This window comes from Chelonia mydas, chromosome 2 (genome assembly GCF_015237465.2).
Source record: "Chelonia mydas isolate rCheMyd1 chromosome 2, rCheMyd1.pri.v2, whole genome shotgun sequence".
In the NCBI taxonomy this organism is placed as follows: Eukaryota; Metazoa; Chordata; order Testudines; family Cheloniidae; genus Chelonia; species Chelonia mydas.
This window is the reverse complement of record NC_057850.1, coordinates 224,812,582-225,363,523: the sequence shown is the minus strand read 5'-3', so window position 1 is coordinate 225,363,523 and position 550,942 is coordinate 224,812,582. Positions and strand designations below refer to the sequence as shown.

Genomic DNA, 550,942 nt, shown 5'->3' with positions numbered 1-550,942 from the left:
TGCTTTGTTGCAAGAAAAGAAATGCGATTTTCTGCAGATCCTTTTTGTTCAGGTTAGAAGAGGGCTGGACAATCATCTTTTAAGCCCTAGGCCCCCAGTTTGGGATATAACCCTAAAGGTTAGTGACATCTCAATGGCATTTCTACGTGGTAAAAAAATGGGTCTTTGTCCTAAGAAAGGAGGATTAAATATCAACCACAATTATAGGTTGACCACGCTAGGAGTTTTCCTCCAAAATCATGGAGGGTTACATTTTGGAGAGGCTGCTCCACGCCGGTGGTTTGGTCTTTGTTCTGACTCGGCCTGAGCAGATGCTTTTGCACAATTCTCCTTTTAGTTTCGACCCAGGGCAAACCCGCGATGAGGTTTGCAGGAGGTTTGTCCGAGGTAGAGAATGTGGAAATGTCTCACTTTTTGGTAACTGGAAGTTGGGATCCGTTTCAAAATGTCTGTTCGGAGCGGAACAAGTCCCGTTCCCAGCCCACAGGCCCAAAGACCCGCTCACACGCCTCTATCCCAAACCTTCGCAAGGCTCCCTGGTCTGTTCCCCCCAAGTCTCGCTATTACATTGTAATTTATTTGTTCCTCGGGGGGATGGGCGATTGCCTCTCGAGGCAGGAGCCGAAGGAACTGCCTGCAGGCAGCGCTCCCAGATATGCTCTTCCCTCTTCCCTTTGGTAACATCAGGCCCACACTGACGGTGTCTGCGCAGCCGCAGCACCCTCCGCCCGCTGCAGGGCTGGGAAAGAGCTGCACCCTTACAAAGGGGCGCCGGAGAGAGGGGAGTCTCTGGGCAGGGGCTCCCCGGTAATGCGGGTTTATTTCACAGCAGCCGGGTCAGCACAGGAGCAGGAGAGGGCCCTTTCCCGGGAGCGCAGAGCGCAGGCTTAGCCTCACCCCGGGCGCATTGCTCTTGTCCTTAAACGGGCGCTTTGGGGCTCCAGATTGATCTGTCAGTTTCAGCCACTCCGAGTTGTCCCCGGTGTGGAAAGAGCGAAGCAGCAAACCCCCCCCCCCCCCAGCCTCCCGAGTGTAAACACCGCGTGCAGCAGGCCGCGGGCTGCAGGGGGGCCAGAGGGGAGCGGGCTGAGCTGCAGCTCGCAGGGGCTCCCAGCTCCCCCGCCGGCTGCGAGGGGGATCGGTTGTGTCCAGGGCGAAGTGTGCAACAGGGAGCCCTGAACCTGAGGGGCTCGCCCCTGCAGCGCCGCTGCCATCCGGCCTCGCCGAGCAACCCACCGGCCCGGATCAGGGCTGCAGGGGGAAAGGAGAGAAAATCGACCCGACCGGACTGGCAGGGGTCGGGTGGGGAAGGGGAGAGGCCCGGCCCGGCCCGGCCCGGCTCAGTTCGGGCCAGCTAGCTCAGAGGGCCGGGGAGGGAGTGCAGACAGCGCGGCCCGGCCCGGCCCCAGCGGGCGCCCAAGGGGTTCAGCCGGGCTACCCTCAGGCAGCGGCGACCCGTGCCGAAGGGAAAGGTGCCTCCTTCCCCTGCCTGCCAATTCCCTGCGGCGGAGCCCGCCCCCACCCCCTGGCTTTTCTCGCCGGCGCTGGATGCCAGGGCGCCGCCGAGCCGCCCGTTGCCGTGGTTAGGGGAGACATCGCCATAGCAATATGAAAACCCATCACTTTTCGGAAAATAGACCTGAGGAGACAAGGAAGCGTGTTTAGCTCCAGCAGCTAAAGGAGAAAATGAATCGGGGTGACCTTTCACTCCGCAAACCTTTTGTAGCCAAGGCCAATTAAAACGGCACACAAAGCTGCGCCGGAGTCACACTCCGCTCCCAGCGCTCTGCGCTCCACCGTCACCTCAGCTCCAGACCGTCTTTTCTTTAATTCACAATGAGCAGGAGGAAAGGGGGTTTAAAGAGGGGCGAAGGGAAGGAGAGCGCAGAGCTTGACGTGTCTAACTTTCAGCGCTAGTGCAGCTTGGGCAGATCACGCCGAAGCACAACTGTTCCGTGCTGGGGCAAAGGCAGCCTGAGCCCCGCTCAGCAGTGTCTGACCCGGGCTCATTTTCCTCCAGGCTTCTTTCCTGTTATCGCTTGTTCCAGCCCCATAATATTTCTTCTTATCGTCAGAAGATTATGGGGATGCATGCACGGCCCTCAGACTGTTCAGAAAAGCCGAAGCGGATGCTCTGCAGGGCATGGACGAGCTCAGGTTTGTTGCCATCCTCCTTGGGAACAGGGGAGGCGAATTGCAGCCCTGCAAACGGGAACCTGTTGCCTGCCAGGCTCCGAGTGAAAAGGCCAATATTCTTTTACATTTCCAAACCTATGAAGTCAGGATGGCATCAGTGGGCCCCTGGATTCACCTGTCACTACAATCACCGCATCAGAACACTGACAAATATTCACAATAAAAGAGTGAAAGGGGCGCTTAAGGTTCACTGGTTTGGGTGTAGAACTTTGGAAAACTGCAAATAAGCGAGAAAAATTGACCATTCTTGTGAAGGGAAATACAAGTTTGCACTTACCGTTCAGTGACAAAAACCAAGGGCTGGCCAAAGAACCGGTGACATACACTGTAATCTCCATAACAATTTCATTTCCTCTCTTCCTTCGCTCATTCTTTATCGGTTTAGCAAAGGGGAAAACCTAAGGTTTTAATCCCAAAGGAGGCTTTCCATTTATTCCCACTATGGGGAGAAGGGGATACTGAGAAAAGCACACATATTCTGAACAAAATGGAGAGAAAATCACCCCAAATCTGCCTTACAAAAAGCATTTGAAGAGACAGGTTAGAAAGCCTCAAGCCAGAAGATACATAAGGACTCAGAATGAAATAGAAACTCACAATATTACATTTCCTTTTAACTGTGCCTTAGGATTAGTTGTACATGGAATCTAGCAATTAAGGCCTTTCTCTCTTTAGAGAAAACCTTTGTTGTTTCATATTTCAGAGTTGGGGGTTATAGGTGTGTATTCCCCCCCCAATAAACCCAATTTTCCCTTTCAAAGCAAAAAGTTGCTTGCATGTAAATGGTTTTCACTGAAACAAAAATTAAAATGTACAGTATTAATAATGATCGAGGTGGGATCTATTTTATTCTACCCTAGGCCTCAGTGGCTGGTGTTCACCACTGGCTTAGGAAAGGGGAAAAACATTTTCCGATTAAATTCTTCATTAATGGAACTTGGCAGCCAGCAACAAAAAGCTTGCTTAAGTGAAATGAAGAGACAAAAGGCATTTTAAACGCTGGGGGTAGGGGTGGGGAAGCCTGTGCAAGTAATTTTAAATTAAGAAGATGTTAACATCTTGCAATTTGGTGTAATGTCTGCTCTGGTGCTCTTATGAAAGGCTAACATTTATTCTATTTTGCTCACTTTTCAGATCTATGTGAAATTTTAAAAAATGTTATTAAACTGTTTCAAGCCTATAGGCTATTGTGCTTAGACTGCCCTGACTTATTGTCTCTTATCTCTGAGTGTTCTAACTTTTGAATTATTTGTGTTTTAAGTATACCAGATTTCAAAACAACAAACAAACACCAATTTGAAAAGTTCCTTGGTGGCACGTATCTGATTTTCCTATTTAAAAAGTAACACCAAAAACTCTGCCTTTAACGTCAAAGATACTTAATCTTTTGGTAGACTCTCTTCTGATGCTTTTGTGAGAACAAATATCTAAAGCTCTAATTGTCTACAGAATTCCCTCATCTACAAATTTATTTTTCTTACATAGCTTTGAATATTATGTTTATTGATCCTTTAGCTGTTTGCTGGATTGTCAGTGTTGTGAAGGCCTAAAGTTCCCATGCTTATGATTAGCTATTAGCGTCCTGCCGCTTTAACACTACCTAGTACAAGTTTGGTTTGGTAATTTTTAGGTAGGTTGTATAGGGTTGAAGAGGTTACATTAGGACAGTGAATAAAGAATTTGAGCTGCAGTAGCTCGCTGACACGGCCTGAAATTGTTCCGACTGTTATGTGCCCACCTTTTAACAATTATTTATTAAACACCATCCTTTGCTGATGTTATTAATAGCAATTTGGGTACAATTTCCATAGTATAATCCACTGTTGAGAGTGTTGGCACGTCAGTTAAATGCAGACATAGTTCTGCTAGTCCTCTGGTAACAAATCAGGGAGCTGGTCCTCCGGTAACAAATCAGAGTGCAGGCTTACAGGAAACTCCTTTCATCACGGAAATAGAAATGTAACATCTATCTAGACAAATTATTTTTTGACGGATTTATGGCATGGTTTGCTTTCAAGATATTCATTGGCTCTTCCGAACTGTAATAAAGTCCAGAGACAGAAGTATAAACATGCACACAGTCTGCTTTGCAGAAATCCCTTAACAGTATCTGCTAGTGAAAGATCAAGACACTTTGTGCATTTTCCACAGATAATGCCCATATTCCGAATGAGTGATCAGAGAACTCCGGTATTGTTAAGTAAAATGAGAAGAGGGCGAGTGACGTGGGAGTCGAACAATGGCATTTCTGAATCAGTTTGTTTGATTGACATTAGGGGCTTCATGACCCCAGGGAATAGGACTCATTACGGTGAATACACCAAAACATCAACCAAGATTAGAACTCTGGATCCTTTTAAAATCTTATTTTACTCTAAATTATAGCAGGAAAATACCAACTCGAAGGGAAATACCCCTTCGTATACTAAAAGGCTGGATTGATTGCATGAAGAACCTCAAAGTAGAATAAGAAACACGGTTGACTGTTTTGTAGGATAAAATTAACCTCACAGATGAAAAATTACCACCATAAACAATTGGATACCATCAAATATTTAATGTTACATGCTTATATCTTCTGGCTGAGATCTGTAGATTTTGTGTAGAATTTATATATTAGAAGATTATTAATAGATTGAGGTGAAGAAATAATTAGATGCTTATATATTTTGGAAAGTGTACTTCTGCAATATTTAGGGAAAATGAGGTATTTTAATGCCTTCTGTGTGGAAAAGTTGTGTACATTCCAGAGAGGAAATCCCGAATGATGATATTGAATTCTTCTTGGAAGACAGAATGTCTCTGAGCAAAGTCTATTTTTAACAAAATTGGGAGTAGGAGATAATGTAGGGTATGTGGAAGATAAGAGCAAAATCTATGGCATCTAGTTTCCTTGCTTTCTATTCAAAGAATACCAGGCTATAGTCTTTAAAACGATGTCAAAATCCTGAAACTTTAAACCCAATCAATAACTTCAGCACGAGAGTAATGTATTTTAAATGTGTTTTTATTTGCACCTTATTATCTTTATGTGGATAACTGCAAGTAAGGGTACATGTTACAGGAAGATATCCTTAACCAACTACATTATAAATGTGACCACAAGAGAAGGTTGTAATACTACCGTGGACTTGTCTATCACTTCTCAAACTTGGGTATTGCTTAGCAGTCATTGTTTTTGCATGTAGAGACAGATCAACTGAAATTATTTATTTAGCAACGAGGAATAAAAAATAATCATAAGCTATTAGACCCAATAAATTCGGTGCTTACAGGTTAAAAACAAAGACTATCTACATGTTCAATTATACAATAACAATTATTAATACAACCAATGCTTCAGAGCCTTTGCAGATCTAGGTATTTTCATACAGAGACATCTTGGTTTTAATTAATGACCTCTTTATTCTCATTATTCACAAGAAAAAAACGGGGTCATGTCACATTAAAATTAAGATTATTTTAATTTATCTGGGCTTTTAAACAAAAAATATTCAGCCTAATTATATTTTGAATTACCAGGGAAAGGCAATTTAACTCGACAGGAATTTGAACAAAAATGCCAGATCGGTAATATACAATAGTGGGTTCTGCTTTATGGTAAAGCGCAAGGTATCTTTTCAGCATTTTCTTATAGATGGCATCTGGAGGGAGGAGAGGAACACGATGGTAAAATCAAATAGAATTGTAAAAGTCTAATGTTGAGCTGCCTCGCTCTTTATTTCTAGGGCTCCACTTTGATTCACTTTCTCCAATAGCCCTGACCGCTCGGTTTTAATAGATGTACATTAAAAATGAAATGATACCGAGCAGTTATTCAACCTGAAATGGAGGCATTGCAAGCTTCTTGTGCTTTGCACTAAGAAAATGTGTTTTAAACGTGGGGGATTTGAATGAAGTGACACATTATTAAATGCGTTGCTAGCTCAGAACGTGTGGGTGGGTGTCTCGTATTCACCTTAGTGTTCTTTCATTTTCAAGTTATAAATTGTACTGCCCTCTCCAATTTGCTGTTGTCAGGGTTTGTGAATAAATGATTCCAGATTAACATGCTCGATTTGTACCTACATCTCCCAGAATCACAAAATGATCATCAGAAGACTTTTGAACAGCTCAGAACACCACTGCTGATTCCTTACTTTATAAGAGACTGAATATAATTCTGATTCTATCTCCTGTGCTCCGGATGCATTTGTTGTCCATGCATTTTACAATATTGCCATTTTACCCTGAACTACCCCGTTTCACAAAGAAGTATTTATGCTCCTCTCTCTTTTATTAAAGTAATGGTAAATTAAACTATTTCTGAAGACATTGTTCCATATGATACCATGTATGGAACAGGTTCTTCTCTTAAGAATTTCAAATTCTGAAAGCCTTCACTCAGCAATTTGCTCATTCCGCGGCTGAGTTTATCGGAGCTTTGCCTGAGCAAGGAGCGTAGGATCGGCCCCATCCAATAAATAAATTTAACACAAATTGCAAGTGCAATACTTAAGAAAGGACAGCTTCAGTATGTCCTTGGTGTCCTGCAATTGGGCAAAGGGAATATCAGCGAGCAGCAAAAGCTCGTTTGTACTGATGAAAATCATCCTCTATATTTTCCAGGGGGGAAAAATGGAAAGTACTTTGTGAGATACAAATGTACCTGCTCCCACAGATTGCATCAGGACATTACAGTAATTATTTGTCACTATCGTAAATATCTTATGATATCTTATATATCCCGAGAGAATGGGAAGGGGAATGGACCAGAGGAGAAGACAGATTCTTCTGTTTTTAATATGTGACAATGTAGGGTTTTACATTCATCTTCACCATCCCATCCCTTTTTGCGTCCCAAATACATCAGAACGCCCCACCACACCCTCCCCTCCCCAAGACTCATCTGGATGGACTGTATCGGCCAGAATTCCTGCCCTTGTGAATTTGGACCCGTCACCCCTCCCTCCTCCCTCGAATTCACAATGGATGTAATCAGTCCGAGTACTCTGAGACACTTCAGCTGCCTTTCTGGGTCACACGGTAGCAGAAGACACGGGTCTGTCAACTAACCCTACACAGGACAAATAAATACCAGATACTCCAAGCCTCCCGGGGTCCCCCCCTCCCCGAGGGGAAAGGATCAAGTGTAGGAGGACAAAGGTGCTGGAAGGATTTGGAGGGAGGGAACCCCAGAAAATGCGGTGCATTGAGACACCTCTTTGGGCTGCGATTGGAAAACACAAACGCCTGCAGCCCAAATTCCCTAATTGCAACCAACCAAACAAGCCCCAGTCTCCAGCCGCTCGTGTCAGAGGGAACAAAGACCGGGGAGGCGATCCTGGCTGGGTGTCTTGCGGTGGGGGAACGTTTTCTGCAAACCTCTCTGCCGCTGCCGCACTACAAGCAGGTTTCCAGAGCCAATAAACGGCCAGGGCCGAGTCGGGCCCAGCACCCTGCAGGAATAACAAGGAGGCCGCCGGCTCCTCATTTCCATGTTACAAGCCCCCACTTGAGAAGGCTCGGACGGCAGCGCTCGGCTCTGCCTGTGTGGTTGGCAATTAACACACGGACTCCGGCAGGCACAAGGAGAAACGCGAACCTGCAGCGCCCCCTGCAGACTGCCAGGCTTTCAGCAGCGCTTAGGAAGCAAAGCTTCCTCTTAAAGGGGCAGGCGCTCTTAAGGTGGAATGCTCAGAACTGCAGAGGGAACCTTTAATTTATTTTCAGGGGATCGTTTTCATTATGTTTCGTCCCCAGCAGTCATTCCCTGTGGAAATCTGTCCTTATCATTCTCACAGGACGGGTTTCTTCCTCAAATCTCGAAACACCTGCAGTGTTTGCTTTTACTTATTGCCTGGAATTTGCATGTGTGTCCCGTGTCGATTTTATTAACCAGTCTCAATCAGTGGCCCTCCAGTTAATGCACACCAATAACGGGTAGAAATAATAACCCGGGGTTTCTTTAGAACATAAAGGGAGAGGCTGAGGGAAGGCTGATCTCGATTGGGGATATTTGTTATTTAAATCCAATTAAAAACGCGAGTTCTGGACGGTCATAGAATCTTGCGCCGCAGTCAAGGAAAGCTTCCCCCCTCCCTCCCCCATGAGTTCGCAACCATGATTATAGAGAACAAACATTTGACCTTGCTTTGAAAGAGGTGATGTTTTTTAGAGGCAAGACATTGCAGATGTCAGAAATAAAATATAATAAATAACAATACTTGGCTCAGTTATATGCAGGGTATTACCGTGAAAAGGATAAATCAAAAGGAAATAAAACTGCTAAGGAAAGGCAAAGTCTAATGCAGAACCAGCCCCGTTATCGTTAATGAGGGTCTCCTTCCTTTCCTATGAATTTGTTTACAAACCAACCACAATCTCCAGAGAGCTTTACAATCCGAAATCCACTTCTCAGCAGTTCCACTTTAACATTGCATAATCATACTTCAAGTAGCCCAGGGTTACATTAGATCTCTCCGGGGAAGCCAAGACCTTTCCAATTATTTCTCTGATCTGCAGAAATCGTTTGCAAAACAATAGGGATCGCTGCTTTAAGCCCCCGCCCCTAACTCCTACCCCTTCTATAAACACTGCCTGCCAGCTCACCTCCTCCACCTTACCTTCTCTACCTGCCCCGACCCCCGCGAGCACCCGAAGGCTAAGCTGGAGGGTTTTTTGCCCAGCCCACAGCGGCTGCCCATGCGCCGCCCGGAATGTCACTGTGGAGAAGTGGGACTGACAGGGAAAGGTTCCGTGGTGGTTACATTAGCAAGGAGGGGCTGGCACCGCGCCAGATGCTGGTTGCCGTTTGTGAAGAGCAACTCCAGCGGCTCCAGCCCCCCCGCCCCCCCGGCAGGGTTTAGATAACCCTTGCCTGGGAATTGTCTCCCCCTTAGCCCTGGCTTCAGTTCTAGCATCTAGCACAAAACGAGCCTTCCACCTTGAGTTCAGCTGTCCAATACCTCACTCGGAGGCTGGGAGAAAGAGGTGCCCGTGGCGCTCACAAGCCTGAACACTGGCCAGCGCGCCAGCTGGACTCTTGCCAGCCGCGGCCAGCTTGAACACGGATCGCAGCTGACTCCTCCAAGCAGATTCATGTGCTGTAACATGTGTCTGCATTTTTAAAGCCCCTTCTCCCTTTGGCGATCGGATTGCGATGCTTGAGTTGTGTCCTCAGGCTCAGACTCGCACAGCAGAATTTCGGGCGCCCGGCTTCCGAGCCGGGTTTGGTTTCAGGGAAGTGGAGGGTGGGGGAACGGGCGCGGATGGCCGCGGGCGAGGACGGTGTCCCCCTTCGTGCTGCTTCAGCCGTACGTAGGGCTGAGTTAACAACAGGAATCCGCCCCGATTGCTTCACCAAAGCCAGCTTTTAACGCGAGCCCCCCGACCGCTTTGAGAAGAGCAGTAACGCTCCTGTCCTGAGCTCGCAACATCCAGCTCTTTTCCTCTGGGGAGAAAACAAACACAGAGCGGGACTTTTGGAGTGGTTTTTTTGGGGAGGGGCGGGGGGGGCTCTAAAACTGTTTCAAAGCTGACCGAAGATCGGAGCAGCTGGAGCAGTTTGGCTCTGGGATCTGGGTTTGTTGGGGGGGCGGGGGGAAGCGCTGTCCCTCGCTGGACTCCGGAGCGTGTATTTTATTTTCACACGCCCGCAGGGGGGTCCCCAGGCGGCGCGGCGCGGGCGCCCTGAGGGGAGGTTCCCGCTGACCTGACTTGGCGGCTTTGCCTCCTTGGCCGATTAGCTTCCCGAAGCAGGGTCGCGCGCGGGTGGCAAAGCAGTGCCCACTGGCCGGGTCCGTGGTGCCCAGCGGCCCCCCCCCCGGGCTCCTCCGAGCGCATTTACCCTGCAGCCTTCCCGAGAGGCAGCGATCCGAGCAAAGCTTCCTGCCCACCTTTCGGGAGCGCACCACCGTTCCCGGCGGAAGGCACCGGCGAGCCCTTGCTGCAAGACGCGTGGGTGGAATTGCACCGCGGTGGCCCCGCTTCCAGCCAAGCTGTAAACGGGGGCTCAATGGGCCGCTTCGCCTGCACGTTTTAGAAGTGGATGGATTTTGGCGACGATTGTTTGCGCGTTTAAAATGATCCGAAGTGGGGGTGGGGACTAAATAATGTAAAACCGCCTTCTCCCTCTTGGTTCATGAGATGGTTTCGTAGCTGAGCTATTACCGCAAGAGATGAACGGCAGGAGAACTGAACACGGGCAGGAAAACGTGCGGTCGGGAAGGGCTGTCCATCTTCTGGGTCCACCGAAACGCCACCTTTCGCGTGCAGTCACAGATCTGATGACATGCCCCTAGACGATTTGTTCAGCTCTTAGTTTTCGATTTGCTTTTCCCTGTAATCTGGCAGATTGTTCACAGGATTGATACAGCTGGTGTTAGTTTCAGGTGCGCGATACTCAGCATTGCTTACCTGAAAACCACACCCGATCGGTCACACCGAGACAAATATTTTGGAAGCCGCTTACTAACTTTAACAACGTTATTTTCCTCTGAAACGTTAGTTCCCTTTGTTCCGTCTCCTGTCTCCATGTAGTTATTTGTCTAGCCCCGCACACTCCCGTTGTTATTTCAGATACACAATTATAAACTACTCAGAGTCTAAGAACTTTCTATTCCAGCACAGTCCAAGCAATTCCAATTCTTTCCAATGGCATTGAATAGTCTCAGGAAAGAAAAACAAATAGCATATGCTGTATCTATATAAAGCTAACACCGCAGTTAAAGTTGGGAAGACACTGCATAAAATACACGAGGGCTGATCTCTGCTAAACACCGAGGATTATAAAAAGAAAAGGAGGACTTGTGGCACCTTAGAGACTAACAGATTTATTTGAGCATGAGCTTTCGCGAGCTACAGCTCCCTTCTAAGGTGCCACAAGTCCTCCTTTTCTTTTTGCGAATACAGACTAACACGGCTGCTACTATGAAACCGAGGATTATAGTTATAGCTATCTCACTTCTCCATTTCCCCCTTCCCCCATTCATGAAGGTAATTTTTATGCTAGAGATTAGTCCCTAACCAGATTTACAGACACGTATATCACAATAATTCCCCTTATCTGAAGCCAACATTTAGTCAGTCAATAGGTGTCAATATTTTTTAAAAATGTAATGTTTCTGGTATTAATGGAGGCAATTTAAAGCTTTCTTGAAATTCTGATTTACAAGAGTATTGTTGGATAGCTTGTTTACTTTAGAGAAGAAGAACTCCATTAGCCTGCTGGTTGTTCAGATACTTCATCAAGAATATATTGGCAGAAGTCAACATAATGCAGCTCCATAGCCACAAGCTTTATTATCTTTGAAGATAAATGGAGACGACCCCCCAGTGATGACACATGTACAGTATTTACACAGATTGTATACCATAAAATATCAATAAAAGCACAAACAGAAGAAGCACAAATACCTATACGTGTAGCCGGCCGCCAAAAGACTTCAAGACCCTGGTTCTAAAATGTCAAGGGGTACACTTCTCATTAGCAGTAGCCACTTGCTTGGGGATTGGAAATTAATTAAAAGTAAATCTGTATCAGAGATTCCATAGGAGAAATTAAAAAAAAAACCGAACCCATTTTGACTTTAAAATGGCCTTTCCCCGATTTATAGCTGCACAATTTCATCCCCCCTGAACAATCTCTCTCACTGTCGGGTCTTCCTAATCCCATCACGGGCACAGCCCCACAGGCTGAGGATCTGCCATCAGTGAGAGATGCCGACCGAATACTCCTTCCAGAACACTTTCACCCAGGCTCATAAAATCAAAGTTTATAACTAATGGCAAACATTACAAGCCAACTGGTTTCAAAGTCATGGATTTCTTCCCCCTCCAAAATCGGAAGTTAGTAATAAGCTGTACCAATGAATCCAAACAGCAGAGTTCATTCAGGACTCTCTATTTGATATCTCTCTGCGCAGAAACAGCACAGTTGTGTCCTATCCACAGACGAATGTATGCTACAGGAACAGTAATTGAAGATTGCACCCGGACCATCTTTCAAAATATCACAATTACCCGAAGGGTATTACCAAACCAGGGAGCTAAGCACCTGGTTTCCTTTCACCCCTGCTGAATATACAAAGAGTCGGCAACAATTCTTTGCAAAGTATCTAAGAATCGGGTAAGTGTCTCAGGTGCCTGTAGAGATCTATAATTGGATAGTTTGGGGGTACTGAAAAGATGATTCCTAGAGGCATTTATTTCTAAGAGCTGTAGAGGGCTCTTTCTAGAATGACTTTCAATAATGTAAGAATGAAAGCTAGGATTTCACTTGCATGACAGATGTAATGAATCGAAATACACTGAACAATGCAGCTATTGACAAACCAAAGCCTCTTTTAAAAACCTATCTACACTATATTTTTTCGTCGTGATAGCACAGAGGCAGGCTCCAGAGTGCTCCTCAAGAGATGGTAAAGCAAGGGAAGTTTTCTTCCTCATCAGATGCAGGGTAATACAACTGTAAGTGATGTTCAGTGGTTTGTGACTAATGTGACTGTTAGTTCCATGTGACTTTTGGCTGAAGGAGCTAAGTGGGTTCTGCAGGACTCAGAAAAATATGGGCAGTGTGTCTAGAATGGAAACCATGAGAAAGAAGAGAGTGTTGGAGGGAAAAGTTGATTCACTATGGTTAATTTCACAAGTATGGTTTTCTTTTCTGGATTTTACTTCTAATCGCGTTGCTGACTCTTTAAGTGGAATCGAGAGAACTATGCTTAAAAAAGGAGATGCTCCGACACCATTTCCCCTCAGAGCATCTAATTGCTGTCATCCAATCTAAACGCAAAGAATTCAAGGTGGTGTTAGAAGCTGGACTTGCTCTGCCTGGATGGAAATTGGTCTCATTAGACAACAGTCACAGAACTCTTTTGCTGATCGGGCTGAAGCAGCAGATCTGATATTTCCAGCTAGCAGGAATAAAGCACACTCGGCTAAAGCTTTGGACATCTAGTCTGATGAATTTAGAGAGCTTCATTAAAATAATAATTAATGTTACCATTCTTTTAAGATTGTAGAAAGTCTAATTAAGGCCCGCGGAGTGAAAGAGAGACTAGCGTAATTTAAATAAGCTTAAAAGAAAGATTTAATTATCAATGATTGTGGGGGTTTGTGTGTGAGCATTTTATTTCACCAGACATTTTCTGTCTGCTTTAAACATTCTGGGGAGTAGACAAGGGAAACCAGTGACGGTCAAACCAGTTACAATTTGATCAAAGATGAACTGCCAGTATTTCCAACTATATAGGAACCAACCTTCAACTATACTATACATAGTTGTATAGCAGCCAACAAGTCATGTTCAATACAGTAGGAAGCTCAGAGAACTAGCTCGAAATATATCCATTACAAAATAAAGTAAATGTACACAAAATTCACAGTTCTGATGAATGAAAGGGTTTGGATATATGCCCATCATATGTAAACAGGCACAAGAAGGTTTAAAATAAACAAGCAAACAAGCACAGCAAATTGCTGCCCAGCGTCATGTGGGTGGGTCAAAAAATATTTTATATTGACCAGACAAGCTTTACCGTAGCACAACAGAAACCCAATAGACTGGAATAGACAATATCACAACAAGCCACAATAATCAGAAAAGTGATTAAAAAGCAGGAACAAATTAGGCAACCCCCTCCACATTTTTAATTAAATCATCAGGCAATCTGCTTTCTCTTGGCAAAAGAGCTGGCATTCAAAACGTTTTTTGTGTGTGCATTGTCAACAACATGAAACATATATTTTACTTCCTAAGGTACATGTAGTTTAGGTGGATAAAGCACACGGGCAGTGCCAACAGGAGAGAATTTACCTTTTAAAGAAACTGTTCTCTGTGACTGATGCTGTGTTACTCCGGCAACAGATACTGCTAATTGCTGTATAAAATAAAGTATTTCTGCCTCCCATTTTACTAATCACATTCTTTGTCCTGGTCCCAAACAAGTGTCACAATAAATGAGTACGATTGTATGTTGTAATAGAGACTAACAATTTCCTAGCTGTGAGACCTGAACAAGAAGGTTCAATTAGTTTTGTTTTGTAGCAAATAGCTACTCCATGGAACCTCCTCCATAGCAAGGGCCCCCAGGGCATTCTTGGTGTGGGGAGGCCCTGGCTGTATAGCTTCACTGGAGTTGCACTGTAAAGGCGGGGGCCAAAGCTACCGGACACAGAGAACAGGTGTGGAGATTTGGAACCTCTGCATGTAGGACCCCTGGTTGCCCTTTGATCCCAGGGGAGTCAGGCAGCTTGGGGATGGGTCTCTTGCCCTGTCTGCAGGGGGAAGATTTACATCCCATTGGGGAATGATGTGGAAGAGACTATAATAAATCTCCCATATGTTTTACTGAAGGAGGGGCTGTACTGGAGCAATTTTTTCCCCATGGGTGGATGGGAGAAGAGGGAGCATGGAGGAAAAGGAGATTTTTCTCTGGTTTTTTTTTTTTATTATTGCATGTGGCCTTAATGTTGAATTTTAACATCCAGTATAACTATGAGGCACAGGGAGAGTCTTTCAGCAATATTTATGAATTTAACTGCACGGTAAACAACAGCAAGTTACATATGAATTTATAATGCCACAATGCAGAAAAAAGACCAGTGCAAGTTTTGGCTGTATACATATAGGCAACATGTAATGGGACATGGAAGTTGTCACAGTTCCTTCCCCACTCTGAACTCTAGGGTACAGATGTGGGGACCTGCATGAAAGACCCCCTAAGATTATTCTTACCAGCTTAGGTTAAAAACTTCCCCAAGGTACAAACTTTGCCTTGTCCTTGAACAGTATGCTGCCACCACCAAGCATTTTAAACAAAGAACAGGGAAAGAGACCACTTGGAGACGTCTTCCCCCCAAGTCCTACACCCCCTTTCCTGGGGAAGGCTTGATAATAATCCTCACCAACTGGTACAGGTGAACACAGACCCAAACCCTTGGATCTTAAGAACAATGAAAAAATCAATCAGGTTCTTAAAAGAAGAATTTTAATTAAAGAAAAGGTAAAAGAATCACCTCTGTAAAATCAGGATGGTAAATACCTTACAGGGTAATCAGATTCAAAACATAGAGAATCCCTCTAGGCAAAACCTTAAGTTACAAAAAGACACAAAACCAGGAGTATACATTTCATTCAGCACAGCTTATTTTACCAGCCACTAAACAAAATAAAATCTAACGCATTTTCTAGCTAGATTACTTACTAACTTAACAGGAGTTGGAAGGCTTGCATTTCTGATCTGTTCCCAGCAAAAGCATCACACAGACAGACAGACAGAACCCTTTGTTCCCCTCCTCCCCCCAGATTTGAAAGTATCTTGTCCCCTCATTGTTCATTTTGGGTCAGGTGCCAGCGAGGTTACCTTAGCTTCTTAATCCTTTACAAGTGAAAGTGTTTTGCCTCTGGCCAGGAGGGATTTTATAGCACTTTATACAGAAAGGTGGTTACCCTTCCCTTTATATTTATGACAGAAGTCATAAACTGTGAGCAAGTGCCTTTTTAATCCTGTTCTAAAACCAAGTCCACACAATATTTAGAGTCAAAAACTCACCTCTTTCATGGGTTTTATTAATAAATAAATTAACAATAACTTGACAAAATACAGATCCAAGCTTCATCCTGATTTGGTTGCTTCTAGGGTTCCTACCTGAAGATTATTCAGCCTGGACACTAGATCCTGGTTCTCTCTCTTCTTTGCATTCAAGCTATGTAAGGAATCTCCTGTATCAGTGAGTCAGAATAACTTATTTAAGTTCTTTCCCATCAGGATCAAACACTTGCTAATAGGATGGGATGTTTCAGGCAAACACTGCCAGCCAAGAGTTTCTGGGTGTTTTTCCAGACACTAAAAAGATGATCACTACCTGAAGAAGCTGAGATGGTAATTTTATGTTTATGGTAGTTTCTGCATTGTTTGATTTTTCTACAATAGTCTGTGGGGGAAAAATATCTTTTGAGATTTGCTATGGCTGTTCTTAAAAGGGCCACAGGATTACAATTTTTCTTGTGTCGGACATTTTCTACAGATCCCTTCTTCCAAGGAACTACAGCACTTTCGTTGACGGGGTGAACCATTGGTTTGTGTAGACTGGATGAATTATTGTAAAAAGTTGAAATTTGTTTTCTCTGATTATTTTTCATGATAAGCATAAGTTACTGCTTTGACTGACACCCTGGCATCACATTAGTCAATGTCAACCTTACTCCTTTTCTCAGAATAGGGATATCTATGATAGGTGTGTTTCCAGATGCTCAACCATCCCTTTGAACTTTCCAGTCCATTAGGTATCTAAGGCGGGGGGTTAAACATTTTTAAATCGGCAGTTCCAGAGAATTTGGACCCAAGAGTCTTAAAAGAGTTGTTGAGAAGTTCTCTGGCCCAGTGATATTAATTTCTAATAAATCTTGGAATACTGGGGAAATTCCAGAAGACTGGAAGAGTATCAATGTTGTGCCAGTGTTCAAAGAGGGCAAGTGGAATGACCAAGGTAAATATAGGCCAGTTAGCCTGACATCAGTCCTGGGAAAAACAATGGAAAAGCTGATACAGGCTTCAACTGATAAAAATTAAAAAGATTAGGAATATATTTAATGCCAGTCAGCATGGTTTTATGGAAAATAATTCTTGTCAAATAAACCTGATTTTATTCTGTAATGAAGTTACAAATTTGGCTGATACAGGTACCTGCATAGGTAGAATATACACAGACTTTTGTAATATGTTTGACCGAGTACTGCACGACTTGCTGATTAGAAAATTAGAACTAGCCAATGCCCTGCCCCTTCTGCCTACTTGGCCCGGCCCATGGCCCCACCTCATTCTGTTCTTTCCCCGTGGCCCTGTCCCCATTCTTCCCAGAGCTCTGCCCCCATTCTGCCACTTCCCCTGCATCCACACCCCTGTTCCACCCCCACTCCACCTTTCCCCCTGAGGCCCTGCCCCCCCATTTGCTCCCCCGTCTCCCCCCCACTGCAAACCTGAGACCTGAAAAGCTCTATGCCCCTGCCGTGGCCACAAGTCCATGGTGCAGAGCAAGAGCTTCTCCAGCCCCAGGACCATGGCAGGAGGAGATTTTTCCAGGGGCCCTAAATTGGCTAGGGACCCTGGGCACAGGTCCCATGGGCCCGTGTGATAATCCACCACTGCCACCCTCTGGTGTCGCGAGGTTTGGTGGCACAAGAACCAATGGCTGGAAGCTGAAGCCAGATAAATTCAAATTAGAAGTAAGACAGATTTTAAAAAAAAATTAGAACACACTATGAAGGCTAGTGATGGATTCTCCATTTCTGATGTCTTCACATCAAGACTGGATGCTTTTCTGGAAGATATGTTTTAGCCAAACACAAATGACTGGGCTCAGAACAGGGTTAACTGGGTGAAATGTAATGGCCTGTGACAGACCGGAAGTCATTCAGGGGTGGCCAACCTGTGGCTCTTCAGAAGCCATGCGGCTCTTCAGAAGTTAATATGCGGCTCCTTGTATAGGCACCGACTCCGGGGCTGAACCTACAGGTGCCAACTTTCCAATGTGCCGGGCGGTGCTCACTGCTCAACCCCTGGCTCTGCCACAGGCCCTTCCCCGACTCCACCCCTTCCAGCCCCCTCCCCTGAGCCTGCCGTGCCCTCACTCCTCCCCCTTTCCACCCAGAGCCTCCTGCACGCCACAAAACAGCTGATCAGGAGGTGCGTGGAGGGAGGGGGAGGAGCTCCAGCCCTGGAACACCCATGGAGCAGGTGCCTATAACTCTCTGAATCTATGAACATCTTGATAATGATGCGAGACACAGTTATTTGCTTTTGTTTGATCACAGTCCTATCATTAGAACAACGGGTAAGGAACGTGATGCACAATTATACCCTAAAGATGCTGTTTACTAGAGTCTTTCATGTCCCCTCAATTTAATGTTATTTCCCTTGACAATATATTTAAAGGCAATATCCTGCCATGTTTATCTGTGGTGGAAGCACTTTGGATCAGGTTTCTGTGTCTTTTCCTAAGATGTTGTCTCTTTCCCTATAGCATAATAAACTAGCTCCCCCATTCAATCTGCCCTACAGTTAGGCATAATTGCACTGTCCATGCTATTAGCCACTATACTCAGTCCTGGGTTTTGACTAATTTGGAGAGACTTCCTACATAGCATGAAACAGCAGGATTTGGTCATAGCCAAAGTTCTGTTAGAATGTCAATGAAGTCTTATCACCTGGAACATTTTAAAAAAACCAAGCTTGTTAAAATACCAGCAGCAAACGTATATTAAGAAACACTGCATTCACAGGAAGATGGACTAGGTGATCTACTAGAGCCTTTCCATCTCCAAGTTCTAGGGTTCTGATTCTATAAAATGCACACACACAAAATCTGGTAAGAAAAACCAGCCAATATTGAACCCCAAACTGCAGTATTTTGTGGAGTATTAGATTAACACCTCAATATGCTGTAAAATGGCTGGTCTAGGTATTAGTTTTGCTCTCCGTGAAGTCAGTGACAACACTCTTATTGCCTTCAGTGGGAGGACTTTTATCCTAAAAGCATCTTTGAGAGGATTAAACCCAACAAAACACATTATGTGAGACTATTTTGAACTTCCTTTTTGCTTGATTTGAACTTATACTTATACTTGATTTGAACTTATACTTTCATTTTAAGTTATTTAACTTAATAGTTATCTCAACAGAGATTGCTCTCATATTAGTATCTCCCTTCCTTTGCTGCAGGGATAATAGAATATTTCAATGGCTTTTTGTTGGCTGTGAGTCTACAGTCACTTTTTAACCCTTTTTCAGACAAGTCAAAGCAGAAATTAAAAAGATTTTTTTTTCTAAACACCAACTAGTCTTTCTAAAAACGTTAATAGTGTTCCACCAGCTTTTACAATGCTGACATAAGAAAGGGGACATGATGTAAGGAGGGAAACAACTGATCAATGTTGTACTGGAAATGGAACAGTGAAATCACTTTCACTACATGACCTTGTGAACTTTGAGTATCTTGATCACCAGAGGGAGGCAGGTGGAAGGATCTAGGTGAGTCACATCACATTCTTCCACCCTAAACTACTGTGACAGCGGAGCATGGAGCTCTTGGGAAGAACCACTGCAGCTGTCACACTGTCCATTTTTAATACAATGTAACACGCTGATCTGTCTGTGACTGGGCAGTTATGGCAAAATTGCGAGCTCTTATAGCTTACTTCAGACAGCTTTTACGCTGCTCTCTCGTAACCACTTTTGCCCTGTAAAAACATCTCCACAGTAGGATGCCTAACCTTTTAGATGAGCATCTAACTCTATTAAATCCTAAAGAGCACAGCTATAAAATTACCCCATTATTTTATGCTTTTAACTAGTGCAGCCATCACTGGAGTTTTTGCTTTGCCTTCTGAGCTAGAAACAGGTTAGTAGTTTGAAATTTTGATTTGCAAAATGCTCAGATTTTGTTCTTTTTAGGGCTTTGTAAATAACACAGCTCAGGAGTAAATAAGATAAAGGCCCCGTTATACCATGTGACCTCTAAGAAATTCGCATTAACAATATCTATTTTTTTCTTTTACTGCTTGCTCAGAAAACTTACATGATGTCCTGACCAGAATAAACTGGGGAGGGGAAAAAAAGGCCAGAATTTGCTGCCCTTATGTGATAACATGAGAAAAGTTCTCTTATGAGTGGACAAGTAAATTAAATGATTTGTTTTCTTTCCTCTTTCAGGAATAAAAGTTAGCCTGACTCCTAGGGACCTAGGTCTTACAATAATCTGATGTGAAATTTTGAAGGATGTAAACCCCTGAAAATAGAGTAAATTGAAAAGAACAATTGATATGAACACAATGATTTGAATATTTTGAACAACAGTACGTTAAAGAGGCCTTTACCGGTCCTGTTTCCAAACTATGCAGGTAGCCTCTTTGGAAGGGAGATATGCTCATATAATTGTCTTCATCCATGCAAAAGTATGGCTAGGATGAAAACGTACCCCATTATTTATTGTCTTGTAACCTATACTGCCACCCAAGAAACAAATAGCTAGCTCCATTCCTGGCCCAGATGCCTTTTACCAAATCACCTTAGAAATCAGAAAATTTGCTATGTAATGAAAATGTTTACATTATATGGGCTGTGACCCTATTTGCTGCTTAGCCATAAAAACAAGAAAAATGTATGTGACAGAGAGGTTACTTCTAAGCTAAATAAAATAATGAACTGGTGATTTTAAAGGGGTAAATGATTTGAGGGAAGGGTCTGTAATCTTGCATTTTTAATTTGTGTTTTAAAAATATTGTGTGTCTTGGAGTTGTATCAGTTTAAAATTTGTATTTTACAAATGATCCATGACTAAGATGCTACATTAACAAACTTCAATATGAACAGAATGATGTAAATAGCCTTCAAATAAAAAAACCCACAATCTTATTCAAGTGTTCGAGAACATCCCATGGCATGAAAATATCTTCTGTCTACAGATATTGGTATGCAGTCAATATGACCTGGCAGCTCAAATATACAAGTTGGGAATTTCCCACCTTCTTTTTCTGGACAAATGAAATTTTCTGAATGGCTACTTTGGTTCAATTGCCTTCTCTCCATCTCATCACTTGGATCTTTTCAAGTAAAATCAACACTGCTTTAAAGCATGCTTTATCTTTGAAGAGAAATTAATCAACAGTACCTGTATTCAAAGGAAAGTCTTAAATTCCAATCCATAATCAAAAATTACTTTCAGGGAATCAAGGCTCATACAAAATTGAAAGTTATTTATTTAGGAGAAAAGTCTCATATCAGAAGTTAAAGGCTATATAGATATCTAACAATGAAACATACTTAACACAGCTTATCAGAGAAAGAAATATTTCTGTACCCAAAGCCTCATTTATCACACAACCCTGATTAATTCCTTAAGTCCTTAACCTGTTTACTGGGTACTGCATGAGAAGGGGTTTTGTGGAAAAAACAATATGTGAGTATGTAACTAAAAATGTGTATCATAAGGCATGAACAGGGGGGCACATTAAGATTGCACAGGCATCCTAAATTCTGGCATTTCCTAACTTTTAAGTGCTTGACTTTGCAGCCTGAATAACAGTCTTTTAACATAGGTTTTTGGGTATGCAATTTTCTAGTTTATTAATAGGACAAAACCAAATTCTGTTATGTGCAACTCTCACAACTACCACATCATCTATCATTTGTAGGGTTTGACATTTGACCTTTGAGCACTTGCAGCTACATGACTAACTACACTAGTTGGCAGCAGGAGAAGGTTGTTATCTAGGTAGGGAAAATGGGCTGTTGGGGTCAGGAGAGTAGTTGAGAGCCTGACCTGGGTCTCTTCCCCCTCACTTGGAGAGAGGCTGTCTGCTCCCAGGGTTCCCATTGCAGCGTATGCCGTAGCTGCTCCTGCAGCAATAGCATGGGCCTGGTTTAATATTAAAACGTTCATGTTCAGTTATTCTTTTGACATGCTGCTGAAATTTTGCAGAAAAGGAAAGTGACTAGAGGGAAATGATTTTCAAAACTTTATATCCTAGCCAAAGCTTAACAGAATTTCATAGGACAAAAAAAAAAAAAAAAGGCACTTCTTTGGCTCCAGGGCTTTCTCCCTGCTGATTTCAAAACCCTGCTGCAAACAATGGCGGTATTAGAGCTTCTCGAAAAAGGTTGCAAAAATCTTTTGTAATGGAAAGTGTTAGGCAACCTAAATACAGGGATTGCTTTCGGCTCCATCCAAACAGTCTATAAATACCTGAAGTGTGTTAATTCCAAAGATGAAGAGGAATTAATTAGGCCCTGCGCCTAAGTCCACTGAAGATAATGGGAGTCTTTTAATTGACTCCAGTGGGCTCTAGAACCAGCCCTTAGTGTGATATAACTAAAAGAATGAAATTAAGAGAGGAAACATTTAGGAGGACTATCAAGAAAAAAATCCAGTAGCAAGATGTATTCAGCTGTCGAAGCTGTCGAAATGTATTCAGCTTTGTCTACATGGGAAAGGCTTTTGGTATAACTTAAGATGTGAATTTAAACCAAGATGGTTATATCAGTATAACCTACCATGCAGACACTCTTATTCTGGTATAAGAGCATCCTTTTCTTGTTTAGTTTATGTTGCTTAGGAAGGGGTTAAAACGAATTCAAATAAGAAAAAGAAAAAAGCCACTCTTGTACTAGAATAAGAGTGACCACACAGGGTATTATACCAACACGACTATATCTGTATAACTTGTAAAACCTTCCCATGGAGACAAGGTCTCATAGTCTGTAAGGGAAGTAACAGAAGCCTTGTTGTTCGGAACCTATACAACTAGACTGGATAAAACATTAGAAGATCTATAGCAGAGAATAAGCTTACCTTTACAAGGGGGTGGACTTGATAATCTGGCCTTCACTACCAATAATGTCAATGATCCAAAGTCCCAATGCACTGTTTACAAGTTTCATTTTATGAGGGACTGCTTTTGGTCTGTACCTTGGTTTCAAAATTGTTAACACTTCATGACCACCTGCTGATTTTATTACTGTTGTCTGGGCCTGCATTTGAAAATTTGCTTCTATATCACACAATTTTATTAAATAGAAGTATATGAGAGAGAATTTCTCTACATTCTTGTTGTAAGAGGTTCTTGTCTACTTATCCCTATCAGACTTCTGGAGGCCACTGCTGGTTTTGTAAATTGAAATGTTTACTCTTAGTCAGCATTATGCATTATTTTAACAGCAAAAGATGGCATATAAACACCCTTTATCTATACTTCCCACCCACAGGGCTGCTACTTCAAAGATCAACCCATTCATCTTTGTTTCAAGATGTGCTGTAAGTTTTGTTCTGACAGGGATGTTGAGAATCAAACACTGACTGTACTTGATCACAGTAGGATCTGCACGAAAATCCGTCTGCAAGTTGCATTATAAGGCTTACCTGTCTAGGTCAATTTGCGAACTACAAGAATGATAAGTAGAAAAAAAAAAGAGCAGTAGTTTTGTTTCTTTGTGGGGTATGCCACTGTAAGTAGAATAGACAGGGCTGGTTTAAGTAAAGGGCCCTCTGTGAAGTCACATGATTAGGACCGCCAGGCGAAGAGACTCAATTCAGTGTGATACATCTGCCAATAGAAGTTGGTCTAATAAAAGATATTACCTCATTGCCTGCCACAAATTCCGATGCAATGATGCTCAGAGGTGGCAGGGGATGCGGGGGTCCATCTCCAAAGAGGTGGGGAGAAAAGGTGCTGTGTCTAGAGCTGCTGAAACTGTGGAGGGAGTGAATGAAGGTGTGAATGGAAGCTTCCTGTAAAACAGCTGGAGGAGGAAAAACCTTCAATATGTCACAGCCAGGGCCATGAAAAAGCAGGAGAAATCCTGGTTCCCTGGAGGGCTCACTTTATTATCACTACAGATCTTTCAACCAGCATATAGCATCTCCAGAAGCAGGGAAACTAGCACTTCAACCTGTTCCTGTGGGGTGGAGTACCCATGAGTCAGAGGACCCCTGTGGCTGCAGGCAGGGGTGCAACCATAATTTTACTAAGAAGAGGGCCCAGGGAGAAGATCCCTCTCCAGTAGGGTGCCTGTCCTGGGACAGAAAAGATGATGGGGCATAGGGTTCCCTGTGGCCATGGCTTGCTGAGGGCAGAAACAGCCGCCGGCAGATTTGTGGGGCTGTAGCCGGGGAAGAAAGCGCTGGGACATGCTGAGCTCAGGTCCCCGGTGCCAGGGCGGGGCACAACCTGAAAAGTACAGGGGGAGGTACCATGCAGCACTGCAGGCTCCCAGTGCTCCCACTCCCCATGGAAAGCCCCAGCATTTGGGCTGGAGCCCTCATCCCTGCTGCTGCCCCCCTTGGACAAAGGGCTTGGGGAAGTGCCAGTGCCCTGGCAGGGGCTTCCCTGTTGGTTGGGAATGTGGGCACCTCAGACCATCACCTTCTGTGCGGGTGGCGGTCCCTGGCTGAGAGGCTACCTAGTGCTACTTTCTTAGGCATGGCAGGGAGGGGAGATGGCAGCTGCTTGGTCTTTGCTCAGAGCTGGCCAATGGGGTGGCCTGGGAGGGGACCCCTGCCCTCCCACCCTCATTGTTCTGCTGGCTGCAGATTTGGCATCATCTGAACCAACCCTGAGAGCTGAACTAAACTTGTCAAGTCAATGAACAAAACACTTTTAATCATGCACTTGCCTTACTTTTTTAACAAATTATATCTGAAGACTTAGGGGCTGGCTGTGCAGACACATGAATAGTCCTGGTGGAGGAAAGTTATTCACATGAGTGTTTGCAGGATCTGGCCTGCACTGGAAATTCAGTCATTTACAATGTATCTCTCAGTCAGTGTGAATTAGCAGGATTCTGGTTTTGTGTTTTATAGGTGAAGCTACTAGCACCACCTAAACTTACGGTTGCCTGACGCTTTCCATTATATCACCCTGTTTTTAGTTGCTTACAACTTACTTAAGCTTTGACCATTCAGGCTGAAATTTTCTATGCCAAGTGTCTGCCTCAAGCTGAATTATTTTGGAAAGTTTAGGCTAAAATGCTCAACCATTTCCGAGAACAAGATTAGGGAAAAATGCTTTGTGTTGGCTATGTTACAAAAATTCTTACACAGGTTTCTTGAGAACCTCTCTAACACCTCTGTGCTTTGGATCCAGGATTTGAAATTTGGCAGCGGAGTTACCCTGGTCTCAAAGCTGTGCCTTCTTGCTGTTCCTGTGAAAGTCTGCACAAATTTGGCCAATTTATGAGCCTCTGAAAATTTGCAGTTCACACATGTTTGCTGAAGTAGGGACTTGTTAGAGCTAAGTTATCCAAGATTTCATCTGTACTGCGTGTGACAGGTATTGCAACCCATGCAATGTCTTTGGGGAGCATATTATGTTATGTATCAGTATGGACCAGGGATTGTATGCAGCTCCAGAGAGTGGGAGGGTTACCACGGTTCCTCCAGGAATTAAAAACGGTGGGAGGCGATTAATGTAAGTGGGGCATTTGTCCCTCTGTAATAGGGGAATTTCTGTATGTACACAATACCTAGGTTGAACTGAGCGACGAAAGGATCTCAGTACTTACCCACTTTGGCTTTCCCTCCCAGTCCCTCATGAGCAGGACTCACAGTCTACAGGGAGGACTGAACCCAAGGGTTCCTGGGTTTACCCCAGTCTCTCCATGTGTAACTGTGGGCCGGGACAAGGGGGCCCCTACTCCAGGGTACTCCTAACTCCTTTTTTACCCTTTTAACCCGTAATCACTGCCATTCTCTTAAACATATATACCATTTATTTACACCAAAGCTGTTTCTTTGGGGATTAAAGAGCACATCACAGTGTAAGCATGGCAAGGAAGTAGCTTGGGTAAGGTTCAAAATAGCAGTTTCTAAAATGCCATCAGCTTTACAGTTACAACCAATGTATGAGTCCAGCGTCCTCTTCCTGGACCTGCGGCTGTGGCACTGCCCCAGGATGGGTCTGGACTCTATGTGATAGAACCCGTTCTCCAGCCTTGGTTCTGTCCCTTCTGTCAGGCCATGTCCCACTCTGGGTCTGGCACTTAATGTCCTCTCAACAGCCTTTAGGAAAGGGGCCCAGCGCACACAACCCTGCTGCAGAGCAGGAGACTTACTCTGCCACTATCACTCCAATGCTTCTCCGACTCCGGCTGCTGTTCTGACTCTAGGTGACTGGTCCAGCTGCTCAGGCTGTTGCCCCCTCCCTGGCTCTGCTCTGGACTGCTGCTTTGGTTTGCTGCACTCTCCCCAGCTCAGGTCTCTTGCTGGCTCTGCCCTCACAGCCCCAGCTCACATGGAGGAAAGCGCTAGGTTCTTGACTCGCTCATTGGCTTGCCCACCCTGTCAACCTGGCTGACTTGGAGTGCTGGCCTCTCCCCATTGGCCCCAGTCTCAGGATCCTGACTTCTCTTTGTCCATTCCCCTTTCTTCTGGTATTGGGAGAGGGCCAACCAAAAAAACCCACTAAGTTTCAGTAAGGGGCTGTCACAGGGTATATATACCCTGGGCTGGCCCAGCAACCCAGGCGTTAATGCAGGTCCTGTCAGCCAGTGCTGATTGGGAGCCTCCCAGCAGCTGGGAAGATAAAAAGGGCTGGGAAGCAGAGGTGCATGGTGGCTGCCAGAGGAGCAAGCAGGCTGGAGAAGGGAACTCCTGCCAAGCAAGCTGCTCAGAGACAGCGCCTTGAGAAGGGATGATTGGAGCAACAGTCTGAAATACCTACAGAAACCTACAGGGGAGGAAGGAGAGAGGTCAGGGCACAGCTGGAGTCACTGAGTCCTGATTCTGCCTGTCTGGCTGAACAGCTCTGAGCTAGAACCCAGTGGAGTGGGCAGGCATAGGCTTCCCTACCAACCACCTTGAGATACTTGAGAATTGAGGGGATTTCCAGACCCTGTGGGCAGCGGGACCAGCTGACACTTCCAGGTATAAGGAGAAAACCCTCACATCCCAGCGGGCCTCAGGCAAGGGGAACAGACTAACTGCCTTGCCAGATCAAGTGAACTCTGGTGCAATGCCCCACCTGGCCAGAGCGGGTGTTGTTGCATCAACACTAGCCCACATGGGCCAACAGCCCCCTTAAATTAAGGTGAATCACTTAGGTTGTAAACACCTCCAGAGAGGTACCACCCTCTGGGGAAGCTTTGATGTAGTGCTTCGAACTGGGTGCTCCATAGGCCAGCGTTTGGCTTTGGATATAAAAAGGGTGGGTTTAAACTCCCTCAGGGAGAGCAATGCACAGGCACTGGCCATTAGACAGACTGGCTTGCTGGCAGGGGTGAAAGTAAAATTTCTCTCTTACTGGTGCGGGGGGGAGTTCTCCCCACCCCCCTGAAGGGGCAGGGCCTCGGGCGGAAGGGGCAGGGCTCAGGGTATCAGCATTCCCCAGCCAGCACTCCCACGCCGCCCGGGGCTCCAGAGGCGATTTAAAGGGCCCGGGGCTCCAGCCCTTTTAAATCGCTGGCCCTGGGGTAGCTGCTCCTCTTGCCCCCCTCCCCCATTGGCAGCCGAGGGGGCAAAAGGGACAGGGATGTTACAGCGCTGCCACGGCAGCTCTTTAAGCAGGTCCTTTTGCCGTGACAGCGTTTTCATGTCACTGCCCCTTTTGCGCCCCCCCCCCCAATCCGTGGCTTTCACGCGCTTTAAAGTCAGTGATATGGGCCGGTATAGGTGGCTACTTTTTACCAGTACGCCGTACTGCCTTACTTTCACCCCTGCTGGCTGGAGATATCCCAGTGTAAGGCAGAGAGCTATGCAGCCTTAAAACCTCTGGTCAGAAAGGAGTGGGACAAGGCCCAGAGACAAGTGACTGCAGGAGAACGGAGGCCTGGGGCAGATTTAAGGGTCAGAGTATGGTCAGCAAAAATGCAGCATGGGGCCCAAAGGTCAGGTCACCTGCGGCTTCTTTAAACATAAAAAGTTAAAATAAAATAAAAATCACAGACCTTAACAAAAGTGAAATCTCACCTAAATTGTGTTGCCTTGTGTATTTCCAGTGATTGGAACCTCCCATCACAGAGACATTTTTCCTTGGCAAATTGTTCTGTGATACTGCCTATGCCAAATCTTGCTGTCTCATCTTTCTCAATGGCAAGGAGAGCAAGGTCACTCAGCCATGTCTGTGATAGTGCTGAACACATGTAGTTTTTGACGCATCTTGATGTGATCATTGTGCGTTCAGCGCTAGCCACTCCAACTGGCCTTCTCTTCAGCAGCATGTACCAAAACTAGGTTACTTTGATGTGCTGGCCAGTAGAGGTCTGCTTGAATTCACTTTGTCTCCCTTACCTGAAAGATATTCTCTCATTTTTGCTTGCAATCCTCCATGAGCTCCAGCCAAAACACTGATCCCATCATATACCTGTTGAGACATGTACTTGGGGTCTAATCCATACTTTCAGAATAAAACATTAGTTAACTGGTCACATAAGGACGCAGCATCTCCCTCACTTACTCTCACAAAGCTTACAGAATGCTCTTATACATCTTCTTTTCCTTCACTCAGATCAATAGTAACAAAGTGAAGCAAAATGGCCATTTGATCAACATGACTAATATCTGTGGTTGCATCTGCAATGACAGTAAAAAAAAAAAAAAAAGTGGCTTCCTTGTAGCTATTAAGTATCGATCTTCTGGTTTCTGATGCTAAAAAGACTTATAAGTTCATCAGTAAATGCCATCAGTTGCGCTGGTTTCAACCAAAGTTTCTCTGGAAATATCATCAGTTACTACTACAGGTGCAATTGCACAAATCATCATCCTGACCTAAGCCTCGACACAATGACAGATTCATGCTTGCAGAACTGAGATGTAGTTCTTGACTTTCTATTTCAGAATGAAGGGATAAGGAAGTTTACAAAATGAAATTTTCTGCTGCTTAGGATCTTTGAAGGCAGTTTATAGTATTTTTTTTCCAGTTTTTTAATATTAGATTTCATATTTATGGTTTGCATTTTCAGACATCTTCTAGTATGAGAATAACTAAGCTGGAGGTATAGGCCTAAATATAGTGTATTTTTGTGTGGCTTATTTATCCTTAAATTGTGGGGGTAATCCTAAAAAACGCTGATTTTTTCTGTGCAGAATCTAGCAGAGATAGGCAGAGATAAAGTGAGGCTGGTTGGGGAGAGGCTGGAGCAGTCAGAAACTGACATCTCAGTGTCTCACAGGAAGAGGAAGATATGGAGACTATATAAACAAAACTACATTTCCCCAACAGCAGTCCCTTCAGCAAGGGAGCATGCCCAGTAGCTCTGATCCTTGCAGGAGAGGGTAGGAAACTCCCACTACCTACCACCAGCCACAGTTGGGCATGCTCAAATGCGGTGGGATTTTGCAAAGGCATTGCAGTACAGGTGGATGCTGATGGATAGGGAGCCATGTTAGACACATGAAATCCTGTGTAATTGCATCAGTCCTGCGGCAGTGAGGGGACCCCTCGCACTGGTGACTGACTCAGTTACTTGTGAGGGTAGGGCCCCAGAACTGAGTGGGAGCTGAGGGGGTGAGCAGATGGCTATGGAATAGCCGGTGCAGCTGCTCAGGGGCCCATGCACTTGGAGGGCCCCTGCAGACTCAGGGCTGCCCGGTGCAGTCTGCTGCCATTGTGTGTGACCTGCTGAAATTTCTAGGAAGAGCAAAGCACTGCCCTCATTTGAATTTGCCTGGGGAGGAGGCCTCCAAAAGGGTGGCTCTGCCATGAATTCTGATTAGTGGGACTGCCAGTGGCAGAGTCTCCAGTTTGTTTGGAGGTCCATCTTCCTCTCCCACTGTCCAGGGAAATTCAAATCGGGCAGCAGGAACTGGCACGCTCCTCCTCCTAGAGGCTCTGAGTCTAGCTCTGGTGGCAGTGGCAGCAGGGGTGATTCATGGCTCTAGTTTCCCCAGTAGCAGGTCTGGCTTTGGCAGGAGCAATGGTGATGGCTCTAGCAGCCGCAGCACTGCTGCGGGGCCTGCACCATCGGGAGCATATGGCCTGGCATGGAGCTGGGTGATGGGAGGGAGGGAGAAACAGAGCTGGGTTACAAAGGCAGGGATGAGTGTGGGGGGTGGGAAAAGTGACAGTTTATTTGAATGTGGGAAATGTGATGGCATATGGGGGCCCACAATGAAATAAAAACCTGCACCAGGGCCCATCTTTTTGTTCCTCTGCCACCAGCAGATGAGAGAGGGAGATGGGGCGGACCAGGTGGCCCCAGTCAGCATTTGCTAACTTTTAAATCTCCCACTGCCTGAGACCTGACTGGGCACGCCTGGATTGGACCCGGAAGGGGTTGGGGGGATACAGCTGCAGTTACCTTCAAACTGTAACACTGGGCGTGCTCCAGGAATTTTCACAGAGTTGCTCCTCCCAATGTCCAGGGGCCATTGTCGTGCCTGGCACCAGGGAAGAGAGCAGAGAGACTCTCTCTCCTGTGCTCTTAATGCTCCCCCTGCTGGCACACAGGCAGTGTGGAGAAGGAGGAGGAAACCGCCTACCATAACTGACATGCAGAGGAGTGAGGAACAGTTGGGGAATATGGGGACTTAGGGTTGCAGGAGCCAGGGCATGGATAGGAGCAGGATCTGGGATTGGTGGAGGAGGGGCTGGATAGGGTAAGAGGGCAGAAGCCAAGGAAGTTGATAGGAGCAGAAGGGAGGGGATGGGAGGCAGGAGTTGGGATGGGAAGGACAGTGATAGACTTGTGGGAGGGGGCAGGATAGAAGTGTCTGTTAAAGCATTGGAAAACAGGCCTCGATAGTGATAGACACAAGGAGCTCAATCTATTTAGTTTAACAGAGAGAAGGTTAAGGAGTGACCTGATCAGTCTATAAGTAACTGCATAGGGAACAGATATTTAATAATGGGGATTCAGTCTAGCAGACAAAGATATAACAAGATCCAATGGTGGGAAGCTGAAACTTGGCAAATTCAGCCTGGAAATGAGGTGAAAATTTTTAACAGTGAGGGTAATTAACTATTTGGACAACTTACGAAGCACTGTAGATGATTCTGCATCATTGGCAAGATTGGATGTTTTCCTAAAAGATATGTTCTAGTTCAAACAAGAATTAATTCGGGGAAGCCAGGATGGGCAGGAATGCACAACCATGCTCTGAAGTGTCCCTAACCTCTGTTTACCAAAAGCTGGGAATGGGTGACAGGGGATGGATCACTTGATGATTACCTGTTCTGGTCATTCCCTCTGGGGCACCTGGCATTGACCACTGTTGGAAGACAGGATATTGGGCTGGATGGACCATTGCTCTGACCTAGTGTGGCCCCTCTTGTGTTCCTATGTTAATTAAGGAGTCTAAGTTACTCACTTCTCAGCTCTTCTCACTGCATGTCCTTGGCAGGTTTGGTCTAAAGTTAAAAATAAGCTAGATATTCCCTTGCCATTTAAAGCTCTAATCTGTTATAAATTGCATAGATAAAAGTATGCTAAGGATCTAATTGTAGACCTTGTCAATTATAAGATTACACAAGCTGTTGAAAAGGAGGGGAAAAGTCTGAATGTAGAAGACATCACAAAAATAATCATAGGGAAGTTCCTCCTTTCCATTATATTCAAATCTGCTGCAGTTTTCAAAAACATAAAATATGCAGTTACCTCTACTGAGGCTTGTATCTTGGAAAGTGATACAGTCAAGGAGTTTGCTTTATTTACTTATCATTCTTTGTTTTCTGTGTACCACCAAAAATACTTCTATTATTGGAATAGCTGGGAGAGAGACTTGGGTGTTACATTAATTGAAATTGATAAAAATAACTTAACAAAACAAACAAACCTGGTGCATCTAAAACTTTGCAAAAGAAACACAAAAGAAAATCTTCTGTAGGGCTTATATTACCACTTTGTGTTTTCCTGCATTCAACTCTAAACTTTTCCTACTGTGCTGGAAAGCCTGTGGCCAATACAGTTCCCTGGCACATATTTAATAATGATGGCCCTGAGTACGATCATTTTAGTCATAGATCCAAACATTTACAAGATAGCTCTATCATTCCAGGTTTTTCTGTTCAGGCTGCTTCCCCTCTAATTGTTAGAAGGCATGGTGGTCACTTACAGATGGCAGCTAAAAATCAACCTGCAAGTAAGTTGAAGCCTTTGATAATTCCCTCCACAGCTGATCTTTATCAATGTATTTGGAACATCCTGGTTTTGGAGAAATTGCGTGCATGTAGATCAGACAGTAATGCTGAATACACAGCTATCTGGTCTCTATTTTGAAAAGATGCTGAAAAAGTAGGCTTTTCTACTCACAAGTCACAACAGCTCTATACTTTTTTCACATTGAAAAGGCTCCATAATGACTCTTTTTCCCCCCTTAAATTTTAATTGGTCATAGATAAATTATATCAGACCCAGTTAACATTATTTTAATGTTGGAATTTTATTGTTAATTTGTACTTTTTTTTTTGTTTCAAGCAACATAACTATACTATGCTACGTATTTATCGCTAGATGAACGCTATAGTAACAGGACAAACTCTGTGTCCCTATTGTATACAATAATTTTTTGTGGGGGAGGAGTGGAAATCATGCAAAGCTTTGTATTTTTACAAACTTTTGATCGAAAAGTAACTATTTAATAAAAAATGTGAATGAATCAAAATGTGGCATTTGTGTACGAAAGGAAATGGCAAAAAATGTATTGCAAACTTCTCCACTATAATTGTGACTATCACACTGCTGGACTCAGCACTCATTAAATACTATGGCCAAACTCTGAAGTCCTCTTAGACCCTCGTTCTGCTGGGAACTCCATGGACTCAGATCCCTCCTCCAGCATAGAGCCTCACTGAAGAAAACATTTTTAAAAATAGTAACCCCAAACTGCCCATAAAACATTGCTTAACATAAGCTGCAAGGACTGCAGGGGTGGCAGTTAGCAGAGCTGTATGTTTGGTATGCTGGAGACTAAGGATCTCATTAACTTCCAGCATGTGGGAAGAGTGATGAATATGCCACTTGTTTCCTCTCACCTTCTTCTACTGTATTCATGAGCAGGTTAGCAAAACAAAAACTCAACTAGCTGCCTACTCCAGTAGTCATCCAGGTAGGCCCCTATCTTGAAAATTGTTGGTCAGGTGAGTAGTCCCATTGACCTCAATAAGACTACTCACCTGTTTAAAGTCAAGCATGTGTGTAAGTGTTTTACAGGATCAGGACCTTAAATGGTTAGGTCTTTCATGTTCCAATGTTTCCTTCCTCAGTGCTGTAATCAAAAGACTGATCCAACTTCCTTTAAAGTCAGTGGAAAAGATTGATTGGAGATTAGCTCAACCTGCCGGTGACAGCAAGCCTGTGGCTATTTGTTGAGAAGGTCATGTTCATTTCTGCCTGGATGGCCGATAGAGACAGTTCAGATAAAGGGACATAATTCCCCAGATTCTCTGCTGTCTTGTACCTCGTGTAGTCGTTTCACAACTGCGCAAAGTGGATGTCAAACTTTGCCATTCCAATTTGGTAATACACATAGGTCCAGATCCTCAGAGGTATTTAGGCACTTAACTCCTGTTGATTTCAAGGGGAGTTAGGCATCAAAGTTCCTCTGATCTGGGCCATATTCAGTGCCGGCGCTAGCCCATGGGAGACCCTAAACAGGAATATTTTTTGGTCTCCCTCTGTGCTAAAAAAGGCAAGTTCTTATAATAAAAAGTGAATAGGGTGGCCCCTTGAGCTACTTGGGGCCCTAAGCAATTGCTTAGTCTGCTTGTGCCTACTGCTGGCTCTGGCCCTACTCACTGTGCATGGGGAGCAGAGGAGAATCAAGGCCATTGACTCCAGTGGTGTTGCCAGAGCCACAAGTTTTGCCACTGATTTAGATAGTTTTCCCCCCCTTCACTTGTGGGTAGGCATATTTTGGGATGTTTTTACAGCTGGTGGCAGCCCAAGCAGAGAGAATTAGCTGATCATAAATAGTAAGTTACCAGCTAAGGCTTCTTTTCTCTGTAAAACATCTGTTATTCGTAACTGCTCTTTTTCCACTACCTTTTTCCTCATGCCTCTGGTCCATGACATTTTAAAAAATAAAATGTTTGATTTATTTTTTGAAAGGTTGTATGAAAAGCCTGCCACCTTTACTTGCTCCAAGTACAAGCAAAACAAACTCTGGGGATAAATTAGCTCATAAAAATGATGTTTTGTGTAGAAATATCATTGATAGTTCACCAATGATATTTTCTATCACCAGTTACTTAAATGTCCTACAATACTGGGTGGGTAGAAGGGAGCAGGGAAGTATAAATAATTAAAAGGTCAGATTTCCCTAGACATCTCTTTGTTGTTGTCTTTGCTGCCTTGTTGTCCTCCCATCTAGAAGGGCTAGGTATAAGGCAGTCACTGGAGTGCTATACTTTTCTCCTCCCATCTTTTTAATATAGCTCCCTATATAAAGTTAAAGTTCTGCCATGCTCTGTGAAATAGCTTTGGGCACTGGTTAGAGACATTTAATTAGACACATATCAAATAGTATTAAACACCAAGGTCTATGACTTTTTGAAAGTGTTCCTACTCCTGTGGGTGTGATGGACAACCTATACCTACAAAATATAAATGCCTTTCCCTTGTGCATACAGTGCCAGTTGTAGGTATGTTCCATGGCATGTTTGAAGTGTGGCATCCCACAGCTTTTCATTTAAATATTTAAAGGTAACATCTCCACTAACACCAGTGTAGATTGTTTAGAACAAACAGTTTATAGGGTTGGTGGCATAGAGGTGGCAGTTTTGTAGCCATTCTACTTTGAATGTGCACACACAAATTTATATATATATATATATATATATATATACATATATATATATATATATATATAAAAAGCTACTGACATGCTGCCTCTCCCTCCCTGCCCCCACACCAGGGGTGACTTTTACACAGGGGAGCTATTACATTCTGCCAATCAGAGTTAATCTGAACCTAGCAGTGTATTAATTTTTATAGAGGTACACAAAAATCCTTCATATTATGCAATATAGTCTCTATTCAGTGTGCATGCATAGCTCCCATTACATTTAAATTGTAATTATGCATGTTCATAGAGGAGAATAACTCCTGTGTTTTCCCTCTTACAAGGCATGTGCTGTTACGATATATATTTTTAATTGATTAAGAGGTGGGAGCAGTAATTGTATCTGATCCAAGTTTAAGCAAAAAGCTTCTTTATTAGACTACATACTGTAAAACATTATTCTAGGCAAAATCCCAAAGGCATTTTTCATCATCAGGTTAAATGAAAAGAATAAAAGTTTTAAAGTATCCTAGAAGTACTTGTAATTTAAATTAGAAGTTTATCTTGTTAGTGTTTTGCTTTGTGGGCAGAGGACTACGGTTTTGAAAAGTTTAATGAAATCTTGTAAGTTTTTAATTTAAATAAACTCAGATTCAGTGCTTTTTAACTTACTTTTTTCTTTGCCATACTCTGCCACTATGATGATAGCACAAGGACTTTACATTAATTTTTTGTAGGTGTGGAATGTTCTGCCTAACCAATGCTGTGAATGTCTGCTATACCTCTTGGAAATGTGCTTGTCTTGATTTCTAACGGCCATGGCTACTGTATTTTTGCTTAGTAAATAATCCTCAAAGATTTCAGCTGTGTGAGGACTAACGTATACATTGTGCCAAATACTTCAGTAGCTTACCAAGAGCAATTTGCATTGTTTATAAACTTTTTCTAAAAAATCACTTTCATCCTTTAATTTTAAAAGATATTTATAGGATACGATTGCACTGTTTATTTTTGTAAGTTATTCTTCTTACATATAGTATCCCAAGGTTATGAAACAGATGATGAAAAATGTAAAGTTCAGAAAAATGTACAGTCACAAGATTAATGTTTGTACGTTGCTTTGAAACCATAATGTGATATAGAAATGTGAAGTATTATTAGTGGAACCGGTAGCACTGCCTATAATTAACATTGCTCAAAACTTACCATAGTAAGACCCTGTTTTCAGTTGCTTATAACTTCACCAAATATTAATTCTTTGGTCTGAAATTTTCCACGCTAGGTGTCTGAGTCAAACTGAATTATTCTGGGAAATTTCCTTCAAAAGAGTTCAACTGTTTCCAAGAATGAGGCTAGGGAAAAAAACACATTGTTTTGTCCATGTTAAAAAATTTCTGGCTAGCTTATTTGAAAAGCTGTAGCAAGTCCTATGCTTTGGAATAGGGACTTGAAATTTGGCAGAGTGGTGGCCTTTGTGTTAGGGGTGTGCTTTTTGCTGTTCCTATGAAATTTGCCCCCAGATTTGGCTAAGCTAAGCTATAAGCATGGCCCTACCAAATTTACAGTCCATTTTCATAAATTTCATGGTCATAACATTTAAAAAATCTTGAATTTCACGGGGGTGTAACAAAGTATGAATATGTATTTAAAAATGGCAAAATATAAACATGTAAAGCCCTTAAGTCAGAAGTAAGGGTGGGATTCCCTCTTCTGGTCTTGCCGTCATTGCCGCCCAGGGATTGCCACCCTTACTTCTGTGCTGCTGCTGGCGGCGGCACTGCCTTCTGAGCTGGGCACCCAGCCAGCAGCCGCCACTCTCCAGCCACCCAGCTCTGAAGGCAGCACAGAAGTAAAGGTGGCACTACCTCAACCTCCTGCAATAGCCTTGTGACCCCTTTTCGAGCTGGGACTCCCAGGTTGAGAAGATGTTGCTATAGGGTAAAAATATACAAAAGACCAGATTTCTATTTCTGTGACATGTTTTTCATGGCCATGAATTTGGTAGGGCCCTAGCTATAAGCCTTTGAAAAGTCAGTTTGAACATGTCAGTTCAAATTTAGCAGCTAAAATCTCCAAAGATTGTCTTCACTGACCATGCTCCAGCATCTCATTGCTCCAAGCACTGACCAGACTACACATGTGCCGTCACCACAGAGAGACTAAGCGTGCTCCAGCCCCTCACTGCTCCTATACATGACTAGAGTGCACCTACAACATCCTCACTGAGCAGGCTCCAGCTCAGGGCTACACAAGTTAAGCTAGACTTCCCCTGTAATGACTACTCCCAGCTGCTCTGAACTGGGCACTGAGCACATTTCTCTCCAGGCTCCCTATAATGCCCCTTCCGGCAGCCAGGCAGCATGGAGGAGGAAGGTAACTGATTTGAATGCAGGAGGTGACAAAAGGTAGATCAAGGAGAAGGAAAGGAGTAGATTGGAACGAGCACTCTGGTGGGACTGGGACAGGGGGAGGAGCAACTGTGAATGGGAGTTGAGGCATATGGGGGAGTGGGATTGTCTAGGCAAGGAGACTGGGAACAGATAGGGAGGGAAGGCTGGGACTGGTGAGGTGAGGAGACTGAGAGTGGGGAGAAGAAGGGGCTGGGACTGGTTGGGTAGGAAGGCTGGGAGACAGTGAGGGAAGTGGGACAGAGGATGGGAGCCAGTTGGCTGGGGAGAAGGGGGAGGAAAACAGAGTCTTAGAGACAGCAGCCTTCCTTGATTCATCCCCAAAGTAGGCTCATCCTGGGCACTGAATTAGGCAGGCATTCTGTGGAAAAAAATAGCATAAGATAATGTAATTACAGACTGTATCACAACGCATATGCACAAGGGGGCTGAATTAGGTTTGCACAGGCAACCGTAATTCTGGCATTTCCTTACTTTGAAGTGCTTAACTTTGCAACCTTAACCTTTGGCTTTTAATGTAGTGTTTGTGTGTGTGAGTATTATAATAAATGGTGTGCTGGTGCCACGCTGGGTTAAAATCTTAATTGTCCAAAGTGGGCGATGGGTTAAAGTGACCTTCCTGTCACCTATGAATGTGTTTTATAAAGTTATTTGACTCCATTCTGTACTTTTCCCTGCAAATGAATGGTGTAAATCAATCTGGGGGAACTAAAACCTTTAGAGCTTTTCAAGGCTTCTGTAACAGCATCAGAATTATCATAGCAACCACTAAAACCTTCTTAAGATGAAAGGACATGTGTATACATAACCATCAGGCATTGTTTTGCTTGGATAGCTTTGATGGGACAAGGCTGCAACCCTTTCTTTTTCTGAGGGTCACTTAGGAAGCTGGGAATATCATATCACACTGACTAGCATCAGCATCACCGTCTTGACTGCTGCCACCACTAGCCTAATATACTGAGACCCAAGCAGTGGTGCTGGAACTAGGGATGCTGGGGTGTTGCTGCACCCCTGGCTTGAAGTAATAAGAAACACCAAATACATAAACAGAAAAGGAGGACTTGTGGCACCTTAGAGACTAACAAATTTATTTAAGCATAAGCTTTCGTGAGCTACAGCTCACTTCATCGGATGCATACTGTGGAAAATACAGTGGGGAGATTTATATACACAGAGAACATGAAACAACAGGTGTTACTATACACACTGTAAGGAGAGTGATCAAGTAAGGTGAGCTATTACCAGCAGGAGAGCGGGGGGGAAAAAACCTTTTGTAGTGATAATCAAAAACCAGTTGGAGAACACTTCAATCTCTTTGGTCACTCGATTACAGACCTAAAAGTGGCAATTCTTCAACAAAAAAGCTTCAAAAACAGACTCCAAGGAGAGATTGTTGACTTGGAATTAATTTGCAAACTGGATACAATTAACTTAGGCTTGAATAAAGACTGGGAGTGGATGGGTCATTACACAAAGTAAAACTATGTCCCCATGTTTATTCCCCCCCACCCCCCTGCTGTTCCTCAGACATTCTTGTCAACTGCTGGAAATGGCCCACCTTGATTATCACGACAAAAGGTCCCCCCCTCCCCCCCCCCCCCCCCCCCCCCCCCCCCCCCCCGCTCTCCTGCTGGTAATAGCTCACCTTACCTGATCACTCTCGTTACAGTGTGTATGGTAACACCCATTGTTTCATGTTCTCTGTGTATATAAATCTCCCCACTGAATTTTCCACTGAATGCATCCGATGAGGTGAGCTGGAGCTCACAAAAGCTCATGCTCAAATAAATTTGTTAGTCTCTAAGGTGCCACAAGTCCTCCATTTCTTTTTGCGGATACAGACTAACACAGCTGCTACTCTGAAACCAAATACATAGTTTCCATCAGCCACACTCCCACTATAAAAATTATTCCAGCACCTCTGGACCCAAGGATTTACTATTACACCATTGGGCCTTCTTTTTTCCTGATCCTCAGTCAGAGCAGAGGAGGAGCAAGAACCGGATGGCATCTGTGACATTTTCTTGAGGTGTCCAGGACTGAGTCACCATGTTACCTTCCTGCCCCCAAAGTGACGGAGTCTTCCTTGTGATAGTGGAATATCAGTTCCCTGCCACTGCTACTCAGACACTCTCCTCAGAGCTCTGCCTGCCCCTACTTTGCCCTGCAGGTTAACACTTGGTGTACCCAAGTCCTGGAGCTTCTCAGAAGCATCCCCCCTGTAGTTTTCAGCCTTGTCACTGGACACTCACTGTAATTACTAGGTAAGCTGTCCCCAAAGAGAGTGTACACACAGCTGACAGATACAAGTCAGGATCAGGTGCTTTATAACACAGCACTGGAATACAGTGAAAACAAATGCATTTATTTACAGAGATTAAGACTTAAGAGATAGTGAGCAAGGATAACAAGAACAACAGGTTACATGTAAAACAAGGTATTACATGCTTCTTAGTGTGTAAACTTAAAATTCTTAGAGTGTAAACTTAACTTTTAACTGGTTACAACATAAAATAATTTCTCTCCCAGTGCAACCTCCCAATGCCATTAGCCCGCATGGCCAGGATCCAACTCACATGAATGCAAAAACTGCGGTCCTTTTTGCTTCCTTACTGATGGATGATACAAGGAGAAGCAAAAAGACATTTTATTTCCCAAAACTCATAGTTTTCTCCCCCCAAAGACAGGATGACCCCGTGGTCCCTTCCTGGGGTGCTGGCTCCAATGTGGCTTCCCATACTCCTGTTGTTTCACATCCTCCCTGCCGTTGAACTGTTTTTCTTTTTGACTTTCACATGTAAATAGGGCTTCCATTGTGTTGGCTTTACAATGCTTAATCTACATATGAACCTAGGCAGACATCTGAAAATACATCCCTCTGTCTGGCAAAGGCAGTTTTTCACCTCTGCAAACTAGAAGGACATTTCAACATACAGACATAATTTTAAATATAATCAGTACATACATTTCATAATGATGTTAATGACCAGCATGATCTTTGCTTTCATTTAAGATCTCACGCAACATTCTTTATAGATAAATACTATGACAGCAAAGTCTTAGGTGTAGTGAGTTTGTCAGGCCTGATAAGAGTTGCCGATACAGAACAGTCCACCCTTTGCCAGCTGGCATCAAGGGGTTCTTAGGGTCACAGCATCCCTGTTTGTATGACTGATTGTTGAGCAATTCCTGAGATGTGAATCTAAGGTTTCTGTTAGCCCCCTTCTGCCCAGTATGTTAAATTCCACCTCCACCTTATTTTTTGTTTTTATTTATGTATTGTGTTCTGTTTAACAGGAATCTGGCTTAGGCAGCTAGGACACATCTGCCTTTGCAACGCTAGCAAGGAGTGATGGAGCAGTCTAATTCTGGTAAAAGTTTTCCAGATTCTGGAGTGACTAACAAGGGCTGTATATTATGCCTATAATTTTCCAACTTTTAAACTGTGAGCACAGGAAAATGCAGCGTCTGTCTCCTATAAGTTTTCTCTCTCTCCTCCTGTGCGCATTTATCTTGTTTTGCTTTAAGAAGAAACAGAACTAGACTTTAACAATGTAACCTGAGAGCTAAGCTCTACCACCTAAATTTTTTCTCTGCTAAGGACATTTGATACCATCTGAGAGATTACCAAGCAAGAGTTTTCCATTTAAGAAAGTGATACAAATAGAGAGGAAGAGAGAAAAAGAGACTGTTAAAAGAAGGTTTGTGTTTAACATTTTAGTTTTTTCCTTCTTTTGTTTTGTGTCTTTACTTTTTTGGGAGTGAGGGGTGGGGAAGGAAGAAGGTGTACTATATATTACATCTAGTCTCTTGCCATAGAATTCAGGAGCCAAACTGAAGTCATTGGGGTTCTATGAGGGCCCAGGGATCTGGCCACACAGTTCTCTTTGCAGCATTGGGGATTTGGTGTCCTATTCCTCTTCTGGGGCTTGCTCCACAGGTCTCCTCTAGTTCTCCACATCTTAAAGGAAATATTGATATGAAGTATTAAGTTCACTGCTGGTTTTCTACACTGAATTAATGACTTTCAGGGCTTTAGAATAAAGATTCTGGTCAAAGTCTTTTTTTTTATCATACATGAAAATTCTCTAGTTTAATTAAAGTTTTCCCCCAAAATTAATATAAATATTTTTATTTCTTATTTTTCTTTCCAAAGACCCATTGCAGTCCTTCTTCCACACTTGTCTTCAATCACTCTTGTAACTGGAGAATGACACATCTTTTGAAACCAGTAGTTGTTAGATCCCATCTCTTATCAGTAGGAATTGCCTATTTTCTATAATTCAAACTTGGCTTTTTTTTAATTATAAAGACATTCAGCATGCTGGTTCTGGAAACAATCATTTAAATAAAAGAATTCTTGTTAGCTAAATCTTGTTTAGCTAATCACTAAAAAAAGGAACAGTAGAATTTCCTTATTACTCTTTTCCACTGTAAAATTTCTGATATAAATTCTGTTTTCCTGCTCCAACCCCACTGAACCCACTCTAATTTTTATCTAGTCTTTGGAGCGTATCCTTTTCTATGATTTGATGCCAACTCCCTTGATAACTGGTTCCATGAATGATTTTCCCAAGTACATGTGCATTCCTTCTATATTCCTTCTTAACTTCAGACCAGACTGAGTGGAAAAGAAATGCCCAAGATGGCCATACTATAGATGCAAGGCAAGGGTATGCTTTCTGTTCCTAATGATTCAGCTTCAAATTGGTATCTGAAAAATTATTCAGCTAGAGACAGATATCAAAATTCTGACCAAAATTCAGTTAAATAAAATATTTAAAAAGTTGTATTTCCGTATAGCCCTATCTGAAAGTCCTGCCTTCAGGCTATTCAACTCATTTCTGAACTTAGCTGAAAACAGCTCTCTTCTTTGTTGGTGTCTCTGAATTTCTCTCTTCCACTGCTATTGATCTTTGAAGAACGCTTGGGAAAGACACCATAAAATTACAGTTCTTTTATGAGTGGAACTGGCTAGCCTGTTTAGTACAAAATTATAGTAAGACAGAGTCACAACCCTGAAGCATTGGGTGGAAAACAATAGATAACTTGGGGAGACTGGGTGTTTTTCTAAAAGATATGCTCTCGTTCAAACAGGAATTGATTTTGAAAGTCCAGTGAAGGAGATCAGACTAGATGGCTTTATCTAGGAGTCCCTTCCAAAGGCCTTAGCATCTGAGGGAGTTGCTATTGTGTTGTTGATGATGAGTCAGTAGTTTCACAAAAGAAGGAAATAAGAAATTACAGAGATTGCTGTATGGTGCCATCAGAAGTTTGAATAGTAGCAGGAAGGGAAGTGAGGAGTACCAGTCCTTGCATTACTGGTTCAGGTAGGCCGTGAGAAGATGGTGAGCACTGAGTAAGTATGAGCTTTTTTTTGTACAGACATGTCAAAATCCATGAAAAAAAAGGAGCATACTCAAAGAGATATGAAACAATCAATAACTGAAAAATATCCAGTTGCAATTCACCAAAGTATGTAACAGTGGTACAGTTATAGGGTAGATCAGATAGAGCTGTGCTAAATTATACAACAAAGCCTGTTCGTAGTTAAGTTTCAACTCAGAAAGATCCTTATCAGACAACATATCATCCTGAGAACACTTTTTAAAGACTATTGGAGTTAAATGAGTGCCAAACTGATAAATACAACCTTTAGGATAAATACAGGTTTTTTTGAACATTTATAAGTCAAAAAGGGTTGATTTACAGAAAGGATGTACTGAAGATAAAATAAGTTGTTGAAATACTAATTTAAAAGAGCTGTTTTGCATGTGTAAATTATTCTTTCATGAAGACTTCTAACATTGCATCTGTGCAGCATACTGTATTAGGTTAATTAGATGTGCATTTTAAAAGAAAACTCCCACTGACATAAGATTGTAATGACAGTGTACTGTGTAGTATGTGAGACTTCGCCAACTTCAAAAGGAGATTTAACGTTATTACTTCATTAATTTATTGTTTATTTGCTATACATTTCCGTTAAGATTTTCTTCAAACTTACGTTATAAAATTATTAAGTTATTTTAAAGTAGTATTCAAGGTCCGACATTTCCCACAGGAAGTGTGAAGTGCAGGCTTCTGTTCTGTCTTTAACTCACATTTGTTTCTTTTTCTGTATTTGAGCTCAGAAGAATGGGTCATATTTTGCTTTTCATTACAGTGTAGAACTTCTTTGAAGATGATGGGGGCTGCACAAATGTTAATGAAGACTGGATCTAGTCCATTATTACATTATTATAATATATTTTTTAAATCTAGGTAAATATTAGTGTTCAGAAAAAGGAGACTATTTTTCACTTTATTTACAGTGGGAATAGCACAGTTTGGAGGTGAAAATAAAAGTTTTCCTTACCCTACCATTGTGCCTCAACCCTGACGTGGAATAAACATCTCTGGGGTGGCAGCGTAGTTCATTCTTTATGCCTGTTTACAGTATGTGGCACTGCCAATAAGAGTACAGATTAATGCAGTTGTGATGTGGACACTTATCCATAAGGAAACTGATCATTAGCACAGGAAATGTTACTATCTTGTGGAGTTGTACCTACAATGGCATTCTGAACATATGTTAATATTTATTTGGATTTGTACTAAACCATGTCAGCCATATTACAGAACAGTATTACAGCCCTGATCTTTACACAAGCATGATATGGCTTTGCCCTGCTCAACACAAGCAGGGCCAAACCAGGGGCTTAACATGTTAAAACATGATCCCTATGTACAATATAATTTGCTTGGTAGACAGGTCTATAAAGCATCAACTCCTTTCACCAAGGCCCCCAGATAGTCATGAGATAGTGACTTTCTACTTATTTGGGCTGCATTCAGTCTGGTAACCTAAAGATGAAGCCTCTGTGTTCCATTCCAATCCCTTGAGCTGGCCTGTTCCAGTCCCAGAACATCAAAGACTTTTCTTTGGCTAATATATTTTTGTTATCTTATTCTTTGTACTAGGACATGGTAATTCATTTGTAAAGAAAAATTGTCAAAATGCAGAACAGGATATTTTTGGCAGAAACCCCCCTGTGAAAAGCCCCATGAGATTTGTAAAGAATTGTCAGTGATGCTTTGTTACCAAAACTAAAACAAAAAACAACCTTGTGAAATTTACACATATTGCTATAAAGCAGTATATACAGTCACATACAGTTCATAACAATGGACTCTATAGAAGAAAGTGGTCATTTTCACTTAGTATATTTTAAATTTTCTTTAAATCAGTAGCTTTTAATGGGATTTTAAATGATTTTTTTGTATTTACTTTCAGTTCTCTTATTCTTCAGGGTTTATTCTTTACATATGTGGTACACGATGGAGAATAAACCACATACTTTGTTGTACATGGTCCAATAATACATTTCACCTTAAATTATAGCCCTTTAAAATTGTGTTAAAACCTGCATTTTGTAATTTTGTGGTAAATTTGTATATAGTTTCCACTTTTTCTTTCCCGTGGCAAAGGAGCATCTCTCTGTATGGTTGTATGTACAGGGATGTATTTTTTGAAAAGCTCTGTCTTCTGCTGCTCCCAAAGCTAATCACACTTGCTTCCGCATGTTCCAAACAAGTTTGAGCCTGGAACTCAGAACTCCTATACCATGAACATCAAATTCCCTGCTCATTGACTGGGTGCAGTTGACATGATGTATTCATCTGGCTAAGGGTCCCATCTACACAGGCAAACAGACTGTGGTGAAGGTTGCATAATAACATCATACTCCCCTAACACTGTTAGAACATGGTTGCCTGACATGACAAACTTGCATGTGTAAATGGATTCCTACAATGAATTTAAGACTGTTGAGGTTTTTTTTTTTTTTTAAAAAAAAAGCTTTTAGTTCTTGTGGTTAAGACAACTTTCAAAATGTGAACCAATGCAGTGCTATCCTTCTGATTCTGGAGGAATGGTAGGAAAACATCCTGGTTGTTAGATCTAGTACAGTGATTTTTAACCTTTTTTTCATTGGCGGACCCCTAAAAAATTTCAAATGCAGTTGCGGACCCCTTGGGAAATCTTAGACATAATCTGCAGACCTCTGAGGTCTGCGGACCACAGGTTGAAAACCACTGATTGAGTAGAGTGCAGAACAGTCTCCCAAAGAAAGTAATGAAAGCCCATTAGTTGAGGCATTTACAACTAGAATGGACAAGCAAGGGGATATATACTGCAAGGATCAAGCCTGGGCTGGCAGCAGGATGATGCCATCATTAGTAGACTTTTTCCATCTCTAGCATCTATGACTTTATGAAATTTTGGATCTGAATTAAATTTAGATTGAAATCTTAGAAGTGTAGGGCCAAATCCTTATTCTACTGAAGTCAAAGGCAAAACTCCAACTGTCTTCAGTGGGACAAGACCTGTCTCTTACTTTTTTCCCCCTCTAGTTTTGAATACAAGTCTCAGTTTCCACTAAGGTTAATGGAAGTCACATGCATGCTTCAAGAGGAGAACAGACCTCTTTCATCTTTTGAGTGCCATGCTCCTCTCTGGCACTCCCATGGCTGCATCAGTTATCACAGGTCCGTTTATTTTAATGATGCAGCAGGAGGGTCTTAACCCCCTATGAATGTACTTTGTTGTAATTATCTTGTATGTCTAGGGGCACCACAAGGGGTTACATTTATTTTACTGCCAAAGAACTGTTATTTCAGCTGCAGTTCTATGAAGAAACAATCACATCTCCAGCAGTTTGTTAGATTAATCACAGGTGTGTAATCCCCATGTATACCCAAGAGGGTATATCCTTTGACCTGTTTCCTTTTTAAGAGGGGAAACTCTGAATTAATATCAGATTGGAACAAAATTGCATCTCTAACCACGATTCATGTCATGCTTTTGCAGGACTATGCAATAATGGACAAAAACCATGTATAACCTTAATTTTACTTCTGTACAAATGAATGTTGTAACTTAGAAAAACAAATTATTCATTGCCAAAATTATCTAGAAGGTTGTAGATTAATAATGATTAGGATTTGGATGCAGAGTTGACCCAGGAACAAACTAAAACTGGCAGACGGGAGCGATTATTTTGCTTCCAATAGTTAATGAAGCTTCCGTGTTTTATCTCCATAGCATACCAAAAACAAAAAATCCACTCACACCTTCATCTTATAATATAGGTAATAGCAAAAGATCATTGGTCTTCAGGAATCTGTTTGGACACCTGACAGGTTAAAAAGAGGTTTTAAAACCAAAGGTGGTTTTAAGAACTAGTAATTTTTTGAGGGGGCGGGCAAACAGGGAATAGTGCCACTATTTTTCAACTATGTTTAGCAACTTAGCCTTATAAAATGACACCAAGGGAAGGTTAAGAGTCTCCAGTGGCAAATGTTCCTGTTCTCCTGAAGTACATAAGAGTTTTACGTTTTAGTCATGGAACATTTTGATGCTGACACGTAGAAAAACAAGGCTAAGGCACCTGTAAACTACAGTAGTAAGTTTCTTAACTAGAGGGAAAAATCCACGAACATAAAAGAAAGGAATAAATGGAAATCTTAAAAATAAAATTAGAAAAAGGATCTTGGTAAGGAAAGGGATTTCTTTTCTACACCCACCCCACCCACAAATAATATTGCATACGTTACAGAAACATGGGAACTGTAGGTAAGATATTAACCAAGAATAATTTTTTAAAAGCACCTTAAGTGACTTAGGCTTCCAAATGCCGTACACTTTCAAGTGACTAAGTGACTTTTGAAAGTGAGTATGTCTACACTACAAAATTAGGTCGATTTTATAGAAGTTGATTTTTAGAAGTCGATTTTATACAGTCAATTGCGTATGTCCCCACTAAGCGCATTAAGTCTTCAGGTGGAGTGCATCCTCACTACCGTGGCTAGCATCGACTTACAGAACGGTGCACTGTGGGTAGCTATCCCACAGTTGCTGCAGTCTCTGCTGCCCATTAGAATTCTGGGTTAAGCACCCAATGCCTGATGGGGCAAAAACATTGTTGTGGGTGGTTTTGGGTACATGTCGTCCGTCGCCCTTCCCTCCGTGAAAGCAACAGCAGACAATCGTTTCGCGCCTTTTTTCCTGGGTTAGCTGTGCAGACACCATAACACGGGAAGCCATGGAGCCCACTCAACTCACTGTCACCGCTGCTGTTATGAGCATTGTAAACACCTCACACATTATCCTGGACTATATGCAGAACCGGGCTAAGAGACGCCAGCATGAGGAGGATTTTGATGAGGGCATGGACACAGATGTTCCTGAAAGCATGGGCTGTAGCAATTGGGACATCATGGCAGCAGTGGGGATGGCTGATACAGTGGAACGCCAATTCTGGGCCAGGCAAACAACCATAGACTGGTGGGACCGCACAGTGTTGCAGATATGGGATGATTCACAGTGGCTGCGAAACTTTCGCATGCATAAGGCCACTTTCCTGGAACTCTGTGAATTGCTTTCCCCCACTCTGAAGCTCAGGAATATCAAGATGAGAGCTGCCCTGACAGTTGAGAAGTTAGTGGTGATAGCCCTGTGGAAGCTTGCAACGCCTGACTGCTACCGGTCAGTCGGGAATCAATTTGGAGTGGGCAAGTCTACTGTGTGGGTTGCTGTGATCCAAGTAGCTAATGCAATCATTGCCATTCTGTTATCAAGGGTAGTGACTCTGGGAAATGTGCAGGTCATACTGGATGGCTTTGCTGCAATGGGGTTCCCTAACTGTGGTGGGGCAATAGACGGAACGCATATCCCCATCTTGGCACTGGATCACTTTGCCAACCAGTACATAAACCGCAAGGGGTACTTCTCCATGGTGTTTCAAGCACTGGTGGATCACAAGGGACGTTTCACTGACATCAGTGTGGGATGGCTGGGAAAGGTGCATGATGCTCGCATCTTTAGGAACTCTGGGCTGTTCAAGCAGCTGCAAGAAGGGACTTACCTCCCAGACCAGAAAATTACCATTGGGGATGTTGAAATGCCAATAGTTATCCTTGGGGACCCAGCCTATCCCTTGCTCTCGTGGCTCATGAAGCCTTACACAGGCAGCCTGGACAGTAGTAAGCAGCCGTTCAACTATAGGCTGAGCAAGTGCAGAATGGTGGTAGAATGTGTCTTTGGACGTTTAAAAGCTTGCTGGCGCTGTTTGCTGACTAGGTCAGACCTCAGCGCAACCAACATTCCCATTGTTATTGCTGCTTGCTGTGTGCTCCAGAATATCTGTGAGAGTAAAGGGGAAACATTTATGGCAGGGTGGGAAGTTGAGGCAAATCGCCTGGCGTCCGATTTTGAGCAGCCAGACACCAGCGCGATTAGAAGAGCACAGCTAGGCACACTGCGCATCAGAGAGGCTTTGAAAACCAGTTTCATGACTGGCCAGGCTACTGTGTGACAGTTGTGTGTGGTTCTCCTTGCTGCAAACCCGCCCCCTTTGTTGATTTTAATTCCCTGTAAGCCAACCACCCTCCCCCCTTCGAAATAAAGTAACTATTGTTTTGAAACTATGCATTCTTTCTTTGTTAATTAAAAAAAAAATGAGATAACGGACAAGGTAGCCCGGGTGGGGTGGGGGAGGAGGGAAGGACAAGGCCACATTGTTTACTGTAGTCACACAAACAATCAAACTGTTTGAATGACAGCCTTCTGTTGCTTAGGTCATCCTCTGGAGTGGCTGGGTGCCTGGAGCCTCCCCGGCCCGTGTTCTTGGGTGTCTGGGTGAGGAGGATATGGAACTTGGGGAGGAGGGCAGGCGGTTATATAGTGGATGCAGCAGGGGTCTGTGCTCTTGTTGGCTTTCCTGCAGCTCCAACAGGTACTTCATCATGTCCGTTTGCTCCCCCAAGAGATGCTTCATCATGTCTGTTTGTTCCACCATTAGCCTCAGCATCGCGTCCTGCCTCTGTTCTCTGTGCTCACTTAATTCTTTCCTGGCCTCTGCCACTGAATGCCTCCATGCATTAAGCTGTGCCCTATCAGTGTGGGAGAACTGCATGAGCTTGGCAAACATGTCATCGTGAGTGCATTTTTTTCGCCTTCTAACCTGCGATAACCTCAGGGACGAGGATGATAGGGGGAGCATAGAAACATTTGCACCTGGGGGGATATAAAAAGGGAGAGTAAAATTTAAGATGATACATTTCTGAGAACAAAAGGGAGACTCTTTCACAGTGAATCAAGCAATTCACAGCAGACAGCACATGTCCTTTAGGTACAAGGTCACATTTTGCCTTTTATTTTGAGCGCCTGCCGGTATGGTGACACATCATATACACACAGCTGGGCAACAGAATTCGGTTTCCAGGCAGCCATGGTAAGCCTTTTGGTATGTGGGGCTGGCTTCTTATGCCTTCATATCATGTGGGAATGTTTTCAGACTGCAGCGCCATCCTTTCCCAGAGCAAGCAATGGGTTGGGTTTCACATTTAAAAGGAGGGGCTGCGGTTTTTGGATGGATGTGCAGCACACACCTCCCCCAACCCCTCTGCATAGCTATTCTCTGGGATGATCCCTTCTCCCCTCCTCCCGCCACGTGGCTATTCTCTGGGATGATCTCTTTTAGCCAAGCGCAAACAGCCCAGCATGAACGGGGTCCTTTTAAGGTTCCCTTACAAAAATTCCCCTATTTCAAACAGGTGATGATGAATGATATCACTCTACTGAGGCTAACACAGAAAGATATACACCGAATGTTGCTTGAATGCGACCAAAACGCAGGACCATTCTCTGCTATGCTTTGTGCTGCAATGATTCCAGAATACTTGCTACTGGCTTGGTGTGGTAAAGTGTCCTACCGTGGAGGATGAAATAAGGCAGCCCTCTCCAGAAACCCTCTGCAAAGGCTTTCAGAGTACCTCCAGGAGAGCTTCATGGAGATGTCCCTGGAGGATTCCCGCTCCATCCCCAGACATGTGAACAGACTTTTCTAGTAGCTGTACTGGCCGCGAATGCATCCCAGTTCTTCAGGGCAAATCAAACATTAAACACTATTGCTTTTAAACCCTGTACTGTAGTTACAAATGTGCACTCACGAGAGGTGCCTTCTCCGGCTTCAGGGTTGGGGATCCCACCTTGGCAGGGTATTGGCTTCAGGGTGATGAAAAGGTCCTGGCTGCCGGGGAGAATGGATTCATCGCTTGCCTGCTGCACATTCTCCTCCTCCTCCTCTTCCTCATCCCAAAATCCTCCTCCCTGTTGCGTGAGACTCCCCTCTTACAGGCATCGACAGACAGTGGTGGGGTAGTGGTAGGGTCCCCCCCCAGAATGCCATGCAGCTGATCATAGAAGTGGCATGTATGGGGCTCTGACCCGGAGCAACCGTTTGCCTCCTTTGTCTTTTGGTAGACTTGCCTCAGCTTCTTAACTTCCTTGCGGCACTGCTGTGTGTCTCTGTTGTAGCCTCTCTTCAACATGCCCTGTGAGATTTTGGCACATATATTAGCATTTCTTCTTTTTGATTGAAGTTCAGCCTGCACAGATGCTTCTCTCCATACAGCAGTCAGATCCAGTGTCTTCCTATCAGTCCATGCTGGAGCTCGTTGGTGATTCTGGGGGGACTGCATGGTGGCCTGTGCTGCTGAGTTCGCCACGCTGACCAAACAGGAAAAGAAATTCAAAAGTTCCCGGGGCATTTCCTGTGTACATGGCTAGTGCATCGGAGTTCAAAGTGCTGTCCAGAGCGGTCACAATGGAGCACTCTGGGATAGTTTCTGGAGGCCAATACCATTGATTTGCGTCTGCACTACCCCAAATTCAACCCAGGAAGGTCAATTTTAGCGCTACTCCCCTCGTCAGAGAGGAGTACAGAAGTCGATTTTAAGAGCCCTTTAGGTCGACAAAACAGGGTTGGTTGTGTGGACGCAGTCATTTTTAAATCGACCTAACGTGGATAAATTCGACTTAACCCCATAGTGTAGACCAGGGCTTAGATGTCTTAACTGTTTTTACCCTGAATCAAAATTGAGACTGAGGTAAAAGCCCTCCTGGAGGGTCTCTTTGTATGCTATGGCTCAATATCACTCCAGGTAGGGCAGCGTGCTAATCACAGTCTACTCCTAAGTGGGCACTTGCTCAAGGTGATGAATATAAATTAAAGAAAAAAATTATAGATTCTAAGGCTAGAAGGGACAGTTATGATAATCTAGTCTGACCTCCTGTATATCACAAGCCATAGGACTTCCCCAAAACAATTCCTAGAGCAGATCTCTCAGAATATCTATTACATCATGTCTTTTAGAAAAACATCCAATCTTGATTTCAAAATGGTCGGTGATGAAGGATCCACCATGACTCTTGGTAAATTGTTCCAGTGGTTAATTACTCTCACCATTAAAAATGTATGCTTTATTTCCGGTCTGACTTTGTCTAGCTTCAATTTCCAGCCATTTTATCTACATTTCTCTGATAAATTGAGGAGCCCATTATTAAATATTTGTTCCTCATGTAGGTACTTTTAGACTGTATTCGAATCACCCCTTAACCTTCTTTGTTAAGCTAAACAGATGGCACTCCATAAGTCTCTCACTGTGACCTAAGGTACCAATCATACAATTGTTTCTGCATGAATGGATCCTTGTATCCACACAGAGTCCCAACATCATCAAGTCTGGAAGAGTGGTGCTATGCAGGTGCAGGGACCCAAGCTGTGTGGAGACATTTGCAGGATCAGTGCCTAAATGATAATGGAATATCTCAAGAACAGGCTGCATTCCAAAACCAGAGACATTTATAAAGGCATTCCAACAAAGCCTCATGTTTACAATTAAAATGTACACTGCCTCCCTCTCTCAAGGCTGATTTTCATTGGTGTGCTACAACTTGCACTGAAACAAACATGAATTAGAATAAGTAAATGTTATTGATTATTAACACTTTCCTAGAGTTTCAAGTTTTTCTTAGTTTACTTTAATAAAACTAGATGTTTACACATTCTCAGCTTCATATGACCTTACATCTAATATAATGGATGCTGACTAAAAAGGGTTGGAGCATATTAATAAATATATTGCATTTCCCCCTCATAATCAAATAAATTATTCATGGAGATCTGTTTTCATCATTTTGACCAACTTTAATATTGACTATTAAGACTGGTTCATGTAAAAATGAAGCATGGTATATGCAGGACCGGCTCTAGGCACCAGCAAAGCAAGCACGTGCTTGGGGTGGCACAATTCCAGGGGCAGCATTCCGGCCACCTTTTTTTTTCTTTTGCTTGGGCGGCATTCCAGCCACCCTTTATTTTTGCTTGGGGTGGCAAAAAACCTAGAGCCGGCCCTGAGTATATGATCAATATTTCTGACATCTCCATTTGAGGGCCTCTAGTAATGTCCTGTCAGTGAATTAAGTATAAGGTCTACAGTCTTTTATCAAAGTCAGTGTTCTCGAATCTGCTTCCAGCATGAGACAAGTCGGGGGTGGGGGGTGGCAGTCGATGGTGACCTGGAGGACACATCACATATCACTGCTTGAGACACTGGATGATTCTTGAGCTGACCTTTGCCTAGTGCTTTTTGGTATAATAGGAGAATGTCCTTAAGTCATAGGCAAATTTACCTAGAACATAAGCTGATAGAGTCTTGTGACCCTTGCCTTCACTGCAACTAGTAGGACATTTATACTGAGTGAAGATGTCCTTAGGATTATTCTTTTAAATAGCTCCAGTACAAGTCTGGCAAAGGAGATATCACTGGGGCTAATAATAATGATGATAAAAAAAATCCAATGAAAAGTTTTAAAATTGGGAAATAGGGTTTTGTCAAAACCTAAGACTTTTTGCAGAAAAATCTCATTTGATGCATTTTGTTTTCTGAAGTTCCCCTCAACCCCCATCACTCTAGATGAAAAATTTTGGGATACCACCCTCTGGAAAATTTTAGCCTTCTCAAAATTATTTATTTTGAAGTTGTGTTCTCCTCCCTCCACTTCGTTTTCAAACTTGAAAAAGTTGAAAAATAGTATCAGAGTGTTGAAAGTGGTGGTATGTTCAGAGACAAACCACTTTGTTACTGTTTTCCAACTTGCAAAAGTTGGAAAATATTAAGGACGTTTGGGGAAAATACCATTTCCCCACATTTTTGAGATTTCTCACTGGGAAAAATTATGAAAGGTGACAAATCCCAGTTTTCTGGCCATCAGTACTCTTCACACATGCTGAAAAGGTACTCTGTGGTGGCCTCTGGGACATCCAGTCCAGTCATATGTGACAGGGTGTACTTGCCCCACACTGGACAAGGAGGTGTTAACCTCATAGGAAGCCATGCCCCCTCACTCCTGCTGGGCATGCGCCAACTGGAGCACCAGTATAAATGAGAGCAGCCCAGCTCAGTCAGCGTGGACTGCAGAAGAGAGAGGATGCACTTTGCAGGTTCTTGCCCAGGAGTTGCTGGAGCGCAACACTGCAGAGGCCAACCCTGCCGACGTTGGGACTGCCACATGGCTATCTGTGGCCATCTAGGAGACACTGGAACCACTGGGAGCTTCACTGGCTGCAGACCCAGTGATCACGCCACTGGAAGACATAGGAAGTAGCCCAGGAGACCTTGACATTGATTCGGTTGTAGGACCGGGCACTACGTCAGCATGTTTCGGTTGGATCCCTGTTGACCCAGTGGTGAGTACACTGCCACTGGCAGTGCCCTGGGCTAGGACCCAGTGGAGTAGGGAAGGCCCCAGTTCTCCTACCCTCGACTTAGCCGGGTGGGGGATCATCCCCTTCTAGATGTCAAACCACACAGCCCTGCGAGGAAGGGCAGCTGTGTTGACTCTGCTGGCCACTGGGTCACGCGGCCCTGCGAGGGAGGGCAGCCATAGTGATTCTGGCCCTTAGGCCATGCAGTCCTGAGAGGGAGAGCAGCCGTATTGACTCTGGCCTCTAGGCAATACTGCCCTGGGACTAAAGGTAATCAGGTGGGTGCAGCTATGGGTGCCAAAAGGGGATGGGGTGTACTTGCCCTATGGTGTCTTATCATATGCTAATCTGTTTCCCATGTATGTCCTTAGGATCTACCCAATATAGACGGTACATCCCTAGCCCATTCTACTTAGAAATAACCAAACAGACCCAAGAAATATGTGCTTGCCATAGTTCTAGGAGCAGTCTCTCCAGGAACACATGCTGGATATTGCTGCAAGACAAAGGATAGTTGACATATAGGTCCAATAAATAGCTTGATGCATTCTATAGGAATTGAGATTCCTCTGGGGGTCTCTCTACTTCTTGTTCTCATCCCAAAGCATCTTTACAGACATGGGGAGCAGTGCAGCATCACCATTCATTCCTATCTATAGCTTCTTTCTCCACTAAGCCCAGCCTGGCCATGTCCCTGCTTATGATGTCCTGCATCTAGTTGGTGATTGGCTTCCAGGTCTGACTGATGTTGGTTGCGTTTTCATTATTTTCTTTGCATCCTGTCATCTGTTTGTCTTCTGTAGTGTCCCCACCACTGAAATATTTTCAACTGCAGCCAAGCCTGTTCCAATTTCACGTCCTTCTCTCTTAATTTCTTCATTTGTGTTCAGATCATTCTACTTTGCACCTGCCATCTTCCAAAGAACTCTCACCTCTGCTGCCTCCAGCCTTCTTTCTGTAGCTTATGGTACTGCAAATAACCTTAACTACTATTAATAACTTATTTACTCCACTGCTGGGTCTAAGTGACCCAGCTGTGTGGCAGAAAAATCTTGTTTTGGAGAATGGATATCTAGAGTCTATCCTGAAAACATGATGGGGGAGGAAGGAGGGAGATTTAAACAACAAAAAGCCCCCAAGCCAAACCTAAGTGCCTTACCTCTAGCTGAGTGTTTGTTTCTCATTGTTGTGCTTAATAAGGTTAGCATTTTAAATTGCCCCAGCAAGGCTTTGAAGTTAACACTTGGTTGAATGGAGGATGGCAGATGGAATAGTTCACATGTTTTCCGCTGTACTGAAGGATGTTTTCTGCAAGGCTGGATTAATACAAAGGCTATCTCACAATGGAAAGAACTTGAAATTTAATTTGAAAAAATCACAAGCTATAATTCTGCAGAAAACAACAAAAACTGCAGAGAGAACATAACATTTTGCATTGGAGATTTTTTTTTCAGTGTCCCTGCTGTTGAGTTGCTACTAAATGCTCTCCTCCATTGGTGCATTCTATTGGAATAATGTATATTAATCAAAGGGGAATTCCCTTAATATTTTATTGTAATAGGACTAATAGGGCCAAGAAAATTCACTGTTAGTGCCACTGAATCATTTCATTTATTTACCCATGTTTCTGTTTTAAGACTTACAGAAAGAGTTTTAATGATTAAGATGGAAGAGTATTAGCTTTACAAAAAACAGTCCAAATCTCTACAAAGGTAAAAATCTAATGGAAATCAATGTAAATTTTGCCAGAATAAGAGCCAGGCAAAAAGTGAATAAGGTCTTCAAGATTTGGCCTACCGCCACCACTTAGGACTGATATGGCACTTTTCACATACAGCGCCGTGGGACTCCTCACAATGTGTAAAGTTAAGTGCATGTGTAAATTTTTGCAGGACACAGACCTAATTAATTCTTCTGAGATAAGTATCATTAGCATGTACAGACAGAGAAGCATAGTTTGCTGTGAAAGTCTGTTTCACTAAGACATTTCTCATTATTCTTTGTTCCTTAATACTTTACTACTATTATTATACAGGGTCATATACAAGAGGTAAAGACAGTGGCTGAAATCTGGCCCCACTGACTTCAATGGGGCAGGATTTCACTTAGTGTCCTGGACCTAGAAAACAAGTTATCCGACTGTTTACACTCAGGGATTTAACTTGATTTGGCCATTCCATAAGGATGGAACCAGAATATTTTAAATACACATCCTCAATTTTTCCTCTATCAATTATAGTGTGTTTTCTTGGTGCTTTGGCAATGCATTTTAAAACAAACAAACTACAAAGCTTCCTCACATTCCTTTAACGGTAAAGAAAATGGGAGAATATGTATTTTGGCAAGCACTGGCATATCCTATAGGAGAGTAATGCAAAGTGCTGTGCTCCATTTTCTGCTAGCAGCTGTTATCATGGTTCAATGCCAATGATAAAAATTAATAATAGAATTGTTAAATCTGGAATTATATTGTCCAAGACAAGATTATATTTTGGGGGGAGGGATGGGAGAGGGAAGTATTTTTTTACAAAAAGGAAGAATCTTGTATATTATCTGTCTTTTCTTCAAAAAGAATCTGAGTACTTTGGGAGTATACATCATTTATCCAGAAATAAAGGTTTTCTCCAAGTCACACTGATGCCTGCTTCACACTCCAAGGCCACCTTTCCAAATGTGGGCACTTGAAAAACATGCATGTATACTTATAGCATGTGCAGAATGGCTAATTGGATGATTACATGTGAAAAGAGATAATTACAGGTTAAGCTAAAGATAGGCAGGGATCAGAAGCTCAGATCTGCAAACTCCTGTAATTTGGGAAGTTCTCACTGAACTTTGCAACTGGCTCCTGTTTTTATAACTTGCTGAATCAAAATCCTTCCTTGGCACAGTCCCAAACTTTGCAAAGAGTTCAGATCCATATCTAAACTCTGGGTTCATTCCTACATAACACTGGTACTTGTGTCAGAATGGATGGATGCACAAATTCTTCCAGGTGGAACCTGGATGCTCATGTGAAAGCGTTGCTGTTGTGTTTGACTAAACTTCCAGAACACAAGGGCCTGATCCTTCTTTCAGGTACATAGTGCCTTTTTACCATGGGTCCAGATTATCATTTGAAATCAGCTATGGACATGTACAAGATAACTTTTTGCCTTAATACAGTAATTCCCCACTTAACGTTGTCCCGGTTAATGTTGTTACGTTGCTGATCAATTAGGGAACATGCTCGTTTAAAGTTGTGCAATGCTCCCTTCTAACGTTGTTTGGCAGCCGCCTGCTTTGTCCACTGCTTGCAGAAAGAGCAGCCCGTTGCAGCCAGCTGGTGGGGGCTTGGAACCAGGGTGGACCGGCAGCCCCCCTATCATCTCCCCGCTCCCCTAAGTTCCCTGTGCAGCAGCCGCCCAGCAGACTATAAATTGCCGGCAGTTCAGCTGTCCCTCCTCGCAATGCCATGTGCTGCTCCTGCCCTCTGCCTTGGAGCTTCTCCCAGGAGCCTCCTGCTTGCTGTGCGGGGGTGGGCGGAGAGGGAGGAAGAGGGGGCTAATATTAATGTGTCCCCCTGCTCCTGCCCCCCGCTTACCCCACCTCCAGAGCGGGGGTGGGGAGGGACAGGACAGGGTTTAGGATGGAGGGAGCTTGCTGGCCGCAGCTGCTGTCTCAACTTGCTGATCTACGTTAAAAGGCAGTGTACTTAGAGTGGGGTGAGCGTACTTGAAGGGGCAATGCGCATTTCTCTCTCTCACACACAGGGTGTGTGTCCCTGTCTCTGTCTGCCATGCTGTCTCCCCTCCCTCCATTTGTGCTGCCTTGTAGAGTGTGAGGCTACATTAACAACAATGTGTTAACCCTTGAGGGCTCAGCCTAGTTCATCATTTAGCAGTAAGGCATTCCCTGGGAAATATCCCACCTTCTTCCACCCTCTGACTTCACCACCTCAGCCAAGCTTCACAATCATCATTGCTATGTACAGTATTAAATTGTTTAAAACTTATACTGTGTGTATATGTATATATAATATAGTCTTTTGTCTGGTGAAAAAAATTTCCCTGGAACCTAACCCCCCCATTTACATTAATATTTATGTGGAAATTGGATTTGCTTAACATCGTTTTGCTTAAAGTAGCATTTTTCAGGAACATAACTACAACGTTAAGCGAGGAGTTAGTGAATAGTGCTTTCTATTCAAGGATCTTGGGGCCCAGTCATGAAAGTGGTGGCCTAGCGTTAAGGGGAGTAGAAGATGTATAGCACTTCCCAGGAGCTGGGGCACAGAATCATGTTCCCAAAGTTCTTTACAAACACTAATTAAGACCCTTAGTACTCCTGGGAGATAGGAAGTAGTAGAACTCTTGTTTTACAGATGAAGCCACAGAGGGACTTGCTCAGTTACATAGATTTTTGGGCCAGATCTGCTACGTGTTGAATTACACCTTACTCCTGGAGTAGCCAAAAGGAAGTCAGTGGGACTACTCAAGGACTAATATGCTGAATGTTAGTAAGCTGGTAGAATCTGGTCCTTTGTGGCAAAGTTGGGTATAGAACTCGGATCTCCTGATGCTCAGTGCTATGTTTCCCACTGATCATCCTTTTCCTGATTACACAGTGATGGGCAGGTCAGTATCAGACCAAGTTTATACTCAGTCTCAAATGTACTTTGGTATCACATCCAAAAAAGCTACATTAAAAGAATGTTAAAGTTGCACAGTCAAGTATTCAGAAGTTAGGAAATGTCAAAATTCAGGTAGCACAGACAACTTTATCTCCCCCAGTTTGCAGATCACTCTGGGGCTTAGGCAGGAGATAGGAGTCTGAATGCCTAGAGCAAGGTGGCGTGTGCATGTTCAGAAGCTGAAGCACATGTGACCAGGGAACTTTTACTCTGAAAACATAGGTTCAAAGTGAGTTTAGGCACCTCCAAGGTTCAGTGCTATTTCTGTGGATCGCAGTGAAGCCTGAACTCCAGACTTAGGCACCTAATTACTTTTACGGTTCATGGCCTAACTGCTTATGCTTTTAATTAAAGCAGAACTTGTAACACCATTTATAATAGTGCCATCTAGTGATTTCCAATAATATTGCTTCATCTAGATAGATTTTATGCCCTTTGTTTTGTATTGTGGCTAACTTTAGAAAAGTGTGGTCTCTGGCCACATTGACTGAACTTTGTAAATTAACCAAAGTTCTAAACTCCTCCTAGATGGAAGATCCATGACTGCAGATTAAGAGACAAATGACACCATATGTAAGAAGTCATGGACGGATTCATGGCACTTTTACAGAGTGGGTCAGTTACATATTAAAAAAATTCCACTGGGTGTTTAAATATAGTTCTATTGGGTATGTGTTGATTAAATAGTGGTTTTACCACAAACTGACTTAATTACACCAGAAAAGGAACCCTTTACTTCCATTGGGAAGCAGTTGCTTAATGCGACTATTCATGTGAGTAACTGCTTATTATCGTGAGTAAGTAGATCACAATTTGGCCTTCAGCAATTATTTTATTAATATATAGCACTTGTTTGTGAGCAGATGAAAAAATACAAAATTGTGTGTGCACTGCAGGAGGAACTTGCTTGTAAGGGAAAGAGAACTTCCTGCAACAACTGCTAAGAGAAAAAAGAGTTACTTTTGGTAATTTCTTAGGGTTTGTCTACACATGAAATGCTACAGCGGCATTGCTGTAGTGCTTCAGCATAGACACTGCCTACACTGACAGGAGTGGTCCACCCATCGGTGTAGGTACTCCACCTCCCATCGGTGTAGGTACTCCACCTCCCCAAGAGGCAGTAGCTATGTTGACAGAAGAATTCTTTGTCGACCTAGCCCTGTCTACAGTGGGGGTTAGGCTGGCTTAACTATGCCTGCCAGGGGTGTGGATTTTTCACACCCCCTGAGCGATGTAGTTAAGCCAATTAAATTTTCTAGTATAGACCACGCCTTGATTTTTTATGTTTGTTTCAGTGCAAAAATCCCCTTTTCCTTTTAATTATACCAATATGTAAGTATACATCTCTGTAGCCAACACCAGCACAAGTTTTAAAGACGCTAACAAGGGGAGTTAGAAAAGTGCTTTTATCTTTCCCCTGGAGGCTGAAGTCAACATTTCTGTGGTATAGTTGGTCTTTTCTAAACCCAGGCCCTTGCAGCTCAAGAATTCTAAAGAATTAGGGTGTGTCACAGCAGCTGCTGCATCAAACAGATTAGATTAATATAAACTTCAAAATCAGCCCCATCCTCCAGTTCACAAAATACTTCAAACACAGCAAGAAATGTCATCTCCCAGTTGAGTGAGGCTAATCCACTTAATCTCTTCTTCCCCTTGCATCTGAATGCAAACTACTGGGATATACCCAATTACATCTCACCAGTCAAAATAAATTCCTCATTCCAAATACTTCAATCAGGTTTTAATAAGATCCTTCCAGCTCTGTCACAATATCAACCTGGTTTCTAAACCCACAAAACAGCTTAAGGAACAATGAACAGAACAGGATCTGCATACTAATTACTGTTAAGACATCAGCAATTAAAACTTATTGGACCAAATTCCTTCTGGACTTACAACTTGTGATTTCAATGGATTTGGATGGGGTACAAGTCAGGGCAGACTTTGAGCCACAGTCCATAGTAATGTTAATATAATGGTTTCATAATATTTTTCCCTTTGGAAACTCTTTTATTTACACATAAGAGGCCCATTTCTACAGTCTTTTCTAAGGGAAAATCCTCAGTGGCAAGGGGAGTTTTCTACAATTAATGATTAATACTGAGTCAAAAAGAAAACGAGTACTTGTGGCACCTTAGAGACTAACCAATTTATTTGAGCATAAGCTTTCGTGAGCTACAGCTCACTTAATCGGATGCATATTGTCCGATGAAGTGAGCTGTAGCTCACGAAAGCTTATGCTCAAATAAATTGGTTAGTCTCTAAGGTGCCACAAGTACTCCTTTTCTTTTTGCGAATACAGACTAACACGGCTGTTACTCTGAAAACTGAGTCAAAAGTACATGTCCCTGCCATATTCATGTGAATATGTTCTTCATATAATTAGATGGTTTAATGTTCATAAAAGCTTACAGTTTAAGAGCAGTGTGATACTGGGGTAGAGGTTTCTCTACTGTCAAGTCCCTGTGTTTTGAGCATTCTAGAAGATCTACTCTGGTCAAGTAATGCCAGGAAGTGGATTGCTGCCGCACTTATGGTGGCCAAAAGAATCATTTTGTGAACATGGAAGTTTGCTATGCCCCTGACATACTTTGTTCATCAGTTTTTCCAGGAAGGCAGTGTTGGTTAGCTCAGTTAGCCAATCTATATAGGCACAGGATCCAACTATGAAGACACTTCGTCATTAATGAGAGCATTACAGGTTGATTCCAGGGAGATGGGCTTCTGATACCATTTTTCTTTTTAAGTGGGGGAAGGAGTGGTTTTTAGGGAATTATTTATTTTATACTGCTCAGGAGTATTTATCTATGAATATTTCATATTGGATTATTTTTAAGTCCGTATGCCTGTTTTTTTGTCATTGTATTTCCCTGTGTCTGTATGGATGTGTGAAAACTTCTGAAAAATAAAATGAAAGCAATATTATAATGCAAAGCTAAAATTATTAGTCTTAATAGACAAATTTCTTTGGAAACCCAATGCCAGATTTTCCTTTTGAGTGGCATCAAGTTTATGGAGTAGCAATCTTTGTACTGTTTAGTGTGAGTTGCATTAAGCATCTTTTAGTCTCTCCCCTCATTTCCCTAGGTACATTATCATATGCCTGATATTTATTTAAAAAGCCCCTAAGTAGAAAATGAAATCCTCTTCTTTTCTTTACAATTAAAAACAAAACAAAAAAACCAAAACACATGGCATAAGTCCTAAAACTAAAGAAAAATTAGTTTTTTAGATAAGTTATTTAAACTTTAAAGAGATCATTTTGTTGCAGCAACATGAGGCTGTATATAGATGCACAACTTTATGGTGACAGAAACAATTCTAAATCCATTATGTGAGACTAGATGTGAAAATAATTTCAGTGAATATCAGTGTTGGGCAAACTGTTTTTTCTATGCTTATTTGTCAAGATTAATAGTAATACATACTCGGGGTGACACACACAATTTGAAGGGTGTCCTATAACATATTTAATTTGAAATCCAGCAATCTTGATGCATTTAAAGACTCATTATTACAGCTTGACCATCATGTTAAAGGTAGTGACCAGAAGCCTTGTCATTTGCAAAATTCGTTAACTATATATACAGACTATTCTATTACAAGTCAACACCTTGGTTCATGAATTTGTCCTTTAGTGTTTTACCTGGTATATTTCTGAGCAAAGGGGTAAAGATTTAAAATTATTCAAAAATGTTATCCTTGTTTTCTGATAGTGTAATGATTTCGTGAGTATGATATTCATAAGTGATTGCCATTACACGATAAAAGCCAATCTGTAGTTTTCTTTAATACTTATATATGCTTAAGTAGCCATTTATTGGAGTTCTGATATTTGGCATCAGCTGTGGTGAAGGATGTTGACAATGTTCCCAATCACTAACGAGTTTGTGCAATGTGATATCCTGAAACTTCTGGCAACAAATATTTGTGTATAATTGTTGGCATTATCTTGTCAATCATGATGTTCAAATTAAAATGTAGTTAAAAAATGTTTATGTTCAGCAGTAAACTACCTGCCTTCTCAGGCATAGCACACTGGGCTATGGTCTGATAAGTCACATGGGAAAACGAAAACACTGAAACAGAGCCTAACATTTAACTCCTGCTTTCAATTTTAGAGCTAGAAGGAAGCCATGCAATGGGGAAGAGGACCTCATATTGGCTGTAAATTCTGGGGAGAGGGGAGAAGCAAGCACAGTGAGGCCTTTCTTCTTTGTCCCCTTCCCACAAATGAGCAGGGAGGAGGCATAGAGGATCTGGGAATGGGGTAAAGCCTTGATCTACCCTCTATGTTACAAACAGCAGAGCTGATCTGGGGTGAGAGAAGTGGCAGGACGTAATCTGCACCAGATAAAGGATTGGAGCAGATTACTTCCTCCCTGGAGCATATGCAGGGAGAGGGGAAGAACTGTGACACAAAATGGGCCAAGTTCACCCCTCATTTACTCTTGTAACTCTTATTTACTTCACTGGCATTGCAGAGGTATAAAGGCAGAATGTGGCCCAGTGAGTCCAGCAGTGACTGCCTATTTATAATCAATCCTATATTGATTGGATTTGATTGAGTGAACTCCCTCAAGTCTATGTTTCTGGTATTTTGTTGTACATGCAACTTTTAATATTAACTAGGAATCAGAAAGCCAGTAGTAGGATTGAATGGTTAACTTTCATCATGGCAAAAGGTTAACAGCAGGGTGCCTTATAGTACTGTACTAAGTCCTGTATTGTTTAATATATTTATTAATGATCTGGAAAGGGGATGAGTAATGAGGTAACAAAATTTGTAAATGACAAAGTTATTTAAGCTAGGCAGGACCACAGAGGACTCTGAGGAATTTCAGAGAAGTTGGGTAAATGGGCAACAAGATGGCAAATGAAATTCAATGTCAACTGCAAACTAATGCACATTTAAGGCAAAAGTTTAAGCAACTCATACACTTTACAGGGTTTATATTAACTCAAGAAACTGATAAATTATGTAGAAGGGATATTAAAACTTATGCTTCAGGGCTTAAGAAAATACTTAACTATTAAAGATCAGGATGGGACTTAATGTGGAGGCAGATACTCTGGCAGGTGTGGTGTTCCTACACCTTCTGCTAATGCATCTGGTGGTGGCATCTGCCAGATAGGAGATTGGATTAGATGGATCTCAGGTGGGTCTAATTCAGTATGGCAATTCTTATGTTTCTACATTAAGATGATTTCCTTGCTTTGTCCTATTCCTGTGCTAAGTTGTTCTTAGAGCTGGCTGAAATATGGAAAAATTCACTTTTGTCCCCCCATTTCCCCTTCCCATATCCCGTCACTTCGTTTTCCATTTTGCCACTAAGAAAGAGCGAACCAAAGGAAAACTGTATACTGAAAAACAAGACTAAAATTGTTTTCCAGTTTCATTAAAAACCAGAACAAAAAATGAAAAACACCAAACATACATACACAAATTTGTCATGATAATTTCTGATTTAGGAATAAAAGCCACATTTCAATTAAACAGTTTTTCATTTGAAAAGTTTTGAACACCTCTAGTTATTGCTACATTTCATTCCTGCTGATACTGCTCCAACATTCTGAATTTTTCCCTTGATCAGTGCTCCCCATTTTGGTCATGTGTTACAAGCAGGGTGAGCAGACCTAATGATGTGGGTTAACTACGCACAGTGTTCCCAAGCTGCTGGTGAAAGTGTGTGTGTGTGCGCATGCAAGGGGATAGGAGAGAAAAGGGGTAAAGCCAGGATACATTTTAACATTTCTTTGGAAAAAGTGAAGGCTGGCTTACAACAAATACAGGCCAAGATTTAAAAAAACAAACAAAAAACCAACGGTTTCTAGAATGAATCTTCTAAATAAGTGGCCTGATGTCTTAGAAGTACTATGCATCCAGCAGCTCCTACTGGTGTTAATGAAAGATACTTGCTGCTCAACACTTTTGAAAAAATCAGCTCATTTATTAAGGTGCCTAAATATGACTTTAGGAACCTAACTTCAGACAATTTTTGGAAAATCTCTGCCATAATATATAAATAATGAAAATGTAAAAATCAGTTTATTGCCACTTTTTACTGTTAGTACTAAAACAGGATATACATTGATTGATGTGTCCAAGACTAATCTTTTGAACAGTGATCTTTAAGTCTAAACAAATACCATTTGAATAGTAGCGGAGTGGAAGATACAAGTTGATGCTGTCAAACTTAAAGTGATGCACACTGGAAGGAATAACTTGAACTACTCATGCATGCTGCTGGATTACAAACTGTAACCAGGTAAAGAAAGAGCTGGTGTCACTGAGGACAGTTTAATGAAAGCCTTGGCTTAATTGGTAGTGGAAGACAAACTAAATGTGTATAAATAAAGAAGGAGATAGAAAGTACTGAAACTATGATTATGCCAAATGTAAATAATAGTATTCCATCACCTGGAATGTTGTGTTCAGTTCTGGTCTACCTTTTGCAAAAAAGATATCAGAAATGGAATGGGTTTAAAGGGCAAATGAATAGAAACAAGGGAAAACTTCTATATATAGACTAAGTAGGGAGCATGTGGATGAGCGGGGACATGAGAGGGAGATGCAGAATATAGAAAAAGTAAGAAAAACCCATTCTTCCACTACAAAAACAAAGGGGCATCCAATAAAATTTAGAAAATGAAAAGAAAAATCCCTTAAGTGATCAAAGGGAGCGCTGAATTTCTCTCCTCACCAAGCACGCAATGCATTACTAGCCTGTGGAACTTGGTCAGAAGAGATCGAGGCCAAGAGCTTAGTAAGATAGAAAGAGTGATTAGATACTTACACAGACAAGAACATTCAGTTACATGAAAATATATAACTTTTTAAAAATAAGAGATACAAGCCCACATTCTGCAGGGCATGAGTCAACCACTAATTAATGGAGGTTAGGATGAAACTGCCCAGGTTATTGTTTAATTGTTCATTTTGCCAGGCTTTAATTCTTCCCTGAAGCTAGCCACTGTCAGAGAGAGACTGTTATGGACTAGATAGACCACTAGTCTGAGCTGGCATGGCAACAATTAAATGTTTTGAATAGGTTTAGAGTGGGATAGAGAGAGGGGACAGGGAAGGGAAAAGTAAGGGAAAGGCTGCCAGAGGTGAACGACAAGGTGGAAAGAACTAAGAGTAATGGAGAAAACTGATGTCAGATATTGTGCTGTACATCTCTGGGGTCACTGCAACACTGGAATATTCAGAAGTGTGGCAGAAGAGAATGCATGTGGCAAACTATTGAACAAATTTCAGTCTGTGATTTGGATCTCTGAAATGCTAGAGGAAAAATTAGTCAGTCATTGTTGGAGGATACTAAGGCATATGCAAACCTGTTTAAATCTGTATTTGGAAAACATATGGACAAGCAAAACTGCCACTACTACCTCACTATAACCTTCCCATGAGGAAACAGGTCAGTAGTTCTAATTCTGCCATTGTTCACTCTCAGAGCTTCCTTTGAAAACAAAAGGAGTTTTGCTATGTGGGACAACTGCAGAATCAAGCAAAGACACTACTGTAAACACTTCCTTGATGTTTCTAATATGAGATAAAAAAGGAATTGGATTCTGAACAGCTATGGGGGGAAAAAAGCATATGACCATAAATACAAATGAAAGACCCAGGGGCCAGGATTTAATAAACAAGATGGAGAAAGAAGCAAGACATCTGCCTCATCAAAGAAGAATTTAATGAATTATGTACCATGCAAGATTGTAACGCATAAACATTTAGTAATAACAGAAATGGCTTAGATAGTCAGGCTCTAGTAGCCAGACATTGCACCATAGTAGTCAGAACTGTTGCACCAGCCAGAAAGTGGGAAGAGCAGTCCAGTCGTGGCCACCCACTTTCCTCCGGTCCATGACCTGGATGGGGCAGGGGAGGCAGAAGGGAACCCACCCTATTCAAGGCACTAGATGCCAAGTAGTCCCTTTCCCCCAGCTATATGGGTAGAGAAAGTTTCTCCCAGAAGTTGTGGGCAGGCTCTGTGTAAGTGATACTATCAGCTCTCTATTCATGCTGGCTAAGCAGTTTCTGGGGCATCAGAAGAAGGGGACAGAACATGGCCCCATCACATCATCTATGCGTTTGGAAAGTCCCTAATACATTTTGGATACTACTGCAATATAAATAATAAGTATCAGTCACAGAAAAATACAGAAAAGATGAAAAATACAATTAAGATGCTACAGAGTAGTGGGATCTCAGTTGTAACAGTTAACTTTCACTGTAATTCAATTTTAAGCGACCATCGAAGGGAGTAGGAAAAACTCATTGTCTGGTACAGTTGTTCTTTGACAAAAGATTGAACACAGGGGTTAGAGAAAGCTGGTACTTAGCAATGCATCTTAGGCTATGTCTGCATGGTAAACTACTTGAAGCGGCACATGGGGACTGCATAGGTACACACAGCAGTGAAAAGCAGGCTGTGTCCACACTGGTGTGTGTAGTTATATGTGTCAGTGAAAGGCTCTGGCAACGGGGAAAGGCTTGGCAGCAGGGAGCTACCAGACCATTTCCCCATTGTTGGATCCTTTCTCTTTGGCAGGAAAAGGCTCCAACAGCTCCCTGAGGCAGGGAGAGGCTCCAGTGGTGGGGAGGTGGTTGGATGCTACACTGCTAAAAATAGCAATGTAGATGGGGAGGCACTGCTTGGGCAAGTAGAGAGCCATGTAATGTACATACCCACAGGGTTCAAGGGTCTTCACTCAGCTAAGCAGTGCCTCACCATCTATACTGCTATTTATACCCATGCTGGGGGTCATGTAGTGTATGTACTCTACACACCGCTTAAAGGAGTGTGCAGTGCAGACATACCTACGTGTCACTCTGTAGCCTGAATGTCTGTACAGTCAGTGTGAAGCAATGGAAACAGTTACAAACATGGCTGAGAGATCTTTTAGTTCAGAATATCACCAGGTTCAGTCATCACTGAGATTTCTGGGCTGTTATTGTCCACTTTTTAACTTACCAGCCATTTTTAACTCATGCATTTTCCCTTATTAAAAATGGCCACTGTGTCCTATTTCTGTCAATGGGTGAAGCCAGCAAGATGGCTGCCATACTTTCCCTACAGTCTGTCTGCATCTGCACCTGGAAGTCAGGCTGCCCTTCAAAAAAACTGTCGGCCACCTCCCATTGTTTTCAATTAGATGGCTGCCATTCTATGGTTTAGGAGGCTGGACAGAACACAGGGACTGTGAGGAGCATCAGGGATGCTTTGAAAAGTGAATGGGGTAGTGTAGGTCCCTTGAGGGGGATCAGCCAGGTGAAGGCAGTGTTGCCAACTCTCACAAAGTGATCGTGAGTCACAGGATTTTGTGGCCTACAGGAGGAGCTGTGGTGATGAGGCAAGAATTGTCTCTGATTCTGCAGTTTTCAGGGTGGGCATGCAGGCAGAGCTCTGTGTGAGAGCCTTGAGTCTAAGGTCACAGATTTGCCCTGCCACTGAGCCCTGCCTTCATGTATGGCCCTATAGCAGAGAAAAGGTCTAGGGCAGCAAAAGGCAGGGGAGGCAGAAGCTGAGGAAATGGTGCTGCTGTTTCCCAGGTAGAGAAGCCCCAGGGCAATAGGAGGCAGAGAAATGTAGATGTGGGTCAAGACAATAATAGGAAATCAATGGCAGTTTGCTTATGTTAGGGTAAAGAAAAGCTAAGTGAAGTCTCCATCTAAGAGAGATGTGATTTTTGTGTGTGTGAGAACTTCAGTTTGAAAAGTCAACCTTTAATGGCACACACATTCACAGAGGAATAAAGGCAGTTAAAAAGTCCACAGACAGACTATGGTGAAAACATATGCAGCAATAAGTACATTATTGGTACAGTGGTATACCAAAATTGGTGAAGCATACCTTGGTAGCAAGTTTTACATTCAAATCAAACAAGTCTCAGGCACTCAAGTTGTTCAGAATTTGGCTGCCACAAAATGGAAATGGCTACATTTTTTCTACATTAATGAAATGTGGTGTCCAAAATTTTGTAAAAACATGGACAAATGTCCTAAGTCATTTAACAAACAACTGGGACGTGGCTGTGTTTGAGTTAGGTGATATGAGGCAAAGTTGTCATATGTGCGAAATTTGACAATGTGTATCTTTTACATTAATATTCTTTCTATGTTTGTTGCCGAATATTTTCTTCCAGCAGTCCCTGTTGCTTCACATACCTTTTTTAATTGCACCCATGCCATAGCGTGGGCTTTCAGCTAGTGTTAAAATAACAGTCATGTAGAAATGTGTCTGTGGGACATTTTAATACTATACGTGACAGCAACAGGACAATATAACAACATAGCAATTAGGATAGTAACAAAAAGTACACTGCAAGCTTATTTAAATGACCACTGAAAAAGGCAAATAAAGAAGTGCTCCTCCTCATACATATTTCCTCAGTATAAAAATAAACAAAAAGCCCCCAAGTAACATAAGCATTTAGAAAGTGATTGTGCCTTTCCCTTGCCAAGGAGTACTTATAATATCCACCAGATGGTGCCACTATTCAGCAGAACTCCAGGGCTCTTTGTTTTTAGGATGAATTGTTCTTTGACAGCTGGGTCTGCAGCGGGATACATTTCTCAAACTCAGAGAAGCAGGGGAGTTTTTACAGATTTTAGGGATCAAATGTTCCTTTTAATCTGTAACATGCCTGCTGTATATAACATGCTAGCAAAGGCTTCTGTTTGATGTGCTCTTTGCTTAAATGACCTTATTTAATTGTGGCACTTCTCTTCTGCAGTGTGGAAGCTAAGTGAGCATGGGGCTTAAAAAAAGAAAAAAAATTCACAAAGGAAACTGTTATGCAAGCCAGCCTCTGAAGTGCTACTTTCGTCATGCAGCAGATAAATTATTCTACTTCCCACCTACGTTAATCACCATTACAAATTCTCACTTTTAAAATAATATGCACATTGCTTCATATGCAAATAACCCCCCCCCACCACACACTTATCAGAACATTTTTTTATCAAGAACAAATTCAGCTCAATGGAAAGCTAATGTGGACACCCTGATTCAGCTGTAATCAACTTCAATGAGTCTTATGGGTCCATGATAATGGGCTGATACCTTCGGACATCAATACTAAGAGAATGAGGATCTACTGAAATCAAAAAAGTCTGAACTTGATCATTCTTTTTAGTCATAAAAATTGCATAATTTTGTTTATATACTGTGAAGCAGACTTATGAAAATAGCTGCAGCCAGATCCTCCAGTGCAGTGTGGCCACATGGTATGGCACAATAGGCATAATTTGGTCATGAACCAGTTAACCCGTTCAGGGAGATTCAACCCTTTGTAGCGGGTTGTATGCTGCACATATTTCCCTGCTGCTGGCTTTTCATGCCACAGGTGAACTTAAGAACATAAGAATGGCCACACTGGGTCAGACCAAAGGTCCACCCAGCCCAGGATCCTGGATACTGACAGTGGCCAATGCCAGGTACCCCAGAGGGAGCGAGCCTAACAGGCAATGATCAAGTGATCTCTCTCCCGCCATCCATCTCCACTCTCTGACAAACAGAGGCTAGGGACACCATTCCTTACCCATCCTGGCTAATAGCCATTCATGGACTTAACCTCCATTAATTTATCTAGTTCTCTTTTAAACCCTGTTATAGTCCTCGCCTTCACAACCTCCTCAGGCAAGGAGTTCCACAGGTTGACTGTGCCCTGTGTGAAGAACTTCCTTTTATTTGTTTTAAACCTGTTGCCCATTAATTTCATTTGGTGGCCCCTAGTTCTTATATTATGGGAACAAGTAAATAACTTTTCCTTATTCACTTTCTCCACACCACTCATGATTTTATATACCTCTATCATATCCCCCCTTAGTCTCCTTCTTTCCAAGCTGAAAAGTCCTAGTCTCTTTAATCTCTCCTCATATGGGACCCGTTCCAACCCCCTAATCATTTTAGTTGCCCTTCTCTGAACCTTTTCTAATGCCAGTATATCTTTTTTGAAATGAGGAGACCACATCTGTACGCAGTATTCAAGATGTGGGCGTACCATGGATTATATAAGAGCAATAAGAACTTCACCTCTAAGAACTGGACGATGACCTATCCACTGGACTGTATGGAAGGAATCACAAATATCATGCCCCAGACCCAAAACATTTACTTTTTATAGACTCTAAAGTTGGACAAGTCTTTATTATCTAGCCTTTCAGCATATATATATATATATATATATATATATATATATATATATATGAAATCCTCTCAAAATAGCTTGACAGGAAACCAGAAAATTTATAAACTCATCAAATTGCAGCTTGTGAATTTCTTAGGCTAGATCCATCATTGGCAAGAAAACATCACAGCTGATTACTTCTGCATGTTGCAGTACCTGTCACACTAATTCATAGAGCCAAATTTTCAGAAATCCTTTTACTTCTCTTGTTAGTGGATACTAATCAAACCTATTACTTCAACTTGGTAATAAACAGATGTTTTTATACTATTTTCTGGACACATTTGTACATAATTATAATTAAGGTTGCAAAACTGAGAAGAAATTTAATGGCAGAGGTTGGGGGAAACATTTTTATCTTATCTTGCTGCTTCATACACCTACATTTGGTTTTTTTTAAAATCAGACAGCTCTTGGCTCTCTTGCTTGTTCTTTTCCAAACTTTGCTGGACATACAGTTGAGATGTTCAACTATAGTAGACCTTTACACTGTACCTCTGGAGTATGAAGTTATGGCTGACTGCAGGTGCCAGTTGATCAATACAGGAGATATTACAAACCTACCCTTTTGTTAAGAGTCACTGGTGTAACCGAAATACTTACTGGTTTCCAAACAAACGTCACCTTTGCTTTCATTCTTCTTTTTAAAAGACTAGCTATTTACGATGCATCACAATGCTATAACAAGACATGATGGAGCATATGATATATTTAATTATAAAGAATTGTGCTTTGGGTCAGTAATAGCCTTGAACTTTGACATCTTTCTTCTCGTTAATAACTGTAATTTCTTACCTAGAAAGTGTTTTGCAAATCAGTTAAATAGTAAGGTATTTATGCAAATATACTAGCTGTACAGAAAATATGCTGAAACCAATATTCACTTAAGAGAATTGTGGAGAAGACTTTCTATAAGAAAAATATATTTTAATGTTTATATTTAGTTAGAATAAAAGAGGTGTCTAGCTTACTGTTTAACAAATTTCGCTTGTTAAAACCTTTAATTCTAATTTGTATTTGAGTTGCCATTTCCCCCCTGTTATGTATCCTGTGTCTCTTGAACTGCAAGGGACACTGCACTCTGCCAAAAAGCCATCCCCCTGGAGAATATAAGCAACATTGCTCTCTGAGCCAACTGCTCTGGGGTGCATAAGAATGAGGCTGTTCTCCCCTAGAAAGATATACAATGCTCACAGAGCCTAATGACCCAGTGAGAAACAGTCACGAACTTACACCAGACCCCAAGACACCTGGCCAGCTTGTTTAACCTTTTCAATGAGGCGCTTTAAACTAAAGAATTTGTTTACAGTAATATTCATTCCTCTCAGACATTTTCCCTGGGCATTCTCTGTCATACTTTTGTTCATCTGATTAGTTTCCATAGTGACACTCATTTGTGGAGTTAAGAGTTCTTCATAGCAGGTTCCTGCAAATGCCAGCCACTGATCAGTAGGCATGTGTGCCAGGTTAATAAGACAAAGTCAGTCTTATTTCACCCCTTTTTGTGGTTTGTTTTTGATTTCAGTGTGGGGGCTTCCTCACAAAAAGGTTCTACTGCTTTCAGAGCCCAGAAATTCTTAACTCATTATTCCGGATGATACTTTTGACTGAATTAATTCGGATTGAATTTCAGTTGCAGTCTCTGAGGTAGCTGCCTATCTGTGTAAACTATTACATAAGCTAGGGAAGTTTGCCTTTAAAGCAGGGACTCTAGAACATTTTGCAGACATCTAGGGCTCATGTTGCCTTATTTTAAATGCAGAATGATTACATTAAAAGAAATGCAACCAAGTGGTGCACTCTAGTTTCTCTTTTAATACAGATTAGATGTGGGAATACATTTTTCTTCTGAGAACATTGCTACTATTTCTGAGAATCAGAGAACCAAATATATAGATATATAAAATTTATGGGGTTGTGTGCCTAAGAGATAAACAATGATCTGCAATAAGCGTGCATATACCAATAAGGACAAATTTCCACAATGCCAATAACTATTCCAAGAACACATTTACTCAAAATACCCTGATTTGTGTGACAACTACAACTAATTTATGTAAACATACAGAAAGAGATTTAGGAAAAAACTGAAGTAAGAGCGAGAAACCCCATATTATAAAATGTTGAATCTCTGCAAGGGTGCTAATGGAGTTTTGGAAAATGGTGTGTTGTGTGGGTGTCATTTGTTTTTGTTTTTTTGGGCAGGAGGAAGAAGAGAGGAGAGACAAGTTTTCTGTCACACTAAATATTGATTCTGTTAAACTACGTGCACAAACTGTTATGCAATTTCCTGGAATTTGTATTAGTTTGGCACATTTTTCTATAGATGACACTAAAATGTGACTTAATAACACACAAAAAAGTCTCTGTCAGGAGTTTACATATAAAAATAAACTAATAAATAATTACAAGAGTTCTAATCAGCAGCTGGCCAGAAGGAAGATAAAGTGGCATTTCTCAAGAGACCATGGGCCTGATTCTGATCTCACTTACTAGTCTGGTGTAAATAAGGACTCAAGTCCTTACTGAAGTCATAGAATTACATGGTTGTAAATCTGGTATAAGTAACACCAGAATCAGGCCCACAAGTTCACAAGCAATCTTAGGGCTATTACTGTGGGGGAGCAAATGAAAATTGAGTTGTTAGTATAAGTGACCCTCTTGACCTTCAAAAGGGTAGATGGACGCCCTCACCTTTTCCCCACCAGCCTTTAACTGAAAGGAATGGCAACAGGGCAGGAAGTCAAGCACCTGCAGCCGCTGTACTGCCAAAATACAAAAGTTATGAAGACAACCAAGTGAACAGTAAAATCAAATTGAGTTTTTAAAACTATTGGCTGTTTTAAGAAGAGAAAATTCCAAATGTTCAGACAAAACCTGTTTTCATTAAATAACATTTGAATGAAAAATAAAAATGGTAAACATAGAATAAATGTTAAAGCTTTTGAAAAACTTTCTGTCCCATAAGCAGACTCTCTAAACATTTTAATGAAAAGGATTCACTAGAGAAGGGAAGTAAGAAATTGTACTCATTAAATTATAATCTTATCTTCCTTCAATAAGGCATATTTTTTAAAAGCTGAGCTCCATTCTGACCTAAACATCAGAAAGGTGATATAAAAGAATTCACTGCAGTGGCCCCAGACTTTGGGGATGCTAGAAAGAAGCAATTCCCTCTGTTCAGCTGAGCAAGTAGCATTAATGGGATATATAAGGAATCTCTCCCGTTCTCCCTCAGCTAGATGAATAATGGCTGCAATGGAGGACCTTCCTTGAAAACTACACCTCTACTCCAGTTATTATTATAGGGGAAGATGATAGTAGTTAGGCTGCCTAACACCTTCCATTATGAAATATTCTTGTGACCTTTTCTTGAGAAACTGCAACATCTTCATTGTTTGCAACAGGCCTTTGAAATCTGGTAGGGAGAAAGCCCTGCAGACTGAGTCTTTGCCGTTCAGACTTTTGACAGGAGGAAAATGGTAATTTTTCACTTGCCTTGTCAACAAAATTTTGGCAGCATGTCAAAAGAATAACTGAATATGACCATTCTAATCTTAGGCTTTGTGTACACTACTGGGGTAAGTCAACCTAAGTTACGCTAGTTCAGCTATGTGAATAATGTAGCTGGAGTCGACGTAGGTTAGGTCAATTTACTGTGCTGTCTACACTGCTCTGTGTCAACAGGAGATGCTCTCCCATCGACTTGCCTTCCTCCTCTCATTCCGGTGGAGTACTGGAGTTGACTGGAGAGCGCTTTGCGGTCGATTTTGCGGGTCTTCACTCGAACCGCTAAATTGACCCTCTGCTGCATCGACTGCAGCAGCGTCGATCCCCGGTAAGTGTAGACATCGCCTAAGGCTGGGCTCAGGCCATTACCAGAGCAGCATCTCCACCACACACTGCATTAGAAACCCCACGGGCAGACAGACTCTCAAGGTGTGAGGAGAGAGCCAGGCCAGGCTCCCCTGACAACTCCCTCCTCCAGAAGCAGCAAATAGCACCATTGGTTATTGTATGCATATGTACTGAACACTCACAGCTACAGCTGTGAGGTTAATGGGAGCTATGGATGTGCAGCATCTCTGGCAGGTAGGCTGGATGGTCAGGAGAAAAAACCCACAGGTTTAGGAATCAAGAGGTCCTTAAATTCTAATCCTGTCTCTAACACTCCTACACTATGGCCTCAGGCAAGTCTCTTTTTCTGTAAAATGAAGGTGATAATGCTTTTATCTTGGTGTGGAGATAAAATTATTGATGTTTGTGAAGCACTCAGACACAACAGTAATGAGTGTCATAGAAGAGACCATGAGGAAATAAATAATTATGTACTCAGAGCTGGCTTGAGATGGTGTACAGTATATAAAGCAGTGCCCTCTAATTGAAAGATGGGGATAAAAATACTGAACAGCTGCCTCATTCCCTGAGCGCTATTTATCCTGTTTACTGAATGAGCTAGGAATCCTTTGGAAAAAATAATATATGGTCATGTAATTAAAGAGTGTCATACTGCATATGTACAAGAATCTGGAATTAAGGTTGTACAGGCCATCTAAATTTCAACACTTCCCAACTTTTGAGCAGTTGCAACATAGATAACAGTCTTTTAATGTAGTGGTTTTGTATGGGGTTTTTATTGCTGCAGTGCCTAAAGACCGAAGTAGGATCCAGGCACTGTAGAGACATAACATGACAGAGTAACCATGAAGAATGTAGTCAAATTTAACACCAAACAAAATGAGTGTGTGACAAATAATAGGAAGGAAGAGGTGAGAAGGAGGATGAGGGTAACAATAATAAGAATATACATTTAAGTAGGCTAACAATGTGCATAACTCAAAGGTTCTGAATCTGCTAATTTTTAAAACGCTATCTGTCTGTAAATAAATATCAGTAATTCCCACTGGAGAGGGAGTTATCCTGGGTGAGATATAGGGGTAGGAAGAGGCTTTGATCTACATCGTAAACTTTAAATGCTTATAGCTTGATTCTCCGTTCACCCTGTTTTCACACCAGTGTATCTCCATTGACTCCCCGGGGATTAGTCTTGATTCTCACTAGTGTGAGAGGAGACTCAAGCTCTTTGACTTTAACATGCATAAGAATATCTGGCTTTCCATGCTCCTACCCTATGAATCTCCTATTTTCCCACATTCCCTTCCATACCCTGCCTCCACTCATCCTTCCTCCTGAGGTGTCATTTCTGAGACCAGACTGCATGCTTCCATGCCAACCAGACCACTATTTCTAGTCCATGTCCCTTCAAATTCAATGTACCTTTACCCTATCTCCTACCCTCTCCCTCTCAAATTCATGCTTGGAGTCAGTAGTGATTCAGTTTATATAAACATCTAAAAACAACAGTAAGCCTCATTCTGTAAAGATGTGAAAATAGCTCTTGTGGGTCGGATTCAATCCACTGAAGTCAAAAGAAAGACTCCTAGGGGCTTCAGTGGGCTTTGGATAGGGATCTATATTGTTTAAAAAGAAAATTCAGTAAATATCTGTGAGGTGTTGAAAGGGGATTTGGAAAGCCAAACATAATGAGGTAAATGAGCTCCTGGTGGTTGCTAAAGAAAACACAGCCTCAGTACTCCTGGCAACAGAATCCTTCCAAATCAGCAGACAGCTATGAGCCAGACAGGTACTTGCCACTTCATATCAGTTTCTTGATGTTACTTTAGAAAAAGTGGTTAATATATCAGACAGCCAGTGTATCAACAACAAATCATGTGGGAATTCTGATAGTGTTCATTTACCATGTGTCACTGACTACACAAGCATTCCCTTAAAACTAGCTCACTACCAGACAACGTCACAAGCACAAAGTGTTCAGCTTCCATGTTGTCTATCTGAGAGCATAGATATGGTTACAAGGTACTTAGGAACATGAAAAGACTCAGACATCCTCAGCTAATCCACTGTAAGAAATAATTTAGAAACAGTATTGGGAATAGTTGGCTATTGGGCCTCTGTCACTGTTCCGTATTGTAAGTTAGATAATTGTTTAATATTTTTGTAATATATTCAAATTTAGCTAAGAAGTTACTGTTTCAAATGTCACATCTTTCTCTTGATACCAGATATCCATTGCAAAGGTGAACAGCTACTTCTGTTTTGTGTCTGTAGAGCTCAAACACCCATCAGGTTGATCACTTCAATTGGCATCTGAAAAACATAGTTTAGAATCCCAGATAAATTTAATCACACATTTTAATACTGCCAGGAATATCTTGCAGGCTTTTGAAGGATAAGTTGTATCTTTTCAATCATTTTTGTCCCATCAGGTCTCTACATCCCCTTCTTGTGGAACCTGTGGTGTTCTCTGTCTTACTCGTGCTCCTAGGACTTATATAGTGATATCTTGTGACTTTTATTGTTCATTGCCTTCCTTACTAATCTCACAGTAATTTATTTTTATTAGTATGACCAGTTCTTTCTTCCTTGTATAATATATACATTGTAATTGGTCACCCTTACAGGGGGATGGCCAGAGCATTTTGTTAAACCAAATTTTGCACTTGACAGCATGCCCATATATACAACTATTCAGATGCAAGTGTTTAAGGCACTTCAGCTACTGGGCCTTATAGGTTCTACTGGGCCCAATAAAGCATTCTCCCAACTAAATGAGTCCTTCCTCGGCCCTCAGACACCTCATTTCCCTGACCCACTCTTCATACTTCCAAATGCTCAGAATCTTCCCACCCCCTTGCTGATTTATGACTCTTCTAGAGCAGGGGGTTGGAGAGCAGCAGAATCACTAATCAGCAGATTCATCACTTTGCTTCCTGCTGACCTAAGCCTTCTCAGCTGATTCATCGCAGGATGGTCTAAATGTACCCTTTAAAGCAGTGTTGGTGCTAGCCCATTGGGAGCCCTAAGTAGAAATATTTTTGCCTTCCCCCCCCAGCACATATTAATAATTAATAGGGGGCCTGTTTGAGTTGCTTGGGGCCCTAAGCAATTGCTTAGTCTGATTATGCCTAGTGCTGGCCCTGATTTTAAAAAAAAAGTGCCACTGTGGCTAAACAATAAAGTAGATGAAGCAGGATAGCTAATGTGGTGCCAATTTTAAAAAAAGGCTCCAGAGGCAATCCTGGCAATTACAGGCTGGTAAGCCTAACTTCAGTACCAGGCAAATTGGTGGAAACTATAGTAAAGAACAGATTTATCAGACACCTAGATGAACATGATTTATTAGGGAAGAGTCCACATGGCTTTTGTAACATGGCTTCTCCTTTTACAATACTTCCTACAATATTCCAGACCACATACTGCCAACGTTCTAAGCATTTATTTTTTCCTCAAAAAATTAAATCTACTTCTTGATGTAGAATCTTCAAATGCAGAGTAGGGTTGCTCCTCAGGCATTTAAAAAACAGCAAGCATTTTATACCACAGCTAAAATCTACTAAAAATCTCTAGCCTTAGGTAGTGTAATTAACCATCTCCAGCAAAATAACTAGAGTTACAGAATAAAACCCAGAAACTGCTGTGTTTGCGAGAGTGTAGAAACAGCACTGAATTGAAGCACACAAAGAAACAGAGCATTTGGGAAGCCTTATTACAAAACTGCATGGGATTTAAATAACTTTTTTTCTCCTTCTTGCCTCTTTTAAAACAAAGTAATTTGCTTTCTAAATAATCATTTTCAGAACTTAATATTATATTTATAAAGCTACAGCTGCCTGTCACAAGAACAATAAAGTTCTCTTCCTCAATGTTTGGGCCATTCCAAAGACTTGCTCACCTAAGCTTCACCGCACTTGCATCACGCAATCAACTCATAAGAGAGTTTATAATTCCAGACCCATATTGAGACAAGAATGGAAATCCCTGTACTGTGAATATACAAAAACAAAGTATAATATCAACATTATTTTAACATAATGTAAAATACAGAGAAAAAGAAGGGAATCTAGATTAAGCTTGTTAGTCTGGTCTTCGCTTTTGGGTACAGCATCCATGGTATGCCCATTGCCAGTCGTAGGATTTCTACTTGACGTTTGACTCCTGGAATTAGTAGAAATAACTCACCCAAGCCTAAATGTGTAACACAGATGTTTCAGAAAAGTGGTGTTATATATGGTATGTTTATCATTTAGAAACAATAGGTAAGATAAGGACAAAATGAGAATATTGACTCATTTTCTTTGGTTTTCTTGATTTAGATCAGAATTAAACAATTAAAAAAGGAATGAGTTTCATACTCACTTGTTAAAATCCACTTTGATTGTATTGGATAAGTTCATACTTAGTCTGTCATATTGTTTTACTGAAGATTCATGATGCATGGTGCTGTATGTCTAGGCAAAGTAAATATGTTACAGACATGAAGAAAAAACCCACATGCTTTTGTGTATATACTGAACTATTTCAGTATGTAAACACATCACAATTCATGCAGTGAATCTGGAAAAGAAATCCAATAACAGCCTTGGATCATTGAAAGGATTAAGCATGGCTGTGGGTAACCCTTCATTTTTACCCTCATAAAAGCAGAAGTAATAAAATAGGCTAAATGTATATATATGTTTACATCCTTATTAAAGGGATTTTTTTTTATATCTAAGGAACAATTTATATGCACTTTCTTCATATAGCAAACCAGGTCCTATTAAACAATCTGGTCATGCAATGCCTAGAAGTTATTAATGATCCTAGATTTCAGATAGATTGTGGGAAAGGGTTTAAAGGATTAAAATTTGGAATGATCTTGTTATCTGTGAGGCCCTGGAGGTGTAAAATTTAATATTGAAGACAAACTAGGATGATTTGTGAATTTGAACTCACAGATTATGAGAAACTTTCAGATGATGGTAGCAGTACACTTTATTACCTTGATATTAATGACAAATATTTCAAAGAATAAATTACACCATACAATGTATAAACTAAGTAATTTGAATGAAGAGTTTCTTGTGTCATCATGAACTGTTAGAATTAAACGTAAAGTTTATTTTGCATAAATCCAGAATAAGAGATCTTTCTATATGCATTATTCCAATATATTGATGACAAGCTTAATTCTTGCATTGGAAAGGCAAGCTACCATATTCAGCCAACTGACCAAGCATGTATGGGATTACGGGACACTAACATTGAACACCAAGATACAGATGTGCATCTGAGCATGTTGTTATATGGTGGCAAGGCCTGGATTACCTACAACAGTCATGAGAGAAGGCTAAACACTTTCCACACCTGCTGCCTTCACTCTATTCTAAATATTAAGTGGGAAACCAAAGTTTCTAGCTCCAAAGTACTTGAGAAAGCCAAATTTCCAAATCTAACCACTGTTCTCAAACACAGAGCTCTCCATTGACTTGGTTATGTACACTGGATGAACAATGGATGCATTCCAAAGGATCTCCTGTACAGAGAACTTGAGGATGCTCCAAGACCATTGGGATGACCTAAAAAGAAAAGGAGTACTTGTCTGTCAGGTGCCACAAGTACTCCTTTCCTTTTTGCGTATACAGACTAACACGGCTGCTACTCTGAAACCTGGGATGACCTAGACTCAGGTTCAAGAACTTTTTCAAGAAGGACTTGAAAACTTTCAACATCAACACCACAAACTGGGAAGACGTAGCTGTTAAGAGGCTACAGTGGAGGGCTGTGCTGCACCAGTGAGTCAAAGAGGCTGAAGAGAGGTGATTTAGAGAGAGGAAAGTAAAGAGGAAAGAGAAGCAGGCCTCAAGTATCAGTAATGCACCAGCTTCTTCCTCTGGCTCTGTGCCAAGGGCTGTTGCTCAAGAATTGGACTTTTTAGCTACTTGCAATGCTTCAGCATGATACATAGCAACTGAACTGCTTTGGTGCTCACACCATTATCTCTCGAGATGGTTGGCTGCCATTCACATTGGTTCCCATAGGTGATTATATTTGTACTATATATTTAGGTATTCCTCAGTATTGCCAGTTCCAAGTGTTCAGAAGTTATGAGTCAGTCCATAAGATTTTTTTTTAAGTCTCATGATTTTTAACTCAGAATAGAGGTTTTCATTAATCTTCTGTTTTTTGTGCCTTTAGGGTTCACTTGTTTCACATTTTCAATCTTTTCTCGGCAACAATTAGTGCTAGAAATTTACTTTTCCAAATGAAAGCTGAGATGCTGATGCAAGCTTTTGATGGCAGTGGCGGGGGATTTAAGAAAAACATAAGTGTCATGATAAAGTCATGAGAGTTGGCAACAATGGAACTTACTTGACAGCAGGATGACCTAAAACAAATCAGTGCATTCTGACTACTTCAGCTATTTGATAGGCAGTTTCTGGGTGATGCACTGTCTGCAGGCAATTGTTTCTTCTTAAACAAATATTTCCTTTTGTTTCTGGCTTCTTCTCTGCTATTGTCACCTTCTCTCATGACTTCTCATTCAATTTTCTTTGGATGGAATCATCTCAAGAATGAAAGGCTGAGATTACAGTGAAAGGAATAGGAAGCACAAGGTGATCCTGCAGAAATCTGTGTATCGTGGAAATGAGCTGGATGGCGATTCTCTCTGCAGGAAAGAGTAGTGATTTGGGGGAGTGGCAAGGGTTTGATCAGCAAACTATGGGATACACTGGACTGACTGTAGTGGCCACAACCTAGTTGCACAGGTGAATTGTTTCTGGGTTCAGATGTGAGGGAGGAACTGATCTCAGGCAGAGTTGGTTCATTCAGGCAGTGAGCTTGGGACTAGACTTTCACTGTTTCTGTTTATCATATTCTGTTTCTCTATACAGACACCGGTTTAAATTCCAAAGCAGCATATAGTCCTTAGCATTTTTAAAGTGTACCACAACAGTGATTTGCATGCTTCAAAAAGCCTGTACTCCAATTACAGCTATTTTGTACAGTCAGAATAAACTAGAGTGAACATAGATGAAAGAAAAAAAGTCCCCAGGGCATCTGTCCCCCCCCGCCGTGGACCACCCTCCCCGGATGCATTATTTATGCTGACAGAAGCTCATTCAAATTTGGAATAAATCTAAAATATTCTTCATCTCCTACTCTTTTTCTATTGATCCTTTAAACTAATTGTTTTTATAAGTACATTTCCATTGAAATTTCTTCTTCTTTGTTGGATTTTCCTACCCTTCCTGGCCTGTTGATGACGATGATGGTGGTGCTGATATCATCCATAGTTGCAGAGGAAAAATTGAATCTTGAATTTCTTATCTTGGCACATAAGAGGGGAACTGGCTTGTTTAAACACAACTTAAAGTGCACTTATTTGTAATTTCTTATTAAAGGTTGTAGATATACTCTGTTAGGGACAAATCCTAAACCCAGTGACTGGCCTCTGTAGCCATCCAGGCAGATGCACGGGAGGAATGAGTCCTCCCTCAAAGGCAGTGGAGCCACTCTGTGGAAGTTACTGCAGTGCAGTGGCCAAAATGACCTCTGAAGTCTTTCACATTGGGGAGGATCGACACAAAGGGAGAGAGTCTCCAACCCTACCATTTCCACACACCTTGTGTGCTGCTTTGAAGAGCCAAGTTCTGCCTACACTAGGGTGTGCAATTCCATCAGACTCTTCCCACAGCTTTTGCAGTAGAACCCCACTGATTCTACTGTCTGCCAGGGGAGCTGTCACACTCATGGAGGAGGGGGCCGGATTGTAGCCTTGCTGATTTGGAGTTTTAAATGTAGGTGTTTATAAAATGTTTAATATTTTTAGAAAAGAAGAAATGGGAGTCTTAAATCCCTACTGGAAATTCCAACTGAAAATTTTTAACTGCTTTCTACAGGTTCCAGTGGCAATTAGTTGTTTGAACAATGTAATGGGGCCTATTGGGTTAATGGTTTACTTGTCCTTGGGTTAATGGTTTACTTGTCCTTGAGTAGGAGAGACCTGCAGAAATGAAATGATGCTTCTTGAAGGATTTTAATGGAGTTTATTGGAATTTTCATAAGGTTTGCCAGAAAAAAAAGTTTGGCCTTTAACGTTTCCTTCCAGATTGGTATCCGAGCTCAGCGACATACTTAAGCACCAGGGCCATCCTGAGGATTTATGGGTCCCTATGCAGTATTATTAAACTGGTGTTCCTATGTCTGACTTGGGGCACAGCCATCACCCCCACACGTGGACCCCCAGAGGACCCTGCCCCCATTGCTGACACACACTGAGCTTCGTACACAGCAGATGCTGCAGCTGCCTGGGCTTGCAGCCCAGGGTGGAGTGGGTAAGGACAAGGCAGCAAAGGATACCGAGCCGCCCGGCCCATCTCACGGTGGTGGAGAGTCACAGTTCCCCGCAGAGACCCCCGTACCCTCCGTCATGCAGAATGCGCCACGCCAGCGCATTCGGCTCTGTGAATACGGCCCCTGCCTAAGGAACTGCAGCACATGCTAGGTGTGTGGGAGCTGACCCACTCTTACCTACTGTCCCAGTGGTGCCTCAAATTTTCCGGTGCCCTATGCAGCCACATATACTGCATATGCCTAAGGACGGCCCTGTTAAACACATATGTAAACGGGGGAGTGGTCCTGCTATTGTGGGGAACTTTTCTGGCTTATAAATTACCCTAGTGGAATTGGCTAGTGAAAGGATCTGAGTCCTCGCTCCCACTCTCTTTACCCAGAGGCCTGCTTGATCTCAAGGACTCCCCTTCCACTCTCCTGTGTGGCAGAGTCCTCGTAACCCCCAAAAAGCTGGGCCCAGGATTCCTTGTTGTGGTCACTTATGACAGGGGCTAGTGTGTCCTCAGTCCGGGGTGCTCTCTCTGCACTGGACACTTCCCCAACCCACTGATCATTGTATATAGTTCAAAGCAAATACAATTTATTAAACAACAGCCATTTAAAAAAATAAGGAAAAAATGGGAAACGTTAAAGAAAAACACATAACCCCGTTCTGTGGGCATGGGGACATCACAACCAGCAGTCTCTAGAATGTAAGGGAAGTTCAGTCTGTTCCTCACTTGTCCTACGCCTCCTTCCCAGGCCCTGGCTGTGCTGCAGGGATGCAGTGGGTTGGACACTTGTTCTTGCAGTGGCTACATGCCCTCAGGGTCTAGGTGGCATAACATAAACTGGAAGTGACTCCCAGAGCTGTTGAGCCCTGCCCCGTACTATCACAAGCAACCCTGCCATACAATCATTTAGTTTTTGTGCCATACCTAGATTAGCTTTAATCTCTTTCCCATCCACACTACACAGTGGCTTAACCTCATCCTTCCTTATCTCTTTTTATATACATAATTAAAAAAGAATCTTATTTATTTTAATTTCCTTGGCAAGAGCTAATTCAGCTTGACTTTAGCAATTCTCACTTTATTCCTACATTTTCTAACCTCCATGATGTAGTTTTCTTGGCTGATCGACCCTGTTTGTATTCCCTGTAGGCTCTCTGCTTACTCCTAATAACCTTTCTGAGGTGGTTATTTATCCAGTTGGATCTGAACCTTTTCCCTACAAATTTTTTTCCCCTTGCTTGAGATGCAAATTTCAGATAGTTTTTGTATAGTTGATTTAAAGAAATTCCAAGCCTTCTCCACATTGAGGTCCTTGAGCTCTTCAGTCTAGTTGATTTCTTTAACTAATTCCCTTAATTTCCAAAGTCTGCCCATTTGAAATAAAAATCATAGTTGATAACCTGGTTTTGATTCTCTCTCTAATTTATTTATCTCTCTAATCATATGAAATAAATCTCTATCTATATCAAAGACTGACACAGGGTTTATAGCAGACCCCTTATGCCATCCCAATAGAACCTCTTTTTCAATCCTTCCCCAAACTGATTTTTTACTTGAATAGATTCTGTTTTGTCCATACAATCACTTATTCCTTTACAGTTTACTTCTTTATTGATGTACAGTTATACCCTGCCACCTTTATCTTTATTGCTGTCTGCTAAACACCATATACTCTTAAATACCCATATTCCAGTCATGAGTGCTATTCCACCATATTTCTGTAATCCCTATAATATCTAGTTTATCTCCTGCAACAGTAGTTCCAGTTACTCCATTTTATTATCTAGGCTTCTTGAATTCATGTACAAGTGTTTCAGTTGTTTCCCTCAGACCTCACCCAGTTTTCTAGCTGGGATAGATATAAGGCCTTTCACTAACTGTAACACCTACTTGACTACTACTCCAATCAATGTTTGTATATGTTTTTCTCATTGCTGTCCATACTCTTAACTTGTAGTGCTCCATTATCGCTTACTTTTTTCTTCTGATTTTCTTCTTCCTGTGTTGTGAAGCCATGCATGGAGATTTCATGAGTGTCTCAGCCTTCTCCTCTCCTCTTTTTGCCTAAAGCCCTGCTTATCAATCATGCCAGCCTTGATCCCAGAAGATTAATACCTCAGGCACTCAAGTAGAGTCCATCAATTGGGAAAAGTCTTCTTTCTGTGAATGCCCCGCAATGGTCAGTCATTCCAAAACTTTCCTCATAGCCCCAATCCTTGAGCCCCCAGATTCCTCATTATCTTGTCATGCCTTCCCTTCTTTAGAGACCAGAAGTATTCCGCTGAAAGTTACCTGAGCTTCCACTTCTGTACCTAGCCGAGCACAGTTATCCTTGATCCATTCTAATGGGAATTTAGCAGTGTCATTTGTCCCAAATGTGCAGCATAACCAGTGGCTAATTTCCCAGCTCCCATCACAAACATTTTCAGACTCACCTCCACATCTTGGATCCTTGCTTCTGGCAGACAAGATACTCTTCTGTTCTCTCCATCTGCTCGGATGACAGGCCTGTTGATTCTTCTGAGTATGGACTCCCTGATCACATAGACCTGTCTCTTCTTGATGTTGGTACGATTCTGTTTTATGTTCTCTCTTGCAGATCCTGTATTTCATCCCAGTTTTTTCTTAGGCTACAGTCCCTGGCTATCTCCATAATCTCTGTTTTCTTACCCTGCCTTATCTCATGGTCATATTTTTCCATGGATCACCCTCTTCTTCTCACAGTTTGCCTTCCAGGTCCTTTCATTGAGTAGGTATCCACAAATCTGAGTTGTCTGTACTTCCTCCTCTCTCCCCTCCTGCACTGTACATGTAAATCTCCATCTGAATTCCATCATTGTCTCCAGCTGCATCTGTACTCTTTGAATCTTCTCTGCCATGAGCGCTATCAGGCAACATTTCTTGCAGAAGTATCTTCCTTCAGCTACCCACTCAAGGATGATGTACATCCCTCAGCTTCTGCATCCAACCATCTTCTTTGTCTCCTCTCCTCTATGGGTCACTTCTAGTGTTACCTCAGTAATCATCAAAAGTAACTTATTTTCTTGTGTGCTTTAATTCCAGTGGCTCTAAGAAGCAACTGCGCAAGGTTTTTTCCTAAGGTGCTCAGATATTACTGTGATGGTGACCATTCTTGGCCCAGTTCTATTCAATATCTTTATTAATGATCTGAAAAACACTGTTGGTAAAGCTTGCAGATGATAAAATTTGGTGAGAGTGGTAAATTAGAACAAGTCAGGGTGATATGGATTCCTTGGTGAGTTGGACTCACTTGAACATTCATTTTAATACAGTCAGTTGCAAGTTATATATCTAGAAAGGAAATGTAGGTCACAGTTAGGTTGGGGTCTGTATTTTGGAAAGCAGTAACTTTGAAAGCGTTCATAGAAATATAGGGCTTGAAGGGACTTAAGTCCATACCCTTGAACTGAGGCAGGACCAATCTCTGCCAGATGTTTGGTCAACCTGCACTTAAAAATCCCAAGCGATGGGGATTCCATAACCTCCCTTGGTAGCCTATTCCAGTACTTATTATCCTTAGAGTTAGAAAGTTTTTCCTAATATTTAACCTAAATCTCCATTGCTGCAGATTAAGCTATGACTTCTTGTCCTACCTTCAGTGGACATGGAGAACAATTGATCACCATCATCTTTATAACAGGCCATAACATATTAGAAGACTGTTATCAGGTCCCCTTTCAGTCTTCTTTTCTCAAAACTATACATGACCACTTTTTAACCTTTCCTCATAGGTCAGGTTTTCTAAACCTTTGATCATTTTTGTTGCTCTCCTCTACACTCTCTCTAGTTTGTCCACATCTTTTTTAAAATGTGTCATCGTGAATTGGATACAATACCCGAGCTGAAGCATTACGAGTGCTGAACAGAGAAGAACAACTGTGTTCTGTGTCTTGGATCTGACACTCCTGTTAATACACACCAGAATGATACTAGCCTTTTTTGCAACTGCATAACCTTGTGGGCTCATATTCAATGTGTGATCCACTATAACCCCAAGATCCTTTTCAGCAGTAATGCTCCTTTTACAGTTATTCCACCATTATGGTGGATAACTGACTGAAAATGACTGTCCTGTGTAATGTGGTGGGTAAGAGTGCAAATTCGGTTCTTGGATGTATAAGCAGCAGAATATTGAGTAGAAATAGAGAGGTGATATTACTTGTATATGGCATTAGTGATACCATTACTGGAATACTGTGACCAATTCTGGTGTCAACACTTCGAAAAGGATGTTGACAAATTGAAAAGAGTTTGGAAAAGAGCTACAAGAATGATCTGAGGTCTGTAAAACCTTACTTACCTAGAGACATCGGAGGCCAGTTAAGGGCTGCCAGTGACCTTAAAAAACCCCTCTTCTCGGGGCAGGGGTGATACAGGCTGCAGCGGGGGTAGTGGCAGCAAAAAGGAAAGGTTTCTCCTAGGGGGAAGGCTGCCTCCCCTCCCTATAGAGTTTTAATTGCAAAATATTTTCTATTTTAATTCTAGCAGTCATTAAGAGGCATCTACTATAATAAACTGCATCTAATTGAAAATAAGATTAAAAAATACTAGGTTTGTGAAAAGAAAAGGAGTACTTGTGGCACCTTAGAGACTAACAAATTTATTTGAGCATAAGCTTTCGTGAGCTACAGCTCACTTCATCGGATGCAGAGGTTTGTGAGTGCGTTGATGAAAAAAATCTGGAGAACTAGATAATTTTGTTGCCTCGGGGTGATCTGAATTCTGATCCAACTTCTTCAAATGTTGGCTGTGCTCAAGAATTCAGTGAGTTTTAACTATATGGCATATTTGAAGACTGCCTTATTTACATCATTCAGGACAACAAAGGTCTGACCATACACTCCTACCCACCACATTACACAGGAGAGTCATTTTCAGTTGGTTATCCATCATCATGGTGGAATAACTGTAAAGGAAGCATTACCGCTGAAAAGGATCTTGCGGTTATAGTGGTTCACACATTGAATATGAGCCAACAAGGTTATATAGTTGCAAAAAAGGCTGGTATCATTCTGGGGTGTATTAACAGGAGTGTCAGATCCAGGACACAATTGTTCTTTTCTGTTCAGCACTTGTAATGCTTAAGCTGGGGTATTGTATCCAGTTCACAGTGCCACATTTTAAGAAAGATGTGGACAAACTGGTGATAGTCCAGAGGAGAGGAACAAAAATGGTCTTTATTAATATTACACACACACACACACAAAATATTAGAAGAACATTATTAATGTTGCAAAGTCAAGCAGAGTTAGGAAATTCCAGGATTCAGGTTGCCCTTGCAACATTAATTTGCCCCCTTGTGCAACATTATAATGCAGTCATTGATTACATAATCACATACTATATTTTCCCACAGATCTCAGCCTCATTCAGTAGACAAAATAGACAGTGCTGACATAATGAACAGCTATTCCATATTTTGTCCTGAATGACATGAATAAGGCAGTTTCAAATTTGCCATCTAGTTAAAACTTATTGAACTCTTATGCATAGACAACGGTTGAAGAAGTTAGGTCACAATTAAACTAAATTATTAACAACTGTTGTATCTAATTGTTATGATTACTGACTATGGATAAGATCAAGTCAGTAACTCAGGTCACTCGTAAGTGAGGCCATTGTGACATCAGAGGTAACTCAACCAATCACAGAATCATTGAAATGTAGGGGACCTCAACCGGTCATGAACCTTCCTCTTCAACTAATTTGCATTGATAGACTATGTGGCCCAATTGACACTATTCTTTAAGAGTTCTGTGGTCATGCTAATTGCTGAGACTCATCAGAAGGAACAACTGCTTCAGTGGGCTGGATCAGGTTTGTCAAAGTGAGTCTCCTACTTGACAAGGTGAACACCCTCCTCAGAGCATAAAAGCATGAATTAAAGGAGGGCTGAATAGCACCCCAATCTCCATACATTCACATATCCTCCTGCTCTTGTATTTCTGCTCTTTCTACTCCTCCTTCCTATTACATCCTTCAACTTTGAAACCTTCTGATGTGTGAGACAAGCCATTGACATGTGTGATAAATGTCTGAAATGTGGAACACCTGTGTTTTGTTGCAGGTTTCATCATAAACAGATTATAATATTTTAAACTATAAAATGTGATTTAATTTTTTTCACTTTTTGAATAAATTAACCAGTGTTTCAATCTGTTGGAGATGAGGAGGGGTTAGAGGGAGGGGTCACTCTGCCTAGATTGCTCAAGATTTGGGAAGGGGTGTTGAGGGGTCAGTCCCTGCATCAGCTTCTTGTTGGCCATCATGGAGAGGGAAATTTGGGGAGAGAGGGTAGATCCTGCTCAAGCTGCCCCTAATTCACATAATGCAATCCCCCAAATTCCTAATTCAAGTAAAGCTCCTCCCCGTTCCTTAATTCAAATAATGCACACCTCACACACACAGTTCAAATAATAGTCCCACCTGCTCCCCAATTCACTTAATGGAGCCCCCTCACAAATGTAATTAACAGGGGGCACCTCTATTTGCAGAAACTGCTATTGTTTGCTTCCTGCGGGCTTCACTAGCCCTAGAAAGCCCTCAGCTGCTCATTTCCTTGCAGGCAGCTCCTGGCCTTTCTGATGAGCAGAGACTTTTGAAGGACCGAGTACTGCTGGCTGGGTTCGGGTATGGTTTGGACAGGGGATGAGGGAATTAGTCAACTGGGTGACACCATTGTCACAATAAGGGAGGGGGAAGCAGGAAATAGCAGCAAAAAGAGTCCAGCACCTCAGAGCTGGCTCTGCTCCTTCTTCATTCCCCCTTCTTGTGTAAATAGTGTCAGCCTACCCTGCTCCCTTCTCTCTCTCCTGCTCCCCTGTCTAAAGCCCATGGTCTGCTCCTGGGTAGCTCCTTCTCTTTCCATCCCAGGCGGTTTTGCTCCTTAAAGGGGGTGGGGAACACAGAAGGGTAGGAGGCCCAGTATCCCTCCCAGTACAGCAGGTATCTCATAATAGAGTACACTGGACAGTTCTGCACATCTCTGCTGAGCTTCCCATGCCTGCTTACGTCCCTGATCAATCTTCCATGCCCAACCTACCCAGGGCTGTTGTCCCCCTCCCCTGGGTTCTCTCTCCACAGTGCTGCTTTGTGGTGGTAAAGTGCGGAGGTGCTAAATGGGAAGGTGAAAAGTGGGCGGAGGCAGAGGGTAGGATTGTGGTGGGGTTTCAGAGGGAGGAGGGCTGCGTGTGAGAAAGGGAGCAGTGTGAGAGAGCCTGGGGCATAGGAACAGACATCTGGGTTGCAGCTCCACGGCTATTCTCTTTTGGGCATGCTGGAGCTGAGCCAGCAGAGTCACGAGGAGCCTTTTGAGCATTGATGTTCTAATGTAGAAGGGCTGGGTTGTCCATCCCAGGCTCCTACTCAGTGCACAACATTGGTCCCCTGCACATAACTTCCAGGTCCCTTCCAGCCCTACATTTCTATGATTCAGTGATAACCCTATTCCTCTCCAGGCCTGATACACATCCGTGGCCTCTGTCCACTATCCTGGACATTGCCACTAAATATCCCTGTTCGCTCTACATTCCTGCTTACTTACCCTGAACCCCACCATTGGATGCCAATGACCTGTGCGAGACGGTCTTGAGTTAGCATTTTCGTTTTCAGAGCTGCTAGGAAAATGGAGAAAAGGATGGGTGCCAGTAAGCAACCTTTTTTTACACTAGTTCAGATAACAAAGGGCTCAGAGGTAGAGCCACTGCACAGGATGGAGGCAGTCATCTGGCCGTGGAGGAGTCTTACAATGATGATAAATTTACTTGGGCAGCTAAATTTTGACATTATTTTCCACAGAGCCTCACGGTTGATAGAGTCAAAGGCTTTGGTCAGATTGATAAAGGCATATACAGCTCCCTGTGTTGTTCTTGACATTTTTCCTGGAAGTTCCTGGCTGTGAAAATCATGTTGGTGCTGCCTCATGATCGTCTGAAGCTACACTGGGACTTTGGAAGTACTTCCTCTGCAAGAAGGAGCAGGTGATTCAGTAAGATTCTAGCAAGAATCTCCCCAGCGATGGAGAGGAGGGCAATGCCTCGATAGTTGCCACGTTCGGCACTGTCTCTCTCTTTGAAAATGGCAAAGATGTTAGTGTTACGTAAATCAGTGCAGTTTCTTTGTTGCTCCAGATTTTGAGAAGCAGCAAATGAAGCTTGTTAAAGATTATATCAGTAATTTAACAGAAAAAAAAGTGTGTGGAAATGCACAGTTGAGGCACATAAACAAAGGTAGCTCTGCCCAGTAATGACAACATGAGAACCCCCCCAACCTAATATTTAACCATCATTTCCCTTTAATCTAGCACCACAAACACTATAATGCCTTAAGTATCATATTTATTGCATGGCATCACTTCAGGGCAGAGTTAAAAGATTGTCTGATATATTGCTAAACCTTAACACATTTGGGTTTCTTTTAAGTTCAGTCTTAACTCTGAATTTCCTGGATGTGTAATGCTTGTTTTGGGGATAATTACAACATGCTTGTGATCATTTTACTTTTAAATTACTGATATGTACTATCAACTTAAACTCCATCATAACATTGTATTTGTCTGGGACTCATCATGACAATTATTAATTAAAACTGAAAAGTAGGTAAACAGCAGAAGTAACATTTAGTCATTGCAATTTCATCTTAGGGTCAGGGCCAGTGTAACCACTAGGCAAACTAGGCGGCCACCTAGGGTGCCAAGATTTGGGGGTGCCAAAAAGGGCTCCGGCGGGATGAGTGGCGAAGAGCTCGCAGGTGGGAGGCAGCCGGGCGGAGGAGGGGCGGGGTTTCAGTTGCCCCCTGTGCTGATCACTCTCCCCCTGCAGGTGCCAGCCCCGTGCCCAGCCCCGGCTCCCCCGGACCCGAGGAGGTGAGGCAGGCGGTGGGGAGGGAGCACTGGGCGCCCGGGCTGTGGGGGTGAGGCGAGGGGGAAGGCTCAGGCTGCCGGGGAGGGGGTTCCATGTGCTGCCTGGGGGGCTCTGCCCCGTGGGGGGGAGGCAGGGGCCTGCTGGTGCTGAGGGCTTGGGGGGGACCCTGTGTGCCAGGCTCTGGGTGGAGGAGTGGCATGGCGTGGCTGGCCAGGCTGAGGCGGGAGAAGCCGGGGGGGGGGGGGGGGAGGAGGCTGTATGCCAAACTCTGGAGCGGGGAGCAGGGTCCCGTGGGCCGGCCAGGCTGAGGCATGGGCTAGCTGGGCCAGAGGGGGCTGCGTGCCACGCTCTGGAGATGGGAGCAGGACTCAGGCATGTGCCGGGCAGGGCTGGTGGAGGGCGTGCTGTGTGCTGGGTGGGAGAAGGCGGGGGGGGATGCTGTGTGCTGGAGGGGGGGAGAAGGCGGAGGGGTTGAGGGGGGCTTTGTGTCTGGCTGGGCACTGTGAAGGGGGGGCTGTGTGCCTGGCTGGGGCAGGGCTCTTTGTGTGCTGGGCTAGGCTTTGGGAGGATGTGGGGGACCAGCAGGCCAAGCCGGCTGGGGAGGGGGCTGTAGAGTGAGGTGGAGTGCTCTGGTCCGGGTTTTGGTGGGATGTGGGGTGGACGCTGTGTGCCTTGCCAGGCTCTGGGGGGAAGCAGGGGGGTTGTGTGCCAGGGGGCTCTGGGGAGGGCTGTGTTCCGGGGAGAGTGTCGGGGGTGGGTGGGACAGGCGTACTGCTTCACTACGGTACAAAGTGGTAATGACGTCATTTTTCTCATCTTGCGCAGCCGTTACCCGTTCTGACAGCCTGTTTATAATGCTACGTTTACTAGTTTTTGGAGGTTGTTGGCTGAGGCTAACTATTTTTGTTATGTTGTTTCAGATCTAAGACTCTGGCAATTGCTGCTGCATCATTTCGCTAATACTTTGTGTCAATTATGTGTGAGTCCGGGGGGAGAGGGGGAGGGCGGGGTGCAAGGTGGAAGTTTCACCTAGGGTGCAAAATATCCTTGCACCGGTCCTGGGGTACTTAAGAAACTCGGTGAATCAATCTTGGAACAATTAGCAATTATCTTCGAGAACTCATGGAGGACAGTGAGGTCCCAGAGGACTGGAGAAGGACAAACATGTCTTTAAAAAGAGGACCCAGAGAATAATAGACCAGTCAACCTAACTTCAATACCTGGAAAGATACTGGAACAAATTATTAAACAATCAATTTGTAAGTACCTAGAGGATAATAGGGTTATAAGGAAATTTGCCAAGGACAAAAACATGCCAAATGAACCTAATTGCCTCCTTCAACAGGGTTGGGTGGATAGGGGATTTCACAGATCTTGGTTTTAGGAAGGCTTTTGACACAGTTGCACATGACGTTCTCATAAGCCAACTAGGAAAATGCCGCCTAGATGAAATTACTAGAAGTTGGGTGCACCACTTGTTGAAAGACTATACTGAAAGGGTAGTGATCAATGGTTTGTTGTCAAATGGGAGGCCATATCTAGTGGGAGGCCTCACAGGGGTCAGTCCTGGGTCTGGTACTGGTCAATATTTTTCATTAAAGACTTGGATAATGGAATGGAGAGTATGCTTATAAAATTTTCAGATGACACCGAGCTGGGAGGGGTTGTAAGCACTTTACAGGGTAGGATTAGAATTCAAAACAATCTTGCCAAATTGGAGAACTGATCGGAATTCAGCAAGATGAAATTCAATAAAGACAGGTGCAAAGTACTTCACTTAGGAAGGGAAAAACCAAATGCACAAATACAAAATGGGGAAATGATCTGAATGCTTAAAAGGATCTGGGGGTTAAAGTAGATCACAAATTGAATGTGAGTCAACAATGTGATGCAGTTGTGAAAAAGGCTAATATTGTTCTGGGGTGTGTTAACAGGAGTGTTGTATGTAAGACATGGGAAGTAACTGTCATGTTCTACTCAGCACTAGTGAGGCTTCACCTGGAGAACTATGTCCAATTCTGGGTGCCACACTTCAGGAAAGGTATGAATAAATTGTTGAGAGTCCAGAGGAAAGCAACAAAAATGATGAAAGGTTTAGAAAACCTCCCTATGAGGAAAGGTTAAAAAACTGGTCATGTTTAGTCTTGAGAAAAGAAGACTGAGGGGGGACGTGATAGTCTTCAAATATGTTAAAGGCTATTATAAAAAGGACTGTCATAAATTGTTCTTCATGTTCACTGAAGGAAGGACAAGAAGTAAGGGGCTTAATCTGCAGCAAGGGAGGTTGAGTTAAATATTAAGAAAAACTTTTTAACTATAAGAGTAGTTAAGCTCTTGAATAGGCTTCCAAAGGAGGCTGTGATATCACTGGAGGTTTTTAAGAAAAGGCTGGACAAACACCTGTCAGTGATGGCCTCGATTTATTTGGTCCTGCCTCAGTGCAGGAGGCTGGACATGATAACTTCTCAAGGTCCCTTCCAGCCCTACATTTCTATGATTTGAAATCAAAAATATATCTACTGTTCCTATTGTTCTTTTGTACTTGACTACTGTGTCTTTAGAATGCTTTCTATTAATCAATATTTGATTCAGTGAGACCACCAGCTAAGAAAATAAAGGAGAAGAAAAGTTGAAAGTCTGTTATATTGTGTTTAATTGAGAATAAGGGATGAAATAGTCTGTTCAAATTTCAGCTAGTATTTCCTTTTAGAATTCAGGCTTTTAAAATAAAGGAAAAGGATAGTGAGATTCTAGATCTGGGGCTGGGAATATGTTCCATTGTACTGGGTTAGCTTGCAGACAGCAATGGAAGACATATTTACATTGTCACCGCTGTCAGAGGAGGCCAACCTTGTATAGCCAAAGCAGCCACAGGATATTTCAGCAAAGATTTGTTTTTTAAATTTACTGTAGTTGTGATGACTCAGACTCTGCTGAATACCACTAAATTGTAACTGAGACTTTTATTAATATTTCACTTGGAATTTTCTGCTGGAACATTTCTTAATGATAGAAGTTCAAGTAAAGGTGATGAATATTTTCCTTATAAGTAATTTTGAATGTTCATAAATGTGCTTACTATAAGTATGATATGGGAAAATAAGTTCTTATTTTTGTCTAAGAATATAGTAGTTAAAATAAATGTCAGGCTCCATTTAGCCAATTGTTGAAACCTCCTGTCTTGTATCTGAGGTGGTTTGGCAAGGTCCTGTCTTGCATTTGGAAAGATTTGGCTGATTAGCTGATGGGCATGCTAAAATGGCATAAAGAGCCCTTTCAGATGACAGTTATTAGATTTAATTACTAGACTATGTTGTATTTGGATATACTGTGATATAAGGTTGAAAGCTGGACAGTTTGAAAGGTGGTTTTTTTGGTTCCTCCTTATTAGAGGTAATTTTATGGCTGTCATTCATATGTAATAGATGTAAAAGGTTTTTTTTCAAATACTATTTTCTAACCATATGTTCTCTCCTTCTGAGGCCCTGAAGATCTTTCCCTTAAGGGTTTAAAGGATTAGGAGAAGAAATTATAATAAAAGAAACTTGTCTGACCAGATCCAATGAAAGCAAAACTTTGAGGATAGTTTTCCTGCTGCATTGCTTTCTTGTCATTATGATTACTGTTAAATTCTAATTTATCTTTTCTTCCAAAAGTAGGTTTGTGATCCCTTACTGAATAAAAACAACATTTTTCAGAAATATTGATGCATAAAAAGCAATGCAAAATAGTGGACTTCTAATAGGCAAACTTTAGGGAGCCAAATGTGTGGAGTGCTGTCTGATGGATTGAAAAGGAAAGATGCTCAGGAGACTATATAGGTGGCCCAGATGAAAATAATTTTGTTCAGACTAAAGAACAGGAAGAAACAGATCACACCAATATATAGCACAAAAAGAATCTTTAAAAGGACATTGTTGGATAAACTAATAATGTCTCTTAAAAATGACAACACTCCTTTACCAATTTTACTAATAACATGAGATTATTAGAATTTAAACAACTTTAGAAATATACTCTGCTTTTTACTATTATTTGTTTACATTTACATTTTACTCGGCTTGAACAATGAACACAGACTAGGTTGTTTCATTTTTGTTTACAATTAGTGTCAGGGGCGGCAATTGTTTTATAATTTTTGGTGGTTCACAGAACAGGTCCAAGTCCCATCTCCTCCCACACCTGCCTTGTAAGCTGATATATATTTTTTAAAATAATGTAAAAATGGACTGGAAACAGTAAGCATGTAACAGTTTCCCTTTATTGCACAATGTGGGGGTGTGGGGGGGGATGAGGGCTCTGGCTGGGGGTGAGGGCTCTGGGGTGGGGCTGGGAATGAGGGGTTTGGGGTGTGGGAGGGGGATCAGGGCTAGGGCAGAGGGTTGGGGTGCAGGGGTGAGGGCTGCAGAGTGGGGCCAGGGATGAGGGGTTCAGGGTGCAGGAGGGGGCTCAGGGCTGGGGCAGAGGGTTGAGGTGCAGGGGGGTGTGGGCTCTGGGGTGGGGCCAGGGATGATGAGTTTGGGGTGCAGGCTGGCTGCCCTGGGGCTGGGGCCAGAGAGGAGGACTCCCCCGAGCCCTCTCCCCACTGGCAGCAGCGAGCTCCGGAGGACGGGAAGGGAAGGGCTCCCCTGTCGTCCCCCTCCCTCCCGGCAGCACACTCACTCCGCACCACTGTCACTGCATGTGCTCCTAGGGCCCCTCTCAGGTCCAGGAAGCCCCCTTACCTCTCCTGTGGTTGGTGCGGGGGTGGGGTGGGGGGGGCTGCCATCACGTATGCACCTCCTCCCTCTGCAGGCGGTGGCACAGCCGCCACCTCAGCCTGCCGCCAGCTCTGCTCCCTTTTGTAGCCAGCAGCGGCAGCGGCCGGTGAGGGAGCACAGCGCAGAGTGGCAGGGCAGCCGCCCGCTGCCTAGGGCGTAGGCAGGGACACTCCAGGGGAAGCACATGGGGGCAGGAGGCAGGGCTGGGGGATGCTCTGGGGGAGGTGCATGGGGCGGCAGGCGGGGCCGGGGGAGGGACCTGGCCCCGAACATTGGTGGAGCCGGGCCCCCGTGCTCTGAATATTGCTGGAGCACGGGCACCACGGGCCCATACAACTCGCCACCCCTGATTAGTTTTACTTTTTCTTTTTTGTAGATGCACAAGATTTCACTTGTAAACAATGCAGGAGAAGGTTGCTAAACTGCAAACCTGCTCTAAAATTGTAAAAGTATATATGCTACCTTCTAGGCACTGATTGATTAATGCCCCGAAACAAGTCTAGGACACTCAGAGTTTGCAAATGGTGCTGGTGCCCCTATCAATCACAGTATTCACAAAGTCCACAAACCTCACCACTTCACATTGGGGCTCCTCTTTATTAGTGCAGATTATTTGATGTGGTCTAATATATTGTATTTAGGGCCTGATCCGATGCCTGCTGAAGTCAGTAGGAGTCTTTTCATTGACTTTAATGGGTGTTGGAACAGCCCCTTACAAAATGTTAGTCATGGTAGTATCTAGGCACTGATTAGGGAGGTTCTATTTTATTCTTGTTTGATGCAACATCCATGGTGTTTTCTTAATTTCAGTATTTGCATACTCTGTACACTTCAAAAAAATATTTTTGTGGTGTGTTTCCCTGTCTTAGTATGAAATAGGGATTCTACTGTAAAAACTGTTGGGTTTTTTATCATTAGAATTTTTAAAAAATTCGGTTGAATTTAGGACTTTAAAAGTTCATGTCACAATGGCCCTCCCTGCTTCCAACAAAAAGAGCTTGAAGTCTAGGCGAGGTCCCAAAGCTGGGTTTTCCACACAGTGTGTTGCCAGCTCCTGTGCGAGACTGCTGGCTGGCTATTGTTTAACTTTAAGAACATTTTATGAGTGCCCTGTTTCTTACATGTGGTTCAATGGTCAAAGGAGAAATTAATAATGAGCTTCCCAGCATAAAATAACTGTTCAACACTCAAAGCTTCACTGAATAATTTTCTTTTCTAAGATACAGTTGAAGACAATTTACTGAAACTGGCAGTGCAAAAAACTAAAACTGCATGCTTTAAAAATACTTTAACATATTAGAAAATTGTACTAGAGTGATAAACTATTAACCATTCACTTTTGGAGACCAAAGTTAAGTTGCTAGTTGTGATGCTTCCCAGGGTCAGAAGGGAAACTGTTTAGTGGGCTAACAGTAATCTCTATTTGTTATGTCTACAGATATACATTATATTTAGAAAATCACCACATGATCCAGCATTATGAAGAATCTAGATTCAGTCCAGCCTAGAATAATTCATTTTTGCTCAGTTGAATTTTTGGCTAAATACTATTCTGATTTTATTTCTACTCTTTTTATATCTGATTGATTAAATTTATTTAGCTTGCTGTGGAGATTTTATGAAGGGCAGGGCTGCTCTTGAGTTTTGAGCTCTGTATGTTTTTAATAATTGTGGCATAGTACCTAGACATTAATGAGTGCTACCTAAAGCAAAAATGAATAAAAATAGCAAGTCAAGATTAAGTAGGTATTGATAGAGCTATTACTATTTATTATTACTTATTATTACTATTTATTATTTTTTATTATTGTAGTAGTACATAGAGGACCCAGGTAAGGAGCAGGGCCCTACTATGCCAGGAACTGTACATACAATCTCAGCATATGATGAAACAAACATACAGGAAGGAACAGGGGAGGATGAGGTTGCAGTGAAACAATTGTGTTTGTTACAGTAATCAGCAGTCGCAGCTATGCAGGGAAGCTTGCACAAACCCTGCATTCAATATATCTCACTTAAGTCAACGTTTCACTTTCATGAATATTCAATCACAGACTTCATACAATAATACAAAATATTTTGCATGCAAATAGAAGTTATAGTCCAGCTATAAAAATGCATTATCTCTAAATACAACTGCATGAGAAAATGATTAGTCATTTAAACTAAATGGAAAAGGCAATCATGTGTTCCCTTTAAAAGGTTCATAAAACCTCATGAGAGAGATCTGCATTCAGATGGAGTATACAAATTAGCCCTAGTTATGGGCCCAATAATTTCTTTCATGAAAGTGCTCATCAGAGGATGCTGGAGCCTGAAGAGAGTTGAACTCTATGATATTCTCATTGTACACTTCTGTTCCATTTCTTCTTTTTCAGTGTGTTTGTGTGTGTGAAAGAGAGAGAGAGAGAGAGAGAGTATCCTTACTTCTGACCTCTCCCATGGAAGAAGCAGCAAGTCTGGCCCTCAGATCTGAGAGATCCCCTGAGATCTGTGTGGGGGTGAGAGGGAGCCTTAGGACCATCTCTGCACTGGCTCTTGGCTCCCAGCTGCTCTCCTTCTCAGCATCTAGTTCCACTGGCACTGTAGTTCCAGGGATTTCCTCAGCCAGCAGTACTCATAGGTACATCTTAAAGTGTCGAAGTTAGTTTCCCCAGGTGGAGTGGGTTCCACTAAATTATTATAGACAAGGGCTGTTTTCTTTTTTAGAAATTTTACCTCTCCGTGTCACAGGGAAGATGTAAGTCCCCGATCTTGCCCAGACTTTCTCCTTCCACTCCATTTATCATCTATGCATACTCTGCAGGCCTGAGATCAGGGATGCTGCTGCTGAAGAGGTGACTTCCCTCTGCCCCCTTGTTGGGAAGAGATAATTAGCACAGAGATCATGGGGAAATGATCAGGTCCTTTGTCTTACTCACCTCTGTCACCTAGGCAGCTAAACCTTTTTAAAAAATGTGTCTGAATTTACAGCTATCATATTGACGTCTGACATAGTGAATGCCAGTGAAAACGAGGTAAGATCTGAGGTTAAAATAGAGAGAGAACATTATTTAGACAAGCTAGATGTCTTCAAGTCCGCAGGGCCTGATGAAATACGTTCTAGAATATTCAAGGAGCTGCCTCAGGAGACATCTGAGCCATTAGCAATTATCTTTGAAAACTCATGGAAGATGGAAGAGATTCCAAAGGAGTGGAAGAGGGTAAATATAGTGCCAATCTATAAAAGGGGAATAAGGACAACTTGGGGAAGTACAGACCAGTCAGGTTAACTTCAGTACCCGGAAAGATATCCAAGCAAAATAATCAAGTAATCAATTTGCAAACACTTAGAAGATAATAAGGTGATAAATAACAGTGAACATGGATTTGTCAAGAACAAATAATGTCAAACCAACTTAATAACTTTCTTTGACAGGGTAACAAACCTTGTGAATAGGGGGAAGTGGTAGATGTGGTATATCTTGGCTTTAGTAAAGCTTTGATACTGTCCCACATGACCTCCTCATAAGCAAACTAGAGAAATATAGCCTAGATGGAGCTACTATAAGGTGGGTGCATAACTGGGTGGACAAACCGTTCCCAGATAGTAGTTATCAGTGGTACACAGTCAAACTGGAAGGGCATATTGAGTTGGTCCCAGAGAAATCTGTTCTGGGTCTTTGTTCTGTTCAATATCTTCATAAATGATTTGCATATTGGTATAAAGAGTAAACTTATAAAGTTTGCAGATGATACCAAGCTGGGAGGAGTTGTGAGCACTTTGGAGAACAGGACTACAATTCAAAATGATCTTGACAAACTAGAGAAATGGTCTGAAGTAAACAGGATGAAATTCAATAAGGACAAATGAAAAGCACTAAACTTGGGAAGTGTGATGGGGCGGTTGCCCCTCCCTGGCAGAAAAGTGGTTAAAAGCAGCCCTTAGGAGGCTGTGCAGGAGGCAGCCAATGAGAGAGGGGCTGCAAGGAGCAGTCAATCAGGGCTGGGCTGGCCCATATAAGAAGGGCTAAACAGCAGAGCAGAGGTCAGTAGCTGCCTGGAACTTGATGAGAGCAGATCAGGCTCTTAGCAGGAGGAAGGAGTGCCTGTACCCTGGACAGAGCAGTGCTGTCAGCAGGGACCAGGGAAGCTAGAGAGACCTCCTGGATAGCTGCTAAGACTGGCAGGCTGGAGCCCTGAGGTAAGGGCAAAGAAGGTGCTGGGGGCTGTGGGGAAGTGGCCCAGGGAAAGGTATGGTGAAGTTGGAGGGGACACAGCACATGGCTGCCATCCACAGGGTCCCTGGGCCCATAAGTGCCAACTACTCCTGGTGCCGGTGGATGCTTGTGCCCCACCACCCTGGGTCCCACCCTGACTCTACCCCTGCCCCCATTCCAACCCCTTCCCCAAAGTCCCCACCCCAACTCTGCCCTCTCCCTATCCCTATTGGACTCCTTCCCCAAATCCCTGCCCTGGCCCTGCCTCCTCCCCTGAATGTGCTGCGTTCCTGCTCTTCCCCCACTCCCTCTCACAGCTTGTTATGCTGTGAAACAGCTGTTATGTGGTGGCAAGCGCTGGGAAGAGAAGCGGGGAAGGCGTGCTCAGGGGAGGAGCTGGAAGCAAAAGTGAGCTGAGGTGGGGTAGGGAGTGCAGAGCACCCACCAGTTTTTCCCTGTGGGTGCTCCAGCCCTGGAGCACCCACGGAGTCAGCGCCTGGGCCATGACCCGGTGTAGTGGACAGGCCTGGGTCCCCCCCCTGCTTTCTTGCTACTGAGGAAGTAGCCAGACAATTGGCTGTGGCTGCCATTGAAAGAAGTGGCTGGACAGTTGACTGCAATTCCCCCAGAAGTGGGGAGAATTGAGTATGGCACAGCCAGAGGGCTGTGTCTGGAAGAGGACACCGTGGTCCTGTGGGTGACATGGATCTAGGAGCAGAGGGGATGGTGGGTGAGACACCACCAGAAGAGGGTGCTAAGCTAATTCCCAAGACATCCATCAGGAGGTGCCATAGTGATTAGTCGGACCCCGTCACAGGAAGGAATAATCAGTTGCAAAAATACAAAATGGGAAATGACAGCCTAGGAAGGAGTACTGCAGAAATGGGTCTGGGGGTTAAAGTGTCATAGTCATAGAATATCAGGGTTGGAAGGGACCTCAGGAGGTCATCTAGTCCAACCCGCTGCTCAAAGCAGGACCAATCCCTAATTTTTGCCCCAGAGCCGTAAATGGCCCCCTCAAGGATTGAACTCACAACCCTGGGTTTAGCAGGCCAATGCTCAAACCACTGAGCTACCACTCTCCCCATATCCCCTCAGTGCATTGCAAACTAAATATGATTCAACAATGTAATGCTGTTGCAAAAAAAGGAACATTGTTCTGGGATGTATTAGCAAGAGTCTCATAAGCAAGACATGAGAAGTATTTCTTCTTCTCTACTCAGCACTAATAAGGCCTCAGGTGGAGTATTATGTCCAGTTCTGGGCACCACACTTCCAGAAAGATGTTGACAAATTAGAGTCCAGAGAAGAGCAACAAAAATAATTACAAATCTAGAAAACATGACATACTTGAGAAAAATTGAAAAAATTGGGTTTGTTTAGTCTGGAGGAGAGAAGACTGAGGGGGAACATGATAAAAGTCTTCAAGTATGTAAAAGGTTGTTATAAAGTGGAGGGTGATAAATTGTTCTCTATAACCACTAAAGACAGGACAAGAAGTAATGGGCATAAATTGCAGGAAGGGAGATTTAGGTTAGATATTAGGAAAAACTTCCTAACTGTAAGGGTAGTTAAGCAATGGAACAAATTACCTAGGGCGGTTCTGGAAATGTCACTGGAAGTTTTTAAGAACAGGTTAGATAAACACTTCTCAGGTAGATAATACTTAGTCCTGCCTCAGTGAAGGGGATGGGCCTAGATGACCTATCAAAGTCTCTTCCAGTCCTACATCTCTGTTTTCTATGGTAACATGTTTGAACTGCATTTCTTCATTTATTTGGCTTTTCAACAGCTTTGGGGCCTCTCTCTAACTAATTCTTAGTAATTTTTTTCCAAAATAAAAAATCTCTAATTGCACTGATTGGAAAAAGATAATTTTTAATTAAACAACTAGCACCTTAGCACTACTACTGAAATGTGAAGATATTTTTTAACTCTGTTCAAAGCAATTTGGTTAACATATGTGGGAATTAGCCACTGGAAGATTCTCCTGTTATTTCCCAAATGCAAAAGAAACATTCAGAAATACAAGGAAGACTATTTTAAAACCTTGACTAGGAGGTAGCATTGTCTAGTAGACTAAGCACTGGACGTAAGCCAGGATTTCCAAGTCCTAATTCTAGTATTGCCAACCCCAAGCATTGAGAAATTCTGAGTCCGCTCCCCTCTTCCAAATCATTGTATTGGCTTAAAATCATGAAATTTAAAAACAAACAAACAAAACATAGACATTTTGGATTGTTGTCTTTTCTGAGACTTTTGGGTATACCTGAGTCACATTTTTCAAGATTTCCTCTGCATCTATGAGGACTAGAAACTTCTTTTAATGAAAGCTGAGAGTCTCACAATTCCTTTAAATGTGGAGCTTGGACTTTAAGAAAACTATCAAATATTGCAACACTTGTGATAAATTGCAAAAGTTGGCAACTCTGGCAGATACTGATCTGAACCCTGGCTGTTGGCAAGTCATATAGCTTTCAAAAGTGTAAGCTAATTTTGGGTTCCTTAATTTTTGATTGGCCATTTTGGAATCTGATTTTCAGAGCTACTTCACACCCATTATTCAACAGGAATTGCAAGTAATCAACACCTCTAGAATAACAGGCTCTAATTTGGGAATTCAGAAATAAAGGAACCCAAAACTGAAAACTTAGGCCCTAATATTCTTGAGTCTCTGTCTTATCTGTAAAAATTGAGAATAGTATTTGTATACCTACCTCAAAAAGGTGTGTTAAGGATTTATCTTTTGTGTGGTGCTTTGGAAATGTAAAGTTCTATATAAGAAATAATTAATATAAGTAGTACAGGGCTCATAAAGAGCATACCCCTGGTTCACACCAAGATATACATGCATGTAATATTCTGTGACAATTAGACTTAATGTGTGTCTTGCTCCAGTTGCAGAATCTGCCCCACACCTCTCTTTGTGGGTTCTGTGCACTAGCATAGGTACTGGGACTAGAGGTGCTGGGGTTGCTGCCACACCCCCTGACTTGAAGTGGTTTCCATCATATACAGGGTTTACAGTTTGGTTCAATGGCTCTCAGCACTTCCAGCATAAAAAGTGTTCTAGCACCCCTATGCACTAGGGTGAATTTCACTCTGATCAAATGACCTCTTTTATTATCGTTAAGGGAGTATCTCCCATTCTCGGCAGTGTTTGGTCCTGAAAAGAGGCAGCAATAGTATTTTTGCAATCTCAACATAGATTGCAAATGACAGTCATTGCTGTGATTTTCATTATACTACATTAAAATGCAATAAACATATATACCTATGGAATGTTTTGTCTGTAAATGAAACTGTTTTGGATCCCCTGAGGCTCCATCTGACTACTGCTCATTTTACTTCCAGTATCTGACTGGTCTGTTAAGGCAGGTTGTCTCATATTTTTCCAAGTCTACTTTTTTATACCAATTTTTTCCTCCTTTCACTAAATCACCTTGATTTAGATATACAAATGACCACCTGCTTCTTTATAATGGATGCAATTTTATTCACCCTTTTTTGTCCATAATTTCTCTTTTTGTGAATGACTACAATTCCAAACTCTTGCTAAGATGGTTGGAAGCATGGCTTCCTCTGAGGCCGAAGGTTATGCTTGGTAGTGAGGCAGAGTTTCTTTAGTACAGTAGGTTCTCTTTAGAACAGAGGGTGGGCAAACTACGGCCTGCGGGCCACATCCAGCCCGCAGGACCCTTCTGCCCAGCCCCTGAGCTCCTGGCCAGGGAGGCTAGTCCCTGGCCCCTCCCCCACAGCCTCAGCGCGCCATGCCGCCGACACAACACTCTGGGTGGCTAGGCAGCGCAGCTGCTGACCACCGGTGCTCTGGGGAGGGGGGTTGGATAGAGGGCAGGGGAGTTGGGGTGGTGGTCTGGGGGCAGGGGTGTGGATAGGGGTTGGGGCAGTCAGAGGGCAGGGAACAGGGGGGTTGGATGGGGTCAGGGGTCCTGGGAGGGCAGTCAGGAAGGAGGGGGAGTTGGATGGGGCAGCCAAGGGCAGGGTTCCAGGGGCGGTCAGGGGACAGGGAGCAGGGGTGGTGGATGGGGTAGGAGTCCCGGGGGAGCTGTCAGGGGGCGAGAAGTGGTGCGGAGGATCAGATAGGAGGCAGGGGCCAGGCCACACCTGGCTTTCTGGGGAGACACAGCCTCCCCTAACCAGCCCTCCATACAATTTTGGAAACCCGATGTGGCCCTCAGGCCAAAAAGTTTGCCCGTCCCTGCTTTAGAACATTAGAGCATGTTATCTTCACTTCTGTGAGCACTTCCATGTAGTCTGAGGAGTAAGCATATTGTATCTGCTCTTGACTGGCCACATCACTTGTTGACGTTCTAAATAGTAAATCAATGGAGCCCATTTGAAAAAAGGGAACTTTTAAATTTTTTTTATAGATTGAGTTCCATCACTATGAACTGACTATATCGTTAGGCAGGAACCTGGATTAACTAACATTTCTGAAGATGACGGGAGAAGCAGCTAGATAGATCAACTGACGGAGTCTGAGTAACATGACGGTCCTTTTATCCATAGGTAACAGCATCCTCTTACTAATGTAGTATTTTAGTCTAGAATCCTGATTCTGTTCCTATGCTGCCCTCTGGCTATATGTGGGCCTCCAATTTATATCCACAACTTATCAATAACAGTTAACTTGCATTTCCTGTTCACTAGCAATCCACTCAAAGAACAAGTCACTTCATATTTATGTTTATATTTCCTACAGAAGACACAACTTGGTATGAATAAGGAAGAATTAATAATAATTTATGGTTAATAACATCCTGTTCTCCTAACATCATTCCACTGAATTTCTAGCTTAGGTTCCTTTTATAAGGGCTATGTTGGAAGGGTTATTAATTGAGGTGAAGGTATGGAAAATCTCTCTTGGATTGGTATTAAGCAGCTAATATTGATTCTTAAGTGTACATGCATGTTTGGGGTTGTCCAAAGGGGATCTTCTCATCCCTCTGCTATCAGCTTGTCTGAGAACTTTGTTGGTGGCTTTGCATACCTAAACTCCTCATTAGGTCATAATGTTAGTACTTGTGACAGGGTGTAGAATCATAGAATATCAGGGTTGGATGGGACTTCAGGAGGTCATCTAGTCCAACCCCCTGCCCAAAGCAGGACCAATCCCCAACTAAATCATCCCAGCCAGGGCTTTGTCAAGCTTGACCTTAAAAACTTCTAAGGAAGGAGATTCACCACCTCCCTAGGTAACCCATTCCAGTGCTTCACCACCCTCCTAGTGAAAGTTTTCCTAATATCCAACCTAAACCTCCCCCACTGCAACTTGAGACCATTACTCCTTGTTCTGTCATCTGCTACCACTCACAGTCTAGATCCATCCTCTTTGGAACCCCTTTTCAGGTAGTTGAAAGCAGCTATCAAATCCCCCCTCATTCTTCTCTTCTGCAGACTAAACAATCCCAGTTCCCTCAGCCTCTCCTCATAAGTCATGTGTTCCAGTCCCCTAATCATTTTTGTTGCCCTTCGCTGGACTCTTTCCAATTTGTCCACATCCTCCTTGTAGTGTGGGGCCCAAAACTGGACACAGTACTCCAGATGAGGCCTCACCAGTGCCGAAGAGAGGGGAATGATCATGTCCCTCGATCTGCTGGCAACGCTCCTACTTACACAGCCCAAAATGCCATAAGCCTTCTTGGCAACAAGGGCACACTGACTCATATGAAGCTTCTCATCCACTGTCACCCCTAGGTCCTTTTTTGCAGAACTGCTGCCTAGCTGCTTGGTCCTTAGTCTGTAGCAGTGTGTGGGATTCTTCTGTCCTAAGTGCAGGACTCTGCACTTGTCCTTGTTGAACCTCATCAGATTTCTTTGGCCCAATCCTCTAACTTGTCTAGGCCCCTCTGTATCCTATCCCTACCTTCCAGCATATCTACCACTCCTCCCAGTTTAGTGTCATCCTCAAACTTGCTGAGGGTGCAATCCACACCATCCTCCAGATCATTAATGAAGATATTGAACAAAACCGGCCCCAGGACCGACCCTGGGGGCACTCTGCTTGATACCAGCTGCCAACTAGATATGGAGCCATTGATCACTACCTGTTGAGCCCGATCTAGCCAGCTTTCTATCCACCTTATAGTCCATTCATCCAGACTATACTTTAACTTGCTGGCAAGAATACCCTGGGTAGGTGTACCTACCCTGCCCTGGCCCCACAAGGGTTAACTGTGCATTGCAGGCTGAGGAAGCCATGATCCTTTGCCTCTGCTTGACATGATCAGCCTAGAGGCAAGATATAAAAGGAAGCAGCCCAGTTCCTTCTGGGCAGACTGCAGAAGGGAGAGGATGCAGACTGGCTCTTTCCAGGGAGCTGCTACATGGCCCAACCCCAGAGCCAAGGCACACAGAATTCCAGATAGATTCTAGTATGTTTGACAAACCCAGAGGAGGTTGCGCTGTCAGGAGCTACACCACTTGAAGACCCCAGAGACCCACAGGATTGGGTCCGCAACAGCTGAAGAGCATTAATATATATCTAACTAAAAATAAGTTACATAGTTTCTAGAGCACTGCCACTAGTTATGTCTGGCCTCCAGAGCCACAGACAATTAAAAAGATAGTGTGGGGATAGATTCCCAACTAACTTCTGTCATCAATACTGTCAGGCTTTTTCAGGGTTTAGTTTCTCAGTACCCATCTACAGATCCATATGCAGAACCAGCTGTTTGGCTAAAACATTGGGACTAACATAGTATGAGACAGCTAATTGTAATGGGGGATTTGATCATTAGAAATATAGCTGGGTTTTTGATGACCAGCAGAACTGCATGGTGACTTGCCTGCCAGGTGTGAAAGTTGCAGATCTCTTGAGACATCTAGACAGACTTATGTGTAGTACTGGGGAGGTTGTGGTACATGTAGGTATCACTGACATAAGGAAGGATAGGAGAGATTGTAGTCCAGGACTTCCCTGGTAGCACTGTCTGAAACACTTCCAGTTCCACATGCAGGGTCAGTTAGACAGGCAGAAATGCTGCATCTCAAAGAGTGGATGAAATGATGGTGAAGGGAGGAGGGATTTAGATTTATTAGGAACTGGGGAACCTTTTGGGAAATGGAGCCTATACAGAAAGGACAGACTCCACCTAAACCAATATGGAACTGGAGTGCTGACACTTAAAATGAAGATCGTAGAGCAGTTTTAAAACTGAAGACTGGGGAAAAGCCGACAAGTGTGGAGGAGCACGTGGCTCGGACAGACATCCCTTAGGGGAGGATCTATTAATGGAGATTCTCTATATCCTACTAAGAAGGAGAAGATGGAAGATAAAATCTGATCAGAAACAATCAAATAATGGCAGACCGCTAAAGTGACAATTTTTTTAAAGTGCTTATATACAAATGCTAGAAGTCTAAATAATAAGATGGGTGAACTTGAGTGCCTTGTCTTAAATGAGGATATTGATATAATAGCCATCACAGAAACTTAGTGGAATGAGTATAATCAATGGGACACAGTAATATCAGGGCACAAAATGTATCAGGATAGAATAGAAAGGGAGTGGCACTATATGTGGGGAAAAAAGCATAGAATCAAATGAAGTAAAATTCTTAAATCAACCAAACTGTACCATAGAATCTCTATGGACAGTAATTCCATGCTTGAATAATAAGAATATAGCAGTAGGTATATACTACCGACCACCTGATCAAGATGGTGATAGTGAGTTTGAAATGCTCAGGAAGATTAGAGAAGTTATGAAAATAACTCAGTGGGTGGTTTCAACTACCCTCATATTGACTAGTTATTTATCATCTCAGGATAGGATGTGCAGAGAGGTTATTGACACCTTAAATTACTAGCTTCTTGGAGCAGCTAGTCCTGGCACCCACAAGAGGAGAGGCAATTCTTGATTTAGTCCAAAGTGGAGCACAGGATCTGGTCCAAGAGGTGAATATAGATGAACTGCTTGGTAATAGTAACCATAACACAACAAAATTCAGAAAGGGGGACTACACAAACATGAGGCAGTTAATTAAACATAAACTAAAAGGTAAGTGCCAAAAGTGAAATCCCTGCAAGCTTCATGGAAACTTTTTAAAGACACCATAATAGAGGCTCAATTTAAATGTATATCCCACATTAAAAAACATAGTAAGAGAACCAGAAAAGTGCCACTGTGACTAAACAACAAAGTAAAAGAAGCAGTGAGGCAAAAAGGCATCCTTTTTATAATGTGGAAGTTAAATCCTATTGAGGACAATAGGAAGTAGCATAAACTCTGGTAAGTCAAGTGTAAAAATATAATTCATCATCATCACATTCCCATTATGCCTCTGGCATTTAGGGCAGTGACAAAGCTCCTCCACTCCTGTCTGTTTCTGGAAATTTTTTTTCAATGGTTTCCCCAGCTGTGCCCCAGGTTTTTCAGCTTGTATTCCACAGCTCTTCGCCATGTTTTCAGGCAGCCTCGTTTTCGCTTGCCTTCAGGTGTCCATCTTTTTGCTACTCTGGTGATGGAATCTGTTTCCATCCGAAGCACATGATCAATCCATCTCCAACACCTCCTGGCAATGATGGTGCTCAGATCCTCTTGGCTGCACTGTGTCAATAGATCTTGGTTTGAGATTGTCCTGGGCCAAAAGATACGGAGGACTTTTCTGAGGCAGGTTGTATGGAGTGAAGACAGTTTGGACATGTCAGACTTTCTCATTCCCAGCATTCTGTACTATAAAGTAATATTGAAAGTATGCAGCACTGATAAATCTTGAGTTTGGTTTTGGTGGTGTATTTTGATGATTTCCAGACTGTATTTAATCTCCTGAAGGTGTTCCTGGCTTTATTGATTTTTTTTTTTTTGTTCCGGATGTCCTGGCTTGTTTCACCATACTGGCTGATAGTGCTGCCCAAGTATGTGAATGTTTCAACACTGGTGAGAACATAATCATCTATCCATACTGGGGATGGTGAGGCAATATTAAGTCATGTACCTGTCTTATTGCAGTTGATTTTCAGTCCAATTTGCTGCCTGAATAAGTGGAGTTGAGTTTTTTCCTTGTATATGGTGTTGGATATGTGATAGGAGTGCAAGACCATCTGTGAAGTCCAAGTCTTCAAGGGATGAGAAGGGTGTCCATTTAATGCCTCTTGGCATGTTGTCTGTTGTACCCTGCTTTACCCAGGCGATGGCAATGTTGAAGAGGATTGCAGACATGACACACCCCTGATGTACTCCTGTTTTTTTTACTTCAAAACTGAGCACACTGTGATCAGCTCTGCAAATGTAAAGTTGAAATAGAAGCTTTTGATGTTGATTATACAGAGAGGGATTCCATATGCCCACAGAATGCACCATAGGCTGGTCCTGTGAATGCTATAAAAAGTCTTTTCAAAGTCTATGGAGATTATGTAGAGTTGCCATTGCCATTCTAAGCATTGTTCTATTATGTTTCATAGAGTGAAGATCTGGTCTGTGCATCCATGCCCTTTCAGAAAAGAGCAAGCTGGTTTTCAGAGAAAGCTATCAACTGCCTTTGATATACACTGGACTATGATCTTACACAATACTTTGCTTGGCCCAGATAAAAGTGTGATACCACACCAGTTATTACAATCACTGAGTTCCTTTCTTTGGTATCTTCACTATAATCCCATTGGTCCACTCATCTGGCACTTTCCCCTTTCCCAGACTGATGCAAAGAGGGGGGCCAGGATAGATGCTGCTAGCTCAGGATTTACCTTGAACAATTCTGCATTCAAGTTATCCTTACCAGGAGCTTTCCCATTTTTTAAAGATTTGATGGTTTGGATGATCTCTTCCTCAGTTGGGGTGTCTGTGTTGATATCAAGATCTTCTGCCTCCTGGATGTTTGCTTCCTCTTCAGGTGGCTCCCTGATCAGCAATTCTTTGATCGTCAATTCTTCTTCTGTTAGTAGGTGGCCATGTTTGTCTCAGTTTGTTGGTGTCTGCCACTTACTGCCAATAAGCTGCATCATTTTGTAGATTGTTCCTTGTTCATCACGGGAGTTGCATCCTCTGCTTGTGTTGCCAGATTATCAATATAATGTCGTTTGTCAGCTCTCACGAGGTGTTTGGCCTCCTGGTGTTCCTTGCTATACTGCTCATGGTATTTGTCCTTTATTTTCTGAGATTTTGTCTAAAACTTTTTTCTTCAGGGCTCGTCTGGTTTCTATGGTGTTCCACATGCTGAGTGTAATCCACTCCTTCCTTGTCGCCTGCCTGTAGCCTAGACAGGCTTCACTGCTGTTTATAAATTCCTGTTACTTTGTCCCACTTGCTGATCTCTTCATCTGCATTCCCCTCCTCTTCATAAAGGTCTGCAAGTGCCTGAAACCTGTTCTTTAACTGCAGAATGAAGGCTTTCTGTATTTCAGGGGACTTTAGCTTGTCAATGTCATAATGTCTATGTCCCTTGTTTGGTTGACCCACACTTCTCAGTTGTAGCTTGATGGAGACTGTCACAAGGTGGTGGTCACTGCCAACATCTGCACCCCTTCTCACTTTCATATCTATCAGTGAGTGTCACCATATGCCATTCATAATATGATGATCAATCTGGTTCTTATCTCTGCCATTTGGAGAACACCATGTCAGCTTGTGAATTTCACGATGTTGAAATAGGGTTCTGCCGATGACTAGTCATTCATATTGCAGAGATCAACAAGCCTCTTTCTTTTCATTCATGGTGCCACACCCATGTCTTCCCATTGGTCTGTCATTGCTTGTGTTGTCCTTACTGACCTTGGCATTCAGGTCTTCCATGGTGATAGTTAGGTTGTGGCGTGGTACTCTCTAACTCCACCTGTAATGTAAGGTAAAATTTGTCCTTTACTTCTTCATCACTGTCATTTGTATGAGCATAGCACTGAATCAGGGTGATATTACTGTGTTTCCCTTTCAGTTTGGCTCTCATAAGTCTGCTGCTGATGGAGTTCCATTCAAGCAGGGAATGCTCCACTCCCTTCTTCAAAAGGATGGCAACACCTTCATGGAGGTGTCCATCTTCCCATCCAGAATACAGCAAAGTTTCTCCTGAGGCTGTTAATCTTCCTGATCCTGTCCATCTGATCTCGCTGACACCCAGGATGTGTAAGCTGTAGCATCTCATCTCTGCTGTGATCTGAGCTAGCTTTCCTGTTTCGTACATTGTCCATATGTTCCAAAAACCAAGTTTGATTTGTCTTCGTGTTGAGCACTTCACTCTTCATGCCAGTGGCTTCCTTTCGGCTCTCATCACTGGCATTGACTCCTGAAGGCTATCATACACAGTAATAGCCAATTTCTCCATCACTGTTTCTGTAACATTTTTTTTTTTACGGGACGGGGTTCTTAGCCCTGTGCCTAACCCCCAACCTGGAGGACCAGGGTGTCTGTTTTGTCTGGCCTCTCCCGCACAGACCAATCTGGCCTGGTTGAACCTACGAGGAGCAAAAACCCCCCGCTGACAGACTCTGGGGATCATTAGAGCACACAAGCTGTCCCACCATGACAAGGCACAGACACCAGAAGACAGAAAAATATAATGACGCAGGCCAAAAAGAATTTGAAGAGCAACTAGCCAAAGACTCAAAGTAACAGCAATTTTTAAGCACATCAGAAGCAGGAAGCCTGCTAAATAACCAGTGGAGCCACTGCATGATCAAGATGTTAAAGGAACACTTAAGGAAGATAAGGCCATTGCAGAAAAACTAAATGAATTCTTTGCATCAGTCTTCATGGCTGAGTATGTGAGGAGATTTCCAAACCTGAGCCTTTTTTTAGGTGACAAATATGAGGAACTGTCCCAGATTGAGGTGTCATTAGAGGAGGTTTTGGAACAAAATAATAAACTAAACAGTAATAAGTTACCAGGACCAGATGGTATTCTCCCAGGAGTTCTGAAGGAATTCCAACTTGAAATTGCAGAACTACTAACCTATGTATGTAACCTATGATTTAAATCCACTTCTGTACCAGATGACTGGAGGACAGCTAATGTGATGCCAATTTTTTAAAAAGGCTCCAGAGGTGATCCCAGCAATTACAGGCTGGTAAGCCTAACTTCAGTACCAGGCAAACTGGTTGAAACTATAGGAAAGAACAGAATTATCAGACACAAAGATGAACACAATTTTTTGGGGAAGAGTCAACATGTTTTTTGTAAAAGTAAATCATGCCTCACCAATCTACTAGAATTTTTTGAGGGGGTTAAGAAGCACGTGGACAAGAGGGATCCAGTGGATAGTTATGTAAAGCCTCTGCTCAAATGCAATTGTAAGATCTGTAACTTTAAGTTCTGCAACCTTTTTGCAGACTTTGTAACTTCAGTTATTGTTAACATAAACTTTTAAGTTTTGTAACCTTTTCAATTACACTCCCCCCCCCACACTTTTTGTCTCCTCTCCCTCTTTGAATACCTATGAAGTGGCTTTCCCCTTCCCCCTCCCTCCTGGAATGCTTGTAGGATGAATGGGCTGGTTGAACAGCTGGAAGATCAGAAGAGCTCCCAGGTACACAAGGTATCTGGGACTCTAATTAGGCAGCGCCTGGACACTGTCTGAGGTGGAGTGTGACCAACCAGATGCAGCCAACTCATCTCTAGTCGCAGGCCATGAGGAGCAGGTCCTTAAAAGGGGAAGGGGCCATGTGCTCAGGAGTGCACTCACAAGCTTGTACTTCCCATGAAGGCCCTTTGCCCAAACCGCCTGGCCAGTGGTTGGCCGCATTGCATTCCATTGTGCCTCAGGAAGACTTACCTTCATCACACCATCCATTGCTGTGCTGTGGAACACTTACCTTGAAGAATCCTGACATCTCCAGTGCTGTGCCTGTCCTGGAAGCGTATGTGAGTGTGACACCCCCCCTGCAACCGTGGCTTCGTAATAAAACAATATAAGTGTAACCCTGGGTTGGTTTCTAGGGAAACTGAGGTAACAATAGTTACTTAGATTTTCAGAAAGCCTTTGACAAGGTCCCTCACCAAAGGCTCTTAAGCAAAGTAAGCAGTTATGAGATAAGAGGGAAGGTCCTCTCATAGATCAGTAACTGGTTAAAAGATGGGGCGGGGGGAAAAAGGGTAGGAACAAATGGTCAGTTTTCAGTATGGAGAGAGGCAAATAGTGGTATTCCCCAGGGGTCTGTCCTGGGACAAGTCCTATTCAACATACTCAAAATGATCTGGAAAAAGGGGTAAACAGTGAGGTGAGAATTTTCAGATATAAAACTACTCAAGATTAAGTCCAAAGCAGACTGAGAAGAGGTATAAAAGGATCTCACTAAACTGAGTGAGTGGACAATAAAGTGGCAGATTAAATTCTATGTTGATAAATGTAAAATAATGCACACTGGAAAACATAATCCCAACTAGACATATACAATGATGGGGTCTAAATTAACTGCTACCACTCAAAGATCTTGGAATCATTGTGGATAGTTCTCTGAGCACATCCATTCAATGTGCAGTGGCAGGCAAAAAAGCTAACAGAATGCTGGGAATCATTAGGAAAGGGGTAGCTAATAAGACAGAAAATATCATATTGCTGCATATAAATCCATGGTATGCCCACATCTTGAATACTGTCTGCAGATTTGGTCACCCCATCTCAAAGATATATTGGAACTGGAAAAGAGAGAAGAGCAACAAAATGATTAGGGGTATGGAACAGCTTCCATATGAGGAGAGATTAATAAGACTGAGACTTTTCATCTTAGAAAAGAGATGATTAAGGGGCATATGAGAGAGGTCTATAAAATAATGACTGGTATGGAGAAAGTAAATAAGGAAGTGTTTACTCCTTCTCATAACACAAGAGTCACCAAATGAAATGAATAAGCAGCAGATTTAAAACAAACAAGGAAGCTTTTCTTCACACAATGCAGTCACCCTGTGAAACTCCTTTACCAGAGGATGTTATGAAGGTCAAGACTATGAATGAGCAGGGATGCACAACCATGCTTTGAAGTAGCTGTTTGCCAGAAGCTGGGAATGGGCGACAGGGGATGGCTCACTTGATTACCTGTTCTGTTCGTTCCCTCTGAAACACCTGGCATTGACCACTGTCGGAAAACAGGATACTGGGCTAGATGGACCATTGATCTGAGACAGTATGGCTGTTATGTGGTGGTAGAAGATACATTTGTTTATACTATGAGTGCACCTGTTCACACTGCTCATTCCCTGTGGGTTCTAAAACTACATGCCATTTAGGCTTAATATAAAGGTTGTGTAAGCACTCCCTTCGTTCACCTTAGCACATGCTAGTGAATGTTATGTTAACTGCTGTTGCATAGTTTGGGCTCTATAAAACATAATGTGCCAGGTAAAAGGCATGTAAATGTAGCTTCCTGGCTGGAGGCCCACTCTACCTATGTCCTTGGGCTGTGCTTGCCAAAAACACAGTATCCTTTGCACAATTCTGAACCATCTTTGTATGGCTATCCCTGAACCTATGCCAGCTGTCCCACTTGTTTGTGTGCACCCAAGCATTGGTGTGCATGTACTCTAGGCATGTCCAGCCACTCCCTTTTGAAAAGCAAATTTGTGCCCATCTGCTGCTTGATGCACACACATTGGGATTTGACCTACACAACTTTTTGAATATGCCTTATCCTCACAAATTTGTAAATGCACCATTTCAGGTTCAGCCAACAGTGCACAAGACAAATGAGCTGAGTATTAACAATCCTCTGCTTTAACAAGGTGGTGCTCCAGGTGACCAAAGTCATTCCTTACTAGGTCATATTTCAGTTACTTTATCCCTGCAGTCATAGGTAAGAACCAAATCTCTTTGTTTTGTGTCAGAATCTGAGGAGAACATTTTAGTCAAGTGTTCATGAAAGTGGAAAAGGAGAGACCCATGAGTAAAAGGAAATTCTCACTCCTTCATACCTAAAATAATGGAATTGTCCCTTTATAATTGCTCTGAAAAACATTGGTGTCTCCTTTCAATTTTGTGTTATAGAGGCATGTGCCAAGTTCTGCTAGGATGTAATTTTTATATTTTATTGTGCTTGCTGACTCTACATGATTGCCTGCCCATTAGTACTTCTTTACATGCTATGCTAAGATTATTCTTGTTGCTAACTGTAGTGTCCACTTTACATAATACTCAAGTGGCAGATCAGGCCCTGTGATAAACTTTGATTGGCTGACCACTTTTAGAATTACCTTGCTTTATCTCAAGAGTTAAATAGAAAGCACTGTTACCGATCTATAAAACCATCTATCAAGATTTTTCTATAGATTCATACTGTTGGAATCATGTTACAGAAAATAATGGTGTCTACACAGTTATTTTTGTTGCAGTTTACCTATGAAAACATAGAGCCTCTAAGCTTAGCTTGTCTAGAACCAAAGTTGGAAACATATTTCCTCTGACCCTTGTATATGTTCTATATTAAGGGTGAATGCTTTCCCAGTGGACAACTTAAATGCACATTTCTGTAACAGCACCCCAGACAGCCTTAAGCAGAATCATGTCAAAGTTGTATTGTTTCTATTGGAAATGTTGTTCTGCAGAATTTCTTTTTGATGTGGTTAAAAGTAAACTAAGACAGAGGGAGAAAAACTGACTGGCTTTTCCTGTGCCCATTGATGTGAGTTTCATTTTTTTTGTCCTCTCCACATAGTTAAGTATAGCCACAGCTTTCAGCAAAGTCTTTTCCAACATTATTATTTATCAGTATTATAGTAATACCTAAAGGCTCCACCTCATATTCCCTCTTCAGGGCCTTAATCTGGCTGCAAGACTATCCTCCTCTCTACACATTGTAAAATACTTGTTATGTACTTTAGCCAATATCCAAGCCTAACAGGCTGATTCTGCCCTCCTTACGTTGAGTGCAGTACCTTACTCTGCAAGTAGTCCCAATTTTTTACTTGTAAAAGGAGCATATTTGATATGAAGATGAGATAGAAACCAGTATCATTACCAATAAATCCAATGTCTGTTTTTACAATCTTTTAGACTAGAACCTCTTGAGTATTTAATCTACTGATGTTTTGTTGACTACCACCTCCATAGGCTTTCTACGGCAGGAAAATTATCCAAGGATGACAGTGAGCACAGCTGAAGTAGTGCAGAATAGCTTAATTGCACATGTAAGTCAGGACAAACCATGTTCAGCTCCACTTTCAGAAACAATGATTAAAATCTGCAAGAATTAATGAAAAAATCATTTTTCCAAGCCCTGAAAAAAGTCAGTGATGGCCTTAACTATAGAGAACTGCTGCCTGCCCCAGCAGAAAAGCAGCCATGTTCCAGGTCGCAAACATAGGTCCCTATTCTCCAGAGTGATCTGCAAGGGCAGGTCCTTACGCCCAAACACAACCCCATTGTGTTCTATGGGATTCAGTGCAGGCAGAAATGTCTACACTGTTGCTGATTTTTTGCAAACTTACTGCAAGTAGGAGCTCTTCACAACTCCTGTCTTCATGATTTTCACAGGGGACCCTTCTCCATGCAATACCGTGTCACCTTAGGGAACATGCACTGATTTGCAAGCCAGAAGACTGACTCCTAGCTCTAGCTGTTCCACTGACTGCTGTTAATGTATCTGCAGGCCGCAGGCCTCATGCCTCTACCTTAGGAGAGGTAATTATAATTTACCCATTTTATAGATGAGAATTTGTAAAACATTTAAATTAAAAGACATTTTGATTCTTGAATTTTTGGGATCAGGAATATCATTACCTACAGATCAGATTTCAGGAGTGGTGCACTAGTTGGGCTATAGTTTGCAATCTTCTATTGCGCCAAGAAAGTTATAAGAGATGGTATTCATCCACACAATTTTCTACAAATCTGTTTTCTCTGCAGAAACACCATCTGCACATTTATTACCTTACTGGGTTTAAAGTATTTACAGCTAGAGGAGACAGAAACCCAATATCATAAGCCACAAGTGCTAATGATATTTGTGACCTCATAATTGGTAAGAATCTATTTTATACTGTTCAAAACTGAATTTTACTTAATTTGTTTGGCAGTACTTCCCATGCTTGAAAACAATTGATGGGGGTGAATGTACATTTTTTATTAAAGATCCCATGTTCCCTTTTATAAGAGTTGGGCTGCTAAACCAGGAGTTATAGCCAAGTTCTAGTTTAGCTGATTTCATTCTGACTACCTAACAAATATACTTCATCTTCACTTCTTGTCACAATGTGGAGTACTGCTTTGTACTGTTGAAGAGTTGTAGTACTTCACCCCAGAAATGGTTGCATGTCAGTGGATAAAGTGCTCCTGTTGGGATGGTTTGCATACCAATTTGTTAAAGAGGACTGTGTTCAAGGCAAAAACACAAGACTTTTGCCATAACATTCCCCAAGCACTAATAACAATTGGATTAAAATAAATTGCTAAAGCCTACTCTCAAGAGTTATTCTGCCAGTATCACTGCCAGTCTCACTCACATACGTGAGTACTTGATGGGACTAAGGATATGCATAAGTACTATTCAACCTGAGTAAGGACCAGCAAAGTGAGGCCAGAAAAGGTGGAAGGTATAAGATAGTGAAGAGGGAAACCCAAGTGTATATGTTGATCCTGATACAGCTTGACATACTTTTGTCAGGTGTAAAGTTGGTTGGAAAAACTTTGTCAGAACCATTTTCTGTCAAAAAATGCAGTTCTATCAAAATGCTTCACAAAATTGTGTCAATTTTGCCAAAATTTCATTTTGGAGAAAAACCAAAACGTCTGACAATGCCAAAATGTCCTATTTCCACATTTTGGGAAGGAAACATTTATTTTTTTTTCATTTTGAAATGACTCTTTGTTTCCCTTTTTTGTACTGTATTATTATAATATGAAATAAAATTGCAATCAAACCACAGTGAGTGAACTGATCCAAAATGACTCCATCCTCCCCAAAATTTTCCTTCAGGGAAAATTTTCAAATGTTTGAGTTTTGTTCCAATTCAAAACACAGCCATCTTTCCCAATTTCAAAATCCTTTGCCAAAGGGAATTTCTGGCCTCCGCCCATCCCAGTCAGGGGGTTAGATACAGTGGAGATGGTCACAGTATAATTAGTGCCCTGATCCAGCAGCTCCACCCACACACAGACTCAAGGCACCGTTGGCGGGGCTCTGACTTCAGGCTCTGGGCCTAGGTTTGTAAAGGGCCCTGAGTTGCCCCTTGAATGGGGTTATGGAAATATGAAGCAGGACTAGGGGTGCCAAGTCTGGTTGGACGGGTTCCTGGAGGTTTCCTCAGATGACATATTTAATGCCTGGGGCCTCCAGGACAATCCTGGAGGGTTGGCAGCCCTCGGTATGACGATGAAATGCCACCAAGCAGCCGCGCGTTCAGCCTTTCCCCGGGCTGAGGCAGGTGCGTTTGGGGCGCGTGCGAGGCCCACCCCAGCGACCCGTTCCCAGCCGCAGCTGAGGATCTTTGACCGCTGTGTTGGCAGCCGGGGTGTCTCTGTCACCCGCTGCCTCTCCGGCCGCCCAGCAGGTTGCAGGCAGCGCCCCGCTGCGGAGAAGGTGCGGCGGCCACTGCCCTCGCCGCGCGGGGGTGCCCCGGCTGCGCTCCGCCGGCGGGGCTGGCTCGCGGCGGCGCGTTGGTGGGCTTGGCTTGTTCCTGCGCGGCGAAGGGCGCCGGGAGCTGCGAGCAGCGTGAGTCACCCAGCCCGTCGGCGCGGGGAGCCCAGAGCGCAGGCACCGAGCGGAGGAGGCGGGTGGAGGCAGGCGGGGGACACGGGCTCCCCTCTCTCCCTCCCTCCCACTCGCACATGCTGCCGCGCTGCAGTCAGCTGGAGCAGCGCCTCCGCCGATGACCTTCTCGCCCGCCCGCCGCCCCTGAGGACGCGCGGCTCGGCTGCCCTCTCGCCCGCGCGGGGCGGGGATGCCACAGCGGCTCCCGGGAGCTGCTTCCACCGCCGGGGCCAGTTGCAGAGCCGCCGCCGCTCGCCAGGAGCCTGAAAAATGAACCCCCAGTGCGCCCGCTGTGGCAAAGTCGTCTATCCCACGGAAAAAGTCAACTGCCTGGATAAGGTGCTGGGCGCCCCGCCGAGGGGGACGGGGCACGGGGGGGAGGACGCGGCGCGGGGACAAGGGAGGAGGTGACAGATGGGTGAGCTTGGGGCTGAGGATGGTGACCAAGAGGGTGTCACTGGGATGTTCTCCCTTCCCCCCAAGTATCACCATTTTGCCTGCTGGAATAAGTACGTCGTCTGAAATGAGTGGAAAACAGCAAACCGGCCCCTGAAGCAGGCGCCCATGCTGGGGGTGTGGGGGAGGGGGAGCTGTTTGGAAGGGCTAATGTTTAGTCACTAGGGGGAGGGGGGCAGTCGCCTTGGAGAAGCGGTGCAATAGTATCCCTTTCTTCCGGGGAGCTCGGCTGTTGCTGCAGGGATCCAACCGATGTGCCTTAAAACAAAACAGGGAGAGAGTACAATACCTGCAGGTTGCAAATAGCGTACCGCACCTCTGCCTGTCGCTGCGCTGGAATCTGCTCCTCTCCTAGTCGCAAGGAAATAGGCAGATAGTAATTAGCATGTCATAGCACTGCCGCTGCTGACGCATTGCTATGAATACATGCTAGGGAGCCCAGAATTGAGACCAAGATTCAAATGCTCATTCACCAGTCAAGCACAACAGGGTTTTATGACTGTTTCAGACAACAGCCCTTAATCTAATGCCTATAAGAGGACAACGTTTTGGAGACTAGATCATAGAGTCCTTTTCTTCTCTTTCCCTAAAGGAACTTATATTCAAAGGTGAAACCCCTGTGAGCTATAGCATATTTCTTCCCAGGTTGACGCAGCTGAGATGCTTCAACAGCATATCACACAGCAGTTCTGCTGTGGCTGATCATTAAACCACACCAGGGCAAGAGTGATGACCTTTCCCTTGATATTATTCCTGTTTAATATTAGTTATTATGAAGCCTGGTCATTTCATAAGTGTACAAGCATTAAGACTGTGAGGGGTGCTCCAGATTGACACCCCCACACACCCTGGAAAGGGAGTAGTGGCTGTTGGATGAAAATACTGTTGTGTATTAAATGTAGTTTATATTTCGTATACCAACAACATATTAATTAGTGGTTTTATCCATGTAGTATTAACAGTTTTTAGAAAACATTTTATTGATATTGTACTAATCAAAATGTGAACATTCTGCTTCAGTTGTCCTTAAAATAATTCCATTAAGGTTAAGCTGCTGAGATCTTGGCATTCACTTTACTAGAGAATTTATGGGATTTGGAGTTGTTTCAGAAGTGCTTACAGTTGCATAAAAAAGTAAAACGCTTTAATTTACAGAAATACTTATTAAATGTTCTAGTGGTAAAAAACCTCTTCTAGTTTGCAAAAATATTGACTTACACTAAGTATTTAAATACAATTTTAACTTAAAAAATTAGCCCTGGAAACATCAATATTTTAATTAACTATAATTTAAATTTCTTTACAGTACTGGCATAAAGGATGCTTCCATTGTGAAGTCTGCAAAATGGCTTTAAACATGAACAACTACAAAGGATATGAAAAGAAACCATATTGCAATGCGTAAGTATAATAAATGTCAAGTCTTGCAGAAATGCATTTGAGAAACTAGCTGGTTAGGGAGAGTATCAGAGCACAAACATGAATTGTATTGCTTAAAAAAGTTGGTTAATTGTATTACATAGGTGTGGACGTGCAGTCCTAAGCAGCAATTTATCTTTTGATTTAATAAAGATCACCATTTCTATTGACTGTTTTAATATATATGCTGTAATATCAAATTTCTCCATAAAAACACAGTTCTGCAATGAGTGTGCTGAACCCCATTAATTTCACTGGGAATCTGCAAGAATAGAGAGATTTCCCTCACACAGAGCTCCATGCATGTTTAGGTCTATAATCAATATTTTAGATACAAAAAATTTCACTTCTGGTAAGAATTTTACTGGGGAACTGTAAAATTAAAAACTTTTTTTTTTGGTAAAAATCCTTATTTCTGTTGTTCAAACAACACCTTGGTTTACTAAAGCTGGATACTCTTAAAATTCATTTTACTTTTTGCTGTTCTTGCCATCTGCTTACCTTCTGCATTTATCTCAGCTTTGATATCCAAAATAGCTTAGTCAGTTTCACTTTTGTCTGACCAGAATCTGACCACAATCTTATCTTCTAGTTCTAATGAACTAGTACAGAGCTTCTGTGTTTGGGTTGCAAATACTATAAGGGAACATTTTGGTATATAAAATATGTTCCTGTTGTTGTTTGTACCATGCCCTAACATTTGCTTGGTACATTCGAGTGTGTATTTTTTAAGCTTTGGAAACATTTATTCTTTGCTTTTTTAAAAGTGTATTTTTTTTGTAAAATATGGACCAAATTTGACCTTAATGTCCCTTTAAAGAATATGCTCATATTGTGATCATTTCCATGCCAAAAGTATTAATACACAAAATATTTGTCAAAAAAGTATTATCCTAAAAGCTTTATTTCATCAGTGTAACACTTCACTATGGACCCATACAGAACAGTCCAATAACTTGTAACTAGCTAATGCTTATTCTGTTCTATGATAAAATCATTTAAAAATGTAAAAATCCCTGCGTACTATAAAAATATGAAGATTTTCAGTAAATGTTGTTACTCTGCTGCCAAACCTTGAAGACTTTCCTTTGAGTGTGTATAATCACATTTTAGGAATTTATTTTCCTATCCCTAAGTTTCTAGTTCTTCCTGCAGGATTATACCTTGCACTGCGAACTCAGACCTCTTACATTACACATGTATAGGCTTCATCAGTACTTGCAGGATAAAAACAGGGTTACAGGATGTGGTGGTGATGATTCAGTAGGTGGCACGCTTCCCTTTGAGTCAGTCAATGCCCCAGCATGGTTCTGGATGGTCCTGTGCTGTTGGAAGTGTTGTCTTTTGGATGAAGTCTGAAATAGGGACCCATATAACTTGTGGTCATTACAGAGCTCATGATACTTTGGTACTTCTTGGAAGAGCACATTTTTGTGTGTCCCTTGTCATGGCTACATTTCAACTCTGGTATTCTGCTCACTTAAAACTTCCAAAGTAGTTTCAATTGGTTATTTATATTTAATAACCCACTCTCCAACAGAAAATTCCTCCATGCTGTGGGTGCATGGTAGGTGCAGTATTTCCATGCCATAGGTGCCTACGTTTCAGTTGGGGAAGTGATGGTCTTCTGTGCAGTCTAATGCATGCTGAGATCTTTCAGAGTGGGGGGTGAGAAGAATAAGTGCTACTAACATGTAAGGTACTATTCTTCCTGTTAGCCGATTTAATAAACTTTGCATGTAATAGTGATCCTTAAAGAGGAATTTATTGCCCTTTTTAAAAAACAGAATTATGTAACAATCACCGTTCAGATTAGTCAGGAGGAGCTAGTATGTATAATATGGAAGACCATGATTCAGAAAATGAGAGCTGAATTAGTAAAAATAATGTAAGAACATTGTAAAGGTGAGTACTCTGAGATTGTAAAGTTTTCTAATCTTTGTTCTTAAATTTTGTCAAACTTGTAGTGGGTTTGTGAATATTAGTTTACGCAAATGCTCAAAGTATTGATTTGCATGTGTCTTACTGTTGAACCATGTAAAGCAGAGTAATATTTTTAATAGGAGTAATAAATGTTGGTCTGAACAAATGTTGAATGCTTTTCAGGGAAAAATGAGGCACCAGTTTGATGTAATGCAAAATGGTATTTTGAAAATGTAGTTTGTTTATTTTGAATTATTACCTTTTGACTCCTGAATCTTACATCTGATTGATCACATAATTAAAGTTACTTAGTTAAGTAACACTAATATAAATATTTTAAATGAGATTTACCTTCTTTAGTGTTCATCAGAAGGAGACAGCTGAAACCCCTGTTGGGTCAATTATTGCTTGATCATAAAATCTGCAAATGTAAATTTACTTAGGCTACTGGAAGTGCTTGACAAAAATAGTTATTATTAGACAAGTAACTGAGGCCATCCATCAGTACGAGTATAATTTATAGGAAAAAGTACAGAATTATGCGCAAATCATTTTAATGGAAGAACAACACTAAAACCATTTAATAGGCGTGAAAGCCATAGTTAACTTTTCATTTAGATAACTCAAAATGCATACAGCCTCAGTAATTTCAGTGCCTCTTTATTAGTTCCTAAGTTAATGTATTAGCTACATTGTATTTTGAACTTTATTTTCCACTCCATTGTGCAGATATTTGCCTTTCTTCTTACCCATTTCACTTGTTTATTGTACTTGAAGAAATGGAACCGTTGAAACCAACTTCATTTTCCCTTAGAAATAACAGTAACAGATACTGATCTGTGAATGTGTTGACTTCAAACTATGCTTTGTTTTGGTGGAGCACAATGGAGGGAATTAATGGACCAGGGAGGACTAGATTATATGAAATAGTTTAATTCAGTACACTTTGGAATAAAACACAGCTAAGCACACATACAAAGTTCACATTTTTTATAGACAAGTAAGAAATCTGTTTTAGTGGTCCGTCTGATTTCTAGCTGATGATTTTATGCAGTTCTTGTGATCAGGTCATGTTGATAGAAAGGATAATTTCTGCTGTACTAGAACCAGCAGAGATGTCAAGGCTATGTTCCTCTCGCATTATGTACCTGAAATTCCTTTTATATGTTGTTTACTGAAGGAGCAACTCTACTGCAAAAATTCCTCAACAGCTGTGAGGAGAACTTTGCGTGCACCATGCTTAGATGTGCTATTAGTATGAAAGGAAGAACTGTGTTGTGGGTAAGGAGCTGGACGGGATTTGAAATCTGGGTTCAGTTGTCTCTTTCTGCCACAGATTTCCTATGTGATTAAGGGCAAATCACGTAAGCTCTTTGCCTCAGTTCACCCATCAGTAAAATGGGGATGCTACCACTTCTTTTCTTCCACCCTTTGTCTGTCTTATTTATTTAGGATACGTCTATACGTATGGTGCTGTAGCAGCACAGCTGTACTGATACAGTTGCAACGCTGCAGTGCGTCTGGTGAAGACTCTATGCTGATGGGGAAGCTCTCTTCCATCGGCGCAAAAAACCACCTCTGTGAGCAGCATAAGCTATGTTGGTGAGAGACGCTCTCCTGACGACATAGTGTTATGCACGTGACCGCTTATGTTGGTGTAACTTATGTCACTCGGGGGTGGAATATTTACTCCCCTGAGCAACATAAGTTTTGCTAACATAGGCTGTACTGTAGACAGAGTCTTCGTTTGTTCCTTGCTGTGGACGTCTACACAATGGGTGTTTCAGTGGCACACGGTTTTTATAGCTCTGCTGCTTTAATGCCAAAGTATAGACACTTCCTATGTTGATGGAAGGGTTTTTTCCTTCAGTGTAAGTGACCCTCCTTCTTGAACAGTGATAGGTCGATGGAGGTCGGCTCACTATGGTTCTCGGATGTGAATTTTTCAGACCCCTGAGTGGTGTAGCTAAGTTGATCTAAATTTTAAGGGTAGACCAAGGCTGTTTGTTTGCACAGTGCTTGGAAAAAGGTGCTTTGATCTCTGTTGGGGTCTCTAGGTGCTATCATAATACATATAATAATAGTATTTAAGGTTTCAGTTCACCCAATTCACATTCCTCTACAAACTCTCTTACATGTAAGACTTTTTTTTTTTTTTTTTTGGTGTCTAATACATGGGGCACATGATTGTCAGATCTGGGTTATAATTTTGTTCTGCCTTTGGTGCACTGAGAGACTTCAGGCAAGTCATTCAACATTTCTGTGCCTAATCGGTGAAATGTGGCTAATGACACTTTTCTCTGTGGAGTGTTTTAAGATCTATAAATGAAAAGTATTATAAAATTGCTTATTGTATATATGGCAACCACAGGAAGAAAACCCATCTTACCTTTTTCTGTACAAACACAGTGCTGATTCCACACAACTTTAAATAACCTAATAGTTGGTGTTAGGAAGTAAACAACATTTTGGCAGCAGCTGGTTGTACATAATAGTTCTTAAGCTTGTTAAATCACTGAATCCTCTGTGATCGTGATATGGTGACTTATTCTTATAAATATTCATTTGTGTAGAATTAAAAAATGAATCTCCAAGGTTTGTTTTTATTTTTTGTTTTGTAACTTAGGTTTGCATTACCTAATTTAATAGAAAGAAATTTATCAGACACTTTCACCAGACCAAAATAAGAGACTATTTTTTAATGCAAAGCATTTTTATCTTGTAGAAAATGAAACACACACATTTTTTAAGCATGGGCTATACCCTGGTGATGAAAACAGGCTTCCTGCTTGACAAATTCAGCCAACAAAACATGTCTTACATTTTGTAGAAATTAACAAAACAAACAGCTATAACCTATGCAGACCAGTTATACCATTCTGCCAAAGGCATCCAACGTTACTGATGGGATAAATCCTTCCAGGATGGTCAGCATCTAAAAACATGTACTCATCTCCACACAGTACAACTTCATTGATGTTTTTATTCATGAAGGCTACCATATGCACTGATTATATAACTTCCTGTGGAATCAAAATCCACCGTCATCAGTCTTAGTATGGGCTATTTATGCTTGGGAGAAAAAACACCAGTACATTGGGTGTTCTAGATTTTTACCTTGGTTTTAAACGTGTTTCTTTGAAGTATTTATACAAACATATATTTGAAAGATTTTGGTATTAGAAACGTTAGGAACCAAAGTTAAAGGGAAGAGATGAAACTGTTAAGGTTCTTGTAATGTCTGTTGGGAGGCAATATAAAGTTATAGAACTATCTAGATGCTTACATGGGGTGGGGAGTGGATGGGACTAATTGGTAACTGGAGAGAGAGGTGTGGCTAGTGCATATAGTCCACTGTCACTGGATTTTGTATATGGGGGATTGAATGTGAAACTACAGAGGGCTTGATTTCCTATAGTCAGGAAAATTCTGGAAAGTTGCCATTATATCTCCTAACATGGTTCTAGATAAAGCTTATTTTTCAATATTGAATTCACTAGGGGATTGTTTCTCATTCTAATTGTAATGAAAGTGAAAGCTAATGATCAACTGTAAATGACTGATTAATTATTAGTGTTTAATGATTACCAAATATTAGGCTATATGTTTCTGACTCTGTATGCCTAAGATTGAAATAAATAATAGGAAACAAGAAATGGAATGGACGTTTACTAATGAAAATGGGTAATTCTTCTCAAATAAAATGTAAATAGTCAAGAGTTGAGTAGCAAGAGAGGATTCGTGCTCCTCTGAAAAAGTCCAGATAGCCAGTTTCTTTGTATTCTTCCTGATCAAATTGCTTAGTGAAGTGAAATAACAGAATATTGAGTTTGATCCTGCAAATGAGAGTTGTTTATTGTCATAATTGAAAAATAGCTGATATTATGATGTAATTTCTTATAGTAGGTCTTCTAGCAGCTTTTGATCATCAGCTTTATTTTGGAGTAAACTTTGTTAGTCACAGCCATCCCCAAATGGGAAAAATCAATTGGTGAGTATGCAAAAAACCAACTAACAATCACCTCCCCCCTCCACATCTCATCTGAAAGACAAAGATTTACATTTTCTTACCAGGTTGCTAACCTATTTTTATGCTAACAACATAGCCTTCAGTATACCACAAAATGAACAGTTCAAAGGAATTGACTGAAGCTCTTCCCATGTCCTGGAAACAGACTTAAACTTGTAGGTCCAGTGCTACCACTGTAACTGAAGAAAGAGGAGAAAATTAAGGAAGAACTTAATAATTGTTGACAGTAATACAAACTATTTGTTCAAATGTTACAAATAACCTGATACCTACAAGCTTCCATGCAGGGAAAAATGCATTCCTATTTAATTCTATAAAGTCTTAATTTGAAAACAGAGTATATGTCCAACTTGCTGCTGATGGCATTCAGCAGTGAAGAGAAAAGTATGACAAAAGAGGCCTTTGCCATTTGCTCAGACTGTGGAAATAAAATGGAAAAGATGAGAACATCTTAGGTACAGTTCTAAATTTCTGACATATGAGTGTTCAGCACACTACTTGTTGAAGACATGATCCTTGAGGGATATTGTGAAGTTCAAAACATTTTCTGCAACCATCAGCTTCACAGTAGTACAAGAAATAGAAAAACAGAAATAATGCTCCAGCTTCTCAATGACACTTGGAACTTTTACGAAGATTGTGGTCCCAATTCTGGGTTATGTTCCAAACCCCCTTTAGTGGGGCAAAGGGTCTGGAGAGCTGCCCCAAATGGGCAGTTGAGAGTTTCCCCTCTGCATGGAAGAATCTCCAGCTTGTATAGAGCCAGGGTAGCCAGCCCTACACCACTCCTACCAGTTTCCCCTAGTGTAGGAGTTATGATTGGAGTTGTTGCAGCAATTTCCCAGTTGATGTAATTGCCCCAGCGTTCCATTAGAAGCTGGCATAATTTAGAACAGCCCTGTGGCAAATAAGTAACATTATGCAGATTAATTGTATTTTTATGAAGGTCTGCAAATTGCACAATATCTAATACTTTACTCCAGCAATACTCTTAAAGAGTCTGGCTGTCTTGTAAATTGGGCAGTTTGTTTTCTGTGTGCTTTGGGTTGAATAAACACACACAGTTTTCAACATTCAAATGGTCTTTGGTCATCAGAGTGTGTAGATCAGCGGTTTTCAAACTTTTTGAACTGAGTCTCCACTTTGAGTTAAAATTTTTGGTTGTGCCCCCCCCCCCAGCTGAGACAAAAATAGACACATGCAAAAGTATGCTTGATAGCCTATTCATAAACCTAACAGAGACCATAGCACAACTTTAATTAAATTATCTACACCTGTAAGTTTGTTACACAGATACTTACTAGTGGCACAACCAATGCTTCCTCAACAGTGGGCTGTGTGACAGATCCACACCAGTGGGGTACAGGAGTCTGGTAAAAGGCAAATATACTGGCCACTGGATGAATAGTTTTCTGTTCCCTGAGTGACCAGAGCAGGGGCTGTGATAGAGCAATCAGGAACCTGCTAGAACCAATTAAGACAGGCAAGCTAATTAAGACACCTGGAGCCAATTTGGAACATACTAGAATCAGTTGTGGCAGGGAGACTAATCAGGACACCTGGTTTAAAAAGGACCTCCCAGCAGTTAGTGGAGGGTGTGCAAGGAGCAGCGAGTAAGATGGCGTGCTACTGCAGTACTGAGGAGTGCAAGCGTGATCAGGCCTCAGAAGGAAGATCCTGCGGTGAGGATAAAGAAGATGCTGGGGGAAGGCCATGGGGAAGTAGCCCAGGGAGTTGTAGCTGTAGCTGTCATGCAGCTGATACAGGAGACGTAGACAGCTGCTATCCACAAGGCCCTGGGCTTGAACCCGGTGTAGAGGGTGGGCCCGGGTTCCCCCCATCCCCCCAACTCCTGATCGGACACAAGGAGGAGTTAACCTGGTCTGTGAGCAACACCAGAAGGGAAAGTCTAATTTGGAAAGGGATCTGGCCTGTCGCCAACCCACTACGTGGGACAACAGAGACTGTGGAGATTGTTCTCCATTTCCCCCCATGCTGGCCAGTGATGAGGTTAGGTGAGTGGCCGCTTCTGCGAGAAGCTCAAACCTGCCATTCAAACTGAGGGCTGCCATGAACCTCTGAGGTGAGCAAATCCACCAAAAAGCGCAGGACCCACCAAGGCAGAGGAGGAACTTTGTCACAGCTGCTTCTACCTTACAATAAGGCTGCACTGGTGGGGCAGGGCCAATATCTGCCTCGCCCCACCCCCCTGGGTTTTCAGGGTGGGGGAAGGCGCGTGTGGTGGTCTCTGTGGGAGAAGACAGTGCTGGGTGCGGAGGCTGCTGGGAGCGGAAATCGGTGCGGCTTGGCAGATGTTAACACTGACCCACAGGCTGGGTGGCCCACTGAGGTGAGTCAGAGGGTGGAGATGCGTTTGCCTTCCCTCTAGTTCCCCTGGGGGGTGGGCATCATTGAAAACCTCTGGTGTAGATAGTTTCTTCTCCTCCCCACCCCCAGGTAAGTAAGAGTGTGTGTGTGTGTGTGTGTGGGAGAGGGAACAGAGTCCCTCAGGAGCTGTAATCACAGGAAGAAGAGTGAAAATTCTTAGCAATATGTGGATATTGAGAGAGAATATTAGGACAATTTGAGCAGGAATTTCAGTAATGGTAAGAACTCTGTTGCTTGCCAGTATCTCTTCCTGTGCTGATACTCAGTAGAAGCTTAGTGTTTCTATCAAGTGTAACTGTGGGAAGTAAGGGCTAAGAGACTGATCAAGATTCACCTTGGTTGTGTTTTCTAAAATACTTAGGTAGCAGAGCAATAAAAATAGAGGAACTTTTGTTGTAATTCCAGATCCATTTAGTTGAATGAGTCAAACATTGATAAGTGGAAGAAACTGGAACATCTGTAATTCCTGTATGATGTCTGATGGTATATTCTGCTCGTGGTATTGTCACTTGATGGTATGGGCATTGAAAATTCTAGACCACTTCAATTCCCATTTTTTGTTTTGTTTTTTTTCTAAGTGTCTTTTAAATTCATCTTTGTCACATTTGTAAAATCCTTATTGCTGTATTGATATGGTTGTTGACAATTCCGTTGTGGTGCTCTGTACTCCAGTGCCGATATTTTGTCTCATAATAAGTTTTCTCAGGAATGTTGAATGATATGATAAACTGTCTTCTGTTATGCATGAAGGAAAATATTCCAACTTTGAGTCCCCTTGAGTTTTCAAAATGAATGAAGTTAATGGAAAATGACAGAATCAGGGTGATCGTCTCATAGTGATAATAAATATGCAGAGCTATTTACTTGTTACGTCGTTGGAAACACTCTTACTGTGAAGATCCAGATAGATCACAATCTTGGCAGAGCTACTGATAAATAATGTTGTATTTGTAATTGTTGGGGTACACTTACAGGAACCTCACTAGATTTAGTGGTTTTTAGGCAGTGACTCATATAATAGACGTACATACAACTGGATGCATTGAGTGAGTTCCTGAACACCAGAGTAGCATTAGTTCATTGTGTAAGTACCATCAAAACCTAAACCTACAAGTCCAACAAAACTTACTCCTTTAGTTTACAGCTCAGTCAGTCTCTTTTTTCCACTCTGACACTTCCTCTCTTGACATTGAGAAAGGTGAACAGATCATTTCTCTGAGTATTGGTGTAGACTGAAGGGTGTGGGTTAGTTGCCTAACTAACTTTTATTGTTGCTGATAGGGGTGCTCTGAACCATGGAAGTTGAGAATCCAGTGTAGAAACTCAAAAAATAAAATCCATCTTCTGTTCTTGGTTGCAGTGGAGGTGCATGACCTGCTATTTGGCCTCATATAATTTAAGTTTGAGGAAGTGATGAAAATATACTATCAGTATTGCAGGTTGGTGAGGAACATCCATAGCATAGCTTTCAATTAAAAAATACTGTTGAGACTTTTGGCCAGTGATCATACGAACTGTTGCAAAGGATTACCTGGAAAACATATAGTTATTACTTCAGAGTATTTCTTAAACAAAGGAAATAGCTTTACAGTTTCTGGACAATTTTATCTTTTAGATTTTGTTTCATGGTTGCCAAAGATTCCTACCAGTTTTCTTTTCTTGGTAGGACAAATGTTGGGATGTAGCCTTTTACATTCTAAAGCTCTCCATGGCCACATTTTTCATATAGGTGCGCTGGTTTGATGCCAGTTTTTTAAACGAAACCTAAATTTATACTGTTTTAACTTTTAAGGGTAAAGTAATTTTGTACTAGTTGTTTTTTTTCTGGAAATGAGAAGACTATATGATCTTGTAGTAGCTGTTTGGTTTTTTCCCAGTTTTACTCAGAAAAAACTAAGAAATGGGTGCTCACAACACCATTTCCGCCAACATTTTAACCTATAAATGTGGATCATAAGGGAGAAAAAAATAGGGGCCCTGCTTTTAAACTTAATTGAAATACACTGGGTTTATGTGAACTTTGGGGAAGGACAAAGTAGTACAATTAGATTTTTTTTTTCTTTACTTAAAAAGAAAAAAGTAGAGAATAGCCCTCTGAAAGTTGGCATGTATTCAGTACAGTAAATAGTGTTCACACATTGTGTGGCAATGATTACTTTGATCCATGAATGCCAGGGTATTGGAATTCTTGGTTGGATTTGTCAGGATATTCAAAAGAAAGGGAGCTATTATTGTGACTACCACCAACAAAAACTGCTCAGTAAAGAAATGGTGTTTAATACAAAGCAAGAGACATTAGTACTAATTTAAGCAGTAGCCTTTCCCCTGGAGATATGTTTGAAATAAATCCTTGGTATAGAATAAAAAGGATCTGAGGGTTTCACATATTTGCATGTGCCTTTTTCACGTTGAGTATTCGGTATGAATTTTTCAGAATACCAGAAAAGAGAGACAAAGATAGCTGATGCGGACACAGTGGCAAAATGAGAACAAACATATGCATAGAATTAAGCTGCAGGCTGCAATTTTTATGAAACTTTAACACAGGGGAGAGGTGCTACCTGCCCATTACGCATGCTCTCCTATACCACGCATTTAATTGGTTCCACTGTGGATGGTTACAGGGCTCCTTACCATATAACCTGTAACTCGGGGTAGGCTCTCCTCAAACTAACCCACCAGGACTCCACTCTTTCCGAGTCCTAGCATCTTCCCCTGCCATGAGAGGGACAGGTGGTGCAGAAGGGTGGGGACCTTGGCCCACGAGGGCCACAAGGTCTTACCCTCTCCCATGAGCCTAAGGCCCATCACCAAAATCCTAGGTCTTTTACTTCTGGAAACTGTTCATTTTGTCCTTTTAACCTCACTGGAAACTGGCCACAAGCTGTGAAAAATTAACAAAGCAACCCAGGTACCTCAGTACTGCCTTCCTGTTTAACCTACTGTAGCTTGAAGGTGGTACAAGGAAGGTGAAAAACTCCCTGGTCCTCTGCCAGATGGTCGATGGGAGAGAGAATTCCTTCCTGATCTGCAAACCAGTGATTGGCTAGACTCTCAGCATCTGTCGGGCCAGATTCCCATTCTTAGTTCAGGGTGGGGCTGCTGGAATGGATTTGAAAGATGTTCCATGTGGCTCCTGCTCCAGAGTAAATACTGGGAAATGTTGGCCAGTCAGCACCCCTCTCCTGCAACTGGCCAGTGGGTACCAGAGACTCCCGAAAAGAGGAGTTACCTAGTATCCTTCAGCAAGTGTCTCCCTCCCTTGCTCCTGGGACTGTCCTCTTTCACTGCTCCCCCCATCAAGTACCTCTACTCATTGAAGCAAGTGGGTGGCATGTACAACAGGTTTTAACGTACCTTGCTACAGATTTTTTTAGCGGGAATAGGGAGAGAACAGTGAAGGTGAAACTAGGTTAAATAAGAGAAAATATCATGGAGAGTTTTAGACAGAATATGAACTGAAATCTATGAAAAGGATGAACAATCCTAGTAAACTAGACTGAAGGAAAACTACTGAAGGAAACCTAAAGCACAGACCCCTCCAGTTCTATAAAAAATTGTGTGTGTGCATGCACGCACAGAGAATGGGAAGGGAGCTAAGGTTATAAAATTTTCTTATTTTATACAAATTTTTATTCAGCCTTTTGATGTAATTTTAAGAGTAGCAAATGCTAACTTTTTCAAATTGAAAATGTTCTTCTGGCCTTTGACTGAATGGGTTCTTATGATAACGGGTAATATTTTAACCGGGATCATGTAATGGCTTTTAATTTACCACGAACACCATTTATTTTGATGTTAAGATTCTAATTCTTTGTGTTTTCAATTTCTCTTACCAAACAATTAAATCTCCATGTAAATCTTCCACTATTTAGAGTAAACTCTTCTTCATCTCTCTTACTGGAGTTGTGACATTTAATTTTGGGACCCAGATTGACAAGGATGAGTGAAACTGAAAGAGAAAGTAGAAACAAATAGATGAACTCTGTTTCTGGTTGACTCAGGCTATGTCTACACTACAGCTTAATTTGGCATAACCTATGTCACTCAGGGGTGTGAATAACCCATCCGCCTGAGTGACATAAGTGACGCCGACATAAGTGCTGGTGTGCACAGTGCCATGTCAGTGAGAGAGCTTCTCCCACCGACATAGCTACCTCTGCTTGCTGGGGCTGGAGTAGGTAAGCCAATGCGGAGAGCTCTCTCCTGTCATCTTAGAGCGGCTATATTAGAGAGCTTACTTTGGCGCAGTTGCACCGATACAGCTCTCTAGTGTAACTGTAGCCTCAGTCTCCTTCATTCCTTACCTGTTTCATCCAGCTGAGCTGTAGTTCTCACAGTTTACTCTTTGGGGAATTCTGTGCCAAAAAAATCTGTGCACAATATTTTAAAATTCTGCAAAATTCTGCATATTTTATTTAAAATAACACTATATAATCACAACAGTTTCAGTTATTTGAGTAGTTTATTTCAAAATACCTGTCAGCAACTATGTCTCTAACAATATAGACAACAAAAAAGTTGCCCCCAGGAGTAGAGAGTTGAAGAAACCCTTACGACAACCCAATTCCTGTTTCTCTGTCCCCCTGGCTGGGGTTTGCAAACACCCACACCACCTACTCCCGGAGTCCAGCTGCAGCCTCCCCCAACCAGACACCTGCATCCCCTACCTCCCAGAGCCCAGGGATCCAGAGGGAGAAACAGCCTGATGCTGAGTCCCAGGCTTATGTGGAGTTTCCTGCATGCTGCCTTCTTCCTTCAAGGATATTCTGGGAACTGCAGCTGCCGGGAAACCCTCCTTCCCCTCCCCAAGGCAGTGTCTTGTATTTGTGAGCTGGGGAGATGGACTCTGCCAGATCCAGTGGCCCCTAGTGGCAGCCGTGTTAGTCTGTATTCGCAAAAAGAAAAGGAGTACTTGTGGCACCGATGAAGTGAGCTGTAGCTCACGAAAGCTTATGCTCAAATAAATTGGCTAGTCTCTAAGGTGCCACAAGTATTCCTTTTCTTTTTGGCCCCTAGTGGTGACCAGCAGCTCTGCAGCCTATTTCTGTGAGGGAAGAAGGAAATTCTGTGCAGAACATTAGTTGTGCACAAATTCTGCATTGCACAGTGGTGCAGAATTCCTCCAGGAGTAATAGTTGTTGGCTGACTGGCAGAATCCTGTTACTCCTCATGTTCATGGACATCTATTCTTTAAAAACAAGGCCAATAAGATAAACCATTGAAAGTTACTTAGTTCATAGAAAGTTTCAAAAGTATTAGACTGAGTATAATTTTTTAAATTGTCCGTTACATACACTATGCAAAGTGTTTCAATTTCATAGTTACAAGATAACGTCTCTGTGAAGGGGAAAAACTTGGACAAAAGAAGAGGAGGGGGAAAGACAGTACTGTGAAACTTTGGACTATATTTATACTTACAGTTTTTCCAATTGTTTGTGCAATTTCAGGTACATTTTAAACTTTATTTTAGTGCAATGAGAAAAGTACCATTCTAGGTCATAATACATTGGCTGGTTTGGATTTAAAATTTTGACCTCATTCATTAATAACAATTAGGAGATAATTTGAGAATTGTCTTTGGAAAATGTTGCCAAATGCTGCATATAATCTGGGTTCTGCTAGACCCCATAGCTGCCAGAGGGTACTGTGTGAATCCTGGCAAATTTTAGAATTGTTATTTAATAGTTCTGTCTTAATTTAGTAGCTCAGAAGTTTTAGATACACATCCAGACATCTGAATCCAAACCAATGATGTCTTGTAACCACCCACTTGCACTAATCTCTCACTTTGAAGACTTTCTCTACCTATAGTTCTTATCTTTGGGGGAGGAGAGGCGTAGGAGAGTAGCATATCTGTGTTCCTAGGAGTGATTAAATGCTTAATTTTGATGACCCTGCTGCTGTTCTAAGGGTCATTTGGTTCATCAGCAGGGAACTCCTTATTACTGAGCAAATGGCTATAACAGATTGTCTTTTCCATGGAGGATGATACTGTATATAGAAAGCATAAGCAAAAAAGAAGTCTGATTGGAATGTCAAACAGATTTTATAGAGATAACAGCATTTTTTTCAGAGTTGCAGGAAGAAGATCCAAAAGAGAGTGGGATTAAAAAAAAAAATCCAACATAATCACAGAGATCAATCTATTTCCTTGTCTTCCAGAAGGAGGGAAACTCTTCACCTTCATTGCATATCCCTACCCTACCTATCATCCCTAAAATGCCACATCTGTTCTGGCAGCCTTCATCAGCCACTGGTAAACTTTCAAACAAGTACCATCACTTTTTCTGCCATGCTGCACCCTGTGCATAAGAGGACACATTTGCAGAAACACCTCATTGTCCTCTTTCAAATCCATCCTTAAGACTCTTCTCATCTGTGATGCTTCCCGTCAGTGTAAATAGTGTCTTCACTAAGGCCCCATTTACACTGGCAAGTTTCTGCACAGTAGAGTGGCTTTCTGTGCTGTAACTCCCGAGGTGTACACACTGCCAAGCCACTTAATGCGCAGAAAGTGTTGCAGCACTCTTAAAACCAAAACCACTCCAACAAGAGGCATACAGCTTTCCGCACTGGGGCTACAGCGCTGTGGTGCCAGTGTAGACACCGTGGCGATTACAGTGCTGCGATTGGCCTCCAGGAGGTGTCCCAAAATGCCTGTTCTCACCTCTCTGGTCATTGGTTTGATCTCTACTGCCCTGCCTCAGGTGACCAACCATTATCCCCACCCCATACATTCCTTTGCAAATCTGAAAGTCCCCTTCCTGTTTGCTTGGTGATGAGTGCAATGGTCTCAGCGCATCTTTTCAGGTGGCCAAGCCAGCTCCATGGGCCAGGCGATTCCCCACTTGGAGCAATGCCGAGCTGTTGGACCTCATCGGCATTTGGGGAGAGGAAGCTGTGCAGTCCCAGCTGTGCTCCAGCCATAGGAATTATGATACCTTTGGACAGATTTCATGATGCATGATAGAAAGGTGCATGACTGGGACGCATTGCAGTGCAGGGTAAAAGTGAAGGAGCTGCAGAACGCCCACCACAAGTCGCGGGAGGCAAAATGCTGCTCTGGTGCTGCGCCCACGAGCTGCCAGTTCTACAAAGAGCTGGATGCTATAGTCGGTGGCGAACCCACTTCTATTGTGAAGGCCCCTGTGGATACTTCATTGGCTCACGTGCCAGTCAAGAGTGGACCGAGCCAGGAAGAGGAAATTTTGGACGAAGAGCGGGAGGGGACCCAGAGGCAGAGGATGTCTCGGAGGCCAGAGGTGCATGCAGTCAGGAGCTCTTTTCTACCTAGGAGGAGCCTAGCCAGTCACAGCAGTTGGATCTTGGCAAAGTGCAAACAGGAGAGGAGACCCCTGGTAACTGGATCTGATTTTTGGGAATTGCTGATGTGAGTTGTTGGGGGCAGGAGGCTTGCAGAAAGCAGGCGTGTCTCCCATCACATGCCTATTCTGAGCTGTGGAACAGGCTGTTGATAGACTCCCTCGCTTCAGAGGAATCTCCCTCAGAGATCTCCAGGAAACTCATGGAGATACTGGGCAATCCACTGCTGCAGGTTCCTCGGCAGAGCTACTTTGTTTCTTGCCCCATTAATGGTAACTTTCCCATGCCACTGTGCCGTCACGGGGGTAGGGAGGACCATTGCTGCACACAGGTGAGCTGCATATGGGGCCAGGGTGGTAGCCACACGCTTGGAGAAGACTCTCCCTTGATTTCCCTGTTCACCCTCAGCAGTGAGATATCTTCCATAACGATCACCTCCTGTGGAAATTCTGGGGACAGGAATGATTATCAAGCCTCCCTACAGTGCTGGCTCTCCCCAAGAGCCACATGCCCGGTGTACAGCAGGGTCTGGGAAGAGTGATTCACCCTGCCCCTGCAGCTACTCACCATTTTGGGGGTCTTGTGGCTCATGTGTGCTTGCCTGGGGTCAGCCAGTTAGTGACAGGTGTGTGAGTACTGGCTGTGTTTTAAAGCACTGAATCAGTTTTGTCTGTGTTGCAAACGATACTGCCTCGGTAAAATGTTGCATTTAAACTTCACAGAGATGACCTTGGAAGGCCAGCCTCCCTTATTGGTGGCAGAATGGCTGTGCAGAATTAGAAAGCGGCTAAGAACTAAGGAGGACTTTCTCTGTGAGGTTATGATGCATTCCGCCTCTGAGAAACAGGAATTGAAGGAGTGGAGGGAGGGTGAGAAGAGGGACTGAAAGGAGAACACGGCACACCAGAAAGAAGCCACAGAGTGGCTCTTAAACATTATGGAGCGCCAGGTGACACTAGCTCTTCAAACTGAGCAGCTCCATACCCGCCCTCCCCTGCAGCTGCTATCACAAAACTCTTTCCCATGCGCCCCCCTCAAACACCGCCAACACACTGTTACCAGTCTCCTGGCTCCACTGTCTACCTGCAGCATTCCACTCCTCCCTCCTCATAGTCCAGCAGTGCGGACTCCCACTACCCACTGCACTCAACCTCTGCAGTTTGACCCTGGGAAGTACAGCACTCACTGCATTATACTCCAGAGAAGGTTGGGTATGATCCCTGGACATATACAAATCTGTAGCCATCCTGGGACCCCTCCTCCTCTGGAGACCTTCACTTCCCCCATCTCCCTCCCTGCTGATGTATTTTTGTCGTTTGACTTTCTCCTCTGGTTGTTGACTTTTAATAAAAGAATTGTGTTGGTTTGAAAGCAATCTTTATTCTATTAAGTGAAAGCCAAAAGAGCACTGCAAAGCAACATACAATTATGTTAAGGCCTCTTCTTGCATCATTTGCACCAATCACCTCCTAGCATTACAAGAACTGCAATCCTGAGCATGGCAACAAATGTTAGTGTCTTTCAGCTTCAAATTGCTGCCTCAAGGCATCCCTGATCCCTATGGCCCTGTGCTGTACCCCTCTAATAGCCCTGGTCTCTGGCTGTTCAAACTCAGCCTCCAGGCGCTGAGCCTCTGCGGTCCAGCCCTAAGTGAAACTTTCACCCTTCCCTTCACAAATATTATGGCTCATGCAGCTGTAAGCATAGGAATATTGTAATCGGCCCTGTCCAGCTTCCCATACAGGCGTCGCCAGCAGGCTTTTAAACGGCCAAAAGCACACTCAACAGTCATTGTGCACTTGCTCAGCCTGTTGTTGAATTGCTTCTTGCTGCTGTCAGGTTGCCCCATGTATGGCTTCGTAAGGCATGGCATTAAGGGGTAGGTGGGATCTCCCAGGATCACAATGGGGATTTCGACTTCCCTACAGTGATCTTCTGGTCTGGGAAGAAAGTCCCTGCTTGCAGCTTCCTGAACGGGCCAGTGTTCCAAAAGATGCGTGCGTCATGCACCTTTCCGGACCAGCCTGTGTTAATGTCCATGAAACGTCCATGATGATCCACAAGCCCCTGGAGAACCATTTTAGAAATACCCCTTGTGATTCATGTACTCAGTGGCTAGGTGGTCTGGTGCCAGAATGGGAATGTGCGTGTCATCTGTCACACCTCCGCAGGGAAGCCCATTTGTGCAAAGCCACCCACAATATCACGCATGTTGCCCAGAGTCAGTCTTTCAGAGCATTATGCAATTAGTGGCCGTGCACACTTGCATCAACACAAGTCCAACGGTTGACTTTCCCACTCCGAACTGGTTAGTGACCGATTGGTAGCAGTCTGGAGTAGCCAGCTTCCACAATGCAATCGCCACATGCTTCTCCAACGACAGGGCAGCTCTCATTCTCGTGTCCTTGCGCTGCAGGGCTGGGGCGAGCTCATCATGCAGTCCCATGAATGTGGCTTTCCTTGTGACAGTTCTGCAGCCACTGCTTATCATCCCAGACGTGCATCACAATGTGATCTGACCATGCAGTGCTTGTTTCCTGAGCCCAAAAGTGATGTTCCACTGTGGTCATACCTCTGTGAGTGTCACAAGCAATCTCATGTCATAGCTACTAGTGTGGCAAGATCAACGTCGCGCTCCTCTTGCCTTTGTAGTTTAAGGAATAACTCCACTGCCACTCGTGACATGTTGGTCAGAGCAAGCAGCATAGTGGTTAGCAGCTCGGGATCCATTCCTGCAGCCTGAAAGAGGCAGGATGCGCGGTACGCAAACCATTGAAAGATGGCGCCAAATGTGGATGGAAGTACAGGGATTGTTGGGATGCGAAGCAATGCATCATAGGGCATTGGGACTGGACCCGGGATGCCCTGTGACCCCCTCCGCCTTCCCACAACTCTTGGCAGCAGGAGAGAAAGAGGTGCTCTGTGGGATAGCTGCCCAGAATGCACCCCTCCAAATAGCGCTGCAAGTGCCGCAAGTGTGAGCACGCTATTGTGCAGGCAGCTGTCAGTGTGGACACACAACGGCGGTTTTCCTTCTGCGCTCTCTGAGCGGTGCTGTGACTTTGCCAGAGTAGATGTGCACTAAGTGCTGCAGTGACTCTGCTGCAGCGTTTTCAGTGTAGACCTACTCTTATTACTTAGCAGCCTCTGATTTTATTTTCCTTTTATAGGGTACATTTCCTCTTATTTTTGAGGAGACTGTGTTTGAAATAATGTAGTTTCTTCTGTATAGGTTTAATTAGCATGATTGATTCTGACTCTTGTCCACTGGTGCATATTTAAACATGCCAAGAAATTCCGAGGGTGATGTGGATTCTCCATCAGTTACAATTCTTAAATCAAAGTTGGATGTTTTTTCTAAAAGGTCTGCTCTAGGAATTATTTTGGGGAAGTTCTATGGCCTGTCTTTGTGATAATCCAGTCTGACCTTTTCTATAATGGCCCCTCAAGGTCTGGGAATCTATAAACCAATGAATAGTAAGTGAAAGAACGCCTCTGACAGATCTGTTGAATATAGTCCTGGACAAGTAGTCGTGTACCAGTGTGTTTTGACTCCAAAAAACCCCAATGGTGATGAAAATGCTCAGAAGCATTGCAGCCATTTCAGTATTTATTAATTTGTTTACTTCCTCTGCTGCTCCCAAATAGTTAAAAAGATGTTACTTTATTCTGAAAATAATTCTTTATTGTCTAAAGATTTCTCTGCATGTGACAGGTTTTGAAAGTTTTGGCTCAGAATATAAAAAATGATAGTATGTCTGCTAGACTTTTGGGTCTTGAATTTAGGACACAAAATGTAGAACAGAATGACATAGGCTTGTCAAAACACATTTCTGTAGTTACAAATCAGAAGGCTTTACTGGAAGCTCAAACCTACACAGTAATTACAAATAGGGTTAGCATTCCTCATAGCATGGAATACATAGAAAGTAATTTTAAATAGAGTAATTTAAGACTAATTAACTTACATGTTTTTGTCTCTTAGGAATTCTCATGATGTTTGTATTGATATGTTTAAAACTTGTTTGAGGGAAATCCTTAAAAGAGGAGTTACTTCCTCCCTTTTTGTTTTTGCTTTGACGTGGGTCTTAAGTACACTCAAATGTCAATTTGTAATATATTGCTAGCTACTGTTCTAGTCCCAGATCTTTAGTTCAAAAGTAAGATATTGTTTCAATCAGGACTTAGAGACTTAGAGAAAGTACCTATCTAAAGTTAGGCAGAGACTGGATTTCTAAGCCTCACCAGCAGTACCATGCACTTTTCCATAATCATAAAGTCCTGATCTATCATAATGTCGCATATGTTATTTTGCAATGTAAATAAATATTTGTTGTGTAATGAGGGCAAACAAATTCAAGCTGAGACTAGACTTACTCATGTATAGTTACTTATAATCATGCGCACTCTCTTTGATCCAGATCAGATGAAGGAATTTATAAATGTGTACGTTTTGGGGGAATCGGTGGTATTTCCCCATCCTACATTTGCTCTTACTGCGGTGGAAGATTCTACAGAAGCTGTAAAATTGATATAGCTGCACTTTATTATTTAAAATATATATTAACTACTCAACACAAAGTAGGGTTTCTGTGTGTGTGTGTGCGCGCGTGCACACGCGTGTGTAGGTATATATTAAAAATTATGGTTACTAATTCAAATTGGTAATATATGACCATCTTTACTGTTTTTTCTGTCTCAGTTTAACGGATGAGAGCATTTTTATTGGATTTTTTTATCTATAGTTTTTCAAAAATGTATTTTTAAAGCAAAAACAGAGAGAAATGATTTGATATTTTTTTTATTTTCAAGAAGCAGGAATATGCACCATGAAAGCGTTTGCAGCATTATTTTCATCCGTGCAATCAAACAAATATACTAAAGAAACCTCTCTTTTGGTAGTGGCAGGTCAAGGAGTAGATGAACTAAGGGAGGAAAATTAGACTGATATCAGTCTACATAGCTCCACAAGTAGTCAAGCATCACCCAGTTATTGAGCAGTTTTCCCAGAGCAGTAACTGGTTAAAGGTGAAACTGTCATTGGACAAGGAAATCTGGATCACATCTGCAGTGGATAGAACGGTACTAGATGGGACTTGTGGATGGAGGAAGAAATAAACAATTGAGCTGAAGAAACTTCAGCTGTGCCAAGTTCTTTCAGTTGTTTGCAGAGATTGCAACTCAGTAAACAATTCTGATGATGAGCAATAGCATATAGAATCTGGTTAGTTCTGTGTTACCTCTGCAGTGCAAACAAGTGAAAAACAGTAAATACTTCCTGCCACTAAAATTAGCAGGTACAGTCTGACTGTAAATACATATGGGGAGCAGAACCTACGCAGTCATTTTTACATAGTCACTTTTCAGTGTATAAACACGTTTTACTGCAAAAAGGTTGTCATGTCATTTATTATTTTCTATAATGTCTTTCACTGCCATAGCTGCATGCTTATTTACATAAGGTACATCAGTTATATAAAACTGTTAGGCAAAAATACTATTTAAAACAATACAATATCTTTTTTGCTTGGTGGTCTGGAGCGCCTCATACTCTTGAAGGACTGTTACGAGTAGTGAATTGGAGACATGATGACCCTTGATTGAGAGAACCTTGTCATGTGCTTAGAGAGTTTAAAGAACATACTGGTTTATTGTAGACAATAGAATAGGGTTAAAATATTTCAAGTTGTCTTATGAAGTGTACCATGGTATTTAGTTTTGTTGCACACTGCTATGAAAGAGCTCTTTGAAGAGAGGATTGTGAAAGGTGCTTTTTGTTCATTGCTACCAGTGGGCAATTGTATCAGCTACTTTAGAGATTCCCATCAAACAAAGGGGTTTGTGCACGCAGCACCTCTGTGAAAAATAATAGAAGTGGGACAATATGGTCTCTGTTTTATTTTAGTTTGTGAAAGGAATTAGGAAAAAGAGCTGTGTGAATAATATTTGATTTGGTGGCTGAACTGAAAAATTGAAAAAAAACAAAAAAACAAAAAAACCAAACTCTCAAAACATTTCAGATTGACCCACAACAAAATGTTTTGTTTTATTTTCCAGTTTCTTTAATCCTTTTAAAAATAAAATTGCAGGAAAATTCTAAACAAAAAGGAATATTGAACTGAAATATCAAAATGTTTAATTTTGAAAATGTCAAAACATTTAGATTTTTTGGAAACTTTTTTTTTTTTTTTTTTAAAACTGAAACAATTTGGCAAATTCAAAATTTGCAAATTATTGTGGTCAACCTCAATCTGCATTTTTCTCGCAAAAAAAAGTTTTGGGTGAAAAACATTTGCCTTGCTCTATTATAAAATAATAGTTCTTACATAGCTCTTACTAATTCTGCAGTCCAGTTGCACTCTTGCTTTAAGCTTTAATTGACTTCAGTGCAAGATGTACCCTCTTCAAACAGTGATGTATTTGGTCATATATGTTCTAAGTGGTGTAAAACATTAAGCCTTAGAATCACTCCTCTGAGGTAGGTAATACCTTAAATAATGAGGAGTCTGGTGGCACCTTAAAGACGAACAGATTTTTTTTGGGGCATAAGCTTTTGTGGGTAAAAAACCTACTTCTTTAGATGCATGGAGTGAAAATTACAGATGCAGGCAAAAATATACAGACACATGAAGAGAAGGGTGTTACCTTACAAGTGGAGAGCCAGTGTTGACGGGTTAGTTAGTCTTTATTTGTTGTTGTTTTAAGGTGTTAAACGACTTACAGATAGTCTTTTAAGGTGCCACCGGACTCCTCATTGTTTTTGTGGATACAGACTAACACGGCTACCCCTCTGATACTTAATAACTTAAATGTCAGAAAGAGAAATGTGAAGGAAACAGAAGAGATACTATAGTGCCATCATGTGCCAGCAGTGCCCCTCTGCCATGTACATTGGCCAAACCGGACAGTCTCTATGCAAAAGAATAAATGGACACAAATCAGACATCAAGAATTGTAACATTCAAAAACCAGTAGGAGAGCACTTCAGTCCCCTGGACGCTCAATAACAGACTTAAAAGTGGCCACTCTTCAACAGAAAAAACCTTCAAAAACAGACTTCATTGAGAAACTGCAGAACTGAAATTAATTTGCAAATTTGACACCATCAAGTTAGGCCTGAATAAAGACTGGGAGTGGATGGGTCACTACAAAAAGTAATTTTCTCTCTGATACTCACACCTTCTTGTCAACTGTTGAGAATGGGCCACATCCACCCAAATTGAATTGGACTTGTCAAGGTTCCTTCCCCACTCTGAACTCTAGGGTACAGATGTGGGGACCTGCATGAAAGACCCCCTAAGCTTATTCTTACCAGCTTAGGTTAAAAACTTCCTCAAGGTACAAACTTTGCCTTTGTCCTTGAACCGTATGCTGCCACCACCAAGCGTGTTAACAAAGAACAGGGAAAAAGCCCACTTGGACACGTCTTCCCCAAAAATATCCCCCCAAGCCCTACACCCCCTTTCCTGGGGAAGGCTTGATAAAAATCCTCACCAATTGGTACAGGTGAACACAGATCCAAACCCTTGGATCTTAAGAACAATGAAAAATCAATCAGGTTCTTAAAAGAAGAATTTTAATTAAAGAAAAGGTAAAAGAATCACCTCTGTAAAATGAGGATGATAAAAACCTTACAGGCAAATCAGATTCAAAACATAGAGAATCCCTCTAGGCAAAACTTTAAGTTACAAAAAGACACAAAAACAGGAATATACATTCCATCCAGCACAGCTTATTTTACCAGCCATTAAACAAAAGGAAACCTAATGCATTTCTAGCTAGATTACTTACTAACTAACTAACTAACTAACTAACAGTTGTAAGGCTGCATTCCTGATCTGTTCCTGGCAAAAGCATCACACAGACAGATGAACCCTCCCCCCCCCGGCTTTGAAAGTATCTTGTCTCCTCATTTGTCATTTTGGTCAGGTGCCAGTGAGGTTATCTTAGCTTCTTAACCCTTTACAGGTGAAAGGGTTTTACCTCTGGCCAGAAGGGATTTTATAGCACTGTATACAGAAAGGTGGTTACCCTTCCCTTTATATTTATGACAGTCCTCGTTAGCACTGACCCCCGCCACTTGGTAAGGCAACTCCCATCTTTTCATGTGCTGTATATTCATACCTTCTTACTGAATTTTCCACTCCAAGCATTTGATGAAGTGGGTTATAGCCCACGAAAGCTTATGTCCAAATAAATTTTAGTCTCTGCAGCCTGGTCTACACTACGAGGTTAGGTTGAATTTAGTTGCGTTAGGTCGATTTTTATAATGAATGCATCTACACAACCAACCCCGTTCCGCTGACCTAAAGGGCACTTAAAATCGACTGCAGTACTCCTCCCTGATGAGAGGAGTAGTGCTAAAATCGACCTTCCTGGGTCGAATATGGGGTAATGTAGACGCAGCACTGTGCAATTCAATGGTATTGGCCTCTGGGAGCTAGCCCAGAGTGGTCCAATGGGACGCTCTGGACAGCACTTTCAACTCTGCTGCACTATCCAGGTACACAGGAAAAGCACTGGGAACTTTTGAATTTCATTTCCTGTTTGGTCAGCGTGGAGTGTTCAGCAGAACAGGTGACCATGCAGTTCCAGAATTGCAAATGAGCTCCACCATGGAGCAAACAGGAGACACTGGATCTGATTGCTGTGTGGGGAGAAGAATCTGGGCAGGCAGAACTCTGATCCAACAGAAGAAATGCTGATATATATGCCAAAATCGCACATGACGACATGTTTTCACAGCTCATGCAATCCTCCCTCGCTGATAGGGCACAGCTGAATGCATGCAGGCATTCGGTGGCAGAGGCCAGGAAAGCATACAGTAAGTGTGATCATAACATGCAGGAGGAGATGCTGAGGCTAACGGGGGAGCAAACGGACATGATGAGGCATCTGGTGGAGCTGCAGGAAAGGCAACTAGACTACAGACCCCCCCTGCAACCACTGTGTAACCGCCTACCCTCCTTGCCAAGTTCCATATCCTCCTCACCCAGACGCCCAAGAACACCGAGGGGGAGGCTCCGGTCACCCTGCCACTCAACTGCAGAGGATGGCCCAAGCAATAGAAAGCTGTCATTCAAACAGCTTTGATTTGTAGTGTGGCTACAATAAGCAATGTGGCCTTGTCCTTCCCTCCTCCCCCACCCCACCCCGTTACCAAATCCTTTGTACACCCGGGCTTCCTTTTACTAGTCAGCGTTGCCAGTTATCACAAGTTTGGGTTTTTTTTTTTTTTTTTTAAATAAATAATGAATGGATTCAGAACAGTAGGGACTTTATTTTCTGTGCCAACTGTGGTCGAAGGGGGGAGGGGGAATTGGCTTACAGGGAAGGACATTCACCAAAGGTGGCAGCTTTGCGTCAAGGACAGACACACACAACTATCACACCGTAGCCTGCTCAGTTATGAAACTGTTTTTCAATGCCTGTCTGATGCGCAGCGCGCCTCTGTGTGCTCTTCTAATTGCCCTGGTGTCTGGCTGCGCAAAATTGGCTGCCAGGCGATCTGCCTCAACTTCCCACCCTGCCATAAACGTCTCCCCCCTTACTCTCACAGATATTATGGAGCACACAGCAAGCAGCAATAACAATGGGAATACGGCTTTTGCTGAGGTCTAACCTAGTCAGAAAACTGTGCCAGTGCCCTTTTAAACGCCAAAGGCACATTCTACCACCATTCTTCACTTGTTCAGCCTATAGTTGAACTTCTCCTTACTGCTGTCCAGGCTGCCTGTGTACGGCTTCATGAGCCATAGGAGCAAGGGGTAGGCTGGGTCCCTAAGGATAATTATTGGCATTTCAACATCCCCAATGGTAATTTTCCGGTCTGGGAAGAAAGTCCCTTCTTGCAGCTTTTTGAACATCCCGGAGTTCCAAAAGATGTGAGTGTCATGCACCTTTCCCGACCATCCCACGTTGATGTTGGTGAAATGGCCCTTGTGATCCACCAGTGCTTGCAACACCATTGAGAAGTAGCCCTGCGGTTTATGTACTCTTTGGCAAGGTGATCCAGTGCCAAGATGGGGATATGCGTTCCGTCTATCGCCCCACCACAGTTAGAAAACCCCATGGCAGCAAAGCCATCCACTATGCCCTGCACATTTCCCAGCATCACTGCCCTTCTTAGCAGAAGGGTATTGATTGCTCTGGCTACTTGGATCACAGCAGCCCCCAGGGTAGATTTGCCCACTCCAGATTGATTCCTGACTGACCGGTAGCAGTCAGGTGTTGCAAGTTTCTACAGGGCTATCGCCACTCACTTCTCAACTGTCAGGGCAGGTCTCATCTTGGTATTCCTGTGCTGCAGGGCTGGGGAAAGGAACTCACAAAGTTCCAGGAAAGTGGCCGTACGGATGTGAAAGTTTCACAGCCACTGGAAATCATCCCATACCCGTAACACTATGCGGTCCCACCAATCTGTGCTTATGTGCTGGGTCCAGAATCGGCGTTCCACTGTCAGCATGCCCCAATGCTGTCATGATATCCCAATTGCCACATCCGGTGCTTTCAGGCATGTCTGGTCCATGTCCTCTTCACTATTTTCCTCGTGCTGGTGGGCTCCTAGCTAGGCTCTGCACATACTGCAGGATTACGTGCGAGGTATTTGCAATGCTCACAATAAAGCAGTGTACAGCTGAGTGGACTTCATGCTTGCCGTGCTATGGCGTCTGCACGGATAACCCAGGAAAAAAGGCGCAAAATGATTGCCGTTGCTTTCAAGGAGGGACAGAGGAGGGGAGACTGATGACGTACCCAAAACCACCCGTGACAATGTTTATGCCCCATCAGGCATTGGGAGCTTAACCCAGAATTCCAATGGGCAGTGGGGACTGTGGGATAGCTACCCACAGTGCAACGCTCCGTGAGTCGATGCTAGCCACGGTATTGAGGACGCACTCTGCCGACCTACTGCACTTAGTGGGGACATGCACGATCAACTGTATAAAATCGGTTGTTAAAGATGGACATCTGTCAAATCAACCTAATTTCGTAGTGTAGACATGCCTTAAGGTGCCACAAGGACTCCTCATTGTCTTTACCCAATGATGGTGATACAGTCAGTGAATTAAAATATATTCTGGGAGGAAACAGTAGAAAGAGAGAGAGAATCTACAGGAATTTAACATTCAAAGGGAAGTTGAGATATAAATGGTAGCTGTCATTGCTTGAGAACCAAGGACAGTGGAGATAGCACAGATCCAGTAAAGCTCTAGCACAGGAGAGAGGATAGTAAAGTTCATGGCAAGTGTGACACAACCAGATTGAGGCCACTTTGTCTTCCTAATAATGGATGTAATAAGTTGTTTGGTAATTGTTCACATCTAGGCATGACTGGAAAAAATGGCTTGTTTTGGGCTGCTGTTATGGATGCAGCACGAAAAATGACCACAGTATTTTCAAAGTATTTCTTTAGAGCTGATTGAAATATTTTTGACTATATAAAATTTTACCCAAGAAGTTGTTTCATCAAAACTGAAACATTTTGCAGAGATGAAGCAGTTTCAGTTCAGTTTTTGGAGGGGATAGAGGGAGAGACGCTCACTCTGTCTAGCCTGGTGGTTAGGTCAGAGTGCTCTGGGATGAAAACCTCTGCTCTGAATCAGGCAGAGTAAGGACTTGAACTTGTGTCTTCCACTTCCCAGGCCAGTTCCCTAACTGGACGGGGGCACACATACTCTGTCTCACTCAGTCTCTTCCTAAACTGAAAAGCTCAGGTTCCAGTCTGAAGAGAAATTTTGAAACCATGAAATTGAATTGTTTTCTCTCAGCTCTACTTTTCTTTGCCTCAGATGCAACTTGAATACATAGCAATTTGTGGCATGCAATACTTGTATATAATTTTATTACTAAAACTACACTGTAAAATATGAAATGTAAGACATTCTTATCACTCAGTTGCCCAAATGGAAGAATGAAAGATGTCTCAAATGTTGAAATTCCCTTGGGTGGTGCAGCAAGGCAGTAGTTTGTCTGAAAGCTATACAGTAGGGGGTAAATATGGCCAGATCTCTATATTGCAAAGTATGTATAGTGTACATCAGATCTGTATGTGAAAGGAGATACCTACCACTGACATACACAGCATCCTTTTAGATATCAAGATTGTCAACTGTAAAACTATATTCAATTAACAAATCGTTCTCTTTTAATATGAATATGCCCAATTCTTTTTGTCTATTAAAAATTATGTTGTGTTTGGGTATTGTTACCTTGGAATTTTAATCTTAATTACAGAAGGTCTTGGTAACAGTTGCTTAGTAACACACATTTGAGAAACAGATTTGTTGATTTTATGATGATATACCAAACAAAACCTCTAAAATGAAATATATTGCAAGATAAGCACATAGTATGAAGAATGCATTTCAACTGACTGATTCTGGTAACCTCCGCCTTTATGATGTATGGCCAGATCCCAAAATAGAATGACTTTGTACTGATTTATCTATTAAATAACTTACGTAACATGGGACTTATTTTTCTTGCATGTCATTTTTGTTCTAGCTGTAAATCATTAAATTGTGCCACTGGAATGGCACAATTTAATATGTTCATGTACACATGGACTACCGCAGCTCACTTGCATGCAGGGTAGGAATTGTAATCCCAGTAGAGTAGCCATTTGGTAAGTCTGATATTTATGGCAAGGACAAGCTAGAAGATGGTGAGGAGCTTAAGGTTCTTTTTATACAATACTACTTTTCCATTCCTTGAAGAGCAAAGCATGTTATGGATCAGAGACCATAAAATTTCTAAGGTAACCTATTTTGAGAGCTAGGGGAAGTTTCTGGAGAAATCTCGACTGCATGTGTCTGACTGTATATGTAATTAGGGTCTACCAGTATTTTCTGCACCTTGTAATGATTTAAATGCACAAGTCAAGCTGTTTACTGAACTCAAGTATAAGGATTAAGAAATTGATCAATTTGTAATGCTGGCATATTCTCTGTGTAGAAATTATGTGAACGCAAAAACTTAGTCAGCACCTCTGAGCCAGATGGACTGTTAAAATCCTAGTGCCTGCTATGAACACAGACCTAATCAAAGAAACAAATTGCGAATAGAATTATCACATTTATAAATATAACAAAGCTAAACATCCTGTATCATGAGTCTTGATTTCAGTCTGCCTCTCTACATATATTTTGAAGCATAAAAGAGAGTGTCTCTCTGCTTTATCATTGGAATAGTACTCAGAACAGGGACTTGGTCTCCTTGTGTAATGCCAAGCACACTGCTGGTGTTTAACCAGTACTAATTGTCCTGACCTTCCATCTAACATATCTTGTTCAATTCCTTGTGAAACAAAGTTCTCTATGTCCTCATCTGAACTAAAAATATATAGAGGTCCATTCAAGTTGATTCTTTTCTGATAACGAAAGGACTCTTTTCTTTCACATCTTCACAGGCTTTTTTTCCCGTTTGTGACTAAACTGGGCTACTGTAGTCTGGATAAAGGAGATAATGAATATTTCAAAAAGCACCTTACCCGCGGCTCTGTACGTGTATAGTACATCATTTAATATTTTCAAACACTGATGCGCTATTACAGCTGTTCTGCTGCCATCTTATTACTTCAGTGGAGACTTTGTGCTCTAGGTAACCCACAGTAATTACTTTTGAACAACACTCCTGACCAAACATTTTCATTTTCCTGCAGACAAAGAACTTCTAGTCACCCAATTTTTCATCCCTTCAAGATGTCACGTGCTGGTGATAAAATAATGTGTATTTAATAGTCAAAATTTCAGTAGTACCTTTTTCTTATGACCTATCATTTGAGTCCCAACACTCAAATTTGTCACCTCTTTGTCTGCCTAACTCTGGTAGGCAGTGACCCCATACACTTATTTTGGCTTCTCTGATTTTCCACATACAGAGAAATGTCTTCATAATAAAAACAAAACTGTTGATAATACTTTGGTTTCCATACTAATTATATCCTAGCTCAGGGATCGGCAACCTTTGGCACCTTTCCACCAGGAAAATCCGCTGGTGAGCTAGGACAGTTTATTTACCTGCAGCATCCACAGGTTCAGCCGATTGCAGCTCCTGCTGGCCGTGGTTTGCCAATGGGGGCTGCGGGAAGCGACGTGGGCAGAGGGATGTGCTGGCCCCACTTCCCGCAAGCCCCATTGGCCTAGAACGGCGAAACGCGGCTAGTGGGAGCTGCGATTGGCCGAACCTGTGGATGCTGCAGGTAAACAAACTGTCCTGGCCCACCAGCGGATTTCCCTGACGGGCTGCGTGACAAAGGTTGCCGATCCCTGTCCTAGCTTAATAAACTTGTTTTCCTGGTATCAGAGTTCTGTTGTTCTGTTGTGATTGCATCAGAGCTGTACCTAGTCCTAAACTTGCTTCTGGCAATCCAGTAAGTTTTTGGTATGAGTTCATGAAACCCACACCTTGCCTGTAGATTCACAATGAAATTAAACTATCGGAAAATTGGGTTAATTCAAATGTGAACCTTTCTTCACTTCAGGGCTTGTGAATCCATGCAAACTGGGTCTCGGATAAAATTTTGTTGAACCCCGTTAGAGACAAACCTGGCAGGATTCATTCAGCTCAGATATTTCCTAGTCCATGCTACTTCTCGGGTTAACGTTTTTAATATCTGCTACATTCTCTGAGAACAGTGCATCCCACAGGCCAAAAGAGAGAATTTTACACAAAGCCTGTGTTTAGTTGTATTTCATTTTATCTTTTTTTCAAAGGAGTTAATATAGTTGTCTTGTGCTGAGCATTACTCAAAAAATGTCCTTACTATTACCAGTCTACTCAAATTCACTTGGCACAGTCACCACATTTCATCTGAACATTTGAATATTTCCTAAGAATTGCAGAATACTTTATTGATCTCATACTTATTCAGTATTTGTGTTTACTTTTGGAGTCATTTTAAAAACAAAAGTAATACATAGAATATTAGTGGGAAAACTTTGAATAGCAATCTGATCAGAAAAATTCTGTTTAAATGTCAACATTCTAAAAGTGAAGATGGCATTCCCCAATTCTTATTTACAAGACACGTAGCAAATGTGTGCACACAGGGGATATGGTTTGTCCCCAGAACTCAGACAATAGAACTGTTGTGAAGTGTGAGCTACAAGAATCTTCTGTGTACTAACATGAAAACTAGCATAATAAATGTGTGGCTTTTGCTTCTGATTTTGAATATCCTGTGCTGCCTCAGAGTATTTGTGTGTATAGCTAGATATAGATATAATGTATGTTAAGTGTTCATCCTTTGTTATAAAGGATGTTCGTGTGACAGACACCCTCTTGGGCAACACACCGGGGATTGAACTGGGGACCTCCAGACCTGAGAGCTACAGCTTTGAACTAAAGAGCCATGGGTCTGTAGCAACTCAGATGTTCTGAATTTTCACAGAACAGGACTTGTAACACACACTTCCAGTGGTCACATTTGTATAGAAGCAGGATTTTTATTTTGCAAGAAATCATCAGTGACTATGATCCAGTAAAAGCCACTTATAGGCCTCTAGGCAATACTGGAATACAAATGATTAATAAGTATTTCAAAATGTCTCTTAGGAGGTCCTACAGTTGCTTAAGAGGCACCAATAGATTTTAAAAATAAGTCATCTTAAAAAGTAATTTAATACTATTGTGTTATACTCCTGTATGTACTATGGGAATGTAAAGATTAAAAATGGAAGAAATTTTGTTCTGAAAAAGTCCTTTTTCTAATTGAACTTCAATCTTTTTAGAAAACTATCAGACTCTGATTGGTTTGTGCTCTTCGGCCACATACTGATGACAACAGGAAAAGGTTTATTTACGTAGGGTCCATTGTGCGGAAAGCTCTTTGATCACTCTTAAGAGTTTGTTTGCTAATTCAAAATCATTATTTTCTTCTCCTCAAACTGATTATTCCTTCCCCACACAAATGCCACATTTGTTTATATAATTTCTTTTAAAATTTTTATCTGTATTAAACTTTACATATTTTCTGATTGCCTAGCTATTTATATATTACAACTTATGTGCATAATATCATGTGTGCTCATTAGGTCCTAAACAGTCAAGGTCTGTGTTGGTTACTCATGGATGAGGAACCTGAAAAAAATATGTAGTGGTAAAATGAAAAGACTACCAGTATGGATAAAAAGTTCAGTAAACAGGATCTACTCTGAAGAAAACACTGTCTACGGTAACGGTGTAGAAATAAGCAAAGAATGTTTGAAGAATGTCCTTAACTGTTGATTGATTGAGATACTCTACCATGATCTGTAAAGATGAGGGCGTGGCACCAAGCTACTATTTTGCAGTCAGAACAGGAGCTCAGGATATTTGTTTGACCATCCTTCTGATTGCGCAAAACTCCACTTCTAGGCTTGGCATGGTTTGACTTACTTTATATTTTTTATGTTTTGTTTTTTTCTTTTTAAACACCAAAAACCCAAATCAAAACAAAAAAACTCCGCCATTGTGGTTGACATCTCCCTAGAGAGAATGGTCAGAAGTCTCACTTCTGTACAGTGGGCTAGGGAAACCTTCCTCCCACAAAAAGCAGCTTACTGTTTTTCACAACACAAAATTATTTTAATCAGTAATCCAGTTTCCATAAAGCCAGTAACCACTTTCAGTCTGCCTTAAGGATATTGCTTCACTTTTGTATTGAAACAGTCTGCTTGCTGAAGTTGGCATTTATACTTTTGGAAATGCAATAAACAAATAGCTATTGTCTATTTGGTATTGTTAATCACTCTGGGCAACAGGAATTAATGAACACAACAAATTGGACAACTCAATTTTGAGGTGAGGTATTTCAGGTGCATTTAGTTCATGTTTTGGAAAATGAGAATCTTGACACAGCGTCCAGCAATGTGGACTCCCTGTGGATTTTCCTCTAAAATGTGCAATCATATGAGTGGACTATCTTATCAAGAAAAAAGTGATTTTGTTTTTGTTACAGTTTTGTGGTCAGCATTCTGTTAACGACCTGCCAAACTCACCAGTGGATCCAAATGTACTAAAAAAAGAAAAACAGTTGGCACAGTTACATCTGTTACCACTAGCTCAACTGGTACTGCTCTGTTCTTGCCTTTCCCCTGTAGGTGATTGGGGGATAAAAACCAAACCCCAAACTCCGGAAGCTGGAGTGGCAGGGGATGCAGGAGAGCCAACATCAAGCAGTATTACAGCAAATGAGGGGAAGTGCAATGCTGTTATTGTTTAAAATAGGGTGGAAAGGGCTCTGGTGAAAGCCCTATTTCTAAAGAAAGCTGAGCCCCCAAACAAACAATTATCAGCAATGTCAATATGAAGAGGGGGAAAAATCCTAATGTGTTTGATAATTAGTTGCCTTTTTAAGGAATCTTGTTCTCTTCCTGCTCACTTAGCCGTAATCCAAATATCCCCAGAAATAGTTTTAAAACTGAATCTTAGCTGTTTTTGTAAGTATGACTTTAATTTTATAAATATATTACTTTGACTTTGTTTTCTGTTCTGTGATTAGAAGCGTTGTGTGTGGGGAAGGGAAGTACTGTGGGTGTTGTATGTTTCTAATACCCTAAGCAAGACATAACTTCAAAGAAACTGTGAGAAGGAAAAAGAGACATTGCATTAGAGACAGTGAACGTATGGAATGAAATTATGACAACGAAATTATGGAATCTGATCAGATGGTTAATGTGCCAAGTGAATTTGACTAGCAGGTAGTGTTAATTTAGCAGTTTTGTGCAGAGAGTTTCTAAAAATAGATAGATTTCCCCAACCCGAAAATCTACCAAAACAAATCACTGCCCACACAATTCTCTCCCGGGGGAAAGGCTGAGAGAGAGAACAAACCTCATGTGACAATTGTTAATCACATTGCTTAATGCACTACTGAAAGGCTACAGTGGTAAGCATGATATAAGAACCTATACGGAATAGAAAAGCACATTCATTTGGGGGAGGACTCGGATGAAGAAGGTTCTAGGAGTGCTGAGGGATGGAAAATTTTATGTGATATGCAGAAAAGTTGGGTTTTATGGAGTGTGTTGCTGATTGTTTAGTATCTTTCTACTGTTGCTGCTTATTAAAAATACAACCATAGCAATATTTTGTTACAGTTCCTGGGAACAGATATCTTTTTGTGTCTTTGAAATTAAAAGAAATATAATTCTATGAATCCCCTTAAAAATGACAAACCAAAATAATTTTTCATCTGTGATTCCATGTGCTCTTTTAAAAAAATATAGCAATAAGGTATCTTGCATATGATATTTGCAGACTGTTGTTTTTATTCTCCTTTCCATATATACATAAATGGTGATCTTAAAACAAAGAAAAAACACACACCCCAAAGCCACTTATGAAAACTTGCCATTAAATTTAAAGGATTTCTCATAATATGAGACCATTGTTACAACAAACTTCACTTCAGATTAATGAAGAATCCTGACATATGAGATTGGTTTTGTTATGTAACTGCAAGGTAAAGTGACTTTCATTCAGGACCTAAGACTCTGCTTCCATTAATGATAGGTATTAGGGATGTTAGAGCATTTAGGTCATCTAGTCCATTCTCCTGCCAATGCATTACTTTCTCTGAGTGTATTTGCTAGTGTTTAGTTTCCAATGTCTTCAGCTGTGGGACTTGCATCTCTTCCACTGTCAAATAGATCTTTCTGTCAGGAGTTTTTTCATCATATTCAGTTTAAGTTTTATTTCTTATACGAACCTAAATAATTCCTGTCCCCCCCTTTGCTGCTCATATCATTCAAATACTTATAAATGGTTATCATGTTCTCCTTAGTTAACATGCAGCTAAGCTAATCACCTATAGTGCTTACCTCTAGGTCCTTATTAGGTTTGGTAACTCTTTTCTGAATTCCCTCCAATATGACTATATCTTTAAGGACTGACATGCCAAGAACTGAACACAATATTCCAGATGCAGTCTAAATCACATATTGCTTGATCCTGCCTGGTGCTGAGGACTCAAGCCTGCTTCAGCAAAGCACTTAAGTGTGTTACTCCTGGGAGAATTCTGCACCAAAAAATTAAAAATTCAGTGCCAAAAAATAAAAATAAGTTGCACACAGTTTTAAAATTCTGCAGATTTTATTTGTCAAAATAATACTACATAATCATGCCAGTTTCAATTATTTTAGTAATTTTATTTCAAAATACCTGTCAGCAAGTATGTCTGTAACAATACAGACATACAAAAAGATTCCCTCAGGAGTAGAGAGTTAAAGAAACCCCCATGACAACCCAGTTTCTTTTTCTCTGCCCGCTTCCTCCCCTCCCAGAGCCCTGCCCCAGGACCCTTCCGGCCCAGATACCCGCATCCCATTTCCCCTAAAGCCCATCCATGGGGTCCCTATTGCCCAGATAACTATACCCCCTTCCCCCAGAGCCCAGCCATGCCCCCCTTTGCCCAGACACCTTCACCCCCCCCCCCCCGCCCGAGTCCAGGGACCCAGAAGGAGACATAGCATGATGCTTGATCCCAGGCTTATGTGGAATTTCCTGCGTGCCGACATCTCCTTCCGTCAGGGTGTGCTGAGAACTGTAGCTGCCAGGAACCCTCTAGCTCCCTCCCCTCCCACCCAACAGCATCTTCCATATGTGAGCTGGGCTCTGCTGGGTCCAGCGGCCCCAAGTGGTGGCCAGCAACACTGCAACCCATTTCTGTGGGGGAAAGGAAATTCTGCGCGCACAACACAATAACACTGCATAATTCTGCATTGCGCAGTGGAGCAGAATTCCCCTAGGAGAAAGCATATGCTTATCTTTAAAAAAACATGAGTTCAATGGACATCAGTAGGACTACTGGTGGCCAATGTAAAGGACTAGAATGCTCAGCATATGGCAGGATCAAGTCCCTAAAAGGGAGTATCTCCATGATGGTCCATCTCTGAGTATGGAGCTCCAAATGGCATTGATTTCTTGCTCCATTGCTCAGCTGCCTTGTCTTTTCCACTGTCAGTCATAAATCTCTTTTGTCCCTTTTTGCCACTAGGATATTGTTAAAATTGGGATTTTATTACAAAGAAAAAGTACCAAAAGGACCAAGGGAAACCATTATGATATATCTTTATAGAGTTCCCATGATAACCCTATACCAGAGTGAGAAAATGACTTCATTTTAAGTTTGAACTGCATGATGATGCCATTGCTAACCCCTTTATAAAATGAGATTATGAAAACATCATTTCAAATCAACGTAACATTAGATAGAGATTGATTAAGGTTGGTTAATAATACTGCAGTTTTAACGTATTTTCTTTTTCCCATCTTTATGATTGGACCTTTGACACTACTTTGGTCCTCCATCCCCAGTGCAGTGGCTCTCAACCTGTCCAGACTACTGTACCCCTTTCAAGAGTGTGATTTGTTTTGTGTACCCCCAAGTTTCACCTCACTTAAAAACTACTTGCTAAAGCAATCAGACAAAAATACAAAAGTGTCATAGCACACTATTGCTGAAAAATTGCTTACTTTCTCATTTTTACCACATCATTATAAAATAAATCAATTGGAATATAAATATTATACTTATATTTTAGAGTATAGTGTATAGAGCAGTATAAACAAGATATTGTTTGTAGGAAATTGTAGTTTGTACTGACTTCACTAGTGCTTTTCATGTAGCCTGTTGTAAAACTAGGCAAATATGTAGATGAGTTGATGTACCTCCTGGAAGACCTCTGCGTACCCCCAGGGGTACACGTACCCCTGGTTGAGAACCACTGTCCCAATGTATATATGATTCTTGAAATACACATGTAGGTGGAAAATTGTGTGTGTGTGTACTTTTCTGAGTAACTTGCATTGAGGGATGGATGATTGCTAACTGGTATTTGATAAGTGACTGGTTAAAAGTAAAGCTGGAGGAATAATGCAAGCTTTTTTTTGTAAATATCTGTTCAAAGTGCTGAACTTGCTTCAGCCGTATTCACACTCCCTTTGTGCTTGCTTGTGATGAGCAGGGCATTGCTTTGTCTGGCAAGCAGTATCATTTAAAAAAAAAAAAAATAGAAGGCAAAAGGCCTACTACATTAAGGCCTGAGATAGCAGCTAATATGGTGCAGGAAGGTTAAACCTGTATTCTGTAGCCCATAGAGCTAGTTTAAAAGTATTTTATTGATCAGTAATATAAGAAACCTACAGGCCTACCCCTATAAGATATTTAGCTTAAGTAGTTAGCATAAGGCTTTGTGGCCTACAAGTCTTAGCATCAGTGAGTTGCCCGATGGTGACCCTGAGGACAGGCACTTCAGCATAACCCAAGATAATGCTGGACTTTACAGATGCAGCCTGCAGTGGTGAAGGAGCAGAAGAGAGAAAAAAAAATGGCCTCAGAAGAGACGATATCGTTTTTAGGAAGTCATAAACAGCAGACATGATGGTGGAAACGGCAGCTGAGAAGTTTTGGGTGGAGGAAGAATTGGAAGACAAGGGACCATTTATATGAGATATATTGCTTTTTACTATTTGTTTTTAAACTGGTTGGGCCTGACTTTGCAGGCTCAGGCTGGAAGAACAGGTTTTTCTGGGTTATGAACTCTCTAGTTTTTGTTGTGAAACAGGTTGCTGCAGCACTTCATGAGGGGAGTTTTCCACCCTTCCCACCTCCCTTACCTGCAATCCACTGAGGTAGCACAAGTGGCAGCTCCTTACCCACTCAACCGCCTATCAGGTTTCATAATCCCCTCTACAGTTGGGTACATGTTTGTGCTAAGATGAAAGTATCTTTCATGATGTTTTGGGCCCCACACTACAAGAAGGATGTGGAAAAATTGGAGAGAGTCCAGCGGAGGGCAACAAAAATGATTAGGGGACTGGAACACATGATTTACGAGGAGAGGCTGAGGGAACTGGGATTGTTTAGTCTGCAGAAGAGAAGAATGAGGGGGGATTTGATAGCTGCTTTCAACTACCTGAAAGGGGGTTCCAAAGAGGATGGATCTAGACTATTCTCAGTGGTAGCGGATGACAGGACAAGGAGTAATGGTCTCAAGTTGCAGTGGGGGAGATTTAGGTTCGATATTAGGAAAAACTTTTTCACTAGGAGGGTGGTGAAACACTGGAATGCGTTACCTAGGGAGGTGGTGGAATCTCCTTCCCTAGAAGTTTTTAAGGTCAGGCTTGACAAAGCCCTGGCTGGGATGATTTAGTCGAGGATCAGTCCTGCTTTGAGCAGGGGGTTGGACTAGATGACCTTAGGTCCCTTCCAACCCTGATATTCTATGATTCTATGTGCACAGTGTTTGGCTGGACCATGCCATGTGGTCAGACTCAAAATAATGGTCAAGAATGGTGGGGATGGGAATTCAAGAAGTTAAACAGAAACTTCAGTATAGAAGATGTGAAAGCACAAGAATTTTACTGCAATAAGCCTCAAATAACTTTGTGTATGGTAGCATTGTATCTGGCAGCCCATATACGGGGCTATGACATATTTAGGTATCTGCTCTTACCTTTCGGTTATCACTTTTTTCATTTGCCTTTCCATTTAATGCACAAAACACAGATATAAGCATTATTTTATTATCAGACTGCTATACAGCCACTATATACTACGGGGTTGGATCATTTCTGCCATACATCTTGCTGCCAGTTAATGCATAGAAAGCTATCTAATGGAGATAATTTATCCTCTCCCTGTTTTCCAAGAATAACCTCAGCAAACTTTTTGTGAACTCAGTCCTAGCTTGGCAATCATGTTTTGAAGAAATGCAAATTACCTTGTACCATCATAGCTCAGTTTGGTGAATTGCTGCAGCTGATTGCTGATCTGGTCGTGTAAGAAGGCATGCACATTGGTCTGGTTATCAACCTAGGTAAAACTGAGCCCCTGGCCATTGCTCTCAAGCAGCCTCCTGCTCTAGGTTTCAGCCTGCTGTGTGTTTAATCTGTCCCAATGGGATATTGAGCAGGTGGTAACCGTCCAACACTTGCGTCATAGAGTTCTGGTGTATGTTCAAAAGATGTGGACACGCATATAGCACCAGCCATGGCTCTTCAGTTCTGGGCTCTTCAGTGCCATCTGTGGAGATGTCATAACGCTGAGCTTTCCACAAAGCAGTGGCTCTATGAAACCACACTTACATGAACTTTATTGTACAGTAGCAAAACATGGGCACTGAGGAAGGCTGAAGAGAATCAGATAGTTCTCATCATCTGTGTCAGCTGCTCCATAATAAGTGGCAGAACCAGATCAGCAATGAGGATATTTGTAGGTGAACCTAACAACCGCCTTCATCAGCACTGGTTATGTTTCGGCGGCTTTTGTATTACGGACATATTAGGATAGAAGACCAATGAGTTACAAAGCACATTTATCAAGGAATATTGCTACATGGCCAGCAGTCATGAGATTTCCAAAAGCTTCGGAGGTGTGATGTTTTGCCATGGACATAGACTGATCAGCCAGCCAGACCGTTTTGAGGATCAGCTAGCAATGGATCCAGGTGGTGCTCTGTCTTTAAGGAGGCTAATCCCTTCAGGATTTGCCTTACTTTGATGATGATCATGGAAACTCTTTCAGCTTTGCCTTCCAAGAGCTTGTCCTCTGAAATCATCTGTGAGAAGAACTTCAGTGCATGTTTACCAGCCTTGCCGCCTAGTCTCCCAAACATGGCTTTACTTTCCCCTTGTTGTAATCCTGAATACAGAGATGTTATTGAGGCTCTAAGAGGTTTTTTAAAATCCTATTTAGTTGAGTATTTAACCAATATCAGAGGAAAGAAAAGGAAAGTGAGACAGTGGCCTTGATTCTGGCCTCTGCTATGTCTCCTGCACACCATCTCTTTGCTTTAAAAAGTCTGGCATTATGTACTTTGTATGGCTATTCTATGTATACATCAATGAATTGGCCACAATGATCCACCCAGGATTGCTCCATCTTCAGAGTGCTAGCCTTTTCCGTTAGTGTACTTCTGGACTAGATGTGTGGAGGGCTCCAGGTACACAGAATAAGTGCAAGGTCCTTTGGTAGCTCCAGCAGAGTCTTGGAAGCCCTCAATTGTTTTGAAATCCCTCAATGTTCTTTGGCATATTGGCCACCTCTATTATGTAACTCTGCAGTACTCCATGTGATGCCATGACAGTTACACCCATTGTTGACTTCAGTCTCAAGCTGGGTGCCCAGATGATCTGGAATAGTTAAATACTCAGCTTTTATAGGGTAATCACCACTCTTCCCCTCCTCCCCCCCCATGGAGAGCATGGTTCTCATGCTGAAATGCAAAGGTGAGCTCCCCATGAAGATACAGAAGCATTACTTCCTCATTTGGAAGTTGTTCAGCTCCTCCTGCTATCAATCCCAGGTCTTGGACAAATCTGCACGAATCAGTGGTTTGATCCAAAGCAAAAATTGGTGGTCTACCCACTGAACTTAGTCTAGAAGCAGAATACAGAGCTGATTATTAGTGGTGATGAGAGCATGAACCTTGCAGTATGTGTTTCACTGACTACTGATCTCATTCTCCACAGATACTGGTAGTTTGCCCTCTTCCAGTGCCTCCCTGGGCTGCCTGGGGCACTTGATACTTACTTTTCAGGGGCTCCAAAAGTTATTCATCTGATCAGAGAGCAAGTTTTGATCCTTCAGTCCAACCTCCATCTTGAGAAAATCCTCAAACGATAGTGATTCACAGGGAGTTAGATACTTTTTTCCCACAGTCTCCTCCAAGCCCTACATCTGTGGCATGAATGCAAAAATTCCTGTTGAAGAACAAACCTAATTATGACAAGATTTATGCTTTTTGAGAACTATTATACATTTTGGTAAGTACCATGCCCAAAATTCAAGTTTAAAAAGATTGGGGAAATTTCAGATCAGTGAAATGTCTCACTTACCTGTTATGAGGTGATCCCTAGATTCACTCTTATATAGGGTGAGGGGAGAAAAGTTCAAATGGAAAAGAAGGGCAGAGGTTGGCAGCCGGTATCAAGCGGAGTGCCCCAAGGGTTGGTCCTAGGGCCGGTTTTATTCAATATCTTCATTAATGATCATAGAATCATAGTCTAGTCTGACCTCCTGCACAACGCAGGCCACAGAATCTCACCCACCCACTTCTGTACCAAACCCCTAACCTATGTCTGAGCTATTGAAGTTCTCAAATCGTGGTTTAAAGAGTTCAAGGTGCAGAGAGTCCTCCAGCAAGTGACCCGTGCCACACACTGCAGAGGAAGGCGAAAAACCCCAGGGCCTCTGCCAGTCTTCCCTGGAGGAAAATTCCTTCCTGACCCCAAATATGGCGATCAGCTAAACCCTGAACATGTGGGCAAGACTCAGCAGCCAGACACCCAGGAAAGAATTCTCTGTAGTAACTCCACCCCATCTAACATCCCATCACAGGCCATTGGACATATTTACCACTAATAATCGAAGATAAATTAATTGCCAAAATTAGGCTATCCCATCATACCATCTCCTCCATTAACTTATCAAGCTTAGTCTTGAAGCCAGATATGTCTTTTGCCACCATTGCTCCCCTTGGAAGGCTGTTCGAGAACTTCACTCCTCCGATGGTTAGAAACCTTCGTCTAATTTCAAGCCTAAACTTCCTGGTGGCCAGTTTATATCCATTTGTTCTTGTGTTCACGTTGGTCCTGGAGGATGGCATGGATTGCACCCTCAGCAAGTTTGCAGATGACGCTAAACTGGGAGGGAGTGGTAGATACACTGGAGGATAGGGATAGGATACAGAGGGACCGAGACAAATTAGAGGACTGGGCCAAAAGAAATCTGATGAGGTTCAACAAGGACAAGTGCAGAGTCCTGCACTTAGGATGGAAGAATCCCATGCAGTGCTACAGACAAGGGACTGAGCAGCAAGGCAGCAGTTCTGCAGAAAAGGACCTAGGGGTTACAGTGGACGAGAAGCTGGATATGAATCAAGAGTGTGCCCTTGTTGCCAAGAAGGCTTACGGCATTTTGGGCTGTATAAGTAGGAGCATTGCCAGCAGATCAAGGGACGTGATCATTCCCCTCTATTTGGCATTGGTGAGGCCTCATCTGGAGTACTGTGTCCAGTTTTGGCCCCACACTACAAGAAGGATGTGGAAAAATTGGAAAGAGTCCAGCGGAGGGCAACAAAAACGATTAGGGGGCTGGAGCACATGATTTATGAGGAGAGGCTGAGGGAACTGGGATTATTTAGTCTGCAGAAGAGAAGAATGAGGGGGGATTTGATAGCTGCTTTCAACTACCTGAAAGGGTGTTCCAAAGAGGATGGGTCTAGACTGTTGTGAGTGGTAGCAGATGACAAAACGAGGAGTAATGGTCTCAAGTTTCAGTGGGGGAGGTTTAGGTTGGATATTAGGAAAAACTTTTTCACTAGTGATGAAGCACTGGAATGGGTTACCTAGGAAGGTGATAGAATCTCCTTTCTTTGAGGTTTTTAAGGTCAGACTTGACAAAGCCCTGGCTGGGATGATTTAGTTGGGGATTGGTCCTGCTTTGATCAGGGAGTTGGACTAGATGACCTCCTGAGGTCACTTCCAACCCCAATATTCTATGATTCTAGGTGGGAATCTAATGGTCAAGATCAAAAGTACAGTACATTAACTGTACAATAGCTGACACTGCAATAACTTTAAACACAGTACGCATGCATGTACTACTTAATACAGGTCTGAACAACTTACTAGAAACTAGTTCATATTACTTGCATACTATGTACTATAGTGTGTGCGGTGAATATCCTGTATGTTATAACTCCTATCCTTTTTGAGAAATCCATTAATACTCTTCCTTCTAGTCAGATGCTTGTTCAGTTTCAGTAAAGCGCAGAAGTAAACTCATTAAGTTGGTAAATGATGGTTTAGTTCGATATTGTGAAAACAGTATGTGTAGCAAATCCACATTTGTAAGCTCTTCTCAGTGCCTTTGGCACTTCTCATTGACATGTGGCTTCAACAGAATGTTCCTGACTAATTTTTAAAGGTTGTCTTTTAATTTTTAAATTAAAACATGCATTGTAAATGCTGTGTTTTGAATATTTGCTCTCTTACTTGCCTTTCTGTATGGATCTTCTATGCAGTATGACAAGTGTGCTTGCTGTATATTATCCAGCAAGGGAAAACTCACTGAAATATGTACATTGGCTTGTGGTGCACATCGGCGCACAGAGCTCTCGTGCAGGAGGTGGGATTTCTCTTTTTTTCCTCCTCTCTCCCACAACTGAGGAAGTACAGCACTCTCTGTACAAGTGTATTGTACCTCTGTGTACAGGCAGGATGATCACCATTGGAAAATCAGCATTTGTCAGCACCTGTTTTAGCATATTCAGGTTGGCTTGCAAAACAAGTTGCATTGCTCCCTGTATCCCCAACCTTGATATATTCCCAATTCCTGTTAGTTGTATTCATGCCAGTATGCACAGGTGTGGTCTGAGGATTTTGAAGAGAATGAGATCATTCTTGGGTTTTATAATTCTGTATGATTTTTGTTAAGCAATTCCTAAAGGCAAGCAATTCCGAAAGGATCAGGATCCCATTATGCTAGAAACACAGAGTCTAAAACAGTCCATGCCTTTAACATAGTGGACTCATTTTCCAATTCTTAATATAGTGGTAGGGGGAAAAACTGTGATATCTGTTGACAAATGTTAATTTTTTAATGGTAACCATTGTACTAGTTGGCTTCAGTGTAGAGAGCAGGAGAAAAATACCTCAGCACAGTCTGCTTGTGTTGTCTTTCTGAATGTTTGTTGTACTCCTGTGCAAAAACAACAAAAAAACACCCACCGCCCTTTTACTTCTACCACTGTTGCAATGGAATACTCTCTAGCATCAGAGTCTGTGTAAGCTGCCTGGGCCGAATGTTTGGAGCAGCCCAAAGCATTCTACTATTGTTGCTCTCAATTATGTAAAATTTTGTGAGAGATCAAATTATTTTTTGCCGCGTACTTTCTAATAAAACGGTTTGTCCATTTATTAATTATAACAGTATTGTTCTCAAAGCTTCCATTAAGGCATAATTTTTAACTCACTATGTCTCATTTGCTTCTTTTCCTTTCCCCTTTCTATCATTATGCAGGTATTTGGGAGGGTCTTTCCTTCCTCTTTTTCAGCCTGTGCTTTTGCTAAATGTATACAGGACACAGAATTGTCACATGCCAATCTCATAGTATGTCAGTGTCTGAGATAGCACTTATTGGTATATGGGTTCACTAAGCATCTATAATTTTTCTACATTTTTGCACTTTGAAGAGGCTGCACCAAAAAGATAAGGGTTTGATAGCATATTTTATATCTTACATACTATCTTATGTATAAAATGACTATCCTGATAATGGCCCTAGGCACATGTTGCACATAGTGGGCAAGCATTAGGGATGCTGCATAGTCTAGTGAATAGATCACTGGGTTAAGAGTAATGAGACCTGGGTTCTGTTTCTGGCTCTGCCATTATTTCTATGTGACCTTGTGCAGAATGATTTTTAACCTGTAAAATGAAGATGATGATCGCCTATATTTGTAAAGTATTTTGGATGGAAGTTGTTGTTTGACTACCAACTATAATTTTAGCTGTTGGAGAAGGGGATAATTTATAGGGGAAAAATTGGGAAAGCTTACTTGGGAATAATTCCCAGCTGGATTTGGGTGGTGTGGCAGCAAAGGATGCATGCCACTTGATAATTGCAGTCAGGCCACTGCATCATCAGAGACCAGAGCATATTCCCTTTTTCTTATACAGGGTGCTAAAGTGTTGCTTAGCAACATGATTCCTTCTAGCTTGAACAACTGCTCTAACCCATTGAAACTGACAGGGGAACAGAGTTTGAAAGTGAGATCTTTGACTTAAATTTTTTTTGGAGTGGAGTGGAGAGCTGAGAAAGAGAGAGCAATAGGCAGAATAAAAGAAGAAAAAATGAGAGGAAGAGGAATTAGGAATAGAGAAACAAGGACTTGATAGGCTCTTACAGTAAATAGCAATTGAGAGGAAAGCACAAATGAGGAAGACAAACACATGAACATTTAAGAAGAGAAGTGGGTAGAAAAAGCACTAAGAGTGGTGAACTGGGCTTGATATAGACATATCTTACACTTTCTGATCATGTTCAGAGCAAATGCTTGACAGACAAATTTTTCCAAAGTGTTTCTGACAGAGGAGGGTCATGACATTACCTTAAAGTAACGACACTGAAATAAAACAGTACAAAATAATTATGGGATTTGTGTATTTAGAATTGTATTTATAATTACCACTTATAAGAGTTTGTTCCGATACTATCTAATATATTTAAAACATTTACTGTATAATAGCTTTGATTAAAAAGGAATTTGCAGAACTAATCAGGTATGTATGACAGTGTGTCTTATCTTATCTTGTTCTACATTAGTTTCCATTCATGTGAAGAAGTCATTCTTAAGCACGTTGGCTTCCCCATATTTAAGACAAGCACTGAGTTAATATGTAGCACTAAAAGTGCTCTCGGCTTTTCATTCATTTGTGACTGAATGTTGCTAACGTACATCACCGTTACATCAGTACCGGTCACCATGTACGTTAGCAACATTCAGTCAACATTTAATTAAATTTATTAAAACTCAAGACACAACAGTTCCCACACGACATCTCCACATCCCATTTCCACCTCTGCTGAAGTCTTCATCCATGCCTTAAATTTCTTCTGACTTCAACTATTTTTCAAGAGCATCCCTAAATTCCAGCTCTCTTGATATCTCATATGTGCACCATCTTTCTGCCCACTTTGTGAGACTATTGGCCAGCTCCTGATTGTAAATGAGAACTTGCTGTCAAATGTTACTCTTTTTTGTTTAAGTAGGTTAAAAAAGGAAATTAAATAATTTTTTTGTAAAAATGTTTGTTCAAGAAGCTTAATGTAATTAAATAATACAATATTTGAAAGGAATCAAAAGCCAGACTGGTGGATTATCATACAGTCAGAAGATTTCTTGAGTAGGCACTGGAAGATGTCAGAGAAAGATAAATGTTGTCTCTTAGCTGCCTAACAAAATGATTTTATGATGATTAAAGTGCTATATAAAGTCACCTGTTAACTTTTTATTTTTGATGAGTTTGAAAGAGAGAATAACCCATAAAAGTTATAAAACAGTTTGTCCTCTAGAAAAATCTTTGCACAAAAGGAGGTCAGAGAAATTTTGCACAATTAAGACTGTGTGTAGACCACATCATTTTTCTGAGAAGATTTTATAAAGTGATTGTCTTTTATGTGTGTGTGGAAAATTTGATTTATTGTCACGAGGATTCATTTTCCTCTATTTTTATTTTAAGTGTTAATTTATTGCTATGAAAGGTGACACAAATGACAGATCTGAAGAGTGCAGTCTTCCATTTATCTTCTGAATGGATACAGTATGGGTAGCAGAGTTCCTTTTTTCATGCTCCTCTGCTAGTGTGCCTCAACCTTGTTACCATGTTCTGAATACATCTTCTTTAGCAGTGAGAGGTGCTTGTTCAGACCAAAACTTCTCTAATGGGCCAGCAAGAGGATCAGAGAGTGACAAGAGTGGTGATAGCTTCACAACTTGGATACCTGCCCAATAGGAATTGAACCTATCATCTTTTCTCATATAGGCCACAGGACAGCCATCGGATGATACCAAATTGCAGACACTGCAGACAAGGGTTGGATGTCGTTCAGCAACTGAGAGGAAAAAGGTCCTCTGTTTCATCACCAATCCCCTGTGCTATGAAAAATATTTGTAATCTAAGCATTCTTTTTTTTTACTTCTTTGTTAATGTTAAACCTATTTACACAACATGGTAGGGTGAAGAACCTAAGAAAGATAAGTGAAAATTTAGGAGTAGTGATGTGGGGTAAGGTTTTTATGTTTTTGGTATTACCTTAGCCCCTCATTTGTCTACTCTATAACAGAACCACACAATTTGAGATGACAGATAATGAGATTTGCAGAGGCCTAGGATAAGAAGAAAAAAATCTCAAGCGTGGCAACAGCTTGGCTGCTGGTATGCTGAGACTACTGCCTGAGACGGCTGATCAATATTGTCCCATTGTTTCCTTGTCCTCTCTTGTCTGTATCCATCTATTGTCTCTCTTTGTCTTATACGTAGATTGCAAGCTCTTTGTGGGGCAAAGAGCATCTTTTTGTTCTGTTTGTACAGTATCTAGCACAGTGTGATTCTGGATGATGACTAGGCACGATGGTAACACAAATAATACATAACAAAGAACAGGGCTGTTACAAGTCAGAACTAAGATTCTGCGTCAGAGTTGTTTTGAAATGCTCACAGTATGTCTGGCTACTGCCAATATATTTAATTTCTCAGTCTTACTAACATATCAACAATAAACATAACATAGAACTTGAAAAAGTTACTTTTTGCATGTATGAAAGTGATCAATCTGGTTCTTTTAAGGGAGAGAATATGGGTGCAAGTTGAAGACAATAAAAGCTGTACGGTAGTGGTTTTTAAACATTCAAATAATAGTCTTACTTGTTAGTGGTAGGCATAGTTAAGAATAATTGGATTGGAGCAATTTTTCTGGAGCAGATTTGTTCTTGTAGCGACCAACACTGTTTCATAAGCAGTTCATTGACAATAGGGTATGCCTATATTGAGACACTCAAGAAAATTCAGCTGAATTAACTAAAGGTGTGAATTTAAAGTACTTTAACTAATGAGCTTTAAAGTAGGTCACTTTAATTCTGAATGTGAGCATCCACACAAGGATTTAATGCGCTTTAACTAATGCACTTTAAATTCACATCTGTAGTTAATGTGGCTTAATTTACCTGAGTATCCCTGGGTAGACATGCCCAGTTTTAAGTATGAGAATGCTCTGATGTAATCTCTACTGAAGATACTTTATCAACTGGTAAGTTACAATTACATTACAATTACATTACAAATCAGATAAACCTACTGTTTGTGCCATGTGATTTAGGTTAAGGGATTTTGCACATTTTTTTTGTTTGCAAGGCTATAAAGACAGAGAGACTGATTTTCATTTTGTTTACACTAGAGTGAACTGGGAGTAATTTAATTCATTTCAGCAGGTGAGATCAGGATCAGGCACACAAAGTGGATCTTGAATAAGAATACCAGACAGAATTTCTTCATTAAAAATGGCAAGTGATGTAATCCTGTGTTTTCTGGTGCAACTAATGTTTATTTTGAGAATTAATAGAGTGGTATTTTAAAAAAAGGTCTACATGTGACTAAAACGTATGAAGTTGAGCCAGATACAGTGGCAAAATGAGGAGAGACACACGGGTGGATTTTAAGGAGCAGGCTGCATCTTTTATTACACTTAAACACAGGGGAAGGGCACTCCTTGCCCACCACCCATACCTTTGTGTGTCAGACATTTAAATGGTTCCAGGGCAGGAGTTCCAGGGCTCTGACCATATAACCCATAATTTGGGGTAGGCTCTTCTCAGCCTCCCCACAGTACTCACCTTGCTCTGAGTCCTACCCTTTCCTACTCTCCACGAGGAGGACACAGGGTGCAAAAGGGTGTGGACCTCAGCCCCCAAGGACCACAGGATCTTGTATCCCCTGAGCCCAAGGCCCATTGCCTAAATCCCAGGTCTTTTTCCTCTAGGAACCATTCATTTTATCGTTTTAACCCTCCCTGGAAACCAGCCACAAATTGAGCCAGATGAACAACTCAACCAAGAACATCAGTTAGGTACTAAATGGATTCCTGTTTAACGTACTGTAGCTTGAAGATGTTGTGAGAGAGGTGAAAAACTCCATCGTCCAATTGGCCCATGGGAGAAAAATTCCGTCCTAACCACCAAATGGGCAGCTGCTAGATCTGTAGCAGCTGTCAGGCCAGATTCCCATTCCTATTTCAGGATGGGTAGAGTGAGGCTGCTGGAAGAGACCTGCAAGAGGCACCACATGGCTTCTGCTTCAGCTTATAAATCCTGGGAACTGGAGAATGCTGGCCAGTGTCACCTTCACTCACTGTTGGGACTGTCCCCTTTCATTGCTTGCCCCATTAAGTTCCTTCAACCGCTGAGGTGGGTGGGTGGCTATTCTGTTGAACTCCGTTAACAATTTAAACAAATATGCTTTTCACAACTCTCAAATTATAGCTAATGGCTTTTTCCTGGTCAAAGTCCTAGTCTGTTGTGGTAGTAATTTTTCTTTATTTTTTTTTTAACTGACCATTGAACTGTGAAGTGAATAGAAAGTTGGGGAAAGCAGCTGGACAGTACTTGCAAACTATCACAAGACAAGGAAAACAAAACAAAACAACCACCCTCTTTCCCCTCTCCACCCCCAAACACTTGAGGCCTGATTATCCTTTTACTTATACCAACTTTACAGCAATGTAACTTTGCTGACTTCAGTCAATTTACTCTTGATTCACACTGACGTTAGATGAAAACCAGACCTCTTACTGTTTAACAGTGTAATTTGTCTGAATTAGAGCTGAGTGATTAAAGATATTTTGGTTTATTGATAATTGGAAAAAAAAAAAACCCCAGGGAAAAGTTGTTTTGGGTTGTGATGAAACAAAAATGAATTTTTTTTGAAAATTTTCAGCAAATTGAAAAGTAAACAAAAAAAATTGGGTTGAACAAAAATTTTGATTAACCTTAAATGAAACATTTTGTATTGATCATTTTGTAACATTTTTTTAATTGTTAAAAATAAAATTAAAGGAAATTTTGAAATGAAAAGTAATTTGAACTGAAAAATCAAAACTTTTGGTTGAAACATACCTAAATAAAAGGTTTAGATTTTTTTTCAGACTTTTTTAGTTTTGTTGTTGACTGAAATAATTTGGCAAAAAATTAACATGAATTTGCAAAATGTTTTGGTGTTGCCGAATCTGCATTCTTTGCCCCCTAAAAAACTTCAATTGAAAAATGTTGCCCAGGCCTAATCTGAACTGATTTTTTTCTTGTGTAATAGGAACAAAGTTCACAGCATGCAGTTTATAGGCATCAACTGCTTTTTCGGGTATCTAACACCACAGAACAACATCAACTGTGCACAGTACTCCCCCCTTAATTGTATAAAAGTACAAAATTTCATTTTTCATAAGTCCCTGTCATAATACAGTCATTAAAGTTTTCAAAATTGCTATGCATGCACATATTATATAAAAATATTTTTATATAGGTAACCAGATTTCTCAGCCTTAAATACCCTTGTTTTTGGGAACATTTGAACAAATTGTTTGTTAATTAATGGAAAACAGCAAGATGATAACATTGTGTTAAACTGTCAAGTTAGACAATGTTCTGCTGTCTCCTCCTCCAAGTGCAATTAATTTCATCTGCAGTTTCTTATAATTCCCTCTGGTACTTGAGAACCAAAATTTTAACTTTCTTAAATCTAAGAACTAATTGTAAATTAATAGTACTCATATGTAATGAAGAAAAGGATTAATGCAGGCCCACACACACTTTTTCTTTTTGATTAAATTTCTGTACTGGATAATTCTCTTAGGGCCAGATATCAAGCTATAAAATGTATTATTTCCTAGTCATTGCACAGCATATATATAGTGCATACAGAGGTTTCTTTAGCTTACATTATTTAGTTGGGTTTCTAATATCCTCTTTAAATTGCATCATCTTCCAGTGAATCCTATTAATCTTTTGATTAATCACTGTTTAATTTGTGTGGAAATCATGAGAATGTTTCCTAATATCTGTGTAGGTTATTGCAAATAAGGTGTGTGTGGTGGTGGGGGTTTCTGTTGTGAGAATAACCTGGTTTTGGTAATCCAGCTCAGACTAGTCTGTGTCTCAAGTGTCTTCCAACACCTTACCACACACGTACATTTCTTTTCAAGAGTTTATGATTGTATACTAATCAGTTTTAATATGACTTTTTATCTAATGCCACCATTCCTGGGGTACCTATGAACATTTGTTCCAGGGATTCCTGGGAGGTACAGTCTAAGATTCTGGGGATTGTAGTTCCCTGCAATGCTATGTAGCCTGGGGAGAAATTCCACCCTTCTATAGAAGGAACCCTGCTTAATGGGCAAGGGGAATAACCTGGGAGCTTCTTATAATGCAGGCCATTTGCCTTCTTCTCTGAGGGTTTGTACACACTACCACTTATGTTGGTATAACTAGGCCACCCCCCGAGTGACATAAATTACACTGACCCACCATGACTGCTGCCACTTGTGGAGGTGGTTTTATTATCATGATGGGAGAGTTCTCTTCCATTGGCATAGAGCATCTTTACCAACAGCGCAGCTGCATCGGTGCAGCTGCACCCCTGTAGTGCTCCTAGCGTAGACTGTCCCTGAGATTGGAGTCAGAGGAAAAGACAACTTTGAAGAAGTGCTTAGGCTACCAAAAGTATCTCTGCAGTGGAATACATTAAATCTACCATCTTTCTATTCCTGAAAACTGTTTTTAAGCTAGTCTTGCTTATGTTTTTAATGTCCTAAATTTGTTTTTGGTTTGTCCTATATAAGGGATATAATAACATTGGATTATCAGAGGTATCTATCTTATTATTTACTAAAAGATGTTTAACATGTAAAAATGCGTCTGCTAATGTTGCATGACATTCTTTTAGAAAAGGTAACGGTTTGGGCCTAAAGTTACATCTTTAAGAATACTGGTAGTTTATTTATGATGATTATTTAGTGTATCTCTCCTACACATTAATTAAACTATGTCACTTCTCTCTCTTAATCTCCCCACTCTCCCTTAGTTGAACCCTCCTCTCCCCCCCCCAAGGATTCTCATTCAAAGCCCTGCACAACTCTGACCCAGCCTTCATCTTGGATTTTGCTGCTTAATACTTCTACTTGCCCACTTTGCTTCACCAACTATACCAGCCTTAGGACCATCTTCATTTTTTTCCACTTCCAACTTTCTGCCATCTTCCATGTTGCTCTTCCTGGCCTGAACCATCTCCCAAATCCTAGGGCACTATACCCCACTGTCTGCTCTTTTAAACCCTCCGAAAGACTCACTTCTTCTATGAGGCACACACAACAAAACAAAGAAAAATATTAGCATGAGAGGGCTGTTTACAAAACCATACCAAAGAAAAGTTAAGATATTTGCTTTGTCTGAATCTCTGTATTGGCTCATTCAGTGTCCGTCTTCCACACTGTAATCTCTGAGGCAAAGACTGTCCTGGGATCTGTGTCTTGTGCATAACCAAGCCTGTTGCTCTCACATAAATATAATATAGTATTGCTTTAACTGCAAGAACTTTTTGTGACATTACTTAGCCTAAAGAGAACTGAGTGGTTTTTTGAATGGAATTGTTTAGAAGTCGATTCAGTTTCTAGCCATGTTCCCTCATTTTGCTGTTCAATGAACCATACAAACAAGTCCTTGACAGGGGACCTGTTAAGCTTAATTATAAAAGCTGTTAAATTTTCTCAGTATCAAAGCAAAAAAACCTGTAGTTTATCACAAATGACTGTCATAAAAGAACTTCCAGTGGGTTAGAAATGAGAGTGCATCATTTGGTGTTTAACACATGCTTCTCAAAGAAGTGATTAAAGCTGATTTAAGCACCAAAATGTTTCCTAACACCCACAGGCCAGATTCTAGCTCCCTCTCATGCTGCTTTATGTCACTGCAATGAGACAAAGCAGCCCTAAAACTGGCTAAACTTGCTTTCTAGGGATTCCCCTGCTCTGAGGGAGAATTCCTGGGTTGTGTCGCCAATTCTATGCTATCCCTCCTCTAACAACCACCAGTGTGGGGTATGCCTGAGGAAAAAGGGGTGAGATGACATGGCCATAACCTCCAAGTGATCCTCTGCTGTCAGAATGGCCTGTGGCATCTGGATGTAAGCTAGACTGAGCATCTCTGTCTTTCACAGAGATGGTTTACATCTACATTTGTGGCTGTCCCCTCACAGACGTTCGCCAGGGACAGAAAGACTGGTCTACAGGATCTGGCCTACAGACTTTACAACAGCCATCAAAGATTTAGAGTATGAGCCACTCTCAACTACATGGATGCAATGCAGTAGCTGATAGTTGAGGGTATATAGTAGAATGAGCCTGGCGAGGATGATCAGGTACTTTCATTGGAAATAAGTGTCTGCACACTTAGATCATGATTGAATACATACATAAATAAAACAGGAAACTGTACCATATCTCTGTTTTCCTCCCCTCCAACGCTTTACTCATTTCTCCTAATCCAATTGGTGTGACAATATTCTGAAAAGTGAGCCACTATGGCATTCCATATATTCAGTCTCTTGATTTCCATATATAATGTGCTCAGTTTACAAGTTAAAAGGTTTTTCCTAAGTGCCCTCTATGCAAACTCTGTCTGGGTTCAGACTATGGCTGGGTTCTTTCCTTCTTCTGCATCTTCACCAGTCATAAAAGCTCTGTAGGCTAAATTAGGCTTCCAATGACACCTGGGCAAGCTTACTGGTGCAGTGGGTTTGTACAGGTATAACTAAATAGAATTTAACAATAAAATATTTTGAGGCTGCCCAAGAGGGAATAAAATCTAGTTTGCTCACTTTTAGATGTGCAAGCTCGTTGTGGGGCTACCAGAACTAAAAAGCACTGAAACTTATTTTGTAACTAAAGCATGAAGCTAGAACTCTGGATACACAAAAGAAACAGATCCACAGAGTAAGAAGGTGCTGTTATTGTGTAGAAACTTCTCAGAGTACAACTGCACTTTAAGTTGGGCAGATTTGCTGCAGAAAAGCACCCCACCCACCTTTTTTCTGGACAGTAGACCATTACCTTTACCAAGTTCTGTATGTAATTGCGAGCCCCAAGCATTTAAAAATCAGGAGTCAGGGACCCCAGAAAATCATAAAATTGGCTTAAAAATCATGGTACTTAAAAACCAAACAAACAAATGGGGTCTTTTTTATTTGCTTTCTGAGTTTTGACCATTTAGGGTCCATGTTTTCAAGGTTTTCTCTGTAACAGGTATGAACACTTTTAAATTTTTTTAAAATGAACGATGAGATTTTCACCTAATCACTTGACTTCAAGAGCCTGGGCAATAAGAAAGCTGGCAAATATAACTGTACTCCCCAAAATCATCATAGTTGACAATGGCAAACTACTGTGACACTCTCGGCTGCAGTAAGAAGCAACCACACTGTAGGCATGTGGTGCTGGTGGCTTGATGGAAAGGAAGGGGGAGAGAGAGAGGATGTTTTTTATATTATTAGTAAGTCCAGAAAGAGAGACCGCTTAAATTTATGTATCATGTTGTTGGCATCCTGATGTATTGGGGAAAAGGAAAGTTAAGTTAAAACCCTAACTAAATATATTAGAACAGCGTCTCTGAGAGAGAATATTGTCAAACTTAAGAGGCAGAGTAGCATGTTCAAGGTTAACTGGTTCAGCACACGGTATAGAATGAGCATGCAGTGTAAACGGACTTTGAAACAGGAATAAAAAATGCACAAAGGAAAAAGGTGACATGGATTGAGTGTAGTTTTCCAGTGTGTCCATATGAAGAGGAAAGAGTGAGGAGCCTGTTAACTGGGAAGTTTCTGGAAGCAGTGTGAGGTCATGATAAAAGGTTGTTACAGTTATCAGAGGAGATACTTGGAGACTGATTGCAGCATTCTAAATTCCAGGCAGGAGGGAGAGAAGAGGAACCTCCCTCTCATTCTTGAAATAAAGGGTTGTAATTCTGGTGTACAGACTGGAGATGTCAAGTGAAAAAGCTGGGTATAGGAAGCCTACCAGAGCCAGACACTCTAATACCGTAGGCTTATTTTAAAAGCATATGATGTGATACAACTATGTGGTATGAAATCAACTAACAAGAACCTAAGCATTGTGAGAGTAAATGGGAGGGCCAGAGTTATAAACTTAAAGGGGCTAACCACCTCCAGGCAAGTCTTGATGCTGTAATGACACCGAGGCATTCATAGATTTAGGAGTTTAAGGCCAAAAGGGACCACTATATCATCTAGCCTGACCTCCTGTGTACCATAGGCCATTAAATTTCAGCCAGTTACTCCTATATTGAGCACAATAACTTGAGTTTGACTAAAGCATATGTTTCAGAGAGGCATCCAGTCTTGATCGGAAGACAGAGATAGAAAATCCACCATTTCCCTTGGTAACTTGTTCCAGTAGTTAATCACCTTCACTGTTTAAAAAAAAATGTCTAATTTCTAATTTGTCTGGTTTCTGCTTCCAGCTATTGGTTCTTGTTGTTATGCATTTCTCCCCATGAGGGTAATTATACACGGTAATCTAGTCACTTAATCTTCTCTTTGATAAACTAAACAGATTGATTTCTTTAAATCTCTGTCTTGAGCCATTGAATAAATTTTTGTGGGTCTTTTCTGCACCCTCTCCAATATTTTAGTATCCTTTTAAGAGTATGAACACAAGAACTGTACACGGAATCGGTCTCACCAATGCTGTATATGAGGTAAAATCGCTTCCCTACTTGTACTCAGTACTTTCAGAATAGCATTGGCCTTTTTTGCCACAGCATCAAACTAGGAGCTCATGTTGAGTTACTTGTCTACTACAGTCCTTTTCAGACTCTCTGCTTTCCAGGATACAGTCCCCCATTCTGTCAATATGGCCTGCATTGCTTGTTCTTAGATGTATAATTTGCATTTGTCTGTATTAACACACATTTGTGTTTGACTGGGCCTAGCTTACCAAATGATCCAGATTGCTCTATGTGACTGCCCTGTTCTCCTCCTTATTTACCTCTCTACAAATCTTTGTCATGTGCAGTGATTTTATATTTACTTCAAGATCATTGGTTTAAAATGTTGAATAGTATTGGGCCTAGTACTGACCCCTGGCTCCACAGGGAACATCTCCATTCAATGATAGTTCCCCATTTTGAGATCTGTCAGTTAGCCAGTTCTGAATCAATTTCATGTGTGCTTTGCTGATACCATATAGTGCTAATTTTTTAATCAGAATGTTTTGTGGTACTAAGTCTAATACCTTACACAAGTCTAAGCGGGTTACATCTGCGCAGTTATCTTTATCATCCAAACTTGTAATCTCGTCAGAGAATGAAATCAGATTTGTTTGACAAGACCTATTTTCCATAAAACCATGTTGACTGTGTTAATTATATTCCTGTCCTTTAATTCTTTATCAGTTGACTCCTGTATCAGCTTTGCTATTATTTTGCCTGGGATTGATTTTAGGCTAACCAGCCTATAGTTAGATAGGACATCTTGCTTGCCCTTTAGCTTATTGAATGTTGTAGGTAAGCAGGAAAGTTTGATGTCTGTGTTTTGTTTTTTTTAAAGTAAAACACTCTGAGGGGATGTTAAGGCAGCAAGGAGCCAGACAGGAAACGTTTGAAGTTTCTCAAGCCACATGGATCCAGTTTCCGTCTCAAGCCAACAGCCAGCCTTCATTCCATAAAATTCAGTACATTTACACTGGAGGCAGTACTGGACATTCTGAAAGGCACTCGGACGGTGATGAGCTGCCAAAAGCTGAAGAATCGGTTCCTTCAGTCGCTCCGGGTCTTTGGTGGCACTGAAGGACCTGCCGCCGAAGACCCGGAGCGAATGAAGGACCCGTTGCCGAAGTGCCGCCGAAGACCCGGAGCACCACCAGGTGAGAAAAATTAAAAAGGGATTCTCAGGGGAGCCTCCCCAGCTGAGAGCTCAGGCGGGGAGGACAGGACGGTCCCACGGGCCAGAGTTTGCCCACTCCTTTAACAACCGATTCTAAACCGGCTTCAAAATTTAACAACCGGTTTGTGCGAACCGGTGCAAATTGGCTCCAGCTCACCACTGCACTTGGCCCAAGACCTGTGAATTTGACCCCTGCCCTTCCTGATTGTTAAGAGGTTCCTGAGCAGCTAGTGACTGAAATAGCCAGTGTCTCATTTAATGAATGAATCTTCCCTCCCTCCTTCAAACACACCCCAATCCAGCCAGCAATGAAGAAACTAATCCTTAATGGGACAGGACCTTGCTGATTACTGCCAACTATCAATCCATTCATTTCTGACCAAGTTCATAGACACGTTAGCCCAACCCACCTTCAAGAACATCAAACCAAAGCCAATATCCTAGGTGCTGCACTATCTGGATTCAGACCAGGACTTGGAATGGAAACAGCATTAGTGGCACAAATGGAAAATCTCCCACTGTCAATGAGTGAGGGCAGATGTGCATTCTCACTTGTCTGTACTTCTCTGCGGAATTTGATATAGTTGATCTTGAACTGGTGGAGGTGGCTAGGGTCTTCCCCTCCCCGCCCCCCAACCTTTTTTAGTTGCAAAAAGCCATAGAGTTTAAAACCCAGAGACCTATTACATAATTTTCTTGAGCAATAAGTAATGAGAGGCAGTTCATTACTAGAGGTCAGTTCCTTTTTAACTGCTGAATAAGCAATTGCCTAACTGACAAACAGCTGCCTGTAGTCATTGGAAGACAGAGTCACTTTGCTTTCTGGAAGCAGATTTCTGACATGATGTTGTGAGTAACAGAACAAGCAGTTAAAACATACGTTTCAGGAAGGAGAAAGCTCTGATTGTACAATGTTCGTGACCGTTTTTATTGAGGGTATACATGGATAAATGGCTTAGTGTTCATTCCACACATACAGTCCATTTAATTAGATGGCCTCAGGGTCACTGCTCAATTGTAACCGCTATAGAACACCAATATAAATTAGAGTTGAACAATTTTATTAAAATCTGCGCACTGAGTTGGCTTGTGTTGTAAATGACTAGAATTGGCCCTGTGCTGTATATGACACAAATCTCAGGGCCTGTCCACATGGCAACTCGGTGTGTGGCAAGCCAGGGTATGAATGTAGAGTTCACTAGCCAGCCAAGCACTTTGCTGTGTGTGGACCCTGTTACTGTACAATTAAGTTCTGTAGTTTAGTGGTAGTAAGATGTGTGTAAAGACAAATGACTGACTGATGTCCATCTACTCTGCTGTTTTATGCTAGCTACCCACAAGTACTTAGCATCTGCAAGGAGATGGGTATCTTTGGATCTAGCAGTGTTGAATTCTACTTCAGCATGAAAGGTAATTGAACTGCTTGTACTGAGAAGAACAGGAACTGCTCTTCTCTAGATCTTCTGGGGTTTGATTCTTGTTATCTTCAACATCCCATGCTGGATTATTGTCAGTGACTCAGATAGGAAGATCTCTGTGAAACCCTGCTCTGGCACATGGATGATGGAGCTGATCAGAAAATGTCAAATAATTTCAATGAAAGTAGACAAACTGTTCAGTGAAATTTTTCACTGGAGACTTTCTATTTTTTGACCAGCTTTACCGTTAATGTTGCTGTCTCTGTTACAGGTGTAGTGTCTCTTCTGTGTATGCTCAAGAAATCCCGCTGATAGACTTGTATGGCAATTAAAGTCCTAGCTTCACCCATGATGACTAGACCAATATAAAAACAATCCTTTCTGGATCTAAGCTAACCACAGTTCCCCCTCAAAAATTTCCCACTTCTCTCCTACTGTTCCTGTTCTTCAGGACACAGATGTTTTGGAACTGACTTTATTAGAGTTGGGAGGGTCTCCTTTTTGTTTGTGGCTGTGTCCTGTGTTTTTCAGTTTTCTGTCACTTTCCTTTTGTAATGGAAGCTGGTTGCTGCTTTCATGGTCTATTGAAGTCTCTTCCCCTTTCCATTGAGGAGTTGGGAGCCCCAGTCTTGTCTTCTGTCCCTTTTCTTCACCTGGACTTCCTCAGAGATGAGCCCCAGGAGGTTTTATTTCTTTTAAAAAATCATGGTGTCGTATCCCTAAGCTTCCTAGCACCTCTACTGTAGATACAGTCTCCCAAATCTGCATGTCAAATACATGACCTCTCCAGTTAGATTGGGAACACAGCTATTAGTTCTGTGCTTCCAAAAGCCACATTTCTCTGCTGGGGGAAAGGGCTTCTTCTGTGGTACTTATTAGAGGCTGTCTTGCTGATTAATGTTGCTGTTTCTTAAATAGCTCTTTACATATGCTCATATTTCAGAAACTGTAGTTCCACTGTATATTCAATGCATGAGTGGGAAGGAAATTAAGTAATTCAGAAAAGAGATAATTGCAAGTACAGATTACAGCTGGATGTAGAGGTAGTGAGCCACAGTTAATTATTTCTATTTGTTGACTAAAAAGTGTGGAAGAAATAAATGTGTAACATTGCTGATATCCATTAACCAACCCTGGAATCTACTGGGCTTATCTGTAGCTGGTACAAACTAAAACCGGCTGAGGATCTGGCCCGATGTGTTTTTATGTAATATTAGTTTGCCAGATATCAGATAAAAAAATCTAATGTTTTCCTACTTACATGTGCTCGCTAGTTTAAAACAGCTTTTATAGCTTCATACTGTCAGAATGAAGATTACCAGCTGTATTCATTCCAGAAAGGAAGCTGAGCAGAGTTCAAATTGCAGTGTGCACGGTATTTAGATAAGTGAATCTCATTCTTTGCTAGGAAGTAAGAAAACTCATATTCTGATAAACAGCTTTTGAAAATGTCTATTATATTTATTTAAATTACTTATAAAAACAAAAATTCTCCAGTGAGACAGCGTTTCAGATTCAAAGCTATGATGTTAGTCCACATCTCTACTCATGATTATCCCTCCTCTAATCTTGTATGAAGATAAATATAATAAAATAGAGCCAGTATGTGTAGGTCTTGACTGTAGTCACTTCCTCCTGAAGGGTGTATTTCTTCAGACACCATCCACGTATACCTTAAGCCACCAGGTGGTCTTGTCTTTTTCTGTCATTGGGCCCTAAGATATTGAACTTCCTTCTGTTTACATCTGAGTTCATTTCTTCCCACAAAAACAATGAAAACAAAAACAAATTCCTTAAGAGTTTTTGATTCAACTGTGTCTTGGTTCTGTATTGGGCTTGCCTTTCATCCTGTTTTGTTTTCAATTTTTGTTGATTTAGTTCAAATGAGGGTGGTTTATTGAATGTATTCTAACTGCTATTACTATGTTAGGCAGTGCTTTAGCGGGGAGGGGCTTTAAAAAAACCAATTCTTATTATACACTCCCTTCACTTAGTGGAGAAAAAATGGTTCTAAACCCCCATGAATTTGGATTCAGCTCTTTCACCACATTTTACCTTATGGAGTTGGGGATTATACTATTGCAGAAGGGGTAGAGGGCTCAACTTAAAACTATAATGTAGAGCCTAAAGATAAGTAGAAAAATGCTAACCTACCCTTGTGAAGAGCAAGTTCCTCTACACTGTTTACTGGGCTTCCTTTCTCCTGGTAGCAAGACTGACTTGAGGGGTTTTCTGGGTACCTGTTCATCCTGCTATGTGGATATCCACTGGGCTGCCAGGGGAGCAAGCTGTGTAGATTAGCCGCCTTGCAGACTCCATCCTCTCCATCATGAGTAGTCCCAACTATGTAGTATTAGTGTGGAGGGGCGTTTCTGCGAATGTCCGGACAATATGCTGCAAACCTGCCATTCTTCCTGTTTCCATGGTTCCCTTTGAATTAGATCTACTTCTCCCTGTGATTTCCTCACCTTGACTCCTCATTTGGAGGGGGGGCATGGTTTTTGTAGGCAAAATAAATAAAAAATCTGGAATACTTTTCCTTTATGTTTTAGTCTCGGAGGGGTAACTATATTCTTGAGTATCTCTCCTGGACAAAAAATCCAAATGAATGTTTAAAAAAAAGTTTTAAAGAATGGAATTGATCATTCTTTGATTTTTTTTTTTTAATTTTTTTTCCCCATCATAAGTGTGAGCATAGTAATGGGATTGGGATGGAATTCTGCATTCAGGAAGTTCAGAGGCTAACGTATCCTTCATTGTGTAGCCTTTGATGAGATTAGAGTGAAAATTGCCCCAGTCACTTTTAGCTGGTTCTTTATTCAGAGGGCTACATAAGTTTATTATTAACTATGAGATTGGTAGGAATACATAGAAACATCAAGACTTCATTTAATACTCAAATACAAGCAAGCAAATATAATTGCAATAATAGAAAAATACAATAAAGCAAGATAAATATAACAAAACAACCCCCTTCATTGTGCATACTCACAACTTTATAGAGACACTTAGGAGTGAAGATGGGAAGAAAAGTAAACGGAGAGCACCATAAGTGGGCTTGACAGTACTAAGGTTTCTGATAGTCTGTCATTCCTGATGTCTCAACTGAAGTTTAATCAAACAACTTATTTTATACCTCTTTCTCCTGAACAATCTCACATGTCCAGAGACCATATTTAGGTTGTGTTTTGGCCTTTAGTCCATGTATGGCTGTCCAGGAAATCACAATTGGGGTTCTGATTTGTTGACATGAGCCATGTGAATGAATACCTTTCCCAATATTTTTAGTACGTCTATGCGGTTAACCTCATGATTATGCATACTAAAAATCCCATCAAAACTTATTTCGTGCTTCTGCAATTTCCTTGTTTAGCACAAGCTACATGTTGCAAAATCTCCTACAAATCTTATAACCTGAGGTCAGATATTTATGCTAGTTTATGCTAACTGCTATACTTTACTAGGGCTTAATAAAGCTTATTGCAAAGCCTTGTTTACTTACCTATTGTACTTGTGTTCCCCTGCTTGTATTATAGGTTTTCTTAAGCATTTTAATTGATTCTAACATACAGATTACTATTTATTCTCTAAAAAGAAAAGGAGTACTAGTGGCACCTTAGAGACTAACCAATTTGAGCATAAGCTTTCGTGAGCTACAGCTCACTTCATCGGATGCATTCAGTGGAAAATCTAGTGAGGAGATTTATATACACACAACATGAAAAAATGGGTGTTATCATACACACTGTAAGGAGAGGTTTCAGAGTAACAGCCGTGTTAGTCTGTATTCGCAAAACGAAAAGGAGTACTTGTGGCACCTTAGAGACTAACCAATTTATTTGAGCATAAGCTTTCGTGAGCTGTAAGCTGTAGCTCACGAAAGGTTATGCTCAAATAAATTGGTTAGTCTCTAAGGTGCCACAAGTACTCCTTTTCTTTTTACTGTAAGGAGAGTGATCACTTAAGATGAGCTGTTACCACCAGGAGAGCGTTGGGGGGGCGGGGGAGAAAACCTTTTGTAGTGATAATCAAGGTGGGCCATTTCCAGCTGGCCCACCTTGATTATCACTACAAAAGGTTTTCTTCCCCCTCCCCCCCCCCCCCCCCCCCCCCCCGCTGGTAATAGCTCATCTTAAGTGATCACTCTCCTTAGTGTGTATGATAACACCCATTTTTTCATGTTGTGTGTATATAAATCTCCTCACTGTATTTTCCACTGAATGCATCCGATGAAGTGAGCTGTAGCTCACGAAAGCTTATGCTTAAATAAATTGGTTAGTCTCTAAGGTGCCACTAGTACTCCTTTTCTTTTTGCGAATACAGACTAACACGGCTGCTACTCTGAAACCTATTTATTCTCTGGTATGGCTCTACCGTGATCAGGTCAGAGTACAAAGGAGGTGCAATAGAATAGATCTTTTATCTTTCAAATGAGACTAAAACTGAAATCCTGACCACTTCTGGTCACTAAAGATCCTATGGTACTTCTGATAGGAGTAGTGATGTTTTTCCTAGTATACTGTCCATATTGCTGCTTGCGTGATGACATTCTGTGTATCTAAATTCACCATGCGGTTTCAGTTGAATACAATGTTTATCTTTTTCTCCTAAATTGTACGGTTGTGGTGTACTTGTAATCAGGTGACCTGTTCTGTCCCGAAGATGGGTGAAGTAATCTAACACAAATAGTAGTTTGTATCAGTTTAAGTGATTTAAAGTGCTTTGGGGATGAATGGAGCTTTATAAATGTGTTTGCTATTTTTGTTGTTGGCTGTTTTTTTGCAAATATGTTAATGCTAGTAACCAAGCTTACCTCACCACTGTATGAGAGTCTATTACCGACAAAGTTTAAACACTGTATTTACTAAACTTTTTATCATGTACCTATATCACAGCAAAAGTTAACTATATTTCAGAAAAAGGACTTGCTTTTAAGACCTGCCGGTAGAATATATGCAGACTTGCATAGGTCTGACACTGCACTGAGTACTCTCAGAATGAACTTCAGAAAACTATACCTCTAATCTGATGGAAGTTATGTATTAAGGTCTCCGAGACGGCACAGTCAGTCAGTTATAATGGGTTAGCTTTATTTTTTACTTTTCCTATGTTGAAAGAAGCGTCTGATAGTTTGCCACAGTGTTCAATACTTGGTGCTCCAATGTGGCGTTAAAATACCAGAGTTTTTAGCTCTGACAAAAAAACGTGATTTTGGCCCCTCCTTCAGGAGGTCTCATGACAGTATAATAAGTTCCCATCTTCATGTAATGAGGGAGAGAGATCTTTTTCCACACAATACCCTGTAACTTAGGGGAACATGAGTTCTAGTTCTAGCTTTTCCATTGACTGCAGTTAATATTTTTGTGCCCTTCACAGCCCATAATATTGATTAAGGCCTCATACCTTACCTAAATGAAGGAAGTTATCTTTCACCCATTTTACAGATAAGATGACTCAGAGTTGCAGACAACCTCTTCTGGCTGAGCTGGGACCAGAACCCAAATCCTAATATAATATCTCATCTACACAGTTTTTCAGAAGGAACATGCCAAGTTATGTGCTTATGTAAACCACACTAATGCACTGTAACTCAGTGAAGACTTCTAGTGACTAGATTACATGATACAGGCTTATGATTCTGCTGCCTCTCTGCTAATAGATGTGGATTTTTAGCTCAAGTGATTAAGGTGCCTGATTCCAAGTCCCAGGTTTGTTCTCTGCAGGCCACCCAAACGGGGACATTGTTACGCTTGGTTATGAAGTCTGTAACTAGTAGACCAGTCTCTGCTCCCAGAACTAGGAACAGAAAATGGGAAACTTGATTTCCAACAAATAGTTCTCTCTCCCCTCTCACTATGGTCTAGAACAGCATGTTTTTTCTTTACTAGTTGCTGCCATAGCTGAAGTGTAAAAGATCTGTGATGTTCATCTGCAGGTTATAGGTCCAAACCTACATCGTTCTCAAAGGTCTAACAGTCCCGCTTACTGTGGGAGTGGATGCCTTAAAACATTGTGAATGAGCTACAGTGCCTGTCACTTATAGGTAACTAGTAGTTTATATCCAGACTGGCTCAGGAGAGATTCATAGTTATTCCAGTCTTATGGATGTTGGGTAGTCCGTGTGAGTTTGGTTGGTCCTAGTTCTGGCTTCCATATCACAAACTCACCACTAAGCTCTGCACTAGATTTAAGTCCGGGGTGAGGACTGCCTTACTCTGTGTTTGTATAGTGCCTAGCACGATTGGTAATTGGTGTCAGTTGGTCCCTATAGAGAATGCTCTTCCAGGAGGGGGCAAAATCACGTTACTTGTGATAAATTTGCAGAATTAGCAGCACTGTAATTATTGCACACACATTGGGGGTAGGCAGAGGGAATTCAAAATCAGAAGACAGACCAAAACACATGATTTAATCTTTTTTTAAAAATTGCATGATTTTTTTTGGCGGCGTCTGACTCACAATTTTTGAACTTTTTAGGTTGGTAATAATGAAATACATATTAAAAACTGTAATTTAGGAAAATAGATCTATTTGCATTTTGCATTTGCTTGCAGCATTAAAATTAGCTGTAATGCCATTTGTAGCATATTAAAAATCTAAACTCGCTTATAAAACTAAGATGAGATGAAATATGTATATATTGAGGCATGCAGGTTTTTTAAATTGGGGGAGGTACTTTCTGTTTTATTTATATAAACAAAGCTAATAGGAGTTCATTTTCGCTCAAGGATCCTTTTATCTTCCTGATTACATAGTTGTGGGCGAAATTGTGTAGTTTTCTAATTCCCACGCCTGTTAATAAAATACAAACAGTGCAGTTATATTGAGCCTGTGTGGAGCAGAATAAAGAACATTGTGTGAATCAGAGCCATTGTGTCTTAAAATAATTGTCTAGTAACCCTTGAGCCACTTGTTAAAGCTCAGATTCATAAATGTAATTTTTACAAATATTTTCTCATCTTTTATACCTTACATACTACTTGCTAATAAAATGAGGGATTACAGAGCGTTGTTGTTTTTGTGAAACTACCAATTTAGCAACAACAAACAACTGGAGATCTAATTTTTTTTCATCTTATCTGACATTGTCTTTCAGAGCTTGCTGTTCTTAATTACAGTGGTTTGCACTTGGTGTTGCTGCTTTCATCCAAGGATCTTGCACCCCTTGTGAAACAAGTATAATTATTATTCTCATTTTGGGTAAAGTGAGTCTTAAAGAGGTTAAGGGTGGTGTCAAGGTTCCTTCCCCACTCTGAACTCTAGGGTACAGATGTGGGGACCTGCATGAAAGACCCCCTAAGCTTATTCTTACCAGCTCAGGTTAAAAACTTCCTCAAGGTACAGACTTTGCCTTGTCCTTGAACCCTATGCTGCCAACACCAAGCGTGTTAAAGAACAAGGAAAGAGCCCGCTTGGAGACGTCTTCCCCCCCAAAATATCCCCCTAAGCCCTACACCCCCTTTCCTGGGGAAGGCTCGATAAAAATCTTCACCAATTTGCATAGGCGAACACAGGCCCAAACCGTTGGATCTTAAGAACAAGGAAAAAGCAATCAGGATCTTAAAAGAAGAATTTTAATTTAAGAAAAAGTAAAAGAATCACCTCTGTAAAATCAGGATGGTAAATACCTTAGAGGGTAATCAGATTCAAAACATAGAGAATCCCTCTAGGCAAAACCTTAAGTTACAAAAAGACACAAAAACAGGAATATACATTCCATTCAGCACAATGTATTTTACCAGCCATTTAACAAAAGGAAATCTAACGCATTTCTAGCTAGATTACTTACTAACTTAACAGAAGTTCTGAAGAGCATTCCTGACCTGATCCCAGCAAAAGCGTCACACAGACAGACAGACCCTTTGTGTCCCCCCCGCCTCCAGATTTGAAAGTATCTTGTCTCCTCATTGGTCATTTTGTTCAGGTGCCAGCAAGGTTATCTAAGCTTCTTAACCCTTTACAGGTGAAAGGGTTTTGCCTCTGGCCAGGAGGGATTTTATAGTTCTGTATACAGAAAGGTGGTTACCCTTCCATTTATATTTGACAGGTGGGAATTTCAAAAATGCCTTATGGAGTTAGAAGAGGGCTCCCAAATCCTGTTTTGAAGGTCAACAGGAGCTGGCTGCACTACCTCCTTAGGGGCTTTTGAAAATATCACTCTAAGGGTAGTTTACGCTTTGAGCTAGTGGGCCTGGAGAGCTAGACCAGGGTGAGAGACGTTGGCGCTGTGGTTAGTGTGATGATGGACTGTTGGAATATGAAACAGTGAATATTTGGACTGTGCTGGGGAATTTTGGGTTATGGTTGTGGGACTTTTGTAATAAATTAACCTTGCAAAGGGCTATTTATATGTGAAAAGCTCGCGTGGAGTTACTGGGCACCCTGGAAGCAAGTGGAAACTGAGGCAGGCGCACTGGTCATGTTATAGCCTGGCATGGAAGGGCACCCTAGGAAGGGGCCTTCTTATCACACAATGGAGAATATGGGTAGGCGATCAGTCCCTGGGAAGAGGGAAACTGCAAATGCGTAGAAAGGGGAAATAAAGGCAGGGAGCTGCTTTCAGGGCCATCTTGAGGCCATAAGGGGGCACCCTGGAGGTGGTTGCTTTTTGACATGTGGCTAGGTCTCCTCAAGATGGGAATTATGCCCCCCAGCTCAAAGTGTAGACTTGCCATAAGTCACATACTTGATCTGGTCACAAGGGAAGGTGAGTCTTGATTGCCACCCATGCGTCAACACCACTACCCTGGCTCCACTTTAACTGTACTGTCAGGTGCAGATTAAATAGTTATTTAACATGGTTTGGGCCAGTTTATGCTGGTGGCTAAATCATGTTCAAACAAGGTTGACAGAAGTGTCTGCAAGTCATTGACCGTTGTTTTGTTATTTGTGCCTCCCTTTCCTATCGCAGACACAATATGATTCATAGTGACACCTGTGTGTGCACGGGAAGGAGGGCCACATGAAGGTGAGAAGAAAGAAAGAGGCAGCAGGTGGGGGAAAAGTAGATTCAGAGTAGATGAAAGGTCTGGTTCTGTTATCAAAGGGTTTTAGCAGTCCAGGAGTGCCAAAATTTTTTGATCTCTCTCCTACAATGCCCAGCATACCACTGAACTAGTGCATTTAAACTAAAGGGTTAAAGCCAGAACTAGAGGTATAAAATATTGCATAAATTGACTTTCAATGATAAAACAAGGACACTGCTCCCAAAAGTGAGTTCTTAGAAAATTTTCTGTGTAAAGTGAACCAAAACATGTAGGTGCTTGTTTAAAAATAAATTACTTCTGCATTGAGTTGATGCCATTATTGTGGCAGATGACGTGAATTGTTTTGTTAGGAAGGAAACACCCTTCCCTTGAGGAAAAAGTCGCAGCTGCTTATCTGGGCTGTGCACTAACAATCTCCATATTTTTTTTTTAAATTTATTTCGGGTTTGTGAGGAGAGTTCAGAGAGGAAACATCATTCCTTTTATTTAGAGTAACACAGAAATAAATCAGACTTTTTCTTCTGCTTACAGCGTGTGTTTAACTCTATGATGGATGCTAAAAATAACTTTAACAAGTTTGCAGTGGTTATTGAAAGGTTTCCTGTTAGTACAGGAAAGTGTATTGAGACACAGATGACAGACATGCTGCAAATTACTGAATGTAAAATAGAAATAATAATAATAAAAAAAGCAACTGTCTCAGCTATGCTTTCATGGAGTTCTTTTAAAAGGGCACAACCATGACCATAGGTCTAGCTGATGGAAAAAGAGTGCACATGTTTAATTTCTGTAGTGATTTCTTTTGAATTTTTTTGTTCCTGTGCATTAATCAATTGGGGTTGAGGGAGGGGAGAACTGACTTTGACACTGTTTTTTGCATAAGTATACAGCTTCTGCTTACAGTTTAATTATCCTAATGCTCCTGTCATTGATCATGTCATAAATTAATGTTTTAATCTTTTGTTTTATACATGGTCTTGTGTGTTTTGAAAAGGAAAACATACTTGAATTTAACAGTTTCTCCCATCAGTGAATAAGTACTCACGTGTGAAATTATGTTCATGAATGCTGCGGCACGTATGCACTAGATAATATGGGAGTATTATTTCTAACTCTAAAGTGGGACTGTATTTTGGGGTGATCACACCAATGTAATGTCATTTAGAGCTCTTTCATCTGAGGAATTGTTTTAAAGGTGGGGATTATCAATCATTTTTAGATGAGGAAATGAATGCTCAAGGAATGTGATTTGTCCAAGGTTGGACAGCAAGTAAATTGTAGAGATGGCAGTAGAATCTAGATCTTCTGACTCCCAGGTTCCTGCCCCTAACCAACTTAATGCCTCTTTTCTGTCAGATTTTTTTCTACATATTTTAAAGGAAGAAGCAGCAGAATATGAAGACATCACTATGGAAACCAGGCATCTATTAATTTATTCCTTCAGATTTTATTACAATTCAGATATATAAAATGGGGCTTTTTGAGATACAGTTGTGCTTATTAATTTGTTACTAGAAAAAGTAAGTTTTGCTTATAGGTTTGAGAGAGTCGTATTTTCTGTTATAAATCTTGTAAAGATTAGGCCTCTGAAGTCTAGAACAGTATATGAAGTGTCCTTAAATATTGCCCGTTCACTGTAACTTGACTTCGAAAAGATTTATCCAAGCACTAATATTATTAATCAAAGGGCAGTTGGATACCTTTTAGCAACTAAAATGAAGTTGAAATATTGATTGGGACTATATACATGACACCATGAGAAATGTAAATATAACAGTTCTTTCAAATCACACAAGTTGTTCCACTAACACAACTTTACATGTGATACTTACGATTGAATGAGACATTTCAAAGTTCATATTTGGCATCAACATGCCAGAGCAACCAACTATCTTGTCAGAGCAGCAAATATCATTTGTATTCCCTCCAGGATGATTTATGGAAATAAGAATTTTAATGTTACTATTTTTATTTTTTATCTAAAAGACAAGTGGTATGCTTAAATGAAAAGAGACGATACTAAAGTTGAACCATGTGAAAAAGGGGCATCAAAAGGAAACATTTAGCAGACTATTATATTCCCTGCAGTATTTTGCTGAATTCATTTTTAAATAACTCAAGTGATGGAGAGTCTGTCACTTCACTTTGAGACTATTCCACAGTCTATTAGATCTCACAATAGAAAGTATAGGAGAAGTTACGCTTTGAATGTAAAATATATTGTTCACTATTTAGCAAACACTTCTGATTTTAGTTAATCTATTTATTGATTTATGTGGTGCCTAAATTAGGCACTTCACATAAATGTAAGGTGTATATATACTATGTAAAGGTCTGATTTTTTTACCCGTTAAAGGCCTGTGTTCCTATGTTCTTATGTTAAGTGTCTCTAGGTGTTGCCTAGAATACTTGAGACCACCTCTCCCACAGTGTCTAGTTGTCACCAGTGCAACAAGCAGAAATTCTCAAACTGAAGTCCCCTTGAGTTAGAACAGTGGTTCTCCAACTTGGGCCGCCACTTGTTAGGGGAAAGCCCCTGGTGGGCCGGGCCAGTTTGTTTACCTGCCGCGTCCACAGGTTCGGCCAATCGCGGCTCCCACTAGCCGCGGTTCGTGCTCCAGGCCAATGGGGGCTGCGGGAAGTAGCGCGGGCCGAGGGATGTGCTGGCTGCCCTCCCTGCAGCCCCCATTGGCCTAGAGCGGCGAACCGCAGTAGGTAAACAAACCGGCCCGGCCCACCAGGGGCTTTCCCTGAACAAGCGGCGACCCTAGTTTGAGAATCACTGAGTTAGAGGACATGGGGTGGGTAATAGTGTTTTTGATGAGGGTCCCTCAGCTTTGGAACCTGCTTGGAAAGCATAGTTTAAAATAGCTCAGATTGTTGTCCAGGCATGCTGCAAAGCCTCTTTTCACTCACTTGGAATTTAGTTTTTGTTGGATTACATTGTGGGTTAGCTTCTGATTTTAGCTGAATTATTTTTCTTAATATCTGTTAGGTTCTTAGAATATTGATATATTTTGTGCATTTTATATTGTTGTTCTACGTACATTAATTTAAATAATTATTTCCTGGAATAATAAATTATCAAAACTATCAATATCCTGTCCCCTCCCTGAGAACTGTCTGTCATAAATAACCAACCCAACAGGAAAATGAATGGTGTCAAAATGCCTTAGAGAATGTTTTGTTGGCAAGGAGTGATGTGGCATACATCCAGCATTGCAGGAAAAGGAACTTTATTGAGCATGCAAAGAGGCCCATATTAGATGCTGAGAGGCCTGTTTTTTTTTTTTCCTAGTATCATCCTGGCCACTTCAGATTTTAATATGGAAGCAATAATGCACTGAAAAAATGGCATAATTTAAAAACATAAAATCACATTGTTGTGACAGTAACGAACAATGAAATATTAAAGTGGAGGAGTAATCACAAGACTTTAGAAGTCCAATTATAAGTCAGGCTAACCCTAGCATAAATTCAGCTAATCCGTTTGCTTAAATTAAGTTACCTGCAAATTTGTTAAGTTACCAAAGACGCAACCAAAGTCTCCTGGTGTAATAACCGTTGTGCTTCATATTTTTAAAATGATAGTTGAGATTCTAATGTAATGCCATGAGTTCAGGAACTGGGGAGTCAAACAAAGCAGCAAATATCACAAAACCTGATAAAAATCACAAGAATAGGCAGCACTTTTCTTTCAACGCCTTTTGCACATCAAAAGATTCATCAGAAAGTTGTGCTCTAAAATTTTGCCATTCTTTCTGATAAATGTCTGCATGTTCTTCTGTTTAATCACTGACAATGTATTTGCCAGTGTCCAGGATACAAAGGAAGACACTGTGGCCTTGTATTCTGACTTTGTTTCTCAGGTTTCAGGAGGTTTGGTTCATTTATTTCTTTGTTTAATTTGGCTATGCCATGAACGATACTGAACACTGTTTTAAAGAACTTTGAAAATAACTTTAGCTGAAAGTGTATATGTGTGTGTCCCTGTATGGGATGAGAGAAACATGCTAGCATGATCACTTGCAAGATGAAAGATGGCGATTCATTTAAACGAGTACTGGCTTTTGACCAAAGTGAAAAATTAATGGACTGTAGCCTTGTTGCCTTGTTTAATGGAGCTCTAAATGAATGCTGTTCAGTTGGATAATAGCTGTTCTTGGTACCACTGTTAAGAAAAAAACAAAACCTATTACAGTACACTGTAAACATGCTTACAATAGTATTTTGCTTTTATTTAATCATGCATGGTAATTAGCTTTTGCTTTCTATTTTCATGTTCTGGTGTAAGGCAAGACTTGGTAGGGCAATTCACAAAAAGAATATTTAAAAATTTGAAATAGCCAGTTAAAAGTACAGTAGTTTTACCAGGTGGCAAATAATGTGGTATCCAGATTGCAAAGAGTTGATACAATGAAAATTTGGATTGATTTCTCCTGAATTTACAAACACACACTGTAGCTATTTACTGCTTTTCTGTCACTGGGAGTTCTATGTGCATTAATGACAGTCTTTGTGGCCATTAGGGCCAATAAATGCTGAATAATGGATGATTTGTACCTATATAGATATTACAGTGGTAGGCGCATTACAGATATCAATGAATGGATGGATGCATGGACAAAGTCCTTGTAAAGAAGTCTGCAGGTTGCCTGTGTTAATGCAAGGAATGTATATTACAAGAACGCCATTTCTCATCATTCATTTCAGCATTCCTTTATATATTCCAGATGTAGCTATTTTCACTGGTTAATGCTTTTCTAGCAGAGGGGGTGTGTGTGGGTATTTTTTCTTGAATGTACAGTATGCAAACTTGTTGCAGGTCATGAAATTATTTTTTGCTTAAAAGCTTCTGTGATTAAAAAGAAACCAAAACCCTGTGGATACTTATACTAAAGGGAGTTGCCTTGAAGGAAGCATGCCAAGAAAGAGAAGTAGAAGTGAAATGAAAATGCCTGAGCGCACTGGAATTTTTATTTAAACATGGGCTGGGTGGCTTGCTGGATAAAATATTAACTGTTTAACTCAGTGGTTCCTTTCTACTCTGTAGCTCAGTGAAATGAGATGTGTTAGTGCACAGTCACAGGGAACATTAATCATGAAATCACCTGTTCAGGTCGTACAGAATTGGTATTCAGATAAGATTCCTGGACTCCTTGATTTTTTTTGGTTACATTTCATAATTCTTTTGATTTGACTTTGCAAGTGCAGTTTTCGATTGTGGAAGTGGTGGATATATATATCTGTATCTATATCTATATATATCTCTTCCTGCACTCCTCTATTTATTTATCCACTAATGAGGTACAACAGTGATAGCACAAACTTCCTCATATTATCTTTTCAATGTGGTGTTGGAATTATCACTTGTATTCGTCCTTCTCATTATTTATTATTTGTATTGCAGTAGTGCAGAAAAGTCCTAATTTATATTGGCACAGTATTGTGCTAGGTGTTCTACAAACATCTAGGAAGATATGATCCGTGTTCTGAATAATTCAGAATCTATTTTAAAGACAAAACTCTACATGTGTAAGAAACAAGAGGAGGAAGAGTGAAGTGGAACAATAATTATGAATATGTGATTACTTAGGCCAGCTAAGGGCTTAATCATGGGAGGTGCCGAGTGTGATAGATATGGCAATTTCCTGCAATAACCTTGGAAGACCTTATGGTATATAACTTCTTTAGGGGGCAGATGTGATAGATTTGAAACCTGGCAATTGTAAAGGAATTCAAAATACTGTATTGAAATGTGCCAGATAAGTACGGAGTTTTTGGGACAATAAGTGTTAAATGCATTTCCTAGGGAATCCCTGGGGAGTGGCTAATGCAAATTCCATATTTCTGGTTATTTAAAAACCAAACATTGTGAGGCTATGCCCTGAGGAGAGGGCCATTGTCTGGGGATCACCTATTACAGAAGTCCAGGATCAAAGGCCCAAGCTGTATAAAGAAACAGCTGATCTGCCCAGCCTTCTTCTGGTTCTAGCTCTAAAATGGATGAACTTGCAACCACTGGAAAAACCCAGTTGGGGTTTTTGAAAGACTAAAACCTACCAGAGCCCTAGGCTGGATTTGGGGGTGACCTCTGGTAAGCTTTTTACTGTGTGTGTGTGTGTAGATTCTTTTTATTTTTTTAATATGTTTTCTCTGTAATGCTTTTTTCTTAAGAATAAGCGTGCTTGCTTGGAAGGAGTTGTGTGATAACTTATAACTGTGGGGAATTACACTGATCATAGCCCTTGGAGAGAAAACCAAGAATAGGCACTGCTGGTCTTTTAGGCAGTCTGGTATGCTGGGGATATCACAGTGTAAGACCAGGAGCTGTGCAACCTTAAAATCCCTGGTGAGGAGGGAGTGATGTGCGTCTCTGCCCAAGAAAAGAAACGGCTAGGAGTTGGAATACTTACGTGGGTTCCTTTGGTAGACCATGGAGGGGGATAGAGGTGCACTTACCCTGAAACTGTGACAATGAGCATCCTCAACTCTCCTTAACTTCAGCAGGTGCTTAGGATGTTTGGCACTTCCTTGAGTTGCTCAGCATCTTGGAGAATTGAACCTGAATAATTTATTTTTTTTTTAAAAAAAAGCAAGTATCAGCAGTTGCCACTGGCCCTTTTCCTAATTGTCATCTGGTGATTTTCTGTAGGCATCCTGATAGAAGATTAATTCTCTCCTGGAAGGAGTTTCTCTAGGAAAGAGATGGTAGTTCAGTTTCCATGCCTGTTCACTTCTCAGCCTCTCTGCTGAGTTCTCCAAAAAGGCTGCCATTTTCAATGGTGACTTTTCTGATGAGGTCACCTGCCCTGTCAGAACTGGTCAGGGACCGCCAACTAATTTCACTTAGGCCATTCTCTATTGTTAATGAACTGTCTGTGTGTTTTTTGTTGGATTATTGAACTATATTATTTTCTTTCCCCACTTCTGGCTGTCTCTCATCTCTTCCCCTTTTTCCTGCCAGATGATTCTTCTTTGAAAGAGAGAACAGAGCATTGGCAGCTAAAAATGTCAAAATAAATATTTTTTGAAGGCAACCAGTGTATAAGGAAAGGGCATCAGGATGGGAGTAGGACGTGGAAAATTTATCTTTCTAATGGAGAGCTCTGCAAGTAGGAATCCCTCTATGTCTTGAAATTAAAGGAGAGGATATATAATATATAAAATGTAGATAGAAATAGAACCGCTCATTCCAGTCACCCAATATTCAGTTGCTATTCATCCAGACCTCTGGTTTCTCTGGCTCCAGAGCCAATGATCTAAAAATCAGATGCAATTTCTTCTTTTATTAATCAGTCCTTAATCTAAATTGAAAAAGTGGTATTTGTGGATTGAATGCCATAGGATGGTTTAGGTTCTTAACTTTTTTCTATGAAACAATCTGTGGATATATGTAAATTAAATATACTAAATAATTACAAATCATTTTCAGATCACTTCTGTGGCAGTATTAGGGTGAGCTTGTTTCTTAATTTGTATATGGAAAATATCAAAATAACCAGAAAAAAATCCTCCTGTTGCTGCACAATATGACATCTCTGCTTGTTTTGTCAGGTTCGTTTTGATGAGCTGGCACAGATTCAGCCCCCAATCCTCTCCTAAAATAAAACTTTGTTTAAAAAAGCAGTTAGGGCTTGTCTGCATTACCCACTGATCGACGGGCAGCGATCGATCCAGTGGGGGTCGATTTATCGTGTCAGACACGATAAATCAACAGCCGAACGCTCTCCTGTCGACTCTGGTACTCCACCGGAGCAAGAGACTCAGGCGGAGTCAACGGGGGAGCATCTGCTGTCGACTCACCACAGTGTAGACACCGCGGTAAGTAGATCTAAGTACGTCGACTTCAGCGACGTTATTCACGTAGCTGAAGTTGTTTAACTTAGATCGATTCCTCCCCCCAGTGTAGACCAGGCCTAAGTGACAAATATATGAGAGAAATGCTGGAGAAGTGACTAGCCATTGGAGATCTTACACGGCTCATATAATGAATATATACATCATAACACAACTCTGACCCATGACATTTTAAATGTACTATTGTTACTTGATTTTGGTATCTAAATATTTTTAGAGGATACTGTTTACAGAAAAAACTAATATATTTATTGTTGTCCACTTAAGTATTTAAAATGGCTGTTTCTGGAGTGTGGTTGAGTATGATGAGTTAAGGTGGCTATGTTGTGATAAAATTTTTGTTCTCAGTAATCATAGGATCATAGAAATGTAGAGCTGGAAGGGAACTTGAGAAGTCATCTAGTACTTCCTCCCACACTGAGTCAGGATCTAATCTATCCATGACAGGTGTTTGTCTAACCTGTCCTTAAAAACCTCTAATGATGAGGATTTCACAACCTCCCTTGATAACCTATTCCAGTATTTAAGTATCCTTATAGTTAGGAAGTTTTCCTAATATCTAACCAAAATCTCCCGTGCTGCAGATTAAGCCCACTACTTATTGTCCTATCTTCCATGGACATGGAGAACAATTGATCTCCATCCTCTTGATAGCAGCCCTTAATATATTTGAAGACTGTGTCAGGTCCATGCTCAGTCATCTTTTCTCAAGACTAAACATGCCCAGTTTATTTGCCCTTTCCTCATAGGTCAGGTTTTCAAAATCTTTTATAATTTTTGTTGCTGTCCTCTTCACGAGAAGAGCAATGAAAATTATAAAAGATCTCTCCAATTTGTCCATATCTGTCTTAAAGTGTGGTGCCCAAAACTAGACACAGTATTCCAGCTGAGGCATCACCAGTACCTCCTGTGTCTTGGATACACTTCTGTTAATACACCACAGAATGATATTAGCATTTTTTTTCAACTGCCTCATATTCAATTTGTGATCCACTATAACCTCCAGATCCTTTTCTTCAATCTACTGTCTAGACAATTATTTCAATTATTTTGTACTTGTGAATTTGATTTTTCCTTCCTGAATGTAGTACTTTGCACTTGTTTTTGCAGAATTTCATCTTGTTGATTTCAGACCAATTCTGCAATTTGTCTAGGTCATTTTGAATTCTAATTCCATCCTGTATAGTGCTCCCAGCTTGGTGTCATTTACACAGAGCAGCAGCCAGCACAGCTGGCTGTGGGGCCGCCTGAGTGGCTGGCTGCAGAGCTGTTCTAGCAGCAGCAGATATGGCTATCCTTGGGGCCACCTGAGCAGCTGGCCCCTGGGTCAGCCACACTGGCCACTGCAGAAGTCACAGAGACTGCGGAAAGTCACGGAATCTGTGACTTCCATGACCTCTGTGACAGACACGGAGCCCTATCCATAAGCAATATATCACCATTGTATCTTTTTGTGGGTTGTCGAAAGAATCTATTCTGTTAAGTTTTTATTTTATTTATGGGTTTAAATGATGGAGAATCATGTCTAGTTTTCAAATGAAAATTGCCTGTTGCATGAGCCAATGTCAAACTCTATTTAATCCATCTATTGCTATTGATAAAGGGATTATAACCAACACATTGTAACTGAATGCTGAACATAGGTTTAAAAACAACTGTAAGGCTATCTAGCAGAAGCCAGTAAAATCTATTTATGTTGTGAATTTTTATGATAATGATTATTTAACATTTATATTACTTAAGCACCCAGATGTCCTAATCAAAATTGGGGCTCATGGTGCTAGGTGCTGTTCAAAGATAAGTCATTTCACTGCGCTTTTGGAGGAGTGCAAAGTTAGACATTTCAGGAGGCCATTACCTAGAGTTTGAATCTTAGAAAATACTTAATTTAGTCAAAAATTGCAAAAATGTGCTATTTGTCATTGAGACATGAAACTTAATCCCCAGAAATTGAGAATAGGTTTTTCTTGTGTTTTCCTCTTTTTTGATTTTTCAGGATATCAGAATCAGCCTTCTCTCTAATAAACCACAGAAGCATGCCAATCAGGGATTAGAAATATGGTTTTATACCTCCAAAACCACAGGATTCTGCCACTTAAGCTATGGGAAGAACTCTTACCTGTCAGCTGTCCAGGCATCCTTATATTCCTTATAAGCTGCAACTAGCTAATACAAAGTAGCATCCTTGCACAACATAAAAGACCGCATTCTACACTGGTGTAAATGGGCAAAGCTCAGTTGACTTTAATAGATTTTTGTCCATGTACACCACCAAAGAATGTGACCGCATAGTGCCTCCTCCTAAGGACAAGCAGCTCCCATGTTCATGAGCTGAGAGGATCTAGGCTTGAAATGAATGGGAGTGAGAATAGGCTCAAATATATTTGTAACAAAAATTATTAATAATTTTAATTTCAGTCTACTTTGTGCATGTGCCACTGCCACATGAGTTTTCCTTAACTGTATGGAAAGTTTGAAGGGACGGTAACAAACTAATATTTTGATGAATGTTAGACAAAAACCAGCATTTCAGATCAGAATAATTTGTAATGATTTATGACACAAATAGTTTAATCAGTTTTATTCAAGGTTTGTATATACAGTCTCCTTTTGCTTTTGTAATAAATTTAGAAATGTCCAGGCTGAGCCAGTTGTCAAAGCTGAAGTTATAAAGGGGCTAAAATGGGATTTATATTGAGAGCTAGTTGTAACATTAATGATGGAGAGGCTGATGTCCCTTCCTAGGATGTTTCTCTTTCTACTTAATCACGGTTTTCTTCTCTAGAGCTCATTCCAGCAGTAAAATCCACAATACATAAAACAAGATAGCATCATTATGTGAAAATCCAAATAATTTAGCCAATATATGTGTGTGATTAGGACAGCTGTTACACCGAGGCATGTTGGAATGAGGGTTTGGTACTTCTGTTACTATGGTGATGGGCTGAATGACTCCCATGTAAAATAGATTGGAAATAGTGAAGTCCCTAATGGACTTCATGGACTCTTTGGCTCTTTTCTCTTTTTAGGGTTATAGAAAGCTCTACTTAGGATCAGGCTTTTTGTTAAAGGAGGATGGTGGTTACTGCTGATGATGGTTATGGTGGAGAAGCGCTATCCAGTAGGAAGAGGAAGCATTAATTTAGGAACTCTGAGTTTTGGAACATCCCTGATGAGAATTTTGGGAGTGCTGGGAAGAGGGTCATTGGTAGTAGAACTGGGTGGGAAACAGTTTTCCTATCCCATGGAACTTTTGGTTTTGAAGGTGTGTGTGTGGGCGGGGGCGGGGGTGTTTGTGTGGCGGGGGGGTGGGAGAAAGGTTCAAGTCCCTGTTCTGCCCAGGTCTCCCACATCCCATGTGAATGCCATATCCACCAGGCTGTTGACTGTTCTGGGATATCTGCGTCTCTGGTTTTGACCAGAAATTCCTGGACTTGAGAAAGCTTTCCCAACAAAAGCTTCCATGTTCCCACAGAAAGTTTTGGTTTTAACAAATTGTCATTTTCTGATGAAAAACTAGTGAGTTGAAATTTCTGTAGCATTGGTTGGCAGCATGGCTTTGGAGATCTATTGCCATGGGACTGGGAAAAAGGCCACAGGCAAGAGAGCTAGTGCAGGAGCACAGGGTCTCCTAAACTCCATGGATGATGGCAAACCTTGGATTCTACCTCCATGCTTTCGAGGGGTATCAGGGAAGCACTGTGAAGAAGACAGTTTCCAGACACCTCCACCCCCAGCTTCACACACACACAGGTTAACTCCCCTTTAGGAAACAGACTACTCCCCAAACATGTATGTAATGTTTGTTCAGCACTTTGAAGATGTGAAACTCTATATAAGTGTTTAGCATTATTATGAATTATTTTGAACCTCACTAATGGCCATAGTATAAGGATATTTTTATCATACATTAGATCTTTGCTGTTTGAGGGCAGTGGTTAGTCATCTCTGTGATGGGAACTGATGCCAAACACATTTTTGCCCTTGGATTCCTGCTCTGTTTGAAAACAAACAGCAATGATTTGAGATGCATTTCAGTATTAACTATGCTCTGATAACATAAGATCTTGTGTATACTTAATGTAAAATGTATAATTTGAAGTGTGACTATTTTATAAATAAAATAATATTTAGAATGCAGTATAATTGTGCTAGCTTTAGAAACATGAAAAAAATAGATTATAATCTAAAAATACAAAGCACCTTGGTGAGTGCTGCCAATTTACGATTTTCCTTTAAATCCTCTTGGTTAGAAGTAATGTGGTGTTCACAATGTATCTTTTTATTCCATGTATAATCTCTCAAATCCCTCCCCTGGGGAATGATACTTTTAAAAAATTGACACTGTATATTACTGCAATAGAGAAAAATATAATTTCTAAAATTCAAGAAGAAGATGAGTCAACAACTGTATGCTGATGTGATTACTTTTTTGTAAATTATTTATCTTGTTTGATAATATTAAAAAAACAGAACTACTAAAATACTGTAAGGAAAGTAAAAGAATATATAAAATGATTAATATATAGCAAGACTCTCAAATCATATGAAGTTCTCTTCACTGATGATATAAAAACAAATCTGTTTTTGAGACCCTGTGGTATCTTTTAGGAAGAAGTATGCAGATTGGTCAGATCTAGTTCTCTCTATAAATTTCTGAAAATTTAGCGTAGATTGGTAATTTTTTTTTAATTTTGCACTACAGTTTTATAAATAATGGGAACATTTTTATCTTTTAAATTAAATGTTTTCAATAGTGTTTCACATTTAGTGTAGGAAATTAAAAATATATACTCCCTCCATAATGGTCTAATCATAAGAATGAAATGAAGTTTCTCAAGGATTGAAGTTATTTTTGAGTAATGGGAATTCTTCAGTATGGATTATGCAGTAGATCCTGCTGATTAGCAAACTTTTGTTTGATAGCTCAAAATTGCCATTATCTGGTAGTAGCCAATAAGCAAAAGCCACATTTTCAAGGGAACGAGTGCATGAGCCAGAGTGGGATAATTGTACATTGTATCTGAATGATACATAGCAATACATTGTATAATAGTTGCATACATTTGGCAACTGTTTAATAAAGTTTTTATTTGATATAATGTTGGAAAAAAACTGAACAATGAAACAAGTGCCATATGTGTTATAGTTCAGGAGTTGTATATATGGCACACTGCTGCACACTTAAAAAAATCAGTCTACTGTACTTAAATGTACTTCAATGTTCCATGCATGTTACACAGTGAAACAGCACACAATCTTATATAAAAGTGTGCAAAATAAAATAAAATGGTTTAAGAACAAAATTTGTCCAGTGTTGTGTGTTTTTTACAACTTGCCACCTCCACTTGTAAATCCCTCTCAATTTTGCAAGTGGCCTTGTATCCACTGTCAAAGCAACAGATCTGGCTATCAGAAACTGTCCACTGCATAAGACATCTCTGGAAGCAAAGACTCTTTGGCTTTATCGGCTGATGCACTATTCTTTTCAGCTTGTGGGCGTTGGTTTAACAGCCATGACTAGCTGGAGAAATTTGGCAGAATGTAAGGTAGGGTGTCTGCGCTCCATTCAGTACCTGCTGGAAGAGTCAGCATCTTGTTTCTCACTGTGTTCCTTATGCTAAACCACATTGTGTTGAGCCTTTCCACCTACTAAGTCAGCTGTGTGAAGGGGTGAACCTCTTCTCCCTACTCTGCTGCTAGCTGTTTCAAAATCAATCTGGAGAGTTAAGCACCTTGGCAAAGCTTATGATGAAACCAGAGCCACAGGGCTTCATCAGCAGCTGCCTCCTTGTCATTGCCTTGACACTCAAGCCCACGGTTTGTGCAGTTCCTTTAAAATGTTACCACCATTATTTAGAATGCAGGACCAGAGTTTGACCTCAGAATTCTCTGCTAGTTGCACTTCCTTGGTGGCTGGCTCAGATGGGGCCTCCAGAACCATAATTTTCTCAGCAAGAGAGAGGTCCACATGTTTGGAAGCCATAACAGGCAGGAGAAGTGCTCAGTTGTGCAGGCTTAGAGCCAGCCATTTGACTACAGGTACAACTTCTTTGCTAATAGTGTTGTCAATAATTGGAAGCCTCTTGCCAATACAGAAGAATAGAAAAGTAGGGCTGGAAGGGACCTTGAGGCAGGATCAAGTAAACCTAGACCATGCATGAGAGGAGATTGTCCAATCTGTTCTTAAAAATCTCCAATGATGGGGATTCCACAACCTTCCTTGGAAGCCTATTCCAGAGCTTAACTACCCTTGTAGTTAGAAATGTTTTCCTAATAGCTAACACAAATCTCCCTTGCTGCAGATTAAGCCCATTACATCTTGTCCTATAGTCAGTGGACATGGGAAACGATTGGTCACTGTCCTCTTTATAACAGTCTTTAACGTATTTTAAGACTATCAGGTCCCCTCTCAGTCTTCTTTTCTCAAGATTTAAGCATGCCCAGGTTTTTTAACATATTCTCATAGATCAGGTTTTCTAATTTTTTTGTAATTTTTGTGGCTGTCTTCTGGACTCTCTCTGAGTTGTCCACCTCTTTCTGAAAGTGTGGCACCCAGAACTGGACACAGCTGAGGCCTCACCAGTGCTGAGTAGAGTGAGACAGTAACCTCCTGTGTCTTACATACAACACTTCTGTTAATACACCCCAGAATGATATTGGCCTTTATTGCAACTGGTCTATACAGTAGATCCTCAGAGTTACGTACACCAGAGTTACCAACTGACTAATCAACCACACACCTCATTTGGAACTGCAGGTATGCAGTCAGGCAGCTGCAGAGAAAGGGGAAAAAAAGCAAATACAGTACAGTATTGTATAAATGTAAACTACTAAAAATAAAGGGGAAGTTTAAAAAAGGGATTTGACAAGGTAAGGAAACTTTCTGTGCTTATTTCATTTAAATAAAGATGGTTAAAAGCAGCATTTTCTTCTGCATGGTTAGATTTCAAAGCTATATTAAGCCAATGTACAGTTGTAAACTTCTGAAAGAACAACCATAATGTTTTGTTCAGAGTTGTGAACATTTCAAAGTTACGAACAACCTCCATTCCCAAGGTGTTTGTAACTCTGAGGTTCTACTGTAAGTTCCCGGGTCGTCTTTGTTCCTCCTTTTAAAGATGCGTACTATGTTTGCCCTTCTCCACTCCTCTGGGACCTCACCTGTGCTCCATAAATTCTTAAAGATAATTACTAGTGGTTCTGAGATTGCTTCAGCTAGTTCCTTAAGTACCGTAGGATGAATTTCATCAGGCCCTGCAGACTTGAAAACATCTAACTTATCTAAATATTCTTTATCCTGTTCTTTCCCTATTTAGGCTAGTCTTTCTTCCCCCTTGTTGTTAATATTCATTGAATATCTAGTGGTCATCAACCTTTCTAGTGATGACTTAAGCAAAATAAGGATCAAACTCCTTAGCCTTTTTGCTGTCAGCAATCATTAGTGCTATTTCACCAATAAGTAGAGGACCTACATTTTCTTTCATCTTTGTCTTTCTCCTAATGTATGTAAAAAATCTCTTATTGCCTTTTATATCTCTTGCTAGGCGTAACTAACTCGTTTTGTGCCTTAGTTTTTCTGGTTTTGGCCCTACATGCTTGTATTATGCTTTTGTACTCCTCCTTAGCAATTTATCTATGCCATCACTTTTTGTAGGATTCCTTTTTGATGTTTGGGTCATTAAAGAGTCCTTGAGGGAGCAGTATTGACCTCTGACCATTCTTCCTCTCTTTTCTTTGCATCATGATAGTTTGCAGTTGTGCCTTTAATACTGTCTTTTTGAGAAACTGCCAGTTCTCCTGAACTCCTCCTTCCCTTAGATTTTCTTTCCATAGGACCATACCTACCTGTTCTCTGAGTTTGTTAAAATCTTCTCTTTTGAAGTCCATTGTCCTTATTCTGCTCCTCTCACTCCTTCCTTTCTTTAGAATTATGAAATCTATCAATTCACGATCACCTTCCACCTTCAGATTTGCTACCAGTTCCTCTCTGTTGGTCAGAATCAAATCCAAAATGGCTTCCCCTCTGGCTGCTACTTCCACTTTCTGAAACAAACCATTGTCCCGAATACATTCCAAGAACTTATTGGACATTGTATTTTTTGCTATATTGCTTTTCCAACAGATGCCTGGGTAGTTAAAGTCCCCCATTACTACCAAGTCTTGTGCTTTAGATATTTCTGTTGTTGTTCTAGAAATGCCTCAGCCATCTCCTCTTCCTGATTTGGTGTCTATAGTGACCCCTACTGTGTTGTCACCCCGATTTTTTTTATCTGTTTCATCTGTACCCAAAATTGGAAATCCCCTGCAGAAAAATGCCTTAAGTCTTTTGGACAATCAAACAGTTTTGTGTCCAAATTAGATATTTTTGCTTATATGAAAAATTTAGCATGAAGTATTCATTGTATATTCATGGAAGTACTATGAACCTGAAAGTAGGTGAATTTCATTTTGCACTGTTCTAGTTCTTTACTGTAACACTGGCATATTATGCTATTCTGGCCATCAGAGGTGTAATAGAAGACTTATAGAGTCAGTAACAGTTTTTTTTTGGAGGAAAAAATATGCTCAATTGCCTGTCAGCTGTCCCTAGTAAGGCAGGAAAAATGGGTTTAAACTGTTGGATCCAAGTTCCCCAGTTTACCAGATTTGTAAACAACAAGAGAAGGCTAGCATATGCACAGCAGTTTCTAAAAAATGTTTGCAAACAACTTATGTGCTCCGTAAAGCTCTAATATACTGTGTGTATTGTATGGTACAGTATATCACTTCTAAAATTTTCCATTTGAAAGTTGCAGATTATCCTCAGGCAGATTTCTTAGCTAGAATTTGAAAAGTGTTTTTTTTGTTTTTTTTTTTGGTAGTACAGTCTTAATTTTCATCCCAAATACAAAATGCAACACTGTTCAGAAAATTTAGGCAAGAGATATGATGGAAGATTAAACACTCACCAGTTTTATGCTTTATTTCTAGAAAAATAAACATATAGACTTTTTTTGTTTGATCTAAAATCTTTGATATAAGAAAGCACACACAAATAATAGGTACAATTATTACATATACAGTATCCCTATTATGATGATCTACCTGATTAGTAGATGCAGATTATAACTTTTTTGATCCCAGAAGTGAGAGAGAAGTTTTAAAGATCGGCTACATACCTCGTATTATGCTCTAGTCTAGAGTTGTATTCTGGGATCAAAATAATACTGTACAGCAACATTCCTTAGCTGCTGATAATATCCAATGATTGTGCCCTGGGAAGAAATGTCAAAATGGTTTAGAATCTCATTCATGTTCAATAACTGAGGTGCTTTTAAGGACACTGGTGCTATATTTCTATTGACTTGAGGTAAGGATCTGAGGGCACGGGTCCTTAGTTTCAGCAAGTGTAGAATCCTGGACTATGGGGTTCCCAGGTCTCTGACACTTCCTCATTGCCACCAGGGTAGACAGATGAAGCAGCACCTCACTAAGTTTAGAAGGTCAGGCACCACAGAAAGTCTGATTGGGACAGCCAAGGCCTGGGGCACTTTATTGGCTTGCACCAACTACTTAAGCCCGGAAATGACCTGGGTAGATTGTCTGAGAAATCGTGCGGACTCCCTGCATCGGACCCTGCATTTGCCTTTCTCCTGGGATCTGCATCCAGCTCTATTTCTGCTGTGCTCCTATCCTCTTCCTGGTTCCTGCCTTACTCCTGATTCTTGCTTCATCTCTGTTTCTTCCTCCTATGTCTCACTCCTGACCATCAGCTCTGGCTCTGATCCTTGGCTTGACTCCTGATTCTGACTCCTGCTTTGACCATTAGGCTAGACTGCCTACATCCTGGTTCCTAATACTTGGTGAAGGTCAGGAATACTTTGTTGCAGCAATTACCCTGGTTGCGTTTCACTCCCACTGTGGAAAGCAGGGTGCAGTTTGTTATATGCTAGTGTGGAAATATATTATTTTTGTTCATTAAACACTGATGTGCTTTGTATTCTTGAATATATCCATAAAAAGGCTGCCTCTGTCCAAGGAGTTCATAGTTGGACTCAGGAATATGTACATCAGTTAGTACCTTTTTTGTCCTGTAAGGAATTAAACAGATTTAAACATCTAGAAAGTACTGCTTCACTTCATTAAGAATAAAACAAACCTATTACACAGTGTTGTGTTATGATTTAATATTGTAAATACCTGTAATCACTGTTAATTGAAGCAGACCTGAGTGGGTTACTGTATGTGATTACTCAAGATACAGAAGATAACTATGTAATTCATTCAGTGTCTTCTGCTGGTTTCATAAACTGAGATCAAAAATCAACATCTGCATCCAATCTGCAATAGTGAATTCATCGATTATTCTCTTAGACGTTTAATGTTACTTACAATCTGTGCTCTTGAATTTTTCTATCTTTTAAAAGTAAATTAAAACATGAGCATTTCATATATGTTTATTTATTATACACTGAGGTCATAGTAATCATTCAGCTTAGCCTGAGAGTTGTGGCTGTTAAAGGGTATCATAATTCTGCAGCTATGCTCTGTCATTAAAAATATTTTTACTCATTTGTATTTTATTTTTCTGCATCTACTGGCACCACCTGACCATTGGAATCAAATATAAAAGCACAAGCGTTAGATCCTAAAACTTATAGTGTCAAACATAAAAACTTCCCACACCAAACATCAGACCTAAGCACTGGCCAAGAGCATTTACTCTCTTTCTTGAATGTGTAATCTGAATATGATTAACTCAGGCCTTTTCAAAGGTCTAGAGAAGCCCAGGCCACTTCCAGCATTTGTGGCCCTTGGCCATAATAAAAATAAAAAATTACGACACATGAAAACAAAATAAGGCATCAAAAGTGAGACATAATTTGGATTTTTTTTTGATTTAACAAATGCTTTTCTAGCCTTTTTCTGTGCAAATGCACTAATTATTGAGGAAAAATCTCGCTTTTGTGCAATGTCACAGTCGATATTAAGCATGGCGAGCCCATTCAAACACTCTTGTCCCATAGTTGACCTGCTGCAACACGTTGAAGGTGTGTTCACCTGAAGCCACTGATGCAGGCAAACTGACAAAACTAATGCAGTTGCGATATTAGGAAACACCCCAGAGAGTCTAAATTCGAGTATTTCTTGAAGCAATTCCTTTGGCTTGCAATCCAATTTAAAGTTCATGGCATATATTTGTTTGAGGAAGATGACCTCGTCACTGAGATCTTTTGAGATTTCTTTGCTGTACTGTTGCTGAAATTGTTCAGCTGCAGAAAGTAGATCTTCATTACTCAGTCTGTTGAACAGCCAAAGAAACCCCAAAAGTTGCAGTGACTCAAGTTGATGTGTAAGACCTGATTGACTAGAGTCAATGATGACAAGGAAGACATTGACCCTATAATGCTGCTCGGCATCAGATTCAGTAGATAAATTGCGATTGGTAGAGAACTCAGATGAAATGCCAGTATTCTGTGGTACTAATTTGGACTCAGTCACGATCGCATCCCATTGTTCACGAATCTGTTGAATGTCATTGATAAGACTTCGTGTTATCCCTCTCAACATCAAGTGTAGCATTGCATGCTTCAGTTACCAGATTAGTTTGGTGGATCATTATATGTAGCCTCATCCACAAAGATGACATCAGAGTGCATTCAAATTTGGACATGAACTTCTGAATAGACTGAAGTTCAGTTTGAGCCTGTGCAGTGAGATTGAGAGGTTCAAGCTCATTTAAAGCCTTTCTCACTGAATTCAAATGCTGCACAACTGGTTGAAAACCATCAATCTGCGCAGACCATCTAGTTATGAACATCCCATGCAGTGAAACAGGAAGATATTGCTTCAGAATTTCCCACCTGTGTGGACTGCTACTGAAGAGATTGTACATTTGCTGAACAGTCCCAAAGTAAGTCATTGCCTTCTTGCATGATTCTGCACAGTCACCCCCTAAAAGGTTTAGTGTGTGGTTTCCACAGCTGGAGAAAATACAGTTTGAATTATGCTTAAGCAGAACTGCTTGTACACCTTTATATTTCCCAGCCATATTAGATCCATTGTCATAGGCTTGAGCAATGTAGACTTGAAAATCTAACTTAAAACCTTCTAGAACTGCTAGTACTCAAGCAGCAATTTCTTTTCCATTTTTTCTCATGAAATTATCAAACAAAATAAACCGTTCTTCAGTTGAAAATGTTGAGCTGTCTGCAGTTTTAACATCGAATAACCAAAGTAGTCTGTTCCTTTGAGAACAATCTGGAGTGGCATCAACAATGATTGAAAAATACTTGGCATTTCGAATCTCATCAAGAGTTGTTGTTTGTACGAATGACCCAGATAGCTCAATAAACTTTCTTTGTATGAGTGTGGGAGAGACTGGACTTGCATGCGCTTTTGACTCTCTTGCAATTCTCAGACACGTTTAACATGCTCTGATAAAAGTGGATCGTATTTGCTGAGGAGTTCAGCTATGCCTGGAAAGTTTCCATTTGCAGCTCTAAGCTGAGAGAGTGTATCACGTTTTGGTCCGACAGGGATGCACATAAAAATAAGTTGTGAAACTTATCAAATGCCAAAAAATTAACAAGTGTCTAAATTTGAGGCCCCCTTTGAGCTTGAGGTCCAGGCCAAATGGCCCTCCTGGCCCCCCCCCCCATGATTGGCCCTGGATAAACTCTCTGAGACAACAGATCCTACCCTTGGCTGGTGGCAATTGTCATTCCCCTGGACTAAGTTTGCTGCCCCACACAGTCATGTGGAAGCATTGGCAACTTGAAGTGAGGTTGGGGCTACTCCTTCTCAAAGACATCGACCTCAAAGACATTGTCCTTCCAAGCTGGTGATGAAGAACACCTGGGTCCGCCAGTGAAGGAAACTACCAATGCCTTTTTCAGAGAGTACAATCTACCTACCTCATTTAAGAATGCAATAGTACATTTCATTTTCAAGAATTATGCATATAATCTCACTAAATAATGCTGTGTCACCAGCAACAGTGTAGTAACAAAATTCCTGAGGGCCTGTGCCATCGCCCAACATAGTTAGTCTCCTCCCAGTCAGATACCAGATCCAGATGTTGCATGCATAGCAGTCTGATATTGTTACTGGATAACTTCCTTATGGCTCTAGACAAAGAGAAATGTTCAAATGTTTATACTACTTTACCTCTCTGCAGCCTTTGACACAGTCTGCTATGGGGTACTTGCTGACCTGCTTATAAATTTTAACCAAAGCGGATGGTGCAGCACTCCAGTGGCTTCAGTCCTTCCTCTCAAACAGCTCCCAGAGAGGAATGATGGGTCAGTTACTTCTTATCTACGAGCCCCTCATATAGGCAGTCCCTCAGAGATCAATACTGCCCTGACTTCCTTTGTAATATTTATAGGAGGATACTTGGAGAGGATGTGAGACACCACAAGTTCCATTGCTAACAGTATGCTTGTGATGTCCAGCTTTGTATCTCCTTTTCAGTTAACGTAACCAAAACTGTCTCGATGCCTGCAAAAGATCAGGCACTTAGATGAATAAGGAGCTGTTGACTCAATCTTAACCCCATGTAAAAGTGAGGTGATGCTGATTTGAAGGGGGAATAATGTGAAGAACTGGATTTCTCCGTACATTGAAGACATTTTCAACCCATTTGGTGAGGTCCCATGAAATATTTCCTAGACATTTGTCACTGCCAGATTGGACTTTTGTAACACATTCTGTCTGGAATGGAAAGTGGAGGCAACACAGAACTCCAGCTACCGCAGAACACAGCATTCTACCCCCTAAGCAGGAAATACTCCAAAACCAAATTTCAGCTGTGCTCAGAACCGTCGTCTGGCTCCCAAATCACTCATAGTGCCAATTCAGGACCCTGAGCTTAGTCTTTCAGGGCCTCAGTGTGTTGGGGCCTGTTTACATTACCTTGGAGACTGTCTCTCCATTCATGCAACTCCATTCATATTCCATTGAGTCAGCTGAATTATGCTGCTAGCCATGTCCAGGACAATGCCGATGAGAATCAAATTTGGCATTCTGGATTGAGAACATTCACCGGTGGGACACCCTAATGGAAGAAAGACAGCCTAAATTTAATCATTAACAGAACGTTATTCACCTGTTTGTCACAACATCCAGTTGCTTGTCTTGGTTACAGAGTGTGAATAATAAAGAGAGTTGCTGAACTTAGAGGCCAAGAGCTATATTTGCTAAGGCTAATTCTGTGCAAACTTTAATATACTTTGCACTTGGATACAGTTTTGCAGAGTCCCCTAGAAATAGGTAAAAGAGATCCTATAAACTCATGTCATGTGTTTGTACAGAATCTAGCACAATGGGGCTTTGATCAATGATTAGGGCTCTTAGGCCGTACTTTAGTACAAATAATAAAGCAAATGCTAGAGGCAGAGTCCTTCCAGCCTGAGACTAGACCTACACATTCTAGGGCCTGTCAGCTAAACCCATCTAACTATTGGGAGAGAACATTAAGAGAGTCGTGATGTCTCAGATAGTCGCACCCGAGCGATATAGTATACGCAGGTCATCTAAAAGTCCAATATTTACCCACAATTACTACACAATAGTAGTGCAGATACACTTGTACTTAGAATAAAGGAATATGTGGTATCTCAGATACTAATGTGTGGGAACTTCAGGCAAACTGTCACTATACAGAGTTGATGGCAATTAGGTATATCCATACACGTTGTAATTTCATTTCATTGACCTTAAATAATAATAGCAGTTTGTTCCCTCTAGTGGTGTCTAAGAAGCAAAGTAAGAATTCATTCTATCCTATTTTTCTCTGTAGAATGAGCTCAAATCCTTGTCTGAGTAGTAAAAGGTGACCACTATCTTTTGCTCTAAGGGAAGAACATAGGTGTTTGTGTGATTTTGTTTCCTACACTTGGAAGAAAATAACTGGCTATCACTGATGTAGTATACTAAAAATGAAATGACAGCCCCCAGCACCCCTATACCTATGACTATTGCATTTCTATATAGATGGATGTCTGGTGCATTATTAGTCAGTAATCTTATTCTTGTCTGAAGGTTAGCTTATTACAGTTTTCTGCCTCTTCTTTTTTTCTCTTTTTGTACTCAGCCAACAGTATGACATACTAACAATGTTGCACTTCTCTACAGCCATGCCAGCCATTAACGATAATGATGGTACCCTGCCCTCCTCCTCATTTCCTTTCCTGCCAGCCTCCCTCATTGCAGTGCTGAGGGAGTAATTTTCTCTCATGTAGAAGCTGTAGTTGTGATTTCCAACCTAATCAATACTTCCTGAGACGTTTCAGTTCAGCAGGTTGCTGAATGCTGAGTCACTTTCCCATCACCAGTGTAAAACATAGGCTGTTGTTGCTTTTCCTTTCGTTTGTCATGTTTTATTTTCTCTGCCCCCAATAATTGGCTCCTTTCTGTCTTTTATTCTTTCTGTCACTTCATATTTTGTTAACCGTAATTTTTTTGAATCCTGGATGTGTCGTGCCTTTTAAAAAAAAATTTCTATCCTGCTAAAAATAGTTTTCTTTTGCTGGAAGCTTCTATAGCACCCCTGATGTGCTTCTGGCAACTTCCCATTTCCCTGGTAGTGATTCTGATGGCGTGCTGCTGTTCACGTTGAGAAGTCAGGTTCTGCCCTCAGTGGTTCTTAGAAAAATGGTAGTTAAGCCCTTGGGGAGGGGTGAACACCATTTGTTGTCTCTCTTAACTCTCTAGACAGTGGATATTCCCAATTCTGTGTGCTTTCCTATTGGCAAATCTCCAAATGGTGGAGTGCTGTGGCTACGAATGGGGAGTTTTGAGTAAAGTAGTTCTTATTTCTATTCTATGCTGTTATCTAAATGGGAAGATCTCTGGGGCTTATTTAGTGCATTTAAGTTATAAAGATCTATTGAAGGAAAGACCTTACATTCTTGAGCCTCATCTGATGAGAAGACAATGGGGAACTCTCTGCTTACATGTGAGTATTTTAAACATAGCTTTTAACTAAATCCAAATGCAAAATCTAGCATTTGGATGCCATATGGATTTGTGATACTGCCTAGAGGATTGAGATCCATAAATCAGTGAATGGGTTGCAGTAATCTATAAACATATTCCTGTTCTCAGTGGCAAAAAGATACTGTATTTTTCATATTGCTTTACTGCTGCAGGACACTGCAAAACACAACAGAGTTGCTCATGAAGATGATAGGGCTGCAGGCACTTAATGGTGTGAGACATGCCTCTTAAAAAAGTCAGCCTGTCCTTTTCCTTTTGGGGCTAAACAGAGCTTTATATATGGATAGGTTCAGTTGTATTGCTGTCTTGTAGTGCATCTGATTTTGTGACTGCAACAGTCACTAGTGCTCTGGTTAGAAAGAAGAAGCATGTGTCCCTGGTTCCCCTACCATTCTGTCATGGTTTCATGGTAACTGCATCTGTATCACCTTGCACTCTGTGGTCCACTCCAAGAGCACCCATTGTGGTCTCAAGTCTCCAGCTGTTACCTGTCTGTGTAGGGATCCTGGTCCCATTCCCTTTTCACCAGGGAATTTTAAGGCTGCTCTACTCCTACTTTATACTGTGATATCCCCAGCAAGCCAGTCTATCTAATGGTCAGCACTCTGTGTATTATGTTTTTTCTCTCTCTGTCTCTGTCTCTCTCAAGGCTATGGAGAGTATATTGCCAGCAGTTACAAGTTACCACACAGCTGCAAGCACATTTATTCTTAAAGTAAAAGTATTACAGAGAAAACATAATAAAAACACACTAAACACACAAGTAGTCCAAAATCTTTCCAACCCTTCCTCCAGCCTTGCCCCCCCCCTTCCCCCGGGATAAACAGTCCTGTTGGTTTGTTGGATCAAAAAAAAAGGCCCTGGGTCCATTTAAGCCCAGTCTTTTTATATTAGAGGCCCGTTCTTTGTCACCTAGTCTCTGGAAAACCCTCCTTGAACCAGTATATGCAAACCACACTGGGGTAGGTGGGTGGAATTTCTCTGGAGCTGCTTATAGTCTTGGGGGGGTAATCACTTCCTACTGTTTTAGTTCCTGTAAAAGCTGTGGTAACACTCCCTAGGGAGTAGAACACAATCCTACATAAGCCCTTCATAAATTTAATCCAGTGGTCTCCAAGATACTGCATGGGGTAACAATATCTGTCACATCCTCCCCAAAGATAGTTCATTTCAACTTCTTTTTTTCCAAATCTCCACTCCTGTTCTTCCCCCCTCCCCCAGCAGTACAAAGTGGGATCATGGCATAACTGAATTAAGTAGCTGCATTAGTCATATCCTCACCAGTTTGAACACTGGCCCTCAATTCTCATGTCAGTTGATTAAGTTGAGTGGGTTCTTCAGCAGAAATCAGTAATCTATGTCAAATCTAGGTTTGTTTATTTTTTTAAAGGCAAAGCCCAACTTTGACTGACTCACCTAAATGAGGGGAAATGGAAGATGCAATACTGCTTAACTGTAGACTCATGATAGAGGCTATATGGTTTAGGCTAGATTAGCTGATTGGCTGGATTAATTAATGGTTTAGGCCATGACTGGATTAATTTTTGCTGCATTGTATTACTCTTTCATATCAGTGGTAAACAAGTGTAGTGAGAATAGACTTTTTAAACTTCATAATAAATATGATCCAAATTCTAAGCAGGATATGACTAATGCAGCTACTTAATTTAGTCACCAACTGTTTTAATTGTTTGCTCAGTTTTAATCAATATTTTATTCATTGTTTCCAATATCCTACCCTCCAGCTATATATCTGATAGGTGCTTCAGAAAGCAAAGATAAGTAGTACTAGTTTCTGAAGTGCTGTACGAGGTTCACAATGTACTGGATTGTCAGGCATTTGCACCACAAGTGCAGTGCCAGTGATCTGAGACTCAGAGCTCATCAGAAATTTTCTGTTAGACTGTTTTTCTGTCAGAAAGTGCTGATTTGTCAAAACTGAAACGTTGATGAACATGATGATTTCATCAAATCTTCTGTTGGAAACCAGGGAGGTTTCCAAGGAAAACATGCCTGGTTTCCTGATAGCTTGCCTGCCTCATGGACTGCTGGCACCGATGAACTCAGCTCAAGCTGGGCTCCCAGGGCTTCTAGGCTCTCCTCTGCAGGGCAGGGATTCCGGAAGCCTTATGCGTTCTAGCTCTGGTGGGGCTGTCAGGGCTTCAAAGTTCCTGATTTCTTAGTGGCTTGCAGGCAGGCATCTAGAGCTCTGGGCAGCTTGGGGAACATCATCAGTTTTGTTTTGAAAAAGTCAAAATGAAATGTCATTTTGATTTTTGAAAATAAAAATTGTGAGCTCTCCTGTTACACAGTAAATTTCAAAATGGTGAGTTTTTGTTCTGATGCAGAACAGTTAATTCCAAACAAAATTAAAAAATATCCTGTGGAATGGGAATTCTGGGTCCTAGCCAGCCCTATTGAGAGTGTCAACTCAGAGTTGTGTTGAAGGTGTTGAAGCTTTGCCCTCCTGTGGTCAAAGGCCTTGTGAGAGCATCAGGGGATGGCAAAGGAGTTGTGGTGGTAGGGACAGCAGCTATGCTGGGTCTACTGTGTTTCCCTGTAGTGGGTTCACTTGGGTCCAGTGGGCAGACCATGGCTCCAGAGTCTCCCAGAGTCTTGGGATGGCCTTGCGAGGCAATCTGAGGGCCTGGCAGCCAAGTTACAGTCAACCGTCCCCTGGTGTTCCCCCGGTTTGGCAGAAGAGGGGGGATCCGGGTCCTCTCTCTCCATCAGGTCCCAGTCCAGGGCCCCAGGGAAAAGTCTTAGTTCCCTCTGGTTGGTACAACAAACCAACCTCCCCAGCCACTTTCTACCTTCGCCTTTTCTCTCTTCAGTTTGGGGCATGGTTCCAGCACTCAGCTTCCCTCTCAGTGGAGATTCTGGGATACTCCCTGAATCTCAATTATCAGTCAGTTGTCTTCCTAGCTCACTTTCCAGTGTCCACTTGCTCTGCATTGTGAGGGAGAAAGTGGGGAGAAAAACAGGTCAGGTACTTGGGCACCTCCCGGTAAGACCTGACCAGACCCTTCCGCTATAGATCCCTTTGTCTCAGAAGCTACAGGCTGGCTGCCTGCCTGAAGCCAGTCTCTCCTTTGCTTTCCCCATGCTTGCCTCTGAGAGTCTCCTTTTAAGCAGGCCCTCTAGTTGGAGCATGCTCTGAAGCTGTGAGGGGCAGGTCATCTTGGCTCAATACTGCTTCACAACTCCTTAAGCCTTAATGTGGGGTCTGTAAACTGCATCCCTCACCCTCAGGCTGGATATTGTGGATTTAGTCCATGTGGATGTGTTCTACCTGTCCTGCAAGAAGAAGTGTGCATTCTTGTGATCTTTTCCTGCTTGGTGTTGTACCTTGAACCTGCATGGCTGCAGTGAGAGGTACCATGACATGAGCTGAGGGTTATGGTCTTTGATGGATCATGCACCCCTTCAATGGCTGCATGCTATCACCAGATGGAATGGCTGGCCCCATAAGTAATAGCAGAGTGCTTCAATAGCCTATTACGTGCTAAAGCCCCCTTCTTGATTACTGAGTAAGGTACTACTTGGGCGGGAACAATTTTTTGCTGAGGTGAAGAATTAGGTGTTTTTCTCCTTACACTTCCTGGGACAGCACTTCCCCAAAGCCAACATCAGAGGTGTCCATCCTTCAATTTTCTGAAGGCTGTGGCGCAGTGGTGAGACCACTAGGCCTTCACCAGGTCCTTCAATGAGGCTGCAGTTGTAAAATCTGGCATAAATCATCTATAAAGTCCCACTAATCCAAAGAAACATCATACCTGCCTCTTTGCAGTGGGCTCAGTTTATTCTTCTAGGACTTGGACTTTCCCTCCGACTGGGGGTAGGTGCCACCTCCACACTGTGTACCCAGGTATGTCACTTCTCAATTAGCTAGATGGCAATTGAATAGGTTAGTTGTAAGTGCAACTCTTCTGAGAGCCTCCTAAAACTGCTGCAGCATGCTTTAGATGTTCATTCCAGGATTTGCTGTAGATGATGATGTCATCAATGTATGCGACCACATGACCATCAGCCTTTGGAAGGTGGCTGCTGCATCATGTAGGTTGAAGGGCATAATCTTAAATTGGTACAAGCCACATGGAATGTAGAAGGCTGTCTTTTCTTGGGATTCTGGAGTCAAGGGGATCTGCCTGTAATCACTGGTTAGGTTGAGGGATATAACTGGGAGACACAATCCTCTCTAACAACTTGTTAACCCTTGCATCAGGTAGGCATTGGCTTTTGACACTGTGTTTACTTTTCAGAAGTCTATGCAGAATCTGTTAGATCCACCTGTTTAAGTACCAACACTATGAGGCTTTGCCACTCGCTGTGTGACTCCTCAACTACTCCGAGGTCTGACATAGACTGTAGCTCCTTCTGTACTGTTTCCCATATGTATCTTGGCAATGGTCGAAAATTCTCTCTTACTGTTTTTCCCGGCTCTCTCTCTAAGTGGTGAAGCACCAGGTGAGTCTGTCCAGGCACTGGGGAAAAGATCAAAGTGAAGGACAGGGCCAGCTTTTGGATCTGCCATTTTTGTTCCATCTACAGGTCCTTTCCCACCAGAAGTTGGCAGGAACTGAAGACTATGGGGATCGTGGCCCTCATTCTGGTTCTGGGGCAAATGAGGTTACCAGGAACCCCTTCTAATCTTTCCAGGCCTTTAGCAGGTTGATGGGGTACACCTTAGTGTCCTTCATCTTGCCTGGCTGGTGAATCTTATAGTTTATTGCTCTGATCATCTGATGACTTCAAAGGGGCCTTGCCATCTGGCCAACAGTTTGGATTCTGAGGTGGGCAGCAGAAGTGATATCCAGTTCCCTATTGGAACTCCCAGATGCAGGTTCCCTTCCTGTAGGCTTAAGCTTGCCCCAGTTGCACAGTGATGGGGTGAACTAGGCCCAGAGGCCCCCTGCTGAAGGCCTCAGGGTCCTGCCACACTCATCCTACAAAAGGAGCAGTTGAGAGATCCTCCAAAGGGGCTAGAGGGGCTGCAGGGGAAACAGCCAATCAGGGCCAAGGAGGGCCCTATAAAAAGGAGCTGAAGAGCTAGAGACAGGCAGTTCCTTGCTGGAGCTAGAGGAGTACAGGTGAGACTTGTGGTTGGCTAAAGGGAATTGCAGCATAACGGACAGCTCAATGCTAGTAGGGACTGGGCCCTGGTCTACACTGGGGCGGGGGTTGACCTAAGATACGCAACTTCAGCTCTGCGAATAGCGTAGCTGAAGTTGCCGTATCTTCGGTCGACTTACCTGTCCATGAGGACAGTGGTGAGTCGACCGCTGCCACTCCCCCATCGACTCTGCTTCCGCCTCTCGTGACCTGCCCTGGGGAAGTGAAGAGAGAGCTCCTGGCTGGCTGCTGGGCCTGAGCTAAGGGAAAGGCATCTGTGAAGGCTGGGGCCATGGGGAACTGGTCCAGGGAACTGAAGGCAGTTTTGCTAAGGTGACATGGTGGTGCATGGCTGCTATTCTTAAGGTCCCTGGGTTGGGGGCCTGGAGTAGTTGGCGGACCCGGGTTCCTCACCCCATAGGCCACTGAGGAAAGGGCCTACAATTGGACAGCAGTAAACCCCCAGAAGGTGACAGAACTGTCAGGAGGCCAGAATGGACTAAGAGGGTGAAACCATTGCCTCCAGAGAGGAAGCCCTGGGCCTATGGCGCGATACTATGGCTTGGACTGGTTTAAAAAAATGCAGATATACCTGACCGGAAGGGGGCACTTGCACGAGGTGAGTGCCATGCTGTTACATGCCGCTTCAATAGATTCTCCCTCACAAATTCACCTGAGGTCTTTAGTTTCTCCATTGCCTTAAGGTGCCATGTGGCACAGTCTAGTATGACTAATATGTGCTGGAACCCAGCTGTGTTTTTCTCTAAGGGGCCCATCAGGTCCATGCCAGTCTTCTCAAATGATGTCTGCACTACAGGCAGAGATGTCAGTGAGGTACAGGATACCTTTTCTTGACTTGTCCACTGGCATTCTGGGCAGGAGACTCAGTACTTTTCACCTCCTAGTGGACACTGATCAGTAAAAGCACGGTGCCACTTGCTCAAGTGTTTTCACTTGACTCAGATGTTCCCCATAGAGTGTGTACAGTGTCCCCATTGTAATATTTCCCTGTGGTATGTCTTTGGGACAAGAAATTGCATTTTAACCTCTCTGGGTTGCTGGTCATTCTCCGTTCTATGAACTTTATCTTCCTCTAACTCAAAGTGCGATCATTGTTTCAGGATGGTTGCTCCCACAGTCTCAATAAATCAGACAGTCATTTGGGTCTTCCCAGTTCTTTTCCAGTGTCCACTTTCTCCCCCTTGTCAGGTAGAAGGTGGGGAAAATGGAAGTCAGGTCCTTGGGCTCCTAGTCAGGTCTTACCCACAGTCCGGAAACTTTCCCTGCAGATCCCTCTGCCCAGAAGCTACAGCCTGGCTGGCTGCCTGAAGCCAGTCTCTCCTTCACTTTCCCCATGCTAGTCAGAGTCTCCTCTTAAGAAGGCCCTCCATTTGGAGCATGCTCTGCAGCTGCTGAGGGGGAGAGTCGTCTTGGCGCAATACTGTTCCACAGCTCCTTTACCCTTAGTGTGGGTTTAGATTCCATCACACTCCCCCCACCGCAGGAGTGTTTCTTTAGAAGACACTGATGCTGCATTTGGAGGGAGTTGAGCCATGTGCAACAGACCCTCCCTATTGTCTGGTGGCCTAGTTGCTTACTTTCCATATATTTCTGTGGCAGTCCCTGCCACATTCTGTCTAATAGAACCCTACCCTTGGCCTTCTCTGCTTCCCTTGAGGATATTGAGGATTCATCTGCTAAATGGGTGTGTAAGCTGCCACAGGACAGTAGACAAAGGTAATCAGCCACGGGTAGGTGGGATAACTGGTGGCAGTGTTGTCCCAAGCATGGCCTTAGCAGGAGACCTGGGCTGCCCAGCAAATATGAGTGTTTTTTTTTTAAGCTGCAGCTTGCAGTATCACACAAGTAATAGGAGGTAGATGGTAGATCCTTCCTCCCTAGTATGGATCTCCACTCCATCACATCCCAGGGGTGTGTGTGTGTGTGTTTTTCTCCCTATCCCCTTCTGCTGTCAGACTGGTGTGGCAGGTGCCTATGCTAGGAGGGATGCATTCTGGTCATTCTACATTGGGCTGCTTACAGGGAATTGCTGAAAAGCAAGGAGAATCTTTGTTCATTTATTGTTCTTCTTTGAGTGCTTGCTCATGTGCATTCCATGTTACGTGTGTATATTCATCACATGCACCAGTGCTGGAAGTTTTTCCCACAGTGGTATCTTTCGGGGACCAGCTCTAGCGCCCTCTGGAGTGGTGCATGTATGCCGCGGTATAGGGGGTGCCGCTGGCTCCCCTCTCCCTCAGTTCCTTCTTACTGCCAGTGACGATGCTGGAATATCTCTTTGCTTCGGCAAGTGTTCTCTACCCAGTGTTTTTTTTTTCCATATTGCCCACCATGTAAATAGTTCTTAGATGAGTAGTTCTTATTGTTCTCTTAATAGTTAGCTTAATAGTACTGTAGATAAGTTAGATAGTCCCCTAAGGGACTTAGCCTAGGGACAGGGCATGCCCCGGTCCCTGGCTTCAAGCCTTGTGATCACTGCACAAAGCCTATGCCTCTCAGCAACCCACATCAGAGCTGCCTGAAGTGTTTGGAGGAGACCCATGTTAGCAACAAGTGTTGCATCTGCAAAAGCTTCAAGCCAAGAATTAAAAAGGAGCAGGAGATAAGACTAAGAGTGCTTCTCATGGAGTCAGCCCTCATGTTGGCCTTTGAGTGCCAAGATCGGACTCTGCGCCAAGCAACATTGCGTCGGTGCGAAGTGCGCCACTGGCGCCAGTCTTCCGGCGCCAGTCTCCGTACCCGGTGCCTGCCAAGAAGCAGAGGAAACACACTGGGGGAGGGTGCTCCCTGACATCCCATATGCGGACGGGAAAATCTGGAGTGGAGCGTAGGGCTCCTGCGAGTAGGGGCCATAAAGGATATCCCCATGCATCTAAGGGGGAAGGGGTTCTACTCTCGGTACTTTCTGATATCGAAGGCCAAGGGGGGTTTGCGCCCCATACTGGACCTGTGAGGGCTCAACAAATATCTCAAAAAGTCAAAGTTCCACATGGTCTCTCTGGCCTCCATTATCACCTCCCTGGATCCTAGAGACTGGTACGCTGCTCTCGACCTGAAGGATTCATATTTTCATATCTTGATTTTCCAGACACAGGAGTTTCCTACGGTTTGTAGTGGGACAGGCCCACTGCCAGTTTGCAGTGCTTCCATTTGGCCTGGCTACAGCACCAAGGGTGTTCATGAAGTGCATGGCGGTGGTTGCAGCTTACCTGAGGTGCCAGGATGTTCAAATCTACTTGTACCTCAATGACTGGTTCATCAAGGGTCGTTCAAAGGTGCAAATCCATTGCAGCTTTGAGTTGGTGCTGGGTCCATTGAAAAACAAACAAAAATCCACATTGGTTCCAGTGCGGAGAATAGAGTTCATCAGGGCAGTTCTGAACTCTGCCCAAGCCAGGGCTTTTCTCCCAGAACCCAGGTGCAAGGCAATGCCAGATCTCATTGCTCAACTTACCAATCACCACGGCCAGGGTATGCCTCAGGCTGCTAGGACACATGGCAGCATGCCCTTATGTAGTTCAACATGCACAACTACGTCTCAGACCCCTCCAGATGTAGCTAGCACCGATCTACACCCCAGCCAGGCACCACCTGGACAAGGTCTTCACAATTCCCCGGAAGTACTTACTGCTCTGGAATGGTGGTCCAACCCAGTAAATATGTCTGTACGAATACCCTTTGCGACCCTGAAACCCACCATGGTGCCAGTGTTGAAGGTGTCCGACCTGGTGTGTGGAGCCCACCTCACCTTTTTGTGTTAACCAGGAGATTTTCCTCCCGGTCTTCTGCCCGAAGGCTCATGTGTCCAATGAGGAGGGGCGCTTGCACACCCTAGAGGTCAGGCAGGCTTTGGCTTTCTACTTAGAGTGTACTAAGCCCTTCCGTAGATACACTTAACTCTTCATTGCAGTGGCTGACAGGATGAAAGGTCTTCCAGTGTCTTCTCAAAGGCTTTCATCTTGGATCACCACCTGCATCCATACTTGCTACGGGTTGGCGCAGGTTGTACCTCCACCGATAGTGACGGCCCATTTGAATTCAGGTGTCTTCGGCAGCCTTCCTGGCACAAGTCCCTATTCAGGACATATGCAGGGCCGCAACATGGTCATCGGTGCATACCTTCATGACCCACTATGCCATCACCCAGCAGGCCAGGGATGACGTTGGTTCTGGCAGAGCCGTGTTGCAATCGACACATCCATGAACTGCCCGCCTCCGGAGATGCTGTGTGGGAGTCACCTAAAATGGAATGGACGTGAGCAAGCACTCGAAGAAGAAAAGACATTTACCTTTTGTAACTCTAGTTCTTTGAGATGTGTTGCTCATGTCCACTGCATATTCACCCTCCTTCCCCTTACCCTCCTTCCCCTCTGTTGGAGTTCTGACAAGAAGGAACTGAGGGTGGGGGGAGCCAGCGTCATCACTTTATAGCGGTGAATACACGTGCCATTCCACAGGGTGCCAGAGCTGTTCCCATATGGATACCACTGAAGGAAAAACTTCTGGCACTGGTGCATGTGGTGAACACACACACCTAACATGGAATGAACATGAGCAACACATCTTGAAGAACAACAGTTACGAAAGATAACTGTCTTTTCCCCTTCCAGTACCCCCAGCCAAGAGTGTACAGGGACAGTGTTGTGGCTGGTGTATTGAGAGGAACAGAGACTGAGTAATATTAGGGGGATGTTTGAGAGGCTTTTTTCTGAGTACTGTTTTGTTCAATGACTGCAGTACTCGATACTGGAAGGGATACCTCTTGATCTTGAAGCTTGCCTTACCTGTCTGTCATCCTTTCGTCACTTAGGCTTCATCTGCACTATGAACTAGTGGTGTGATTCTGAGCTCCTAAAAATCTACTTGTGCTAACTCTTCTCAGGCTGAAAATAGCCATGGTAGCATGGGAGGTGGTGAGTGGCAGCATGAGCCAGCAATGTCGAGTATAAACCCACCTGAACTCTGTGGGTACGTACTTGGTGTGGCTAGCATGTGCTGCTACTCGCCGCTCCCTGCACCACCATTTTTAGTGTGGTAGTGTGATGATAGCTAACATGAGCATATCTATGTGACCTGGGAATCACACCCCCAGCTCATAGTGTAGACATATTCGTAGGTACTAGCTTACGTGCCTGTCTCTCCCTCAGTCACCTCAATTGGCAATCATCAGCTAAGAAAAATAGAAATACAGGCTTTATGAATGTGAGCTCTCTGGTGCAGGGAGTGCGCCATTGAAGTAGAAATAATACATAACAGCAAAAACACACATTATACTGGTTAAAGAACTCTTTTTTTTTTTTCTTTTTGAAAGTAAAATTATGGAGTTTTTGTTTTCAGTTAAACCTAAAATGTACTGTGGGGACTTTGAAATCTGCCCTGGGGTATGCAACTCTTGGCTGCACCCTTGGGCATCAGAGTATAAGAGTGGCAGCAATATTGGTATGGAGATTTGGAAGCATCGTTGTGGAAAATGGGTGAAGCCTACCTGTTTCTGTCTCTGAAACTTGCACCATATTATTGTCATATTTATGTGTGTAATCCTCTCTCTATGTGGTATAACCTGTATAGTTTGTTCACTCTTAAGTGCACTGTGTCATTGTGACAAATATGGAAAGAGAACCACAAACATTTGTGTAAACAGATGGATACTGTGAAAATGAGTCATCAGTCTTTCCTTTAAGTGGAGCGTCAGTTTAGTCTGGTTTTCTGAGACGTTTTGTGGACAATGAAATGAGGGTTGTTATGTTCCTGACAGAGAACTTAGATTTTAAAAAAATACTCTTTCTGGAAGATTTCAACATAACACTATTTCTTAGAAAAAAGAAAAGGAGTACTTGTGGCACTAGAGACTAACAAATTTATTTGAGCATAAGCTTTTATGAGCTATAGCTCACTTCATCGGATGCATTCAGTGGAAAATACAGTGGGGAGATTTATATACACAGAGAACATGAAACAATGGGTGTTATCATACACACTGTAGGGAGAGTGATCACTTAAGATGACTAATGTCAGCAGGAGAGTGGGGGGGGGTGGAGGTGGGGAGAAAACCTTTTGTAGTGATAATCAAGGTGGGCCATTTCCAGCAGTTGACAAGAATGTCTGAGGAACAGTGGGGGGGGGGGGGGGGGGGGGGAGAGGGTGGAATAAACATGGAGAAATAGTTTTACTTTGTGTAAAGACCCATCCACTCCCAGTCTCTATTCAAGCCTAAGTTAATTGTGTCCAGTTTGCAAATTAATTCCAATTCAGCAGTGTCTCGTTGGAGTTTGTTTTTGAAGTCTTTTTGTTGTAATATTGCCACTTTTAGGTCTGTAATCGAGTGACCAGAGAGATTGAAGTGTTCTCTGACTGGTTTATGAATGTTATAATTCTTGACATCTGATTTGTGTCCATTTATTCTTTTATGTAGAGACTGTCTAGTTTGACCAATGTACATGGCAGAGGGATATTGCTGGCACATGATGACATATATCACACTGGTAGATGTGCAGGTGAACGAGCCTCTGATAGTGTGGCTGATGTGATTAGGCCCAATGATGGTGTCCCCTGAATAGCTATGTGGACACAGCTGGCAACAGGCAACCCAGGAACCTATCCTTGCAACAAAGCCCTGTCTGTTATGTGTGTTGCTCTTTTGTATAAGGCTGGCTTGTCAACAGATAGGTGCATAGAATAATCATGAATTTTTGAGTATGGACTAGCTGTACTTCCTTCTAAAAAAGTAATTTAGTGTGTGATAAAATGTATCCTATGAAAACTTGTCTCTGAAATTTCCTCTCCCTATTGGACTTATGCAAAGAATAAACAATGCCAAATTGTTCATGTTAATTGTAGTATTTTTTGCACCAACTATGTGTAATTTTAGAAGTAAATTATAAACATAATTTGCATAACTTAAAGTCCTTTTAATATTATTTCTATTTTGCAGAACAGTAGCATTGATTAAAACTTTGTGTTAAATCTTTGTTTCCATAAACAAAAAACAAAAAAACCCCCACAAAATATTTAATCTGAACTTTTTTGGTGGTCTTAGAAATATGTGCCTCAAATAACATCTCACTTGTCCAAATATGATCAGAGCTGTAGAAGTAATTTGCTGCACAGACAGACATTATACTGTATAGATTCAAAAGCGAAATTGTAACCCAGTTAACTATGCTAATGTAACATCGGGGCTCTCTGACAATATAAGATAGCATCAGGGACAATGAATAAGGTTTTCTTGTGTCAAGATAAGTCTTCAAAAAAGTCCAAATTGTTCCTTATAATACTGACCTAAGCAAACTGATCAGGATATACTGATCAGGATATACTAAGTTGATACAGTTAACACATTTTTTTCACACCTCTAAGTCAAAGACATTTTTATTATCCAAGCCCCCTACTTTAAAGATTCTCCTTGTTCAGTGTCTGAGCATAAAGAGAGAGAGAGCTAAGACAGTGCAATATTTAGCCCTGGTCTACACTTGGGGAAAGGGGGGGAATCGATCTAAGTTATGCAACTTCAGCGACTGCTGCCGTTCCCCCGTCGACTCTGCCTGCGCCTCTCGTGAAGCTGGAGCACAGGAGTTGACGGAAGAGCGCTTGGGGATCGATTTATTGCGTCTAGACTAGACGTGATAAATCGATCCCCACTGGATCAATTGCTGCCCGCTGATCCAGCGGGTAGTGAAGACATACCCTTAGGCTTTATTTGTTCCTCAACATATACCGTCCTCTCTCATCAAGCACCTCTTGAAATTAGAGATCTCTAGTACCTAGCCATTACTCTGTTCATAATCACTCTCTAACACTTCCTACTGGGAAACTATCATAACACTCTTTTTACCTTCTTACCATAACATGATACAACTTACTGATCCAATCAGAACGTTTATACAAACTTACAAATTCTGGTTGCTATTCAGATGATGTTATGAAGTGCTTCTGTGCTGTGAAATCCTCTCTATGTATCTTTACCAAGCTGCAAACTCCATTTTGAATATGAAGCCTTTTGCTTTCTCCGTTATCTGTTTGCCTCCATGTTGCACTGAAATTCCAAAGGCTGATGGCAAATGAATAACAGAAGAGTCATTGTTATTAATTGCTCTTCCATTGAAAGGGGATAGCTCTAAACAGTAGAACAGGTCCCAGTCAGGAGAACTGGTTTAGAAGGGGAGAGTTTGTCTTGGCAGCAAAGCCACCTGGCAAGGTTTCTGGTCACCTAAGGAGGCCAAGCAGGCTGTTGCCTGATAGAGGGTGCTAAGTGTTATAGAAAGGGAAGAGCTGATCTATCTGGGGTCTTTGGCCATTTATTCCCCAGCTCCAGAGGATAGAGACGCAACCCAACATGTATGGGCCTGCATAAAGCAGGGGACCCATATAGTGCCACAAGGACTCCCTGAGGAAGGATGAGCTAGTAAAGGCATTGCAGTTATGAAGTGTGTTGTATTCTAAATGATCTGTACTCTTGTGCTTTATCTGCTAAGTAAAATAGCAATTGAGAGAGACTCTGGGCAAAGTGTCTGTGTATTGTCTACTTCACAATTAACATGAGCCTTCAGAGAGAATTAAACCAAAAAGGTCACATCTTTCTGTGGGATTCTGGGGAGAGGGTGTATTTAAGTACGGTGGAGTTGGAAGGGTCAGCACTGTGCCACGAGGGGCAAGGCAGCTGTACAGTGGGTTTCTGCTCTAAGGTGGGAGTGCTAGGCAAAGGGACTGCACCCCAAGAGTGGGACCTCAAGATTGAGGCAGTGGCTGGACTCAATTCAGGTGCTGGAGGTTTACAACACCACGGGATCCTGTAGATGGATTCCCCTTGTAGCAGTTTGGTGGGTGGCCAGCAGGGATATCTGACTGGATTTGTGACAAAAACCCTGTACTGGGAAGCTATCTATTGTAACATTCCTTTTACTTACTTACTATAATATCATACAGGTCACCAATCCAAAGAGAATGTTAACTGTTTCATGATGAATACATTTCAGGGAATGCTCATGCTTTTACTTGTACTTATAAATACATAAGTACGATTTCCACAGCATATTTGTAGGTACTTCTGTAATGGTGTACTTGACACTTTTGTACTTAAGTCTTTTTTTATCAGTGCTTACATCAACAGCATGAATAATATTCAGTGTGTGTGTTTAACAACCCCCACAAGGCTAGATGAATCTATTGTGCTAAAGTTTTGTTTCAATGGCTGATCTATAAAAGGATGCCAATGTGACTTACACAGTTCAGGTGGCAATGAGGGATAATTTTTTTTTAAATTACTTGTTCTGGAGCACATCCTGGCGTCTCACTCTCATGGCTGCACTGGGAGATGTGTACGCGCATCCAAGGACAGAATGTGGCCTTCTGTCATTCCAGATGTTTGATTTAAATGAATTTCAAAATATTCAATAATTAATGGGGCAGTAAGTTGACTTTCCTTTCCTTTGTTTTTGCCCATTTTTATTAAGAAAGGAATGACTGTTGCACATGGGGAATTTTAACTGCTGCCCCTCTTGAGCTGAAAAACAAATTAGATATTGGGGGGGCAGGGAACCAGTTATCTTGTGTACTCTACACAGGACTGACATTGAAAAATGTGTAGACCTTGGATTTTGCAAGATTACAGGCTTTCAATATCCTCAGAAGATTCTCTTCAAATTATAGTCTGCTTCTAGGAGTTCTTATTCAGATTCTGATAAATGGATAGTTATATGCCAGTGCACTAACTCAACACCCTGGGAAGTATCTGTGCCAGGCCAGAGGCTGTTTCAGGCCTCCTGCCCCAAGGCACAGTTTATGGGTTAAACAGAAACTTAGTCAAAATAAAGTACTTCCTCTGCCTTATATGGAATATAATCTCACACCACTCTCTGCCAGTGCTTTGCAGTATACACTCTTGCAAAAGCCTTTCTGCTATCTGTGGTTCTCAGGCTATCTGCCTGGGTGAGACATAATAGTTGGGTTCTTTCCCCTGACCAAGGGACTTCTATAGGAGCCTAGGATATGGTGGTTTGACTCGAGTTTGCATATTGCAGCGTGGACACTGGACCCCTAGCTTTCGGGGCCCATTCTGAACCTAGGATCAATATGGAGTCTGGACACTCAAACCCTGGGCTTGCAAACCCATTTTGCGCAGACTTGAGTTCCACTAACCCTGGGCTTACGTTACAGTGTAGACACACTCTAAGACTGCCACTGGGAGATGGTGATGAGAGGGGTGTGTTCTAAACCCCATCTCTCTCACAGAATTAGATGCCTTAGTCTGGGCTGCAGGGTGACACCTATTTCTGCTTTTAATTCACAGCTGGAAACCTCTTGAAGTCAGATGCTTAGGTGACTAACTTATGCAAGAAATGTTGAAAGAGCACATGTTGGTAGTGTTGCTGTCATTCAAGTACGGGGACTGGACTATGAGTCTCCCACTTCCCAGGTGTGTCAGGCTATAGAGTCACTGTCCCTTTCTGGCCCAATGACTATTTAAGTATTTATCCATAGTGAAACAGGAAATATTAAGGGAGTCCCACAGCCTTCTTGTCCAATGTCTATAAGCACTCTCCTGAGAGTCAGTAAACCCTTGTTCAAATCCTTTGTCCCCCGGGTAATGGCTCTGTTCATTGGGTTAAAAGTTTTAAAGGAAGATCACCACTTCTTCCTGGATTTTGAGTGGGGCCTGATCAGGTAGGTATCAGAGCACATCTCAGAGCACATCTCCTGGATCAACCCCTGCAGGGAAGATATGTGGGGGAGTGCCTGTCTACACCTAGTTTGAGAATTGCACTGCGGTTTAGGAGTCTGGATGCCTAGAGTGAGACAGCAGTGTGCATGCTCAGAAGCAGAAACTTGGGTGTATAGGGAACTTTTACAGCAAAAATTTAAGTGCTGAGTGAGTTTAGGTGCTTACAGGGGTGGGTGGCAGCTGAGTGGGAGTTTTGTAGATTGCATTGGTGCCTAAGTCTGGAGGTAGGTACCTAAATACTTTTTTTGCATCTGGGCCTTTGCCCTTCTTATCATAATTCTGCCTTCTCCTTTCCTCCTCCTTCCCCAGTTCTGTTCCCCCTCTGTTCCTTGTCTACCACCAGCATTACACCACACCATGCTGCTGTTGGTGAACCTCATATAAACCCTTGATGACATCTTTTCCCCTCAGTCTTTTGTTATCATTAAATATTTGGAGTGCTTATTATATCAGCATATGCACAATGTGCCCAGCTATTTGATGGTGTCGTCGTCATCAGCCAAGTGGAGAGCCGGTAGCCTGCCGCCTGCTGTCAAAATAAGTCAGTGGTCACTCGTCAAGGATATGCGACATAGTCTGAAGTTGACTGCAGCTGCATTTTGGGTCATTAGAAAAACCGCATTTAAAGAGAGTGGCTGCACAGTTGCCCTGTCCTGTTCAAAACTGGTTCAGAGATGACCACACATGCCTTGGCAGATTAAAAGTCGGTGGACAGACAGTTGGGTCAATGACAACAGAGTGATTAACAACCGTCATTGCTGACCACTTGTTGCGCCAAGCAGATTCCACCGTCATGTCCTGTGGTGGCATAAATGACTGCAAAGGGTGTTTAGAAGACAGGAGAGCTGGTGGGTGGTTGAAGAGATCTGTGTACAAAGGCGCTGGTTGCTATTTTCACAGTGCTTATTGTGCCAGGGCCATCATGGCAGGTTGCTTAGATTTATTTTGTATCTTTAACTGTATATTCTCAATCTTTGTATATACTTTAAATTGTGATTGTTTGGCTTCTTAAGGAAAAATGGATTTTTAAATAATAGGAAGTGACTGTTTGCCATTTGAATTAAAGATGTTGAGAGAGGGGGAGAGAGATGACTTCTGACTTTTTAAAATCCGTTCATTAAAATCAGTACAGAAACACTGTGGAAACAAGAAAATAAATTACAAACTCAAAAATAATTGCCCATCCCGAACAGTACCAGGTGCATTTCCAGTAGTCCTACCGCAGAATAAATTGATCCAAATTACTTGATCAAAACTCCCAATGAAAGCCTGAACCACTAAAAATTTAGAAAACCAAAGAACATTGGCAACCCCAGTATCAAATAATTTACATCATCTACTTTTTAAAATAGCCATCTTTGCTTGACTCAGAATAATGTTTGCAAGGCATACCACAGATCTATTTGTGAACCTATACTGAAAAGTAAAAATAAATGCAGTAGGAGAAAAATCAAGGGACAGTAACCAAAATATACCCTGAAGTAAAACAAATAATGACTGTAACTTGGAACAAGTAAGAAACATATGAAAAACAGTCTCCTCTGTGTCATGAAAAGGACATGACAAGGACGGCTCTGGAGTTAAACAATCCACAAACACATCTGTGGCAATAGTCCCATGAAGAATTCTCCATTGGAGATCATCCATTCTCTTCGCAGTTGGAGGCTTGTATACAGTTAGCCAGGCTGGCTGGTGGAGCCCATCACCAGAAGCTGTCTCCTCCATACCATATCCTTTTGGATATTAGGAAAAACTTTTTCACTAGGAGGGTGGTGAAGCGCTGGAATGCGTTACCTAGAGAGGTGGTGGAATCTCCTTCCTTTGAGGTTTTTAAGGTCAGGCTTGACAAAGCCTTGGCTGGGATGATTTAGTTGGGGATTGCTTCTGCTTTGAGCAGGGCGTTGGACTAGATAACCTCCTGAGGTCCCTTCCAACCCTGATATTCTGTGATTCTATGATATTGGGAGAATCAACAAGTGTTCAAAAGTGACTCATCTTTACTCTAAGCATATACAATGACTTATGGCCTAAGATATTAAAAAGTAAATTCAGACGCCCCACTGAAGGCAAGCTAGCTGCCAGGCTTGTTAACACCCCAATCCACAGTAAGAGCATAATCAAGAATGGCTCTGTGACCCTGTGTGCCTGAGGTAGCCCACACTGAAAATGCCAAGGTCAGAGCAGGCTGCGAAAAGGAGAGCAGATTCTCCCAAAACTGGTGGTTCACACTGAAATTAGACTCACCAGCCAGTCACAAATTGTACTCCTGATCCCCCACGCTGGTTATCAAGAAGCTGAAAAAAGAAATCACACAACCCCCTTTATTGCATTCCAGTTCTCTGGCTCCCAGTTAGCACCTAGGTCCAGTAAGGTGAGTTATTTAACAACTCTGCTCACTGTACAAAATGTTCTTCTGCTCCCAAAAAGGCCAGCCACATTACTAGGTCAATATTAGTTTAAGTCTTACCCATGCTGCTAGCCAATCCTTTAGTATCTAAAACTAACGGCTTATTAGAAAAGAGCAGAACAAGAAGAGAGTTGTTAAATGGTAAAGCAATCAGATACATACATAAGACTTCAAAGTCCCGTATATCAGATTCTTACCTGCATTGGTGATTTTGTTGGCTTGATGAGTCATTCAGTCCTTTGTTCAGAGCTTCAGTTTGTAGAAAAGCTGCTCCAGAGATGAGAATCAGGATTGAAGACAAAATGGAGAAGATGCAGCTGCCTTTTTATATCCTTTGCCATGAGGCTTGTACTTCCTTTGTCCCAAACACAAGCTTCGCAGACAGCACATCTCATGGAAAAGCCTTAGAGTTCTCTGTCCACAGGCATGCCTCTACGTGTCTTGCTGACTCCTAAGGTATAGCCCCTGCCTTCTCTCAGTTGCTTTGATGGGCCATCAAGCAGGCTGGATAGTGCTGGTGCCAATTTGTCTGGGGGTTTCACCCAGAAATACAGCACAAGTTTGAAATACAAATATACCATAAATATTTATAATTCACAATACAAAGGTGATACATACATATAACCATGATTATCATCTTTAGCCAGTCATAACTTTTCCACTGATACCTTACATGGCATATCTTGTAAGATTCACTGCAATTTTGCAATATTGGTATCAATAATATTATAAATGGTTACCCATATTCCATACAGCTCACAGACTCACTCAAGGAGGCTGATTCCACCTCTGATTAAAAACCAGGAAACCTTGCAAAAGGAATGAAAACCAAACTTGACAGCCAAGATATCCTTTGAGACCCATGTAAAATTAGTAATATCAATTAAATGAACCCGTTTTGTTACGCTTGCTGCAATATGGAAAGAGACAAGACTCCTAGAAACAAAACTGGGAATCTTCACGGCAGGGTAATAAATAGGAGGTTCAGCAAGCAGCCCCAAGAACTATGGCCACCTACCCTTGAGCCTCAGCTTAAAAAAAATTTCCAAGCATTAAAAAAGCTTTGATTAAAAACTAGGTATCGCCTCAAAATTGGCCGACCCCCCCCCCCACTACAGAAAAGCAAACTCCAGTTGCTTCCAAGGAACAGGCTCATCCATAAATGCTGCTGCAGAGATGGTAACCAAAATGTAGTGACTCTGCTCAAGAGATCAGTGAAACCTTGACTCCCTTACACAATGAGCAGATGCAAAATACTCTACCTCATCCAGTGATGTCCATCCCAGAAAATCCAAAAGAACCTTTCAGAACTTTTTCTTAAAAAAATGGAGGGGGATCCAAAAAATATACTTATGCCACAACATAGAGGCAATTAAATTATTAATGATTAATACCCACCCTTGGAAGGAGAGTCAAGGCAAACACCACTTCCACCTTTGTAACCTCCCCTCCAACTTTTCCCAAATTCCCTCCCAATTCCGACCCAAAGTCCCAGCCTGATTCCCAGTGCCTTAAAGCCAGTTCAGCAGCACAGTGGCCTCTCTAGCAAAATTGGGGTGTGCGAGATCACCCAAGCCCCCAGCAGGTGTGTGTTGTCATCCCACAATTTATGCGAGCTGTGGAATCCTGCTTAAAAGAGTGCCGACATTGAGTCAAAACCTGGACATTGCAATTGTGAGTAATAAACAGTCACATTATCAGCAGATGCAGAGACTTTCACCAGAGTACAAGCTGGAACATGGAGAGAAGGGCACATTTCCAACATGAATAACAGAGGCTCGATAGAAAGAGCATACAAAAAACAGACAGGGGACATCCCGGTCTAATTCCCCTACAGACTAGAAAGGGACGTGCATCTTAAGTAGACTATATATATCGTAATACAGTTACTGAACGCAGGAGACAAACTTGGGCTCAAATGCACAAAGAGTGCAAAACAAATATCCATGATCTACATGATCATAATCTTTCTCTTAATCAAGGAAAATCAACCCAACATTTAACTCAACATTTTTGAGGCTGAAACTCTATCTTACAATAGGAAAGGTTTATTAAAAATAGATGTGTAGGGGATGCAATAGGTCTGATCAGGGTGCATGACCAGTGTTTTCAGTCTATTTTCCAAGGCCTTTGAAACAAGTTGTAGTTGGAGCAAAACAGGGACACAGTTCTCGAATTTTTCACCTCCTCCAGGCTCCCCTTTTTAGTCAACAGGGTAGGAATCGCTCGATGACAACGGAGTGGCAATATCTTCTCTCTGATGCTCTCTTGAAAAAGCAAATCAGGCCCAAGAAGGGTCCAAAAGGCCTTATAAAACTCAGTGGGAAAACCATCAATACCAGGTCCTTTCGTTGGAACAAAGCCATTTAGGGCAGAAGCCAATTATAAGAGTGTTTAGGTCCTGTTCAAGTCTGTCCACATCCAACATTCAGAAGATGTAGAAGGAAGATCCTCAGGGAGCCACTGAATCTCAGATGGACACACAGGTTCCGTGGCATACAGGTCTGAGAAAATATTTACAACAAAATTCTTAATCCCCATGGGATCTGAAAGGACTGGGCCCGACGATGTCTTGAAATAGCCAGTCATCTTCTTTTCCAGGCTTTACTGAGTAGGTGCCTCATTTTAGAAAGGTCCTGAAATCAGGTCTTAACCAGTGAACTTTGCTATCCAACAGGTCCTGCAAGAGTTTTTTTATATGCAACCCAGCATCATTACTGCCAGGAAAGGCTTTTTCATATTGTAGTATCCAATTCTAACTCCTTCATATTGCCAGGGTCTGCCTGTGTTTGTTGCTGACAAAAACATTTAATATTAACTTTACCTACCTCTCACCATTGCTTCAAGGAGGGGAAAACATCCTTTGAGGCAATCCAGGTTCCCCCAAAATAATCAAAAGAGTCCCAAAAGTGAACATCTTGTAAAAGGTGAGTGTTCAAATGCCAGTAGGAATGGTGGTCTTGAATAGAAGGAAGATACAACATAAGTAAGACCAAACCATGAGCTGAAAACCCAGTAGGGACAATACAACTAGAAAGCAAAGGAGATAAATGAGTAAAACCGTAAAAATGGTTCAAATGGGCCATAGAGAAAGTGCTGGAACTAGCACTCAACCAGGTGTACTGCTACCCATACGGGTAAAAATGCTGTCAGGTCAGAAACCTATAAAAGAGTTGCAAGGTGCTGAACAGATAGTGGATATGGTTCCAAATGATTCCTATCTTATCGTTAAGAGTACAATTAAAATTGCTTCCCAAAATTAAAATAATCCTTGTCAAGCGAGCACCCAAGCTCTGAAAAAAGCACACTCTGTTTTTCCCAACAATAGGAGCATAGACATTAATCAGAAAAAGATGATATTGCTCAAAAATAGGTCAAACTGTCAAAAAACCACCTGGAACTACTTCCTGCATAACCACTGAATCCGATTCCATCTTGACTGCAAAGAGAATGGCAACCCCTGCGCTCTCAGTGGAACCATGACCCAGAAAGATCTCCACTCTCCAATCAGCAAGCCAGTTGGTTTGGTTGCCTATGTCTGTGTGCATCTCTTGCAAAAATGAAATGTCCACTTTTTTCTTGGACAAGTACTCCAAAAGTGTCATGTTTTTTAATGTCCCTGCATCCTTTCACACTGAGAAAGTTGCATACAAAATTATCCATCAGATTAGTACTCATCAGAAAAAAATAAGAAAAAGACAGAGACAGAACAGACTCTCCCAAAAATCTCAAACAAAACCACCAAATTCTCCGATATCAATTAATTCCTAACATTTGCATTGGTCAATGAGACACACACTTTGGTCATCAGTTTTTTCAATTTGTACTGCTTCCTTTTGTCAAACTCAGACAGAGAGACATCTCATCATACACTGAGCAGACAACAAAAACAGGTTAAGGTCAGAAATCCAGTTCACTACCTCTACTCCATGTTTCTCCTTAGACACATCCAGAAACCTATCAAAAGCATCTGGGGTATATCCTCCTCCAGGGAGCACAGGATCCAAAGAATCTGAGTTTGTCATCCCCCACAGTGTCAGACTCACTACAGACATTGAGGAGGAAACCTCAGAGAAACCAGAGGGAGGGGGCTGCTGGGACTGAGGGGGCAAAAGTAATACCTGAGAATTTTCCATGTCCCCAACCAAGGAACCACCCTCAGCAATGTGCTTCCCAACTGTTATGACCAAACTAGCCCACTTTGCAGCACCCTCAGAAACTAGAGTCCCCCCAATAGTCATGTTTTTGCTTTGGGCTTTGCCAGCAAGTGTGACGGGGCGAGGCCAGATGGCTATAGAAAAGTAGTGGGAGATAGATATCTTAGCTCCAGGCTAAACAAACCCCTGGTACCAGGATAAGCGAAATGGCAGCTGCTCCAGGTCAATTAAGACACCTGGAGCCAATTAAGAACTTTCCAGAAGGCAAGGAGAAGGCAAGGTTGATTGGGACACCTGAATCCAGTCAGGGGCTGGCTGAAACTAGTTAAAAGCTTCCCAGTTAGTCAGGTGGGGGTGCATGTCAGGAGCTGTGGGAGGAAGTTGTGCTATTGGAGAGGCTGAGTAGTACACACCATATCAGGCACAAGGAAGGAGGCACTGAGGTAAGGGTGAAGTGGAGCTTGAGGAAGTGAGGGCTGCTGTGCGGGAAGTAGCCCAGGGAATTGTACATGTCATGTTTCTAAAAGGTCAGCTAGCATAGCTGATACTATTAGGGTCCCTGGGCTGGAGCCTGGAGTAGAGGGTGGGCCTGGGCTCCCCCCCACCTTTGCCCCCTGATTAATCACTGAGAGGGGGAGACAACAGCGACTGTGCAAGGAAGGATAACTTCTCCTCACCCCCCTTGCTGGCTTATGATGAAAATGGCTCAGTAGACTGTGACCCTTATCTGTAGAGAGAGAAGGGTTATGTGCAGGGTCACAGTGAGCCTCTGAGGCTAGCGAAATCCGCCAGGAAACATGGGACCCACGGAGGCAAGGACAGAGCTTTATCACACAAGCCAAAATTCTCAGCCGGGACCGCGGATTCCATAGAAACAGGCTCAGCCTCCATTTCTCAGTCAGGTTCAGGCCAAGAGTATCTCTGAGTCAGGAGTGACAGAATCAGCGATGCTGTCTCTCCCTGGTTGGTCAGGGGGCACTAACCCTCCAGAACCAACATTTCCAGAGACCGCTAAAGCCCGCTGGGATCCAGTCTCTGCCACAGCCACCTCACCCTTGGGTTTTTTCTCAGCAACCCCCCACATTCCCAGGCCCAGGGTCACCATTCCCAGGGGCAGCTTGCCTGTTCTGAGGGCATTGATTGACCAAATGTGTCAGACTCCCCCACCATAAAAAGGCCACGTCCATGGGTGGTGGGTGAAGATTCCCCTGCCCCACCTCTTCCAGTCGACGTTCTGCCTCTTCTCACTGCTCTCAGCCCCCCCCCCCTCCCATTCCCTGGCTGCAGTAACAGGGGGCTGAGAGCTCGGCCTCTCCCTCCAGGACCCGGGGTGGAGGGGTGGGCTGCAAACTTGCAGGGGGACTGAGAGCTCGGTCCGTGCTGGGGTTGAGCTCTCAGCCTTGGCCAGGAGCGAGCTCTTTCAGCCCCGGCTGAAGGTCAGAGCCCCTTCCCTGTTCTGCCTCTTCTATCCCCAGCCCTGCCCGTGGCCCCACCCCATTCTTCCCCTTCCCCTGCAGCCTTGCCCCTGTTCTGTCCATGGCCCTGTCTCTGTTCACCCCTTCTCCCATGCTCCCTCCCTCCTCCCCCCCCCCCCCCGTGGCCCTGTTCCCTGCTCGCTCCTTCACCCTCCCCCGCTGTGGCAGAGATTTCAGACAGAGATTTAAATTGTATTTAGCAGCCATAGGGGTAGAGGAGAAAATGATTAAGTGAAATCAGCATTCTTTTTGCATGTTATTGGGGAGGAATATTTCAGCCCTTGAAACGATGCCAATTCCCCAGTCAAAGAAAGATCATAGAATACCAGGGTTGGAAGGGACCTCAGGAGGTCATCTAGTCCAACCCCCTGCTCAAAGCAGGACGAATCCCCAACTAAATCATCCCAGCCAGGGCTTTGTCAAGCCTGACAACGAAACCAGAGAAGACATTAGACACAGAAATGCAAGCCTATGCAGATTTGATTGTAAAGTCAATTTCAATAGCTAACGGGAAACAGCAACAAATATGAGAGGAAATGGAGAAAGATGAATTGTTGGGAATCGTTAAAGAAGTGATAATTAAAGGGTGGCCTGAAGAAATAAGCAGTTGCTGTCCAAGTATAAGAGACTATTGGAATTGCAGACATGAATTTAGTGTGATAGATTTGGTGATTTTCAAGGGCAGTAAGGTTGTAATTCCAATGAGTCTTCAAAAAGAAATGCTACAGAAGATCCACAGCAGTCATTTTGGAATTGAAAAGTGCAAATAATGAGCATGAGAGGTGCTGTATTGGCTGCAGATCTATCACGACATCACTAATGTGGTAGAAATCTGCATTCCATGCTTGAAATACAAGCCATGCCAACAGGCAAAGCCACTGAGACCTCATTCAATTCCATAAAGGCCTTATAAGAAGGTAGGCACTGATTTATTTACCTGGTAATCAAAGGATTATTTAATAGTCACAGATTATTATTCTTTGTGTCCAGAAATTTGCACACTGCACAGTACTAATAGTAAGTCAGTGATAAGTGGCATGAAGGGAATCTTCTCCAGACATGGAATTCCAGATGAAGTCTTTAGTGATGGGTTGCAGTTTTCCAGGGCAGATTTTAGGCAATTTGCTATAGATTGGGATTTTCATCACAAAACATCAAATCCAGATTCCCCCCAATCAAATGGATTTGTGGAAAGGTCTATTTGGTTAGTAAAAATCGTATTAAAAAGACTTTTGAATGTGAGGGTGATTTGTAGAAAGCGTTACTGGTTTAGCGATGTACACCCTGGAGGATGACTTTTCTCCAACTGAGCTGTTAATGGGAAGAAGGATCAGATCTAATTTACCAATTACTGTTAACCTCCTGAAATCTCATAACCATGAAACCATATGGAACATGAAAGAAAATCAGAAGTGGAAGCAGAAATATTATTTTGACAAAAGGGCCTGTGATCTCCCATCTCTTAACTTGTGTGATGGAGTGAGCCTAAGGAATCACACCTCTAATACTTGGGGCCAAAGGGGTACCATTAAAGAACAGCTGCATCCAAGGTTTTAAGTAGTCCAGACAGAGTAGGGGGGGACACATTTCAATGTAATTGAAGGAATCTACGAGTAATCGCAGAAAGTTCCAACACACTGACAGCTGAGGGGGACGCTGGGCATTTCCCATCCGAAAGCACAAAGGAGAAACTGTCAAGGAACAAGAGACCAACGCAGATTCTAATGAAAGGCTGATACTGAGAAGATCTGTGTGGGAGATTAAATATCCTGAAAGACTTATAGACTTGCTAACCTGCCTGGAGAAGAGGTATTTGAGGAAAGTGAGTGGTAAAGACTCACTCAAGAGTGTGCTGGTAACCTCTCCTCTCTAGGTAGTTTCTACACTGGGTTTATGGAAATGTACTACGTGAGTTGAGAATTTAATGCATGTGTTAGATAGCTGTTAGCTGTTTTATATATGTGTAAATAAGAGTTAATTAGATTTTATTTAAGAAGGAAGATATAGAGATATGTTTGTAGAAGATTATAATTTAGAGACACTCCCTCATAAGGGACAGTATTATGAACATAGGAATTTGGAGATGTGCCCTGGAGGCAGGGTTGGAAACCCTGTATGGCTGTGTGCAGCAGTGCACCAGAGATGCTCTGCAGTTCGTTTTATTAAAGTTTTATTCCTTTCTCATTCCCTGGTTTGTTATTAAATGAACCCCAAGATCTTTACAAGGACAGTCTCCCAACCTCCCCCACTCCCATGAGGAGATAAATCAATGTTGTATGACTCATTTGTTCTGAGCAACCATAACTAAAGTTTGGTAAACTGTCAAATAGCTTATTAGCTGCACTTTGGATTTTCAGTGGGTTTGGGTCTCCCACTCTCTTGGCAAGAACCTAAACAGTATTTTTCATAAAAGCCAAATAATACAACAAAGTAATAATCCCTGCTTGTGCTCAGTGATGTCTTTCTAGCACTCCTGTTTTTGTTCTCCCTTCCAGCTGGCTGTTGAGTGTTCCCTTGGTATAATTTACCATCATTTTGCATGATAATTCTGGCTTCTAGAAGCATAAATGAGTTGTCTAATGCAACTTGGTTTTTATGGGTTTGCAAAACAGAAACAAACAGACAAAAGGAAAAAATCTCTCACATACATAGAGAAATGTAAGGTGGAAAACGTGTAAGCAGGACATACAGAAGAAAAAATGTCTGCATTCTGTTCCGGGTTTACCACTGGTTTTCTTTGTCAGATTTAAGAGAAAGTGGAATGGCTGGGTTCCCACATCCTTACATTTGTGACCTGTAAATGGGCTAAGTGATTAACTCTGTACCTTGGCAACGTATCAACATTTCAATTTCTAGCCGAGTATCAAATATGAAACCTAGCTGTAAATTTAAACCACAGCATATCCAGTAGATAAAAATTGAATCAGTCTCTTCTGTTCTCCAGCATCGTCTCCATGTTAGATTTTACATCAAAACAATGATGCAGAATAAAGCTTCCATTTTTACTTATTTCGTCAAAATCCTTCATGTTTTTTAAAGGCAACACTTAGGAAAATCCATAAAACCTTCATGTTTAACTTCTCTGATGTTTGTAGATGGACTCAGTACTATATAATGTGTTTGTATAAGAGCAGTAACCTGGCAAGACTTCCTCAATAAAGTATAGTTTGCTGCATGATTTGGTAACCAGTAAGGTGCAGAATGAAGAACTACAGATTTACATGACGTACGGTATATACACAGTGGGAAAACTCTTCATCCCTCCTCTGCAGCCAGGGAAGGTCCAAGACAGAGGAAATTGCATGGTTCTATGCAGAGGGAGGAGAAGGATTTGAGTATCTATAGCCTTCTGCTGGAGTTGTGTCAGAAAATAACATAGAAGTCCAATCTGTGAAGGCTGGTGGGGTTAGGTTTCGAATCTGGCCAGGGCTGCTCCCCTTTAGAAATGTGCTGGCCCCCTGGCAAATTGAATTTTTTGCTGGTAAAGACCCACCGAAACTTGGGGTTGAATTTGGCTCATGGTGAGACAGAGCATTATTTTTCTCTATTAAAATTTTATTTTATTTTATTTTAATTCCATTACTTTTTGTAAGATTGAAAATCTGCACTTGAAAGTGGGGGGAGGAAAGGCTTAAGCTTTTACTGAACAAGTTATGATGCCTTAGCATGCTGAGTGAAAACCACTTGATCTCTGGCAAGGAGAGACATTAATTACATTAGATAAAATCATTTATTTTTTCAGGGTTGAAGCCAGTTTCCCTTGTGTTCAGCAAAGGGACCAAAAATTCCCAGCAAAAGTGAGAAAGACCCATGGTTAGATTCCAAAGTAACTGCCAATAGAAAAGGTTTAACAAATGTCACCTGACTTAGTAGGAATTTCCCCAGAGAGAGGATGTGGGTTGGATCTAAAGGCTTAAGTAGGAAAACCCATTCTCCTTTACTTACAATCTGGATATGCCAGGACTTTGAGATACCTAGATCTATACAAAATTTAATAGCAGGTTATAAGTTTTAATAAATGTCCTTTCTTCTTCCTCTTGTAACTACTCTTTCTCCTGCATTAACAGTTATTTCTCTCACATTACATTTTTCAGTTTATGCTTCATGTAGTTGTTGTCTTGCATATTTATCTGTTGCATTTGGCCTGATATTTGGTGTAGATAACGCCACTCAATCCTCTTTACTGCATCATTTAAGGGAGTTCACTTGGAGCACCTCTTGAACCCATGCTACTAAATTGTGTTCCTTGTGGGTGGATCTGTTTGGTCTTCAGTGGTTCACCCGCAACTGCTAGTAACAAATGGCTCCAACGGCCGGAGATAAGACATTAGATGGGGAGGGTTCTGAGTTGCTGCAGTGAATTATTTTCCAGGAGTCTGGCTGTTGGGTCTCACTGACATGCTCAGGGTCTAACTGACTGCTGTATTTGGGGTCAGGAAGGAATTTTCCCCCTAGGTTCCACTGGCAGAGACCCTTTTTTGTTTTGTTTTTGCCTTTCTCTGCAGCTTGGGGCATGGGTCACTTGCTGGTTTGAACAACAATAAGTGGTGGATTCTCTGTAACTTGAAGTCTTTAAATCATGATTTGAGGATTTCAGAAACTCAGGCAGAGATTATGGGTCTCTTACAGGAGTGAGTGGGTGAGGTTCTGTAGCCTGTGATGTGCAGGAGGTCAGACTAGATGATCACGATGGGTTGCTTCTAGCCTTAAAGTCTATGAATCTATGAGCTGAAGCTAATAGGAGAAAGTTTGAACTGGAACTCAAGCATATAAAGAGTGACACGTGATAAGTACAACAAGCTGGGCTTTAGCACCACTGCGGCATAACAGTGATTTTCCAGTAAAAGTTTCTTGCTGTGTCTGAAGGACAGGCATAGAACACACTTGTTATGGCACTGAGGAAATAAACCTGTTTAAACTATATTACTGGTAAAAATGCAGTTATAGAAATGTAGCATTTAATCATTGCATAGTCTTCTGATGTGTATCTGTGATCACAAGAAGTGATTTTAATTGCTTGGAGAAGAGTTAGATGAATGGTTTAAACAAAGTGTAAATAACTATGATAAAATTAGGATGATGAAATTCATTTACAATATTAGATAAGAAAGGAGATTCACAAAACATTCAGCTGTTGACATAGGCATTTTATAAGATGAGGACCATTTCTCCAGTTTGTCCAGATCATTTTGAATTTTAATCCTATCCTCCAAAGCACTTGCAACCCCTCCCAGCTTGTTATTGTCTGCAAACATTGTAAGTGTATTCTCCATGCTATTGATGAAAATATTGAACAGAACTGGACACAGAACTGATCCCTGTGGGACCCCACTTGATACACCCTTCGAGCTTGAGTATGAGCCAGTGGTAACTACTCTCTGGAAATGGTTTTCCAACCAGTTATGCAACCACCATATAGTAGCTCCATGTAGGTTGTGTTTCCCTAATTTGTTTAGGAGAAGGTCTTGTGAGACAATATCAAAAGCCCTACTAAAGTCAAGATATACCACATCTACCGCTTCCCCCCATCCACAAGTCTTGTTACTCTGTCAAAGAAAGCTGTTTGGTTGGTTTGACATGTTTTGTTCTTGACAAATCCATGCTGACTGTTACTTATCACCTTATTATCTTGTAGATGTTTCCAAATTGTGTGCTTAATTATTTGCTCCATTATCTTTTCAGGTACAGAAATTAAGCTGACTGGTCTGTAATTCCCCGGGTTGTTCTCTTGTTATAGATGGGCACTATATTTGCCCTTTTCCAGTCCTCTGGAATCTCTCCCATTCTTCCATAACTTATTGAAGATAATTGCTAATGGCTTAGATATCTTCTCAGTCAGCTCCTTGACTATTCTAGGATGTATTTCATCAGGCCCTGGCTACTTGAAGACATCGAACTAGTCTAAGTAATTTTTAACTTTTTCTTTCCCTACTTTAGCCTCTGATCCTACCTCATTTTCACTGGCATTCACTAGGTTAGCCATCCAATCACTACTAACCTTTTTGGTGAAAACTGAAACAAAAACGTCATTTAGCACTTCTGCCATTTCCACATTTTCTGTTACTGTTTTTTTCCCTCATTGACTAGCAGGCCTACCCAGTCCTTGCTCTTCCTCTTTTTTCTAATGTATTTGTAGAATGTTTTCATGTTACCCTTTGTCTATAGCTAGTTTAATCTAATTTTGTGCCTTAACCTTTCTAATTTTGTGCCTACATATTTGTGATAACTGAGTTAGGCAAATTACTCAGCTCACTTGCTAGAGAAGCCTGAGAATAGGGGGCTCCCAGACTCAGTTTGACTGTTTTTTGCATTCTCTTCAGCAGATGAGTCTGCAGCTGAAGTTTCCTTGGCAACAGAATGCAGATAGCATAATGTTCTGTGGCACCTGTCTATTCATCTTCACAGATCGTTCCCAAAATAACCTACAGGTTAGCTGGTTATGATAAGGCAGCTGATGACCTAGTATGAGAGAGTTCTGGATTTAGAATACCCTACTTCCATTGTCTGAAGTTGTGTCTGTATGTGGACACTTGTGTTCAAGTAGTAGATTTGTTCCTTTTTCCTCATTATCTTCAGTACTCCCCTTTGTCTCCAAGTAGAAAGAAACATAACAATATTAGCCCTAATCTTCTCCGTTTATCCTTCATTAGTATTGTAGCTTGAGGAATCTTAATGCTGTGGGCTAACATATGTTTTCAAATGTACAAGGATGGTATAGTTTTTACTTCTAAAACAAGCTCAAGTAGATCCCTCATATCCTTTTTCTTCACAACCCCTCTAATGCTAACAATGATTACTTTTCAGTTTTCTGTAACTTCCAATATTCTGCATGTTATGATTAAGATATGCAGTACCAAAAGTAATCTTTAATACTATGAGGCTTTCTTCCACTAGGGATGCTATGCTATATGGAATTTTCTCCAGTAAGAGGAGCAGAAAGATCTTTAGTACATTTGTTATCAAACTTAACAGCATAGCATTGGCTGCTCAATTTTTATACTTTTATCCATAACCCAAATGTTACCCTCCACCGTAGCTATTTGTGGAGTAAAGGCCTCAAGTTTTTGCTCCATAATATTATTTCATGGATTTTATTACTTGCTACATCTCATCCAAACCAGCTCAGCCCCTTCTCCCTTCGGATTTTCTTGGTAGGCTTCCAATATTTAGGTGGCAAACTGGAACAACCATCTGTTTCACTTCAAATAAGAAGTACAGAGGCACAAATTAAATATCTCCAAAAGCCAATCGTCAAAACATTAGAAGAGGAAGGAGAAAAAACACTCTAGCTTTCAAAATAAGTCAGTTGTTGCAAGGGAATCTACCCTTCATATAAACAGAGTAGCTATTTTTCAAATCCCATAGCCAATCATAACCCAACCTTCAGAATCCACTGTGGATGAATCGTTAAATTGAAGCAAGATCAAAATCTTCCATCGTCACCTCATTGTTCCAGTCTTCCAGCACCAAGACCTCCCTAGCAAGATTCTTCCTCCTTGAAAAACGCTTCAGTCAGTTCTGCAGTCAAGTGCAGTCTGATAGGAAACTTCAAAGAGCAGAGACATTCCGGCTACAGCCTCACAGCAGAGAACACAGCTGAACAAGAACTTCAAAGTGAGAAGTTGTCTGCTGACGAGTTTCATGTCTGACCCACAGCATGATCAAAACTTTCTACCCCCTTACCCTTCTGGTACTTAACATCTCAGTGGACAAGACTGTACTCTCCTGGATTAGGTAGAGAATCAAGGTGAAAACACAGTAGAATTTTGCTAATTTGCACTAATACCTGGGCGACCGACTGAGAATTACTGAAATTGTGAATTAGCAAAATTGAACAAAACTGAACAAAAAAGCAAGAAGGGTCAGGGATGAGAAAATGAACTTTTTTTCATGTACATTTTCAATTGCAGTTTATTTTTAAATGATTAATACTTCATAATATACTAGTAAATGGGATTAGGGTATTTTGTAAAAATAATGAATTTTAGTAATACAAGACCTCATTAGAGCATATGCTGTTTTGCTGGAATTTTCAGAGGCACTTGCAAGAATGAAGCATCCCAGATCCCACTGACGTTCAGTGGCAGTTGGGTGCCTAACTCCCTGAGACCTCCTTTCAAAATTAAAGTCTTTTAAATTTTTCTGCAAGGTGCGAGACTACCAGGTTTTTAGAATGAAAACCAGGAAATGTTGGATGATTTACCTACTTTAGGTGAGATTTTATATATCTATACATAAAGATAACTACATATGGGCAACTCATTTATAAACAGACCTGAACTTTTGTCCCTACCTTTGAATCTAACCTTTTTATGAGGCTCAGGAAAGTTTGAATCTTGACCACTTTTCTCCCAATTACTTTCCATTTTTGTGCACTGCTACATTTTCTGTTTCCTGTCAAGACTGAGAAGAGCTGAAATACCCAAACTGATAGTTCTTTCGTTACTTTTGGTGCTCCCTGAAAGTGGAAATGCAGCTGAAAATCTCATGAGTAAGCATGTTTTGGGGAAATGTTCATGCGAGTCTTGTAGACTGAACATGTGGCTAATATCTGGAAAAGCATGCAAACTTTCATATGATTTCCTGAATCTTTGGGGGCTTCACAGTTTTTGTTTTAAACTCACAAAAATGTTGGAAGTACTCCCTAAATTCAAAGCTGTTCAGTTGAAGCTTTATTAACCAATCAAGCTGTGCAGCTGAAACTAGCAGTGTAGTAACATAGGGAAGAAATGCTATGCTATGCATATAGATTTGTTCTGGCACTTCTTGTATAGATCTTTATACTGGATTATCTCTAATAGCATTAGCTTGATCAGACATATTGCTTAAATTCAGTGCTAACAAAGACTTAAAACAAAACAAAATCCTTTGAACATTGCCATTAAATTACTGGCATGACATCAATCCCCTTAACAAATTCCCTGCTTTTCTCATGGCCACAATATCCCAAGATAAAAGGGAAGCACAGCAACTGAGTTATCAATTACTATGATATCTCTACGGACTTGTGAATTAAAAGCTGCTTGCATCCATCCCCACATCTTTATCCACAATGTTTTACTGAAATACAGTAGGTTCTTAAGCAAATATTTAGGAAACAAAATGTGACTAGCTTAACACTTCCTTACATTTAACGGGTTTCAGAGTAGCAGCTGTGTTAGTCTGTATCTGCAAAAGAAAAGGAGTACTTGTGGCACCTTAGAGACTAACCAATTTATTTGAGCATAAGCTTTCGTGAGCTACAGCTCACTTCATTGGATGCATTCAGTGGAAAATACAGTGGGGAGATTTATATACATAGAGAACATGAAACAATGGGTGGTACTATACACACTGTAACGAGAGTGGTCACTTAAGGTGAGATATCACCAGCAGGAGAGCCTGGGGGGGAAAAACCTTTTGTAGTGATAATCAAGGTGGGCCATTTCCAGCAGTTAAAAAGAATGTCTGAGGAACAGTGCGGGGGGGGAGGAGCGAGAAATAGTTTTACTTTGTGTAATGACCCATCCACTCCCAGTCTCTATTCAAGCCTAAGTTAATTGTATCCAGTTTGCAAATTAATTCCAATTCAGGAGTCTCTCGTTGGAGTCTGTTTTTGAAGTTATTTTGTTGAAGAATTGCCACTTTTAGATCTGTAATCGAGTGACCAAGGAGATTGAAGTGTTCTCCAACTGGTTTTTGAATGTTATAATTCTTGACGTCTGATTTGTGTCCATTTATTCTTTTACGTAGAGACTGTCCAGTTTGACCAATGTACATGGCAGAAGGGCATTTCTGGCATATATCACATTGGTAGATGTGCAGGTGAACGATCTACAACCTATCCTGAAGGACGACCCATCACTCTCACAGATCTTGGGAGACAGGCCAGTCCTTGTTTACAGACAGCCCCCCAGTCTGAAGCAAATATTCACCAGCAACCACACACCACACAACAGAACCACTAACCCAGGAACCTATCCTTGCAACAAAGCCCGTTGCCAACTGTGTCCACATATCTATTCAGGGGACACCATCATAGGGCCTAATCACATCAGCCACACTATCAGAGGCTCGTCCACCTGCACATCTACCAATGTGATATATGCCATCATGTGCGAGCAATGCCCCTCTGCCATGTACATTGGTCAAACTGGACAGTCTCTACATAAAAGAATAAATGGACACAAATCAGACGTCAAGAATTATAACATTCAAAAACCAGTTGGAGAACACTTCAATCTCTTTGGTCACTCGATTACAGACCTAAAAGTGGCAATTCTTCAACAAAATAACTTCAAAAACAGACTCCAACGAGAGACTGCTGAATTGGAACTAATTTGCAAACTGGATACAATTAACTTAGGCTTGAATAGAGACTGGGAGTGGATGGGTCATTACATAAAGTAAAACTATTTCTCCCTCCACCCCCCCCCCCCCCACTGTTCCTCAGACATTCTTTTTAACTGCTGGAAATGGCCCACCTTGATTATCACTACAAAAAGTCCCCCCCGCCCCCACTCTCCTGCTGATAATAGCTCACCTTAAGCGATCACTCTCATTACAGAGTGTATAGTACCACCCATTGTTTCATGTTCTCTATGTATATAAATCTCCCCACTGTATTTTCCACTGAATGCATCCGATGAAGTGAGCTGTAGCTCACAAAAGCTTATGCTCAAATAAATTGGTTAGTCTCTAAGGTGCCACAAGTACTCCTTTTCTTTTACATTTAACAGGTATTCAGCCAATAGCTATAAGAGAAGATAAATTATACAACAAATATTGCCACTAATGAACCTTAGAGAATTTATAGGACAATTTGTTGTATATAATGATATTTTTAATAAACATGAAACCATTTCATAATATTAAATTAAAAACAAACAAATGATTAAGATAATATTTACATTTAGCACCATCCACATTTAATGGCTTGAGGCAGGAATTTCCATAAACTAGAGGGCCTGTAACTAAAACTGTATCTCGTTGTTTTAATAGACTATGTGGGTGGTTTCACCAATCAGCTGCAGAAGATAAGACAATTAATTCTAGAACACTGATGGTAATTAATTTTGCTAAATGATCTCATTTTTATAAATTGAAAGGACTTTAAATCGCAATGAGTAATACATTGAGGTAAATGATTAGCATGATCAGTTAAATGCCATGTTTAATGTAAATAGTTTTATCACTTCTGTAGGGGGAAGTACATATGCTTTAATGGTTTACTGCAATTTAAAAAAAAATTTTTTTTTGGTTTATAATACAAACATTTATAAAATCTGTTGTGGGTCCTAGATACCTTTGCCTTAAATTTAAAATACAACACTAATTTTTTAAAAAGTAATTAGTGATTTTGGATATCTGTTTATGGAGCAAACCATTGTACCTACAAGTACTTTAGAATAAATAGCTAGTATATGTGGCTGGATGAAATGAATATTCTTATCTTCTGGACAGCATACTAAGTTTAATTTGGGAAACATCAGGTTAAAAAGACAAGTAGTCTCCATCTTTTCTGTCCCAACATGTCCCCAGGTCAAGAGGAACATTAGGAGGCTAGGCCTCCATACTGTGGGCCAAACGGTCACTATATTTGCCAAAGATGCATATAAATAGCAAACTGTACCTGTATTCAGAGCTGCTAGTGGTGGATCTCCAGGACCCAAAAGCCTCATGGTGTCAGGACAAATGTATCACAACTTTTTCTACCTACATGAATTGCTGAAGGCTTAATGGACTTTTGAAATGGGAAAGCTCTAGGTCAGAATGAGCTCTCCTAATCCACTTTGTTGGGCTCTGCAGGATTAAAACCATGCCCATCCTTTCTGGCTTCCTCACATAATGTCTTCTGCCCCAGTACATCTCAGTGGAGAACCCTTCATACTCATCTTCTCTTTCTATCAACAAATCAGCTATGAAAAGTAGAGAAAGAATGAGGCAAATGAGGAATGACTTACTCCATTTTACAGCTGGAATAAGTTGGATGATGTAATTAAGAGGTGCTATAGTAGGCTGACATGTTTACATCCATAGGACTGATCTGTGAACATGACTTTTCTGTAAACTCCACCCTATTCCTGTATCTGTTCCAAGACTCGCTGGGAACTAGCAGATATTGATATTAGCTGGCTCTGGGCTCTGACCTACCATGGTGCTTTATGGCAGCCATAGTGTGGTTGGGAAACCTGACCCACATAAAAGAATGGGGACATGAGATATCTGAATAAAAGCATCAACACCAACATTTCTGAATTGAAAGTTTTCAGGCTTTGGTTGAAAACCAAAAACTTTCCAGTTTTCAGGTATTTAATTTTTAAATGAAAAGTCTAATTTTTCCACAGAAAGCAGAGACTTATCATGAAAAATTTTGTTTTATGAAAGGCCCAATTTTCTGGCAAAAAAAAAAATCAGTTTTTAGTAGTAGTTGTACATTGATTTAGAGATTGCACCAGTTGCTGAAATAATCCTTTAGAGAACACCTTGAATTTGTACATGGCAAAGTATTATGGTGTATATCCTAAGTATTCTGACAATTTATTTATAGCCTTGTTTTACAATGGAAATTATATTGCAAACATTGCTGTATGAAGATTATATATGTTTTAACTAAACTTCTGAAATATTTGATATCCAAATGAGAAAGTTGGCAGACTATATGATAAACTAACAAGATATCTAAATGTATGTATGGGTGCGTCAGCATAATCATAAATTGAATCTTTGCTTTTGGATTAAGACTTAAGCTTTTAGCAAGAAGGTTGTAAGAATCAGTTTCTTTACAATACTTCTGCTTCTGAGCAAGTCTTGGTTTAGCTGTTTTCTTGTTTCCCATCTTTCCTATAAATTTTTTTAATTGTAGGTGATTCAGAAAAAGACTTGTGATAAAAGCATGAAAAATGAACAAATTATTGTTCTGTAGGGGAGTCATACAAGCATGACTTGACTGTCAAAGGTATCTGTAAAATAGAAAATAACAAGAATATATTACAATGATATAAAATTTTAAATTGAAGAAGAGATTCACAGTAACTTTCAATACTGAGTTTTTTTGCAGTGCAGTCTTTGATATTGGATGTCATTTATTTTTACGTATAGAAGTATGTTGACACTATTAACATTAAAAGGTTTGACCTTTCTGTACGTGTAATGTCAGTATAACCTTGCTGGATCCTGTAGATTTCAGCACTGGTGTGGTTTTCATCCCAAACATGTTGGTATTCTAAATACGATTTATTTGGCTTTTCTTTTTCCATTAAGCAATTCTATTTTAATGCATTTTAGCTTAGCCTTAATTCAGTATAGCAATGTCCCAAGCACATAGGGAAAAACACAATTAAGCATGGTATCTGTTTTATTTCATACTACACAACAAATTTTGCACAAATCATGCTGACTAGTTAGTGTTCACAGTGGATATATGGCATTTAGACTAATTATAGTAACTCACTCATATTTGTGCAATGCATGACTTAAAAATTCTGGTAAAATATCTTTGTGTTAATGTTATAGTAACTAGTTTTAACATAAAACTAGCCAACTATGAAATCCAGCTGTCAATTGAAATGAAAGGTTTCAGAGTAGCAGCCGTGTTAGTCTGTATCCACAAAAAGAAAAGGAGTACTTGTGGCACCTTAGAGACTAACAAATTTATTTGAGCACAAGCTTTTGTGAGCTCCAGCTCACTTCATCGGATGCACTGCATGCATCTGATGAAGTGAGCTGGAGCTCACGAAAGCTTGTGCTCAAATAAATTTGTTAGTCTCTAAGGTGCCACAAGTACTCCTTTTCTTTTAATTGAAATGAAGTGGCAAAGAATATTGGGATGCATTTGACTTTCCAGAACATGTAGATATTCCCTATTTGATGTTGTGATTTTTTTTCTAGACACTACCCAAAACAGTCCTTCACTACAGTGGCAGATACACCAGAAAACCTTCGTCTGAAGCAACAAAGTGAATTGCAAAGTCAGGTAATCATTGACTTAGTTCTTGTATTTCACTAATATTAGATAATCAAGTCAATTTTTCTATCAGCTTCTCATTGCAGTATGAGTGTTCTTTTGGTATTAGGTTTCAGAGGAGTAGCCGTGTTAGTCTGCATCAGCAAAAACAACAAGGAGTCCTCGTGGCACCTTAGAGAAACAAATTTGTTTGGCGTAAGCTTTCATGGGCAATAACCCACTTCATCAGATGCATGGAGTGAAAAATACAGTAGGCAGGTATAAATATACAGCACATGAAAAGATGAGAGTTGCCTTACCAAGTTGGGGGGTCAGTGTTAATGAGGCCAATTCAATCAGGGTGGATGTAGCCCATTCCCAACAGTTGACAAGAAGGTGTGAGTATCAACAGAGGGAAAATTTCCTTTTGTGGTGATCCAACCAATCCCAGTCTTTATTCGGGCCTAATTTGATGGTGTCAAGTTTGCAAATTAATTCCAGTTCTGCAGTTTCTTTTTGAAGTCTGTTTTTGAAGTTTTTTTTTGTTGAAGAATGACTTTTAAGTCTGTTGTTGAGTGTCCAGGGGGATTGAAGTGCTCTCCTACTGGTTTTTGAATGTAACGATTCTTGACGTCTGGTTTGTGTCCATTTATTCTTTTGTGTAGAAACTGTCCGGTTTGGCCAGTGTACATGGCAGAGGGGCATTGCTGGCACACGATGGCATATATCACAATGGTAGCTGTGCAGGTGAACGAGCCCCTGATGGAGTGGCTGATGTGGTTAGGTCCTGTGATGGTGTCCCTTGAATAGACATGAGGACAGAGTTGTTAATGGGGTTTGTTGCAGGGATTGGTTCCTGAATAAAGACTGGGAGTGGCTGGGTCACCACAAAAAGTAATTTCCCCTCTGTTGATACTCATACCTTCTTGTCAGCTGTTGAGAATGGGCTACATCCACCCTGATTGAATTGGCCTCGTTAGCACTGGACCCCGCCCCGACTTGGTAGGGCAACTCCCATCTTTTCATGTGCTGTATATTTGTACCTGCCTACTGTATTGTTCACTCCATGCATCTGATGAAGTGGGTTATAGCCCATGAAAGGTTATGCTCAAATAAATTTGTTAGTCTCTAAGGTGCCACAAGGACTCCTCGTTCTTTTGGTATTGGTGTTTAAAGGACTGTAATTCAGTTGAAAAATTATTTGTATGGCTTTGGAGTAGGGACTGACTTTTTCCGTGTTTGGACAGTGCCTAGTACAATGGGGTCCTGGTTCATTACTAGGGTTAAGTGTTATGGTAATACAAATAAATAATAATAATAATACCATGGCTAACTCAGGGAGCCCACTTCTGACCTTGTTAACACTGGTATTTACACCATTGTAATGTGATTGACCACCCTGCACTGAAAGTAGGGGCGCCATTGTCCAGGCTTGCCGGAGGAAGACAGTAGAGCTTTATGGCAGTGGGAGGGAGGAGAACAAGATCAGAAACTGCTGCAGAAAGGTGGTGTTGGTTAGCTTTGCAACACCGACTCACCCCCTTGTAAGGGTGGAAGGCTTTAAAGGTGCAAGTGCTGGCTTTGGAAACCCCTTTCTCCATGCAGCAGGCAAGGCAGCACCCCGTCTCCCTCCCCCTCCCTGAGGTGTGATTATCAGGTGGGTTTGAACCTGCTGTGGACATTGTGCTAGATGCTCCTTTTTAGGGGGGGCTGGGAAGGAATTTTTTCCCTCACCACCATATTGGCTTGGGTGGAGTCGGGTTTTTTCACCTTCCTCACAGCGGATGTTAGGGAACACCTATTATGGTGAGCGCAAAAGGTGTGGTAGGCTATATGTTGCAACTTATTTGGTAAGTGTGAGGCGGATGTCCAGTGCAGGTATTGCATAGGGAAGGCATCCAATGACCAGATAAATGGCCTGATAAAGGACTTAAAAAGGAGGAGCTGGTTAAAGGAATGGAACGGTGTGAGGTTTGGGGTTCCTATGGTTGGAATGGCAGGGAGCCAACCCCCCTTTCTTATAGCCCATCTTACCCCTCCTATGAAGGGGTGTGGATGGTTAGGTTCTGGCAGTGGATTTGCTGGAGGGACCTGGATGGAAAAAGAGGGGGAGCTGGTGGAAGCCTCCTTCCCGGGTAATTACAAAACAAACAGGGTTTACCTGCACTGTACGCTTTTATTTGTCAGGTAGTCCCAGACATCTAATAATAAAGTTGCAGCCTGATTAAATCCTTATCAAGTGTTTCCTGTTCTCCTTTCGGTATAGCTGGACAATGTCATCACTTAAGTTATTCCTGAGTCACAAGAGTGTATGTAAGATCAGAATCAGGCCCAAGGGGTTCTTATGCACTAAGCAAACCACAAAATGTTGGCTCATTTCAGCCTACAGTAACACAGTTATTAAATATTTAGCTGCTCCTAATATTTGCTTGTCCTGGATGATTGCCTAAATGGTGGAGGTGGTCCCAATATATACCATAAGAATTCATGTATAAAGCTCTTTTTACTCAAGTTGCCATTAAAATATTACCAGTCAAAATTGCCACAGCCAGGTTAATGAGAGGCATTAAAAATGCATAGTAAAAGGAAAATAAAAATTTTGTTAACTGATACATAATTCTTTGACTCTACATAAACAAAATATGCATGTTTATTTGCTTATGGTATTCTGTGGTATCTATAATCTCCAGTTTCCATTGTCATTCAGTTCTTAACATCTTGATATATTTGTTTTCAAATTATTTGTTTTCTTATTATTTGACTTTTATGCATTATTTGGAAATTGCCTTATATAAAACTATTGATCAGGCTTTACTGAACTTTATTCTTGTGATGGTTGGCTATTTATGGGTGTATTCTTATCTTGCTGCACTGAAATTTACTTGCAAATCTCACAGTACCAATAATTGGAGTAATGTGGCAAAAGCCCAGAAAGCAGAATTGAGAAGATATCTTTTAATGTTCTCCTCTTGGGAAGCTCTTTATAGAAGAATGGGTGAAGCAATGGGAATTGTAACGGAAAATGTTGGTGTCAATATTTACAGTAATACATATATGGAAGACTTAACATTTTTTTCTGGTGTGATTAAAGTTTGATCCACGGACCAAATATGGCCTACAGAAGTTCTGCCATGCAACATATGGATACACTTATCTGTAAAGAGGAAGGTTCTGTGGAAGTTACATTTCATCTTGATTTAAGTAGCTTAGAGAGCTGCAGTTTGCTTATTTTTATTATGGTGCGGTGGCAGCAGCACCATAGTTAAGGTTGTATTATAGAGTTCAGTTTAACAGAAGCTTTAAACCTTTATTTTATAAAAACTTCTTTGAAATGGGTAAACCCAAAACATAGAATATAAACTTTGAGTCCTATTTGAACTTTTCATGGGGGATTGATGAAGATGAATTGATTCAGAAAGAATAATAAGATTTCTAAAGTTAATCCTTCTGCAGTTTTTTCACTGGATTTTCTCATTTTTCTTCATACCCTTTCTGCAAGAAATCTAAAACACCCTGGGACAAGTCCTTTGTCCACTTTGTTGCTTGTCACGTGCAGATTCCCACAATATCAGTTATACATTGGTACAGATGCTCCCTGGGTTACGCAAGACCCGACTGACGCAAATCCACACTTACGGAAAAAGTTCCGTAAGCTAGAAATAGGAGGGTTTTTTTTTGTTTGGTTTTTTTGCGTAATGGTTGGGTGTACGTTTCTGACGTACGCAAAATTTGAGTTATGCAAGGCGTTCCGGAGCGGAACGATTGCATAAGTCAGTGAGTATCTGCATTATTGGTCTATAGTGATTTTATAACTTTTTAGCCATAACAGAAAAATGTCCATGTTAAGCTGAACCCATTGAATTTGATGACAAATCTGATTTGTCATGAATGCCGTTACTCACTTCCAGAGGGAAGGGGAAAGTGGGAGAGACACTGACTTTTTCCCTATCAAATGCCCTTCTAGCCTACAGGATTGTTCCCTGAGTTGGAAAAGAGGCGACAATAACTTCAAATCTCACCTCTTTTAACTGATGTTGAAATTCGCATGCAACTCACTACCTTTATTACTAACTAAAGCCATGAACCCCAACCTAGGAGGCAGTTAAGGAAGAGCTTCTGATAACTCTCTCCCACACCCATTTTTTAATAAACTTACAGAGAACTTGTAAAAGGTCACTGCAGGCTCAGAACCCAGGTCTCTTACACTGCTACACTACGAAATTAGGTCTATTTTTTTACAAGTCGATTTTTAGAAATCGATTTTATACAGTCGATTGTGTATGTCCCCAGTAAGCGCATTAAGTTGGCGGAGTGCATCCTCAATACCTTGGCTAGCATTGACTCATGGAGCGGTGCACTGTGGGTAGCTATCCCACAGTTCACGCAGTCTCATTGGAATTCTGGATTAAGCTCCCAATGCCTCATGGGGCCAAAACATTGAAGTACAGCCCTGCCAACCTTAAGCTATTCTTTGGGTACATGTCATCAGTCACTCCCCCCTCTCTCCGTGAAAGCAATGGCAGACAATAGTTTCGTGCCTTTTTTCCTGGGTTACCCGTACAGATGCCATACCGTGGCAAGCATGGAGCCCGCTCAGCTCACTGCTGCTCTTGTGAGCATTGTAAACATCTCACGCATTATCCTGGAGTACGTGCAGAACCAGGTTAAGAGCATGAGGGTGCTTGTGATGAGATCATGGACACAGACGTTTCTGAAAGCATGGGCTGTGGCAATTGGGACATCATAGTGGCAGCGGGGCTGGTTGATACAGTGGAATGCAGATTCTGGGCCTGACAAAGAAGCATAGACTGGTGGGAATGTATAGTCTTGCAGGTATGGGATGATTCACAGTGGCTGCAGAACTTTCGCACAAGTAAGGCCACTTTTCTTGAACTTTGTGAGTTGCTTTCCCCTACCCTGAAGCACAGGGATACCAAGATGAGAGCTGCCCTGACAGTTGAGAGCAAGTGGTGATAGCCCTGTGGAAGCTTGCAACGCCTGACGGCTACCAGTTAGTCGGGAATCAGTTTGGAGTGGGCAAGTCTACTGTGGGGACTGCTGTGATCTAAGTAGCCAATGCAATCACTGACATGCTGCTTTCAACGGTAGTGACTCTGGGAAATGTGCAGGTCATACTGGATGGCTTTGCTGCAATGGGGTTCCCTAACTGTGGTGGGGCGATAGAACGCATATCCCTATCTTGGCACTGCACCACCTTGCCAACCAGTACGTAAACCACAAGGGGTACTTCTCAATGGTGCTGCAAGCACTGGTGGATCATAAGGAACGTTTCACTGACATGAATGTTGGATGGCTGGGAAAGGTGCATGATGCTTGTATCTTTAGGAACTCAGGGCTGTTCGAGCAGCTGCAAGAAGGGACTTACTTCCCAGACCAGAAAATTACCGTTGGGGATGTTGAAATGCCAATAATTATCCTTGGGGACCCAGCCTACGCTTTGCTCCCGTGGCTCATGAAGCCATACACAAGCAGCATGGACAGCAGTAAGGAGCAGTTCAACTATAGGCTGAGCAAGTGCAGAATTGTGGCAGAATGTGCCTTTGGCGTTTAAAACTTTGGCACAGTTTGCTGAGTAGGTTAGACCTCTGCGAAAGCCATATTCTCACTGTTATTGGTGCATGCTGTGTGCTCCATAATATCTTTGAGAGTAAGGGGGAGACGTTTATGACAGGGTGGGAGGTTGAGGCAAATCGACTGGCGGTTGATTTTGCGCAGCCAGACACCAGGGCTATTAGAAGAGCACAGCTAGGCGCACTGTGCATCAGAGAGGCTTTGAAAACCAGTTTCATGACTGGCCAGGCTATGGTGTGACAGCTGTGTGTGTTTCTCCTTGCTGCAAACCGCCCTCCCTTTGTTGATTTTAATTCCCTGTAAGCCAGCCACCCTCCCCGCTTGGATCACAGCTGGCAAAGGAAATAAAGTAACTATTGTTTTGAAACCATGCATTCTTTCTTTATTAATTTTAAAAAAATGAGATAATTGACAAGGTAGCCCGGGTGGGGTGCGGTGCAGGAGGAGGGAAGGACAAGGCCACATTGCTTATTATAGCCACGCTACAAATCAAAATTGTTCTGTTGCTTGGGCCATCCTCTGGAGTGGAGTTGCTGGGTGCCCAGAGCCTTCCCCCGTGTTCTTGGGCATCTGGGTGAGGAGGGTATGCAACCTGGGGAGGAGGACAAGCGTTTATACGATGGATGCAGTGGAGGGTCTGTGCTCTTGTTGGCTTTCCCGCAGCTCCAACAGATGCTTCATCATGTCCGCTTGCTCCCCCAAGAGGCACTTCATCACGTCTGTTTATTCCCCCATTAGTCTCAGCGTCGCGTTCTGCCTCTGCTCTCCGTGCTCACTTAATTCTTTCCTGGCCTCTGCCACTGAATGCCTCCATGCATTAAGCTGTGCCCTATCAGTGCGGGAGAACTGCATGAGCTTGGCAAACATGTCATCGTGAGTGCGTTTTTTTCGCCTTCTAATCTGCGATAACCTCAGGGACGAAGATGACAGGGGGAGCATAGAAACATTTGCACCTGGGGGGATATAAAAAGGGATTGTAAAATTTAAGATGATACATTTCTGAGAACAAAAGGGAGAGACTTTCACAGTGAATCAAGCAATTCACAGCACATGTGCTTTAGGTACAAGGTCGCCTTTTGCCTTTTATATTGAGCGCCTGTCAGTATGATGACACACCACAGATGGCTGGGCAACAGAATTTGGTTTCCAGGCAGCCTTGGTAAGCCTTTTGGTATGCGGAGTTGGCTTCTTCCGCCTTCATAACTTGTGGGAATGGTTTCAAACTGCAGCACCATCCTTTCCCATAGCAAGCAATGCCAGTTGGGTTTCACATTTAAAAAGAGGGGCTGTGGTTTTTGGGTGGATGTGCAGCACACACCTCCCCCCACGCCACCGCGTGGCTATTCTCTGGGATGATCCCTTCACCTCTCCTCCCACCCCGTGGCTATTCTCCCAGATTATCCCTTTTAGCCAAGTGCAAACAACCCAGCATGAACGGGGTCCTTTTACTGTTCCCTTACAAAAATTCCCCTATTTCAACCAGGTGACCCTGAATATCACTCTCTTGAGGCTAACACAGAAAGATATAGACCGAATGTTGCTTGAATGTGACCAAAACCCAGGACCATTCGCTGCCATGCTTTGTGCTGCAATGATTCCAGACTACTTGCTACTGGCTTGGCGTGGTAAAGTGTCCTACCGTGGAGGATGAAATAAGGCAGCTCTCCCCAGAAACCTTCTGCAAAGGCTTTCAGAGTACCTCCAGGAGAGCTTCATGGAGATGTCCCTGGAGGATTCCCGCTCCATCCTCAGACACGTTAACAGACTTTTCCAGTAGCTGTACTGTCTGCGAATGCATCCCAATTGCTCAGGGTCAAACAAACATTAAGCACTATTGCTTTTAAACCCTGTGCTATAGTTACAAATGTGCACTCACCAGAGCTGCCTTCTCCAACTTCAGGGTCAGGGATCCCACCTTGGGAGGGTATTGGCTCCAGGGTGATGAAAAGGTCCTGGCTGCCGGGGAGAACAGATTCACCGCTTGCCTGCTGTGCATTCTCCTCCTCTTCCTCATCCACAAAATCCTCCTCCCTGTTGTGTGAGACTCCCCTCTTTCAGGTGTCCACGGACAGTGGTGGGGTAGTGGTAGGGTCCCCCTCTAGAATGCCATGCAGCTGATCATAGAAGCGACATGTATGGGGCTCTGACCCGGAGCGACCATTTGCCTCCTTTGTCTTTTGGTAAGCTTGCCTGAGCTCCTTAACTTTCATGCGGCACAGCTGTGTGTCCCTGGTGTAGCCTTTCTTCACCAGGCCCTGTGCGATTTTGGCATATATATTAGCATTTCTTCTTTTTGATTGGAGTTCGGCCTGCACATATTCTTCTCCCCATACAGCAATCAGATCCATTGTCTCCCTTTTGGTCCATGCTGGAGCTTGTTTGCGATTCTGGGGGGACTGCATGGTCACCTGTGCTGCTGAGCTCACCACGCTGACCAAACAGGAAATGAAATTCAAAATTTCCTGGGTTTTTTCCTGTGTACCTGGCTAGTACATTGGAGTTTAAAGTGCTGTCCAGAGCGGTCACATTGGAGCACTCTGGGTTAGCTCCCGGAGGTCAATACTGTCACACTGCATCTGCACCACCCCAAATTCGACCCAGCAAGGTCGATTTTAGCGCTACTCCCCTCACCGGGAAGGAGTACAGAAGTCAATTTTAAGAGCCCATTAGGTTGATGGAACAGGGTTGGTTGTGTAGACGCAGTCATTTTAAAATCGACCTAACGTGGTTAAATTTGACCTAACCCCATAGTGTAAACCAGGGCTTATACGACAAGCCCTCATCTTGTCCACTGCATCGCACTGTCTTGTAGAGTGTCTAAACCAGTTTTGGTTATTCTGTTTCTTACCACTATGGACCAAATAAAGAAAGCCTTTGACAAGGTGTGTCAGCAACAGCTCTTAAGCAAAGTAAGCAGTCATGAGATAAGAGGAAAGGTCCTCTCATGGATCAGTAACTGGTTAAAATAGGAAACAAAGGGTCAGGAAATAAATGGTCAGTTTTCAGAATGGAGAGGTGTAAACAGTGGTGTCCCCCAGGGGTCTGTACTGGGCCCAGTCCTATTCAACATATTCCTAAATGATCTGGAAAAAGGGGTAAACAGTGGGGTGGCAAAATTTGCAGATGATACAAAACTACTCAAGATAGTTAAGTCCCAGGTAGACTGCGAAGAGCTACAAAAAGCGCTCTCAAAACTGGGTGACTGGGGAAGAAAATGGCAGATGAAATTCAATGTTGGTAAATGCAAAGTAATGCACACTGGACAACATAATCCCAACTACACATATAAAATGATGGGATCTAAATTAGCTGCTACCACTCAAGAAAGAGATCTTGGCGTCAGTGTGGATAATTCTCTGAAAACATCCACTCAATGCGCAGCAGCAGCAGTCAAAAATGTGAACAGAATGTTGGGAATGATTAAGAAAGGGTAGATAATAAGACAGAAAATATATTGCCTTGATATAAATCCATGGTATGTCCACATCTTGAACACTCTGTGAAGATGTGGTCGCCCCATCTCAAAAAAGATATTAGAATTGGAAAATGTTCAACAAAGGGCAACAAAAATGATTAGGGGTATGGAACTGCTGTCATCTGAGGAGAGATTAATCAGACGGGGACTTTTCAGCTTGGAAAAGATGACTTGGGGATATGATAGAGGATTATAAAATCATAACTGGTGTGATGAAAGGAAATAAGGAAGAGTTATTTACTCATAACACAAGAACTAGGGGTCACCAAATGAAATTAATAGGCAGCAGATTTAAAACAAACAAAAGGAAGTATTTTTTCATACAATGCACAGTCAATATGTGGAACTCCTTGCCAGAGAATGTTGTCAAGGCCAATACTATAACAGGGTTCAAAAGAGAACTAGATAAGTTCATGGAGGATAGGTCCATCAGTGGCTATTAGCCAGGATGGACAGGGATGTTCCTAGCCTCTGTTTGCCAGGAGCTGGGAATGGGCTTGAATGGGATGGATCACTTGATTGATTACCTGTTCTGTTCATTCCTTCTGGGGCACATGGCATTGGCCACTGTCAGAAGACGGGATACTGGGCTAGATGGACCTTTGGTCTAACCCAGTATGGCCATTATTATGTTCTTAGTGAAGAAGTTGTGAGAGAAAAATGTATCCTCCCCACACTGGTTGACTTCTTTCTGAAAGAGAAAGTAGCTACAGTATTCTCCAAACTGGATGCCTTGAGCAGATTCTGGGAAATTCCTTAAGTCAAAGAAAGTGCTAAGCTGGCTACATCTATCCAACCCTTTGGGAGATTTTGCTTTCCAAGATTACCTTTTGTGATTACCAGTACACCTGAGATTTTCCAAAGAAAGATGGAAGAAGTGTTAACAAGCACAAATGAAGCTGTAGTTTTCATGTACAATAGTCTTATATATGGATCATTGATGGAAGAAAACAACAAAACCTCCATAGAGTTTTAAGCCTAATCAATTAGTCTGTACTGAAACCACAAGGAAAAATGCATTTTCCGCCTACCCCAAATTGAGTTTTTGGGACAGACAAACACAGCTCGGAGAAGGTAAAAGCAGTTTGAGAACTGAATGCACCAACTTATGTACCAGAACTGAGAAGTACATTGGGAATGGTCATTTCGTTGATACGAACAAAACCTTTTTACTGTGGCAAAACCACTGAATGAAGTGTTAAAATCCAACACATCTTGGCTAGGGGGCCAAATCAAAGTGCCTTCAAAAAGGTAAAAGAAATAATCTCAACATCTCCAGCTGTCAAGATCTACAATGTGAACAATTCCACAGTGGTCAATGCAGATGTAGCCAGCTATGGCTAGGTAGTGTATTGTTGCAGCAACATTGTTCTGAGCGGAAGCCAGTTGCATTTTGCTCTTGCCTGCTCAGAGAAGCAGAAAAACGTGATACAGCGGGGCCAGGGAGCAGTGGGAGTGTGGTACAGGGGACATATATAAACCGTAGGCTACTTAAGGTGTGGTTCCCTTCAGACTAGGGAAGGTTACTCCAGGTTAATTGGAGCACCTGTAGTCAATTAAGGCCCTGTCAGGAACCTAATAAAAGCCCCTGCTTCAGGCAGACAGGGTGGTGCGAGGACGGAGAGAGGACTGGAGTTTGGAGGTGTGTTGCTGAGAATTGAAAGACCAGAGACCGGAGGAAGGGAGACCCTGCCCTAGCAAGGCAGGGAGACTCCCTCCCACAGCATTAAGGACCGAGAGTAACCCTACCCAAGGGGGAAGAGGGTAAGAAACCAGCCGTGGTTGAGAGGGGCTGGGGCTCAGAGTGAGGAGCAAACCCAGGCCCCTTCCCTGCTTCCTTCCTCTACCACTTCCCCAGGCCACTAGCGGAGCCCTCAGCGCCCCAAGAGCAGGGACAAGGGGTGGTGTCCTAGCCCTTCCCGCCAAGAAAAGCGTGGGATCCACCATACCATACCACACCCACCATACGGTTCTTTTTCCACAAACAATGTACAGAGACTGAAAAGGAGTACCTGGCAAGTGTATGGGCATGTGAGAACTTTGTGGACTGGATTAGTTTACACTGATAACAGACTATAAACTGCTTGTAACCCTCGTCAATGGAAAAGACCTGGATAAAGCACTGCTAGGACGCCAGTGTCTATCGCGAAGGTTAATGTTATTTAACCCAATTGCTAAACATGTTCCTGGGAAAAATCTGATAGTAGCAGGCACTCTGTCATGAAGCCCAACATTACACTCAACTAGCTGTGAGCTTGAAGATGATGCAGAGGCTACGTGGATGCTGTGGACACATCCAGACCGGTGTTGGAAAAGAGACTACTCCAGCTACAAAACGCAACCTCAACAAACCTGCAACTTCATGAAGTTCTAAGTTACATTACAGGCAGCTGACGCAAGTATCTAAGGGTATGTCTACGTAGCAATTAAACACCCACTACTGGCCTTGGCCAGCTGACTTGGGCTTGCAGGGCTTTGGCTGCAGGGTTGTAAAATTATGGGGTTGACATTCAGGCTCGGGTGAGAGCCTGAGCTCTGGGGCCCTGCAAAGAGGGAGGATCCCAGAGCCTGGGCTCCAGCCAAAGCCTGAAGTCTATACCTGCAGTCTGTGAGCCCAAGGCAGCTGACATGGGCCAGTCATGAGTGTTTTTAATTGCTGTGTAGACCTACCCTAAGGGACACTAAGTGACAAGAGACTACTTTGCAGTGCATGGACATGAAGTGAGTCAAATGGACTCATGATTAAAGGCAATTGCATCGTAATTCCAAATAAAATGAGAGGAGAAGTCCTAAATCTAATTCATGAAGGACATCAAAGATGATCTAAATGCCATGAACAGGCCAACTAGTGAGTGTGGTGGCTGGACGTCAACAAGGATATAAAGCATCTGCATGTGAATGCTGCAGAACTAACAGGCCAGCACAACACAAAGAACCTTAACTAACAACAAGACCTTTACCAGACAGATCTTGGAAGAGACTAGTTGCAGATTTATGCAGATTCAGAGATCACCATTACCTAGTCGCTGTGGACTGTTTTTCCAGATATATAGAAATAATGTACGTGAAAGACATAACATGTTGCAGTGCTCACATTATTATTCCAGAACAAGTAGTGATGGACAATGGGCCACAATTCACTGCAGCAGAATTTGTCAATCTGAACAAAATATTATTTTGAAAATATGACTAGCAGCCCACATTACCCACTAGTGAACGGAGAGGCTCAGAGTGCTGTACAGAGAGCCAAGAAAATCCTGCACCAGGGAGATCCATTCTTTTCTCTTCTGAGTTACAGATCGACACCAATAGTGGTTACTGGATATAGTCCAACACTACTCCCGATGGGAAGACAATGCAGAACTACTTTTCCAACTTTGCAACTATCTCCAAAGTGGCCAGATGTGAAAAGAGTAGCCAAATTAGATAAAAAGGCTGAAAGAGCTTATGAACACTTCTACAACAGAATCACTTGGTTAGAGAACTTTCAGGCCTAGATCCTGGTGACTGTATTTGTGTCAAATTGGATGGAGAAAAGGGATGGACAACTCAAAGAAAAGGAATTCAGTGCTCAGAGCATATATAATTGCTCTAAGCAATTTAGTTGGGAATTGGTCCCACTTTGAGCAGGGGATTGGACTAGATGACCTCCTGAGGTCCCTTCCAACCCTGATATTCTATGATTCTATGATAATTGAGACTGACAGTGGAAAGTTCAACAAAAACCATTGACATCTACAGTTTGTTCTTCAGAAGAAACAATTGACAGAGCAAACTCTACAGATGGTGGATGCAGACTAAGACGACGACTCAAGAATTCTGGACTAACCCACAGCCTATTGTTGCAGCTAATGGGCAGCCAGATGACCAAGTTGTTATGTGTTCGGGTTGTGTAATTAGAAAACTAGTATGATTCAGAGACATTTAACAGATTGATACATACTAAACTTCAGAGACAGTGTGATAGTGTAAATATTGTAAATGGTAGGAATGTAGAACTTGAACGGGAGGTGTAATGGAATTTTAAACTGTATTATACTGTCCAGACACTAGGTGGTATTGTGCATAAAACATTACAACCAGTGTTCTACAGCTAGTTGTGAAACACACTGGGAAAGTATGTCATGTCGTCCTCCAGTGGCTGGTTTCCTAAAGTGTTAGTAATTAATTCTGTAGCTCAAGTAAGGGTTTAAACTGGGGATCTCAAGGTCAGTGGATTCACCTGCTGCTGTCTATATATGTGGCTGGCAAGGTTACATGTTATTCATACAGGGAGAAATACTGCTTTCAATAAGATTTGATACATTAGAACTATCATAACTTGTAAATTATGGTGTCAATCACCAAAATACACATGCTTTACACTGTAGTCATTTCTCACATACTTTGTTCAAAGTGTGTGTTGTATGTCCCCCTTTGTGCCCAATCTGCAGAGGATATGAGCCCGTGACAGCTATCAGCTTGGAAATTTGGCTCCTTAGTAAAAGCTGTAAAGCCTCATTCTTTTAACTCTAAAGTTTAATTCCCATTGTTGGTTAGTAACGGCGGCTGTCCCATTTGCAAATGTCCCACGTTGGCATGTTTGTACATTGAGAATGGTCCTTCATAGTGGCAGGGATGGGGGAACCAGTGGATGGGAGAGTGCAGACCTGCTGGGGTAATGCAGGCACATGAACCCAGCTGATGCAGCTGCTTGTTTCAGGAAACAAGTGTTGACACAGACGCCTTCATGGAGGTTCCTTCCTGCTGATAGCTTATGATGCCATTTCTGAACATGGAGGGTTGTTTTTGTTGTGCTTACCCTCAGTAGCTTTAATTGAGGATAAAATATTGCAGATAAAGAGTTTACTTAGGCACACCATGGACTCTCACATGGTTCAGGATGGTCGACAAAATCAGGAGTGGCTTCAGCAGTGCAGTTTCCCTCTGATTCCCAGGCAGGTGCAGTCCCCCTTCTCCCTGACTCTGGGGAGCCATCCACTAATGAGATACAGAGGTTACCTATAGGGTTCTTATGTGAAACAAGACCAACTCAAAAGGAATTAAAAGTTGTTCATATCTAATCAGTGTTTGGTACCCTCTGTGAGATTAGTTTGGTAGGGCTCAGTTCTAGATCCCATTTCACAAATTCATCAACATCACTGCACAAATGGTCAGTCTTTGCCAGAACTGAATGAGGATAGAGACTGAAATACTCCTATTGCTCTTAGAGGAAGCCCACTCCCATCAGCTTTGAAGCATGCTGGCAGGGCAGTTTACGTGGGGGAGCTTGGTTAGCCACTGTCCTGTGTATATATAGAGGGCTTCATTCACCGGGGCCATCAAAGCGATGCCTTTCTCCAGCACTAAATCCACACTTGTCTTTTTTAAGCTGGAGTTTACATTTACATGCAACTGAGCTCAATAACAATTTGCATAAAATGTCAGACATGGACAAGTTTTGGATGCTATGAAAAAAAGCTTGTCTTAGATGACACCTTCCTTCTGCAGACAAGAAAAAGCTTATGGTTGCCATTTACTAGTGGGGTGTGGTTGCACAAAGTTCCAGTGTAAAATTTATCTACTTCTAAAATTGGCATAACCCTCGATCATCATTCACTTTATAACAGAACCATGGCAGCACCTCAAAGCTCTATGAAGTGCCCTGTTTTGTAAATTGCTTTGATGTTGAAATAAAGTTTCCAAGAACTTAAGAGAACCTCTTTTGAATCTTGTCACAAAATAGAATTATAATGTTTGAGTAATATAAGAATTTAGGAATTGCCATTCTGGATCAGATCGGCAGTACATTTAGTCCAATATCCTGTCTCCAACAGTGGCTAGTATCTGATGCATCTTCAGAAGAAATTGCAAGAACCCCATATTACATAGATGTGGTATAATTTGCCCCCAGGAAGATCTCATTCCATCTGAATATTGTGCACTGGAAACTTCCGTTTATGTGGGACAGGAAAAAACCCCACATGAAACCTAGATTAGCTGGTGAGAATCAGCCTATTGCTGTCACACAGTAACAGTTAGTGGTGCTTGGGTCACTTGCCAGTGCAGTTACAATTTCTGCAGGCAAATGAAATGAATTCTATGGTAGGCAACTTAAGAAAACCCACATTGGCTTCTGAGTAAGAAGACCAGTGAATGTGGAATGCTTTTCTCATAAATATTCTGGCACTCTAGTTTCTGTGTAAACATCTCTAATGTGTATCTGCTGGAGTTCAGGCTTTTAAAAAATCCATGGCTATAGAAGTTATTTCCCTTACAAAACAAGGGATGCAGGAATAGGGCAGCACCATCACACACTGTACAACCCCAAAGACACATGTTTTTGTTTTTCATTTAAAGGGTTATAAATTATTGGCCGCATTTTAAGTCCAAGTGCTGGGGCCTCTATAAAGAATCCATTAAGGTCAGTATCAGGTGCCAGCCTGTCATGTTGACATGATCGGATGAGGGCAAAAACAACAAAATACTAAAATGCTCTTTCCCAGAGGAGGCAGTGGAATATGGATTGCTCTTTAAAACAGTTTAAAATTATATTGTTAGGAGCCAAGCAACATCATTTAAAAGCTTTCTAGAGAGTGATCTATTTCCAAACAACATAATTTGAAAGCATTCATTTTGTTTTCTATCCAGGTTCACTATTGCTTAAGTGGTCTTTCCCTCAGCTCTGCAGTTGGAGGAGGCAGGGTCATATGTGTTAGTCACTTGATGATTTTTGGCTTCCCCTGCTTAAAAACTCCCCAGATCAGTCTGCCGCCTGGTAGAATCAACAGTGGAAGACCTCTTGCTTCCCAAACTGCAGAGCATAGACAAAAATCTACTGATCTACCAATCTGTCTCCCAAATGTTTCTTTTTTGTACTTCCATGGGAGTATTCACTGTCTCCAATTTGCTGGGGTTTAATATGTTCTCTACCTATGTGGGAAACTTACTCCATAGCATACAACAGCCTCGTTCTCCCTGACACTTGCCTTGAGCTGGAAAATCCCTCCAAGAAGAAGTCCCAATTACAGCAGGTGCCTGCTGTGACTCTCTCTCTCACAGCATTGGCAGCCAGGAGAGTTCTGTATGTATGTATGTATATATTTATTTTGCTTAGGAACAATCTTTGCCTATCTGCTCTGGCTTCCAGCCTTAGTCACTGGTCCCCCTAACCTGTATCAGGATATGTTGCTCAGTGCCTGCATGTGGCAGCAACATGTAGCTCGAGAGTAGCTGTCCTGCTTCAGTTCTTTCCCAGCCCAAACGGTTCAGAAACAGAGGCATTAGTGGTATGAAGGGCGATTATGGTAGCAGCTTCATGGGGAAGGGGACAGGTAAGGAGGTCTTGGTGCCATGTAAGGAGGAAGACTCAGTGGCACAGGTACCTCCACAGATTCCAGCTCCAGCATGAGATGTACCAGATGGGCTGCTCTCCCATACCCCTGGTATGCCACAGACCCTTGCAGAAGATTAACAGACGCTACCCTGTTTAGGTCCAAGAGGAAGCATAAAAGAAAATGGGAAGAGTCACGCCAAGATCTTTCAGGGTCTTCGGTTCTCTGATATCCAGAGGAAAAAAAGCCAAATAGTGTTGAGAGAAATGATGACAAAATTGTCTTTGAAGCATCTCGTTCTCTCTAAGGGGAAAAGCTGAGTTTCATATAAAGGGAGAAAATATGGTAATCACAAATCCTATTCTTCATGCTCATCCTCAGAGGAGGGTGAGCTCTTAGGCTCCAGCCTTGAGAGGAAGAGACCCAGAAAAAATTCTTTCCTAAACTGCTGTGAGTTCATGCTCCAGAAGGCTATAGTTGTCTAGATAGGAAGCAGTGAAAGTTCAGAAAGAAAATGAGACCACAAAAAGAGAGAACTCCAGCTATGGAAAATGTTACATCAGAGCAGAAGCATCTGAATCAGAAAACGGAATACACTGGAGAGAAATGCAAAAATTCTGCATGATGTCTAAATCTGAGTTGGCCTAAGTCATGCTTCTCGAGGTTGATGTGGCTGATAGCCCCCGGTCAATGAACTGGTGATTCTCTCAGAAAGTGTCCTGTTCCCTAAGAAACCCAGAAACTGCAGAGTAGGGTTCACTGTAGGGCACAGTTGTAAGGCAGTTTCTACCATGTTGAGGGTAGTAGGAGCCTTGACCTGTTTTGCTCAGGCTGGCTGGATTGATTCTCATTTGGAAAGTTTACTCATCATGTCCAAAGAACTCAAACCAGACCTTCACCAAATATCTTTGGTAGCAGCCTCTGATTCATTTTATTTTATTTTAGGTTTCTGTTTTTTGTTGTTTTTTTTAACTCCCTTGTCTTCATGATGAAGTTCATGGAATGAACTACTTTAGCCAATGATACCTGTGGACCAGAGTGGAGGATGGATGTCCAAAGCAGCTGCTTAATAGCTTTGTAGAAGTACTTCAGGGCAAGCTCTTTGGAGAAGTAATGGAAAAAAACAGTCTTCGAAACTACAGGAGAAAAATACTCCATCAGCTAAGCAAATGAGGAAGAAGTACAGAAAAACAATCAGAAGAAGGCAAGCCCAATCATGAATCTGCAAACAATTTTCAAATTTGCTCCAAGAGGTCTTCAGGGGTTCTCAAACTTCATTGCACTGCAACCCTGTAAGGGTTCGGACTCACCCCACGGCGCCTCCTGCTGGCCGTTCTTGGGAATTAGCTCAATTTCCAGCCCAGAGTGCCCTCTGCAGGCCGGTGATCCGCCTTACCACTGGCCCGTGTCCCTCCTGGACCCAGTACCCTTGCCTTTGGTGCTGCCCTCTGGCAGTACCCCCACTCCCTGGGTCTCCCCACCCTGGGGAACCCTCATCCACTATCCCCACGTTGCCTCAGTTGTGGCTACTGCCAGTCACCGTCTAGCCCCGCGCACTGGGGTGGACTGCAGTGTAAAAGCCAATCATCACAGGCAACAAGGAGTTTGGACTGGCTGCCTTTACCCACCCTCAGGCTGTCCCTTTGCAACCCCAATACCTATGTGGGCCTGAGACCAAGCCTTGCAGCCTGGGGAGTTGCTGGCCTAGGGCTTCCCAGCTCCTGCGGCCTTTCCCCAGCCCCGCCTTTCCCAACTCTAGGTCCCCCAGGTGAGTTCCCCCGCAGCCAGGCCTGTCTCTCTCTCCAGCCAGAGAGAGTCTACCTGAGCTTCTGGCTCCTAGCCTTTATAAGGGCCAGCTGCGGCTACTTCCCCACTCAGCCCAGCTTCTAGCCCCCAGCCCTTTCCAAGGGCTGGCTTTTCAGCCCTTCAGGGCAGGAGTGGGTAACCACCCCGCTACAGACCCACTTCTGACAACAAAAGTTATTACATGGCCCCAAGAGGGGGCACTAAAGCCTGAGTGCCTCCCCTTCCCCAAGCCCTGGGGGGCCAAAGCCGAAGCCCAAGGGTTTCATCCTCTGGCAGGGGACCTGCAACCTGAGCCCAGTCACCCAGGGCTGAAGCCCTGGGGCTCCAGCTTTGGCCCCGAACCCTAGCACGTCTAAGCCAGCCCTTGAAACCCCATTAAAACAGGGTCAAGGCCCACTTTGGGGTTCCGACCCACAGTTTGAGAACCGCTGCTCCAGATAGCCATTTGGCAGCAACAGTTGTCTCTCCAGTTGTCTGAGGAGATGAAAAGTCTGCAGAGGGAAGGCAGGAATCTCACTTTTTCAGCACTAGGGGTCACCCACCAGTTCTTCAGACTGAGGGTGCTGGAGGTAGTTGACAGTCTGTGCAGTAGAATTAATCAAACAGCTTGCCGCAATTTTTCCCTTGCTCCCCCTCTGCACTCCCACATACTAGAGTCTGGTAAAGCATACCTGAATGGTGAAGGCAGTTTCCCCATTTCCTAACTGTTGAAGCTATCAAGCCAGTCCCTAGGTTAGAGAGATGTCAAAGGGTTCATTTTATGGTCTTTGCATCGGGGACAGAGCCATCCTGGTCCTAAATAATTTAAACAAATCAGCAAAAAATTCTAAGATCAAGATGGAAGTGCAGCTGTCAGAACAGATTTCAGTCTTTTAGAAAAGGGGTTCTCCAGCTGGAGGTTGAAACTAATCTGCTTCTCCCAAATTGCTAAATAGAAGAGGGGTTCTTCTCTATACCCTGGCTAGATGGGAGGGGAAAGATGGAGAACCACTGTCCGACAATTGTAACTACCTTTTCTCTTCTGCTTTCACCTCCGAGGTCCCAGTGCTGCTGTAGTAATTGCAGCATTTCTCTTCCCTCACTATACCTGCCTGCCTGGTAGCACTTTGTCACAGAGGACGCTCCAGCGTATGGAAATAAACAAGTGCTTTAACATGCAGCTTGCCGCTGCTGTGTGAAATGAAACAAACAGAAAGTATCAAGTTCTGCAGTATCTAATAAAACAGAGAGGAAGACAGATGAGGAATTTCTTTGTGCAATACACTAAGTAATTTTCATGTTGTTGACAGATTCTGAGTGTTTTTAAGGGTGTTTTGATTTCAGAGGTGGAGCTGATAAAATGCTATTGAGTTTCTTTTGGAGGTATCCAGGATATTAGTCTTGGATTGCTGGTTGAACTGGCAGAGAAGAATGGCTTGTGATAAAGTGCTATTATGGTCTCACTTACTGTTTTAGTGTCACCTTGGTTCTTTGTTCTGGATGCACATCCTAGGGGGTTTTCTTTTTTTCTTTTTCATTGATCTTTTGTAATTTTCCATCACACAAAATACATTGGTTTTTTTAATGTAGTTTTTGTGAGGAAAATATGTTGTCTTTTTGTTCTTTAAAGTTTCTTATTATGGGTTTTGAAGTTGAGAGCTGGACATTCCTCCTTTGATTTCTTTTATGGGCCAAATTTTATCATTGAACTCAATGGTATTATGTGTGAGTAAGGCTAGCAGCTTTTGTTCTTGTCTTGCTTTGTCTTAAATAGGTTTTGTAGAAAATTTTCACCCAGCTCTTTCTAACCAAGAAATGCAGATTTAGATCAACCAGAACAATAAGCAAATTTGGGTCAATTTCGACAAACTTTTTCAGTTGCAAAAAAAACCTGTAAATGTTGAAACGGTTCATTATGCCATTTCTGAAATGGAACATTTTGACTTTTCATTTTGGAAAGCCATTTTGCTTAGGAATTTCCCTCAATTTCATATAGAACATTTAAAAAGATTAAAAAACCTTGAAATAATTTCATTTTGGGTCAGCTGAAAGATTGGAGTCGACACAAAGTGAAACTTCATTTTGAAATTCCAGTTCACTGAAAATTTTGAAACATTTTCATTTTGGTTTGATCTAAAATTTTTTTTTTCAATTTTTCACTCTTGCCCCCAAACCAAACAGTTATTTGCACAACCCTAGTCTCAAAATTGTCATTCATTTTGGGTAGTTCCAAGTACACATCATCACAATTCCAGGTTTCATCACATGAGAAAAGCAAAAGTTTTTGTGAAATCTTTAGTATTGTTTCATAATTTTCAGATACAGTAAGTGTTAAATGAACCCTGCAAAAAAAGATAATGGAAAAAGATATGCAGAAGAGGTGAGCACTGGTATAACTTTCTGAAGAAATTTTAGACAAATTTCCACGTTAATACATGTATACTATGGGCATGGCTACACTGGAAACTTCAAAGTGCTGTTGCGGGAGTGCTCCTGTGGCAGCGCTTTGAAGTGCGAGTGTGGTCGCGCTCTCTCCCAGTGCTCCTGGTAATCCACCTCCACAAGGGGATTAGCTCGCAGCGCTCGGAGCCTGTTTACACTAGCGCTTTAAAGTGCTCTGACTTGCTGCACTTGGGCGAGGGGGGGGGTTGGTGATTTTTCACAGCCCTGAGCCAACAAGTTAGAGCGCTATAAAATGTAAGTATAGCCAAGCCCTATGTCTATCACACTCAGTGTCAGAATGTACGTGCCACTTCGTCCTTGTCTGCACTAAAACTTTTCACTGTCTCTTTATTGGGTTTGGTGCCAATAAATTCTGTCTGTGCCAGTGCTTGTACTGTTACTAGCGTGCCAATAGTGGTGTGAAAAGTCCTGATGTACTTCTGTTGAGGAAACCAGAATGGAAGTGCACACCAGGAAACATCATAACACATGGGGAGACTCAAAAGAAGGTTGGCACACTTAAAACCAGACAAACTGTTCTTATTGGCCACAAAATTGAAAAGACTATAAGTTACATACACAATAGCAGGAGAAAATAGGTTTTTGAAAGACCCAAAAGTGGGACACAATATATGACAAAGACCCAAAATGAGGGACACAAAAATATTATTCCTGCTGGAAATTTACAATGATATGGGATTCATTCTGTTAGTGTAAAAAATGTTCCTGTAACTTTAGTTTCATGTTTCTTTTTCTGATGTAAATAATTTTTAACAGTAAAAAGTGTGGGGATACTAAATTTGTGAAGAAGGTAGGTAACTTTGGCACTAAAATGAAAGACAGTTGAGAGATACAAGTTAGGCTTGTTAAAAAAGAAACCCACTGAACAAAAACTGTTGCTTATACAGACTGGCTGTTCGACATAAGAAAATGTACCATAAATGGGACAACCTCAGTGGAAAATCACAGAGGATCAATGAGAATGAAAATGAGGCAGACCACTCCAGTTGTACAACCAGAAGTAATAAAAAGGTGATAAACAGATCCACAGAGTCCACAGCCTTTCTCTGTTGGTTCAGTTGCTAATGTGGCAATACAGAACTTTTTGAAGGGACACAGGTTAAAAATTCATAATTAAAATAATACATTGTGTTACCAGGACCTCAAACATTAAAACAACCTGAAATCTACTTTATTTTTCACAGTTTTTGTTTTTATTTTTGCCCTTCACTGAGCTTGGGCAATACAAATAGACTAGTCGATTTCATATTTCTAGCCAGTTTTCCTTTCTGATTCTCATGTACTTTCCCCAAGCTTTTTCCTGTTGTTGCAGTCCATTCTGGATTGCTAACAGTTGGTGGGCTGCCATGTGCAACTGTCTCAAAGGAAACTGAGGTCAATGGTTCTGGTTCAGCTCTGGGTTTTTTATGTTATTGTAGAAAGACTAAGGGAAAAAGATTAAGTGAAAATTTGTTTAAGTAACTGAAGGCAAGTTGAGATCAAGAACCAAATCACTTGGGCTGTGTGCATAACTGAATCTTAGGTTTGGGTGTATATCAAAAAAACTGAAAGCAAATTTAGTTTTGTGTCAACCTCAGTGTTTTGGATCACCCAAAATAAAATGTTTCATTTTTATTTTGAGGCTTTAAAAATTTTTTTTTCTTAAATAAAACCAGGAGAAATTCCAAAATGTAAAGTCTTTCTGAAATGAATAGTCAGCATGAATTCTTTTGGCATATTTTTTTTCTTTCTTTTTTGACCCAAGTTTGCAAATTGTTTCAGATGACTGTCTCAGCATTTTTTGGCACACACACACACGCGCGCGCACGATTTTGCACAAAAAATTACGTCAAGCTCTACAAAGCACAAGGTAGTTGCTGTGGAAAGTGAGGCTCACAGAGATTGAAACTCATCCACAGGAAGTCTGGCAGAACTAGGAAATGAATCCAGATCTCCTGAATCTCAACACTATTCCTTGACTAAAAGAACATCCTGAAACTTCTCTTTTCTTCAGTGTGTTGCAGATCTTTTTCTTCTGGGATTATAAACATTCTGATTATACCACTTGTCCCTCTAGTCCAGTATTCTGTTACTACCAGAACAGTATCTTGCTCTGAAGCACCTAGTACTGGCCACTATTGGTGATGGAATACTGAACTAAGAGGACCACTGGTCTGATCCAGTATGGTAATGTTTATATTTCCACCCCAAAATTAAAGGTCTGCACCATACTGAAGAAAAGAGAACTTTCAGGAAGGTCTTATAGTCAAAGTATAACCCATACCTGCTTGGTGTGGCACTCTGTTCCCCTCTAGTGGCACCTAGACCATCTAGAGATTGGTGAGTCTGCTACGGCCTTGGCTAAGAGGCATGATGTGGCTTTTAGCTCATGCACTAGAGACTCATATACTAAGCTTCAGTGGTCCTAGGTTCGATCCTGATCACCGAGGACTGGGGTCTGTCAGTATTTCAAAGATGTTGGGTTACAGGAGGAGGTCTAGGTTCATTTCCTAGTTTAGCTAAAGACTTTATGTCAGAGGTGGGCAACCTTTGGCCTGCAGGCCGCCTCTGGCCCATCAGGGTAATCTGATTGTGGGCTGCGAGACATTTTGCTGACGTTGACCATCCATAGGCACTGCCCCCCGTGGCTCCCAGTGGCTGTGGTTCACCGTTCCCGGCCAATGGGAGCTGCGGGAAGCGGCAGGCCGCAGGTACGCAGGTTGCCCACCACTGCTTTAAGTGATCAGTTCTCATAATCTCTGTCTGACACAGTTCTCCATTTGTACAGTGGAGACGAGAGTGCTCCTCACAGGAAATGGTGGTGGCATATGAGTATTTAGGTGGGTACATTCTCGTTCAAAATTTCCAACGTGAGATTATGACAATGAATTATTTGTATATGAACATTGGATTAACCTGGTTCCTATTCCATGTTGTGACATTTAGTGGATTCAATTTAGTTTACTCATTTTAAAGATCTTACTTTCTCAGAAGTACTGACCTGTTGCTTATCAAAGAATTAAGCTTGTAGTCATCCATCTTGCTATTGTGAAACATTTTTTTTAATTTGTTTTCTCAGTGGCAGTTTCCCCAGGAACTTCTTTAGAGACTCAGGACTGAGAATCAATATAGGCAAGGTTTATTTTTCTCTACATTTTTTTTCTCTTCCTTATTCTCATGGCTTTGTATTAACTTTGTGAAAGGATATGATTAATGACTCCATTCTGTCTGATTGTATCAGTCCTTTTGAAATGTTTTTAAGCTGGTCTCATCCTTTTGTAAGTTTCTACAATGATGTTCCTCTCTTCCTCTTTAGATATGGTTACTTTTTCCTGCTGATGCATACAACCTCAACCTGTGAGTTTAGTTAATTCAAGGGACTCTGGAGTTCGCTTAAGGCTACAACATTGTTTCTTTCAGTATGCTCCTCAGCTCCCTCTCACGTGAAAAGTCAAATTTAAAGTGATCATTAACTAGTGGATTGAGAGACCAAATTCAGGGAGCAGAAATGTCTCAAACTCATAGTTAGGTTTTCCCATAGTTACATATTTTCCCAATATGCAATAAACATGAATTAACGTTTTGTGGTAACCTATTCCCTGTGGAAACTACAATTCTCAGATATCATGGTGATGGGCATATATAATAACCCAAATAGACTAGAATTCCTGAGAATTATGAAATATTTGCACATTAGTCTTATTTTATACAGTTATAATTTCTCTCCTTCACACAATGCATACTCTGTTTTAGATTTATATTTTTTTTTAAAGGAAAACATTGCCATTGCTAAAAATTGCCATCATGTGATTCTGTAACTATGGTTTACTGCTGACTTTGAAGAATCTATTTATAATGTTTGACTTGAGGCCCTCCATTCAAATTTACAAAAGCTGGGGCTGGATAGATATCTCTAGATATTTTTTCCAGTGAGCCATATAGAATTTGTTCACACATCTCTTCATCTTCTGACAACCAGCTATTCCCAGAATAATGAGGAGTCTGGTGGCACCTTAAAGACTAACAGATTTATTTGGGAATAAGTTTTCGTAGGTAAAAAACCAAAAGCAATTTTTCCTCTTTTGGTATTAACACCTCTCATCAATTATTGGGAGAGGACAACATCCATCCTGACTAAATTGGCCTTCAGCGTTGGTTCTCCACTTGTAAAGTATCTCCTTTCTCTTTATGTGCCAATATACATTCATGCCTTTATCTGTAATTTTCACTCCATGCATCTGAAGAAGTGGGTTTTTTACCCACGAAAGCTTATGCCCAAATAAATCTGTTAGTCTTTAAGGTGCCACTGGACTCCTCATTTTTTTTGTGGATACTTTATTCCCATAATGTGGGCTGGGGGACTAGAACACAGGTTTGCAAAACCTGTGGCATCTGATATTCCCACAGCTTCATTGGGAGGCCATGCATAGACACAGCCATGGAGCACGGTGGAGGGTTGGCCGCTGCAGGAAGTACCACCCAGAAAGACCGTATCCTGTAGCCCTCTGGTTGGCCAAGTGCCCCAACTTAGCCCAAGGGGTTGCCCCAGGAAGTTATCTGAGCACCACATAGACCTTGGCCCGGTGCAATGCCAGACTTTGCCTCGACTCCTGATTTCTGGTCTCTGACTTCAACCTGACTTTGATCCTGATTCCTGCTTCTCCATTCTAACCCAGTATAGTACTCCAGTTTCCGACTCCAGCTTGACTCTGACCCTGATTGCTGCCTCTCGATTCTAAACTGGTACTATCTTTGATCTTCAGTCTCTGACCCTGACTCTTGTTTTTGGGGCCTGACCTTGTGATTCCCATCCCTGGTGGGCAGACCTGAGCCCAGCTGTGACCGCTAGGCAAGACCGCCTACACTCTGGTTCTTTATAGTGGGTTGGCAACTGAGCAACTCCCTTGAAATTCATCACTCTCTCTACTGTCGGTCAAAATCTGAGGATGTCCATAATAAAATGACCAGCATAGACTGAATGGGAAAACTAGGGTTGTCAGGTGTCCAGTTTTTGCCTGGAATGCACGGTTGAAAAGGGACCTTGGCAGGTCATTAAAATTCTGGTCGGCGGTGCAGCGGGGCTAAGGCAGGCTCTCTGCCTGCCGTGGTTCTGCACAGCTCCCCAGAAGCAGCCGGGTCCTGTGCATAGGGAAAGCCAGGGGGCTCTGCACGCTGCCCCTGCCCCAAGTGCCTGCTCCGAAGCTCCCATTGGCTGGGAACCATGGCCAATGGGAGCTGCGGGGGTGGTGCCTGCGGATGGGGCAGCGTGCAGAGCCTCCTGGACACACCTCCGTGTAGGAGTTGGAGGAGGGGCATACCACTACTCCCTGGGAGCTGCATGAGGTAAGTGCTGCCCAGAGCCTGCACCCCTGACCCCCACCCCCAATCCAACCCCTTGCTTCAGCCCTGACCCCCCTCCTGCCCTCTGAACCCCTTGGTTCCAGTCCAGAGCACCCTCCTATACCCCAAAACCTCATCCCCAGCCCCAGCCCCATCCCAGAGTCTGCACTCCCATCCGGAGCCCTTACCCCAACCCCCTGCCCCAACCCAGAGCCCCCTCCCACACTCTGAACCTCTCAGCCCCAGCCTGCACCCCAAATCCCTCATCCCTGGCCCCACACCAGAGCCCATACCCCCTCCAACACGCCAGCCCCCTTCCTCATCCTGGAGCTCTCTCCCATACTCGGAACCCCTTGGATCTGTCCCCAGTCTGGAGCCTGCTCCTGCACCCGAAACGCCTCATCTCTGGCCCCATCCCAGAGCCTGCACCCCCAGCCATAGCCCTCACCCCCTCCTGCATCCCAACCCACTGCCTCAGCCCAGACCCCCTCTCACACTCTGAACCTCTCAGCCCCCTCCTGCACCCCAAATCCCTCATCCCCAGCTCCACGACAGAGCCCACACCCCTCACCCCCGCCGCACCCCAACCACCTGAGCCAACCCAGTGAAAATGAGCGAGTGAGAGAGGTTTGGGAGAGTGAGCAACGGGGGGGGGGGATGGAGTGAGCAGGGGGTGGGGCCTCGGAGGAGGGACGGGGCAAGGATGTTCAATTTTGTGCGAGTAGAAAGTTGGGAACTCTAGGGAGAACTCCAAGCAGAAAGAGTCTTATGTACTGTTACTTAATTTGAAGTGTTACAAATTAGGTTTCTCAGGGAATGAAAGAGAGAGAGCTGCAGTCATCAGTTGAAAATTAAAAAGAAGTGGTGGGATGGTCTCTTTGATCTTGAAAAACTATGGGAGGGTTTTGTCTGCTCCACTAAATCAGACTTTTTACACTGTCTGCAGGCACAGGGGTATCTTCTTTTCATGATTGTTGCTCTTTGTAGTTTGAGATGTCCATGATGAGTGGAGCATTTGCAGTAAGTTGAACAAAAGTTTAGCTTCAGTCTGGAAGAAAGGAGAAGCCAGCTTTGGCTATCTTGGTGCTATATTGTGCCAGTACAGGGCACACTACAATGTAATAAAAAATTGTCGTGGTATGAGGCCCTGAAAAGTGTTGGGAGATGGGAAGGAAGGGGTAGGGAGATCCTAAAAAAAAACCCTTTCCCCTGACCCTAGTAAAATGATAGGATAGTTTGTCAGTGTTTTATTCAGTCTTTGCCTGATGCTTAGTTAGTTATTGAGGGGGCTGTTGTAGGTCCGAGAAATATATTGTTCTTCTCATTTATTCTTGGGTACTGGGGGAACCATTCAGAATTCAATGATTTCTTGTAACTGCTACCTCGCCGGATGGATTGATGACAATGAGGGGAGATAGTTTGTCAGGTACTCCTGTAGTTGCAAGAGATTATGTTGATTGACTTTCAAGTGAAAGGATCACGGAAGGGGAGAGACTAGGCTTAATATAAGGTTTAACCTCGTGCAAAACAAAGTGCCTGTAAGAAACTACTGAATATTCTCATTGCACCAAATGTTCGAGCTTGAAGGTACTTGTTGAAGAACAGAAGGTTTTTTTGCTGAATCTTTAATGTTAGAATGGGACTAAAAAAATTCCTTTTTTTATTTTCCCCACAAACTACTCAAGTGTCCTGGACAGGCAAGGAATTTGAGTGTCTCAGAATGCACTCTGACACAGAAATCACACAGTTGTCTGGTGAGGCTGTAAGCACAGAATAACAGTGTGGCTCAGCACAGATGGCTTTTAAGGTGGTTAGGGAAGGGGAAGAGACAGGTTGCTGCAGGAGGAGCTGGAGAAGAATTGGAGGGTAGGTGTAGGTAAGGAAGGATGAATGATTGGCAAGAAGTCTGAACGGGAACAAAATCTCTGATCAGATAGAATCAGCCATTGGGACAGTTCTTCAAAACCAGGGGGATCATGGTGGAATCAAAGTGGCACATCTGGTTAGTGTGGCACTTGTGTCTCTGGGCTACACTTCAGTTACCTGTGTTATATGGGATACCAAAGCATAGTATGATAGGTTAAGTGCTCAGGTGGAACCTTGTATTAAATTTTCCTGCTTTTATAGCTTAAATTGGATCCTTAATGTTGAATTCACAAGCAAGGCTTTGAAAACATTGAGACCTATTAACAGGAGAGAACTGAACCTCTTAATTAGAGGCCAATATGAAAAATTAAGGGGATGGGATTGAGAGGTGGGCCACAAGTGTCTACAACTGATCCCAGGGGCAACATCCTGGTCAGAAGCCAGCTCCCATCCAGAGCTACTAGGATGTGGGAAGGGGCTGGGTTTCTGGCTAGGCCAGGGGTGGGCAAACTTTTTGGCCTGAAGGCCACATTTGAGTATGGAAATTGTGTGGTGGTCAATGAATGCTCACAAAATTAGGGGTTGGGGTGCGGGAGAGGGTGAGGGCTTCAGCTGGGGGTGCAGGTTCTGGGGTGGGCCTGGGGATGAGAGGTTGGGGGTGCAGGAGGGCTGGGACTGAGGGGTTTGGAGGGCAGGAGAGGGATCAGGGCTGGGGTAGGGGGTTGGAGCACAGGAGGGGATATGGGGTGCAGGCTCCGGGCAGTGCTTACCTCAAGCAGCTCCTGGAAGCAGTGGCATGTCCTCCCTCCGGCTCCTATGCGGAGGCACGGCCAGGTGGCTCTGTGCACTGCCCTGTCCGCAGGCACTGCCCTTGCAGCTCCCATTGGCCGAGGTTGTCGGCCAATGGGAGTTGTCGGGGTAGTGTGCGGAGCCCCCTGGCTGCCCCTACGTGTAGGAGGTGGAGGGTGGACGTGCTGCTGCTTCCGGGAGCTGTGCAAGCCCCCGACCCCGCTCCCTGGTTGGAGCTCAAGGGCCGGATTAAAATGTCCGAAGGGCCGGATGCGGCCCCCGGGCCATAGTTTGCCCACCTCTGGGCTGGGGGGGTTTCATTTTAATATTATTCTATTTCTATAACCGTCTCTGGCTGCCAGAAGGGAGAAGAGGGTACCAGCCTGGACCTTCCTGGCTACTGTCCTGCTTCTCTTGCCTCCTGCAGTTGATGAAGGAGGAGGGGAGGCTTCTTTTTCACCATAGGGCTAGAAACTTTTTTTTTTTTTTTTTTTAAATGAACGGTTAGGACATGCAGAAATTAATGGCTTAGGCCTCCCTTTCCTTTTCAGGGAAAACTTCCCACCTGCCTCTAGTGAGTAGCTGAGTGGATTTTTTTCAAGCGCTCTTAAGTTTTTATATTTACTTTTCTTTCAGATTTGTCTAATGGCAAGTGATTTGACATAGACATTGGTTCATGGTCCATATTAAATTATTCTGATTTGTTACTCCTGTCCATAGCTTTAAATAAATTGTGTTTTACCTATTAAGATTTTATGTACACTAAGGGCTTTCATATTATTTAATTGTGTCACTATACCTTTCTAGAGCCACTTGGATTTTATATTTCCCAGTGGATAGACAAAGAACCGTTCTCTCTGGTTTATGATGCAACACAGGGATATGATTCCTTTCCTGGCAACAAGAGAATGGTTCTATTTGTTCAAACTTTTTCCTCTGTTACTTTTCTGAGAAACAAATCTTTTAATTTCTCATGATAGGTCTGAGGGGGTTTCCTTTGCCTCTGGGAAGCCACAAAGAAGCAGAAATGCTAAAGATCTAACTTCCAGCAGCATCAATTAAATGGCTGTTACAAGTCAGATAGTAATATATTTTGTCTAGCATAAATATTGTCAAGGGAAATATTTTTGAGTATCAGTTTTAAAGTGATTGTTATGTGATATGATTGTTAAATACTCAGGCATGTGTGGGCCAAAATAGTGTTGGGGGTAGAGAAAAATCTGCAAATCTAATGCAAGCATTCCAGCCAATCAATAGCTGGATTTAGACTCATTCAAGAGGTCTGTCTGACTCAGCTATTTTACAGTCATTCTTCAGTCAGTTTGGGTGCTGGCTGGCAGTGTGTAGCTTCTCTTCTCTCATCAGTCATTCTTGTGGGAGGTTAGAAGGAAAAAAATCTGTTTCAAACAAATTAAAACACACAACGTAAAACACACAACCCAAAACAAAGCAACAACATAAAACCTCCTCTTTAAACATGTTGGGCTAGGCCATCAGCTGGTCCAAATCACATTAGCTCCATTCGCTTCACACCATTTCCCACCTCAGTGAATATTGTATTTTGGCATTGGAGAGTGGAGAAGCCTTCAGTGTCAATGGGAACTGCGGTGTTTTTCAGCACTTTTGAAAATCAGGCTGCACAGTTTATACACTGAAGGCCACAGAGATAGGTAAACTATTTTAGTCAATGTCTTCTTTCACGATTCTATACGTATGCTTTATGGTTGCAAATTCATTTTTGAGACAAAAACAGTAGGAATACTAGGAATACTTAGTCCTGCCATGAGTGCAGAGGATTGGACTAGATGACCCCTCCAGATCCCTTCCAGTCCTATGATTCTATGAACATGAGAAACATGATGGGAAGCTGGAAGGGAGACCTGCAGGTTTCCACTCCCAGGACCCAATCCAGTTAATAAAATGAATGAAACACCTGTCTTTCCCATCATTTCAAGAATTTGTAATTAACTAAAGCAAACCGTGCCAGACTGAATACACTCAGGTGGTGCCCAGCACCCAGTCACATGTTGACTTTTTAAACTATTCCAGACTAACAGACATTATTTCTGGGAGTTATTTTTGGTACCTATAAATATTGCCTCTGTTGCAGTTTTTGCACAGCTTGTTGGTGATGTGTATATCAAACTAAATGCGTTGCCTACAGGGCTTAAATTATTATAGAGTATTCCCTTACCCTAACTCCAACCCCAACTCCCAACATGCTATAAAAACTCCAGGAGGTTTTAAATATTTACTAGAGCTCCGTTCTGGACAACTCTGTCTGAATTTAAGCCCTCCCTACCCATCTGGTAGGAGAGGAGAGTTCTGCTGGCACTGTCTGTTGCGTGGAATGCTTCCTCTGATAGATGGATTTGCTTCTAACAAGAGGAGGATTCAGAGGGGCCCATGTTTTATTTAAAAACTAAGTCTGCTTATGAATTCTGTATTCACTTTGCTCAGCCCTAAACCTTTGGATGCAGCATCACAGTTTGCAGTTAAAAATGGAACATTATTAAAACAAAAGGCATCCATACTCCTTGATTGCTAATGGCTGGCTATGAAAAGTTTCAGCATGAACTTTCTCTTAAGTACCAATAAAACTTGTCAATCCGTAAGTATCTTGGCTTCCGGAATCTTTACTGAGGGTCATATTTAGAGAAAGGGCAAAACCAGCACCTCAGATATGAAACCTTTTAAATTATTTCATACACTACAATTATGAGGTCCAATATTATCATTTTTTAATTTCATGGAAGCTCTCAAACCCCATGGTGATACATTACAAAGGAAATCAACCAACAAGACTTTATTGTGCCATTTGGTTATTAAATAGCAAATCCCAGTTGTGTAAACAGAAAAAAATCATTGTACAGTTTTATGCTGGAAGAATAATACTTTTTGGGAAAAGATTAGTAAATATAATCCTCGGGGGTTAGTTTTATCGATAATACTGCTGTACAAATAAAAAACCAGTTCCTTTCAGTAGTCTTTGGGATGACAGCAGTAAATTATTCATTTGCAAACTCTGGGTTTTTACACTCAGTGAATATCTGAGATTTTTTTGTTCTACCAGTCTCTGAGTCATGCTCTGTATGTAAATGCTTTAATAGCTATCTTTTGGTGCTACCCAAATAATGAACTACAACACCATTTTTTCTAGTGCCTTTTATTACAGAGATGTTGTCTGTCTAAGGGAAAAAGCAGATATTTACCCCCAAAATAAAAGAAAAATGCTAAGAAAATTTTATTCTTGTGTGATATAGATTTAAACATTGGTTACATTTGGTTCCTATCAATCTGATCAGCAACATTTAATTATCGGGGCTATTTTTGAATTGTGTATTCTCTGCAGAAAGGGGATGAAACAATTTATTCAAGAATAAATAATTTATTCAAGAATAAATTACAGAAGTATAGTAGGTTTTAAGACTTAAAAATATGTACACAACAATCAATATAGTAGGACAATAATTGTTTTGGAATGTTTTATTTTTTCAACATAGTCTTCTCTTTCAATTAAATTTGTTTTCTCTGTTACTATAGCATTTCCTGTTCACATTCCTCAGTATGCAGAGGCTAGCCACTGCAAGTGTCCTAATTATTGCACTAAAATGAAGATGATATATTACTTTTCACCAATGGGCTGGTGCTTTGTGAATATTTTCCCCTTGACTACGTGGCTGCTTTTATTCTTTCTGAAACAACAGTTACTGTCCAGCACTTTTTATCTGGTTGGCAGGGTGGTCAAGCAGCTATCTTCAAAACCGATGCAATTACTAACGTGTTTTCTATTCATGAAGGCAGACTCACTATCCTCTGCCTCTGGGGACTGTAAATATCATTTTTATGATGTCTGAACTACAGGCCCTGTCAACCCAGTGATCTTGTTCTCAATTAGCATGAGGCAGCCTGATTCAGCAGGGAATAACTGCTCCTTTTCAAGACCATTTTTCTTTCAGTGTTTCTTGCACTGATTTCCAGCAGTTACCTTAAAGCTTCGGGGAGTTAGGGGAGTTCATTGGGAACCATCTATCTCAAAAGAAACTCCCTGTGTCACTGTCCAGTTGACAGGCAATTTTCATGCAAAAAATGGCTAATACCACTTTGCTAATTACATCTATGTAATATGTGGTCAAATTTTCAGTCCACTAAATTAAAAAAAATTAAGTGAAATATTGTTAATTTGTATTAATGATGGGAAAAACCCATTGCCAGTTATTGTATTTGTAAATTAGTGAGTATGCAAACAAGCACAGAAAAAAAGTATAGATATTACATCACAAAAGGAACGTTATCCATCTGGTAATAGTGTCACATTATAGTTATACTACTGATAGATCAACTGTACATGTAAGACAAGTTAAGATGATGTCTGGTGAGAACTGAGTGTCCCTCATGTCTACTGTAAAAATGTTACCTTCCAGTTATGGATATTTTTCCCATTGAGGTCCCTTGGCAAAGAAGGCCTCTTAAATAGCATTGTCCCTATATTTTGAAAGAGGTAAAAGAAGCGCATATCTTTGAAGACTTCTTTACATTTAACTTTCATTTGTTTTCATCTTGCTCCTATGTCATGGGATTGGATGTGGGAGACCCGGAGGGGGATTACTGAGGCAGAGATCAACTGAGCACTATCAAACTTCTGTCTGCCACATTCCCAACCTTCTCCAGACACCATCATTTGTTTCCAGACCACTGCAGGAAACAGCAGAAAATAGAGGTGGGGGGAACTGTGTTATTACTAGCACCCATGACTGCACCTACATTTCAGTGGAAGACTTCTAGCTGTGATTCTCCCCAATAATTAGGCCATCTCTTCGGGGCCTCTCCCCATCCAACCTAAGGTGATTCTTGCATCTCCTGCTACTGGAGTCTCTCAAACTCTAGTTGCATAACTGGCTCAAGAGTGGATGTTTGAGGCCATGTAACACACACTCACGGGCTTCCACTCATAGTCTTTCACAAGAGCTGGAGCATCTTGCTAGGGAATGGAGGGTTAGACTAGGCACATGGAAGTCGGATTGCCTCAGTGCAGCAGAAGAGGAGTTTATTTGGTCTATAATTTATAGAAGGATAATTGGAGAGAGATCCCAAACTGGAGAGGCACGATATCCAAATCAGCATGTAGGTATCCAAATATCTATTTGATTGCCTAAATCCTGTAGTTAGATAATCTGTTAAATCTCCCCAGTTTTCAGCATATGCCATGTTAGGGGGCTTATTCCTTCACCCACTTCCTTCCCTGGTCCTTCTCGCATGAACAGAGAGCAACGATACCCGAAGTCCAAAGGTGCAAACAATTCAATGTTTATTGGGGTGAACTTCCAGCAAGCATGATTCCAGTTTCCTTCCTTAGTGTCCCCCTTCCCAGCTCTGACACCACAGACGCTTACCTGTGTCTCTGTTCCCATTTCCTGGCCTTAGCCAAACATGATTCCAATTTCCCCACCCCCATTCCCTGTTCCCATTTCCCCCTTTAGCAAAACATGATTCCAATTTCCTTACCCGCATTTCCTGTTCCCATTCCCCCCCCCCCCACACCCACTCACTTCCTAATTGACTGCAGACTATATAGTAAAACTTGAGTTCTGCTTAGCTATATCTTAACCAATCATTTTCCTGAAATTTAACTAACCAATCCTAACGTATTGTAACATGATTATTTAACCAATTATATCCCACCACCTTAATTAGTTTACACCCAGCAAAATGAATTATACAGCAGACAGGAACAATCACAGAACCAGACAGAGATTATACAGACAAACAATAGCAAAGTGGGAACTATAATGACAAAACAATACAGAAGTGAGGATTTCACATCCCAGTATTGATAAGTGAGTTCTTGCCAGACAGGATGCTATCAAACTAAGTTTCCTTTTACATCTTCTAGGCACTTCCCTTTCTCTGGAGGCAATAGGCATTATCAGGACAGGATTGTATTCCTAACAGCCCAATAGCACCTTCTTTCAATGTGACTAGTTTGGAATGTGAGGATGTGACCGGTTGCTTCCCAGCTTATGGCTACCTCTGTTGCTTAGCCAAAGGCCTTAGCCTAAGAACAGGGCCTCAGACTGTCACAGTAAGAGAAGGACCTTATACTGGCAGACAGTGATTTTGATTCTTTCTTTTATACCTCTATAACTAGCTAAGTGATAAGAATACACCTAAATTCTTAGAGTATAGGCCTTTACAGACAGGCCTGAATATCTATATCCTAACATGCCATCATATTCTTTTCTGTTGAAATGCCAACTTACATGAAAACTGGTAGGCTGTGTGGTCCAAAAGCCTCAATGGTATTCATTTTAAATGGCATAAATTTAGAAAAATGATAAGTTAGAAAATAGTAAATATTGTGTTTCTTTACTTGGGTTTGAACAATTTTTTTATTGTTGAAGACAATCTAGTTAGACAAGAATGTTTATTGATCATTTTAAAGTTAGGAATAATTACACATATGATAGGGTTGTTCCCTTTCTCTGCTCCTTTATATCCTTGTTATTGAGCCACTGTATAAAATTTCCAAAAGCGCTTAAGTGATTTAGAAGTATAAGCCCCATTGACTTTCATTGAGACGTAGGCTCCTAAATGCCAAAATCACTTTTGAAAATGAGACTTAGGCTCCAAAGCCACATAAGTGTTCTTGAAAATTGTATCCCATATGTAGAATATTGTGGCCTAAAAACATCATCCAAAAATCCAAAAGCAATTCCAAGAAGAAATCTGTCTGTACAATTCCATTCCATGATTTTCAGTTCAGATGATCCGTTCATAGATTGGTTTACCTACGAGTCCAAATCACCACTAACAAAAAAATCATTGTCTATAAAAGTTGATCTCATCTTCTTCATAAAATCAGAAACGATGTCTGGGGTAGGTGGCTGTCTCCTTGGAAAAGTAAAAAGCCGAAGTTGGCTTAATTAAGATGTATTTATCAAAGACTGTGACAGCCTTGCATTGCCAAATTGGCAAACATACAACCTAGCTCCTCTTTACTTCAGACTAAGCAACAGAGTAAGATTAAAACACTCAGGCTAACCTATTACTCACTTGGCATTTACTGTGGTTCAGTTAACAACCTACCCACGTTCAGAAGCAATGAACTTTTTCTTACATCCAGAACCAGTTAGTTAAAGTCAACTACTGCTCTTAACTGGCACAGTGGCAGAAAACAGCTCATTATAACACCCCAGAAGGCTACCTTGGCTACCATAGCAGGACTAGCTCATGCTTGACAAATAGTTCTTGTAAATGTCCAAGCAAAGGTATAATACTTAAATATGATGGCATCAAGCTGTAAATATATGTTTCTTTCTCTATACATATCTTTATTGACACACATTATAATGTGTGTATATAGGGGTCTGAATTTTCAAAAATAGTTTATGGCAACAATTTCGCCCACATTAGAATCCATATTTATACAGACATATTAGCTTGCTAGAGAGCTAACTATCCAATTTACACCTGCAAAAAATTGTACATGTACAACTTTAGCTACAAAGTTAGTCCCCAGTGCTGCAATGTAATCCATACTGATGTAGGGGTTCAGTCATGTACATGCTCATTTAAAAATTTGGCTCATAATGTGTAATATACATTGTAATACTAATATAGAAATAAGGATAATAACTGTGACACCATAGAAAGCTTTTGCTTTTACAGTTAGCTACAGAATAAGGACTCTAAATACATCCTTAATCTGTAGTGAGGTGGAGAAGTTTTATTAACCATTCACTGTGAAAGTAGTCTCTTCTAGTGAGCCCTGGAGAGTAGTTGGATGACTTGTTCATGTCCAGATCTTAAAGATTGTTCATGTGATTTATTTGAAGATGTGTGACTATAAATATCAAATTAGAGTGTTACAAAGCCATAGCATATAATCTAATATGTTGTATATTTGAGTCTATATTTGGTAGTGAAAAAATTTGAGGACTAGTGTTTTTCTATAATTTTGTAACACAACAGAGGCATAATAAATAGGTACTATAGCAATAGATAGACCCAGGATAAACTCAAACATAAATGGGGCACACATGTGCATTGGGGAGGGAGCTTAACTCAATGAATAGGACACTGGACTAGGAGTCAACACCTGTTCCAGGATCTCCGACCATTTTGCCATGTGAATAGGGGAATTAAATTAATCTTTCTGTGCCTCAGTTCCCCCATCTGTAAAATGGGGATAATGATATTCTCCTTTGGACAGAACTGTGTATGATAGGCACTATATGGAAACCAAGTGGTGATGGTGGTTAGCTGCTGTTAGCAGTGCCTTACCTAGATTTAGAAGAAATTCCTTAGACAGTGAAATTCTTGAGTAAAATATATTTGAGTTTGTGGTCAAATAGCAGTGTAATATTTGTTTTCTTTTTATATTGTATAATTGTCATCTGATTGTTGTAGATGTACATTCATGTAAAATGTCTGTAACTTTTACTTTTCCTGCCTTTTGAAGAGATCAGTTTTACAAAGAGTCTGGGCAACTCTGAACGGTTATCCTGATGAGAATGTTGCAATCAGACACTGAAAACGTGTTGCTGAGAATGACAGATATTGATTTTCGGATTGCAGCCCCCTGGTAATACTGCTTAATGTGCGCAAATTGTGGTGAAACACTACAAAAGAACATGGTCAGGGAAATACATTCAGGATTACAAGGAGGAGGTTCATTGGAGCTGATTGAAAATGCTTGATTTAAAAACATTTTTTTTCTGCTGTGTTCTGCTGTCCTTTCTAGACGCGATGAGCATTTACTGCGGTACGTGCAGTTTACCTACTGCATATTACTAGCTTTTGTGGGCTAACAGGAGATGGTAGAAAAAGGGAAAAGATGTATGGTGGCAATATATTTGGAACATATTGACGTCTGTTTGCATAAACGGTAAATGCTTTAAATACTTATTTTGTCATTTTAAAAAGTAAACTGAAGCAGAAAGGTAAATTAGATTCTGACTTTCTTCAGGAGAGTGGACTAAACCATTCTAAAATGTATGGATCCTGCACAAAAACTTTACCGGGATCCTGAGAAAGTGTAAGGCTCACAGATGTGGGATTTTAGAAAGAAAGAAAGATACTGACTTAATATGTTTTTCCGAAAATGGTGTTTTTAATCATAAAATGGAAACAAAGAACAAGAAAGAGAGCTAAGAAAACTATTGCCTATTTCCCTCCTGGAAAATATATCAAACTGTACATTTCAAAGCAAGGGACACTTTCTTTAGGTTCTGTGGCACTTCTTGTTAACGGAAATTCTAAGTCAGGACAGTGCAGTATTGTTCCCTGTGTTACAAGATATAATAAAATAAATGTGGGTAAAAATGTCTTGAAATCTTTAATTAAAATAACGTATTGTTAGCATGTATACAACAGCTGGGAAGAAAACAAAAGCCAACAATGCTACATTCCAGTTCAGAATTGCAAGGTATTTTTGTTGCACATATTTAACCTCTACCTCACACTTATTTTTTATGGTCTCAGTCAGTATATGTATAGTGATTGTTACTAGGAAAATGTATATAAATATATATTTTAGTAGGAATAGGTGAACCTGATGGAGTTTAAGATTTTTGGCCTTGTAAACTATTTTATATTTGTGTTTTCAACATTTGCAACACAAGTTTGTACCAGATTCTCTCCTATAATGTAATTGTCCCTTTCTCGTTTATTCTATTATCTAGAAAAACATTTTTAAATTGACTCACTAAATGGAAGCCTGTTTGTATAATAGGAACAGAAGAATACCCACACAAGCTAGGCTGGCACCAGTGAATAGAATTAGAATTCATTAGAATTTGTCTCCTTCTTTCTGCTTTGCTCAATTTTTCAGTTCCTCTGGATTTGTTCTTTCACGCTTTTCACCACTAGATTGTTTTCTCTGACTTTTTTTTTTTTTTTTTATTTTTCCCCGATCTCTTCTAAGGAGAATTTGAACCGAATATATCGTTTCAGTACAAGTCAAACTTTGAAACCCACAGTCATTGAATGCTTCAAAATTGGGCAAAATGATTTTTTTCATCCCTAAACTTTAGACAGAAAAAAGGCCTAGGTTTGTTTTACTAAAATCTAGGTAGGGAAAACCTGTATGTTGGAAACCCCATAGTTGTTAAATGTAATTGATTGGTTGTAATGTCAAGATGCAGTGAGATTCCAACACAAGAAGGATTGACTGCGAGTTTAAAGAGAGAGGCTCCATCTACACTGAATGGTTGATGGGGGAGGGGTAATTAGAAGGCTATAAAAAAACACCAAAGCAGGGGAATAGAGAGGAATATGAGGAGAAGAAAGCTTAAATATTAAATACAAAATTAAAAAAAACATACTGTGAAAGATTATGAGAATATAGCCCTTTTTAGAAAATGCCGAGTAGTATTTCTAATTACTCTGTGTGGCATTTAGGTGCCAAAGTGTTAGGTTCCTCAGAAATAGCTAAGACAGGCAGAAATCCTGCTTGTCTTAATCACTGAAGTAATCCCATTAACTTCAGTGGGTCAGCTTGCATCAATAGTGGTTGAGCAGGACTTGGGCCTCATTGTGGAAAGCTGAAGTGTGTCTCTGCATTCACAATTTGGCAGTGGATAAGCTTTGCAGTAATTAATTGCCGATGTAAACAATATCCTTTAGAGCATGTTAGTGGGCCTTGGGTTATAAATGCATGCTTGTCAGTATTATGTTTAGGACATGTAAATTTTATGTTAATTATTTCTATTAGAAATTTTGAGATATATTTTCAGATCGATAGATAATTGTTCAGGACCTGATGATAAAACAAGGTTGATGGGCAAGCAGTGATTCCGCATTCTCTTATTTTTTTTTATATGTTTTAGTCCACGCTTATGGAGTAGTTGTTGGGCCAGATTATGAAGTGAGTAAGGAGTCAGGAGAGGGCCCAAGAAGCCGCCGCATCCCTTCTAGTGCCTCTATGGAGAAGTGCTAGTTCCAATATGGATCAGAGATATCACCTCTGGCAGCACTAGCCTCCAAGGGGTCAGTGTGAAGTTGGGAGCATGGTGCTGTCTCCATTGTACTGGCTGGCAGAATTGACTCGGTGTGTGAGGAGCACACACTGCACCTGTTCAAAGTGTGATAGAGCATCTGAGACAGCGTGGACTCCCCTGGAGTCCTGTCAGGAATTCTAGCTGAAGCAGCTAAAATTGCTGTTGCCACTTCTGCTGTAGTGCACTCCCCTCCTTTCTCTACTACGGGGCTGTGATTAAAAGGAACAGCCTAGGCCATGACTTTTAAAGTTACATGGATTGAGTTATACAGCTCATAATAAAATCAATAGTAATTTTGTGACTTAATCCTATAAAGGTAGATAACCTTATATTTCACTTGGCTTATTTCTGTCTTTTCCGCAGGGGACAAAGAACTAGTTTCCTGTTGTTTAACTCATTGTGGTTTTCTTTGATATCAGTTACTTAATTATTGGAGGCACTGTGCTCTTTTAATGTAAACTTGAAAATAGCATCTCATGGGAAAGATGCTGCTCTAGCTCTGCTGGTGCTCATTTGACTTTTAAAGTAGGATGGTGGGGTAAAGAGATCACAGAAGATTTTAGGATTTAGATAAAAGTAAGTTAGAAATTGTTTGACCTCCCCCCCCCCCCACATTCTTACTATAGCTCAGGGTGGTTAAGGTCAAACTTGAAATGTCATTGTCTGAATTAATTAGTAGGTAGAGTGTTGGAGAACCTAGTAGAAGCCTGCCTGTCATCTACCCATTTAAAACAAAAAGTGTGATTAAGATCAGTTTCAGAGTTTACCTTCTACCAGATGGCGCAGTTGCCTTCAATCTGTTTCTGAATCCAGGATTTAAAGGTGGAAAAGATTACACAAAGGGTGCCACCCGGCTAGCTACACTGTCTAAATTATGGCATCTGTCTGATTTATTTTATGTGAATAGTTGCTACTCTGGATTAAATTTATTAGCAAAAATTATGAGAATGGTTTCTGTGATATTTGCAGAACTGATTTTTCCCCTTCCCAGTCAAAACAACAAACATCGGGTTAGATTTATAATACCAATCTAAGAATTGTTAAATTTATAGAGTATGATTTTAGGGAGAGTGGGAGTGAGTGCTGTAGATGGTTACTGTAAATTTTGATGGAAACACTTACTACAAATTTAAAAGAAAGAAAAATGAAACAATTTATATCTGGTTTGGTATTTTCCCACCCTGTAACTGAACAAATGGTAAAATTGTATATCTCCATAACAAGTATGTTTTACAATAATGCAAACATTCTGTTGCTACAGGTTTTATATCATGGAGCCTTGAGTGTATTACCCTCCAGGTTCAAAATAATGGCAAGCATGAATAGTCCCTAGAGCAGGGGTTGGCAACCTTTCAGAAGTGGTGTGCCGAGTCTTCATTTATTCACTTTAATTTAAGATTTCGTGTGCCAGTAATACATTTTAACGTTTTTTAGAAGGTCTCTCTCTATAAGTCTATACATTATATAACTAAACTATTGTCATATGTAAAGTAAACAAGGTTTTCAAAATGTTTAAGAAGCTTCATTTAAAATTAAATTAAAATGTTGATCTTACGCTGCCGGCCCGCTCAGCCCACTGCCAGCCTGGGGTTCCTTTCACCTGGGCCGGCAGCAGGCTTAGCGGGGCCTGCGGCCGGGACCCCGGCTGGCAAGGGGCCAGCAGCCAGAACCCCAGACTGGCAGCGGGCTGAGTGGGGCTGACGGCCGGGATCCCAGACCGGCAGTGGGCTGAGCAGCTCAGCCCGCTGCCGGTCTGGGGTTCCGTCCGCCGGCTCCTGCCAGCGAGGTCCCTGCTGCCGGCCCCGCTCAGCCCGCTGCTGGTCTGGGATCCCGGCCCTGACCACATAGTGGGTACCTACCTTCTCCCTGGTTCTAGCCCATTCTCTTCCTCTCTCTTTGCACTGAGCTGAGGGTGGGAGTGCACTGAGCACAGGGCTGGGGGTGAAGGAGCAGCCTCGGGGTTGGAGTGTAGGGACTAGCCAAGAGCTAGAATGAGGGAGGGGGCTCAGGGTTGGGGCAGGAGGTTTGGGTGTGGAGTGCTTACCTGGGCAGCTCCCATTTGGTGCGAGGGGTGCAGGCGGGAATGTGGGGGGTGCAGGAGCTCCTGTTTGGTGCTCAGGGTGGGGGTTGGCATGTGGGGGGTGCAGGAGTCTGGGCATGGGGTGTGCGGGGGCTGGGTATGTGTGGGGGGTGCTGGATGTACCACCCATCATTGTTATGTGGATGTGTGTTTTATAGGACTGGAAAAATCCACTATGATGGGAATTTTGGAATTTCCAGACTTATAGATTTAAGGTCCTCTCTACACTAGGAAAGTGACAAGAGGTGTCACACATTGACCAGGGTTTAAAATGTTTGTTTATTTCTGGTTTGTTTTGTTATACCTGCCTGCTATACTGCTCTAAATGCTGCAGGATTCACCTTGCCTAATGCAGCATTGTCATCATGTTGTGTTGCAGCATGATAGGGCTGCTGCACTTCGTGGGTTCTTGTCCAGTAATCTGTCACCATAGCCGTTTCAGTTTAACAGCGCTGCATCTAATATGGTAGGTCTTGTCCTTTCTTTCTCCCTTGGACAGCATTGCTGCTGTTAGCATGAGCTATTACCAGTCTCAGTAGCCACATAATTAGGACTAAGAGAAGGAAATATGTCTGCCAGATATTTAGATATCACATGCAGGTGAAACAAAGCAAGTTTTCCAAATACAGCTTTGGTTCAAGGAGTGGGGAAGAAGTTGATCTGGTAGCTGAAAGCAATCAAATGTCCAGGCAAACAATTATCTCAGGATAGGTCTGTGTTTTAATCTCCTTAATGTTCTTCAGTGTACTTAAATGAACATGATGACAAGAATTCCAGCACATATGCTGTGAGGAATGAGATGTATTTCTTTCTTGGGCTGTCTTTGTCCATGCTGGCATTTATGGAACATTGAACATTAAGGTGAAATAAAACTATCGGGTCCCCTTCTCTTTGTTTGGTTTCATGACAGTTGGAGGAAGACCTGTGAAGGCAAGGTTCGTTAACTTATTGGGACCCAGACTGTTTATTGAAATGCATCTTCTGCTTGAGCTCTCAAGTTAAATTTTATTTGGTTTAGGTGGGATTGTCACTCTTCTGTTCCTACTTGGCCTTTCGCATAATTACTAAATGAAAAGCTTACATTTTATGAGCCAAATCCTTTAAAATATCCTTACAAAATTTGGGAGCACATTTGTTGTGGGTGTAGATTAATAAGCAATGTGCACAAATGGTGCATCACATAATTGCCTAGTATGTATGCGCAAATAAGGGTTCCTTTCCTCATATGAAAGAATGAACCTATAGATTCTTTGGTTCATTTTTAATGAGTAACTTGAAAATTGGCCTTATATACTTTTGATATATAGAATAAATAACAGCTAAGTAGGCATTATGATCACCACGGAGTTATCGTGATCACATAAACAATGAGGGACTGTAGTCTTCAGCGGCATGTGTAGTAACCAGTACCTGGAATTGGAATTATCAGTGTGTAACTCAAATTTTATCTGTCTTTTTTATTTTATGATACACACACACACACACATATATATGTGTTGAATTTTTGTCCTGGATACTCACCAGCAGCTCTGATCTGACTGCTACATCCCTCCTTCCCCATATCCCTCATTACTTCCCCTTTCTGCCTTTCCTTACTCACAGAAGTTAGTCAGAGCATCTATCTCCTACTGCTTCAGCAGCTCTTTGACTACAGAATGGTGTGTATGTGAGGTGTAGGTGCTGGTGATGACAAAGTATTGCAGAAATCTCATAATTCACAGGTGTGATGTCATACATTTGAATTTAAATGGTGAATTTTTAAGTTTCATGAGGGTGTGATGTCATATCTTTAAAACCAGGAGAGTTTTTTTGCATGGGTTGCCATGTGTTTAACACTACAATCCATGTGTTAAATACATTTACTCTTTACAGTAGCTTCCATTTGTTTAATAATGTAGATTTTAATATTTAACATGTCATATTTTTCTCTCATTTGGTGCTACTGACAAACAGTAAACTGAGACCAGATGGTTGGCAAACTGTGAAACCACCTGGCATACAAGCAGTGCCAAATATATTTCTTTCCCATTTTTCTTTATATAACTTGAGTTTATTGGGGTAGAAGATCTAGCTGAGACGGGTCTGGAAACTTGCAAATAGGAATTCCTAGAGAATGCTTGTAGGCAGGGCAGAACAGAATGTCATGAACCCCTACGTTTGCCCCTATTCTTCTATTCTCTGTTTTGCTTTTCCCCAGCCCCCCCTTTTCATTGATTCAGCTTCCTGCTTTCCATCTTGCTCTCTCCTTTGCTTGTCCCTTTCACTAAAGTTGCTTCATGCTGATTGTGAGGACTCCAGCACCTTGCTCTGCTGCTATGGCAGTAGGTTTGCAGTCGAAGCACTTATTATAATTGCTTGTTGCTCCACAACGCTGTGAGTCCTGTAGGCAGGGTGGGAGCGGAAGAGGAGCATGGATTAGAACAAGCACTTCAAGAGGGCAAACCAGCACTGGGACCTGCAAGGAGTCTTCTTACCACAACCAGTGTTACTAGTGCAAGACAAGTGTTAAAGGAAGCTGCAGGAAAGGATGATTGTGTTACAGCAGATTGCAGTCTTCTCTCGGAAGCCTTGTCTAGACTAGGATAAAAGGTGAGTTGTTTGAGTGCGTTAGTGAACATATGCTAACTAAAGAGACAAGGTGGGTGAGATAATATCTTTTATTGGACCAACTTCTGTTGGGGAGCGCAACAAGCTTTTGAGAAGAGCTCTGTGTAAGCTCGAAAGCTTCTCTTTCTCACCAACAGAAAGTTGGTCCAATAAAGATATTATCTCACCAGCCTTGTAACCGACATGGCTACAATAACACTTCATATACTAACTAACAAGGACTGAGTCAATACTGATGCAGTCTTCTGATTGAGACGTACAGTAAAAATGAGTTCCTGACCACTTGTGCCCATTGAAAGTCAATAAGTATGAGTGTCAGTCTTAGTATATTAGCAAAATTCCAACAGGGCTAAAGATTGTTATTATTAGTTATTATTATTTATATTACTGTAGCAACTAGGATCCCTAGTCATGGACCAGGATCCCACCGCACTAGCTGCTGTACAAACACAGAATGAAAAAGTGGTCCCTGCCTCAAAGAGTTTAAGTCAAAGACAAGAGACAAAAGATAGATACTGGTGGGGTGGGGTACAAAGGAACAGTGAGACAATACTGGTCAGCATGATAGACAGTAATGCATCAGCATTCCTGACCTCTGTGTGTAATATATCAATGTATACATATCTATCAGAGTATACAGTAAAATAGTTTGTATAGCATTTTGGGGTCCCTCAGGGTGAAAGCACTACAATACAGTTTCTATGATTCTGGAAGATTCTGCTGCATGAGAGACGCTCCCTATACTTAAAATGGGGGACACAGGTAATATCTTTTCAACAGGTAAAACTTTTTAATTTCACCCACACTAAAACATACGTAAGATACTATGGTTAGATTTCAAAAATCGTAAAGCCTGAGTCTTAGTGGGAAAGTGCCCAGTAATGTATCTTTTCCCATGGAAACCATCTACACATGCCCTCTTGATTTATGGAGATTAGCTGCAGTATGTGGATAGAGCTATGGGGAGCTACCACGTTTGCTTGGTCAGTTTTTCACTGTGAAGAGACAGTGACCTTTACTCGGACCAGTGCTGTTCAACATATTCATAAATGATCTGGAAAAAGAGGTGGGGTGACAAACTTCACAGATGATACAAAATTACTCAAGGTAGTTATGTCCAAAGCAGACTGTGAAGAGTTACAAAGGGATCTCACAAAACTGCGTGACTGGTCAACATAATGGCTGATGAAATTCAGTGTTCATAAATGCAGAGTAATGCACATTGGAAAACATAATCCCACCTATACATATAAAATGATGAGATCTAAATTAGCTGTTACCACTCAAGAAAGAGATTTTGGACTCGTGGATAGTTCTCTGAAAACATCTGTTCAATGTCCAGTGACAGTCAAAAAAGCTAACAGAACGTTAGGAACCATTAATAAAGTCATAGATAGTAAGACAGAAAATATCATAATACCACTATAAATCCATGGTATGCCCACACCTTGAATATCATATGCAGTTCTGGTTGTCCCATCTTAATAAAGGTACATTAGAACTGGAAAAGGTACAGAGAGGGGCAACAAAAATGATTAAGGGTATGGAACCCTTATGAGGAGAGAGTGAAAAGACTGGGACTTTTTGAGTTTGGAAAAGAGATGACTAAGGGGGGATATGATAGAGGTCTATAAAATCATGAATGGTGTGGAGAAAGTGAATAAGGAAGGGTTAGTTACTCCTTAACATAACACAAGAACCAGGGGTCACCCAATGAAATTAGTAGGCAGCATGTTTAAACAAACATAAGGAAGTACTTATTCATACAGTACACATTGGAACTCATTGCTAGGGGATTTTGTGAAGGCCAAAACTATAATGGGGTTCAAAAAAGAATTAGATAAGGTCATGGATGAAAGCTCCATCCATGCCTATTAGCCAAGATGGTCAGGGATACAACCCCATGCTCTGGGTGTCCATAGCCTCCGAGTGCCAGAAGCTAGGAGTGGATGACAGGGGATGGATCATTCGATGAATGCCTGTTCTGTTCATTCCCTCTGAAGCTCCTGTCATTGGCCACTGTCTGAAGACAGGATACTGGGCTAGATAGATTGTTAGTCTGACCCACTATGGCCATTCTTATGTTCCTATGATTTTCTTTAAATTCGGTCTAGTGTTAAATTTATACTAATTTTGCAACGTTTACTGCTTTTCAAAAAAAATATTAACTTTGTGAAATCAACGGTAGGACATTGGCTCAGACTTACACCAGTGTTTTCCTGTAAGAAGCAGTTTTCCCCCTCACAGGAAATTGGAGGAAATCTAAATGAATAGGGCAGCTTTTTTGCCACTATGAATCTAAATTAAACGTAACGAGCTTCATTCAAACAAATATTTGGAAAATGTGTCATGGTTTCACTATTATTGCTGTCTGCTGCTAACATGAACATGTGACAGCCCTGTGATTTGAAAAAAAATGTTCTGCAATTAGTAAGACAACATTCACCCCGTGTTTTAATGGAAGGATAGAAACAGATGCAGCAATGGTAATGGTGATATATTTGACTTTACTAATCTATTTATTAGACAGACTTTGGACTGCAACTAAGGATTTGTTTGTCATCATCACATCATCCATCAGCTCTGTGTTGCCCTGTGAGGCAGGGGTCATGCTGTTGCTAATTTCAGTCTGTCTTGATATATTTTTTTTTTTTAGCTCACTTGATTTATGCAGTTTGGATGCAAACACTCTCAGCATCTGCATTTGTCTGCTTTAGCTCATGCTGCCCTGGACACTCAGAAATTGTATCTGCAAAACAAAATCCTCCCGCACTTCCTCTAACCTTAGGTAGGAGTCCTTGAGACTCTAAATTGGGTATAATGCACACAACTCCGTCTCAGTTTGTCTTTTGATATTCCCTGCTCTTGAAATAGACAGGATTCAGTTTAAGGAAACTTCTCCTCTCTTGGTAGATACATAAAGTTCCACAAATAGGCCAACCTACTTTGTAGCTAATAAATATTTAGATTTATTTACAAATATATTGGATTGTTTCCAACAGATATGCAGTAAAATAAAAGGACTTACACACAAAATGTCGGACTATTCTCAGAGTGGTTATCACAGAAAAGAAATCTCGAAGTGAGCAACAAGTGCAAGTTTACGCATGCTCAGATTCTTATAGTCCCAGTCATATGGCCTGTATTCTCAATTTTAAAAATAAGGCTAAATTATCTTGGAAAGTAAAGATGAGGCATAATGAAACAATATTGGCTCCTCATTTGGGAATAACTTCTGGTTACTTACTCCATGTCTGATAAATAAAAATCCTAACATTGTTGTAACTTATTGAAAACTTGAATTTGTGTTACAATTAAAAACTTGTATCTTTAATCTTTAATTTATTTTCAACTTTTTAATTGTCTGCCAAAGAAATATGATGATAAAGCTCTTCCATACAGAAATCTTTAAAACACAAAGACTTAAGAATGGCCACACTGGGTCAGGCCAGTGTTTCCATCTAGCCCAGTATACTGTCTTCTGACAGTGACAATTGGTAGATGCTTCAGAGGTAATGAACAGAACAGGGCAATTTTGAGCGATCCATCCCCTGTCGTCCACTCCCAGCTTGTGGCGTTTGGAGGCTTAGGGACACCCGGAACATGCGGTTGCATCCCTGGACATCTTGGCTAATAGCCTCGGTGGACCTATCCTTCATGAACTTATCTAATTCTTTTTTGAACCCAGTTATACTTTTGGCCTTCACAATATCCCCTGGCAACGAGTTCCTCAAGTTAACTGTGTGCTTGGTGAATAAGTACTTCTATATATTTGTTTTAAACATGCTGCCTATTAATTTCATTGGGTGACCCCTAGTTCTTGTGTTGTGTAAAGGAGTAACTAACCCTTCCTTATTCACTTTCTCAACACCATTCATGATTTTATAGACCTCTATCATATCCCCCCCTTAGTTGTCTTTTTTCCAAGCTGAAAAGTCCCAGTCTTTTCACTCTCTCCTCATATGAAAGCTGTTCTGTACCCTTAATCATTTTTGTTGCCCTTCTCTGTACCTTTACCAATTCTAATATATCTTTTTTGAGATTGGGCAACCAGAACTACATACAGTATTCCAGGTGTCAGCATACCATGGATTTATATTGTGCATTATGATATTTTCTGTTTTGTTATCTATCTCTTTTGTAATGGTTCCTCACATTCTGTTAGCTTTTTTTAACTGTCACTGCACATTGAGTGGATGTTTTCAGAGAACTTTTCACAAATACTCCAACATCTCTTTCTTGAGTGGTAACATCTAATTTAGACCCCATCATTTTATATGTATGGGTGGGATTGTGTTTTTCCAATGTGCATTACTTTGCATGTATCAACACTGACTTTCATCTCCCATTTTGTTGCCCATTCATCCAGTCTAATGAGATCCTTTTGTAATTCTTCATAGTCAGCTTTGGACTTAACTATCTTGATTAATTTTGTGTCATCTAAAAATTTTGCCACCTCCCTGTTCACCCTCTTCTCCAGGTCATTTATGAATATGCTCAACAGCACTTGTCCCAGTACAGATCTTTGGGGGAATCTGCTATTTACCTCTCTCCATTCTGAAAACTGACCATTTATTCCTGTGCTTTGTTTCCTATCTTTTAACTAGTTACTGATCCATGAGAGGACCTCCCCTCTTATCCCATGACTGCATAATTTGCTTAAGAGCCTTTGATGAGGGATCTTGTTTTTTGAAAATTCAGCTACACTGCATCAACTGCATCACCCTTGTCCACCTGCTTGTTGACACCCTCAATGAATATGAATAGATTGGCGAGGCATGATTTCCCTTTATAAAAGTCTTTTTGACTCTTCCCCAACATATCATGTTTATCTAAATGTCTGACTAGTCTGTTCTTTACTATAGTTTCAACCAATTTCTCTGGTGTTGAAATTAGACTTACTGGCATGTGACTACTAGAATCACCTCTGTAGCCTTTTTTAAAAATTGTCATTACATTAGCTACCTTTCAGTCATCTGGTACAGCAGCTGATTTAAGTGGTAGGTTACTACATACCTCAGGTAGTTGTTCTGCAGTTTCATATTTGAGTTCCTTCAAAACTTTGCAAAGTGCAAGGTCATGCATTTAGTGACTAACAACAAGAATTTCTGCTGTTACCAGCAGGAGAGTAGGGTGGGGGGAAGGGGAGAGAAAACCTTTTGTAGTGATAAACACCCATTTTTTCATGGTTTGTGTGTATAAAAACATCTTCTGTATTTTCCACAGTATGCATCCGATGAAGTGAGCTGTAGCTCACGAAAGCTTATGCTCAAATAAATTGGTTAGTCTCTAAGGTGCCACAAGTACTCCTTTTCTTTTTGCGATAAGCTGGGGATTTATCAGTTGGAAGTGACAGAGGAGGAGAAAGACCTGGGTGTATTGGTTAAGCCGTCTATGAACCGTCAATGGGATGCGGCCACGAAAAAGGTGAATGCAGTCCTAGGATGCATCAGACGAGGTATTTCCAGTAGAGACAGGGAAGTGTTTGTACTATTATACAAGCACTAGTGAGACCTCATCTGGAATACTGTGTGCAGTTCTGGTCTCCTTTATTTAAGAAAGATGAATTCAAACTGGAACAGGTGCAGAGAAGGGCTACTAGGATGATCAAAGGAATGGAAAATCTACCTTATGAGAGGAGATTCAAAGAGCTTGGCTTGTTTAGCCTAACCAAAATAAGGCTGAAGGGAGATCTGATCGTGCTCTATAAATACAAGGGAGGGAGAGGAGTTATTTAAGTTAAGTGCCAATGTGGACACAAAAACAAATGGATATAAACTGGCCATCAACAAGTTTATGCTCGAAACCATCGAAGGAGTGAAGTTCTGGAACAGCCTTCCAAGGGGATCAGTGGGGGCTAAAAACCTAACTAGCTTCAAGACTGAGCTTGATAAGTTTATGGAAGGGATGGTATGATGGGACTGCCTATGAAGGCATGTGTCCCATCAGCAACTGCCAGTAGCAACAAAATATGACTGGAGATGGGACGCTAGCTGGGCAGGGCTCTTGAGTTATTACAGAGAATTCTTTCCCAGGTATCTGCCTGGTGGGTTTTGCCCCCATGCTCTGGGTCTAACTGATCACCATATTTGGGGTCTGGAAGGAATTTTCCTCTTGGTCAGATTGGCAGAGACCCTGGGGTTTTTTTGCCTTCCTCTGCAGCATGGGGCACAGGTCACTTGAAAGTTTAAACTAGTGTAAAAAGGTGAATTCTCTATAACTTCAAGTCTTTAAACCATGATTTGAGGACTTCAATGACTCAGAAAGAGGTTAGGGATCTATTTCAGGAAGTGGGTGGTGAGGTTCTGAGGCCTGTTATGTGCAGGTGGTCAGATTGGGTGATTACAATGATCCCTTCTGACCTTAAAATCTATGAGTCTGCATCTTGAGTGAATTATCTGAAAGCAAACATAACACAGGATAGGTAAGAATTTCTCCCTTTTCTTTTATAAGTAGCCATGACCTCCTTTCAACTGTTCCCATGTCACCTAAAATAGCTTGATGCCTCTAATACTGTTAGTTAAAAAGAAATTATTATCTTTACATGTGTACATTATACAGGAAGTTTCTTATAGCAAAACAGAACAATTTTTAACTAATCAATATCCTTTTTAGGTACCCACCAATTCCTCTCACTAATTACCCTATAACAAAGGAAACAATGTTTACCTTTAGGATGATTTGTAACTGTTTCCACTTTCCCCATTGTTGCTAGCTAACATCTCTGATAAGAAGTTTAATGCACAAACGCTTATTTGTTTTGAGATGCTTAGTTTTCCTTTTCTGTACCACACTTTCTTTTTTAATATTCAGTTTGTTTTGGAATTATTTCACTTGTTCACTTTCCCATTTCACTCTCTTGTTTATTTGTGTGTGTGTGTGTGTGTGTGTGTGTGTTTGAAAGTCCTGCTGCTACACTGCACTGTCCTTATTCTGCTCCAACTCTCATTTCCAACCTGCAGGAAACCTTCTGGTACAAAATTCTTTCCTTGTTTTTATTAGAAGGGCATCTCTCCAAACATTACCCTTTCTGTTTGAAGCAGAAGCTATGTTTTCTGACTGGGAATGAATAATGGGTATATTTAAAGGGCACTTGACACTTTTCACCTCCTTACACACCATAAATAACCACTCCTTTATGTTGATTTTACATATCTGAAATGTGCTTTGCTATTCAGTAACACCTTAAAATTCATTTGAAGGAACAATTTGAAGAGTGTGGTAAGTACTTCAGCTCTCAGTATGTGAAATAAATTTCTACAGACTCAGTAATAGCCTGTATCTGAAAACAGGCCCCAAAAACCTGTCAACCTCCATCCGCAGTTCTAGAATTCGGGAAATGAGTCACGTGTTCATGAAGGTGGTAACAAGATTGCTTCAGAGCAGACTGTCAGAACTGTATGATAGAAGGGATACAGTAACTACAGAAGTTGATTTCACATTGAGACTCTTTATGATCTGTTATATTTTGGGGAGCAGTTCGCAGGATTAAGGATTTTATCCACTGCCCATTGACATCACTGGGAGTCACTTTAATGGGCTCTGTATAGAGGATCCAGAAATTAGAAGATGGTGGTTTAATAATTTGAACGTGGTTTAAGGGGACATTTTATGCAAGAATGTTGGCAGCAAAATGTATGATGGGGGAGGAATAATAGATGGGCAATACAAGTGAGATAATGGGAAGAATGGATTATAACTGGGATTTGAAGAGTCAAATGCTACATGTAAACTGCAGTTCGCTCCTTCCTTCTGAAAGCTTTGAGAAGAGGTGAACTGGGTTTCAATCTGGAGGGAAGTATTGTCAAGGCAAAGAGTACAGAGTAAGTGGGGAAAGTTGGAAAGTGCATAAATGCAATGGAGCTATAGAGATTTATCTCATCATGCTACTAAGAGTGTAATGGTCAAGTTATGTGAGCACCATAAGTGGATAGATTACTGGGAGTCATGAACTCCTGATTGGTAATACTGTCTTTGACACTGACTCCATCAGTGGCCTTTGGCAAGCCAGGGGGGTTGCTGCACTTATGGCTGAAGCCCCAGCTATGCTTGTGGTGCCTCTAGGAGTAGCCCTAAGCTATAGGTGCGATCTTACCTGCACTGGATCAAGAGGGGGCAGGAGTGTTTCCTGGCAGCCTGGGTGAGGGCTGCTTCTTGCTACGGAGAGCCCCAGTTGACAGCTGCCCCTAGCCCCAGCAGCCTCATCTCCTGCTCATGGAGGAATCGTGGGTGAGTCTGCAGGAATATGCCGCCTTCAGAAATCTGCTGCCCTACGCAGCTGCCTAGTTTGCCTATAGCTAGTGTGGCCTCTGTGTATCATCTGCTGTTGCGATTGATTGCCTGCGTATAATCCATGTCAATTTCAAATGGCTGCTGGGAAGTTGTACTCTACAGGATAACCATGCGATCATGCTATTTGTAAAATGTGCAAAATTCTCCCACATAGGAAGGGGCAGAGAAGACTGTGATCCAGGTCTAGTTTAGGCATGAATTAAAAGTGAGTTCCGGGATTTAGAAAGCCTACTACTAGAAAATTTTTAAAAAGGTATTTTTCTTATCCCAGTTCCACTGGGTAATTTTTCTGAGGGCTAGGATTGTTGGCTATCATTCCCAAACATAGATCCAGGTTTTCTTTGTTAGTTTTATTAACTTACTTTTAGATTATATGTTGATCCTCTGAGACCTTACCTCCAGTTCCTGATTAAAGATTGTCTGTACATATCAGGGGCAGATCTGTCCTAGAATGGAAGGGTAGGAATTGCAGACTTTACTTCCCTAGACTTGGTTCCTCAGAAGTAAGGCAATAGAAGTCCAAAGATTTATCACTTTCTGACAGGCAGTGGGTCAGAAGACAGTTTTTACCTTGCAGACTATATTTCTCTGAATTGTCCAAGTTCCAGGCAGGAGACCCTGTTCTCTTTTGTTGCATTGAACTGTCCCTCTCTGCATTTCTGCTTGCAATTCAGTTGTTGCTTCTGAAGCGCTTTCTTGCAGATTGGTAAGGAGCTCCTGGAATTAAAATTGCCTTCACAGCGTTACTGTGTGCCACTTGCTTCGATAGCAGGCACAAAAGGCTTGATTCTCTGCTGCTCTGTACCTTGTGTAGCCTTTTGTACCCTACCAAGTGGAGAGAAAATACTACCATTCGAATGTGATACTGTGTTACACCCACTTTGCACAATGAAAACACAAGGCACAAAGAAATGGATTAAATGTCAAATTTTGGGCGGAAGTGGCTAAGCAGTAAAGCCATTTCTGATGGCGTGGTAAGGTAGATGGCTGATTGGAACAGAAGTATAAGAGTTATTTGGAGTTGTTTCAGTGGACTCATCAGTGGCATAACTTACTTGAATTCCTGTTACCAGACACATGCAGTTGTGGTGTATTCTAACTATGAACTCAATCCTTTCCTCATTCTGTAATCCTGAGCTCTTGTTCCCTCTGATTTTCTTTCCTTTCAGATCTTAGTGGTTGGGGTTCTTTTGCCTGTGATTTTTTTGTGAACCAGCTCTCACAATCCTATCTATAAAGACTTTACATTGTAGTGCCATTATTTGCACAGTTACTCTTGTTATACTTTTTAATCATTTGCATCTATCCAGCTTTTAAACTGCTCTATCCTGAATTCCAAGATCTTATTTTTTAGAAGTGGCTCCCTGGCAAAACTATGAAGCTTCTCAGAGAGACATGGAAAAGAGATTTGCAGATGGTCATAGAGCTGATCAGGCACACTGTACATTGTAACACAGAGTCGTGCCCAGTTTACTGCATGATGCAGAGCAGGAACAGGATCTCCTACTGGTAGGACAGTTGGTAGCAGTGGAACCATCTTTACATTGTGTAATTACCATATGACAAATCCTGAGGGCTTCTGCAGTGGTCAAATTACTTGGCACTGAAGCTTTTTTTTTTTTTTTTTTTTTTGGTATTAAGGGGAACTTTTTGTTCTAACAGATATAAATGTATAATTATTGCACTTAAAAGTAAAACTGTAATGAGGTTGCTCATAACTTAAAGGACTTTTTGAAAGAATTGCAAAATTCTGAGGGTATTTTAATGTTACCTACCGGAATGTATTTTATTTACTTCTGATTATGGAAGGCAGTATTCAAAAACAATCAGAGTTTAATTCACTGTAGTTCCCTGAGTCTTATCTGTGCTGGTCTTTTCCCTTACCCATAACAGAAGATGTGTTTGTTTGTATGGAGTTTGTTTCTATAGCTCGGGGGGGGGGGCAAACTTTTTGGCCCGAGGGCCGCATTGGGGTTACAAAACTGTATGGAGGGCCAGGTAGGGAAGGCTGTGCCTCCCCAAACAGCCTGGCCCCCTCCCACTTCCTGCCCCCTGACTGCCCCCCTCAGAACCCCCGACCCATCCAGTCACCCCCTGCTCCTTGTCTCCTAACCGCCCCCCGGGATCCCACCTCCTATCCAACCCCCCTGCTCCCAGTCCCCTGACCCCTATCCACACCCCTGCTCCCTGACGGGTTCCCCGGGACCCCATGCCTATCCAATCCCCCCATCACCCCTGCTGATAAACCTCCTCCCCATCCAACCACCCCCTGCTCTCTTTTCCCATGACTGCCCCCCGGGACTCCCCTCCCCTCATCCAACCCCCCGTGCTCCCCGCCCCCTTACCATGCTGCTCAGCGCAGCATGTCTGCCAGCCGCGCCCCCCAGCCGGAGCTAGATACGCTACCGCTCTGCTTGGCAGGAGCGCGCAACCCCGCTGCGCAGAGTGCTGTCCGCGTGGCTGCGGGGGAGGGGGACTAGCCTCCCCGGCCGGGAGCTCAAGGGCTGGGCAGGACTGTCCCGTGGGCCGGATGTGGCCTGCAGGCTGTAATTTGCCCACCTCTGCTATAGCTGCTTTCTACAGACTCAAAGCACTAGAAGTTGCCTTATGGACTCTATTTCCCTAATTTTTTTTATTAGTCGCTGAAAATTTTTCTCCTCTTGCTCCAGATCCTTATTTAATTGTCTTTCTGTTACTGACCTTACTGGCAATTAGAAGAGTGGGTTCGTGGATGGAAGGATTAATCTTATTGGGACTAAAATAGGCTTTCTAAGGGTTGACTAATTTGGAGGTGGGGGTACACTGAAGGATTAACTTCAGGGTCTAATCATATTCAGAATTCTCCACTGATGATAAAGAGGGTGATGATCGGCTATGCTGTGTTTTTGTTTTGCTTTTTTTTGTTTGTTTTTAGGATTACCTGTTTGCAGAACTGTTAATTAATAAAGAGCTGTCTTTCTGCTACTGGAAGTGATTTTTGTGTTAAAGATATATGCAGAAATGTATACCACTGGTGAAAGATCAATAGCTTTTTGGTCTCACAATTTTTAGTATATTTTCCACAGTGCACATGGTGGGAAAAAAAGAGAGAAAACAAGAAGGGAAGTAATTTTTACAGAAGAAAAACGTCATTTTTATGGAAATTGATGGCTTTGATGCAAAATGGCAAAACTTACCTGAAAAATAATGAATTCTTGACTGAAAAAGTGCACAATATTAAACAATTTTTCCAGGATATGATTTTAGGTATAGAATAAGAAAGTGGAGTCTCCACACTGACCTCAGATTGAAAATCCAGAATGGATAAACAAAATCCTCTACTTGAGTCTATTGAAGACACATGTGGCCAGAGGCATGAATCATAGAAATTTGATTTGGAAAAGATCTATTAGATCACCTCATCCTTTCCCTGGGGACCAGCGTCGGCGTTATTCCTCACAATGTATTTTCACTTTAAACTATTTCTTTTTAAATTGTTTTTGAAAGCTTTGTTTCTAGTTTTTTATGTCACAATCATAGTTTCTAGCAATCAATCCTGGATGGTGCTAAGCACTCCTGTGTGGTACATGAGGGCACTCTGTGCCCTGTGAGACTGCACTGCATTATTGACAGTAAAGTTCATGATTATACATATGCACCAAAGAGAGTATGGATCCTTAAATATTTCATGTTACCTGGACATTGGTTGAGTTTTTTTTTATTGTTTTACATTTACAAAAACCAGCATTTGAGAGCAACATTTTGTACAGCTGTGATAATGAAACTTGAGTATGATACCGCACGAACATTTTAATTCATTTAAAAAAAATTTTTGCAGAGATTTTTTCAAAAGATATATTTACTTACCTTTAATCCTTGTGAAGATTTATATGTTAGTGATATAATTGATAATCAAATAAAAATATGGCTCCAGTTTGATGTCAACTGATTAAAAATTATGAAGGGCATAGTGCAAATTGATGATTCTTTCTCTATTTTCTTTTTGCTATTCCATAATATGAAAAAAGTCACTTGAATTGCTGGTGTATTTGAAATAAAAGGAAATATTACTGCACATAATGTATAGTTTTCCTGTTTAAACATATTATCATAGGCAGGGCTGGTAGCACCATCCATTGTTAAGGTTGGCTAACACTTCCCATGATAAGACCCTGGTTTCAGATGCTTAATGAAGGAAATGTTGTCCATAGGATTCCTGCCTTATCTACTGTATGTGTTGGAAGGTGTGTAAGGAACGAGGCAGGGTTTGCAGGAAGAGAAAGGATGGTTTCATGGTTGAGGCAGTTGAATGCTGCCCTGGAAGAACTGGATTCTATTCCTACCTCTGCCTTTGAGTTCCCACATAATGCTGAACAAGTAATTTAAACCAAACTTTTCACAAGTGGTAGATAATTGTGTGTTCCTCATTTTCTGGGTGCCAAACTTGAGACCCAGGGTCTGATTGCAGAAGTTCTGAGCAACCTGTCATAAATATAAAGGGAAGAGTAAACCTTTTAAAATCCCTCCTGGCCAGAGGAAAAATCCTCTCACCTGTAAAGGGTTAAGAAGCTAGGATAACCTCACTGGCACCTGACCAAAATGACCAATGAGGAGACAAGATACTTTCAAAAGCTGGGGGGAGGGAAAAACAAAGGGTGTGTCTGTGTGATGCTTTGGCCGGGGACAGAACAGAAATGGAGTCTTAGAACTTAGTAAGTAAACTAGCTAGATATGCGTTACATTATGATTTCTTTAAATGGCTGAGAAATTAAGCTGTGCTGAATAGAATGGATATTTCTGTCTCTGTGTCTTTTTGTAAGTTAAGGTTTTGCCTAGAGGGATTCTCTATGTTTTGAATTTAATTACCCTGTAAGGTATTTACCATCCTGATTTTACAGAGGTGATTCTCTTTATTGTTACTTCTTTTTTACTGTTTCTTCTATTAAAATTTTTCTTGTAAGACCTGAATGTTTTTTTCATTGTTCATAAGATCCAAGGGTTTGGGTCTGTGGTCACCTATGCAAATTGGTGAGGATTTTTACCAAACCTTTGCCAGGAAGTGGGGTGCAGGGGTTGGGAGTATTTTGGGGGGAAAGACGTTTCCAAACAACACTTTCCTAATAAATAAACCCAGATAAATGTTTGGTGGTGGCAGTGGAAGTCCAAGGGCAAAGGGTAAAATAGTTTGTACCTTGGGGAAGTTTTAACTTAAGCTGGTAAAAGTAAGCTTAGGAGGTTTTCATGCAGGTCCCCACATCTGTACCCTAGTCAGTGGGAGCTGTGCTTGTATATAATATTCTTTTAACAGTTGCATAGTTTTTGTGTGTCGAATGGGGAGAAGAATGATGAACCTCATTATAAAGAGAGAATTGGAACATGAAACATGTTATATGAACCCCGATTTAACCTCCGCTAAATTTTATTTTTAATTACAAAAGCATGTCTGAATGTAGTCAGTCTTTCATGCTTCTTGCGTGACATCTTTGTTGGCAATCTTCAGCAGAGGCTACTGGTATAAGGATGAAATGGGCATGAAGATTGATGTTCTCACTCCTACAGTATATGTGATGGTGATGCCATCACAACCATAGGTGCCAACTCCATGGGTGCTCTGGGGCTGGAGCACCCACAGGGAAAAATTAGTGGGTATTCTGCACCCACCGCAGCCAAGCTCCCCTCACCCCCTGCCGCACCTCCCCTCCCATCCCCCCCACAAACGCACTGTGTCCCTGCTCCTCTGCCTACCTCCCAGTGCTTCTCACTGCCAAACAGCTGTTTGGCGGCGCTTAGGACTTTCCAGGAGGGATGGGGGAGGAGTGGGGATGTGGTGCGCTCAGGGGAGGAGGCGGAGAAGAGGTGAGGCAGGGGCGGGGCTTGGGGAAAGGGGTGGAATGGGGACAGGGACTTTGGGGAAGGAGTGGAATGGGGGTGGGTCAGGGGCGGGGGTGGGGTCGAGCACCCCCCCGGGAACAGTGGAAGTCGGCACCTATGATCACAACAAAGATGAGGCACACGGGTGGAACAGTAGGGAAGCTTGCCCAACTGCTGCCCTGTTTTCTGTGGATAAAGAGAAGGCTTCACCCTCCAAGGCTATCAGCCAGTCACAAGTACTTAAAAAAATCTTAGTCTGTGATATTACTAGTAGTACGTTGTGAAAATAACTATTCTTCTGTATTTTCTATTCCTTAGGTTAAATACAAAAGAGACTTTGAAGAAAGCAAAGGAAGAGGGTTCAGCATTGTGACTGACACACCTGAATTACAAAGACTGAAAAGGACTCAGGAACAAATTAGTAACGTATGTGACTATCTCCTCAAGTGATAGCCGATCAGAGACATGGTACACATAAGAAAAGGCATGATTGTAGGTTTGTGATGTTTCTGATGGAGTCTGTGAGAGTGAAGAAAATGAATTTGATGACTGATTTGTGTGTCAGATTCTGAAAGGTGTGTAACCTTATACCATACACTTACACAGCACATTGGCAAAGTGTGTTCACCTCTCCAGTTTCCATCAAAGGTGTTTGTAGTATTTGCTATACTACAAAGGTTATATGCATTTTGCTTTTGTATTTAACATTATTGTTTGCAAATAAGATTTATATTGTTGGATATATATTCCTCTACAGGAGTTCTCAAAGTAAGCATAGCTTGCAAAATAAAATTCTAAAATAAAATAAGACACTGATATTTAATTTTAGAAAGAAAATACCAGGAAAATGGCATGTAGAGAAGAAAAGAGGTACAAATGCTAGCAATGGAAAAGCATTGTCATGCATTAACTTATATCAATATTAATGCTGAATAACACCTTTGACATGAAGTGGGATTTTCAAAAATGGAACTTATCCTGAAAAGCACTAGGGTGCTTTTGAAAATTCCACCCTAACTATTTGATATATTCATATATTCCTACACTGGACATTTAGCTGACTGCACAAAGATGGAGAATTGTTATATAATATAATATAAATGTCCAGTGAATATTATGTATAATAACATTCAACATTGCGTTTAGCTTTACCCAGCTTCAGTTCTAATGGGTATTCTGACTTTCAGAGCTAGGCGCTGTAAGCTATTTTTATAAATTCTTTATTCTTTCCTTTGTTTTAGCCATAAAAAAAATAGTTGCACAAAACCAGAAAGACACACTTGGTGAAAAGGGATCTTGACCTTTAGCTTGACCCTTCAGAAAGGGATCTTGACCTTTACCAACTTGCAAGAAAAATATTTATTGAGTGGAATGAAGGGTTTCTCTGCAGGCATGGGACCTTGTTGCTTAATTAACTGTACTGTCTGACTCTTGCACCGAACACATTTGCATTTCTTTTCAGACCAAGAAATTTTGTTTTAGGTAAGAAATACTTTATTTCCTAGATTCCTTTTTCGATGCAGGGGAATAGGTGTAAAGCGTGGATGTGCAACTCCTATCTTTCCATACCTGAAAAAGATGTCGTATGTCAATAAAAATTTTTTTCTTCTCTTGCTATATAAATGATATTTGGACTTGAAATCAAAGGACTTTATTAGAATTAATCTTGAAGGGTAAATTAGAATAAAAAAATGTGGTAAATGAAGTTAAATTTCAATTATGCCTATCCTAAACACCTTTAGACTTATCATACTACTTTGTAGAAGGATAATGCTACATAAAACACAGTTTAAATCTAATTATTATTAGATTCTGTCTCACAGAGTAACTTCTTTGTTTAATAGTTTAGAAATGTACTTCGCAGTTAGATTAAGGATCTCATTAAGATTTTAACTGTTTGAAAGGTAAGCTCTTTTATATTTTTTTAAAATTTTGTCACTTTTAATGTATAGCAAAATATAAAATTTATTAATAATCTTTTTTTTTTAATTTTTAGTTGTACATTGATTTTTCTCTTCCCTACCCCCCCATAACTACTGGACACTTCTCAAAGATTGTCTTTGAAATGAAATTGTAACAACTTCACTCCAGGGGTAAGTTAGCACTGTTATGTGCATATCTATCACAAATACCCATAATATTATATTCTCAATAGATGTAATACAGTAGAAACAGACATTTTAAAATATTTCCCTTTGTCTTGATATTAAGTCCTGCAGCACTCACAAAAATTCTCATAGTGCTCTGTCTCTTTTATAATGCATGAACGATTCTTTTGTGTTATAATGAAATATAACTGGAAAGGGGGAAAAAACAATAGATGGGGGTTTAAAAAAAAGGGTTATAAAAGGAGTGGCCATAATACTGTTGTTCTTTTGTTAGCAGCAACCCAGACACTGAAGTGCCTAGATCAGACAAATACTAATGGAATGTGAGGCATGATTGGTATAGCACAGAGGTGGGCAAACTATGGCCCGCAAGACTGTCCTGCCCCGCCCTTCAGCTCCTGCCTGGGGAGGCTAGCCGCCTGCTGTCCCACCTCCCCAGTAGTTACGTCGCCGCGCAGGCAGCGCTCTGGGCGGCGGAGTTGTGCGCTCCTGCCAAGCAGAGTGGCAGTGTATCTAGCTCCGGCCAGACGGCGTGGCTGCCAGACATGCTGCTCTGAGCGGCATGGTAAGGGGGCGGGGAGTGGGGGTGGCGGTGGCGGTTGGTTAAGGGGCAGGAGGTCCTGGGGGGCAGTCAGGGGACAGAGAGCAGGGTGTGGTTGGATGGGGGCGGAGGTTCTGCGGGGGGGGCAGTCAGGGGGAGGAACTGGGGGGTTGGATAGGCATGGGGTCCTGGGGGGCCTGTCAGAGGGAAGGGCTGTGGATAGGGGTTGGGGGACTGGGAGCAGGGGGGTTGAATAGGGGGTGGGATCCCGGGGGGCGGTTAGGGGACAAGGAATAGGGTGGGGGGTTGGATGGGCCGGGAGTTCTGAGGGGGGCAGATAGGGGGTGAGGGCCAGGCTGTTTGGGGAGGCACAGCCTTCCCTACTCGGCCATCCATACAGTTTTGCAACCCCAAGGTGGCCCTTGGGCCAAAAAGTTTGCCCACCCCTAGAATAGCAGGATCAGGATGAAGTTTCTCAGAAATGAGCGAAATTTGCTCTGTGTCCTCAGATCGTTGTGTGAATTAATGGCCCAATCCTGCAAGGTGTGCAGTATACTTCCCGACTTAAGTGGGACTGGAGCAGCCTTCACAAGGCACCCAGCACCTTTGAGTATCAGGCACCATAGCAACAAATGTAATAGCTTGTTAGTATCATGTTGGCATGACAGTCACAAACCAAGCATTCTAGTCTAGATTGGTATAGGAAAATTAAATAAATTAAGTAGGTCTCTTATTGACAAGTTTCAGATATTTTGGGCAACCTTTTCATGGATGGATGAGCATTTTAAATTGCCTGTACATTTTCCAATTTGTATGGAGCGATTTAAGATGTCATAAATTCGTTTTGTTCAATATTTGAAACATAAAAATTCACATCCACTCTGCAGCAAAGGATGTCACTGATTTGTGGCATCAAACGGTCATATAATATGCACACAGAAATCTCAAATTGTGTGTGCAGTGAAATGCATTTATTTTGTTAGAGATCTGGGCCATTGTTTTTGTCCTTGTAAGCTGTGAGGGATAATTTCCAATACGCAGTCAAATATTCTCAAAATGAAAAACATTTAACTTGAAAGTCCAGTAACACTGGTGAATTTTATCAAGGAAAATGAGAAGGTAGCAAAATGGCCATAATAATTTTGCAAAGGCTCTATTTCTGCACATGCAGTTTTGAAGGGAGGGGAAGAAGCTGTGTATATAAATTTGAAAAGGGAATCACATAGCTAAAGAAAAAAATAGCAACACAATTTAATAAAATGTTAAGCAGCCTTAATGGGAATTGAGGACTCGCAACAACTTGCAGGAACTGGCCCTAGCTTAGTGCCATTAGTCTTTTATCTCTAGAGATCAGATTGGAACCTCATTTATGTCATATATGAAATAAGTTGTTAGTTCTTGGTAAATTCTTTCAAATTTAAAATCAAACAGACATCTCTACAGTTTGGTTAAATGGACAGTTTCTGTTAAGAAGAAGCCAGGAGCTGGATGGCAGGTTCCCACTGGCTTTGCTGGATAAGTATGATGGTGTATGGAATCTTGCATAGTGGATGCCTGCCTTGGATCGAGTTGGTACTGCCTAATCTCGCCTCAGTATAATCATTTGATCACTTTCCGGGCACTGAATTTAATTCATGTATGAACAGAAAAAGCACACATCTACTGCCTTCTTCGTCCAGAGATCTGGGAATATGTATTCATTTACTTATTTTATATATACATGGTATTCTCCTTTCTGACAATATGCAAGATGTTGGGGGAAAGAAGGATGGAGGTCATGTAAAAAAAAAAAAAAGTGAGCTCTAAAAAATGGCTTTAATTTACTCTGCAAAAACTGAAAACAGAACAAACCAAAAAATAGCCTAATGTACCAAGAAGTAAATCAACACAGTCAGTTTGCCCAGTTATATGAAAATAACATTTTAAACCTCAAATGATAATTGAATTCTGATGTGAATATTCAGTTTCATTAGAAATAAATTTTGGTTTATAGCACATTGTTTTCATTTCAATGGAAATCTGGTAATATAAGCTCCCAAAAAACTGAGTGCATGAATTTGTATCATAAGAAGGGTAACTTTTTTTGTTTTGTCTCTTAGGCACATTTTTAAGTAGTAGGGGTCACAATCTACCCTCAACTATATCCATGCAACTCCACCTGATGGCAAAACTTGCTCCTAAATATGAATGATCTAAATACCAATTTTCAGACAAAAGACCTACGAGATAAAGGAGGATTACTCTCTCAAATGTGACACAAACGTGTCCTCACACAGTATCTAAAGGAAAAACTCCTGTTGCTGGCTTCTGTGTTTGTGCTATGAACATCTCGGAGTAGAGCTTGGCCCTAACTGTATGTTTGAGAAACATTTTCATATTTGGAACTTACTGGCACATTTGCTTGTCCTGTTTACTTGCTCTAATATAAACTGCACTTTCAAATTGCCAAAACAGATTGTAAGGAAAATTGGCAGGAGAAGTTGTTAACATCAAGCCCAGGAGCACCATTTGTAGGCTACAAGCTTAAAGCTTGAAGACTTTAGTTTAAAAGGTGGTTGGTTGGTTAAAAAGGGGGAGAGGAATTGAATGAAAGGGAAGGAGCAAAACTGACAGGTTCATGAATGTCAGCGTTTCACACAACTAACTCAAGTGCTAGAGCAGAGATGGGCAAACTGCGGCCCGCTGGCCCGTCCTGCCCGGCCCTTGAGCCCCCGGCCCCTCCCCTGCTGTCCTCCCTCCTCTGCAGCCATGCTGCCATGTGGGCAGCTCTCTGGATGGCGGGGTTGCGTGCTCCTGCCGAGGGGGCGGTTAGGGGACAAGGAGTGGCTGGGGGGGTTGGATGGTCGGGAGTTCTGAGGGGGGCAGTCAGGGGGCAGGAAGTGGGAGGCGGCAGATAGACGGTGAGGGCCAGGCTGTTTGGGGAGGCACAGCCTTCCCTACCAGTCCCTCCATACAGTTTTGCAACCGCAATGTGGCCCTCAGGCCAAAAAGTTTGCCCACCCCTGTGCTAGAGTAATCTGTGGTGTGCCAGTAAGTAGACAGGAAAGGCATGTTATATCACACAGAAAAAGAGTGAACATTTATTAAAGGTAAAATTGGATTTAACATTGCCTAACCAAGTGGCTGATATTTTTATCTGCTTTGTCTTCTCCTTCTAAACATGATAGTTTTAATCTGTCATCTGGAAGTCCTATGTTAAATTTAACCAGTGCCAACACGCATTTATATTTGTGCGCATAATTATAGTTGAGCCAGATGAAAAATGTAGTTGCTGACATCAAAAATATTCCATACACACTCACCAGTTTCTGAACTGCATGGAAATATTGGGCTCCATCTTGCAAGGTGGTGATTGCCTTCAGGTCCCCTTGACACCACTAGCAATTAAGTGTGCTGAGCAACTCCGAGAACTGCTCATTATCTTGTTGGACTGAGCCCAGAGTGTACAAAACTTCAGTTAAAGTAAATTACATGTAACACATTTAATTATTTTCCTAACATTTTACATCAGTTTAGAGACTTAGAGGATAAAAGGGTCTTTCTTCCTGTTAATACACACACACACACACTCTCAATCAGTCAGTCATGTCCAAACTCATCCCTTTTGGAGGTTTGTCTTTACATTAGACTTTGTTGTACTTAAGTCAGCAATAAACTGAAGCTCTCCGCTTTCTCCTGAGGCTATGGCTTATCTCAGTGAGAACCTTCGGATACTCAAACCTTATACTCTGGTGGTAGAGCTGATAGGATCCATTTGACCTATCCCATCATAGTAAGAAGGCAGAAATAATTCTGCCTCCATCAGCAGGGTGCTGGCACATGATGTTGGAGTGACTCGGCAAAAAAGCCTATTACTCCTATCTGTGGCTGTGAATATTTATTGCAAACAGATTCCAAAAATTTTTAGAATGGGTAAAAAGAAAAATCTGGAAAGTGCCTGAACATATGATTCAGGACCGGAGATGCAGGGAAAAAAACAATTTAAATAATATATGTTAAATAGAACATATTAAATAAGCATTTGGAAAACTTCAAGAATATGTTTTAAAATGTATAAAATTTCAGTATATAAAACATAGTTTTGATATATAGTCCGTCAAAAAACAAAAACCCATTGTAAAAAAAAACATTGTTAAGGTTGCAACATCAAGCACACAAAAGTTAAGAAATGCAAGAATTAAGGCTGCCTGTGAAATCTTAATCCAGCCCCCTTCTACGTATGCATTGTGATATAGTCTTTAATTACATGAGTGCATACTCTTTTTTCCACAGTGCATAGCATGGCTGGCGTTCGCTGAATGAGCCAATAGCCAGTATTTCCTTTTATCCTCATCACTCAATGTGTGTCCCCATCCATTATTTGCTGCATACCATCCTAATACAGCACTGAACAGAGAACTATTAATTGCCTCGTGGACTTTTCTGTAGAGCTCTCATTGTCATATTTTAAATTCGTTGATGTCTGTAAATAACTCTTCACAACACCTCCTGAGATGAGTGTATAATAATCTTCATTTTATACACAGGGTTTAAGCCAAAATTGTCAAAAGTGTCAACTAATTTTGACTGATGTATCTGAGAATCCTTGGGCCTAATTTTTTAGAGTATTTATCATTATATAACAGTTTATATGTTCAAAGCACATCTCCCATTGACTTCTGTAGTAGTTGCCTTTTTATAAAGTTTTAAAAAGAGTCCACTTTTAAGATTTAAAGATAGAGCATGATTTATAATAAAACAGACATTGATGGGAAGTTGCCCGATTATCAAAAGTCATAGAACTTACTGCGTAAAACATGTATCAAAGTTGTAGTTATCTTCTCTGATTCTGTTTTAAATAAGTAACGTTGACAGGATGACTGTAACATTGTTCATTATGCTGACAATATGAAATTATGCTGTGTGATAGACACAAAACAAGCAGTCAAGAAGAATCCTCAAAGGCATGAATTTTCTATATTCTATAATTTGGTCAACATTCATGAGAAATGCATGCTAATTGTAAATTGGTTGCAAAACTGTAGAATTTAAGTGCAATTGGGTGAAATAGTCCAATTATTTGGATAGCAGCCGTAAATAAATAATTTTTCCTTAAAACATCTGAGCATTACAGAGAAGCAATTAAAAATGTTTCTTTAGGATAGATTAGAGGAGTGGTACTTAAGTCCTAAGTCAGAGCCATTACAGCATTGTGTTCATTCCTGTCACTTACATAACAAGTGATAAATCACTTAAACGAATCCCTATATTTGGGTTTGTGGGATGCTTTGCATGAGGAATCCTCTAATTCAGTAAGAATGTTCTGCTTTTCAATGACCAAACTATTCAATCCTGTCTAGAGGGAAAGAGGAGGACCTGATTTTCTTCTTATGATTTAACAAAGTCATCTGGTTAGGAGGCAGAAAGGAAAAAGATTGAGCAAATAAGAGAGCAGTTCCCAAATCTCAAGAGGTATGGTACAATATTCATGTTGAATTGCAAGGCCAAGGCAAAGTTTATCACATGAGGAAACTATCTAGTAGTTTCTTGAATTACTAGTTTTCTATGTGGAAGACACAATCTCATGGATCTTTTCTTAATTTATAATTGTTTGTTTGTCTTGTCAACAAAGACGTTTGTAATATGACGTAGAGCTGGGACGTGCACATATTTAATAGGAAACTCAAATACTATATCCATAGGCTAAAACTGGTACACAGACATGTAACTGCCAATTTAATGCACCTACTTATATCCTCCTTTTTTGCCTTTTGCAACTAAATAATGTTGCCATGGTATCTCGTCTCTATGCTTCCCTAGGCTATACTTTGTAGAAGGAGCATTGCAATAACAGTTAGTTATAAAGACGTTTGAAAAGTTTTTCAGAATAACCACTTAAGTACCAATTTGGGGTTTTGACTAAAGAATTTGAAAGTCCGATTAAAGCTTTGCATTTAAAACACGGGCCTTTACTAGTTTTCACAACATAAGAGGAAAGTGAACTTGGCAAATTTCTGTTACATAGCAGGAGCTAATAAATTATGTTAAATGTATAGCATTTGACTTTGTGTTACTAAGTTACTAAATCATGTCAGGAATCAGAAAGTTATTGAAAGCAGATATTTTTTTCTTTCAGTGGCTTTTCAGTACCTCACACTGTGAAGTAAATGAGGTAATTAATTTTACTGTTGTAAAATGAGGTTTTCAGCTAAATAATGAAATAAATATATTTTATGTAATAGACTTTTTCTCTTTATCTTTTAATAAAGAAAATATCTTTTAATAAAGAAATAAGGCCACATCTCTGATTTTAACCAATGAATACTTGTGAAGTGAGTGTTAGTGAAGTTAAATTTTCAAAATGAGCTGAAATTAAGTGGCTTAAAAGTTGAAGCCCAGAGTTTAGGCTTTTTCAGGCATTCCTGTGTACCTTCTTACAATAAAAAGTTTTACTTTTCGTTTTCCTGGATGGGTATGAGACTATTCATATTTCCAACACTTCAGCCTTTAATTCTATCTTATTTCTAATGCTTTTGTGCTGTTTAGCAGTTGCTAGGATGGCATTTTAAGTAGTATACCTCCCGCTGAAGAACAAGATGCTCTGCTTCTTCTAAAGCCATCTCTAATCCTGATCCCTAATGATCTGAATGTCTCACCCGTATAATGCTTTCAGACTTCGCTGACCTTGAAGGCAGGGGTATTCGGTCATCTGTGACACTCAGGGTTTTTTTTCTTTTTTGCGTGTTAGCACAAATGACTAAATTTCTTTAGCTTGTCAGTGGCTGCATTAGTTGTGACAAAACCAACACTTTATTAAGTCAATGTGATTAAACTTGTTAACCTCCTAATGTAAGGGTGGAGGTGGGGAAAGTTTGCATGTGACATTTCTGCTTGTGCCTATAAAGATGTCAGAGGATAAGGGTTTGCCCTTCCAATAAGCAGATTAGAATGAGACTACTACTATTTTCTAGCCCATTTTGCTCTCAGTATTATCTGAATTACTATAGAGGTATAGAACTGTTTGTGTGCTTTTCTAAAAGGCTCTCTCTCCAGTCTATGCTAGCAACCCCAATATTTTTGTGAAAGCCTGAAATAGTTTGCAATTTGGTTTTGTTTTGGGTATTTTTGGTTTTTGGTTTTTTCTTGGGCTTTGCAGAAATAAGAGACAGATTCCACAGTGGAGAAATTGCTGTGAAAATGGTAAAATATGCTGGATCAAGTTGGTACACTCCTTTGACTGCTCATCATAATGTTTAGTTATGCATGGTAATACATAGCTAACAGGAACTGGAGGGATTGCTCCGCTCTGTTCCATATAAATTCTCAAGGTGTTAAGAGAGTGGGGTTATGCTGGCATTTCCTGTTTAAAGAGGACTTCAGCTACATTACACAGGATGTTTTCTGATGTTATGATAGTTGCCATTGGGTATGATTCAGTATCTAGAGAAGTTCTACATGGTAGTGGTGTGGACTTTGCTGGAGATATTACTGAAGGGTTGAATTTCATTCCCTATTGGAGGAAAACAACAGCTAAACTTAATTTACAAGAGCAGTGAATGTTTAACCATATTTTACATCTCATAGTAAGTGACAAGTCAACTATTTCAAGTGCATGCATAATGTTGCAGCCAGGGGACCATATACTCTGCAGCCTAGTGGGACCAAATTCTACAGCAAGAGCCATTAAATTTGGCAGTAGTGTTAATTTATTCTATCTCCATGAAATTCTTCATACCTATCCTCCCACTCCTACAAAATACACAATTACGGATCATAAAACAGAAAATTAGTCAATGATTATTCTCAACATTTTTTCCCCCATTATGCTTTCTTGGCAGCCTGTCTCCACACACCTCTGCTCCCACAGTGTTGTCCAGGTGGCTGGCTCAAAACCTCCTCCCCCCCACCCTCATACATGACAAAAGAAGCGAGGAGTTTGTATCCAGTTCAGTGGCTCATTTTGCCCTTGTTCTGCTGAGCTCATCCTTCCCAGCTCACTAGGAGGCACTTTTGTCTCTTCCTGCTCTCCTTGACTGCAGGCTGAAGTCTAACTCTGTCTCCCTGAATCCCTGATGTCTGGCTACATGGGACAATGCAGGGAGAGTGCCCGTAGTCCAGTTAACTGCCCTTGTGGAGAAAGCTGGAGAACAAGTGCCAGAAGGGCAGAGAGGCCAAAAACAAAACATTGGATGTCTGGCTGCAGTAAAATGGACAATTCCATGACAGAATGCTGAATTGCATCACATTTTGGAAATATACCAGATTGTATGACCACAGAATTGCAGAGTTCCTAATATTATGACCGAGATTAATGGGCTAGTTCATAGAACTCTTAGAACTATTATTTCAGGTTCTCTGCAGACTTAAGCTACTCTACACTGAGAGCTAGGGGTCTGGTTTTCAAGCTTGCGTACACATACTCGTGCTAGCTGTCATTAACCTAGCGTAGGTTTAAATAGTAGTGTAGCTACAGTAATATGGGTGTGGCTGTACTTGGCATGACTAAGCCGTGTCTCCACAGCTGCCCTCCGTGCTACCATGGCTGCATTGCTATTAGCTCGATAGGAACTAGCGCAAGTATGTCTATGGGGAATCCCACCTTTATCTCATAGTGTAGACATAGCCTTAAGCAAATTTTATTTTGCAAACAGTTCACATTTCCAAGGTTATCTTTGCATTCATAAAGTCTAGATACTTAATTTTTGTTGACATGAAAACTGAGATTTTGGAGCACAATTCTGTGGCAAATTGCATAGCCATAGAATTGAGGAATACACAGTGCTTCATGATCTAGCTTCATAGGCTGCCAGCCAAGAAGTATTTAAGGTGTTGGTTTTGACCTATGAAATTTTAAATAGCTTTGGAACTACCACCTCACTCCCCATCTGATCATGCCACAGCCGAGGTCAAAGGAGGTGTTTCGGCTTAAGGTCCCTTAGGCCAGGTCTACACTAGAAAAGATTTGCCAGGATAACTTTATTGGTATAGATATGCTGGCAAACCCTCCTAGCGTAGACACAGGTTTTTCCAGTATAGCTTATAACAGTTCCGCAAATGAAGGAAGCTATACTGGTGAAAGCACTTTTTTGCTGGTATAGCTGATCTACGCTAGGGCTTTTGTTGAAATAAAAATGCCCCCCCCAATCCAAACCAAAAAAGACACCCAACCCCCCCTACCCTACAAGCTATGTTATTACACCAGCAAAAGTTTCTGGTGTAGAAATGACCTTTGTTTAGGAGAGGGAGCATTTAACAGCTTGTCCTCTTGACGGCCTCTCAACTTCGGAGTTTACTTTCTCACCTTTGGTCCAAAATAGCCTGAATTTGTTGACCTTTAGGGTACACTACACAGGTGCTGGCTTCCTCCAGGCCCTGGGGGTGCTCCACCCCAGGCCCCACGCGCCCGAAACCCCCACCCCACCTCCCACTCCACCTCAGGACCTGCCACCATCCCACTCTTTCTCCCAAACACCCACCCCGCCTCTTCCTGCGCCTGTTTCATCCCTACCCCACCTGTTCCCACTAAGGTCCGCCCCCTCCCCTGAGCGGGCCCCGTCCCTGCTCCCCTCCTGCACACCACGGAACAGCTGATTGCAGCAGGTGGGAGGCACTGGGAGGCAAGGGGAGGAGTTGATTGGTGGAGCCGCTGGTGGACAGGAGGCTATGGGAGGGGGAAATAGGGGGAGCTGGCTGCTGGTGGGTGCTAAGCACCCACTAATTTTTTTCCATGGGTGCTCCAGCCCTGGATCACCCATGGAGTTGGTGCCTATGGTACACTACAAAGCCTATCTTTCTGGGGCAGATATCTAGGGTGTGCAATAGTTTGTAGGGGCAGAGTTATGTGTTTGGGTTTAAGACTCCTGCAGAATGGAAAACAAATTAACCTCTGATGGAGAAATAAGGTGAATTTCCTAAGTAAAGTTAAACATCACTGTGAACCAATTACCACAGAATACCCTACCATTTTTACAAAATTCTTTAAAAGTTGTAACAGTGAGTACCTGTGGATATATCAGTGCATTCTGTAACTTTTCCGCTTAAACTTTTGTTTTAGTGACATAATACAATAGTCAAACCTACATATTAGCTGGGTAATTTCGTAATTTATTAGATAATTTATTAATGCTGTAATTCAAGATGAATCCTGACAAATTGAAATCTTATATATATGTAATATTTATATTATAGTTATATATAATTTCTATATATAGTTATAAATATCAATAACTATAATATAAATATTAATTTGTTATTGAGTTGTTGTTATATTGGGCACTGTCCAAATATATATGAAACTCATTGTCCAGGTATACCAAAAGAAGGACAGGAGACATTTGATATGCATTTAATCAGGCTGCAACTTTATTATTAGATGTCTGGGACTACCCGGTGGATAAAAGTGTACAGTGCAGGCAAATCCATGTTCATTTAAATAACTATCTGGGGCTTCCATCAGTCCCCCTTCATTTTCCATACACCCCCCCCTTGTGGAAGGGTTAAAGTGGGCCATAAGAAAGGGGTGGGGGGCTCCTATAGTTGGTATCCCACCAACTATAGGAGCCCCGAACTCCCTGCCCTGTTTCGTTAACCAGCACCTCCTTTTCAAGTCCATTACCAGGCCATTTGTCTGATCATTGGATGCCTTCCTCATGGAATACCTGCACTGGACATCCCCTCCACACTCACAAAGTAAGTTGCGACATATAGCCTAACCACTTTTGTCCTTACCATAATAGGTCCTCCCTGACACGCACTGTAGGGAAAGATGTAAAAACGCGACTCCACCGAAGCTAATGTGGTGGTGAGAGAAAATTCCTTCCCAGCCCCCTACAAAGGGAGCGATTAGCGCAATACCCACAGCAGGTCCTAACCCAACCTGATAGTCGCATCTCAAGGAGAGGGAGGGTGGGTGCTGCCTTGCTTGCTGCGTGGAGAAAGGGTTCCAGTGCCCAGGATTGCCCTTTTAAAGCCTTCCACCCTTACATTCCAAGGGGGTGAGTCAGCGCCACAAAGCTGGCCACCACCCACCTTTTTGCAGCAGTTTCCGACCTCCTTACAGTGACTGAGTTATAGCTGTATAGCTATCCAAACATATATGAGACTCACTCTCTAACCCAGAGTCCTTCATATTTACTTGGCTAAATATATTGCTGTAATAGATTACTTAAAGTGGAGAAATTAACATGTTACTGAATGTTTTCCTTCCAAACTTGTTGTTGGTAACCATCCTTCTGTTCGAGAAGAACTTCATGTGTTGTCTGGCTGACAGAATTGCTACTTCTGTATGAGCTACTTGTGTTTTTGCACAGGAACACATGAGGAGCTAAGAATGCTCCCAATCCCAGTCCTGGTCCAGAATTAAGATGGAGTTTTTTGCAGATGAATACTCCACACAGTAGAGAATTCTACCACCACTCAGTTGTCAGGTTGACCCCAGTTAGCCCACTTTAAGGTTTTCAGTGTTACCATAATTAAGCACAGTGGTAAATGAAGAATACATTTTTGTCTGTCTTCATAGTTTTTAAATTGTGCATGACAGTCTTACAGATCTTTATGTGCTCGTGTCTTTGGGTCACTCAACGTGAATTAAATTTTGCCTTTTCCCTCTTTTTTTCTTTGAGACTCAGAGCCCAGGATTGCTTATGTGAGACCCAGAAATCTGGTGCAGGCACCAGTCAACATAATTTACTACTGAGCGGGCCTGGTATGTGATCATTTATTTAAAGAGTCAGCATGTTCTTTAATGTAGAGTGGATGCTGTAATGGATCACAGCTATTTTATAGCAGTTATTGTGGCCCTGGTTTGAAGCTTCGTCAGCAGATTATGAAAGTGTTATCCAAAACAGGGAGATGAGCAGAAATGATTAGGAAAGATCATATTCAGAATAAGTTAGTTCTTACTTCATTTCATAGTGCTGTCATATCTAGGGGGGAAAAAAGCCAAACATCATTTCTTTGGGGTACATTTTAAAAAAATGTGCGTATTATTTAATAGGACTTTGCAGCAAACCACTTAGCAAATTTAGGGTTTTTCACTTCATGTTTACTGCACAGGTATGGTACTATCTAGTCGTCATTGATTAAACTGTTTTACATTTTTCTTCAGTTAAGTATATTTGGTATGTTAAGCTAATTTGGGCTTAATCCTATAGTCAAATATCCAATTTGGAAGATCCTGTCTGGGTAAGGACTGCAGCAAGCTACGGAACTGTCTGAAAAATAAGTGATAATGTTATATAGATTTCAGTTGTCTAGGCAACACTTAACACATGTTCCAATATGCCACATACATGGGAGGTGCATATAAGAGGCTTTGGGAGGCTGAGCTTTCCCAAAATAAAATAGGCTGGTCATGCAGTGGGAAAATGCCGGATGCAGCGTGGGTCACCTCCCTTTGGAGGCCCTACGCCTTTGTGCCTGGTGCAGGAGTGCCGAAAGCTCCCTAGAAGTGGGGGCCATTGGCACCTGGACCGTGGCTCAACTCTGAGGCCCCACACCCATTCAGCCTCTTCCCCCGAGGCCCTGTCCTTGCTCCACCTCTTCCCCTGAGGCCCGTGTTTGGGGGGGCCGCACAGAATGAGGGAGAGTGGGGGGCGGGGCTGAGCATGTTTGGGGCCCTGCACAGACTGGGGAGGCTGGGTGAGTTTGGGGCGGTTACGCAGAATGGGGAGCTGGGTGTGTTTGGGGGACTGCATAGAAGGGGGGAGGGCTGGGTATGCTTGGGACACATTGGCCACACCCCCCATGCGGTGCGAGCCCAACAAGCTAGATTGTTTTTCCTCATACAGCGCTGGGAGGGAGGCAGGTTGCCCAGTGAGGGGGCGGGGAGAATGGCAGCCTTTGTTCTGTGCCTTAGGGCAGTGCCCACTCAGCCCAACGCAACTGTCAGATGGGTGCCTGCCAGGCTGGTGGGGGCTGAATTCCCGGTGGGCCAGGGCCAGGGAGCTGGGCTGCACTTCCCCAGGCCAGACTCTGCAGGGAAATAAATGGGAGTGGGCGGAAGGGAGGATCACAGAATATCGTACCCTTTTTTTCTGCCTTAAGGTCTGGGCCTTGGGAGGAAGAGGCAGAGTGGGGGTAGAGTCAACCACAACCATGTTTTTATCATCATTTTCAAAGGAAGTTTTGCATGATGGTTTGGTGTACATCTGAGATGGTTAATCAGCGGTTCATCCCAGTTTCCAAATTATTTTGACTGCTATGTCTTTTGGTAATCAATTATAAATAGCAGTGTACGGTCAGGGTCCAGTAGTATGGCATATAGATATAAGGAAATGTCTTTCTCCTTCCACTAAAAGGACTGATTGTCCTTTCTAAAGTTGAAATAGTCAAAATAGTCACTGCTGGACTAAGTCTGAATTGAGATTTCCATTTATTATTGGTACTAATGGAAGATTCTGCATTAGAGTAATAATACCTTTTACATCACAAACTAAAATGCATCCTTCTCTATTGTGCAGGATTGTCACAGGGTCTGCACAGGCTTCCACCTCCTCATGCCTGTGCCCTGTGTTGGCCGGCCAAATAAAGAGTCCCAACACCTTCTTTGGTGCTTCACCCTTGTGTCTTTATTTACAGTGCAACCGCGTAGTCCCTTTTATTCCCCCAACAGCTATCCCCATTCAGACCCTTCCCAGAGTCTCCTGGCCCGTGAGGCTCCTTGCCTTTGGCGAGGAGACAGAGCTGTAAGCCTCCTATCCCCTCCCAGGCTAGCCTCCTGACTGAACTTTCTCCAGGGCTCTTTTCGCCCTTCCCTTTCTCAGCCCAGCTGCCGCTACTTAGCTCAAGTCATTGCTGCGAGCCGGCCCTCTTTAGGGCCTGCAGCTGGGCCCCTGCACCTGGCTTCCCTACCAGAAAGCAGGGCTTAGCCAGCATTTTGGCAGGGCATTCAAGGGGTTTTACCCCTGCCCTGCCACAAGGATATATGATGATTAGAGTTTATCTAAGTCATTTTCATTTTTTCTTCTCAAACAGGAGTTTCAGACACAAATCCAGAAAGTGATTCAGTAATCAGATGGTACCAAGTATGTCACAGTTCTGTGTGGTTCCTTTCATTTCATAATTTTATAACTGAAGTGTACATCAAAATTAAGTGAACTACTAGAACATTTTGTTTGTTCAATAGTGGTAACAAAATCAAAGGTACCTCATGTTGCAAAGCTAGGCACTGATGAGCCAAGTGAAGAATCATAACATCAAAGGCTCATGGTGACTCCATGAAAGAAAATGAAAATACTAAAGCTTTCTTGGATGTAATTCGAGACCTGTTACTTTTTTTTTTTAAATAGAAATTCAGTAAAAAGGAGCTGTGGACAGTTTTTTAAAAATTAACAGTTTAATGTCTCCAACTTCCAAAATAATTGCTACTAATTAGAACATTCATTCTTTAGCACAGGACATTATGTAAATATTCTCAGTATACTTAAATTATTTGTTAAATTTATCCAAGATTCAGGTGCTTACTTTCATTTGTGTAAAATGCGTGATATCAGTTTATAAAGAATCTCATGCTGTAGTCCTTTCACAGGCAAAACTGCCATTGACTTCAATGGGTTCTGTGTATGTTATGGGGTTACAGGAACATAATTAATAGCATTTTCATGTCAGTGAAGTGGTTTTCATGAATAATGAGTAATTTGTTACGAATATTGGAAAATATCAAAGGGGGCTAGTTGTCACAAAGTGTTATATTCCCTTACTTCATATGAAAGAAGATTGCATATGGATTGAAGACCATTGACCATTATCCATAAATATCATAGATCCAACCCCATGGAAGAAACTGTCCTGGAGGTTCTGTGTTTTCAGGCAAACTTTGTGTCATGTCTTTGAAAAGAATCCATCCGTGCTTCACTGCACATTTGTAACTATAATAATTTTTGGTTAAATTCAAAATGATTCTCTTTAAATCCAATTTTTGCATGGTTATAACTCAAAATTAGCCTAAAATAAACTGGTTAACATATTCCCCAAGATATTGGCTATTGGTATGAGAGTCAGGTCTCATGATCATTAGGCATGTGCCTGCTTGACTTTGACAAGTCAGTCAACATTCCTCTGTGTTCGTTTTCCCCAATTATAAAATGGGGCAATGGTTTTACCATAGATTAAATTAAAACAAAACAAGAAATGCACCAGGATTTAGGATGGCCACAGGTAGGTGGTAGGCAAAGTGTTTTATCCTCATTTTAGAGGTTTGGAAACTGCCAGTAAGTTTGAATGAGTTGCCTTGGAGGCATTCTGGTCTAACAGACCAGTCATAGTTCTGGGAGCCAGATGACCTGTGCTCTAATCTTGACTCTGACGCTTGTGATGTAACTTTAAGTAACTCAAAGGAAGGGCTGTGCTGCTCCTCTCTCATTCCTCCTCTCCTTGTAATGCACTGCGACTCCCCATTAACTGGTGTGGTATTTCCTCGTCCTTGAATGCTGCTAGGGGGAAGGAATTGTGGTGGTTTCATCTGCACTACTTGGTATTTGCTGTGTTGACATGCTTTGCTAGCCATTGAATTTTTTCTTTTTGACTTGGGATAGGATCCTACTTCAATGAACTTGTGGTTGTGTGGTTTCTGCGTTCCTTTCCTTAGTGCTTTAGACATGTTGGTAGGACAGTACCTCTAATATGAAGAACTACAGACTAATTACTAATTGTAGTTACTAATTACTTTACTAATTGTCAAAGATTTACAAAAGGTTTTTTTGCCCTAATGTGTAAGGGCTGTTTCAGTTTTCATGGTGCTTTTTGATGGTGGAAACTTAAGTTTCTGTGGCTGTTTTTTAATCAAATCTGTAGCATCAGGGAAAATTCACTTGTCTGCAGACAGGCATATTTCTAATTGCTGAGAGCAATGTTTGTTTATGTTACAGTCACCACTTCAGGTGATCTTGGCATCTAATGAATGCACTGTAAATTTAACTTTTTGAATCCAAGTTTGAAGGCTAAGATCTGTTGGGTGAATAAAGTGGTACTTTGCTGCTGATAAAACAGCATAAATGTTAAGCAAACGTTTGTGTCCCAATAGACATTTAAAAATGTTTGCTTAGTATGGTTTCTTCTAAGTTAATTTATGTGCGATTTAATTTTACTTTTGCTGCGGTGATAGTTCTTTTAAAGGAAATCTGCTGCTGTGAAATCCAGGGCCGCTAATAAACAGATTATTAAAAACAACCCTAAACACAGGTCTGTATTTCCTTCTCTGTTGCACTCATTTCCCTTTTTTGCAGTTAATTTCAGTCATTCATTCTTTATTGGAATGATCTTTTAAAAAGATTACTTTGTTCTAATTTTTTGTTGTTGTCACGAAAGTCTTGTTCATGCAAAGGGTTTTACTAGCATGTCTGCTTAGTCTCTGTCTTGGTACTCAGAACCCCTCATCACTAGCCCCTCCTACATCTGTAGCTCTGGCAGATGAGGTTGTAAATTCTCTCAAGTCAGCACGCAGGGATTCAAGGCTCCTTAAATTCTCACTGTCATTTGCCTTCACTGTGTTTCTGGTTCAATCTCATTCATTCATTCATTCATTCATTCACTCACTCGTGTTGGAATATGGGATTTTGGTAGAACTATTTTTAAAAAGTCTAATTAAAAATAAGTTAATTTTATGATCAAAATACAGATAGCTGAAGTGGTGACGTTATACTTTGTCTAAAACCAATAAAAATGTAAATAGTCATTAATGCTGGTATATTTTGTTTGTTTTAAGATACTGGGCAATACATGTATTGAGGAGAGCAAACTATCCCAGATGAGATCTCCTTTGTGGAGTTTAGAAGGGAATTTTGCTCTTAAACCTTATTTTCAATGTGGGATTTTAAAAAAATAAAAGCAATGACCCTCATTAATATGTGAATGATTTCTGGATTGGTGCAAAATCTGTAACCTATAAACAAAGATGTAAACACTATCATTATACATATTTATTTACAATGAAATAAAAATAAAGTTCTGAATGTATTTTAGCTTCAAATAAGCCAAACCTCCTTTTTCAGTGTCTCTAGCCTTCACATCAGCTTTGAAAGCCTGAAACAACTCCATTTATGAACATAGGTCATGATTGTAGAAACATTTACAGACATGGGTAACTATTCATATGAGCTCAGTGGGACAACATGTCAGTAGAGTGGCTCATGTGTTTGCAGGAATGGGGCCTAAAGTCTGGACACTATTTTTTTCTGATGAATATAAATTTTGAGACTTTTTGGGTAACTGAAAAATCATAAAATCTTTAGGGTCAGAATCTGGAAGCAGCTTCTAGTAGCCACTTTGCTCATCCTTATGTTCAGAGGATATTCAGTTTAATTATTACTGACCTATCCCTTTGAAGCATCTAGTCTAGTTTATTAGCTTGTGTGCTCTCATCTACAGTGGTAGTGTCTTGCCAAACAGGAATTGGAGTTAAGCACAGAAATATGTGCTATATGTCTGTCCTACCTCGACTGTGAGAGGGGTATCAATTACATAAATAATTACCGTAACTTTCCTTTCTAAAATTCTGTAGACGATTCTGAGTTTACAAAAGATAATGCAGAACATAGTGCTTGCATGGAGTCTTATAATATATGAGATTGTCATGCTGTCTGGAGTGGCTCATGTCTGTGAATACCTCAGGGCAGACACCCCAAACTGGTGGCGTGTTCTATAATTAGATGTCACCAAGCCAGTAACAAATGTGAATTCTTGGATCGCTGTAACAGTCTTACCATGGAGTCCCAGATAGTCCCTTCAGACCTATCTTGCGACCCAGACAAACTGAACTTTGTGATAAATAGTCACTTACACCAAAAATCACACCACATTCAGGTTGCTTCCAGTCCCAAGAGAACAGTCACTTACCCCAGATCAGTTGGTACCCTAGATCTTACACCAAAGACAATGACTGTAGCCAATCCTGTAATAAACTATGTAAAGGTTTATTAATTAGGAAAAAGGAATGACAGTTATTTACAGCTTAAAACAAGGAAACATACACACACAATTGAGTTACCATCTAAATCCGAAGAGTGACACAGTTGTAGTGAGCTGTCAGTTCAAAGTGTCTTTCAGGGCAGCCCTAGGAGGCGGACCCTGGGGATTTTTGGCTTCAGTGTAGAGTCTCTGGCCCTTCAGAGTTCAAACAGCCAAAAAAGATACAGTTTCTTCTCATCAGGTATTTTTATTTCCTTCCCCCAGAATTCAAGATGATAGGACAAGTTCATGTGCACGTCTCTCTAGGTAGTGGTGGTGTGTGTGTGGGGGGGGGGGGCAATCAACAAACTCTTTGTCCTCTGATGTTCCACAGTGGTTTGTCTGCTGTCTATGGGCCTTCTTTTGTTGGGCAGGAGCTAACACCTCCTGTGGCAAACTAGTATTTCACACGTGGTAATGCTTGTCTCCTGGGGATTTCCAGTTTCAGAGGAACTACTTAAATATTTCCTTATTACATGAGCCATAGATTTTATAAGGGAGATTAATGCAGGCAGCAACATAGAAGGATTTCATCGAGTGTAAACACAAAATACATTCTTATAAGACTAATAGCTATTTTGAGCAGAAGTAGTATACAGGTGACCTGGTCTGCTCTCCAGCTACAAGATTGTCTGTCTTAGCCAGTGCCGGCGGCCTGGTCATCTGGCCTGCCAGCGTCAAAGTGATGTCTCAGAATTATGGATTCTGGGGCATCTCCAGTGAACTTGGAAGACACAGCAGAGTCACAGAGGCTGCAAATTAGCAAAAGTTAAAGCACATGCACAGCCCATGCTGAATATTCTGCACAGCCTCATGCGCATATTTTTGTGCTTAACTCAATTTCCCTTTTGGCTTTGCAGTTCACCTTTTGCTGATCTGCAATTATGACTTCATTTACACTCATATTCACAGATACTAGGAGTTACCTTCACACCTGGGCACTACAACTATGACGGTACCTGGAATTCTATTGTGTCTTCTGCTGCAGAGCAGATTTGCTGTTGTTTATTAAACAGCACACACAAAGAATTCTGAGTGCATTACCGAGATTGTTACATTGCCCAGCATGTATATTTCATTTTTAACATGTGTAACAGAGCTAGTTTGAAGATTAACAAATGTTGTAAATATTTTAAATTCACTGTATCTTTTATAGAGCCGGTGCTACTTGCTGATTGTCTCAATGTCTGTTCACAAGTGTGAAGAAGAAGGCAGGTTAACGGGAGACAAACACAGAGTGGAATACAAAACATACATTTCAAAACATAATTCTTAATGTGAAATCATCCTGGAATGGGCATGTTTCTAGTGTGGTACTACAGGGATTTGTTTTCCGCTCAAAGCTAAGTAATATTTTTATCAGTGCTATGTAGGAAAATATGAAATCGTTGTTGATAAAGTTTGGTGGAGTGGTAATTAATGATGATGGCAGATATGTACAGAACGAGCTGGATTACTTGGTAAACTTGGTGCAAACACTGTGTATTTTAATATGGCCAAATGAAGAGTCCTATATCTAGGAACAAAGAATATGATATGCTTACAGGGTGGGATACTGAATCCTCAGAGCAGAGACTATGAGAAGGAGTTAAGGGTCATGGAATACCAACTGAACATGAGCTCTCACTAGCAATACTGTGGCTAAAATGGTTAATGTGATCCTTGATGTATAAACAGGGGGAATACTGAATAGAAATGAGAATTCTCAGTGTTAGTGAGACCACTGTTGGAATAGTGTCTCTTTCTGGTTCAGAGAAAAGTTAAAAATTGGAGAAGAACTGATTTGAAGACTGGAAAACCAGTCCTTATAGTGAAAGACTTAAAGAGCTCAGTCTTTTTAATTTAATTGAAGAGAAGGTTAAAAAAGTGACTTGACCATGGTCTAGAATTGCCTACATGGAGAGAAGATATCTGAAAATGGAGGTAAATTTAATCTACCAGAGAAAAGCATAACAAAATCCAGTGGCTAGAAGCTGAGCTAGACAAATTCAAATTAGAAATAAGGCACACTCCTCCCCCCCCCCTCAACAGTAGGGGGTAACTAACCATTGGAATAGCTTACCAAGGAATGTGAATTCTTCATTGCTCAAATTATTTAAGTCAAGATTTGGATCTCTTTCAAATAATATACTGGAGTTCATTCACAAGTTACTGGACTTGATGCAGGAATTATTGGATGGAATTCTATGGAGATCAGACTAGATGATAGGAGCAGTCCTTTCTGGCCTTAAAATCTATGAATAATTTACCACTGTAACTAGTGCCTCTAAGAATTTGGAGAGTGTGTATGATGCTTTAAACACGCCTCTTATTTTCTGTATTTTCTCTGAGTATTTGAAAAATAAATAATAGTTATTTTGATTTACTTGGTTTATGTAAACAGTTCTATACCATTATTTATCTTCAATTCCAGAAGGAGACAAGAACTGAGGAATGGATAGTCTTGTGTCTAAAGCCTGGGATTGGGAGATCTGGGAGCTATTCCAGGCTCTGGCACAGACTTTCTGTTTCTGGGCAGGTTACTTAACCTTTGTGTGTCTGTTTCCCAGTCTGTCAAATGGGAATAATACCTGCCAACCTCACTGGGCGTATTAGGCATAATTCATTAACATTTGTGAAATGATTCAATATCCTCAGATGGAAGTTGTTGTGGAAAAGCAAATTATTGCTTATCATGAAAGGGAAATTTACTTATTGAGTTGCTATTGTGACAGAGTAGGAACCTGGCTACCCACAAAAATTGCACCAATTTATCTAAATTGGCTTTACAAATTCATTTGATCAGTGCAATCTCCTCATGTGGATATTCACCAGATTAAGCTAAATCGATATTAGCTACTCTTAAACTGATTTAAGTGTCCATACATGGGGTTTCACTGATTTAATTTAATTTAATTAGTGCAATTTCTGTGTGTGCAGAGAAACCCTCAGCAAAAACCAACCCCATGGAAATTGTCTGAACGCTCTCTAGGGGCAGGGTGAAAACTATAAGTGGCACAGGGCAATAGCTAAAAAGCTGTCTGTCACTTATGCTTCTTTCTCATTGCTTGTCTTAAATTTTGATACTATAAGAAGTTTTATTTGTGACTTTAAAGTTATAGTTCCATCTTTGATGCAGTTAAGAAACTGAAGAATCACAGTAGTCATCTTGCTGTTTTCTTTTGATTTGAGTCTGACCGAGGGAAATGTGTGCTTTTATATTAGGTTATGGAAATGTCTCATGACATATATACAGGGACATATAGGATACATCTACACTGTGTTTTAAAGCCATGGCGGTGAGTCTCAGAGCACGGGCCTACATTCTTGGACTCCTGGGGCTCACACTACAGTGCTAAAAACAGCAGTGTAAACACTGTGACTCAGGCTGGAGTTCGGGCTCTGAAGTCCACCTCCCTCCCTGGGCGTCAGAGTCAAAGCTCCAGCCTGAGATGCAATGTGTACACTGCTGTTTTTAGCACAGGTTTTAAAATGCAGCGTAGACATACCCTTAATGGTAACTAGTGTTTTTCCCATGAACCTTTTTGAAAAACCAGGGGCTGGCCTCACAATGACGAACATCTCCATCGGTATGTATAATCCACAAACCCGGTCATGACTTCGTGGTAAGGTTCGAAACTGATAGTCTTTTCCCTGCCCCACTTACTGTCATGTAAGGCCAAATACAAGCAGTGGAAGATTAACGTATGGGCCTATGGGGCCTGTGCCAGGAGCTCCAGAATTGGGGTGGGGGGACTTTTTACTGGCCCTAAGGGCGAGTGACGGGGGGGAAGAAAGCGGAGCAAGTGTGGCCTCGGGGCAAGAGGCAGCTGAAGGGTGGGGCCTTGGGGTAAGAGGCAGCATGGGGGCGTGGCCTCGGGGTAAGAGGCAGCGCGAGGGGACAGGGCCACAGTTCGGGTATCAGTGGCCCTTGCACTATTAGAGAGCTTCCACTGCTTTTGGCCTGTGCTCAGGGGTCCCAGCCAATTTGGGGACCCCTGCAGGAGTCCTGGAACCTGTGTAGAAGTGTGTTGGGGGGGGGGTCACCAGTTCTGGAACTGTGGCCCCGTCCACTGCTCCTCTTCGTCCCCCTGAGGTCCCGCCCACTGGCCAGGCTGGTAACTATTTCTAACTTTATCTCTTATACTTAAAATCCTTTATTCTTTTGTTATAAACCTGATTTACTATCTAAACCCACAGTGCTGTGTTTGTACTAACATGGATGTCAACTCCAGTTTATGCGGCAAACTGGTGTATTGTGTTCCTTTAAACAAGCAAACAAACCATATTATTTCTCTGAATTGTCCAAGAAAGGGCTGGACATGCAGAGTGTATGGTTTTGGGAAAATTCAGGACTGCAAGTGTGTTGGGGTCACCCTGCAAGTGGTAACAAAGCTGGAAGCCAGAATGGTGTTGTAGACAGGCTGCTGGGGTTAGAACTGTTGAGCCAGGGCTAGTTGTATAGAACACAGACACTCAGGGTGTGACCTGCATGCTGGTAAGCCGTTTGTGAATGGCCCAAGTTGGGAGCTGCAACAGCAAAACTTTGTGAGGCACCCAAGGTTACAGGGCAGGTAATGACACAACCCCTCACTGGTCTGGACTGCACCCCAGAATGTGACAACCGTTCCCAGGGGTAACAGTGGCAGTGGATGAGAATTCCCTCTATCCCTACTACAGCTTCAGGAGCCTTCATGGCTCCCAAGCTGCCATTCCAATTTGTGGATCTGTGTAGCTGCTCCTGATGTGTTCAACCACCAAAACTGCACTGTAGGCTGTGGGGGCAGAGAATGCTATATCATGCAGGTGGTTTGAAACCCCTGCATGGAATTGTGGAATCCTACCTCCAAATTTCCCCTCTATCTGCTCTAATGGAACCACACTGGTAAGAGATCTCTCAGACCATGTGAGGAAGGAGGTGGTTTAGGATATGCTCCTTAACAGCACTTCCTGAGCACCTTCTATCCAATGATCTCATCATGTTTAATAGACGTAAATTAATTTTCACAACAAACATAGTCAATGTTTACCCCATAGGGAAAATTATGTTCTGAGAGATTAAGTGATTGTTCAAGGTCCCCAAAGAAGCTTTTGGCAAAGCTAGGAATAGAATTCAGGTCTCCTGATTTCTCAGCCCTATGCTGTAACCACAGGGCTATCCATCCTTTCATTTGTAGATATATTCAGCTTTTCTTTAGCGCAGGACTCTTTGAAGTCCAGGAATCCTTTCTTTCATTTTTTCTGACTTTTAAAAGCAGAGTTTATGGGAATACTGTAGGATTGGTGTGGTTTCTTTTTTAATATCATATATGTTTTTCATTGTCATGAATGGCGTTTGAGGGAATAGAAGTCAAGATAAGTAAAGCAAAATATGAAAGTTTGCTGTGGTTTTTTAAGGAGGAAAATGGCTACTTTAAAATAGAATATTTGTCAAAGACTGTATTAACTCGAGGTAGTTCCAGCTTAAACTTAGTGTACATACTAGCTATGGCAAAGGATAAAAATGCAAATAATTTTATTGTTAAATTGCTCAGTACAAACATAGTATGTGAGGCAGTATGTTAAATGAAAGCTGTTGTGCTGCAGTTTTAGTATGTTGCCTACTAAGAAAAAAAACCCCATTATAAGGTTTTATGTGGATAATAAATTAAATTCATTGCACAGAAATGTCATAATTTTATTTTGTCTTATGAATGACCACTTTGTTATGCCTTTTGGCATTTTCATTATAAAGTAGCTTTTCATCGCATGTGTTCTCGGTAGCATGAGCTCTGATTTTCAGAAGATTAACACACACAATAAACGTGCACAGAGGTATTCAGTAGGTTCAATTAGAGTGTTCTCTAAAAAGAGAAGTGAAAATGGTTTAAGAAAGGGTGTGTTGAAATGCTGATAGTGCTCGTCATTCTGGTAGTGACAAATAGTGTATGTTGACCTTCTCCTAGCAGTTTTTTCGCTTATACTGGTTTATATGTTTTATTTCCTTAGAAAACAAAAACAAAACATGATGCTCTTAATAAAAATCAATGGCAAAGTTCAGTGCATTTTATTAGCAGTTTAAAGAATTGTTTCTGAGTAGCAGATAAAATATATTTCACTGAGTGGTGGCTATTTTGTCATTCTTTGCTCCTGAGCAAGAATCTGGAATGTGCATTCTGCTTCACTAACTTAACAATCAGAAGGTATATCTATAATCCCAACTGGCCAGCTCTCAGAAAGCCATTTCATGCTTCTATACCTTTCAGAATGTAAGTCATCTTTTTGGGTGAACCATGTGTAATGTATTAGTATTGTAAATAAACAGATGATGACCGTCATATTTTTAAAGAGGCCTTAGCCCAGTTTCTAATTTTGTGTTTAAAGTAATCTCTAGGTGCAAAATTACAGTGACAGTTAATTGTGGACACAAATTACAGCATTTAGATAACTAATATTTGCCTTCAAATTACATAGATATGAACATATTCCGACTTGTGCCTGCAATTTTGAGCATTGTTGTATTATTTAAATGGAATATGTTGGCCAACGGTGTTAGCATAACCCAGTCACTGTTCAGCATTAAATAGTGTTAAACAAGATCTGGGGTTTGATATACAGATGTCAGCCTGCTTAGTACCATGGCAAACACGCTGTTAAAATGGTTTTACCCTTTTATTAAAGTTAAAGAAAAAACGAAAACTGTTGAAGTATTTGAAATGTGTAAAGCATTAAATAAGGCTCTCATTTTAATAACATCACTGGTTTCCTTTCCCTTTAGTTGGAGAGAGTTTTTAGAAGGAAAAAAATCCCTTTATTTGACAATCTCTTAGATGGTAATAGCTGTCCTTTTGGGTAAAAGAGAAGTTAGTTGAGATGGGTTGGAGCTGCTGCTGCTGTTAAAGTCTGATCCCATTTTATTCTACGTGATTCTGGGGATTCAGCTGGAGCCAGTAGAGGTGGCAATGTCATCTGGGTCCTTCTCTCTCTGGCCCAGTCTGGTCAGTAGGGCGTCACTCAGGATTAGGATAAAGATGATCAGGTCCTAGGAGATGGGGCCTGGCAGCAATGATGGTGAAGCATGCTCCAGTAGCCAGTTTTTCTCCCCAAAGTCTTTTGGGGATTAAATTGGGAAACTGAGTCACAAGTGCATCCAGTGTAGGCTTAATCAATTTTTGTCTTTATTATACAATTTCAGACAGAGTTATTGTCACTTATAGTATCTGAACATATATTTATGCCAGACAATAATAATAGAGAAGACAATTGGTAGAGGGCCCAAGTTACCACATTTTGGATCACCGGAAAGTTTTCCTATACTTCATGATAGTCATTGCCTCCTCTGATCCCTTGGTCTGGTCTTTCAGTCCTGTTCCTTCATTTTCTAGTCTGGTGTTTCTCCAACATGGGCTGTGTTCACTTTGACTCATACATTTTCACATTGTGAATTGCCTAACTTTTCTCCAATCACCTTTTTAGCACATTGGCCATTTATTTTTTATGTAACCCATACATTATGCATGTGTACGCTTCAATTTACCCAACTTCTGCCTTTTGTTGTTGCTTATGCAGTTTCTGTGTCATGTCATTCTGTGTTACTCTATTCCTGGTTTCTCCCAGTAAAAGGATTCTTGCCATTAAAAAGATGTGTTTTTTACCTCAAAACTTCCAGCACAACATGCTACCTTTTTTCTGTCAGCAGCAACAGCATTTTAAGCAGATCAGCGATTCTTTGTAAAAGAAGTATTGGCAAAAACACACACACGCCAGGCACCTCATCTGAACTCATTCACTATCTACAATTACAAACAATAAAAATATAGCTATCAAAGCTTTGAATTTTACCATTAGTAATCCTTCACTTTATATTTGTGTTTAAAATCAGGATATGTTACACCACTTTAGCCCCTAAATCTAGTAAGGGATAGGGGAAGGGTTTGGAGAGCACACTGATTCTTTAATATCAACATTTCTTTATCTTCTGCAAACATAGATTTGTTAGGGGACTTTTGTTGCTCCAAGTTCAAAGCCTTATATTTTTAATTTCTACCAAATCTTGTTAGTGATTTTCCTGTTACAAATTTTGAGGTGCTTGCGTTTTAGGGCCTGAATATTTAGTTGATCCAACAGTCTCTTTCTTTAAGGACCCACAAAGGAAGTGATAGGTGGAACAGCCAGCCCATCCCCTCATTATTTTGTCCACCAATTAGGCCTTGTTTCTAATACACCAATATTGGTTCGGATTTCTGGTTCCATACGTTTCTAGTTTACCAAAAATGATCTTAATGCAGTCCTTGAGTTACATCAGTTGGCCTTTTGGTTTGTACTAATTCAGTCTGTCTCCCTTTTGTACCTTTTCCCATCAACTTTTATTGTTATAAGTTATTGAGAATTTTATGAGCTTACACTCACTTTTTACCATTGAACTCACAGAGTAAATTTGTAAGGACCAACTATCACAACAGCATCCAGTTAAATTTGGGAGTAAAATTATGTACTGTTCCTGCTCCATGTGGGTGGACTCCTCTGCCTACGTAGAGCTCCATTAACTTCAGTGAGGCTCAACATGAGTGCATGCGTTCCCCTGCAGGAAGATCTTTGCAGGAACAGGCCCTTGTAGGCTGGTTTTTTTTTTTAAAATCTGTCAGTATAAAACTGGATAACTACCTTTTAAAGGTAAAATGAGATAGTAACTGCCTGTACTCTTAATTTACTAGGAAGATGTGGAGCTGAATTTTACTCTCAGATACACATGGGTGTGGCCATGTGTGATGTGGAACTCTGTGTCATTTAAGAGAGGTAGTTTAATAGGCCAGGATCCTGCACAAGGAAACACACACAAGACCTACATTTACATAGAGTCACATTGACTTCAGAGGGACTTCTTATAGATCTGAGGAAATGCCTGCATGGTCCCATTGCAGGGTTAGGGCCACCAATTCACATTCATCTATATGATGGTGTTGCAGAGACCCACATAAAATAATTTCTGCAACTGAAACACAAGAAGGAGAGTGGAAGCTTGAAATGGGTCAAGATTGGTGGAAAGTATAAAGAGCTTGTCCCAAGATATAAATTTCATATAGTCCCTCCTTCAAACAAAATCCCTAAAATGATCAAACTCACACTGGCTATTTTAATGTCTCGGTGCTTAATCTATCTAGGTACTTATATGACCTCTGCCACCGTGACCGTCTCCCAGTTGATAATGCAATAAACATACAGTTATGATTAAGGTATTTTAATGTTTGTGGTCCTGATTAAATTAAACTGACTTTTAAGAACAGATTAGTTTTTCATTTTCCTTTCTCTCATGGTGTGTCACTGTAGGGCAGAGTTAAGGTTGTTTGGGTACATTAACTGTATTAAAATACCTTAACAAAACTCAGCTTAATATAGGAGTTAGTGGGTGAAATTTAATGGCCTGTGTTATGCAAGAAATCAGACGACATGATCATAATTGTGCCTTCTTGTCTTAAAACCACGACTTCCTGTTTGATTTCTTTGAAGTTTAACTTTAACTCTTAATTTCCTAAGTGTATAATACTTCTTTTTGGGTTAATTACATTATTCTTGTATTTTTTGTATTACCTGTAAGTTACTGATATTAACTCTCAGCTTTAATTCCGGTTGGACAATTGTTTATCTTGAAATATATATTTATATAGATTTGTTATGCTATATGTTTTCCAGCTTCTGAATGAGGTGAAGGAAATGTAATCATGTAGCTAACATTAGCTATGTTGTAATGTTGAGAAAGCATAGTTTTGTTTTTTGAGCAACAGGAAAGTAAATTAATCAATAGATAGCCCTTTTGACAAAACCTTTAGATACATTATGAACCATTTTTAGTACACCGGTGTTCCTTTGAGGTTTTTTTTTTCATTTGCAGTTTAACTTTGTATATGTTGCATTTTAAATACTATTTGCTGGGCTGTCATAAATATAAAGGGAAGGGTAACCACCTTTCTGTGTACAGAACTATAAAATCCCTCCTGGTCAGAGGCAAAACCCTTTCACCTGTAAAGGGTTACGAAGCTAGGATAACCTCGCTGGCACCTGACCAAAATGACCAATGAGGAGACAAAATACTTTCAAAGCTGGAGGCGGGGGAAACAAAGGGTCTGTCTGTCTGTGTGATGCTTTTGCCAGGAACAGAAAAGGAATGGAGTCTTAGAACTTAGTAAGTAATCTAGCTAGATATGCGTTAGATTTCTGTTTTGTTTAAATGGCTGGTAAAATAGCTGTGCTGAATGGAATGTATATTCCTGTTTTTGTGTCTTTTTGTAACTTAAGGTTTTGCCTAGAGGGATTCTCTATGTTTTGAATCTGATTACCCTGTAAGGTATTTACCATCCTGATTTCACAGAGGTGATTCTTTTACTTTTTCTTTAATTAAAATTCTTCTTTTAAGAACCTGATTGTTTTTTTCATTGTTCTTAAGGTCCAAGGGTTTGGGTCTGTGTTCACCTATGCAAATTGGTGAGGATTTTTATCGAGCCTTCCCCAGGAAAGGGGGTGTAGGGCTTGGGGGGATATTTTCGGGGGGAAGACGTCTCCAAGTAGGCTCTTTCCCTGTTCTTTGTTTAACATGCTTGGTGGTGGCAGCATAAGGTCCAAGGACAAAAGGTAAAAGTTTGTACCTTGGGGAAGTTTTAACCTAAGCTGGTAAGAATAATCTTAGGGGGTCTTTCATGCAGGTCCCTACATTGGTACCCTAGAGTTCAGAGTGGGGAAGGAACCTTGACATGGTGGCAGAGCGGTGGGATCATTTTGAGATCAATTTGAGATTTTTTGGGGATCATTTTGAACCAGAAGCACAGATTTTAAAAGGACATTTTTTTTTCCTTTGGGCTGCTTGAAAGCAGGTTTTAAGCTGAAAGTAGTTAGAGTTTTTTTGTCTCTGCTTGGGGGCCAGAGCAGGGTAGGCAATGATACCGAGGCCTTAGAAAACTTCGAAAGGGCCTCCCTTGGGTACAGCATCTCTACAGACCAATACATGGTAGAGCTGAGGCCGCAGCTCAGTGGACCCTTAGCCGAGGTGGCGGCTGAAATGCCTAAGGAACACATGAACAAGTATGAACTGTTTGAAACCCTGGCGAGAGTCAGAATGGGGCTAACACCCAAGCATTCCCGTTGGCAGTTCAGAGCCCTAAGGTGGAAACCAGACGTGTCATTTACCCGACGTGCCTACCACATTGTGAAATATTGGGATGCCTGGATATCAGGAGCAAGTGTTAAATCTCTAGAAGAGTTGCCCTTCCTAATGCAAATGGAGCAGTTCTTAGAGGGTGTTCCTGAGGAAATAGAAAGATACATCCTAGATGGGAAGCCCACAACTGTAATCGAGGTGGGGGAGATTGGAGCCAAATGGGTGGAGGTGGCAGAAAAGAAAAAAGCTAATAGCAGTTGGGGCGAATATCAGAAGGGGCAAACCGGAACGAAACGGGTGGAGGGAGGAGAGAGGAACAATCCTGGTCACAGTTGGAGCGGATACCAGAAGGGACAACTTCAGACCACACCCTACTATCAGGGGCAGCCCAAGGCCCAAACTACACTCCAAGGAACACTCCAGACACCTTATTGTCCCGCCACACCATTCTCCAGCAACCCACCTCACCCCAGTGACCTGTCAGCTGGACGATGTTTTAAATGTAACGAACCGGGGCATGTAAAGGCCAACTGCCCCAAGAACCCCAACAGATTACAGTTCATTGGACTGGAATCACACCAGAGGTCCTCAGGCCCAGATGCCTCCCAGATACCCTCAGAGTGGAGGGAAAGTGTGAGTGTGGGGAGGAAGAAGGTCACTATGTGGAGGGGGGGGCGCAAGTGTCGGCTATCCATGCTTCCTTGGTGGACCCCAATTTAATCTACCCAGAGATCCAAGTAACAATTCAACCCTTCAAGTCCAACTCTTTCAATTTGCCTACAGCCAAGTTGCCTGTCCAGTACAAGGGCTGGTCAGGAATGTGGACTTTTGCAGTCTATGATGATTATCCCATCCCCATGCTGTTGGGGGAAGAGTTGGCCAATCATGTAAAGCTAGCCAAGAGAGTGGGAATGGTCACCCACAGCCAGGCTAAGCAAGCTGTCAGGCCTAGCTCTGTTCCGGAAACTTCTACCAGGACCCGGTCGGAGGTAATGGAACCGGACCCCATGCCAACATCAGCAACAGCAGTAGTGGATCCAGTCCCAGAGACCCAGACAGAGCCAGTCCCAGAACCGGAATTGGCGGAACAATCAGCACCAGTGCAATCCAGTGCTTGCAATCCCAACACCAGAGGGCCCCACCGAACCTGCACCAGCAGCAGCTGATAACCCTACACAAGAGGCTCAGCCGGAGCCTGAACCGCAACATAGTGCACCAGCAGAGAGCGGTTCACAGTCAACGGAAACAGCCCTATCACCTGCATTGCTTCCAGGGGGACCAAGCCTAGGTCCACAATCCAGTGAGGAACTGATGCCTCCAGCATCAAGGGAACAGTTCCAGACAGAACAGGGAGCAGATGAAAGCCTCCAGAGAGCTTGGACGGCAGCACGGAGCAACCCACCACCTCTCAGCTCTTCTAATAGATCCAGGTTTGTTATAGAAAGAGGACTTTTATACGAAGAAGCTCTTTCTGGTGGACACCAGGAAGACTGGCATCCTCAGAGACAGTTGGTAGTTCCAACTAAGTACCTGGTCAAGCTCTTGAGCTTAGCCCACGATCATCCTAGTGGCCATGCTGGGGTGAACAGGACCAAAGACCGTTTGGGGAGGTCATTCCACTGGGAGGGAATGGGCAAGGATGTTTCTACCTATGTCAGGTCTTTTGATGTATGCCAAGGAGTGGGAAAACCCCAAGACCAGGTCAAAGCCACTCCCCATCATTGAGGTTCCATTTCAGCGACTAACTGTGGATATTCTGGGTCCTTTTCCAATAAAGACACCCAGAGGAAAGCAGTACATACTGACTTTCATGGATTTTGACACCCAATGGCCGAAAGCAGTAGCTCTAAGCAACACCAGGGCTAAAAGTGTGTGCCAGGCACTAACGGAATTTTTGCCAGGGTAGGTTGGCCCTCCAACATCCTCACAGATGCAGGAACTAATTTCCTGGCAGGAACTATGGAAAGCCTTTGGGGAAGCTCATGGGGTGAATCACTTGGTTGCCACCCCTTACCATCATCAAACAAATGGCCTGGTGGAGACTTTTAATGGAACTTTGGGGGCCATGATACGTAAATTCGTAAATGAGCACTCCAATGATTGGGACCTAGTGTTGCAGAAGTTGCTCTTTGCCTACAGAGCTGTACCCCATCCCAGTTTAAGGTTTTCACCATTTGAACTTGTATATGGCCGCAAGGTTAAGGGGCCATTACAGTTGGTGAAGTAGCAATGGGAGGGGTTTACACCTTCTCCAGGAACTAACATTCTGGACTTTGTAACCAATCTACAAAACACACTCCGAATCTCTTTAGCCCTTGCTAAAGAAAACCTAAAGGATGCTCAAAAAGAGAAAAAAGCCTGGTATGATAAACATGCCAGAGAGCGTTCCTTCAAAGTAGGGACCAGGTCATGGTCTTAAAGGCTCTCTAGGCCCATAAAATGGAAGCGTCGTGTGAAGGGCCATTCACGGTCCAAGAGCACCTGGGAGCTGTTAATTATCTCATAGCATTCCCCACCTCCAACCGAAAGCCCTAAGGTATACCATATTAATTCTCTAAAGCCCTTTTATTCCAGAGAATTAAAGGTTTGTCAGTTTACAGCCCAGGGAGGAGATGATGCTGAGTGGCCTGAAGGTGTCTACTACGAAGGGAAAAGTGATGGTGACATGGAAGAGGTGAACCTCTCCATGACCCTTGGGCATATGCAGCGAGAGCAGATCAAGGAGCTGTGCACTAGCTACGCGCAGACGTTCTCAGCCACCCCAGGACTGACTGAACGGGCATACCACTCCATTGACACAGGTAATGCTCACCCAATTAAAGCCCAACCTTATCGGGTGTCTCCTCAGGCTAAAACTGCTATAGAATGGGAGATCCAGGATATGCTACAGATGGGTGTAATCCGCCCTTCTGGAAGTGCATGGGCATCTCCAGTGGTTCTAGTTCCCAAACCAGATGGGGAGATACGTTTTTGCATGGACTACCATAAGCTAAATGCTGTGACTCACCCAGACAACTATCCAATGCCGTGCACAGATGAAGAAACTGGGATGGGCCTAGTTCATCTCTACTTTGGACTTAACCAAGGGGTACTGGCAGGTACCGCTAGATGAATCTGCCAAGGAAAGGTTAGCCTTCACCACACGTCAGGCTGTATGAATTTAATGTGCTCCCTTTCGGGCTGCGGAATGCACCCGCCACCTTCCAAAGACTTGTAGATGGTCTCCTAGCAGGATTAGGAGAATATGCAGTCGCCTACCTTGACGATGTGGCCATATTTTCTGATTCCTGGGCAGAACACCTGGAACATCTACAAAAAAGTCTTTGAGCGCATAAGGGAGGCAGGACTAACTGTTAAGGCTAAGAAGTGTCAAATAGGCCTAAACAGAGTGACTTACCTTGGACACTTACCTCAACCCCCTACAGGCCAAAGTGGGTGCTATCCAAAAGTGGCCTGTCCCAAAGTCAAAGAAACAGGTCCAATCCTTCTTAGGCTTGGCCAGATATTACAGGCGATTTGTACCGCAATACAGCCAAATCGCCATCCCAGTGACAGACCTAACCAAAAAGAAACAGCCCAATGCCATTCAGTGGACCGAAGAGTGTCAGAAGGCCTTTAACCAGCTTAAAGCGACACTCATGTCTGACCCTGTGCTAAGGGCCCCAGACTTTGACAAACCATTCCTAGTAACCACAGATGCATCCGAGCATGGTGTGGGAGCAGTTTTAATGCAGGAAGGACCGGATCAAGAATTCCATCCTGTAGTGTTTCTCAGCAAGAAGCTGTCTGAGAGGGAAAGCAACTGGTCAGTCAGTGAAAAAGAATGTTATGGCATTGTCTACATTCAGGAAAAGATACGCCCATACGTTTGGGGATGGCGTTTCCACCTGCAAACCGACCATGCTGCGCTACAGTGGCTTCATACTGCCACGGAAATAACAAAAAACTTCTTCGGTGGAGTTTAGCTCTCCAAGATTTTGATTTCGACATCCAACACATCTCAGGAGCTTCTAACAAAGTGGCTGATGCATTCTCCTGTGAAAGTTTCCCAGAATCAACTGGTTAAAATTGTCCTTGAGATGTGGAAAATATTGTTAATCTTTATACACTTGATAGTATATTTAGAGGTGCACGTGTCTTATTAACTCTGTTTTCTCCTAGAGCTCCAGGAAGAAATCACAACCAGTGTTTCCCCCTATCTGTGATTTGGGGGGCGTGTCATAAATATAAAGGGAAGGGTAACCACCTTTCTGTGTACAGAACTATAAAATCCCTCCTGACCAGAGGCAAAACCCTTTCACCTGTAAAGGGTTAAGAAGCTAAGATAACCTCGCTGGCACCTGACCAAAATGACCAATGAGGAGACAAGATATTTTCAAAGCTGGAGGTGGAGGAACAAAGGGTCTGTCTGTCTGTGTGATGCTTTTGCCAGGAACAGAAAAAGGAATGGAGTCTTAGAACTTAGTAAGTAATCTAGCTAGATATGTGTTAGATTTCTGTTTTGTTTAAATGGCTGGTAAAATAGCTGTGCTGAATGGAATGTATATTCCTGTTTTGGGCCAATTTATTGTGCCAGTTTACCTGTGCCAGTATTAAAGGCTTTTTTTCATTGCTCTTTCAGACATTCTCTATATGTCTTTGTTTACCAGCACACTGGAGGAAAAGCAATTCCTCTGAACTATTTCAAATGTGCTTGAAATAAGCCCAAAGAATAAATGAAAATACATTCACAAGTGGAAATATGATTTGTTTTAAATTTCAACAGTTTCAGTATTAAATGTGTTTTTCCAATCTGTTGAATTGCAGATGAAAGGGAGCCTATCTTCTGGACAATTTAGTGGTCCTAATGACGTTTGAGTTGTGTTCAGCAATTCATGGTCATTTATTAACTATTGTTTTGGCATCAATTGGCATTTCCATAGAAAAGATTAAAATGTCATTACCAATAGGCTTTGTTCCTTCAGAGAATTGCCTGGAGGGGAAAAGCAAATGTGGATAATAACTTAAAGGAATTAAAGTGCTCAATACAGAGCTCTATTATTAGAGTACAGCAATGAATATTGTATATTGTCAAAAATATGTTTTTATTGGAGACCGTTTTGTAGAAGTAAGCTCTGTAGTCAGTCCATACCTAGTACAGAAGCATGATAATCCCCAACAAGGATGGCTTCGCACTGGGTGCGCGGGGGGTGGTAGGGATCTAGCCATTTTTCTGACCCTGTGGTAGCAATAGTGGGAATGCTCATGTAGACAAGGTGCAAGACTTTTTTACCATTCCATTGTGTAACCTTCTCTGAGCAGGTTTAGGCAACATAGTGCTTCAAATACTACCAGTGAGGTCTTGAAACCTTGTCTGTGCTGATGTTCCCACCATAATTACCACCAATGAAGCTGCACTGGTATTAGAATTGTGGGACAGTTTCAGAGAAAGAGTCAATATCACAAATAGTCTGAGTGGTATGTTGGGACTAAAAAGTAAAGGATTTGGGCGAGGGGTGCAGAGATTTAGGGCCTCCTAACATTCATTGGATTGTTAGGCCAAAAGTATTTTTAAGATACTCTGCTGTGACTGATTGGAAGATGCAGTGGCTGGAGGCACAATAAGCATAAAATTACTCATGTGAAAAATTGAATATGCTGCCCCTGTGTTCACTGATGGCAGAAAAACCTCATACCTGGGCATATGATTTTAATTAAATAAATCTTAAAATGCACCCAGTACAACTGATTCTTTGACGCTGTCAAACAAAGCAATGTCTTTCACAAACTTCTCTGATTTGTGTTTTACTAAGGAATATGTCCTGATGTGTGTGGGCTGCAAAATTTTTTCTCTGCTTATCTCTTCCATACATGTAAGGTGACAATGGCAACTTGTGAACACAAGCTGGGTGTAATGGAGTGGACTAGGCCCATAAGCCTCCTGCTGGAGGCCTCAGGGTCCTGCCATACCCTATCCCGGGAAGGAGTAGAAGAGAAATCCTCCAAGCGGCTTAGAGTGAGTTGCAGAGAAGCAGCAAATGAGAGAGGCTGCAGGGAGCAGCAAATCAGGGCCCAGCAGGGCCATATAAAAGGAGCTGCAGATTAGAACAGCAGTCAGTTGCTGCCTGGAGCTGGAGAAGGGAGAACTGTGTTCCTGGCTGGCTGAAAGAGCAGCAGGACCATGGACAGCTCAGTTCTGGAAGGGACAGGGGAGTGAGAGAGCTCCTGTCTGGCTGCTAGGACTGAGGCTAAGATAGTTGCCAGCAGCGACTGAGGGGGCAACGAAGGAGCTCCTTGCTGGCTGTTGGGACTGAGTAAGGACTGAGCCCAGGGAGGGCTGCAGGAACGTAGTGTCTCCAGGGAGGAAGCCCTGGAGGTATGGCCCCATTTCAGGGCCAGGACTACTTAAAAATTGAGTCCAGGGAGGACTAGAGAGATACAATTCGAGGGGTGCTGAGGTAGGTCCCTGGTAGACTGTATACCCTGGAAGAGGTCTTTTCTGATTCACATACAGACAGTGTGTGAGACTCGGCCAGAGGGCTTAGTCACTGAAAAACCACTTGAGAAACCACTGGCAGGGGTCACCAGAACTGAAAGACTGTAGACACACCCGACTAGAAGGGGGCGCTCGCAAGAGATGGGTGCCACCTTGTTACACTGGGGGAAAAAAAGAAAAGCCAATATTGAGTGGAAAAAAATGCATGATTATAGGGGTAAGTATATATAGAAAAATTAGCTGTTTAATAGTAAAAAAGGAAGTGTTTTTATATCAAGAAGAGCCATGGAGGTAGGGAGGGATGGAATATTAAGAAAATAAACAGATTAACAAAAAACCCAATGAAAATAAAAAAATTGAAAATCCACACACAAAACAATGACAGTGCCCACACACACACAGTTTGATGAAAACCTATTTTTCCCTAGAGGAAAAATATACAGTTACAGGTGGCAGCCACACTGAAAAGTAAACAAGAAAGCCCTTGCAGGCAGAAAGAAGGCTTATAACAGCTCAGATTAAAAGATGACATTATGTGAAATAATGCAAAGCTACACAATACACACACACACACATCCAGAAATTAAAAAAAAATAAACTTATTAAAAGAAAGAAGAAGGTAAACACCAGTAGTTGTAAGGGCTGTAGAATTAGGGTCCCTAATTTGCTGAGTACTGTCTCCTTTAGGTTTCTTTAAGTGTTGCTGCTTTTTAAGATTCTCTTTCATAGAGTATCTTTGTTTATGATTATTTAATATCCATCGCTAACCCCATTGTTAGATGTTTTAGTTTGTGTTTTTCCAAGTTAAATCCTCATTTTGTGATTTGCCCCATCAGTGTGCCTTAACTCTATTCTGGAGTAAAATGACAATATTGTCAAAATCAAAAGCTGGGAGTTTTTGTGGCAACATTTTTTAGGTTTGTGAAAGTCATTCAATTGACAAAAGTGGAATTTTTAGAAAAATGTGTGCTGTTGTCATTGCTGTCAACTTCTGATTCAGCAATGACCAGGCATATTTCCCTAAGTCGAGAATTTTTTTCCCCAGTAACTAGTGTTCTGAATGAGTTTGTCTTGAAACTCTGAATGAGTGGCATTGATATTTATTCTGAACAAAAGAAGAACTTTAATAATGTCTGAGTGTCATTCGACTTTTCTCTTCATTTCAAACACTGTTCATCATTCTGAACACTTATTCCAATGGACTGTTCGTGGTGAACACAAAGCATATTCTTTCTTGGTATAGCAATATCTCTTGAAAAAATGTTTCGTATTTATACAAAAACCTAAATGTTTTTGATTAAGGAAATGAAAATCTACAGCATTTAGATGTCCTCAACAAAGTACAAGCAATACTGGGATATCATCTGAAAAAACAGGACAGTCCAAATAAAACTGGGACATATGGTCACCCCAATTCTAGAGTGACTACTTTAAGGGTCAGAGAATAATTTAGTCTTACTGCCGATTTAGTCATTGGCCTCTCTGAGGATTCATTCAATAATGGTGCCAGTTTGAATTGTATTCTAAGGTTTAAGATCACCAAATATGGTTGAGTCAAACCAGTGACCCAGGGGTAAAGATTTCCATACCCTATTATCAGTCCCCTGAGCTTTCTAGTCTGCCTCATACATCTTAAATAATGGCAGGCAGAATATTGGGCACAGAATAATACACAGAACTCTTGGATTCCCTGGTATAATGAACAAAGATCAGAAAACCCGGAGTCTGCTTCTGCTTTAGATTTAAATCAATGCAAATAATGTAACCTTCCAGTTTATAACTAATGATGGAAGAACATGATGTTCAATTCTGAATGATTTTCTCTAGGGATGAGAAGCATAAGAATAGACTTTCCATAGCAATGAGTATGTTCTCTGGCTTTTGCAAGATATATTGTGTAATTAAGAGTAAGCAGATATGCTTTTATTTGTCAATACTGTGCATCTCATGTAGGAGTAGTATGTAAAATAAGATTTAAAAAGAAGTGTCAGGTCATCCTTTGCAAACATCCCTGTGCAAAATGACACTTCCAGTTCTCTCTCTCTATTTTCAAATTAAAAGTATGAGGAGTACAGAAAAATAAATCCTTACAATAAATGCTCTAAAAGGTATAAAATGATCATAGTCAATAAATATGTCCTTTGGAAAACATTTATATCCCCTCTCTCTTACAGTTCCTTTTCTTGACTATTATACTACTTTAATTTTTGAAGGTTGTTAGTGTTCTATAATGTGAATAGAGTATGATGTACCTGCTATAGAAGTCAGAATTTTCAATTAAAATTAATTTTGTTGGCTAACCTATTTAGCTAAGAATTTTAGCTCAGCTGGCATATCTGGAAGTCCTGTATCTCAGATAAGTTGATTGAGGTACAAGTGAAGGGCAAGTGACTTGCCCAGTGCTGTGTGTTGAAGTGAAAGGCATATGATCAGCTTCCATAGCATGAGTACAAATCAGAAGTTCACAGAGATGTAACTTAATCTTCCAGTTTTATTATGGAATGGGGGAAATGATTTCCCCTCTTTGTTTCAAGCATGCTAAGCTTTTGTGATTAAAGTATCTCTCTATTCTAGAGTGGATCAAAACAGCAGGATTTTATTTTGGACAGCATTTCATAAACTTTAGTCAGTTTTTGTTTTCTTGGCTGCTTACATATGAATTTTGCATGCTGGAAGTTTGAGTAGCTCCAAATTGCATCTATAAATGGATGCATTAATAAAAGGTATAAAGCTAAAAGAGCAAGTTTTAAAATATGCCAATACTTATCTGAATCTGAAATTGCCAAATTTCATCCAAATCAAAACTTGTTACTCCAAATTCAGTTTGGCTCTACTCTTTACCACCTGCTCCTGCTCCTCTATGGCACCTTTGTTTTAAGGGAAGAAGAGAAAAGGGTCTGCAATGATTATTTAGCCATTTGTTTCTTTTAGTGAAAAATTACTTTTGAGAAATATTAACTGTGGACTTTCCTCATTTTTTCTGTCTTCTATACATGTCATTAAATCAGTCTGTTGAAGACTGATGGTAATGGTGTGAATCTTACTAATCTTCAAGTATATTTGTTTTCTCGTTAAAGAAGGGATCATACTTTCTAAAATAGAAAAATAAGTGTTTAAATATAAATGTCCTATGGGTCCCCAAATGCACCCCAATAATCTGTTTGGGTTCCACATATTGGTCCACGTCTTTCCATGTCATAAGGACAGGACAGAGCCAATCAATAGCTTTCTGTGAGGGCCCAGTTCTGTCAAACTTACTTATTTTTAGGACCTTAATTGTGAATCTAGTTCCTTACCTATGTGAGTAATGTTGTATTAAATTAGGTGGAATGTACGAGCTAAAAGAGTCACAGGAGTTAACATGACCCTGTCACTATCCAACATTAAAGAGTGTTAAACAAGGTTTAGGAGCTTGGTATTCAGAGACCTTAGCCTGCTTAGTAACATGATAATCACACTAGGAAATTCGTGCTCTAGGAATTGTTTATGGAAGGTTCTATGGCCTATGTTATACAGGAAGTCAGACTAGATATCACAATGATGCCTTCTGGCCTTGGATTCTATGAATACCAAAGGTTAGAAATTTACTGATTGAAAAACGCAAAAGAAGAAGAAAGAAAACAAAGCAAAAAACATAGAAACTGAAATTGAGTGACTGTGCAAAACAAACAGTCAAAACCTATCAAAGTCTCTTTTTAGATAGGGTGTTTATTGGTTAGTTTTTTATTTTGTCAAGCAGTCTTAGGTGGGGAGGAAAGGGGTTAGTTTTGTTGTTCAATTATGAGTCAGGAGTGATAATCACTTTCCTGCTTTTTATAAAACAGACAGACATAAAGGAGAGAAGAGACAGGAAAGTAAAAGATGGGGGACGTAGGGCTTTTGTTGATATTCTCAGGGTACAAGGCAGCTAGTCAGTCACAGACGGATGCTTTGGGGCTGTAGGTTGCCCACAATAGCTATTGCTCTGGACCCCAACTCGGCTCCCTGGTCAGGGTCATCATCTGGTTGGTCTGGTCTGGGCCCTTTCCTTCACTGGTCCTTCTCAGGCTGAGCAGAGCTGGACAGGTCTTCTCATCTCATCATGCTGATGCTGTGCAGTGCAGCTGATCTCAGGATCAGGTGAAAAGCTGAGAGAGTGAGAGGACAGGAGCAAGATAGTGGGGGATGGAAAGAGACACACAAGGGAGGGGAAGACATAGCAGAATCTCACATATATCAGGATGGAGTCCTTGATGATGTAGCGGTGATGGTTGGGTGTCTCAATGCAAAACCCCTTAACAGTAGCTGTATTAGTGGTGGTACTACCTTCCCCCCAAAAGTTTCATTGTTAAGGGCCACAAAAAGCGTGATGGGTGGAATAGCTCCTCTCATTATTTTGTCCACCAGTTAGGTCTAATTTCCGGTCCCACACTCCTCTTGTTTACCAAGCATAATCTTAATACAGTCAGTTGGTAACAGTAGACTTCTATTTTTAAACTAATTCAGTCTTTCTGTCTCCTTACATCTTTTCTTACACAGTTTTATGTAACGGGTCACTGGAACAATTCATGAACCTGTCCTAACTTTTACCAGTGAGGCTCACAGGTAAAGTAGGCCTGCGAGTCCTCAATTACTACAATAGCTGCCCTGGAACTGGTCTTGGCCCTCAGTCCTGCAGTGAGTGCCACATGAACACAAGTGTTTGCCCATGCAGAACTGATTTCAGGATCACTGCCTTCATTAGCAAAGTACCACTCAGTGTGAGAAAGAGTGGCAGAATCTGGCCCTGCTGATTAAGTAACATGAGACACTTTCTCTGCTCATGCTTAGTGGTGCCATCTTGATAATATAACCAGTCCAAGAAAATATGAGACAAAAAATTGACAAAGGGCCTCAGATACCAGGAATCTAATCTCCCTGTTTGAAAGAACAGTAGCTTACTACTTAAGTTTCCTAGATTTCATTGTCTAGTTTTTAGTGAAAAGCATACAATATTTAGCTCTTAAACAAACAAGCAAGCCCCAATCTTTTTGCAGCGTAAGAAGTAAAAAGGTTAGAATGAAATAAGTTCTGTAGATTTGGTTCAACATTAACCCACTGACTTCATTCAGAATATCATGAGTTCAAGTTTACTACCTTGGGTAATATCATATAAACAATACAATACAAAATAATGTTCAGTTTTATACTGTGAAAAGTGGTTCTCACGATTATCTGTTCCTGAGATTGCGCCCACTGTTACCATAATACAAAGGACATGAAGAAGAACATGATCCTGCAAAAATACTAGAAAACGCACATTGAAAAAGAGAGATTATCTAGTCTCAAAAGTTCCTCTGCATGGGTATTTGTTCAATTGAGTCTGTTTGATTTTTAGGGGTCTGAAAAGGGGAATTACTGAGGTAACTGGTCAAAAGATTTCTTGTTTTGGAAGCACTTTTAATTTTACTGAAAATGTTTCATCTTATGCAACAGCAATTGGCCTCTGTTACCTAATATCTAACAGAAATAATTTTGATATGGAGACAGATGAAATCTGAAAACAAATTGTATCACCGTAGCAGATATAGTAATAGATATCCTGCCAACAGGATAACTAACATATATATTTCTGATTTTAAAAAGTGCTCCGCTGTCTTAAGTTTTTGGGCCGGGGATGGGGGCGGGGCTTGGGAGTGATGAACATCTGAAATCTTAAAACAAGTGAGTGGAAAGAAGGTTGGATCACTGGGTAATTAGAGGAGTCATCTATCTGGTTTGGACAGGCGTTCTAATCCTAAACACAAGCTTTAAATTTGCTGGCTATTTCTTTTGATTTGTTTATATCTCTTGGAGGAAGGGTGATGGGATCTGGAAGGATGTTCCTTAAATTTTGTGAGATTTTGAAGCTCTACTCCTGAAGTGCTGTTAAGGGGAGTGAAGAATGAAACTTCAGAGGTTTCCATTCTGCAACTTTGATAGTCTGAGGATGTATTAATTATTTATTTGGCAATATTTAAAGGTCTTAAAATTCTTCCTTGTATGGGATTTTTTGTTAGTCATAGGCTACATCTACACTATGAGCTAGGAGGTCTGATTTGCAGCTCGCCGAGACATCCTCATGCTATTTCTCATCTGAATTAGCACATTAAAACTAGTAGCGTGGCTGTGGTAGCGATCAGTGGCAACAGTGGCACAGGCTAGCTGCCCCGAGTATGTAACTTCTGGGTCAAGCGAGTTTGTACTCAGGGCTGCCACAGCCACTGTTACGCTACTAGTTTTAGCCTGCTAGTGTAGCCAGTTAGTTCATTTGATCGTTTACTTGTGTTATCTATTGTCATGATTAACTCATGTATGTTATTTCATATGTAATCAATGTGTGATAAGTAGATTTAAGTTAAGGTGTAGGTGCAGATATAAGTAGGATAGAACCATAGGAGTATAAAATTGACAGGTATTTAGGAGTCATGAATATGTATTAGGTATATAAGTAAAGTTAGGCTGTAATGCAAGGCCTACAGGCTCAGGCCTGTAAGATTTCAGCTTAGCCAAACTAGACCTCAGGATTAAGGAGGCTTGACATAAGTAGGTGACCTAAGAGTAGCCCTGTCCCAGTAGAGTTACAAGATTACTAAAAAGAATGTGCCAATAGTGATGTTCTGGGAAAATATACTGCAACGTACCCATTTAGACTGCAAGGCACCTGATTGTAACGTGATGGAAAGTTCTGCTCTGACCACAGATTACCATGAGACATGTTGACATAAATGTTAATAAGATGTTAATAAGAATAAAGGGAACTAAGAGAACAACCTATGAGAAGTAAGGTACCCCAAAATTTATGGGGTGTGGAAGTACAGTTAAGGAAAAAGAAGTTGGAGCCCGCATACATATGCATGAGGTGTTGGTCATGGTCATAACAACAGGATAGAAAGGGTTCCCTGGTATGGATAGGGTGAGAAAATCCCAGCAGGAATCACTCCCCTATCAATGACCACCTGTTGAGAGATCCATCGGACTCGAAAATATCTTTGGGAATGTGAGTATGAATACTGCATTATCCATTGCATGGGTTATCTTAGGTTTTATATATTTGTTTGTAATTTTAATGTAAATCATCTGCGTAGTAAAACTTACAATACAGACAAGATTCCTTATTTGTGACTGTGTCTGTGGTCACGGTCCTCATTCTTCATGTGTTCCTGGAGGCTAAGAAAATCAGTAAAGGAAACTTTTACCATGTTGCTCTCAAAACTGTAGTACCGCAGGAGCTAGCCTCACTCACTAAGGGGGCTATAGTTTAACACAGCTTCCCGCAGTTGCCATTGGCTGGGAACGGTGAACTGCAGCCACTGGGAGCTGCGCGGGGTGTGCCTGCGGACAGTCAACGTAAATAAAATGTCTCGCAGCCCGCCAGAAGGTTACCCTGATGGGCCACGTGCTGACCCCTGGTGTAGTCCTATGCACATTGTTCTTCAGACATGACTAATTACTGTACATAGCTTTCATTTGTTAATTAGCTGCTTTGATTTCTAGGACCTGGTCCAGAAAAGCACTTAAGCACCTGCTTAACTTTAAATGTTAGTCCTGTTGACTTCAAATGCTGGGTTTCTTGTGCATCTTACTATTTTGATACCACAGGACTGTACGCTTAAATTTAAATCTTTATGAAGTTATCCACAAATTCCTCAGAAAGGATCGATTGCTGCTGTCGTAAATTATCTGTACCTTTTTGTAAAAGGTTTGATAGCAGAAAGACATTTGTAGTTGTGTGATATCATAGAATATCAGGGTTGGAAGGGACCTCAGGAGGTCATCTAGTCCAACCCCCTGCTCAAAGCAGGACCAATCCCCAATTTTTGCCCCAGATCCCTAAATGGCCCCCTCAAGGATTGAACTTACAACCCTGGGTTTAGCAGGCCAATGCTCAAACCACTAAGCTATCCCTCCACCTCTGTATGTAGAACTCCTTTAATGTGACTTCTTAGGAAATTAAGGATCATATTGCCAGTGTGTATAAACTGGTCTAACTTCAGTGGTTTATACCTGTTACAAGTTGAAAATGTAATGAGTTATTTGAATTTAATGGTCACCGTGTGTCAGTGACTGGGATGTGGACTGTCATGCATAGTGGTTGAAGCAGGTATCAGGCTTAGGGTTTGGAACAGGTGTCAGTAGCCAGAGGCCAGAGCCAAGGGGCACAGCCAGAGTTTACAAACAATTACAAACAATTACAATTACAAACAATTACAAACAATTGGATTTGAAAAGAACCCTTCCCACCTAGTCTTGCCAATTGCAGTTAACTTTTTAATATCGCTTGTTTTGAATTCCATATAAAACATATATTAATATAACTTTAACTTAAAATTGATAAAACGAAAGAAATAAGATCTAGTCCTCCTTCACTGTGCCCCAGGCTACAGGTAGAATATTTGCATAGTTCTGTGGCACATTGGTGGCTATTAGCACATAGTGCACTTTCGGTATAGTTCGTGTAACTAATATCAACAATAATATCATAGCTCTGTGTTGTTTACTTAGTATAAGGTGGTGAGTTAAGGACTGGCTTGAACTGCAGTTTCCTTCCTCTTGCCTGTTTCTTTTTTTTTAGCTGTGCTAGCACTAAAAGCTACTTGACAGATAGTAACTAGTTAGAGAAACATCAGCTTCAGTACTTTAAGTCAAGTGTCAGCAATTACAAACCTAGCTTATAATGGAAATGATAGATGGCTCTTAACTACAGTGTTGTTAAAAAAAAAGCACTATAATAACCTGAGAAGCACAATAGAACTCCTATTTCACAAACTAATTGGGGTTCAATGATTTCATAAAATCAAAATGTTCATAAAATTAAACATCTCAAAATTGCAGTAGGTGTGATGCATAAGTTGCAGTATGGAGCACTTCATTGCTTTCTTTTTGTCCTTCGAATAAATGTACTTCAGGCATCAGAATGTGAGTGGTTGTCTACCTGTTCTTCATAAACATCACTTTTATGATGTGGTTTAGTCATTTTTTTTCTCCCACTGAGAAAAATGGTTTGTATAACTGGTTGTTCATAAAATTAGGTTCATAAAAATTGAGGTTCCACTAGTATGGTTTTGTTGGTAAAGGCATAGGGCAAGGAGACGAGAGATCTGGGTTCTGATCCTGGTTCTCCCACAAGCTTCCTGTCTGATCTTGGACAAGTCACTTTACTTTTTCTTCGCATGCTTGCTCAAGTCAATTCCATTTGAGGTATGTGTGTGTGCACGCCCGTGTGCACGCCCATGTGCACAGTTGTTGGAATTTTCTGCCTTAGTGGTATCTGTAGGGCCGGCTGTGGCGCCCTCTGGAGTGCCGTGCTCATGCGCCACTATATGAGGCGCCACTGGCCCTATGCCTCTCAGTTCCTTCTTACTGCCCATGATGGTTGGTCAGAACGCCTTCCTCTTGACTTGCAAGTGAATATAAGTTTTTCCTAGTACCTACTTGCCTTCTCTATGTATATAGTTGTTTACATTAGTTAGTTAGTAATTAGGTGTTAGGCTGTATGAGTTAGTAAGATAGAGTCCCCACAGGGACTTTTCCCTGGGGTGGGGTGTGCCCGGGTCTCTGGGTTTCAAGGTCTGCTCAGCCTATAATAGGCCTATGCTGTTAGCAACCCCCATAGTAGCTGCCTAAAGTGCTTGAGAGAGTCACACATAAAAGACAAGTACCTAATTTGTAAGAACTTTCAACCCAGAACTTAAGGGGGGCGGGACATTCGCTTATGGGCCCTCCTCATGGAGGCCGCACTTTGCCGGGTGTTGGAGCCTTCCTGCTCCGACTCCACGCCTAGCACCTTGGTGTCAGTGAGGAGTGCACGGCCGACATTGCTCTCTGTCTGGCAACACTCTCCTTCCCCGGTGCCCAAGAAGCACCTGAAAAAGCAAGGCTCCCCAGCACCAAGCAAGGAAGGTCGGGGGAATTGGGCAAAGGATCCAGTGTGGTCCGCCCGCTGACTCCGGAGCCTCCTGGGGGTATCTCTCCACTTGGACCCTCAGGTCCTCCAGGGATTCGCCTCTGACTCCTGGAAGCGGAAGGGGATCCAGGCACCTGGTCCTTCCTTCGACGTCTGAAGTGGCTAAGGACCAGAGAGCCCTGCCTGTGCCACAGATGTCATTGGATGTGGCTAAGGCTCCCCTCTCTAAGGACAAGCCAGCCATGAGACTGCCTCAGAGGGCAGTTGAACACCATCAGTCTCTGGAGCAGAAGCAGTGTTCCCCGACTCCATGACAGAGGTCCCCGACTCTATGAGCTAGGACCCGGAGATGGCCAAGGTCGCTGGCACCACAATCCCGGTCTCCATCGGTGTGGCGTGGATCGCCCACAGTGAGGCATCGGTCTCCATATGCCCAGCACCAATCATCCATCCGCCAGACGATGCCCCAGTGTCCGTCCATGCATTGTTCCCTGTCGGTATGGGTCCATTCACCTTCGCAGCACCGGTCCTCGGAGAGGCATCGTTCACCTTATTCAAGACATCGCTTCCCTGCGCATGGGGTCAGCCGCCAAATGCAGGTATTCACAGCCCTGCCTTGGTTACTGGAAGGGGACTCGTCCAGCTCAGAGTGGGACTTTAGCCCCTTGCCAAGGCAGCACTGATCCCTGTGGGCTCCGGAATGCATCGCAGCTCCAACAGTGCCTACACGGCAGCAGGGCCAGTGGCCATCCTAATGGCCCTATTGGAATGCATGGAGCATGCCAGTGATACCGATGCCCTTATTGCACCAGTCCTCCCTTGCGGCTTCAGAGAAGCAACCCCCTGCACCAACGGTACTGGGATGGGTGCATGTTGCGAGCTCAGATATTTGGAGCAGGTGCCCACTGCAAGGGAGCCCTCCCCAGCAGGGGACAATGTCCCAGGCCCTCCCCCAGGGTGCAGTCATCATCGTTGCCAGACGAGGCAATAGCAGGTCCCTCATATGCCAGCCCACCAATAACTTTAAAGAGTACCAAGCCCTGCTGAGAAGGGAGGCTTAGAAGTGGCAGAGCAGATGGACAACTTGTTCGACATTCTAACAGCGGCAGCCCCTTTGCAGGTCGCATTGCCGGTGCATGAAGGGGTTCTAAAGGTAGCCAAGGCCCTGTGGCAAACCCTGTCTTCTATTCCACCCACCTCCAAGCGGGCAGAAAAGAAATATTTCGTCCCTGCTAAAGGGTTTGAATGCTTATATACCCACCCTGTTTCTGTGACCAATGAAAGGGACAGACAAGGGCAAGTGAGTTCCACTCCCAAAAACAAAGACGGCAAGTGGCCGGACCTTTTCAGAAGAAAAGTTTATTCAATGGCCAGGCTTCAGTTTAGTTTAACTTGTGGGACTCCCTCAAAAAGTGTAAACACTCTCTGCCCCAGGACTTGGGCCAGGAGTTTACAGACATCTTGAAGGAGTGTACTACAGTGGCCAGGAGTTCCCTCCAGATGGCCTGGGATGCAGCTGATTCGGCAGCCGGGGTCGTCACCTTGGCTGCAGTGATGAGGCGCAGTTCCTGTCTGCAATCTGTGGGTCTGTCCCAGGAGGTGCAGTCCTCCATCCAGGATCTTCCCTTCAATGGAAGTGGGTTCTTCTCGGAGCAGACGGATGTGAGGCTGCATGGAGTCAAGGACAGTTGAGCCATCTTCCTGTCACTAGGCCTGCATATGCCACAAACAGTGAGGAAACAGTTCAGGCCTCCCCTGCCTCCTAGGCCTTGGCCTCCCCAGCAGGGCTCCTCTAGGAGAAGGGACAGAGACAGAAGGTTCAGTCGCCACCCCTCCACCTCCCGTTTGCCCACTCATCCTGGCCAATGAAACACCAGCAGGGTCAGAAGCACTTGCTTTGAGGGTGCGCTTGAGGAGGGCACCCCAGTCAGTTCTCAGAGTGCACCTTCCTACTCCTTCCCTAACCGCCTGTGTCCCTTCCAGTCGGCATGGTCGCAAGTAACCTCGGACTATTGGGTGCTCGGCATTATATCTTTGGGATACACCCTGCAATTCTTATTTTGAATCACCGCCTGCATCAAGTTTTGCTATGAACAAGAGAAAGTGCCATCTCTGACAATCAGAACTGCCCATTCAACCAGGGCGCAAGTCTCATCGACAGCCTTCCTGGCCCAGGTGCCAGTTCAAGATATCTGCAGGGCCACCACCTGGTCGTACATCCATAAGTTCACATCCTTTTATGTGCTTACTCAGCAGGCCCGGGACGATGCTGACTTCAATAGAGCAGTACTGCAAGCAACATGACTGTGAACTCTGAGCCCACCTCCAGGGGACTGCTTGTGAGCCACCTAGAATGAAATCAACATGAGCAAGCACTCGAAGAAGAAAAAATGGTTACCTGCCTTTTGTAACTGTTCTTCGAGATGTGTTGCTCATGTTCATTCCATTACCCACCCTCCTACTCCTCTGTTGGAGTTCCTAGCAAAAAGGAACTGAGAAGGCATAGGGCCAGTGGTGCCTCATATACCACGGCACTCCAGAGGACGCCATGACCAGCCCTACAGATAAGGCAAAAGGTTCGACAATTGTGAACGTGGGTGCGCACACGTCTAGAATGGAATGAGCATGAGCAACACCTCTCAAAGAACAGTTATGAAAGGTAGGTAACAGTTTTTTCTTTTTTTCAGCTTCCTCATCTGTAAAATAGCATTTATGTTTATGTAGAGTGAGGCAAATTCAACAGGCCAGGTATTTAATCTTGTTTAAGTCTCCTTTATATTGCTCCAGTGACTCAAAGATTTAAAGCTGCACACTCTCATTGTAATGCCAGCTTCTCCCTAAGCCCCGGACCATAGGATGCTTGTCAAGGTGATACTGGGCCATGGGATAGTCTCTAGGGGAATATTTCAGCCAGCGTAAGTTAGAACAACCATGTGACCACTCTAAACTCTAAACTGGCTGTGGGCCAGTTTAGCCCACAGCCACCCAAAGATTGGGAGAGGAGAGGAGTAATAGTGACTTAGAGCTACCCTTGTCCCCTTCCCCAAGTGAGGATCCAGCAGAATATTATTAAAGGTCTTTGAAATTTTATACAGAAGATTATGTGCAAGTGCAAAGTGTTGACTATTATTTAACATTATTGCTAGCAACAAAAGATCCATCCCAACAAAGTGATATTTGTGGATGCTTTAAGGTGCACAGCACTTCATATTTTTTTGTCCCCAGCAAATTTCTGAGAGTTTATTGAATCTGATGTAAACACCAGCATTCCATGGCCTAGAGAGCTAGAATTTGGTATTCTTTTAGGTAAGTGGAACTTGGTTATTTTATTTTTTGGAGCACTGATCTATTATTTATGATAATTACCATGTTTTATATTTTAAGTATTAACAATGGGAAAGAATATTTTTTCCTCTGAGTACAATGCAAAAAACTACTTATAAATATGAGTGCTACAGTGGTGAAAGGAATGCTCTCTGAGTCCCAGTTATGTAGTTTAAATGTAAGTACAAATCCCATTGAATTCATTGGGAATTACTTGCGTACAACAGGATCAGATAATCTGGTCCTAGGAATTTATATAAACCAGTCCCCAAAAAGTTATATTGAAGTAAATTGCCACTCCTGTGTCCAACATTGTTTTGAAAAAGAAATAATTAAAAACTTTAAAAGTACTTCTTTGAGATACTCTAATGTAAAAGTAAATTATATTTTTGATAAAGTAGAATGGTTTTATGTAATTTTTGTTTTGTAAATGATACAGCAAAATCACGGGCGTGGGTGGAGCCCCCCTTTGGGAGGCTCCACACCTTCCACGCCCGCCTCCCCTGTGGCCAGAGTCCTGAGACTCCTTGTCCCTCCCCACTGCATCTGGCGCCCCAGAGCTCTGAGACCCCCCTGCCCAGAGGAGCTCTGAGCGCCCCCTACCCTCGGCTGGAGGAGCCCCGGGCCAACTGAAGACCTGAGGGCCCCCACCACCTGCCCAGAGGAGCCCTGGGCCAGCAGCACCTCCCCTCTCCAGACCCCAAGCCGCTGCAGGGAAAAGCCTCTTACTCTCCTCCAAAGAAGCTTTTCATATGCCCTATGCAGGTGCCAGTGTGGCTGAGGAGGCGGTATCTGCTACTCAGCTTCCCGGGTTCATCAGTAATCTCCCGCCTCCTCAGCCACCGTGGAACCTGCATGGGGCATAATGAATCAAAAACTTCCCCCCCAAACTCTGCAACTGGGGGTCTGGTGGCTGCGGTAGCACCAGGGGAGGCAGAGCCTCCCCTCGCCTATGACCTTTTTCTTTAGCACAATCATGAGTTGATTTACTTACACGTATTTGTTTTTATTTCTGAAGGTACAGGATCAACCATAGTTTTTATAGGGCCTAGCTCATTCAAATGTGCTGGGCCTTTCAGCAGACTTCCATCAGCCAGACATCTAGAGAATGGAGGAAGGGTTTCATGGCTAGTCATATTGAGGAAATAGATGCCAAAGTTACATTTTCTAAGGGAGTGGAAGGAAAATCATGCCACTACACACTATCACAACTATAATACAATACAGATCTATCCAGTGTGGCAATCTCCAGGGGACAGATGGCACGAGGCAGACACTATCAGATGCAGGCCACCCGCTAAAAACACAGGGCTCTGCTGCATAATGTGTCAACCAACAAAGTGACAGAGAAGCAACTCTTCGGCAACTAAGCTCATTCAGATACAGCTCAGAGAGACTTGTTGCGGAAAATGAAGACTGCATAGTTTAAAATGTGGAGGGGTTTTGTTAGTTCCTTGCAGGATGGTGGTCAATAACAGTTAAAGTTATTTCTGTAAGGTATATTAATAAGCTAGGATTAGTTAGTATGTGTGAGGTGGCAGCTGTCATTTATGTGGCTCTTATTTTTGCTCTAGTAAAAAACAGCTCAACTAGAGATACTAATGTGAAATAAAGCCTGAATTAAACCCTGACACTATTTATTATATCACTAAAATGATCATAAAGGTTGTTTTCCCACAAAAAGAAAAGGAGTACTTGTGGCACCTTAGAGACTAACCAATTTATTTGAGCATAAGCTTTCGTGAGCTACAGCTCACTTCATCGGTTTATCCACAAAAACGTGCACTCACCACGTGCCCAGTTAAGATAACACTTTCCACCATAAATACTGCAATCCACAGACAGACTTTCTGGCATAAAATCACCACTGATTTAGCACAACCCAATTGCACAGGGATTTAAAAAACAAACAAGCAAAAAAATCCTGGCATTTACTCTTACGGACCTAGTAAGTGGTGTGTACCACAATGCTTTTCATACATGCATCATGCCATTGCAAAATCAGATTCTATTTTTCTTGCTGCATATAACTCTCAATAAAATCAATGGGAGTTGTGTGCACATAAAAAAAGGAAAATGTATTTTTTAGGGCAGTAAACAATACTAACCCATTCAAATGTTATAAGGAAAAGTTGCACTGCTCCAAACCCCAGTTTACAGCTATCCTGTATAAAGCTGTTAAATCTCAATTCCCTACTTGATTAAATTTAGTCTGAAGAACTCTTGTTATTTTGTTGAGGCATATACAGCAAAGTTAAAATAATTGTGTCTCTGCTAGATTTACTATAGAGCTACAGTATTTGCAGCAAATAACTTGCACCCATTTCAGGTCTTTACCTTATATTGCTTATAAATTGTACACAAATAGTAACTTATATTTTACCATTTTAGCAAGTGAATTATATGGTTTATATACTACTAAAACAGATTTGTCAATCTCCAAATACTTACACCCATTATTTGCCTATTTGTCTACCCAATACTTTCTGTCAAAGAATTTGTTTTGGGTGTCTGGCACCTTGCCACCTCACTGCTCCACTACCAGACATTATCTTTTTCGAAAAGATGCTCATTTAGGGAGTAGATTGCAGGTAAATCATGAGTCCTACACATCTGAAGACTTGGACTCCAAATAGTTTGTAAATAAAAATTTGTTTGGTGGTCTCATTCTTGTCCATAATACACAAAGTATTTTATCACAGTTAGTCTCTCCGCCCTGTCGTTAAGCATGTGATATCATCAATTTGGCAGGCTTGCTCACGAGATTCCCTAACACCACTTTTGGCCACAACCCCAAATATCTTTGAGTTGAAGGAATGAGCTCATTGTGACACTACTTCACAAAACAGCAGCTGTTGGGCTTGCCCAGGAGAAGGCACCAGAAATGCTACAACTCTCTTCAACTTCATATCCTAGGACTTTGCACAGGAGAGATCCAGGACTTAAGTAGCAGGGGTGTAGGAGGTTAAGGGCCAAAATACTTCCGCTGAGTTGTGTAGGGAAACTTGATCAGCACAGAAACAACACTTTAGGTGTGAATACTGCACTATTTGCAATGCTCCACTTAAAATTCAATAAAAGAAGAGTCAGGTAGTTTTAACAGAGTAATTCGTATTCTCTCACTTTCATTGGGGATCTAGTTCAAAATCAACCCACGGTTTTCCCTGAAATGAGTGTGGCATTTTCAGTTCCGTTCTCACTGAAGAGAAGTACACAGATCTTGGGAGACAGGCCAGTCCTTGCTTACAGACAGCCCCCCAACCTGAAGCAAATATTCACCAGCAACCACACACCACACAACAGAACCATTAACCCAGGAACCTATCCTTGCAACAAAGCCTGTTGCCAACTGTGTCCACATATCTATTCAGGGGACACCATCATAGGGCCTAATCACGTCAGCCACGCTATCAGAGGCTCGTTTACCTGCACATCTACCAATGTGATATATGCCATCATGTGCCAGCAATGCCCCTCTGCCATGTACATTGGTCAAACTGGACAGTCTCTATGTAAAAGAATAAATGGACACAAATCAGACGTCAAGAATTATAACATTCAAAAACCAGTTGGAGAACACTTCAGTCTCTCTGGTCACTTGATTACAGACCTAAAAGTTGCAATTCTTCAACAAAACAATGTCAAAACAGAGTCCAATGAGAGACTGCTGAATTGGAATTAATTTGCAAACTGGATACAGTTAACGTAGTCTTGAATAGAGACTGGGAGTGGATGGATCAGTACACAAAGTAAAACTATTTCCCCATGTTTATTCCCCCACTCCAACCCGCACTGTTCCTCAGACGTTCTTGTCAACTGCTGGAAATGGCCCACCTTGATTATCTCTACAAAAGGTTCTCCCCCTCCCCCCTGCTCTCCTGCTTATAATAGCTCACCTTAAGTGATCACTCTCGTTACAGTGTGTATGGTAACACCCATTGTTTCATGTTCTCTATGTATATAAATCTTCTCACTGTATTTTCCACTGAATGCATCCGATGAAGTGAGCTGTAGCTCACGAACGCTTATGCTCAAATAAATTTGTTAGTCTCTAAGGTGCCACAAGTCCTCCTTTTCTTTTTGAGAATACAGACTAACACGGCTGCTACTCTGTATATCATAGTGGTCTCAACAAATTCCTCTGATCCACCTGTGAAATCCAGAGATTTCGTTCTCCTAAGGTCTCTGGTTTTGACAGAGCTCCATCCTGTTTGAGGGGATGGCAACTCACCAGAATTTTTTTCAGCTTGCTCTACACAAGAAGTTAAAAACCCTCCAGGCTTCATGCTTCTCAAAAATGGGCTAGAAAATTAAATGTTCACTTGACTTGGCTGCTCAAAGAGGTTTTCATGGAAGAAGAATCAGCCACATCCTGTACATCAGAATCAGAAAGAGGAACTGAATATGGACTCTAGCTCAGGGGTAGTCAGTTATTTTTGGTCAAGGTCTAATCAAGGTCTAGACTCCAGAGAAAATAATTAACAAATAAAAATAATAAGTAAATAAAAAGATTTTGGGGTCCATTCAAAAGCATCTGGCGGTCCAGATTTGGCCCGCAGTCTGCCTATTGACTACACCTGCTCTAGCTCCTCTTCTTCTAAATCTATTCAAACTAAGCAAAAAAGGAAGGACAGGTACTGCATCTAACACCTTTCCTTCACAAAATCTGCATCTTGTTCAGATCCACTTTCTTCTAAGGAAAAGCTATGACATTCAGTATAATGAGGACTCAAGAATCTCACCTTGGTATCTTTCAGGGCTAATAACACTGAATTTGTTTGCAGATCCCATCAAAAAGAAAGGATTACTGGAGCCAATACAAACAGACAGGGTTTTTTTTTTTTGCTAATCTTATAAAGCAGAAGATATCCCCTTTCCCCTTTCAGTCAGAGCACACTCAAATAGGGTTTAAGGTAATCTTTTATTTTAGAAAAGATGTACCTGACTGCTATTCGGGAATCCCTATCATACACATAAACATTATGGACTTGATATGGGAACTTCAACAGATTGGCCCTCTGGCAGCAGTGTTTTCAGTGCATTAGTCTCTGGGATCTAGGGCATCTATGTTGGATATGTTTCTCCCATGAATTTTCTTGTGCCACTGCTATTTAGAACCCAGTTGCCTAACTGATGGACTCCATGAAGCACAAAGGGAAAATTAGCGCTTTACCTGTAAATTTTGTTTCTGTTATAATTAGATCCACCAGCTTGTAACCCTCACTCATTTTGTAACTTTTCTTCAAGAAGCTTAAGCCATACATGATTTCAAGCCATATATGGTTTCCTCCTCTTGGACTTTGTTAAGAATGTTTTTCTTGACTGGCTGTATTTGTTCTGTTTGAATATTCTAATATTTTACTTAAGTCATACATTAACTGGAGTAGAGAGTGTAACAACACAACTGACACATGAAAATCTGCTTTGTCACTCTGACTCAATAAGTGCCTGAGCTACTATGCAGATCCCTTCACTCATAGAGCTAATTAGCAGAAAGAGTTTGCCAGCAGGGTTTTAATTGGACTTTTTCAGAGTTTCTATGTCTTCATTAGAGTCATGCAGCAATTTTTTTGTCAGATTCAGCCCATGGTATCAAATGAAAATGAACTTTCATGAAAAAAGCCTGTAATGGCAGCTGTAACCTCACATGTACATATATTTGAAAGCAGTACTACTTTGGAACATTTCCAGTTATGATGATACTCAAGTAAATAACTCTATATGTTGAAGTGATTTATACTGCTAATGTTAATCCATCATTATTAACAGTTATTTAAAATCATAGTTATCTTCTTGGTATACAGACAATATGCTTGCTTGTCTTCAGAAGACTTCCTAAAACAGAAAAGATAAAGATAGAGACTGTGATAAGGGAAACTTCAAAAGGATCTTTAATGTGGTAGAAATGTAATTTGAGACTCTGATGATGAAAATATGTATCAGGACCATAATACCTTTTAGGAAGAAAAGATAAGCAAGTCACCACCTATGGATGGTAAAAGTATGTCGGTAATATACATTTCTAAATATCTTCAACCTTAGCGAAAGCTAAACATAAAATCATACTAGTCTGAAAAAGACCAGGTCTTTTAAAACTGCTATATGCCTGATCTATACATGATTTTCAGTTAGAAAAACACTTTTTTCTAAACAATGAGCTGTGCCAACAAGATTTTTTTTAAAAAACCCTGATGTTACACATATTCCATGCATTCAGGAAACACTTTCTCCTCTAAGAAGGAATTAAAATGCACACACAGAGCTTTTCTAGTTAGACTTCCCACTTAACCTGTTGTTTCCTGGATGGCTCATTAAGACAATCACACCCCAACTATGTTGTAATAATTTAGCATTGTTGCTGAAGGCCAGCTACACAATATGTTTAATGTACATTCCAAAATTTTACAAAATATTAAAAAGATAGAATCTGATTACATACAGCTCATTCTTTCCATAAAGCTGCCCTGTGTAACAAAATAATCTGTTTTAATGTACTAAATATTATAAACAAAATGTTTCATAATACAGTTGCACTGAGTTAGAAATAAAGGTGTAATAATCCTGTGTTGAAATGGCTTTAACATAGCAAAGAACCTTGTACCAAGGGCTCTCTGGACCACATAAGCTATAATTAAGCTTGTGGTTGTAATTCCACAGAGCAATTTAATGATTCTTCAGTGTTGATCTAGGGAACAGGAGAATATGCACGAAAAATGTAATAGCTCGTAATAATTAGGCAAGGGAAGGTTGGATTCTTACAGACACTCTACTTAACTAGGGTATATAGTTGTCATGACAACAGTGACAAGATGATAAAAATGTCTCTTTCCTCTGAACTGCTGAAAAATATATATTTCTTCTTCTATCATATGTCACAGTGGCAAACATCTGATTTAGTAACGATGTAGTATACTTGGTAACATATCTCTATATCCTGACAAATGTATTTTGCATTTTTATAGGATTTAATCAAATATCTGACGTACATAAAAACGCTGCATGAACTAGCAATTCTTTGAGAGTTTCTTTTGCTTCTTAAATCATTTCTTTTGTACACAGCTTCTCAAATCAAGTCATATGAAACCTTGGATTTTATCTTCATCATTGTTCACAGTTCAGTGTTAATATTTCAACAAGAATACTTTAATAGAGAAAATTTTGCATTGTTCAAACAAAAACTGATTTAGTGTTATCTAAAGAAACAGTATGGATTTCAATATGGATTTCAGATAAACAATTAAAAATGAGTTTGGCAGTGTGCTTGGGATGGATATCTGAGTGTGGTCGATTGTCTTGTAGATATTTGAGGCAGGCAGCAATACCATTGTTGTGATGTATGTCGGTGTGTACCAAGGGGACATCCATGGTGGAAAGGATGGTGTTCTGAAGGAGTTTGCTAATGCTGTGGAGTTTCTGGAAGAAGGTGGCCCTTTATGCGGTGAGTGGGTTGAGGATGTTTTCTATGAGTCCTGATATTCCTTCAGTAAGAGTGCCATGGGCAGATATGATGGGTCTGCCTGGGTTCCCGTGTTTGTGTATCTTGGGAAGCATGCAGAAGGTGCCTTGGGTGGATTTACGGAGGATGAGGTGTAGAGTTTCTTAGAGTTGTTGGCGAAGGATTTGATGACATCCTTAATTTCCTGGGTGAATTTGGGTGGCCTGTTCCATTATGTGATCTACTTCTTCGGTGGAGTTTCCTTGTTTGATGAAGGCAGTTTTAAACGTGTTTACACATTGCCAAACTCATCCACTTCATCCTCACCCATTACAATTTTATACTCAACAAAAAACACTTTGTCCAAATCCTGGGAACAGCCCTAGGTACAATAATGGCTCCCCAATATGCCAGCCTCCTCATGGGCCACATTGAGGAAGAATTTCTGGACAAATACACCATGAAACCAATGCTATACGTGAGATTCATCGATGATATTTTCATCCTCTGGGCAGACGATCTAAACCCCCTCATAGATTTCCACTGCAATTTCAATAACCGCCATCCATCCATCAAAAACTCTCTAGAACGTTCCCATACTAGCATCAACTTTCTGGATACCACGTTCAGCTTCAACAATGGAACCGTACAAATGACTATATACAAAAAAATTCACAGATCATCACACTTACCAGTAATCACCCCAAACACACCAAGAAATCTGTTATCTACGGCCAGGCCCTGAGATACCACAGAATATGCTCTGATGAGAAAGTCCGGAATATGCACCTTAACATACTTAAAACCACTTTTACCAAAGACGCTCTACCAGAGAAGCAGACCACATCATGAAATGGGCTACCCAAATACTCCTAGAGAACCTGCTTCAACACAGAAAAAAACCCACCCTTTGACCACACACTCAAGTTGGCACCTACCACCCCTACAATGGAATCAATAAGGCATATTATGAAACAATTACAACCCATACTTCCTGAAAGAACTCTTCTGGCCTCCAAACCACCCCCCTACCTCACCCAGTTGATCATCAGAAGCAAGCTCCCTATAGACCAGGACCCCCAACTCAAAGCAGCAACAGACCCTGCCATAACAACAGATGTAAAACCTGCAGACTTATCTCCACTGCTTCAATGATTAATACCCCCCACAACACACCTTTCAAGATCCAAGGGTCCTACACATGCCTATCACATGTGATGTACCTCAGACAGTGCACTAAATGCCCCAATAACAACTATGTGGGTGAAACCAGACAATCATTGAACTCATAAAGAAAAATGATAAAAGAGAAAAACAACACATCACCTGTGGGTGAATACTTTTCACAAAACAGTCATTCCATATCTGACCTCTCAGTTCTCATCCTCAAAGGAAACCTGCACAATACCTTCAAAAGATAAGTGTGGGAGCTTAAATTAATATCTTTTCTAGATGGTCTTAATAAAGACACTAATTTATAGCTTATTACAACAATCTGTAATCCACACACACCCCTTTTATGTCCTTGGACTATAAAGGTGTTAATGGCCCACTTCACCTTGTTTGCAATGTTATTCTAGCTGTTTTGGTCCCAAGATATTAGTGAGGTAATATCTTTTATTGGATCAACTTCTGTTGGTGAAAGAAACCAGCTTTCGAGCAACATGGAGCTCTTCTTCAGGCCTGGACTAACGGCTCTGTCTAGCTTGAAAGCTTATCTTTTTCACCAACAGAAGTTGGTCCAATAAAAGATATTACCTCACCCACCTTGTCTTTCTAATATCCTGGAACCAACATGGCTACAACAACACTGCAAACACACAGATTAAACATGGTAATACTTTTGAATAACTAGTTATGCATGGTCCACAATAATTTACAGTGAAAAATTACAGAAAAGTGGGATTTTTTTCTAAATTGGTTTAATTTTGCTCATGGGCAGTGTGTATAATACGCGAGAAAACCACAATTAATATGTAATTATTGTTGCATCAGAACTCTAATGTTAACTGTAATAATAACCTTTTAAATAACCTAAACAGCCAAGCAGTTCAGAATTTGTCATTTTTGACCATTTGACTTCCGATTGAAAAATAGCAGCTCTTCCCAGGAGAAAGCCCACGCTGGATCTTTGCAAAATTTAGCAATTCTTCTTGGCAATTATTAATATCTCCCCCTCTGTCATTTAATTATTTTTTTACATCTTTTTCTTGCCAAATATATTGAATATGGGGGGAACAAGGAAATTTTAAAAACCCTTAGGATTAAAATATTTATTTTACAATGCAGAGATATTTCCATTCTTCAACGTTTCACTTTGGTATCAGCACAAAAAGTCCATGATTCATTGCTGTGCTGCATTTCTATTGTCTTTACCAAGTGCTCTGTATACCAGAAAAGCGAATTGCCACGTCATATAGTTGCTCAGAAAGGCATTTATTATGTCCAACATTTGCAGAAGTGGCCAGTTGTTGTGAGTGCCCAATTTCAAAGATTTTTGGGCCTAAACTTGAGAGGTGCTAAGTACCTACAGCTCCAAAAGAAGTCAGTGGGAGGTGTGGATGTGCAACCCCTCTGGAAATCGGGCCATATGGGTCTCAATTTGGGCACCTACCATCACTGTCACTCTTAAAATGTAGGAGCTTATCTATTAAAACAGCAGGATAAAAGTCATTTGAAACCCTTGTGTATTATTAATGTGTAAGTGCCTTCTGTCTCTGGGTTACAGTAGGTGGAGAGCTGTCTGTTTTTCTCAAAAATTAAAAAAACCCAAACAACCTTAATGAATACTTTTTATTCAATCACAAATGTTCTGTCTGTTTTCATACCTTTTTCTAATTAAGTGCTTCTCTTCCAGACAGCAAATGGGAGACATATGTTAGTCACAATTACTTTTTGGTATTTTGGGAATTTTACATTAAAAATTACACATTCCCTATGTTTTCTGTGTAGATACAGGTTCCAATAACACATGAGAATCTACTAACATGGACCCCTGCGATTTTGCCTGGGTGCAGGTTCCACAGCAGTGGATCACTTTTTGGGATGCAGTACAAAGTTGTGGTGTGATGTGCTAGAATTAGGAAAAGAATGTCATATTTAGAATGATTGTCAATCCAGTTAGCTTTCTTACTTTGAATAAGAACCTTACAATTAGGGTTGTCAAGTGATTAAAAAAAATTAATCACGATTAATCACACTGTTAATAATAGAATACAATTTAAATATTTTTGGATGTTTTCTACATTTTCAAATATATTGATTTCAATTAACACAGAATACAAAGTGTACAGTGCTCACTTTGTATTTATTTTTAATTACAAGTATTTGCACAGTAAAAAAAACAAAAGAAATAGTATTTTTCAGTTCACCTAATACAAGTACTGTAGTGCAATCTCTTTATCATGAAAGTTGAACTTACAAATGTAGAGTTATGTAAAAAAAATGTCACCTGAAAGTGAGAACAGGTGTTCTCATGGCAGTGTTGTGGCTGGTGTCACACAATATTTACAGGCCCGAAGCACTAAAGATTCATATGTCCCTTCTTGCTTCTGCTCAATAACAATCCAAAGCAGTGCGGGCCGACGTATGTTCATTTTCATTATCCGAGTCAGATGCCACCAGCAGAAGGTTGATTTTCTTTTTTGGTGGTTCGGGTTCTGTAGATTCTGCATTGGAGTGTTGCTCTTTTAAGATTTCTGAGAGCATGCTCCAGACCTTGTCCCTCTCAGATTTTGGAAGGCACTTCAGATTCTTAAATCTTGGGTTGAGTGTTGTAGCTATCTTTAGAAATCTCACATCGGTACCTTCTTTGCGTTTTGTCAAATCTGCAGTGAAAGCGTTCTTAAAATGAACAACATGTGCTGGGTCATCGTCCAAGACTACTATAACATGAAATATATGGCAGAATGAGGGTAAAAGAGAGCACGGGACATACAATTCTCCCCCAAGGAGTTCAGTCACAAATTGAGTAACGCATAATTTTTATAACGAGTGTCATCAGCATGGAAACATGTCCTCTGGAATGGTGGCCGAAGGATGAAGGGACATACAAATGTTTAGCATATCTGGCACATAAGCTAGATAAGCTTATGTGCCAGATATGAGCTTACATAAGCTACAAAAGTGCCATGCGAATGCCTGTTCTCACTTTCAGGTGACATTATAAATAAGAAGAGGGCAGCAGTGTCTCCTGTAAATGTAAATAAACTTGTTTGTTTTAGTAATTGGCTGAACAAGAAGTAGGACTGGGTGGACTTGTAGGCTCTGGAGTTTTACATTGTTTTGTTTTTAGAGTGCAGTTATGTAAAAAAAAATCTACATTTGTAAGTTGCACGTTCACAACAAAGAGATTGCACTACAGTACTTGTATGAGGTGAATTGAGAAATACTATTTCTTTTGTTTATCGGTTTTACAGTGCAAAAATTTGTAATAAAAAATAATATACACTTTGATTTCAATTACAACGCAGAATACAATATATATGAAAATGTAGAAAAACACCCAACATATTTAATACATTTCGTTGGTATTCTGTTGTTTAGCAGTGTGATTAAAACTGTGATAAATTGCGATTAATTTGTTAATCGTAATTCATTTTTTTGAGTTTATCGCATGAGATAACTGCAATTAATCAACAGCCCTATATACAATACATTCTTACAGAACAACAGGTGAACTAATTTCCACAAGCAATAAGGCAGCTTCCATTCCAACAGAGCTGAGCTCATGAATTTATACAGCAAAGGTTCGTTCTGAGACTACAAATCTTGACAGACTTTAATTGTGAATGGTTACACAGGCTTTTAAGGAACTTGCATTATCTGTATGATCATGGTATGTTATCTTCTGTAGAGTGTTGGTATGTGTATGTATGTATGTATATTACTTTAGCTGACATAATGCATGAAGCATTTTAAGAATGTATAAAGTTTAATATAAAAAACATTTTCAGGAAAAAGAACGAGGAGTACTTGTGGCACCTTAGAGACTAACAAATCTATTTGAGCATAAGCTTTCGTGGGCTAAAGCCCACTTCATCAGATGCATACAGTGGAAAATACAGTAGGAAGATATATATACACACACACAGAGAACATGAAAAAATGGGGGTTGCCATACCAACTCTAATGAGAGTAATTGAGTAAGGTGGGCTATTATCAGCAGGAGAAAAAAAAAGTTTTGTAGTGATAATCAGGATGGCCCATTTCAAACAGTTGACAAGAAGGTGTGAGTAACAGTAGGGGGAAAATTATCATGGGGAAATAGTTTTTAGTTTGTGTAATGACTCATCCACTCCAAGTCTTTATTCAAGCCTAATTTAATGGTGTCCAGTTTACAAATTAATTCCAGTTCTGCAGTTTCTCGTTGGAGTCTGTTTTTGAAGGTTTTTTTGTTGAATAATTGCAACTTTTAAGTCTGTAATTGAGTGTCCAGGGAGGTTGAAGTTCTCTAACTGGTTTTTGAATGTTATAATTCTTGATGTCTGGTTTGTGTCCATTTATTAAGTGCACCAAAAGTAACATGTATTACATTCTGAAATTACATTTCATAAAGCAAATGTGAATTGTCCAGACTCTCTCTAGTAGAAAACTAAAGGTGTGTGTGCTTTTTCTGTATGAACTTTGTTTCGACGGAGTGAAAAAGATTTGTGACAGCTGGTTTGGAGTCTGTGATATCTTAAATGTTAGAACTAGATAGTTTCCCCATAATCTTAGGCTTCATGGCACCCGTTTTAGCCCGTTGATTTCATTAAATCATTTATCTTACATAGTTACTGAATTACAGTGCTTTAATTAAATGTGTCTTAGACATTTAGGAATAGTTTATTTGAATAGGTCATTTAATTATACTTTATCTGTAAGAAAGTATTAGCTGAGTTAGCAAGGCCATCTGTAATGCCTTTTAGTTCACTCACACCGAATTGTTCAGATAAAGACTTTCAAGTGCTGTCTAAATAAGGAAGAAGCCTTGGTAAGGTTAAGCTTAATGAAGGACACAAGAGAAGCATACACCCTCGACAAGTGGTAGAACATAAACCATTTGCTGCAGCAGTGGGCTTTTTCAATTTTTACCCCCTTGTTTTTCAAAAATATTAAAAAATAAGAATGCCTGTCCTTCAGGATTTCAGGGAGGATGAAAGCGAGGAGGAGGAAGAAGAAAGGGTGGGTGGCAGTGATAACTTTGAAAAGGTGCTTACTTCTTTTTTCACTGTTTTAGTTTAGTGATATTGAAATGCTTCCCCTTTCTTTTATAGGTGTTCCTTAAGCCTGTTATTGAGGACAGAAACATGGAACTGGCCAGAAGATGCACTGAAAATATAAGTGATGTAAGTGACTGTAACCATTTGTGTCCTTCAGTTATATTGCTTTCTTCTGAAGGTTTTATTTGTATTATTCTTATTTCTTCAGATTTATAAAATGTAGCTATAGGTGCCCATCCTAGGTTCTGGGTGCCTACTCAATAGATTAAAACATACAAAAGAATATAAATGGGCCCCAGGAATATGTGTATGAGGAAACTCCATTAAAATGTTACAGAATCTCATAAAGGCACTCAATTAACAAATTCCAAATGAGTTGTTTTAGAAATATAACGTATGTCTGCATTTGGCATGAACGCCTTGGATCAGATCCGTAGTGGGCATAAATTGGAGTAGCTCTGTTGGCTTCACTGAAGTAATATCAGCTTTATGTCAGCTGAGGATCTGGCCCCCTGAGTGAATTATGAAAGTGAAGCTTTGAGCTTGAGTTTGTATTTATTGTGGTGCCCCTCCTGGAAACTTGAATCCCAGGAGGAACTTTGCAACTGTGAACTAATTGGGGTTCTGTTTTTGATTAGACACAGAGTGACAGCTCTCCTTCATGGACTAAATATATATGGTGACTAACAGCAAAACAGCCCATTATATAAGAGATGGTGATTTGCCTCTAAAATAATCTTTCCAGCCAACTCTAGGCTGGGATGTTTTGGCAATTGATTGATTAGTAGGACTGCAAAGTGCGGGCTGGTTCATCTTGTATTGTAACATGATGCATAAACTTATCGTAGCATTATTGTCCAAGGTGAATAAGTATGTTGACCTTATGAGATTAATACATGCAGAAACTAGAGTATAGAGGATGCAGAAAATTCATTACTGGAGGACATTTATTAGGAAAGAATAGATGGCCGCTAGAAAAATGGTACATCTGGAATGTTTAGGAGCTATCATGCTGGGAAGAGAATGCAGCTTGACAGGGTCAAAACTTCTCTTGTGCCTGAACACTGGGTGGGAATACTTAAATCTTGGAGTGGGCTGAATATTGGATATAGCCTTAAGAGAAGCCAGTAAGGTGATTACCCAGTAACATCAAATTATCTTAAGAGGTAGTACAGGCTATTAATATTTTTATCAAAGGTACTGATGGTTACCTATGTGTTTTTATTTGGAAATGTACTGTATATGACACAATACCTGTGAAGTCAGGTAAAAGCCAAAGTAAAAATGAAGCATTAGGCTGACCTGAAATCCATTTATTGTTTCTGTACTACTTATTTCTAGATATGATTGCTGTTATAAAGGCAAAAAAATACCCTGAACAGTGTTGATAAACTATTTGTTTTAATTAGAAAGGAATTACTATTGAAAAGTATATCATTGGTGGTCGTGGTGGCTGTTGCTGCTGTTAATCAGTTGATAAATATTGTGGAGATATCTTTCTTTGATTTTTCTGTGAAGGTTTAGGGGCTAAGATGAATAAATGAGTTAAAATGAGGTTTCAGACCCTGTAATGGTTCAAAGATGTCGCTTTTGCTGAAAGAGTGTGTTAGATTTTCACTGAGATATGTGAAGCTTTCAAAGGATAATGATTCCTGTATGATGATGACATGAGAAATGCAATGTTCCAGAACCAATATAATTTCAAAGGGAATTCTCCCTATTAACATACTAAAATGGAACCCGCATTTTGGGCCTGATCCAATGCTCACTGAAATCATTGGATGTGTTTTTATTGGCTTTTATGGGTATTGGATCAGGTTCAAAGTGAATTTTTTTTAATCCCCCCAAACCTTCACCATAATTGAATTTTCACTATTACTAGAAAAGTCCTACAATACTCAGGGACAAAATTTCCCCTATCACTATACATCTTCATTCTAGGAATGGTGCCAGAACCTTTTGACCCTTTTTGGTTACAGGGGAGACACACAGCTGTGAAGGGTTTTTCGGGGGATTGTCTTCACTCACTTCTGGCAGCAACTGCACAAAGTTTGGGAACAGAGCTCAGTGAATATTCCAGTTTGCTTTTGGATCCAGCCATGTTCATAGTTCTTTACATTTGCTTTTTTTTTAAACGTTTGTGCAAAGTACTTTTTGTTTGCATGACTGTTTAGGGAGGAGCTATTATTCATGCAAATATGGAAATAGATCAGTGTATTCACTTGGTAATGAACAAAGTTGTACTTGAAAACCTGTGTGTGTGTGTGTGTGTGTATGTGTATAAATATAAATACATGCCCAAGTACATGCACTCAGAGGTTTCAGACCCAAATTTGCTCATTACATGTAGAAAGGAAAGGGACTGGAAATGAAGGTAATATGTATAAGTCCAACATAAGTGGGTTTCAATGACTTTGTGTGGCTTGCAGTTTTACCCTAAGGTGACCTTGTGACAGCAGCACATGACCTTGTGACTACAAGGCTGGGTTATTCCCTTTCCTTCCTTGCAAGGCTGTCAACGCAGATACTCTGTCAGAGTGCAATGGCATGATTGTTCATGGCTTGAGATATTGTGATCATATTATGTTCACCCTGAGTTCTTTATAATCTGACTTTAAATTGGCACTGTTATTTTTAAAGCCCTTTACGGCATGCAAGCCTTGGGTCTTGTATGAGAGGATATCCGTTCTCATGTTCCACTGTTTAACAGAGTTCAAGATGCCTTTAATTCTCACTTACGTTGGACTTATGTGTGTTACCTTCCTTTCCAGCCCCTTTCTTTTCCACATTTAAATTGGACCCCTTAATTTGTTGTTATTGTTTGTATTTTAAAAGGGGACACAGGGTGGTGTTATGGGGAAAGTAGGAAGCTGAATACAAATAAAGTTATTAAGCAAATTATCATAGTCCTTTCTGTAGAAGGGAAATAGCTTGCCTCTTGAATCATCATACTGCATTTCATATGTGCATGTTACTAATGTTTCTTTATCACCTGCAGCAAATTCCCTTTAAACATAATGCTACTTACCATCTAATTTGCCACATACTGTAGTCCAAATTGTAGTTCTTTCTAATTCAGCATCTCCTTGCCATCGGCTGGACGTGGTGAAGATTAGATCCTGCCAGGACTTTAATTACTGTTTTTCTCAATTAATAGTGTTTAATGATGGTTAATAAAAATTAATAGAAAATGCATTTGTTGCAGTTCTGGTTTCTTTTCTTTTAACTACAAAAGAATCTGAAGTACTACACTGTGGTTCTGAGAATTGTCAGTAGACTTGAGACAAAAAATTATTTATTGTTGGTTAAAATGAGAAAAGTAATTACGACCCAGTTAACTATTGTTTCAAGCTGCTTTTCTCAGTATTGGATAGAAAATGTGGATGCATGATAAACTGTGTCTTAATTAAATCCTCATTGAATATTTCATTGGTCTAATGTTTCAGAGTTTGACTTTTCATCTTAAGATTTATATCCAGTTTGAAACAAATTGTTCAGGATATAATTTGCTGTTGTTAAAAGCTAATACTAACCAATGTACAGTATACCAGTGTTTCCAGAGCCAGATTCTGCCCTCAGTTACACATGTGCAACTCTACGGACCATATCCATATGACTTCAGTAGGGCTGCATTGGTATAACTGACTGAATTGGATCTGGCAGAATTTGGTCCGTTTGACTCTTCTTTTGCAATTGTAGCCCACAACTACTCAGTGTAGTAGTTGTGCAGAACTGTTGTGCCTAAATGTGAAAACTTGTCATTTAAATGTTATATTTTTAAAATGGAAGCAATTTGAAAAACAATATGAAGTCATTAAGGGCCCAATCCAGCTCTTGTTGAAATCAATTTAAAGACTCACATTAACCCCAGTGGAAATTGGCTCAAGCCTTAAATTGTGATATATAAGGTCATGTTTTCCCATAAGAGGCCAATTTATCCAAAAAGGGGCCTTAAAAATCAGTATATCTTTGTCAACATCTGAATAAAAATAATTCACAGTGAATTTGGGGGAAAAATGTATACCTGTATATTTACCTAAGTGATGGCTGTATATGCAGCTTAATCTTAAAAAGTTTTAAGTATATTTTTAGCGTATTTCAAACAAATTCACAGGAACAATAACTTTCACTTTATTGATGGATTAGAGCTGTAGTAGGATGGTTTCCTGTTCTGAACACAGTGTCAGTGTTTTATTTTACACACTATATCATACATACATCCATAGCTTATACTAGTAGGCTGTTTAAGAGTCTTGAAGTGTGAAAGTTACATTTGTGTGTGTGTCTGTGTGTACACATATGTAGTGGAGATGCAAAAACTGTTACTTTTTAATGTTTTCTTTCAATATGGTACCTAGAGAAAAACTCAAATTCCACAGCAAGTCATAGATTTTCTGCTATTAACTTCAATAGCAATTGATATAAAGTAGCAGAATAGAAAACTATTGTGAATATTACTGTTAAAATCTTTGATTCCCATTTGTTGTAAAACAGAATTGTGGTGGTTTTAATATCCTGTGAAATAAGAGTCAAAGAGACACAAGGCCAAATGCAGAACTGGTGTAAAGAAAAGTATTTCCACAGAAGTTAGTTGAATTATGACCAATTATATCAAGGTGGGATTGTCCCAATGGGTTTATAATTATTAGTTAAAATTATACAAGTATAAAGGACACAAAAGGTATATATTTGGCCTGAGATTTTCAGAGGAGCCTAAAAAAGTTAGACATCCAACTACCATTGAAATTCAATGGGATTTGGGAGCCTAAGTCCCAAAGGAAGAATTTTTCATAATCATATCTTGTGAGGTCTAAGAGATCCAGTCATCCTTGCATAATACTTTGTAATGAATAGGAGGTCACTTGCAGACAAAAATTCACACTTGGCCAAATTAATATTGTACTCATCCAAATTTTAAACCCAAATTTGAATAAGAACATAAGCTTCTATGCTCATTTCTTCCAGTCCTTGCTTGTATTCACCACATATCCACACCATTTATGCTTCAGAAACTTCTTGCCTACTTCATACATATTTCAAGTGCAAAAATGTCACTACAGTATTCCGTATGTCCTTTTTCATCTTCCAGTTGCTTGATGCCAATTGATGCAAAAATGTCTGTAGCAGAACAGAACATCTAGGATCAAAATCTAATGTGAAGATCCTGTCTTATGTCCTGTCATAATTACCCACTCCAATCTTGCGCTCACAACCAGCACATTCTGATTGGGGCTTCTAGGAGCTGCCAAAATAAAACTAGACAAATTTCCCGTATTTCAAGCAGGTGACCATGAATGATATCACTCTCCTGAGGCTAACACAGAGAGATAAATCATAGAATATAGAACATCAGGGTTGGAAGGGACCTCAAGAGGTCATCTAGTCCAACCCCCTGCTCAAAGCAGGACCAAGTCCCCCAATTTTTGACCCAGATCCCTAAACGGCCCCCTCAAGTTTGAACTCGCAACCCTCGGTTTAGCAGACCAATGCTCAAACCGCTGAGCTATCCCTCCCCCCAATGATGTTGCTTGAATGGCATCAAAGCCCGGGCCCATTCACTGCAATGCTTTGTTCTGCAATGATTCTAGACTACTTGCTACTGACTTGGCATGGTAAAGTGTCCTACCATGGAGTTCGGAATAAGGTGCCCTCCCCAGAAACCTTTTGCAAAGGCTTTTAGAGTACTCCAGGAGAGTTTCATGGAGATGTCCCTGGAGGATTTCTGCTCCATCCCCAGACACATACTTTTCCAGTAGCTATAGTGGCCACGAATGCATCCCAAGTCTTCAGGGCAAATTAATCATTAAACACGCTTGCTTTTAAACCCTGTATTATATTTACAAAGGTACACTCACCAGAGGTGCCTTCTCCGGCTTCATGGTTTGGGACCCCGCCTTAGGAGTGTTGGGAGGATATTGGCTCCAGGGTGATGAACAGTTCCTGGCTGCCGGGGAGAAGGGATTCTCCGCTTGCCTGCTGTGCGCTATCTTCAACCTCCTCCTCCTCCTCCTTATCTTCCTCATCCACAAAATCCTCATCCCTGTTGTGTAAGACTCCCCCCTTGCAGGTGTCCACGGACAGTGGTGGGGTAGTGGTAGGGGGCCCCCCCTAGAATTGCATGCAGCTCATCATAGAAGTGGCATGTATGGAGCTCTGACCCGGAGCGACTGTTTGCCTCCTTTGTTTTTTGATAGGCTTGCCTGAGCTCCTTAATTTTCATGTGGCACTGCTGTGTGTCTCTGTTGTAGCCTTTGTCCATCATGCCCTTGGAGATTTTGGCATATATATTGGCATTTCATCTTTTGGAATGGAGTTCTGCCTGCACTGATTCTTCTCCCCTTACAGTGATCAGATCTAGTACCTCCCATTCGGTCCATGCTGTAGCTCTTTTGCGATTCTGGGACTGCATGGTCACCTGTGCTGATCAGCTGACCACGCTGGCAAAACAGGAAATGAAATTCAAAAGTTCCTGGGGCTTTTCCTGTCTACCTGGCCAGTGCATCTGAGTTGAGAGTGCTGTCCAGAGCGGTCAGAATGGAGCACTCTGGGATAGCTTGTATGATTTAGTTGGGGATGGGATGATTTAGTTGGGGATTGGTCCTGCTTTGAGCAGGGGGTTGGACTAGATGACCTCCTGAGGTCCCTTCAACCCTGATATTTGATGATTCTATGATAGCTCTCGGAGGCCAATACCGTCAAATTGTGTCCACACTACCCCAAATTTGACCCAGCGAGGTCAATTTTAGCACTAAACCCCTCGCCGGGGAGGAGTACAGAAATCGATTTTAAGAGCCCTTTAAGTCGACAAAACAGGCTTGGTCGTGTGGATGGGTGCAGGGTTAATTCGACCTAAATTCATAGTGTAGACCAGGGCTTAGAGACTAACATTCTCTAAGGTGCCACAAGTACTCCTCATTCTTTTTGCTGATACAGAATAACACAGCTACCACTCTGAAACCAGTCTCACCATGGAGTTACAGACAGTCCCCTTAGACACTCTAGTCTATCTTGCCACCCAGACAAACTGGATTTAGTGATAAATGGTCACTTGTCTTACACCAAAAATCACATCTCATTCAGGTTGCTTCTAGTTCCAAGAGACCAGTCATTTACCCCAGATCAGTTGGTACCTTAGCTCTTATACCAGAGACAGCGACTGTAGCCAATCCTGTAATAAACTATCTAAAATTTTATTAGGTAGGAAAAAGAAATAAGAGAGTTGTTTATAGGTTAAAGCAAGCAAATGTATACACACATATGAGTTACCATCTAACTCCTAAGAGTGACAGAGTTGTAGTGATCTGTCAAGTCAAAGTGTCTGTCAGGGCAAACCCAGAAGGCAGTCCCTGGGGATTTCTGGCTTCAGTTTAGAGTCTCTGGCCCTGTCAGAGTTCAAAGAGCCAAAAAGATTTCCTTCATTCAGCTTCTAAGTCCACAGGATGAGCTTCCTTGCACGCAGCATATTCCGGGTGTGATAGGGCTATTAATCAATCCTTTGTATTGCAGTATTTCTTGATGGCCCGTCTGACTTCGATAGTCCTTCTGGATGGGCATAGGATGATTCCCATGCATGGGTTCACAAGTTCAGAGCAAACCTTTTCAAAATTTATAAAGCAAAACTTACATATTTTCTTAGCATGGAATACCGACATTACAAGTGAGATTAATGCATACAGCAATTTACAAAGATTTCATATAATCTAAATACATTCTTAAAAGACTACTTATTTTGACTCAAATAGTCAAAAGACTACTTATTTTGAGCAAAACTAACACAGAAGTGAACTGGTCTGGTCTCCAACTATGAGTTTGTTAGTTCTTAGCAAATGCCTGCCGTCTTGGCAAGAGCTGGCATCTGGCCTGACAGCGTCACAGGCTGCATCATGGAATATTTCTTACCTGAAAATTTCCTTTCTGTTAGCAACATCTCCCTCAGTTTTACCCTCCCTAATGGCTCACTAGCCAAGGGGTCAGCTTTTTAGTTGGACAATTACTGTGCAGACAGTTGCCTGCTGTACAGTTAATGAGTTAGCATTTGATGATGATGATAGTATCTGTACACAAGTTTTAGAATGACTCATCTGGTGGCAAGCGGGAGAAGGAGGCATGGCCAGCACATGCTGTGCTGCAGTTTTGAACTGCCTCTGGAAATTGCTGAGTGAAGGGGAGCAGGCATAACAGAATTGTGGGAGATGCTACTTACAGAAATTATGGGGTAAGAAAATTTTTATTTTCTATTGCTCCGGCTGTGTTGCTTCTGTCAGCAAGTCTTCAGTGTATAAATGCAAGCTGCTACAGTGCAGAGTGTGAAAATGAGGTTAGAGAGATGAGAACAGAAGAGCTTAAGTCTAAATAATTCACTTTACATTGAACCATATTGATATCAATATTGAAAGAAACTTCAAGCAGTTAAGGTTGCTTAAGTGGAATACCTACCCACACACTTCCTTAAAAACAAGGAAAGTTCAGTTGAGCTATCCTTCTTTAAATGTATGTTAATCCTTTCACATTACATTCACCATCTTCACTAACTTATTCTGTCCCTCTATAAATAAGTCCCATTCACCTCCAGCATAGTCAGTAACACCATACACATTCCTCACAATCACACTGTAACACAAAACATTAACTCAGACCACAGCAACAATAACATAAATATTTGTTAGTTATCTATATCCCGATAAAGCCTATGATGTGGTGGTTTCTCATGGGAAAGTATGAGTTGAGACTTTATTTTTGTTGGGTTTCTAAAATAACTATTTTAGGGAAAGAAGATCCATTGCTTTGTTTTGTCATCATAGAATCATAGAATCATAGAATATCAGGGTTGGAAGGGACCCCAGAAGGTCATCTAGTCCAACCCCCTGCTCAAAGCAGGACCAAGTCCCAGTTAAATCATCCCAGCCAGGGCTTTGTCAAGCCTGACCTTAAAAACCTCTAAGGAAGGAGATTCTACCACCTCCCTAGGTAACGCATTCCAGTGTTTCACCACCCTCTTAGTGAAAAAGTTTTTCCTAATATCCAATCTAAACCTCCCCCATTGCAACTTGAGACCATTACTCCTCGTTCTGTCATCTGCTACCATTGAGAACAGTCTAGAGCCATCCTCTTTGGAACCCCCTTTCAGGTAGTTGAAAGCAGCTATCAAATCCCCCCTCATTCTTCTCTTCTGCAGACTAAACAATCCCAGCTCCCTCAGCCTCTCCTCATAAGTCATGTGCTCTAGACCCCTAATCATTTTTGTTGCCCTTCGCTGGACTCTTTCCAATTTATCCACATCCTTCTTGTAGTGTGGGGCCCAAAACTGGACACAGTACTCCAGATGAGGCCTCACCAGTGTCGAATAGAGGGGAACGATCACGTCCCTCGATCTGCTCGCTATGCCCCTACTTATACATCCCAAAATGCCATTGGCCTTCTTGGCAACAAGGGCACACTGCTGACTCATATCCAGCTTCTCGTCCACTGTCACCCCTAGGTCCTTTTCCGCAGAACTGCTGCCTAGCCATTCGGTCCCTAGTCTGTAGCGGTGCATTGGATTCTTCCATCCTAAGTGCAGGACCCTGCACTTATCCTTATTGAACCTCATTAGATTTCTTTTGGCCCAATCCTCCAATTTGTCTAGGTCCTTCTGTATCCTATCCCTCCCCTCCAGCGTATCTACCACTCCTCCCAGTTTAGTATCATCCGCAAATTTGCTGAGAGTGCAATCCACACCATCCTCCAGATCATTTATGAAGATATTGAACAAAACGGGCCCCAGGACCGACCCCTGGGGCACTCCACTTGACACCGGCTGCCAACTAGACATGGAGCCATTGATCACTACCCGTTGAGCCCGACAATCTAGCCAGCTTTCTACCCACCTTATAGTGCATTCATCCAGCCCATACTTCCTTAACTTGCTGACAAGAATGCTGTGGGAGACCGTGTCAAAAGCTTTGCTAAAGTCAAGAAACAATACATCCACTGCTTTCCCTTCATCCACAGAACCAGTAATCTCATCATAAAAGGCGATTAGATTAGTCAGGCATGACCTTCCCTTGGTGAATCCATGCTGACTGTTCCTGATCACTTTCCTCTCCTCTAAGTGCTTCAGTGCATCCTCCACCCCCACCTTGGTAGCAAAAATGATCTCCTGTGTGTGTGCAAAAGACTTTAGGAATGAGCTTATGACTTTTTTTTTCTGCCTTCAAGAAGAGTCTGACAACTGCACTACACAGCTATCTAGAAGACCTTGACTTCAAATGCTAGAGACTTTGGGGACAACATTTTGAAACCTGCCCCTCAGAATTTATTCATGGATCTTGGATACATAAAGACTGTAATTGCACGTTGTCAAGGTTCCTTCCCCACTCTGAACTCTAGGGTACAGATGTGGGGACCTGAATGCAAGACCCCCTAAGCTTATTCTTACCAGCTTAGGTTAAAACTTTCCCAGGGTATAAACTTTGCCTTGTCCTTGAACCGTATGCTGCCACCACCAAGCATTTTAAACAAAGAACAGGGAAAGAGTCCACTTGGAGATGTCTTCCCCCAAAATATCCCCCCAAGCCCTACACCCCCTTTCCTGGGGAAGGCTTGATAAGAATCCTCACCAATTTGTACAGGTGAACACAGACCCAAACCTTTGGGTCTTAAGAACAATGAAAAATCAGTCAGGTTCTTAGAAGAATTTTAATTAAAGAAAAGGTAAAAGAATCACCTCTGTAAAATCAGGATGGTAAATACCTTACAGGGAAATCAGATTCAAAACACAGAGAAACCCTCTGGGCAAAACCTTAAATTACAAAAAGACACAAAAGCAGGAATATACGTTCCATTCAGCAGAGCTTATTTTACCAGCCATTAAACAAAAGGAAATCTAATGCATTTCTAGCTAGATTACTTACTAATTAACAGGAATTGTGAGGTTGCATTCCTGATCTGTTCCCGGCAAAAGCATCACACAGACCGACAGACCCTTTGTTCCCCCCCCCTCCAGATCTGAAAGTATCTTATCCTCTTATTGGTCATTTTGGGTCAGGTGCCAGCGAGGTTACCTTAGCTTCTTAACCCTTTACAGGTGAAAGGGTTTTGCCTCTGGCCAGGAGGGATTTTATAGCACTGTATACAGAAAGGTGGTTACCCTTCCCTTTATATTTATGACACGTGCTGTGGGAAAATGAAGATTTTGTATTTGCAGTGTTTGTATATAGAAATTTAGAGGCTGTTTTTAATACTTTTGACTTGAAATCAGGGGGAGAAAACTCTCTTCAATACCCCCTTTCTTTCAAGATACTACAGGAACTGCAAGTAGTGGGTATAACAAATAATCCTGTGTTTTTCATATGTCATATAAAAGATTTTGTGATTTTTTTTTTTACATCATCTAGGTGCTCAGTGAACAAGTTCAAGTTTCTGTTATAACTTGATCTTCTTGCTGTTGTAGGTTTCTATTTGACGTTATCTGAGTGGTTTTTCTCTGTGGCTTACTTTGTTACATGATGTGGTGTTTACAAGCCACTTGGCACAGTATTTTAGTGTTCTGTCCAAATGAGTAGAATAAATCTAAAAAGGTAATTGTCTTTTTCTATTTTTAGGGTCAATTTAAATTCATTTTTTCTCTTTGTAGATCCACTATAAAGAAGAGTATGAAAAATCTAAAGGCAAGTTCACATTTGTATCTGACACCCCTCAGTTAAAACATGTGAAAAATATGAGTGCTTTTATTTCTGAGGTAAGATATAAAAGATTGCAGAATATTCTTCAGTACTTAGTTACCAGGAAAAAAGCCAACTAAGTTGAATATTGTGATTCTTGAGGGGGCAGATTGGGGAGTCTATTCATATCAAATAGCAAGAGAATCCAAAAGTTTTAGTGGGTTATAGGAGAGTCACTACTGTATGCAGTTTAAGTGTATAAAGGTAATTTAGTATTGTATAGCACCTTTCTTCTAGGATCCCACATCGTTTGACAAACATTAGATGTAAATAGTTCTGTGAGAGTAGATATTACCCCTTGTGAGCTAATGGACCTGCTCATTAGCCTGGGATAAACAATCAGCCATGCTTGGTTCTGTTTATGGTCTTTCCGCCAGGGCTCTGTTTATTCTCCAACTCAAAACAAAAAGAAATATAGAACAATTAGAAAAGCAATAGTCCTGGTCTTGACTGGAATTGTGGGACCCTCTGGCCTCCAGTAACTAAAGGGTCTGGACTTGCCCTCTTGAAGCCTTCTGCTGCAGCCACAGGAGACTGTGCGCTCAGCTGTCTCCTGGTCTCAGGCTCCCTCATGGAGGTGGGCTCTTCATTGATATCCTCCAGTGGGAATCAGACCCAATCATTAGCTGCTGTCCTGCTGGGTCAGCTGATTCCCTGCACCTGCCTGCTGGGCTTCCCTCCAGAACAGTGCCAGTTGGTCCCTACTCCCCCCAGCCCCTGAAGTGGTAGACCGCCCTGTTACACTCCCTTTCACAGATGGATGGACCAAGAGAAATCATTATTATTTGTTGTTTGTATTACAGTAATGACTAGGGCTCCACTGTGCTAGGTGCTATCCAGATACATAGAAATAGATAGTTCCTGCCTTGAGGAGCTTACAGTCTGAATAGCAAACAAAGAATAAGAGAAAGGGATAATAGGAAGTATTATCTTACAAGTGGAGAACTGAGGCACGGATCAGGTAAGTGGCTTGCTCAAGGTCACCCAGGAAGTTTGTGCCGAGCTGGGAATTGAACCCAAATCCTAGTCCATTGCCTTAACCACAAGGCCATCTTTCCTTCCTAGTGGCTTTGCATAAGACCATACAGTGGCATACCTGATATTAAATTCTAAGTATACTGACTCCAATTCCTATTTTCCATACTTACTAGACCAAATAAATGAACATCAACTCTTAACTGCACGCTATAACTATTATGGGCCACATTTTAACTCACAGTGGAAAAGTTTTCTCTCTCAACTCAAACTCCAGTAAAAATGTTTATAATTACATACTATACATATAGAACAAAATTTATTCGGAGTGTGGAGTACCTGTGCAAGGTCCCTCCATGCTACTTGGGGTGGGGAGAAGGACCATGGATGAAGTTGCCACGTAGTGCCCCCTTACATGCAATAGAAAGCTCCTCTTTTAATCTGCAGAGGGTAGCACAAAGTCCTTAGGCTGACATGAGAGAGTGGGAGCCTCTCACTGTTTCTGGGCTGGGGAGTTGATTTCACCCCTTCTGTACTCCCCACTTCTTAAATTTCCTTTCACCCTCCACCCTGTTGTTTTTTCCTCAATCTCTCTCCTCCTCGTCCCCACCCAACCAATTCTTTCAAAAAGAAACTCTTTCAACATACCACAGAACTTATTTTAAAGGGTTTATTCTTTCTGGAGTTCATCAGCTGAAGTAATGTCTTAATTCTGACAGTATCTATTGCTTTACATTTTGGGAAGAGCATATTACTTGTGTCAAGGGGTGGCATATTTTTCACTCTGGCAAGTAGGTTCAGTTCTTGGGCCAGTGAGTGTTAGGTACATTTTTCAGTCTGTGTGAGTCTGTAAATGTATGCATGCATACACACATATATGCAAGGTGCTACTGAGCCAAAAATATAGATTTCAGAAATGATTAGACCACCTCTTATTGACAACCACTTATGTCCTGGCACTAGGAAGAAATGTTCCTGAAGGCATGTTGTTGCATGAATGTATTTTTGTCTGTTTTGGGGGTGGAGAGTGAAAACTGGGAAGGGAGCCTTAGCAAAAGGAGTCAGCATATTACTGAGAATCAAAAGATCTGGGTTCCATTTCTGGTTCTGCCACTCACTCTGTGTGACTGTGGCAAAGTCTTTAACCTCTGGGTGCCTCAGTTTCTCATGTTTTGTATATAATGAACTGTGTCCAGTTATTCATATCTGAACTGAGATTTTTATATAATTCACATGCATTCCATATATTTTCTCTGAAACTTCAGTGCTGATTAGTTGTAAGTCTATATCAAATATAAAAGCATATGTTTGCTGCTTTACTGACATTTATCTTCATGTGTCAGGAATAGGTAGGATAACTCACAAGTGGAATAACCATAATGGAGTTATTCTGAATTTTCTAATTCAAACATAAATGTGATAACTGAGATAAGACATCATATAGCCTATAGAAGCCAAATATATGTGAAGCTGTTGCTGTTTTGTGCTATGTTGTTTAGTATCAAACGGCTACAGCATGTGGTGTTGCTGATTGTTAATAAAAGAACACTTAAAGATTTAATATATAACAAAAGTAAAAAAAAATTGCTTTTTGTTTCAAAAGTTTTTTAGAGTGCTGTTTAGGTAACATGTTTTGTTGCAGTGGTTGAATACGATAAAGTGATAGCTGACTAAGATTGTAAATTGCTGACCTCTAGTGTTCCATAGCCTTTGTTGGAGAATGTAGGTATTTTTAATATTGTATTTAGGCATCTTTTGTCAACTCACAAAAAAATCTGGGAAAAAACGAATTTTCTGGCAGTATTTTAAAAAACAATAATTCATGGGAATAACCAGAGTAATAAATAATTTGACATGGTCCAGTTGGTGTATGTCAATTAAATATGATAATGCATTTAAGATGGCATATTCCTGATATCAGTGATTATTTTTAAAGATTGTTTTATTAATTTAAAGTTCGTGCTCCTGACATACTTCGCTTCAGAGACAAAAACAGAAGCAAGTCAACAATTCTGTACTATGCTTCTGGCTTGCATCACTCTGTTCTGAGAAAGTTGCCATTGGGTTTTCTGTGCTTTGGTAATGACGCTTAGAAAATGCTACCTTTGAATGGTAGTGAAAACACAGGAGAAATAACAAGAAATTTTAAAACAATATTTGATGTAGAAATCTTAAGTAGAAATGAATAAACAAATTGTTGTCTTCATATTCTTGAATTCGCCGGTGAAGATTAATTAGTGCCTTTTATTGAGTGTCTCAGTGTTCCATTATTTGTTTCTCCACTGAACACAATGTGCAAAACTCCAGAAAACTGAAAATATGTAGAGAATTTTACTTTTTGGATCAAGAAGTGAATTAATAAGTGGCATATTTTTTTACTGACTTTGCTTGCCTCATTCAAGGCTTCCTTCAAAATTTCTTCAGTTTTAACTATCAGGCACATTACAGTGATTCATGGATTATATACACTAATCTGAAATATAAAGTGATTTGAAAATAAATGTGTATTCTTAAATTACTCTATAAGACTTTTCTAGGTCTTTTCCAGTACAAAGTTCTTTTGTACCATTTTACTTCAAAGTAAAACAAAGTGATTTGTTTAGTTACTATGTGATTCTCTTTGAAGTAATTCCTGCATTTTTTTGTCTTTTTTTCTTTCTAGGCAAAGTACAAAGGATCTGCTAAAAAAGACCTTTCCAATTCTCTGTATAAGCAGATGCCAGCCACAATTGACAGTGTGTTTGCAAGAGAAGTTACACAGCTTCAGAGCAAGGTAAAGTTTAAAAAACAATTATTTTTAGTTTTTACAGATTAATTATGCAACAGAACACTACTAACCCCAGTAGCTTTAAACTGATATTTTATTACATATATGATTCACAGGATCCATTTCTCACCTAGTGTATTGGCGTAGCTCCATTGATTTCAATGGAGGTACTGCATTTTACATCAGCTGAAGATCTGGCTCATTATGTTTAGTAAATAGCATTTGAAAAACAGTAAGTCATTCATCAATGCATACATTAATTATTCCATAAGATGTTGTTGCATAATGTATGTAAAAGAAGACAAATCAAAATTATGTTGCAATCTACATGATCCAAGTGCCATATTGGCATTGTAAGATTTTTATCAACTCCTTACTGATAATCTCACAGCCTAAAAATATAGCAGTCTGATTTTCAGAGGTGCTTGAGAACCCACATCTCCTACTGACTTCAGTTGAAATTGCAAATGTTCAGCATTTTTGAAAATTAGGCTATACATTTTCAGTGTTATTCATCAGATTCCTACCAGTTTGAGATAGAAGGCCTGACTTCATTATTTAGTCCATGTTTTTTTGCCAAAGCTCAGTTGTTCCCTGCAGTCTATTTTTAGTGCTTTCTTTAGTCCAGTTGTGTCATTCAGATGGCATTGAGGGTAGAAAGCACTTAAGAACCCAAAGGTTTTTCTTGTTGGAACTCCACAAGGCTAAATAGCAAAAAGTTGGTTTTGAACTCGTGCATTAAATCAGGGGTTCTCAAACTCGGGGTCGGGACCCCTCTGGGGGTCAAGAGATTATTACATGGGGGATCATGAGCTGTCAGCCTCCACCCCAAACCCTGCTTTGCCTCCAGCATTTATAATGGTGTTAAATATATTAAAAAGTGTTTTTAATTTATAAGGGGGGGTCTCACTCAGAGGCTTGCTATGTGAAAAAGGTCACCAGTACAAAAGTTTGAGAACCACTGCATTAAATGGATATCTAGAACTAAAGCTGTCTACCCACCAGGTATTTGCACATTTTAGGTATTGCTCCCCCCACTTTCCATCTTAAACACATTTTTGAGACTCTTTTGAGACCTACCAGACCAGCAAAAGCAAAAAGCATAACATGATGCAGCTTTCAAGTACCTGAAGGGGGGTTCCAAAGAAGATGGAGCTCAGCTGTTCTCAATGGTGGCAGATGACAGAAAAAGGAGCAATGGTCTCAAGTTGCAGTGGGGGAGGTCTAGGTTGGATATTAGGAAACAATATTTCACTAGGAGGGTGGTGAAGCACTGGGAATGGGTTACCTAGGGAGGTGGTGGAATCTCCATCCTTTGAGGTTTTTAAGGCCCGCTTGACAAAGCCCTGGCTGGGATGATTTAGTTAGTGTTGGTCCTGCTTTGAGCAGGAGGTGGAACTAGACGACCTCCTGAGGTCTCTTCTAACCCTAGTCTTCTATGATTCTATGAAGCAAAACCACACTGCCTATTTCATATTACATAAAATAAGTCAATCATTCTACAGACTGATGTTCTATGGAAGTACTTTAAAGACTGTAACCATTCCTTTTGCAAATGAAAGAAAATGTTCATAGTAAAAGGAAACACTGAAATTAGATGGAGGAAATAGGTTTTGCTTTGTAAACTTAATTATCAAGTCAGCATTCAAAACTCCACAATGGTGGCAATGTATCAGTCATGTCTGTAATAAGCAAATGTATTAATGTGAATTATATTTTACCTCTACTAGTTTGAAACAGAATACGTACTGCAGTAAGTTAATTCAGAACAGTAACTAAAATGACATCAACATGACATGTCATTATAACATGATTGATTATAAGACTAAGTAGTGTTGTTGTAGTCACGTTGGTCCCAGAATTTCAGAGACACAAGGTGGGTAAGATAATATCTTTTATTGGTCTGACTTCTGTTGGTGAGAAAGACAAGCCTTTGAGCTTACACAGAAGATATTATCTCACTCACCTTGTCTCACTGATTATAATAGTTACAGTTGAAATAAATTATAGATTATAATAGTGATAAAGTAATAAAATTGTATAATGCTTTTTAAACACTTGGTTTGATTTATAAAGCATTAGTTAACTAGTTTGCCATGGGACTCACTCCTGGATCCATTCCAAATGAGAATATTATACAGAAATTATGTTTTCATATTTCATGTACAAAATCATGTTCTCTTACACACCAGTGATGTTAAGGAAAGGATCTGAGACTAAAAATAAAAACATTTGAGTCAGGAAAAAAAATCACAAAAAAAATCAATAGGGCTGCCCTTTTCATATGACATTTATTGAAGATTTTGCTCAGCCATTCAATATTCCTAAAGAAATAAATATGCAATACAGTAGGTGCCATGCTATGTCACCAGTGCTTCCTTTGAAGTTTATAATATCCCCTTTTAAATGTACACACATTATAAATCATAACAGACCATAAAACCGAAGACTGCTGATATATTTTTCCAACTTGTGGTGTAAATCAATCCATCCTATAGAAAAAACCTGAGAAAGTGGTAAAATGACTTAAAAAAAAGTTTCAACTCAAGAGTTTTCAAGAAGGGGAAGAGGAGGTGGGGTGGTTACTTTGTTACAGAGCTGAATTTGAAATTGCTTTGAAGGAGCTCCTGAGGTATTCTCTCCTGGAAAATCTTCTTTACGGTATCCGAATCTAATCTATATTGTGTCTATCACTGTGGTATCTAGGAAGCAAATACAAAGTTTTTAAGCTTCAGTTTAGTCATGGTAGGATGATATTTGCTGCTGCTCCTCCCTCAGTGGGGTTATAGTTCAGTAGGCTGTCATTTTCTCCAAGGGACAATCTAAGAGGGGGAATGGGAGGGAGGGTTCACTGGCCATTGTGCTACCACTTGTCTTGTGGAAGGGCTATTAAAAACAGGGTGGAAAAGCTGTGCTCTCTTTCTGAAGGAGGTGATTGTTGGACCGTGATGGGGGTTGATTATAAATTTTAGACAATTTCCACGCTGACAGTAATAATTAGACACATTTGTCCAACGTTCTGAGTGGGCCAGAGATTACTTGGAGAAGTTGCATGGAAAATTCCTTGGTTTCAGACAGGACAGTGGCACCTAGAGAGGCCACTGCCCACCTACAGTCACCTTCCCCTGAACTCTGTGGGGGGGAAAGCCTGGCTCCACTAAAGTCACTGACAAAACTCCTATTGACTTTAGTGGAGCCAGATTTCACCCTGTAGAGTTCCAGCCACATAATAGTCATATGGAGGGGGTGCTACCATACTTGAGAGAGGGCATGATTATATGTTCTACTATGCTTCCTGTGCTTGCTGTTCAGGTTTGGCTGTATTTATACTTTTGCTTCCCTGTGTGATGTACAGCGGAGGCACAAATGTGACCAGCTTTGTTGGCTTTTATAACAACCCTTTTTACTCTTTGTTTTTCAATGTCTGGAAAATGGAAATCCATTCTAGCAAAATTTTAGAATTTTTGAAAACTTTTCCTTCCTGAATTGGAACAAAAAGTAAAAAATGTGAAATTTTCATGTGAAGGGATTTCTAGAAAATTTTCATTTGGGGGGAAATGAAACAGAATTTTTTGGCTTGTTAGCTGTCCATCTGGACAGTTCTTATCAATTTTACTTTCTCCCTGCAGGCAGTAAGTGGAATTGAGATGAGCCTTCCAGGTGAGCAACCAGGGAGCCATCATTTTGACTTTCCCATTGGAAAAACAGACATTTTCTAGCAAGCTGGAATTTTCCCACAGAAAATTTTGATTTTACAAAAATGGCATTTTCCACTGGAAAATTCCCAATGAACTCTAGTTTTGTGCCTTGTCTTTTTCAACGCTGAAAAACAACTCTGAGACCCCCCTCCCCAACATTTTTTTAAAAAGTATCACACACAAAGATAAAGCATTTCAAATGGCTCAAGGAAGGAAATGATGTAAGGAACATCATTAAAGATTGTACACATTCCATCACTTTGTTTCTACCATGACAAAAAAATTGTGCTGGTTATTCCTTGTCTGGAAAAAAAAGGACCCAAAGCAAATTGAAGATTAGGGCATGTCAGCAGACAATTTAATTTTCCTCTTTTGAGCAGTTGCTACATATGGATGTTTAATAATATTTTCTGCTTGTTTTGATGACGATGATAAATCAAGTGAATCTTAAGTCCCAGATTTGACTTCCAGGAGAGTCATAGAGCATCGACGTAATTTCTTTCTAATAAACAGAGCCCTCCTGTTACTTTAAGATGTGCTGTAAGTGGTTTCTTGAGCTTTATTGCACCATTGTAATGTAATTTATTGAGACCAAAACTGGCATCCAAGTTTGTAAAAGTTACCCTTCAATTTTATGCTTGGTACTCATATTACACAATGTTAAACTGTTAGGTATAACTCTTAATGCTTTTGTTATGGTGAAGTATGTTGTGTCCATAATTTTCTCTCTGCCTGAAAAGCAGCAAATATTAATAGCACAGCTGGCTATTAGTTATAATTCTGTATTCAAACGCATATCTGGTAACTTAATTCTTTCACGAACATATTACATGCCATTTCCTCTACTACTGCATCCACGTTTTATATATATTCCTAGATCAAAAACAGAAAACCCAACAACAACAAAACAAGCAACAATAACACTAGGTTAAATTGGTGTCAAGGTTGAGGGTTCATATCAGTAACTTAATGATAAATGTAAAGGTAAAATTTTATTTTAAAACATTGTAATTATGCAAAAACAAGCATTAGTAACTCAGGAAATTCGGAGTTAAGGTTAAACTTGAAAGAAAACTAAATACGTTAAGTAAGGAAATGCAAAGCCAGGGTACCAAAACAATCTTGACTCTGTCCTATATTGACACTATGGTGGGGGAGGAGAGAGAGCTAAAACTTATTTTATCCATACAAATCAGTTTAATCTCTGGCACAAACACTAAAATGCATTCATCATAATGTATTGTTATTACATGGGGCAGAGTTAAGGCTGTTTGTAGGACCTGTAATCTTTAATCTTTCTGTAAAGCACATTTATTGTGCTATATACTAATGTTTAAAAATAAAAACTAATATGCCACAGCATGGAAAATTTATATGAAATAGGAAGAAATTTATAAACACAAGATAACTTACTGTAGATAAATATCATGTTTCCAAGAATACTGGTGAAATTGACATTTCTAGAACTCTTCCAAACTTGATTATCCATATTATGGGAAATAGTTTATGGATATGTGATCTCTTTGCACTCCAGATGGGTAGATTACATTAGATGAATTTTTGACTTGTTCCAATGAAAAATAATTCTGTGATTCTATACCTTGCAAAATAAAATATTACATTATTACATAGAATCAGAGAATATCAGGATTGGAAGGGACCTCAGGAGGTCATCTGGTCCAACCCCCTGCTAAATCATCCCAGCCTGGGCTTTGTCAAGCCTGACCTTGAAAATCTCTAAGGAAGGAGATTCCACCACCTCCCTAGGTAACCCATTCCAGTGCTTCACCACCCTCCTAGTGAAAATTTTTTTCCTAACATCCAACCTAAACCTCCACCACTGCAACTTGAGACCATTACTCCTTGTTCTGTCATCTGCTACCACTGAGAACAGTCTAAATCCATCCTCTTTGGAACCCCCTTTCAGGTAGTTGAAAGCAGCTATCAAATCCCCCCTCATTCTTCTCTTCTGCAGACTAAATAATCCCAGTTCCCTCAGCCTCTCCTCATAAGTCATGTGCTCGAGCCCCCTAATCATTTTTGTTGCCCTTCGCTGAACTCTTTCCAATTTTTCCACATCCTTCTTGTAGTGTGGGGCCCAAAACTGGACACAGTACTCCAGATGAGACCTCACCAATGTTAAATAGAGGGGAATGATCATGTCCCTCAATCTGCTGGCAATGCCCCTTACATAATTAAGAGAAATGGAGAACACTGAGAAAGGAGATTATAAAGAATACAGCTGTCAAGTTGCAAGCTAAATACATTTCCACTGAGCTACTGAAAAAGCTTTGTTTTCATAAACGACTGGATGCTGTAGTGCAATTAACATACAGTTCCTCACGTTGGTAGCTTTGGAGCTACAGCCAACATTTCAATATAAAAAATGAAATGTTGGACCAGCAAAGTGGATGGTGCTACGTGGATAGAACAAAGTGGATGATCCTATTTTGGAAGCAATCTTGGGACTTATTTTTCAGACGGGCTAGTGTTGGAAACATCATTAAAGTGACTCCTTGAGAGAGAGGGGTAGAGGGAAAATATTTCTGTATAGCATGTTTTACACCTTTTGATAGCGGATTACAAAAGTAGAGTGCTATTATAGTCAGGGCCGGCTCTAGGCACCAGCAAAACAAGCAGGTGCTTGGGGCGGCACATTTCTATGGGCGGCATTCCGGCGCCGGCCAAGCAGCCCCTAGAAATGTGCCCCAGCTCGCCTTCGCTCCGCCTCCGCCTGCTCCCCGGAGCGCGCTGCCGCCGCTCTGCATCTCCCCCTCCCTCCCAAGCTTGCTGTGCGCGAAACAGCTGTTTGTTACAGTCACTGTGTCACGCAGCAAGCCTGGGAGGGAGAGGGGAGAAGCCGAGCGGCGGTGTGCTCTGGGGAGCAGGTGGAGCGGAGGTGAGCTAGGGCGGGAGGTTGCGGGGGAATGCGGCATGCCCGGGGGAGGAGGCGGGGCCAGGGATTTGGGGAAGGGGTTGGGAAGGAGCAGAGTTGGGGCGGGACAGCACGAAAAAGAAGCGGGGGCGGCCAAATTTTTTTTCTTGGGGCCGCAAAAATCCTAGAATCAGCCCTGATTATAGTCTTGTTGGGGGCTACTTGCTTTGCCAGCCGCCAAATGTAATATACAATATAACAAGATAGTGGCTCAGATTTTCGTTTTGCTATAAATTTTATCTGTTTTTTGTTGTTGTTTTCTAAGGACAAAGCCATCTTTGATTTTACATCCTTCAGAAATATGGCACATTTTATGTTTTCCATGTTTTGGATTTGCATTAATATGGTAGTATTACAAAAAAGATACTTTTCACATTTATCTTTGATCTGTGGATCTTCTTGTTACACTATATAGTCATTGTGGGTACTTTATATCCCCTTGGGTGCTTGATTTGTGGTTCTCCTATAGAATCCTGGTGCCTTGCATATAGCCAAGATAGGATATTTCCACAGATTTCCAATGCCATATATTTAAATAGTCCAGGGCAATGTTCTTAGGTGCTATTTTCTTGAGAATTTTAGGGTATTATCTTCTTTGTATTGAGGATTTTAGTTTCAAATCATCCTTCTCCTGATCAACTTTCAACCTTATTGTTTTAGTATTTGCTGTTTTCTCATGGATTATTTTAATGCTTGCTATAGAGAGCTGTTTGAAAACACATCTCTTTGATGCTTGTTTCTTCTTCAGGCATCAAAACCTGGTAAATTTTCTAAATGTAAGCATAAAAGCTTATGTTAAGGATAGGTATAATGTAAGCTTTTCACATGTTTGGTGGACGTGTATGTATATATACACATGCAGTACTATGAAAGCTGTAGGACTGCTTGTTTGGCTTAATTTCTACTACAAAAATAAGCAAACTAGTTCATATATTCAAGCTAGTGTCATTTTCCTTCAAAATAGTGATTAATAAATTTAAGTATTATCCTTTTAAAATGATACCTGCTATTATATCTGTCTTTATCTACATCTTGTTAAGGTACTCTACAAACAGAAACATGATGCTGAAAAAGGGACATCAGATTATGCACATATGACAGAGCCCCCAGATGTTAAGCATGCTATGGAAGTTGGTAAACACCAAAGTAATGTAAGTACTCTCTTCTCTTAATTTATTACATTGTTTCAGTAGTGGTCAAGTCTATTTACTGTATATAAAATGTTCATGTTATATTTCAGTGTTCCATGGGGTTTTATTTAGCTTTCTAAAACCATCCATATATATATGAAAAGTAAAAATATGTATTTAAAAATCACTGGGAGCATAACCTCTGTGTGCGTGCGTGTGTGTAGGTTAAGCGTCAAAGTATTTTTAAGTACCTATTTTTATGCTAGATCATAGAGGAGGAGTTGTCTATTATGCCATTAGTTTTTAAATTTGTTTTAAAGAAAAGTTCCCTGAATTTACATTTGCATATTTTATACTTTAAAACAGCATATAACTCTTTATTTATGCAAAACACAGAATGTCTTCAATGTCTTTGAGTGTCAATTTTCATACACGAGTAAGATTATTTACAGGAGTAATCCTAAAGAGTTCAATTGAACAATTCATGAGCATATTTGCAGAATATGGACATGTGGGTGCAACAGTGTAATAGATGGTAAAATTACTGATTTTTCAGTGGACTGCATTGGAGTCACTGAGGAGTAGAATTTGTCTCCATAGTTTTTTCAAAAATAAGTTTCCATTGCTGTTTTACAAATAAATTTATGAAAGAGTTGTTTAAAAATCTAATATATTTTATGGATGCTTTGTTAGCTTTTTACATTTCTCTCAGCTTAGACAATAAAATAACATTATCACTTTATTTAAGTTTTTGACTGTGTAAATTTGGTTTCAGTTTCATGTTCTCAAACACTAGTTCAATGCTGCATTTTTGTGGTTGCAAATGCTAGAGAAATATTTATTTTGATTGAAAAACATAAATACAAAAAACAATTTCCAGGAAAAAAATCTGTTGGTCTTAGGTTTTGCAAAAGCTTTATTTATACTAAACCTGAATTTTAGGCAAAATTTGGCTAGAATAATTAGGTCCCTTTAAGGGAATGTAAAAATGATGAGATAAACCAAAAAGTAAGGACATTTAAAGGTAAGGCTAAGTTGGTCTTTTGTGCCGAGGTACTGGAGTCATGTCAGGTCAGCATGAGATATTCTGCCCTTTCTGCTTTTTAAACAAAGCCCTCATGCTTTTTTAAAAGATCTGCTCTAGGAATTATTATGGGGAAGTTCTGTGGCCTGTGATATACAGGTCAGATTAGATGATCACAATGGTTCCTTCTGGCCATGGAATCTACGAATATGTTTGTTACATACCTTAGGAAAAATGAAGTTAAGGCCTTAATTCTGAATGTCCTTTTTTATAAATTTGTGCTGGCATTTTAACAACAGCTTAATCAATGCTGTCCACTTCAAAATGTAACACAACCCTTAGGCTAATTCCCAGATGTTTAAAACCTTGAGAGCTGGTCAGCAACTAAAGGCATGTCTACACTTACCTCTGGAGTGATTGATCCAGCGAGGGTCAAGTTACTGTGTCTAGTGAAGATGCGATAAATCGACCACCGAGCACTCTCCTGTTGACTCTGGTACTCCACCGGCGGAAAAGCATAGCCGGAGTCAACAGGGGAGCATCAGCAGTCAACCTACCGCAGTGAAGACACTGCGGTAAGTTGCTCTAAGTACACTGACTTCAGTTATGCTATTTTTGTAGCTGAAGTTGCGTAACTTAGACCAACTTAGCTCCCCCCCTGCCCCCCCAGTGTAGACAAGGCCTAAGAGGCTGTTGGGAGATTTAAGGGGGGTATTATGCTGGGAAGAGGAAGGATTTCTACTGCTGGGACATATGTGTGAGCTGCAACTCCCAAGAGTAAGTCACAACCAGCCCTGCTTTGCCCTCTTGCTTGCAACCTGCCAAGCTGTGCCTCCTCTTGCTTTTGGAAATCACCAGGATGTCAGATGAAGAGAGGGTAAGAAACGGGACATAGCTTGAGAGAAGATGCCAGTGGCTCTGGAAATGAACTTGCAGCCTAAAACTCTCTGCCCATGGAGATGGGGATCCTTTCCGGTCCTCAGTAAGGATGGTGAAAGGAGTGTTGGGGATGTGGAAGGGTTTTATTGGGGCTAGGGAAAGAAACAAAAATGGGAAAAGAGATGGGATCCATGATGTGTGAGGAGTTGAGGAGAAGTACAGGAGAGGGGCTTTAGGTTCAAAAACTATCATCATCTGTACTTAACTATCCTTTGAATTTTAATTATAATTTGTAAATCCACAGTCCAGAACAGCCCCTCTTTGTTCCCACAGCTGTGCGTACTCCTGTTAACAGCATTAATGAGGGCAGTGTGCAGATGGGGAAGTAAATAAAAAGCAGTCGTGCTGTCTCCATTCGTGCTATAAACCCAGCACAATAGAAAGTTTGTTAAATAAAGGAGAACAAACACAGAGGAGAAAGATGTTTTGTTATGATACTGTTTAACAGAATATTAAAAATAATGGAAAATGTGGGGGGAAAATTCAGCCTGAACAAACCAGCTTGTTGCATCCAGTTCACTGTTTTTTTCTCGTTTGCTAATATAGAGCTAAGATGGGGTGGAGATATATTTTTATTGCCTGTGAGAAATGGGGTATGTAACACCAGTTATGGTTACACACCTACTGTGTGTAATTACTGGGCACCATGCTGAATATTTGCTTGGAGATTTCTCATTTTGTGAGAAAAGGTTTAATTAAGAACCACATGAGGCTTCCCATTCAACTCTGAATCTGGAAGTTTGTTAATGGACATATTAAGGATTCCAAATATGAAGCATCTGTCTCTTGGAACTTAGGCTGTTTGTAGAATCGTTGCTTTGAGGAGAGTGCAGTAGTAGAGGGAAACTCTTGCAGGAATAGGAAGACAAAGCTCTTTTATCCACCACTCAGTACAGTATACCTAAGAGAGTAGAATGTATGTTTACTTACAATGGTCTGCCAATTCAATTCAACCTTTACATGCAGGGTTTACATCTATAAGGATTAGAATGTGTTTAAGACTATTTACTCAGTTTTAAAATAAGACTGACATTTATACTCAACTGTGTGAAATGTGCAATTTCCTTTAAAAATGAAGATTGGATTCCACTTACAATACATTTCTGCTGACAATTTGAAACTGTGATGTGCTGTAGGCCTTCACACCACTTTGAATAACATTAACACCCTGCTCAAGTGTGGGTTGAAGCTGCATAATAGAGAAATACTGTAAAATTTCCTGAACAATGTGATCATTTGTAAAGCGAAACATTTTCTACCTTTTTAATACTTCTACCAAAGAAAATCACTCTCCACAAAGTATAACACAAACATTTTTAGCTGTAGGAAATATACTTGCAATATTATTCTAAGCACTGTTCAGTGTTGGAATGAAAGTATGATTGTTTAATGCAGACTATTTCTCTATAAATTGTGTTTCTGTTTCGTACAAATTTGTGTGAAATGAACATTAACAGTCTGACTTCATCACACAAATGCCGTGCAATTTGGAGAGAGACTGCCAGTCTATCCTATATATACATTATGACTGTATGTGGTGCCATCCTTTTATCTAATCCAAAATTTTCCAAACCCTGGACTGTAGTTTTTGCTGGTGGTCTATAGAGATCTGGCTGGTCACATGGTACAGGCTCCCCCTCTTTCAAGTTGAGAAAAACAGAACAGATGGGAGGGAGAGAAGAAATGAATAGCAAAAGAAGACAACACAATTAACTTTTTCAAAAAAGGAGAAAATCCTTGTTCCAGTTAGGTAACTGTAGTTGCCATAGGGCAATAAGATGCAACTGGTAAGATGGGTGGGTGGCGGTGAGTTACAACTGAAGGAAGAGGTGATCTTCAGACAATCTGTGAAGACATAGTTAAGATTATGAAAAGTGTGTGGACCCATGATCTAGTCTAATCTACAGAATGCATTTATAGGGCTGTATCATTGTACAGTCTGTATATCAAAATAATACTTAGCACTTATACAAAGGTTTACCTATTCAGGTTGTGTTTAAAATGTTAATTAAACCTTATAGCATCCTACTGTAAAATAAGAAAGTGTCATTATCCCCATTTTACAAATAAGGAATCTGAGACAGTCTTTCCCAGAGCCACACAAAGTAGGTGGCAGAGTTGAGACTAGAGCCCAGGTCTCATGACAGCTGGTTCCATGTTTACCCCACTAGGCAATGTTGTCTTTAAAGTGTTAGTCACCAATTTGGAAAACTCCTGGAATGTATGCAGGCTCTGTGCAGTCCAAATGAAGTCAGAGTTTTTAACATCCCCACTGACCAATTAAAATGCGCTATTTTCAGAGAAGCATGTTAACACATAGGAATGTATGTTTGTCTTTTAAAATGCAAGTGCGAATACTGTCCACAAAAATAATTTCCAGGATAGAAATTACATGTCCTTTGATAAGACCCGATCATCAGAATTAAAATTAAGAGCATTTATAAACACCATCATTTGTCCACCACCATTTTGGAAATTGCTGTGTGGCAGGATTCTTGTTTTTCCTCTGATGAAGGTCGCATTAAAACTATGGATCCAGTTGTATTCTATGCTGCGTATATATTAGGAAAAGCACCCAGAGCTGTCTAACTTTCTGTTGACAGTGGTTGTGAACAGCAGATCACCCCCAACTGGTGTTGAAAACAGTTTTATTGCTAGTGTAAATGGGACCAAATAGTTTTCAGCCCATTACCAGAAAGGATGATGGTGTCAGTCTGTAATGGTCCAGAAATATTTTTGTTTCATCTACACTGGCAGGGAAACAGTTTTCAACACCATATGAGGGGGAACCACGCAAAGCTGTTATTGACAATGTTTGTCAGCAACTAGTCATTTTCCTTGTGTAGATGGACTCCAGAGTGACAGCACTGTAGTGCAGAGTCAAGGCGCTCAGATGGAGAGCCATTAGGGTAATTAGAGTGAGTTACGGGCCATTTCAAAGTACCAAAATGATTAGTTCACTTTAAGACTAAGGGTCAAATTCTGCCCTCAGATATATGTGCACATGTCTGCACAAGTCCTATGTGTGCACAAGTCTTATTGACTTTCGATTGTATATATCAGAAGTAGCAATAGAGGCTTGCACACTTCTTAAAATTCTATTTTGAACACGGGAGAGGGACATGATAAATAACTGCAGAAAGGCATCTCAATCCTTTAATACTAGGCCTCTTTTACTGAACTCTAAATGTAATATGAAAAATAAATCAGCTGATTGACAGCCAATGACTCTGCATCCTACATGGCAGCCGGTTTAAGTTGCATTTCCCAATGAATAGAAACTATAATGCAAGTGCCTGTTATAAAATCAAAGCTAAATCATCTCAAAGATGTAGAATGTAAGGACTGAAAGACAGATCCTCAGCTGGTGTAAAATGGGTGCATCTCATTAGACTTTAGCGGACCTGTGCCTATTTAAATGAGCTGGCCCTATAAAAATTAATCAACTAATTATGAGCTAGGGCTGAATATTTTCTGTGCTTTGCAAGTAATTCTGACTATTCGGCTATATCTGGAGAGGCAGAAAGACTTTTTAAATTCAGATTAGCAGTCAGTTCACTACATGTTCCTTTAAAACTATTCAGTGGATGAAGCCACTTTTTATAGCAATTGTCTAAAATGATAGGCTAGTTTAAAATTAATAAAACAATATAAAGCTAACAAGAGTATTTGGTGAGAAATATTTTAACATACCCATAATAATTGCAAAGATGAAATAGATGCAGATTTTTTCCTCTTGTCTCTATTTCTTTTTCTCCCTCACACTCCTCATTAGTCTTCTGTTAACTCTCTGCTTATCCTTCTCACTGCTGCCAAAAACTGATGGAGTCTCAGCAGCAGAGTTCTATATAAAAATAAGTTTGGATGGGCGCATCAGAAATGGCCAGTCACAGTGAGAGACAGAGTAGTTCTTGAGCTACCTGTGACATTGTTCTGAAGAGATTAAGAGATTGACAGTTTTTGTATTTAATATTTGCATTATGATTCCAATCCTGACTGGCAGCTATCTCTTTGCATGAGACTGAATAAACAGAGTAAAAGATGGTCCCTGCCCCAAACTGCTGAACCTCTGTCTTTCCCTTTCCTACACAGTAGGTATTTCCTCCATTTCCTTTTCCATTGCTTTTCTTCTTTTGTAACAAGTTTCTCTTTTCTTTGTTTCATTTTTCCACCTTATTTGCTTTTCCTCTTCCCTCTTGTGATCTTTTTCTTTCACTTCCCATGCTCTGTACCCCAGCCGATGATTGTGCACATTCAGGTGGTGTGTTAGTCGCTGAGGCATCTGTTCCCCTTCTCTAGCAGAATAGTTTTCATTTTACTGTTATACCATAGCACTGTATATAAAAAAAATAAAAATAAAAAAAGCATTTCACTTGATGGAGCAGAATAGCAGCTGTGTAACAGAGGCCAGCACATTGTCCCAGTGGGGAAGGGTCAGCATCCAGAGACTGAGGTTATTCAGGAAATGGGAAACATATTTTTTCTTTCTTTGGCCTATCTCTGACAAACTACTGTTCTGCTGCATAACATTTTTATTCTCACTGGAGTATGACAAGCCACAGAATGGAGCAAATATAGATTGCAGACATTTGTAAAATGTTAGATGACTTTCCCTCAGACATAAGTAATAGGTATTCTGGTTTAGGTGCAGGAAGAATAATAATTCACTCAAGGGAAGCTATTGCAATAGGTCCTGAATCAAATATCATTGGAAACGGTGAAATATACAGGATTGTCACTGTCTGATGTTTTTTCCCTCCTTCATCCTAAAACTAGCCATAATCCATTATTTCATGCTGTAAATGACCATGTCATTTGGGCGCAATAAGTGCCCAAGCTTTCACCACTTCCACCACCATGGTTTGTGGTACACTGATTTTCCCTTATTTGAATTTACTAGTCACTTCAATCCTAATGTCTGTTTTTAGCACATAGGCTGGCCTTTAATTTGCAATTTACATGGATGATAGGGCTCTATTCAAAAACCTGTCCCTGCTGCCTTTGTGGTGTTCACCTCACCTCATGTGGTCATTAGGATGAACAGCATATAATTAGCTGAATCCATGTAAAGCTCTGCAATGCAAGTGCTATGTACACGTAGTTTTCTTTAAAAAACAAACTGGTAGCAAACAAGAAATGTTAGTTTTAAGGTTGGGTGATGATTATGATAACATTTTATCTGAGTTTAGCTGTTGATTGTACTGTGTCACTCTTTGTGGGTTAAAAATGCTAAGATCTGATTTGTGGGCAAACTGCCAGCAGATTGAAGCCTACTTAGCTTGTCTACTAGGCTGACACCATATGGATGCAAACTTACTTTCTGGTTGGCTTAAAGATACTTTAAAAATATTTGTAAAAAACGGATAGATATATTTTCTTTTTTATGCATTCTTTCTACAAACTGTAATGGTTCAGAGCCACAGTTCATGAACGCTGACCAATCAGCTGAATTTGTTAAAATCATGCACAGATTCGAATATTACATTTGAAAATAGGAATTTTACCTTTAGGTTTGTGATAGCTAAAGTCTCAAGCTGAAGGAATCTCAAAGGAGCCTATGATGCTTAAGACCTTACAATATGTTTCAGTATTATATTTCAGCAACAGAAGAAATTCTAAAAGACCCTGCAGTAATATAGAAATGATGCGGATGCATTGATGCAATGCCAGATTTTATTTTCTGCTCTCTAATTTCCACACGAGGTTTTGATTGGATTGAAGCTTTGAAGTATCAAGGGAAATTTTCTTGATCATGCAGAATGATTCAACAAAACAACTCATGAAAATTGGCTTGTGACTTGGCACTTGTACTTCTGCAAGGGAGAGAGAAGGTCCAGGGAAAAGAAAACTATAACTTGAGGTCTTGGGACTCTGGAATATTTCAGAGGTCTGTGCAGTTTCCCTACATGCCCTGATGATCTCATTTAAAGGAGAATCTTTGGACGTATCATGCTCATGCTTGGCCTTCAGGCTAAGGCCCTCCTAGCCCATTCATTATATTCCTGGCTTTTTCCTCAGTCAAGAATTTTCTGCCCTGAACATCTCATGCTGAAACATGAAGGAAGATGTCACCTCAACTTAGTGGCTCCCCAAGAATCCCTGTTATCATGTTTGACGGGAGGAGCATTTAATAAAATACCAACTACAATGCTGCAACTGAGAGAAAAGGAGTATTTGTGGCACCTTAGAAACTAACCAATTTATTTGAGCATAAGTTTTCGTGAGCTACAGCTCACTTCATCGGATGCATTCCATGGAAAATGACTCATTTCCACTGATTGCATCTGATGAAGTGAGCTGTAGCTCACGAAAGCTTATGCTCAGATAAATTGGTTAGTCTCTAAGGTGCCACAAGCACTCCTTTTCTTTTTGCGAATACAGACTAACACGGCTGCTACTCTGCAACTGAGAGAGTTATTCATCCCATTAGGATTTCAATTCCTGTACAGTACAGTAGAGGCCTACTGGACTGTGGGATTCTGTGCAGCACCGGGGGGTATAGAACAAGATTTGCTCATATGAAAAGACTTATTCCTTTCACTGTTAGAATTTTTCTGAAATGCTGTGCCTTTTAACAAAATCATGTGATTCTTTGGAATGCTAGCACTTTATTCTAGTCTTAAACAAAACCATTTTTATGCTAACATTATCTTGTATATTTCTGAATTTTTTTCTTTATCTTGTTAATCTGTGTGGGGGGCTTACTAAATAATCCCTAGAGAGACAAGGTGGGTGAGGTGATATCTTTTATTGGACCAACTTCTGTTGGTGAGAGAGACAAGCTTTCGAGCTTACACAGAGTTGCTGCTGCTTCTTCTGAAGAGCTCTGTGTAAGCTCAAAAGCTTGTCTCTCTCACCAACAGAAGTTGATCTAATAAAAGATACTACCTCACCAGCCTTGTGTCTCTAGTATCCTGGGACCAACATGGCTACAACAACACTGCATAAATAATCCCTGTCAAGTAGGACTGGGGTGGAATAAATGATTTTATCTGGAGGTTTATTGCTTTTGGTGGCTGAGTTGATAAGTCATTCAAATATGATTTATAAACTTCTAACTCTGTTTTTTAAACACAACTGTCTTTTGTTTGGCAGGTGTCATATAAGAAAGATGTGCAAGATACACACAGATACACTGAAGTGCTGAACAGGCCAGACATAAAGATGGCAAGCAAGATATCAAAGATAATAAGCAATGTATGATCTTCAGTGACCCTTTCTGTCAGTTTTAAAACTTACTGACTATTTTATTCATTTCATCCTCTGTCAAAGTGTAAAGAATGCTGTCTAAAATGTAAAAACTTAGACACCTACATTTATATTTAGCCATCTGTGTCTTCCTACATGTTGGGACAGTACCTAGCATGTTTTGGCTGCTACTGTAATAGTATGTAATATAGTTTAATTTTTTTATTGTAGAAAAATTAAACTATCGAGAAGACTGTAAAACCAAGATTTTCAAAGGTGACTAGAGATTTTCATTTCTTAATTTTTAGCTGACCAACTTGATACACCTTAAAGGGCCCTGATTTTCATAGGGTGTGTGCGCAGTATTTTCTAAAACCCAGGCCCCTTTAAGGTGGCTCAAGTTGAGCACCCAGAATCACTAATGTCTTTTGAAAATCTTCACCTTGGTTTTGAATAACTTTGGGACATGTTTTTGCTCTAGTCAGTTGTGGGTACTATACCTACTGCCAGAGTTACACTGCCTTCATAGTGTAAAATCCTAATTTAGCCAGTGGACATAGTTTGAGGTGTGTCACAGAATCTTTTGTGGGTACATCTGCGTGTTCCTTTTTCAATACATTTTAGAAAGAATGTGCAATGCATCTGCAGGGGAGTTTGTTCAGCTAGAAATATCATGTAACATCCACCCTGTGGGCCAAAGTCCATCTGTTACACCAGTGCAACTCCATTAACTTTAAGGGGATTGCACTGGTATAACTGAGTGGTATTTGATCCTTTATTTGAAAGAGGCTGGCACTCTCTCAGCCTAGTCTTGTTCTAAAACTATTTTCAGCCTCTAAAAATAATCTTTTGTAAACTCTGGACCAGATCTTCAGAAATGCTGGTCCACTTTAACTCACTCTGACTTTATTGGGAACAGTGGGAGATCACTATTTCTCAGGCTTAGGCTCTGTATTTGGTTAAACTTGAGTCTTGTGAGTGAAGTTCACTGTGTTTCAAATAAAATAAATTTATATTTTTAGAACAGATAAAGCCTGGGAAGGCCTTCTTTTCAGAGCTGATTAGAGCATTAGTGAGACTAGTGTCAGTTCAGGTCACTTAATGATACTTTCTGTTTTGTTAACTATAATGCTTACATTTCCTTTGATAAAACAGAAGCAAATACAGTTTAATTGTGATTAGTATTCATTTCTTTTTTTAAAGGCTGAATATAAGAAACGAAGAGGAGAAATGAATAAGGAGACTGCTGTACTCGGAAGACCAGATTTTGAGCATGCTAAGGAAGTTTCTAAACTTTTAAGTCAAGTAAGATTGTGTCAGTCATTCTACAATGACTTCATTCAGATATCTCATTCCTAGTAACATAATCAAGTATTTAATCTTTAAAAGATTATCTGTAATTGCATGAAAATTGGAAGAGAATGTTTCCAAAACTATTTCATACTGAACTGCAGTAACTGGTAAATTTAAGATACTTAGAAAACAGTAGATACAAGTTTTAGACAAAAGTACAATGCGCCGTTTGACTCAATTACAGTTTGTCCGCTGTGGAATTGGTGTTGTGCTATTTTATACAGAGTTTCTAGGATTTCAGAAATATTAACTATCTGTAATTTGTGGCCAGATTCTGCGATCCTTACTCACTTTGCATGGTACCTTACTCCATGATTAGTCCCATGAAGTAATTATGACTTTTTGTGTGTGCCACTGCTCGCCTTTGTGAGTAAAGGGTCAGAATGAGGTCCTCAGTATTAAAAAAAAAAATCTTTAGTTACTGTTATTCATTAAAATCAAGGAAATGAAAGAATCAAAATTGGAGTTACTTTAGTTCATATTATTTTATTTGATTACTAGACACAGAGCTATGGGGCCTAAAATTCTACCTTCTGTTCTCTTTTAATATTCTTTACTGCTGCGGTTCAATCCCATTCAGAAACAAAAATTTTCAACATGCTGAGCCGTTCTTTTCACAAGTTCTTTAGCGCCCCATGGCATATCCCTCACTAGTAATCCAATCAATCTGCACTCAAAGCATTTCCCAAATCAAGGGGCAAATTCTGCTTCATGTAGGTGAGCATAACTCCCCTTGATTTGACTAGGTGGTAGTCTTCTCTTGAATTGAAAAGCCATGAGTAGAGCAGTACCTTCTAATCTAAATGTATATGCTGAAACAGTATTGTGTTTGGTTTTAAAGAGGGCATGCTCCTTTTGGTAGCACTAAATATTGCCCCCAGATATCTGCTATGTAATAAGAAGTTTCATGGGAAATTGCCCTTTTTCTTTAAGGGACACTGTTACTCAAAAGCTATAAAGTTTTTTAAAACAATTTTTACTTGCTTTGTCAAGATCAACTTTGAAACTCAAAATGGATTTTGTTTTCCAATAAGATTTATTTCTTCCACTTTGTAATTTATTAAATGCTAATTTCTGTGCTGATTGAGAAGGCTTGTTTAATAGATTCCTGGTATTTGACTGCATGTTATCACTCACTGCTTTGGAAGCAGCTTGCGCTCTCCCATTCACTCTATAGAAAGGAACATCTGCTAAGCTGTTTAGGTCTCTGTATCAGTGCTAGGAATCAGAGCAAATGTTAGTTGTTACATTAATTATGAATGATTTTTGAAAATGTGCACTTCTTGTTTTTTTACTTTCTGTGTGAGAGAGCTCACTGGAAAGTCTGGCTGGGTTGTGTACATGTAGACAGTCCTGCAGTGGGATGGCTCTCCAGGTGCACACGACCAGTCAGCCTGTCCTCAATTTCACCAGCTTAGCTGGCCAGCAGATCTTCAAATTGCAAGAGTTACAAAAACAAGGGACAAAAATACTTTTATAAACCCAGCAGGGACATGCCAGGACAGGTGCTATAAACAGGGATACTGCACTTCCCTGCGACAGCTGCATTAGGAGCAGGCTTCAGCTTTCAAACTTCAAGCTGTTTTTGATGCATCCATGTTTATAACACAGAGAGAGCAACAACAAAACCAGAGAACCAAACCATGGCTAGTTTTTGTTAATCAAAAGAAATGTGGGATTTTTCACATAACTATAATCCCAAAAAATGGCTGAATTTCATCTTTGAACAAAGACCACACATGGCAAATGTCACTCCAGAGTGACTGATTAGAAAATGTATGAGCATGTGAAAATAGCATTTTATGTTGGAAAGTATTTCACAACCTTAACTTAGTGTTCAATATTGGCACAACTGCTGTGATTGTTAGTAACCATCACAGTAATAAAACAGTATTAGCTATAGCCTAGTCTGGTGCTGAGCCATTTCACCATGCAGAACCCAAATTCAATGTACTTCCATCTCTCCTTTCTTATTCTTGGGATTCTCTCTTGAACAGAAACTGCTAATCGTACTAAACTGGAGGTTTTGTGATGCAGTCACATGACTATTGGGGGCTATGATGGAAGCTAAATTCCACTTGTGATCTTCCTACAATGGCAGGGTTGCCAGGCCTTGAGGATTGTCCTGGAATCTCCAGGAATTAAAGATTATTCTTTAATTAAGCATTATATTGTGATGAAACCTCCAGGAATACTCCCCACCAAAATTGGCAACTCTATGCAATGTTGAACCAATGGTATGCAATGTACATTTCATTAGCACATACTAGAGCAGAGGAGCAGCTGAAACAGCCTAGCACACATTGGAGCTGGTCCTTATTGTAAATCAGATGAGCCAGTTGAGGACGGGAAGGTGGCATATGTTCACTTTTATGTCACATGTATGGTGGAGTGAATGTGTTCTATTATATATATGTTTTCATGCCACACTAATCATCATAGCACTTTTCAGTAGTGCATCAAGCAACATAGCTACACATCTGTCACATGTTGTTTGTTCTCTCATCTTTTTCCCAGAGAGAGAAGCACAGGGAGTGGAATGTCCCTTTGTTGTTGTTGTTGTTAAATATACCTCTTGTTATGTGTTTATATTAGACAAGGCAAGATCAAAGAAATGAACCTTGCTCTTGGAGTGGAAAGCGGTGAGGTTTGTGATAGTCCTTAGTTTCTGGTGGAGTTCATTCCACAGTCTTGGACCACCCCAGGGAAGGTTCTTTCTTTACTCTATTGTTGAGAGCTTCATTGTGCCACAGGAGTGAAGTTGTAAATTCCAACCTTCATATCAGAGCTTTAAGCAGTCTTTTAGGTATCCTGGGCCTAGGCCATAGATCACTTTAACGATAAGGACTGAGATGGTTAAATCAATTCATAATTCTATGGAAAGCCAGTTTAGAAAGCAGAGGACAGGTATGATGTGCTCACGATAGCCTGTGTTGTTGAGGAGATGGGCTACAGCATTTTGTACCAGTTGGAGTTTCCTAAGTGCTGAATACTTCATGCCAAGATATATCACATTGTTAAATTCCAGCCAAGAGGTGACAAAGGCATGAATAACTGAGGCAAGATCTTCATCCACCAGAATGGAATGGAGTTTCTTAGATAACTGGAGATGATAGAAAGCATTACTTGCAGCCATTGTGATGTGAGAGCTCAGCATCCACGGGAAACCAAGAATACTCCTAGACTATGGACTTAGTTGAGTAATTGTGGATGTGAACCTGCAATCAAAAGAGACTTCACGGTAGCTGCAAACTCCTCAAAATACTTTCCTCTTCTCACCAGCATAAGCTCTGTTACCAGGGGTTCAGCTTCAGCCAGTTGTTATTCATCCATGAGCTGAACTCATCCAAGGACTGGGCCATTTTGGTGGAAGTGGTGTGTTTGTATTCGGTGAAGACAGGTGGAGTTGCATGTCAGCTGTATATTGCTGGCACTTGAGTTCATGTCGTGTAGTTAACCTAGTGGTCGCATGTATCAGGACTGACAATCCTGAGTGTTCACAAATCATACATTCTTTTTATTTGTCTTCTGCTTCTTGAACCTTTGGATTTCACATATTTTAGCAGCCCAGAGGAAACTAGAAACTGCTAGAAACTTTTTTTTTCTCAAATGAAAGCTGAGATTCTCAGGTAATCACGTTACTCCAGGAGCTGGGGCTTCAAGAAAAATATCAAATATTTTAAGACTCATGATGTAATTGTGAGCATTGGTGACACGGGTGAAAGTAGGACAGGAAGATGATGATGTGTTTTAATGTTGTATGTATGTGTAGACAGTGCAATGAGTACAGACAAAGAGAGCAAGGAGAGGTTAGGTGGTGTGGGTGTAACCAAGGGAAAAAGGAAACAAGGGCATGGTAGCTGAACAGAGTGAAGAAGATAGTGTTTGACTGACACTTAAGACTGTGCCAAGTCAGGGTCTTTTAAAAAAAGAAATAAATCATGTGACACTCAACAGCAAAATGGTGGTGTCACTAGATTAGTGAATTTACCCACAGCACCATCTTTCCCTCTCTTTCTACTTTTAATGCTGATTAAACAGTAACTTAATAGGACCCTCTGAACAAATGAAGCTTTAGTATTTGTTTTCTGATTATTATAAGGCAAATATTATAATTTAGACTATTCTTTATTTTATAATTATAATCTCTATCCTGATAGCATTGAGGTTATGTTTTTGTCTAGCTATACCAGAAGAAAGACAGGAGACACTTGGTATGGCTAATTAGGCGACAACTTTGTTATTAGATCTCTGGGACTACCCAGCAGATTAAAGTGTGCAGTGCAGTGAACTACATGATCATTTCAGTGTTTACCTGGATGCTTCCATTAGCCCCCCACCGCTTTCCATCCTGGTCCCCAGCCAACCCGTTGCTGGAACCTTACCAACCCCCCTCAAATGAGGGTCAAGGTAGGCTATAAAGGGGAGGGGAGGGATTGGATCCCTGCCATACCAGTCATGAGCAATTTGAACTCCCCTCCTCCCCACCCCCCGTTCCACTCCTTTAACAAACACCTCCTTTAAATCATTTACCAAGCCATTTATCTGGTCATTGTATCCCCTCTGTACTGGATACCTGCACTGGACGTACGCCCCACACTTACATAATGAGTTGTAAAAAGAAAAGGAGTACTTGTGGCACCTTAGAGACTAACCTGGTTAGTCTCTAAGGTGCCACAAGTACTCCTTTTCTTTTTACGAATACAGACTAACACGGCTGTTACTCTGAAACCTGTCATAATGAGTTGTGACATCATAGTCTAACTCCCATTCCTACTCACCCTAACAAAGCTCCCCTGAACCCACTGTGGGGAAGGTGGAGAATCCTCCACTCCGCCTTGGCCAATCTGGTGGTGAGAGAAAAATTCCTTCCCAGGCCCCCAAGAAAGGAACAGCTAGCATAATGCCCAGAGCCAGTCGTGACCAAACTTGGTATTTTGCCACTTAGTATTTTGCTGAGAGGGTGGGTGCTGCTCTGCCTGGCTGGGGAAAAAAGGGCTTCTCCTGCCAGGCTTGCCCTTTATCAGCTCCCTTCCCTTCTGGTCCCTGGGGGATGAGTCAGCATCGCCATGCTGACCTGCTTTGCTTCTGCAGCAGCATCCATGCTTCTCTATCCTCCATACCCTTAAAGCGATATATACCCCTTCACCCAGCAAGGCAGACAATACCACCCCCCCACGCTTAAGGTGCAGTGTGGTCAATCTCCTCAGTTCTATCTAAAATTAGATTTAAAATAATCCACTGATAAATTCAATATTAAATACTCCCATTATGATGTGTAATAATTGGTTTATGGTAATAAACTCATTTGAATATTTGTATTTTACATTAGATCAATTTGATGTTAATGGTTTTAGGAGGGAAATGATTAGAGCTAGGATTTTGTGTAAAATATACTTTATATTGGTATATCAGTAGACATAATACTATGTTACTGGGATGTTTAAATCATGAAGAGAAGCCCTAAGATTTTTTTCTCTTTATTTCTTAGCCTAATCTCAGTTAGTAATTGGAAGAACTGACTCTTCCATAAGCTAAACATTTCATTTAACTCTGTGCTTACATTACATTTCTTTCAGTATCCAGGTGTCCAACAAGTTTTTAATTTTCTTGGTATGTTTTTGTGTAGTCATGAGGAAATGCTTTTGCTGCAAGTGTCTGCTTTTTATGCTGGTATGTTCTGGGATCCCAGTGGCTGAACGATTTAGATTTTGTAGGTTCTTCGTAAATCTGAACAGTGGGTGATGTCATCCACTTATGAAACTGAACACTCTGTCTGAGCAGCTTTGAACTGCAGATTTGATTTTGGAATGTTTCTGTGGAGCTTCAAAAGATACTCTTCTGTCCAGCTGCAATACTGACTTTTACAGCATTTGTGCAAGGCTAGTGAGAAAATTGTTTATCTGAGCTTTATTTGATGCCAGTGGGATCATCAGGGATGTTGTTATGTGAAAGACCTGCTAAGTCTGTTCATTCTTGAACAACAATTAGATTGCCAATCCCACACATTTTCTTTATATTAATTCCCACATACTAAAGAAATAAACAAACAAAAGACCTTAATTAAGATGGTAAATAAATATCCATTAATTTAAACCCACATAATTAGCATCATTTTTAAAAATTCATGACAGTCATAGATAAGCTTCCACCAACATCCTTAATTTTGACTCCCACATCCTTGCTCACTGTCCTACCCAGGTTACAGCATAGCTAGGGATGACATCTTGAGAATTTTTTTAAGTAATTGACTAAGAATGTTTTTGTTTTTAATTAATACCTTTTCTTTCAATTTCATTTTATTTCTTGAAGATACGTTTCTTCTTTCTTCTAAAAGAAAGCTAAAACAATTCTCAAATCCCACCCCCTAGTTCCCCTGATGACTTTTTAATTTGCCTGTTCTTCTCCCTCTCTCTCTTAGCCATGTTTCTGGCCCTTCCTTAAAAAGGAGAAAAATAGGAAAAGAAAATAAGTAACAAGAGAGAGGTAATATGTGTTTAGCATCCAACAAGATGTTTCCCCTGTGGCTAATCAGAGTTATACTACTACTGGGAGAGATCTTCAGATGCTGTTGGGGTCATCTTACATTACTGCGTTGCTTCCGTTTCTCCCTGAAGTGATGTGCTCTGTGTTGGAGTAGAGAGCGGAGGCAATGATGTAATGCAACAAGACAAGACAGCTGGGCCTGGAGGTAATGGGAGATCACTCCCCACAGTATGAACTTTTACAATCACATAGGTGGACAGCCCTCTTAAAGTTGGGACACTCATCCACATAGGCACCAGTGAGGAGCCCATTGTGGCCTGGTATTCACTCGTTCCTACACAGGCCTGCCCCAGTGACTTAATTAGAAAAAATGCTGCAGAATGCTAATGATAATTTATTACTGAAATACCAAAATTGAAATGTACTATTACAAAATCCACGTAGACCATGGCCTCAGATCACAGCAGCTGTGGGATGACAAACCAGTTGCATGGAGAGATCCTGTTTGCTCTGATGATTTCACACTTAGCAACAATATTAAAGGCCATATTGTGCACTCTGTATGAACAACTTGATGTCATTTGTTGATGATATGATGTAGCCCTAAGTAATTCAGTGTTTATACTCATGTACAATGACTGTACAATGTACTCTGGTCCTCTGGGAATAGTAAGAGGGTTGCATTGGCCACACTGATCTGCCCCTGTGTTAGGTGGCTTACTGATTTGGGCTTTCCAATAGAGCATTAATTCTGTCAGATTTGTATTAGGAGCCACACTGGAAATATATCTTTTTAAAAAGGAAAATCCTATAATGTATCCATATATATTTTTATAGTGAATATGAAATTGCCTTTGATAAAGAGTTTGTCCTTGCATTCACATAGGTGCACCTGCAGTTGATCCAAAGCTAATGCAAATATCTAGCAATGTGAACCAGATGAATCTACCATGCAGCCTGATTAATTATTGTAAGTGTCTGTACCAAGCTTACTTTAGCACAAGTTCTTTTCATGATAGGTAGCTAAACAGAAGTTTCTCGTTGATCGGGAGATTGATGACATACGTGATAAAATCCAATAAAAGCTTTTAATACCAACCAAATAAATCCACTCATTAATATAACCAAACATAAAGCAATGTACCGAGAGATAGATTTTAGAATTGATAGCATACTCACAGATCCTTAAACCTTATGAAAAACAAAGAGAAAAATTCAGGCAATGGAGCACATCAGAGTAGGGCACCAACCAGTTGGCACAGTTTCAGGACCTAACACACCCAGCATTTAGGGAATGAAGTCATATCTTTTATACCCATCCTTTATGTAACCATACAGATACAGTACATATTTGACCCTTTTATTTATCATCGTAAACTTATTCCTGCCCCTGTCCTGTGGGGCATGAATAAATCCTGTGGCATTCTGGGTATCCATAATTATACTTCTGATCACTGACCTAAATATTTGTGTCAATCAGTTTCATAATAAATCATATACGGCAATGTGGTCTAACTGCCTTGTTACTATAATACAAATTTTTTCAAAAGCCCACAAACTGTCCCCCTATTTCAAGTTAACTTTTGCAAGCTTATGGCATTACCTGTCCTTCTGTGGTCATTTGTTTGTCACATAGAATGTGAAGGCATACTTCTTGAATTGGGGTTAAGTCCTCAGGCGTACATTAACTAACCTAAAAATCAAGCCTGTCACACCATGCCTCACACTAATTAAAACAGGCCTTTTTACTATAGCAAAGCCTAACAGCCCAATTATTTGTGTTCTCTTACTTGCCCCCAAGCTTGTTTCAATCTAATAAATATTAAACATCTCAGTATTATACCCAATAATGTCATTACTAACAAAAGGGTGAAATATCAAATTTAGAGATCAAACAGAGCCATAGGTCAACAACCAGAAGTCGATAGATATTCATTCCCAGAGTCAGTCAGTCTGCTAGTTTATAAAATTTTTCATATTTTCACAAAAAGTTTCTTTTTTAAAAAATACAATATTTTGGAATTCACTTCCTTTGAGAAAGAAATCTGGTTTCTCTGATAGTAGTGCAGTTCTTGAATGTATATAATTCATAGTGTTTTTTCAAGTGACTGCTTTTGTTTTTTGTTAGTCCTATTAATCAAATATTGGAAATGGTACCTAAATATAATATGGTGGTATAAACTAAAACGGGAGGTGATTATTTTGCAACATGGAAAAAAATTTTTTTTAAAGAAGAAAACTCTTCCCTGTATAAAATTTGACAAAAAATTAAATTTTTGAAAACAGAACTTCTGAGGTGTTTTAATTATTTTATGGGACACTGATATGGGAATAAAGACAAAAAGCTGCATACTAATTGCAGAGTGTGGCAGAAGATAATGGATGTAAAGTAGGTTTAGATATCTGGTGTCTGATTTATAGTCACAAAAATAACATAATTCAGAATCAATGCTGAACCTTATTTTGCTCTGTTATGCTCAGCAGTTGCAAAGCATTAAGGCATTGTATGTAAAGTTTCCAGATGTTTGATGACCCAGGTACTGGCTATGCATGACATGATGGGTTGAAGATGGAAGATGGCTATGCATGACATGATGGGTTGAAGATGTGCAGGTTTAAATTAAATGTTGAGGTGTATTTTTTACTTTTTAAAAATAGTTTATCTACTTTAAATGTGGTTGCCTGCACCTTTTACCCCTATCTTTTCCCTTTTTAAAAAAAATCCAAACCTCACAGATAGAGATTTTGAAATAGACACTGTCCCCATTTTTAGGTGAAGAAACTGAGGCACGGATGGATTTTGTGTTATCAAAGGTCATAAAGGAAATATGTTGCCGAGCTGGAAATGTAACTCACGGCTCCAGTTGCCCAGCCTTATACAAACTGGATGAAATATTGGCCTTGTTGGCGTCAGTGGGAAAACTTGTATTAGCTACAGAGAGGTCTGATTTTCACTCCAGTTCACTCTATAACTGAGGGAATAATTTACAGAAAATAGTTTTATTTCCTCCCATTTAGCTATCCAAAAGTATTTTACATTTTTGTCAAAAAAAAATCTCTGTGGAGTATTCAACAGTTTATATTTGCTACTCAAACTGTGTTAGTTGTGTTTAGTCAGGTAAATCAAATGGTTTTATTATTTTTTGTTTATATAAGCACTTTGGTGAAAATCTTTGTGTGTACAAATCTAAAAGTTTAATTCTATGCCAGTGAAATTCAGTCAGATGAAAGTTAGTGGAAAACCAGCACATAATGGGCATAGGTGTGGCTGAAGTGAGTTCATTTCTAAATTCAAGTGAATAGTCCTGGCGACATTTTTGAGTGGATGTATGATCCCAGATGTGCCCGGCTGTTCTGTACCCTCTCCACAAGAATGTGCTATCAACAATAGTGTCATTAGTGGGTGATACTGAAGATATATTTCTTTTTATTACTTTTGTGTAAAACCATTTTTGACTAGAAACCTACTGTGACAAAGTTGCTCTTCTACCTTGCTGGGTCTCGCGCTTATTGGCGGATTTGCTCACCTTGGAGCTTCACGGCAGCCCTCAGCTTGGCCGTTTTTCTGAATTCACAGTCCAGGTCGACTCCTCCTGTGTCTGACCAGGAGTTGGGAGGATTTGGGGGGAACCCGGGCCCGCCCTCTACTCCGGGTTCCAGCCCAGGGCCCTGTGGAATGCAGCTGTCTAGAGTGCCTCCTGGAACAGCTGTGCGACAGCTACAACTCCCTGGGCTACAACTCCCTGGGCTACTTCCCCATGGCCTCCTCCCAACACCTTCTTTATTCTCATCATAGGACCTTCCTCCTGGTGTCCGATAATGCTTATACTCCTCAGTCCTCCAACAGTCCGCGTTCTCACTCTCAGCTCCTAGTGCCTCTTGCTCCCAGCTCCTCACATGCGCACCACAAACTGAAGTGAGCTCCTTTTAAAACCCAGGTGCCCTGATTAGTCTGCCTTAATTGATTCTTGATTGGCTGCAGGTGTTCTAATCAGCCTGTCTGTCTTAATTGTCTCCAGAAGGTTCCTGATTGTTCTGAAACCTTCCCTGTTGCCTTACCCAGGGAAAAGGGACCTACTTAACCCAGGGCTACTATATCTGCCTTCTATTACTCTCCTGTAGCCATCGGGCCCGACCCTGTCACACTACATTAACATAATAAAACAGTTCTTACATAAAACATGTTCTTCTCTCTCCATATTTGTTGTAACCTTCACTATTGTATAATGTTTGGTGATTTAGGGATGGAGAATTTGTCTTCATTTAAATTCCTCAGTAATCTCTCAATTTTTCATGCCTCCTTTCAGTGTAACATTTCAATATAAAATGTGTTTGCTCTGGTGGCAGGTTAAATACAAAGAGCAATTCAATAAGGAAATGAAGAACCACCAGTATAACCCTCTTGGCAGTGCTTCTTTCAAGCAAGCACAGATGGCATCCAGCTTGGCGAGTGATGTAAGTGCAGTTGTTCTGTATTCTACCTCTCAGTGTCTACGGTATATTGATCATGGTATTCTGTAAACATCATAATTTTCTTGTGAACAATTGTGCATCTTATTTGATTTACCAAGAGCAACCGCTCACAATATGTATTATATCTGCATCTGCAAGAACTGGGAAATTGAATTTGGAGTTTAACATGGAGATCAGTTTGAAAGCTGGTTGAAAGTAGACTTCAGAGCCGAACCTATATTATGTGGGACCCATTGCATAGTAGTACGTATAGGGCACCAGCCAGTTCAGCCCCCACTTATGAATAAGCCCTTCTTCTGCTAGTGCCTACAGTGCACCCTTCATTGCCCTTTCCTGCCTGCAACCCTCTTCAGGCTGTGACAGATCCCAGCTCCTTGTTTGTGAGGCTCCAAAGATTTTGATGAATTGCTGTGTGTGCACATGAATCGGGAGATGGAGCCAAAGTGCAGCATTTCAAGAAAGGAGAGTAGTTAGGGGATTTAATGTAAGTCACTGCCTGCTGCAGTCAGACTCAGATGGGAGAAAGCACATGTGCCATGTGGTGCTGCAATGCCGACAGAATGTTTAACAATGCTTTCATGTGGCTAATGTCATAAATTTGGGCTGTTCTTAGAGGCAGTACTGTGGTCCCGGATAACTTAGGGGCAGATTGTACATGGCCCCTTTGGGGGTGTGCAAAGAAAGGGAGGTTGAATCTTACTCCCCCTTTGTGTGGTTTGGGTAATTGCCAAGCACAGTTGTGCAGCGACTGCTCCCTCTTTACTCTGCAAAGGCTGGACAGTGCCCTGAAGTGTACAGGGGCCCTGTCTTCTCTGCCCCAGTCCAGTGGAGTAAGATCTGTAAAATAGTAAAAAAAAAAAAAAAAAAAAATCATGCCACTAGCAAACAGTGTTATGCTGGTGAAACTTTTAAAGTTTAGACTAGACTTAAAAAAAAAGAGGATATATTATATCATGAGGATCTTAACCAGGGTTTTCTAATGTGTGTACGAGGAGACTGGGGAGGGCTTGGATAACTGCATGAAGGACGAATTGGTGTGGGGGAAGTACATGGAAAAGCTATACAGTAAGTACTCCTGGGGGAATTCTGTGCTACTGAGTGCGTGCATAATTAATGAGCCATGCACAATTTTAATGTTTTGTGCAGAAAAAAGCTTCTGCTGAAATGTTGCCGTAGTTCCACCTTTTGCCCACTAGAGGGTGCTGTGGCACAAGAACAGCAGCAGCTCCCAACAGAAAACAACTTTTGCAATTCCACCTTTCGCCCATCAGAGGGCACTGTGGCAATAGAATACAGCAGCTGCTCCCAACCAGTAAAAGAAGAGAAAGAGCCTGACTTCTTTGCAACACCTGTCAGGCCAGGTCAGGAGACAGACAGTGTGGGATGCTAGGGCAGGGATGTCAGACAGGGGCTCATAAAAGCTAGTGGGAGAGGACAGACTGGGACAGGGGATGAATTGGAGTGGAGGCACAGGGCCATAGGGAGGAGGGAGGTGTAGGACCATGTGGTGATGGGGGAGGGGGTGCAGAGCTACATAGGGACAGAGGGTGGCTGGGTGGGGGCCCAGAGACACAGGGGGATGGGGAAGGGGTACAGAGACACATGGGGACAGGGGGAGAGGTGCAGGGTCACATGGGGATGGGGGGAGTAGGTGTCTGAGTGGGCGTGGAGGGACACATGTGGACAGGGGGTGCAAGGACACATGGAGGTGCAGGAACACATAGGGACGGGGCAGATGTGCCTGACTGAATGGGAGAGAGTAGGGGTCAGCCAGAGTCTGCATGGGGGAAGCTCCCTAACAATCCCTCCCCACCCCCCAAAAAAACCTGTTCCACAGTTTTCCCACCCATACCCAAAAACCCTCCAAGTTCACACCCAGGCTCCTTCCCAGCAACTTACTTCCCTCTCCATCAGCTCCTCCATTACCCCTGACTCCCCCAAGCCTTTGCACTGTTTCTGAGGGGTGCAGAGAATATGGTTCTGTTTGTAGTTTGAATGAATTATTACTCAGAGTTCTGTATTGATATCCTCAGTAAAGAATGTATTTGTCAAAAAACATTTATTGAATCTTTTTTGTTGTCTGTATTGTTAGACATACTTGCTGACAGGTATTTTGAAATAAATGACCAAAAATATTTGAAACTGGTGTGATTATGTTATGTTATTTAGACAAATAAAATATGCAGAATTTTAAAATATTGTGCATAGCATTTTTAATTTTTGTTGCAGGATTTTTAATTTTGGGGGTGGGGGGGCAGAATTCCCCCAGGAGTAAAGTAGGCAGGGTGCCGGGGGGGTTGATTGGTTTCATTTTCCTGAAGGGGAAACTCAACTTTTAAAAGTTTGGGAAACACTGCTGTCAGCTATTGGGAATGTATATGATTTGTCATTTCATCGCGTGATTAGGTTCTCTCTCATCTAAGGCTCCATTCATTCTTGTTACTGAAAGCAAACTGTATTAAATAAAAATACATGTACAAAATACTGTTTGATTGTGGGGTAGCTACTCTATAAAGATTTTTTTTTGCACACAAGCAGTTGATGAAAAATAATCTGACTTGAGGGAAGAAAGGCAAGAATTACCAATGAACAATATAAAGTTAATGATAAATTGTCCAACTGTAGAACAATATAGTGTAAAGATAATATTCAAATAAAAATCAGTAAGAAGGTATTTCTGATGTATATATCTGCCATAGCCTATTCTGTTTTGAAAAGTCTTACAAAATCTGATATGATTAACTTTACCCTTTTTGAAATGTTTACGTAGTTATCAAAATATTTGCTCGCTAGTGGAAAGGAAGCCCTCACTGTATATTGATTTTTCCAAATAGTAGTAAATGTGCACCACCTAGTGGCCATTGTACATATTTCATGCAAGCACTGTAGTAAGATTTTTCTTTTTCTTTCTTGTTTTTATAGTGTACGGTATAAATAGAACTTGCTGTATATTTCACAAGTCTTCACTTTGTTATACTCTGTATTCGGTTTTCAGGTGAAATATAAAAAAGATATGGTGGAAAGTCTACACAATCCAGCTTCAGACCTGCCAAACTTGCTATATTTAGAGCATGCTTTAAATGCCAGCAAAATGCATAGTAATGTAAGTTGGCTTTTTTAATCATTACTTTAAATATACTTAAAAAAAGAAAAATGTACCCATTTATTTAATTTATTGCAGAATGTATCACACACATGGCATTGTCTTCCTGTTTTTCAGTGCATTTTGATCACAAAATATTGTTTCTCATATATATAGCCTTTGAAGACCTGGTTCCTCTTGCTTCTTATATTTTAATCTGAGTAGGCCTTTATGTCCACCTGTAAAACCCTGCTTCTGGCACAAAATAATCCAGCTATCCAGTTTGAATCTGATTCTTCACATTACCCTTCTGTGAACTGAAACTCTCCCACAGCTGTGCCTTTTCTAAGTACTCATTTTTTCTTTATCACCCTTTACTTTTGCATCACTATCTTTTCCCCCTTAGGCATTCCATTTCTGAATTTAACCCTGGGTATCACTTTTGTATTGATCATATCCAAATCTATAGATCTCCAGGATTTAGGCCCTTCTTCACTTTCTGCTCACCAAATTATTTATCCTTGTTTGGCCTAACTGTAGCTTCCTTCAATTTAATGCATTTAAACTGGATATTTTTTACTAGCTGGTTAAATGAGCACCATCGGTCTGAACTTTGGAACTTGTTTCTTCTCCTTATCTCACATAAGACAAGAACCTAGGTGCTCAACTTATGTTCAAATTCCCTGATGTCTATATATCTGCCTACTCTCACCTATAAAACATTTTAATCTGACACAATTTCTACCATTCCTTTGGCCAAACAGTGGTTGGTTCCTACATCATCTTCATCCCTACAACTAGAGACATTTGTGATCTCCGTAAAAGTTAACTCTCTGGACTATGCTTTGTCCAAAAGCTGGTGGTTTATCTTGGCTGTGATCGAAACAAGAACACTTCATATCCATCCCCTGAGGTCTTCACTTGCTATTTGTCAAGTACAAAATACCTTAGGGTGTATCGACACTACTGCACACTCATCACAGTGGTATGTAGAGTACATACACTACATACCCCCTAGCATGGGTATACAGTGCAGTGTAGATGGTGAGGCACTGCTTAGGCGAGTAGAGTAAAGGCACACCTGAATCCTGTGGATATGTTCACTACATGGCTCTCTACATGACCAAGCAGTGCCCTGCCCATATACACAGCTATTTTTAGCAGTGTAATCTCCCACAGCCTCCCTGCTGCCAAAGTCTTTCTCCGACACCAGAAAAGGCTCCAGCAGTGGGGAAAGGCTCTGGCAGCTCCCCGCTGCTGGAACATGTCTGTGGCAACAGGGAAAGGCTCTACCAAGGGGGAGACTCCACTGCCAGAGCCTTTCCCCACTACCTTCCCCCTGCCAGAGCCTTTCACTGATGCATGTATCTACATGCACCCTACATGCCACCATCAGTGTTGTGCAGTGTAGATGTACCTTTAGTCTTCAAAATCCTTCATGGTCTTGATCTTTCCCCTGCCCCCATCTCTCTGACTTATTTTTGATTTATTCTCCAGCCTTTCCCTATGCTTCTCAAATTCCATCTTTTTTGTGTTCCGCCTCCCTGTCTCTCTATAATGAACAGCAGATCCTTCTTCTAGTCTACTTCAATATTTGGAACAGCTTTTCTGCCCCTAGTGGTCTCAAGATCTATTTTCTTCTACCCTACCTACAGTATGTTATACCAACCACGGTTAAAAGAGCAATTACTGAACCTTTCAGTTTCTACATAGTCCACAGTTCTTCCCTGAAATGTGTATTTCTGTTCATCCTTATCCTGATGTATCCAAATCTACCACCTGTGTGATACATTGTAACGTACATGGTATATTGTACTTCATGTTTTGACTATGATTTTCTGCAAATAATTATTTGTATGAATGACTCCACAAAAACATATTAACAGTATTGTATCGCAAAAATGTAATTCAAGCTGGTGTTTTGTGAGGATAAGTTATAACATTTACAGGGAAATCCAGAAATGTGCATATATGCACAAATACACCATTGCAGATTTTGTGAGATAGACGTCACTACATATCTGATTTCAGATGAGAAATTAGATTGAAGGGTCAAGTTTTGCCCTCAGATTTCCTAGATATTTATTGTGTAGCATTTGAAATCTAGATTTAAATTTTCACACACAGCCAATCTGAAATTTAGCAACTTTTATATTAGCTTGATTTGTTCTAATTGTAAAATGTCTTTGAGGTTTGTATTTGATCAAATACTGAATATATGGAATTTAGATTACATAGCTTCATTTTCATACAACATTTTGGAGTGAGTGGAATATTTTCTGTTTATTTTGAAAGAGCTTCTGAAGAATACAAATTCAAATGTATAAAGAATTGTATATATATTTTGAAGGGATAAAATTTACCAAGAGCAAAGAGTGCTCTTCCATTATGGACTCAGTGTTTTATTTTATTTGTACTTACATCCTGTAAGCATCAATCAACAGATAACATGGACAAGGTAATACATCTAAGATTTCCTATTGTTATTAATGCAATTTAATTTCAAATTAACACAGGTATTTGAAACAGGTTGGACAAGAACAGAATTGGTACTTTTCCAGGAGACCAGTTCTATGTCTGGAATTTAGTATAGTAAGAATAATGACTTTAAATATCCAAAAAGAAAAGGAGTACTTGTGGCACCTTAGAGACTAACCAATTTATTTGAGCATAAGCTTGCTCATGAAAGCTTATGCTCAAATAAATTGGTTAGTCTCTAAGGTGCCACAGGTACTCCTTTTCTTTTTGCAAATACAGACTAACACGGCTGTTACTCTGAAACCTTTAAATATCCAGGTTCTTCAGATATTTTTTTTTGTTACCATAAGAGAATGTGTGTAAATGTTGTGTGATGTTTATAATTATTTCCACTAGGAGGCAAATGGACACCATCAAATATGCTTTTTTGTCCTTTGAGCCTAAATAATATTAATTCTTTATTTTTCACAAGCAAAAATATTTAATATTTGTATAAGACAGGTGTCTTTAAAAAATTCTGAACTTTGTGGCTGTTCTTTGACATTGTTTTCATTCCACCACATTATACCTTATCCCAAAATTGGGTTATTTTTAATTGTTTAAGATTCATTATTAGTGTTAGGTATTTTATGTTATGTTATTGAATGGTACTTTATGTTATGTTGTTTCTTTTATGCTTATTTAAATTGCTCTTTAAATTGAAACCAGTCAATTTTATACATAAAAACATGTTTTGCTGTTCTTTGTTTCAGTATGAATACAAGAAACTGTTTGAGAAAAGCAAGGGGCACTATCATTTTGCCCTGGATACAACTGAACAGATGCATCACAAAGAAAATGCTGTGCTCCAAAGTCAGGTATACACAAATTGTAAATAAACCTTATGAAGTGACAAAAGCAGCTTTCTTACAGTTACTAAATCATGCACAAATCCCATGACAAATTACAATGATGTGAGATACATATAAAGTAATTGGGGTTGCAAGCGGGAGCAGCTGAGTGCCTACATGTTGAATGCTGCAGGAGTGAGGCCCAGTGCCACATGTCGACAGGGAAGAGGGTTTTTAAAACTTTTCTTAAATTCAGACACTGCTGCAGTGTTAAAAAAGATCATGAAATTAAAATATCACCCACCTGTAATGTAACATGTTGATCCTTAACTCTTTTTTGGTTTCACAGTATATAAACCCTCCAGTGTCTAGCTTGTGATGTTTTCCATATCTTTCTCTGATTAGGATGAATAAATAAATGCATGTAGCCATCCATAAGCCTTGTCGATAAATCTGAGTTGTACTTTTAATTGATGAGAATGAATGAATTTACAAGGCTCATCAAAACTTCAGGGTCCCAAGCCGAAAGATGTCTGCTTCCTTGCTGCACAAGTTATAATCAAAAAGCATATTACAGGGTCCTCAGAGTTATGTCCATCAGTAGTTTTATAACAAGTTTTAGGGTCAAATTCAGGTTGTCGATACTGCCTAAGCATATACAAGAAAAGAGGGAGCTGAGGGTAGACATAGAATAGAATGTAAGACCAACAGCTCTGGCTTCCTTCCCTTTCCTCTTGTGCAGGTTTCAGGAGAGGGTGTTTAAGAATTGTAGCTAGAGAGCCACAGAAGAAGGTGCCTGTAGGAAGTCAGGTCTCCACACCAGGTTCTGAGGGTCTGGTTGAACCCTAGGCTTGCATGAGCTTTTTGGTTATACCTAATTTGGCTTATGGGAATTTGTTTTCATTTATGGTTTTATATATGCCTAAAAGGTTATTTTTTCTGAGTAAACAGGATACAGATCATGTCCCTCATTCCTGGTGTCCTCTAAATCCACTGGTCTTGAGCTCTAGAGCATTGTGGCAAGGGCATATGTTACAGCAGAAAACCTTCCCTGCTTTGGATGCCCCACTTCACCCACAGAAAGCTTGGCAAAAACATCTAAGTCAAGAGCTCTGAGAGGGGGTTTGGCTAGGACAGAATTTTCTTACTCCATCCCAATCAAACAGTCATCACATATTGTCATCTACTATAGTTGTGGAGAATATTTATTTATTTCATTTTCTTAGGTTAAGTACAAAGAGGATTATGAAAAATCTAAAGGCAGATCAATGATGGAGTTCACAGATACGCCAATTTATCAAGTTTCAAAAGAAGTTCAAAAGATTCAGAGTGAGGTTGGTACAATACATGTTTGATTTGCGTAATAGGTCATAAGAAGTAGAAAGGGATCAAAACTTGAACTGTGAATCATGACCCCTTTAAATTGTAGGTGGTTTGGATTCTAATTTGCAGATACAAACCCATGTCTACGATTTAGGTTTCAGGTTGGTTCCACAAGTTTCAGGTTGGTTCTCTCCTTCCTGACTGAAACAGAAACCTGTTTCATCTTTTTCCCCTCTGCTCCTCGCCTGGATAACCACTTCATTTAATTTCCCTCCTTCTCTGCTCTTTATGTAGTGAGTGTGTGGTTTATCTGTCAGTATATAGAGTGTGGTTGGGAATACTAATGTTCTTCATTGAGAGCTGTCCCTTTGGGTGCTCCACTCTAGGTGTTGGTGCATCCCTGCGCCTTCGCTTGGAGATTTTTACAGCAGTACTCGTACTGGTCGCGCAAGCGCAGAGCTCCCCCCCGCCCCCGCTCTGAGTGTACCTTAATAGTATGCGTGCGCGACCGGTCTCCTCAGTTCCTTCTCTACCGTCCCCGGCCTGAGATGGAGCTCAGCAGACTCATTAGAAAACTTTCTCCCTTGTTACTCTTACCCTTTTAGATAGTTTGTTACCAATAGTGTTAGTTATTAGTGTTACCAGTAGTGTGTGTTGGTTTCGCTCTTTAAAAAAAAAATTCTCTTAGTTCCTGTCAGCGCAGCCGCTTCCGACATGCCTGGCTCCCCAGGCTTTAAATGCTGCTCTAATTGTAAGGATGCCACCCCACTGTCTGATGGCCATGCAAAATGCATAAAATGTTTAGGGGAGTACCACATCCGCCCAAAATGTGCCCACTGCAGCAAACTTTAAGTCTAGGGCACGAAAGGACAGGGTATTGAGGCTAAAGCTGCTCCTGCTGTAAAAATCCTTAGGGTCAGCTTCAGACTCTGGCGCTGATTCCGGCTCTGCTCCACACCACATCTCTAAGAAGATGAAGAAAACTTCAAAAAAAAAAATCACCTTCTGTCACCCGCAAAGCGAACGTCGCGGGAGAAGGCTTCTCCCAGCAGGTCTACCGGCTGAGCAGTTTTAACGGGCCGGGCTCCTCCAGCGCCATGCGAAACCCGCAGGCGGCTCCGGTGATAGCACGAAGCTCCAGTGCTGAGGCGTCAGGCTTCCAGTTGCCTGCCTCTCAGATGGCACCTTTTGGCACCGTGGTGGAAGCAGTGCTGACACATGCGGACGTGCCTGACCCCCCCACAGGCTATCACCACTCTCCCGGCACTGGCACCTGCTGAGCTGGCCGGCAGCCAAACAACTTTAAAGACACCGGTGCAGAGGAACTTTTTGTCGCAGCAGATTCCTCTCGCACAGCCCTCACCACACAGAGGAGCTTCAGCACTCCAATTTACGCAGTCAAGTGACCTGCTTGTGTCACCCATTCTGCAGTCACTCTTACTGAATGCCTACTTCTCACCAAATGCTCAGCCAGGATCCGAACAGCCTTCCTCCAGTGAGGAGGAAGTTGGTCTACAGGAGGATTTTTCACCATATGAAGTCTCTCATCCTTAGACCCCAATTAATAGAGGTCATAGAAACATCACCTTGTCCTACTCTCAGGATCCTGCCCCGTGGTGTGTAAAGCCATGGATGGCACCACCTATGCCCTTCCCACCACAGTGGCAATATTGGGCCCCGTGGGCATCCTATCCTCGAGACCACACTCGCTATGCCACCTCAACCAGGCCCAACACTGGCCCGGCACCACAAGCTCACGAACCTGCCACTGATGCCAGTCACCAGACAGCACCATCACAAGTGCAGAATCAGGCACGACCTGTCTCTAACCCAGTAGACCCAGTTGTTACACCTGACAAAGCCCTGCTTCCTCCTCCCCTGTCATCTTCAGATGACTTTTCAAAATTTCAAGATCTTTTCAGAAGAGTGGCCAGTGAATTAAGGATTAATCTGGAGGAGGTTCCTGAACAGCAGCATGAGTTAATGGACATCCTGCAGCCTTCTTCTTCTTCCAGGATTGCATTGCCAGTCAACCCAGCCCTTCTGGAACCTGCCAAAGCCATCTGGCAGACTCCTGCTGCAAGCTTACCTACCTGCAGACGAGCAGACCGCAAGTACTTCATCCCTTCCAATGGCTCTGAATTTCTTTTCACTCATCCAGCACCTAATTTGCCGGTAGTTGATGCAGTCAACCAAAAGAACAAGCACCAGTATCCCCGCTCTACCCTAGCCGATAAAGACAGTAAGTGTTTAGATCTGCTTGGACATGAAGTATACGCATCTTCCACCCTACAATTTCGAATTGCTAATTATACGGCCGTTCTGGCAAAATATGATCACAAAAATTACAACAAATTCATGGACTTTATTGAGGACTTTCCAGAAGCAAAGAAACAACAATTCACTGCTTTAGTCTCTGAGGGACAAATCATATCACGTACCACTCTTCAAGCGGCCCTCGATGTGTCCAATACTACAGCAAGATCCACCGCTACAGCAGTAGTCTTGCGTCGAGGTTCGTGGCTCTCCCCCTCTTCCTTTCCTTGAGAGGTCGACTACTATTGAAGACCTTCCATTCGACGGCGACAAACTCTTTGCCTCCACAACGAACGACATCCTTCACTCAATGAAGGATTAAAGGGCAACTCTCCAGTCCTTAGGAATACAAACCCCTACACCAGAAGGCGACAATATAGATACCAACCTTACCAACGTCCACACTACCCCACATCTACCCAGCACTTCCAGAGATCACACGACCAACAACAGCAATAAGAGACCCAGATACCAGTGTTGCCGCCCCAATTCCGTGGCAGTGTCTCAACCCCCTCCGACTAACAAGCAGATTTGAAGCCTTGGTTGAGGGTTTCGAAAACAATGTTCCCACTTCAGTGTTTACACCGCCTGTCCCTACTTTTGGACACCGCCTACGACCATTCTTCCATCAATGGCACAACATTACCACTGACAAGTGGGTTTTAGAGGTCATCACACTTGGCTATTCCATCCCCTTCCTATCCATGCCTCCTACCCACCGACCCTCTCTCTCCCTCTTCAGGGACACCTCTCATGAGCAGCTGCTCCTACAAGAAGTACAACATCTCCTTCTATTGGGAGCAGTGGAGCTTATGCCCGAACGACACAGAGGGAAGGGGTTTTACTCCCATTATTTCTTAACAGAAAAGAAAACCGGGGGATGGCGACTGATCCTCGACCTCAGGCGGCTCAACAATTTTATCAAGAAACAGAAGTTCAAAATGGTTACCCTCGCCACCATAATCCCAGCACTGGAGCAGGGCGATTGGTTTTCAGCCCTCGACCTACAGGATGCCTATTTTCATGTGACAATACATCCAGCCCACGGATGCTTCCTTCATTTCACCCTCGGCTCGACACATTTTCAATACAGGGTACTACCGTTTGGCCTATCTACTGCCCCCCGTGTTTTTTCCTAGCTCCTGGCCATAGTTACTGCCCACCTCAGGAAGCAAGGAGTCATAGTATTTCCTTACCTAGACGACTGCCTCCTCAAAGCCTCAACGCTCGACAAAGTGCTTCAATTCATGCAACTCACCGTCAATTGTTTTCTATCCCTCGGCCTACAAATAAACAATGACAGATCCACATTAATTCCTTCCCAGCACCTGGAGTTCATCGGAGCACACCTCGATTCCCGGACGGGAATAGCATCTCTCCCGTCCAATCGCTTCAACACCATAAAGCAGCTGGCAACAAAACTTCGCAACAGTCCTCAAGTCGCCGTTCAAGACTGTTTACAGCTAATAGGTCATGTGACCTCATGCACTTTTGTGGTCCAAAATGCACGACTCTACATGAGGTGCTTCCAAGCTTGGTTGGCCATGGTTTACAGACCCAATGTGTATGCCCTAAACAAACCCCGATCCATACCTTTCAGAGTCAAAGACTGTCTCCTATGGTGGACAGTTCCCTCCAACCTCTACTCTAGAGTCCCCTTTCTTCAGGAGGCTCCATCCATCATAATGACTACCGACACATCCCTCACAGGGTGGGTGCTCACATGTTACATCACACAAGCCAAGGCTGTGGTCTCCAACGGAAACCTCCCTGCACATAAACATCCTGGAACTTCGAGCTGTAAGCAATGCCTGCTGTCACTTCCTCCCGTTAATCCGGAACCAACATGTATGGATAATGACAGACAACATTGTCTGCATGTTCTGTGTAAACAGGCAGGGAGGAGCTCACTTTCATTTGCTTTGCACAGAAGCTATGAAACTCTGGAACTGGTGCCTTGCGAACAATATCCGGATATCAGCCACCTACCTTCCCGGGACTATGAATACCACAGTGGAAGAATTAAGCAGACGCTTTCCCTGGGACCACGAATGGGAGATAAACTAAACGATCATCACCAAAGTAACTGCATTTGGGGCTACCCAACCATAGACCTCTTTGCAACTGCGAAAAACACGAAATGCCCCGAATTTTGCTCCAGAGCAGGACTGGGCAAACACTCCCTGGGAGATTCATTTATGATTCCAAAAAGAAAAGGAGTACTTGTGACACCTTAGAGACTAATAAATTTATTTGAGCGTAAGCTTTCGTGAGCTACAGCTCACTTCATCGGATGCATTCCAGGGCACTGGAACTTACTCTATGCTTTTCCCCCGATCCCGATTCTCCACAGAGTTCTCACAAAAATACAAACAGATCGTGCCAAGGTGATCCTGATTGCCCCAGCATGGCCCAGACAACCATGGTTCCCATTCCTCACCAGGATGTCAATTCAACCACCAATCTCGTTGCCTCTCATCCTGAACCTCCTATCACAGCAACACAGCCGATTTCTCCACCCCAACCTGTCCATGCTTCACCTCAAAGCTTGGTTGCTACATGGTTCTCCCAAAACGAACTAGCATACTCTGACGAAGCTCAAAGAGTGCTCCTACATAGCAGAACACAATCTACTTGCACCACCTATCTCCAAAAGTGGAAGCAATTTACACAATGGTGCTCAACTAAACAACTGCCTCCTATGTCTGCACCGCTTCCTCTTATACTCGACTACCTGTTGTACCTCAAATAATCTGGCCTTTCTTTTAGCTCTATCGAAGTCCAACTAGCTGCTATTACAACTTTCCACAATAAAATTGACAGTTCCTCTATGTTTGCTCATCTGATCACTAAACGTTTTCTCAAAGGACTTCAATCCCTATATCCAGATGTTAGACCTCCTACCCCTCCATGGGACCTTCACTTAGTATTATCTTGCTTAACTCAGCAACCATTCGAACCCCTAGCCACTTGCTCCCTCTTACACCTTTCTATGAAAACAGCATTCTTAGTGGCAATCACTTCTGCCAGACGGGCAGGAGAAATAGCAGCTCTCATGGCAGACCCACCGTATAACCTATATTTTGAGGACAAAGTTACCCTTCGATTACACCCCAAATTTCTTCCAAAGGTCTATTTGTCATTCCCCATCAATGAACCGATACAGCTGCCGACCTTCTTTCCTAAACCATATGTGAACTCTTTTGAATCCACAATGCATACCCTAGACGTACGCAGGGCTTTGTCCTTCTATTTGGATAGAACCAAGCCCTTTAGGAATTCTTCTAGACTCTTTGTCTTCATCGCGGAGCGATCCAGAGGGATACCTATTTCGACCCAGAGACTTTCAAAATGGATTTCTGACTGTATCCGACTCTGTTATCAGATACGGAAAGTTATGTCTCCAGCAGACATCAGAACTCACTCCACTAGATCGATGGCTACCTCCGTGGCTTTTCTACGCAAAGTTCCCCTGACTGACATCTGTAAAGCAGCCACTTGGTCTTCTGAACACACTTTTGTTAAGCCCTAAGTCCTTAGTCAAGGCCCTCTCTCGGATACACGATTAGGCAGAGCTGTTTTATCTACTGCATTTCTACCCAATCCGAAGTCCCTACCTCCTTGAGATACACTTGCTTTAAGTCATCTATAGTGGAGCACCCACAGGGACAGCTCTCAAAGAAGAAGAGGAGGTTACTCACCCTGTGCAGTAACTGACGTTCTTCGAGATGAGTGTCCCTGTGGGTGCTCCACTACCCACCCTCCTCCCCTCTACTTCAGAGTTGGGGTAGCCTCCATTGTAGAGAAGGAACTGAGGAGACCGGTCGCGCACACGTACTGTTGAGGTACACTCGGAGCAGGGGGGCAAGCTCTGTGCGTGCGCGACTGGTACAAGTACTACTGTAAAAATCTCTGAGCGAAGGCGCAGGGACGCACCCACACCTAGAGTGGAGCACCCACAGGGACACTCATCTCGAAGAACGTCGGTTACTGCACAGGGCGAGTAACCTCCTCATCTGTGCTCATACTGGAAAAGTATATGAGGAAAGGTGGGCAGGGTAAGTGTGTTTCTGGTTTATAAATCCAGGATGGGTAGAAGTAAGGTGGGTGTTTGGACTTTAAATGCCAATTTCATGGCTTTCCTGTTTTATTAATGTAGTTTTAAAGAAAAATATACTATCCTGATACTTCCTTAACAGGTTACTTTGCCCACATACATCTCCTCTGCTCTGTCCTACCTGCTTCCAAAACTCTACTCTACAGTTTATCCAAAATGCTGCTGAAAATTCTCTTTCCCCTGTGGCTTTGGCCATGTTACTTCCCTAGTCAAATCCTTCACTAGGTTTTACTCTGTATCAAGTTCTTGGTCCTTGTCCTCATGTTTAAGAGTCCTGCACAGTTTCAGTCCTGTTTACCTTTCTGGTCTCATTTGCTCCAAACTTCCCTCCGTCTGGACACCCCTCATTGGTGGCATTCAGTCACATTTTTCTTCATACTTTCTTCCATCATGTCCAGGTGATTTTTTCCTGTCAAAACCCCCTTACCATAGTCCAATTCTTTCTCAAAGTGCGTTTCTTCTGTGAGGCCATTTAGTGCTGACCCAACTAGTAATAGATGTATAAATAATCATTGTTGTTTAAAAAAACCTCCAACCCTAATACAGTCCACTTAACTTGACCACTAACTTACAGAGTGTCTTATTTATATTTGAATTTGCAGTTTGTGTCTAATTTAGAATGTACTGTCAGCAATATGTCTATATATGCATGTGCATATAATGGCATGCGTTAGTAACTGTTGTTCTGTTTCAACAGAAAGCATATCGCAAAGATTTTGAAGAAGGGCTTAAAGGAAAGGCATCACTGGATTTAGACAAGACCCCAGAATTCTTGCATGTGCAACATGTCACCAGTCTTTTGAAAGGGGTAAAGCAGGTTTTTGTTTTGTTTCTTTGTTATCCTGTAAATGAGCGATAGACTAGCTACAAGCTAATGAGTCATAAACAATTTATGTTAATATTTAGCTGGATAAGAATGTGACTTCATGGATAGAAATCCAGAATCTCAGTGCATCACTGAATTATTAAAACTGCCACTTCTCAGCACACTTTAGTTATGTAGTCCACATGATTTTATATCTGACCAATTCAGATTATTGCAACATATAATTATTATATATTCGAGATAGTGTTCTCAACAGTATCAATACTTTCTAAAGAATCCTGTATGAACTTAAAAATTCTAGCATACCCGAGCCAAGAAATTGAGTGTTAAATGTAAGCGAGACTTGAATGAGCTCTCCCCCTGACCTCTAGTGATGAGTTGGGGGAAAAGACTTTAGGAGCAGACCCTGTCTGCATAGACATACCTACTCTGCCTAGGTACCAAGCAGGTGGAATTGCTTTGCCAAAATGATACATTCTGGTAGGCTTTGGGTTACAAATCACTCTAGAATTTGAATGCAGGGGTAATGAAATGTTGTTATAATTATTGTACAAGTAAAGGGCAGCAGACCTGTGCTTGGTGTGCCTTAAACTGCACCTCACTTGCTAAATGGGGTAAGGATGCCATATACCATTGAGGATGAGAGTGGGTGAGAACAGAAGTTTCAACCTGGTGGTGTGGACTTTGCATAAAGAGTCCTAGACACCATTTCACCTGCCCCTCTCCAACATCTGAAGACAGAGCTATTTAGACTCAATTGAGAGTCCTTGTGTCTGGTTGGTGATTCCTGGAGCTGACATCACTACTGAGCGGTCTGGGGCTATGCCTTAGATACTGTGTGGGAACAGTGTTGCAGAGAAAGACAACACAGAAACTGCACTGGCAGTGAGGTTCCCCACTACCTGCTGAAATCACTGAGAGCTGAGTTAAGTGGTGGATCCTCAGAACGTGAGATCACAGAGAATGGCAACAGAGAGACAGTGGTCAGCGGTGGCAGAGAGACAGTGGCAGCTGTGAGCCAGTTGCGGAGGGGGGCAACAGCAGAGGCATTGCTTAACACCTGAGAATGCACCCCACACTCTGGGTCAAGGACAGCCATCTGCGAGCGGGCAGCAGAGGGAGGGAGTGGTGTGTTAAGGAACATCAATTTGTTGGACTTTTACACCTCAAGGTGATAAACTGAGGCAAAAGACACTGCCTAATGCACTGTGTGGTGGGTTTTTGCCTATGGTCACATAGTTTTGAATTGTGGTTGTGATGTTTTCCAAAATTAATATTGGGTCCCTTTACCCTTTTAATACAAGTTTTATTTTGTTGTACACAGACTCAGTGCTTGCGAGTGGGGACGTATTGCCTCTTAGAGGTGCCCAGGGGCGATGTTTAGTTTTCCCAGATTACTGGGTGGGAGCTCAAGCCAGTTCTATTTTGTATTGTTAAGAGGAACCCCTAGGTATTAAACCCGGCCCTTGTTGTTCCCAACTCCTCCTGACAAAAGGGTTACATAAATGCATTCTTTGTGAAGGCTCCAGGTCTCTGGAACTTGCTCCCTGCTACGGTCTGAAATAGCCCAGATCTGGTGACCTTCTGGGCATGCTACAATAAAAGTCTGTTTGATAGGATTTTGGAAAGGGCTGAAGATACAGTTCTCAGAATGACAGGTTTCAGAGTAGCAGCCGTGTTAGTCTGTATTTACAAAAAGAAAAGGAGTACTTGTGGCACCTTAGAGACTAACAAATTTATTTGAGCATAAGATTTCGTGAGCTACAGCTCACTTCATCTTCACTTCACTTCACTTCTCAGAATGATGAAGGGGTGGAAAGGAGGGTTTGGGTAGCTGACAGGCTGGCAGAATTCCCTTTGAATAATTGTTTTAATGCTGCTGAAGTTCTGTTCCAGTTTTAATTATGCATTAGGGTACCAAGAGCTTTGTATAGCTGGCTTTTTAATATTACTTAAATCAAAATAATTGTTATATCCAACACACATGCAGGAGCAAAGTAAAGCAAATAAAAATCCGTAATATGGCTCTGACCAATAAATGACATGGTCTGCGTTATGCATTTCTTGTGAGAAGTTGCCCAATCGTTTTCCTTATCACAGCTGTTGCTTTAATATTTGTCTGACTTTCTTCATGTACCATTTCTGAAAGATGAATATGAAATAGTAAATTAAATCTTCACTCTCAAATAGGATATTTCTTCTGGTATGTTGTAGAAATAAGGGTTTAGGATACCTCTAAAATGAATTTCTGTGTGGATGCTGTAACATTTTTTTCACGGCTCAAAATCTTCCTCCCAATAGTCCATTCCCTTCTATAATTAGACAGCTTTGTTTTCATATCAGGACACAGTATTAATTCAGATAAATTCCATATATTGAACATATTTATTTGACCAGATCAGGGGCTGATAAACTTTTTGGCCCGAGGGCTGCATTGGGTTTCTGAAATTGTATGGAGGGCCAGTTCGGGGAGGCTTTGCCACCTCAAACAGCCAGGCATGGCCTGACCCCTATCTGACCCCCCCCTCGCTTCTCACCCCCTGATGGCCCCCCGGCGACCCCTGCCCCATGCATCCACCCCCGCTCTCTGTCCCCTGACCGCCCCCGGACCCGCTGCCCCATACAACCTCCCCTCTCCTTCCTGACTGCCCCCAGGACCTCTGCCCCATCCAACCACCCCTTCTCCCTGACCGGCCCCGGACCCACCGCCCCTAACTGCCCCCTGCCACCCCATCCAACCTCCCTCTCCTTCCTGACTGCCCCCCCAGACCCCTGCCCCGTCCAACCACCCCTTCACCCTGACTGCCCATGGACTCCCCGCCCCTAACTGCCCCCCACCGCCTCATCCAACCCCCCCCCCCTTCCTGACTGCCCCCCTGGGACCACAGCCCCATCCGCCACCCCCGTCCCCTGACTGCCCCCCACCACCCCATCCAACCCCTCCTCTTCTTCCTGACTGCCCCCTGGGACCCCTGTCCCCATTCAACCCTCCTGTTCCCCACCCTCTGACCGCCCCGACCCCTATCCACCCCCCTGGCCCCTGACCACCCCCCAAATTCCCCTGCTCTCTATTCAACCCCGCCCCCTTACCGCGCTGCCTGGAGCACCGGTGGCTGGCGGCACGGCTGCTCTAGGACAGGCAGCCGTGCAGCACAGAGCACCGGGTCAGGCTGGGCTCTGCAGCTGCGCTGTCCAGCAAGAGCTTGCAGCCCCGCCACCCAGAGCATTGCGCTGGTGGTGCAGTGAGCTGAGGCTGCGGGGGAGCGAAAACAGCAGGGGAGGGGCCGGGACTAGCCTCCCGGGCCAGGAGCTCAGGGGCTGGGCAGGACGGTCCCATGGGCCGTAGTTTGCCCACCTCTGGACCAGATTCAGCAGTCTATCAGGATTTTTAATTTCACTTCATGCGTATTTAGGAATAAAAAATGTCAAATCTATCCAATATAATCTACATAAATTTGGATTATAACATAAAAGTGTTTAGATTTGTCATATTAAGAATTAACATTTCTACCCTGTCCATTTAAGCAGAATTGAAGATGCCAAAATTAAAAATGTGTTCACCCTTCTACTTTTGAAGGGTTCCTGCTTTGATTTTTTTAAAATAACTGAATAAGTGCATCCCAGATTTTCTATGGGAAAAGAGACAGTCCTATTTGCCTGCAAATTTTCTTAAGAAATCCTGGTCTAAAATAATATGGTGTTGTCAGATAATATTCCTTTACAAACAATTCATCCTCTGGTAAAATGATTTCCTCCCAACAGGTCAAATGCTACTTGAGCTTGGTTCAAGATACAGCTTCCTTTGGCAGCTATCTTTCAACTTTTAAACTCACCCCTCGCCACCAGAGAAATAATTCTTTGTTGTCATAGAGAAGGAGAATATGAGCATTAAAGCAACATTTAGGCACAAGTTTGAGTTCCAGATAATGTTATCCCCACATTATCAAAATTCTATTAAAAAATATAAAAAAATCAGATAAGCCAAATTATTAACATTTGTTTGTCAAGATGTGCATTCAGGGATATATTGCTTAGTTGTTATGTAAAGGTTCTTATTATGCTTTAAGGAAACACCATGGTTTAAGCAAGTAAGAGAAATCAAAGTTATTTCATGTCTTAAATAGGCAGTAAATTCTTCATTCATTCTGGAATACTTCAGTTCTTAAAAAAGGCAATAAAACAATGTGTTTGCTCAGTTGCAGTCTCTTCTGTTGGTGTCTCCTTGTGGAGAGCACTCAGCAGAGATTACATCTATTATTACAGTGAGACCCGCTTTCTGTAGAAACACAACTACTTTGGGAGAGAGAGAGAATTTAATTATTCCCCATATTAATGGGAGGATCTTCCTGATTATCATAGATGATCCTGATAATTCACTGATGTTAAAGGGAAGCTTCTTTAATGATAGGTGTGTCCTCTTTTATTTGCCTTAAATAAAGGGCTTATAAAAGGAGAAAGCATTTTGCTAAATTCTGTGACATTCAGTAAATAAAGGAAGAAGCCAGTTGAAAAATATTTGCCTAAAATCTCAGTACTGTATGTCTTTTAACCCACTCACTCTTTTTAAAAGGGAGTTCAGAGAGCGTAAGTAAAAACCTTAAATTTGGATTAAGCATCTCTTTGCTGCACCCTCATCAGTTCACATCTTTCATCTGGGAATACAGGAGAGGATGGAGAACCAGCTGGCCACAGCAGCCTCTGCTGTGCTTTTAATTTTACATAGAGTACTTGGATACTATGGTGATAGTAGTTGCTAAATGCTGATAGATACTATCTCAGTGCAGTGTCTGAGGGAAATTGAAGTCAGATGGTGGGAGTATTGTGGAACATAATTTATCAGCTAGGCAGGTTACCAGCTCTTACTATAGTTATTTAGGGCATCTATCCTAATTGTGGTGCCATTAGTAGAATGGGGCTGAAAATGTAGCTTTCTAGCCACCAATCTATCAAAGCTGCCATCCACAGGAAAGCCCACAAAGCAACGGTTATTGCAATTAATACATATGAAGATCTACAATCCAAGGCCCTTATACAGATGAGGTAGTACTGTATAGGGGTGGAATGTTTTTCAAGAGCACACAGCAAAAGACAAGGCTAAATTTAAAACCTTTTTCACTTTTGGGACAACATACCTTTTGATTTGATAATTTCCAGTTCTGTTTTAACTAGGATAAATGTACTTCAGCTAATTCATATTTCATAGAAAATTTCAAAGAAAAGCTTCAAATACTTATTAAGAGGCATATCTTTTTAAGATCTTGCACACACAGTTAAAGTGGAGATTTTTTTTTAAAATCCTTAGAAAGAATATAGAAAAGATTTGGAAGAAGGGATGAAAGGAAAAGGACTGACAGTGTTTGAAGATACTCCGGATTTGATTAGAGTGAAAAATGCAGCCCAGATACTGAATGAGGTATGTTTTGCTAGTGAAGGTTGTTACTGTAGTGGAAAGTTCAGTCTTTACAGTGCACCCTTGGGAAAATATTCTAAGTTTTTGCATAATTTAAATGGAAATACTGTATATTTTTAAACTGGTGGAACCTATATTTTGCAGAAAGAATATAGAAAAGATCTGGAAAATGAAATAAAGGGGAAAGGAATGACACTGACTCCAGATATCCCTGACATTCAGAGAGCAAAAAGAGCATCTGAAATTGTTAGTGAGGTTAGTGGATAAAGCATTTTAAAATATTGGGGTTTTTCTCAGTTTATTGGTTGCTTCAGTTAGTGAAAACTAACTAGTCTGTGCTCTATTGAAAAGAAAGATGAATATGGTTTAATGGGCTTTGAAAGAAACATTTGCTGAAGATTTAAAAAAAAATCTTGTATATTAAACATTCCATTTTTTGGAAATGGATATTGGTGCGTATTGGCAAACATCTTGCAATTTACATTTATATAAATGATTAAATATATATTTGTGAAAGCTTCTTCCCAAATGCAAAGCTGTTGCTGAAGGACCATTGTTGCTTGGACCTTGAACCTGCAATTTATTCTGTGCTCATGGACGGTGCAGGGGTCTGCCTGCACAGAGCACATTTCAGGATCTGGGCCTTCGTGCTTACAGTGCTGGCCCAAGTGCACATGGCAGTTCCCTAACACCAAATTCTGGGCTTACCACCAGATCATGTACATTTAAATCCACTTGAAGCCCTGCTTCTGTCGATGGCCTCCTGGGAAATAGAACATCTGTTGTGACCAGAGTGAGTGTAGGTGCATAGGGCCTGCCCTGCTTGCTTCAAGTTAATGAGGATACACATAACACCCAGTACTGTCCTTCTCTCAATCTTTTACAAAGGGGAATCCAAGAAGAAACCTCTCCCAGTCCATCCTCAACAGGAGAGGAAAAGCAATCTTAACACTTTTTACAGGTTATCTTGTCCTTTCTGAAAAAAGCATGGGGTGGGAAATGGGGTATGTTACCACTAGGCTGATCAATTTCTTCCAAGGAAAAAAAGATCGAGAAGTGAAAGCCTTTTAGCCTAGGCTCTTGGTGCCCTACAATATAAGAGATGAACACTTTTTAATTAATTGAGCCATAAAACTTGGGCAAGAAAAGAAAGAAAATGTATTTTATTTTTGAGCTGACTATGTTTTCAGTAGGTGGAAGGACACCAAAATAGAAAGGAGTGCTCAGTGTGGCAATAATGTAAATAGGAATAGCTAAGAGCATAACTTATTTGCTGCTTTAATCAAACAGTAGAATTAAAACCAATATATGCAGTGTCTCAATATTTTAATTCCATTAGTTTATGAGTGAGAGATGTGTATTCTTTGGGTGTGATGAAGACGAAATAGTCATTGCCATTTATGATTACCAGATATTTATAATTTATAGAATTGAAAAACCAAAGATCATGTGTGTAAGTATTGCCATTTGTCTAATGGGTGTGGTTCAGCAAACACCTTATATCAAATTAGTAAATTACAACTTTCTTGCTACAAGAGCTCACTGGAAACACCTCTGTACCTCATTAAATTTCTACCACAGACCTTTCATATATAAATTATTTTCTTAAAGGCAGATTATACTTCTATTGGGAAGACACCACACACAGCTTGTTACATTACATTCCACAGAGTTTTTAAAAATTCTTTGGAAGATAGTCACTGCTATTTATATGTCTTGATTTTCAGACCATATTTTTATGGCTGCAGTTTTTAACTTGCGGTGAAATAGCTCCCAAAGTTTTGCTCCTACAGTTTGGTTTCCTGGCGGTTCATTTCAGGCTTAAGGTTGTGTCTACAAAAATGGAGATCTAGTTTGAAAATCTGGCCCATAACTATGTGGTTATAATACACCTGATTGTCTGAAACTGTATCTTCACAGAAAGAATACAAGAAAGACCTGGAGACTGAAATTAAAGGGAGGGGCATGCAAGTGGGCACAGATACCCCTGAGATACAACGGGCCACGAAAGCTTCTGAAATTGCAAGCCAGGTTAGTACAGTATTTGGTGAAAGCTTTTAATTCAACAGAATATAATAAGCTACCTTTATTAAGAATTCTGCTTTGTGACAGATCAGCACAGTAATGAATCAAATGTGTTAGGTTTCACAAAATTTATGATCATGAGCTAATTAGAGTTCGGAGTGACACATTCCAACTTCTGGGAAAACGTGAGAGTTGCATTACGTACTAGCATCATCAGCACCATGATCAGGAGCTGCACCTGCTACCTTGACTAGTTTCTGGGCACTAAAATAGGGCGCTGCTTGTTTGGCTAGGACTAGATGATAAATGGATGCAGAGATAGGGAAAATGCTTAAGGCCCAGCAGCCTTGATCTTGCACAGTCCGAGGAAGTGATTCATATCTACACAGGCCTCCAATCAGGGCTATGAAAATGGAAGAGAGAGACTGAGATAAAAGACTGCATGCAATTTTAGATAACTGTATTCTTAAAAGGATGTTTTAAGCTGGCAACAAGTAAAGTATAGATATACTGTAGGTAGACCCCACAGAGCAAATGCTATTAATATAAAAGCTATTTGGTGTTATAAGGATTCTATTCAACGAAGCCACACAGATGAAAGCAGGACCATATAAAGCTTTAGCTGTTGTACATCTGAGTATTGCCAATCTTATTCTTCACAGAAAGAATACAAGAAAGACCTAGAGACTGAAATTAAAGGGAAGGGGATGCGAGTGGGCACGGATACCCCTGAGATACAAAGAGCCAAGAAAGCTTCTAAAATTGCAAGCCAGGTGGGTACAGAATGAAACATATATGTTATATTTAAAGTAAAATACAATAAGACTTTTAAATATATGTAACTTTAGCGCCCTTGTGGGCAAGATGGACTCTGCTCTGCAGGCAGCTCTGGCCAAGAGAAGGCATGCACAGGAATGCAGTTGGGAAAGTCCCTTCCACCCCAGGGGCACCTGTTCCAAACCTCCCAGAGTGAACACACCCTCACTGGAAAAGTACAATGAATATAGGAAAGGGAAATATTTACTTACAGAGGGATGAGAGGAGAAAAACAACAGGGGAAATATAGGGCGAGCAGTAAAACAAGGCTGCAATCAACTCAAGGCCCCACAGGCCCAGCGGTAGCACAGTCTGAAAGGGCAGACACCCAGCAATGTGTCTGCACACAGAGTTCAGGAGTCCTGGACAAAGTTCCAGTCCAGTGGTGAGTCTTGGGTGCTCCCAGTCATCGTCCGCACGAGTGAACTTTCCCCAACAAACCGCTCTGGTGCCCTCATCTGCCACTCTCTGCAAAGTCACTCAGGGCATCAACCTCCCCTCTTAACTAGCTAACAGCCTCCCTCCTTATTCCCAATGCAAAGTCACAAGCTCCAATACTCACGGTCCCATGCAGCTCTGGGCAGTAGTGATACTCGGTCCGGCTCCAATTTGTCCTTCTCGGGTGATTCCTCCTTGGCACAGTGCTCCTCCTGGCTCCTATCCTGGGGTGTCCCCAACTGGCTGCTCTGACCCTCCCAGGCTTCAGGCAGGCGGGTTCTTGGCTCCTTCTCTCGTGAGGGCCAGCTTTCTGCAGCCCTTCTGTCTGGAGCTCCAGACACACACACGTCATTCTCCTCTTTCTCTCTGTTGCTCCCTCTCCCCCAACAGCACTTCCTCCTTCTGGAACAATCAGCACTTCCCCCCCGCCCCGGGAAAAAAATTTAAAGGGGCCATGTTCTCTAAACCCCAAAAGGGTTTCTCTCACACACACACACACACTACACACATATATATGTCATGTTGAAAGTTGACTGAACTAAGCATAGCTTGCAAAAAACCAACAATTAGATTGCTCAGTTACAGCCTATTGTTTGGAATCCAATGAGTGTTACAAGAATAGCTCTGAAGATAGCACACAAATTACAGGAGCTACAGAACCTACATTAAAGGTTAGGAGTATTGTAGATCTCAGAATTATTGAAGTTATGGGCTTTTGCAGAAAGAATACAAGAAAGATCTGGAGACTGAAATTAAAGGGAAGGGGATGCAAGTGGGCACAGATACTCCTGAGATACAACGGGCCAAAAGAGCTTCTGAAATTGCAAGCCAGGTGAGTATGGAATGAAGGTTAATTAAGTGTTTTTATGTCTCATAGGAGTGTGCCCTAGGCACACATTATGCAGTGCATGCTGCATTACCTCTTATCAATTAGAGGAATCCATACTAATATTAAATATATTTACATGTGGAAGCCACAAGTGGAACTAAAGTTTTAGGGCCTGATTTTCATTTACACTAAATGCTTGTCTACACTTAAAACACTGCATCTGCACTGCTGTCGTGTTTCAGTGAAGACATTAGCTATGCCTGTGGGAGGGGTTCTCCCATCAGCGTAGGTACTCCACCCTCCAAGAGGTGGAAGCTAGGTCAACAGGAAAATTCTCCTATCCACCTAGAGCTGTCTACACTGGGGGTTAGGTTGGTTTAACTGCGTTGCTTAGAGGTGTGGATTTTTCACACCCCCTAAGCGACCTAGTTATACCAACCTAATTTCCTAGAGTAGACTAGGCCTAAGGCTCCTTTACACCACTCTGGCAGGGTAAAGGAGCTATTAATTGGGACTAAATTGTTTACAATCCTTTTAACGCACTTTTACGTTATCAGAGTGAATACACATTTTGGATGTTCTAGCCATAAGCAGAGATGATATGCACATGGTAAAATGGTGTTTTTCAGAAAATGTACAAAGATGAAGCAGGAAAGATGCTCTGTAACTACTGTACCGTACCAGATACTCCAGAAATTGAGAGGATTAAGAATACTCAGAAAAACATCAGTTCAGTGAGTAGCAGCAGTTCTGCTTTTAGAAGTGATTTTTCACATATGTTCAGTGTGAAATGAGCTCTCTTGTGTCCTGGCATAAAATGGGAATATTCAATTAATTGTCCTTCAACCATATGCATAGTTTTGCAATGGCAAAGACCAGACCCCTATTTCTTTTAGAAAGAACACCTGTCTTTGCTAGACTTAACACTAATATTTTGAATTACTACATCACCAGTGCTACCCTCACCAAGACAATTATTTTTAACCTAAGATTTTTTTTATCAACCCCTGAAGATAGCTTTATTACAAACTGTGTATAAAAAGGAGCAGAAACCTGGGGTGGCACCATTGTAAGTATAAGTTTTGTCATATGGTTGTGGTCTAAAACTAGAAGATAGTTACAAAATACATTCGACTTAAAAATATTAGTTCAATGGTTTTATGTTACATTGGACAAGAGGTGGGATTTTACTTTATGCTAGATCCAAGTTTTAGTTGAAAGAGGCAACATAAAGCCACGATCTTGCAAATGCTTATTTTTGTGAGTCTTTCCATTGATTTCCATTGAGATTACTTGAACTTAATGTTACATGTGTCAGCATGTGCAGGTTCTGGTCTAAAATCTCTTATTATTATTATTATTTAAAATTAAAATGATCAATACAAAACCTGTAAGAAATTGAGATCAAAAGGATGATGATAGATTACCTGCCTTATCTGTGGATGTTAAAAGATACAGAAAGATAGCTGACCTTTTATTAATGTTAGTGATAATTGAGCTGATCTTTGAAAAATTAAAATATTTGCTTTTCCTGAGTTATAGTCAAACAAGTTTAGAACTTGGAAAATTGCCTCAGTCTTTTTTATGAGAACTGGTGCTTGCATTCATAAGTGGCTCATAATTATTTTTTTCTTTTTGTATATGAAGGTGTTTTATAAGAAGGGAGTAGGCTCTGGCACAGCAGTCAAAGAGACTCCTGAGATTGAACGAGTAAAGAAAAATCAGCAGAATATTAGTTCAGTAAGTGTTAGCAACATTAACTGTCCTTCCACAGAGCAAAGAGTGGAATTTTCAATTTTTTTTCATTTTGTTTATTATAAATATTACCTTTTCCTATCTTTCACCTTATTCAAATGCTACTCCATCAGATTTCCCAGGTTTAAGGCGCTACATTAACATACTGTCGGGGCTACACAACTCCAAAAGTAATGTTTAATTTGGATGTGTCATCCTTAATAGGAAATAGATCTTTTTAAAATTAAATATATGATGACAGGATTTCATCTTTCAAAAAAACCCAAACACCTTAACCATACTCGCTATTGCTGATTTAGAATAAATTCCAGCTACAACCTGCAACTTAGAAAAATGTCTTATTAACAAAACATTTCTCTCCTTAAAAGTTGTTGCAAAGCTCATACTCTTTAGCTGGTTGTTTGGTATACTAAGCCAGAAGAGGCTTTGGGAGAAAACTTAGGATTTATGACCTGTTGAAGACAAGTTGTACATGTGGAGCTGATGAGATTGGTCCTTTAAATGAGATTGTTTAGCTATGGCTGCTTGAGAATCTTAGGCATGCCAACCACCATTTGAAAGTCAGCTATCAAAATAGCAGCTTCTTAGAAACAGGATGTACTCTTCAGTTAGAAGTTTAAAAATGTGGTAATTTGGAGAAAGATTTGAGGTCAGCTATCACCAAATAAGAAAAGGCACATGTATCGTACATGTTTCAGAGTAGCAGCCATGTTAGTCTGTATTCGCAAAAAGAAAAGGAGTACTTGTGGCACCTTAGAGACTAACAAATTTATTTGAGCATAAGCTTTCATGAGCTACAGCTTATGCTCAAATAAATTTGTTTGTATCGTGCATGTGTCTGTGCATTTTTGCACACTGACCGCTGGGCTCACTCTTAAAAATGTAGTCAATGACATGACATCTCTCGCAACTGAACACTTCTTTATAAAAAGCAAACTGTTGCAAGTAATAGAGTCATAGCAGGAGGTGTGGTACTTTTTGTATCTGCTTCTCATAGGAAATAGGGTATTTTTTAACATCTATTGTACTAGAATTTCAGTCTTTACTGATCACAGGGTCAGCTGTTTACTGTGCCCTCCCCCCGTGGCCAGAGGTCACTCTGCAGCACTCAGCTTCTGTTTCCCCTCTTGGTTCCTGTGACACCTCCCAGGGGTACCTATCACCTGCCCCTAGCATGAGGAACCCTTGTCTGTGGCTGCTGTGGGTCAGCTCTCCAACTCCACCAGCCGCAGGCAACACAAGCACTCCCCTTTAGGCCTGGCAGGCCCAGCTGTCTCTCTGCAAGTAGTGGTAGGCACACTCCACCGTCTGCCTGGAATCTCCAGCTCCATGTCCACTGGACATTCACAATATTCACAGATCTGCTGCCCCCAAAGAAGCAGTAAACATCAGCTTGCTAGCTTCACCTTAGATCACTGCTCTGCTTAACACATAGCACTTGAATCTGTGTATAGTGAAAACAAACAAAAGCTTATTTAACAAAGAGAAGAGATTCAAACGATAGCAAGTAGAAATATTGGAAACAAATGGTTACATATAAAATCAAATCATAACATGCATTCTAGAACCTAGACTTATATAACTAGGTACTTTCATGTGATATTGAGCAAAGTTCACCCCAGAGTCCTTCCAGTGTTTTTCAGCCAGGCCTGGCCATGATCCTTTTTTCCTGAGACAAAACACACTGCCAGCTTGTCCCCTAGGTAAAGTGCACTGTATCTCTTTGCAACCCCTGGTGTATCAAAACAGTCCTTTCATCTGTATTAATAAACTGGACATTCTCCAGCTGTGTGTTACTTCCTATAGATTTTGCAATCTCTTGTCGATTTTGCAGTCTTGATTAGCTGGTGGCTCAGTATGCAAATAGACTTACATCATGAGACACACAATACACAATGACCAGTCAGAGAGATAAGCATCTAATATACCCCACCTAAACAGAACCTGTTCGAGGTATGTCACCTCCCTTAAACTTCAAGGCTTTAAGAACATAATTTTCAGTATAGATACATAAGTTCTTAAATGTTATCTGTACCTACATTTTACAAGGGTTACAATAACCAGTGAGCTATTGGCTGTCGGGAAAGACCTTACCTGACACCATAGGGTGAATTATTGTGCATACACTTGACCCAGGGCATCCCTGTAAAACTCTATGTCCCGCTGTGCCCTCTGCTAGTTGGCATAAAGAGGTTCCTTGGTCACAGTTCCTCAGTAACTCAAAAATACAATCCAAAATCATTTAAAACACTTCTCTTCTGGGGGGTCCAATTTATTCAACCTTCAGGGTACATGCTGGCCCTCAAAGCCCCACTTCAGGGTTTCTGTCTCTTATTCCTGAAGCTTGTTCCAAATTCAGCAGTCACTCCCAGGCTTTTCCTGGCTGGAGTTCAGCCTCCTGGATCTGACTTTTCAACTTCCCTGCTGTCATGGTCATCTCTGCAGGAGCCTTTCTCCCCTTCACTGCAGCTTCCTGCTGCCCTTAATAGGGGGTATCTGCTGTCTTCCATCAGGCCCCACCCAGCCGTTAATGCTGCAAAGGTGGGCTGAAGCAATTCCTTCAGTAATTCGGGTTGGCTGTCCCCAAGCATCCAGCCCATCACCCTGTTATACTGATATAGTATGCAACACCAAATACTACATAGAAATGTAAGAGCAGGTAGGCAATTTTCATTTATTTTTGGAAAATTTATATTTTCCTGTGACTTTTTTTTTCTTCATCACTTCTCATCTAACTTTGATTTGTGTAGTTAAGATTCTGATGCAGGCCATTGGCTGCTATCCTAACCAGCTAAGGCAGACTAGGGGGGTGTACGCTGGTTATTGTAGGGGATTCTATCACTTCCACCACCCTCAAGATGGCGCAGCCCAGGAAAAGCAGCCTTTAAATTAGCCAATGCCATGGGGTGCATCTTTCACACTGGACTTGGCCAAACAGGGCTGCTACATGAGCCCTGTGCTGGGTTCCGTAAGACCTGATCCCACCCATGTGGACCAGGAATCCGAATGATTACTGTTTAGAAAAATAATAAACATGATTATTCTTTAAAATTTTGGAGTTTCAATCTGTAATATTGCTATGTAAGGTCTAATTGTGCATTAGCCATAGGAGAAGGATTACAAAATGTTTGTTGGGCTTTTCTAGGTCTCCTTTAAGTTAGTAACTATTTTTTAAATATCCATTGTTCAGATAAAATACAAAGAAGAAATGAAGCATGCCACAGCAATTTCGGATCCCCCAGAAATAAGGAGAGTTAAGGAAAACCAGAAGAATATTAGCAATGTGCGACCCTTATTCATTACTTTCATTATACTGTATTTTCTCTGTTTTATTGAATGTCTTGGTTCTAAGTGAATAAATCCATGATGTTTGCATTAATTCTACTTTGTCAAAAAGACTATTTAACGATTTAACTATATAATCTTCTCTCAATGTTGAGCTTTGATTAACGTTAATGGGAATTACCTACTCATATCAAAATAACATTATACACTTGATGTGTGAATTTGAGAATTTGCAAAAGTATCAGAATTAAGTACCATGTGGATAGAAGTGTGTGTTCATTGATTAATGATATTTTCTAGTAAATTGCTTTACATTATTCTTTAATGTCTATTAACAGAGCACAATACTTTTGTTACTTGGAGCTCTCTGTATAATTTCTAATACCCTGTTTACCAGGTTCAGTACAAAGAGCAGCGTTGCAAAGCTACACCTGTGACTGTCACCCCTGAGATGGAAAGAGTCAAGAAGAATCAAGAAATTGTCAGCTTGGGAAGTTGCTTTAATTTTTAATTTAATTTATTTTTTTCCCTCACATAATCATCTGATCTATAGGTTTCTACAAAATAATTAAGTGTGGACTCCAATTAATCCCTCCTTTGTCCCCCTTCCTCCCTCTCAAAAAGCTGCCCCAAACTGGTATCCAATGACAAAAAAGACCACCTCAAAATTCTACTGCTGGGCAGAGAGATGTGTAAAGCAGGGCATTTAGTTAGCATAGTTCACCATCCTCACATTCCTGAAGCACTGTTTTCATCCTTTCTGATCTGCCTTCAAAGACAAGCTGGCCACCCTGCTCAGCTGGACTCCCAAAGGGAGTGTGAGGTAACAGAGCTGCTCATGCAGTGGGATCTTCCCACCCAGAGATTTTGAGGGTTAGAGCCAACTAAGTCAAAGGTGACTGCAGCAAAGGCAATGAGGAAATGTGAGTGTGTTTGGCTCCAATTTCCCTCCATTTATACCACTAGCCAAAGTATCCATCCTCACCTTCTAGAAGTTAGCTGATTTCATAGATTCATAGATTTTAAGACCAGACGGGACTGTTTTGATCCTCTGGTCTGACCTCCTGCATAACACAAGACAAAGAACCTCACACAGCAATTTCTGCATCAAGCCCATAACTTCTCTTTGATCTAGGGCATTTCTTTTAGTCAGACAACCAGTCTTCAGTTAAAGATTTCAAGTGACAGAAAATCCACCACATCCATATATAAATTGTTGTTATATATATGGTTAGTAGCTCTCTCTGTTAAAAATCTGTGCCTTATTTCTAGTCTGAATGTATCTAGCTTCATCTTCCAACCATTAGATCTTCTTATACTTTTTTCTACTAGATTAAAGAGCTGTCTGTTATCAGAAATATCTTCCCTGTGTGTAGGTAGTTGTAGCCTATGATCAAGTCACTTCTAACCTTTTCTTGGATAAACTAAATAGATTTATCTTCTTTAGTCTCTTGCTATTATTTTTTGATTTCCAGACCTCTAATCATTCTTGTAGCACTTTTCTGAACCCTTTTCAGGTTTTCAACATCCTTTTTGAAGTGTGATCACCAGACATAGTATTCCAGTAATGGTTTTACTAATGCTGTATACAGAAGTAAACTGCCTTCCTAATCCAACTTGATTTCCCCCTACTTATATATCTAAGGATCAATGCCATTTCATTATGGCATTGCTCTAGGTGCTCATGTTCAGCTGGTTATCTATCATGACCCCTATGTCATTTTTAGAATACCTGCTTTCCAATTTACAGCTCCCCCATCTGGAACACTCTTTGTTCCTAGATGTATGACCATGTATTTGGTTGTGTTAAAATGAACATTATTCAAATTAGATCTTACCAAATGATCCAGGTCAGTTTGCATCATTCACCATTCCACCATTTTGTGTGTAATATGCAAATTTAATCAGTAATGATTTTATATTTTCTTCCAGATCTTTGGTAATAAAAGTATTGAACAGCTTTGGGCCAAGAACAGGTTCCCTCAGGACCACAGCAGAAACATCCCCATTGGATGATGAATCCCCATTTACAATTATTTTTTGCGATTTCTCTGTTAATCGGTTTTTAATTCATTTAATATAGGCTACATTGATTTTGTATAGTGCTAATATTTTTTATCAGAATGTCATCCAGGACTAAATCACATACCTTACAGAAGTATAAGTATATTATATCAAAACAGTTACCTTTATCAACCAAATCTGTGATCTCATCAAAAAATAATAAGTTTGTTTGGCAAACCTGTTTTCTATAAATCCATGCTGATTGGCATTAATTATTCTACCAAGTTTTAATTCTTTACTGATTGTGTTGCACATCATCTTCACCATGATTTTGCCCAGGGTTGATATCAGGCTAACTAGCCCATGGTTTCTCAGGTCACCCTGTTTGCCCCTTTTGCACATTGGTACAACACTGAACATGCATGAGTTTAATGCATTACCTTTAGATGTGTACTTACTTTAATTAAAAAAATGCAACGTGCATTTAAATAGACGTGTGATTTTGACAATTGATTTAAATTCTCTGTTCCCTTGTCCTCTCTGTCATACTCCCCTGTGTACTCCATAACCCCTGGATAATCAGCAATGGAAATAGTGAATACAATTTGGAACATGGATGTATCCTTTATGTGATCTCTGGGTTCGTTGGTTTGGGTTTTTTTTACACAGTGGGTGCCATTAAAATCTTGACAATTACCACTTGCTCTAATTGAATGTTCTGCAGTATTTGTGGTATGCCCCATTCTAAGTGGAGGGAGTACCATAAATACGGTAAACTTTAGTATGGTAAATGCCAAGTTATTAATTGGTGTACAGAGTGTTTCTGTGTGTATGTACACACAAGTACATAAATAATAAAAATCCATAGGAAGAATTCAAGGTTATTTTTCAAGAATCAAGTTTTATGAGCCTTAATAAATTTCAAATGCAGTTTATCCTTTGATTTGTTTCCCGGATGATCTTTTAAATCATATGTTTTAATGTAATGTAACATCATTTTATTGAAATTGTATATACCATTTTTATTATGTGAAATAATAGGTTCACTATAAAGGGCAGCCTGCCAAAGCTACTTCTGTGAGTGTCACTCCTGAGATGGAGAGAGTCAAGAAGAATCAAGACAATATCAGCTCGGCAAGTTGTTCGAATCTTTTTGCTGTTTATTTTCATAACAATGGTATGCTTTTCAATTTAGATTTGATGTGATAAATGCATCCCATTGCATCATTCGTTTGAAGGTGAATTCTTAATCTTTGAAAATATATACTGCACGTACCACCAGGGGCAACAAAATTACCCATGCTTCCCATAATTACTATTACACAAAACGTAAGTGGATATCTGGGGCAGTGTTATACAAGGAGAAAGTTGTCCTATGTCAATCTGGATTCTGTTTGAGTAATCTTAGTCTCTTGTTACCAAGCTTCAGAAGTAAACTCCAGGGTAAAGGAAAAAAAGAATGAGAATTCTAAACTCAGTGCAAGTTCAGCTTTTTGTGATTCAAACCATGGAAACTTGAACATGGGTTTCTGTTCCATGTTGCATTGTGTTGTGCTTTGTCCATATCAGAGATGACTGGTCCAAAAGGGATCCTATTGCCTTAATATCAATGAGTAAGGCTGTATATTTGTCTTGAATTTCATGATTCATTATGTTCAAGTTTTTTTGTTTCTGTTTTTAACTGGCCATTAACTTTTTTATCATTATGAAGTTTTCTAAGTGTTTGAGAGAATAGATGAATGGGTAAACATTTGAATAAACTTTGGATGAGGCTATTAGAGAGCAGGGAATTAGCCAAAGTGGCATAGAGACAGAAACAACCAGTCAGGCAACTTGCAGGGAACAAGGCAACAAGCACCAGAACACAAGGGGTGAAATCCTGGCCCCAAAGACATCAGTGGCAGAACTCTAATTAACTTCACGGATGTCAGGATTTCATCTAGAGCAGGTATTGGACAAGAGGTGATAGTAAAGAACATCCTAAAACTTAGGTAGTGTTTATCAGAGAAAGAGTAAAGGAGGTTGGGTCTGTCAGAGAGACTACGTAAGAGGCAAAGGAACAATAACTGTTGATCCAGGTGTCCATGAGATGCCCTTAAAATGTAAGAACAAATGTAATTTAGATACCTGGTTCTGAGATATTTAATTTCTTTATCACAAAAATGTACTCGTGAGTTTTAATTATTTTTATCCTTATTCCTGCAAACTAAGATATTTTTACAGAGACTTCCCCAAAATTGCCTTGTTAAATGCTCGGCCATACTAATGAGCAGTGGCTCAGAGATGTAATGAAATGCACTGGCAGTAATTATATGATGCAAGATAAATATGTTGGTATCAAGAAAGACAGTTACACTTCAAATTTTTATTGTATACTGTTAAAGCACATTTATTAAAAAAAACCACGACCTAATAAATCTTTAGAGACTATGCTGTAGTTTATACTGTGGATTGCTCAAGGATTATTAAACAAACATGAAATACTAAATTCATTTATCTGCTGAATAGTTGGGCTTATATTTTATTATCCTCTCAGTATAAAAGCATATTATAATAGATTTGTATACATGCTTTGAGAGGAGATACCTTTGAGTGTAAGTGCATGGATATATCTAACATGATATATATTTGCATGCAATCTGCATGTTATGGTTCAGAAACAAAGACTAAGATGAGTGTGTCCATTAGTGAAAGTACTCCAGTCTACTGGAATGACACAGAAGTCTATGCTAATTGACTCCCTGTTTCCAACTAGAAACAGTTACATTTGCTGTATTAAAAACTTGACAATTGCTATTTGCAAGTAATTAATGTTACTGTGGTATCCCTGGCATTCAGTATGCTATGTATATAGAATACCACAGCAATATTAATTAGGCGCAAGGTAACATTGTAGATAGTAATGGCGACTGATGCACACGCAACACATAGGGCATAAATGCTCATTCTCTAAATGTACCAAGATGGTCCTCAGATGTGTTGCAGCCATTTTGCACCTGCACTTCTGGCAAAGTCTGGGCATAGAACTGGCATATGCAGCCCCGAGAGGATCTCCTGAATATAAGGGGATCAATCCTCTGGTTCTTACACCATGCTCTATCCCTGCTGGAGCAAAGATATAGGAATTATCTCTGGAAGATCTGGTAGTTCAGTCTCCATATTCAGTTCTGAGCACAAACGCTAACACTTTTAAGAGAGCCAGTTATGATGGTATTTTTTGTACTGTTCACTTTGACTAGTAAGAACTTAGTCATGGCCTATTTCACATATGCCACTGAACAGTCAAGAAGTTTGACTTTCAGCCACTACTGACCTTTTGAATGAGTGTCCAATGGAATGAATGTGTCCATTTGCCATTTCAAGTCCCCTGCTCTATTTGCAGCCTAGATTTAAAAAACAAACAAACAACAGCTGTGAAAGAGGAGGGAACGGAAAAAGTATAAAATGATTTGGAAATGCCATTATTGTGAGGCTTCATATTTGCTGTGTCTTTCAATGTAAATGAATGCTTCATGCGTGCTCTTGTTGCTGTTTTGCAGGTCAAGTACAGCAGTGATCAGAAGCAGATGAAAGGTAGACCTAGTGTGATTCTTGACACACCTGAGCTAAGGCATGTCAGAAAAACACAAAACAACATCTCAATGGTAGGGTACATTCTTCAAATAACTAGACTATACTAAGGAATGACACTTGACTGTACATTGGCGTTTACCCGTCATTAATCTAGGTACCTAATTAAACACTGTACTAAAGTATGGAAACTGTTTTCTCTTATGCCATTCAAGGGAGAGAGGGGTTGCTAACTGCATATGAATGTAATGAATATTGTCAAAATACTAATAAATGGCTTTCTAACAGTTGATTGTCTGGCTTTTAAAAAAAAGAAATTTCAGGCTGTTCCTCACTGTTTGAGCATCCCACAGTTTTACTGGATTAGGTGACACACACCACTTTGTGCCTGTGCATGTTCCTGGATTGTGTGTGACTTGAGTCTTGAAATTAATTGTGTTGAGTGTGTGTGTCTGTGTGTGTGTATACACATTAAAAACATCACTGATTAATAATTTTTTTAAAAAATAAAATAATGCATAATCGGGGATACTGCCTTTATAACACTTACTCATATCAGTTTTGTTCCAAGGGTTGGTATGTAATATTTTTTCTACTCTTCTGTCCCTTTTTGGAAAGCAGGCTGCATAGGAACAGCTTAATTGCCCATAATTTTTATCTTTATACAACCAACTGGTGCTTAACAAGAAAAGTCAGAGGAGGGAGTATATCTTTTATATAAAACTGTGCATGTCAGCAAAATTCCTAATGAATTAAATTACTTTTTAAAAGATCCTTAAGAACCCTGTCCTAATATCACAGGGATGTTTGCATCGTTAGATATATCGGTCAGCATCATTGCATGAAGACGCTCGGGAGCTTGAGTTAATGCATGATGGAAAGAGTAGTGCTGTTTTTTTTTTTAAATGGTAACAAGTATGTAATGAAAGCATATCAAGGAGATGGACTGGACCACCAGTCAGGTCTTTTCCATCTCTTGTTTCTATGATATTATTATGGTGCAAAAATCAAGGAGTAAAATTGCTCATTATGAAATAGTGCTTGCTAATTTTAGCATAATTCAGATGGGTTAATATCAGTCACTGCTGGGGGTAAAAACATTCCTGTTCTTTTCCAGGTGAAATATCATGAAGATTTTGAGAAGACAAAGGGCAGAGGTTTTACACCAGTGGTGGATGATCCTGTGACAGAACGGGTGAGAAAAAACACCCAGGTTGTGAGTGATGCTGCATATAAGGGAGTGCATCCACATATAGTTGAAATGGATAGAAGACCCGGAATAATTGTTGGTAAGTTGTTAAATAATGTTGCTGTCCAGAGATCTGTGTGAAGATAAAAGGCTCTACTTCTCCTTCTCCTTATAACCAAGAAAAATATCCCCTTTTTTCATTTTACTTGCCTCCAATTGTGATGATGGTGTTAAATATCATTAGCTTACCTTATTAGTCACTATACACTCTTCCTCAATTCATTATTTTTTGAGTTTTTTTCTTTTAAATTAAAATTAAGGGTCAGAATTGGGGTTTCAGAGAATAATTGTCAGGCAGAATGGGTAATTTTAATCAACCTTATCAGCTTCAAACTAATGAGAACATTAAGTAATCAAATGTTAAAATGAAAAACTAGATACTAGCTTTACAAAGCCATAAGAAGAAGAAAATTGCAGAGTAATATAAAAGGTATTCTAATCACTACATCTAACTACAAAGAGTAAATTATTATATTTGAGACTTTATCATATTTAATGCAAATAAATAATCCAGTAGAAAACTGCTATTGACGGTCTGCTGTAGGTTAGCCCTGAGAGAATTCAGCTTCAGCCTTGGAATGCATGGGGAGGCAGTCATTTGTTTTAAGGTATAAATTCTATTTTTTTATTTAAAAGTAGAACCACCTCTCCTATGAATTCAAATAGTAATCAATGCTTTCATTCCTAGTCTGCATTTTCCAGTGTGAAACTTGTACTGAAGTATCAGTACAATGGCAGCTTCTAATTAAATCATTAATATTATGCAAAAAGAAAAGGAGTACTTGTCGCACCTTAGAGACTAAAGTGAGCTGTAGCTCACGAAAGCTTATGCTCAAATAAATTGGTTAGTCTCTAAGGTGCCACAAGTACTCCTTTTCTTTTTGCGAATACAGACTAACACGGCTGCTACTCTGAACCTATTAATATTATGAAGATCTGAAACAGTAAGGTATTTCTAGAAGCTGAGGGGATATGTTCTCATTTGCTACCTAACTTTGTAAGATGCTATAAATAGTCAATGCAGTTTTTCTTTAACTTGAACATTGATGTGACTGGCATTCACTGTTCAAGAGAGATCTAGGGCTACAGTGTTCTTCAGTTTGAATAAATGTGTATCCCTCTAACGCAATGGTTCTCCAAGATTTAAATTCTGCAGATCAGTTCATAAGGAAAGGACCCCCTTCATCAATCACCTCCTCTCCCTACCTATAATGTCTTGGGAATGCTGCATAAGAGTGGTACACGTGGTCCTAGCATTTTGCACTGTTCTGACAACATCTTATTCTCTGGCTTGCCAGTAGCTCTTCAGGTAGGCCACAGCTCAAGAACAGCTGCTCTAAAGGATTGTTCAGGTTAAGGCCATAAGTGGTCAGAGAGAAGGAAATGGACACGGTAGCTCTCTGGGCCATAACATTTTGAAGTCTTAAGTTCAGCTGGGCTCCCTGAATTTTCATATCAACTAATATTTGCTCAAACTGAAAAAAGAAAATCTAAATCCTAAAAGTTAGCAGAAATGTAATGGGAAAGGGGAAGAGAACCTTGCTTTATTCATTTTTCTCTTTCTGGTTGTCCTATTTTCTCATCTGCTCTGCCTGGCACAAATACAGGCCACAAGAATCCCCAAGATGTACATTCTAGAGACTTCTTTACCTAATAACAAGGGTAATTTATAATAGAATTGAATGGAGACTAAGAAGACATGGCCTTCTATCATAGAGAATTTTATAACGGGGAGTGACAGAGCTCTACTCAGTGGAAGATAGCTTTCCAGACTGTGAAGGCCTTACACATCCTGGTACTAGGGCAACACAACCTAGTCAGAGGCATCATTGGCCTGCCATGGAGACCCCAAAGCCAGAACAACCACCTGACTTCCAAACCTAGAAGCAAGGTAGTCAGCTAGGAGTAGAAGAGCTCACATATACATGTGGTTCGCAACATCTTATTCAGCACACGTTTTAAAACCCAGCCAGTGCTGCATTGTAAGCTTTATTTTTGTTTTGTGTACGTGTAATTCACTTATGCAACCATGAGTATGACAGAAGGGCTCAGTGGCATGTACTCCAGTCACTCATAACTGAGCTCATCTCTCAGAACATAAACTTCCCCGCTTATAAATAACTTATTGTGAAAAAGTTAACACTTCTGTACGATTTTTCAAGTAGAAGTCCTTTAATAAAAGAAAAAATAAAGAAACACATCTTTTTTTTTTCAAAAAGTGAAAGCAAAAAACAACAATTATTTAACAGAAATAGCCCATGACAAACTTGAGAGCTTTACATTTACTAATATTTCAGTTAATGTCTTTCTCAAGTGACCTGCAATCATATAGACTTGCTTAAACAGAATCAAAGAACTCCTTCTTCAGGGGATGTCCTTGAAGATTGCAGGGTCAAAGAAGACCCCAGCCATGACTCTCCTTAAGTTAACCCTAACTGATAAATGTTCATTCAGGTAGGGAGTAATACTTCCTTATTAGAACCTATTTGGTGGGCTCTCTAAGTGTAATCAGTGGAGCCCTAACAACTTTTTCCAGTGCCTGAACAATGCCAAAATTAACAACTCTGCTCTAGAAAATGGAATTTTATGTTACGCATAATAGGACAGTCCAAAACTATTGAAATAAATGGGCTATTTCACAGCCCCAGCCACCAAATTCTGATCTGTCTATGGACTGGTGAAGTAAAGGGGGTCTTTGCAGCTCATATAGGTAAACACCCAACAACAATATTTTCAGTTGGAAAGAGGCCACAATGAAGCTGAAGTGCCCCAGCTGATGAAATGAGTTGCAAGGTTCTTGTTCTATATACATTGTTGCAGACTACACAGGAACATAAAATCAATGTAATAGATAAATGGTTTGTATACTGAAGTCCTTACGTAGTTTTCATGTTTTTATTTAGAAATGCACAGTAAAGTGTGAAAAATAGGGGACTCACCAGTTCACTTCCTCCTTAAGCCTGTTTGTGCTTTACATAGATGCTCAAATTGTCATTGGTAGGGCTAAATGACTGTACATTGGCTTTCCATTCATCTTGTCTGCAGGAGCTAGCACTTCGCTAGAACGCAAGGCTGTAGCAGATAACATGTAGCGCACACAATGAATCCAGCCCCAGGCTGTGAACTTGTTTTTTTGGCTGTGCCTGCTCTTGCTGTGACACCAGTTGCAGGGATCTGGCATAAGCAATCCAGTAAAACACTTGGGATGCCACATATTTGGGGTCCCCAGGGACTGCTTCACCTACTGACTTATAAATTAGCCTGATTCCACTCCTCAACAGCAACAGGGCCAAATTCATTTAATCTCATCCAGCATATTGGGATCCACTAAATCCTGCAGATGGCTTGTCTAGCAAGAAGACATGAATGAATGAATGAATGTACAGTTTGCCTTTTTCTCTGTTATCTGAAAGATCCATGTTTTACTTGGTCACACTTAGTATCAAGATTTGATTTTTGAAATGATTAGTAAATTCGATAAGCATGTTATAGCCACAAGCAGTACATTTTACAGATTGGGGATAGCCTATTGACAGAAGGTTTTATAGATGGTTATATATACATGATTATAAGCAACCTTTTGATCTGTGGAACTCTATAACTATTGAGTAGTCATTTAGTAAAACAGCTTTTAATCATTTTAACCTTTCATACATTGTTTATAAATGAAGTCTTCATATAAAATGTAACCTTTTAATCTGTAGACCGCTATTCTAAGCTATCCAATAAAGGGTGGTGAACTGCAAAGTTTGTAATGATTTCTGTATAGAATTGTGAGGAAAAGCCTTATGGTTATAATTGTTACTAAATTAATAAGTTGTGGTCCAGCAGTGCTTTGGGATAATGTGGGGTAAGATGTGGCCTGTGCCCTAGGAAACAAATGCTTTCTTGTCTAGGAATGTCTAGATCTTTCCATTAATGTCTAGATCAAGGCAATCCCTGTCATTTTAAAACTTCTTGTTCTCATGCTTTTATTTCCTTCACTTCTTGTCTGTCTTATCATTTCTTTCTTTTGGGAAAAGACCTCAAAGTCTGGCGCACAGATCCTGGCTCCATCTTCGACATTGATCCTCTGGAAGACAGTATTCAGTCTAGGAGTCTGCGTATACTTTCTGGTATTGCTTCTATCTTGAGTTTTCCCCAAATCCGCTTTTTAATGAAGCTGTTGTATCAAATTTTCAGGTCAATATGACAGCCATATGTTGTATTTTTTCATTTTATAACCATTCTACTTTTAAAATGAGTGTATTAAAGGAAATTATAACTATATTCTCACACACAACTAAGAAACAGTGAAGGCATTTATCTTAAACTAGAATTACTGTTTTCAGTTACAGTTAAAACCATAGTAAGTCCAAGAGTACTGAAGTCTCTTGTCCTGATTTCCAGATAACTGGATTTCACTAAAACTTCAAAGATACAGGAGGATTTGATTCATAAAATAAGTTTCATGGTCTTGTGCAGTTTTTGTTTATGGGTTACAATGTATTATATTTGCTTGCACCCATCATTTGTTTATTTACAGTAGCACCTGCAATGTGCTTTATGCTTTCCAAACATTCAAGAAAGGCCAGTCTCTGCTCTTAGGTAGCGCACAATCTGAGGATAGACAGATAAGTAGACAGAGGTTAGGGGAAAGGGAAAAAAACAGGCAACAAATATTATGGCCTGAGTTCCATTATTGCCTTGTTTTCTACTAGTGGTAGGGGCTTAAAGAGCGTTTTGAATTTGATTAAAAAGTATTTCCACTCACCTTAATAAAGAAAGCAGGGGCGGTCAAGAGTGTGTTTTTTGTTTGTTGTTTTTTTTAAAAGAAGAACTTAAGCTGATTTGCAGACAATTTATTAACAATAATTCACATTTAGTGATGGAAAACAACTGGCAGTTTTGCCATTGACTTCAGCAGGACTGGGATTTCACCCTTGGTCTTTTGAGCTCTTAAGCTTGGAATTCTTTAAATATTAAAAATGTATTTAAAATAGATTCTTCCAAGTGTAAAACTGGTTAAAATTATCTTTCTTTGCTATTTTTATGTTTTTATTTTTTCAAAATACCTAACCATAAAGATCCTAAAACACCATATTAGAGGCTAAGGAGACCTAATCTAAAGCCTATTAGAGTCACTGGAAACATTCCAGTTGTCTTTAGTAGGCTTTGAGTCAGGTCCTAGTAGCTGGCCAGATTTCTTGTTTGAATCCAAACCAGTTTTACAATGCAGTTTACCAGGAGACTATCGATGAAGTATAAGCACATTTTATAAGTATCCTCGACATTTTCATAAGCTTCCTTCATGCCCTACAGCCACACTATTTGAAATCTTTAAATTTCTTCTTTAAAAATATACATAAAATTAAAATACAGTGGTGACTACTGACGTGTCAGGATGCTAAACTCCTAACCTATACAGTGAGCTAGACTACATTTATCTTGCCGTGAAAAAAAAAAATGGCCATTTTAGCAGTCACTTCTGTTTCCAAATTGATGTTGTATGAAAATTACAAAAGAAAATGTGTTATTAGGCAGAGAGACTATAAGGCAAGTTAAAGGCTAGAACAAAATTATCTTGACTGAGTTATAAATCCCAGAAAATCTTTTTTTTTTTTTGTGGGAAACATTTATGGAACCTTAATTATAGTAATAGAAATAATCATCATGTCAGCTGATCACATATGAGTTATAGAGAATAAAGGCAAATGCAGCCACCTTTTGTTGCATTCACTACCCTAGTAAAAAATAGAAATTTTGGTTAGAAATTATTTATCTCACCAAATTTCTTGCTCTCTTTCACATCAATCTTCCCTCAAAGTTTTCCACATTTCGGGGGGAAAAACTGATATTTCCAAACAGTACTTTCTCCACCCTCTCTCCTTCCATCTGGTGCTAAGTAATTAGGACTGAAAATCAATATAAATTGTCTAGAATCACTTGTATATTGAGTCTATAAAAAGAATAGCATTTAATTTACAGATGGGTCACTCACTTTCATGTTTGAGGCTTTGCAGACTTCTCAAGCAATTTTATGGAGTTTGTGCTTGAATAAGTTTGAATATCAGGCCTTTTCCCATGTGATTTAAAGCCATGGTTTTTTCCAACAATGATCCAATTTAAAAGCAAATGCGCCCATTTTTTTTTTTATCTGAGAGACTTTTGTATATATCAGGGGTGGAATAATGCCTTTATTTTTCAAATGCAGTTTTTTTCCATCTTTCTTCTCTGCTCCATTTTTCAGCCTGTTTTTCCTAGGATCTCTGCACCTGGGCCTCCTTTCTTCACCTTCTTTGTATCATTTAAGGCAGGATACAAACCAGTCAAGTCCTAGTCAAACTTTTTTGAACTAGTGATGTTCCAAATGAATGTGCAAATGAAGAAAGTTCACCTTCAAGCTGTTGTTACATAAATCATTTGCTGTGTTGTTTGTTTTGTTCTGTTTTGCTCTTCTATCAGCTAACTGTTTACTGCAGTATTCTTTTCCCCTTTGTAGAAAAAGCAAGGCGTTATAATAAACAGCATTTCCATTCCACCCGTACTTTTGGCATGAGTTTGGGAGATGAAAAGTCAGATGGTTCTGAGACAAACCCTAGCCTTTCTTACTGCAGTGAGGTAACAAGGCCATCTGATGAAGGAGGTATCCATTGAGTCCCACTTTTCCCCCCACTAATAACATTGTCACACTGTGTTCAAATCTCACAGGCCAATATTAACTGAATGAACCTTATTTATGCATAAAACATTAGACTCGTGTGAGCTTTTGAAATACTTGCACTGAACTTGGTCCATGGGGAGGCACAAGAAGCTTTTCAAGCTTCCATACTTATTTGCATGCCATCTTTCTATTCCCCACCTCATCACCTTTGGGAATTGAACTGTAATAATCTGAAAGCTTGAGTAACTGCCATTTGCTATAATGAAATGAAGACTCCTTTTGTTCTAACAAAACTCACCAAACTGGTTTTCTCTCTTTTTGAATAATGGGAGTGCACAGTGTAAATGAGAAAATATGCAACTTAACTAAGCAGCTTGAACCTATTTGTGATTTCCAATGAGCAAATCAGCCTTATAATAACAGTTGAGGGTCTTAGTGACCAGATCTCACCATTACCATAGTAAATATCTGTATGTGGTAGGCTCTTTTTTGATACCATGAAAGGAAAAGAAGAAAGCCTGAGACCTTTCTTAGATAAGAAACCTTTCCTGGACTCTCATATGCTATAGATCTGAAAATAAGATTCAGAAAGCACATTTAGAAACTAGGATTGTAATCTGATATTTTTCTACTGTACAGTTTTATACCAGAATATTGTACAAAAGTTCTTTTCATTAGTACAAACTCATACCACAAATATAAATACCTCTGCTGATGGATCATATGGTATACAGGGTTGTAAAATAAATAGCAGATCTCTGAGAATGATTTTTTGGATCTTTAAAAAGTTTAATGTGAATTGTCTGTACCTAGTGTCACTTTCTGTTCTATTCTCAATTTGCCATATGAAAAGACTTGCTTATCAGAACATACTGATACCTTGGCTTCGTGCTTCTGCCAGCAATTTTGCCTTTTTGAGGACATATATATATATATATATATATATATCTAACTTTGTTCAGAGAAGGTACTTTCTTGTTGTTTGCCTGGAATTCTACCACAAAATAAGTGTGAAATGTATATTCTTCCATTTGCTCACTTTCTGTCAACATTAGATATAGGCCAGAAGCAAAATATTGGTTCTTGAACTTTGAGAATGTTGGATCATGATCCAAATTTTGTGGGTCAGACCCATCTCCAATTAAACTGCAGTGTGTATTAGACTCTATTTGTGCATTTTAAAAGTTTAAAAACAGTATGTTCTAGAATTTAAAAAATTGTAGAATGGTAGAGACAGCCAATATTAACTTTGAAAAATATGGGCATTAAAAAATGAAAGTTGTTTTAAATATCTTTTAAAACTCTTATAGGATGTTAATATAGAGGTACTGCCACCAATTCGTAATTTAGAATTCTTTGTTTTAATTTAGTATTAGAAGGTTACCAGCATTTTAATTGTAAACTGCAGAAGGCACACTTAGAGCCAGACACCTTTTAGTGCAGTACATTACAGTGTTGTTGTCATAGTGCCTAGAGCTCTCAACTAAGATCAGAGCCCTGTTATGCTAGGGGCTGTATGTATACGTAGTAAGTGATAGTCCTGCCCACAATGGCTAGACAAGGCAGACTAAGGATGGGAGAAGGAAAATAGTGTTATCTCCTATGTTCAGATGGAGGACTGGGGCTCAGAGAGATAAGTTGACTTGTCTGAGGTCACACAGGAAGTCAGTGAAAACTGGGAACTGAACCCTTATCTCCTGAATCTCAGGCTGAGAATAGTAAGTAGGGTGTGTATCTTATTGGTTGCTTTGCTATTAACATTCTTTGTTTCTGTGTCTCTTTCAAAATTCATTGTTGTTATAGAATCATAGAAATACAGGACTTAAATGGATCTTGATAGGTCATCAGTCCTCTGCATTGAGGCAGGACTAAATATTATCTAGACCATCCCTGACAGGTGTTTGTCTAACCTGTTCTTAAAAACCTCCAATGACCGAGATTCTATAACCACCTGATGTTGTTTGTTCCAGTGCTTTACTGCCTTTACAGTTAGGAAGTTTTTCCTAACGTCTAAATCTCCTTTGCTGCAATTTAAGGACATTACTACTTTCCTATCCTCAGTGGCTAAGGAGAATGATTTGTCACCCTCCTCTTTATAACAACCTTTTACATCCTTAAAGACTGTTATCATGTCCCCCTTCAGTCTTCTCTTCTCCTGACTAACCAAACACAATTTCTTCAGTCTTAGAATAGAAGTCATGGAATATCAGGATCATTTAGTCCAACCCCCTGCTCAAAGCAGGACCAATCCCCAATTTTTGCCCCAGATCCCTAAATGGCCCCTTCACGGATTGAACTCTCAACCCTGGATTAAGCAGGCCAATGCTCAAACCACTGAGCTATCCCTCCCGTTTCCTCATAGGTCATGTTTTCTAGACCCTTAATCATTTTTGTTGCTCTCCCCTGGACTTTCTCCAATTTGTCCACAGCTTTCTTGAAGTGTGATGCCCAGAACTGGACACAATTCTTCAATTTAAGTCTTTTGCAACAATATTGCATTATTGACTCATATTTAGCTGGTGATTCACTATTACCCCCTATATCCTTTTCTGCAGTACTTCTTCCTATGCAGTCATTTCCCATTTTGTATTTGTGCAATTTATTATTTGCGTCTAAGTGTAATAATTTGCTTTTGTCCATATTGCATTTCAAGCTGTTTATTTCAGACTATTTCTTCAGTTTGTCAAGATCATTTTGAATTCTAATTCTGTCCTTCAAAGCACTTACGACCCCTTCCAGTTTGGTATCATCTGCAAACTTTATAAGTGTACTCTCTATGCCATTATCCAAACCGTTTATGAAGATATTGACTAGACCCAGACCCAGAACAGATTCCTGCTGGACCCCACTCAGTATGCCCTTCCAGCTTGATTGTGAACCATTGATAACTACTTTGTGAGTACGCTTTTCCAACCAGTCATGTGCCCACTTTGTCAGTTAATCTAGGCTATATTTCTCTACTTTGCTTGTGAAAAGGTCATATAAGACAGTATCAGAAGTCTTACTAACGTCGAGATATATTACATCTTCGGCTTCCCTCCATCCACTAGGCTTGTTACCCTGTCAAAGAAACATATTAGGTTGGTTTGACATGATTTGTTCTTGACAAATCCACATTGACTGTTACTTATCACCTTATCATCATCTAGGTGCTTACAAATTTATTGATTATTTTTCCTTCATTATCTTTCTGGGTACCAAAGTTAAGCTGACTGGTCTGCAATTCCCTTGGTTGTCCTTATTCCCGTTTTTTAATAGATACCTATTTGCCCTTTGTGTAGTCCTCTGGGATCTCTCCCATCCTCCAGGAGTTCTCAGAGGTAATCACTAATGGCTCACAGATCTGTTCAGCCAGGATGAGGGGCCAGGACTCGATGAGGATGTGTTGAGAAGGACCCTGTTAAGATCAATGTATTGTAGTAAGGTATTTTTACCCCTTTTGATCTGAGTGGTTAGCCAGTATTCGGGATCTTTCAGATTGTTTCCATTTGGGGGATACACCGATGCCTGAGGCAGGTATTTCTTTGATGCAGTCCTGTTTGTTTTCAAAGAATGTATATAAAACTCTGTGTCCATGAAGAGAGTATGAAACAAACAATAGGAGACAGTATCTTTTTTCACTGTTCCAAGCCTCTTTCCACCCAACAGCTGACTCCTTAATTTTTTTTTTTCAAAATCATGCTATGAAAGCTTCCTTGCTGCCTTCTCTGGTGTTTCTGCCCCTTCTCCGTCACACACATGGCTCCATCAAACAACACCCAGTCCCATGCATTTACATTCAGACCCCAGGGAAGACTCCTCTGACCGCAAGATTGAACTCCTCCAGGCTTGCATGTGGTCTGTGTTTTGAGTAGCGGCTCTTATTGTTTCATCTATCTATACCACACAGGAGCTTAATTGCTTTTTTATGTTTGTCCTGCATGAAGGGCTGCTGTTACACCCACTAACTTCAATGAGGTTTCACTCAACCCCCAGTGTAACAATATGTTGGGTTTATACAGTCTGAAATTAAAAATCAGTGTTAAAAGAAAAAAAAATTTGTCAGAGTCAAAGAAAGTGACTACCCAGTCCTGACCTTCCTACCGCCTCCTTCATATAGTGATTCTCCAGGACATCTTTGCTTGGAAATCTTAGAGGGATGCCAGGAGCTCCACTCTTCTTGCCAATTACAATCCAAATATTTATTGAGCTGCTTGATAGCTTTCCCTTAAGGGGCATTGGGAACTTCCCTTTTCTTAAGGGATGGAGAGAGCAGGGGCCATTCGGCTTTTCTTGCTGTCGTCAGCTCACATTTTCTTCTTCAGTGTGCTGAGAAGTGGTGCTAAGTGAATTATCTCTACTTTTCTCATTATTGTGGTTGCTGTGGATATCAGTTGTCTTCACTAGTATATGACATGTCTTTTCGATTTGGTTTTAAGGCTGTTATATTTGTCTGGTTTCTTTGTCACAGGACCAGGCATGTTGCAGCTTTTGTGCAGGCATCTTTAAACTGTGGCTCAATCTCAGGGAGGGATGAATTCAGTAATTCCACAAGACAATGATGCATGTAGATGGACTGCCGAGGTTTGGCCAAAAATGCTCTAGATCTCTCTACAAGGGAAGAGCATGCTGGCTTGTGGTCTGAGCCAGCATTCTGTATCTGGGTGGGCAGGAGACTACGTAGTTGGTAATATTTTCAAGAATACCTAAGTGACATGGATGCTTCAGGCCAATTTTCAAAAGTGATTTAGTCTCCTAAATCACTTTCAGAAATGGAACTTAAGCACCTGTGTCACTTAGGGGCTTCCAGAAATGTTACTTTGTGGCCATGAATTAGAGTAGATTCAAAGAGTGGCCTGTGGTTGGGAGTGGCCTAATTGGTTGCAGCCACCATTTGCCGCAAGAACTGCATGGCATCTGTACACCACTCTGTGAGCATATAAGGGCTGTAAAGCCTGTAAATGAACTGCAAGGTGCCAAGGGAGAATTCTCTCTACACCGCCCTCTTTTGTAAGCCTGGGCATAAGGGGGTGGCGCTGAGGTAATCAGGAATTGGAGTAGCCATAATGCTCTCACTCCAGCACGTAGGCACCTGGGACAGTAACTTACATTTCAGCAACTACAGCAGCCTGGAATATGAGCAGAACAAAGATGCCTTCAAACTACATTTGGCTCCTCTCTCTGTAGCACAGAATCTGGTTTTATGTTTCTTCCCCTAACTGTTCCATTAATTATTGTTTTATTTATTAATCTCACACAAAAAACTTGGTAAGATTAAGTTAAAGTTTCAGGCATGTGTCAGTGATTTGTGTGTGTATTTCCCTTTAAAACCATTAGTTATAGTAAACAAAGTATTACATATCCAGGAAATTCTGAGTTGGATTAAAATTACAAGTAATCTAAACCTTTTAGAGTATGGAAGTTCAGAGCTGATATAGGGAGACTACAGCTGCCTTCACTTATGAGATTCTACCCCCACCCCCAGCACCTGGAACAAATTATGCATTAGAATAAATTATTATTAAAAAAACAATCCAGGCTCTTTCATGATGGGGCAGAAAGTGACCATAGAAGTCCATGTGATAGTATTACGAAGTGCTGGTATGGTCAGCTATCAGAAGATGTACAGTTTTAGTCATGGTGGTGCTACTACCGTGATATTCCCATTATTTTGATCAGTTCCATTTTGTATCACCCATTTGTGCCACTGAGCTTGTCTGTTGCTCTTGTGTTTCAAATTAGAAAATCCAAACCCCCACCATTGGAAGAGTTAAATAGTCATGATTCACTGCTACTATCTCTCTTTCAGTTCTTGTTTCATTCAGTAGTTTGGGCATCCACATTTTGTTTTCATTATAGTTCAGAGAGTCTTTTTCTTAAGGTTCTTCCTCCTCTATTGTAGTTATCTTTTATGGAAGTTTCCTTCCATCTTGTTTTGATCCCGAAATGTTTTCATTTCACTTTCCAATATTCTTTTGCTTCTTTCAGTTTTTATTTTAATTATCTTCCAATTTACTATATCTCAGTGGGGCTTTCATTTCAGCTCTCGTTTTGTTCTGATGTACTGTCTTTTTTTATTTAAATCAGCAGGATTTTTTTTTAAACTTTACCCAGTTTTGTTTTGATTCTGAAGGTTCTTCTGTAAAATGATCTTAGTTGCCATCTGGTATTGGATTCATTTAATTCATATCATAATGCCACTATATAAATCCATGGTATGCCCACTCCTTGAATACTGCATGCAGTTCTGGTCACCGCATCTCAAAAAAGATATTAGAATTGGAAAAAGTACAGAGAATGGCAATAAAAATGATTAGGGTTATGGAAGAGCTTCCATATGAGGAAAGATATTTGCCCTGTTCTGTTCATTCTCTCTGAAGCATCTGGCACTGGTCACTGTTGGAAGACAGGATACTGGGATCAATGGACCATTGGTCTGAACCTGTATGGCCATTCTTACTTTAACGTATTTTGTTCCAATATACTGTCTTTTGTTGTTAAACTCTTCCTGGTTGGTTTCCTCCTATTGTTATCCTTACATTCATTCATCTTTTTATTTCCTCTCTACCTTTCAGGTTTTCATTGTCATGCTCATTCATATTGTACATTTTTCACACACACGCACAAACACACACTTTTCTCCGAATGTCTGCAACCTGAGCCAGAATCGTCACTTTATTTTAAGTTTTCTTTTAATTTGTGAGTAGGAGGAAGGTAATAAAGTGGGTGTCAAATCCCTTCTGTCATTCGGATAAGATGGTTGGACTTAGTATTGCTACATATTGGAAGAAAATAGGTAGGTTGATGTTTTAGTTTTTTCTAATTCAGCCTTACGTTGTCTTCAGAACTTTACAGAGGTCTTTGTCCAGGAAAAAGCAAAGACAGCTGGTGACCCAAAAAAGCTTAGGCCAGGACTCACAGGTGAATGAAACACTAATACTGAAATGAATTTTAAGCAGGAAGCACACATTTATTACCTTTTAATTTTAATGGGAATACCAAACATTTACTTAGGTCCAATACCGCGTTAAATGACCTCATGCCAAATAAACAATATTCAGGGTTGAGCCCTTCAACCTAACCCCTGCAATTCAGCTAACTCCAAATCCTCTCATCCTCCCATTGCAAAGAGGAATGAGGGTACACATGTGTACCTCAGTTTGCACAGACTTAACATTTCCCCTTCTGCATCCAGGCTATCAGGGTCCACCAGCCATCTCCTGGGATTCTCACTCATGTTTATCCCAATACTGGCGATCAGCATCTTGGAAACATCTTAAACTGGACCTCCATGATAGGGCAGAGAGGGAGGCAGCTACTGCAGAATAATGGGTCTCAGGGCACAAAACAGTGACAGACAGCAAAGGGGATGGAGGTTTTGGAGGGAGAATCAGCCCTCCCTTTCCCCTTCATACCAGCCTAACTAACGGGCAACATGGTGAGGCAGAGACATCTCCTGTACTGCTCCCCATCCCTTCCTGACATGATCTCCATATGTGTTTTAGGTGAGGGTGAGACTCCAGAGCACCTTAACCTGCAGCCTTCCCTTCCTGCCCACCTTCTCCAGGACTCCAGGAGCTATCTATCCTCCACTTTACTAAGATTGGAGTGCATTGCAGGCTGGCAGGGACATATAGCATTGAGAGCAGATGTGTAAGGCTAGTTTAATCACAGACAGCTGCTCAACTACAGTTGTGCCAGAAAACTGAGCCCACTTGCCATGGCCGGTCCTAGTGCTTCTTAGACCCACGTTTTTGGATATTCAGACAGAATCCAAAACCCACTCAGACCTACAGTCTCAAATACAAATAAGAAAGTACAAAAAATGACTGTTTGTTTTTACTGGGGAAAAGAAACGTTCCCTTAGCTTTAGTACTTATCAGACACCTTCTTTGAGCTGAGACAAAGAACAATCCCTGGGGCATGTCTACATAAAATAGTCTGTCCTAAAAGACAGCACATTTTCATTTGTACTGCTGAGCTATTTTGTATAATAGTGGAATACATTTATAGTGAGCTCCTTTTCTTACATTTCATAATAGGACGATGATCACTATCATTAGAACTGTAGTTTGAATACTGCAATGCTTTGAACAAGTGTGGGCCTCTCAGTCTACTATATCTCACTGCCAACAAAATTTCACTATATACCACTTCATGCTAGGTGCTTCCCACTACATTCCACTATATCCTACTGAAGTTGATATTTAAAACATTAGTTTTGCAGAGGGAAACTCCTAGACCCACACAGAGATGCCTGTGCATATGCAGCCAACATAATGCACACACAAAACCTTCTTCAGACTAAAAAAGTCCCTGCCTCCTGGATCATGGAAGCACCAGAAGGCCAGGTGCACTGTTACACACTGGGTTAGCCTAATCAGGAGACAGTTGAGCCTAGAGCAATGGAGAAGAGAGGATCTCACTTATGGCAGGATTTGTGGAGCTGCTCCCTGTTCTGTCTGTCTCTCTCCTCACTTTTTGTTCCATGTAGACTGCGTACATTAGGGTTGTAGTAACCCTCTTATGTGGCTCCAGCAAGTAGGAAGAGGGCTAGGAAGGGAGTCTGGGTTAGAGTTTTCACCTTCAAGATGTAGAAAACCCGGCCAGTGCCCTCCCCTTCCCACCCCCGAACAAAAAGGGTCCTTGTGCCAACTATCGCTAATTATTACTAAAATGTTGTCAATAACCATTTTACACAGACACACACACAACACCACAAGATGTGTATTTTCATGTTATTTTATCACTTTTTTTACTTTATCCTAACACAGTGCCAAAGTCTGGACTACAGGGAGTGAACTGTAGAGCACTCAAACATGTCCCATATGAAAAAAACATCCTGACATAAAATCTTTTAATAAGCAAGAAAGTACAAAACTGGCCAGGCTGGTTAAAAACCTACCAGGGGGCAACCCTAGTAAGAGTTCAGTTTCTCTCTCTCTCTTTCTCTCTGTTTTCCTTCAATTTCTACAGCAAAAACCTGCTTTTGAGTGTAGAAAAGGGGTTGTCTCCTACTTCTGCTCAGGAAAAAAAATGTAGCTAATCTCCTGCCATCATCCATAGCAGTGGACCCCCCCACCACCACCAATAGGTAGGAGGATGCAGGGAAGAAGTCTTTGGCCAGATAAACCCCCTCTGCATTTCCACTGACTGAGCTCTGTCATAATAAGATGCCAACCAGAATGACACAGCTATGTTATATTTTCTTCTCTGGCAGCCAAGGCAGAACCCCTGTTAGGAAGCTGAACTGTATTTTCCCTAATGTAGTTCCCTAGGGTCCAGTAATCAAAAATTGGGAGAAGAAGAGTTGTGGATTATACGTAGGGCCCTACCAAATTCACAGTCCATTTTGGTCTATTTCATGGTCATAGGATTTTAAAAATTGCACATTTCATGATTTCAGCCATTTAAATCTGAAATGTCATGATGATGTAATTGTAGGGGTCCTGACCCAAAAAGGAGTTGTAGGGGGTCACAAGGTTATTGTAGGGGGGTTGCAGTACTGCTACCCTTACCTCTGTGCTGCTGCTGGCAGGGCACTGCCTTCAGAGCTGGGCAGCTGGAGAGTGGCAGCTGCTGGCCAGGAGCCACCGCCAGCAACAGCGCAGAAGTAAGGATGACATAGGATGGCATTGCCACACTTATTTCTGTGCTGCTGCCTGCAGAGCTAGGCCCTGAGTCAGCAGCCACCACTCTCTGGCCACCCAGCTCTGAAAGCAGCAGTGCAGAAGTAAGGGTTGCATGGTATGATATTGTCACCCTTCTGCGCTGGTGTTTGCGGGGCGCTGCCTTCAGACCTGGTCACCCGGCCAACAGCCGCCGCTCTCCAGCTGCCCAGCTCTGAAGGCAGCACAGAAGTAAGGGTGGCAATACCGCAGGTTCCCTAAAATAACCTTGTGACCCCCTTACAATTCCCTTTTAGGTCAGGACCCCCAATTTGAGAAATGCTGGTCTTCTGCATTACATTGGTATAGTATAGCATAAAAGCACATAAAAGACCAGATGTCATGGGGGAGACCAGATTTCGTGGTCCGTGATATGTTTTTCATGGCCATGAATTTGGTAGGGCCCTAAAAGAACAGTAGACTTTTAGGGATCACCTAGCCACATTCCAGTGCATCAGCAGGCTTCCCACCACAGAGACACTTAAGACTGAACGCTTCAAAAGAGAATAGTTTGTTTACTCTCTCTTCTTTTGAGTCATATGTATGCTTCTCTTTTCCATCATCATCTTTCACTTGTTTCTGAATTAGTTTTTCTTTCAGACTATACAGAATGCTTTTAATTTTATTTCTTGTAAATTCAGGCCCCACGCCAGCTTTGCCAGCCTGAAAACTAGATGTGAGAAGAATGTCTGTATTCTGGCAAAGATAACCACATTAAAGCTTTCCTTTCTTTCCATGTCAGTACTCATATGATTTTTGTGTTTTTCTTTAAATGCCTAATATAATGTGAATAGTAGAAAGAAATCAAAATAATCAGTACATTTGATGTAAATTTGTCAAAACAATTTTAAGTGACTGAAGTAGTAAACTAAATTCTTTGATGTGGGTAAAATGCACAGAAATAGATGATTATCTCTTCTATATTAGTTGGTACCACAATTTATTCAATGTATACATTGTGTTTGGATTAAACATGAGATGAGGGTTTACCCGCTTGCAAGATTGGGGACCCCTGCAATGAGAATGGATTCTCTTTGACAAACTGATTTTTGACTGGACCAGTGCATTTCTCTTTAAAAAGGCTCACTCTCACAAAAGTGCCCTTTCTTAAATTTCCCCACAAAGAAAATGAGAGTGCTTGTTTAGGGACCATGACCTAGTTCTTACCCATTTGAAGACTCTATCTTTGAATGCAAGGAGTGGTGGTTCAGGTGACTGGCTTCAGGTGCTCTAATTGGCTTCAGGTGCTTTAATTAATCTATAGCAAACTTTCTTCCCTCTCCAGGGAAGAAGGCTCCCTTCTAGCACTCTCCTGCTGCCCTCTGGCCTGGGCTTTCCTTGCTTTTTGCCCCTACTTCAGTTCCCCACCCCCCGACCGGGCCAGACGCTTTTTCTTCTTTTTTTCTTTTTTTCTTTTTTTTTTTTGCTGTTTTTTTTGCTGCCGTTCGAGTGCTGGTCGGCTGCCAGCTTGCCTGCCAGCCCCCCCACGCCTGCCCTCGGACGCTGCTATTGCTTCAGCTGTAACCCCCGGAGGAGGGGGGGAGGACTGCCGACAGGACTGCCGACGCCCCCAGACCCAACCGTTTTGCTGTTCGTTTGTGGATCCGTAATTAATCAACAAGTTATTATTATTTTTTCTTCTTCTTATCTGCTTGGCATTTATGGAATGTTCCACAAAGCCCGGGAGAGAAGACAGCTGACAAAGACATCACCCAGGGAAGCTACAAATCATCGTGGAGGGGGCCATAAGACTGAGTAACTTTTGAACTGTACTCTCATATGGGGGGAGTTTGACTGTGTCTTAACTGCGTTTGTAGGGGCACAGGGGGTGTGGCATGGACCTGCCCCCCGATCCATCGGTGCCCCCCCCCCAACACTACTACAACCGTCACGGTCTCCTCGCCGTCCGTCCCTACTGGCAACTTGCCATCTGCCTCTAGACTCAACTGCTTGCCCTGAATTCCATCGTCCAGACCAGACACAACAGCCGACCAAACGAGACTCTTTGGACAAACGCGCGTGGGTCCGCGTTTTCCCCCCCCTCCCGCCCCCGGACTGCCCACCCCACAGTTTGCCCCTACTACCTGACCCCAACTCCTGTTTCCTTCCCCTGTCCAGTCCGACCCATTTGCCCCCCATCCTGCAGCCCAACAGGGAGAAATGGTTAATCTGCCTCCCCCTCCCCCGCTCCTTGTGGTGTCTCCCCGTCTCTCCCTGCTCACGATGGCGGGAAATGAGAGGGGTGAGGCCCCTCTAAAAACCTCAGTTGCCTCTCCCCCACCTACCCCCCTGCCCAACCTCCAAGCCTCCCCCCCGACCACTGCTGCCAAAACACCTGCCACCGCCCCCACTGGAGCATCAGCAGCCGGAGGCACCGTGGTGACTATTGCCGCTGCTACGCCCACCGCCCCCCCCAGATTCTAGGAAAGCCCCCCGGTTAGCCGGAAAGGCCACGGTGCGAAGAAGGGGAAGGGCCCCGCCACAACCACCAAGCCCTCCGTGGCAGGGGCTGCCCCCACCGCTGTGGCCTCATCATCAACCATGGCGTCCCTCCCCGCTGTTCCCTCCACCAGCTCTGCGAGCGTCCCTCCCCCGGCCCCCAGGGCGTATGCCCGGGCGGTGGCAGCCCCCCGCCGCCTCGTCATCTCGCCCACCCACTGCCTCCGCTACCATCAGTAGCGGCCGGGGCCCCTTCCCCACCATGACCAGGAAGCATGGCATCCGTTGCCTCCTGGTGCCCGCCTCGCCCCATGTGGAGACATATGTGCAGGCATTGGCGAGGGTGGTAGGACCCACGGCTATTGTGGCGGCCTCCAAAATGTATGGGAAGGTCGTCTTTTTCTTAGCATCGGAGGCTGCCGCCCAGGAGGCGGTGGAGAAGGGTCTGGCCGTGGGGGGGGGTGTTTGTCCCCCTGGAGCCGCTAGAAGACCTGGGCGTCCAACTAGTCCTGACCTCCGTCCCTGCTTTTCTACCCAATGCCGCCCTGTTACCCGCTCTCTCCACCCTGGGGAAACCCGTTTCTGTCATCAGCCCTCTCCCGTTGGGCTGCAAGGACCCCACCCTCTGTCACGTCCTTTCGTTCCGCCGGCAAGTGCAGCTTCTACTGCCACCGGTGGTGCGTGACAGAGAGGCGCTTGAGGGGTCCTTCCTAGTCCCCTACCAGGGAGCCCGTTATTGGGTCTGCTATTCCACAGGAGAGGCCCGGTGCTACCTCTGCCGATCAGCGGGGCGTGTCCGAAGAGACTGCCCCTTGGCCCGGCGGGGAGGGGCACCCGAGACCCCCGAGACCCGGCAGAACATTGGCTCCGTCGTTGTCGATGCCTCTGGCCGCCCGACATCTGAAACCACCTCTCCTCCTGCTCAATCCACCGCTGCTCCTGCCCGGGCCCAAGAGAAACCTCCCCTACAACGCCCAGACGAGTGAGGGAGCCCCGCCGTTGCTGTTAACAATCCAGCAAAGCCTATGGAGGAGGGTGCAGCAAACATATTACCGGGCATAGGAGAGGGCCCTCCCCAAGGAGAACCGCCCCCCCTTCATGCTGCCTCATCGTTACCCCCCTGAGCCCCTGAACCATCGCCTCTGCCCCCCGACACGACCCCTGCTATCCAGCCCCCAGACGATGCTATGGAGGGCTGGACTCTAATCCAGGAAAAGCAAGGCAAGCGGAAGGCTTGAGCTCCGCTGCACCCATCCGATGCGGAGGCCCCCCAGAAGACCAGGAAGGGAGGCACTGACACTGAGCCTTCCGCTATGCCCACAAGTGAGATCCATCCGCTGGTGTCGGGAGGGGAAAACAAAATAGCACTGGAAGGTAGAATCTCTCCTCCGAGACCCCTGAGGAAGCCCCAAATATCACCCGAACCCCCCGCGAACCCCGAAGCGACCGTCGTAGCAGGCGCCAGAGGGGAGACCCCCGGGGTGGCAGAAGACGACCTCTCCTCCATGTATGAGGAGATCGAGGCCCTAGTTTGACCCCGGTGACCCAGGGAGAGAATGACCTACTGCCAGCTGGCCTCGATCTGTGCAACCTTACCCCAGTTCCCCTTTCCCCATGCTCCCTCCCCCTAACCGCCTTCCCGGGCAAGCACCCTGCAGAAGGTGATCCACCACCTGATGCCATGGCTGCCAAATCCACCACAGAGCCTCCGCCTAGCATCACTGGAAGCCCCCCCACCACCCCCTTAACCCTCGAATCCTTTTGGGAGGCACCACCTCTCAGCTGCTTGCCTCCCGAAGCCCAGAGCCTCGCTTCTCCCCCCACCCCCACCCCTGTCCCTGCCCAATCCACCTGTTCCTGCAAAGATATTGCTGCCCCTGGGGTTATTTCTTTCCCGTTTTTTACGGATTCCCCCCAAGGAGCAGCCTTTGCATTTTCCTGCCATGACCCATTAGGAGGTGCAATTTTCCCTCCGCCATCCCCTTCTATCCCAAGGCTTGAGATGGACCTAATAACTTTAGCCTGTCAGACGCCCCGTCGGTGGTCTGCACCCTGCGTGCCCGCCTCAGTGGACCACGAGGCTGCACCAAGAGCCCCACCAGGGAATAACCCGGAAATCGCAACCCCACCCTCCCATGAGCTGCGAAAAGCGTTGCGAGAGTTTTTAGAAGACATCCGGGGCTCCCGCAACAGGGTACAGCTAGCTCTCCAGCTATGGGGGGACTTTGATCAAATCCTCCAGGCCACAAGGGCCCTTATAAAGGAGGATAAAGGGAAAGGAAGGCACGGTGCCGCGGCCTACGGACGGGCCCGCAGCTTCCGTGACAATTTACTCACTTACGGGATGGGTCACGGATTGTTGTGCGACCCGCCAGGGGCTGCGAACACCCCTGCCAACAAGGAACCCCCACCCCCCCAGCCCTCCGCATGACGCCTCTCATTATTGCAACTTTGAATACCAGGGGCTGTAGGATGGCTCTCCGCAGGTCCCAGGTGCTCTCTTACCTTCGGGAAGGGGGGTACTCTGTAGTTTTCCTGCAGGAGACCCATACGGATCCGACCGCCAAGGACAGCTGGCGGCTGGAGTGGGGGGACGGGGTCTACTTCAGCCACTTCATGATTTGACAAGCTGGAGTGGCGACCCTGTTCTCCCCCAACCTATGGCCCGAGGTGCTAGGGGTCACTGAGGCAGTGCCAGGCCACCTGCTGCATCTCCGAGTCTGTATGGAGGGGCTCGTGGTCAACCTCGTTAACATCTATGCCCTGACAACGAGCCTGAAGCGGCCGCAATTCTATCAGCAGGTGTCCGACTTCCTCAGCACCTTAGATTCTCACGAGTGCTTAGTCCTGGGAGGGGACTTTAACACCACCCTCGAGGAACAGGACCACTCAGGGGCCGAGCTGAGCCCGGCCGCTGCAAACATTCTCTGAGAAATAGTCAAACATCACTCCCTAGTAGACGTCTGGCGTGACCATCACCCAGATGACACTTCCACGTTCACCTTTGTCCGGGTGGAGGCCCATCGGTCACACCACTCTCGGTTGGACCGTATTTATTTATCCCATTTCCATCTTTCACAGGGCCACTCCTCCAACATTCGGCCATTTTCCGACCATCATCTAGCCACCATAACAGCCTCCCTCCGCGCAGAGAGGCCGGGGCCAGCCTATTGGCATTTTAACAACAGCCTGTTGGAGGATGAGGGCTTCATGACGTCCTTCCGGGAGTTTTGGCTGGCCTGGCGAGAGCAGCGGCGTGCCTTTCCCTCGGCGCGACGATGGTGGCATCGAGGGAAGGTGCGCGCCAAGCTCTTCTGCCGTGACTACACTCGGGGCACCAGCCGACGGAGAAATGCAGCGATAGAGCAGTTGGAACGGGAGGTCTTAGAGATGGAGAGGCGTCTGGCCACCAGCCCTGAGGACCCGTTCCTCTGCGGAGCGTGCTGGGAGAAGCGGGAGGAGCTCCGGGCCCTCGAGGACCATCGGGCCCGAGGTGCCTTTGTTCGATCCCGCATCAGCCTCCTTCGGGAGATGGATCACGGCTCCCGTTTCTTCTACGCCCTGGATAAAATGAGGGGGGCCAAGAAACACGTCACCTGCCTTCTAGCAGAAGACAGCACGCCCTTCACGGATCCGGTGGAGATGTGTGGGAGGGCCTGTGACTTCTACACAAGCCTTTTCTCCCTGGATTCGACCGATCCTGGCGCTTGCAGGGTTCTCTGGGAGGAACTCCCCACGGTCAGTGTGGGCGACCGAGACCGACTAGAGCTGTCTCTCACCCTGGCCGAGTTCTCGGAAGCCCTCCGTCGCATGCCCACCAATAAATCTCCGGGCATGGACGGGCTGACCGTGGAGTTCTACCGTGCATTCTGGGACATCCTTAGCCCAGACCTAGCCACTGTCTGGGCCGAGTCTTTGCAGGGCGGGGTCCTCCCTCTTTTGTGCAGGCGAGCAGTGCTCGCCTTGTTGCCAAAGAAGGGGGACCTCCACGATTTACGAAACTGGCGTCCCGTCTCGCTCCTTAGCACGGACTACAAAATTGTAGCGAAAGCAATCTTGCTGCGGCTAGGGTCTGTGATGGCGGACGTGATCCACCCAGACCAGACCTATACTGTCCCGGGCCGCAGCATTTTTGACTACCTACTTCTAGTCCAAGACCTTTTGGAACTCGGGCGTAGAGATGGTCTGTCATTCGCCCTCCTGTCTCTTGATCAGGAGAAGGCGTTCAATAGAGTGGACCATGGGTACCTCCTGGGCACTCTGCAGGCGTTTGGATTCGGACCTCAGTTTGTGAGTTTTCTCCGGGTGCTGTACGCTTCCGCGGGTGTCTGGTTAGGCTCAACTGGACCCTGACCGAACCGGTCAGCTTCGGGCGAGGAGTACGGCAAGGGTGCCCCCTCTCGGGCCAGCTGTACGCTCTGGCGATCGAGCCCTTCCTCTGTCTCCTCCGAAGGAGGTTGACAGGGTTGGTGCTATGGGAGCCGGAGCTGCGGCTGGTCCTGTCGGCATATGCCGATGACGTGCTCCTCGTGGTCCAGGACCCAGGCGACTTGGCGCGGGTGGAGGCTTGCCAGGCCATCTATTCGGCAGCCTCCTCCACCTGGGTCAACTGGGTCAAGAGCTCTGGCTTGGCGGTGGGGGACTGGCAGCGGGTGAGCTCCCTCCCACCCGCGCTTCAGACCATTCGGTGGAGCGCGGGTCCACTGCTCTACCTAAGCGTTTATCTTTCTGCCATGCACCCTTCTCTGCTGGAGAACTGGCAAAATTTAGAAGGCGGGGTGATAGAGCGGCTCCGGAAATGGACGAGACTACTCCAATGTCTCTCCCTCCGAGGGAGAGCACTGGTGCTTAACCAGCTAGTCCTGTCCACGCTCTGGTACCGGCTCAACACCCTGGTTCCGGCCCCGGGTTTCCTGACCAACCTCCGGACATCGATTCTAGAGTTCTTTTGGTCAGGAATGCACTGGGCCCCTGTTGGGGTTCTTCATCTATCCCTGAAGGAAGGAGGGCAGGGCCTGAAGTGTCTGCACACTCAGGTCCGTGTCTTCCGACTCCAGGCCCTGCAGAGGCTCCTTTATAGCGCAGGTAGTTCGACATGGAGCATACTGGCGCACGCCTTCCTGCGCCGCTTCCAAGGGCTCCGATACGACCGGCAGCTCTTTTATCTCTGTCCGAGAGGTTTTCTGCGAGACCCCTCCGGGCTGCCGGTCTTCTACCAGGACCTCCTCCGGACCTGGAAACTGTTTTCAACAACCAGGTCCGTGGCGGTCACCGTGGGAGCAGATCTCCTCGCAGAGCCCCTGCTATACAACCCCCAGCTTCTTGTGCAGGCAGCGGAGTCCCGGTTGGCGCACCAGAGTTTGGTCCTGGCAGAAGTCACGAGAGTCGGAGACCTCCTGGACTACGACCGGGGAGACTGGCTGGATCCCCTGACGCTTGCTCGGCGCATGGGGCTCTCCAGACCTCATACCCCCCGGCGCGTACTTCAGGAGGTGAAGGCCGCCTTGATGCCCGCTGCTCGGGCTTATTTCAACCGAGCCCTGCGCAAGGGCGCACCCCGCCCACCCTCTACCCCAAGCCCACCGGACCTTTCAATTGGGCCCCTACCCCGTAGATCCCAACAAATCCCTCACCCTTTCACTGCGAGCCGGCTGCATGAACTGCAGCCAGTCAGCTTCCAAATCGCGCCACGGAAATATCTATACACACTCACGCTTCACACCCTTCACGCCCACACCCTGGTGTCCCGCCCCGATACAAAGTGGCGGGACCTCCTGCCACCCTTGGAGGGTGAGCAACCCCGCTGGGCCAGCCTGTATTCCACCTTGGTCCCGAGGCCCGTCGGGGACATTAGTTGGCGGCTCCTTCACGGAGCTGTGAGCACGGGCATGTTTTTGACACGGTTCACCACCATCCCGGATACTTGCCCTTTTTGCAACATGAGGGAAACCCTGGCGCACGTATATTTAGAGTGTGCCAGGCTGCAGCCCCTTTTCCGGCTCCTCACGAATATTTTATTATGCTTTTGGCTACACTTTTCCCCTCACCTTTTTGTCTACACACTCCCCATCCGTGGCTGCACAAAATCGCGAGATCTCCTGGTTAACCTCCTCCTAGCCCTAGCTAAAACAGCCATTTATAAAACCAGAGAGGGGAGGTTGGCTAATGAAGCGTCCTGCGATTGTAGGGCCGCTTTCCGATCCTCAGTACATTCACATATCCGGGTGGAGTTCCTCTGGGCGGCGTCCACCGACTCCCTTGACGCCTTCAAGGAGCGGTGGGCGCTGTCCGAGGTTCTCTGCTCGGTGACCCCATCCGGTTCCCTCCGTCTGACCCTTTGATTGAGGGCAAGAGCGAGAGACCCCAGCCCCAGCCGTTTGCCGCTGTGGATACCATCATCACTGTCACCTAGGAGGGGTCCTATCACACGTGGGTGTACGTCCCCCCACACCCCTAAATCGTCACCCCACAGCCGTGCCCATCTTGTCGGACACTCTCAAGAGAGGGATAATCGGTGACGCTGGGCGTGGCACTAGGTAACTCGAGGGGGTGGAAGACCATGAGTGTCGAGGAAGCCCCTCCGCTCTAGGCCACCAGGTAACTCAGGAGGGTGGAAGACCACGAGTGTCGAGGAAGCCCCCCCTCTCTGGGCCCAGGCTAGGCTGAACACTTCTCCCTCCTGAAGGCTGTTGTGTTATACCTTGTGTTTGCTTTTGTTTTGTTGCATAGTTTTGCTTTATCCTTTTGGTGATTCTTGTAAGTGTTACACAAATAAAATTCTTTTCTGCTTCAAAAAAAAAAACTCTCCTGCTGCCCTCTGGCCATGCTGTATCACATGCTGTATTGAAGGGCACTGTATGATTTATGTACACAATGAAGGGCATACAGGAGATCTAATTACAAATTAGAACACATTGCTAACGTTACCAGTATGCCCTTCATTTTTGTTAATTGTTTCAGAATAATGTGTGAGAAAGCACAATACAAAGAAAACTGTTCTGTACACAATGTGAGAAGGAATTGCAGCATTTTGTGACAGTTTGTGTGCCTCTCAGTACTGGGAAAGGCATATCACAAACTGGCTTTTTTGGATGTTGCGTGTCTTCATAAATTAAGAGAGTGTCGTGCTGTGAAGTGAAATGTCTCACTCTGCTTTCTCAGCTGAGGCATGCTGTGCACCCGATGCGACATGCCAGCTAAAAACCCAGTTTGTAATAAGGTTTGCACTTCACTGAGAGACATGACATGATACCAAATCCTGCAGCCATACCTGCAAACTATTGCAATACATTTCTAGTGCTCTGTTGAAGTGCGCTGTATGATCTATGTACACAACCATTACAAATGCAGTGTAAGAAATGGGGACAAGTCTACTTATTTCTTATATAATTATTAATAGTAGTTACTGCTCTAGTGTATATGGAATGGTTGGAGAAGCTCATCTTTAGACTACCAGAACAGCACCAAGGTAAACCAAAACCATATAAGTAGAAATGTATGTATGGCTATAAATATGAGTTGAACTCTAGTCATAATTTCAGGACAACAGATATGGAAACTCTGTTCCCACCAGATTGATAAACCCAGAACTGCCTAAACAAAAATCAGTATTGGTGTAAATTGTGCTTCCGAGATATGTCTACTTTCCCCAATTATTCATTTTTTGATCGTAGATTGCATTAATGTCCTTAATATATCAAAACTCTGGTTTTGTGAGTAAAACGAGTGCCTCAAGGACACAAAGTTTTAATGTTGCTATTTCTTCATTGCCCCTGGTTTAGCTGTTCTGCAATATTTAGTGCTCACAGTAACCTCCAAATGATATTTTAAGGATTAAAACTGGGGACAATAAATTCCATTTTTAGGTTTACAAGCAGAATAGTCCAAATGGTACTATTTTTATAGGAGCTGTAGGTCTCAACTGGCCAAAGGGATGTGAGAGCAGTAAAACAATTTGTTACTTTCAGCTAAAATGAGTTGTTATATTGTTATAAATGTTCATAACATTCTAAATTTCAGATATGACCTCATAATTTTTAACTTGTCATTGTAACAACTGTTTATACTAGTTTGCTGCTGCTAATATAACCCTGATCAATGACTTGTTGTCTTCACCTACAGATTTTCACTATTTTCACTGTTTTAGTTAATGCCACAGAAAACATTTAGGCTGTCTGAACTGTGAATCTGAAACTGGTAGACGCATACTTGACATAGCTAAGCTTTGCTTCCACTACACTGCTATTTATACTGGCACTAGTTTGATGAAAGCTAGCACAAGTATGTGTATGCAGGCAGGGGAATCACACACCTAGTTTGTAGTGTAGACATAGCCTTAGGTTCAGTTTCAATAGATGTGAACGTTACAAATAACCTCTGTTTGTATTTTATGGGCTGGTGACTCTTCAAAACATTCTGACTTCTTGAATATCCTGAGATATTGTATATGCTATTGGTCATATTGTACCCGCAGGTATTAAAATAAAAAGGCCAGTGTTGTAACTGGCTCTCAGGGAATCAGGGTTATCCTGTATAGTTGAACCTACGTAACCACGCTCCAATAAGCAGCAAACCTGTAAGTCAGCATTAAAAATTAATTTTGGGGTTTGCGGTTTCCTGAAGCGGTGGCCATCGAGATTTTGCTACTCCGCTGGAGCGGGGCCAGTGTGGGTGACAGTATGCTCCCTGAAGACCAATAGGTGAGCACCTCACTGTCTCTTGGCCCCTACCTTAGCATTCAGTAATACCCAGAAACAGGGACTGTATATAATTGGTTAGTGGTGATGATGCTTCTCTCTGTCTCCAAACTGCACTGGACATTTCCCAGATTAGTGGCATTGTAATTTAGGTATATATAGTACTCTAAAACTTTCTTACAAAATGGGTTGGATGTAAATTACAGAGTAACTAACAGATGAGGAGGTTTCTGACCCATGGCCTAACCTCACTCCATCCCAATGCCCCCCCATGAAGGGAGTGTTGAGGTGGGAAATCTCCACAGGGATCTCCTTCTGAAGATCCCCCTTTCATTCTCCTGTTATGATTGAATTGGCCTCATTAGCACTACAAAAAGTAATTTTCCCTCTGTTGATATTCACCCCTTCTTGTCAACTGTTGGACTGGGCCATATCCACCCTAATTGAATTGGCTTCATTAGCACTGACCCCGCACTTGGTAAGGCACCACCCATCTTTTTTCATGTGCTGTATATTTATACCTGCCTACTTTTTGTCACTCCATGCATCTGATGAAGTGGGTTATAGCCCACAAAAGCTTATGCCCAAATAAATTTGTTAGTCTCTAAGGTGTCACAAGGACTCCTCGTTGCTTTTATTAATTATTTTAAATGTTATAAAATTACTATTCCCATTGAAAGTTCATTCCACAGCCATACTTTTTGATGATTTTTCTGTGAATACATTTGATTTGTGTACAGTTTATTTTGTATATTTTTAAAATTTAGGATAGTGTAAAATACCCAAACATGGCATATTGATGTTAGGAAATGAAAAAAAGTGGGTTTTTTTCTGGTTTGAAAATACATTGTTTATGAATTCAAGCTAATTATAGTAAAAAAAATTTAAAGTGATCAAAATATAAATGAAACAGTTTGAAATTATCGAAACAAAACATTTATTTACTTGAACCATTTTTTCTCCAGATTTTCAGTTTGTGAAAAAAATTAAGATTTTTCACTTTTTGTCCTGATTTGGGATGGGAATATTTTTTTGCAATCTCAAAACTTCTCACAGTGCAGGAAAATCATTTCCTGGTCTACTCTACCTCACTTCTGTGACTCTGTCCTCTTCTGGTTCTCCTCCTACTTCTCTTATCACTACTTCAGAATTTCCTTTGGAAGATCTTCTTCAGCCCCACCCCACACCCACTCTCATTTCAACTTTCTGCATGGGTCCCACAGGGCTCTGTCCTGAGTCACCTTCTCTTCTCCTTCTACATCTTATCTTTGGGTAATCTCATCAGCAAACACAAATTCAACTACTACCTCTATACTGATGACTCCTAGATCTATCTCTTTACTCTAGACCTGTCTCCTTTTGTCCAAACTAAAGACTTAGCCTGTTTCTCTGACATCTCCTCATGGTTATGTAGCAATCATTTCCAACTCAATATGGCTAAAACAGAGCTTCTAATCTCTCCCCTCCCCCCCACCTCTCCCAGTCATCCTCATATCATCACCCTGTCTGTAGCTCAGGCCTATAACCTGGGAGTCATCTTCGATTCAAACCTCTCTCTAGATCCTCACAGCCAGGCTATGTCTAAATCATGCTGAAAGATTCAGCAAGAACTTCTCTAAGATATGGGCTTTCCTTTCTTGCAGGTAGAATGTTTGTCCAGGCTCTCATAACCTGTATCTCAATTAGTGCAACATCCTCTTTGACAAATACAGTCTTGCCCTACTCATATCTATTCAGCACACTGCTGCTAAGATAATTTCCCTAGCCCATTGTTTTGAGAACATTGCCCCACGCTTTGCATCCCTCCACTGGCTCCCCATTTTCTGTTGCATCAGACAGAAGCTACTTGGGTTAATTTACAAGGCCTTTCACGATCTCTCCTCAGCATACCTAACACCTCATTCACTATCAAGTTATTGACTCCCACCTCCAATCAGGCCATGATGCCAGCTTCCATCGCCCACTTATTAAATTTTCAAACAAGAGCTTCTCCCACTGACAGAGCTGCCACCTGTCATGCGAGGTGGAGTTACTAAGCTGACGAGAAAGCTCTCTCTCATTGTCAAAGAGCATCTTCATCAGTAGCGCTACAGTGGTGCAGCTGCATTGATGCAGCTGCACCACTGTAGCACTCGGGATGATTTAGTTGGGGTTGGTCCTGCTTTGAGCAGGGTGTTGGACTAGGTGGCCTCCTGCAGTCTCTTCCAACCCTAATCTTCTATGAGTCTATGTAGCCTGAGTAATTTCTGGAAATTTCTATTACAGCCAGATAACATTAGCAAGTAGATTCTGTTTTTGTTTGTTTGACTTCTTTCGCCTGGACAGAATCTGGACATCAGGGCAAGGAAGCATATTTCCACAGTTCTACTGCCGATGGTTGGCATATTGGTTCTGAGTGTGTGGGCCACCCATTCTCAGAAGAGCCTTTCTGGATTTGGAAGATACTCTGAACACAGACAATGAGAGAGGAGTGATGATTGTTGAGGGACGTAGGCCCTATTAGGGAGAAGAAGTCATGAGAGAAGGGTTTCCATTGGCATCATCACTCCACTTTCCATTGGGATGAAAGCTGGGGTTGTTAGGGTGCCTTTTCTTGACAGGAGCTGAGTAAAGGGGTTGTTTGGGTTGGGGTTTATCTGCCTCTCCTGACAGGAGTAGAGGACTCCTTCTCTCTTTCTGTCCCTGCATAGCAGAGGGAGTGTGAGCTGCTGGAGCAGGAGCAGAGTTCAGTAACGGATAAGAACTGACCAGATGCTCATTCCCAATACACTGTGAACTCAGAAAGATTGAATTCTGCTCTTAGTTTTGAACACACGTAGCCACATTTATCACTGGCATAAGCAGAACACACCATTGATTTCAGTGGAGTTGCTCTCATTTACACTTGTGGTGAATTTGGCCCACAGTGTTCAAATGAGTTTGAAATTAGGCAAAATATGTTCACCGAAGCGTGCTCACAGTAACTTTTGACTAAATTGCGCTTCTATCCATTTTCTCAGGAGAGGCCATGTCTGATCGTTTAGAAGTAGTATGTGACAACATTGAAACATAAATTATCTGATGAACTGCTTAGAACCATTAACTTAATATCAAGATCACCTTGTGAACACATTAATGAGCACTAATTTTCTGATGATTAAACTGCTTTAAAGTATCTGTGCACTCATACATCACAAGAATGAAGTCGCCACATCTAAAACATCCATTATTCATTATATTCCAGTACTGCATATTACTGTCCCCGAGTGGCTTCATATTATAGGAACTTCTCTGACTAAATCAACATATGGCTTCAACTTTACTCTCTCACCTCACAGCACAATCTGTGCATTTGTAGTAGTTTGAAATAGGTGTCCCCAAATCACAAATACCTTATTTAAGAATATAGTAATTCACTATCTTTAAAAAGTATAACATAATGGATATGATGACTGGATAATGAGCACTCAATATTTTAATATATTACATATTAAAAAATTACTAGTTACAGGAAAACTCTAACCATTTGCTCAAACCACCAATCTCAGAATTAGGGATAGGGAAGCAGGTTGGGTAAAATGAAAATGAAACTTCTCACAAAGCACAAATTGAACTTTCATTCCAGCACAATTCAGCAAACCTTTCCCCATAGTTCATTTCACACCCTTCTATACGTCCTGGTTCCTTCAGAGGTAAAAAGGCCAGACGATTCTTGCATACTTGCCAATATCTTGCATTAAAGCACTGCCTGATGGTATGCTGTCTTCCAGCTCCTCCCCAAAACCTTAACTGCCAATAAATTAATTCTGCAACCTCTGCAGCCCCACATTAATTAATTCTGCACCTCTTGATCCCCTCCGTAAATTATTTTTGCACTGCTCCTGTCCTGTATCAGTTTTGAACCCATCCTGAGGCTTGATCATTTTGTGGAAAAAGTGTCAAAAGAAATGTACCATCTTTATGATTATTTTTGCACTGTTGCTTAGTGAGGTTTCAGTTGTGCTTGGAGAATGCCAATTAACTATTTGAGAGATGGGCTAAGGTTCTCAATAGCTGGATAAAACCAGCAGAGAGATGTTAGGCCCAATATTGGTGAGGCTTGCAAACCATGGTTAGACAGGAAATGATTAAACCTTCACTATTTGGATATTAACCACCTTACCAGTTATTGTCAGGACCGTCCACCTTCCCCAAAAACAAACCTTGTTGAAAAGGTACAGAATGGCCACCTCAGCTACACTTGGGTTTCACAGATGCCCAAGGACACTTGTTTTTCAGATTCTGTCAGTCCAGTGTCAAAGCAGGATGTTGGAACAGAGACTATTGATTTAAATTATTAGGAATCTCCTTCTAGCAAGGAGTAAGGGTAGAGGTTTGTCACAGAACTTAGCGAGCACCCCCTTCCAGCCACTCCCAAGGACTGCTGTGAGGAAAATCCAGGCTTTGTTGCTTTGGATTCACAGGTGCTTTAAGCTCTTGGAGCCTGAACAGAATCCAGCCACTGCTCAAACTTGGGGTCCCTAGGCACACTCTTGGGGCACAGACCTTCTATTTGGTATTCTCGTCTGAAAGGTAGAACCCACTGTTGAGCTCCCTCAGCCTCCTGTGTATTTAAACACACCCTCTCCCAGAACTCCACTTCAGGGTGTGATGCTGCTGGTTTACAGTTTAACTCTCTTAGGGGCATGCAGCAGTTATGAAGCCTATCACACACAGACTTTGCTCGGTGTCTAACACGTGTTATTTTATACTTAATCATATAAGGCACAGGAGAGTACAGAAGATTTAAACCAATAAACATTACATGAATATTTCTACCTGAGTTTCCTCACCACTCCGGGACATTCTTTGGGCTGGGTCAGGCTTCAGTGCATGGTTCATGCTGCATTGCTTCTTTCTCCTGGAATAGAGGAAAATGGCCCCTGAGCAGAACCGCGATCACTCTCGTTACAGTGTGTATGTTAACACCCATTGTTTCATGTTCTCTGTGTATATAAAATCTCCCCACTGTATTTTCCACTGCATGCATCCAATGAACTGAGCTATAGCTCACAAAAGCTTATGCTCAAATAAATTTGTTATTCTAAGGTGCCACAAGTACTCCTTTTCTTCATCCCTTTTGAAACTTTCATTCTTCTCTGTCAGATGATGCCATTTTCAGCATCCCCACATAAGCACAAACGCCTTTGTTGCCAAGGTGACCTCCCCCTGCTAAACCGGTTCTTCTGGGTAGCGACCAGTTTTTAGTCTAGAGTGAATTTCTAGATTTCCTGTAGCTGAGTACTTAGTCAACTACCCTCTAGTGTCAGCCCTGTATCTCTCTGTGTGGGGACTTCAGCCCAACATGGAGGCAAATAGGAAACAGAGAAGGCAAAAAAGCTAAATGTACCAGATGGAGTTTGTGGCCTGACACAGATCGAGTTCACATCACAATTCATAAATTGTACAGACATTCCCAAATCATCACAAGGGTCCACACGGTTTTTATTCGAACTTTCAGCAGCTTCTCATCAATAAAACACAGTATAGTGTTGTCACCTGTGGTTGGTAAAATCACACTACCAAAGAAATGTGTGTGTATCTGTGGGAGGGAAGAGCAATGTTGGACAGAGCCTAATGGACATAGGAGGACAAAGGAAAGGGACAGAAAGAAATTGGCAGATTTTAATTAATCTCTATGCTTGGCCAGGGTGTTGATGGAGTCAGCATAAACTAAGGGAACCTAGATCAGTACCCATTGCTAAACGGTCACATATACCTAGATGAAATAAGCTTTTCTAGGTCTTTAGCCTATAAAAGAAGGTAAATATACTATAATTAGAAATAAATTGGTTAAGCAGTGTTACTAAAATATTTCAACTTTGTTTCAGTACTTAGTTTTAGTTTTGTCTTTTTTCATTAACAAAAATCAAACTGTCGTGTGCCCCCATGGTATCATTTTTCTCTACTATCTCAGTGTACCATCAAAGTTTTGCGTTCTCTGTCTACACTTATACCACTACAGAGGCACAGCTACAGAGCTGCAGCTGCATTGCTGGAGCTCTTCAGTGTAGACAGTCACTACAGTGATAGAGCGGTTTCCCCATCACTGTAGTTAATCCACCTCCCTGGGAGGTGGTAGCTTGGGTCAATGGAAGAATTCTTCCGTCAACCTAGTGGTATCTACACCAGGGGTCAAGTTGGCTTAACTATGTCACTCAGGGGTGTGTGCTTTTCACACCCCGGGCGATATAGCTGTGTTTAATGACTTGGCCTTAGTGATGTCCCTGATTTTGGTGCACATGTGTGGTCATGTTTCTCGAGGTCTTTCAAGCCTTCCTACTCACTGTTGTGCTTCCAGTTATGATGCTAATGAATATTTCTCTGCTGATTGTGTTAGGTTTATGTAGAATTCAACCTACACAAGGCTTGTTTTGTCACTTAAAACTCTTCTCTACTGATTTAGAGTTACCTACCTTTTGGAACATGAATCCCAATTTATGCTGCAGGTTTCTAATCGGGAGAGCAATCTACAGCTGCTACCAACCGCTAAGAGAAGTTGCACACACACACTCAATAAGGATATTGTTTTAACTCTTGTAGTAATGCTTCTGTATGTCTTTAATGTGCAGCCCCTGTGCTTCCTGGAGCATATCAACAAAGTCAGTCCCAAGGGTATGGATATATGCACCAGACCAGTATGTCATCTATGAGGTCGATGCATTCGCAGCCACATTCAGCAGGCTTGGTGAGTATTGAATTGAAAGAATCATTCTTTTCAATGCACCCCCCTTTAGCTACTGGTAAATGTCTTATAAATATAAATCCGCTGGTAACCTTTGCAATCCCAGAATTGGGAACCTTGGGAAATAATCATTCTTCTGGATTCCTTCATATTGTACTTATTTTCAAATTAAAGAAATGCTTCATATGGTCCTAACTGCAGGTAAAATATGCATAGGATTAGGTGATGCAGAAAAGTAGCAAGAGATTTTTATCTCAAAAACTGAATGATGTGAATTTAGATATGTGCTCCAAAGAACAATGAAATTATCTACATTATTCATATACTCTAGAAAGAAGAAAATGTTGCGGTAGCACTTCTTCACACAATGAACTAAGTAATGAGGTTTCCATTTGCTGTTGTTTTTAATCTGTCTGATCAAATAGACACACAGAAATTTAAAGCTGGAGGGAATTTATAGTTCTAACAAGGCCATGTTTGTGCTTTTTGCAGGTGAACCTTGTTTTTTAGTTGGTATAGCTAGCTATGGTATTGGATGTCAATGAGGACTTACAAAAGATTTCTGAAAATTGGACTTGTGCATATTTGTTTGCTTCTTTGATTTCTTAAGATTTTTTTTAAAATTACTAACATTTTTAACATTTCTTATTGTGGTAGTGACTAGAGCTCCATTGTTTTTTTAGCTTAAGACTATCATAAATGTCAGCTTTGGTTTTCCCTTTTTTTCTGGCAGATCTACAGGATATTTCAGAGGATGTATTTTTGTTAGCTCTCTCACCTTAATTGAAGTCGCAGGATGTTGACTCATTAACAAAGATTAGAGCTGGCCAGAAAATGGAATTTTAGTTCCATGAAAAAAATTTAGTTTTCAGAAGTGTTTTTGTCCCAAATCAGGAAAAAAAAATGCTAAAAACTAAGACATTTTCACAGAACTAAAATGCAGCTATATTTTGTTTCAAAAACACCAAAACGTTCCCCTGGCAGAAACATTTTGGTATTTCAGACCTCAGTGTTCTGCCCAGCTGCCTGTCCAGCAAGACAACTGAGCAGCCAACTAGCAAGGGAGCTGGGCAGCCTGCCTGCCAGGCAGACAAACTGGTACCTAGGCAGCCCACCTAGAGGGCTGCAGAGGAAACGGGAACCTCAGGAAGCTGTGCAGCCTGCCTGTCTGCCAGGCAGGAAATTGGGGAACTGGAGATTCCAGGGAGCCTAGAAATCTGACAGCCCACCTGGCAGGCTCCCAGGGCTGTCTGGCTCCCTGGGTGACTGGCTTCCTAGCATCCTGATTAGTGGCCTGCCAAGCAGCCCAACTTAATTTCATAACTTTCACTTTCTTGGCGCTTATTATATCAGCACTTCTCTCATTCTCCATTCATCGTAGCTGCTGTCTACTCTAGAAATTGTAAGGAAATCTTCAACCATTGCACGAGCATTGTATAGGTCCAAAAGATGGGAATTCCATTGTTGACCATCCGCCAGCGTTTCCAATACCATGTTCTCTTGAACTGCTTAGAGCAACTGTAACTGACATGGACCCCACTCTAGCAAAGCTGATGGAACTACTAACAAGCTTAAAGTTAAGCAAGTGCTTAAGTGATTTGCTGCATGGAGTCATGGTGCTGAAAACTGCTGGAGCTGGCAAGTCACCTACACTAAGGCTCTCAGTATTACTAACAGCTGGGCCGCTGTGCTAGTTAGCAATGATGGGAATGGTTTGTTAACATTCTCACAAGGTTCAGATCAGAAAGCGCTAGGCTCCATTTGGCTGTTTGAAAAGTGGAGATCATTACAAACAGTTGAGATCATTCCAAAGCCTTAAGGTAATTGCAAGGTTGTTGGAAAGCAAATTCCATAATCCCAGTTGGTTTTCCTTTATGGTTCTATGTGCACAGCACTGTTGCATCTGCCATGGGTGACGACAGGCCAAAATGGAGAGCAGTCTGAAACTGATGGTTGAATACATGTATCAGACCACATCTGGCCTGTAAACTGGGAATATTACAACTGTGCTTCAGCGATTATATGCAGATAACTTTCATTGCTATCAGTGGGTGTTTTGTGTATACAATGACTGCAGATTCATGCCTTTGATGGGATACCGGATAAAGGGAGTCAAGTTTGACCCACTTTACAACTGCCCCCACATAACCCCTTTCTTATGCTCTACTGTGCTTTCAGTATCTGTTTAACTTACTCTTGATTAGAGGAATAATTCACTTAAATGCATTTTTAAAATCCCTTATTTGAGTCATTTAAACTACACTCTGAAGCGATATTAGGTACTAAATGCTAACTGGATTATTACAGATTTTTTTTCCTGACAGCCATTTACCACCTAATTAGGTCTTAGAGCCATAAATTTGGGTATCTCAGCAGCATTAGGGGCCCTAATAAATTTTTTAAAAATATGGAGTTATCAGCTTGTCTTTACAACTTTGCAGCACTGTGATGCTATCAAGCTGGTTAAAAGGAATCACACGCCAAAGAATTAAAATGCATGTCAAATGGCTGATTCCTTTATGAGGTCTCTGCTCACGGCACATGTTAAATGGATTAAAAGCTGGCTAATTGATTGGTCTCAAAATGTAACTGTAAACAGGGAATTGTCATTGAGCAAGTCTGTTTCCAATGGGGTCCCGCAGAGATCCGTTCTTTTGCCCTGTGCTATTTAACAATGATCTGGAAAAAAACATAAAATCGTCATAGATAAAGGTTGCAGCTGACACAAAAATTGGGGGAGTGGGAAATGAGGAAGAGGGCAGGTCACTGATTCAGATCAATCTGGATTGCTTGGTAAAGTGGATGCAAGCAAACAATATGCATTTTAATATAGCTAAATGTAAATATACACATCTAGGAACAAAACATTTAGGCGATACTTAAAGGAAAGGAGGACTCTATCCTGGGAAGCAGAGTCACTGAAAAAGATTTGGGGGTCATGGTCGATGGTGGATTTGGGGGTCATGGTCTGAGTTACCACAGAAAATTCTTTCCTGAGTGTCTGGCTGGTGAGTCTTGCCCACATGCTCAGGGTTCAGCTGATTGCCATATTTGGGGTCAGGAAGGAATTTTCCTCTGCAGCATGGGGCATGGGTCACTTGCTGGAGGATTCTCTGCACCTTGAAGTCTTTAAACCACAATTTGAGGACTTCAGTAGCTCAGACATAGGTTAGGGGTTTGTTACAGGAGTGGGTGGGTGAGATTCTGTGGCCTGCATTGTGCAGGAGATCAGACTAGATGATCATAATGGTCCCTTCTGACCTTAAAGTCTATGATTCTATGGATAATCAGCTGAACATGAGCTCCCATTGTGATGCTGTGGCCAAAAGAGCTAATGTGATCCTTGCATGTATAAACCAGGGAATCTCGAGTAGGAATAGGAAGGTTATTTTAACTCTGTATTTGACACTGTGTCGACCACTGCTGGACTACTGTGTCCAGTTCTGGTTCCCACATTTCAAAAAGGACATTGATAAATTGGATAGGGTTCAGAGGAAAGCCACAAGAATGATTAAAGGATTAGAAAACATATCTTACAGTGAAAGACTCAAAGAGCTCAATCTATTTAGCTTAACAAAGAGAAGGTTAAGAGGTGACTTGATTACAGTCTGTAGGTACCTACATGGGGAGCAAGTATTCAATAATGGGCTCTTCAGTCTAGCAGAGAAAGGTATAACATTGCTACCCAGTATTTAACCCGTAAGTTAGTTTTCTGCTGCACAATGTGTTCTCCCCTACTCTGGCATTCACAGCTCTTCTACAGATAATCCATTTAGAAGGCAAAGGAGAAGTGCAGGACCATTAAATCTGTTTCTAGCATGGAAGCAGGAATAAGGAAACACACCTTACTGTAAGTCTGTGATATATGACCCACTTAGGTATTTCCTGCTGGTGGAACTTCCATCTGTGCTGAACTTAAATTTTCATTTTTTAAAAATGTTAATTATCTAGACCATGTGAACATGAAGCAGTCTAGTGTTATCTTCCTGAGTTGGTAGGCAGACAGCTTGACAATATCCCCTTGATAGAGCTTATTGGGTGTTCACTCCAAAAGCCAACATACTGGCCAACATCAACTGTTTTTTTTACCTTTGATCATATCAGCAGAAACATCTAGCTAACATTGCTGGATATAGTGAGAAATGGAAAAGAGCTCTTAGGTGAGTGGGATACTATTTGTGATTCCTGAGCTGCTCTTGGCTTCTGCCAAGAAGCTAGGAAGGAAAAGGAAAGTAGAGAACTCATATGACTTTTTTAAATTAGCAGAACCTGCAGTTTCAGTAGCATTTGGGGAAATTTGGGGAAGGTTCATTCTCCAGCTAAAGTATAACAATCATCTTGCCCATCAAGGCTTAGTGGGAATCTGTTCTCTATGAGTCTAAAGCCACTTTTTAATCTTTGATAGCTGACAATAGTACCAATATATGTATATGAAATAAATATTAAACTTAGGAAGGGAATGTAGTTGACACAGGAGTAGAAGCACTGTGACATTTAGTTAACAAGATTAGTTTGCACTTTATTTGTTTGGATTTACATTAAAAAGAGCCTATTGGTGACTGTGGATGCCTTTGCCATCTATTAAAAATATAACTTCAACCCTTATCCCAGCCTTAACCCTAGTATAAACAAGTGTAAACCCAGCTATCCATAAACATTCATGTGAGCAAAATTTTGCTCACAAAAAGATAAAAGAATCACAAATACTTAGTATTTGTGCATGAATACTCATGTACATTTTACGTGTACATGAATAGCAGTACAAATATGTACTCACATGAGCATTCCCACCACAAATATTTACCCAGTCATCATGAAATCTTATCTTCACTAGGAACAAAAAGGTGTGTTCTTAACTCACGTTAGCTAACTTGAGGTGGAATCGTAGTAAAGGTTTGTAGTGTTCATGTGAGGTGGCAGGTCGAATTAGCTAACGTGAGTTAAGAACACGTCTTTTCTCTTAGTGAAGACACAGCCTGTTTGGGATCATCCAGGCAGGACAGAAACAGTACCATGTGGTTTGGATGGCTAGTCATGCAGCATGGATAATTAACTATGGGTAGTGAATACACAAGGCATCAGTAATGGTGAATATTTCCAGAGCGAAATGTGGTTGCATGGTGTATGTAATGCATATGTTCATAAAAATCAGTCTCATGACTGAATTTGCTAAATAAGTTATTTGACACAAATAGTCCATCCAGTTCTATTCAGCATATATCTCTTAGATAGTATAGACTGCACTCTCTCTGCATGTGGGTTTGAATTCTGTATTTCAGCTTACTAAAGATAGTGCTGTGTGTATATGTATGAGGCAGAGAAGCAATGTCTGTCAATGGTGGATTCTTCATGGCCCTGTTTCTTTTCCTTCAACAGAGAACATACAGAGCTATGTATGACTACAGTGCTCAAGATGAAGATGAAGTTTCCTTCAGGGATGGGGACTATATCATCAATGTGCAACCAATTGATGATGGCTGGATGTATGGTACAGTTCAGAGAACTGGGAAAACAGGAATGCTTCCAGCAAATTACATTGAGTATGTTAACTAATTTTTGTCCCTAGTCCTTTGAGCTTTATTCTGATTTACTCAAAACTTAACCTTTTGAAACAAAATACTCAGAAGAAACTTTTAAGACCCCATGTTCATTACTTTATCACTAATATAACAATTTGATGTAAGAATCACAATCTGACACACATATCCAAACAGTATTGCTTATAATAATACTTTGTAAGAACAAAAGACATATGTGAAAGCCCGGTGCTGCCTATTATGTAAAGGTTTCCATCCCTTAGCTATAAAGGAGAAATGTCTTTTTCTTAGATTCTCGTTTAAACGTAACCATAACATGGATTCTTTTCTTATGTCACTTTAAGATCACAGGAAGCTAATACTTTCAATTTAGTATCACATTCTAATAATTTTTAAAGCTGTTTAACATAGAGCATTTAATGTCCCAATAAAAATGATGACTGGATAATTCAACCTTTTAAGTAACAGCAGATAATGTGCTGGTAAAAATCCTACTGCCCAGCAGCCTTACAAGAAACAAAGGTCTGTCTCTTGACAGTGAAAGTTCCCAACTCTCACTTGCCCACACAACCGCACTCATTCCTGGGTCTTACACTGGCTCTCCTTCATGTCTGTGCCCTTATCTCCTGTCAGTTTTACTTGCTTCCCAATCCATCAGTTTTGATTGTGCCTTGATTCATGGCAAATCTGTGTTTTCCACAACATATTTCCCACTGGCACTGTTCAGAGTGCAGAGCCAAATTGCCACCTCTTCTGTTTCCCTTAAATAATAATTGAGAGATCAGGTGGGTGAGATAATATGTTTCAATGGATCAACTTCTGTTGGTGAGAGAGACAAGCTTTTGAGCTTACACAGAGCTCTTCTTCAAGCTCAAAAGTTTTCTCTCTCTGACAAACAGAAGCTGGTCCAATGAAAGATATTACCTCACCCATCTTGTCTCTCTGATATCCTGGGCCTGACATGGCTACAGCAACACTGCATACATTAAATAATACTTAACATTTAGATAGCAATGTCCATCTTCAAAGCACTGTACAAACAATTTCCATTACATCCTTTATCCTTAACTATCCTGCTGTAAATAGCCAGTCTTAGGGCTATATACTATGTGGCCTCATGAAGCTTATAGCTACAGCCTTCGTTCTTCCCACAAGTGACTTGCTTAATGTCTGCTTTGGTGATAAAACCGACATGTACCCACCCCTGCTGCAAGGGAGTCCTGCACCTCTGTAGAAAAGTTGAGAGGAGCTCTGATTTTATGATATGTTACAGTTCAATGGCCTATTGCTTGAGTTCCTTCCAAAACACTGGCTCTAGTTGTGACATCACTTGGTTGTCCAAAAGTGGGTTATATGTTCACCGAATGATTAAAGAAGGACAAACATCATTGACTGCTATTGAGTTTATTTTCTTCTCATAGCTTCCACCAAAGCAAAAACTAAACAAACAAAAATCCTACCACTCTCATTCCAGCTTCCTCCCCAAAACCAAAAAGAGGAAAAGCTGGTGAATATTATGAGGCAGTCAGCAAAAGGAAAGCTATAGACTATGTTTTAGCTCCTAAGATTGATCTTTAGATCCAACCAAGTTCTTTATTCCTGCATAAAAAGTACTTTGATTCCAGGATTCAGTACCAAAAATGGAAATATTATTGTCCCAAATTGTTTATGCAAAAGATTCCATTTTGGCTTTCTAATACTTCTCTTCCACCTTAAACTCCATTCAAAGTAAGATAAAAAAGGAAAACTAAAGTGAGTATATTCTCTTTCAACTTTGGATCAGCTAAGCCATTAGTAGGAAACAGTATAAACATTACAGGCCTGATCATTTTGTTACCCACAAACTGCCAGGTATTTTATTTCTGTTGTCCATTGGCTTGTGGTCAAGACTGAAGGATCCAGGTGTGATTCTAATCATTGGGGCACAACAGCTAGTCGCAATATCACGTGGCCCTGATCCTGCTCATTGAGCTCTGTGTGGATACAGTATTCCTCCCTTGCCGTTCTCTTACAGGATCAGGTCCTAAGTCAGAGGGAGCACAAAATCATGTAAAGTGTCATGGGCGAGTTGGTGCGTGTGTGTGTGTGTGTGTAAGGAACAATTTTTTTTTCTGTACTCAGATGTGAATTAAAGATGGTAGCCATTTAGTAGCCATCCAGAGTTTTGAAGCTGCACTGGCCTTCCTGTATGTTTTAGTTTTTAAAAATTGAATTAAATTTATGCTGTGTTTATAGAGAATTTTCTATTTCTGATTTCAAAAAGTCAGCCTGCCTGCATTATTTCATTTAACAATAATGAAGGAAGGCAGTAAGTATTCATTATGTTAAAAGCAACCCACCAGTGCAAGACACCTGCCAATTCTGCTTTGCACACAGTTAAAAGGCAGCAAGCTCCTTCACTTCCATTGTATTGTTAGTAAGGGAGAAAATCCCATGCTGCAAGACAGAGAACAGTACATTTCTAGGATTGTGTTTTTTTTTAAAAAAAGAGTGGACCATAAATATTGAAAAGTAAGTGGGACAAGTGTATTTTCTTGTCAGACAACGAATTTCATGGGTGAAGCTCCCCAGCAGAAATTAATTTCAGAGAGTGGTTAGAAGCAAGAAAAATGACTCTGTAAATGTGAAACCTTGATCTTCCATATTAGGCACATCTGTTATAACTACACTGTGGTTTTAAAATTCTGCAGAAGCCTTGGGAGTTTTGTACATGGAGCAGCTGCAGCAACAGGCCCTTATTCTTTATTGGTGTCTTCCATGTCAAATTTGCTAGCTTGGGAAGTCAAACAGCTTCATTTAAATTCCGGACACTTTAAGCTCAGCCTAAATGTGATCTGAAAAGCCGTCTATGTCTGTATCAGTCATCATCACCAGCCATCAGTAACAGGGGGAAGAATTACAATTTATAATGGTTGGAAAATTTTTCTGATGATGTCTGAGGCAGAACTGGATATCATTTGCTGCTGTGGTCTTGTACTAGCTCCGAAGTGCTGACAATGGCAAAAATAAGTTGTCAGTATGCTAAAGAGATATGAATCAGAAGAAACATAGGGAGCACATATATATAGCATCAAGTTGCCATTTTTAGTGTCTTTGAAAACAGACAGACAAACCCATAACCACACTAGCATTCTTCTCAGCTTGGGAGAGGGATATCTAACACTATGTATGGTAACAAGCTAAATCAGGAAACAAACATTTTATCAGGTTAGAAGACTATGATATGCTAAACAATGGAAATAAAACTACCTTTATGAATCTGAATATCCTATAGCCTGGCAAAGCACCTAAAGCAATTTTCAAAATAAAAAACGGTCAAGAAAACAAAAGAGTATATGAATCCTGTTTCTCTTGAGAATGGTATATCAGCATAATTAATGTGCTCAGTTTAAAATGATTCATTTGCGTAGTAAATTTTTTGTAATGCATGCTTTTAGTAATTTTTGTTCATTTGGAATGGTTTTCTGGTTTTTGATATCTGGGAAAATGAATTCTAATTATAGAGCACTGTTGTTAGCGGTGGTACCCAATATACAAAGTGATTAGGGCCTGGATATCAAAATGTTTTATGAGAGCTACAACTTGTAATCCATAGATCCTCAGTTCAACCACCACAATTTGTTAAGTACAATTCTTACAAGGAGTTTGTGAAGCCCTGCTGATATACTGTGGAGTGTTGGGAGAAGTAAATGCCAGATACCGCTTTTTCCACCTTTAAATTGTCTGACAAGCAAGGAAGATAAAACCTAAATCTTTTATTTTACCGCAGTGTATCACCCTTACTTCGTACATTGCACATGTGAACAGCATCTGACTGGGGAGGGAAATAAGTAAATTCTGGACACAATCATCTCAGAATTCCATAATTCAACTTGGAGTTCACTCATCCCCATTCAAGTGTTAGAAAAATAAGGGCACTGTAATGTGCTGCTATTCTTCAAGAACACAAGTATAAATATAATACAGTATATAAGATAGTAATACAGGGCATCTTGCTGTTCATTATACATACATCCGCATTTAGCCTTTTTCTAAACAAAGCTACGATTATGAATACTACAGTTGTAAAGTTCCGTTATAGCACATTCGTATTTAATATTGAAATATGCTTCTCATGACCACAGTGACTACCACACACCAGTTAAGCAAGGTTAGGGCTCGACAGTGAATCACGTTAATGGATTATATTCTTGATATGTGTGTCCTTCCTAAAAGTTCCCTGGGGACTTGGAAGGCCTCTAGTGCTTGGCTGAGAAGTTAATTTTAGTTTTTATTGTACGGTGATGGTACATCACCTTTCCTTATAAAACAACCAGAAACACAGAAGTGTTGGGCAGAATGTGATATAAAGAATAAAATCTGTTCAATTTGAACTATTTTGAATAACATTCTGTATGAAATATGGTATAAGATGTAGTTAGTAAATATTTAAATACCACACAGAAACAAGCTAAAGATGCTTTCTAAACATAGATCTACATACAACTACATAAACTCTAGTGCTTTGTGCTGGCAAGAGCAAACTGCTGGTGAGTTAAAAGGATAAAACATTCTACAGTGCTTTAGCAATCATTCTCCAATCTTTATACCATAGAAACCACACCTCAAATCTCATCACCCCTCTGAAAGAAAATGTGGAGCTATATTTCTTTCTTTAATTGCCTGAACCACTACAGTATATTCAAATGAATTTCATATGCTTTTGTGTCTGATATATAGCGTTTGCATATTGTATCTAAGTTGTAATCCGATTGCTGTTGAAACATTTTTTTTTATTTTAGAAGGAAAATAAGTTATATACTGTAGCATTACAATCATATCTAGTTCAATATTACAAGTTGCTAAACCATCAGAAAGCAGCACTGACTGTATTAACGTTGATTAGCATGGTGTGGAAACTCTCTCAGATGTTGGTTTTTGCAGTGTGATATAAAAAGCAAAAATGAACCGCTGCACAATTTAGCTTATATTTGCTTAAAAGTGTGTAGAGTTCTAGTTACTTTGCAAAACTGTATGTTTTTTGGGAGTATACGGTTATGAAGGAAACACTTGTTTTTTTCAAAGGATGGGGATTATTACTGGATCATATGATGTATCAACATAATTTGGCTTTTGTTATGCAAAAAGTTAACACCAGCTATTAAAATATATTTTAGTAGAAATGCTTTAATTCCTGTTTTTCCTCTGCACTGTGAATCTTTAAACCTGGGTGGACTAGAGCAACATTCATGCTGCCCAAAATATTAACCTATGCAAACTAGTTCACATTTTATTTGATGTCACAGTGGATGTAACATTACAGAATTTATTCTGCATAACATACAATGGCATTGAAATAAAATATTAAACCTAGGATTATGTATGTATTATATTCATAAACAAAACACATCAAAACTACCATACTCATTGATATAGGTTACACAAGTTAATTGTTTATTGCTTCAACTAAGGATGCTTTGTATTTTCAAACATGAATGAAGAATATAGCCAGATTTGGCTCAAGTTTGGTCACTAAATGTGTTTTCCTAAAAATGCATTTTGTTTCCTGCACTTTTCAGGAGGTTAACATGCTTTCTTCAGGTTGCATTTGGAATCCATCAACATAACATTAATTTCACATTTCATCACCCTTGATTTACTCAAATAAATGCCGGTAATAAGTAAATGGAGTCCTCTGATCTGACTCATATTGGCTGCTGTTCCTTGAATTGGTGGGTGGTTAGGCATGTTCTCATTACAGCATATTGCCAACCAAAACAAATCGGATTACTGTCTTCCTTAGGTTAATTCACACCAAATCAAATCAAGAGCATTTGCTCACTTTAATTCACTTACATTAAATTACTTTAAAAATTCCAAGAATAAATTTAATTTTAAAAAAATCACAATATAGTGTATATTGGATCTGCTAAAACCATCTGGTAGTAACACGTTACTTTGCCTAGTTGTGAGTTTTATTTATTGCAGTATTAAATGCATAGTCCTATCCTCTCCAATGGAAACTTTCAGTGTTTAGAAACTATTATTTTTAAAAGAAGAAAAAAATAGGCTATTAGCAGTGAACGAATAGAAATGAAGCAGGCGAATGGTATGCTCCAGGAATTATTTTGGGAAAGTTCAATGTCCGGTGCTATACAGGAGGTGAGACTAGATGATCACAATGGTCCCTTCTGGCCTTAGAACAGAAATCCCCAAACTTTTGAGGGCCGAGCCCCCCCCAGTTCCCTCCCGGAGCTGGGAGAGGCTGGAGAGGGGGCAACATGGACAGAAGTAAGGGGGCCAAGGCTGGGGCCGCAGGGATGGGGCTGGGGACTGAGCTGCGGCCTGGGGCGGGAGCGGAGTCGCAACCAGGCTGTGATGGGAGCCCGTAGCTGGGCCTGCGGCAAGGTGCAGTTTCGCACCTGGCCCCCGCCCCTTCCTGCTTCCAACCTTGGTCCCAGGCAGGAGTGAAGCCACAGCTAGGCTCCAAGCCACGTGCGGAGCTGTGCTGAGGCTGGAGATGGGGCCAGGCATGGGGATGGGAGCCGAGGCAATGGCTGGGGGTGGGGCCAGAGCAGAGCTCAGGGCAGAGAGGAGCTGGGTGGCGCTTCCCCCCCCCCCACCATGGGGGCTGGCCCAGACCCGCTGCCTCCCCACCGAAGGTCTTGCCACACCCCCCCCAGGGGGGCGCACCCCACACTTTGGGGACCTCTGCCTTAGAATCTATGGAGAGCTGGTATGTATGTTCCAGCCAAGTAATACATGCTTCCCACTGTACAATGTTTCTCCGTAGAAACATACATTATAGTTTTCTATGAAGTTTCATAAAGTGTAGTGCATGGATTCTTCCCTCCATAAGGCTTTTGTATATTAGGGATGCCCTGATACAACAAACGTCTCCTTTTATGCTGTAGCACACATCACTTTCCAGTGGGAAAATCATTATGATCCGCCTAATCAGAGTGCATGTAACTTGTAAGTCCAGTGTATAACCTGTTAAAGCAGCTGGAGCACCAGAGTTTTTCTCTCTATATCTTAAATATATCACTCAGGCACAGATCAGGCCCTCATTCAACAACATCATGTCCAAGAAAGCACTGGAATGAAGAAACACGTCAAGTTCTCCATGTCTTCGTTGCCTCCACAGAGTCGCACTATCGAAGCCATTCTCCTCGCCATGTGCCACAGAACTTTTTAGAGCAGTAGCTACCAATTAGAGGGCATGCACAAATCTCTTGAGTGAACGGTATATAGATTGTAGCACCACTGAAGTTTGGCTCGGCAGCCCCTATGTGAAGGTGCTGCTCAGCCAAAACTACATGATGCTGCGACCCCAGAAGCCAGGTTTCAATGCTGCTCAGGGTGGGGATCCTCTTGAACTGCCCTTTTTTCCCCCACCTCCAGGTGTACCTGTCCCCCAGTTGGTGCTCCTGCCAAAGGTTCGCACCATGCGTAACATGCATATGGCTGCAGGCACCATGTGGGAATTGGGGGTGTGGGAAATTTTTATTGATTTTGTATTGCCGCAGCCCTTGCCTAAGATGGCAGATCCATCTAAAAAAGTGTGGCTTAAAGAGTGTTTCTTTGCCTTGTTTCATACAAACATACAGATTTTTTAAGTTAGCTCAATCTGTAGATATGTTGGAAGCTGTCTGGTGTTCGCTATCTGTGTAAAGCACAGCCAAGAGAAAAGAGGGAAATGCCAACTTTTTCTCAACGTTATTCAAACATTTAAAAAAACCCCAAAGTCTCAATACTATTCTTTTTCATACCTCTTAATGTCAAAGGATTCAGAATTAATTCTATAGGGAATTGGGACTTAAATTGCCGAAAAATCCCTAATGGTTTAAAATCCATTTTAGCTTTATAGTTTAAGAGACACACAGACAAAGAAGGAAAATTAAAGGGAAGGTATTTCTATGATCTGGTGACTATGGTTTACTCTTTTCCCAAACGAAGGTAGCTGAGCATTGCTCAGGTTGTAGAAAACCTCCAGTTGTACAGATCTAGTCCAAATAACACTTGAACCTATTTCCAGGGACTAATAGGATTTCATAAAGTTACTGTACACTAGATAGTTTACTTACTGGTTACAAGCATATGTTTGAGAGAAGCTAAAACTCTGCACTGTAAAACCATACATATGTGTGCATACATATAGTATACAGTTTTGTTTTATATAAAAATACAGTAGATTATTCAAACGAAAACATACTATAATCAGATGTGTCATTCTAGAGAGAGCAGAGGGTACACTGGATAGGACTCTGATATATGGTAGGCATTGATTTGATTATGGAGGCAAACTGGGGGTTGATATTCGAAGAAATGCATTACACTTTAGCAGTCCCTGATTGCTTATTACAAATGATAACATAAGATTCCTCCTCCTCCCTCCTGCATGGTGTTGGTAAAATGTACATTTTCATGGAGTGGCCTGTTCTTATACCAGAGAGAACTGCTGGGTATCTGTGCCCACTTGCTTTTAATGGTGGGAACGTACACACATCTTTCTGAGCATGAACATCTGGTCCTTAAAATCCAGTTTCACATCAGTTTGGACTAGATGACCTTTTGCGGTTCTTTCAGCCCTACATGATTCTGAACTCCCAGTCTCTCTGCCTTCAGCAGCAAGCTGGCTGCTTGTGCAGTTCTTTGTTTCTACCAGGAACTTTTCTATGTCTACCCCGTGCCACCTCCACTACTTTCTTCCCTGCCATCCTTATAGCCTATGGGATCCAGTCACTTTGGCTTTGGATGGCCTTAGGGGAGAAGCCTTCAAGAAGTGTTTCAAGACACCAAGAGCAGTTTTAAGTTGTTAGAAAAAGTGCCAGCTCTCATCAGCAATAATAGCTGAGCACTTTGAAGAACCAGTTCATCACAACAGCGTTTGGCCAGCTGACACCATTTGAAACCTCCATGAAGTTCCTCCATAGCACACCCTCGGCCTGTTGCCACCCAATATGGCCTTCCTTTCCTCCTCTATGAAACCTGTTTCATAAACAGTCCCTCAGATCCAGTGCCCTGTGTCTCTCTAGCCATATTGACAGACACCCCTCTCTCCTATACAGCCCCTTTTGGGACTCTAGATTCAGGATAGAAACCTTAGTTTTGTTCCTCCAGGATTTTTTCCCTCAGAACCCTTTGTGTTCAAAGCATCTCAAAGAGGCCTACTTATAGATGTCTAGTCACCCAGCTCACTACAAGTTGCTATGCGTTTGCTTTGACTAAACACTACCAGTATACAGCCTCCTCATTTGTCCTTTCATTGCCTCTCCCTCCTCCCGCTGTGTGGTTTCCAGTTGCTGATGACAGTGAGAAAGGAAGACATCCATATTCTTCATGATCTGAAAGAATTCCTAGTCAAGCTGTGCTCTTCCATCTTTCTCAAACTCATCTCAATCAAGTTATCACTTTTCTCCCTGATCATGGGTTCATCATCAACCGTTAGAGAAAAATCTCTGTTTCTCTCTCAGGATCTGATTTACCAGACAGTCAGATTCACGACTCAGAAGGACCTAGTCCTCCTTCCATCCAGCAAAGTCTCTAAGATCTAGGACATGGTTCCAGGCCTGCTTTCCAACTATGCAGATCACGGGTCCAGGCCTGCTTTCCAACTATGCAGATCACAAATGCTCACATCTGCAAACACGGTACAGAGAACCATATTATGTATTGGGACTTCTTCTGTTTATGGGTGGAATGTGAGCCCCTCCTTCGGGAAGGCTAGTCACTTGGTCCTGCCCCTTCTGCCCAAGGCCCTGCCCTTACTGCCCCGCATCCGCTAGAGCCATGAGAAACCCCCCGTGGCCAGAGGAGCCCCGGCCAAACTGCCCCAGGCTGCCAGCCAGCACCAGGTCGCTGGCCGGCCCCAGTACCGGCTCCAGCACCAGCCCGCCAATTGCCCTCAGCGTCAACCCCAGTGCCGGGTTGCCCACTAGCCTCAGGGCCAGCCTCAGCTGCCTGCTGGCCTTCTGCAGGAGCTGAGCTCCCGCCATCTTAGTGGAACATGTGTAGGGCCAGGCTTGGCTTAGCCTCCTCTGGCCTATTTTACCCACTGCCAATGATTCCATTCCTAATCATCCTCAATTTGAGTTTATAAGGAGGAGTCGCTTGTCTGACCTGAATACACTTGACCAAAGTCCAGGGTCCCTGGGATGGTGGCTATTGTAGAAAAATCTGACATCTGGGAAGCCTCTGATGTATCTCCTCCCCCCAACCAGAATCACACTGACACGGATCCACATATGGACACCAGATCCTTGTTGGCCTATGGTGCAAGTGTGAATTGAACCCAAGTATCAATGTTTTAGAGCTAAGAGTGGTGGGTCTAGCAATTCAATACATTCTCATCTTCATTTCTACTCCAGCATTTCAAGCAGAAATCAACGATTGCAATAAGCTGATTATCACACCTGCATTAGGGCTCTACACATCCTTTTCGAAGTAGAGACAATCCATTGTGCCATCTTGGCCACTTGAGTCCAAGGATAGTTAAACAGATAGGCAGACTGGCTCAGCAAAGGAACCCTATACCAAGGGAATCCTTCAATTCTGGCCTGTATGTTCTCAAACCATAACTTCCCTTAGGTTTGTGTACCACTTTGGCATGCAGTTCCTTGTCTATTGCTCCAAGCATTGACTTTCAGGCATGGTGGACAGATGGATTCTCAATCAACTATATGCCTTCCCTTCTCTCCATCTTCCCTCAGAGGTAGTGGAGAAAATCCTGGAGACTGAGCAAAGGTCATTCTCTTTGCTTCCTTTTGGTCCTGAAGACCCTGGTTCTTCATTCTGCTTCAAAATGTCACTCCCCAGCACCATGGCCTTTCCACCCTGAGGACCATTTATAAATAGTTTTTCATCAATGATACAGAGCTTAGGTACAGGTGTTCAAGTTTCAGTCCTTGAACACTACATGTTACTGGCTTTAAAGACACCTTTGCAGTTCATCCTTATGTCTCTCACTTCTTCGACACCTTCTCATGTCTCAAACTAGCTATCAGGTGTCTGGTAGCTAAATGGAGTCTTACTTTGGTCCTTTGTGCTTTCTGTTAGCCCCTCTTCAAACCATTGGAAAGGTTTTCCTCTACTTTCTCACTATCAAAGTCACATTCCTTGAGGTGGTTACCTCCGTGAGAAGGGGAAAGGTCAGTAAAGTAGGAGCACTTTACTTCAAATAACTCTTCCTTCATGCAGCTCCCCAAATAACACACAAAATGTATTCTCCATTCCAAGTCAGTCAGGTAATTGTTCTTTATTCTGCCTGTGCACCCATCCTACCAAAAAAAAAAATCTACATTGTCTGCATGTGGTCAGAGGTCACAAATTCTGCTCAGACAAGACAGCCCTCCTCAAAAGGTATGATGTGTTTCTGGCCTATGTTTATAGTAGAGTGTCAACAAGGAAGTCTGCAATCTCCAGATTGATCATCGTACCTATCAGAGAATCCTATGATTCCAGAACATGGCAGCTGATCCACTTCACTGAACAGAATGTTGTAAATGTATTTAGCCTGTAGGGTGTACATTGGTTTAATCTAGAATGTCCTCTATGATTTGAAAAACTGTTTTCCTTTGGATTCTGTGCTCCTTCCACTAGGTCCACTAACAGTCCTGTGGGCCAAAACTAACAGGACCTCCTATGAAAATTGTAAAGCTGCTTCCTAGGATCCTCTTGCTGTGTTTGCCAGGCTTTACAAAGCGGACAAGGTGGCCACTGCACACACTTCCTTTGGGCACAGGAGCTTGCAGACCATCCATTCTGTTTACTTTGTTAGTTTTATATTTTTGTTGTTCAGTATTATATAATTTCCAGTTGTTTGAACTAAATTTTTTCTTCTATCATCCCTCTCTGTTGTTCTACTGCTTTCTGCTTTTCAGCTCTGCTCTCCAGATTGGCAGAGGACCATTCCACAAGAATAGACCAGATCTGTCTCATGGAATGGCCTTTTGCCCGTCTGGACATCCCTTTCCTGGGGCTTGGTTTTGTTAGTTTTTTCTAATAATTCCTCCAGGTTTTTACCCTTCTCTGGAAGCATGTGGGTGTTTGGTGTTCTTAAGGGTCAGGACCTGGTCTTTGGGGGAGAGATTTGCACATTCCTGCTACCAACAGCAAGGGCAGCAGAGCTACCCCACAGTTCTCTCTGGCTTGGCAGATGGCCACTTCACAAAAAGATGTGTTGGAGACCCCAGGGCATGGCCACTTGTTAAGTCGAGGGGATGGAAGGCCATAAGGGTCGAGGAGGTCTCCCTGCTGAAGGCCTAAGGGCTTCTTCTCAACCCCCCTTAATAGAATTCAGGCCTGGCTGGTTTGAGTAAGCTCTTTTGCTCTTAAAACAATGTTGCAGCCGCAGATAACGCCTTATAGTGTAAGGTTTGCTGACACCAAGTTAAAGATAATAGGAGATAGTTACAAGGCCAGACAGAATGTGCTGGTTGTTTAAGTTGCTAGGAATGCTTGTTAGAGGTTGCAGGAAATAAACATTGTTGTAACCCATATAAGGAAGGCAGAGTATTTGTGCAAAGTTTTAATTGGCTGATGTGTAGTGCAGTAGCATTAAGGAATATAAAAGTGTGTGTAATGACCTGCTCTGGTGTGCAGGATTTGAGCTTCTATTCTCCCTGTACCTTGTTTGCAGCTGCAAATAAATTTTTCTGCTTCTCCACCCCATTGTGATTATTGAGTGAAACACACCAGGTAACGAACCCCTGCTGTTGTTTTGCCTCTCGGCATTGGGTGCCGGCAACAGATACATTAACAGGTAAGATAGAACTGATCTACTCCTGTAACTAAATAGGAGATGTGACCCCTCCACATCTTCCAGGCCCTTAAAGATTGCTCCTTCTATAAATATTGCTGACCTCAAGACTCCATACTCAAACTGATTAATCTCTGTCTGAGAGGTGTGCCCCTTTTCCTTTGCCATTTTGGACTACTTGGGGCTAACCGTTAAGACCACTCAGAGCCCTCAGCTAGCACAGATCATGGCAACCAACCTGCTTAACTGAACAGGGATGGTGTAAACATATCCAGCCTATACTGTGAGCATTGATTTAGTCTAGAAAGCCCTGTATGATTTGCAGTCTATACAAATAGCCAACTCCTCCCCTGCTATACTATACCTGAGCAGCACAGTTGCCTCTGGCAATACGATTTGGGAACCATAGTTCACATGAGGATAACTGGGCCACTACTGCTTAGTAAAATATTCCACAGAGGCAAAGGCAGTTTCATGTCTCCTTTCTGGGTCAGAGATCTGATCATGAGTTAAAATCTGGCCCTACATTTTTAAAAGATATTTAGGCACCTACAGATGCAAGTAAGCACCAAGGAGTAGTTTCAAATAAAATTTTGAACCCAATGGGAGTTAGGTGCTTTTGAAAATCCCAGTAGGTGCCTATCTGCATCTGTAGGCACTGAGTTGTATTTGAAAGCTGCACCTTAGTGAACTGTTAAACTAAAGATAAAACATCCTGTTTGTGGGCCCAATCCTGCTCCCATTTATGTCAGAGAGTTTTGCCTTTGAGCAGAACTGGTTCCAAAGCATGCATGCGTCTCTTGTGAGCTAGTCACAATAAAAACAGAACCTAAGGGACAGCTTTTTAAAGGTATGGCGGTGCCTAAAGGTGCAGATTGGGATTAGCATTGAGATACCTAAACACTTTTAGTTAGCTGTCCCTAAGTGCCTTTGGACATATTCAAACCTGATCACTCTGGATGTGTAAGGATTGCTCTATACGAGAAGTTGCTCCAGTTTAAAAGTGTGTTTTAAAAAGTGCAACATTGTGTGCAGAGACTCTTTCGACTGATTAAAACCCAGCTTGTATTGGTTTAGTGTCAGATGGTGATGTTACAGGCACAAACAACATCAATTTACAGTTTACCAATTTGGAACAATTTTTACCAATGGATTTTCCATCAATGACCATTTTGAAATCTAGATTGGATGTTTTGTAAAAGCTCTGCTCTAGGAATTATTTTGGGGAAGTTCTATGGCCTGAGCTCTATAGGAGGTCAGACTGGATGGAGCTGTCCTTGGAATCTAGGCGTCTGTGTCCACACAAGGGTTATTACTGGTGTAGCTAAACTGGTTTTTAAATCAATTTCAGTTAAACTGAAGCAATTTCTGCATGCAGATAGGCCTTAAAAAAGACTTTACATTTTAATGGGAAGTAAAACACCAGACACTAAAATGACCGTACGTTGATTACTTCACTTCAAAAAATGTAAAGTTATATTTACTGAACTGTGGAGTAAAACATTGTTTTATTTGCACCCTTTATGTATAAAGGAGAAAGGCATAACAAGAACCAATGGCTGGAAGTTAAAGCTAGACAAATTTAAATCAGAAAAAAGGCACAAATTTTTAACAGCAAGGATGATTAACAAACTCCCAAGTGAAGTGTTGGATTTTCCATCTCTGGATGCCATCAGATGAAGACCAGGTGCCTCCCTGGAAGATACACTTTTGTCAAACAAGCTATTGGGCTCAGTGCAGGGGTAATTCTTTTGCGTTTGTTATACAGGAGGTCAGGCTAGACAATCTAATGGTCCCTTCTGGCCTAAAATCTATGAAAGGCCCCCATACGCTCCCTTCCCCATCAGTTGGCAGAGGAAGATCCAGACTAAGTGATATCACTGGTCAGGCACCCTGCCAAAAATCTTGCTCTGCTTCTCCTGTAAAAAGAGAAACATACTGAGCTGATATTTAAGGAAAAGAATGTGGGGGGGGAAGCATTTAAAAATATGCCACTTGGAGATGGTCCTTTTAAAAATGTTTTCTGAAAGTTGTATAAATGTTTAAACTGTTTCAAATGGTATATAGTAAACCACGCATGAGCAACAGAGTTTTATAACAGCAATGTCCTGCCGTGTTTACCACCTCTCTTTACCAGTCACTGAGTTCTCACTGGGACATGTGTTTTCTTTTTGATAAGGAACACATTCTCTCTCTATTGCATAAAATTCTTTAATCTTTTAACATGCTCCTATGCAACAATTTGTCTTTATATACTATAAAGAAGCAATAAAGGGAAAAGGGGATGGGGTGGGAAGAAGGGGTAGGGTTTTTTTTTCTTTTGGCTTTGCAGTTCATGTTTTCTATTTCAGCTGGGAAAACTATTGGCAATACAGCTAGCAGTTTACCCAAGTGAAATTCAGACACATGCCACAGTATGATTTACATGAAATGTTTCCATTGTACTTTCTCTCATCTCATCGTGCGCTTTACTACTAAATCAGCACTTTTAAGATGTGTAATTAGAATGGGGTAGATTCTCATCTGGTGAAAACTGGTATAGTTCTATTGGCTTCACTTGAACGACGCATAAAACAGATGAGGATTTGGACCCATGTATTGCAAGAATTTAAAGTCTGTCATTTTGAAAGTAATGTGGAGTAGATGAAAAGAAGCTTAGTTAGTATATCAATAACCAGGAAACTTTGAAGGTTGATTTTAAGTTATCCCCACCCCCAACATAAATTGTTCTTCTATAAATTGGTATTTTTAAGCTAAGACAAATCAATCTCCGGCACTGTCAATGACCCTCCTCAAGCCCCTTTGGCTTTACCTGATTCCACTTCTCCGCTGCTTTCTCAGACCCAGCACTGAGTTTCTTCCAAGCCCAAGTATCTTTACACACACACACACACACACACACACACCCTTTCCAGACCTAGAACTGCTAGCAAGAGAGAAGTGGGGAAGGCAGTGGCTTGAGGTAGCTTGGGATGGGGGGAAAGGATCCTGAGTCTGGAGAAGGATTTGGGAGAAGCAGGCTGGGAATGTAATTCAGTGACTCTAATTCAGGTAGTATGAGATTCTGGAGAGGAATCACTAAATTATGGAGGGTGGGAATAGGAGTTGGGACTTGGGGAAAGCCACTTCTAGTAGACAATTTGTTAGCAGTTATGCCCAGTATAGGGTTGCCAATTTTCTGATTGCAGAAAACCGAACACCCTTTCCCGGCCCCACCCCTGCTCACTCCATTTCCGCCCTCCCTCTGTCACTGCTCTCCCAGCTGGGGGTGTGGGGTCTGGAGTGGAGCCATGGATTAGGGATGGAGGAGGGGACTGCAGGTTGGGGCAGAGGGTTGGGGTATAGGAGGGGGTATGGGCTCTGGGCTAGGGGTGCAGGCTCTGGGCTGGGGCCAGAAATGAGGGGTTCAGGGCGCAGAAGGGGGCTTCAGGCTGGGGCAGGGTGTGGGCTCTGGGAGGGGACTCAGGGCTGAGGTATGGGAGGGGGTAAGGGCTCTGGGCTGGGGGCAGGGATGAGGGGTTTGGGGTGCGGGAGGGGGCTCTAGGCGGGGGCAAGGGGTTGGAGTGTGGGAAGGGGTACAGACTTCGGGCTGGGAGTGTGGGCTCTGGGGTGGGGCCAGGGGTGCAGGAGGAGGCCCGGGGTTTGGAGTGTGAGAGGGGGTTGTGGGCTCTGGGAGGGGGCTCAGGGCTGGGGCAGAGGGTTGGGGTGTGGGTGGGTGTGGGGTGCTGGCTCCAGGCAACGCTTACCTCAGGTGGCTCCCGAGAAGCGGCTCCCGAGAAGCATGTCTCTGTCTCCTAAGCACAGGGGAGGCCGGGAGGCCTAGAGGCTCCGTGCGCTTCCCCCATTTGCAGGTGCCTCCACCGCAGCTCCCATTGGCCACAGTTCCTGGCCAATGGGAGCTGTGGAGCTGGCACTTGGGGCTGTGGCAGCATACGGAGCATTCCTGGCTGGCCCTGCTCCTAAGAGCCAGAAGGACATGCTGGCCGCTTCCGGGAGCTGTGCAGAGCCGGCTGCTGCGGCCAACCAAACTTTTAGTGGCCCATCAGCTGTACTACCAGAGCCACCAGAGTCTCTTTTCGACCAGGCGTTCTGGTCAAAAAAATGGACGCCTGGCAACCGAAGCGCAGTATCTGTCTCGGTCGCAACACCTTGGATTGCATCAGCACAAAAAAGTAATAGGAACTTAATGAGCATGAAAAGTCAAATTTAGATGAAACCAAAAGGTCTTTGATAACACAAAATAAAATCTAGAACACATTGAAACTTACCTGAAAACAGCCTTCATCGTCTCTTGCTTTTCCTGTTGTTTGAAGTGCAGAGTGAGTTCCCTTTCATTTCCTCTTTGTGTCATTTCCTGCCATAATGCTCCATGGTGTAAAGTAGTAGCCATCAACTTCTGCAGAAACAGTGAAACTGCAACAGATATTTCTCTCTGGGGATTTAAATGAGAAGGTTTTCTTTAAAGAAGTAGCTTTCCTGGAAGGACTGGACAATAGGCTAGGTGTGCAAGAACTGAATTACCAGCAAGGGGTTCAGTCCACCTTACTCTTTTAGTGTATTGTGGGAAATAAGGAAACAAGTCCCCAACAGATTGACAAAGAGAAGCAACCTCCCGACCCTTGAGTCTTTGCTCTGGTGAAGCATTTGGTCTGCACAGCATTGAAGGTAATCAAGGAGTTGGCTGTAAAGTGGAATGACGACTTTGGAGCCAGTCCTCTGGTTGATGAATGTGAGGAGGGGGTGTGCAGCGTGAAGTGGAATTCAGGGTAAAACAGTTGTCTGTAATGGAAAGATTGGGGAATGCCACACCTCCCTAGATTTTGCCATCATGACTTATCAAACTACCATTGGTCCAGTGGCAAAACCCTTTTTAACATAACTGGGTCAGGGAAGGGCAATAAGAGCAAAAGGTCAACAGCTCCAGCTAAAATAGAAAGTTAAGACTACAAGGATCAATTGGATGGCTCTGTCTCTCTCTCCTGTTACCAATTTTCTTTCCCTTGTGCGCAATTGGTAGATGACTGAAACATATGACAGCTGGTCAGTGACGTAGAAGAAATAAACTGGTGGCTCTGAGAGTGACCCTTTCACAAATATAAACTTCATGTCTGGAAAAATCCAAGGCCTATTCACGTATCTGCATCTGTCTGATTTTTAAATTATAACCAAATGTACTGAACCACTGACACAAATATCTGCTGTAAGCCATCAGGCTCACATGTAACTGATAGCTAGCTATATCAGGAGGTCCCCAAACTGTGGGGCATGCCCCCATAGAGGGGGCCAATGAACTTTCCGGGGGTGGAGAGCAGCGGGGCCTGGGCCAGCCCCCACAGGGGGTGGGGAGGGTGCGCCACCCAGCCCCGCTCCATTCCCATTTCTGCCCTGCCCCAAGCCGCAGCTCCAGCTCCCAGCCCTGCACCCAGCCCCACCCCCAGCCTCAGTCCCTGGTTGCGGCTTCAGGGGGTGGCGGGGCATGGACAGAGGTAAGAGGGGGGTGTGAAATCCTTGCTAATCTTAAACACAAAAAAGAAGCTTACAAGAAGTGGAAGATTGGACAAATGACCAGGGAGGAGTATAAAAATATTGCTCAGGCATGCAGGAGTGAAATCAGGAAGGCCAAATCACACTTGGAGTTGCAGCTAGCAAGGGATGTGAAGGATAACAAGAAGGGTTTCTTCAGGTATGTTAGCAACAAGAAGGTGGTCAAGGAAAGTGTGGGCCCCTTTCTGAATGGGGGAGGCAACCTAGTGACAGAGGATGTGGAAAAAGCTAATGTACTCAATGCTTTTTTTGCCACTGTCTTCACGAACAAGGTCAGCTCCCAGACTACTGCACAGGGCAGCACATCATGGGGAGGAGGTGACCAGCCTTCTGTGGAGAAAGAAGTGGTTCAGCACTATTTAGAAAAGCTGGATGAGCACAAGTCCATGGGGCCGGATGCGTTGCATCCGAGGGTGCTAAAGGAATTGGCAAATGTGATTGCAGAGCCATTGGCCATTATCTTTGAAAACTCATGGCGATTCGGGAAGACTGGAAAAAGGTTAATGTAGTGCCCATCTTCAAAAAAGGGAAGGAGGAGGATCCGGGGAACTACAGGCCAGTCAGCCTCACCTCAGTCCCTGGAAAAATCATGGAGCAGGTCCTCAAGGAATCAATTTTGAAGCACATCGAGGAGAGGAAAGTGATCAGAAACAGTCAGCCTGGATTCACCAAGGACAAGTCATGCCTGACAAACCTAATTGCCTTCTATGACAAGATAACTGGCTCTGTGGATGAGGGGAAAGCAGTGGACGTGTTATTCCTTGATTTTAGCAAAGCTTTTGATATGGTCTCACACAGTATTCTTGCCAGCAAGTTAAAGAAGTATGGACTGTATGAGTGGACTATAAGGTGGATAAAAAGCTGGCTAGATCGTCGGGCTCAATGGGTAGTGATCAATGGCTCCTTGTGTAGTTGGCAGCTGGTATCAAGCGGAGTGCCCCAATGGTTGGTCCTGGGGCTGGTTTTGTTCAATAGCTTCATTAATGATCTGGAGGATGGTGTGGATTGCACCCTCAGCAAGTTTGCAGATGACACTAAACTGGGAGAAGTGGTAGATATGCTGGAGGGTAGGGATAGGATACAGAGGGCCCTAGACAAATTAGAGGATTGGGCCAAAAGAAATCTGATGAGGTTCAACAAGGACAAGTGCAGAGTCCTGCACTTAGGATGGAAGAATCCCATGACTGCTACAGACAAGGGACTGAGTGGCTAGGCAGCAGTTCTGCAGAAAAGGACCTAGGGGTTATAGTGGACGAGAAGCTGGATATGAGTCAACAGTGTGCCCTTGTTGCCAAGAAGGCTAACGGCATTTTAGGCTGTATAAGCAGGAGCATTGCCAGCAGATTGAGGGATGTGATTGTTCCCCTCTATTCGGCATTGGTGAGGCCTCATCTGGAGTACTGTGTCCAGTTTTGGGCCCCACACTACAAGAAGGATGTGGAAAAATTGGAAAGAGTCCAGCGGAGGGCAACAAAAACAATTAGGGGGCTGGAGCACATGATTTAGGAGGAGAGGCTGAGGGAACCTGGATTATTTAGTCTGCAGAAGAGAAGAATGAGGGGGGATTTGATAGCTGCTTTCAACTACCTGAGAGGGGGTTCCAAAGAGGATGGATCTAGACCAGGGTCCCCAATGAGGTGCCCATGGGTGCAGTGGTGCCCGCTGGAGCAGTTGTGTGCGCTCACAGGACACCACGCTGCCAAAATGCCGCCGAGAAGCGTTGCCGTTTCTCCGCAGCATTTTGGCAGCACCGCTTCTTGCTGCTGCCACTTCTTGGCGGCATTTCAGCGGCGGGGTGTCCGGCATCTGCCACCGTCTTCTGGGAATAGGAATATGCTATTCCCACAGAAAGGTTGGGGACCACTGATCTAGGCTGTTCTCAGTGGTAGCAGATGACAGAACAAGGAGTAATGGTCTCAAGTTGCAGTGGGGGAGGTTTAGGTTGGATATTAGGAAAAACTTTTTCACTAGGAGGGTGATGAAGCACTGGAATGGGTTACCTAGGGAGGTGTTGAAATCTCCTTCCTTAGAGGTTTTTAAGATCTGGCTGGGATGATTTAGTTGGGGATCGGTCCTGCTTTGAGCAGGGGGTTGGACTAGATGACCTCCTGAGGTCCCTTCCAACCCTGGTATTCTATGATTCTATTAAATGTTTGGGGACCATTGAGCTACATGATTATCACTGAAGTTCTTCATATTTTTAGAAAATGGAAAGCAATACAGCTGAGCTGGAGTTGTATAGTAATATTTTGTCCTTTTCTACAGTAAACTTCACGGGAGATTTCATTTAAAGAATAAAAAAAAACCAGCGTATGGCCTTTTCAATGCACTATTCAGTTGCACTATGTTATGATAATTTGTTGTCCGCAGTAAAAAGTAATTGGAAAAGAGTGACACAAGGGGGCAGCTGTGTACCGTTTAAAATGTTTTTTGCTGCACTAGATTGAAATTGTATATATGCATAGTCAGAATGATCAGGCAGGTCTGGGGAGTAGATGACTATCTTATTAGGTACATAAATGGTTAGGTTAATTGTATTTTTAGATAACATTTTACAATGTATTTAATTAGCATGAACAGTCATTTTTACATCTAATTGAATGGTCTTTGGTAATACAAAATCTGTTCTCTCATGCAGATGAATAACAGAAGTAATCCGGGAACAAAACATACTAAATTATTTTAACTAATAAAAAAATTAAAGTAAGTTTCACACAAAGATGTAATAATTCAACAGTTAGAAAAGCAAACATTAACACCCAGAAAGTAAAACAGATCCTGCTGTTATAAATGCTATGTGCCCATGTGGATTTTTGCTAATCTGTTATAAATCTGGGGTAGTGGAAATGTGAAATGTATGATAAAACCAAGGAGAAGTTGCATTAATAAACCTGCTGCGGTTTCTATATGGCGTTTGTTTAGAGGTGGGCATACCAGAGTGGATCAGCCTCTGCTAAACTAGGCAACGCTCTGAACTTTCACATCCTAAATCCAAACATTTAGAAAAAGCAAGAGACTGAGTAAGTTATGGTGGCAAAACATTCCACCCAAAACCTACTTCTCATGACCATTCATGAAATAGCCACTTAATCATTTTAAACAGCTATAAGGTGTTAGTCTCTGAATAATTTGTTTTGCCCCCCCCCACGCTTAGTGCTGCCAATAAAATAGTTACTCAGTTATTAATAAAGAGTGAGTCCTCTCCAAGTTCAGTGTCTTTTTCAAAAGCGAGCCAAAATGAGTTATGGTTCTGTGATGAAGGTAAGTCACTCCACATTTTAAGGATCTAAAAGTGTTCTGGCATTTTGCTTACTTCATGGCCATTGTTGGTCATTATTTGATTGATGGCTGAAGGGTGCAGCTGCCCTGCCATCTAGAGGGGATACTCTAAACCCGTTGTCTACAATGATAGATATAGGCTTTGATATCTGAGCTGCAGCATTGTTAGCAACGGCTGGATTGATAGGTAAAGTGGAAATGTGTGATATGTTTGACCACAGATTTACACTGCAAGTGAAATGAAGTGGTATATATTTGAGACCCAGAAATAAGTGGAAAATGAAAAGGTAAAGGTCTCTGTATCACAAGGGTCTTTCAATTCTAACAGCAGCACACTGACATGATGTGCCATTTCTGATACTTATTGGACACCTGTGATGTTCTCAGAGAAGGACTCAAGAGGTGAATTAGAAACCTAAGCAATATGGGGCCATTTCAGAATGCCGATCAGTGAATTTTTTCCTGCATAGAGACAACAATGAGTAGAGCAAGAATGTCCCATAGAGTGTAACAGTGGGCCTGGCTGAGTACATCAGAAGGTCCAATTCCCAGTAGCAGGGTTTCCCCAAAGTAAACAGTATGGGCTGGGGCTTTGAAAGCTAGAGTGTTGTTGACTTATTGCTAAAACTAAAAAAAGGGATTTTTTTTTGCAAAATTTTCGTGAAAAATTTGTCTCTTCTTTTGCTAGAAAATTTTGATTTTTCTTTTGGACCAGCTCTATTTTCCACTTCTGGCAGGCAGAAATTTCTTGTTGTAATGGACAGAAGATCAGAGCATGCCCAGAGCACCCCAGATATGCATCTTTAGAAACAATGACACTAGAAAGGAGGGCAACTGCCTACTATTACTTACAAAATGCTGCTCTGAGAAATGACTAAGCATCCTCCCTCCTACCCAGAAAAAGGCAGTGAAAATGGTAGTAGTGGTAAGAATAGCTTGTACTTGTATACAGTAGAATCTTGATTTTATGAACACATCTTATGAATGACCAGTTACACAAATTATTTTTTTCAACAGAAAAAATCCCAACAAAATTGATGTAAATGAAGATCAAACCAACATCCCTTCAGTGTAATGGAAATCTCTTTGCAGCGTTTGGAAGGGCAAGAAGAAAGTGATGCAGTGTGCCAGACTGCAATTTATGTACCATACCTACTGCAATTTTGAGATGTTCAATTTTATGAACTTTTCAGTTTTATCAACTCCTCAATCCCCAATAAATTCATAAAAATAGGGTTCTACTGCAGCACTGACCACTGAAATGCATCTATTGTAGAATAATAATACTACAGAACCATTTTTCAGAGGTAAGACTTTCTCCATTTGAAACTTCAGTGGGATTATGAGTAGGCAGAAGGTAATTACCCAAACCGGAATTGGCCAGGACACTGGGATTAACACGCCTATTTTTGTGGAAAAGTGCCACAAGAGATTTTACTGACCACAGGCTTAATGACCATATGCTTTTATGTCTAGCCCCATACCACCATGTTGGAGCACTGGTTCAATGCTGACCTCAAAAGAAGACTGCCATCTATTGAATCACCAATGGCACCTCCTGCGGCATGGATTTTCTATGGAGATCTTTTGGGAAAATATCTTATTTTGGGGGCCATGGATGGTAAATGACCTTGCTGTAAAATTGGATGTTTGAAAAAAATGACTCAGGATTTCCAGGAAGAAATGTGCTTGTCTGAAGTAGCACTCAGCAATATTCAGCTATTAAATTTAAACCAGCTGGTGCTCATTAGTTGGTGCCCATCTGTGATATGTGCTGAACTTCAGCCCTAATGAATATGAGCTAACCATAAAATGGTGCCTGATAAATACCCAGTAAATATAGTTATCTTCAACACAGCACTCCAGTCCAAACATTGATCAAGCCCAGTCTTTCAGAGCTTACGAGATCCGAGTTCAGAACCAGGCTGCGTGATAGGAGGGAAGTGGGAATGGGGAAAATAGCAGATCTGACAATGGCAGACCAGAGACTGGCAAAAAACAATCTCTCCTTGGGTGCTTCAAGGTCTTGCCAGCAAAACTTGAACAGCAAACTTGAACGACTGTAGCATTGGAGGCAGACAAGATACCAGACGATGAAACCAAGGAACTGCTTGAATGATAGAATCCTTTGCTTCATGGACCATAAATTCTGCCTGCATTAAGTAGTCTTGATCATACACTGTAAATAATATAAACTGAAAAGGCTTTTATGCTCTTAGTGCAGGCCCTATGGGACTGGACAGTATATTGCATAAAACACTTTTAACCCAGGTTTACACAGCAGGTGACTAGTGTTTAAACAAAGATTATGGTGAGGTAAGTACTGAGACTGTAATATCTATCGGGCCTTCCTAGCACTGATGGTTTAAAAAAACCCAAACCATTTCTATAATATGTTATGAGTGATTAAACTATGTACAAAAGGAAAGTCTTGCCTAAACTCTAATTCTCAAATCTTTTATTCTACTATTATTTTATTCTACTATTCTAATAATCTTTTATTTGTTCTCATCTTAATTACATTTACAAAATACAAGGGAGAAACCAGGTGGGTGATCTATTATCTTTTATTGGACTAACTTCTACTGGTGAGAGACACAAGTCCAATAAAAGATATTACCTCACCCATTCTGCCTCTCTGTAACGGGGCAGGACTCACCATTGTGGCGCCTCCTGCTGGCTGTTCTGGGATTTAGCTCTGTCTTTTCACAGGGCATCCTCCTCTGGTGGTGTCTCTCGCCACCATCACTTCTGCTGTGGACTCATGTCACCTCAAGGATCGCGGCATCCTCTTCAGGACACCACCCTCCAGCCATGCCCCATTCTGTTCTCCCCTACCGCCCTCCAGGAAACAGAAGGCCTCAGTCCAGCCACTCACCTCCATGGCTAACTGCAGCCCAAGGTTCTAGCCACTTGCCTCAGTGGCAAACTGGAGCCCTTCACTGGCCACTCCTCTCAATGGCAAGTGGGAGTACAGGGGGGGAGGGAGGCTGGGCCCACGCACTAGTCTAGGTCCCAACCCAGAGACTCTCTCCTTCAACCCCCACCATCCATTTCCCTGGGCCACTTCCCCATAGCCCTAGCACCTTCTCTGCCCCCATATCAGGCTTCAGTTTTTCAGTCAGTCAGTCAGGCTGGAGCTCCCTTTCACTCCCCTGACCTGGCCCAGCACTGCTCTGTCCAGGGTGCTAGCAGTTCCCTCAGCCCTTCAGGAACCCATTCCTTTCTTCCTGGACTCCCAAAAGGGAACTGCCCCCCCATCCTGCAGCTCTCTTTATATATGTTCCGGCTCTGCCCTGATTGGCTGCTCATTGCAGCCCCTCTCTGATTAGCTATCTGCTGCACAGCCTCCTCAGCTGCTTTTAACCCTTTCTCCACCAGTGTGGGGCAGATGCCGCATCACACTCTCTAATATCCTGGTATCGACATGGCTACAACTATACTGCGTACAAGGGAGAAACCCAGCACTTGCATTGGTTCCTAGCTGGGCTGTTGCCTCATAACTGCATGTTCAGACTTAATTAGATAAATTATTGCCTGTGTAGGAGTAAACTTGAGAAAAATACAAACAATCTAAAAATGTGTTTGTAACTTCTTGTTAGCGAGACTATGTAGAAATAGGCATTTAGTAAGAGCAGGTAAGAGGCTACTTGGAACATTTGAAAAGTTGGTCTGGATGACATGCAGCCTAGGGTGCTAATGATAAACCAAAGGATTTTATGACCCCCTGGCAATTATTGTTGAGATTTCATGGAAAAGTGTGGAGGTGCCATAAAAAATGGAGAAAAGAAAATATGGTATCTGTGATGAAGGCATGAAAAGAAAAGATCATGGCAATTACCACCCAGCAAGTCTAACTTCAATCTCAAGTACAATAGTGGAGCCTGAATGGCCGCAGGAGAGTGGGGCTTCATGGGATTGGAACCCTGGACATAAGGGCCTTCAATGCATCGTTCCTAGATGTGCTGAGGAAAGGGAGCCCCAGCTAGGACTCGTCACCCCTCACCTTGTGCTACTGTTCTGTGATTAGCTGAGGCTCATCTCCGGTTCGACCCTGACAGTGACAGGGTGAAGGATGGAAACACTTGTGGCCTGGTGCACCCGAGAGGAGTGAAAACAAGCAGCAAATTAGAGGTGATTTTGCAGTGCAATAAATTAGGGAAATAGATCAATGTATCTATAACCTGCCTATGCAGATGCTTCATTCTCACAATAAATCCCACCCAGCATTGGAAATCTCCTGAAACTGCCTGTTCTTGTGAAGTTTCCAGCTCAGGGTGTTGCATGTCTGAGGTCTGGTCTATGCTAGAAAATTAGGTTGGTTTAACTACATCAGTCAGGGGCGTGAAAAATCCCCACACCTGAGTGGCAAACTGACCAAAGCCCTTGAGCAGAGAGTACTAGGTCGATGGAAGAATTATGTTGACCTAGCTACTGAGAACCATTCCTGTCAGTGCAGCTGTAGTGTTTTAAGTGTAGACATACCTGAACATCTCAGGTAAATTTGGATTAGCATCTCTGTGCTTCCTGCAAGGGAACATTTTTAAGCAGTAACTGCTTTCAGCTTCATTCTGCACTGTGCAGTCTCTGCTGCTGGACTGTTTTGAAAAGAAAGTTCATATAATCTGAACAACAAGTGAAGCACTAAATTAAGCCCAAGAAGGGCCGATGATGAGAGTAAGGAACATATTTCAAATAAAATTACTGCTTCTGCCTCAGCTTTTCAATGCTTTATCTTTTTAATTTTAAAACAATTAAATCAAGAATATGAATTGGCTCCTGATTTAGGGTACTTAATTAAAAACGGTATTTAGAAGGACTCAGTAAATGAAAAGACAGTGAAAGCCACAGCCAGTGGAAGTTTTGGGGAAGGTCTTGATACGCGGCTGTTATATTTTCCTCTTCAGTAGATTATCAGTTTTCCGTTTAGCTTCTTCATTATAACAACAACAACAAAAAATGGAAGGAAGCCCTAAATTCCTGAGTAAGCCAATTCAGATAATGTTATAATGATTATGATGTTACAGGAGATGGACTATTCACTCAGAATTTCAGCTTCTGTGAGTTACACTCTTTTCTTGTGTGACTTATAGTATTGATAAGTCACTAAAATGTAGTTATCTTTCTGTTCCACACTATCTGTATTAATTCTTTTTTATTCTGTCTACCTAATCATGATGCAGAAGAAGGATGGTCTAGTGGTTAAGGCATTAGTATAGGACACAGAAGATCTAGGCCCAGTTCCTGACACTGCTGTAGACCCCTGTGGGACTTGAATCTCAGCATGTCTCAGTTCCTCACCCATAAAATGCGGACAGTAATGCTTTCTTTCTCTCAGCATTTGTCTTTTCTTTTTAGATCATAAGTTCTTAGTAAAAGAAAGTCTCTGTCCGTTTGGGGACATGCAATGCATAACACAATGGGGCCTCCAGCTTGGCTGAATTCTGTAGGCCTCACCAGGACACAAATAATAAATAATAGTAATGCTAAATTTCCTGCAGCTGTTAACAGTTCAGTTTCACCAGTGTTATCACTGTTGGAAGCTCTTCTGTAAAGCAGCAGGGACGCTGCATTAAAGACCCCAACATTGCTAATACTGCAAAATGTCCCCAGTGTGGATGAGACTTTAGACCGCTCACTATTCACAATCTACCACAAACCTTAAAACAATGCAATTTACAGAAATCAGTTTGCATGATCTTTGGATTCAGCTCTCAGTTTTCATGCAAATAGTGGCTGGGAGATGCTTTCATTCTAAGTTTCCTGAATCTAGTTTCCCTTCAAGCAGCATGCTCACCCTTAGTAATGTCACAAAACATTTGGGTTGGAGTCTCAAGGTTGACAGAAGATATTAAAGGCAATTTATTTGACTTATAATATATTAGACTGCAGAACTGAAGATGCCCAGATATGAATTCATTAGATTACAAGCTTCTAAGAGCAGATGCCTGGTTTTACTTTATGTGTGTCAAATGCTGTCCATAGCGCAATCACTTAGGTTCTTTTGAAAATCCTCCTGGTAATAACAATTAATAAATAATATTTTGCTCTTATACAGCTAAGTATTATTATTATTTATTATTATAATTAGGGGAATTTTCAAATGTACCTAAGTGACTGAGGAGAACAAGCCTTATTATCTTTCAATAGGCATTTCAGGCATCTTTGAGAAGTCCACTTTATAGAAATAAGCACATCATTTGTCTCCATAGTGAAGATGGGAGACAAAGGAAGGAAATCAGAGTTAGCTGAGAATGTTTGAGATTTCCATTGTTACCGGGTCTATTGGAGTCTTCCTATTGTCTTCTGTTGGATAGTATATACATTTCTCAGCTAACCCTCTATTATGATTGTTGTTATTTATTATTTGTATTGCTGTCACACCTAGGAGCGCCAATCACGAACTAGAACCTCATTGGGGTAGGTGCTGTACAAACACAGAACATAAAACAAAAAAATAGTCCCTGCCTCAGAACTTACAATCAAAGTATGATTTACCCACTTTGATTCTTGTAAGAAATCTTGAACAAAAGATCATATTAATGTAACAATATAACCTTAGAGTTAAATTTCTTTTTATTAGTAATCTTTTTCTTAGAATTTATCTTACCTGAAAGCCAAACAACCTGCTAGAAAACCATAACATTTGAATCAACTTTGTCTGGGTCCTCAAAGTTAAACACAGTGGATGGGATCTTAGCAAATAAGAGATATCAATTGTAATGCAAACCACACTACAGTAAATAAACGGCAGTTCAATTCCTGGCATCAGCCAAACAGGCTGGGACTCACTGGAATTAGTAAAAAACCCCCTGAATTTCCAAATTACAAAATGCCAGCAAAGAAGGTGGTGGTGGGGAGGATATAAATTGTCTGTTTAATTTAATCATGCTTAAAGGGAAAATAAAAATAAAGAATTGAGGAGAATCCTAAAATGCAAGGTGGTCCAGGGCTTGATTCTTCTGGCACTCCAGTCAGTGCCACAACTTCTATAGGTGAAATTCTGTCTCTATTGAAATCAATAGGAGTTTTGTCATCAACTTCAGTGGAATCAGGGTTTCATCCTGTGCATTCAAGGGGAGCAAAATTGAGACCTTTGTAAGAAAAACAACTTCTCTTTGATATCTTTGGAAGGGGAAACTTCATGGGAAATCACTCCAGTAAGTACCTTTTTGCCCAACGATCTTTAACTTTTTAGGATCTTGAGTGAGGCTGTCAGACTACTGTAGGAAACATACAACAATTCTCATTCATGTTTCTCATTGCATATTTATTTATACTGTAGGTGTGAGCCTTCTGTATGGGAAAGTTGCAGACAATTAACTTTAACCCCCTGGTATAAACATGGTGAAATCAATGGAATTACACTAAGGTCCTGTTTAAAAATAGTGTAACAATTTCTCAATGGTGAAGTGCTTTCAAGATCTGGGTTCAGAAGCTAGCATTAGACTCATGTTGTCTGAGCCAGTCAAGATATAAACACAATAAAGTAAGGCACTTTGGGCCAAATCCACCCCCAAAGGGAATTAGCTTCTTTGTCTTCAGGAATTGACAGGTAGGTTCGTGCTGGTCACAGTTCTTGTCATTTCCAGTTGTACTAAATCTCAGAGATGATGACTTTGTGGTGATTATACACATTTTACTTTCTCAGCTGGAAACTGGGAACATAATGGTAATCATCAAAGAAAAGATCATGGATGAGGGGGATGGAAGCATAAGGCAAAAGCCTGAAGACAGGAGCCCATATTAAAATTCTCCTGCAAACATACCCAATTAGCAATAAAGGAGCATGGTCCTTATGACAAAACATGGCTGCAACTCTGTTCGAGTCAGAAATGTTCTAAATTTTATCTCAATATTTTCAATATTTATGTCACATAAAAATCTTACAGCCATTTGCGTTGTTTCCTCTCTCTGTTGATTCTCTAACCCATTGATAAAGAGACTGAGACTTTAAAAATGAAGTTATTCTTTTCATGTCAACATATTCAATAAAGCCTTTGCATTCCTCTAAATCTACTATCATTCCAAATACTTGTGTATGCTTAAATCTCTTGAGAGTTAGGAAGCTGTTTTCTATTCAAACCTGTATGGTGGTAAAACCTTTTCTTAATTACATGCTGTGCTAATATACCACGGCTACTCATTGAGCAATCATTCTGCTTGTGAATATGTGATTAATACATTTACTAGTTACTTGCATTTCGAGGAGGGAAAGTCCAAAACGTCAAATACTAATGACCATGGTAGGTGGCTGTTTTTCGTCCTGGGCAAACCTGTATTCACCTGAAATGCTTTTATTGTTGATGAAGGGTCACTAGCTAAGTCTAAACTTGTCATGTTCAGTGTGACACTATGATCTGTATGTTTTTATTGGTCCTGGTCTATTAGAACACCTGTGTCTGTAGGCATTTAAAAGCAGTGTTAAGAGACAAAGGAAAAGAGAGCGAGCAACTTCATTTTAAAGCATATTAGGCTCACCTCCACCTCACCCTAGAAAATAAATGCCATGTATTTATGAATCATTTATTAGTTTCTTTCAGTTAAGCTGTGACCACTGGAAAGTGCATACATTTAAGTACATTTGAGGAAAGGCAAAATTAACATGGCATATACAGAATCCCTCAAGAGGCCCAGGTGAGGAGGTCAGAGACATTGCAGTTTTAATAAAAGTACCAAGATTCCTTGGTAGATTTTACATCTGAAATGTAAATGATTAAACTCATTGCATAGTCCTGGAACCAATATGGATCCTCATTAGAGCTGGGCAAGTTGTGAGAAATTATTAGTAAATGTGCCACTTAGTTGGATGCACAATACACAATCATTTGGAATTTTAATTCAGAGATACCTCACTCAGTTTTGGTGAGAGGCAGGACAGGAAAAAGAAAGAAAATATCCTTCAAAGTCTCAATCCCATAGGCCAGATAGTTTCTAAAGGGCATAACAAATGAATTGTAGATGCATTTATCAACTCAAAACATCTACTCATAATTCTTACACATCTTAAATTTGCCATGCTGACAGTCATCTGACATAGACAGGTGAGTTTGACCACCATGAACATCACTGTCTCCTTTCTGTGCATGGCACCAAGTATTACATTCTGCTGTGGATGCTCCAGCATTGTGACCCTGGGTATTTGAGGCAGATCTTTATCCTGTGTCAAGCATGGTTCTGTTGGCTTGCCTTGGTTGGCATTAGGATAGGAGCTAAATGATCTAACAAATGTAAGGGAGAACAATTTTTTTTAAACCACTCTGAAGTGCAAACTCGAGCCCTGAAATGTTTGGGAGGCTGTCACAAGGGCCAGATGCATAGTATATATAGCATAACACATCACAGAAAAAACCTTCTGGTCAGAAGGCAAGATTCCAAGAGATATTCCAGAGATAGGGAGGGGGAAAACACCAGCTTGAACGTAAACGATGTGACATCAAATCCACTTTCAATGACCGTGGAAGAAATCTCACATTTTTTTTTCCAGGTACCAGAACTACTAGTTAAGTAGTTAAGCCAGTGCAGGTTAAGGAGCAGCACCAGTCAACAGAATTAACCCAACAATATGAGTCATTGACGAGATGTGATCAAACAGTATAGGTCCAGATCCCGTAACTGGACCCATGTGGGCAGACTCCCATTGAAGTTCAGGGAGCTTCAGGATCTGGCTCCTCATATTGTAGCAGACATAAAAAAATGTCCAAAGTCTGTTACTCAGCCTCCTTTCCCTACCTTGCTAATTGATGCTGCTGACTTGTGGCCAGAATATTAATAATCTTGGAATGGGCAGGGAGGCCTTTCATGGCCCGTTGTTCCTGGAGTTCCGCCTTGTTGCACCCTGTTCTATAATAAATGGAGATGGCTCCCGAAGTGCAATAATTGCCACACTAGCCAAGACATGATAAAATAATAATCATCAATTTATTTTCAGCTAATTGGCTGGTGCAAGCAGTACCATAGGATGGTCCAGAAAACATTAGCTTTCCACACTGCAGAGTAAGCTGTAAAACAAGAAAGGACCAGGCGCAGCATAATTAAAACTTCAACAGTCACAATAACGGTAGCAACTGTTGGAAAATAAAATCACTTTGAAGCTGTCACCTCAATGTTGCAGCTCTGTGACTCTGATGTTCTGCTTGATCAGTCTGTAGTAATAAAAAAGATGTTTAATGCTGTCACTGTGATTCATCAAACGAAAGCTTTCCTTTTGCAAGAGAATAACACACTGGAGAAACACAACAGTGTATGTTATAAAGTACGGTAACAATATTGCTATTACAATCCCCTCTCTCTGCTAACTATGCACAGGCTAGCATGCAATCCTAATAGCACAGTGGTGTGTTGTGGCAAATCTTGTGGGGGAACTACAGTGTGAGGAATACGTCAGGCTAATTACTATAGAATTGTTATAAAAGTTTAAAATCCACAGTTTTATTGTTAAAATTTACACTGTTAATGTAAACTGCATTCATCTGATTGTCAGGTAATTTAAGCATGAACATGGTGGATGTTGACTGTTTTAAGTAAAATTGGCCATTCTGATTATGATAATACTTAATACTTTTATACATTCCTAGCACTGTACATCCATTTAATTACTTAATTTTTACAACATCCCTGTGAGGTTGTAAAATTGTATTACTCTTGTTTAACAATAGATAATATCAGACAGAAAGGTGAAATGACTTTCCCAAGGCCACATAGTGACTGAGTGGCAGAGTCAGTATTAGAATTATGTTTAGGCTGACTCTCAAATAAGGGCTTGTTTCTCCAGATTGGTTGCCCTCATCTGTGGTATGTTTTTTGCATTAATAGCCAGTAAGTTACTGGGAATCCAAATTCCATGGTTGGTAAAGAGGGACAAATTGGTTGAAATGAATTCTCTCACATGAACCTAAAAGACTGACAATTTTCAAGAGCTGGAGAACTTCATCGAAAAAGTTCTTTCACTAGCAACTTATTGTATGTATTTTATTTTATTTTATTTTATTTTAAAAATATTTTATTTAAAAAACACAAACAAAAATAGGTTAAAAAATGTCTTCCTACAGGGACCAAGATCTAAAATACTGTCCATAATAGATTTGCTGATATTTCTTTAGCAAAAGTTGAGTGAGGAGCCCCAAACTACCTGCCTCTTCATGGTGATTTTGTTATCTGGTGCATTATAGAGATGATGTAAATAATTTTGGATATGTATTTTTATTGATAAGTTCAAAAGTGTACATCTGAAAATATGAAAATAATACTGCATAGTCTTCATCCTCTGCATTTACACAGTCCATCCATTGAGTGAAAGAATGGTACAGCTAACACCAAAGAAAGCGTGTTGCTTGGCAGAAAGCCTGGAATATTGGTAGCATCCTTCCCTGTCTGGAAAATGTCCTGAGAAAATTTGAATTGTACTCTTTAATTTCTGCAGTGTCCTGGTCTGTGACCCAGCCAGTCTTCCCCAGTAGATCTGGAGGCCCAATTCTGCAAACATTTATGTATGTGTGTAACCTTATGCTTGTGAGATGTCCCATTGAAGTAAATGGAAGCTTTCATGAGAGTAAAGTTATTCATGTGCCTGTTAAGCAGGACTGTCCCCATATCTGGATCTGAACCTAATACATTTTGTATTACATCACCCTTGTTGCTCTCACTTCTAAACTTAACCCAAAGACTCTCAACAGGTTTTTCTCTAGTTTCATACTGGAGCTCAGAGCAATCATACTGCTGTCTTCCATACAGTGCAACTCTCCCACCTTTTCTCCCCCGCCTGTCCTTCCTGAACAGTTTATACCCATCCATGACAGTGCTCCAGTCATGTGAGTTACCCCACCATGTCTCTGTTATTCCAATCACATCATAGTTCCTTGACTCTGCCAGGGCTTCCAATTCTTCCTGCTTGTTTCCCAGGATTCTTGCGTTTGTGTACAGGCACCTAAGATAACTAGCCAACTGCCCTACTTTCTCAGTATGAATCAGATGGCCTCCCCTGTTGCACCCTCCTCCTTGTGTTTCCCCCAGTATCCCACTTCCCCACTTACCTCAGGGCTTAGGTATCCATCCTTTGGAAAACCTAGTTTAAAGCCCTCCTCACTAGGTTAGCAAGCCTACCTGCGAAGATGCTCTTCCCTCTCTTCATTATGTGGATCCCATCTCTTTCTAGCAATCCTTCTTTCTGGAACAACATCCCATGGTCAAAGAATCCAAAGCTCTCTCTCCAACACCTTCATGTTGCACACAGTTTTAGAAAAGTAAGGTGCCCCTAGAATGCCAGCACCCCTAGGCAAGTGACTACTGTGCCTAATTGGAAAGCTGGCCCTGCATTATATACATTCCTATAATACAGGAATACGGTGTATAACATATTATCATTTGAGGCTTGGCCCCCCTGTCAAAGTAAAATTTATTCAAGCTGAGGAAGGTGACACGGAGTGTGGTGGTAGAGGAAGCTCCATGCTTTTTCTTCCCAGACTTGTTAGCTTAATAGATTTGTTTACCTAATGTGTTAAAATGGACCTTCATTCTCTTTGCCTGAAGATTGGGCTGGTCAGAGAATCAATTACACATCCCTTTTGTTTAAGGCAGATCTGTTTACCAACTGCTCCTGACATGCTTGGTTTAAACACACTTTAGTAATAATTGTGGTGTATATTCATAACACATAATACCCACAGCATACATACATCATACAAGAATATTAATGATCAATGAGTTATTAGTTTTCAAATGATATCTCACAAGACATATTGTGTACAAAGGTTATTACAATAGTGTGTAGGGTGTGAATACAGGACGCTTAGCGTCACAGGGACCATTCAAGAAAAAGTGGTCCATTAACATCCTGCAGTCATAGGACAAAAAGAGGGGTAGGTGGGTTACAGATTGTTGTAATAAAGCATAAATACAATATCTTAATAAAGAACATGACCTTTAGTGTCTGGCAAAGATATGAATTTGAGCTCCTAGGCTTGTCTTCTGAAGGGGTTGTTCAGGTTTCCTTTGAGGATGAGCACTGAGAGATCAGCTATGGAGTGATCATTTTGTAAAAAGTGTTTGCCCACAAGTGATATGGTGTTTTTGTCTTATCTTTTTCTTGTGTAAGTTCATTCAAGAATGTAATGATTGGTTTCACCCACATAGTTGTTGTGGGGGCATTTAGTGCACTGGATGAGGTACATCACATGTTGTGATAGGAATGTATAGGACCCATGGATCTTGAAAATTGTGTTGTGGGGGGTATTGACCATTGAAGCAGTGGAGATATGTCTTCATGTTTTGCAGCTATTATTGTGGCAGGGTCTAGTGCTGCTTTGATATTTTCATCCACTTGACAGACTATGGTTTTTCCTATGACTGTAGGGGTGTTAACAGGTCACTTCAGCTTGAATAGTCCCTTAAAATATCATAGAAAGTTAAGGATGGAAGGGACCTCAGGAGGTCATCTAGTCCAACCACCTGCTTGAAGCAGGACCAATCCCCAATTTTTGCCCCAGATCCTTAAATGGCCCCCTCAAGGATTGAACTCACAACCCTGGGTTTAGCAGGCTAATGCTCAAACCACCGAGCTATCCCTCCCCCCAAATATGTTAACTACCTATGCTAAACAATCAGTTTCACCTTGTATTTAGCTGTGACACTCTCAGTACCTTTCAGAAACCTGAAGAAGAGTTCTCTGTAGCTCAAAAGCTTGTCTTTTTCAAGATCAGGAAATAAAAGATTTTACCTCACCCATGTAGTCTCTCTAATATCCTGGGATCAACACAGCTGCAACAACACTGCACACAATCTACTATTTTGTATTTTCCCTCTGAATTTTTTCCATCTGTGCTGTTGATTAATCTAGTTGGCTACTAATCAATATTAGCAGTTAGCAGAAGAGATCGTACTACATTAAAGTGATTTTTAAAGATATGTTCTGAGAAGCAATCATTTTCAGAACCACATTAGTTATCAAAATGTTGACAACTTTGATAACAGGATTTTAATATCCTGCTGAATAATGAAACTCCAGCCTTACACAGAGTTTCTCTGTTTCTGCAATATGATAACTGGATATTACTTCTGAGTTAGTGAATATAATGGCATTATATTTCAGCACTGGTCAGTGTTTTCTATCAGTAATGTTCACAGATATAAGCCTAGAGTTATAAAGTACAGCTGCTATCTGGGAAGAAACATTTTTTAGCCTTTGAATCTTCCAGCTTGTCTTCAGTTCCAGACTAATGTGCTGTAGTGTTCTCACAGATGACTCTGGGCAAATAAATAAGTAAATCAGGGGAAAAAACAGACTTTATGGAAGAAAACAACATCAAGGATGATTGGGTTCCTTGCAGATGCCAATTGTTCAGTGGCACATTTTGTGTGAATTATTGGTATTGCCATACCTTCTGCTTCAGTGTAGTAGAGACAGATGTACTGTGCTTCATTTTGCAGCTTGAGTCTTGTTTCATTTTTTAAATAAATGAAACAAAATGGAGCTTATTAAATAGGAGGTATTGTGCTCTGTCTCCCAGTGATAACTGCTACTATACCTTTGTTTAATGTTTTTTTCATAACACATTTATTAAACTTATTTTGTTTGTATACAAATGTTTTATCATAATTGCTCACATAAACTAACCTAAAAGGGAACAAATTTAACATTACTAACCCATGAACATAGACCTAAGTATAGTAATAGGAAGCACATTACCACTATATGGGGTACAACTTAATACTTACAGTCATACACATTTACCAAGTAAAATCATTACATTCCTGTTGACAATAGCATTAATAGAACATCCAGCTTGCAGGTACTTATTGCAGGGTTTTAGGTGTGGGAAGGCTTTTTTGGTAATCAGGGAGGAAGACTGAATTGCTGCTAGTTGTGGTTTGATCCAGTAGGATGGGCTTGTTTATCAGTTTCCTCTGCACTTGAAGATGAGCCTTAGTTTGTAAAATGTGCGTGCTTCCTTGGGGCTAGATTGTAGCAAGTCATATCACTGTCATAAAACAGCATAAAAGCCCAACACTCTTAAATCCTACCTGGTCTGCTCAGATTGCTGCTCATTATGTGTGGGAGACAGCGGGCTCTGCAGAGCTGCTACTTCTGCCTCCAAACAGGTGGACCTTGGCTCTGTCCCCTTCACGTACCAACCCGCAGAGCTGAGCCAGGTATACAGGAAAAAGCTACTCTCCTGAGAAGGAGGAGAGTAAAGAAGGAATTGTTGCTGTTTGAATGAGAATTCTTTCCTCGGCTGCTCTCAGGGCAGCAGAGATTCACTTTGCCCCTTCCACAGGAGAAGATGACCTATTTTGGCCCTTGTTGAACGTCAGGTTGAGACATTTAAGGAAGGTAATGAGCTGGATTTTTCAGGTCTCAGTGAGAACTGAAAATCAGAGGATAAGTATCCACTTTTGAGTAATTATGGGGAAGGTGTTTACTATTTCCAGGTCCCTCACATATCCAGTATCAACACTGGCAATGTTTAGCAGGTAGAGTGAGGGTGTAAATTGCTGTGGAGTCCCATCATTGCACAACAGATTTGTTGATTATAGCAGCAGAAATTATTAAGCCTGGTACAGACCTACTTGCAATGAAAGAATATGGCTGAACTACACTTGGGACAGTATAAAGTCTATTCTCATCTGATTTTGTGAGAGAGAATCTCACTCCATGGTATTATGTTGCATTTCCTCCATGGCATTTGAAAAGTAGATTTCTTAATCCGAGGTTTCTTATTTTTCCAAATTAATTTGTTTATTTTATATTGCCATTGATCTAAGAGATTTCCTGGGTCTAAAACCAGGAGCGTTTGGAAAAGGAAATTAATTTAGGGTAAGATTCATTTTAACAGCCACAACTTTGTCTAATCATGAAATGTCATATTTTGACCAATTTTCCAGATCTGTTTTAAGAACATAAGAACGGTCATACTGGATCAGACCAAAGGTCCATCTAGCCCAGTATCCTGTCTTCCAACAGTGGCCAATGCCAGGTGCCCCAGAGGGAATGAACAAAACAGGTCATCATCAAGTGATCCATCCCCTGTCGCCCATTCCCAGCTTCTGGCAAACAGAGGCTAGGGACACCATCCCTGCCCATCTTAGCTAATAGCCACTGATGGACCTATCCTCCATGAATTTATCTAGTTCTTTTTTGAATCCTGTTATAGTCTTGGCCTCTGCCAAAGAGTTCCACAGACTGACTGTGCATTGTGTGAAAAAATACTTTGTTTGTTTTAAACCTGCTGCCTATTAATTTTCATTTGGTTTTCTTAATCAAAGGAGTATAATTAATATTGTATCAACCTTGTGGTCTTTCAGAAATGTATGTTCCCAAGTATTTTACTGAAGTAGTTGCCCATTTGTATTTTGTATTTATCTTTTCTATCTTTCTGTACATTAGAGTCCACACCTAGATCCTGGAGTTCTTAGTTGTAATAGTTTTATTTTTAATCAGAACGCTTTGCCAAAGCTGGAGATTTCCTCTTACAATTCTAGCACTCTGTGAGCTGGATTTGTAAAAATACCACGACATCATGTGCTTATAAGGCAAATTTGTGTGTGACGCTGGCAGACCAGATGCCAGCTGATGCCAAAGTCCCCATGTGTCAACTGAACACTGACAATTACATGGCTGGAATCAGTCTGGCTCACCTGTCTGTTAGTATTGTTAAGATAGGTATTAGGGTTATATAAGCATGTGTTTAGGCTTCATTGAATGCTTGTGAGTTGCTGCATGCTTTAATCTCACTTATAGCATCTGTATCCCACTTTGTAAGATAATATTTAAGCATTTGTATTGTAAGGCTCTGTGACTATGTAAATCACCAGATAGGAGAGAGACATTAAAGTGCTGGTCTCCAAAAGAAGGTGATAAGTCCTGGCCAATGAGGAAGATCCATTGACACAAGAATGACTGTTGTGGAAAAATAAAGAGAACAAAAGACTTTGTTGCTCTTCTCTGCTCTCCCCCTGCCACGAAGATGAGTCATGCAAGTGGATTCCTTCCAACAGCTGCGTGCACAGCTCAGAGCACACAAGGGGGAAGGGAATAAAAAGCCCCTAACAAGAAGGAACTGTATCTCTATGTTGCTTGGACTCTGGGGGGACAAGGTTTTCTAACAATAAGCAAGGGATCCCCAGCTGCTTAGCTTGGATTATCCTTAAAGGACGTATAGAGCTTTCTTCTTATAGATGCTTCTGTTACCTTTCGAAACTTAAGATATTAACTCATTTGTGTATGTACATTTACCTGCTTTACCTTACAAATGACAGTTTCCTTTTCCTATTTAATAAATCTTTAGATAGTTTATTATAGGACTGGCTGTAAGTATTGTCTCTGGTGTGAGATAGAAGGTGCAATTGACCTAGGGTAAATGACTGGTCCTTTTGGACTGGGAGTAACCTGAATATTGCTGTGATTCTGGGTGTAAGGGATCACCTATCGCAAACATAGGCTTATCTGGGAGAGAGACCAACCGGAGTACTCAAGGGGATTGTACGTGACTCCATGTTAAGACTGTTATAATGCCTGGGGAATTTACACTTGATAATTGGTTGGTCAAATCTAATTATAGAACTCATACCTAATCATTGTTTGGAAAGCATCCCATAGAGTACTTTTTAAAAAAATCTGCTCAGCATTGCTTTCTTTAAAATATTGCTTAATTTCTTCTCTGATTGCTTGAACTCTTTTCTGGTCATATAGATGTGGGATGTATAATCTTCATTTTTTTGTATCAGTTGTGTCTTCTTAGTTTCTAATAGGAGGCCCAATTGATGCATGCTCTGATAGGAGATAGTGCTGTGCTTTTTGTAGTTGGAAAGATCAAATAGAACATAGAGGTGAATTGCTTGGTGACCCTTCAATTTTGCTCACTGACTGCTCATTCCAAGAATAACATGTGACAGTACGTAGCCTTATGAAAAAAGTGCTAGAGCTGATAATTCATGAAAATTGTTTGTCTAAATGAAATTTATGTTTACATTTATTGAATTAGGGAAGTAGTTATTTTGAATACCGATAGTATTGAGGCCTTTAGATATCCAGCCACTCGGTAGCTGGTAAGAATTTTACTATTCCAGTCTTTGAGTAGGAAAGGCAGTATACGATAACTATGCCAATCATTGTTTTAAATCTTATGTAAAGTTTCTAGTGGTTTATTAATGGCTGGATTTAAACTGGCAATAATAATTCTAATGTTATGCACCTAAATGGTGTGAATAACTTATAAAGGTATGTTTCAGAGTAGCAGCCGGCCGTGTTAGTCTGTATCCGCAAAAAGAAAAGGAGTGCTTGTGGCACCTCAGAGACTAACAAATTTATTCGAGCATAAGCTTTCGTGAGCTACACCTGAAGTGAGCTGTAGCTCAAGAAAGCTTATGCTCAAATAAATTTGTTAGTCTCTAAGGTGCCACAAGTACTTCTTTTCTTTTTATAAAGATATATGATATATTCTTCAGTGGACTGCCAGGCTGGGACATTATGGAATACTGTTGCCATTATTGTTCAGAGAGGCATTGCATAATTGTATAATTTCAAATTCAGCCTTCTTTTTCCTTTGATAATAGCATAGTTAATAGGTGTATTCTAGGCTATTAATCTTCCATAGAAATTGTCTTACGGCTTTATCTAGTAGTTTCTATGGCAGATTGAGAAAGAAATGGGTAAGACTTGAAGGGGGTAGAGGAGGATGTTCATTTTAATTATGTGGATATATCCCTGCAATGAAGGGAGGAACTCTTGCCATTCGGTGAGATCTGCCTGTATTTTTTTGTAGTAAAAGGGATATATTTTTGGAGGATAGCATAGAGAGACGAGTAGGAATTTCTACACCTAAATATCTAAATCCACTGGGTGCCCTCTTTAGCTGAAAGTCTTGAGTAGAACACTTTTTTTTTTTAACCTTGGCCAACAGGACTTGCTTCTGAGTTATGTATATTTATTTTGAGTCCAGAGATATGGCGATCATGAGTTATGGAAGAGATGTGCAGGGTAGTTTTGTGTCTAAAGTCATCATCAAATAAACATTATGTTGATAAGGGCTGATTTTAATTCCTAAAATGTTGGAGAGCCTTTGCACGTTATTGTTGCCAAAGGCACAATGGCCACTGAGTACAGGAGAGGGAACATCAGGTATCCCTGTCCAGAATCTTATCTGAGATGTATGGATGTCCCTGAGTTATAGGGATATCCTATTCCTGTATCCAGGAAATAAATAATGGACCACAATTTAAAAGGTCCAGTGTATGTGAGAGAATATCACAATAGACTCTAACACGTGCCTTCACAGAGTCTAAATTGAGGATTAGTGCCTCCTTTTTGTTTCATTGCAAAATATATAGGGCCAGATTCACTGGAACCCTCTGGTTGCTTTGCTTTTCACTTTTCCAGCAACACAAAGCAGCAATAAACCTAGTTTAACTGGCCTGTTAAACCAGGTTTATAGCTGCTTTGCATCCCTGGAGCGGTACAAAGCAGCTAGAGTACACTTGTGAATCTGGCCCAACATGTTTAGAAGTCTCCTGATGTTGCTGGCAGCAGCATGACTGTTATGAATGAACCCAAAGTGAACTGTATGAATTATATTAGGTAATATTGGTATTAGAGTGTTGGCACAAAAATATTTCTAAGTTTTATTCTCTGAGCGGATAGCTAATAATCCTCACTTATGGGCTGTTGTTTGCATTTGTTGCACTTGGAAGTGAAAGGAGGGTTGGAAGGAATAAATATGGAGGCACAGAAACACGCACTGTGGGACTAAAACAGAACTGTATTGCTGTAGCACTGATACAGTCACTTACGGTAACTTCTCCTGGTGATTTTCTCCCTTCCCTGGGCAGGACTCTCCTTTCTGTACAGAGCTCTTGCCAACTCTATTGCCCTTGGTCTCCCTTTAGACTTGGTTTCTCTGATTGTCCAACAGTTTACTCAAAAAAGGGGAAGTCCCCAAGATGTGCTGAAGGGCCAGGCATCTCCAGTGCCCACACTTGTCCACTCTATTTCCTTCCTGGGTCAGCTTTCCTGTGCCCTTCCACTATCAGCCTTCCCAGAGTGGCACTGCTGGGCTTCCAGACAAGAACCACATGCATCAGCTCCCACACTGGTCAAGTTTGGAACTCAACCTCCCATTTAAACTTCTTCCCCTTGGACAAAACAGTCCATTGACCACTGCATGAAGCATTCACCAATACTGAACACACCTCTTCATCCTCCTATGGCCACATGCAGTTACCAGAGATCACAGGCATTCTGAACTTATGAGCGGGTTAGAGATGCAGAGTGGGAGGCCACACTCAGTCATCATGGGGACAGTTCGTTATCTCAGGCAGCCCCTTCATGGAGGAGAAAAATGATTTTTTTTCACTTCATATTTTTCTTACAAAAATGCTTGGTCTGGGCTTGTGACTGAGTACAGTGAAAATGATTTCCTCATGGCTCCGGACACAGGCCAGATACCATGGTCATACTGCTGGACTTTTTTGAACCTTTTGTTAACTTGTCATAGCCGGAGGAGATGACCCAGCACTAGAGCATCTCTAATGATTCCTCTCGACCAGAGCTCAGTGAGATGGGTAACTACCATTCCTCCCCTTTAACGGCCCTCCCTATGGGGTCCTGCAGGGATTCATATTATCCCTTTTTCTCTTCAGTAGCTACCTGAGACCACTGGGAGTGTTAGTGAGCTGCCATAGGCTCAGTTGCCCGCAATGTACACACTGCACTCAACTATACAGCTCATTTGTCATTGATGTAGCCACTACCACGCCTAAAATGCCAGAATGCCTACAAGGGATCAGCATTTGGATGAAGTCCAGCTACTCCAAGCAGAACTGATGCAGATTGGAAGGAAGAAACACGGTAGAACTAGCTGGGACTTTACCCAATCTCCCACTGAAGGGGGAGAGCCACATTAGTCAAAGCACTTGGGATCCTGCTTGACTTCTCACCAAGGTTGGATGACCAGGTGGTACTAATATGCCTTCTTTCATTTCCAGTTTGCTAGGAAACTTTGCCCCTACCTTTTGAGATGAGGACCTGGCCACAGTGATCCATTCCTTTGTCACCTCCAGCCTGGTTTACAGTATCAGAAGCTGAATGTGAAGATAGAACAGAATGTTACTGCCCCTCCCCATGGTTTAGGTCACCATGAGCACATCAGGCCTATACTCAGGTCCCTCCACTGGCTCTCAGACAGCTTCTGATGACAGTTTAAGGCCTTGGTCCTGATCTTCATAACAATCAATGGATCAAGCTCCAGATACATTAAAGACTGAATTTTGATCAATTCACCATCAAGACAGCTCTGGGTCAATGCAGACCATGAAGCACAGGATGAAGCTCACAAAAGCTAGGGCCAAATCATTCTCTGTTGTAGGGATCCAGCTGTGGGGAACAAATATTTGATAATGGGCTCTTCAATCTACCAGAGAAAAGTATAACACAGTTCAATGGCTGGAAGTTGAAGCGAGACAATTCAGAATGGAAATGAAGTGTAAATTTTTAACAGTGAGGTTAATTAACCATTGGAACAATTTGCCAAGGGTCATGGTGGAGTCTCTATTCCTGGCAATCTTTAAATCAAGACTGGATGTTTTTCTAAAAGCCCTGGAGCTCCAGGAATTATTTTGGGAGTAGTTCTATGGCCTGTGTTATACAGGGCAGACAAGACAATCCCCATGGTTCCTTTCTGGCATTTGAATCTATGGAATAAACAGTCATAGGCCAACTGCACCTTTATTCCCTCTATGTGATCCAGCAAGGGCACCTGCTCTCAGGCTTCTGCCTCTCTGGGCTGGCATCTCTTTTCAGTGGAAACAGGGGTCTCACTCCCTTCTGAGGCGTATTTCCAAGCTGAATGGTTTCCTGGCTTCACTATGTTATTCCCAGACAAAGACTCTGGCAAAGCAGGACTGCTTACTTTCTCTTTAGAGACTGATAACAGAATAATTGCCCATAGTTATAAGATCCCACACAGCACTTCCAATGCAAGCCTATTTTATTCTTAAGGCAAATGCACTATAGAGAAAACATATTAAAAACAATAATGGAACCTACATGCATGCTAATAAGCTTACCAAAGATCTCCTCAACCCTACTATGGGCTCTGTCAGGAGCTGTCCTTAAAATATGACCCAAGGGGTTGGAGTTCATTAGAGCTTCAGTTCAGAACAAGCACCCAGTCATATAGGGCCTCAGTAGGCCCAGTCCTGCCAACCCTACCCTAAGGATTGGGGCCTTCCATGGACCAGGGGTTTTGTCTGTTTGCTGGATCAGAAAGAAGGCCCTGAGACTGTGCAAAATAAGGCTATTTATCAAAAACCCTTTCTTCGTCTGTTGGTCCCTACAGTATCCAGTTTTGAACTAGTGTATGCAAACCTCTCTAAGGGGTAGCTTCAAAGGGTTGATAACCAGAGGAATTATATTAGCATATCCTTCCTCCTGGAGGACTTGCATACACAATTGGATTTTTAATACAATGAACCCCCCAACTCCAGTTGGTAGGAGAAAAAGCAGCCAAAGCAGGGCCTGCTGCACTTGGAAAGGGGGGAATAAAGTGGGTAAGGCTATGATTTTGTCACAGATATTTTTAGTAAAAGTCAGGGACAGGTCACAGGCAATAAAGAAAAAAATCACAGAAGTCTGTGACCTGTCCCTGACTTTTACTAAAAACATCCATGACAAAATGGGAAGCCAGCGGGCAGCTGCAGGGGCTGACTTGGAGCTCCAGGGTCTCACTCCACTTGTGGCTCGGAGCTGCTGTGGTTGGTCCCCCAGCCGCCCACAGGAGCCAGGGAGCTGCAGGAATCCTGCTGCTGCCCATGGTGGTGGGGAGCTACGGTGGTCCCTCTGCTGCCTGTGGGGGCTGGGGACTGTGGGGGTCCCCACGCCACCTGTAATGGCGGGGAGCTGCAGGGATCTCTCCACTGCCCATGGCAGTGGGGAGCTGTGGGGCTTCCCCTGCCGTCCATGGTGGCTCGGAGCTTGAGGGCCATGCTTCCTCAGGTGACAGGGGTACCCTGCAGCTCCCTACCCCCATGGACTGAAGTCATTAAGGTCTTCGGAAGTCTCAGAATTCATGACTTCTGTGACCTCCGTGACAAAATCGTAGCCTTAAAAATGGGATCCAGCCAAGGCCACTCCTTCCCTCAGCAGTTCCTGGAACTGGGACAGTGCAGAGGAGACCTTCCTCACCCTCGTCTACTTTACCACCCCGACCATCCTATGTCCTTGGGGTAAAACTGCAGAGGGGAGTCTGTGAAGGTAACCAGCTGCTAGGAGAAGCAGCAACCAAAGCTAAAATAGGGAAAGAACAAATTAAAATTACTTAGACAAGTTGGATACCTTCAAGTCACCAGGGCCTGATGAAGTACATCCTTGAATACTCAAGGAGCTAACTGAGGAGATATCTGAGCCATTAGCGATTATCTTTGAAAAGTCATGGAAGATGGGAGAGATTTCAGGGGACTGGAAAAGGACAAATAGAGTGCAAATCTATAAAAAGGGACTAAAGACAACTAAGGGAAATTACAGACCAGTCAGCTTAACTTCAGTACCAGAAAAATAATGGAGCAAATAATTAAGTAATCAATTTGCGAACACCTAGAGGATAATAAGGTGATAAGTAACAGTCAGCATGGATTTGTCAAGAACAAATTGTGTCAAACTGACCTAAGAGCTTTCTTTGATAGGGTAACAAGCCTTGTGGATAGGGGGAAAGTGGTAGATGTGGTATATCTTGACTTTAGTAAGGCTTTTGATACTGTCTCACATGACCTCATAAACAAATTAGGGAAATACAACCTAGATGGAGCTATTATAAGTTGGGTGCATAACTGGTTGGGAAACCATTCCCAGAGAGTAGTTATCTGTGGTTCACAGTCAAACTAGAAGGGCATATCAAGTGGGGTCCCTCAGGGATCAGTCCTGGGTCCAGTTCTGTTCAATAGCTTCATCAGTGATTTAGATAATGGCATAGAGAATACACTTTTTAAGTTTGTGGATGATACCAAGCGGGGAGTTGTTGCAAGTGCTTTGCAGGATAGCATTAAAATTCAAAATGATCTAGACAAACTGGAGAAATGCTCTGGGGTAAATAGGATGAAATTCAATAAGGACAAGTGCAAAGTACTCCACTTAGGAAGGAACAATCAGTTGCACACATACAAAATGGGAAAGGACTGCATAGAAAAGAGTACCACAGAAAGTGATGTGGGGGTCATAGTGGATCACAAGGTAAATATGAGTCAACAGTGTAACAAAAAGCAAAGCATCATTCTGGGATGATTAGCAGGGGTGTTGTAAGCAAGACTCGAGAAGTAATTCTTCTGCTCTACTCCACACTGGTATGGCCTCAACTGGAGTATAGTGTCCAGTTCTGGACACCACATTTCAGGAAAGATGTGGACAAATTGGAAAGTCCAGAGAAGAGCAACAAAAATGATTAGAGGTCTAAAAAACATGACATATGAGGGAAGATAGGAAAAACTGTGTTTGTTTAATCTGGAGAAGGAAAGACTGAGAGGGGATATGATAACAGTTTTCAAGTACATAAAAGGTTGTTACAAAGAGGAGGGGGAGAATTAACATCTGAGGATAGGACAAGAAGATATGGGCTTAAATTGCAGCAGGGCAGTATAGATTGGACATTAGAAAAAATATCCTGTCAGGGTAGTTAAGCACTAGAATGAATTGCCTAGGGAAGTTTCTGGAGTCTCCGTCATTGAAGATTTTTAAGAGCATGTTAGACTCACACCTGTCAGGGATGATCTAGATAATACTTAGTCCTGCCTTGAGTGCAGGGAACTGGAAATATGACCTCTTGAGGTCCCTTCCAGTCCTACAATTCTGTGAAAGCAGGGACCTCTGGACATTCAGATAACATTCTACAATTGTAACTGGACTTTCTCTGACCTGTGCTGGTTGGCTGTTTGCGCCAACCCTCCCTTTCAGTCTTTCACTTCAGCTTCACTCCACACTTGGCCCTCTTACCCTCTTCTCCTCCGCCCTGCCCCTATCACACATGTTCCCTTTTCTTTCCATTGAGTAGATCCCCTCCTAACTGTGCACCTCCCCACAAAAAAACATGGCATTAACATGAAGTTTGCTGTCATTGCAATGTTCACTCTGTGTATTCTTCCCCTGCTCCCACCCTGTGTCTGTCTTGTAAGCTCTTCTCATTTGGGACCATCTATTACTCTGTGTTTACACAGGGTCTAGCACAATGGGACCACATTCTTGGTTATCTCATAGGCCCTACCGTAATAATAATTGATAATATCAATGATTAATAATAACTCTCACAGAAAAATGATAAAAGACAAAAACACCTTATCATCCATGGGCAAACATTTTTCACAAAGTGATCATGCCTTTTTCTGACCTCTCGGTCCATGTCCTCAAAGGATATCTGCATAACACCCTCAAAAGATGAGAGTGGGAATTTAAATTAATAACTCTGATGAAAGACACTGGTTTTATGGCTCATTACAACAATTCGTAACACACCCAACTGTCTGCTAACCGTTAATTGCCCACTTCATTTTAAGTGTTCTCCTACAGCATGTGTTTCTCAACCTTTTAGATACCAGGGGCTGGCTTGCTGCCATCCTAAACTGTGTGAGGGAGATCTCAGTGTCCGGCACCGATCCACGGACCAGTTATTGAGAAACACTTCCCTACAGCATGTGTGAACCTCTTATGCTTAACAATCTGTCTCACCTTCTATATAGCTTCGGCACACCGGTTATCTTCTCCAGGAATGAGGAAGAGCTCTGTAAAGCTTGAAAGCTTGTCCCTTCCACCAGAGAAGTTGGTCTAATAAGAGAGATTACCTTACCTATCTTGTCTCTCCAATAATAACAACACTGACACCCTTTCTACCCAAACACCTCACCCAAATAATTAAAAAGATTTAAATTAAAATTAAAATTAAATTAAAATTAAAAAAAATTACAACAAACAAATCATCAACCCACCAGAAACAAATAAGTAAAAAATACGCCATACAGAGTTTTTATTCTCTGTACCTCCTCACAAGCAAAAAAGGGGAACAGAGCCAGATAGTCCATGAAGTCCACTGTGGACCTTGCTATTGATTTTTATGTGGAAGATGCTCATGTATTGTGATGATTGGTGGCAGTATAACGTGTCAAGATAGAAACTGCAGATCACCTCCCCTGACAATGTAGTTACTTTGGGACAGCTTCTCAATATAATATAAGGAATGTTCTCTACTGCCTGCTAGGCCTCTCCTCACAATGAGGAAAGTGTCAGAGAGAGAGAGAAAAGTAGTGTAAGGTGAAGGACAAATCTCTCTCCTGCTAATAGAAGCTTCTGACAAGGCATGAAAATGTGTGAAATCCCCCGCAGCAAACCTTCAGGCTGCTACAATTTATGTGAGGGGGACAGCCTGGTGCACAGATGGCCTGGGACCAGCTGAGTGCAAAGGTGGCTTTAAGCCATCTCCCTCCTGAATTGAACTGTATGCTTCTTAGATGTAACCAAAGTTCTGGGTTTCAGTTTTCTTCAACCTCCATGGTATAAAGGTGTGACAGACAGGAGAGCTAGTGAGAGATGTTACTTTTTTTCCTGACCTTAGACACCAAGCACAGGTTAGAGTTAAAAAGGAAATACACACTGTCACATGATGGGGTCACGCACCAGGAACTCCATTGTATATTCTTACTCCCTTCACCTTTATACTCTTAGTCTGTCAGAGGAATAGCTGCCATCACATTAGAAATGATTTTACAACATGGATTCTGAGGAGAAATTTCTGTGGGGTGTGATGGGGTGGACTCCCCACGCTAGCCCTGCAAGAGCTGAATTAGGTCAGGTGGGCCCAATCAGCTAATTAGGCTTTAAGCAGGGGAGAGTTAGGCTGATGATCAAAGGAACAGGCTCACCTGTGTAGGAACAGGCGGGTCCTGTACAAAACCAGGTAGCTGGCCCCAGGAAGGGGGCTGCTGCTGGGAAAGGTTGTAAGGAAATAGGCTGTAGTTGCTCCCTGACTGAGGGAGTTGGAGGCTGGTAAACCCAGAGAGGGGGGAAGTCAGGTATGTAGGTGGAAGCCTAGAGGAACAGCAGCAAAGGGTAGGATTGTACAGGGACTGTGGCTGCTTATTATAGGGTGCCTGAGCTGGACCCTAGTGTATAGGGTGGGCCTGGGTTCCCCTCCCAGCCACTGGGGAGTGGCAAGGTTGTTGGAGGTGCCAACTAGCCAGCAGGTCTGGAAAGACTGTGAATTTCCTGGAAGGGGAGGACTTAAGTGAGCGGGTTGGAGGACTGAGCCATAGAGAGGAAGCCGCAGACCTGGGATGAACAGGGCAGCAGACTGAGACAAGACTGGAGAAGACCACGCTGGAGGAAGAGTACAAACTGGCAGAGCTAATTGCCAGTAGGAGGCACTGCTTGTGGTGAGTGGGCCCCATGATGGGTGCTTTAAAACAACAGTATTGTGTAATGAACCATGGCTGCTATATACATAGCTACCGCAATCATCAGCGTGCATTAAATACAAGTCAGTCACTACCAGAAACTAAGCTTTTGCCACAGAGGATAAAGCAGAATTCCTCTGGCTATGAGACAGTAGTAAGCTATTGTCACTACAGGAGGAGAAGATCGCATGTTCAGGTCAGTGTGCTACATTTGCTGGTGACTTTTTTCTACAGACATGTTGGCTGAATCTAGCTTTTAATCTTGCAGGAATTTGGGAGAATTCTTTTTTTAAAGGAAATACTAAATAATAGACAAGATCCTGAGCTCACCTGTAGTTGCTTCACACCATATTGCTGTCACAAAGCATCCCAACAGTTAGTGTATCTGGCCATTGGAGAATCACCCCAATGTGGGGAGCTCTTCTGAAGCTTCATCCTCTCTACCAGTATAGGAGGTGTGGCAGAATCCTTGCACCAGAGCATTCTCCTGTTGCCCTATTGATGACAGTGGTTGATTAAAGTAGCCTCAGGATGCTCAAACACTAATTTATACTGGAAGGCTGGCCTGGCATACAGGCAGCAGAGGATTGGCTTTGCACTTCACTGTATAAGCCACTCCTGAGTTACATTGTGCACCCCTCAGGTTCAGCCAAGGATCTGGGCACTACATTTTCCTGTAAAGATGCAATACACCAAATGAATATTTTAGAGCCAAACTCTTTTTACCCAAAAAGAGCTGGCAGCCATCCAATCTTTCAAAGGGAGGAGTCTTGTTAGGTTTGAAATACTTTTACAGCATTCTCCAAGGGAAGCCCCTGTATTTTATTTCATTGTCCATTAATGGTGCATAGGCCTCACTGCCTTCAGAAACAATGTGTGTGTAGGGCTGCCTAATCCTGAGGGGTGTAAATCTACACATGCCCCATGGCTATGCAGAACAGTCCTGGGTGTCCCTTGAGTCTTCTCTCTTTGCTGGGCAGAGAGCAAGGGTACTTCAATTTGGTTTGTGTAGCCCATTCAGTCTCCTCCACTCGCTCTTATCTAGGGAGGACAACCTGCTTGGCCCTTGAAGAGGCATTATGCGTGATCAGTGCTTCTTTGTAATCATCCTCAAACACCCTGAGAGTTGCTGGTGCCTTTGGTCCTGGGAAGGAGTGAGGTTCAGTGGCACAAGTAGCTTCATATGGTTCCCCTGACCAAGGATTTCTCACTTAGTATATTAGCAGGCCTTCATGGCTGCAAGGTCATCATGATAGTCTATGATTCTAGGCTATCAGAATTGGAAGAAACTTCAGGAGGTCATTTAGTCCAACCCCATGTTGAAACCCAGACCAATGCCAAATAAATCATCCCAGCCAGAGCTTTGTCAATCCAGGCCTTAAAAACCTCTAAGGATAGAGATTCCATGACCTCCCTAGGTAACCCATTCTAGTACTTCACCACCCTCCTAGTGAAATACTTTTTTTTTTTTCCAGTATCCAACCTAGATCTTCCCCACTGCAACTTAGGAACATTGCTTCTTGTTCTGTCATCTGCCACCACTGAGAACAGCCTAGCTCCATCCTCTTTGGAACTTCCCTTCAGGTAGTTGAAGGCTGCTATCAAATCCCCCCTCACTCTTCTCTTCTGCACACTAAATAAGTTCCCTCAGCCTCTCCTTGTAACCATGTTCCTCATATTCACAGAGCTAGTTATCGCATCATAGAAGGCAATCAGGTTGCATGACTTGCCCTTGGTGAATCCACGTTGACTGTTCCTGATCATCCTCCTCTTCTCCAAGTGCTTCAAAATGGATTCCTTGAGGACCAGCTCCATGATTTTTCCAGGGACAGAGGTGAGGCTGACTCGTCTGTAGCTCCCCAGATTGTCCTCCTTCCCTTTTTTTAAAGATGAGCACTATATTTGCCTTTTTCAAATCATTTGGGACTACCCCCGATCACCATGAGTTTTCAAAGATAATGGCCAATGGCTCTGAAAACTCATCAGCCAACTCCCTCAGCACCCTCGATGCATTGCATCCGGTCCCATGGACTTGTGCCCGTCCAGCTTTTCTATATAGTCCTTAACCTGTTCTTTCACCACTGAGGGCTGCTCACCTCCTCCCCATACTGTGCTGCCCAGTGCAGCAGTCTGGGATCTGAACTTGTCTGTGAAGACTGAGGCAAAAAAAGCATTGAGTACTTGAGCTTTGTCCACATCCTCTCACTACGTTGCCTCTCCCATTTGGTAAGGGGCCCACACTTTCCCTGACCACCTTCTTGTTGCTAACATACCTGTAGAAACCCTTCTTGTTACCCTTCACATCCCTTCCTAACTGCAATGCCAATTGTGGTTTGGCCTTCCTGATTACACCCCTGCATGCTCGAGCAATATTTTTATACTCCTCCCTAGATATAGAGCTCTGATTAGCTCTGTGCTGTGTAGGTACTTGGAGCCAATGATGTGTGCCTAAATTCTCATTTCCCAAAGCACAAAATGTCCAATAGTTTCAGATGATATTCATGCTATTTTTTTTTTTCAATTTTGGCCTATTTTTTTCTTTTTCCTTCTAGTTCCCGCTGTATTCCCAGGGTTGGTGCATTTACTGGTTACAAACACAGATTTAGTAAGGGGGAAATGTTGTCTATCTGTGGGAATGTGGAACATGCTGATTTTCATTATATCCTCTTGTATTGTTGAGTGGCATCCTGTGTGATGTGGCAAAGACCCCCAAGTGAAACACTGATATGAAATTCCTTCTCTATTTCAAAGCAGGTACAAGAACTACTGAGAGTAGTAGACTATCTATGAAACTTTCCACAAATTGGTGGTTCGAGCCACCAGAGGGTAATTTTTTTTAAATAGCTTGAATTTTTGCTTAATAAAAAGTAGGGCTGTTCACTCACATGATTAACTCAAAAAAAAATTGCGATTAATCAGTTTTAATTGTTCTGCTAAACAATAGAATGCCAATTGAAATTTACTAAATATTTTGGATCTTTCTACATTTTCATATATATTGTATTCTGTGTTGTAATTCAGATCAAATTGTAAATTTTTATTACAAATATTTGCTCTGTATAAATAAAAAATAGTATCTTTCAATTCACCTCATACAGTACTGTAGTGCAATCTCTATTGTGAAAATGCAATTTACAAATGTAGATTTTTTTTTTTTTTTGGTTACACTGTTTTATTTTTGAGTGCAGTTATGTAACACTTCAGAGCCACTCAGTCCTACTGTTTGTTCAGCCAGTTGCTAAGACAAACAAGTTTATTTACATTTACAAGAGATAATGCTGCCCTCTTATTATGTACAATGTCACCAGAAAGTGAGAACAGGCATTTGCATGGCACTTTTGTAGCTGGCATTGCAAGGTATTTACATGCCAGATATGCTCAACATTTATATGCCCCTTCATGCTTTGGCCACCATTCCAGAAGATATGGTTCCATGCTAATGATACTCATTTAAAAAAAATATGCATTAATTAAATTTGTGAGTGAACTCCTTTGGGGAGAATTGTATGTCCCCTGCTCCATTTAACCTGCATTCTACCATATATTTCATGTTATAGCAGTCTTGGATGATGACCCAGCACATGCTCTTCCTTTTAAGAACACTTCGCTGCAGATTTGACAAAATGCAAAGAAGGCACCAATGTGAGATTTCTAAGGATAAATACAGCACTCAACCCAAGGTTTAAGAATTTGAAATTCCTTCCAAAATCTGAGAGGGACTAAGTGTGGCACATGCTTTCAGATGTCTTAAAAGAGCAACACTCTGATGTGGAAAGTACAGAACCCGAACCACCAAAAAAGAAAATCAACCTTCTCCTGGTGACATCTGACTTAAAGGATGAAAATGAACATGCATCAGTCCACACTGCTTTGGATTGTTGTTGAGCAGTACCCGTCATCTGCACGGACACGTCCTCTGGAATGGTGGCTGAAGCATGAAGGGGCATATGAATCTTTAGCAAATCTGGCACATAAATATCTTGTGATGCCAGCTGCAACAGTGCCATGAGAATGCCTGTTTTCACTTTCAGGTGACTTTGTAAACAAGAAGTGGGCAGCATTATCTCCTGCAAATGTAAACAAACTTATTTGTCTGAGTGATTGGCTGACCAAGAAGTAGGACTGAGTGGATTTTCAGGCTCTAAAATTTTACATTTTTATTTTTGAATGCAGGTTTTTTGTACATAATTCTACATTCATGATAAAGAGATTGCACTACAGTACTTCTTAAAACCTGACTATCAATTCATCTAGTAGAAGAAAAACTGTTGGCATTTTGGGGCACTGAACCCAACAATGAATACATGGGTGGCAAGCCAGGGAATGCTAATGACGACTGGAGTGTGGCGCTTGGATATTGAACCTAGAAAAATTGGAGAATTAGGCCAAAAAAAAATCTGAGGTTCAACAAGGACAAGTGCAGAGTCTTGCACTTAAGAAGGAAGAATCCCATGCACTGCTACAGGCTGGGGACCGACTGGCTAAGCAGCAGTTCTACAGAAATGGACCTAGGGATTACCGTGGATGAGAAGCTGGATATGAGCCAGCAGTGTGCCCTTGTTGCCAAGAAGGCTGTATTAGTAGGAGCATTGCCAGCAGATCGAAGGAAGTGATTATTGTTAGGGGGCTTATTCCTTCACCCACGCACTTCCCTGGTCCTTCTCGCATGAACAAAGAGCAACAATACCTGAAGTCCAAAGGTGCAAACAATTCGATGTTTATTGGGGTGAACTTCCAGCAAGCATGATTCCAGTTTCCTTCCTTAGTATCCTCCTTCCCAGCTCTGACATCACAGAGCCTTACACCTGTGTCCCTGTTCCCATTCCTGCCCTTAGCCAAACATGATTCCAATTCCCCCAGCCCCATTCCCTGTTCCCATTTTCCCCCACCCGCATGCCCACCCCCACACCCACCCACTCACTTCCTGATTGACTGCAGACTATATAGTAAAACTTGACTTCTGCTTTGCTATACCTTAACCAATCCTAACATATTGTAACATGATTATGTACCCAATTATATCCCACCACCTTAATTAGTTTACACCCAGCAAAATTAATTATACAGCAGACAGAAACAATCTCAGAATCAGACAGATTATACAGACAAACAATAGCAAAGTGGGAACTATAATGACAAGACAATACAGAAGTGAGGATTTCACATCCCAGCTATTGATAAGTGAGTTCTTGCCAGACAGGATGCTATCAAACTAAAGTTTCCTTTTACATCTTCTAGGCACTTCCCTTTCTCTGGAGGAGATAGGCACTATCAGGACAGGATTGTATTCCTAACAGCCAATAGCACCTTCTTTCAATGTGACTAGTTTGGAATGTGAGGATGTGACTGTTCGCTTCCTAGCTTATGACTGCCTCTGCTGCTTAGCCAAAGGCCTTAGCTTAAGAACAGGGCCTCAGACTGTCACAGTAAGAGAAGGCCCTTACACCTGCAGACAGTGATTTTGATTCTTTCTTTTATACCTCTAGAACTACCCAAGTGATAAGAATACACCTAAATTCTTAAAGTACAGGCCTTTGCAGACAGGCCTGAACATCTATATCCTAACAATTATTCCCCTCTATTCAGCACTAGTGAGGCCACACCTGGAGTATTGTGTCCAGTTTTGGTCCCCCTCACTACAGAAGGGATGGGGACAAATTGGAGAGAGTCCAGAAGAGGGCAACAAAAATGATTAGGGGGCTGGGGCATATGAGTTACAAGGAGAGGCTGAGGGAACTGGGGTTATTTAGTCTGCAGAAGAGAAGAGTGAGGGGAGATTTGATAGCAGCCTTCAACTATCTGAAGGGGGGTTCCAAAGAGGATGGAGCTAGGCTGTTCTCAGTGGTGGCAGATGACAGACGAGAAGCAACAGTCCCAAGTTGCAGTGGGGGAGGTCTAGGTTGGATATTAGGAAACACTATTTCACTAGGAGGGTGATGAAGCACTGGAATGGGTTACCTAGGGAGGTGGTATCTCCACCCTTAGAGGTTTTTAAGGCCTGGCTTGACAAAGCCCTGACTGGGCTGATTTAGTTGATGTTGGTCCTGCTTTGAGCAGGGGATTGGACTAAATGATCACCTGAGATCTCTTCCAACCCTAATATTCAATTATCCTCCAAACTGGAGGATCTTTCAGTGACTCTGAAGAGCAATAACTTTGAAGGGAGCAGTCTGGTGGGTAACTAGACCTAAACAAAAGGAACAGTCTGTCAATAGACTCCTCCAACTCCAAAGAGTTCTTGTGTTGGGTCAGGATCTTATCAAGATCAGACATGGCTTAAATGCAGTTCTCAAGCTGGCAGGAGTGGACTTGCTTTCTCTAGAAGTGGGGATGCCCAGGCCAGTGTATCCCCAATTAGCAGGCTGATAATCAGCCCCACCCTGGATTGGTCAGTGGGGAATGTAGCAGGAACCAAGTTACCTAGAGCAAGATAAGGAAGGAGCGGTACTGGGTCTAAGGCAGGAGCCAGGCTGAAACAAAGCTAGGAACAAACAAGTGCAGAAGCAATTGCAGCCATGGGCAAATGCTTTGCACAGCCAGTGAACTGCTGCTGCTGGGTTTAAAAGCAAGCCTGCTGGCTTCCTCAGACAATCAAAGTGGGGCAATCCATCAGGTGATCTAGCTGGTGCAGCCCAGCTGTGCTCATTAGGGTGTCAGGAGTCTGAGCAGGCACACACTTTTAGTGTGCACAAGCTACTGTAAGAGTTCCCATTCAAATCTATGGTAATTAATATTGATTATATGTAAGATATGAACTTTGCATTGCATCAGTTTTCAAGTAATGTACATTAAAAGAAACCAACTCCATGGACTGTCTAATCAGAGTTGTCCCTGTTTAGAAAAATCTGTGGAAAGGCCATGAAAAACCTATTTTCACAATCACATGTGATACTCATGTTCTTTTAATTAACCTAAACATTGTTGGCTAGAATCATTTAATGAACCAATCAGCATTCAATTGCTGCCTGCTATCAGATAATTTGTAATGAAGTCCACATAAATTAATTGCAATATACAGTCTGAGTCAGCACAGTAGAACAGAGCTCTGATAAGCAGAATATCAAAGAATGGTGTCAATGCACTGGTAAATGCAAACAAAGAAAACTTAGCTTCATTTGAGATGTGTCTGAAAGTGAATTGCATTATTTGTTAGGTGATCATCTACTGATACAGTATGTAAATCTGAAAGCATAAGTCTTACTGGTGGTAGATGTTCATCTGTTTTTGAGACATGATTCATGTGCCATGAAGTGTACTACTTTTTACAGAGACATGCTGAACTAAAACTAAAATGAAAATCAGTCAGAAAACTGACTACTAAAACTTTACACTCAAGAAAATATATAGTCAGATCCCTGCTCTGTCATGAGTTAGCTGATACAAATATGCATTAAACTGTGACTTCTATCAGGAAGTGCCAGATGATTCTTATTAATCCTTAGAATACATGCATTTTCCCAGATGCCACCCAAATAAATGGTTAGACTGCAAGTCCTTCAGGGTAAGGACTGGTTTCAGAGTAGCAGTCGTGTTAGTCTGTATTCGCAAAAAGAAAAGGAGTACTTGTGGCACCTTAGAGACTAACAAATTTATTTGAGCATAAGCTTTCGTGAGCTACAGCTCACTTCATTGGATGCATTCATGTTTGGACAGTGCTTAGCACAATGGTTTCTAGTGCTATTGCAATACAAATAATAAGCAGGAAAGACCTTGAGAACCCCTGCTTCACAGAAAAGTTTTTGAACCTTTTTATTAGTCCTACTTGTTCTGCCACTTGCAGGCCTATGAAAGGAGAATTAAAAATAGCACCGATACAACTTTTTCCAACTCAAACTTTTCAACAATTGCTTCTTACTAAAACAGTTGACCTAAACACACTGTATGATGCCAGCGGATGGTGTGGTCATATGTTTGGGACAACATGCATCACTCCAGAATGGATTTTGCCATTCTTTAGTAGTAGTATTGTTATAGTGCCTAGGAAACCTAGTCATGGACCAGGACCCCACTGTGCAAGGCACTGTACAAACAACAAAAAGATGGCCCTGGCCCCCAAATGCTTACAGTCTGAGTGTAAAACAAAAGATGACAGATGGAGATAGACAGAAGGAGGAGTACAAGTGAACGTGGTTGTTATGATAGGCGCTGGTCTCTGCACACCAGAAGGAGTACCAGTAAGCAATGAGACAATGGTCAGCATGATAGACTGGTCTGGGCCCATCAGCAGCCTAACTGGTGTGATCATCTCAAATATATCACAATAAAAACTATATCCCAAACCATAGTTTCATGTGTTTTAAAATAATATGTAATGGGTTAATAGGATGATATTTATTTTTAAATAGCCACCTGGCCAAGGCTCTAAGTTTCCTAACGTCGGTAGTAATACAATAAAGTCTCATCAGAATTAAGTAGTCATTTCAACAGGAATGCCTTTCTACCCCTTCATCATTATGGGAAGCCCTCAGCCCTTTCCAAAAACCCTATCAAGCTCCCAGTTCTCAATATTATCCCAATAGTAATATCATCCCTCCCTCTCCCCTGACTGCTCAGGTTCCCACTCTTTCATGGAGATGGTGGCGGATGGTACCTTCTCTGCTGCACAGGACTGCCACGTAGAACATCTGGCTTCAATCATTGGTTCTGCCAATGATTTCCTGTCTCAGCTTCAGCAAGTCACTTAGACTGAGGTTTTCAAAAGCATCTAAGTGAAGTGCTTTTGAAAAGCCTTCCCTTAATGTCTCTATGCCTCAGTTTCTAAGAGGTGGTAACAATAATTACTTGACATAACTGCTTTCAA

The 550,942-nt window shown here is 41.5% G+C and overlaps 1 protein-coding gene across 11 annotated transcripts; it reads left to right on the top strand.

The window, feature by feature from the left end:
- Window positions 1-118,574: 118,574 nt before the first annotated feature.
- On the top strand, window positions 118,575-498,516 carry NEBL (nebulette). Of its 11 annotated transcripts, XM_037890823.2 has the most exons (28): window positions 372,255-372,437; window positions 372,530-372,601; window positions 384,090-384,194; window positions 387,815-387,925; window positions 395,593-395,703; window positions 404,741-404,842; window positions 406,037-406,138; window positions 417,020-417,127; window positions 420,141-420,248; window positions 423,458-423,562; window positions 424,762-424,869; window positions 431,989-432,099; window positions 437,420-437,530; window positions 437,672-437,782; window positions 439,448-439,558; window positions 440,215-440,325; window positions 441,528-441,638; window positions 442,265-442,369; window positions 443,283-443,375; window positions 446,581-446,673; window positions 447,073-447,165; window positions 449,721-449,813; window positions 452,219-452,323; window positions 453,367-453,538; window positions 457,521-457,613; window positions 459,980-460,123; window positions 487,514-487,629; window positions 493,003-498,516. In XM_037890823.2, exons 1-28 carry the CDS (start codon window positions 372,381-372,383, stop codon window positions 493,177-493,179), a joined length of 3,039 nt encoding a protein of 1,012 aa, XP_037746751.1. In that variant the 5' UTR covers window positions 372,255-372,380; the 3' UTR covers window positions 493,180-498,516. The 11 variants fall into 11 exon arrangements, with proteins under 11 accessions (XP_037746754.1, XP_043397239.1, XP_037746751.1 ...); XM_043541298.1 differs by lacking the exon at window positions 437,672-437,782 and having other exon boundaries at window positions 372,277-372,437; XM_043541299.1 differs by lacking the exon at window positions 439,448-439,558 and having other exon boundaries at window positions 372,277-372,437.
- Window positions 498,517-550,942: the final 52,426 nt, after the last annotated feature.

What these genes read in the sequence shown, in the direction of transcription:
- NEBL (XM_037890823.2), top strand. Translation starts at nt 372,381, where the DNA reads ATGCCTGTCCTTCAGGATTTCAGGGAGGATGAAAGCGAGGAGGAGGAA. An exon ending in TTACACAGCTTCAGAGCAAG is followed by an intron (nt 387,926 to 395,592) that starts GTAAAGTTTAAA and finishes CATCTTGTTAAG; the next exon opens with GTACTCTACAAACAGAAACA. An exon ending in ATCAAGAAATTGTCAGCTTG is followed by an intron (nt 447,166 to 449,720) that starts GGAAGTTGCTTT and finishes GTGAAATAATAG; the next exon opens with GTTCACTATAAAGGGCAGCC.